At 37.1% G+C, this 529,144-nt stretch overlaps 3 protein-coding genes across 14 annotated transcripts; 2 read left to right on the top strand and 1 right to left on the bottom strand.

Annotated features, from left to right (window-relative positions):
* Positions 1-9,733: 9,733 nt before the first annotated feature.
* RGS22 (regulator of G protein signaling 22) lies at positions 9,734-70,297 on the top strand. 2 transcript variants are annotated; one of them, XM_038129714.1, is made up of 27 exons: positions 9,734-9,890; positions 10,526-10,554; positions 13,173-13,235; positions 21,924-22,145; positions 25,903-25,988; positions 27,887-28,067; positions 28,514-28,685; positions 29,739-29,999; positions 30,113-30,350; positions 30,889-31,050; positions 31,951-32,122; positions 33,783-33,859; positions 34,373-34,478; positions 36,137-36,262; positions 37,842-37,943; positions 43,631-43,825; positions 48,414-48,506; positions 49,003-49,151; positions 52,182-52,344; positions 52,958-53,116; positions 57,010-57,171; positions 60,115-60,294; positions 61,802-61,942; positions 65,385-65,618; positions 67,362-67,464; positions 68,035-68,128; positions 70,105-70,297. In XM_038129714.1, the coding sequence occupies exons 1-26, from the start codon at positions 9,866-9,868 to the stop codon at positions 68,106-68,108; spliced, it is 3,675 nt and encodes a 1,224-aa protein (XP_037985642.1). In that variant the 5' UTR covers positions 9,734-9,865; the 3' UTR covers positions 68,109-68,128; positions 70,105-70,297. The 2 variants fall into 2 exon arrangements, with proteins under 2 accessions (XP_037985642.1, XP_037985643.1); XM_038129715.1 differs by having other exon boundaries at positions 9,763-9,890; positions 10,526-10,550.
* Positions 70,298-83,623: 13,326 nt separating this feature from the next.
* On the top strand, positions 83,624-89,110 carry LOC119698356 (cytochrome c oxidase subunit 6C-2). Its single transcript, XM_038130168.1, has 4 exons — positions 83,624-83,771; positions 84,375-84,502; positions 86,062-86,183; positions 88,983-89,110. Exons 2-3 carry the CDS (start codon positions 84,389-84,391, stop codon positions 86,179-86,181), a joined length of 234 nt encoding a protein of 77 aa, XP_037986096.1. The 5' UTR covers positions 83,624-83,771; positions 84,375-84,388; the 3' UTR covers positions 86,182-86,183; positions 88,983-89,110.
* A 2,861-nt stretch (positions 89,111-91,971) lies between these two features.
* On the bottom strand, positions 91,972-519,935 carry VPS13B (vacuolar protein sorting 13 homolog B). Of its 11 annotated transcripts, none has more exons than XM_038130163.1 (62): positions 519,727-519,935; positions 518,783-518,960; positions 511,514-511,657; positions 477,812-477,938; positions 473,570-473,737; positions 472,205-472,386; positions 469,254-469,428; positions 464,205-464,470; positions 461,497-461,592; positions 461,043-461,165; positions 458,294-458,431; positions 456,830-456,917; positions 451,668-451,859; positions 450,909-451,078; positions 447,825-448,019; positions 446,180-446,304; positions 427,341-427,525; positions 385,154-385,288; positions 384,174-384,347; positions 327,900-328,009; positions 320,701-320,848; positions 307,556-307,683; positions 297,324-297,558; positions 288,279-288,499; positions 284,076-284,288; positions 276,023-276,194; positions 274,842-274,956; positions 272,783-272,849; positions 269,934-270,342; positions 264,379-264,490; positions 243,979-244,182; positions 235,192-235,318; positions 233,378-233,521; positions 208,869-209,571; positions 199,655-199,792; positions 186,991-187,398; positions 174,940-175,139; positions 172,140-172,347; positions 171,604-171,806; positions 155,656-155,852; positions 147,652-147,833; positions 145,497-145,846; positions 139,066-139,227; positions 129,236-129,391; positions 127,653-127,916; positions 127,419-127,502; positions 127,076-127,251; positions 126,423-126,593; positions 125,553-125,754; positions 124,374-124,562; positions 123,787-123,933; positions 122,289-122,563; positions 120,637-120,764; positions 119,848-120,047; positions 117,239-117,357; positions 115,272-116,086; positions 110,896-111,072; positions 109,739-109,909; positions 102,985-103,161; positions 100,449-100,551; positions 99,537-99,786; positions 91,972-93,981 (listed from the first exon to the last, which is right to left on the bottom strand). In XM_038130163.1, the coding sequence occupies exons 2-62, from the start codon at positions 518,927-518,929 to the stop codon at positions 93,736-93,738; spliced, it is 12,036 nt and encodes a 4,011-aa protein (XP_037986091.1). In that variant the 5' UTR covers positions 518,930-518,960; positions 519,727-519,935; the 3' UTR covers positions 91,972-93,735. The 11 variants fall into 11 exon arrangements, with proteins under 11 accessions (XP_037986091.1, XP_037986083.1, XP_037986086.1 ...); XM_038130155.1 differs by lacking the exon at positions 272,783-272,849 and adding an exon at positions 272,087-272,228; XM_038130158.1 differs by lacking the exon at positions 272,783-272,849 and adding an exon at positions 272,087-272,228 and having other exon boundaries at positions 145,497-145,843.
* Between the last annotated feature and the right edge of the window lie 9,209 nt (positions 519,936-529,144).

Raw genomic sequence — 529,144 nt, 5'->3', positions numbered from 1 at the left:
GGGAAGTTATATTACACAAGAATTTTAATATATGTCATTTATCTTTATAAAAATTTGGATTAGTTTTGTTTCTTGCTGTTGAATTACCCAATAAAGTAGGGGATGGTAGTAAACAAAATGCAGAATAAGTACTACATGTCATAACACTTCAGACTGCTGTTGTCACCACTGGATGTTACCTTTGCTAAATACCAATATCTCTAAAATATCTAAATTTTTAAAAAAGCTTTAATGTGTTCTAGAAAGTTTTGGGAAAGCTATTATAGGCAGTGAGAGTATCTAACTCACCTTCTGCTGTGAGTTGTTGCAGCACAATCCAGAAATGCATGGAGTTCAAAAGTTCTGAAAGCATTACTGAAATAGGTACCTTTGAGTGGAAAACCATACAGGAACTCAGTTCTCAGTTTAAGAATCAGTTAAGTATCTTTTCCATTTGAGAAAATTTGATAAAGAGTTGTGTGAGCTTTTCCAAGAGTATAGAGGATAGAGAGTAAATTGGTTCTGGTACAGGCATTGTTTGTTTTTAAAGGTGGTATCTTTGATGCCTACAGTAGCCATTCAACAAGGAGAAGCTTGAAAGGAAAAATAAACTTTAGGTCCTATTTCACAATTTTAAACATTTTTCTTTTCTTTTGGCATATTTAGAAGTTTCTGGGTTTTTTTTTCCTTCTAAATCCATCTCACATAATGTCTTTTTGAATCACATCTCTTGCTCACTTGGGTCTATCATAAATGTAATCTGGTGATTACAAAAGTAATCTATGCTCTGCTGTCTGAATGAAATGTGTTCTCTGTGGTTATCACTGCTTTATCAGAGGTGGGGGAAGTGAGAAGCGAGACTTCTCATCTCTGGATAAATGTATTCTCTATGACAGTGATGATTTTTTTTTAAACTTACTTTTACAATAAAATTAGCTTTATTCCTTGACACAAGGGAGAAATATGCTATTCTTTACCTACACATTAATAGAACACAAGGTATATGATAGCTATCTAATAGTCTCTAATAATTTGGGTAAAAGGAATCAAAACACTTTAATTGTAGGATTGCTTTATTGGCAGAAATAAATATTTGGGGCAGGAGAGTGGCAGTAAAGAATCCCTGTTAGTATGCTTTTTTCCTCTATACTGTATCTCTCAATTAGTCTCCATCATCTATCACAAAGCTGTATGAGTCTGGACTTTGATGAAACAGCAAAGGAGAACCTAAGTTCTCCATAAAAAAACAAGCACCCAACACAAAAACCAAACAACCCCCCCAGCACACAAACACCACGCCTAACCCCCCAAAATGACCTCCCCACCCCATCTCTCTTCCAACAAAACAAAAAACTCAAACAGAAAACAGCTTACAAGTACCAGGGAATCTAGGGATTTGTGTTTCTTTCTCTAGTGGCTGAATTAATTCTTGGAGACCTGAGTGCTAGCACACATAAGAAGGATGCAAAAGTACTCCTGGAGTAGAAATGACAATGCTCAAGAGTATTCTTGATGCCTTGTGAAGGCTTACCTAGAACAGAGACTAGACAGAGCTAAATAATAAAGCCCAGCCAGGGCTACAGCCAAGGTGAACCCAAAATGGATGGCCAGGCATGACATTTCTCACTTCTATAAGCTCTGGTCCATTTGACTTCTGGAGTTACTTGCCCAAGTAAAGCTTTAGCCCATGAAGTCCCATCCTTCTTAGTTTCTCTCTTCAGTCTGCTGCTGTTTATGCTCTTGGGCCTGAGATCTGGATCAGCTGTCCTTGGGTCCCCAGCTAAAGAAGGAATTGTTTTGTCTTCCTACTCTGTGAAGAGAGCTTACTCTCCCTTAATATGAAGCCCAGAGCCACACACTAAAGCAGCATAGAATCTGAAAAATATAAAAAGCTAAAACCTGAGGCATCATTCTAAAATGTCCTGCTTACAGTTATTCTCCAGCTCAAGATTTCTTCTTACACCTGACAACAGATTGTTGGGAAGGGAGGAGTGAATTGTCTTTCCCTCTGGAACATGGGGATAATGTTCAAGATAATATTTAAGTTAGTATTGGGCTGCTGAAAATTTTATTTTTTATAAAATAAATCCTTATTTCCCTTCAGACAGACACGATCTATATAGTGGGAGGAGTGGCATTGCCTACAAATGCCCAGGGAATGAATTTAGCTTTCTGACCATAATGGTTTGAGCTAGAGCTGTGGGCTTAAATTCCAAAATAGAATTATTGGAAGTAACCTTTTGCTGCTGACAGATGTTGCTGCAAGAATTTTACTTCATAAATCTTTTTTTTGGAGCAGCAACCATAAACCTCAAGTGGTTTGTGAAAAGGAAATTGAAATTACTCAAGTCTCTGATCATTCTTTCCTTGGTGACAAGTATGGAAGAGCTTAGGCAAAAAATGATTATAAATCTTTGGAATTGTTTATAGGCTAGGGAATGTTAGTATGTTTTATCACTAACTAGCCAAAAATGATAAAAAAATTTGGTCATTAAATTAAGTAGCTCAATACCATATGTCAGATCATTTTCCTATTCCATGTATTGGTTACTCTTTGAAACACCTTAGGCAATTGAGACCATGCTGATTAATTTTAATACAAGAAGTAATTTCTTTTATTTCTGTTTTCATATGCCCATGAAGAAATACAGCAGTGTCAGATTAGAAAGGGACTCCTGGAATCTAGTGCCAAGCTCTTATGTCAACTCATCAAGTTCTGTCTTAAAACTGGTTAGAATACTGCCCCGTTACCATGTTGGTGACCTACTCCAGATTGCTCTACTAGTCACTTAACCTGTTGGCTTTTTTTAGCATTGCATTAAAATAGCTATTCTATATATCTCATCCTTTAGATAAGATATATACACTTAGACTTTTCTTTGCCAATATTATAATTGTTGTTTCACTGACAAAAATCCTCTGAATTTAGTCTCATCTCTCAAGACAATCCAACAACAAATTTTGTATCTAACAACTCCTCACTCCTCACTGTTTCTACTGGAATCTGTTCTTTGATTCAATTCAACCAGTATCCCAAGTGAAAGTTTCTCAAGCACTAGAATAATATTATGGCTTTCTTTTCTCTACAAGAAATACTTTGACCACTGTATGCTATGATAAGCATTTCTTGTATAGGTCTTCTGCACAGTCACAGTTCAGTCACTTGGTGTAGTACTCCCATATTCTTCTCACAAATTTTGGAAAGATCCAAATTTTTTTCCATTAATTTCTACTGAACCATAAATGTGTAATCTCATACTTTGTTCTTCTAAGCTTCAGGCATTTTTTTTCTCTGCTCAAGTCTTGTGATGATTTAGTATTTGATGTGATTATATTATATTTTTACAGGTGCAAATTATTTGTCTGTGCTGAATCTTATGGGATTTTTTGATGCAAAATATCTAGCAGTTTCTGTTACCACTTGTCAGATGCCACAGCAGAACCTGACTGCTTTTTGGGAATGATGTGTTTAATTTCAGTTAAACAAAAACAAAGCTTGTTTTCACTTTCTTACTTTCTGAGCTCTGATTAGTTGAAATACCCATTAAAAAAGACTTAACACATTTTTTCTCTTTGACAAGCTTCTGGAGAGTGTTAGAACTTACCCAAACTTGTCAGAAGCCTAAATGCTAGTAAGACCTTATTGAGCTGGGTGCTAATGGATGAGTAGTAATGAAAACAGCTCTTCAGCTGAAAATATTGATGGCGTGATGTTTTTAATGAACTTACAAGCACTGTCAAATACTCAAAGTTTCATGTAAAAGTAGACTTTTGACTTGAAGACTGGAGTTCAAGTGTTAAAAGCCCCTCTAATTTTCCCCCTCTGTGCTTTAACACTCATTTGGAAAGCAATTCTGCAACAGTGCTTGTGTGTTAATTCTGTAGTCCCATTTAATCTCTCTGTAGACAAATAGGATGTGGAAACGATGCACGTATTTCAGCTGCTGCTTTTCACTCTGGACTCATAGTGAAAAACCTATCTCCATAAACTACTTAAACTTAGATACTGTGTCATGACTAGAACCAGCTGAAGTGGTAGAAAGATAAGAAAAGAGGGACAGCTAGTTGGGAAGCAGTAGTACCCTAGAAAAATATAGTAATGCTTGGTAAAAGTTTTTGGAGCTGCAAGATTATTGCTGAGATACTCAGCAGTTGTGCAGCAGTCTTACACTTCAACAGAAATGTTTATTATCATCCTAAAGTGCTGCTGGTGCCTAAATGGAGGACTCTTCTCTCATTTTCACTGAGCAGACACTAAAGTTCCTAAAGTCCTGAACTGGGTGTTATACATTATTAGGGGCCTGAAGAACACATCTCCTACAATTGCTTTGTTCTGCCAGGACTCAGTACCACAGTACCCAGCCTATATTTAGACCACTGGGCTACAAAATGAAATTTTCCTCTGGTTTGAATACATCACATTTTCTTGGTGCACATTTTGGTAGATTAGATGCCCTGGAGATGGAGGCCATAGCAACATTTTTGGGTTTTAAAAATGAGTTCTACTTGTGTTGCAAACATTCTCTCCTCTTTTGAAAAGATTTGTACAAAAGCAGCACTCTCATGCATGTTGCAAGTTTAGTCTTCATTTCCCTTTATCCTTTCGCCCTTGTGTACTCCTGTTGTGATATACACAACCTATTACCGGGATGAAGTTACCTTTCAACATTTCTGCTGGAAGTGTTTCTGTTAAGAAAATGTTCAAGACTCTGTATCCCAAATAGGCGTAATGCGAGAAAGTACAACGAGTCCCATTTTCTGCTCCAAACAGAAATGCTCACTGGGACACTGTTTAAGTTCCTGGTCTGGACTTTTTCCTTGGCTTAAATAATTTTCATAAAGTAATCCAGGGAGAATGTCATACAACACAGAATGGATACCAATGAAACAAACTAATTCTTGAAATGCTTTGCTCAATTAACTTACTTAAATGTGAAACTATCTTAATGTTGAACTGCTTTCCTCCCTGAAAATAGCCCTTAATTTCAAATGGTGATAATAAAATATCACAAGGGGGCACCAAAGGTTTTTCTTACAGAACAGAACTCTAGTTTTCCTTCCCTCTTTAACCCATACACATTAACTCAACGTTAAAAATGAAAAATATTTTGAATGGCTTAAAGCAGTGGTGGCCATAATTCCTGCCCCCGGGAGCTGCGTACCAAAACCTACAAGAGGAGTGGGAATCCTGGGAAGCAATTCTGACAGCATTACTTCTCCGGGGCCTCCTTTACAAGGTGAAGCTGTGCTGGGCCCACAGCCAGCTACTACGGCAACCAAGCCAGATCGTGGAATTACAGACTGGCCTGAGCAGTGCCTCCTGGCTCAGTTCCTCTCGCAGCCACAGCCTTGGATTATCCAGCAGTCTCCATGCCAGTCTAGAGTACAAAACATAACTCTTTCACACAAGTGTTACAGTTGAAACATTTGAGAATTCATAGTTTCAGGAGGTGCAAGCTCTGGACTTTATTCCCCAAGTACAGAAAATATATTTGATAATAAAATCTAATATGGTTTTATCAAGTATGAATACTGTACAAGTGCCTCCTCTATCATGATTTTTAAATGACCACAGGAAAAACATTGTATGCATTTCATTCATAATTAATTTATATTCTTAAGGCTTTATTAAGCAAGAAAGGGAGTACATTACCTTTTTTATACTCAAATTGGAAAAGTCTAAGTATTCCCCTGTAACGTATTTGAAACAATGTCAGAATGACAGCATTTAAATTTTATTTTCTTTTTCGTCTGTTTAATGAAGACTAGGTGAGAATTGGTAACTTAAAGTGTTCTTTATTTTTCAGCTAGGTACTCCTGGAGTCTAGGAGAGCAATAGGTAGTTAGGAAAGCCAAAAACCTACAAAATAAGATGGCTATAATTTTTGGATGCTTTTCTGAAGCATTATTGAAATCTTAAGGAGCACTTCTAGATATGGATTCTCACGCAATTCTCAGCACCTGTTGAGTAGACACTGCTGTGTTCTTGAAGTGGAGGAACATGAGATATTTTTCTCTTTTTCCTCCTGATTATTTTTTTCTGCTTGATCAGTCTCCCAATCTATTTCATTATAGACCTCTACAGCAGCCTCAGCAATGTAACAAAAATATGGGAACTGGTGCTCACTGAGATGTTTTGTCTTAAACAGCACTGCTGCTATCCAGATTTGATGGATCAGTAATATTTCACTTGGATAACCGAGCTGGGGAATCCTGGATTTGGGGGCTGCTGTTTACACCTGCTTGACAGCAAGAAAGGGAAGACATACATGCGTTTAGTGTTTCTTGTCGGTATTTGACACCTACTGCCAGGAGATGATCTGCTAAAGGATGTTTGACCTTATTGGCTGTGCTATTGCTATCTGCTGGAGCTTCTTCATCATGCCTCTTGCATTGGACCTTTGGTGGACTGGAACACCTCTTAAGCCATGACCAAGAAACTGACCTGTCATAAACCAAGCTCTGAGTAACCCCAGAAAACAAAAGTAATGAAATCTACTTGCGCAACTAGAAGTAGGAAGTGGTTGTACATTTGAAAAGCTTAAGTTAGCTCAGCCAAAATGTATTACAAACCATGACTCCAGTTTATCTACATGGAAAATAGATAACAGACAATTCAATCTTTTGTACACAGTGCCAAAACTTTGGATACATCCCATGACAGTGAAATCTCTGTGAGAAATAACTGTCACAGTTTCTTCTGATCTGCATTATGTTTCAGCTGAAAGATATGCTACATTAACTGTAGTAGGGCTGCTAGCAAAAAATTCTCTCTGCCTTGTTGTAAACTTATGCACCATGTCAATGTTTCTATGTTGTACATGGTTTGATAGCTGTGGCTCTAATAATTCTTTCCTGATTTTCATTGTCTTTGCAGAATTACTTTATTTCTAATACTTTATTTCTAATAATAATTTTGAAATAATTTCTATTTTTATTTATAATAATTTTATTTCATAATCTTGCTAAATAGCTTTTTCAATTAAGTGTTAATACTCCTTTCCAAAATTAGGAAAGGTAGTGTGAAATTCTCCTAAAGCTCTAGGAGTTATGCCTTAATAGAAATTTATAAAGAACTCAGATGACTGTAGGTGTGTGTGCAGGAGGCATACACACTATTTGGCATGTAGGTGGTAGTAAGAGTACAAATGTGTACCACAAATTGCTAAGCAGCCCTTCCAAATTCCGATTCATCTTCCAGGCATGTCTCTGTATCCCCCTAATATTTTTCAAGACCCATATTAAGCAAATGGAAATCAAACCTTACCTAAAGCCTTTAATTTTGATAAGACACCTCTACATTGTCCTGATAGAACAGGATGGTTATAGGAATCCTTGGGCCGTTGGCAAGATGGACAAGTCAAGAAGTATTCGCCAGTGACTATCCAAATAAAGATTTCTGTAGAGGTAAAGCTCTTTGGACTTCTCTCTGAAAGTCTCCTCCAGTTAAAGGTTTCTAATGTTGATAGCCCCAGTCTAAGTGCCATTTCTTCCTTCACTGTTTCTGGAATAATAGAATTGTTTAGGTTGGAAAAGCCCACTAAGATCATTGAGTCCAGCCATTAACCTGGCACTGCAAAGTCCACCACAAAACCATGTCCCTAAATGACACATCCAGAAGCCCTTAAATACCTTCAGGGATAGTGACTCAGATACTTCTCTGTGTAGCCTGTTCAGTGCTTGACAATCCTTTTGGTGAACAGTTTTTTCCTAACAGCCAATCTAAAACTCCTCTGGCACAACTTAAGTCCATTTCCGCTTGTCCTATTACCTGATACCTGGGAAAAGAGATTGACCCCCAACCCACTACATACAGCCTCCTTTCAGGTAGTTGGAGAGAGTGATAAAATTTCCCCCGAGCTTCCTTTGCTCCAGGCTAAACAACTCCAGCACCCTCAACTGCTCCTCACAGGACTTGTGCTTTAAACCATTCCCCAGCTACACTGCCCTTCTCTGGACACTGTCCAGCACTTCAATGTCCTTGTAGTGAGGGGCTCAGAACTGGACACAGCATTTGAGGTGCAGCCTCACCACTGCCCAGTACAGAGGGACAATCACTGCCCTGGTCCTGCTGGTCACCCTATTGCTAGCATGATATAGGCCAGCATGCTATTGACCTCTCCTATTTTATATCTAAGCACTTGATTTTTTGCCTTTAACCTAGACTATCTTCAGGAATATTATTTCTCTCCTTTTCTAATTCTTTTGACTGCTCATATTTCCAGTAACAGTTTCCTCAGGTGTTTGCACTAATTTTTTCTGACAGCCACAGAATTGCATTAAACTGTGCCTGTAAACTGGGACTATCAGATTCAACACAGAGGCTGTACCATCACCACAGGCAGCTTCTGTAGTTTTGCAACAGAATAATTTAAGGCATTTAAAGGCCAGCTATCTGACTCTGGACTTGTGCTTCTCTCTTGTGATCTGACTCCCACTTTGGATAGATAGATAGATAGATAGATAGATAGATAGATATAGAAATATATGAAACATTTGCCTGAAATGCATATCTTGAAGAACACATTATTCAGCTTATCCTTTAGGCCTTTGGAAGTAATACTGTCCCCTTAAGGGACACCCCCTGCCCCCAAACCACCCTTAAAAGCTAATCACCAGCTAACAATATTCCATTTAGACAATTAGAAGAAGTATTATTCTGGCATTTGGCAACTAGACCAGTGATTGTGTTTGGGCAGGCATCCCCCAAACTGGGAATGCACATCTGGAGTAGAGGGTGCAGAATATCATGTGTTTCTAGGAGATGAAGCCATTTTCCCTGCCTCCATGATAACAGATTTGCTGCTGGTTCATTATGAACACTCATCAGCTTCTGGACTTTAAGATGCAGTCCCCAGGCATGTGCATTTTTTCTGTTTTTACTTACCATGGATTCCACCAAAGTCATGTATGAGTTAAAATAAAACTTTTTTTCACAGTTGAGCGTTACAACTGGATATACTATTGTGCTCTGTGAAAGGGGGCAAATGATAAGTTTTCTGGGAATGTCAAGGTTTTAGTGACTTTTGGGCACTTCACGAGCCTGGCTGATGGATTAGGCTTCTCAAAGGAGCCCTTCATGTACCTCGCATCCATGACATCTTGTACAACTGATCCCAGAGGGATTTTTGCCAAGCTACTGAAAGCAGTGCTGGTCTGGAAACAAGCAGCGGCAGAGAACCCTTGAGTGAAATTTCATGCCAAAAAGTCCTGAAGGATTCATGCAGTTCTAGGGTAAGGTACTTGCTAGGTAGGATGGTTTTCAGTGAAACACCTAAATCCCTCTGAAATCCTCATACAGGGCCCCGAATTCCTTCTTTGCACACAGTTTTCGCTGAGCCCACCAAAAACGTGACTTTTTCTTCCATGCGGGAGCCAAGGCAGAAAATAACATTCTGGGAGTGTTTAGTTTAATTTCTGGCTACAAGCATCCTCAGATTTCTGCTTCTCAGGTACGTCCTTCGGGACTGTCCTCCCTGAGGGAGCGCGGTGCCGGGCGGGCGCTGCCCGGGCCGTGTCTGCAGCGCCATGGCAACGGCGCGGCGGCCACAGGCCCCGGCCGGGCCCGGCGGCCCCGGCGCTGCTCCCGCCGCTCCCCGGGATCCCACCTGGGCAGGAGCCGCTCCCGCCGCTCCCCGGGATCCCACCTGGGCAGGAGCCGCTCCCGCCGCTCCCCGGGATCTCACCTGGGCAGGAGCCTCTCCCGCCGCTCCCCGGGATCCCACCTGGGCAGGAGCCGCTCCCGCCGCTCCCCGGGATCTCACCTGGGCAGGAGCCGCTCCCGCCGCTCCCCGGGATCCCACCTGGGCAGGAGCCTCTCCCGCCGCTCCCCGGGATCCCACCTGGGCAGGCGCGGCCGGCGGCGGCTGCGGGAGCCGGGGGCAGGATGCGCTCCAAGAGGCTCACCACCGGTACGTGGCACTGTCCCCGCAGGGCTGGGCCGGCTCCGTGTCGCACGGGGCTCGGGCCCCACGGTGGCGGCCTCAGGTGCAGAGACGGTGGCACAAAAGAGGGGCAATTTGAGCTGACGGGTGTAAACTTGCCCGGCAGAACTCATCACTCCGAAGAGAGAACTTTACCCCCACCTCAAACGGCATCACTAAAGACAGGATAGTCTCGTAGAATGAATGAGAGTTGATTATTCGGGAACACAGTTGGATCTTTTTAATTTTATCCCATGATTTGTAGTATTTGCTGTTCACAGCTGTGAGTCTCATACAAATCTGTATTTTCATTAAACCACCAGGCTTCTAGTTATCAATTTTGCAGAGGAAAGCTGACATGAAGTTAACTGATATATATATAAGAAATAATATATTTAAATAACACTGGATTTGTATTTAAATAATTCTTGTGATAGTTAATCTTTTCATGCACGGGTCAACATTACAGCATATTCTTAGTTTATTTTATTGCTTCAGACCAAGTTATTTTATTTGGGAATACCCAGGAGGGTTGTCACGCCTCACTACTTTTTGTTGTATTGTATGTGAACCAGATTAACTGTACTGCTTGGATAACATGATATTTAATATCTTCTTTTCAGAACCTCCATGTATAACAGAAGAAATGTTAGTAAGTATGCTTATAAGGCTTGGTCATTATTTTCATCATGCAGCTATGCAGCAAAAAAAGCAAAAAAACCATTTTGGAAACTGTTGTTTTCTCATTTCTTTTTTTGAAAGTATAGATTACTGAGCAATTTTCTTAAAATTTTGTCAGACAAAATATTTAGTTTGAAAATAATTAGAAAAAAAAGTAACAGAAGGCTATGGAGAAGAAAGATGGAAATGAAAATGAATTAGGATGAAGGAAGGAAACAAACAACTGGAAGATTCAATATAACAGGTTTAACAATTCCCTTACTTTGCCTTTTTTGCCCTTTGTTCATAGCTCATTGTAGGATTTCCCTGATGTTTTTCTTCTTGTTTGAAAGGTGTATATGTTTGTCTGTTACCTCATAAGAAATGACATACTTACTGTTACAGCTCAGGTGTTGTTTGCCTATTCCCTGTTTTGGATGCCTTTGTAACTTAGTGCCTTTTGGGCACTTCCCGTGTATTTTAAAGTATAAATGTGTTGATATTGCTTTTGGGAATCTCTAGATACTGTTTTATTTATAGTGTTTATTACCATAAACAGAACCAACAAAAACACAAGTTTTGGACCAATTTTTAGTACACCTTAACCTTCAGTTGCAATTCTAAGGCTGCTTTTTCTAGTCGTAATTTAGACTTTGCTGCAGGAGAAATGGTATGGAAAGAAATTAAACCAAATGCTTTCTGGCACAAAAATCTAAGCTATAGTATTCTATGTGCAACTCCCTAACCTATAATGTGCACATAAGAAAGTGCAACTGACTTCAAATGAAAATAAGGCTGTCTACAAAAAACTCTCCAAAAACCAGAGGAAAGTATAAAATATGTAGATAGAGTAAGTAATAAAGCACACATTAATAATATCATAAGCATTTTATCTTTTAATCGACCACTGTTTTTACATTTCTTGCTGTTTATGGGACTACAGAGAATTATATCCTTGGGAAATTAAAAACATGTTACCTACATATTCCTGAAGAGCTTATACTTCAGCCAATAATAAATTAATAGTTTTTAATAAGTCATTTGAAACAATAAAATATTTTCATCATGTATTATCATATCTAGTCCTAGCTCGAGATTCATCCTTGTCAGTGTCAAATCAAACATGAGGCTGACTATAGCTTGTTTCTAATTAATTTCCTTTCCTAATTGTGTTAACACTTGCAGAATTTATATTTCTGGATTTGATTACCTATTGACATTAGTAAGAGGATTCTCTGTTGATTTCAAAATGGGTTAGACACTTTGGTGAATTCTCCTGTTTAAGCAGTGCCCAAACATCTCTAGATCCATGGCACTGGCACTGCAGTTGCATTCGCCACGGGCCTGTGATTCGAATAAGGCATGAAAGCCTTGCTTTCAGCACTGGCAGCATTTTCTAGGAATGAGCTTGGGCTACCCTGCCTGTGCTGTATTAGTCACCACAGCAACCACATGCGCTAAGGAATAAATGCTGGCAGACTAGGGCCAGACAAACACCATCAGGTCTAGTCCTGACTTGTCATGCATGTTATCTCAGATTTCTTCCTTATCTGAGCACAAGCTATCTGCATTTAGGTTAGACCACTGGGGTTTAGATCAAGATACTGCCTGCCTGTACCTTGTGCATAACCTCTCTTTAATGCTCTCCTTCTCACTAGCACAGTTCAATGCTATCAAATTCAGAAAGAGAAAAAAGATTTGTGTTGCAACACCTTTGCTGCTATTGGCAAATACATTAAATTTAAGTTAATTCTCCTTGCCTTGCAAGGCTGAAATTATGGAATATTCAGGAAAATGAAACTATTAAAAATTATTTGTCTTCATTATACTGAAGACATATATCTGAAGACCAATGGAATGATGTTTCAGTTTTACCCTCTGTTGACTTGAAATGGGGATGGTGGAGATACTGAGTCAGTAAAAGTAAGACTTGGAGCCATACTTTTGGATTTGTCAACAGCAAAAATATTCAACTTCTAGTCTACAGTTTTTGTGTCATGTTAGCAGGATTTAAAATGCAGGCATCAGAAAAGTTACAAAAACACCTGCAGATGCAGTCTTCACTTATGATGAGGACAACAGGAAGCCTCCCTGTTCTGTCAGATTCAAAGTATGCGCTTTCACTATTCATACACTGCTTGCTTGTTGAGCCAAATTATAGGTTAGTGTACTCCCTTTTAGTCCCCAAATATTCCCAAGCAGCAGTGTGAGAGCAGAAGGTGGCCCTGGTGAAATATTATACTCTCCTTCTTCCCAAGTGCAAGAGAGAAAGGTACAATGTGGGGAATTTCTAGACTGTTAGCTTATGCGTATTTCTTCAAAAGTTTCAGCATCTAGAAGCTGTTTGGTTTATGAAGGCTTTATCTGTAAATTCATTGGTAAAGGATTTACCTTCATGTGTGCATTTTGAATTGCTAAGGACCTCGGCAGTGTGCAATGGCTAGAATATAACAGTGATGCAATGACTATATTCCAAAAATGGGAAATAATATTTTGCAAAATCTTCCATGTCATATCTCATGGAAAAAAAATATTGTTTGAGGCAATAGTGCATTTAAATATTAGTGAAGATTATTACAAGCTGTGCTTTGTGGTTTTATCTCTCTATAGGAAGAATGCTTAGCCACAGATGATATGCTTGTGGATTTCTTTAATGAATTTTTGAGTCTTCCGGTAAGTACCTTACAGAAATCCCTTGCAAAATACAAGAAAAGCCTTACTAAGAGTAACTTAATCCATCTTGGAAAATTTTATGTTTTGCCATATATCTGTATTTTAATGGTAACAACTCTTACTGCTCAGTGTTATTATCAGTATGAATAGCTCAGTTATCTGGACTTCTGGGGACAGATGTTCTCTTGCTAATTTTCGGACTCATAGAATGGGTCATGGTGGAAAGGAGCACAGTGGGTCACCTGGTCCAACCTCCTTACTCAAGCAGGGTCGTCCCAGAGCCCACGGCACAGATTTGCATCCAGATGGTTCTTTAATATCTCCAGTGAGGGGAGATATTAAAGAACCACCTCCTCTCCACCACCTCTCTGGGCAGCCTGTTCCAGTGCTCAGTCACCCACACAGTGAAGAAGTTCTTCCTTGCGTTCCAGTGGAACTTCCTGGGCATCAGTCTCTGCTTGTTGCTTCTTGTCCTATTGCTCGGCACCGCTGAGCAGAGCCCGGCATCATCGTCCCTTCATCATCCTCCCTTCAGATACTGATAGACGTTGATAAGGGCCCCTCTTGTTTGTGTCTTCTTGAGGCTGAATGTGCCCAGCTCCCTCAGCCTTTCCTCATAAGAGTGTTGCCCCAGCCCCTTAATCACATAGCCCTCCACTGGACTGCTCAAGGAGCTCCATGTCTCCCATGTACTGAAGAGCCCTTGACCTGCTGGCAGTCCTCTTCCTAATGTACACCAGGCCTTCTTGGCCACAGGGACACACTGCTGGCTCATGGACAGCTTGTTGTCCCCCAAGATTCCTAGGTTATTTATGTATTTAAACTTATATAATTAAAAATTTATGTATTTAAATCACAGTGCACTAAAATAATATGAATAGGAAATGAAAAAGACACATAAATACGTTTTATAAAGGCGTCCACTTCTATTACAGTGTTACAACATGACGACATAACAAACGTTTGTCCTTTTACAGTTTTCTGGCAGTGTATTCCGTGATTAATTAACATTTTAGCTCAAAAAATAACTCTTTCTCTTCATGGCTTGGAAGGTTTCAAAGTTGGCACTTCCCTCCTCTTCCTCTCCCATCTGCAGCCAGAAGGATGGAGCCTTACACTGTATTCTGTGTGCTGATCCAGTTGCAGTTAGATCATCATACCCAGTACCTTGTATTTAACCAGTTCTCCTGTATTTTGCTCCTTTTCCCTATCAACTAGCCTGGCCCCCCACACTCTGTTGGGAGTCACATGTACAGTCCTGCTCTCTCAATGTGGCAACCTCATCCAACTTCATCTTAGTAGTCTTGGCCCTGACACCTTACACTCAAATCCCTTGCCAGGTGGCACAGGTCTTTCCACAGGGTCACTTGTGGCTCCCACCTGATGTGCCAGAGTTGTCCCACAGCCTGTTCCCTTCCTAAGGCACTGCAGTCCAGCAGGCTACACTACAAGAGCATATATCCATTCTATAGCTTGCTTTGTAGGAACCACTGCCAGCATTAGGAGAGAGCACAATATTTCTTGATGTTCCTTGGACCTCAAAGGAGCTACCAAGTGGCTTGGTGAGGTCACTAATGAAATAAATTCAGTTGTGATTCATGACTGAATGACTTGGCTTATTTAATTGAACCAGACATAGCTGTTTCTCTAAGCCACATCATAGATTTGTGTAAATGTACACAGTGTGGAAATTGCACTACTAAGGATGGTAGAATGGGCTTCTCATTCCAAATTTTAATCCTAAGGTATTAACTCTATGTCCTAGTGTGAGTTTTGTGCACAGCATCAATACTGACTTCTTTCAAGAGCTCAGTCTTTATGTGCTTTCACCATACTGCAAGATTCTGAGGAGTGTACAAAGCTAGAGAGACACAGATGGAACAGGTCATGTGGTAAGAGGGATGTTTTTTCCCCTTTCCCCAACACCTCAACTCCCCTAACGCCTGCCCCACAGCTTCCTCAGGATATCTGCCTAAATCCAAGCCTAAGTACTTAGGTTTTAAAACCAGGCCTTCTCCTATGTACCAGATTTTTCTTAGCACAGGAATACCATTCTCCATGCCTTTGCTGCTTATTTGGAAACAATGCTTCAAGTTTTCCCCTAATTGCACAGGATGGAGTGGGTAAGAAGTTCAGCCTTTTTAGTCTCTTGATCTCCTTGGACATAGACAAATTTCAGGACATCTGTTAGAGGCCAAAATTCTCCTTGGCCTCAGAGGGCTCCTCAGCCCACAGTCCTGGCGCAGCTCAGCAGCTCTGAACTGCAGCAATTGTCCAGGCACTCCTGATGGCTCTGGAAGCCCACAGAAAAGAGTTCACAGTCACTCCTGAGTAAACAGTTTTATGCTGGTAATGTTGGTAGGTTACTAAAATGACGCATGGTCTCTCTTCCACATATTTACATATCTTCATGAAAACAGATGCTCTATTAGCTATTTTTAACTAATGTTCTCATAATTGGTTTTATTTTCTCTTTGATCTTTTCCTAAGGATTTATCCTCTTCAGGATTAAGTTCTATTAATGCCTTGAGTTCTGTGGTTTGAATACCTTACATTCCCGATTACCCTCTCCTTCTCAGAAGGCTTTTACTAAAACAGTGCATTGAAATTTCCATTGCTTTATTCTTGTTGTGCTTATACCCTGTTGCCTGGGAACAGCATTACCCAGGTGTGCTAGTAGTTAGGCAACAAGTTAAACTGAAAATATTGTGAGACCTGATACAAGAAATGAAGGGGAGCATATGCTTATTTTAAGGGACTGCTTCTGCATTGATTTATAATGCACCATTAGCATATGGAAAATTGTATCACTGGGGACTTGTTATAACAGCAGCAGGTTTTTAATGTGTTTTTTTTTTCTTTGATTTACAGTGTATCCCTTAAGTGATCTTCTTGTTATAATGACATTCAATGTAATCTGACATAAATATCTAGGTACTCCAAAGAGCTATATACTGTAATAAACTGTAATTTACAGAAAGTATTTCTGAAATACATAATACAAAAAACCTCAGGAGAGCACTTGTTGCCAGTAGTACGGTGATTTCACAGTAGCAGAAACCAATTACATGACACACAAACGAGTTACACCTTCCTTAGTAACTAATGTAAAATGAAAGATTTAAGAGAAACATTGGCCTGGACACATTTCCATTTCTAGGAGTTCAGGCTAGAATTTGACTCTGATCCATGTACTAAAAACATCCAAGGATATGTTTAGTCAGGAACAAAAATTCAGGAGTCAGAAATTGCCATCCAGCTCAGTGCTGAAGGCAAGCACAGTAATGCCACTTGTTTCTCCTGCACTCTACAAGCTGCTTGCTTCTCATTCCATCCCAAGTCCATGCTGGTCTTACTTGTCATTTTCCGGTTACCAGTGGTCCTGAGGAAGGCACATTCCTCCTCTTTGCAACCTCAAGGCGTTGCACTGGAGACAAAAGTGCTACCCTGTTCCTCAATTGATGCACATTCAGAAGATGACAATCTGGGGGCAAGTCCCTGTCCCTGGTTGGTTTCCCTTGCAGCAGAAATCTTCTATGTGACCATAATTTTATCAACCTTGGATTTGAGGAATATTTCTTTTGAACATTGTTCTCCCTGTAAAAGCTCTCCTCCAGGTAGTCTGGGGTCCAGCATTTGATGCAGTAGATGATTCTGAAAACAATTAAAACCCAAGTAACAAAGCTTAGGCCAGTCGGCCTTTCTGAAGACCGAATGGTCCTGAGAACCTCGTTCTGTCACAAATGAAATTGTGCTTGCTCTGAGTCACAGATTACAGAAAGGGCAGAAAGCAAAAAAGCAATCCACTCTGCTGCACTGTTCAGGCTCTTCACTGCTTTGAAGATAACTTTGAATAATTCCATGCAACAAATCATTGATTCAAGGCATCAGTGCATGCTCATTAGTTTCCTCTTGTCTTTTCCAGGTGTGAGGAGGGAGGCTGCAGTTGCCAATATAACCTCCCTGAAGTAGGCTTTGACAGAAGTAAGGCTCTACATGCATGTTATGTTGAGACTTACCCAGCACTAAAACTTGCATCATGTCTTTGATATTGAAGGAAGCAAACAAAGTCATCCTGACTACATTCCTTATTAATAGCGTGTTTACTCTAAATGTTCTTCTCTCTTAATTAGATTGTGGTATGTGATTATGACTTTTGTCTTACTCGTCAACAGAAGGGAAATCCTGGACTCATTAAAGCCAGTGGGAGATTTTTCATTGACCATGTGTAGTGTGAATTTTTCCAGATACTTCATAGAGCTGCTGAAATTCTTTTCTGGTGTGGACTCTCTCTGACATTTATTTATGATATATGTATATCCTCTTCTTAAGGAAGTTTTGGCAATGCTCCTGGATGAGATCTCTATTCACTCCCACCCTTAACCTAAGAAGCAGCCAAGCTGTGGTCATTCTGTTTCTCTTGGGATCAAACTACATTATTTGGGTCTGGGATGTGAGCATATTTACACATTTGTTAATTGTATCCGAAGTTGAGTGTATTTGAAAACTGTTAAGACAGAGAACAGTGAGATTTATATGTCTGATATCCTGGCAACATGATGATGGATGCTGTTTTGGTTTCTGTTATGGGAGGACTGAGAGAAATTTGTCTTCCCTTCGCTCAAGTATATAACTTCAGGTTTCAGAATTATGTATTCTGTTTATTTTTCAGCTGAAAACCATATTCAATGTGCATTTGACAGCTAAGAAATTTCTTTGCTGTCAAAAAAGTACATGCAATTGTTTATCTATTTAATGGTATTGCTACCACAGTCTGAAAACAGCTTTTTGTTATTTGCTCAGGGATTTTGTTCTGAAGCTGAGATTACTACACTGAGTTACATTGGTCATACTGGCTTTGGGAGGAGAATTTCCTGCAAGTAAAGCAGTTTGCAAAGTCTGTAGACTTCTTATTTGTTGGTATTCTCAAGTCCTCGATCTTATTTATTGTGCTACACTGACAATGTATGAACCCCAAGCTTCAAGGCTCCTGCCAAATCTGATTTATTTTTTCTTAACATCTTGAGGTATAATTTCTATGGAGATTTTCCTTTTTATCTTCAAAGCATCAAAAATTGGCTCAAACTAAAGAGAATGGTACACTTAGTCTTTGGTTAGTGTATTTTACTTGTCTGTAAAAAGCCAAAAGCCCTTGCCAAATGTGGGGTAAGAAAGACATTTCGTAGTATATTAGATTGGCATGGATAATATTTCCCCTTTCCTTTATAGTGTAGACTATCATCCACTCTTCAGCATGGGCATCTTCACTGAAGAGATTCCTCATTATTACAAGGATGGAATATTGGTGGTGCCATAAACCTCTGTCATTGTCCTGAGAAGTGTTACAGGATTTTACAGTACTTGACTTCCACTGGAAAGGTTTTAAGTTTGCTAAAGTGTATTGAACAGTTTATTGGTGCATTTTTTTGTGGCTTGTAATGTGTGAGAATGATTAGATTGAGTGTTTTGCCCCAAAGTTCTTCAGATACTAAAAGGAAAATGGATTGACTGATCCTCTCTCCTGTGTGGTAATTGGGAAAATGTTTCCTACAAGAAATCAGGTTCTGGGGGTGGTTTTTTTGTGTGTTCCCATTTTATTTTTCTCATAACATTGTCACTTCTATTTTTGTGGTGGTGGTAGGTTAAGAAGATTAGGAATTACCTCTTCTTTATTATGCTTATGAAAACATTCTGATTTATCATTCTAGATTTTTTGAGTAAACAAGCTTCCACAGGAAGGTTTAAATTATTCTAAAATGCTTCTGTATGATAGTTTGAGAGACAGAGAGATGCTCTTTTGGGAATTTGGGATTTGTACAGAATCATAGATTACTGTCTGGAAGAGACTTTGAGGAGGTCTGTAGTGTGGCTTTCTTCTCAAAGCAAGGTTAGTGCTTTAGTACTGACTCCAGGTTGCTCGGCACTTTCTGCAGTTGGTCTTGAAAACCTCCAGCAGCTGATTCCTCTCTGGACAGCCTATTCCAGTGCTAATCATCCCAAAATCACCTGTTTTCTTATAATCCAGCTGAGACCTCTGTTGTTTCAGTGTATGACAAGCGGTCTCTCGTCCTCACACCATACCCCTCCATAAAAAGCCTGGCTTTATCTGATCAGCAATCTCCTTTAAATACACTAAAGCTGCTGCTAGTCCTCCTAGAGCTTCTCCCTCAGGGATGAGTGCTCCAGCCTCTGACCATCTCGTGGTCTTCTGAGGGACTTGATAAAATCTGTGAATATCCTTCTTGTACAGGGGACCCAAAACTGAAGCAGTATTCCAGATACATCCTTACTAGTGTCAAGTCTACTGGCTATTCTCTGACTGATAGAAGAAGTATGCATGCCTTTTGATGGGGATGAGTAACTGGGGATGAGTTATCATCATACTGGGGATGAGTAACTACATCCAAATCCCAAAAATCTGGACTAGAGCCCCCTTTTTCAGTCAAGTATGTGGCGTATGAAAGTCTAAATCTTCCTATCCCATCAATGCATGTTCTTTTGCTCCACTAGTATATTTGTCTTAGAAGTGGTTGGTAGTCAGACCCCAAAACAGCAATACAGTTTACATTTAAATAATTGTCACCAGCATCCATTTCACTATGTTAAAATTGCCGCGGTTTTCTGTTCAGCTAAATAGAATAAGTATCAATAAACCCTAAATCTAGAGTAAGTTACAAATTATTAAATAAAAGTAGATATATGTGCTAAACTAATACTGTATTTGCTTAGTTTTCAATTTGAAAAATATGAAACTAAAACGATCTCGTCATATCTAGTCACAAAGCCCTTTATTATGAAATTTCCATTTTGTTTGCTTTTTTTTTTTCTGCAAGCGAGAGCATTTCAAATCCTAAGAGACTGAAGTACTTTTTTTCTTAGTGTACTTTCTTCAGTTTCTTTATTTAAAACATGAAGGAATATATAAGGAAGAAAACATTTAAAGGCTATTAAGGTTGCACAGTTAGTCACTGAAAAGCTGGTAGCAGCACAAATTAGGTTTGAAAGTAAATGAAGTGTGCACATAGCAAACTGGGAGGAGGTCTGCGTGTAGGGAAATCTACTACACATGAAAGGTTTGTTAGATGCTGTTCAGTACATCTGGAAAAAAAAGCACTAAAACCTGCTGAGTGCCCTGGAGAAAATTAATGCCAAAAGAGGCAGAAGGTGTCAGAGAACAAAAACCAATCCATGATTTCAGCTGAAGTTAGGTAACTGAACAGACTCATGCAATTCAATGCAGGGCCCTGAGCAGTGTCGGTCTGATGTCATAGGCACTAATCGTACACTTAAAGTTCTCACATGCTGTGTGCTTTGCCAGGCTGAGCCTCTACAGTGAGACATTATGGGATAAGTAGGGAATGCTGAAAAAACAGGTTGCAGCCACATGGTTCAATTCTGGCCAGTGCTCTACAAGGCATTGATCAACAAGGGGGCTTCAAACAGAAGCAACAAAATAGATGACACTAACATAATTACTTTGGGCTTATATAGGTGTGAAGAAGAATCAAATTGTTCTGTAGTATATTTCTATGTTATATGTAGCATGTATTTAACATATCTAGAATGTATATGAGTTATGTCTGTGTGCATATATGTGATACATGAAAAAGTTCAAGGAAATTAAAAATACAGTACTTGAACAAATAAAATATTCTTATTAAATGCAGGAGAACGACAACTGTGCAAACACCAGGTGGGATCTTGTCTGGAACATAGCCAAAATAAGTTTTGGCACTGGGTTTAGGTGTGACCATAGTTTCCTGAGTACCTAAATACAACATGCCTTGTCATCCAGCTGAGTGCAGAGATGCTTATATACTCTGTATATTACAGAATATATAATGCACATAAATTCCATATAATCTACTATTCATAACTGTCATGGGTATCCTCTATGACTTCTGTAAAATCCATCCATATTTTTCCTCTTCATTTCAAGTAAGAGAATTTGAAAGATAGTCTTTTAGGGAAATACCTGATACCAGAGCTTAAAAGATGAAAGATGGCTCTGTTTTAGTGTGTACATGTGCAGTGGGGTTTTGTGAGTTGACAAAAGTCACATTTGCATGGCCAAAATTGGAATTTAGTCCATCTCATCTATTATACACTATTTGACTGAACTAGTGATGTATAATAAAATTTGCTACAGGACATGGGTTTTGGTAGTTGTTTGACCTACAAGTAACAGTATGGTGACAAACCTTTCCTACATATGAAAATCTTCAGATTCATCCTTCTCAAATGCATCTCACATTTAAAATGTCAGTTTCATTGCTAATATTTTCATGCATTGATTGTTGATAATAACAAATGGGAGAATAATACTGTAGATCTGATCCTGCAGGTGAGTACTTCTCTGTAGAATAAAACTAAAGTCACAGTTAATTGTATATTCTAGACTTCAATGTACTGAATCAATTATTTACATGTGAAAAAGAAAGGTCTGTGATCTAGAATGAATTCAATTCTTGGCAATTAAGCATGGCTGAAATAAAAAGGTAGGAATGCTTTGGAAAGCTATACAGCAAAAGCAAGAGTGCAGAAAAATTACTATTTCAGGCCTCAAGAGAAAGAAGCCTCATAATGCAATTTTCTATTCTGTAGGATGCCTCTATATGATAAAAAGTAATTTATTAAATGACAGTTGCCTTATTACAGTACCATAAACTTTCCTAACTTCTTTTGTAGACTTTTGCCCAGCCAGTGAAGTTTAACTCTGATGCTGGGACTTTTGAAGTAGTTAATTATGCCCCACGATGCCTGGAAAGCCAGCCGAAAAAATTTCTACATGATCAAAAACCTCCAAGCCCCATTTATGATGTTCTAAGCAAGGAAAAGAATGATGGGCAGCTCTCCAAAATGCACAGTGCTTCTTCAACCTTGAGTATTGATCCAAATTACAACACTATGGTAAGCATCTTATGGACCCTGAGTTTATATTTAGATCTTACTGTAGAGATACTGGCAATCGTTATTGTTGTGTTTGGCTTGGTAGCTTGGGAAAAATGTTAATTTATGTTAGGAAAACATAGTGATGGGCCAAATTATGCCCTGTAATGCACATGTGTCTAGCAGACAAGTGAATGGAATTACAGATGCACATCTTGTAGCCCAGAATTTTGAAGATTCTGTAGGGCAGGGTTCAGCTGTGTGGTCTGAATACTTTTTAATATTAAAAGAAAAAATATTATGACAACAGTTACTTTACTAGTGATCCCTGGAATGTGCAAATTGACTGAAACTAATGCAGCTCAGTCTTTCCTTATTAATTAATTTCCTTGTGTGGCTATGAGCTCATCTGTGGTCTGGCAACACATAAGTCTCTCTTCCATTAATTCCTAAAGGATTTACATGGTTAGCATCAATTGAAATGGCCAGAAAAAATAATCTTTGGCAAGAAGAGAGCTAAATTAATGTAAAGATGGGTTGGAATTTAGGAAAAAAAAAAATCTGGTTTCAGGCTTGCTTAGACAGTATCAGTTTTGATATTCTTACCTGCCTACTTCCAGGGCCATCTTCAGAACCAAATTAGGCAAGTTAAAATCAGAAGTTGAAGCATCTTACACACCCGGGAGAATACAAGTCAGTGTAATTGGATGTGGGATTTTACCTTTAAACAACAGGTTTCAAGGACAAAAAAAGTATTTCACTGGGATGCTTGGTTTATTCCTTTCTCTTTTATTTTGCATGGATGTGACTGACGTTGTCTTAATTTCCTTTTATTCAAGGCCAGTCTAAGGTCTTGCTCCATTTTTTGTAGTGCCTGCTCAAAATTATGTCATAGCTGGAAAGCTGAGAGCAAAGCAGGGAGTTGTAACAGACCACTGCTTTTCCCAGTATAAGATTAATGATTTTCAGAAAAGAAAACAGTGTTGAGAGAGGTCAAAAGGCATTGATGTTTAACAAAATGATACTAATGTGATACTGCAATTATCTGCATTTAAACTGGACAAATGATACAAAAGGACAAGGCCCACAGACATCCCTACCATGTTAAATAGTAATTTTCACAAATACTTTGTTTGAGAGCACAGAAGCAAAAGAGCTATTCTTGATTTCTTATTTGCTCTCAGTACTAAACTGAGGAAAAGCTGTGTGTTTGTGCAAGTGTGGCTTACATTGCTCTCTGGGCTAACCTCCCACCACTGTGGATGGCCTTTCTTGAGCAATTCAAAGCCATTTCACTATTACTTTCTTCTCTCATGTGGTCTGGAGAAACAGGGCTTCAGTATTATTTAAGGTTCCATTTCTTTCCCTGTGATGTTTTCCATAGATGGGAAGCATTATAGCCTTTTGAGGAACAACAGGCCTCAGTACCCTTTCTTCTCCTTTTGGGGTGAAAGGGTGATATTTCTTATTTTTGATTCCTCCTTTACTTAATGGGTAACATAGATGCCTCATCCAGTTCAGCTTGGCATCTCAAGTCTGATCTGGAACAAAATGGCCTGTGAAACAGCTTGCCCCAAATGGTTACTGCAACTACACAGGGTGAAAGAAGTCAGCTCCATTCATTGCACTACAGTGACTGCACCAGGAGAAGCCACCCCACCACAACTATCAACTCTATCAAGTAGCTCTGTTCAAATCAAGTAGGATTTGATCTTTCAGTTGTCAGCTGATGCTGTCTGCTTTGCTTTGACTGCCTTCACACGGGCTAAAGAGATTGACAGTTGTTTTGAATGTTACATTGATTACAAAAAGTCACCTTGAGTGGTCATCACTGGCAGGTTACTTATGAAAAGGAGTTATGACTGGAAAATCCTAGTATGCCTTTCAGGCTATGGCCTGAATTTAAACACATCTTGGCTAAGAAATAAATGCAGTGGTATTTTTCTCTGTATTTTACTTCCCTGTCAGATTGTTACAGATTTACAGATACGCAAACCTTCTCTTCACGTGTGTTTGCATGTTTGCAAATCATTGATAATGGAAGTAATTATCTTCTAATCCATAGTCAATGTCAATGGTGTGAAAAACATTGAGAAAAAAAAATCTATGGACTTGTGTAGAATCGATCACAACTATGGAAAGAAACTGGCTGGCATGCCACATACCTTACTTCAGAGAAACCCCAGTTCAGCGAAGCACTTAAATATGTTTTTAACTTTAATCAAGGGAAGTTAAACACATGCTTAAACTTAAACACGTGCTAAAAGCTTTGCTGGATTGGGTCCTAGCAAGGTCTAAGGCTGATTGTGTAAGGAAACTAACCAAGGTAACAAACTCCATCAGATTAAATGTAGCATCTTTCTCTGGGGATGGGGAAAGAAGAGAAATTTTTTCCTTCTGATATGACATATAATTTTGTGTACCAGCTATGTACAGATGTGAGCGTGCTATGAATCATCCAGATAAAAAACTGGGCTGTAAGTCAGTAAATGCATAAATATTAAATGCCAAAATAAAGAAACTATCTTCTGTATTTTACAAAAACTTGTCAATTGCCAAGAAGAAGCATACACTGTGTGGTTGGGAGTAATTAGTCTCCATCTCCACAAATTACATTGTATGAGCCACTGCCAACATAAGCTTTCCATATTTTGAAATATTTTCTTCTTTCTAAATGAAACCACCCACTTTCTGAGTAATTCAGCTTTTTTTAATCCCCTACAGATATGTATGAGGCAGAAATAACCCTTGCCCCGAATGGAATATTAGCTCATGGAAAGAAAATTCAAGCTGTGATCTACATAAACTGGTTACCTGATATAACAAGTAGTATCCATCCTTGTCCAAACTTCACCTGTTTTTATGGACAAGGGTAGTTACTACATTCTTCAAAATAATTAGTCTCACCTTCTGTAAAAGGAAAAATGCACCTCAGATGAATAAAATAGATCATAACCCTAAGAGTGGAAAAAGTACACTATTAAAAAAATACTAGGAAGGGCTGTATGTAATTTCTAAGGGAAGCAGCTATGGGTTGTTGTGGCCATAGTCAGAGATCTTACTCTTACTGCATTGGAACTAGCTGTCTCTGTGTATCTTGCTGCTCAACATTTCCCTTTCACCCCCAAACTACTCCTTGGAGGCACTTCTCTTTCTTCTTCAATGAGGCACTGTGGCTTAGACTGCCTGAGCAGAAATTTCTTGTGGCCCCAGGTCATACCACACGTGGGTTTCCACTATGAGAATTATTGTGTACAATGCAGTTATGCAGTGATCCAACATAAAAGCATGAGAGGTGATAACTAATTGGATGTCTATTTGTTTGATTTTGGTTTTAATATACACAGTTTTCTCATTCTGAAAATATAACTTAATTTAAGGTTCCTTACTCTTCCAATTCTTGAGGAAAAATAATAGAATAATAGCTATTATTTGTAAAATGTGTTAAAGTCAGAAAGTAGCAGTTTCCTATTGCAGAAAATTTTTGTGCATCTAATTTTCATTTGAAATTGTACAGTAAAAGAGTGATTCATGCACACATTATTTCTGAAGAAAAACCACTCATGATTTGTTACAAAAGTTGAACTCATAATAGGTGAAATCAGGTTTAGATCTTTTTAGCTTTTAATCGGAAAATAATTGTTCCTGCATAAAGGTGATGTTCACTCTGTATTTGTTTTCCTGAGACAATGCTTCTGTAGAAGGGGGATATAGAGAATCAGTTATGTGGCAAATAAGTCAAGAAAACTGCAAAAATTTGTCATTTCTTTTTTAATAGCAACTCGATCAAGAACAAGCAATTAAGTGGATTAAGAAAGAAAGGCTTCCAGCGTTTCTAGAAAGTGACTGTTACTTTGAATACAGGTATTGCAATCTTTTATGCTGTCTTTCAGTTATAAATTTGTACATGTTTTGTTTAATTCATCTTGGTAGTATTTTTAAAGTGTCTCTCTTGTCCTGTTTTCTTCATTGTAATATTTTAGTGACCTGGATAAAATAAGTTAGTGACTTTTTTCACTTATCATTCTGTAATTTTCCTTGACCATGAATTACATCCTATACTATACCATTACATAGAGAGTGAGAATGGGATTTACTGATTTCTAAATCTCTGTACCTCAGAGATGTCATGTTAGCAATGCATCTTTTGCTAATAAATATGTAAGCCATATAAGTAGAAGTTACAAGTCTATGAAATTAATGTGGAAAAAAAACAGGAAGTGTTTTTTATTTCAATTATTAGTTTAGTGTCTCTGGGGACTCTGTCAGAGTTTAGCAAAGTCCTCTGTGGGATGCCATAGCATAGCTGGATGATTTACTGTTACAACTTGCAGTGTTTTTCCACATGTCCATTCAGCAGATGTTCAGGCAATCTACTGTGCATTTTGGGGAGGACCTACCTCTCTATTCCTTAAGGCTGTGTTTAGATGCAGATGATTGTAGCATGTTTTAGGGGTCCAAAAGGAAAGGCAGCCTGGAAGTATGGTTCACAAAACTCATATTTGCTGATTGTAATGGCAGAGTGGTTACTGGGTATAGACTTCTACAGTTAAAAAATGTAAACGTTTTATTTTTGATAACTTGGAAACTGCACTTAAGTTCAAGGGGGGAAAGTGTGCAAAGAACAAGCAAACTGTGAGAGTGCTGAATTATACCTTTGTTAACAGCCTGCTTTATGCATATCTGGGCCACATGAAACAATAACTTTGATCTTCTGCTATAGCAAACTGTTTGATCAAGCAGAGTTACCAAGAGAATTACATGAAACCATCTTTAAGCACGTACCTAATTTCAACCGACATCAGTAGTTCAAGCTGCTTTCCTGAATCAGAATCAAGATAAGTTCAGACGCTAAAAGGGAGACTTGCATTTAAAGATGCAGACACCCTAACCCTGAAATAAATCCTAATTGGTCTCCAATAGTGGGCGCAAATAAAACTGAGCATTCACTTAGTTGTAGGCTCGAGCGTAGGCTTCATCTTCCCTTCACATGTGACTTGCTTGGCTTTGTACTTCTTTCTAACTTCACTAAGTTCTGCCCAGTTCTTGGGGCCAGAGCATCCTCACTGTTGTCATGTGGCTCTAAGATTGCCTTTCCTGAACACTGCCATGTGTTCACACTAACACAAACTAGCCCTGGAGAACTCTTCAGTGCTATGGAATCCCCATAGGGCAGCCAGGTAAACACGAAGAGTGCCAGCTGTCTTGTCAGCTGCAAGTTCCATCAGTGTAATTAGTGCTGTGGCATTCCTGCTGGAAGACTGCTTCTGCCAGGAACCAGAGGTGTGATACAGTGATCTGGTAGTGATACAGGGCTTCTGCAGTCTGGGAGAATAGTTCAATTCTAGTGAACAAAATTTTCAAGGGATTCTTGGCAGGGCTTGGAACTGCAGAGATACATGCAAAATCATCCTGAAAGAAGTAATTTTTTACTGGTAAAGCTTGGTAATGCAAGCAATCTGTGTGCTGGTGAGCTGTGCAGTGGCAGTAGTGGCATTTACAGATGTGACAGCAGTTGAAGGCTGAAATAATACCTAGCTGATTTCAGTGGTCCTTGTGGGTCCCTTCCAAATCAAGATATTCTATAATTCCATTATTCTATGAAAAAAGCAGATCATGAAGTTCTCTGTAGCCATTTTTTAAAAAATAGACAGTTTTTTAACTGTCTGCCAGAACTGATTGCCAGTTCTTTGGGGAAATGAACTGTTTCTCTGATGAAAAGCTAAAATTAATTATTTTCTTGTCTCAACATTTAATTTCAGACTAGCTAAATTGATATCACAGGTAGAATGGAGCAAGACTGGCATTAATTTCATTATAGATAATGACTACTCTCCCTGGATAAGGATAAGGAAGCAAAGCCCAAGTTCTCCCTCTCCTAAGGAGGATGACCCTTCACTGACTTCATTGACTATGAAGAAGTTCTATGTATCACTTGGCGAGGTAAAATAAACATATTTAGTGGGTGTAACATCAAAATAGATTGAAAGAATTGGGTAGAATTATTGTAACTGAGGTCACAATCTAATGGGACAACTGACTCTTAAATAACCTAGTCTAGTGCCAGGGGGTTGGAAATAGATGATCTTCAAGGTCCCTTTCAACCTAAACCATTTTCTGATTCTCTGATTCTCAAAATAGCTTTTATATTAAAAGTTTTTTATACTATAGAAGAAGGTCGATGAGTTGTAATACAACTTAACCAGAAGCTGAGCTCATATAAGTATGCTCAGCTACTGTCACACAGCTCTCTGCATTGGGAACTGTCCTTACAGAAATCTTCACAAACAGACTGCAGAGACTGTTCCTATGGACAGTAAGCTGTAGCTCTCAGAAAGACTGCAATAAACAGAGAAATTTTAATTGTTCTATGAAACTTCTTTTCCTAGGCTACAGTTTCTCAGGTAAAGGATTGGTTTACCTTGGCAAAACAAGGTGATTCTGTGAAAACTACAGATTCATATACGCATCCTGTAGTTTCTAGTAAAATTCAAGATACTCAGCATTTGCCTCGGCAACATAAAAGAGATGAATCCTTACCTGGAAAAGGTCCTCTTCTGGGTAAGTAACAAGGGTTACTTAACCCTGTGGTTAAGTAAAAAGAGTTAACAGGGGTTACATAACCCCGTGGTTTGTAACACAGCTCAGACTAGCTGGAAAGGAAAGGCCTTCTAAGGAATTGTTGCTAATTCTACTTGTTACCTTCTGAGTATCACATGGCATCTGAGGCTTCAGACAGGCATTTATTTCTTTCCATAGTGAAAGTTTGAGCTAGTAGCCAAGTAATTTTGTGATAGTAGTAGTTTCTTTTCTTACACATTTCTGTCTCATAGAAATCTGTAAGTTTCAGTTGAGTTGTTCTGGATTTTTTTGGGGAGAGGCATTCATATGTTTTGAAAGACTTTCTTGTCTGGATACTTTGGGTATTTGATAGCATATGATGTGTTTCAGCCGTCTTCTTAGGGTATTTATGTTGGGCACTTAAAGGTCTTTTGGCTGCCAATTTTTATGAATCTTGTAAGATGTAATCATTTGGAATCCTGTCTATCTTCAAATTTATTTGAAATTGTTCAGCAGGTTCCAGAGGATCTGCGAGAGAAAATACAGATGCACATATGGACGTATACCTCATTGCACAGCCTTGCTTCTGCTTTTTACGCAGTAGCAAGAGGAAGAGAAGCCTCAGCTCATATGTTAGGAGCTTGCTCTCTCTCCATTCTCAGAGATTTATCTCTATCCCTAATTACCTTAGGTCCTGAGAAATGATTCTCCATGTTTCATTTCACTGACCTGTGTCAAGAGGCTGTGATTTTTCTTTGTCAAGTGAAAACAAGTGAAATAGTTTAGAATTAAGAAAATATGTTTGAAATCACATTGATTTTTATGTTAATATCAACAAATTTTGCCATATATATTTAGGAAATTATGTAATTGCAGAGCAGGGAATCTCTCTGCCATGTTCCTTAGTCCAAGTGTTTGTCTGTGACAGTGGCCAGCACTGGTTAGATGTGGCTTATTTTCAGAGGAAGTTGAAGGGAGTGACTGACTAGTTAGACAAAGAAGCAGGTTACCTGTCTAAGGAATGCCACAAACAGAGTTTCCTTTCTCCTTCAGGGACGGCATCTGCAAAGCCCCTTGCCAGTGAGGGGTCCAGAGAGGCTGAGGAGCGCTGCTCGGTGGCCGTTGCTGAAGCTCTTTCCCACACGCGCTCAAGAGTTTATCTAGACCCAAAATGGCACAGTGCAGCAGAAGAGGAAGATGAACAGGGAAGCACAACTTTTCAGACAGCCGAAGAATTCACACCAATATCCTCTCAAATTGCCATGAAGGAACCCATTTCAGAGCTGACCCTCCAGTCTGCTGCTGACATCAAAAGTAATGTGAAGTTCCACAAAACAGCCTGAAGTGTTTACACAGGAGCTAGCAAATAATGAATTTGCTCATGGTACTGCAGTCACTCTTTAACCAAAGTTCTTCTTCACTTACAGCCTTGGACTCCACGGAAGATGTAAGAAAACAAGGAAGCTTAAGTCCAAGCTCTGAAAGTGTTGGGCCGGACAGCAGGGCTGCCTGGTGTATTAGTCACGGGACGTACGACACTGGCAACAGACATGAGTTTGAAAGATTCAAGAAGTTCATTAAAGGAACACTTGGGGAGAGGTACTGGTGGCTCTGGATGGATATTGAAAGACTAAAGGCTCTTAAGAACACTACAAGGCAACAAAGGTACTCCCCATTATTTAACAGTTACTCTCATTGTTTTAATGCCTGGATAGATCAATGCAGCTTTTGAAATTTCAGAGTAAATTGTAATGTTTGAGTAAACAGACACAATTAAATGTGTGTCCTGACAAGGTTTGGAATGACTCTGCTGAAGCTGATAAAACTCTTTTTGCAGAGTCATGTTTACAAGGCTTACATGAAGTCAGAATCATATCATTAAGGCTGTGTTAGAAAGAGATTTGGAAAACAGATGGCAACAGAAAAAAACTAAAGAATAAGAGAAATTAAATTCACAAGTAGGACATCAGTATGACAAACTCCTTTAATGAAAGATCCTGCTGAATTCAGATAGTCTATTCTACAGCGCTATACATTTTATCGTATACGCAACCTGTCTCTAATTTGTGGAAAAATATTTTGGCTTCTGCCACTTGCAATTAAAAACATGTTGCATGGCAGCATTTTAAGCAGTAGGATAAATTGTAGTCAGTTCTGTACAGCATTTGATACATGCTTATGTGACTATTTTTGTTGACTGCAGGCAACTCAGTAAGATGAAAAAACTGTACCTGCTGAGCAATGGAGACTATTTCCTAAGTTCAGAAGTGTTGCTCAGGCTCGAGCTACTGCATGGAGATCAGTGGAATATAATGCATTTAAGACGGATTCAGCCTGAAGTAGTGAAACCACTACTTCTTTACTGGTATGAAAAAATGGACACGAAATAAAATTCTATTGTTTAATAAACACCCTTTTTCTTTGATAAGCCTATTATTTCATGTCACTTATCCCACTGCAATTATTAGAAGCAATGTCACTGTAACTACTAGCACATGAATTTTTGGCTGAGCCTAGACTGCAATGTGCTGAGAAGCCTGGTAGATCTGCCTTAATAAGCCCTTGTCATTTTTCTACCGGAGAATTTGAGCTGCTTTGTGGATCTCTGCCTTGGGTAATGTTCAATGAAAGTTTAGTCTGCAGGGCAGGGAAACCCCTCCAGGCACAGGAGGTTAATCGTGTCCTAACCTGTTCCCCATACTACCCTTCCCAAGTTCTGAGGATGGTCTGTGTATATGCCTTCATGGGATTTAAGCCTGAGACTTTACTGTTCAATGCCTGTCATGCAAAATGCCTTTTATGTATTAACAGCTTAAGTGAGGATATAAAATCTAACCTATTTCCAAAATATGAGCTAAATTTTTAAAGGTGTTCTCTCCTCCCCAAGGGGGTTCAACAAATTCCAGGCATAAACCTGGAACTGTGGATCCTCACATGACTTGTGGTCTCTGTCCTGGCCTACAATCCTTTCCTATGCTTTGCTGCAGGATGGATGAGGCATACCTTCTTGCAGAGTGATAGAAGGGCAACTGTTTGTAATGGTGCAGAATTTGCAACCTAAGTTTACTTATGTGTAGTTTGGTTTTAGATTTGGAAGCATGCAGTATCTAAGCATACCTTTGACACTAACTGATTTTTAATCCTTGGTGCATATAGCACCATGTCTTGGTACAGTAAACAAAATCACTGGGAAAAAAAAAAAAGCCAAATAGCCCATTGTTTCATTACTTTGGAAAGTTCTACTTATTAGCTTTTTTCTCCCTAGGGGTCCCAGATTTTGTGTCACTCATTCAACAGCAATAGATGCTGCCAGTGCAAAACTGAAGTTCTGGCACACATGTCAAGAGAGACCAAGAGTGGACATTGATCCTTTCCCACAAATAGTGTCATTGTTGCCATTGACCCAGAAGTCTGACGTACCATCTTCCCTTGTTCAGGTAAGTAGGATCCCAACATTGGAAAACAAAGCTTTTTCCTGTCAAAAATAATGACAAAACTCCTTGAATTCAATGGAACAAGAACAAAGGTTTTTAGGAAATATTTAGCAAGCAGGTATATTGAAGATGGTTACATATAAAAATGCAATAATATACTTCATTTTACTCCATGCAAAAAGTTGCTATAAATTGAGTCAAATTATCTTCTCAGTTACACCCTGGCTATTTCCTAAGTCCTTTGGATAGATATTTTAGCTGGAACTTCTCAGAACTGCAAAATTAAGTCTCTAGCAATGCAGCTTCACCCTTCAGCCCTCTCTTAATCCAGAGTAATTCTTACAACTTCACTGCAGTTAACCTGGATCTATTCCTCATGTCTGTAAAAAAGGCAGAATTCTGCTCATTTTCTATCACTACAGCCCTCCAATCAGCTACACATGGTTTTTTGCTTTCTACAGAGGGCCGTGAGCCACTCAACAGACCTTTTCACAGTTTGTAGCTTTCAGGTGGCCGATTCAGTTTTGTCACTTTTCTTCTTCGAAAGTCTGAGTGTGAGAGGTAAATGCAATAAAACCTACAGGTTTTCAGCAGTACAGTGCTAAGCCTCAGGATACTTGGTACTTGGAGAATGTGGATTGAAATTGTGGTTCCAGTATCAAGAACTGTATGGGCTATGCCGCAGAATCGTCAGCACACTCTGTCAGTAACCTCTGTTACTTTAGGTTGGATAGTTTGGGGCTACAATTACTTCCTTTGAAATCTGATTCATGGAGATAATGGAGGAAAAGAGTGGGACAGATTTCCTGTTTAGAAGAAACTGGATTCAGAAGCCACGTTCCTGTTGATCATGGCAGAAATGGCAGCAAGAAGCACCATAGTGCTTAGTGACCGGTTCACAAGGTGTGCTAACGGGCCAGGACTAGCTGTAGGTCAGGCAGACAGGAGCCTACAGGTTTTCCAGTCCCTGCTGAATTTGACACAAATTAGGACCTGGTACCATGAATATTCACAGAGTCAACAAATGGCCCATTTCTTGCTCTTATTCTTTTCCTACAAGAAATTTAGACTTTTGAATCTTCTAACTACACTGTGCTTGCAAGAGCTTAGAAAAAGTAGCAGCTCTGGGTGAATTTATGAGGGTGTTCTGAATGCAATTGGCATCTCCAAAAGGTCAGAGTGTGATTTTGTTCAAAATAATAGGTGATGGTGTGGCAGAATGACCCCTTTCTCTCCCAGTCTGAGTGATCCTATCTCTCTTACAGTGAGCTGACTTAAGATAATCTTCCTAAAGTTTCACAAAACATGTTCACATGCTCTTCACCTGACATCCTCTGTAGTTCTGTACAGTGTACTTGTAGCATATTTCCACCTGTTAAAAATGCATTTTCTAAGCTGTAGTGGTTATTAAGGTATGCTGAAAAATCTTGAAAAATATTCAGAAATTTTTGCAACTTGCCATTTTACATATTGTCATTGACAAGAAAGAATACTCCTGAAAACCCTTGGCTGTTTCTGACCAGTCAGTGAGAACATGTTAAGAAAACACAAAGGTGGAAAAATAATCAGAATTTCCTTATTTTTCTGTAATGTCTTTTACAAAAGTAGAACAAACTCACCAAAAACTTTATTAAAACTAGCTAAACCAAATTTCTTTTTGAAGAGATCATCAAGATTGCTACCTACTCTGACGGGAAGTCAGATTCTCCAACGGGATGATATTTCTAGCAGTAGAATGTGGTAAGTACTAAAGTCCCATGTGTATCTTTCTGCACAGCAATATACCTCAAATATTTATGAAAGTATTTTAGATCCTACTGTTTTCATTAATACTTTAATACAATTATCTGCTTAGTGAAGCACAGTTATGGTACAGATTGTTTGCATGGAGAATTCCTCCCTGGCTGATAAGTTTCTCGCTTGTTTATGCCACAACACAAGAGAGTTTATTTCCCCAAATACAAATGTTTTCTCTTATATAATAATCAATATTCTATACAATCATAGTCTTTTAACCTGTCTCAAATGCTAACCTTCAGAGTCATGCTATGCCAATGATTTCCTCAGGGCAATATGAAAAAGGTATTCTTCTACATTTTTTTTTCATTGTAAATTTAAACTCCATGTACTTTTTCCTCTACTATTCACTTTATCATTACACCAGGTTTTTGCCCCTTTTTTATTTATTTATTCTATAAGCAGCTTTAGATTTTTCTTAAATATGTGTTGAAATTTTTTTTGTTTGTGATCCAGGCCAATGTCAGTGAGCACAGACATGATTCATAGCTTAGCTCTGGATGGGACCAAAGATGCAGAATACCAGGGTCATAGAAAGTACACCTATGTTGAGCTTCTCCACGTAAGTATGGCTTGAAAATATTACTTGTCTTGAATCATGGGTTAAAACACTTTATTCTGCAGTATGAAGTAGTCAAAAATGGGGAGAACTTGGTTTAATTTTATGAATGTGAATGCTTTATGCAGAGTATCATTAGAATGTCAGCATTTTCTCTGTTGTATCTGTCACCTGTTGGATAGGAAATCATGGCACACAAAGAGGTTTATTTTCACTAGAAAGTGTTGATCTTCTCCATAGTGACCATGTGTTCAGTAGGTTATGATGGAAAACTCTCTGGATAAATGCTTCAGTGGAATTATTGCCTAGGAAAGGCTGCACAGATGGGCCTTTTCTCAATAACTGTTAAAATGCTGACAAATCAAACATATGAGATGTCAACATCTGGCAATCTAAAATATATCCAAAAACTTTCTTGTTTGTGGAATGGTCTCAAAACAGCCCGTTCTTTCTTGGAGGTATTGATACCCATAGCCTTACAACTAAAAGAAAAAAACATTAAGAAATCTGGGCCCACCCACATGTGCATGGAGTTTGTTGAGCACTTGAGTATGTGCTTGTTTGTTTTGCACTTCAAAATCACACTTTATTTATTACTTCACTGCAATCATTTTACTTTGTTGTTTTTGACAGAAAAAAAGGTTAGTCTTTGCATTTAGGAGACATTTGCTGTTAGGAATGTATATTCAGCAGAAGTTCACACCATGAACTGTTAGTTTTTATACATCATATGCATTTTCCCTCTTACTGACAGAAGAAAATATCATACATTTACACTGGTTAGACTGGAACCTACAGTCAAGACCTCACAATTTGCCATCACAAATATGATGCAAAGGGGAATGCAGGGATTCATAGTTTAACTTCATACAGGGAAGGGAGATCTTCCTACTCTGCTTCAAAAGTCTGGTTGCCTCCTTGTTACTATTTGGAGAGGAGCTGATTGCCAGCCACCCCACTCATCTGCTTCCGCTTCTGCTATCAGAGACAGCAAATCAGCCATAATTTCTCTCTCGTGATCATCAGAAGCTAATTTACTGACAGAAGCCTCTTCTGGCTTCTCTGTGACCATTGAAAAAATGGATGTATTCTTCCTCAAATGCTCTAGGAGCAAGCCATGGTAATGAGCATGGATTTCTGGCTCGATAAATTGCTCGTGATTTTGTTGCTCAGGTCAGTGGTGTAATCCCTGTATCTTTTGTTCCATAATAGTTAAATGTTTTGAATCTTGACCAAATAACCACCTCTTAACTTCTCTTAATTCAAAATACAGTAGCCTGAGCTGAGACAACCCTTGACAGCTAACTGATGTCATTGAGTATCACTGGAATTCCCCAGAGCTAAAGACTTAATGACAGAATTAAGGCCAGGTTTGTTTTTCTGTTTTAAGAATTTAGGAACCACCTAAGGGATGCTATGATCACTTAGCTTCTCTGCATGTGTTCAGTCATCAGATTTATTCCATTGGATGTGAATATTTAGTGGGAAAATGGTGTGGAGGGCCATGATCAATTGCATATGTAGTAGAAAATGGAGTCTACTTCCTTGGGATGAAGATACTAATTGAACACACTACATGGCCCTCCTTTGCAATATAGTGACATTTGAAAATAATGAAAGCCTGTAATTCCTTGCTGTATAACTATGTTTTATTTGTCCAGGGGAAAAGTGTTGCTAGCAGTGTTGTCTTCGGGGGATCAGGAATTGAAAGCCTGCTGCAGTCTCTTTATTTGGAGAACAGAGCAGGCTACTACTTCACACAATTCTGTGAGAAGTCAGGGAATAAGGTATGTATATTTTCCTACTCTGTGATAATTTAGTCCACAATTGACTGAATGCCAAGTTATAGAGGGCAGCCAGACTGAAACAAAAAAGAAATGGAGAAAGAAAGATTGATGACTGGATGAATTATTACTTGTGAGACTTCAATCCCTCAACAACAATAAACTGTTCATGTATATATGCAAACTAATGACAGGTCTTAACCAAGCTGTCAGATTCTTACCATTTCAAACCTATTGGAATTCTTATTGTACCATCAAGGATAAAAAAAAAAAGGCTACTTATTTTTAAAAGTTAACCTCTAACTTGGCGGAAAAAAATGACGTCTTAACCCACAAAAACCATTTTTAAATAAGATGGGAAATCTGCTGTGCTATTACTAACAATAATCTGATTTCTTCTTACTTTTTGGGTTAGTGATGTCCAAAATCTCCAGTATTTTTAAAACTTTTTTGTGCTTCCATGAATCTCCTTGTATTTCTGAGACACACAACACAATTTCTTCTATGTAGTCAGCAGATGTATCATTCATTGCTTGGTGTAAATTGAGGACTGAATTGGAACAGTTTATGAATATTGAGTTAGTGTTTAGTGGCTTTGCAGAAAAACTGTGTCTTTAGGGGAAGTTTGAATGCAATCAAGATGGACATCTGTTTCACCACTAGCACAAACCAGAATCCAGCAGCAGTAGCTAGAAATGCCTCTGGCTTCTAGAAGGCACAATCTAATGTTTCCAAAGCTAAATACCTTCAGCTAAAACTATTAAATATGTATAGAAAGAAATCTAAATCAAAGAAACTTATTTTTCCATTGGAGATAGGCAACCACCCAAGTGTCTCTAACCTTTCCATGTGCCAGGCTCCTTTCAAAATTATTTGCTTAAAGTTTTCTCTTCAGCTGTGAAGCCTATTTCACTCATGTTCCAGGTCTGGAAGGCTACAGTTTGTGGAACAAAGTTCCCGACCCCTACCTTTTTGGAATGCGTTTTTTTATTGGTTAGTGAGGGGGGTTTCAGGGTATTTTTAAGGTCTAAACCCCATAAACACATGATTGAAACAGATGACTTGGGGAAAGTTCTAGACTTCTTCCGAAAGATCTTTTGCTGTTTGCTTGAATTTATTAAATGAGGCCAAGACTCTGGGCCTCAGAAATGCATGTAATAAAAATGTAATGATAATCCCAGTACAATATGTCAAGTACACAGTATTTAATTATTTTGTTTTTTGCTGCAAAACACTATTTTGCAATGGCACAAACTCTGCATGTCCATTATCAGCACCTCTTCTTTAGCACTGGCTTTATGCCACTGAAATGTGGTTATTCTTCAAATGTTAACTACAATGTTAACTATTTTAATGGCCAATTTTGCATAAAGGATACAATAAAAGATAGAGTATCACTGTGACGATGCTATGAAATATGTTGTTCTGCTGCCAGTATGCAACAGAAGATTAAATCCATTTTAAATTGAGCTTGATTTATGATGACCCCAAGGAGCTAAATAATTACTTGCATTGGAAAGTCAATTTTTTATAAAATTGTGATGTTTGGGTAGCAATAACCTACAATATTTTTCATCTCTAGTTGTGGAAGAACTGCGTGTACTTTTGGTTTGACCTACAAGCTTATCATCAGCTTTTTTACCAAGAAACCCTTCAACCGTTTCAAATATGCCAGCAAGCTCAAGTAAGTTGTAAATAATGTGTTTTTCTTTCAAAAATACATTTATTAGTTCTCTTCACAAATGCATTTGCTCAGTGTAAAGACTGAAAAGAAGATAGAAAAGTTTCCAAAACTTGACAACCCACACCAAAGTAAATCTGTGTTGTGGGCAATAAAAGAAGCTCTTTGGATTCTTTCCATGGAATTTCTTGATTCAAACATTAAACATGCATAATTTGATTTCCAGGCTCTGCAGCCTGTTCCCAGTTTTATCTATTATACTCAGTTTACCTAAACTCCCCTTTGCTACACTGAGTCATGTTTGGAAACTGTCTGCTTAGTGTTAACATCAGAGATAGTATTTTCTCTAAACCAACTAATCGTGCTGTACCTTTCCTTCCATCTCCTATGTGGGTTAGAATTGCAGATCTCATAGTACATACCTCAGATAATGACCTCAATAATGAAAAATGATCTTTGTTAGCCCTGTTCAATTTTGATGATTGTCAGGGCATCACTACTATATTTACCATGGTTGTCATTCCCCTAAATAGATCTTCAGACCCACATTTAATGTTAAGTGGAACTGATATTTCCTATAAAAGAGTATTTTAATTGAGCATGCACTTAGCCCACAGTGGTGCTGAAGGCAGAGTAGATTGATTCCATCGGGGAAAGAAACTGCGACAGTGTGGTATCATTAGAAGAACTATGAGGAGCTTTTAAAATCACTTTGTGAAACTTTGGTCTGATTTTCCTCTCTAAACCTTGTGTAGGAGTATATCCTATCCACATATTTCAATATATACTGTAATAGAGCAAAACTACTTCACATATCATTGGAACAAATATCTGTAGAGGGCAGGTGAGAGTAATCTCTTTATATGACATGTTCCTGAGCATCTGGACATTCTTGAATTTGTCTTCTTTTCCTTCTTGGAGGTTTTACTGGGAAAATAACTGAAGTTTGCGTATTTGTCCAGAATTCTCATCTAAATCAGTGTTATTTGTACAGAAACTCCAACCAGAGACCAAGGCATGGGTTCCTCCCTCTCCTGTCTTGTATTGGGTAAACTGAACTGTTACTCTATTTTAAATTGTTTTCCCCTCCAGCTCTTTTTATGGCCTGAAGGTGTGGGCAACTGAATGTCCTCTTAAGTCTGACTGTCTCCTGCATCTGTCCATGCCTGTGTGTGGCTGGGGACCTCCTCACAGCAGATACACAAGCTGACCATATCTATTCTGTATCATCATTTTCCTATGTGTTTTATTGCTGGCCAAAGCTTACCTTATAGTCTCTGATGGTTTTCATTTTGGTTTCATTTCACACCAGTTTACATTCTTTTTGTAGTGGTTGCATGGCTGAAAATTTAAGTCCCAGGTCTTTTTTACTAATCTTATTTCCAGTGCTGGCCTGGTGGTGACAGCAGAACATCGTACAATCAGTGTTACCAGGCAATTGCAGACAGTACATACACATAGCCATGAAAGTAAATACATCAAAACTAAATATGTGAAACTGTTCCATTAGCATAACTAACAGCTGAAATGTAACATAACAAATCAACACATGTGCTGCAACATTTGGTATCATTCTCAAGCTTGCCTTTTAAGGCTGCAGAAAAATTATACTTGTTTTCATTGGAACACCGTAAGGAGTCAAGCTGCAACTAATCTTCAGAGTCTGCTTACGGAAGGGATGCCTTCCCAAATTCCGCACTCACCTTTGGCACAAGAAGACAGTTACTCCAAATACTCCTAAGAGAATGTGAATCAGATTCACACGACATGTTGTCATATATATTTTACTATGTATTACAGAAAGAGACATGTAGAGACAAACAGAGTGTTCCATATGTGTGCTGCCTGCTTCCTTTTAGAAACAAGAATGAACCTTGATTGCTGTGTATCTGCTACTCATTGTTTCATTTGTTAGGCATTGCTATCTCAGCTTTATGATAGAGCGATAAAATGCTTTCCAAGGTATATATGCATTCACCTGGGAAAAGAAACTACAGTGAGAATGAAATCTGATGGATAAGAATAATGACAAGTACTGGTAATCATCCAGGAACATACACGGTTATTCACTGTAAATGTATGCACAGGAGTGTAAAAAAATTTGGAAATAAAACCAATAAAGAAACATAAAGTGTTGGGGTTTAATTTTTTAAAAAGTTATTTAGAATTAGAAAATTTAATACAGTTGTGGGAAATACAATATTTTAATGCTAGAATCAATTTAGATAAAGGGAGTCTTCATTACTGTGGACTTTTAGGGTCAGATACAAGATTTATGTTAATGGGAAGTGATGATGGAGGTTAAGGCAGTTTAGCCTCTCTGCTTAACACCAGCCAGTGCATTGCATGCTTCCATCATATGATTCTGCCAAGCAGCTGCACAAGGCGCTCGTTTAGATCAGAGCAATATCCATTCCTTTGGGCAGCAGTACAAAGCACTTGGACTTAAATCTTTCTCACATTTCTTGCTTCACTCCAGTCATTCTGAAATTGCTTATCAAAGCCTTCTCATCTGGGGGTGAATTCACACCAGAACCCAAGGCCTGTACAATCCCTGATTTGGAAAGTCATAAAATGAGGCCAAAATCTTAACCTGAATTTTCTAAACATTTTATATAATCAACTTTGTGCAATTGTAAGTAATTCCAATATGCAAACTGACCAAATTTCCAGATAAGGTTTTGGGTTCAATCCATCACATATTTACATTTATAGGAGAATTTATAGCTGGCATGTAGAAAAAAATCTTGTGTTTTTCAATAGGAACAAAACAATGAATCAACAAAGTTTGATATGCACTTGATGAATTTGTTAACCTATAAGTTAATTTAATGTAATTTTTCCAGTTCATCCCTTAGGAGATTGACCAATATAACAGTTTCAATATTCCACTGAGAATGACAAAACCTCAGGAATTCCATGACACTGGAATAAAAAGAGGCTGTGATTATTACTTTTTATAAAATGTGTCTTTCAAACTGCATTGCCCAGCGTTGAAGGCAGTGAACAGACACTTTTCTTCTTTTTTGATGTGTCTAGAACTCTAAGTTGTTTTTCCTGCAGTCCTTGCAATCAAATCTGTGCAGATCTACAGATGCACCTCAACTCTGATGCAAGGGACACAGGGATGAAAGCTACTACTCATTTCTCTCCCATGCATGTATTCACTTACTTGGTCAAATACCATTGCAATGGATTCTTGTGAGAGTTTATGTAAAAAGATGCCAAATCCTCTGACACTGCAAATGTGCATCCTTCAAAGGAAGAGGCCATAATGATTACACCACTGAGAGTCTGGTTCATTGAGTTTGGAAAAGTGCATTCCTCTAGCTAGCTTAACCACTTCTCAATTTTTGCTTCATGTGTATTGCCAGCCCTAACTATTGGTTCTGGAGATAAACATCTGTCCTTACTATGTTCTGGTTTTGCATGTGAAATGATGAAGAACTGGGAGCAGCTCCACAGGTAGAGCAGCCTACAAAGACAGTCCCTAATGTGGCAATATATTACAGCAGTGCTGGTGTGAGCAGATTGTCAATAGCTTTTGGTCAACACTTCTCAGTCTGACTTGGGAGGCTGACTTTGTAGGCTGACATTTTTTGCCATCTCTAAAGAAGAGTAGCAAATATACTCAAGTTAACAAAATCATAGGGGAAGGGAATTCCAGCCAAGAAACTACTAGTATGTTTGTTTTTATTTTATTCTTAAAACTATGCTTAAATGATCAGTCACTTAAGGAACCAGGTTAATTTGTGCTAAAATATTGAGGATATATTTTTGAAGCTTTTTACTAATTTACAGATCCCTCGTGCAGTAAGTTGTAACAGGTGGAGCAACATAGTCTTAATGACAACTGAAATGGTTAACCCCTTTTTGAAAAGGCTATTTTTAAAGATACCACATCTTGATATCATTGAACTTGGCCCTTCTAATTTGGCTAATTTTATACATTAAATGTTTTGGATCAGACTTAACATGATTTAACCAAAACTTTCCTAGTGTTAGGGCTCTTCAAATTGACTTTCAACCTTTGAAATCACTGTGAATCTAATTAAACCTATTAAACTTAAATGTACTTAGGGATTTACTGAGAAGGTTTTAATTTAGGATAAATGTGATCTAGCTTTTAGGTAAGACTCTTCCTATGGATGTTCTGTTTCTCTTACACCTTGCACCTGCATATTGCACTGATAACAACAGGCACAGTAGGCACAAACCATTTTTGTTTGCATTGAAAATGTAGAAATGTGGAAAGAATGGAGAATCCTGCACACACAATAAATACAGTAATCATAAAAAGAGCTGACTGGGGTTTGGATGTCAGCCATCATAGCCCTGTATTCCTCAGTGACCTAACACCAGGAGAATCTAAAGGGATTGTTTCAAATTTTAAAGCTCCAAAATAATGGGGATATACTCTATTACTGTTGCTGTTTGAAAGAGAGAGTCTAATAAATCAACATTTAATTTAAAACAAGCAGAAACATAGTTATTTAATGTACTCAAACATTCTCCTCTTGTGCTTGAAATCTAAGCACACCAGTGTGTTATTACTGCTTGGACACAGAGTAAGCATATTATTTTCTTCTTTTCTATTGCTTTGCACATCTGCTAGTTACAGCTGGATTTCAGCAACATAGGGAAAATGAGAATTATAAGGATCCTGAATTCTTCCTTGTCAAACCTGTGTGATAATAAATAGTGAAAATTTACCTGTCAGTGCTATCCTAGAGAAAAATTCTGATTTGTGCTGCTAATCTGGTCCCTGACTGTATGTTTGAAATGGAGTTAGACTTTCACAATTTGAAGAAGAGAAAATATTTATAAGGATGATATTAAATATATTTTGGCAGCATCTTTTTTTACTTGAGTGCCTAGCTGAAGTCAGAATCATGATGTTTTAGGAAGCTATTATGGAATATATTTTTCCAAGATATTTCTGGGAGAAAAGTGTTTTACTCTGAGTTTTCTATGTTCATTTTCATAGCATCTTTAACAAAACATTTAGAAAACAAGAGTTTTTCATCGGGGACTGTATAAAAAAAGATTTTAAAAATTACTCTATGCTTCAAGGATGAGCTGTTAGGGAGAAGGAAATACCTTCCAGGTTCAGTTTTCTGCTCCTTGTACATGTTGAATGGCAAACTCTGTGCTTCAGAGGAGAAGCATGTTGTGATTCTTGTTTTGGTAAGGGCTTAGACCTTAGCTGTGCAGTGGTATGTCCTGCATGGATCCTGTACAGTAATAAGATTGTCACCATTGTCAAAAAACTATCAAAGAGAACCTCCAGACAGAATGAAGTTGTATAATTTTTCATTAAATTTGACCTCAAATTTACAAATTACATCTCTTAGAAGAAGTAAGATGCCTTCACTAGTTGTCCCAGCACATATTCTGCAAACCAACACTGTGACGTCATGGGGAGTGCAGTTGGTGTAATAATTGTGGTTATCTGAATCTAAGTATCAGCCAAATATATCCAAGTGAAAATTGCATTAACTGTTTTAATGAGTAAGAGTAAAAATGGCGGGGGGATCTGTTGTGTCAGTAACTGAATTTTGAACTAATACTAGTTCCAAACATACAGCAGGGCAGTGGGGGACAAATATGCATTAATTGTCTCCTTCAAGGGTCTGTGACCATTGAAATGTATGATGGCTAAGATACAGTTTTCTTCTGTTTTATTCTAGTTCCTTTATGCAACTTATATTGCTCCATCTGCCAGTATGGACACTGGACTTCATCAGAATAAGAAAAATATGATTTATCACAAAATTGACCCAGCTTTTGAGGACCTTTTTGACCCAGCAGAAGAACATATCCTCACTGTTTTGCTGGAACCATGGATGAAGATGGTGGAAGAAGACAAATACACTTATAGAAAGGTAATATCTGGATAACACCATGAAAAATTCTTATTTCAGGGAAGAAAATCACAAGATCATCCACATGAACCCTGTTGTATTTATACTCCAGAGGGGAGAAGTATTACAAGATGTTTTACTTACTCCTTTCTATCCTGATATATGGAAATAGGCTGAACTTCTTGTGGCGAGCAGACTTCTCATCTGAAAGGAAGGTGTGGGCTTCACAGACTTCTTGGCCTGTAAACTGAGGAGAAACACGTCTTGCTATGGTAAAATTTATCTTTGCACTCAGGAAGTTTCCTGTTTCTGCAATTGTACCATTGATCAGAAGACATTTTTAACGATGGATTGCCCACAAACACTCTGTATTTTAATGATAAGCACATAGTAAGGTGTTTTTTTAGAGTGTCAGTGCAGTGACAGTAGGTGTTTCTGGTGTTTAGAATTTAAGTGCAGTTACTGCTTAGCATAGAGGAAATGTGACATGGTGATTCAGCTGTATTTGCCCCAAACACTTTTTAGATTGTTGCTCTGAAAAAGTGGCTCAGAGGTGAACTCAGTTCTAATCCCAAAATGTTCTGAAAGCTTGAATTGAGCATGCTCATGGAGGTCAGAGGAAACAGCTGCAGTCGTGACTGTGCCTCTGACCAGTAACAACAAGAAATGGTGATGACAGTGGTGGGTGCTGTGGCTCTCTCTGTTCTTTGTAAACTTACCTGCAAGTTGCTCACTGTAGGTCAAACTCCTTCTGGGTGCAACAATATGAGAAAGATCCAAAGCTTTTGGAAAGTGTCCAGAGGAGGGCTATGAGGGTGGTGAAGGGCCTCAGGGGGAAGCCTATGGGGCCCGAGGTCACTTGTTTGGCCTGGAGAGGAAGAGAGTGAGGTGGTCTACAGGTACCAGTCTCTTCTCTGTGGTGCCCAGTCACAGGACCCAAGGGAATGGCCCAAAGTTGTGCCAGGGGAGGTTTAAGTTGAATATTAGGAAAAGTTCCTTCACCCAGAGGGTGGTTAGGTGCTGGAGCAGGCTCCCCAGTCCAAGCACCAAGCCTGACAAAATTCAAGAAGTGCTTGGACAATGCTCTCAGGCACATGGTGTGACTCTTGGGGATGGTGCTGTGCAGGATCAGGAGTTGACTCGATTCTTGTAGGGCCCTTCTAACTCAGGATGCTCTATGATTTTAATTTCAAGTCTTTAGCATCTCTCTCTTGGATATAGAAGGAGAAAACTTACAGTGGAAAATCAGGAGAGAGAGGACAGGAGGTTGGTTCTTGTTCCTGTTTCTCTTCACTACGAGGTTAGATGAAGCATCTTCAATTTATAGGAAATATCATCACTTATTGATGATACTTATGTCAGCTTGTACTAACATTCCCACATTGCCCCCTGCAAAATATTTTGAAATCTCCTTTTTCAGAAGTTTTGTAGTAAGTCTATTTTTGGTTCTATACCATGCACGAATGTAAGAGCAACTAGATGAATTGATACCTAAAATTGAAGTTGAGAATGGTCTTCTAGCCAGCATTAAACATTTAAGAATGGAGTATAAGAACAGAAAAGAGACATACAGCCATCTTCAGCACTTTGCAAACAAGAAAGTTCATGGAACAGGGTTCTTATCCATATTCTTGATTTTAATAGTCTTTGAGGAGATTTTTTTACCCCATGGGTTTCTGTAAAATGTATCTTGAGTGATGTATCTTCAGTTTCACAGTAGAAGTGGATTTCATGGTTTAGTCATGCAGTAAGAAAAAAATGCATATCTTGATTTGTTTGCAAATGCCTCGCTGATAATGTCACCTGGTTCCCTAGTTTTGTATATCACAAGGAACAAGTGAACAATTATTATCTTGTCCTATTCTCAATGTTGTTATGCTTTCACAAGTTTCTGTTATGTCTCACTTCAATTAGATCTCCTTGAAACTCAAGAATCCTAGACACTTTGACCTCTCCTCCTACAAAAGGAGTTCCATACCTTTATTGCACTTATTGCCCCATCTGTATGTGTTATTTTATATTCTTTTGATGAGATGCAAGCAATATTCAAAAGCCTAGATGCACTAAGGATTATCCAGTGGCAGAACCATGTTTTCTGTTGTGCTCTTTGTCCATTCCTAATTGTCCCTATCATTCTAATTGCTTTTTGACTCCTGGTAAACTTTGAGTGAATGAGCAAAATGTAAGCTAATAGCCATCTGCAACGATTCCAAGATTTCCTTCCCAAGTAATAACTACTAATGGAAAGCCCTAATTTGGAGCTCACTGGAATGACTTAATGTTTATTATCGTTGAATTCAGCTGGCCTTTTATCACGCAGATGCTAAAGTGTCCTGCTATCCTGCAGCTTTTCACAGTCAATTTAATTTTTTGCTCTGTGGAATCATTTTGCAAACTCTGTTGTCTCCTCACTCACCTCCTTTTCCAGATAGTTTCTGAATGTTTAAAAAACAACCTCAGTGCAGGTCCCTGTGAGACTCCAATAGGAACCCCACCCCATAATGAAAGTTATTTATTTCTTTGGGTTTGATTTTCTACCTTCTACTTAATTCACAAGGGGACTTTTCCTCTCATCCTGTGATAACATAATATCCTTTAGAAGTTTTGAAACTTTGAGAAACTTAGTGAAATGAAATATAGTAATCCAAACACATCTGTAAAATATTTTCTTTGCTTTTCAGCATCTTTTCTAACCTTTCAGATAAATTATTTTTTCTGAACTATTTCAGCTATAATTCTTTATGACCTGCAGTGCACCTTGGAATGGACTGATACTTTTCATGAATGTGAAATTTCATGTAATTTCTATCAGACTAGTTTTAGTCTTCTGTAGGTGGGTATTTTCTGTGTGTACTCTCTGTAAGGGTTGTCGAGAGTCTATTGCCAGTCCTCACTGAGTCAAATCGTCAGCACAGCCAAGGGTTCTCATACATCGTTTTTGCATAAAAAGGAGTCTGCTTTAGAGCTCTCTGTTTTCACTGCTTCTAGTGAAAAGTAAGAATTGAAGAGATATACTTTTCCTTTCCATTAATATGTGTGTCAGTTTGTATCTCCTTGCGTCAACCACAGGATAATCTATTGTCCTTTCAGTTTGGAGGATGCGTTCCTTTGCAAGTGAAGTTATGTGCAGACTTCTCAGTGCTCTAATAACACAAAGATCTTAATCTGAGCACAAAAAACCAACAAAATCCTTTTGACTGCACAATACAAGTGTTTGTGAAGAGTTACAATACACAGACATTAAACGACCTGTTCTAGGAGGCACTAGAGTCTCTTTGTACTAGATGCAGGCTGATAGTTAGGCACACTCCTTCCCAAGCACAAAGACAACGTCTGCTTTGTATTTTGTTCAGTCCCTGGCTCTACTCTTCCCCTTTGTTCTACTCTATATCAGGACATATTTGGCCCATAATGAAACAAGATATTTTATCAAGAATTAGGTGAGTCCAAAATTGTTCATTTGGGACATGTTCAATGTATATATCTCTACGTTTTTTTCTTTAAATGAAACATGAAATCAGTTTCTTTTTACTGTTGACTCTCATTCTGCTTCTTTCTGCTTTTTCTTTAAACTTTATGAAAAATGTTCTGAATTGTTTTACTATTTAATTTTAAACTATATTTTCTTTTAAGGAAAAGAATAGCCCAAAGCACTTTATAACAATGGAATAAAGTTACATTAAGCCTGAAGACATTTTGATAACACAGTGATTAGTGTGGCATTCACATTTATATGAAAGTATCATTAATATTATTCTAAACATTCTCATCTCTCTCTGGCACATAAACACTTGCATAAGACAATCACAGCACTCTAATCTTTGTAATGGGCATGCAGATCAATGTAAGGCATTGGCTCGATTTTGCTAAATATCCTAAAATCTGCATTTAAATGGTTTAGTCAGAAAGGAGCGTCACCAAATGTCACTTACACAGTTACTGATTGTTTGTACATAACATGAAGAACTGCTCTAGTTACGTACAGCTTCTAATTAAGTTAAAAATGCCAACTTCATTAATTCAAATCACACACAGTTAATAATTTAAGAAACAGGACAAGACTGAAAGTCAGAAAGCTTTCATCTTTATTGTTTAGATATTTTAACATCTTTCTCATCTTAAATTTCTGTTTCTCCAAATCTGCAGCACTCTGTCTTCTTGACATTTTCCGTAGAGAGTCCTAGTTTTAAGAATTGTTTTTCTGCTTCTCAGTGGCAGTTTCACATACAATTTGCTGGTATAGGCAATCAGGTACGTCTGACCCAATATACACAATATAATATATGCACAACATGCACAATATATTATGTGCACATTAGAATTTAGCAATTTTTTGAATCAATTTGCTTAAAGTTATAGTTAGGTTGTTTACTAGTATTCTTTAGAAATCTGCATCTGCTCCTACACAGATGGGAAAAGTGTATTCTACCAGAGCTATTGATAGATTTGTTTGTCACAAGAATGTGACTTCTTGTCTCTTCTAAACGTCAGTCTCATTGCTGACAAATGTATTCTTTTCTATCCACTGTCACTGGCAAAATGCCCATGTAGTTCTCCATCTTTCTATAATGTGTACTGTAGGGGTGATACAAGATATTATTTTTATTAGGTGGAGTTGGTGGAAGAAACTCAACAGCTGGACTCCGTGTACTTTAGAGAGCTCCAGGCTTTGCATCAATTGAGTAATTCCAAGAAGGATGAGGTAAGACATGTACCTACTAACAAAAACAAACCCTTTCTCTGTCAGAGAGGGTTCACACTTTGAGTATCAGCCATGAAAAGCTGACCAGATGCTAGTTTGGAGAAGCAAATAGTCTGATTTCTACCATTCATTTTGGGGACTGATTGACTGCCATTGTGTTAATTAGATACACAGGTCTTCTGTCAGTTCCATCAACATCAGACCTAAAGTCTGTGGAATGGGTTTTGGGCCCCTACTCTTGAGTAAATACCTCCATTTCAAGTGAATTACAGGTATATATTGGATTATTTGATTATGGAACCTGCAGACACTGATATGTTTAAAGCAAACATAAAAGTAAAGCTTACTAGGAGCTGGAGCCTTAACTCAATTTATTTTCTTAGTGATTACAAAGCTATTTTACAGAGATAGGTTATCTAATGCAAGGATTATTTGACTGAGCAAAATGCAGAGGTGAAAAAAGCAGTTATGCAAGCAAAGTAATTTCTCCCCTCAGAGTACTGTTGCTGACACGGGGGCTCCCAAAGAAGATCAGCACTTGCATCAAGCTCCCAAAGAATTGGCAGGTCCTAATCTGTCTGACCTGATCCATGACAAAGAGAAGTTAGAACAGTTCCAGGCTTTCCTTGATAAGCATTCTGCTAGGTATGTTTCTTCATTATTATTATTTTACCTGTTTCTAAGTTCAGAAGAAATATTTGCTAATGAGCTTGGCTATCTAAATGTTGACAAATCTAAGTCTTTTAAAAAATGTTTTTACATATTTATGAAACACACATACACATTGTTCAGACAACTGAATTGTCTTAACATGTTTGGGGTAAAAATTCTCCTGTCAAAACATATTTGTATTACAGTTCTGCTTTCAGTTTCTGCTTTGATTAGTGGCAAACCCCTGAGTAGAACAATTAGCCTATAATGAGTAAAATTTTCTCTTTTTTAGTACAGATTCAATTTAGTACAATTTAAAAATTAAAGCTGGTTATTATAAAAATGTACAAATAGAAAACAGGCATGTTATTGTCAGAGTGTGTGAGTAACCACAGTTTTATGTCTGCTGAACAGATTTAAGTACTAGCTTGTAGCTGATACAATCTTATTCAGGGTCTTTGAAAAGGTGAGCCTGTTTGTTCTAAAAGTAAGATCTGAACAGAAGCTGATACTTTTGTCTTTAAATTGTCACTTCCGTCCTTCAATTGGGTTTCCCATGAGTTGATGCTTTGCATATTGGCTGTTGCTTCTAGTCAAGCACTGCTATAGCTTTACATTGGATATTGGTTAGCTTTTTCAAAACTGCCCAGAAAGGGACATCTGGCACAAAACTCCTCTGGCCAAGACTCAACGTCATCACTTCTCCTTATCATCACATAGGTTCCCTTTGTAGTCAGAGAGACAAAAATATACACTTCTGGACACAATATTCCTAATTCTGAACGTAAAATCTAGAACCAGTTTGGATGGATCATTCCTGAGATTACTGACTACAAAAGGACTACAGATAATGAGTTCAGAATTGGAAATTCTTATGGTCTAGCTCCCTATAGTCAGGTGACTTCTGAGTTAGTTGTCTAGAGCAAAACTTCTTGCTCATGCATCTTATCAGTAAAAGCATGGAACCCTAGGGTGTATGTATATATATATATATGTGTGTGTGTGTGTGTGTGTGTGTGTGTGTGTATAATTTTTTGTACATTATATACACTTGCAACTAAGGTTTTAATATTTTCTTGCTGCCCCTCAAAAAATGGTCTTGCACACCCCCTTCACACATTGCAGTTCAGAGAGCACTAGTCTTGAGTTCCTCTCTGACTGGGGAAATGGTAGGAATCAGCAGATAACAGGTCATGGACAGGTATGCTGAATTGTCTCTGGTATTTCCTGCTTTCTTAATCACAGACAAGTCCCATCTTAAGTGGTAGAGCCAGGCAGAGAAATGTTTAATTTATGGAGCTTTTTTTTTTTTTTTTTTTAATAAACCTTTATAATGAAGAAAAATATTTGAAAAAGTCTCACGAAAGTGTTTTAGGGCTGGGTCCAGACTAGCTACTCTGGAGTCCAGCTGGCATGCTACAATACCAGTGCTTAATGGTACTATAAGCTGAAGGGATCCTAGAACTAATGCAGTCTGGAAAATGTCAGAAAAAAACAACGAACACGTCATTTGCCTTTTCATCAAAACCTATGGTTCTGATAATGTCCAAATGTAAGTGATCCAAGTTTCAGGAAGGGCAGGCTGCTGAGTACCTGTGCACAAATTCTGGTAAGAAACTAAGCAAAGCTCCATTAATTAATACTTTGTTAAATATATAGGATATATTCACACAATTGCAGGACAATCTGTGCTACTTCAGGTTAGTGAATTACTGCTTGTTAGTCTTGCCAGGCTAATTTACTATGGATGTGCTCCTGATCCAGTATGCCAGGATAAGCCACCACTAAACAGTTTATCTAACACACTTGAAGATTATATATTTTACTTTTTAAAAAGATGCACATCTTTGATCAGTTTTCATAGGTAGATGCCAAGGAGTTACTCCATAAAACCACAGTAATTTGGATCACTTGCATTTGGGTGAACTTAGTCATGTTCTGATGAACTAGCAAATGAAAGAATTTCAGTCTCAATAGAACTTAGGGTTCTGTAAGGGTCTCAAAAGACTTTTGAAAGGAGAACATCTGTTCTTAAATCAGTCAGATGCTTTTGAACATTTTACTCATAGATTAATGTTTTGAAAAAGCTAGTTATTAACAAAATGGAAAACTGAAACAGATTTGTCTGAATTCAATGTTTCATATTTCCTGCTGCAGATACAGTTAATGTACTCACTAAAATGTTCACATAACTTCAGCTAATAGGATACTGTCAGAAAACAGTCAAATAAATTAAACTGAAATTGTAGATATGTCATTTATTCTGTTGTTCTGCTGGTTTAGAGAATAAAACCATTCTATGATTCTATGAAAACAAACTTAAATTTATAGTATATGCTCAAACATTATGAACAATATATAGATTGAGAACTGCATCACTGAAATGATTTGTCACTAATTAAATAAGTAGTAGAATTGGTAATTTATGAGAAAGCAGCCCACAAAAAACTCTATAAACAAGTTTTGCCATTAATTGTTTTTTATCTGCTCAGCTGCAGAGTGACTTAAACTCTAGCACTTCACACGGGGCAGGAAGGGGATGATTTCTTGGCTGGATGTTCCCAGCTGTCATCCGTGCTACTTTCTCAGGCAATATAACAAGGAAGCAGAGCAGGAGGTGTCAAGTCATCTCTCAGGGGCTCACAGCCTCAGTAGTGATTCAAATTCTCATCTGTCTCACTCTTCATTCTCTCTGTGAGCTCTGTATGATGGTTCTGGTCCACAGTCCCTGCTGGATTTAGCAGTGGCATATTGCTATGGTTACTCCTTTCAGGGTACCCCCAGGTGGCACCCTAAGGGAGATCTCTAAGATATAAGTTTTCTCTGCCTGTTCAGCAAGTGCCATGGTCTCAGCAGATGGTACTAGCAGAGAAAAAAAGACATAAAATTTCAGCCCAATCTGACCTGGTATTTAGGTCTTGAATACTTTGGTATGGTATGGTTGTGGTTAAACTAATAACTCCCTAGAATGTTGATGAAATTAAATCAATTTTGTAATAGCATTCTGTTTAAATTTGTTTGTAGCATGGACCTCATGTGCTGGCTAGATATTGAAGAGTTCAGAAAGATGCTCCAAAAGGATGAAGAAAAAAGTGATGAAAAATTTAAAGATATTAAAACCAAGTACTTAAACAACGAGTACTTCTTTGGACCCAACAGCCCAGCTACCAGAGAACAACAAGAAGAGGTACCAATTACAGAGCCATTCATAAAAAACAATCACTGTGACTGTGACTGAGATAAAAATCACAAGTGGGTCTGTTCCAACTTTTCCCCAAGCTATCTCCTCAAATCTTACCTATATTTTTGCCAGAAACATGGTTCTATTCTGGTTGTATAGGTCTCTTCCTTCCTGTTCAGGCTTTTCCTCCCTACCTCTTACAGAACATAACTCCTGAACTGTAATCTGAGGCCACAGCCAGAGCATGCACAAGATAGCTCAGAAAAAGTGTAAAAATGACTTTCAGGCACAGTGACTTGTTCCAGTTGTCTATTTTAGCATGTCAGTAAAGCCACAGACAGCAAGTCTGAGCTGTGGTGCTCTGATATATCTTGATACTTAGGCAATTTACTTGGTCAAGCTGGGGTATTATTCACCAGAGTCTGTATCCTATTATAGGTAGGGACAAATGTAATCTGTTCCCTTTTATGAAAAGTACATGTGAGCCTTGGGTAAGCATGCATTAATGCTTTGCTTACAGTTAAGCTCATGCTTTGCTAAATCAAGGATGTGGAGAGATAAAGGACTTTTGGTATACACAAACGTTTATGTCATGTGTTATTGTATTTGGATTGCTTAGCTAATGCATTCAGGTGGAGGAAGGAGACAAAGCCTTCATGATCAGCTTTCGGCAGCGGTTCTGCTAGAAGTTCAGCAATGTGTCCAGAAGAGATTAGAAAAACAATGGCTGCCATTGTTCCTGGCAGATGAACACCATGGGGCAGAGGAAGAAGCAAAGGTAATTTTTTAAAAACAGCAACACATACAGGCATTGTTTTTTGTTTGACTCATAATTTACCATTGGGATAGACAGGTTGAGAGGAAAAGCAGCCCACAATTAACTTTCAGTGTATGTTGAAGGAGATGCTGTAGCATGTACAGGCTGAAACATTTATCTTGGTAGGTGTGCAGGCAGTTCATCTGAAGGCTTAGTTTAGCTGACAGTATTGTTGTTAGATGCCAAATCTGAAGGAGCTGGTGTTAGCTCTGCTGCCATCCAGCCTGCCAGGAGAGTGACCTAATTTTCACTGCACTGCTACGCTCTCCCTATGCCATTTTGCCTTAGCCATACAGTTGCACACTGAAGAAATACTGCTTTGTGTAAAGGATGTTCCCAAGGGGACTAGAACACAAGCAAATGAGTGAGCTTCCCATGCCGTAATTCTTTCTCTTATGCTGCCCACATTCTCCCATCTGGAGCTGCAGTGCCTATAGAATCAACTTCAGGACTTGTGAAATTCTTCTGGTGGGGGGGGGTTAACTGCTACAAGCCTTGCTCCAATTGGTTACTTCAGAAAGTTGCCAAAAAGGTGGGAGTGAGGAGCCTTTCAGTCCGGCTGGTTCATTGGAAAGACTGAGGAATGGGCAGAGCTAACATCTGCCTTTTAGGAGTGCTTTTATCTGGGGCTGTGATCCATGTAAGGGGATCATCCTGCTGGTGGCAGAGGCAAAGACTTGGTGTTTTGCACTTCCACAACAGCTCTGACATGCGAATGTCATAGCAGAAGGAAACTTCAAAGTTCACCCAAGCAGACACATATGCAACTGCATTGATTCATAAAACTTGTTTTCTATCATCTTTATAACATCATGAAGGTAGTCAGAAGTGTTGTCAGAAATGCATATAAACAAGAGTATTTTCCATCGATTCTGAGCACTAAGCAATCTGAAAAGTATAGGTTTTAATAAGAGAAACTATAATTTTAACAATGATTATGTGAATTAAATTTAAAAAAATCCTAACCCTCTGCCTTTTTTAGCTGAACTCTGCTTCCTTTACAAGCCCTGGCAGAAGACCAATAAGGCTAAGCTGCTTCCAGGTCTGGAAGCTAACTCATGCCTCTTTTTGCACCTGCTGCACTGTGTTAGCAAGGAGATTAGCCCAAGTAGTTCAGAAAATGCTGTATTCAACTCAAATAAACAGTTTACAGGAAATACATAGTTCTAATGAGCTTTTAGTCTTTTCCTAAACTCCATTTATGTCCAATTGCTTTTTTCTCTTTCTTATTGAAAATTCAGAGGATGAAAAGATTCTTTGAAGAAAGTATTTTAGAAGAAGTGAAACCAGATGACATTCTCCACTGGCTTCATATTTCACAGTGACAAAACAGTGTGTGCATGCTATGTAGTCCTTATTCAGGAAACCTGCCCTTTGTTTGAGGTGTAATTCAGCTACAAAGAAGTTGCAGGATCAAGTCTGTATTTATGATACAGCTGTACAAAGGAACTAAAAACATTTCATACTAAAAAAAAAGTCAAACCCAAAATTTATTCCTCACACAAGTGGTCCCTTAGAACATTATGAGTGAAGTAAACTCCACCACCAGTGGGGTGCACAGTTTGACTATTATTGCCTGTTGTCTTCTCTAATGCCCCAGTCTTAATGAACAGGTGCTCATTTAGAGCTGAAGAAGGGACGGCATTCTGTGTGGGTCCACAACAAGTGTCAGACATAAAATCCATTAGAAGACATATAAACTATTCTACCACTGGGGTCTTAATCATTAAAAGGCTAACCAAAAAAAGAAAATAAAAAAAAAATAGAATCATAATCTTCCGTTCAGCTATAGATAAGGGACATAACTGAAGATCTTTCACACAAAGACCAGCAAAAGACAACAAGGATGTGGAAGGCGAGTGAAATTTACTATGTCTCTTGTGCCTGCAGTTTCACAGTCTTTTTCATTTGGACCTTGCACATTCTTTACAATTTCCCTGTTGACAGTGTGAGGCCCAAATGTAATGATGTTAAAAGCAATCATGACTGTACTGGTTACAGTGGACTGATTACTCACATTACTCCTGAATTTAGTTCCCTGCTGGATATTCATGGTAAATTTCTCTCCCTTTCTGTCTGGAGAGGTCATACTTGAAAATAAAGATCTCTTGTCCTGGGCTTTGGAGCACTATTAACACTCCTTAAACTAACATTGTACCTTTAATTCACATTTATCTCTATTTTGCATGCAGTGGACTTATTTGGACAAGCTGTTCATTCCAGCATCTGGTAGTTTATTTATTATTGCAAGTGGATTACGTGCAGACACAAAAGGGAATGTGAAGTATGCAGCAGAGTGGGCAGGTTTAATCATATCTCACAGTATCTGTTTCATTTAGAATTGTATTTTAATCTCACAGCACTGAGATAATATCAAATTTAAACTTTTTAAACCTTTGTAATAATAGATTTCATCAGATGTTTGCCAGTTTTTTTCCTCTTGAAGAGCAGTGAACTTTTTGTGATTGCCAACATACAAGTTGTGTACATTTGTTCAGTTGAACTTTTATTGTCTGTTGAAATCAAACTAGAGACCCGGTCACCAGTTATCCATGCAAACCATCAGCACAAAAGGGATCCAAAGTGCATGTGGGTTCTGTTAACTGAGTTTTCCCTTTGTCTGTTTGTCAGGAAGATGATTATTCTCCATGTTCTGCTTCAAGGTTGTTGACCCATAAAATAAGTAGTGTTTGCATACTGGTATAGGGACGGAAGCAACGTTTTGTTCTTCCCTTCATGAATATGCCCTAGAAGTAAATTTTCTCAAAAGTTCCCTAAATTCTGGTCACAGGGAATAGAACATGTTTGGAGAATTGGAGAGGGCTCAGAAGATCCAACCCTACTGCCTAATTGAGCTGACGTTATTTTCACCAAAGGATCCTCTGGACAGCCACCACCCTCCTTGCCAGGGTAGGCTGTTAGCCCTGGTAGGCTCTGTGACAGGACACTGAGCATAATCCCTGGTTTTAAGATAAGTTGCAGGAACCCTTTCAGCTTAGGATCAGGTTAGATTTCCAGGACTGTTGGCAACAACTAAAAATGTTTCTGACCGATGCTCACCATTGAACAGCACTCCACCCCTCCAGGACTTCAAGAGTTTTAAACCACTTTTAGAAGACGGTTTTCATTCATCCATCTGATAACAAAAGGGGGTTGTTTGGCTTGTTGTTCAGCAACAGCATGAGAACTGTTTGTTCAGGAAGGCAGGCCAGCATGAACTTCAGTTCAAACAAAATGTCCCTGCATAAGCCATCTTTCTTTCCCCACCCTTTCCTGGCTGCCTACTGTTCTGTGCTTGGCAGCATGAGGATTTCCAAAATGTCTCAATGACTTTAAATTCTATTTTACTATTGGTAGCTTTATTTCACAGAGAGCAAACTCTGGCTTCTGTGGGTGATCATAGCAACACATTTCAAACCTCATCTTGTTGGTGAGGTCCCTGTCAGAAGCATTTTACAACTTTAAGCTATCTGGTTTGTGTGTTCTTTTTCCTTTGTTGTTTGTTTGCATAAAACTCAAACTGTTCTCTAGAAAAGTAGCCCATTACCATAATCAATAACAAGAGCTGTTTCTATACTTTGTAGTATGCAGTCATATGGTCTAAATCATTGTCAGTCATTTCCTCTCCATCACATCTTCAAAAAAATGGTCCCCAAACCAAACTTGAAAAAAAAAAAGGAAAGGAAGAAATGAAACCTTGCCACATTTTATTGTATCCATGTCATAAACTCATAAACTACTGAAAGTTAGGGTCAGTGCAAAGATAAGAATCAGACAGTTTACACTAACTAATGCCTTTGTTATTGCTTTTTGAAACAGAGTTTATTTGGTGCATCTATTTCTTCTTTTGACAGCATGTGGACAATAAGAGTGTTTCTTCATCTAGTGAAATAATTGCTTTCCGCAAGGCGCTCTTGGATCCAGTGACAGCAAATCTCTTTCAACGCTTTGTGGCACTGAAGGGAGACCTCCTGGCGAACGGAGTGCTCTTCTGGCAAGAGGTGCAAAAGTATAAGGTATGGTGGTAAAACAGAGCAAAGGGAATAGCATTCAGTGTGTCAGCAAATGCATCCATTCTTGCATATTAGGAGAATTTTTACAAAAATATCTATAGGTATTCTGTTGTTCATAGTAAAGCGTCTTTTATTTTTAAACTGTTTTAATTCTTTAAACTGTTTTTTTCATCGGTGAAAATCCTCACTTCTTAAGGGTAGCTATTCTTGACTCAAATGCATTATCCCTGTATTTCTTTATGCTCCTTTAAACTGTAGCATTCTTCTGAGTTTCTAAAGGAACACTGCTGTCTTGCTAATGCCCAGAGTTTGGTATGCATCTGGTGAGCAGTAGAAATGTGCAAGCATTAAAATGTTCATTCTGTCCTTATAGCTGCTATCTGAATTTGATAATTTCTCAAAAATGAGAGATAACTTTAAAATTCAATCAAATCTACAGATATAACGATGGTATAAAAAAACCTATATGTTTTTAAATGTAAAATAGCAATGCAGACTGCAGTTCCCTTGCACTTTGCAGAATCAAATTTGTCTTGAGCTGAGCTTGGGACCAAGGTGAAATGTGATGGGAAAGGTCAGCAGGGATTACATTTCCCCTAAATATATGTAGTTTTGTGAAATTGCTTGTGTGGGTTGAAACAACAGAAAACCTCTGGAGTGAAACTTGAAATCACACTGCAGCTTCCTAGGAATATCCTGGACTGATTGCAGGGTCCCCACAGATCGTTCATGTATTCCTCATTCCTTTTGCCTCTGGGATATTCCTGATGCAAAAGTGCTATCAGAGTGCAGAACCTCTCCTGGGCTCCTGCACATAGCCTATGTGCACATGGCAGGCAGGGAGCGTGAGATTAGCTAATGGGCTCAGAAATTGGGTTGTAAACACAGTTGCTGTTGCAGTAGCACTTGGAGATCTGCTGCAGGCGTGTGGGTGTACTTTCACTGTTTAATTTTATGAATTTGGATTTAGTGTCTGCTTTAGAAGGTGAAGCTCCGGTTTCCAGGGGACAATCTCTCTTCCCCACAAGGTTCTGATCCCCAGGCAAGGGATCACTGGCTGAAATGCTTTCTGGGGGTGCTGCTGTCTCTCTCATGGTTACAGAGTGACTAGCTTAGATTAAAACTCTGGTATGAAGGTACCTGGTGTTCCATGGCATAAATCCTTTTCTAGATATTTGAAGTTTTGTTGCTTCTTGTGACTCTTCATTGCTACGTTATGGAGGACATGGAAACTTTCTGCAGATTAATGTGGAGTGTGGTCTTAATTCTTTTCTTTGTAGAACTGCTCTCTGAAGAAAGCCTTCATTGTTTTTTGTTCCACCCCCTTTCCTGCATTTATGTTAATTTTATTTGTCTTGTTATCCAGAAAAAGTAGAATCTGACCAGATTTCTCCATGCGTGCAATGTCATGGCTGGCAGTTGATGCTCTTTGTAGAGGCAAAGGGCTGGAGTAGTAGGAGTGTTGTGGGTCAGGCTGAACTGCAGGAATATTGCCAAAGGCGTGGGCAGCACTTTGCACAGTGCATACTTGTATTGTCTGAGCCCTATCATGCCATCAGTTTAGACAGAACTCCCTTCAGCTGCCAATGACTGCATTGCTCCCATAACCCATCAGGCTGGAGGCACATCTTGGGACAATCCAAAACCAAGATTTTTTTTTTTTTTTAAACAAATATGAAGAAACATAACTCTGTGGATCGTTTCCATCTGGTTATCTATGCTCGGTCTCATCTCTCTTCATATCATATGGCTTGTTTGTCTTCTCTCATACTACAGCTCTCTGCCTTCTGTGCTAGATGAGCGAAGAAAGCCATAATATATATTCTAAGGATATACTGAATATGTTTTTGCATTGCCTTACTTTTTTATTATAGTTGTTATCATTCTTTTTTTTTTCCTTCCCAAAACTAAAAATATTCATAACAAAGGAAGCCAACTCTTTCACGTACCACATTTCTGTTTAAAAGTCATGTTTTTAATTTCTTTGCAAAGTAAATATATAGCCTTCTATACCAAAACTAAATTCAGATTCTTCATTTAAAGAGCTCTCTTCCTGAAAACTCTTGAGTGCTCATTGTGTCTCTAAGATATAAGTGATAGTCTTTTAGTGTCATATAAATTTTTTGAAATCTATGGATAAAGGGAAAGTTCATGCTTCAAAATGTTGGAAGGACACTCTTTGAATTATTTTTACTTCATGTCATAGTCCAATGGTGGCATCATCAGGGTGTCAAAATGCAGTAATAACAGGTTTTACAAGAACGATAGGATCACATTAAAAAACAGAAAACCCCAGTGTTCCTTTGACATCTCACTACTGTAAGTTCAGGTTTGTTTAATATTCTATAGTGTACAGAGTTATTTCAAACCCTGAGGTTTTGGGAAACCAGAAAATCTTAATGAATGGTGAAAGTATTAAGATTTCAATAAATGTAAGATTTTTACTGGTAGCTGACATTGTCCCCTCTTGTGACAACACTCCTAGTTAAAATATCTTGTACCCTCTAAATATATCCCCTCTTTTGTTGGAGCACCTAAAAGCATTTCTTTATCTTTTATTTGCTATGGCTATGCAAGTCATACCAGGCTCATTGTGAAAATCAGTGCCTTTCACACTTGTAGATGTGTTTCTCTTTTCAGAAATGTCTCTTATTTGCCAGTAATGCATTTAAAATCTATGCTGTTCCATCCAAACATGGAGGCAGAAATTATCACCTAAAAGCAATGATTGCTATGTATCTGCATTTGCAAACCAGAGGCCTCATGCATGTCTGAGGTATGGTTTTGACCATGCACATTTACCAAAATAATTTTGCCCTGCATACTGAAGGAACTTATTGTATAAGTATTTTTGTTTGACTATTGCTCTTTGGTGACTGGTACCCTGTAAAAGTTCTTGCCTGTGTCTCTCTCCATTGACGGAAAATGGTATTTTTTTTCTTTCAGGAATTGTGCCATTCTCATTGTGCTGATGTCATAGTTCAGAAAAAGATCACAGCTATTATTGACTGCTTTATTAATTCTGCCATACCCCCAGCTTTGCAGATTGACATCCCACCTGAACAAGCAAAGAAGATTGTGGAGCACAGGAAAGAACTAGGACCTTACATTTTTAGAGAGGCACAGGTAAGAAGCCGAGTGATAGGTCTGGCTAGAGACTGACTGCCTGATTTTAAGAACAGTCTTTCTTGCTTATGTGACAGTTAGGACTCCACACACAAGCCTGGGCTTGAGGGAGAAAGCTGTAGTCATATATTTCAATGACTGTAAGGTGGAGATGGGAGAGAGCCTTCAGATTTATACTGCTCAATACAGAAAATCTCTGACAGCTAGCTGATCCTGGAAAGGTGTTATCCAGGTCTGTGTTACGATATTTTGGCAGTAGAAATGAATTCTGTCTATATTTTTAATTGCTTGTTCTTTACCCCTTGGTTAGTGTCACAGAAGTAATTTGTAGGTAGAAAGTCTGTGGTTTTCAGGTTTTATGAAAAATGCAGATGTGAGTCAAGCACAAAGACAGCTTAACTTGCTGAATGTCTTTCCCTCCTTTATTGCAGAAAGTGTGTATTAAATGGCTGTAGAAAATTTTCTCTCTGATCTTTCTATTAATCAGGTTAAATACCAATTATGGAACCTTTACTACAGACTTTCTATTTTCTTATCCCTTGATACTGCCTTGTCTTATCTTCTAAGTCCAAGGAAAGTAGTTGTTCTTCTTTTCCTATAAAATTGCCACTGACACTTTTAGACATCAACTGTGAGTCCATAAAGTGTTAGCATGACAAGAGATGAATGATTTGTCAGAGAAAAGGGTTCATATAGGTCCTAAGAGAAAGAGAAGTCTCATTTCAGCCTGTGTAAAACCCAGTGAACTCCAGAAATGTGGCACAAAACCGAAGGAAGAACTAGGCCAAAAAGCTGTGACTGGAACCTGACAGTGGCTCACATGTCACTTTCAAGCCCCTTGAGCCAGAAGCAGTGAGCATGCTTGGCTCCTTTGAAGCCAAGTTTCTCAATGCAAATTAAACATCTAAATAAATTGAAAAATGTGAGCCTTAGTACGTGCAGCAACAGAATTCACTGAGCCCCTCTGTTTGCTTTTCTAAAATTGTTTTTCTTATTCTAGTTCAAAAACGACCCTGTGAGAGATTATATCATTTTAAAATTATCCAAGATTTGCTCATAGATCTGTAATGTGGTTTAAGAGACTTTCCAGAGGCAAAAAAGTATTTCCTTTCTCTTAAGGAGGGGAAAAAAAGCCCTCTCCCTAATGAGCTGAATATTTGAAATACTTGAACAGAACAGTGGTGCAAAAGCAATTCTACTGGTGTATATTTTATCAAGAATACTTGTAAAAAGTGATGGATGTTTTCATTAATGCAAACAATTGTTTAGGGAAATATAAAAAAAGAAAGTGCCTTTTAACTGTGTTTTAGGAAGATTTCTCACCAGTAATAAACACACTGATGAAAAGCATGTGCCGAGCAAAGCTGGGCTGAAATGTCAGGACAGAGTACGTGGGAGGAACAAGGCTGTGTGTTCAAAAAAAATAGTTATCTCATTCTGCATTTTATTTTACAGTCAACTGTTTCCTTAATACGGTCAAGATTGACTTTATTTTCTTCCTGCACAGATGAGTATTTTTGCTCTTCTGTTTAAATTTTGGCCGGAATTTTGTAAGTTCCAAAGCAATCCAGAGAGTGACAACATTCTAGTTTCCTTGGAGAAAAAAAAGGAAAAAGAGACGCAAAAGACGGAAGGGATAACAGCAAAGGTAAGGCTTGTAAAGTTTCAGGTGACCGCTGGTGAACTGAATAACATGAGCAAAGAGACATCAACTAAAATATCCCTTTCTCAGCCTGATTCAAAGCTACCTAATCTTGTTAGATTTCAAACTTTACATGCAACCCAGTCCTAAGGTGATTACTTCCCAATTCTGCAAATACATATACATATGTTTGAGTTGAAGCAGGTGAGTCAATGGAATACTCCTTTCATTAACCAGAGGAAAAAAATTATTTTAGTCACCTTTTGTGCCAAGGGAAGAGCAAAAAAGAAGGCTGAATTAAGAACAGTAAATCTGTGTACAGTCCTTGTGGGCTACTGCAGACCTGTTTGCACTTTCGTGATATATTATCTTATATTAGAATTTACGTTCTGGACCACAACTGAAATCAAACCAAACCCAAACCAAAATTGATTTCATATCTATTTTCCAGAAGGACCATTTGAAAATTCTGCACATTGTTTAAGAAAATATTTATGTGGTAATTAATTTGCATAATCTTTGCTTTTTCTTGAATATTTCTCAGCTTTGAAAGTGAAATTGTTAGACTGTTCCCAGCAAGTTTCCAGACAGTTCCAGCACATTAACAAAACTGTGACCTCTGCAATGGAATGCTTGTTTGTAAAATTGTTTTTCTTGGATTTTTGAAATTAAAATATAATGGACTTCTTTTTCTATTGATTATAGGCTTTGAAAAAGTTTATTTTTTATTAAACACAATTGTTTGGCAAGCTTTGAGGAGAGAACATTCTTTTAAGGGCAGAGAAATTATTGGACTTGTAAACTATAATAAGTAGCATTACAGAGACCTTGACGTATTCTAAATATCATGTAGATGTGTGGAGATGTTCCATGTGATATGAACCACACAGGTATCTGGACAGATAGAGACATAGGCCCATAAGAACATATACACATTGTTATTCTTCTTTATGCACATGAAAGCTGAGGACCAGTGAAGCATTACTCAAGGCCATACAGCAATGTCAAGGGAAGTCTAAAATCCAAGAACTCATCTTACTTTCTCCAAAGCACAATGTCTCCCTATACATACCTCTGCCAAGGCCATTGGCAATACTTATAGTGCAGGAATGCAATATTTCAAAGTAATAAACTTTGTGTTTTCACAGACTTATTTTCCATCCGCCTGTTGCCTGTCTATGAGATTTCTGATCAAGATCAAGGAATAAAGAGCAAATCTTAGGCAGGAGGGCAAAAGCCTAGCTTTTATGGAGAACAAATGGGAACGGTGAATTACGCTTCTAAGCAGGGAAATAGAGTGAGAAATTTTAAAAAGTGACAGGCAGAGAATGCAGCTTAGTAAACAGACTATTCTTCTCACAAAAAAAAAAAAACCAAAAAAAACCAGTTAACCAGTTACCTTTTAAAATCTCTTAAAAGAATGGGTGCAACATATAATTTTTTCAAATATTTAAAAAATCATTTTCCCTTTCTGTTATTGTTTAAAGAATTTGCCATTTCCTGTTCTCTTGCCTGAGATTTCTGTCCTCTTGGTGACAGCACAATTCAAGTGATGCAGTATCCCTGAAGGATACTGATAAGTTTCATCTAACATGAGCAATAGCAGGTTCATTTGTTGGCTTGTGGAAAGTGAGGATTTCTTGGCAATGAAAATAAGGACTATGTTCCTCTGCCCCACTAGGCTCCTTGAACAAGAGCAAAGCTCTGGCAAGGGTAAGAAACAGCTTTTTTATATAGACCTCCTCTCCACCCCAGAAATCAGTTGCTATTTTGGGTTTATGTCAGACAAGCAGTCACAGTCCTAGAGGAGGAATTTGCTTTCTTCTTCCTTTACACGTGTCCCTGGGACACTGAATCTACCTGTGCTCACCTCAGTTTTAGAACTGAACAGATAAGAGTTGGACTTTCATGTAGTATAGTGGAAAAAATGGGCAGACAAGGAGCTTTTCACTGAGCAAAGATGCATAACTTGGTATTGTTTGACTATCTCAAATTTTTTTTTGTGTGCCTATTTGTTATTTAGAGGGCAAACTCTAGAACTCATCCTGGCAATGGACTTTTTCCTTTGTTAGCTGCTAGAGGCACATGCCACATCCTTTCAAATATATGTCACTTTTTTCAGACTGCCTTGATGCCAGTACTAATATTTTGTTGTATACATGATTGCATTTTATCTCCAAAATAGATTTTGGATGTTTTTACTTTCAAGTGCACAAAATAGCTTTAAATTTTTAGTTTTAACTTACATTGTAGATTTGTACATACTCTTTCCATATCCTTAGCAAAGAAAGCCATGAACATTATTTTCCTTTTCTGTGTTTCTGCTATGTCTCTTAGCAATAAGCTTATTTGTTAGTAAGTGGTGTAATGGCATGGGATCTAAATCCACTATAACATTGCTTAATTTATTATCAGAAGTGATTTTTAAAGACCTTGCTTAATTCACCATTCTCATTGAGAGAGCCAGCAAACATAATACTGCACATGTGGTGCAGTAGTATTCACAATGCCTCTGTGTTTGCATTTGCATCCCCATTCCACCAGCTCAGTGTGCCACAGAAGTTACTGAACCTGTTTCTGCAGAGAAGATCAGCATCACACTGCCTGGGCAGTTCTGTACCCAGAAGTCACTCTTACAGTTGATGGGTTCATGGGACAGTGGGAATTCTGAGGAAGGAAAAGGCACTTTGGGAGCAAGGAAACGAGACAGAGTCATCCTTTTCCAGATCTTTCAGGGACTTACTAAGTGGCTTTGGGAACAATTTGATCCCCATTTTTTCCTCACTTTCTCACTTGGAATGTGGGAGGGTTATATTACTCAGCTCTTGGAGAGAGCTCTTTGTGTTGTCAAATATGAACATTGATTGATGTTTATGAAGAGTTTTGGGATCATCAGACAGAATGTGCAAAGGTGAAACAAACCAACATGAAAATGACAAACAGTTAATCACCAGAACAGTTTGCCAAGTGTTACAATGCCTTGTTCTTCACTGTAGCTTGTACATTGCCTGTTTTCTTAACTTGTATACTGTAGTTCATACACAGCTACTGGACCAAGCTGGAATTAATCATGAGAAATCCTACATTCTACATTTATACCTGAGGCCAAATTAGAGGCTCACAATGTCCTCTCTGTCCTTAAAATATGTTCTGTTGGAGATCTGCCCTGTCACCTAGCTATATTTTGGAGCAGGTATTGAATCTGAAAGAAAGATGGTCTGCAGGAGTATAGAGGACAGGAAACATGAACTAGAGCAAAGAAATGCTTTAAAAAAGCAGCTGCTACTTTAAAATATGCTCAGCATGATGAATTATGAAACTAAGCCCTACAAACATTACTGCAAATGACACTATCTCATTTCCAATGACAATTTTTGGTTCCTCAGACTTTGCTTTTTACTTTAGCTCTGTAACTATTGTTCACATCTAATTATGAGGTTTTTTGCAGGGTAAAGAAGCGGGGAAAAAACTCATTAATTTGGCTCAACTTAAGTCCTTGACTCAACCCAAGTCCTTGACTCAACCCAAGCCCTTGACTCAACCCAAGCCCTTGACTCAGCCTGAGCCCTTGACTCAGCTTAAGCCCTTGACTCAAGTGCCAAAGAGTGTTTTGCTAGATGAGCTTGATGTGAAGAGAAGATCATCAACACCTTTAGCACCTATCGAAGGACGTGGGAGGAAGGTAAAAATAATACATGTTTCTATAGATGTCATTCAAGAGAGAGAAAATGATCTTGGGAAAAGGGGAAGGGGAGTTTGGTTTTGAATACTGCTGTCAGATGGTTCTTGAGTAATTGTTCATTCCTCTACAATTAGCTTTGTTGTTATAAGTTTACCTACCTTACAGGTGATTTTTTTTGTTCTTTATGAATTTTTTTTAAGATGTAGGTTCTAAGTAGTATTAACAGCTGACAGAATGTAAAGGTCTTATGGTGTATGGATTAAAAAAAGAATCTATATTTAAAGATAAATTGAAGAAAAAGTAGTTCAGTTCTGGAATAAGAAGCTTTTCATTATCTGTGAAATTCATATCCTAAAAGAATTTGGTTCAGGCTAGAGTCCTGTTCTGGTCATATGTCAAAAAATGAAGCTGAACTCCTTTAGAAAATCTAGGTATTGAAAATCTGACAGCAAATACCACTTCAAGATTTCTTCCGTAACAACTCTGATGATGCATCAAATCAGTAGTGAAAAGGTAAAAGTTAATTTACTGGGAAATGGGAAAAACAGACATGCTACATTGGGCACATCAAGGGATCATTCATGGCTGAGTTGGCATTGCCAGAACATGACGGAGAACCTGTGCAACCACATAAGCACAGATATGTCATGTGAATCAGGAGTAAGTCACACTTTGGCCACTGCTTGTATTTCATAGAGCTTTTCCCATGGCATTATGGTAGTGAAGAGCAGAATATAGAAAAAGGTACCATGAAATACCCCCAAATCTGAAATCACAGTGTGAATTGCATAGATAAGCTTACACTCTCATCCTTAAGTGGACCTTTTTACTTTTGCTCATACCTATTTAAAAAAAAGTGAGTTGAGCGAGCTACTACGTCCCTGGCATACATTTAAGCCCTCAAGAAGAGGGCTTAATAAACAATAATATTTTAAAGGGCAGTTTCTTCTTGCTTCTGCAAGCCCATTCCTACAATAGGAAGGTGATAGAAGTTCTTACTGAATCATGATATGACAAATTGGCTCCAAACTTCCCATGCTGTAAGATAAAAACCAGGCCAAATAAAAGTGCAGTTCTTATCCTGTTTTTGAAGAGCAATCTATTATGTACATGTAATCTGAACTGTGGTTGTTTTTTTTAAAAGCAGTATTGTATCCTTAGAAAAGGATAAGGATGACATCTCCAGTTGATCTGCCTCTAATGGTAGCAGCATTGTGCTGAAGAGGGCAGGCAGAAGGAGCTGTGAGGCTAATGAGATGTCCAGTGAAAGCACATAGGCTAGAAACAGCTTTTCTTATATGTACTTCCTCTCCACCCCACAAATCAGTTGCTGGTTTGGGTTTATGTCAAACAGAGCAATCATAGTCCAAGGGGAGGACTAAGGGTGTAGCACAGAGATAAAATTAAGTCCTCGATAGCACAAATGATATTTTGGGAGGGTCTGCTGCTTTGTTTTTGAAGAAGAAAGGAGAGAGAATAACACTCAGACTGGAGATGGAGAATAAATATAAACATTGTATCTGTCAAACTTACTTAAATCATGGTGTTTTGAGATTTACTTATTTACAGCAATACTCTTTCTCCCATTATTCCAATATTGTAATGAAAAAAAATCTTCTTAATATTTGTAATTATCCAGTAATAGAAATATAACATAAACAAGTTTTTTATCTTACTGTTGGAATGGATCAGAAACTACAGTGATGTGACCTGAAGGCTGATGGTTTTTGATGGTTCTTGCAGGCTTCCTGGTCCTATTCCAAGTACATAGAAGCCTTGGAGCAGGAAAGAATACTCATCAAAAGGCAAGAAGATCAGCAGAAAACCTCATCGTCACTCCCTGCAGGTTATTAACTAAGCTCTGTAGTTTAGCAGGACAAGCTTAGAGCTTAGGTGACATTTTTGCAGTACAAGGACTTTGCTTGCTCTTCTTCTGAGTTGTGCACAGAAACCTCTGCCTCACTTTTGCTGTCTGTAGGGGAGTTGCTCTCTGGGCTGTACTCCTGAGTGGTATATTTTCTATGAAAGAAAAAGTAAAAGTTGCAGGGTATCTTTGCACTGCCTTTACAGCACAGGTCCTGCTGCAGAGAGGAATAAAGCCATTTCTTCATTCTGCAGTGACATGGCAATCACATACACATTTCACCTCCCTGGCTTCTTGTGCTTCACCAGCTTACATTCAAGCAGATACTGAAACCTCTTTCTCACAATCTGTCAGCATGTTTTTGGAGGATGTGGGAGGCATTGCTTCATCCTTGCTTCAGCTGTGAATATCCTTGTAGGTCTTTGCCAAGGATATTATGACCTGTTTGTTTATTTATTAAAAATATCCATTTGGTAGTAGGGCTAGCAATAGCACTATGTAATATTCAGTTCCTTCAGTTTCACATAATTTTATTTTCTTTTCCATATGCAGGTTTATTGTCTGTGTGCTCCCTGAAGCCTGAAAGTTCTGTAAAAGCCACCATTCCTACAAAGCCTAAACTCTGAATCTTCCCAAGAAGCAGGAAGTGAGTACCAGACTGACAACAAGTGTGCTTTGAAATGTGAATTCTTAAAAGCTAGTTTTCCTGCTGCCAGTGCTGATGCTCATTAGTAGCAAGTTATCCTGCTCCAAATCATGTTTACTGAAGCTGTACAGCCTCCATATGAAAACAAGCTTATTTTTCACGTCAGCCATGGTTAGCGGATCTAATGTTGACCAGATGGAATTCTGTTGCAAAATGGCAGTCTCTGAAATTAGGTTATCTAAGCTTTCCAGTTAAGATTTTTAAAATAGGAACATGAGATGACTGGAGAAATCTCAGACCCTATGAGGTTACTGTCAAGAACCTGACACAGAACTAGCAATAGATCACCTCTGCCAAAGCCAATTAAATATTAGACTGAGAGAAAGAAGTGGGACAGCAAAAAAAATTGATAAAGACAGAAAACCAGATTTTGCTTCAAAGCTTAAATTCCTAGAAGGAAGAATCCTCTAGAGGCTTGGTTTTCTTGGTATTTTTAAGCCTATGTTGAAATTAGGTGGGCTTAAAAAAATTAATAGGATTTGGAATATTGCTGCTTTCCTTCTCTGCTCCTCCTTCCTCCTCTAATTCTGTACTTAGCACTGCTATTTTAGGCAACTTGGTGTCCTGCCCTCACTAGTCCTCCTAAAATTTCAAGTGTCTGAAAATAATCTTCCTGTGGCAGCATTTTCTGAAAATGATTTCAGAGAAAACTGCAGCATTCTTTGGTCTTCCCTCCCATTGCCTTTCTGCCCTCTCACCATGTTCTGCAGTTGCAGTTAAAGTAATTCAGTCACCTCGGGCCTCCTGCACCTTGCAGGTGTGCCTGTATTCCACACACCTTTGCCTTCTCACCACTGTTCTGCTCCCCACGGAGTCCTGGTGCAGGGCCTCTGCTCCTGCTCTGTGGCTGAGAAACCTCCAGCTGGGCCCAGTGAGCACAGGGCCCACAAAGCACCTGCACCCCTTGCTCCAGCCCAGCCCAGCCCAGCCCAGCCCAGCTCAGCCATCTCTGGCCCGCCCTGGCTATTCCAGACCGGAGAACTGCATTCCCGCCAGGCACCAGGCTGTGGTACAGACTAACGCAATGAGAAAGTTGAGGTCTTGTGTGATTTGAGAGGTGTCTCCCACCAGGTTCAGTTGCAGCCCACTCCCTAATGCCACTAGAAATTTGCCTGCCAGCTATCCTATTATCTGGCCACTCTGCGGGTAGGGTGAGACAGCAACACAAGAGCATGAATGCTCTTGATCGGGCATCTTCCCTCCAGAGGAAGATGGAGACCTGCTCTTGTAACAGAGCTGGTCACACCTGGTCTGTTGGGGATAAGTGGCAGGGCTGGCAGCAGGAGGCCTGTGAGGAAGGCCAGGGCTGCCATGTGCTGGGCACAGCCAGTCCCAGTTGCCTCCAGTGGTCCCATCACAGGACAGGGCTGATCCCTCAGCCAAGATGGTGGCACCTTGGGAAACACATTTTAGAAAGAGCAAAGAAAGCCAGAGAGTGGAGGAAGAAACAAAAGGAGTGATGAACAACAGAGGGAACACCAAGGGCAGAGGAGATGGTGTAAGAGGAAAAGGTTAAGGAGGAAGTTGAGGAGGAGGAGGTGCTCCATGGTGGAGCAGATATTCCCTGCAGCCTGTGGAGGACTCATGCTGCAGCAGAGAAAAACAGTGAGAAGGAAGAAGGAACTTCCCAGTGCCTCACCAAAGGGACAGAGTGCAACCAGTGATGGTTACAAGGAGGGGAGGAGAGGTGCTTGGAGTGAACTTGAACCTGGGAAACATGGAGGAAAAATGTTTCCTCTAAGTGTGTAAATGTTCTTAGTTTCTTTCCCTCTCTCCCCTACTACCTGAATCAGTAATGATTTATTCTAATTTGCAATAAATTGATTTCCCCAATTTGAGCTGATGCATTTATTGAAGAACTGTTCTGATTATTCTAACTGGCTGAACACAGCAATGACTTTTTGTTACCTTTTCAGGCACATTAAAATCTCTCTGAGGAAGGGAATGCAGAGACATTCAGTGGAGGTGGTGAGGAGACACAAATGTAATGTGCATGCAAGGTTTGTTCTTACAATTCTAGAGCAAAGATGACGACTTGGAATATTATTAAGAACCATGGGATCAAGGGTAGAAAATAAACATCTTCCAGTGTGTTCCATTTCAAGCTGATTGTGACACTGGCTCTTGTGTTCATTATTTAATAATACACCTTGAGGCTCAAATCGCAGTAGTATGCATGATGCAAACTACTAGGTAGTCTCCATCTTAAACATCTTATAATCAAACCCAGTTCTTCAGTGCCTGATCTAATGAATAAGTAAAACACTGCCTTGAACTGACAGCCCTGAAGCAGGGTGTTTTGGCTCTCGCTATGCAATTCATACAACTTCTGTTCATCAAGGATAACTCATGAGGTCTCTGAGTTATTATAAAACCAAATGCTCTTGTTGTTTCCTCCCAGTTCAGTCTGATTCTTGTTCCAAAGTTCACCTTCTGTCTCATTACTGAGTTTTGATCCACAAGAAATGCTTAAAATCTATCAGGACACAGATGGGATTGGGACGTTCTATACAACATCATTAGTCCCAAGGCATTACTCAACAGAGGGTTGCTCTTGTGTAGCTCTCCCTACTTCTGAGAAGTTTTAAAAAGACTTGGGGCACAGTTGATATGGGGACTAAGGACCAAGGATTAATTGAGAAATTAAGAGGAAGTAGGGAAAGAATTAACTACTAGGCAAGAGACAGGATGATACTAGACCTCTCCACATTGTTCAGACCTCTTTAAAAACCAATCCCCAGCCACAAAGCTGTTGGCTCCATCCTCCCCCACATGTGTGTAACGCATGTAAAAGAAAGGCTGATCAGCAAGCTCCAGCGAGCTGTTCCTGAGGATTAGCCCTGAGTTAGGGATGGGACTGTCTCCTGCTGGAGACAGGCTGGCAGGGGAGGAGTACACTTTCTTTTATGGAAGAAGTTGCCCTGATTATATAGTCTTCCAGAAGGAGCAAGAGAGATCATTGGTTCAGTTCCTGCTTTGCCTGTGGTTCAGAGTTTGCTTCATGCTTCTTTGCACTCATTCTGTGTTTGACTTACCTGAAAAATATGTTTTTGGTGGAAGTTACAAGGGAGTAAAACACAAAATTCTTTCCCTGGTTTTTATGTTTTCCTAAATTTCACAAATGCAGTAAACTTTAATGTTCAATACATCTGAGGAGGTTGGAATGCAGCATCTTGTAGTGAGCAAAGCACATGTGGTACTGTGTGGCCTACCGCTCATTAATGTGAAAGGCAGAGAAGAATCATGAAGTGCCATAAATGCAGTGATGTATGTCACCCTAAAAAGCACATGGAAGGCCACCTTCTACTGCTGTGGTCAGTACAGTGCACGCAACCAAATGCTGGAGCATGGCAAGCTGTTTATGTATTGCTGTATTCTTGCCTTCATGGAATTTTGAGGCAGTTATGTTACATGTTGCTTATCTTATGCTTGTAGTTCTGACATGATTAACACTTGGATTACTTAAAAAATTAAAAGTATTATCCAGATATTTGTTACAAATGATAAAACTCCTTATGAATGTTCCAGTCTTGCCAAATAGTTAACAAAAATTTCCCAGCAAATTTACCTCATGCAAAAAACTACTGTCCCAGACAGCTGTGTTTATTAATACCATGCATGTTAATGAAACTTAAAAAGAAGTACTTAATTAGTGAATAGAATTTTTCAAACTGGCCCTATTCACTCCAAGTGCTGCAAACTGAAGTTTACTCTCAATCTAGTTTGCTGTTCTGTCTCCGTGGTAGCTGAAACATATGGGTGTATGTTGACACACATGCACTGTTTTAGTGCCAGGGCCATGTCTTCAGTACACAACTGAGAAGGATCAGTATTGCTAGAACTACATGTCACATCATTATTTTTATTTTATGTGTCAATTTTAAAGAAATACTGGGGAACTGAACAGAGAATACATTAAGAGAAAGAGACCCTTAAATTTCTGGGTTACTGGATCTAATCTAATGCAATGGCAGATACCCTAGAATTGCTATTTGGTGATACTCCAGAAATGGAATAGTGGTTTAAGTCTCATCCCAAGGGACCAGTTCTAGCAGGGAGTCTGAGTACTAAGTATTATTACTCTAAATGGTGATTCTACATAAACTTCAGAACACTTGTACTGCTATTGTCTTTTTGTCTTGCTCTTGAGGTCTATTCTCTCTCAGGTTGCTGATTCACCACCTATGTGAGCTCAGCAGTTTTAAAGAGCTAGAAAAGTTTTTCTCAACAACCCTAGCACCTCTCTCTTTAGACAGTTAAAATTTATTCCTTGTTTATTTTGAGTACTTATACTTTGTGACACTCAGAAGTCTCTACAGCAGCAACAGTTCTCGGGGAAGTTTGCTGTTACAGACAATACAAACAATTCTCTTTTCCAGAAACTTGCAAACCAGAAAACTTCTGGATAGATGTATGCTCTAATGGTGTTAAAATACACAAAACAATCATACTCATTCAGGCTTACTTTTGATATTTACTCCCAATTAATGTATAATAGTAGAACGATTAATTTGGATTTTTTAAAGATGTAATTTAAATTCATAAATATTTACATTAAGATGCTATTACTGTGTATTTAACTTTTTTCTTATCAGACCTGACATGTTTATTAAAGCAGTTTATAATTATTGAGAGTGCACTCCTGAAATTGCTCATTCAAATACTTTTGCCATCAACACAAGCTGTGATTTTGTGCTTCTTTATAGGACTTTATACATTTTGCTTTGACTTCTCTTCTGCTGCTGCATGACATAAAATATCAGACCATGAGATGAATTCCTGAAACTACATAGTACTGCATTATGTTACTAAGGTGCACACTTCTGTCAGTTTACAAGAGTGGTAGTAGCCATGACCAAGCCATTTAAAAGGGGCAAAATGCTTTTTCCTTTGAGTCTGTGCAATGCTGCTCTGCCATTGCCTCTGTACTCCTCATGATCCCTTTTTAATGGCTATTTCTTAAAGTCCTTTTAATGGGGAACTGTCTTAGACCACTAACTGTGGGTTCATTTGACTCCTTTAAGGTGTGAAAATCTAGTTTTTAGTAATTAGATATAGAGATCAGCAATGGGGAGAGGTGTTTTGCAGATACAGTAGTGGTGGAGCAGACCCAGTTTCTCTTTCTATACAGTATGGGGTGGCCAAGGCCAGACTGATTTGTGCCACACCTTCTGCATCATTTACATGAGAAGAATAATTGTGATTCACTTTGCAAACATGTTTGACTTTAAAAAGAGAAACCTGCAGTAATGTAATCTACAGATAAAAGCATCAATGAACTGGATATTTGCATCGATTTGAGCTGCTCAGTTTCCTGCTGTTGAGAGCACTGAAAAATGGCAGGTGCTCCTTCATTGCTCCTTCTGTGCCTTTAGCCCAATTCGCTGTTACAGGTACATTTTTAATCCTCTGCCTCTTGTATGCTTGTGAAATGGCCAGCCCCAGTCCCAACCAACACCATTGCCCTAGCCAAAAATGTTGACTTTAGCATGTGTGTGTAAAAAGGACTGAAGACAGAACAGATGTTTCAAAGTTCTGTACCAAACTTGGAAAAGAAAACCCTTAAATTATTTTTGTTTCTTATGTTAAATGCTGGGTCAGACTAATCACTGTGAAGCCTATGTGGCCAGTTGAGCTGCAGTAATTGGGCTTAAATTTATCCTATTTGAACTGTCCCATTACATTCAACTGATGATTTTTGTTACTACCTTTTTATAGAAATGTTTTCAGCCAGCCATTGTGAATCGTGTCTGAATACAGCTAAGATGGGGTTAACTGGTATTTTTTTTTAAGCTTAGGGAACATTGTTGGTTTTAATACATTCAGTAGTTGCTGTAAAAATGTTAGGGAAAGACAGGTTTGAACAAAAATTTTAGCTCTGGATCTGTACTTACAGTTCAAACCACCTAATTTTGAGCACTCCCCGGATTTCAGGGAGTTACAATTCACATCTGTGTTTCTAACTCCTTCATGCATGATTGTCTGAATGTGCACTTTTGGAACAGGTCCATGTCTAATAGGCTAAATCATAGTTCCCAAATCAGAAGCCACATGGTACTGCTACATGGTTTTCTTTTATTTTCTCCTCTTATAACGAGGCCTTCAAAAAAGGTTCTGTCAGTCCAGCAAATGGGATTATTACAAAACACCAAAGTTTACACTTTCTACCTACCTGCCACAGAACTCACACATTTTTATTTCTACCAATGATTTAGTAAAGCATTTGCACAATGACTACAGTGGACACTCCTCTGTCGAGTAATTATTTATCAGAGCACTGGAGCAGATTCAAATTATGCAGGACTCACTAAGTTGTCCTAGTATGGTAAGGATACTTAAGGTAGAGATGAGATTCTCTTAATTTTAATACCCATAGAGTCAAGCTAATTTTTATGTCAAGCACTGGCTGTATTTACTTGGATTTTCCTCTATTTCTCTACTAATTAAAATATTTTATTTTCGTGGTAACATATGTGAAAGTGTTGACAACAGCTTTGCTTATTCCACATGTTAATTATGTATTTGCTCAGAGTATGCTGATGAACTGGGTGCATTTCTCACGTTAAGATTTCATTTCATGTCAAAGGAAAAATGGGAATGTAGTAAGTGGATTTGTGCTTTTAATTTTAGATATTTCTTTTTGCTCTCAAACTATCTTGTATAATTCCTCTGTACCACATGCATTTGAAAATATTTTGTTGGCAAGAAGTTAAAGAAGAAAGTAATACTTGCTTCTCAGAATAGGATTTCTGAACAAAGTAAAGCAATTTTGCCATTAATGAGACAGTTAAATGAAACAAATGACACGGCAAGCAAGAAAAAGACCACAGCATCACACTCAAGGAATGCACAGGCACACAATAGCTTATGCAATATTCCCCATCTGACTAAGTGAGTAAATACAGAGATTTCCCTGGAATTATTCACTACAATAGGCCATGGTGACTATAGCTCAGTAAATGCAACCAACAAGCTTATAGCATTCTTAGTAATTTTCATCTATAGACAACTCAATGGATTTCATCCCAGCTGCAAGACCAACCCACTGGGTTGGGTACACTGGGTTTGTAAACTCCAGACTCTGATTGGCTTGGATACCACTCATTCCTGAAAATGGTTCTTTGGGAATTGAATCTGTGACATCTCTAGAATAATTTACACCCTTTAGTTTTGTATGTGCATATGCATGTATATGTGCATACACACACACACAATCCAACAAATTCATAAAATTACCTTCTTTGGCAAACTGTTTTACCATCATAATTGCATAGGGCTTAAGTTTGGAGTATATATACTTTTTTTATAATACAATATTTCAACCATTTTCCTCTGTTTGTTTTTTTTTTAATTAAAGTCTTTGTTTCATTACAATGTTTGTGTCTGTACTCACCTGCATTTGAGAAACAGAGCCTTTACACTTGCTTTGTTGAGGAATATGGCTCCTTCCAGAGGTCTGCATGGCTGCTGAAAAGAGAAAGAAATGCATTTTTGGGGAGTTCTTTTTCTTCTAGAAAGCATATGCATTAACAAAATTAACTTTTGCTGTGTTTCTTCTCCCAAATGAGAAAGTAATTAACAGCATGTGTTGGGCTATTCACTAAAGACTACAATAAATTATTTACTATTTTCAAGCTAATGAAGTGAGTGCTTGATCTAAAAAAGGAGAGTGTGTATGATTATGTTCATTTTCCAGTTATGGCTTTCGAGTTCAAAGATCATCTTAACTCCTGGCTGCCTGATCCTGTAATTTGCTGAATGTATTGAAACTCGTTCTCTTAATTCATGTCTCCAGAGATGCTCAGCACCTGGCAATAGTAGGCCTTCAGAAAGCTGTCCAAAGGACAAAAACAGTGAATTTTTTTTGAGTGAAATACCAGAAAAGCATAGCTTTGTCATCGAAGTTCCACATGAAAGTATATTAAAAAATAACCAACCAAAACAAAGAAATACATGGGTTTAGTTGGGCTTGCCAAGGTAATGCAGCACTAATCAGAAATTGTGTTCTGAGGCAACAGTTAAGCATTGGAAACAAATGGCCCAGAGAGCTTTTGGTATCCTTATTGTCATCAGAGGGGCTCTAAAAACAGATAAGGTATGCACATCTGCCAGAAATGACTAAGTATGTTCAGACCCATACTGGGGCAGGGGAGTGACTAGATGAACCCTTGAGGGACTCATGTTCTCCAAATCCATATTCAGGTTGTTCTGGAGGCAAAAGCTTAGCCTCTGCTAAGGAATCTTACGAGAGTCAAGGGCTGTGACACTTCATTTGCTCTGCACCCGAAACTCCCACTGAAGCCAATTATTCAATCTAGTTTAACAAAGACCACAGCTTCTCTGGCTGTGCAATTGTTGGTAACCATCAACAAACTGATTCATCTACAATTGGGCCAAATGTTACAAAATCTGTTTCTGAGTTCTTGTTTGTACCTCCATCATAAGATTACACCAAAATTAAAGCATGCAGTACTTGAACTAACTTCAAAGGCTGAGCTTGCACTTCTAGCTAGTTCAGCCTTTTTATTGGTTCATGTTTTCCATTTGGCTTCAACATCCTGTTCCTTACTGATGCCCTTCTAGAGTTTCATTTACAAATATTATGTCCCTGGTTAGTGAGCCATGCTAATTAATACTGTGGTGAGGGCTATGGATTATAGAAATCTCATGCCTCCTGCTTGGAAAAACACAGCGATTTTTCCAGACGTTACATGTAATGCCGTATTGAACATGGCCAAATTCGTTTCAGGAAAATGTATCCTGAACTCATTTAACCAAAATATATTTAAGGATGCTTATACTGTTATCTATTGCCAGTTTTGTTAATCATGAAGCTCAAAAGTTTCAGTGCAGTAGAAAACTGAGACCCATAATTTCCTAATTAGATTATTTCAAACAAAACACTAAAGTTAAAACAGGCTGGTTGAAGTATAGATATTTTTAAAAGTTTATGCCAATAACAAGTTAAAAAAAAACATGAACAAATGATTTGACTACTTTCTAGAAGCCTCACATGTCTGACTGTGCGTCACCTTTCAAACCTGGGACCATAATCTGAGATGGATTTTAGCTTGTCTGTGGATTTTGTCATCAGAAATTCCCTGACTCTGGAGACTTAAAATGTTCCCACGGTTATGATTATAAAGAAAATTGATTATATTTGCAATACCATCAAATATCATATAGAAATGATGAAGCCTTTGCAAAACATAGCAATCCGAAACTGGTAGATTCTTCCAATTACAAAATAAATGAAAGCAATGGCATTTCTTTAGGAAGAATATTTGACTACACCAGGTAATATAACTGGAAACAATGAATAAATTTTCAGGCTCACAATTAATTCACCAGATCATGAAGAGATCAAGAAATACGTCATCTCTGGGGTACTTTTTGTTTTGCTTTTGGTTTTTAATTGTGTTCATGAACTCTCTTTTCATAAATGGACATGATTTGATTGATGTGACTGCACTATGATGATACAAGTCAACAAATCTGAGACACCCTTCACTCCTTCTAGACTCTAATTTCAAGCGCAGAAATGAAAAGTTGCCAACATCTCGTAACACTTACCATGTCAACACCTCAGTGTGAATTAAAACAGACTAAAATGAGATGTTCAGAAATCTATGAGTAAAAAGTCTAAAAACTGCCACAGGAACCAATTGCAAAGTGATCTTTATGTATAACCTGGGCCGATCTTTTTCTGTCGGAATGACAGAATTGTATTGTACTAGGTGAATTGAATAAACAGCAAAGATATCCCTAGGTTAAATCCTGTTGCAAATTTTTAGACATCCCCCTTGCAGGGTGCTGGCCCCAGCCTGAGCAGGGCCCCTTCTCCTCTCTGTGCAGCTCACTCCTCCAAGAGGAGCAGGCTGGGCCAAGAGCTGCCCAAGCAAGTACCTTGACCCTAACCAAGGAAGGTGCAAACGTAATGCCTTGTGGAGATTGAGTCTGATCTTCTATTTGAAGGAGGCTTTCCCACTTCACAGACCCTGTTTTACACCCACAGGGAAGTTGGGTCTGTCATTTTCTGAGAATTAGCTCCTTGAGCAAAATTATACCTGTGTCAACAAGCAGCAGTTGGCCACCTCCTGCTTTCCTGGAGGTCTGATGTTTACTGGTCACATCTGGGAAAAATAGAAGCTTGCAAAGGGTCTGGCCTAAACTCTATTAATATATGAAGAACACACCTTCTTTCAATGGCTTTGGATTACTGAAGGGTACCGTGTGAATCTTCTGCTCGGACTTAGAGCAACACATCCATAATCAAGGAGGGGAGCACTGGCAAATGTACCAGGTGCAGGAAGGGACTCACCAGGATTGCTGGGCATGTCATGCAAGCGTTGTCCGCCATATCATAGTTTCTGTATGGTGGATGATGTTTGCAGCTAGAGAATTTTGCCTTGTGTGAAACTAAACCATATCACACCACATGAATCAAAGTGTGCTTTGAACAGGAGTGTGAAAACTGGGCCTTTTGTCCTCATGTTGTGGTCCCTGCTTTCATTTTTTAAGGGAGTAACTCTGCTCCTCTGCTGTTCTTACCGTGGACACTTTCTGGAGCTGGACGCAGGCTAGGAATGCTTGTGGCTCCCGTTGGGTGGGCTGTCACTGAGATGGGTCTGTAGAGACTGAATTACATGTAACAATTTTATGTGTTGACTAGTTAAATTTTAGATTGGAGTACTTGTCTGTAAAGGTGGTTCAACATATTCCTGGAAAAACAAGGATGAGGAATGAGAAAACTTTCTCAGAGTAAGGCACCTCTACTCAAATACAGAGGAGTTAAGGAACAGTATAAAAATGTTTCTTTGATGACTTTATTTCCATTGCGGACAAGCTACATAACATTTAAAACCACAAAAGACAGAAGAATCTTGGCATCGTTCAAAGGGCTTTGAGCAAGGAACAGGGACTGGAAGGAGGTGTTTCTTGTGGGTGTGGTTTTGTTTTTTTCTAAGAAATCAGATGATAATATAGAACATAATGGCAATGAATAACGAAGTTACACTTGCCTAAGTTAAACTTCTAGGCAAGAATGACACATATGGAGTTCTGCTTGTTTAAAAGCTCAATTTATCTAACGGAGGGTCTCCTGTTGCTGAAACAGTGCATTTGTTTCAGATAGACCCCCCCCAAACCCAGAGGACTTTAGAGGGGTAACAATTAAAGCAGAACCAAAATCCAGAAAACAAAGTGTCACATGAATGTTAATGTCACAGCTCTGAAACCTGGTGTGTTTTCTGCAGCTGGGTCTGAATACACAAATTAGTCACGTCTTGACTGCAAGATGGGAACTTGGGAAATAGCTCTTTTTTTTAAGAGGATAACTCATAATGGTACCAAACACAAGATCATTTGCATAATTCTTTCACTATATCATGCGTATTCAATATACCAAAATCTGTCTCTTTACAAGTGGAATAAAACTTAAGAAATCACTTTTTTTGAGATTCTTCTATTTCAGAAACTTGCATAAAATCAACAAAGGCTTGTGAAATCCTTGTCTGCTCCATTTATTGTGATTTGAAATTTTCTCCTTTGTTTATACTGCTCTTTTGGAAGTACAAAGATATTTTTCTTCCCCCTACTAATTTTGACTTTTTCCATTTAGGAATCATTGATTCACCCTCATTTTTTTGTACAGCTGTCATTCCAATTCTGTTTAAAAAACTTGTTGTGACACCATATCTTTGTTCCACTGTGCGATTAGTTGATGTAGATGCAGCTGTGGCAAGAGGGTATTTGATCAGTTAATTTCTGGCACAGAAAGGGGAGAATGAGCCCAAATGTGTGCATTTTCGTATGTGGCACACAGCGCTGCTTACCTTCTGTTTCTTTTGTGATAGGTAGATTTTATACTAAACTATTTGGGACTGCATCTGGCTCAGGGGATTGCTGATGTCCATTGTGATCTTTTTCCAGTAGATTTTTGGTTCTAATTTGATCCAAATTATGATTATCTAAAGACTTTTCATAGCATATGCAAAATCACTTGATTGTCACAGTCCTGTTCCTAGTTGGCATCTGTCCACACCACAGAAAGTACAGTCCTGAGTATCACAGCTGGTGCTCTTTGTGGAAAAGACAAGGATTCACTGACTAAATTTTCTCTCACTAAAGTCAGAAGTAAATTTTACTTTCAATTCCAGTGCAGCACAAGCAAGAAATTATTTAGCATTAATGCCTTCCTTCACTCTTCAAAAGATGCTCCCTTTCAAGGACACAATGGAGAAGTGTAAACTGCTGCTGGCTCTACAGTATTTTGGAGAGGAAAAAAAAAGGACTGGAGATTCTACTTCGATAGCTGTGACACCTTTTGAGTGAGCAATCCTAATATTTGTGCCGCAAAGACAAGTGCAATAGGTGTCAGGACCCCAGGGAAGGGGTGGACTGGGAAGGAAACAACTGCTCTTGTCTCTGTATCTTTGTATATGCCTTCCTGTTTTCAGAAGGTTTATTTACTTTCCTGCATTTGGATGCACGGGGTCCACTCAGGTCCAAACCACACGTAGCCCTATAATCCATCCAGAAACTGCTGTGACAGGAAGCCACTCTGTGCATTGACCTAATGGAGCTGTTTGTCTGCTCTCCTTCCACTGCTCCTGCTCCAATGTATTCTCCATCCTTTTTTTATCTCTTATTTGCACAGTCCTGAACTGCCCTTTACACAGAACAATAAGGAGTTGGCTGTATATTCCACAGTAATGACATCAAAGGATGATAACAATTAGCACTTCATTTAGCATCTTAACTATAACACAAAGATGCCTAGCCAGCAGTATCTCAGGCACATGGAGAAACTGGCCACACAGAAGAGAATTTAATGACCTGGCCAGCCATGAAGGAAGCTATTGAAAACAGCAATTGAGATTTTTTTTTATTTACAGACCTAGTTCCATCCACCAAAATATTCTGTCTCCACAAGACTGATGTTTACAGGAAAATTATTCATATCTTATCTGTGAGGACAGTAGCCCTGAAACCTGCCATTCTTTTATTCCAATTACTTTTGTATTGTCTTTTTCATGAGGGCAAGTTCAGTAAGGAATTTCTTTCTTATATCTAATATAAACCTGCCATCTTTCAGTTTAAAGCCACTACCCCATCCTGTCACTATATGTCCAATGTAAAAAGTCCCTCTCCAGATTTCTTGTAAGCCCCCTTTATGCACTGTAAGGTTGCTCGAAGATCTTCTCAGATTCTTCTCTTCTCTTGGCTGAACAACCCAAACTTCTCTCCACAGGAGACAAGGAGCTGTTCCAGCCCTCTAATCATCTTTGTGGGCCTCCTCTGGGCTCACTCTGACAGGTCCATGTCTTTCTTGTGCTGGGGATCCAAAGCTGCATGCAGTGCTCCAGAGCTGGACACAGCACTCCATGTGGGGTCTCACCAGAGCAGAGTAGGAGGGCAAAATCATCTCCCTCAACCTGCTGGCTGTTCTGCTTTTGATGTAGCCCAGGATGTGGTTGGTTTTCTGGGCTGTGAGCACACATTGCTGCCTCATGGGGAGCTTCTTATCCATCAACACCTGCAAGTGTCCCTTCTTATTCCCTGCCCAGCCTGTATTCATGTTTGGGATTGCCTCAGCCCAGTTGCAGGATCTGGCACTTGGCCTTGCTGAACTTCATGAGGTTTGCACAGCCTCACCTCTCAAGCCTGTCCAGATCCCTCTGGATGGCAGCCCTTCCCTCCAGCACGCTGACCACACCACACAGCTTGCGGTGGACAGTGCTGAGGGTGCACTTGATCCCACTGTCCATGCCACCAACAAAGACATTAAACAATGCTGGTGCCAAGACTGACCCCTGAGGAGCACCACTGGTCTACACTGGAACATTGAGCTCTGGACCACAACTCTTTGAGTGCAATCATCCAGCCAATTCCTTTGTTCCTCATTCACCAAGTGGTTCATTCACCAAATCCATACCTCTCTAGTTTAGAGACGTGGATGTCATGCAGGACCGTGTCAAATGCTTCGCACAAGATCGAGTAGGTGACGTCAGTCGCTCGTCCCTCATCCGCCACTGCTGTGACCCTGTTATAGGAGGCCACTGAATTTGCACAATTTGCCCTTGGTGATACATCTTGCCATTCTTTCTGCATGACATCATTAACATTTGGGGTTTTTGTGTTAATCCACATGGGAAAAACTCTTAGACAGACATTCTTCATTTTAGTCTCAACTATTGTAACAAACTTTTCTTCAGTTTGAGAGAATGTTGTCCAAATTGCATCTATTCAAACTGCTATTGCAAAGAACCTTCTTCCAGCTTGTAGCTACAGCTGTATGACTTCCGTCTGAAATTTCCTACTGACACTTATTTCTTCTTAATTCCATCATAGAAAAAGCAACTCCTCTTCATTTTTAAGGGTCCATCTCTCTCATTTGATGTCAGGATCTGCTGGCTTTGGAAAGGGAGAAAAAGGCATGAATGAATGCCTCACTGCACAGGAGTGAGTTGTTTTTTCAAGCCAAGAATTTATAGCATTTAGTGTAAATCCCACAGAGACTTCCCAGGAATACAAATGATAATTCCACGTGCAGATGGTGATTAAGTGGAAATCATGGGCAAAGCACATGTTCCTCATTTTCAAGAAAGGAACAAAAGCTGTCTAAGGGACATCTAGAAAGGATTACAAATGGCTTCATTTCTTTCTAGGCTTGGCCAATAATTCCTGGCAAACTCTCTGTATAAAGGCCTGAGTACCTCAGCCCAGCAATGTCACCCTTCAAGTGGGTGGCTTGGTTTTCTCCCATGGCTCTCAATCGAATCACAGAATGGTTTGGGTTGGAAGGAACCTTAAAGTCAGGAAAAGGGACCCGAACATGAGCCAGTGTGTGCCCAGCTGGCCAAGAAGACAAGAGGCATCCTGGCCTGCATCAGAAATGGTGTGGCCAGCAGGACCAGGGCAGGGCACTGTACTTGGCACTGGTGAGGCCACAGGTGGGCCCCTCAATTCAGGAAGGACATTGAGGAGCTGGAGCGAGTCCAGAGGCCAGTGGAGCTGGGGAAGGGTCTGGAGCACAAGCCCGGAGCGGAGCGGCTGATGGGGCTGGGGGTGTTTGGCCTGGAGCAAAGGAGGCTCGGCTGTGACCTCACCGCTCTGTACAGAGCCCTGCGAGGAGCCTGGAGCCACCTGGGGTCGGGCTCTTCTCACGGGAAACAAGGGACAGCACAAGAAGACAGGGCCCCAAGCTGTGCCAGGGGTGGTTGGGGTTGGACATTAGGAGGAATTTCTTCACAGCAAAGATGACTGAACAAATATTGGAATGTGCTGCCTAGGGAGGTGGTGTTGTCGTCGTCCCTGGGGCTGTTTAAGGAAAGACTGCACCTGGCACTCAGTGCCAGGGTCTGTTTGGCGCGGTGCTGTTGGCTCCCAGGCTGGACTCGCTGCCCTCAGAGGCTTTTTCCAATCTAATCGATCCCGTGGTTCGCTCCCACAGGCGCCGGGTGCGCCCGGCCGGGTTTGACCCGCGCGGCCCGCCGTACGCCGCTGCCCCCCGCGCATGCGGAGTAGCGGTGCCGCAGCGGGAGCGCGGCGGCGGCGCGGAAGGACCTTGGTGGGCCGTGAGGTGAGGCCGCTCCCCGCTCCCGCCGCGGCTCCCGCCGGTCCCTCTCCCTCCCCTCATTCCCTCTCACTTCCCTTAGCATCTCCGTCCCTAGGGCCGCCAGCCGCCGTTCTCCTCTCGGCCGTGGCCCTGCGGCAGCGCCGTGACCTCTGCGCGTCCCTGAGGGTGGCGGAGCCGGGCCCGCCCGTGGCGGCTGCAGCGCGGGGCTGGGGCGCCCTGGGTGCGGGAGCGCTGCGGGGCTGCTCCCAGCCTGGCCCCGGTACTGCTCCGAGTGTGTTCTGACGTAAACAGCAGGACAGCAGGCCTGTGAGGGAAGAGCCTGCGGGGAGCGCAGCGTTATTGTGAGCAGCGCAGGCCAGCCTTGATTCCACGAATACTGGGTGTAAGGAGTGCAAGAACTTAAACTAGAATCGTGTCATAAATAGGTTGTCCTTGAATTTTGCCCCTTAAATATTCTCATTGGAAGGTCAAACACACAGGACCACCGTTGCTTATACCGTGAAGACGATTCTTGCACAATTCAAGAAGAATGACCTTTCTGTAGTACCGAAAATTATTTTAAGCAGAGCTTCTCCCACAATTCTCTTATTTCTTTTTTTCTTTCAGGAAATCCAGTCACCATGTCGGCTGCACTGTTGCCAAAGCCCCAGATGCGGGGCCTTTTGGCCAGGCGGATGAAGTTTCACCTCCTTGGGGCGTTTGTGGTGTCTGTGGGATCTGCAGCTTTGTACAAGGTGGGCTCTGTAGTCATTTGGTTATAAACTGGGCTCATTGGAATATTTAAAGAATTCATAATATTTTTCTGTTGAGATTGGGTTGAGCTGTTCATCAGAAAGGTTTAGTAATGTATTTTTGTAAGCATCTTTCCAAAGCACAAATAAATCTCCCTAATCTTCATTTGAAGAAATGATGTGAATAATCCGATGTTTCACGCTGTGTGTTCAAGGTCACGCAATTCCTGACAACTTCACCTTGAGTCTCCTAGTCCCAAAATGCTCTTGGCCATTCACAGCTGATGCACGGTAACTCTGGGTAGTTCGTGCTTTGGTCTGCCACAGTTTCGGAGACTTGGGAGAGTTGTCCGAGTCTTACTTTATTTCTTGACTGATTTCAGGAAACTTGCTCTAAAGCAATTTGGAAAATTCATCCTTCACACTGAGGATATCAGTGATCAGTGTGGGAAAACCCAATGGGGTCTTTCTGTCTTTGCTCTTGAGGTGTCGTGTGGAAAGGGAGCATTATGTTTCCAGAAAAAACACCCTTACAGGTTTGATTTCTGATAAAGATAAGAGCAGAAGATAAGTACTGGTTCTTGAGTGCTCTTACTAAATAATTCTTGGATCTCATACACAAAGCAAACAACACAGTGTGAATTCTTGTGGAAGAATTGGATCTTGGTTTTCTCCTCATCCGTATATATGGGCAGCATTTGAGTGCTCAGGAAGTTGTTGACAAAAGTGAGGAGAAATTAAGTTAATTTCAAGTTTTTCACAACTTCTCAGAGCCGCAAATGTCTGTCAGAAACAATAAGCTCACACATGTACTTAACACATCTCTTGAGAGGTAGACAAGCTTGTTTGTGGTCAGACTTAGAATATCTAAGTTTTTAGCAGTCTCTGGGTCAGTGCCTTATTTGACACCCCCGTGCTAACACACTGGTGAGGTGGCAGACCAGATTTAAACAGGTAACATGGATCTCAGCAGCCATTTACTTTGTTCCACGTCAGATGCTGTTGTACAAACCCACCTCAGGATTTTTTTCAAGTTTTTGGGAGCTTTTTGAGTGTATCCCTGTGCTTCGGGTGAATGGGTGTCCAAGAAACGGGAATTGTGTCTTTTTATGTTGGTGACCTGTAAGAGTGGCTTGCCCGTCTTGTAAAATTTTACCAGATGTAGTTGACTTACAGTGTAGCTCAAATAGTGTACAGTGTAGGATGCCATTTGATATGGAGTTAGAGTTTTGCAGCTGCCCAGAGGCACAAAACTTGCCATAATGACACGTTTAATGTATAAATCTGTTAGCAGGGAGGGTGTTGGACACTGGTGTCAATACAGATGGAGTGGTTTGTGCCCTTGAAAGTGTGATGTGCGACCTTGTAACAGACTTTATTTTTAAGACATTTGTTCTTCTGACCAATGATAGGTAGCCTGACCTCTGGGTTTTAACAGGAACAAAGGAATGTTTAATAATTTGAGCTAAAGGCCTTTTAGATGAATAGACATTTTGGAACTAACAGAAAAAATCTGTTTATAAAGCTTTGCAAACTTTAGTTTTCTGTGTGTTACTTTCCAGTTTGGAGTCGCTGAACCCAGGAAACAAGCCTATGCAGACTTCTATAGAAACTATGATCCCATGAAGGACTTTGAAGCCATGAAGGCAGCTGGTGTGCTTGAGAGTGCACCAGCCAAGTGATGGTAAGCTGCATCTGCAGGTAGTGAACTGCACTGCATTACAGCAGGAGTAAGATGATTTCAGTGAGATGTTGTGCTTCTGCTAGGGGGGATCTTCCCTTTTTTTTTTTTCAAATCGAAAGGGTTTTGCAAAGAAAAAGGATACAAATTGCACTCAAGAGACCTGGGTAATAAAAATGTGAAGAAACAGGAGAACTGGGGTCTGGGAAATAAAGGCAGGATAGAAGCTCCTGAATACCTTTTGTGTAATTTGTTTAAGTTGTGGGTACAGGAGACAGAGTGATGATGCCAGGCCTTTGCCCTCCTCACATAACCACGGAGAGGAGACAAAGCTCTAATGTTAAACTCCAAGACTTGCCTGATTCCACAGTTATGTTCATGCTGTCACATCTTGAACTGCTTAACTTGGGCCTGTCTGTATCTTCTGCTTACATACTTGTGGTGGTACAGTGAGTGAGAAAATGGAGAGGCTGATTCTCTCTCATAGCATACATCTTAACCTAAGAAACAGAGACAGCTTCTGCATATAATTTTGTATTTTGAAGTTGGTGAGAGGGGGAAATACATCTATACACGCACGCACACATATATATATATATATATATATATAAAATCACAGTGGCATACAACTCTGTGTTCTAATAATCATATTTTTGCCATATTGTATGAAGCTTGAATAGAACTTTGTTCACAATACTCATTTTTAAGCACTTGACACTACCCAGCTTTGTTCTCCCTTGCTAGTAACACCAGGACAAAAGTCTTGCTTTCAGCTGTGTTGTAGTTATTAATAACTGTGCTCACTAAGCTGCACAAGCTGATGTGACAACTCAATAGAGTTCCTCCCCCTTTCTTGGTGCAAATTTTTTACATTGAGTTCTCTGCTTCTCCTAAAATGACTTCAGACTAATCTAGAATGATAGTTTTTCATTCTTTTGGAATGTTTTCATATTGTGATCATTACGTGATAATCTGTGGCTTTAATTATCCTGGCCAGCTGGATTTTCTCAGCTTGTTTGCATGAACAAGCAAGATTGAATAAAAGATCCGTACTTAACACTATGAACACTGAATTCTGTTCTATGGGAATCTGGAACCACCTGGTTTCTGCTTAGCACAATTTTGTAAAAAAGCTCAAAGCTCCATCTCTTCTAAAAAATTAAAAAAAAAGGTAAAAAGTCCTTGTGTCAGTCCCAGCTTTTGGTAGTGTTTTGGAGTTTTTTTTGTTTTGTGAGAGTGGGATACTGCTGTTCTTTAGCTATGACTGCAACAACTATAAATAATGAAATTATAAATTTACCTGATTTAAATCTTGGTAATTCTGCCTCTGATTCAGTCCTCTGGCTATTTTATAGTCATTTTTAAACTTCTTTAGATACTGGCATTGCATCCTTTAGTCAGGTGGCCTTCATCAGTGAATTCTGAAGGACCATCTGGTGGTAAAATCATTTGAAACAAGCACTGTCAACAAGGATGCATGTTGAATATTTAATTCAAATCATGAGCAGGATTTATTTCTGTACAAATAGAGCTCCACTCTCAGCCTGTGTTCCCCTTGGCAACTTAAAAAGAAATTGCACATTGTGTGCACCTGTTAAAATTAAATGTTTCCTAAACAATTTTTCCATTTCTTAATTGTACTAGCTCAAAAGAAAACATGAGAGACAAATCGTCTTTTGTGATTTTGCTTGAGTTGATGTTTCTTGAGATGATGTTTCTTGTTCCTTAGCCTGTGTATATAAGAACAGCTATTTTTTCAGTCTTTCTTAGTAGAAAGAGGTTGGTTTTTGTTGCGCCTGCACATGAATACAAAAGTAGGGGAAGGGCAAAACAATGCCAGTGTTTCAAATGTTTTGTAAAGGCTCTCTAAAAAGGGACAAGTAGCCAGAACAGATGGAAGACATTTCTGTTGGCTTCAGAAGTTTAAATCTTCACTATTTTGAATTTTAAGCCTTTTTTTGGTGTACTTACCTAAAGGACACAGTGATCATGCTCTCTCTACATCTCCCAGTTTACTGGAGTGTGTCCTGTATGTGGCAGTAAATACAGTGGCTTAGCCTCACTGAATACTCTCTGTGGAACCAGTACTTGGCCCCAGAGTTGAGGAACGGGTCGGGTGGGCAGGAAGGAGTTCATTTGTTATGGTGGTAGCATGGCACTCTACACCAAGTTTGTTCCTGCTGGGAATGGAGGTACCTTGGCACCTCCCTGTGAATTCACACTTTTCCATCGTCTTGCTGTGCACTCTGGTGGTGATACTGACAAAGGAAATTAAGTGAGGTACAAATGTGAGGAGTATCTGGTATCTGCTGTGTGCTCAGCCATGGAATAAAGGGGGAAGCTCAGAGCTTGGTGCTAACCACTTTCAAGACGTGTCATGGAGCACAGCTGGTCTTGGATTGTGTTCAGTATAACGGGGAGAAGCAATTTGAATTTGGTTTTCTTCCTTCCTTGGTAGGCTGCCTGCACCACTTGTTTCCTCTCTGGCTCCTATCTGAAAGCTGCATTCCTTTCTCCTGCAGGCCCTCAGCAAGACTGATTCAGTTACCAGTGCAGTATATATAGTGAACCTGATGTGCTGTGCAGTGTTGTTCCAGCTCTTGATTTGTTCCATGTTTCACTTCTGTTTGCCACATGAAGGGTGTGTGAAACTTCAAGCTCAGGAAATAACGGGGAATTCCTCTAGACTAAACTACCGCATAAACGTCTCTCTCTGCTGCTTTGCATTCGTACATGCTAGTGTGTTTACTTAGAGCATGAAGTTTGTCCATCATACCTTAATGGGCTTTTTTTATCTTGCAGATTCCCTTCATTTCAAGAAGACTTGATGACTGAACCTTATTTGTTCACTGAAGTGTAAAGTGCAATGCACCACAGTGCATGGCACGCTCTAATGCAACTCAATAAATAAAATACATATGTCAGTGACATTTAGTTCTCTTCATTAATGTAGAAATACTTAAAGGCTCAGGTACTGGGTGGGTGGAAAGAGGGGTGGAAAGTCTTCAGAACTTGCCCAAGATGACTAAGTCCATCTTTCCTCCAGGAATTATTTGCATCTCTTTTTTGGCCCAATTCCACATTTGATAGCACAGTATATCCCTAAGCAGTGACAGCTAGTTTGTCCCAGCTGCTTATGGGAATGTGCAAGAGGACAGATGTTGCAGGAAGGGAGAGGATGGATTTCTGGAGGGGTCTGTGTTACCTCTGGCTTCACAAGGTGAGCTGACCTTGAGACGAAAGAATTTGTCTGGAAATTCTGGAAATACACCAGCCAACCTTTTTGTCTTTTTCTGCTGTCATCACTGTATTGTCTTCCTTACATCAGCAAACTGTTACAGCAAGACTTAGAGACTCTGCAAATGCCCGTTCTTACACATGGTATATTAGTTACTCTAATTGGAAAATGACTCCAAACTGCAGGCATGTTCCCATCTAATTGATGTACAAGAGGGAAGGGGGTACAGGCAGACAAAGTAAATATTGTATTATGGTAATAAAAATCTTGGCATGCTGCTTTTAGACATGTATCATCTTTATAATATCTGGAAGTAGTCAGCTAAGCATAGTTTGGATCCCTGCTACATTCTGTGCAGTCTGAGGCACGATGCTCTGTCTTGGGCCATGATAACCTGTCAGTGAGAACAGGCTTTGTCATTGCCTCTTGCTCAGGATGAAGAAGGTACTAGGACTGCAGCTTTTGTTTGCTAAATGTGGATACTTAGGAGAGCAGGCAAAAGCTGACTGCATGAAAGGAAGGAAGTATTTGTATGAAGCAGCATGACAAATTAGGCCATCTGTGTTGTATTTGAAGGTCTTCGGTTCAAATCCTGTTTGGAATAACTCTTATTATTTTACATGGATCATTAACTACTTAGCACTTAATAGGTATCCTTGAACAACATTTGGACTAATGAAAGCACACAAGTAATGTATGTGATCCAGAACATTTTATAGAGCAACATGGGATTTTCTTTAAACTTCCCTTGCAGACAGTGCTTCCTTTAAGGAAAGAAAGAATTTGACATTAGTGATGCTGGGGAAACCATCTAGTAATCAAAATACCCCAGCTCCTATAAATGTAAACCAGAGCTTAACAATAGCAAATGATACCCATTTATCTTCCCAATGTATAGTATAAACAGTGTATGCCATTAAGTACTGACTAACATTTTCTCAGGCCTGTCTGCAGGTTTAAATAGCCAGGGCTCTTCAGTCTTACTGACAGCTTCAGAGGCAAAGAAACTTGCTACTGCCAGGTGTGCAGGTTAATAGACATGACTTCCCTTGTCGGTCTAGGCCCTGTATTCTTCACAGTTGCTATGAATTAATTTACTGTTTAATTCTTCGTTTCTTTTAAACTGTTGTAGCCAGCAGCAGTTATTGCAGTCTGTGTTCCTTCAGCTACCAGCTCATGTGATTTAAAGAAATGAGAGTTTTGTGACTGAAGGCAATTTTTGACAGATAGAGCGAGCTCAGGGATGTCTCTAGCTAAATGTATTTAACAAAGGAAGCTGAGTTCTAACTTCTGTGGCTGTGCTTTGAGACTCTGCAGGCTGCAATTGTTGCTTTCTGGATGCAGTCTGGTTTCACACTGGATGCAAGGCAAGTACTTCCCTTAAGCAGGCAATGCCAACCAACCCACAGCCTGCTTTCCTCTGGAGTAGGAAGGGAGTGCAAAGCTGGATACCTAACCTGCTTTTCTGAAATCAGCACCAAAACATCAGTTTTCTTTTTTTTTTTTCTTCCTTTTAATTTTTTTTTTCCTCTGCCAGCAAGAGTTCAGCTAATTCTATCATACAAAGAATTGGAGTGGGACATAACATAGTATGAGATCTGTGAGTTAGACCCTAATCAGTTGCTTGTTACAGGGCATTCTGTTTCTAGGAAATGCAGAGCTGAAAAACATGCTTGGCTGCTCTTGGAGATTATCCCAAATGTCTGAAGGTTTTTCCTATATTTATGCATGAAATGATATATAAAAAGGAATTATTTGACCTGAACTGCTTTGGGAAAGGTCTTGCCTGACTATGGCTCCAAATTTTTTGGCTAGCTTACTTTATTCTGGAGTGTTTGAGGAGTGATTGATTGTTCTGGAAGCAAACTAAAAAGATAGATTTGAAGTTGTGAGCTCTCCAGGTCTAAAGAGCGTTATGAGAGTAGGCATGTTTTAAGAGTACACATTGCACTGCTTTAGCAGCTAAGTACAGGCAGCTGCTCTTTGGATAACTTTGTTTTCATAGTTCACACAGCTCATATGCAGGAGAGGTTGATTTATGTGCTGTCCCCACTCGTTTCCATACATGTGGTCAGAAGGGGGAGAAAGAACCTGCTTAATGCAGTAAAGATGCAGCTCAATTCACTGAAGAAAAGTGTAATTTAAGCAAGTGTTTATTCCAGGAGAATGTAATTTAGGAAAAACACAAATGAATCTTTAAAAAAATGGCTGAAATCTACAAACTTAGAAATGAAACTGCTGTTCCTCATTTTGTACAGGTGTGTTTGCATCCCCTTGGCTTGTCTGTGTACTCCATAAATAAGGAACAGATTAGTCTAATTGAATGGTTTTGATTCAGTTAGTCACAAAAGCATAAAACTTTTCAGCACACGTTTTTGGCAAGCTAGTCACCAGTTTTTACTTCCAAAGTATTGTCATGATCTATTGCATTTTCTGGTACACTGTGAAGTCCAGTGACCAACTGGGATGTAATAGGGCCCTCATAAAGCTTGTACATCAGTCTTGTCATTGTCCTACGCCTTGTAACCAAATGAATAAACAGCTCACAAGAACAAGTATTACAGGAATAGCTTTATTATCTTTAAACAATTTAATTATATTACAATTTATCCATCAATATGCAAAATTAGAAGTATTAAACAACTTCCATAAAATACTCAGGAATGAAGCACATATAAGTATATACATACACATTTTTAAACAGTGTTATTTAAACAATGACTAAGTTATTAAATCGTTGTATGAAATGTTGATAATGGATGGGTTTATTTCACAGTCAGAAAAAGACAATGCAGACCCCAGCCTCCTTTATTCTCAGTAGATGAGAGACACAGCTTTTAGGAATACCTGTTAACAAAACAGAACTCAAGAGAAAAACATTGCAGTTACTACATTCTTATTTACTGTGCATTTGGTCATATCAAGTATGCATAGGAGTTAATAACTATAAAGCATATGCTCCAAATGGTGATCACATTTTATTCCAGTTTTTGACTCAGATTCCAGCCATGTTCAGGAATCTCCAGACATAATTAATTTTGGTAAGCATATAGAAAAGGAGAGAAAAGTTAACTAGCATAGTTGGAAACCAAGTAAGCTTTTGGTTTTAAAATGAAACTGCCATAGCCAGATGTGGTGTATAAAGTCATCTAACTGTGCCCAGAGACTGATTTCTTGTCTAGTACAAGAAATGCAGTTGTTTAACTTCTATTTGTAAGTGTATTGTGATGGCATCATTAACTATTAATGTAATTGGTGCCCGTGGGTCCATAGTTTTCAATCAACTTAAAAAAAAAAATCTCACTTCGCTTAGTACATATTTGAAAGGCCACATTTCTAAGTATTCCTGGTTTTATCAGTTCGAAGATGATAAGCACAAAATGAATTAGGGCTGAAGGGAGCACATGCAATGTAGTGGCGGCAGATCAGAAATAAGCAAGACCCCACAAGGTGTACTTAGCACCTGCACATCTGGGTTACATTGAGCTTGGAGATTTTAAGGAGACAGTTCTGTTTCTTACATTTTTGAACTGCATGTTACTGGCTTCCAGTTAATGAGCAGACAATGCACGGTCATACATACATTGAAAGTACTTCTGAAAATTCGATGGTGGATAAAATAAAGTTTCTGTATACAGACAGTTTTAAAAATAAAGTCATGTTGTAGTTCATGTTTTGTTCTCCAAACCACACAAAGGCACTAGTTTACATTATGGACTAATGTCCTGCAGAACTTCAGTCAAATAAAGGAAGCTATTTTAAGGTTAAAGTGGTGCTAAAACCCAGCTGTCACTAGTAACTTAAAACAGCCACACTGGGTTTTTCAGATTTAGTGGGGGAAAATGTTTTGCCTCAGGACGCACATGTTGGGGGAGTGTGGGTGTGGGGGGAAAGGCTCAGCCTTGAGCAAGTTTTTACAGCTGAGTTATAAACCTGGTTTATAACAGAAACTGGCAGACCCTAAAATAAGATATAGAGGTATTGATGCACATTTCTGTGTGTGGTAAAAACGTCCATATGAACGTAATTTTTCCCCATTCTCTAATTTTTGGTTATTGAAAAGAAAAAGGATTTTGATTAAGCTGTAGTCCACGGCTGTTCCTTCTCACTTTATTCGTTTGCCAGAACACTTTCCTTCCAGCACTAGTATTTTGGCTAGGAAGCAGGAATGTTGTCAAGATTAGAAAAACTATTGGGCTTTGTTATCAATTTCTACCTCCTCAGAAATTACATGCATCTCTACTTGATGTAGGTTACTGCAGAGAAAGCATTGCTTGCAAACTGGTACGGCCTTACTACACGCACCAGAAATAACTATTAATTAAATCCTTTCCTCAAGGCTTTATTTTTCACCATGGTGAATTTGCTAATGAACACCTGGGCAAAATTTGGATCAACTACATACTGATAGGTCTTTGTTATAGTCAGGGGCTGTTCAGCAGCCACGGTTTGCGGGGCTGGCGCAGCGGCGGGGCTGGGAGCGAGGTGACAAGAGGCCTTTGTGATGTACTCCACCAGGCGGTTGTACTGCTGCTCGGACAGTCTCTCTCTGGCGCCCTCGGCCTGGAATCAGATAAGATACAATAGTTACTGAGTGTTTGACAGTAACTGAGCTGAGCAGCAAGGACAATCACTTCCACATTTCTCTGATAAAAATCTTCCTGCCTGAAATCTTAAAATAGTTTAAAGGATTTTTTAAATCATGAATGTTCTCCCATAGTTGAGTCCTTGGTGAATTAGTCCTCTCCTCTGCGGTTTTGGACTTCTGAGAGGCTCTAACTCTGCCACAGAAAATTTAAGCAATATCTTTTGAGAGTTGCTCAAGAGTAAAACTTCTACAGCAGATCAACTCCTTGTATACAGCAAAGGCATTGAAACTCCTCTTAGAGAAATGTCAGTAGCTCTTGGCAAGGCTTATCATACAGAAATTCTATTTAGCTAAAATATTTTAGTCTTTAACTTAATTTAAAATGAAGACTAGAGGCTACTTTTCAGGTGAATGTTCTATGGCAGGATATATCCGTCTGCTTCTGGCAACAAAACCCATCCACACAAGGACATTTTTTCTAAACAAAAGGGTTTTACTAAAGATGATTTGGGCATTTTGTTTCTGGAGAAGACATTAAGGGATCTGTGTTTTTCAGGCTGAAATAGGTAGAGATTGTTTAAGATTCTAGCAAGAGGAATGCAAGTGACCTACCCTAGTGGGAAAAAATGCAGTAAATCAAATACTGTAATCTATCATATGGTTGCAACCAGATAAACTATTATCCAGAAAAGCTATGGGCAGACCTGTTTTTGGAAGATCAATCTGCTGTGCCCTTATTTTGGAAGAAGTTGAGGATGACTGACTAGCTTGAGAAGGGAAGGTAAACAAGCAGGCATCAAGCTGGTTGCATGGTATCAAAAAAACTGTTTTTCAGAAATCTCACCGTGGATACTACAGTAGTATGACAAGCTAAGCCATTCAGAGTAGAAGTTACTTCCAAAATATTCCAATGAAGAAAAAGGCAGCAGCTGCAATAGGGCTAGGGTTTGATGCTTCCTTATTTTACATTTGGAGACCAGTTTAATTTTGGTAGGATTTAAAATTTCCTTGCTGGACATCATGCTAAGGATTTAAAGACTATCTTCTGCCTGTCCTTCAGGGAGTTTTACAGGTCTTGCTAGATAGAAAGATATTTTCAAACAGTGCCATTAGATTCAATTTAACTTCCACAATCAGTATCTTGTCATGTCTCTGGACTGCAAGACTTATTTAAATACTCTGCTGCTTATTTGAAGAAAGAATTAATATGTTTGATAGATAGTGACAGGTGTCACATTCATATGAAAAAAGTCCCCTCTGTTGTTTTGTTTTTTTTTTTTTTTTTTTTTACTATGCCTTTGGAGATGGATTTGCTGCTCAGCGAGTAGAAACACTCCTGTTTTCAATCATCATCACAAAATTGCTAAAGGAAGCAGGCTCATGAACAAGCTCAGAAGTTTAAGGTTGAAGCCTATGCCTAGAAACAGCAGAAATGATGAAATGGGCAGAGGAAGGGGTTGTTTCCATGAACGACCTTAAGGCAGGGAAAAATAAAAAGGCAGACTGCTGCAGCAGGCTCCCAGCTAACGGTGGAGAATGGTGTCTGAACCACGACTTTGGTCTGGTGGCTCAGTAAAAGTATCTCAGCAGTTAGTCTATTTCAGCAGTTGAAAGGAGAGAAATATGCTGAAGTACCACCTATGTAAACTGGATTTTAAGTTACAGGCTAAATTTTGCATGGAGGTGGCTTCACACTTTTTCCTGATTTCTCCTAGGGAGGTAAGCCCAGGGACAGCAGGGTTCTGCCTCCACATTGACCAGAAGATCCTGCTTACCAAAGGAGATGGAAATGGTGCTGGTATCCCACTCATCTACTTTTGTGAACCCATTCTTCATTAAGCTCCCAGCCATTTTCCACAGATACAGCATAATTCATCAGGAGGAAATATTAACTATGGTTGGATGGTCTTCCAAAGTAACTGGGACCCTGCTTGCTTTTAGATGACTTCATCTGCAACTAAGTGTCTGCTTCTGCAGCCAGTTTCAGTTTGGCTTATATTTTCAAGACAAGAAAAATTTGGAATTGATGTTATTCTACATTTTTTCATAAATGGGACCTAAGATTGTCACTAAGTGCCCTCACTTGCTGCTTTGAACATTTATCATGTTAATATCCAGATCATTCAAGGATTCAAAACTTGATCAAGGCTTGCTTAATGCGTCTCCTAGAGGAACATTACAGATATCATGTCCCTTCATACTACAAGGCCATACTTTTGGGTTAAGAACTCCAGTATTTTTCTGAAATTTCTCCCATTAGGATTTATAATGAATAAGCCTTCAGCAATTCTAACTCCACAGCAGCTACAACACCTGTGCTGTGCAGTCCAGATGGGTGTAGCACTGATCTACTCCTCTGTGCACACTGACTAAGGAGATCCAGCTCTTTAGGATTTTTTTCCATTGCTTTGAGAAATCCAAAGATTGGTTTTGAGCTTGAAAGATGATAACACGTAGGACTATTAAAAAAAATAATCTGGAATATCTGAAATTCCAGGGCCCTTCAATTTTTTTTTTTTTTGTCTTCTTGATGTTATGAGCCCTACCAAGAGCAGCTGGAAGAGCAGGACTTTTGAGTTTGACATCTGTCTGGAAACAAGCAGTGTCTCAATTACTTTGGAAGATAATCCAAATACAATTAATGCTTCCCTTTCAATAACAAACTTGTCAGTGCCAGAGTTTTTAAGAATCCATCCAGGCTATTCCTATCCAGATGGATTAAGTTATATATTGTGGAAGGGAACAAGGCATCAGGCAAACCTATTGCTGAAGGAGTCAAAATACGCTCTATAACATCTCTGGTGATTACAGCTGTAGAATAACTCATGTTTTGTTTCTTAACTGTTCCAAGAACTTGAGGCGAGGGAATGAGAGAAACTGTTTTGGGCAGAGCTGAAACAAAACTTTTGGCAATTGTTTTTGTGAGCAGTAATGCAAAAAAGTGGATTTTTATAGCCTTGAAATTAAATGCTTCAATTCATTGTATTATTTCTAGCATCTTTGACTAAACTAATCAGAAAAATAGACATAACTTATATTGGTAACATTAGCTCTGTTTTGCTAAACTCAAAATAACATTTTGGTTGACCTGATTGGGCATTTTCCAGCTAAAAATTGAGGCCATCTTTGCAAATGCCATCGTGCACAGACATGTCTGCACTTCAGCTGAGGTCACACCTTCAGTGCAACACAATGGCCTACTATTAATACTGAGGAGTTGTGCCTATTTAGGCATCACTCTGCAGCCTAGAGGCTGCTCATCTGCAAGTCACAACTTGTTCCTCCTACGATTCCTTTTCCTAATCACTCCTGAAGACCTTGTAGAAGATCTTGTCAGGAAGCTGAAGGGAAGCTCTGGCTCCCATCAGCACCAGTGCTGCATGTGACACCCAGACAACAGATTCAGCTGCAGAAAGGAAATCACCAAGTATGATCTCTCCCAATCCATTAAAAAAAACATAGCGAATATTAATTACAAAACACTCTAAGTAATTACTAAAACTGTATATGAGGCTTTTTGGAATATTTTATTGTGTAGCTGGCTTGGCTGCCTTAACATAAAAAAATTCAAAATTTTTTATTCTCTATTTCTTCCAACTGTTCTTCCTCACAGCACATTTCTTTAAATTTTTACAAGAATTTCAGTATCAGTATCTGCATTCTAAAGGAATGTTTTGCCATGTCTGTTTTGTACAGCATCATTCAACTTTTGCTGTCTTGCCATCACTGACTTGGCTCCACCTGGGACACTGGCACTTTTCCCAGCTTTTCCCATGCCATACATTTTCACTGCATTCTCAAGAGGCTGTATCAGCAAAAGAGATGCTGGGCTCAAGGCTTACAGCTCCTAGAGCTGCATTGCTGCACCACTTGAGTAGGACTCCCATATTTCCATCCAGAACTTCAGAAAAAAATGATGTGTTTGGTCCAGTACCTCCAAAGAAGGATGTTATGAGTGCGCGTGTGTGGGAACGTTGGACTCCGCACGTGCCATGCAGGGCTGCTCTGTGCATTCAGGGGCCCCACTTGCCCATAAATCCTACACATTCCCAGCTGTAGCAGCTGTGGGGGCTAGAATTAGGCTCCCTGTCCCTCGCCTTCCCTTCTCCCAAACAGGCAGACCCTCTGCACCCTTCATCACCCACTTGCAGCAAGCTGCCCTTCCCCCACAGCAGCAGCCTTCTCCTTACCCCTCGAAAAACCAGATGGAAAGACAACACTCCAGTCCAATAAAAAAAGATCTGGGCTGGTGCAAGAGTTAGGGCTAGGATAGGCTGAGTGCATCCAATGCCGTAGTGAAAACTTTCCTTCTTCTCTCCCTCCAATACACTAGCTCTGGACTGAGCAGGACAGTCTGGACTCTGACAGTCTGATGTGTGCCTCCACCAACCACTCAGCACTCAGGGACAAAAAAAGCTGAGCTTTGCCCATTTGCTTCACAATTTAAGTAATGCCTCATGTAGCTTTGTGGTGAGAGAAGGCAACTTCAGTCAACAGTTCTCTGTGAGACTGAGGTTAGTGGAAAGACAATAAATATAAATATTCAGCACTAAAGAAAGCTTTCACAAAAATACTCAAGTGCTGTCACGACACAGATGAAGTCCTTGCTGAAATTGACAGCAAAACTCTTCAGTGACTTCAGCAAACTTAGGATTTGACTGAAGGTGCTCCTACTTTTTGTCACACCTCATACTTCAGGGCTTTTTTTATATTTGGAACAGAAATTTTAGGTATAGCAGTCTATAAACTACCTGGCACACTTTTATAAAAACTGGGACATCATGCATGTTAATTTTTGAAATGCTCTCTCACATGATTCTACTTGAGAATTTAATACAATAAACATTGTTTCCCGAAAGTGTAAAAATATAACATTCTTCTGCCATTAAAAGAAGATAATTAATCCAAAAACCCTCAGTATTCAAATGGCTTAGGCATCTTTCAACATGAAGATGAAGCATTTATGCTCTTACTGGCAAACACTTGGTGCATCCAATCTCAAGAGAAGGACTAATCCAATTTAAAGCTAGCATTTGCAGAAGAAGGAAGATTTAAGGAAGTAAATGCAGCCAAACAAGACCACTGTGCAAGAAGAGACAAGATAAAAGCACGCTGAAAGGAGCACCAGCACCACTGAACTGTTAAGGGAGTTCCCACAAGAATAAAAGGAACTGCTTTTGGTGGGACTTTGTGGGCACAGGGTGCAATACTGACCTGCCAAACAATGCATATGTAGCCATGAGAACTTTTTCAGAAAAGAGGTGGTGCTTACCAAGAACTCAGACTTCTTCTACATTTTCCCTCAGAAAATTTGTCATAGATAGGGTATATCACAATCAATAAGAGGATAGAAGGGAAGAGACACATTCCTTTCATCCAAAGGGAAACACAGCCAACTATGAGGGGCAGATCTCCTGGTCTGGCACTTCAACCTCTGGCCTCCCAGCCCAAAGGTGAGTATTCCCACTGCCAAAAGCACCAGCATCCGTGTAACTTCGTCTTTGAATGGAAAAGGTACTCAAGTCTTTACCTCCAAGTCAGAAGGCACTCTCTGTTGTTTTAGCTGCACCTTCAGCAGATCTTTTTGCTGATCGTCTTCCAGACAATCTATTTCAGTCACGGGGAAGGCCTGCTGCTGTGTGTCTTCACTGATGCTCACGACAAAGAGCACCTCTGAGGTGAGCAGCAAGCAGCCTTCATGCTGTTGGCCTGATCCACTCACAATCATGACATCTAAGGCCATATGAACCTCTGGCCTTCCCAGAGATTGCAGCATTTTCCTGCATTATCAGGTTAAAGAAAGAAAAAAAAGACAAAAAAGAACTAGTCAGTGTAGTGCATTGGATCCTCCAGGGCTTATTTTGATCACTATTTTTACTTAAGCCTGTAGCTATCACCTACAGATGTAAAATAAGCCAGGGAGTGTACTCCAAAACTGCATTACTGAAAGATGTAAGACTTCAGATTTAAAAATGAATGTGAAATTGTTACTTATCAAAACCCCTCAATCACTCGCTGCAGAATTGGCCTAATATCTGTGCTAGGTTAGCCTATTTCCCATCCTATTTCCTTGATAATACAAAAATTTCTCTGAGAAGTGGCTTAGAAATTCAGCGCAGAAAATGAAGCTATCTTCACTAACAGCTGTTTCTGGAGATGTGCAGTATTTTTCTTGGGCTCAGTGCAATGATAAAATAAGTAAGAACTCACTGAATACCATTAAATAAAGATCAGCTCTGTAGTTTCAAAGCTGGATGCAGATCAGCAGCCCATCATTTGCAGATTGGGTTTCTATGCACTACCTTTGTGTTTAATGTTCCTAAACAAACTGCCATAACTCAGCCTTTCCTAGGGAAGCCTTTCCTGTTAACTTGACCAGAGGCCAGAACCTATTAATAAACAGTGTGGATGTAAAAATGAGCAATTGTCTAAATAATGTTACCAGACGTATTTGACGTGGCTGTTTGGAGCCTGCTCAACATGTTGATCATTTGGATGAGAGCGCTGCTTGGGAAGCTGAGAAAGTCCAGCTCCATGCAAAATACCTGTGGGTAAGAGAATGCAGGTTTTTAGTGGTTGTTTTCTACAACGTAGTTACGTCTTGCAGTGATGTCATCTGCTTAAAGCAGTTCATAAAATAGTGCAGATCCAAAATGATGTCACATCTCTGGAAGGTGTAGTCAAGATAATTCATTAAATATTACAATGCAAGAGTTGTGCACTTCACCCCCATGATCTCACTTTAGCAAGAAACAAAAAAACCCCACCGTGTGTTCCATGAATCAGCTCTCACACTTGCAATCAAGAGAAACATAACACTCCTGAGAGCCATCACTTCAGAGCAGGATCAGACACATCACTTAGGATTTATGTAGAAAAAATCAAGACCATTGTTAACTTTCTTGCTTAATAATAAAATACTTTCATATACGTGTCACAATTGGTACAAATTAGAAGGCAAGTTTGCCTAGATACTGCATTTAAATGTTCAGTCACTTAATCCAGCTGTTAAACACAGATCCATGTACATTTATGAGATCTCCTGGGGCATCTGGTTTATTGTGAATTCTTAGTGCCAGCACAGAATGAAGACTACAAGCAGCAGTTAAGCAGGTTTCTAAAGAGACTCTCCAGAGCTGAAGATGATACAGTATGTATGATTTCAGATGGCCTGTAAACATTCGATGATGTGGTATGGTCACCAGAAAGAATGTGTGGATGTAAAATATTCACAAATTAAGTAGTTTTAAAAATTTTTACATGACAGACACGGAGTAGGTTATGCAGCAAGCACTAGTGTTACATGGTTTGGTGCAAAGTTACTCTTTTACAAATGTACTTCTTTACAAATAAATTAAGAGATGTTCTTTTGTCTAAGCATTCCAAAGGCATAAGGGTGTCAATAACTTAGATTCCCTCTTACACAATGGATAATAATTTAAACAAAACGTCAGCAATGAAAAAAAACCCTTTAATTTTTAGCACACATGTTGATGGTAATACTTAAAAGCAGCATCCCAATTGTAACAGTTGGCTTACCGAGGTTCTCAGCATTATGTGAGTGAAAATGTTATTTACAGATGGAGACAGAGAGAACATGTGTTTATTTCTGTGTGGTCCTCCACCCCTTGGTCCCCCCCAAGAGGCACAGTCCCACTTCCATTCCAGTTGTGGGTAAGAGTTACTTGAACTCTTGTGTGTTTTCCTCTCACGCACTGTCAACTATTATTGATACAGTTTTATGTTTTTTCCTGGCTAACTCCTTTTGTCACGTGGTCATGGAAAACATGATGTCTTATATACCCTATCTGCAAGGAAAAGTGTCCCTCTACTACTATGAGTTTCTCGATAAAGCCAGCAGCAGAATTAAATCTAGAAATAATAATGTCCTGGGCAGCAAAGCCAACATAGAGACAGCCGACAACAGAAAAAAACCTTCTGAATTTGCTGATACAGGTTTTACACCTATGGGGTGTATAATTCAGGAGAACAGTTATTATTTATGATCATACAAACAAGATAAAGTTGATGTGAAAGAATTCTAATAATTGTTTCATTATTTCTTTTACTAGATGGAATGAGCTGTGGATGTTGTGGGAAGCATCCTAATCTTAAGCTCTACGAGAACTACTCATATTTTAGTCAACACAACAAGCATAAATATTGCTAGTGATTAAAGGCTTAAATATTTAATGTTTGTTTGGTATAACTGTGAGGTGGAATTATTGACACATTGTTGTTCTATCAATATCCTGCTTCCCTTCCCTGACTCCCTCCGACCACCATTTCTTCTTAAATATTCAAGCTGAAAGTGATTATTGATACTGGGGACAAATAAATTAGTGTACTTTGATATTTTATTTTTATCTTTTACACTTTTTGTTTGTCCAGAATTGTTCCCATCAATTTGAAAGGATTTAGCACCAGTTCCATTAAGTGCTCAGTCTAGCTGGAAACCCCACCTCTGCTCTAAGGTTACCCAGGTATCTAAAAACAGGACTGTCTTCTCGTGAAGCTCCAGTTTAAAGGGGATAATCCTACTACATGACTCACTTCTTTCTCCCAAGAACGTAACTCACTCTTTGTGTAGAGATAGCCCAACTCTTTCCCTGCCATAACAAAGCGATCTCAAAATAACGCTCTAATTGGACATAGTGTTGCTCTAATCCTTTTATGTCAAAAACTATTTTTCAAGCACATATGTTTCTGTAACTAATTCTACTGTATTCCAAGAATTACTTCATGCTTTCTGCATTCTCTGTTTCTGTGGCTGTACATTGCTGATCAGTAACACAAGAGAGAAGCACAACACGATGGTGTTTCAGAAAAGCAGCAGAGCATTTGTAAGTATTTAGCGGTGGCATTTCTAAACCTTTCTCTCAGTCACACAATGCTGAGCTGGATAAGTAAGGCATAGCAGGTTGTATCTGAACAGCATTTTGAAATGTAAATGGAGGCATTGGAAGTATGAAACTCACCGTAACCTGTCTGGGAGACGAGCTCAGCTGCCCCTCCAATGGGCTTTGTGAAGACACCCATGATTCCCTTCCCCACACCCGAGATGACCCCTCTGGCTTTATGCCCAGCAGAAGCTTGGGCCTCGGATACTCGCTGAAAATTCCGCATCGGCTGATCCACAATCCCAGCAATTGCACCTGAAAAAACAAGAGTCTCCAGTAAGTAGTGAAGAAAAATATTCCTGAATAAGAGGAAATCTTACTACTGGACCTGAATATTGTTTAGATTCAAGAATGTACCCCATTCTTATACATCTGTTTAGCATGTGACCAATTAGCTAAACACTTCTCAGCTTCAGTTAAGATCTAACAATTTTTTTTTAAAGCATTTAGATCACTTAACCTTACAGTATGTTTTCCTCTTTCGACTACTTCTGCTAAATGCTTTTGCCGAGTTAATTTAGTTTGGCTCATTCTGTGTCACAATTCTGAAAATGTTGGGCTAGGAATCCTCCAGTTTTAGACAGCTAGAGCTGCTATGGAAATGAGATTTTCACGTAAGTGCAAGATTGACTTCATGAGAATAAAAACTGTTTGTATTCAATAGATCATTTTTATATCCTCTTCCATTGCCAGAAATGTTCATAAGCTAATGCAACTTTTGATATATGACTAAGATTAGCAGAATTAGACTTTGAGACTTTTTGTTACTTTTTTTGTGAAAACCATCATATTTTACTTTAATGTGCATGGGTCAAACTTTTACAAGTGACATAGTGACCTTCCCAGCTTTTAGTATCAACAGAGAACTTCAACTTAAATCTTCCTAAATGTAAACAGGTATGTGAGGTGGTACATTTCTTTGATCTTGAGTTTATGCTAGCCACTTAACCACAGACATGTCTCTAGTTGTTGTAATTTTGATAGATAAGCTATTTGGAGATCGCTAAGGGTACCAGGATTGGACAAAGCCACACCAGTCTGCCCGACCCGAGGTGCTTTGCTCAGTGAAAAGCAAGTCTGCAGGCTTCTTGGTCAGGTCTCAGTTTGCACCTGCAGCTGCACGTACCAAGATAAAACAATTATTTAAGGAGTAGGATTGAGTGTCACCCTGGTTACTAGGCATTTTCACCTCAACCTAGACATCTTTGAAATGTTTTGTAAGTGGAAGGAAATCCAGGCATAATTCCACAGATTCGGACAATCGCAACCGAGGTATTTGGCCCCACGTGTTTACCAGCGTGACGTGCACTAGGCAGTCAGCTGCTAACTGGTTTTCAGATGGTTTTAGTTACTGTCACTGGATAAATAAAGAAATTGCTGACTTTGAACAACAAGAACTAATATTGTATTTTTTGCACAGTCACTGTCCAAAGAAAAGAAGAGGATGAGAAGTAGCACACATTTCCCCAGATCCTTGTCCCTGGGATACTATTGATCAGGAATTCAGGAAACTTGCATCCCCCATAAATGCCTTCCTCTTCTCTTATTAGAGAGAACTCTCCCAAATTCTGTAGCACTAGCTTTTGGACAAATGTATGGTATTTCCACAGAAAATGCTGGTTTATCTTTGAAGTGATGCCTGGTTTTAATTGAGGTTACTCACTGAGGCCGAGTGTGCAGCTGAACATTCACCTTTTGTACCACAAAGGCCATGAAGCTTTTTCCTTAATGCCATGCCATTGAAACGATAAATTTTTAATTCATTAGTACTCACCAGCTGCTCCTGCTGCTTGACTAAAATAATATCTCAACACCACATTACACAATTGGGATTGTTTGTCCAGTCTTTTGTGCAATTGGGATGCATTTGAAGGCATAAAACAATACTTGGTGTTCTGCTAAGTTACAATATTACACTATCCTTTGACCTCCTTCACCCTATCTATTGAGGTCATCCACAACTGCACTTTCAGAACAGAAGTTATTGCCTTATAAAATGTAATCCACCTAAGTCCTAGCACTAGTAAATTATTTACTGCAATATACTTGAGCAAAGTTATAAGGTAATAATAAGAGCCTACTCCAAAGGACCTGTGGTATGCTCCAGGCACTGCTCAGCTAAAATTAGGCTCCAAGGACAAGGAAACAGAATGGAAACTGCTGTGACTCTGTTTTATAAGAATATTTATGTAATACCCCAAATAATCTATAGCTTCATTAGCTAGCTTTTAGGAATTCCATCCTTTCTGTTACTCTGGCATTTTATGCATGCTCTGAACTTGTCTGTGAAGACATAGCCCTTTTGAATCTCAAATCCTTTTGCAAGTTTTGTTGTGCTACCTGCAAAAATATACCAAATGATCTTCTCTTCCTCTGTGATTCCTTATCTTGAATTGCAACTCCGTGCCATAACTCATTTATGTGCAGTGGCCACGCCCACGAATCGCAAAATAAACTATAACCTTACTCCTTTCACTGAGGAGTGGCTGATCCTGCCACCCTTGCGTGGGGAATCCAGATCTGTGCAGCTCCTTTCCTGTGTGCAGCATGTGTGAGCAAAGGAAAAAGACACAGCCCAAAGCCTGAGCAACCTCAAAACCCAGCAGCAGTGAGAGAGTGGTGACACACACGTGAGGTTCAGGGCACTCCTCACACCAGAAACTGCGCAAAGCACATCTTCCTGTGCCCCTGTGGCTTCTTGAGTTCTAACAGAGTTCTTGGCAGGAGCACCACAAGGGATGGACTTACCACAGAAAGTCTCTCCCTGCCAGATTTCAGTAGGGTATCAGGAAAGCAGAGCATGGAACCACATGTAGTGGTTCCTCCCATCCCACTCATTCTCTCTCACATGGTGTCCTACTGCTGTCCCTGTCCTTTCCCTGTAATGTCCCTCGACCAGTATTTTTTTAATTAAATGAAACCATTCTCCGTTTTTCTTTTTTTTTTTTTTTTGCCCTAAGCATTTGATTTTATATGCATGTCCACATATGTACACACAGATTATGCATGTATAAAGAAAACCTCAATAAAATTAAACACCAAAGCAACAAAACAAAAACATATTCTTCCATTACTGGACCAAAGAGGTTCCAGCAACAACATAACATCTGCTAAACATCAGATGGGGTGCACTCTGGTTAATACATGTTGCTCAGTAACAATAAAAAAGTTACTTTGATAGCTACAAAATTCAGATAGTTCAGAGTATATCACCAGATTACTTCAAGAAGAATTTGATTACAGGCAGCAACTGGTTCATGTGCAGACTGACAAAGTTTGGTGAACGTAGCACAGCTTACAGACCTTGGCAAAACAGATTGCTTGTGACAAACTCTTTCAGAGCAAGACATAATTGGAAAAAATCCCCCACTAAGAGAAACTGGCCATGCTTTGCCATGAGGCTGGAAGCTGCCCAAGCTAAAGCCATTTTGCTTCCTTTTCTCTGTTGTCTTTCAGGATTGCCTCAAGTGTTTCAAACCAAAACCAGGGCTAAAGTGTAATCTCATCACAGCAAACATCACATAAAAATACAGCTCAAAGAAAAAAGCACCTGTTGCCATGCATTAATGTAGTTGCCCAATTAGTGTGTGGAATAGCACAGTTTCAGGATTAGCACTGGCTTGTGCTATCTTGTGTTGTAGATAGGCAAACACAGAATGGCCCTGACTCAGTGATAGTGTACAGCAAGAACAGCCACCACCACGTGTAATAACAAAAATCTGAGCTGCTGAAACCCAGGCTTTGCCTTCCCTACCAGGACAGTTCCACGGTCAGGCAACGTGGGTCAATCCACTTCCCCAAAAGCATGAAGGAGTAACTGAAATGTTGAACACTTCTGCCACTGTAAAAAATAGCTTTTTGAATAGTTGTCATCTTTTTGGTTATTCAGATATGCTTAACTTCCTAAAGGCAGCCACTTCAATATAATATTTTTCACTAGGAGCAGCAGCTGAAAATACAGCCGATCGTTTCAATAGTCTCTTTTACATGCTTAAAAGTTAATATTTTAAGTTTGACCCTGTCACACAAAATGCAAAAGATAGTTCCTCGGTGGGGAGTCAATCATCTAAATATTTTACCAACAATTTCACTGCATTTTTGCCTAAACATCTAAAAGAAAAAAAACACCTATCATAAGCTGTTGCTTCTTTTCATGGACAAGTGTTACTAAAACGACCCAGAAATCTCCCCCAAATTAGAAAAGAAGACAACAGCTGGCCAAAGATAACAATCAAATCAAACAACACCCTGACAGCGCTTGAGTCATTTAAAATGAGACAGGACAAAGCACTTAAGAATGTACCACAGGGAACAACTTGCACTGAGGAGGAGACGAGAGTACATGATTTTGGCCCCGATTCAGCAAAGCTCTTAAGCACATGCTTAAGTGCTCTGCTGAATCAGGGCCACTGTGAGCCAGATTTTCAGAAAAATCAGAAAGGCAGTTCTACTTTCTGGGTAGATACCACTTCATATCGGCGAACTGAGGACTCTTACATGACTTCACCTAGGCACAAAATCTACATTTGCCACTGTTTTAGCTGCCTGCATGGGTCAGATGGCTTTTACGAACTTGAGAGTGCTGTGACCATCGTAGAAATCTCCTTCACACTCTTCAATTTTACAATTAGAAAGTCATAGAAATTACGGCTTCAAATAGTCAGGCTCTCTGCATTTCTGTGCTCATCAAACTTTTCATCCTTGTGAAGGAAAATAATTGCAGCTTCACTTTGTTATGTACAAATAACGTAAAGTGTTTTTAGAGCAAGCGTGTCCGTGTTTATTCTGAACGCGCTGGGGAAAAAAAGCTGCACGGTGATACCATCCCTTCAACTATGACTTTTTTTTTTCTTTTTTTGGGAAGCCACAATATTCTTTACACTAAATGGTCAGGACAGCAGCAGCTTTCTGACATGTTTGTAGAAATTGAAACACAAGTCTATTCAAAATTTAGGTCTTGACACACCTTATATGAATGCTGCTGCCTATACAGAGGAAACAGGCTTTTTAAAAATCACATTTAATTAAAAAAACTGATACAAAGTAAGTGGAATATTTCTGATTTCTCCCTTAGTGAGAGTTTCATACTTGTCACATCCAGCTATACAGTAACTGCAGCTATTTATCTGGGTGCTTCACTGACTCCACTGCTAAGAGAAGAGGTAGCAGGGAGCAATCGCTAAACAATAACAGCGGTAATAAAAACAAGACCCTAGCTTGTGGAAGAGCACTGTTTAAATGCTCATATGAAGCTCTAAGTTTCTAACACGAGGTCTGATTTCTTAGGAAATCAGGGACACTGGAATTCCAGCTCTATTTTTTTGTTTTGCTTTTAACTCGGGTGTACTGCCGCGAACCACGGAATCCTTGTGCGCGGGGAGGTGCAGGAATGGCGCATTTGTGCATGTATGTGAGGAGTTCCCAGCTTTCCTGAACAGCAAAAACTTTGCCTTGGTACAGCCAAAACTACAAAGTTTTGCTCTTTACTTCAGGCTGAACAGCTGATGTTTTTAGCTCGGAAGGGCTCTGGTGTGTCAGTGAAGGAGATATAGACACCATGTTACCTTGATGTTTAATTAATAACTGAGCCAAGATCACCAAACCATTTCACCAGCACATACACACCAGGCTGACACAGTGCTTCTATAAATATGATCTTTCATCCAGCAACTCGACCTGAGTGCCCTTAGCCCAATAAAACAAGAGGGAAAAATAAAACCTCCTCCAAACTGCCTTTGATTTGCAACACCAGTAACAGCTTACTATTGGGACAGCGGCTTCTAATATATGGAATTTCTCCTTTATGCACATTTGTCCCAGGACACTTGCTTGCCGGTTTACAGGCATTATCAAATGACAGTGCTTCACATAATCTAATGTTATTGCTTAAAATAATTCCCAGCAACTTAACTCAAACTTGTAACATTTTTACCACTTCCTCTTTGGGGCTTTCAGGGTTGCGGCTGCAAATTTAGGAGTTGTGTACACTACTGAAGATTAGGAAACAGGACAAATCCTTTCAAGCTTCAGCTCTTCTAACCTTTTGCACTGGACTGCTTTTGGTCACTTTGATCTCTAAGAGATTCATACTGTTTAATACATACTGAGGAACTCTGCCAAACAATACAGTTCTGCATTCCTTTGCTGTGTGACAAGTCAAAGTAACCTAGAAAATCCAGCCCCTTACTGCAAAACTTCTCACAGAGAATTTTTCCACTGCGGGTTAGTTTTCAAAATTTTAGGTGCTATTTTGAAATGGATAGAGTAATCTTCACTTCTAACCAAACCACTCGGCTGCTTGATGAATAAAATTACACTGAATCAGGACGATCTGGGTCTCTTTGTAAAAGCAGAATACCTCATCAAAGCTTACTTAACATCTGCACTAAGTTGAAGTGGTTTTCAAACAAACCCAAGAATCTCTGATATCTACAGTGCTGCAAAAACAAGCAGGTTCAGAAGGCATTCCTATAATTCATCGGAAAGTAAACATCAGCATGATGACGTCTTCGTGTTGAATTAGTTACAAGTCACGCTGCCTGATGCAGAATTATTCTTTTTTTCCCGCTTAGATCTACATCATGTACGAATGAAAATATTTCACAAAGAAAGTGCAAACCCATTCTATATCTGCAATTATTTTATCAGCAAAAATCATACACAAAAGTTAGCAAATCTTGATAAATACTATCTAATATACATACTGTAAGGCTTTTTCACAAGAAGACACCAAACCCCCAGAATTTGAAATTATAACTCACAGTTAGAAAAGGCTAGTGAGCAGATTAGAAAACAGTATTATCATTTAACTTGATATTTAATAGTACATTACCTAGAAGGCTAATGCCTAAACGAGAGAGTCCCTGTCTCAGTCCTTCTCCCAGGCTCTCTGGAAGCTGCCTTCTCCATTCTTCTTGTCTGTTGTAATGCTCCTCATCCAGTGACAGCCTATCCATATTCCGAGCAAGACTTGTTGCCAGATTGGTAATTGACGTCAGTGTACCTAAATGCATGGAGATATACATTTGGGTCTGGATCAAAATGCTTTAATTTAAACCACGGAGACATTGTATGCCTCACTGCAATGCTGAGCTTATGAGCAGAGCAGCAAGTCAAGTGAACAGTCACCCACGTGTAACACGCTTTACTATTTGTTAAGCATCACCACGCTGCTGCTATGGCCCGTGTCACGCCTTTTACATTAGCCTGCTCCAGGTTTGCCTGGTCGGTGGGAACAGGAACTCATCTGAACATCCTTCTCCAGTTCCCTGACTTGTGTAAGGCTAATCTACGTGGAGAGGGAGGTGATGGAAAGGTAAACAAATATTTACAGAAGGAGCCATGAGGCCGCTTCCTGAGGGAGGCAGGAGCAGAGGCTCGGAGCAGCAGCCAGCGCTGGGGCAGCCGCGGTGTCTGTGCGGCGGCTGGAGCCACGCGATGGCACTGTTTGTACAGGCTTTGCAAGGGAAAAGCTCCTCCTGTTCCCATGGCAGGCCAGCCCCACTGTCAAATCCCATCCACATACTCGCACAGTTATGACAACTGTATCTACTTCTTTTTTTTTTTTTTTTAAATAATAAATATGATGAGGCGAGCGAGTGTAGAATTTCTGATGGCTAGCAGAAGTGCAGAACACCTTTAATACTTCTGCAGTTATCACATGAAATACTTGCTGAGTGAATATCTATTTCCCACTGGGAGGTTTAAAATTCTGAAGTTTCTGAAACATTCGCATGCACTGCAGTAAAGTGGTGATCTGTTTAATACATGAGACATTGCATGTGAGCTTGTTACGTACACTCTTAGCTTAGCTAAACAGGAACTGTTTGGTTTTTGAGCCCTGGTACCAGGAATTTCAACTGGCACTGTCAGAGCAGCACAAGACAAGGCAGGGCCAGGAGACTGAAGGATGGACAGATTTTATTACTTAAAACTTTAACAATGCATGATAACCAAGCAGTAGTTGGAGTAATAAAGTGAAAGCTCTACCTTTGGAAATGTGTTTTACAAATGATGTTGTTCCTCTGGAAACTCCACTGACAAATGCTCCTGGGCCTCTGGTCAGCCCTTCATAGGGGAGCCTAAAGAAATCAGCTATGCCATTGCCTATGCTTCTCACCAGACTAGCTGGGCTTCCAAGAATTTCCAACGATCCAACAACCCAGCCTGTGTGGAGAAACAAGACACATGTTACAGCTGCAAAAACTGCAGAAGCAGCAGTTGTGAAAAGGTTATTCCTTAATTATCTTTTTCACACTAGAATTCATTGCATTATGAACTTCCTTTGAGCAAAACACAGGAAATAACTCATCCACTATGAATTCAGAAATGGCAATCTTTCATACTTCGTAAATCAAAGAAATCCTTTTGGCAAACTCACAAATAGCTTTAGAATTACTTCCTTCCAGGAGCTTCCCGTATTTCTGCTAAAAGTGTGCGAGGGAGGCGGATGCAAGAGCCTCACAGCTACAGAGGAATGGACTGCAAGCTCAGATGGTTGGGTTGGTTTTAGACGCTATAAGGCAGCGCTGTGATTTCACATCCTTATGTGATAGAATTGTGACAGGGAGTTTACACTGATACAATGTACTGCCTTACGGGAGTGTGCAGGTCAATTGCTTGATGGAGTGTTAGGAAAAGGGATGCAGATTTTTGACAAGTGCTTAAGAAGTTATTTTAAATCCACCCCAACCCTTCTAAGCTGATCATTTTCTTTCAGAGTGCAGTGAAAGCCAGACAAATGTCTTCTGCTCAGTACAGTTGTGTAAACAGCAATGACATCTACATGCTGATTAGGTTACTCATAGGGGAGTATTCCTTATGCATATCCCAGGAGAAGTATCTGCAGATCTGGTTTCCTATATAAACGCAGGGTTGCCAGCAGCTTGCTGGATGGCTGAGCACGCAGCAATCTGTTGCTGGAAAGCTATTTGCAGGTCTTGTCTTTCTCAGGCTGGTAGGCAGCAGATTTATTAGGGAAACAGTGCTGCATAACTCTTTTTTTGGCAGCCCAGAGAGAGCAATTCAGAAATGGCAATAAATGTGAAACAGGAACTGTTTGGTCTTTGAGCCCTGGTACCACGACTTTCAGCTGGCACTGTCAGAGCACACAAGGTGTGACAGGGCCAGAAGACTGAAGGATGGACAGACTGGCCTCCAGCTCTCCCACGAGGGCCCTTAATCTGCGCTCTGCTCTCCTTATTCCCATCTCATCATTGAAAACTCCTGCTATCCAGATGCTTTTCTTGTTTTCTTTTAACCCCTCCCAGTCATTCCTGTGGAAGGCTGAATCATGAAACGGAACAGAAGAGAAAATGTTACTCATATGAAATGAATTAATCTCATACTATCATTCTAAGCTCCCGGAAAATCTATTATTCTTGTTGAATCTGTCCCACATTTCAGTTCTGGCAGGTTGAGAACTCCAGGACTTGTAATATGAAAAGCAGGAACCAGAGTGGACATAACAGAGAGGGTGGGATGGACTACAAAAACAAAACCCAAGTGCTACTGGCAATGCAATGAACAGAGCAGCAACACACATTGTGACCCTGCTGTCCTGGAAAGGAGCATCCCCTGGCAGTCCTTTCCTGCCAGGACCAGGGGAAGCCAGAACTCCAGGTTGGGCCTGCAATTCCCTCACTGTAGGATTTTTAATAAATTATCTTTGCCACTGTGTGAAGTGCTGAAAAGCTGGAGGGGTGGGGGAGGTGTGTATAGACAGGAGAGATGTTCTTTCTGCTTTTTCTGACCAATATTATTGCAATAATTCCTTAGAGTCTTTTTTTCCCCCCAAATATTCTTGATATTCCTTGTCCTACGTGGTGGTGTGAGGGCAGTGGCTACAGGACACTGCAGCTTAGTGCCTTGGTGCCCTGCAACATCCCCAGCAGGCACCACCAGCCGGGGACATGGGGGACCCCAACTCCACCCACCTGCTGGGCCAGACAGCATTTCAGGAATGTAAAACAGAAAAAAAACCAGGAATGAAAACAGCTAAACACAAAACTGAGGGCTTGCCTGGTATGCCAGGGATGGTTTGTTGTAATCTGTCCCTCCCTGTCAGGTTTGAGAAGCTCTGGGTGGATCATGCTCACCCTTGCAGAGTGTATGGGAATAATGTACAACCTGCAGCAAGGGTGACCCTCCTTGGCCAATGCTCAGAGCAAACCCAATGGCTCCTCACTGCCAGCTTGGACCACCCAACCCAGGGAAGAAGGTCCGGGAGTAAGTCAGGAATAGGAGAATGAGGAACCAGGAACAAGCCCTCAATTCACAAGCTCTGTGTGGCATTTTACTGTGCAGAAATACAGTATCATGTCAGGTTAGCATTTCCCACTTCTGCATAGTAATTATATCCACTGACATGAAGTGAATATGACTGTATTAGCAGAGAGCCACTGAATTTTCTTTATAGGCAGTTATAGGGTTAGATGTGGTACCAGTGATATTTTTGATTAGAATTTTATTCACTTTTATATAGGGACAACTTAATTAGAAAAGAATAGGACATTTCCATTGCAGGTTTGGCTGATTTGAGATAAGCAATGCTAATCAGCATATTTGAACAGAGCTCTCCAGCCCCATCCATGGCTTCAATGGATTCTGACCACTCCTTTGCAAGACATAGGACAACCTGATGCACCCCCTTCAGCAAGCTTTGGGGCAAACCCTGCTCCCTCCCACAGGTCAGCAGTGGTCCTGCACACAGCTAAGGGCAAAAGAGCGCATATCCCGAGTGTAAGGCATGGCTGTAGGGGCAGGCTTCTGTGCAGATGCTACCAGTGATTTATGCAAGAGACAGTGGTGAGCAGAAGGGGGTCAAACAACCCATATTCCAGATTAATGTAGTAAAAATGCAGGAGCATGAAGTCCTCTTCCATAAGAGACCAACTGTGCTAATGGTGAGAAAAAACCTCAGGGTGTGCAGATCATATAAAGCTTTTTGCTTGATTTTTTCCTTCCTTTTTTACTTTGTTGACACAGTCAGCTCTTTTGACAAGTGTCACAAAGTCTTCAATATAAACCATTTTCATTGTTAAACCAAACATTAATCAGCACAATTCACCATTTTAATCATGGTGACACCTTTCAAACAATACATTTTAGTTTTAGTACTTTCAGTGGGAGTTAAGTATATATGCATATGTATTTTCCTGAAGAGAAGTTCCACCAAAGCAAACCTCAGTTCTTAATACTTAAATATGCATGACTTCAGATACATCACTGATTCCAGAGCAAGTGATGGGGGAGAAGCATTTTCACTGTGGACCATATTTGGCTACAGTTTCATTCTGAATTACCAAGCAACTAGATCTGCCCTTCTGTACTATGAGATTTAACTACAGAACAAATCCAAACAAGTAGCAAAAAGAAAACCTGCAAATTTTGCAAGCATGATATTGCAAGAAAATAGTGAACTGGTACACTGTTCTGGTGCACAGCTGTGCACACTGCTGTCACAATCAGAAGTGGAAGTCAGGTATGCACACAGTGAAACACAATGTTAGCGTCTATAAACAGATGAAATACACGTGTACATTTTGGAAAGTGTGCACAGAAGTCAGGTTGCAGCTATGCTTCCAGTCCAAATGGAAGCATTAGGATCTCAGAAAATCTGACTATTGGTATTGCAGGAAAATAAATCCCACGTTTCAGTGTGGACTATGTTACTTGTGTGTGCTCATGGAGGAGCTTCCTTCTGTCTCAGGCACAAATTCTGTTCTGCACCAAGACACATCAGAGGCCAGATTTCATTAATTCTACATTAGAATTTATGAAAACAAAATGTACCTGATAACTTAAAAAGACTAATTGCTTGCTATTGATCCTATATAGGAAAAAGTTACTGACAGCAAACTTCATAGTTCTTGGATCAAAGGACAACAAACATCTGTGTGCCAGTTTAGATCGAAGGCTGTATGAAGAAAGACAGATTCCTAATCATAAACTGCAGCCAAAAGGAGTTTTAACAACAAAACAACATTCAGGCCTATAATTTACTTCTGAACGCAGAGCAACATGCTGAATAATTTGATTAAACACTGTTTTGGGGAGTTTATGTAAGGAATGTGGGTTGATTCTGACTAGTGCTATAATATAAAATGACAAAACCTAAGCCAGCCAGAACACATTTTTATGAATGTTTAGCACAATGTTGCAAACCTTCACTGGTGTCTGCTCAGCTATTTTATCTCCCTTCTGTTGCATGACAGGACCTGAATGGCATCTGAAAGTATCATTATCAAACAGTGTTTAAGGAGAACAAAAATTGTACTGCTAACGTCCAGGGTGCTCATCTTGAGTGACAGTCACAGAATTCTGATATCCAATGAAAATGTTGCTCAGGAAGGAAAAGCACTCACCTGCTCTGAAAAGCGCTCCAGCAGCGTAATGCATGGCCAAGGCGTGGACAAGTTGCCTGGCCGTGGTGAAGATGGGTCCTCGCTCAAACACAGAGAAGGAGAGAGGGGTGTGGTCTGAGGCTATATACAGTTTCAATGAAGCATGAATACTGACAAGGAGATTAACAGGTTGTATTTTTAATCTTCGGAGCTTCACTGGCTTGACTAAAGCTCTTGCATGCTCTCTCACTTGTTCAGGCACTATCAGGGTAGTATCTGAAGCACTGATGGATTTACAAGCAGTTTTGTTTTCTGGAAGATATGTATCAAACAAAGTCTTAATGTAGTAAACAAAAGTGTCTTCCACATAGAGCCTAGCTGGTTTGAGCTCAAAGCTGAGGTCATTCACGTGAAACGTGAAATTCTCTTCCTCAGAAAAAGCAATACAGAGTTTAATAAAGCAGTTTTCCTTATAGCTTTCCAAATCTTTGTTACAAACAATGAGATTGTTCATTCTTGACCACTGCGCGGTTTCAGTTTTCTCTTCTTGGCACAGCAGGACTGCAAAATGGAAATTGGATTTGCTGTACAACTGATTGTCCAGTTGCAAGTCCTCACAATACACTTGGAGACTATGAAACTGTGGGAGGCCTTCCACAGAGTCCTGCTGGACCTCCTGTGACAGGGAGCTGGTGGCTGGGGCCATGTGGAGGAAAACATTGTCCGCTGTGAGACGCAGGAGCTCAGATGACACTTTGTGGTTTGTAATATCATCAAATGCAGCAATACTCAACTGACTGATGAACATTTTCAGTGACAGGGTCTGCTCTTGACTTCTAGACAGGAGGGAAAAGAAGTTTTATTACTTTGTGTCTTTGGAGCTCACCTGGCATCTTGCTTGCTCGAAGAGCTATCAAGAGAGACATTCTCTATAATATGTGGGAAACTCATTACGCAAGTCCTGCTAACATTACTGGGATTTGGCAGTCTTAATCACCACAGTGAGTACCACCCAGGAGGTCTTCCAAGAAACAGGACAGCATATATCTATACCAGGGTTGTCTTTTTTATCATTCAGCAGGAGAGTTTGGACAGGAACGTCTGTATCTACACAGTAATTCCCTATTATATTTTACAGAGACAAATATTAAAACACACCACAGATACAATTTTCTGAGGATTCATGTACAGCCTCAGATGTTTCACTGAAGGTTACTAGTACAGATAATCATTTCACATCACACACAGCGAGTGCGCTCCAATGAAGCCACTGCAGTATTTTTATACTGATGGCATTGAGGGCCTCCCCCTGCAATGTAAACTGCCCATTGCCAAGGTTAACTGGCAAATGGACTATCAGGTACTGCTGATATGACCAGTTGCTTGGGGATTAATACTTAATTACAATGCAAATAAAAACAGTACAACAAATTCCGCTCTATTTGTAACAGGATTGCTGGAGGCCAAGCATTCTGCAGCTTAGAAATAAGCAGTATTATAATTGCAGTTGAATGAAGCTGAGGACCAGATTTTGGTGTATTATGGAAGTGGGGAAATCTTCTAAAGAAGGGTGTTATAATCAAGCATGATTAATTACTAACTGTAAGGCTATTTCTACAGCTCTTGCATATGAAATCTTTGGGAACTTGTAAGATTACAGATGGCAGGACCTGGCTAAATAACTTTTAAACTGACGAACACACACAAAATTTATTACAATGGAAAATGTCTTTTTTTTTCTTTAATGAACAACCCAGGTCCTCTTTTTGTACTAGTCATCTAATGTTTATCCTAAAGTGACATGATTTTTGATGTTAGATTTTTAACTGTGATATACAAAGCCATATGGTCTGAACATATGCTACAGAGCAGGCAGGAGTATTAAACAAAACAAAGAGTTAAGTTAAAGTTTTTAAGTCAGTTAACACTTAAAAAGCTGATTGAGCTCCCAGCAATGCTTTTAATCATCTTTTATGTGCTTTATGTACCTGTTGAGGTTGATACCATCAGGTTCTGCTCTTCCTTCTGGGGCCAAGGTTATGACTATTGTTCCACAGTGATGGGTGATGTCCACATAAACACAGCCAAAGCCAGTTAAGAACACAATCTAAAGGAGAGGGTTAAAAACACATGGAATGTAACCAAAATCACTATTTTTAATATAATAAATTAAATTAATGTTATTAATGCCTTCTGGTTGAGATCTTTTACTCAAATCAGGATACTATTCAGGAAAAAAAGTCATATTTCAGTGATTCAGAAAATAACTGCTCTGATACTTTAAGTATTTCAGTTATTCAGGGAGATGAAGTTTGCATCTCATCATTCAACTGCATAACTGAATACATTTTAATAAGACACTTTTCCAGAAAAAAACCAAGATGTGCTGGGGAGGGTGGAGTTTATATGAGAAGAATAAAGAGGAAATTTTAATTTTTGATTTTGGATTAAGCAGAAAGGCATTTTCCTGGAGCTCCAAAAAATGCCACTTTCTCCTCTAGAAAAAAACCCCTAAACTAACATTGTGTTGCTATGCTCTAGCTCAGAGCTGGGTGGATGAATGGCTGACAGCATCATGTAAAACACATGAAGACTGAAAAGTAACATTTTGGATCCATGAAAACTTGCATTAACAACTCAAGACTGATCATATTATTAAGCCATTTAAACTGGTTTGTGAGAACACCTTCACAGGCAAGGTGCCAGCATGAGAAAATGGCAAAAATCTATTGGAAAGCATAAAACAACTAAAAAGACAGAAAAAATGGGAATTTGACAACAGGTTTGTGTTTTGCTCACAGGTGTATGAACTTTAATTCTGGGTAAGTTGTCTTTAGGAATATCCTACTTAGAGAAGTGATGTACTGCTTTTGGAGCTTAATTCTGCAATATTTCCAAGTTTTGTGTTTCTCCAGAATACAAAAGATTAAGATCTTTTAAAGGTTTGGAAAATTCACAGCAGTCCTTGTTAGAGCAAGCTGGCTTCTCTTTTCTTGTAAGGTTACTATCAACAGAACTGTTTACTAGATTGCAATGACAGAAGCTATAATATAATGGAATGTGAACTTGAGAAATAACACAAAGATATTGGGCTAGTACAGGTAAAACAAACAGCTAGTTGTCTTGAAGAATCTTTACTGATGTTAAGAAGTCACTAGAAGCAAAATCAACTGGAAGTTTAGTAGGATCAGCACAAACTGATTGTTAGGCTATTCATAATAACCTTGTACAGATAATTAAATTTCATTAATTGAATTTCTTATTCTTTTGACAATTACATATAAGAGAATTTCTACTTTTGACAAGTCCTTTGCTGGTCTGGAAGAGATTCACAATCCTACATGGAACTGGAGAAAAAAGGACATGTTCAGAATTTTCAAAACTCTAATTATTCTAAATAAACCTCCACTGATCTTGAAGATTGGTCATTTTAATTTCCAATTTCAGATGATTCTGATGATAAGTACTTGAATATTTATTAAGGTATTAGTTTTAAGTAATTTTACATTTACTTTCTAATAGGACAAGAAGTACCTATCTATGACTACATAGAAGAAATACAAATTACCTAAGATCCTTTAAATCCCAGTTATTTCACAACCTGAACTGAACTGTATGTGACAATATTATTCACTCCTTATTCACTTATATTCATAGTTTTCATAGAGAAAAACAGACCTAGAAATCCTGGGAAAATTTTCAACATGTACATCCTAAAACTTCAATAACAGAAGGCTATACTTTTTTGGAGAGCTGTTCAAGTAGACAATGATCCCCAAATGTTGTCTTAGCATCTAATTCCTTCTAGGAGCCAGATACTTATAAAGAACCCTGGTCTGGCATAACATTAATGACTGAAATTTGAAACCTTGCATTGCTTGACTTGCTTGCTGAATGGAACTGAACTACTTGCTATATAACATAACACTCAATAATCAAGAGCATTTTGTGATTCGTGCCCAGGGAAAACATCTGAAACTAGTATTTCTTTCAAAGAGCCAAGCAGTTTATGTTGATTCCATGTAAACTAATGACTTCAAAGATGGAAAAAATTCCCATCAAAAAGAATTACTTCAGCCAAGGAAGCTTTCATTTACCTCAATATGCAAAGAAAAATAACAGAAGGAAAGAAAAGGGAGGGGTTGTTTTGTTTTAGAAAGACATGAGTAGCTTCTGTAATGACACAGAGGGACAATGACCGTGATGATTCCTACAAGATATTAAGATAATTATCCCATGATAATTAAGTCACCAAATTTTCCTGGATCCTGTGGCATCCTTTGCTTACAGAGCCCAGAAATTTTCAAGACTGATTTTTCCAGGCAACACCAGGCTGATTAAAAAGTGAAAAAAACCAGTGTTATAAAGCCTGTACGTTCAATCTAGCAATTTTCAAAAAGAGATAGGAAACAAGATAGTCTGTGTTCTGAAACTTTCACAGGAAGGGGCTTAGTTAGGCAGGAGAGTTCCCAGGAGTTAAATAAAACCCCTTAAACCAACAGGAAGGATACATTTACTGCGGAGGAACAATGCACTGCGCAGGTCAGAAAGACAACCATTTATGGTGTGAATTAGGAAGTAATGTATAATGGTTTACTTGTGTTCCTTGGTTGTTGATGTCCACAACATCACTCCATTCGTTCACTAATTCATCAGATGACAGCACTTTCAGGAGAATACTGGGCAATAAATCTCTTGTTTTGCAGTCTGGATAGCTGGAGATTTGATGGTAAAGTTCATGATGAATCGAACAGTCAGCTGGAATCTTTCTACAGTAAACTTCAAACTTGGGTGTATCTGAAATGTTATAAAATATACAAGATCAGACCTTCTAAAACCTATATGAAATCAAAACTCATCTACACTTGCACAAGTAAGAAAGTTTCTGTCTGAAATATTCCTAATAAATAAAAACATTTATTTTCCATCACTTAGAATATTATATGTTTGGGTTTTTTCCTTTTCTCTTTCTATTTCATAAAGTTTTACAGAAATAATATTCTGCTGATCATTACATTAACTTACTCTAACCAGACTTTTGACAATATGTTTTGTTACATTTGCCAATCTGAGGCAATAGAAATGTTCCATGGGATTGAATTGATGTCAGCAAAACTCCACTGCCTATGGATTTCCTACAGCTGCGTCACCTCGACAGCTGGAACAGGGACACCCAAAGGCCCAGAGACAAATATTTAAGTTCATACTCCTGACCTCACAATTAGCTCCAACAGCTTCCAGAGTCTCTCACTTTGAGACAGACCTTCATGAGGGCATCAAGTTCTTGCTAGAACCAAAACACCCACTGAACTCAATTTTGGACTGGAGATACAGTAAGATAAGTTATACTACAGTGCACTGTTTCTAATTATTGTTTAGTACCTACCTTTGAAATTCTCTTTTAGAAGCAATGGAATGGAGCACCGATTGTGGATAATTATACGAGGGCTAGGATCTTCTGTAAGTGTTAGGTACGTCACACCAAGATGCTCTTGATAAGTCAGTGCTATAGCTCTAAAACAGAAGCAGAAATATTGGATTATACCTGTTTTGGATGAAATCTTTACATATTATTACCCTGAACAATTAAAAATATTCAAAACTAGCATCTGTAATATTCTTTGTTATCAAGTTCCAAATCCATATATTTTTATCTACATTTAGGCAAGTACACATCTCCACTTCAACAGAAGAACATGTGGAAATAGCCTAAAAACATGAGAGAAGAAATTGCTTCATGGAGAGTACTCATGAATTAAACTGAACATGTAGGTCTACAAGATGAGAGCCCTAGCCAGCAGAGACTTATATTAAATTAAAAACATGAGATTGTAGGCCCAAATTTCCAACATAAATCTGAAAAAATTTCCAGAAGAATTTGCATGGATACTTCTCTGGTACACATGAAAGGTATTTGAACAAATACTTAAATCTAACTGACTGCTCCCCTGGAATGATCCTCAATGCTACTGTTCTTTTAAATGTTAATGTTATGGATCATCATTGGTTTCCAAAAATAATTTAGTTCTGCTCATTAGCTACGTAAAATATCTTCATGCATAAACATACATTCTTTTTTATTTTCTCTTGAGCAAATTTATTGGCTACTGCTAAAAACCCTTAACCTCATGGTGATTTTAAAAAATCCAAAGTCTGAAAATCTGATTAGGAATATGGAATTCTCTACGCCTGTGGCAGAATGATAAGGAATACTTCCCTTATTGTTTCCATTAATTTTTTTAAAATCTGAAGTCTGTGCAAGAATCTTTAGTATTCAAAATGACACCTCTTGGACTCTGCAGAGGAACTGTGTGAGGGTTTGAATAATATCAAGCACTTCAGGGAAGAGAAAGATCACATCTCTGGTAACATATACCGATGTAGCTTCTCTAATTTCAGCAGATTGTTTCTTGTTCATACCAGTATAAGCATGAATAGATTCAGAGATCAGGTTCAAGAAATGAAGCTGCTCATCTGACAAGTCACTAGACTGCTATTTTTAACTAGCTGGTTCCATAAGTTTGTAAATAGAATGTACAACTGCACAGCTCAAGCTTTAAAACTTGAAATTTTTCCTTGCTGTAATCTCAAAATATTTTCATCCCTTTTGTCTTTTCTTTTTTATCCTCTTATCATGCTTATAAAACTGTATGTCTACCTTTTATAAACAAAACCTAAATTTTTGTATTGTATTATTACACACCGTCCTTGAACTCTTAAATTGTTGCTTACAAATTAAAAAAAACCACCTTAATTCCCCAATATAAGCTTTTCATGCTCTTATTTGCATGCACAGAAAAAAATAGCAGGCCATACATTCTAAAAAGTGTACAACTTGTACATGGTCATACCACTAAACCATTTACAATAAAGGCATCAAAACCATCAGAAGATAACAATTTTAAAATTAAAGTAGGACTTGCCTTTACATATGGGGGGCATGTGTTACTTTGACTTTTGCATTACTCTCTTATGGTTTCTGACTAGCTGAGGCTTGCCAGCAACAAGCCAAGTTCAGTGTTGGAGAGCGCCCAGTACCTGGTGCAGAATCCGCTTTCGGCAGGCGCGCCCACGGGCACTGCCACGCTCTGCCTCGCCAGCTCCGCGCTGACCACGGCCGGGAGGCTCCACAGCTGGCGGCTCCCGGCGCCGCTGAAGCTCAGCACCAGGCGCCTGTCCCCCAGAGACGCCCCCGCCGCCGAGGCTCCCGGCTCCCACAGCAGGTCCCAGCAGGGCACGGCGCTCAGCGCCTCCCCGCTGCCTGCCCCGGCCGGGCCGACGCTGAACACCGTACTGTCGGGGGAGTGGAAGTCCTGGAAATGAAAAAAGAGGTTGGTAGCACGGCATGCTGGCTCCTGAAAGGAGGTTTGTTCATGTTGATTTTGCACAGAACACTCTCAAGTAGCCAATGTCCACAGCTAAACTAAAGGTCGCGGTAAGTACATTGCATTAAAGGCTATTTGGCCAAATTCTGCCTTCGGGTATAGGTTTGTAGTACAGCTATCTGAGGGTCCTGAGCAACTGGCTCTAGTGGGAGATGTCTCTGCCCATGCTGAGGGGTTTGGAACAAGATGATCTGTAAGGTCCCTTTTAACCCAAGCCTTCCTGTGATTCTCTAATTCTGAGATCTACAGTCGGCTCTCAGTAGCACAACATAGCTCTACCAAAATCAAGTTACATTCCTGTAACACGACTGTGCAAACAAAATCCATTTAGGATTACAAAAATAAGAATGGATTTTAGCCTTAGCATTTTCCCAATTCCCTATATTTAGACTGCCACAAAATGTGTGATGCACAACTGTAGGTACTGATGTGAAGAAAACTAAAGCGGAAGGAAAACAATACAGAAACAGGAACTTTAAAAATTTGTTCATCTGCCAGCTCTTCTATTAAGTTGGACTCTAAGAATTCTTTCCACATATTTTACTATAAATGTAATCTTCAATAAATATGTATAAATGGTTGATTAAAATATATTGACCATGCATACATTTTAGTTCCTGCAAGCTAGTCCTTAAATATTCTGTGAGATTATTAGAAAACTGATATTCACAATTTGATGCAGTCTACGAAATACATAAACTTTGGGCACATCTCTAGTTCTGCAGCTTTGCTCAGATAACTGGAATCTTCCCAAAAGGATAACAAAAAGTTTTCAGGCTGCCAGGCCAATATACCTCTTTTACACTCAAACTCAGTAAAAATTCTGAGAACATTTTCAACAGCTACTACGGATTACGCTGCCTATTTTACTGAAATGGCCATTAGTGCCTGAACAGATGGAGAACAGGCAGAACTAATTCTGCAATGTGCAAGAATTTGCTGCTTGTACAGATTTCTGAGCACAGTTAATTACTGGAGTTGAATTTACCCAGGATCCAGTATTCTAAATGATATAAATTACTTTATGATTATTATGTCTAAAGATTTAGGTTCCAAGCTCTGCTATATGCAGCTCATCTAAATACAGGTACAGATATAAACAACCATTTTTCCACAGATGACAAACAAAACCAGTATCTACAGTGCTTTACCTCTTCTTCTGAGTGGGATTTGGAAATAAAAAGCTGTGGCCTATAATAGATTTGATATGATGTATCATTGATTATTGTCGTCTTATCTTCTATCTGCAGAATTTGTATACCTTGTCGAACCATGGAAGAAATGCAGAATTCACACAACTGTAAGATAATGAAATTGTGATGAAATGAAAATTGTGATGAAGTCACACAAAACCACAAAAGGTAGTGAGATGTAGCAATAGAAGTGCTGTTCTCTTTCTAATCAAAGAAATCCTCTCTGTAATCATGCACTTTGTAACTGGAGCCACATCATGTACTTTTGAAGTTGCATCTGTCAATGTTATCCAAACAAGATTGAAAATTCATTAATTCTTTTTCCAGGAGATATTGTATTATCTTTATGGGTTGCACAGTATGTTTTTGGCAATCTAATTCTTTAAATTATATTTCATACATTGTTTATGTTCTCTTTATGTGGGACATATATTAACATAATTAGGGAGAAGCTTTCACAGTGCACACATTTGATTGTTTTATCTGCTATATGACTTTTTGTTTTTACATGATAAAGTTACAAATCATTAAGATTTTCTTCTAACCTTTTGATGACCTGGAAAAGCACCAAGTTTAATTTCAGCTTCAACAAAACCTTCTTCGTCCAATGTTACTACTTCCCCATTATCGGCATCCTTCCATTTTGGGGAGGTCACATTATGAACCAGTTTAATGGCCACTGATTTGTGCACAGTATTGGTGTTTGCCCAGTATATTCCAACCTGAAAAGCTTCCTGCAAGTGAAAAAATGAGTGATTGTCAGTTGTTCACAACTTGATCCATTTCTACTACACTTCTAAATGCAGTTTTCAGCAGGCAGTGAATGCAATTTCCTGCCTTTCTCCCCCTGATTCTTTCTATGTGGTACAAGAATAGATGAAACCACAAGGTGGATAAGGAACTGATCCTCACAGGGGATCAAGGCTGTAGTCCACACTGAGATGTGTTACTAGGTAGACCTTTTGTTTATTAGCAGACATACATGGAAGGGCAAAAGATGACAGAATAAATAGGAAGTATCAGATTGCTCAACTGGAATTAACAAGTTGCGGTGTCAAATCAACCTAAATATTTCAAAACTAAAGAATATCAGACTTATAATTAAAAAAAATGTGCATGGTCAAGGTATGTGGGAAGCTCTGTTACACTGAATTAAGGAAGGCAGGCTTTATTTAAAAAAATCTTCCTCTATTGTAATTCATTCTTTGTCATTATCAAATTTTCTTGGTAACATTAAAAGCTATGAAATAACATTACATAAAGTGCTCTCAAACCAAATATTCCTTTCAGGCTGTCAATTTTGCTACCGTGGTCAACAATTTCTCAACTGACATGTTAACACAAAGTCTTTACTTGGCCTTTAGATCAACCTTCGTGTGCTGCTACCTTGCAGCCATGTCGCAGATTCTTGGGCTGAACTGAGAGGAAGGGGAAAAGGCTGCTGATGGAACAAAGGCCTTCTTCCTACAGTGTCTTGTGGACAATTTTTAACTATGCATCTTTAGGATGCTGTTTTTCAAACATCGCTACCAAGTTGTTGTGGTACCCACTTGGTGATTCAGTCAGTGTGGTGAATTCCTATTGTTATTGCTAGTCCTCATCATACGACTAACAGACAAACAGACACAGTAACTGCAAAGTGGGAATCATCTGGAGAACTAACCATTCTTCAGAATCAGTGTGTTTAGCAGACCTGTGCCTGCTAATGTGAATGGCATAGTTACCTCGAAGTTGGGAGGTATAATTACTTTCCCACTAGGTACTTGAAGAAGAATCTTCTCTCCTTCAAACAGCCAGAGGTCCCACTTGGACTGATTGATAAGCAAAGCCCAGGGCAGGAGTTCAATCAGCAGAGTTCTAACACAGGGTTTCCACACTGACAGCTTTACCCGCATTGGACTATCCCACTGGGAGAGCTGTTCATAGCTGTCAAAAACAAATAAGCAAAAACTTAAAGTCAAAGGAATAAAGAATTCAAGATTACAAATGCTAAGGTGTCTTTTTCAGAAATTTGCAAGGCTTTTCTGGTTGTGAGATAGAAAAACTTCTCTTCTTCCCTTATCATTCTGGAACACACTGAGGTGCTGTCAGAAAGATCTAGATAGGTGTAGGCTGCAAAGGCATAGTTTTAACTCTACAAGCTCAGCCTGAATTTAGTCAATTAATAAATGCCTTAACAAAGTTACCACTGTCCTTCGGAGCTAAACCTGTGACTTATGTAGTCATCAAATCACATTTCCTTTTTCTTTCCCCAACAACTACTTCTACAGCAATTCCCTGTTTCTCTGCTGAAACAAACAGCAGCTGAATAAACAACAGCCTCTAGAGCGGCAGTAAAGAAAGCGCATTCACAAAAAAATGGTTCCATTTTTAAAAATCCACACTGATGCAATCTTCTCAGTGTAAGCAAGGGCAGACCTGAGGCTGACCTAATTTTTTCCCCATCTGCCACAGATTCTGCAGTTTACATGAAGGAATTATGTAAATGCTGAAAATATATTCAAAGTTCATCACATACAGTCTTCCAGAATGTGGTTTCAGTTTATTTGGAAAGGCAATGCAACAGTCATGAAGAAGGTTTAGCAAGGAATTACCTGTCTGAATCCTTCCTATTATAAGGCCACGCAGGCTGGGAAGGACTAGCAATGCCATAGAACTCGGAGAGCACTTGGCTGACGTTGCCACCCGGATTGGATTTAGTTGCTATCTGTTTAATCAGAGTGGTCGAGATAGGCACTGCACACTCTGATGGATCATCTTCTTCCCTGTCATTGAAAACAGACTCAGTCACACAACAAGATCAAGCATTAGCATTAACATTTTCTCTAATGAGGCTTCCCAAGTGGACTCTGCAGCAAGAACACTCTCATGGTAATTGTGGATGAATCAAGTTACGGTGTCCAACAAGTTCCTGAGAATTTACTGACATGCATGGATTTGTTATCATACTGTAATGACCCTAAAAACTCTTCAGTATTCTCAAAAAACCATTTCAAGATAATCCAGGAATTTGTTTTATAAAATACAAGAATATGGAAGTCTCAATTAAACAAATGCCAGTGTGCTTAGGATAGTTACACCAAATTTAATATTTCCTCCAATATAATTTCAGCTATTTATGCTTGTTCAGTCATATCCCCTCTGGGCACGGCACACTTTCAGAAAAAAATGCAGAAGAAGTTCAAGTGTAAATTATTCTTTCTTTTCCATACAAATGAACCATTTTCAAGGAAAATGAGTATTTTACCTGGCTTGAAAAGTCAGGTGGTGTGTAAGATCAGGTTCTATATTTTGCAGTGCTTTCTCTTGTCCTTTCCCTGGAATCACTTGTGTTTCATTCAGCCCCAGGCTTCTTTTCTCTATATGTAAGATAATAGGGTCTGGAAGATGGCTCCTTACAATGAAAAGAGGGCTGAAAACAATCTACAAAAAGAAAAAAATACACCAATTTAAAGCCAATTTTATTTCAGTATTACAACCGTTGAAACAAACTATTGATAAATGTTTACAGCGGGTCATTCTGACCTTAATTTATTATATGACACATAAGGCATGAACATTTAGATTTCAGAAACATTAAATGTACTTACTAATCGCTGTTGCACGTGTGAATTGGGCTCCAAAGTCAAAACTGTGCACCACACATATGTAATCGAACTCTTTGAAGATGGTACCTATTTATAGAAAGATCAGCATTACACTAACATTATTCAGGATGATAACATTCACTGTTTCATTGTATCAAACAGAAGTCTAAATGTGAAGTGCTCAGTTCTCTCAGACATTTTTAATGCTCTATTCCATATACCCATTTCTCGTCATACCTGAATGACAGTGCTGTGTTCTGTGTGTTTAGAACTTAGACATACATCTTGGGACCAGTCTTCATCTCCTGTAGATTTCACGCTCAACTCAGTGAGTTCATTGTTTTCTAGGATATATGAAGGCAATTTCTGCTTGGCTGCAAGGCAGTTGATGTGTTCTTTAACAACAGCCTGTCCATCTTGACTAATGTAATGCTGAACCACTTTCAGTTCAATACTTTCAGAAAGGTAACTACAGACTGTCTGTCTTCCACAGATTAGGATCTAAAACACACAAGAAATACAGCTCTTATGTAAACAATTGTGAAAAAAAGAGTCAAAATTGAATTAGAGAGTGAAAACCTGTAGAAGAATAATCTCCCTGATTTAGGTTTCCCCAGGCACTGCTGAAGGCAGTGACTGGTAAAACATTATTTTTATTGGCCAAATGTATGTCCAATTTCATAGAAATCTAGGCATTAGAATGCTTGAAATATTGCAAAAGCAGTATCCACACTTAAAAGAAACACGTATCCACTTTCCTTCCCACTGAACTCAGCAGCACTGTCCATGGCTGACAGTTCTGGTTTGGATTTTAAGAGTTCTGTGATGGTCTCTGAATGCTGAGACATTTCTGAGCAGTCACAGGGATGTACTTCAGAAAGGTTTCTATGGATACCTCACATTCCCATCCCAAGGCAATGATCCAGAGCTTTCACAGTATGTCTGCCATTTTAAAGTTTATCATTTCATTAAATGACTGTAATGTGTTTCTGTATTTAGTGCACACACCTAGAAAACAATCAGATTAGACTCGGTGTTGCTGCTCTCCATCATGCATGAATTGTAGAGATATATTTGAATTTTTCCAAGCTATACCAGGGAACACCATTCCACGTGTATCCCCCCTGTACAACCATCATCATTTATTTTTTCATGAATGGGGGCACACACCACAGCTACAGCCCACCACATGAAATCCCAGCAGGGCTTTCAGTGACACCAGGCACTGCTCCTGTCTGGTCAGCTGTACTGTAGCTGTGCAGTACAGCTCTGCCACATCCATGAGCTGAGCATGTTCTGTCCACTACAGGCTCTGGCTTCTGCCAATGCAGGCAGAACGGCTGCAGTGTTATTACACATCTCTTTACAAAGACAGTAAAGGGAAAGTTATTGCACAGCAGCTGATTTTCAAATGTTAATTTGGTAATTCTTTTACTTCAACAAATATGTAAGCCTGAATTACTACCCAGAATATATTATGAACATTAGAAAAAAAATTAAGAGAAAAATCTATTTCTCAAGAGTTCAAAACATGTAAGAGATTATGTAACTTAGCACTGTCAGAACTTATGAACCACGCAAAGGGATGTTTACTGGCGCATATAAAGTACATGTTGGTAACCGAGCTTTTAAATGCCAAGATCGACACCAAAGTGAAGAAAAAGGTTGTAAAAATTCCCCAAAATAGCCCCAAAAGACTGCTATACTAGTTTTTTTGCAAATCCCAGTAGGAGAGAATAAATAACAAAGTGACTAATTCATGAATAGGCAACAGTTTAAATTACTCATGTTATTTTTTCTTAACTGGATCAAATCCTTACTTGCTTCTGCACACCACTGAGCTGCTGAACCTTGATAATGAGTGATGCTGTCCGGCCCTTGTACTGAATGGTGCGAATAAAGGTCCCTGTATTGTCCACGCTGAATGGCTCAGACCACCGCCAGTTTCCCCAGCCTTCAATACAGATGTGTAACAGCTGGAAAGAAAGAAATTACTACTTCAATACATAACCGGGGAAAAAAAAGTGCCTTGCAGTAGGATATAAATTCCCATGACAGAGAAATGTTCTTGGTTTGAAATCTCAGCAATGCTAAGCACACCAGTTGTCTGAATGATCCATTCAGTCTGTAATTCTGTGATTTCAGACACAATCAGAAGAAGCAACAATACCATAAAATGGCTCTGACTCATGCATTTCTATAAATTACCTGCTTTAACAGTATGTTTAACATCCAGGCACACAACTGCTCACAAAAAAAAGAGCAAGTAGACTAGAGTGCATAAAACAGGAAATAGGAGATTTTCTTTACTGCCTTTGAAATTGTTCTAGAAGCCCATTCTATTACCAGCAAGGTGATATGGAATGCAGGTCCAGGCCAGATTTTTTGCCTTCAGAATAAACCAGAAAATTACAAATACCCTTCCCTTTGAAAATAAAGAAGGACTTGTACAGCTTGCATGTATGTGTCTGTTAAATGCAGAATGTGGTATATTGCTGAGAGATGGGAAACATTTCATTTCTTACACAAATGTGGTGGTAAGTTCAAGCTTGACTGCATGAGAAGAAATTTAACTGCGTAATTATACTCCCTATGTGATTTATTCCGGAAAAGGAGTGGCTTTTTTCTAGTTTAACTTAAATCACTTCCAGAGCAATACAGTCTTTCATCATTTGAAGAGCCTTTCATCCATTTACCCACCATACGCACTTACCTCTGTCCCATGGAGATTCTTAAAGCCAGAGTAGTGAAAATTGGTACTGTTCCATGTAGGTCAATGAAGTTACATAAATTTACACCAGCTGAAGATCTGGCTATTTAGCTCTGTATAGATCTTTTGTGGCTGTGCAAACTTAAGGATGTGAGTTATATATAAGGGATCAAAGCAATAAGCATTCTGGGTAAAATTTATTCTTTGCAGAGGGCCAGCACAGAGCCTAAGCATCACTTAAGTTCTTTAAAACAGTCATATGAAGGCCTTGTGGGAGTTCTCTCTTGAGGGTTGAATTTCACTCTGATTTTGGACATCTGTCATTAATTAATTTAAGTAATTGAGAACAGGATAAGGCCCAAAGATTGATTATTTACACTAGCAAAAACTGAAACTTGTAAATACTGTGTTCTTCCATGATTTGTTTCCAGAAAGAGATAGCACTCACCATGGGCCTGGTCAGTTGGACTTAGTGAAGGGCTGGATGTTGGGGTTTCCTTCATTGTTTTAAGAAACAACCGCAGCAATAACTTTCAAAGATATTACAACTCAGTAGCCTGTTTGTAATTTGTGGTATCCTCAGCACAAGTTACACACAGAACAATAACATCCATTCAGTGGGTGGCTTTTGAATTTGCAAGAGTGATGACTGCTGCATTCAGATTCAAATGAGTTTTATGCTGGAAGCACAAAGGCTGATACGTGCCCGTGTGTGCAAGGACAGGCATCTGGATGTGCTCACGTGTGGGCACAGCTTTATATTCAAGGTTATGTTGAGGGAGGCTGTACACTAGGATAGCCAAACTCATAAACAAACATGTCACTTTGATTCTGAAGCATTAGTCAAAGAAAAGGAAAAAGAAAACAACAAAAAAAATCCAATTGCAGTGGCTGGAATCTGTTCAGTTTCTCACAGAGGCAGCTGGGAATAAATCTCATCACATATGAAAATTAGGAGAAACACGAAAACTGTTTACTTTGGAGAGAATGGTAGCTGGAAATGACAGCCAAATAATGAGAAAAGGTACTTAAGTGGTCAGTCTCAGCTAGCAGGCCCACAAAATACTGCGTGCTCCAAAGATAGATGTCATGTAAATGCCGTAATTGACAATTAGTAATTACATGTAGCTACAACACTAGGATGTCTCCCACCCTGTATAAACAGCTTTGCTCACGAGCTGAATGTTCCCAAGGAACATGCTGTCAGCTTTCCCTGAGCAGTCATTAGCTCCCAAACGCTGCCTTACTAATTTGCTGCGTAGCGATTAGTCTGCATTTAACTTCAAGATTCAGGAAGAAAAATAAAGAAGAGCTATTATCATCTATTGGCATTTTCTTATCTAACAAACATACAATTTGCATGCCGGTAAACGCAAAGGATACAGCCTTCATAATTTACTTTAAAGATATCTAATATATTTGTATTAATGACCTAACAGTGTAAGAATTGGGTGCTGTGTAAGTTTACTTTTGAGCCAAGAAACTGCATTCCATTAAAACAAAAAATGGATCTCTGAATGATTATTTAAGTGTGAGATTTCTGGAAAAGATGGCTAGAAATAATCAGCAAATGACACAAAATGATGTAGAAACATATGGCAGGAAATAAAAATGGCAGTGATTTTAGAGAACTAAGTAATTAGACATTGGCATCACTTTAGCAGAAAACAGATTTACAGATTCACAGAATTTTCTAAATTGGAAGGGACTCACAAGGATCATCAAGTCCAGCTCTTAAGTGAATGGCTCTTACAGGGACTGAACCCAGAACCTTGGTGTTATTTGCACCTCACTGTGACCAAACAGGTATCAAAGTGACCTGATACCAAAGATTTGCAATAATTGTCATTACCACTTTCAATGATCAAGCTTTATGCTAATTCTAAGAATTTATCATACACACTGTTCAAAAGAGTTCAACAAATATAGCTAGGTATGGGACATCTATTAGGAGAAAAGAGAATTCATTGCATTAAGGTACAAAAAAATGGACTTCAAAGTATTCTAAGAAATACAATCCATTGATAAGTGAAAATTTGTAGCTTAGAGAGGATTTAAACAGACTATCTATTGTATACGTGAAGATAGGGACTCATTCGTGTAAATATTTGATTTCTGCTTTTTCTGTCGGGCAAATATACCAGCAGATAACCCAGAGAGTTTTGTTTTGACTAGACTTGGCTGCAGTTTGGATTTGTAATTCTTAGCCATTAGGGATTTCTGTTTTGAAAGGAATAGAAATTACTTCAAGGAAGGCAGATTAAGATGAAACTGCTCTTACTGGAGCAAATGGCTAGAAAACCTTTATCTTTAAAATAATGTGTTTATCATGCCTCTTCACAGAATGTTTCTATGTGCTCCTCAAAATTTACTTAGGTTTTCAGCTAGATGTGTGAGTGAAGTATATGATCTGAGTAAATAAAGCTGTGTGTCATATGACAAAGCATGAGGACTAAAATGAGGGATTAAAAGTGAGACTAAGAATTTAGCCTGTCCAGAAAAGGCATCAATTTCCAGCTGTATAAGTAATTTAAAGCTTGAGCCCTCAAAATGCTCAGTGATGCAAATTTGATTTCTACTTTGCTTGTAGATTCACCAGATTTAACCTGGTTTCACCAAGGTTCTTTAGGTTGTATTTCTCTTCTACGTGAAGCTAGGAAAAGATTTTTTGGGGGGAACAAGGGTAATGGCTATGAACTCTGAGAGTTTGGGAAGAATCAGGTGAGGACCTGGTAAATGGTGTAGGAGCAGCAGTTATTCTGAAAGATAGAAGATAGTAAAATAAAAGCTGTGATAATGCAGCAGCACAGAGGAAATGAAGCTCTGGAGATGGGAGCTGAATTCTACGACTTGAAGTTAAATTTTTATTGAAAAATTAAAGGAGAAATTTGATTTGTATTTTCACTGTGTTTTCACAATAAAAAGAGGCTCTTGACTAGGATTAGGATTCACAACAATAAAACCAAGTAGTATTTGGAAAAACAATGAATGAAATATTTATTCTGCATACTATCAGCTGCAGTGGCCACCAAAACAGCTTGAACTTCGCTTTGGCTTCATTTTCTCAAGTGACCTGGGAGATCTGGCCAGTTCTTTGCCATTGGCCCTTGTAGGACAGAAAGCCAGTACAAAGCATGGAAAAAGGCAATTTCCATCACCTACACATGCTGGCTGGTAGAAAAAAGGTCACACTTGGCAGATGAACTCTGACCCTGAGGGCTCCTGGAGATGTTGTGAACCTCAACATTACCTGCAAAGCAGACCTGAACCTCATAGGTACAAACTCATCTTACACACTGCACAAAAGTCTTTTGGTAAAGGAACAGTAACCAAATTATAAACATTCATGGATAATATTAATCCTTATCTGCCCCAGATATTATCTAGGAATTCAATTACATGCAATACAGTGAGAGCATTGATTTAGAATGCAGGACCCCCAAAAAAAAGCGATAGTACTCTTCTCACTGTGTGAACAGTATAAAGTAACATCAGCTTTTTTTGCCTGATACTGTTCTCTAATGACCTGAGGAGGATCGTGTAAAGTACAAGAGATTGTTCAGAGAACCTGTAACATTCCAAAACAGTAAAATGGGAAAATATCCCAATAACAACTGATATATGAGTTACAGTTTCTAAGTTTGAACCCAGAGTATACTGCATATAATTTTTCACATTATATAACCCAATATCTGAAGGAACAGCAACTTAGAAATAAATAACAATGAATTGTGATCCTGCGGCAACATGAATCAAAATTTGGCTTCAGTCATTTTTTTTTTTGGTAGAATGAGGAGGAAGTTCTTATATAGCAAATTTGCTATTTGTAAAACTACAGTAGCCTTTAAAAAGTATGTTTATAAAATTTAGAATTTGTGTTCCTGGACACACTATTTAAAATAAGAAAAATTTTAAATATGTTCCAGTGAAGGTACTAATAATGTACTAACCAGTACTAATATCTACTCAAGACTTTGTAAGCATATGATCAGAAAAATGATAGATATGTTTTCCCTCAAATTCTATAAAGTAGCAATAAAATGACAGTTTCAGGATATTTACTTATTTTGATAAAAAATAAATATATTTTATTAATACCCACATTCTCATTGAAGTCATTGCCCAATTCAACATAGCAACTGATTTTTTATCCATTATATCTGCTGTTTTAAGTTAACGATCATGAAAAGTGAAAAGGTGTAACTGTTACTGCAACCCTGGAGGGAGACTACAGAAAGGTTTGAGAACTGCTGCTTTCTTGAAACTTCTACTATGCAACGTTATGTTCTGCATAGAAAGCACACAAATGAACTGAAATCCATCACTCTGTGCTTCCTCAGAGGACTCTGCTGAAGTTTGAGTGTGGGGGAAACAACTAGCAATAACTAGCACATTATAGACAATTTCTGCTGTCTGTTCACAAGCAAACAATCTCTGCAGAATCCATTCAGGGGACTCTCACATGGATATCTGGTTTTTACATTTGCTGTGATTCCTAGTGGGACCCTCCAATTGCCTACTGTCTTGCAAGACAGAATTCCTTAACTCTGAGTAAATTACTAGGAAGATCTGATCTCTTCTAACTTCAGAGTTTCACCCTATGTATCATATGCTCCAGTTCATCTAAAAAACACAGCTGTCTTGGAGACAAACATGACTTTTGATGTAACTGGGGCCCATCCCACAAAACAATGTGAAGATCAAGATAAGGAGTGCAGACTTGATCCAATAATGTAGGAGCCAGTGTTGTCTGTAGAGCACGGGAATGATGTATCTTCTCTTCCCTTTTAATGATATCTAACAGACCTCTAACTTTCATTAAAATCTGTGCAAGGAACTCACAAAATCTGGCAGTTTTAGTTAGAATTGCTTAAAGCTTCAAATACCATCAGTTCTGGACCTACCCCAACTCTGAAAGGGACTATACAGTTGGGGGTGTCTTATCCCTAAGGGGGGCCAAAACCTTGTGAAATCTGAGGAAAATGTTGGGGGGGTGAAGTGGCGTTGAAGAGTGAGCATCAGACCTCAGACTTATTACTGAAATCTTAGCCAAAGTAGCGAGACTTGCAGGAATCAGAGTGAAAGTTAAAAGGGAAAGGTTAGGTTCCCTGAAATGTAAAGGATCCAGGCAGGGAAAAAATGAAGGAAGCAAGGAGCTTTAAGTTAAGCCAAACAGTTGGAGGGACACCATCAAGAGCTGATAAATCCAAATCCTTGGTGTGCTATAGCTGTTTTCGTAACAGAAAAAAGTTGATTTTTAAAAAAATTTTCGCCTGTAGTTTCATTAATAATAAAATTAATTCTAAATGTAAATAAAGCATTATAAAACTATCTGCTAAAATAGATATTTTAGGTGTATATATATTTAATTGTGTTAAATAATTCAAATGGGCAATTACCGCATCTCTATTCTTAATTAGCAAAAGAAAAATGGAGAATTTTATTGATGTGAATGTAGAAGAAATACAATCCTTTTAAAACTATTTATTTTCATTTAACTGAACTGCCTTGCCATACTAAAAAAACATTTTGCAGAGGTTAAATAAAGTATTTCATGGCAACCGCTGCTTCTTAGTGCCTGTGTAACAAGAAACATGAGCCAGCCAAAGTTGTGCAAGTTGGTTTTCTTTCCCAGTAAGAGAATGTGGTATCTAAGACCTTGTCCTAACTCATTTTATCCCCAAGAGTAAGTCAAGTAAGTCAAGTATGAACTAATGCCTGGAGGGAAGTCCCTGACTCCAGAAGTATGGATTATTTCACATTTATCTTACAATCTGCTCTCAGAGTTCTTAAAATTCACTAACTTGGCAAGTCAGGAATTATCATGAGAAATGAAATAATTTCATAACTATGAAGTCATCTAGCATTCCATGAATATGACACTCAGAGGGTTTGTCCTTGCTTGGGCATTATTCTGACCTTTGGATAACAAGCTGCTAGATAGTTTTGCATGGAAACAATTAGAAAAGTGTCACAGTATAACAGAGACAACCTGATGTCTTGATTGAGTTGTTGTTTTCATTTCAAGGATTTGTATTAATCATTAAAAAAATGTACATGATAACATTCGTAATAATATTTAAACAAACTTTTTTATGATTTAAAATGACAAGGGACTGTACTGGTTAGATGAAGTGCCATTCTGAATGCTGTATTTACAATGGACTCGTACTGGCAAATGAATGGGCTAAAAGGGGAATGCCAAGGTTTTCTCTTTACAAGACCTGTGTAAAGAAAATTTGGCTCTTTCTCAACTGTGTGTAGAAAGCCTGTGCTCCCATATAGTTTCAGTGAAATTACCTCAGTGCTGTTTTTTAATCTCTAAATTTCCCAGCAAGACATGGCTGTTTAAAAATGTTAAGAGAGCAGAAATCATGTTGAAATTATTCCAAAGGTTGGGACAAGGGAAGTAGAACCTCCCTACTAGAAGAGCCTGCTGGCCAGCAGTGTGGCTGAGTCAGGAGTCAGCTGTTAGCTTTGCCATCTCCTGGGACACGGGAATCCATCATGACACTCCTGACTTTTTATCAGCCCAATTCTTCAGTGAATCTAAATTTGATTAGAGCAAAACAGAATGGGGAAACCCTTTGACATCACCAACTGTTAGCTGAAGAATGAATATCTGAAAAAATCTGAAGCTCCTTCTGTCACCTCACCCACTCCTTTATGTGTGATTTGGGCTTCTGATGGACTTTTCCACCTTTCATCCTGTACTTTTGTTTTTCATTTAATAAGAAACTTACATAACAGCCACGAAAATTGAATGTTTTGCACTGCTAAAGTTTGTGACTGAAAGCACAGTTTAAGTTTTCCAGGTGTTAGATGTCTAACGTCCTTTATTCTGATGGTGTTTTTTAGCAGTTCAGTTGCAACTAAGAGAAAGTATCATTAATGAGCTGTCCTCTTAATTCTTCAACTTTTCAGTTGCTTGAGATAATCTTCATTTTTGAAACTCCTTCCAGTTTGAACCATTACTGAATATACACCATACTCAGAACTACACCTTTAGTAGATCTATCTAAAATGAGGATTCTCACAACTGAATAATTTTACGTAAGTAATCAGAAAATGAATGTAAGAATTTTTTAAGAGAAAAGCCTTACTTAGTTTATTTACATAACTTTAAATATTTCCTTCTTCTTCTTCCACGTATTTATGAAAAGGTTTAAATCTAATTTTGGGTGGTTGCTACAGATGCAAGTGATGATAGGTTATGAGTTATAGGTTACACTTAGTTAGCTTTCTTTCTCCCTCACACAACCAAGGGGAATTATAACAACTGTAATCCTGTGTCACCTGATGAGTGGGGATCTCGTCCCACACTCTGACACGTGCCCAGCTGCACAGAGCACAGTCACCACTTGGTTTGGTCACCCGTGGGATGGGGCATCACAGGCGTTGTGCGCGTATGAGAAAACGTGTCCTTTTTTGAAACGTGGAAAGGGACTCTCCAGAGTCTCGAAGTCTCCAAAGGCCTCTCTCTGTCACTAGTACACCAGCACACACTTTTTATAACAATTCCTCTGTTGCTGGGCTAAGATGGTCCTTTATGAGCTTGGCTTCCTCTTAACTTACGCCCTGACTTCAGCGTCAACTGCAATTGTTTACTCTGGCAGATTTTGCTCTGCACAGATTACCACATTCATGTAAAATTCAGTAGTTTTGCACATCCATCAGCTGACATGTGAATGAAAGCCACAGTAAATTTGCCATCTCTGCCTCCCAGTGTAACTTGAAACTTGTCAGCAGTGAAAGTGGGCACAACTCCTGTTTAGAATTACAATTCAAAATTTGCTTTTTTCTCACATGCTAAGACTGGTATTTCCTAGGGCTCTAGAGGAGTTCGGAACTCCCATTCACCACAATCCTCCTAAGATCTGTCAAAATTTTGGTAATTTTTCAGGGCAAGACTACTGTTCAGCAAATGGGGTGGCACAACTCTGTAGTTTCATACTCAGCAGGAGCTAGGTATATACTAAGAAAAGAGAAGAAATGGGTTTGCTGTTTCACAAACACTTTTAAAATTAGATTTAAATTCTTGTCCTGTCTTGAACAAAGACAAGAAGTCTATTTTTTACTACCTCCCAAGTGTTGGTCTCCTCTCCCAAGTAACAAGTAACAGGACAAGAGGAAATAGGCCTCAAGTTATGCCAGGAAGGTTTAGATTGGATATTAGGAAAAGTTGCTTCATGGTAAGGGTTGCCAAGCATTGGAACAGGCTGCCCAGGGAATGGCTGAGTCAACATCCCTGAAAGTCTTTAAAAGATGTGGCACTTAGGGACATGGTTTAGCGGGAGACTTGGCAGTATTGGGTTGGTCTCAATAATTTTAAAGGTCTTTCCAACTTAAATGATTCTATAGTTTCATTGAAATACTTCCTGTTGATAGTTTAGAAATATTTTATTTCAGTTTCAGTGTTTACCCTTAAAACAAAAAAATCCAATAACACAGTAACTGTATTATTTAAACTATATAGGTGGGATGTTTCTGACAATTTCAAATCTTTTCTAAGGGAAGCACTAAGTTGAGAGCTTTGTCCAGTTTGACCCTGTTCTGCAAACAATTTCAGCGAACAGATGCTTCTGGTAAAAGCAACTGGTTAAAAAAATTCCCCAAATCTCTAATGTACATCTCAGGAAACACGGATCACTTAGTTATAGAAACCTGGCAAGTTGTCTTTCCTTTTTTCAGAAGCTTCACACAACTGCTTTGTTTTACAAAAAGCGCACATCCAGTTCTACCCTTAAGCAACTTTTAAAGACTTCTGGCTTTGCTCACACTTTGTTTACCTTTTCTCTGTGTTGCAGCCCCAATCTGTGACTCCTGAAGGAACTGGAGCTTTAGAGATGGTTGAGACCACAGAGAAAACCGAAGAATCAGTGCATGAAGCCGCCATCAGCTTCAGCAAGCGCTGCCCTGGAAGGGCTGTTTCTGACATACCTGTGGGGACTTGTGCGAGCGCCAGCTGTACTGGTGACTGTGGAGAGTAGCCAGCAAAATATTCTCATCAGTATCCACCTGGCCAAACCTCAGCGTCTCTTGGGTGTCATTACAGATCACAAAATGGCTGAAGACAAACTCCTCTGCCTCAGGGCACTGGTTCTGAAAGGAAAGGGATATGAAAGCCAGGAAGAATCAATGTCAGTTGCAGGACATTTGGCAGCTGCCTGCCCAGTGGCAACTGTTACAACACAGAAATGCAAGACCTCTTCCCTCAGCTTTGGCCTCATAGTAATCTCTGCAAAATCTAGTTTCTGGATTGACGAAATATATCCTAAGACTTCAATTTTACTTTCTATTTCTGTAATGCAAATCTTGAAGATTTGAAACTACAATAAAACTAAATTTTCTAATTTGGGTAAACAACTTCAACAACATTAAATTCAGTGGGAAATTATGTTTCATAGGACAGACAGGGTACAACAGCCTGAGCAGAAAGGAATGAAGAGGTTTCTCAGTGCTTGGCAACTGAGGTCTCAGGCCAACAGGTTTACAGTTCCTCTTCCCCAGCCTCTGCTTCTACTTTGAAATATTGCTGTGGATCAGCAGAAGACTCCCTATTTCCTGATACCACATCACTTAAAAAGACAACGAAAGGAAAAAAAGGAGACATGAGAGAGAGTAGAGTCACAGCTCCACGAGGCTGGTTTGAAAATGCATCATGCCATTTAACAGGAAAAAAAAAAGTATTTTAGATTTTACAATATTTTTTCTCCAGCATCTTTCCATCCCTCTCTTGCTGCTTTTTGTCTGGCTGTTTGTCACTCTGTTGGCACAATGAGACTATATGAGAATCATAAAAATTGCCAAAGCTACAGGTCTTCTAGCCCTGAAGGCAAGAGCCATAATCCCCTGTATGGGAGAGGTCAAAGCGTGACTGGCAATTTGATTTGGAGATCATCTCTCATGTATTTCTGCCCTAGTCATGAGTGGGTTGGCACCTTCCACTTACAAGCAACTATCTAGCAACTGCAACAATTACTCAAAAAAACCAACACTTGGATAGTCTTTATGCAATTTAATGGTTCTAACACAAAATATCCATCTTCTTGTGGTTTTTGTTACCTCTTACTGACCCATCTTTCCTAGCACACTGTTATAGCAATATTTTCCTGTTGGTTGGTTTCCCTCTTCGCAACATAGCTCAGCTACTTGTCTCTCATCCTTTCTTCCCATGACATTTTCTCTAACTTATGGAACCTCCACGGATTTTGAGAGCTGATTCTGCTTTCCCTCCTTGCTCACTCAGTGGACCTTTTACATGGACATCACAAAGCCAGCACCTCCCTTGCCTCTAATCACGTGGATCCCTTAGCTCTTTGATAGCAATGTGCCTGGAAGCCTGCAGAAATTCAGAGATCAAACAGGAGGGAGAGAAATATTTCCTCACAGATCCCTATGCAGCCTTAGTTATCTTTGAAAACCAGTTTGGTGCGTTGCTTGTAGCACATTACTGGCTGATGCACATGGAAGTGCATCTGAGAAGTGAAGTGTGCAAGGTATGACCAGTTTAGCATCCCTGAATGCCTGTTCACTACTGGTTTCTCCAGAAGAACCTAAGGTGAATCTACAGGATGTCTGGGGCTAGAAGGGACCTCTGGAGGCCACCAAGTCCAATGCCCCTGTTAAAGCAGGTTCACCTGGAGCAAGCTGCACAGGATCCCATCCAGGCAGATTTTAAATATCTCCAAAGAAGGAGACTCCACAACCTCTCCGGGCAATCTGTTCCAGTGACTGGTCACCCTCACAATTAAGATGTTTTTATGATGCTCAGATGGAACTTCCTGTGTTTCAGTTTGTGTCTGTTGCCTCTTTGTCCTTAATCAAGGCAGGCTGTAATTCCTTTTTTAACTGAATGTCAGCATGATTGCCTGGGAGTATTTGTGCAAATACTATTCACCCTAGGAATATTTTAGCATGAGAATATTCAGATTAAAATTTCTTCCCAAATCTCATTACTTCTTCTGCATAAGATCAGGTATCTTTTGTGAAACAGGAGCCAGGTGAGCGTAACCAAAACTGCACTTCTTCCAAGCAGCAAAACTCTTCACAGAGCAGTATGCCTGTATCACATTCAGTAGCCGATCTGAGTGTGCTAAAGGCTGACATTTACAGTGAGTGCAGAGTTTATTTTGGCAATTTCTAGTGGAGGATCTATGACTTTTTACTGTCAAGCTGCCATACCCACATACCCATAAGTCTACCGCAAATATATGTATTTTCCTGTTACAGCTTTGCAAAATGTTCTTCTTAAAAGGGAGGATTTACTATTCACAGAGCTCAGCATGTTGTTAGAGTCAAACCTATACACAACCTCAGGGGAATTTAAGAAAAGCTTTTTCTTTTTACTCCAATACATTTTCTTGTTGATACACAGAGATTGAAAGAACAATGGCCTAAAATGATGAACTTCCTTCTTTTTACCTTAGTAGCTAACTTAGTGTCAAGTAAGTAAACACAAATTGTAGGTTTTTGCATTTCCCAGAGGGAAAAGAGAATCTAGCGAGTTTTTGGCATGCATAAGACCTCTAACTTCTGCTTGGGGAATGTTATCCTATCAGGAATTATTAATACATTTGCACACATTTTGGTGCTGATGAATGACTGCCATTAACCATTAGTCTTGAAAGCTAGATTTGCTACTAGAATTCAACGCTTTTAACAACAACAGTTCTCAAAGTTAAGTGAAAGAGGTATTTTAGGTCCCATTTTATAATAGTTCCAAAGTTTTAGCCAAGGAAACACCAAGATTTGCCTAATAGGGCATTGCTCTGTACTGCCAGGCTCAAGAGAAAGCTACTGATGCCTCCAGTCTTGATAACAACAGATGACTAAAGGAACATCAAGGAAGCTTGAGGATGCTTTAGCTCTGTGTGGTAACTATGCACTGGACACTCATGCTTCTTTGTCCTTGGGGATCTGCAGCAGCACCCTACACCCATCACAGGGTACTGGATCCCACATTGCTGCTCAAGTCTGGCAGTAGAAGCTTCTGAAGCAAGCAGACAAGGAGAAAAAAAAAGTCAGCAAAAGGATGGAGTGAAGACATCTTGATTGATAAAAGAATGTCTAGAGAAACCAGGCACAATACAAACAAATAGAACCAGGCCATTTGTGTGGCAATGATGCTGAAGGGCTGAATGATGACTGCAAGAGCTGAAAACACCTAAGTGTGGATTAGGAAAAAAGATCTCTCTGAATTAAAACACCAAATCAAAAGAATCAGCAAAAGATTAACAGCCTGAATCAGATACAGATTAGGGTCAGTTCCTGGGGGACAGTTTCCTGCCCTTCTTTAGATCATTTTTCAGCTGTTATTTTCTCTCAGAGAGGCCTGGAAAGTGTCTCTCCTTTATTGGTCTTTCAAATATTTTGTGAATTCTATTCAGAGAGGGGAAAAAATGTCCCACATAGTACTAATCATCAGGCTTTTCCAGTCTCAGAACTTTTTGCTTGTGTCTCAGCTCACAGCTATTTCAAAGCATTTCTGGATCTGGGAAAAACCCACACCATAAAAACCTAGGCCTCTTCATACGCACAAAGTTATTTGCTTTGTGCTTCACAAGCTACCAAAGACTTGTGCAAGCTTTTTCTCTCCCTCTCATGTACACACAGACACACACACAGACACACACACAAACACACGTACACACTATCACCTAGTAATGTTTTTTTTTCACAGAAAGTCTTTTGCAATTTGTCTCCCTTGAAGGTCTCTAAGAGAAAAGAACATTTTCCTCAGGATTCTTTAAACTTCACTCTCACAGCAATGTCCTGGCATTATCAGGTAGAAACCTTCTGTATCCTTTTCCCTTTGTGCTTATTGTAGAAAGATGGGGAAACCACTGCAATCACAGTTGGCATTTCAACTGATCCCAGCTCATTAAGAAAACTTATGCAACTGCCAACAGAAAGGTCAAGCACCATGCAGACCTTGAGAAAAAGAAGTTCTAGTGGTCTAAAACAGGTTTAAAACTTAGAAAAGTTAGCTTTTCTAACTTCTGAGGAGTTTGGGAAAAGAGTTGCAATGCCTGGTTTATGTGAGACCACAAAGAAAAAGCTTTTTCCCAGAAATAACACTTTGTACCATACCTGGAGAGCTGTTTTCTCAGCTGACCTCTGTCTCTAGATATCTCAAAACAATAAGGCTGTGAAACAATTCATGAAGGCTTAAATGCCCAAATAAAGGGGAAAAAATACCACAGGCTCCACCAATGTATGTTCACAGGAAACATGCAGTTTCTATCTCACTTGATAGTCTCTGTATTATTATTAAATAATAAAACTAAATTAATAACATTATTGAAGTTCCTTGCCCAGGTCTTTAATTATTAAACCCATTACTCTAGCTTTGTATTTAGATGTGCATTAGCCAGTTACTGCCTGTAGTTAAACAGGGATTTCAGATTAGACAGTGAAATATGTCAGAAGGGGAAACTGTTTTTAAAAAGTGCTAATCCTCTCAGATTTTCAGCATGTGACTTACAAGTACAAAGCCTGGTATTTTTTAGGCTTAATGTACTTTCAAAATGCTCACCATTACTTAATTAAAAAAAAAAACCAAAACAAAACCTCACCAACAACAACAAAAAAAACCCCACTGAAAAATAACAACAACAACAAAAATCAGTCCATATCTAGGAAACAAAGACACTGACAGAGGCTTCTGTTAATTCTGAACTCCTGACCTGAAGGTGCACGGCCAAATTGTTTCATGCTTCATCTGTCTGTCTACCGACTCCAACATCACTTGTTGCAGATTTTAATCCAGTAAAAAATATGTGGAGAATTCAAATAACCTTTCCTGGTTATTAAATTCACGCTTCTAGTAGCATTTATACTGCATTTTGTGTGAACAGCAGATATCAAACAATGCTTATTACTGGGAAATGTATTCCCTCTCTGTTCCGGGCATGCCAACCCCCTCAAACTGGAGGTAAAGTCACATAAAAAACATCTTGGCAACAATTAATTTAATAAGCTATTTTGAACCCACTTGTGTGTTAACTGTTCCCTAATTTCAAAGCCATGCAAGTTTTTAATCTCAAATACTCTGGGCTAGATACCCACCACATCAGAACATGGTGGCAAGTACCCCTGACATGAGAGGAAACGAGAAAATTACAGCAACAATTACAGAATTATATCCTCCTGTGGCTCATGTTAACATTGCCAAATCCATGTATAAATCAGTACCAACTATTCATAGAATGTACCTGTCAGCAATATACCATGCGACATATGGCTCTACTTAATCAAATATACAATTCCATTTTTTTCAACTCAAAATATTCCTTCAAGGCACAGAGTAGTCAGTCAGTCATTCACACTGTGATGTGGTTTAAAACATTTAAATATTTATGCACCATATTTTATTTATATGTATAGCTATGTCTGAGAGATCTTTTTTTCCCCCATCCTAAGAGGAAACTGACCTTTCTGAAGGCCATTTTGCAGTAGTTGCCACACATGTCTTAGATGAGGGACTAGTACTAAGTCAGAAATATTTTGGGTTTAAACAGCCTACAAGGACTCTCTTATACTTTTTATGTTTGTTTTTTATTAAAAGCATTGTTCAAAATATGACAAAAAACAGAAATTGGAGCTACAAAGATTTTTGTTCACATTGATATTTGAGCCAGCTGTGAAGATTTAAATCACACTAGATCTTGTTTTATGAATGTCCTTTTGCAACAAGAAAACCATGGAATGCCCTTAAAAAAGAATTTTTTGATATAAAACAGATGTTTTATCCTTTTTTGGGGGCTTTGTTATTGTAGTGCCATGATAGGTAATTAATTCCCAGGCTCCACATAGGTCTTCAGGCAGATGAAGAGAATGATTTGATTTCAAGGCTATAGTGGAGTCAGGGAATTACAGGCCTTTGAGGGGTCATTGCAGAAGCAAGTTTCTTATACTGGGACTGGCTTCAGCCATTAATGCTGCTTGCACAGAATGTAACGTGAAACTAGTGTTGAACTTCAATAAGGATGGGAGTAGTAGCTGGAAACAATATGTGCTGTTGCTCAGAGCTGAGCTGATGGATCATGAAAAGGCACTCACCTTTTCATAAATTAATGGATTATTTTGCATTTCAAGACCAGGGTTTTGATTAATCTGGCATGAATCCATGTAGTTTCAGTGAAATTCAGCACTTTCTGGCTACATTTACCTTTACATATTTTTTTCCTAATTCTCATTGCTATCACAGAATTCATGTTTATTAGGAAATGTTTATTAGGGAAAAACAATTTCAGTATAAGTTAGGGCCTTTACATCCTGAAATATTTTAATGAAAGCAGATGATATTCTAATTTGCTATTAAAGTAATCACAGTAACTATATTTTTTCTCATTATTGTGTTTGCATACCTGTTGCCAAGCTTGAATTGCTGTATTTAGAGAATGAAGTGCGTATTGGCCAAAGCTGATGAAAATAGGGTCAACCATTATCGTGCAGTCGAACAGCCTTCCTGCTGTGCTGCTGGAAACAGCAATCTGCCCCCAGATTTTGAAAGGTTTCACAACACTTTGCATGGTCACATTTCGACACTCCAGAAGTTTACAGTCAGCTTGAGTCGAAAACTGGATCTCCTGGAACACTGACTCATCGTTCCACTGGCGAAGATATACATGAGGCTCATGAAATGAAACTATCATGTATTCTAGTTCAGATGGCGTGTTCTTATCAGATAAAAATGGCTGAAGAAACTTTGGTGCTGCTGAAAAGCAAAAGAACAAACAAGACTAGAACCATTGCTGCATTCTTTATGTTTTTGCAAATTGTGTTTTTACTGCTTGTACATAAGATGAAAACAAGTAAATCTATCAAAGAGTTGCCATTTCTGAAATCTGAAATGAATCCTGTTCACACTGTTTGTTAGATGTAAAACAGTATCATAATTAACAACAGCTGCAAACAAAAAGTATCTGCAGAGCAAAATCTTTTCATGGTAAATAAACCAGCCAGCGAAACTGCTTTATCTGCACACTGCTCAATGCTCCAGATTGCCACCTATTTGGAGCAGGGACCATATTTCTGTGAGGATTTTTGCTATAGTAGGTGTATATGATATTCCACACATAGCACTTTACAAGCACAATAAAAATTGGCAATACCGTATTTGCTGACCTGTGACTGTGCAGGCCAACAGGCTCCACACTGGAAGTTGTCGTTGCTGCAATTATGGACAGTTCAAGACCACAAACCTGCTGAAATGCGACATACTACCCCATAATACTAGAAATGAAACAAAACAGTATCCTGAGACTAAAGCATGAGAATTGTATCACAAAAAAAGATCTTATCACATTTGTTGAAGTCTCAGTCGTGCAAAGCGCTGAGCACTGAGGCAGCAGACACGGCAAGGCACGTACACCCCTTGTGTAACATTAGGCATGTGAATATTTCCATTGATGCTATTATTTATGTTGCTGGAACTACTCACATGCTTAAAATTAGCGTATGCTCTAGTGCTCTACAGATTTGGAACCAAAACACTCATCCCTATCCAGGATCAAGCCCTGTTATTCTACAAACTGTAATGGACACAACAAGTTTTGTGCTCCCTTTGTGTATAACATAGCACAAAGGAGCCCCAAAACTTAAGGCCTTTAGATGCTATAACAACAGTAACAATAGCATAAGCCCAGTCAATGTTGAGAAATAAAACAGCTGCCTTTGATTTTAATCTGATTTTTGCCTTTTCCAGTATATGTAATTTGAAAGACTGAGCATCTGAAATTGGAACGTAATAGTGAGGAAGATTACATACTGATAGAGGTAGCTGACAGAGAATAAATGATTTGCTAGTCATTGAATGCCAGTCTTGGTATGATTTGATAATGAATATATGAATATGAATAATGAATATATATTATAATTAATTATAATCCTGGCAGAAACTCAAAAACTACACACAAAGAAAGCTGTCCCTGTCAAAATTATCCAAGAAGTTTGCCCATCTTCCATAGAAAGCATTCCTGGCATTTGAAAATCAGACAATAATCTAAAGATCTCTTGGAATGTATTTGCCATTAATGCAATGACAGAGAGCACTGAACAAAACCAGATGTAGCTCCAAAAGTGATCATAACTGAAATAACTTAAATCTGCAGTTCTCAGAGCTCTTCCAAGGAATTTTTACTAAGCGGGTTGCAAAATCTTCAAGTATTTTAACAGTACTGTTAATACACTGGAAAATGTAAAAGATCAAATTCATTCCCTAAGATGGCTCAAAAGTGAAGTGGCACCTGCTGTCCCTAATCAGACCCGGGAAAACAGACGGCTTCTACAGTTACCCGTTCCGAGGCAGGAAGGGGCTGCTCTTCCAGCCTCACTGCCAGCCCTGGGCACAGGCTCAGTGCACACAAGTCACGGTCAGCCTGTGCCACTGGTGGCTCTTTGTGATGGCTTGTTTCAAGAATGCCTGTTTGAATGAGGATATGGGGACTACACAGAGCAGGAGAACGCTTAAGCAGCATCTGTGAACTATGTTTTTATTATTCTCCATAAAGCAGTACATACCTGTGCCAAGTTGATCAAGATGATGGCAGAGGTGGACTTCCAAACAGGTAAGCTGGATCAACATGCTTAGTGATGGCACAAACCAAGGGGTAAAACAGGAGTCAACCCTGGTGCAAGCTGCCAATGCCGTGGGGGTCACCAGCTGATCGCACACGCTTTGGGAGCCAGATTCACTTTCTGAGCTGCAGAAGGAAGGTAACAAAGTAGTACTTCAGCACTTCCAGGATTTTGCAGCTTTACAGCAGGAATTGATGACGTTCCACACTCATTTTCTGACACAGATAACATCATGGTTTTATTTTAACTGCTAATGCCAGTGTCTGTACTTTTACCAAAGCAGACCGTAACAGACAAGATTGTAATCCATCCACGCTTTTATCAAACTACACTTTAAATTTACAAATATTTGAACCACAAACACAAAGCCTATTTGCAGAAAACAAAACCAAAATATGCCAGGTATCTTTAATTGTTGAAATAGCTAAACAGAGTACATTATTGTTATTAAAGCTGTAAGAATGAGATGAAAGTTCAGGTTCATCGGGTCAAGAGAGTTTGTTTTTTTCACTTGATTTTAAGGAAACCAACTTGCAACCATCAAATTACTTCTATGCATGAACCCCATGTCTTTATAAGCTTTATTTCCTTTGAAATAAAGGAAAGTGCCCTTCGCACTCCAAAATTGTAATTCAGAAATAACCACCAAGTACTATAAGCTCAGGCTGCAGCCCTTTACTAGCATATTAACTACACATTTAAAGTGCCACCTTCCTGATCTTTTTTCATAGCTGTGCTCCTAACACCATGAATTTCCAAGTGTTATCTTTCAGTCTCTTGAGAGAAACTAACACTACATCACAATTCCATAACCTGCTAAGACACCACAGAAGTATACAAATAAACTTTCTAATTTAGCAAAAACTGTCCTTAATGCTCCTTATTCTTGCTCCATTTTAAGTTTGGCTCTCAAGAGTTTTAGTTTAAAAGTTCACACTTGATTCAAGAGAATTACAACCACATCCTTAGTCAACTAATGTTTTTATTTTTAAAATAAGATTTAAGGAAAGATGGACTAAGGTCAACTTAATATTTTTGTCAGAAAGTCATTGGTCTTAAAAAGCACCATAAATCCACTTCCATTAACATTTTAAAGATATTTTAAATTCAAACATAATTTTAGATTTGAACAATGGCTTTCCAACCAACATACCTTAAGGTTTTAGGGTCGGATTTTTCATCCTGCAATGTGTTTCACTTCAAAATTATGCACAAATATAGTAGGTACTCAAAATGTTCAGCTGCAAATGCATGGAATTCCATGGATAGGTAAATTGATCAGTATTATTTAGTGTTGCAGTAACTACCTAGTACAGTATTAACTTACAGAGCTTAAATCCAACTTAAGGCTTGTGGACATAAAATACTTATGCAGCAGTAAAACCCAGGTAAGATTAGGTAATTATCAAAGAATCATGCCAGGATACTAACAATGGATTAGGTCAGGGAAGTATGAAAGATAAATGACTTAACCAGAATTTTAGCTGCTTTCCTGTGCTAATTTACCTGTTTAAATTGCTTGTTTACATTCCAAAAGCAGTGTTGTACACCTTTTGAGAACTGGCACCTTTGGAAACAAAGTTATTCTTTGTGTTCTCATGATAAAATCTCTAAGGGACTGGATAACAGAGAAATGCTTTACTTTGCTCTGCCATGGATGATTCTTAGATTGCTGGAACAAAGGAATGAACCAAATCCAAAAGGACAAAAATTCATATGCTAATTTAGACAACTAAGTACTTTTGAATCTGTAAAACTGGTTAGATCTTTCAAAGTAACTATTAATATTTTAAGATTTTTTGCTTGTTGCATTTTGATTAGAAACAGAAATTCGGAAAAATATGAAATGAAAACAGTTTTCTGTTGGGGTAGATGAGTGCAAACAAATGTTAACCAAACTATTAAGAACTTTAAAAAAACCTAACTGCACCTTGATATTGCGAATTAAGACTTAATTTCATGACCAGCTGTAACACTGATTGCAGTAAAGAAGAAGGATATTTATTTCTGATATTTGAGGTTTATTCTGAAAATATATATTTATTGTCTTCAGAAACCTATTTCTTGACTCATCAATCAGTGACTAAGCATTTTTATTTCTTTTGATGTATTTTGGAGATGCATATTTTCATAGAACAAAAACCAAAAAAAAAAAAACCCTACCAATTTCTTACTTAGTAAAATTTTAAATATCTGCTTTTTATTCATTGAGCATTTTACTGTGGTGGAACTTCTGTAATTTCTCACTCATAAACACCATGATGACAGAGCAACAGGACATGCTTGATGCAGAAGGAAATGTGGCAGGAGCTTCACACCAGGGAGATAATGTAAAGTATTTAGCCAAATTTTTCTCCATTTTTTCTGCCCCACAAGCAACAGACCACAGAGAGGAAATACTCAGCAATTTAAAATGTTGGGAACACAAAGATTCAACGCTGCTTTTTGTGTCCTGATGGAGTCACCTTAGAAACCAAAAAGGCCCAACACTGAAACTCTGCAAAATTCAGCGTCCAACCAGATGCTTAAAAACTTAACCAGAGAGAAATAGCGAATGAGGGTGGGACAAAGTTGCCCCATGGGACAGAACTGGCCTTGCATCCTCTCCCCTGCCAGGGAGGGACAAGTGCTGGCAGTGGAGGGCTGAGAGGAGCAGGACAGAGCATCCTAAACCACTGTCTCTAAAGAGAGAAAAGAGCCTTCTAGGAACCATCTGAAAAGAAATGCAACAAGGATCTTTCACCACTGTTTTCCCATCTGCCCAGACTTTTTCTGAAGTGAAATTGTTTTATCTGTGAGAGGGTCCATTTGATTTTTACTCAACCAGAAACCATATTCAGAATTACAGCCCTCATGTCATTTTGAAAATAGGAATATAGTAACAGTATAAACCAGGAATATAGTAACAGTATAAACCAACAGTCAAAAGCAGCAATCAAATTATTATAGTATTTTCTTTTTAAAAAAATAACTGTAATAAAAAGTCAGAATACAAATAAACAGTTTTTAAAGAGGAATTGTAGTCATTACCATGACCCTGATTTTAAATTGAATCCCATTTAAACTTTTTGCCTAGGTGGACTTCCATCAGACCTGCAGCGCTGCCACTTTCTCCTTTGACTTTGCAGAGAGCACAAAAATGAAAAAATGCAGCCCTTTATCACATGCTGTGCACAAAGAGCAAATAAAGCAGTGTTAACTGAAAATATAGGAAAATTTCCATTAAGTCTTGATGAAGGACAGTAGGAGCATTAATATCAGAAGAAGATGTGATTGGGAAATCAAACTTTGTTCATCAAGTGAATACAATACAAAAACACCCCCCCATTTCTTGGCTTCCTTGGAGCTACAAAATGAAGGGTGGACTGTCCATGATTTTTTGGCTGTGAAAGAAGAGGAAGAACCAGATTCTACTGCTTTGTGTTTGGCACATCAAGCTAAAGGAGGAATGTGGCAAAATCAGAGGAAATTAAAAATAAAACTGACCTGACTTTATTACCAGCTTTTTTTTCTTTTTCTTTTTTCTTTATTTTTTTAAGTGCTGGGAAATATCAGAATATTTAAAATGGAAAATATCTACATTTGAAGTCATATAAATTATGATATTTCACATCATGCAAAGCAGCTCAAGTTAAACATATGGCAACTGAGAACAATGACTTAGCAGTGACCTGCATTATTCTTGTTATTTTAAGAGAGAAATATTTAAACCAAAACTGCCATTTGTGATGAAACTGCTACATGGGAAAATATCCACTGGGAAGAAGAAAGAGACCACTTAACTCATTTAATTTATGACTCAAATACTGGTCTGAACCCAAATTGTTAGAGGTCAACATCCAGTACATCATTTACTTTGAATAAAAGCTGAAACAATTAGCAAGAAACATGATCATGATTCCTCACTTGAATTTCTAAAAAGTAGCAATTTAGGGCTTATTTAAAAGTTTTTGTACTTGTTTCATGGTTTGTATCTTAAGGCACTTTCAATTACTATTTTGCATTAATATGTCAGTAATTATAAAAATACTGTTTAAATTACACAGAAGATGCACAAATATAAAAAACATCTTGTAATGCAACCCATTTAAACAAAAAAAATTATAAATCATTCCCAACCAAACCAGGAAGCGGCTTTAGTGTCTCACCAACCAAACAGAGCTTAAAAAGTAATTTTAATTATGATTTGTTAGTCCTGCAACAGGCAAATGCAACCCATAAAAATAATTTATTCTGTGATAATTTTTTTGTAATCCCCTGTTTTAAGGTCTTCCATAAACAGTCATTTATGTCATATATGATTTCTTTCATAAACACTGTACTACATCCCCAAAGAAATGCTAAATTATTTCACTTAGTACTCCAAATTTGCTCATTCATTAAATAAACTTTCATAAATGTTTGTGCAAACCTTGTACATACATGGAAATAATGAATGGGATACAAAATTCTCAAGACTAGACAACATACATGTATATATTATGCCCTTCACCAGATAGCTCCTTTATTTTTATACTTCCAGTTAGCTCCTGATCAATCTCAGAAGAGCTTGCATACCACAGGATTTGAATCATGACATCTTTGCCTATTCCCATATTCACTGCTGGTTGCTCTGTTTCACCCTGCCAGCTACTGCTCATCCTATCAGCTGAATCTACATCTCCCCACAAACCTTGTTGCTCTCCTGTCACATGAGACACCTAAATTTCATACTTCATAACCAATGTTAGGAATCAGTAATAAAATACTAAACCACAATGGATCAGCTCTCTGCTTATAATAATTAGCATATCACAGAGGTTACCCCCCCAAAAAAACCCCCAAAAAACAAACAAAAAAACCCTGAAGAATTTTAAGTAAAAAATATTATCATTGAGCAGCAGCTGCATGCATATGGCAGTGGTTAGAGCCTGACCCAAAATGCAACATCAAACTAAGAAGATAAACTTGAACAAGACTAAGCATTTTTATACATTACAATTAATAGTGTATTATAATTGCAAACCAATCATACAGTTGCAGCATGCAATTAATGTCAAATCGTTGTGAGTGTGAAGGAAAACTGAGGTTCAACTTTTATACAGCCTTTGTTTCTTACTCTCACAGATCTCTCAGCATTAGAATTCCCTAGTTTAACACTCAGCACTGGCATTAAGCCTTGATGCTCTTCCCGCAAGTCTGCATAATCCCATGTTAAATGCCGGCTTTAGGAACAAGACTTTGACATTTACCACAACATGGGCACTGTCTCTCTCTCAAAACCCAAGAAAGACTGGCATTTTTCGGTTAAGTTGAATCTAGAACATATTTCAGAGTGTTTGGTGAGAAGAAATTACCCATACCAGCAGCAGCATGTTTGATGAAGCCACATGTTCAGCAAAGTTACTTCCAACACGGACTTCCTATGAGCCACCAGACATCTAGAAAGGTTCATCTTCTCTGCAGGCCCACAGTTTCTGTCACCACCTCCTACATGAGGCTTCCTTTCAACAGAACATGATCCCTCAGGCCTTAACCACTACCTTCAATTTGTTCTGTAGCTGTAACCATACACATTCAGTCCTCGGGCCCTGTCTCAAAACCTCCACAGGTCAGTGAGCATGTTTGCTCACAGACAGAGCATGTTTGCTCTGTCTCCAAGAAAAAGCCACTGTGCCTCAAACACCGTAGGTCAAAGCCTCGTATCTGAGGAACAGCTGCTCTTGTTTTGACCAATGAAGTTTTTCTGAGAAGGATCACTCCTGGCTGGTCAGGACCACTTCTTCCACACCAGTCCTTCCTGCAGCCATCCTTAAAAAAGCTTGCAGTGCAGCTTTGTTTGAAGTTAGAGAGATCAGTTTGAATTTTTATCATAGAACCACAGATAGGGTTGGGTTGGAAGGAACCATAAAGATCATAGCTCCAATACTCCCTGTCAAGGGCAGTGACAACTTATGCTAGGATGGTCAAAGTCCCACCCAGCCTGGCCTTGAACACTTCCAGGGATGAGGCATCCACAGATTCTCTGGACAACCTATTCCAGTGCCTCATCACCCTCACAGTGAAGAATTTCTTCTTAATATACAATCTAAACCTGCCCTCTCTCAGCTTAAATCCATCCCCCCTTATCACTACATGCCCTTGTAAACAGCCTCTCTCCAGTTTTCTTTAGGTTCTGAAATGCTGCTCTAAGGTCTCCTCAGAGCTGCCTTTTCCTCAGACTGAAACATTCCAAGTCTCTCAGTCTGTCTTCACAGGAGAGATGTTCCAGTCCTCTGATCATCTTTGTGCCTCTTCTCTGGAACCACTCCAGCAGGTCCACATCCTTCTTAAGTTTGGGGCCCCAAAAACTGGACACAGTACTCCAGGTATGGTGTCATGAGAGCAAACCCATGCCTCCAAATTAAAAACATTGCTGAGGCAGGGAATATAACTTTTTCTCTCCCCTAATTGAAATCAAAGGGTTTCCCCGTATATCCCACAGGTTTCTGGCTTCTGGAGCTCACCCTGACCTATACAAATCTTTAAATTTCCAGTCTGCTATAAATTCATGTAGGTATAAGCTATACCTCTTAAAGCTATTATGAATTCCCCAGGCTAACAAAAGCATCAGGACTTGTGACTCTGCAGCCTCTGGACAGGTAGGTGTCAGTTCAAGGAACTTTCCTTTGACTTCCCTCTTTCTCTTCTGTTTATTTACCTTCAAATGCTTCAGTAGTGAGGTAAATGGTTTTTTGCTGCCTTCATTCATCTCCTGCTATCCTTGTGCCACGAACTGCAAATGCTTCAGTTAAATTCCTGTTGTTTCTGCACAATTACAGCTCATTAGCTTATCAGAGTTCCCTAAATGAAACATTGCATCTATGATAAACCCTATTCCAGCAGAAAACAATAAACATGACTACAGTGCTAAATGCCTTGATGGAAAAAAAAAATCTACTAAATTTCACTACATCATTTCCAGTTCCCACCGAGTTCACATTTCTGTGGTGTTAGGCTGACCAGGAAGGCAATTCTGCCAGGGTCCCACATTCAGAGGAATTAACCTTGTCTAAAACACTTAACTTCTCAATGATGAAAATGCATTCTTTCACAATTAACATCAAGAAATCATTTCCAACCTGATACTATTAATGGAAACCAGATGTTTCATTTTCTTCATTGATTTTGTTAGCCATGCTCATATTCCCTGATTTCTCTGAATTCTGTAGCTTCATTCAACACATCCGTGGATGCTACATACTCATTGAAGCTTATGTTCATAAAAAAGCAGCAAGAATCAGCAAATACCAATGGTCCAAGAGAGTAATTCTGGGTCTTCTGCTCTAAATATAAAATATTAAGCAGGTATTTGAAAGCAATTCCACTGCTGTTTCTGGACAGAACTTATTCCTTTTACTCTACATATTAACCAAAATTGAATGAATGCAAACAGAGTGAATATCTGTCATTGCACAGTGTTTCTACCTGTAAATATAATGAAAAATGGATCCCCAGTGTGTTTAAAAAGCACTGATTAGTTTTTTTTTTTTTCTTTTAGCATAGTAAGTAATCTGTGTGAATAATAATGCAATACTATTGAAATAATAACATTTTGTTAAATATCTTTAAAATTGCACTCAGGAGAGAATCAAGGTGATGTGAAAGTATTGCATGGAAGAAGAATGTTTACTACTACATTACAGGATGGATTGCACCTAAGCCTTCTTTTGTCTGCACTTTTCAGTAAGACTTGTATTCAAAAAATGGATGGTTATGATGTTGCCAGGCTGCCTATGAACTTAAAGGAAAGCTCTTTTTGTGCACACTCCATGCCCTTGTGTAAAGATGAGCCACAGTCTGAAGATCGTGCAGGACTATCTGCTCTTATCACATATTTAAAAAAGTATCTTAATTTCTACGTGTCTTGAAATAGATTTCTCAGGAGTGTAGCATTAGATATCTTTTTTCCTCCTCCTTTAGAATTACCTTTGGTCATCAGCCACGTTCTGGCTGCTGTTGAGGACAATCCTCCACAGGTCAGAGGCTATGAGCTCCTTCTGATCGCTCACAAGGCTGATGCTGGGCAGCTGCAGCTCACAGACTTTGCTTTCTGATAGACTGAATTCCCGGAATGCAACAAATGATTTCTGAAGCTCATCCCAGTACTCCAAGCTGCAAGGAACCTGTGATAAAAGGCATAATTATGCGAGAAGGCATAATTAGTTTATGCTTGATTGCTAATTTAATGCAGTTTAATCTGTTCACTAAAAGTGTAAAACTAATTGAACTAAATAAAAGTAAATGGTTGTACAGAAAATCTTAACTGTAACCATTACTCGGATCTTGTGCTATCTTGACTTAAATGAAAATGTTTTTAGAACATCACTGCAGACTAACACTTCCAATTTTCTCTTCCTCTGTACAAAAATAGCTGCTTGTTCCACAGGAAACCATGGAAACCATGAATAACAAAGACAATTAATCTAAACATTATTTGTATTATGCAGCCAAAAAAATCCATCAGATGTCTACACATTGTGGTATCAAAGACACTCTAGTCATCATAAGGTTTTTTTTAAACCCAATGTTTTAGTTTTATTACATAACAAAATATGAGTTTATTAAAATAATCAATGATGCAGAGAAAAAATTATAGTGGACAACACAACACTTTGTGGTGGGCCAACACACCGCTAAAAACCCTGGGTGAAATAATGAAGCACTTATAAGCACATGATCTTTTCTTTTAAGGACTATTTAGACAAATAAAGGCAAATGAAACCAAATAAATACATAGTGGCTTCTCTTTAATTACATCCCTAAATTTAAGTCTGCAAATAATCCACTTGGATTATTTCAGGATGTATCACTGAATTGGAGAGAAAGTTATTATAGGCATTTCTACAGGCAATGGAAAACCAAATTTAGTAAAAATATAGATCTTGAAGAGTTGTGTCTTTTTTTTTCTTCTTTTTTTTTGTAATAGCAAGAAAGTGAATGAGAATATGAATTTAAAAATTTAAAACAAACACAAATTCAGTCAGCTACGAAGATTTTAGAATTAAGATGCAGAAATCCACAGGTATGGCAGCTGTACATGCTCAAGATTACTAAAAGTCAAGCTGACATAAAGCAAATAGAAAGAAGAAATTGCATATGTATGTGTTATTACCTGTTTCATCCTGGTGTATAGACATACATACATAAATAACCAGGAAAAAAGTAAGAATGTGGGAGAGATGCAAGTAAATTTAGAAAAAGTTTTGTAAGCATTCTTCCTTGTTATTCAGTAAAGATTATAATGCAGATGGAGATGACAGTAAGCTGATTAATTAACAGGAATGAAGGTTAAGAATGAAAATTCGGGAGCTCAGTGGTTCAAGCTAGGGAGGGCAAAGGAACATAAATAATCACCAAAGAATTCTGGAGGAATTACCATGTGGAACCACAGAGCCTGAAAGGTGGATTTTAACTACATCTGTCAAGCCACAATGATATGTGAAGCCTGAAAAAAGCAACCACAGTCTCTAAAATTGTTTTAGTTCAAGATGTAGGACAAAACAAAATTATCTGATAACTGTCAGTAAACATCTGATGCCAGTAATGTATGTAACACAGAGTACCACTGCAGTATCAATCAGGAAAGCTGATTTAATTTTGAAGACTAGAGTGTGAGAAAAAGGGATTGATTTAACATCAAACCCACATGTCATCTGTGTAAAGATAACAACACATTTGTTTATAAGCTGCATATTCAATTGGAAAAGGTGAAGATCTGGAAATGTCAGCTGGAAAAGTGTGAGGCAGTATGATGAAGCCTGGAAAAAGCAACTACCATCTTGAGAGACAACAGGTGAGATATTTCCAAATGTGAGAGGCAAATAATAATCAATTTGCAAAAGACATCAGTGGGGACTCATCTGAAGTATGTCACATTTCCAATTCTTCTTCTTAAAACTGTATTAACTCTTTCTGTGGAGAGTTGAAGACTAAATGAAATTAAACAACAGGAACATAATTGTCCCATCCAGACACCTCAGGAGAGAAACATTTAATAGAAGAAAGCTTTATAGAAATTTTGTGTCAAATTTGAGTTGCCCTACGAATAAAGTGTAAGGCTAGAAACTCCACAGAAAAAAAGATGGGGATGTGCAAGGGCAGCCTTGGTGCTCATGAGAGCTATTTTTGAAAGCTTGATTTGTTAATTAGATGGAGAAAATAACAAGCATTGCCCCAGTGGGAGAAGGCTGGGCTTGATGAGCCAGAAAACATTCATCTCGGTTCTCTGTTGCTAACTGTACAATAATGCGGTGCACAACAGCATCAATAAGAAATACCACATTAAGTTGGTGGCCATATTTCAAAGTCACAGTAAAGCAATTATTTTTGCTCTCAGTGCCACTAGACTTTTAGATTTTTTTCAGAACTTGTCAGTGTTAAATTATTTGAGTGTTTAACACCCGTGGACAACCACTCAAGGTGGCTACACTACCGTAGCAATGTTCCTACCCTCCAGTTATGGATACATTGGACACATTGGAAGAACTCCCCTATGTTAACTAGGAACACACAAAGAGCTTCTTCCATCATCTGCTGTCTTTTATACTACATTGTGGAGCCATTCACTCTCATAGATTTCTTTTTTTTAAACCTTCACAATCTCCACTGGTGAAAAAACATTTGTGTTTAGTTAAGTATTGTAACACTTGGCATATTTCCTATAGCATGAAGTCTTAGAATGACATAATTATAAAAGGATCTGTTTCATTTCTGATAAAAGTCTGCAGCCTTTCATGGTTGCATAGATACTTTATACACAGGCATATTTATTTCTGCATACTTTTAAATCTCAGTCCTTAAAATACCTTGGCATTCTTTTAGGAACCTGATTAAATATATTTGAATACTTGCTTTGGTCTTGTGCTTCCTAATGTCTATCAAAATCTGAACTACCTTTTCTTATCAATGTTAGTGAGTAATATGTGTGCAGTGAAAGTCTCACAAAGCTATCAAAGCTATTAATTAGGATATTTATTTCTCTTAGATTACATCTCAAAACAAAACTCTTTCCTTAATGAGAATCTCATAAAATTGCATGAGAATAGAAAGCAATGGGCATTTTAAAAGAGGCTAAGCAGGGTGAGTAATTCTATTCCCACTAGATTAATGAGCTGGAAGAACAAGTTCAAGAGTACAGTAAGATAATTTTTAAGTGGCACTACAATGCAAAAACCATAAAACTATCAATAAGGATAGATGAAAATAATATAGAGAAATTAAAAATAAAGATTCAAAATAAAGGCAGAGCAAAACTTGAAAAAACCTAAACGGGATTTCACACATCCTATCTAAATAAAAAAAAAGGTACTTCAGTATTTCCACCCACTTATTAGGCTGTAGATGTATTGAAACTCTTCTTGAGGAAAAGATGGCTAAGTATAATGATGAAAACAATTATGCCACAAAGAAGTAATAACTTTGTAACTGGTGTTCAGGGCTGTGGTCTGTGGTATAAACTAACACAGTGGAAGTTTCATCTGACTATGAGGCAGAACTTTACTGTGTGGGTGACTCAGAGAGATTGTAGAGTCCCCCTGGAGATATTCAAGAACCACCTGGAAGCATTCCTGTGCCATGTGCTCTGGGATGACCCCTCTTGAATAGGGAGGTGTGACCTGAGGATCCACTGAGGACCCTTCCACTGTACCCATCCTGCGATTCTGTACAGTGCAGGAAAAAATTCTGAAGTGAATTATGAGAAATTTGGAAAGGCACAGGAATGACTGCTGAACTCAGCAGTATGAGTAGCCAGAAAAAACATCAGTGAACAGTTAATGCAGACTGGTCAGCAAGGAGAAAAGATTATTCCTCATTCTTTTGTTTACAGTTTTTTCTAACTATGTTGTAACACGTCAAGAAATCTATCAGAGCAAGAGACAGTTTGTTTCAAAGCATCATCTGCACATTAAAGATTAGAAATCAAGGACACACATTATGTGATTTCCTATACAAAATACAGCTCATGCTTTGGAGCTACACCAACTGTAAGCTTTCTAGTTTGAAGCTTGCAAAAGACTTAGTTGACTTAGAATCTTTGATTTCTACATATCTAGCTTTATTTTTTCTAGGGGGTTTATTACTAATGCCTGATGTGGATAAGTTTAAGGAAAGATGGTAGCTCTGGGCAATATCAGCTGCCAAAAATAATAGTTGTGAAAGCCTGGAAAGGGGTTATAATGCCAGAACTGAGTCATTAGCAGTGGGAATAAGTGAACTAGCTGCAACAAAAAAACTCCCCACATGTCGAATTAAGTATGGTTTTACCTCAAAATATTTGAACAAAACCTAAGCTATAATTCATATAATTGTTACCTCTTAGAAAATGTGACCACTAGGGCTGCCTCTATAAAAGCAAACACAAACAAAGCAAATTTAATTTTTTTGCTTGGTTCTCCAGCAGACACTTCCCTGCAGCTTTCTGTCCTCTTCCATAGCTCTCAAAGAGTTTTAATTGCAATGACTGTATTCACCTGTCACTTAAGTGTGCATAAAAGTATTATTTAACCATGAGCTCAGATTTAACCAAGAATCTCCAAGCTCTGTTTTGCTAGAAAACCACACACTGTGGCAAACACACTTATTTAGAAGGATTATTATGGCAATAGGGAGGAAAACCACAGTCAAATGCTTTATTTTTCAGCAGCATCTCTGTTTAACAACAGAGGTTAGAAGCAGAAATGAAAAGCTGTATGAAACGGTCCAAACTCTAAGCAGAGAAATTGAAGGCTGCTCCTTCTTCTCTTTATTGCTGTGAACTGTAGACACTGGAGATCTGAAAACGGCATGGCAGTGTTTGGAAGAAGAAGGAAAATGGTATATTGGCTAAGTACATGACACAAACAAACAACTGTTCAGAAATAGTTGCCTTGGAACAAAAATCTTTTTTAGTTAGAAGAGAGCAGATTCCTGTTTTCTCTGAATCGCATTTCACTCTATTTTAAGACAAAAAATTTCATGTATATTACACTAACACATATGAAAAACATCTCTGATTTGAGCAGAGCTGAAACCTCCAACATACACATCACTCCCCCCCAAAAAGGCCAAACAATGAGAAACCTGAAAATCCACTTAAAACCCTGCATACTTCAAGTAATATCCTTCCCGCTTGTTAACCTATCAGCAAGACAGTATCATGTTAGTAACCAACATGAAGTACTCCCACTAAAGCACAACAATGTCATCGTGTTTTTTCTTATTCATCATATATTGTGTCACACGTTATCAGTACCAGAATAATTTAATTCCTACTTGGAAACTGGGGGGTCAAGAAATGCTACACAGTCTTTAATGCTGTGTTGGTAATTTCATCCTTGTGTTTTACAGATACTCCTTTTTCCCACTAGTGGTTATGTGTAATATTAAGACTTGGTAGAGAGATGAGTGTTGACTCTTAAGTGCTTTTTAAAGAATTTCAAGATGACAACATGCTTCTATATTTTCCTGTGAGCTGATGTTATCCTCCCAGCTTGAGGGTTCTTGGCTAATTTGGACTTCAAAAGTGCTGGGTGCACACCACTTATCTGTCCACAGGTGCATTTCTACAGCTGAGCAGAGAGCCAACATCAGTGGACTTCCCCAACCTGCCAGGTCACCATAAATGATCATACCTATTATTCAACATACATTTTGTCAGAATGCTAACAGGTCTCAGAAATGGACATCATTTCCAGCTAGGAGAGAAATATTTAAAATATCTCCATTTCTTAACCAATCCCATATTTTTCATAAACATCTTTTTGTCTGTAGGAAAAAGCTACAGCCATCAGCCTACTTTTTTGAGGTTGTTGAATGAAGGCTGTATAACAGTATTATGCCTTCAGTATTAACTACTGAAGCATATGATTTTAAAACTCAGTACAAAAAAAGTGAACTTTAAAACTAAATACATGCTAAAGATCCTAGGCTGGAAAAGACATCTTGTCCAGTTGAAAAAGAAAGATAGATATTAACAGCTGGGTGCCTAATGTTTCTTTCAGTGATGCTTCCTTTTGATTGATGCATTTGCTAGAAAAGAAGCTTTTACAGGAGATATATTCATTTCTTGAATCTCAGTCCCTCAGATCGTGGGTGCTTCCTCTTGGAAATTAAGCTATTCTTGGTCCAGGAACAATTACTGCACAAAAAAATGCACACAGAAGACAGGAAGTGTGTGTGTGTGTTTTATCTTCTGCAAGCAGGGCCACCTCAGTGAATGAGGCAGAACACAACACAAACTAGAACTCTGAGTCAGACACCAACCCAGACTGCGACTTTGACTTCAGCTTCCTGAGCATGAATAAACTGATTGCTCTGTAATAAAGCTATTCTTTTATTAAGATATTTTACTGGTTTAGGGCCAACTGTCTTAAAAAATATAATTTTCTCATTAGGTGAACAGAAGTTGCAGTAGCAGGAAATAAAAAGTTTTATGCAGATTTTTATAAGGAAAAAAGTCTTGGCAATAACTAGCAGGAACATTACTTTTAAATTTGATTTTGAAGTATTATTTATATAAAACTAGCAAAAGAACACTGCAGAAAAATAATGTAATATGTAGAAAATATGCTCCAAAGAAAAATAATATTAAATAGAATAGAAGGTTGTAAAATGCCTGGTTCAGACAACATACACAATTCAATCTGACCAGCAGAACACCTACATTTTGGGCAAATGTAGGATACTTCAACATCCACATTCCTGTGTGTCTTGTGTGATTCACAGTGTGAAATCATGCTACAAACCACTTGCCTGTTAGATAATATTTTTTAACCTTCCTCAGAGCTAAGATTGTATTGTATCTGTGTAGAAAACAGACCTTCCTGGCACAGCTACAGACCACCAATATCCCCATTTCATGAAGGAAAAAACCAAACAACCAAACCACCAAAAAAAGGGAGGTGGCTTACAGTGAGGTAAAAATATAGTCTTGTATAAGTAGTTTTAGGATTAGCAGTAGTTCTAGGATTAAAATTATTTAGTTGCACAAATTGTTTGCTGTCCAAGCCACCTCAACCTCCTTTGTATTTTCATTACAGCTTTCTGTATTTTGACAGCAGTTTGAAGTGCTACATACCTATATATTCCAGGCAGTAAAATTTATTCCACTATGGTACACTCTTAATTTTCAACACTGGAATAATCAGACACCCCAACTGGAAATGTTTTTCAAAATTATGTCATATAATTTATTCACAGAATTGCTTTACTTCTCTTTGATTTTTTTTTAAAATAAATTTGGTCCTAAAGCTAGGACATTTAAATTACAAATACCCCCTCTAAAATCTAACATGCAATATCTGCTTGATTTAATTTTTTCCTTTATCTATATTGAGGTCTTTGGCTGACTAATGAAAATAACTACTGTTTGGCTATGTGAGTAATAACATATACTATGGCTCTTTCAAACTTCATTAAACATATACACTAATAGTCCTATTAGTATATTTATTTCATTTTATTTAAATTTACATCTGTCCTGCAGTTTATAAAATAAATATCAAATAGAGTTGTAATGAAAAGATGTGAAAGAAAACTCTTGTGTTCTGAGAAAAATTGTTCTTTAAAAATACATAACTTCCTTTTAGCTGACTTTGGAAAAAAGCTTCTATACATCTTCAACTAATAGAAGCTATAAAAAAACCTTTTGTAATATTGGAACCAGTTGAGAAACCACAAGTATTCAAATGCAGGAAATCATGATTTTATAACATTTTAATGTGATCTACTCTTGGGAAACAAAGTTAACCAAGCCCTATTTCTGTACAGGAAATATTCCACTGTACAGTTGTAATACATTGTGGTGAGGGGTACAGCTGCAATTTTTTCACCTGTGATGCCCCACTGGTATTGTGGCTTACTGAATTGCATCAAGATTGCCTTCCTGTCCGGAAAGCCCTCTAAGTACAAACATGACTCTAAGCCCAGGTTTTATTTTCCCCTGGTATCAGAATATGGTAATTTAAGAGCCCTGAGAAATGCTTTTTAACCTTTTAGAAGAAATATGTAGCATTCTTTTATTAGGGACTACGTTCTTTGCCTTTTTAAAACAACATATGACCAACTTATCAATTTATCAGGCTAGCAGGTTCAGAGCAAATGCAGGTGTGTGGAGTAATGCAATCTGTCACAGATACTGGCTTTTTCATCATGGAAAAATTACTCTAAACACACTAACAGCTTTTTTTTTTTTTTTTAAGAAAGCACAGAATAGCACTGGGCTATAACTGAGATTTCTGCAGAACTTTATACAGGAAAATGATGTACTGCTAAGTGTCAAACTTTTCTACTACTTGTCATTCACCTTGAGACTGAGTTTATGTGATGATCGCTTGCCTTTTGAACAGCAAAAGTAACAACACTTCTTTAATTAATTAGATCTTAATGTATTGTTTCAGGTATTGAGAAAAGTGTACAGATTGGAGATCTTATGTTAGAGAGTCACCCACTTCTTTCAACACCTTTTACTGTCTCTTTCTGATACAGAAACTATCTTCCACATTTCATTTAAGGTTTTTAATTTTCTAGGCTTCAGTGTTTACTAATAATACAAGCATTATGATGTAGACACATAGTCACCTCTGACCATTGAGGTTACCAGTCTATTAACAGAAAATGTACCTTCTAATTTTCAGTATATGAGTGATTTTGACCACACACTGTCACCACAGTAAAGCCTGACTCCTACGAGAAGCACCACAAAGTCACTGTACAGCCGGAAGGACTTGGGTTTGCAGACTTTCATAAATCAGAGTCACAAAATCGGAAGAGTACAGAACACAGGGAGAGTGTAAATCTGTCATTAATATAATCTGATGGTTTCGTCAGTCCTCTGGCACCCGGTAGAATTTTCACTGGCTCAGTAACCCCTAAGGGTAAATTTCACTGTGATGCACAGGCAAATTATGCACAACTTCCATTAACATTCCCAACAAGTTACGCTTAACTCCCTGCAGACTGCACAGGGAAACTCTAGGACAAACGATACGGTCTCATCTTGATGCAGGGAACACTAAGATCACACTGCAAAATAATTAAGATTATACACACACAAACCAGTAACAAAATAGTAAAGTCTGAGATAATCCTACTCTCAGGCAAGGAAGCTCACAAATAGTATTTAAAGCTGGAATTCCTTAGGAGACCAGGCTCTGTTTCAACATCTGCTTAAGACTCCAACTTCTTTAGTCCCTATTTCCTTCCTTGCAAGAAAACGAAGACAATACTTATAATTAATAGCCAGAGTCTTAACTTTGGAAAACATGTGCAAAACTCAGATCAGAAAATTTACTCGCCTGCAGATCATCTGAAGTGTAAGTGGCTGAAGCTACAAGCAAACCTACAGGCCTCTTACACACACCAGCTGTTCATGTAATGACCTGCACCCATTTTTGTACTCTTGCACAATCAGAAACACTGCATCTACTGCTGCGAAAGAGGTTCCCTGCACCCATTTTTGTACTCTTGCACAAACAGAAACACTGCATCTACTGCTGAGAAAGAGGTTCCCTACATTAGAATAAATGGCATTTGCTACACTTCTAGTTTATGATCAGGTATGTTCAGTAATAATTGCTTCTTTTCAAGCTTGTTGCAACTCTTCACAAAGTAGAGAAATAATAAAAACACTGTACAGAATCTTTATATAGTAGTAATATGACTAATACAGTAATTTTGAATAACATCCAAAGGTAGAATTAACAAGAAATGTAAGCTTTAAAAAGCAGACAAAACACCAAATTTGCCTTCTGAGCAATTCACAACAGCCAGATAAATTATTTCTTCATCCATCTAAAAAGTCCCATTATTTGAAGACAGTACTGGACTGCATGGCAGTAGATTCAATAATTTGCAAGCCAACAGGTTTATCAAGAAGCATGGTTGAACTTTACAGCTTATTATCTTGTAACACCGTGACCTTAGATCACTAACCTGTCACGCACAAATCATCTGGATTTCCAAAATAGTTGTTGCTTTGGGAATATAAGAAATAAATCAAAAATTTGTGGTTTCCCAGAAAGCACTTTTCCCAGACTCTCAAATGCCCAGCTGAATATTTTAGCCCCAACAGGGAATGAAAAGTAAAAGGGAAGCAGAGTCAGCCAAAAATGAGGTATTCTCTGTTAAAAGGAAAAATTAATGTCTTTGACATTGATCATAATTCTTTTCCTGTTGACTGTCATGTCAAATCCTTCCTGAAATAATGACTTACAGTAGGTCTAATGTCAGTCATTCTTAAGCTCATGCTTCCTCAAGCCACTGTTTAAACAGCCACAAGGTGTTAGAATATGACTATTTATTGGATGACAGTGTTGAAAAAATCAGATTCCAGACTCACAAGTTTGCAAATGCTTTATTTAAACAGCACATGCATGTAAGGCAATGTAACAGACAATTTTTTGAATCCCTGCCCTTTGAAGTTGGAAATATTTTATGTTCTCCTAAAAAAGATTTCACCACCCTTGGAAATGCTCTGTGTGAATTTTACCACAGTGGTTTTATTTACGTAGTCTTTCCTTATTAAATCCCAGTTAAGCCCTTGCAACCTCAGAACTATACTCACTGCCCTAAAATATTCTTCAGTAGACCTTGAGATTTGGTTAATTGAATCACCACTTTTCTAACCTGTGCTCTGTATCTCAGGACACTATATAAAGAAGAAAGGCCAAAAAAGGAGACCTCAGCACGCATTCATCGTTTCATCAGCTGTTACAATGCTGACTACACGTGCGTGCAATAGGAATCCTGGCAGGTACACAAGGGAAACATCCTCAAATACAAAAACCTGTCAGGGTTATAGTTCAGCAGATATTTTATTTTAACTTCATATGGAGAAATGAGCAAATGCTGTAGTTTATCTTTCTTTTGTTTAACAGCTTGCATCTCCCACTGGATGACAATCCAGGAGAAAGAATTTTAAGTCTGTGTTAGTGATGCATCTTAACTAAATCAGATAACTCAGAATTTGGAACATTACACAGTGTATGATTACTTTGATTAGATAAATCTGTTTTTCTCCTGCTTTTAAATTCATGCCACTTGGGTAAATACTCTTGTGACAATACATAGCTTTTGTTTGAGATATGGGGCAGTGCCAGCAACATCCCTCATTGGAAAGATAACTCTACAATGGAATGACAATAAATGAGAATCTCTGTAAAAGGTTCACTAGATAAAAACAAGCCTCCAGCTGTATAGGAGATAATTTGTGTGTCCCGTTCACTTGCCTGTACAGAAAAGCAGAGTATTTCCCTGATGGCATATGAACTGTTTCCCTACCTTGGTGAGCTCCACCCAATCTTTACTGTCTCCCCTGCCAACCTAAACCTGTCAACCTTGTTCTTGGTAAAGATAAATGATATAAAAATATAAGCCAGATTACATCAGAAAAGTATCACAGGCAAAGATAAACATAAATCTGAGATTCTTAAGGCTGCAGGAAGACACAAGAAGACTTTGGGGAAACTAGACACACAGTGCAAGTACAGTTCTAAGCACCGCAGCACAAATATTCAACAGAACTTTCTTTGAGGTTAAATAATCTAAATGTAGCTAGCTTCATATTGTATCTGCACAATGTGAGAGTCACTACTGAATCAGCAACAGATTTTTCTCTGCTTTTTTTTTCCTGCTTTCCCTCTTTTGAATTTTAAAAATATCACAGAAATGAAGATGACTTGTCCTTTCTCAGATATGGACCTGACAGATCCAAGGAACTGTAAAAGCACAGTTTAATTTAACATCACACAACAGCTCTGAAATACAGGTCTTTGTTATGATGCAGAATATATTATTCAATTATTCTTTACGTTCTGGGACAGTGGAATTATATGCATAATAATAAACTATTGTCTGAAATCAGAAATTACTCTTACTCCTTTCTTCCCAATGCCATACTTCCAAGGCAACCATATCAATCAGAAGGGAGGAAATTGCCACCAATTCTCTTTCAACTGTCCTAGTAGCCATATCAAGCCAATTCTCTCATCATTTAGGAGATGAAGAGAGACATTATGAAACCCTTACTCTAAAATTGAGACTGTCCAGCCCATTCTTGTTCCTAAAGATGCTCATGTATCTTCTAAAATTCTGATATCTCTGGAGACATTTCAACATACATTCTAAACCAAAATTTGCTTGAAGGTTATTAACATGCTTCAAAGTTCTGGGTGAAACACATTTCATGGTGAGATTTCATAGGAATGAGAATCATCACTGCCCACAGATTGCGACTTCAACCGCCACACCACAAGACCATCATAGAGCAATTGGAAGACCTTTGCCCCGTAATGATGAGCTGGTTGCTTTATAGAATATAGTTTAATGTTAAACTGGGAAACAGTGGCATGCCTTAAGTCTTCACATGTGAATACTCACTGAGACAAATTTATAAACACCTGCACAGTTTTTGTTACAGAAATTATCTGCACATGAGAGTGACCTAAATGTAGCAGTAACTAAATTTTTGGAGCAAGATCAGTAGGTTTTTTTCTCACAGCAAAAGACATACATGTATTTCTTTAAGCACAGAATAAAACAGGCTTTGAAGTTGCTCATTGTTAACCACAAGACTTCCTTTTACCAGCAGTCTACTTGAATAATTTGAATATCATCTGTTATAACAGAAGAAGTCTCAGAGAGCATCCCTTTTTTTGACTTATCATTTTATCAATCTTCAATATTTTAAAAATAATGGAATTGCTACTTCATCTTGCTTTTTACCTTTTAAAAAAATTATGTGAAACATTTCCAAGTTTGGACTTCCCTCTAGTCCTGAGTTGGGCATATGATTCTCATGTCAATACCATTCTTCACCTTTGAAAGGTGTTTCCTCAAATACTAGTTATCTGAAAGAATGGTAAATCACACAGAGCCAAAGGACATTTACAACATGTGAAAATGGGACAACAAGGGCTTAAAGATTATATAGAGTTTGTCATGTCTGTTTAATAGGGAAAACAACAAATTCAGATACTTTCCACCTCCTCGAAGAAATATAATCCTGCTGCAATTTCTCGCAATCGGATCTAGGATTCTCACTTCCTTCTAACTATTAGATCCAAGCTCTATCTCAAACTGCTAAAGAAATGCCAGGTGGTATGCCATGGCAGAGACATCAGTTCTGCCTGTTCCCCCCGACAAATAAAAGCAGCAATGTTTGGATTGTAAAAACAAAGTATTACAAACTTGACCAGTGAAACTGCTTCCCTTTGCAACAACACAAGGTAAAGCACAGGAAAGCAGCTCTTGGGGCAATTTAGAAATAGCAGAAAGGCAAGGTTCAAAAGAAACAACATAGTTCATTTCAACTCTTATAATCTGAAGCTGTTCTCTATCTTTGGGCTGTACCAGATAACACACAACTTCAATATTTAGAAAAATCCTCTTTATGGTGAAGCTTTTGCAAGTTCCAGGAATTTGAATAATAGCTGTAACAATACAGAGTTCTAAAACCTACCCATGATTAAAACGTTATGCTAAAAGTTTAACAAAGACAGAAAGCTGGATGAAATGTCATAGCAACTTACTCAGAAAGAAAGAACATGCAACTGGGAAACGTCAAGGAAAAAACCTGCAAAAATGCAAGACAAACTACAGAAGGGCACCTTTGACTGTATCTTTGTGAAGTAGAGGATTAAGGGAGACTGGTAACACAGCTGGGGACGTTATGGGTCCTCCTTGCATTTGAACATATCCCCAATCCTGGGAAAGTTTTTAAAGTATATTTTAATATAGCTTAGTATCATTATTGTTTTTAATTTTAGATCCTTTTTTGAAAAAAAGCTAAAGTCTTTGGCTTGCAGATGTTTCCTCTAATGTTTCATTTCAAGAATGGAATAAAATAAATACTGCTTTATCTTTTTTCTTTTTGTATTTAATGAATTTTCCCTATGCACTAAATCCACAGTATATTAATTAACATGTATCCACACAGGGAAAAATTGGAGCGGATGAAAGGCCTCATGATTAACTTAAATTAGAAGCTGAAGTTTGATATGAGTATTTAGAAAATGCAATTTACCTAAAGAAATAAAAAATTTCCTCTGTATTACTTATTCCACCCACATAACTCTGTTAAGATTAATAAAAAAATGCACACTGCCCATGTTTAGAATGGCTGTTCATCAGGTGTATGGCCATTTCTGGAAAATGTCATAAATCACCACCTTGAGCCAGGCAACAATCACTGCCATGATTAATGGCCTACAACCAAAGTGTGGATATTCTTGTAGGCATTTCTGCATATCATGTGCCCAAAGCAGAATTGTTGACTGGATATCCTCTAATTTGGTTGATATCTTTTTTATTTTCTCTGGTGGTAGAAATCTGAAGAATTACATGAACATCAGAAGAGGCTGACAGAACCTGACCCTTGGTAGCTGGGTGCTTCTCACTCTCTGAGGCAACGATGGCGAGTTGGATCTTCTCTTCTCTAGACCGTCGTACGGAAGCACAAAGCAGAACCTGTGTGCTACTGAAAGTCCAGCTGTGTATGCCCACTTGAAGAAGAGCTGATATTCCCCTTGGACAGGGCCATAGTGTTGCACAAGCACTTACATAATGGTTCATGACGTCTGTTATCTATAGTGGGAGTGTAATGTAATTAAACCAAAACCTTAGTGTGCCGTGCTCCAAAAATACCAGCCTGAAAGGAGGCAAAATGCTGGCTTTCATAGCAAACTAATAGGTCATCAAGACAGCCTACAATAACACAATTTTGATCTTTGATTCAAACCTCATGCCAAGTGGAGCTGATTTTTTTCCATTTAATTTTAATTTTCATGTAACTGAAAGGAGCTGACATTTGGCTGTCTAGAGGGCAAAGAAATTGGCAGGACACTTACATGATCTCACCAACAGTATGTGCACGGTAATAACATTATGCCATTTATCTGAGGAAGATTATCCTACTTATTCATAACTCAAAGCATATTGGTGAATAATTCAATTTTAAAAGCAATTTTTAACATCACAGCAATAATGAAATATAATTCAACAGTTTTGAACAAATAAGAAGAACTGGGAAATATTTATTTCCCTTGAATCACAACACTATTCTGATTAACAACCAGATTGAAATTTTTAAAAAATGACAGGTCCAATTCGTAATACAAGAGGGAAACAGAGATTACCAGAATTAAAATTGAGGTAAAATCAAAATATGCATGCGAGGAATAAGTGCATTTAAAAAGAATTACACTAGACAGGAGAAAATGTAATGACCCAATTGCATACATCAGAAAGCAAAATATTCAGCACATTAAGGATCAGTGTAATTTTGAGGTATGGTCTATTTTTGGGGCATGGAGACTGCAGCACTCAGCCTTCCTTCAAAGAGAAGTTCCATGGTTTCACACAGTCAAACTGCACTGTCTACTTCAACGCTCTCAAAAGGTAAAATGAGAGAAAACAGACCCTTTCCCCCTGCCCTGTGGATCTTACTAGGAGCAGTGTAGCCATCTGCCATCACAGAAACAGGAGAGAACTACCAGACTGGAGCTTTTACTTCAATGATTCCCCTAGATCTTGGAAATTTCTGACCAGGTCTTTCCTCACATGTTTCGGTTTCAAACCAAATGAAGTCTTTATGCAAAGACTGATGGATGAAACCATAAAAAGAAAGAATAAAAATTGTATGCTCACAAACTAAACCTGATAAACTTGGCTATAGCTGATTATGCAACATAAAAACTGCAGAGGTAAGTGGGTAAAAGGTTCATACAAGTAGTTTTGAAACTAAAGGTATGCTCAAGCTGTGCAATGTACCTCATATTGGCTTTATAGAGCTCCTGACATTTGTTTGTGCTCGTTTTTAATAAATCTGAGTTTGAAAAGTTTCACTTTACAGCAGTAACATTTTCATTTGTTACTAAAAGTAGAAAACTCATTACCCACCTGAAGAACATCTCCAAGGTCAGCAGTGCTAATATCTGGGTCTTCAGTGGTATTAAAAGGAACAGGGTTAATTTTTACAAGAGTGAGCACTCTAGGTTCTGGATATCTCCACAGCATCATTCCTGGACTATCCTCAGTTTCATTGTAAAACACAACTTCATAGGCATTGGGCAGCTTTTGTGCTTCTGTCAAATGAAAGAAAGCTATAATCTGTTATGCAATTTCTAGAAAGAAACATGCTGGTTTATGAAACCAAAGTGATTAAAAAGAAATCCCTCGGGATCAAAAGGAGAGAAAATAAAAAAGCAATTTCCCTGACTTTTAAAACATTACAGCTTAATGGAAAGAAATCAAAAAAGTATTTTAAAGTATTTTTTTTTTAATTCTAGCAGATGTCTTTTCTACTGCTTTTCCAAAAAATATAAAGTTATTTATTGTAAGAGGCAAGTAATGTCCAATAGGTTACTACTATTTTTACATTATAATCTGAAAAAAAAAGGAAACAAAAAAGAGAGCCAAAATTATATCCTTCTTACCTGCATCTTGTATGTACTGGAAGAGGCCTGTTCTCAGATCATCTGAGGTATGCTCAGGTTTTGAGGCTTGATTCCTTTCTGCAGAAAAACACTCTGGGTGTGTACGTTCAGGTATCAACGTCTCTACACTGCCCTTTTTAGACAGGTACTGCCACAGAAGCTCCTGGAGAAGAACTAAACAGTTCAAATGCTCTTGACCCCAGAAAACCTTTAAAAAGAAAAAAAAAAAAAAAAGGAGAGAGAGAGTGAAAAGATTAAAAAATTACATGCAAACATTCAGCCATTTTTGAAGGGAAAAACACCTCCCCAAAACAACAGGAACTTTATATGGCTTTGAGTCTGCTCTACTTACACCTTAATTGCTTGCAAGCATTCTTAATTTTAAAATAAAGGACAGGAGCAACAAAATATCCTTACAAAACCATTTGTCAAATGTGTTCTTATGATTATCTGAAGGAAAACATTAATTCCTACCATTTAACAATTCATAATGATGCTGCCTGGAAGACCACAGATCTTAAATGTTATATTCAAGAACTGTACATAATGCTAAGACTGGTCACAGGTTTCCCAGTTTAAGACATGACAAAAACCCCTTACAGATACAAAGTTTAAACTCTTCAAAGAGTTTGTTGCTCCAAAACTGGAATTCCGGAATATATTTAAAACTAAGTGACACAGCAAAGAATGTGCCACAGAAGACACATGAAAGATCATCTTAAGCACAAATTTAAGCATTAGAATTGGGTCTTCTGTAAGTCCTCCAAGTGAGGTTAAAAGTTCAAAGTTTTCTAAAGTTTAAAACAAAAATACAGAAAAATATCTAATAAAATTGGGCGTGCAAAGTCCAGAAGATTCACACACTTAGTAGCAAAATAAAAGGCAAGAAAGCATTCCTTTCTCCCAGCTTTGACAAGCATTGCTGCTTTTTTCAACTCAAGCTCCTGTTTGACAGAATTATATTAACGGGAACAAATACTTGAGACTTCATGTGCAGAAGCAGGCCTTGAAGCACCATGGAAGACAAAGAAACAACTAGCAATACAGAAATTAGACATGGAACCAGTGTGGGATGAAGTCAAGATGCCCAGTCTGTAACTTAAAAGTCATGGTAAGGGTGTGAGAATTGTCAACAAGTCAGGCATGTACATAAAGAGTAGTGCAAATTTTTCAGAGGGGGAATACCAATTTTCAAACGTGAAAAAAAAAAATCTAAAGATGCCTAAAGATGGTGTAGTTGCCAAGAGGGCAGTTTTTTTCTTGCCCTGCATCTAGAAGTAAGCCCACAGAATAAACCAAGACCCTCTGGAAACACAGCCACAGCCAGTCCTGAGCTAAACACTCCCAGGCTAGGTAGGTATCCTCTGAATTTAGTGTCTCTCCACTGTGGTTTCTGGAGTACCTCTGGTCTCGGGGTCCCACACCTGCTCTAGCATCACCTCAATGGAGCTCTCTGTCACCTTAAGCCAATCCCAGAGGCCCCAGTTCCCCACTGACAGAGGTGGGATGAACATTTTTCTCCATCTCACACTTTTATTCATTTGTAGGCAGCAGGGAACTCCAGGGCATGGAACTCCTACTACAATATTCAGAGATGAGGCACTGATTTTACATAAGCTCTCAAGGTTCTGATGCAATAAAAATTAACAGTGATAGGTGAGGTCATGTTTAGAGCTGGTAAAATCATTAGCCATAAATAAATTAATTTGAACCAGAACTGCTAATGATTTTGTCAGCACTCTCAAATCTATTCTGCCAGACCAAACACTTAATTATCTTCTGCAAAAGTTAATTGTCCCGAATTATACTCTAATAATAAAGGGCTTTCTGAGATGTATAGATTTTTTTTTGGTACTTGTCAAAACCCAAAATTTTTGAAGAAAAATAAGCATTTTATTACCAACACATACAGGTAGTCAGCCAAGTACCTGTGAAAAACAAATAAAAAAAGAAGCAAAGAAACAAACTGACTTTATTGATTCCTTAAGATATATTTTTTTCTAAATTTGTATTATCTGATTAACCCTGTTTTCAGGGCTGTGGTTTTAAGACCTTCTAATGCCAATTCTGGGAAAAAACTTACTGACACAATTAAATGTCAAAATTTCCTTTTTGTGTTTTATATGCTTGATTTATGCATTTATTTTAAAACGTTTGGTGTGTATAGATACTATAATAAAAATAATTAAAACAAGACGTATCTTAAAGCTCACTTGTTTAAGCCCCACAGAATCTATTTTTCATTTCAAGAACTCCCAAGCTTCCTGGACTAATTTCAAGTTGTGGGCACTTCCAAAGAGGAGAGGATAGCACAGAAAACTGAGTATTAATTGTTACAAGCAACAGTTTACAATTACTCCCCTGAGAAATTCGTGTAAGTTTAAAAAGAAAGGATATGTACTTCTTAGGGCTACCCCTAGGCAGTACAGACACGTAGATCATGGACAGACAAACACACACCCATCAGAACATGACCCTAGATATTAAGTGTTAGTAATTTGATCCAGTAGTTTTAAGGAACACACACACAGAGCTAAAATACAGGCTTTAAGCAGTATTTTTTAAAAAAATAAATCAAACCCAAAACACAGTACACAATTTTTCAATCAACAGTTTACATGAAAGAGTAGATACTTATTTTACAAGGTAAAATAAAAACCACCCAAACCAAACATGCAGAAATCCCCAACCTAGCAACCAGTCGTAGGATGTGAAGGGTTTAATGAACTTTATTTTTGAAAACTCAATCATCCAAAGCCAGTCCAGCTCAACAGCACAAGCATAAACATCTTATACACACCTGCAGCAGTCCTCCTCTCAAATCAATGTAGATTTTTGGAACAGATGGCTCGGGGCCAGGATCACCACTGTGCTTACACCACTTGGCTTCCACATTAACAGAGCAGCAAAAAGGGCCAATCAGAGATTTCGCTCTTTCTTTGAGACTTGTTTTAATTAAGAAATCTTTTATGTCAAGGACTAAAGATGATCCATGGATTCCTAAAAGGAGAAAGAGAAATTTAATCCCACTGGCAGTTATTCTCCCAACATTTCTGTGCTTACTTCCTGAATTCACTGTACCTGAGCCTGGGGATCCCTGCCCACAAGTCATTACTCACACAAGTAGTGCCACTGACTTTTATGGAAATACTTATGTGGACAATCACTCTTGTCTCCAAGGAAGGACATCACAGATGAGCAAGGAGATTTGTAATTTTTTTTTTTTAATTTCCTGTTTTTTCTACTTAGCTTGCTCTTCCCACACTATCAACCAGGCTTTACAGCATGTTGCTGTAACAGAGCAGGTACGTCTCATCCACATTCCTTACAAAGAACCATTTGCCAAGACATGACTTTTTACGTTCTGAGTATTTTAAGGCTTATGAGAAGAGACATTTTTCATTAAACTTCACTTGATTATCTTTCAAACTGATAGGAAATAGAGATTTTGAACAGTTCTTTCTGCTTTTGTCCAGGTTAATTACTATAACATAGCACCTTGCTAGACTTAGGAGTACTTAGCAGGAGAAGAAGGGTACGTTTGAATTCAAATAATTCAAAACAAATGCTTATCTCAAAACACATAATGCACATTTCCTGAGAAAAGAATTTAAAGTTTTCATATCATAACCTTTTGAACTTTACATAGCTTCATAAAACCTAAAAATGATAATGGCAGATTACATTTATGACAGAACTTACATACTCTCATACTCAAGACAAATATTTTGAGGATAGAAACATCATCTAGAAATATCCCAGTTCTTGTGAATTTAACTGACTGCAAATCACTGTTTAATAAAATAAACCATGCCTAATATCTTTATTTCTTTTGTATATTTACATGGAAAGCACTACATCTGAGGTTGGCTTAACTTTTATCTTCTTTGGTGCTAATACTTGGACTCAACACTCTGAATGTTGGATGTCACCTGACTTTATAATGCACATAATGCTTATTTTTCTAACGAAACTAGATATTTACAAAAGGCAAAGGATTAAAAAAAAACACCTAAGGCTTACACACGGGTGTTTCAAGGTACAGTTTGATTTCATATTTTTATAACTTCGCTGGTAGAAAAATCCCCCCGAAACACAACTCACTGTTTTGAATCCATGCAAGAAAAGTTCCCCTATGAATCTCTCCTAGTATCCAAGAAGTCTGTCTGCATCGTGGGGCTTACACTTTCATAATACTGAGCACTATTTTTTGCAATGGAAGGAAATACATTGCATATTTTTTTAAAAACCAGCAAACACTAGGAAGGTGATCCAACAATGTCCACATTGAATTGTGTCCAACCTGAGTAGGAACCACAAACTTAAACCATCTCTCCCTTGAGCAGCTGGAGTTTAGTAAGAATGATCAAGGGCTCAAACAAACCATTGTCCCACGCCAATCAACAGGACTGCTGTCACCAACTGGAAAAGGAGTTCCAGCTTTGGGGTTTTTTATTTAGGCTGGCTTCTGAAATCCTTCATCTGCTCTCATGGGTAACAGGCTTATGGGACAGATCTGTTCAAGGTGTTTCTGGACACCGAATTTCAGTGATAATCAAGAAAAGCATCATTAACACACACTGACAACCTGCTATGGTTAGTTACTTTAAGAGGCACTACAATACTTGGAAATTCCTTTTTTTTTTCTTTCATATTCTATATGGAATTTTGATTTTAAAGAGAAGAAATTGTTGGTAACTGTTGCACAATTCTTCAATATAGAGAAATTTCTTCCTATAGTTTTATTGGAATATGTGCCAAGTTGCAGAAATAACAGAAGGGGAGAAGGAATGCCAGAATACAAGTGGTTTTATTTATGTTTTCTTTCACTGGGATTACACTTGGAAGGATTATGCTTTGCAGTGTCTTTGTGTTGTCATCTCAGCTCCACAAAGTACAAAGAAAACACAATATCCAACAGCTTAGAAGCAGAACTGAGCATTCAGCACATAATACTGCTGGTTCAAAATCAGCAGTGCCTTTCTCAAATGCTAAGCAAACAATGAGAAATGAAGAAACAATTAAGAATAAGGAAGTGTTGGTTAGTTTTCAATACATGAAATATTACAAGACACATCCATGGATTGTGTCCTACAAATACCAGGAAAAGCTCAGGAACTTAGGAAGAGATTTTTATTTTTCTTGCTGTGACCCAGAGTGCTCTTGTGTAGACAAGAATCACACCCTTGTCCCTTCTAGCAGTTGTACCAACATGTCCTTTCAGAGATGAAGTGATTCAGTATAAAAAACCACTGTTCACTGTTGGAAAAACTGCAATGCAGAGAGCATTTAGACAAACTTTTGTGATGTTGTGAAGAAGATTAAAGAAAAAAAAATTAAGAACAGGTATGCATAAACCTTAAAAAGCAGTAGTTAGTAAAGAGATCTCTGTGATTGAGAGACGTTCCAGTAGGGTACTATTACTATGGAAATCCTAAAAGTATACATTCAGTCTGTGAAATGCTTTCCCATGACTAAAGCGATCACCCCAGAAAAGTAAAGATGCAAAATAATTTCCCCTTGTTTTTGCCATCCCACACACTATTTTCAGTCAGTCCTTCAATGCATCTCTCACAAACCTCTATTGTGGAAGTCTGCCTTCAGTTTCAACAGATTAAATCAAAGTCTCCATTTGAAGTGAACTTGTGATGGCAGCACAAAGAAGCAATACATCTTCATAAATGATTGCTGTGACATGTAGAAGTTAACTTGTGCTGTTTGGACCATGGCTCATGAACACCAATGCACTTTTCAGTACGTGCAATAATTTACTTTTAGGAACAAATAGTTTCATGACTTTTAAAATACTCCTCCAAGAGACTAATAAATATGAAGCACTTGCTTTGGACAGCATTTAAAAAATGCTGCCAGCCCTCCCCTGTCAGACTCTAGCCAGAAACACAACAGCACCACAAAACACATCTACAGTAATGGAGCAAAAGAGAACTTAGACCAGGCTTCTGTGTACTATTGCAAGGATTACCTTTATGATGACATATGCTCAAAAGGAATATCCAGGTATTTTTATATGGTTGGAAACAATGTGGGAGGGTTTAAAAGTAGCTAGCTTGTCACATTCAAAAAATTACCTTGCTCCAAAATCAAAGGTGGAGATCATTACAACAGAACAGTGAAAAAATTTTACCTGAAGACATTTACTTTGATATTCTAACATTTTTTTGGTCAGTATATACTTGATTTATGCTAAGATTTAGAATGACATCTCACAGAATCTGAGCACCCTAATACAGTTTTACACAGTTAGGTTAGGGTTTATATATAATTATAGTAGAGTTGCATTAGCATTTGTCAATAATAGGAGGCTTCATCCTTGTTAAACTGCTGTGAGTGCATAAATCCTTTTGTGTGAATAGAAAAAGAAAGAGCTGGCCCATTTTAATAGATGCAGTAAATATATAAAAACAATCCGTGCCTTATAGTAACAATCACTTAGGGTTTAAGCAACACAGGTATTAAAAAAGAGCTCTGTTTGTTCTTCCTGGTTAACAAAGGGAAAGACAATGTTTTGACTTAAACCATGGACTTTCTGTTTTCAAAAACATTTCAGTGTTGACATCTGAATCAACTCCAAATGAAATAAGTAGAAATATAGAAGGAGCTGTTTTCCTTCTATTATTCCCTGCGCATTTGCTCTTCCTTAGCTGCAAATGCTGTTTGGTTCATTGCACTGTCACCTAATGCAACACAGAGCATGATTTTAATTGGCAAACTTCAATAGGGGACAAGAGAATTAAGAAAATGAAAACACATGTATTTTAACAAAGGTAGCAAACGACACTGAACTGGCACTTAGCTGTCTTTTGAAAAGCCAGCAGCTTTGCTACAAACAATAGCACGATGAAGAAAATTGCTTTTCTGAGTTTGGGGCAGCTCAGAAGCAAAAGTGTGTCCCAGAGCACAGACCCAGCCACGCTGGTTCAGAGGCACGTGAGCGATGTGGTCTCACTGCCAGCAGCAGCCTGTTGAATGTATTCCCACCCAAGGGATCCTGGTGCCCTCTGAAGGAAGAACTCCAGGCTCCCCCAGGGGTCCTCTGTGCCTGCGTGGTAGAGATGCAATCTTGCTGCTGAAGATCAATTAGCAAGTGGTATTCCTTACTACCTTCTACTAAAGTGATCGTCTGTGATATTTGATTCTGAATATTCACTCTTCACTTCTGTAACTTCAGCAGCTACTTTCAGATTGTCATTGACATTAAGACAGCAATTAAAATGTAAATACACCGTTATATCTAATATATTGATACAACTATCTACAGAATTCTTTCCTCTCATGAAAACTGTAGATACATCACATACTGAGCAGTTATACCACAGTTACAACGCTCTGTTGACAAGCATCCTTGACAAACCATCTTCTGAGAAGAAAGGGTAACAAAGCTGTGAAAATAATTACAGGGGAAATACTGCAGTTAATTTAAGAGCCAGCCAATTTACTCAAGTCTGGAAACAGCAGTAGCAAACAAATGGTGAAGCACAGTAAAGAACAATTTTAAGAACAATTTTCCAGGAGATATTTAGTTAACAATCCACTGACCGCACTGGATTTCTCATTAGTATCGAGCTGAATCTTATGATGGCTCATTCTCCCCATGAGAACAATACTTACATGTTACCAATTAGCTATTCTTTAGAGAAAGAGAGTTTTTCAGCATTACATTGGGACACATATGGGCTCTGTAAAAACATGAGATGTGTAACACACGGTAAACAGAAAGTAATGATCTTAAACAGGCCAAACCCTTGAATTCATCACTAATAAATGTCCCCATGCATTCAGCAGTACTGGCTGCTGGGAGCCTGTTTTCTTCAAGTACTTCAAACACTAAAATCCAGGAACATTTATTATTTTAATCCATTACAGGCAGTGGTTGATTTAACTTTATTGGTTGTGGTGGTGGTAGTAGTTATAGTAGGGGTAAAGCTATGTTCTTTTACACATCATTTCAAAAGGGCTTAATTATATTTTATAGCTCAGGCCAGGAATCCTGCTTGTTTTGTGTCTAACAAGGTTCAAATGGAGTTCAGGTCAGTGATGAATCAGAAGAGAAGTCAAAGATAGTTATCTATTTGAAATGAGCTCATCTCCCTTAAAGAATAACTGGGCAGGTACATCATGTTCATTACACTACTGCATACTAAATAACTGAAAAATCTCATTTCACTTGGTGATTTGGAAATTTTGGATTTTGTGATGCCTGATCACAGAGGGCATATTAAAGTTTAGATCCAAAGGGATTTTAATTATTGGTCAAGGCTGTCTTGGGAGTACAACAATTTAGAATATACTTGTAAAGCTCCATATTGCCTTATGTTATTCCAATTAGGTGGAGAAAAATGCATAATATAAACCAACAAAAATAGTGTTCATATTGCATCTGTGAGTCCAGCTTTCAAAAGTGAGTGCTATATTGATACGAGTAGTACTTGGTTATTTTATCATAAACGTTTTTAGATACCACCAGGTTTCAGAAAAGCAGTTGAACATTCTTACTCCAGCTCTACAGATGGACATGGGAATGTTCTTCAATTAAGAAAAAGATCCATGCATTTTTACATTTCAATTTTAGGTGGCTGATCGAAAACTTAGACTTATTATCAAGAGATAGCTGGTACCTAAAAATGTCACTGATCTTTAAAGTTGTAGATATTTAGCACAACTGTAAAATCAGACACTGAATGGTTGCCCAGCAAATGAGGCATTACAAAATAGCGGATGCCACTTAAAATGCATCCAATATAATCACCACAAAGTTGATTTAGAGTTACAGCTTTGATGTCTTGCCCCTCTTGCTCTACACTGGATTCAGTGAATTTTAACTGCTTTAGTAAACTAAATCATCCATGAACTAGAGGGTAACTTTTCTTCAAAAATAAACCATCCTGAAGATAGTGCCTGGCAGCAGCTGAGCTCTATTTGGGCCTCTCTAACCCAGTCAACTATGCTTATGGAAGTTCAAGGCTCAACAGATACACCCAGGTGACACAAACCAAATAAGCTTCCCTGCACTCTTGGAATGTGGCTCCTGAGGATCAAGGACAGTCCAGGTCGAGGCTTATAGTCTTCTCCCTTCAATCCTTCCTCATTTGTACACTTCTTTGTATTCTCATTTGTGCCAGCATGGTCATTAAAGTGTACCTGGTCCAGTGAGCCAGCTGAAGGAGTCAATCTTGTTGCAAACTCTTCTTTGGTATTGGGTTAGTTTTCAGAGAAATGAGTGCCCTGACACAACCCATTGATCAGTTACCTAAGTAACTGAGCTAGCACAAGGCAGTGTGCGGAAATGTGTGGCTACAATAACCTGAATTTCCTACGAAACTGCACCTTTTGTCTGGGCAGCAAGCTAGTGATTCCATCCCATAAAAATATTCTTGACATGGAAAAAGAAGAAACATGTCAGTAAATCAACAATTTAAACAGCTTAAGTAACTGGTCCCTATGATTGGAAACAATGTCTAACCTCCGTGTCCTATACCTCACACTGAAAAATGAAGACTGAACCAGAAGAACATCACAGAAAGCATAAAATGTATAAAGAAAACATCCAGCTTTCACTGTTATACCTCTTGTCTCATGAATTTAAACAGTCTATTAAATTGACTTCCATGTAAATACTGTATCACCTACTACTACCACCACAAACACACTGGGATCCCACTATCAAAAGGAATTCCAGTCACAAAAAATATGTAATTAATTTCACAATAAAAACTGAAGAGATTAAAAACCCAACCATATTTGTTCTGAATCAAATTTAATCTAAAATGTTTTTAAAGCGCAGTTACTCAGATAGCAAATGCAGGTCTACAAAATTAGTGCACACTGTCTTGAGCAAACAACCTTCAAGGAACTTTTAATTCCTTTTTTTCTCTCTGAAGTTAATGGTGCCAGTTCAGCAGTAGCAATTCTGAACCCTATTACAAAGTATCAGTAGGGAATCTGACCAGGATTAATAGTGGTACTCAGTCCTGGGATTAGATGGTGTCTTGTTTCATGGATTTCAGGCCATCTGTTCTTCCCTCCTACATTATACTCCTGCAGAACTATAAACGCACCTCCACCTCAGGGACTATAGAAAGGAATTAGAATTCTTCTGCTTTTCATTATCACAAGATTCAGTAACTCATTTCATTGTCAGGATAATCCCCTTTTACTCTTTCTTTTGCGCTTGCAGGATATGCCAAAATGACAAATAAAATCCCAGATGTTAGAGACCTGATGAGGTCTCCACCTTTCCTTGAGTGTTGGGTTTAAGCTACTTGGGACACGGTGTCAAATCTGACAGGATCCTGATGCCCACACCCAATATTCATTAAGGTTTGTTAGTGATTTGTATAGCTGTCTACAAGCTGCACTTCCACCTCAGTCCTCAGTGGCCATTTAAATATTTAGTTTGTCCTCTGGCTTTTACTGACAGAGAATTAATTTCCTATTGTTCAAGTGTTGGAAAGAGTTTATATTTCTTTCTAAAAGTAACAAACGCCTTTTGGGTGTTGTAAATGGCTTGTTACTGCTGCATATTATTTTAGGTAGTCATATCTAATTTAAAGTTTTATTTCCCCATGGGCTAACTTGCATATCTGCAGCATCCAAAGGCTATGACAACGCCTTAGCAGAGTTTTCTCGAGGGAGTTAGTTAACTCCAAATTGAAGTTTGGTCTTTGTGCTATACCAATTCATATCTGCATTTAATTTCTGAAAGTACTGTAAAGTATCTCAAGTATGTAATTATTTTCAGGTTTAGTAAAAATACTTGCAATTATCGTAGGCTCAGCTAGTGTTTATTTTTTCCCCCTTATTTATATGCTAAAGTAATCATCTCTACATATGGGACAAAGGGCTGGGGAATTCTGTGTATGATCTTTGGAATATTTTATGTCCGTAACTCTCTCAGTTCAGACACTGAGCAGCACGACTTCACTCCTGTGTCCAGCCAGAGTAAAATAAAGCTCCACTGAGAGGCTACAGGCTTCTTGCTGTCTTTCACTTTGGGGAAAGAATGGTCCTCAACTTCTCTTAATTTATCTGCTCTTTTGGCAGGTAGGTAGTGCTAATTCCAGCTACAAACCTAAACTAACTGAAAGCCATATGTTTAGAATTGCGTTCTATTTTCTAGGATTTCTTGCTAAAACTTAATTCCATTCTAATGCCCTGTGACAGTTAAGGAGTGAGTCACACACCTCAAGCACGGTACCAAGCGATCTCAGGTCTGACTGGGTACATGGGAATCAAGCTCTAAGCATTTGTGGAAGATGCCATGTCCTTCAGAGGAGGAAAAACCACTGAACCAGAGCTAACAGCAGTTCTTGGAGTTGGGGTTTTCATCAACAGTACAAATAAGCTGCCAAGCTAAGTGTTTGGTTTTCAAAAAATGGGTACAAGTTTTAACTTTTAACTCCAAGCCACAAAATATAAAATGACTAGAGATAATTGTTTTATTGAACATCAGTACGACGAAGTCCTACCCTTAAGGGCATCAGGAAAACTATAATGGCAACCTCTTTTAAAGTAAAATTATTATTTTTTTTGAAAAGGGATTTTGTTTTGTTTTATTATTTTTTCTTTTTGTGCCAGTACACTGCAATACAGTCTACAACAGTATTATTTTACTAAAACCAAAACAGTGAGTATTTAAACATGAGTACAGAGGGGAACATAAGTATTCTAACAGAAATAGTAACCATGTTGTTATAAGTAACTGTTGTACTAAAACCTGAAAAATGTCCAAAAGATGAAGTCCCTTGACACACTAAAGGTTTGGGGTCGTACAACAGCGCAGCAGTATATACAGAAATAGAGGTGTTTTTTTGATCCAATTGCAATGTGAGCGTTCAACACTTTTAATTAATTTTGTTAGAAGTGAAATCATTCAAGTAATTAGCCCCGCTGTTTTTCAGAAGCTGAAACATTTTAGATTCGTAAGAAATTAAGAAGAAAAATGAAACTAGAATGCCTTTAGTTTCCACGATTAAACCAGTAAAGTTTAGAGGGAAAACTGATAATTAAAAAAAAAAAAGTTGGAAAGCAAGTTTTCTTCTTAATTTCAGCTGAAAAGAAATGAAAGCAATACACAAGGTCATGCACTTTTATTTCCCCCTATAAGGGAGGGAAAATGCCGACAATATATATTCTTGCGAGGTTTTTTTTGCTCAATAATTCCTAGCAAATAGGATTCCTTACAAAACAACTTCATCTCCTGCATTAAAACTCATCTGGAAAAGGGGTCGTTGACACTGTTTATAAAACACTGCCACATAAAACGTGTAAAAAACCGTATTTCACTAAAAATAGCTTGCGTAAGTAAGGGATTAGAGTAGTTTCTACTGCTATAATTGTTCCTTTGTAGTTTTTTCCATGATGTTTTTGAATAGTGTTTTTAACTATGTTTATTAAAGTCAGCACATCAAAAAGGATCAAAGAGTAAGCTAGTGAGAACCAAAGAAACCCCAAGCGTATTGTGTTGTCTCACTGGGGAGTTATGCAGATTCAAGTAAACAAGTGCAAATTGTTGAGGTTTTAATGAAAATTTTCTACAATTATTGTATCTGAAGTCATTCTATATAATAACATCTGTACAGCAGATGGCCATACTGTACAAAAGGCAAGCAATGCTCCTTTTTCTTCCTCTGTTTTAACAGTACATCTGAGATGACTACTTTTGTCATTGCGCTTAGCTTGGTTCAGCAAATAATTCGTAAAATGCAGCTGCTGCAGATGGTCACAATAGTTATTAGACTGTAAAATCAAAGACACGGGGAAGTATTCACGTATTAGTTTCATTCTATTAAAAAAATTTGACATTAACCCTGTTCAGCTCAAAAGGTGTATCTATAAAACCTTTTATAAAAAGAACAGTAGTGAAGAACTGAGATATTTAAATGTTCCTTCCTCTCAAGACACAGCTAAAAACTTTTAAAAATTAGGTTAGCTTGCATAATTTCTTTTTAATAATAAAACAAATCTAGTTAGCAAATGTGGTATTCTTCTAAAGGATTTTTAACATTAGATTATAACTCAATTTCCCCCACATTTGAGTATTTTATCTTCTCTCCTGAAGTTGTAATTTCCACCTTGGTTTCTATCAGCACTTTAAATTCAGACTCACAACCATAAAATAAAAAAATCCAAGCAGTTTCTGAAAAGATTTTTTGACAATTTCAATCAGTTTTGTGGAAATGTGTCTTTTGCTCTAATTAGAACTAATTAATTTATTGCACCATCACAACAGTATGCAAAACCTCATGCAGATGTACTTTTCTTTTTATAAAGTAGAGATAAAGCATTTTTAACTGGAAAAAAAAAAGTGAAAAGCGTCTGTTGATGTCTACTAATTTTCTGGTTATGAAAGTTCTTGATATAGAATAACTAATGTCCATTTTCATTAGATTTGACATCAGTATTGCTCCAATTCACAATGCCTGCCAGACTATGACCATCCTGAAGATTCATGTATGGCTTATAACGCGTAAAATAAAGATTGATTCCTCAGACTGCCAGAAGAATTAAGAAACAGAACTTCATAGCTGAAAATGTTTCTGAGGCTTAACATGCAAGGCAAGGTACGTCCTCCTTCTGGGAGGATGAAAACCTCCAGGGTAAGTGAAATACAGTGTGAGTTTGCCAAATTGCTTTATAGAACAGTGAGGGAGCAGCCTGGCTTTGATGTATCGAAGCATGATGTGGACACCATAACGTACCATGGGACAGATGCACAAATGATAGAGGGGAACCCATGGAAGGGAAGAGGATTATGACACAGAAACAAAACCAAAACTATTTAAAGCACATTATAAAGGCTTTTACTCAGTTGCAGTGTCTTCTATGCTAGAGTTGCGATCCGAGTGGAAAAGCGTGGGAACACAGGCACTGTTCCTGCCTGCGCTGCTGTTTATTAATGGATAAATCAAAAGTTTCTGGCCCTGGCACTTCCACGGGTTTTCGTGTCCTATGAACCTTAAATTTTTCATTTTTAACTTTTAAAACAATAAAGAAGAACTGGAACTTGCTGGCCCGAGGAAAAATATTTCTGATGAAAAAGAAATAAATCACCACCTCAGCTGGCCAACAACTTGCTTCTCTCAGCTAGAGACCGTTCTGCCTCTCAAGCTACTCTTCCAACTACCTACATCTGGCTCATCTCCACACCATGGAAATAAACCATCTTATTAATTTTATTGAAATGCTAATAAAACAATTTACAATGACACTCAAAAGATCTCCATTTTAAGTGAGTCTCTGGTATCTGGTTAATTGTACCCGAGGCATAAAGTTTCCTTGCAGTGTTTCAGTAATGAGGCCAGAGTGCCTGTTTTCCCTGTGTGACTCTCAGGTGTGCAGAGGAAGCATGTAAAAATTGAAAACTTCATAAATCTGGAGGAGAATAACAGCATGACCCAATATTTACATAGTAGCACCTGTCAGGGCTCTGAACAATTATTTTTACTTTTTTTTTTTTTTAAGACAGAAACAAAGGTCCTAACAAGAAAATCTAGTTACAGAGTGAAAGCTGTCAAATTTTTTCCCTTTGAATTATGTGCTAAATCACTGGAATACCAGAGGAGTGGTTCTCATAACCACTATTTCAGCCAGAATTCCATCAATAAATTAGTAATTACAAGCTAGGGGGTATTAACTACAGAATTAATCATTCTTGGGTGCTCCCTCACAGAAAGAAAAACTTGGGTAATAGAGTCTAACAGGGATTTGCTATTTTCTATTGTGGATTTATGATGTTGGCTGAAGCAGCTCCCTGCAAAGCCCCACTTTAGTCACTAGACCACCACTTACATAAACCAGTAGCTCTTCCAACTTTAAAAAAAATACCTCTTACCTGCAGTTTTATGTCCACTTTTAATATTCAGGCTCCCACTGAGGTTTGAGAGAGAGACTAACAAACAAGGTTTACTGGGGTGTGGGATGGTTTCCATCAAAACAACTATCTGAACGGTGTGAATGGAAATTTTCTGGAAGCAGGAAAGGGCTTGCCACAAGTTTTCTTGCGTTGAAGCCTTTTGCACAGTGCTGGTGTGGGCTGCAGGTAGAAAGTCCTTTGTACTCGGGTGTCCGGATATCAAAGTGATGTCCTCATCTGGAATAATGCCAGCTGATGAAGCAGCCTCCTTCCTGGGAACCTCTTCATTTGTGGTTATGATTTTCTTCAAGAACTGGTTTATTTGGTCAAGTCTGGCAAAACTGAGATTTGCTTTCAAAGGTTTTGATATGTCCACATTTATCTCAGCTGTAGGGGAGAATTGGAGAGAGAAATGTGATAAGCTACAGTGCATTTATTCAAGCTGTGTGCAAATATAAGCATTGAGTGGAAACAGCTTTTCCATCATATTTCCACCATGTTTCATTATAAGGACTGAATCAATGTTAAAACATAACAAAACAGTATTTTTAGCAACAAATCTGAATTAAAATATAATGAAAAATACTGTAAGCAACTGTCACTATGTACAGTTTTAAAAGAAGAAACACGGCACAAAGTGGATTTTATCTCATTTCTTCCCAGGGATCACCACAGCTATCTGAAAGACACACACTTTATTTGAGTGTGTAGGAGGGGAGATACATTAGTTCTTTTGAGTCAGAATAAAAATATACTTCACATTCTCTTGAGTTTTATATCCAGAAGAACTATTTGACTAAACTCCAAAGCCAACAGCGAACATTTTCAACACATTTAAATGAGTGAATAACATGTGTATCGTGTTGTTTCCGAAACAGTTCACATGCAGCAGTCTTCAATGCATTTTCAAGATGAAATGTGAAATAAAAAGCAAATACAAAAACTGAGGTATGTTAGATTTCTTCATTTTCCAGGGAGATTGGAATAATGTATAGCTTTAAAATTTTTTTAAAAGTCATTATAATTTTTAAAATGTTTTTTGTATCCTCACCAAAAGGGATTGTGGTGTTAGACTACTAAAACACTCACAGAAGTTTTAGGAACCACAATTAATATGAACAACATTGTTAATAGTGATATCTTGGTAGCTAAGATGTAGGAATTGCCAAAATGATCTCACAGATGGGAAGCAGGATTTTATGAAGGCTGAAACTTATTTCTATGCTGCAGCATCAGTATGTAACAATTCCTTACAGAAATCCAGCTTTTAACTTAGTCTTTAGGATTTTTCATTTCAAATTCAGTTTTTGACCAGTAATGAGACAGCTATTCTGGTTAGAGGGAAAAGGGCTTTTTCCTTTGCTATTTGACTGCCACTGCCCCAACCCCAAGAACCAAAAGTGATTAAAATTCTGTGCATACAGCTAAACTAGATGAAATGTTCAAACAGCACTACTTAGTTTCGAGTTTCATTATAAATATATACAGGAAACACTGTCTGTTGAAGGTTTTACACAAATTAATGAATATTTCATAGAAACTAGTTTCAAGTTGTCCAGGATCACATCTTACTCTTAATATTGATGCAAACAAATGAGCTCTAGTCTCCCATTCTTTAGGTAAATTTTTACACCACTGCTAAAGGGCTGTAGGGGCAGATTCTCAGAGCTGCTTTTAAGAATAGGTTTATACTGACTTCAGAGACTCACAGGCATGTGGCAAAGTACTTTTCTGATCCCCTCCCCCAAAAAATATCTGGTATATTTTTTACGTAGATAAGAAAAATTTATTAATGGCTGAGTAAGATCTGTCATAGCTGAAATACAAAAAACAAAACAATCTTAGAAAAATGTCTGCACTATTCCACAAGCTACAGCTAACTGAAATATAAGACTGAAAAGCTATTTTTAACTTAGAACTTTAATTTTTGGTTTTCTGAAAATGCTTTCTCTTGCACTGAAAGCCTTCCATGCTAAACTAGGAACTGGCAAAACACTAGCTAATATGTGGGCCTAGCAGGAAGACAAGTACCAAAGTTAAAAACCTGGGCATTAGAAGAAAACAGGATTGGAGAGGGTTGTTAAGCACTGGAATTGGCTGCCCAGGAAGGTGATGGAGTCACCATCCCTGGAAGTGTTCAAGAAGCCACTGGACATGGCACTTAGTCAAAGTCTAGTTGACAGGGTGTTGATCAAAGTTTGGACTCAATGATCTCAGAGGTCTTTTTCAGCCTCAATGATTCTGTGAGGATTTTCAGGCATCCAAAACCACACAAGATCAACTTGGAAGATTTTCCAAAATCCTTATGTATTGACATTTTAATTAAAATCATGGGAAGAAAAATGTCATAATACTTTGGAAAAACTCTCTACTCTCTTGGCACTTGGAATATCCCAAGATTTGTCTGCCTTCTATGCAGACATCACTGGACCTCTCCTTCATTTGAATAGAGAAAGGAGTTAGGAAGAAAGTAGAGTCTCCTGTGACATTATGACATTAATTTATTTACAATAGTCAAATGGAGTGTTTTTTAAATGAAATGTTAAAAAAACCCCAAGAAAACAACTGCCTTATAAATTAAAATTTCTCCCTTAGTAATGTAGTCATAAAGACGCAAAATAAATAGATGTTATTTATTGCTTTTGTTAAATAATTAAGTTTCTAAGTTAGTAAAGTAGGACCCTTATTCCTTGGTATGGCAACTTTTACATCTAATTCTTTATCTAATACACATCTCACTGCCAGCACTTTCCTAGGGTAATATAGCCCAGAAGGGGGAAAAAACTCAATTAACCTCCCTGACATCCAAAAACTTCTTAGACCTAAGCAGACTCAACAGACGTCAAGGGCTTAACCCAAAGCTTAACACACCCAAAAACTGTGTGAATGTGAAGGATGGAAAAGGAGATGACCACAAAGGCAGAAGCTCCTTTTGGGGCTTCCTTTGGCCAGGGCAGAGAAGACACAGGGCGATGGTACGGCTCAGTGGTGGAACATACTGGGCACTTGGGCCTGGGCTTTTATCACTGCTCTTGGCCACTCATCCAAGAAGGCAATAAAAAAGGGCCAGGACACCAGAGAAAAGCAAATGACTTGTCTCTTTTCTGTTTGGAAGCTCTGCATGTCACATAGAAAAGTGCTGTCATGACTGATAACTTGACCAAGTTTTGTATGAAATTATTATTATCCAGTAAATCAGCCCTGACAGAATGTGGTGGCAGCCAGAAGTGTAATTGCAGAAAATGTGACTTTGGAACCTTCACTGGAAATATTTTAACTATCTCATAATGATACAGGTTATTTTTACAACTGGTTAAAGATTGTGTAAAGAGATTCTTTGGTATTTCAAGTAAAACATTCAAAAAGAAAAGAAGAAACACAATTGAGCAATCTTTAGTCTTTGACCTCTTTTATACATTATCCTTAGCAATGTAAAAGAAAATTTAACATTCCTTCTAAGGAAAATACATTTAAGTGATGGACAGAACAATGAAAACTGAAGAAACATGAAGAGCTATTTATAGGAGTTGATTAAGATAGATATCCAGCCACTTCACCAGACAGTCAAAATGCACTAAAGAGAGCTTTAAAATTTATGAGTCACACAGATTCAACTGGAATAGAAGTTTTGGGGTGCAAAATCGAAGTGTAACAGTTTATTCAGATTATTTTAAACACCTTGGGAAGATCAGCACATAACACTACACAGATTCTATACCCGTAGGAAAACACAGGCTTCCTGTAACTCCACTCACTCTTTGAATTGCCCAAAATTACATCAGAATCAACACAGAGCAAAAGGCAGTTCAAAGTCATCTTTAACACCTCAATAACATCAGCTTCTCCTTTGCCTATTAGTGACTGGCTACCAAAATTATAACCCAATGCATTCTTTAGATTTAAGATGTATTAGCAATAAATTATTTTGCCAGGTGTTATCTATTTCCAGCAAGAAGTAGTGAAAAATGCACTGTCCTTGCAAATCGAGTACATCAAGTGAGTTATTTCTGTTATGCTTAAAGCAAATGGAACTACTTGGTATCAAAGCAATTTTTGATTACAGTATAGCATTTGAGTCTAGAATTTGAATTGCTCTTTCTCTTCCTCAATTTCTTCACTACTTCTCTTTTGATTAGCCAGTAAATCCATGTATTTCAACTATTAGTTTCTAATTAGCCTTCACAACTTTCTGAACAGCAGCTAGGAAACAGAATGATGAAATAACTAGTGAGTTAAAAGGAGATTAGATAAATAAAAATAAATTACACTTATTATATGCTCCCACCACACCAGGAGATGACTTAACAGTGGAGGAAAAAGAAACACTTTGGAATAATGAAATCAGAGAGGGAATTCAGGTCCCAGAGGCGATTCTATGGAGTTTTATGTTAATGTACACCTTGTGGGGGACCAAAAATCAACTGGAATAGTTTCCTGAAAACCGTTTCCAGCTATTTTCTCATTTTAAAAGTTCCAACTTCACTTGACCCATTAGTCATCATATTACTTACATTTATTATGTATTTTGAAATCTATTACAAAAAACCCAATGGATTCAATATGGCCTGTTTGAACTAAATCATAACAACTATAAAAAGAAACCTATGAGCAGCATTCTGAAATTTCTGTCTGAAGCAATTTCTTTCTTTGTCATTTTATTACTTAGAGCTTCAGATAAAAAAAAAAAATCAGGGTTATAAGTATTTTATTCTTGTTCTCCATAACATTCAAATTTGTATTGGGAAGATATAATTTTCATCTGTGAACTTGGGATAATGATGTTACTCAAAATGACTTTTTATTTGGAGGGCTAAGGGTGAATAAGCAACACAAAAATAATAAAAGCTCCTAGCATGGTTGCTCCAGGTAAATTCCAGCTTATTGGAGCTAGAAGCTTCAGTGGACTTATTCTAATACATGCCATAAGTTAATGTACAAACTGTTACCACTTCTATGACTTAAAAACTACAACAGTATTTTCTTAATCTTAGATACCAGAAAGGAAATGCCATGAAAATTAGTCATAAACTGAATAAGGACATGCTGGATCAATGGGCCAAGTCTATGAAGTTCAATAAGGTGAAATGTGAGTCCTGCACTTCTGTCACAACAATCCCATTCAGTGCTACAGGCTGGGGGAAAGGTGTTTGGAACGCTGCTTCTTGGAAAAGGACCTGTGGGTGCTGGCTGACAGGAGCTGAACATGAGCCAGTGTGCCCAGGTGGCCTAGAAGGCCAATGGCATCCTGGCCCGTAGCACCAATAGTGTGGCCAGCAGGACCAGAGCAGCAACTGTCCCCAGTGCTGGGCACTGGTGAGGCCACATCTCCAGTGCTGTGGCCACTTCTGGGCTCCTCACCAGACAAAGGACATTGACGGGCTGGAGAGTGTCCAGAGAAGGGCAATGAAGTGTAGGCTCTGGAGAGTAAATCTTATGAACAGCAGCTGAGGGAGCTGGGGTTGTTTAACCCAGAGAAAAGGAGGCTCAAGGGGTCCTTACTGGTCTCTACAACTTCCTGAAAGGAGACTGGAGCCAGGTGGGGAGTCACCTCTTCTACCAGGCAACCAGCGACAGGACAAGAGGAAATGGCCTCAAACTGTGCCAGTGGAAGTCCAGGTCAGGAAGAATTTTTTCACTGAAAGGGTGGTCAGGCATTGGAATGGGCTGCCCAGAGAGGTGGTAAAGTCACAATCCCTTGATGTATTCAAGAAATGACTGGACATGGCACTTAGTGCTATGATTTGGTTGCCATAGCAGTGCTAGGTCAAAGGTTGGACTTGATGATCTTGGAGGTCTTTGCCAACCTTTATGATTCTATCATTTATAAGACCCCAGTCTTTTCAAAGACCGAGAAATGTTGAAATGTGTGAGAGAAAAATATGCCATTTTCTAAGAATTCATTCATTTTCCATAACCTTCATTCAGCAGTGAATCTTGTACTTCTCACAGCTGAAACAGAAAAGGCCAGGTCTTTCTCCTTGAGGTTGGACATAGATCTTGCTCTCCCCTTCCTCAAGAAGGCTGTAAAATATTAAACTTCTTAATATACAGTACTTCTATAGAAAAAACTACTATTTATCCTAAACTCTTAAGATGATTTAATTTCCTAGTCCTAAACAGGAGAGGAGCAGATGATGGCATGAAACATTTTACCAAATGTGACATTTGGTAAATGTGACATTCTTTCTCCCTTAGCCACCCATCCTGATGTAGGGACTTTAAACAGAGGAAATATGAGGAAGGTAAAGGTAATCTTGAGCCCTGATTCTGATTTGGAGTCAGGGTGGCCCTTCAGCAAATGGTAATGGCCGAATTGCAAAAATTAAATTTATAAAAATAGGAAAGAGACATGTAAAGACCAGTTCTACTGTTCTCAATTGTCTGGTCAAGCATCAAAAGAGACACAAATTAAGAGAAATTGAAAAGCAAGAAGAATCCAAACTAAATGTTTTTATCCTCTAATTCATCATTCCCAATTTGGATCAAGGGAAAACGAGGAAGAAACTTGAGACAAGGCTTCAGAGGCCATGTGCAGTCCATCTTGCATTCTGCTTCTGTGAGACAGATGCCAGTTAGTCTAGAAGAGACTGGTAGTCACTGCTCAGTATTCCTACCCCCTGCTGTCTGTGTGCTGCAGCCCCACAGAAGCAGCTCCCCAAGGCCAATATGGCAAACCAGAGCCTTCAGGGAGCTCAATCACCCTGAGCTCTGCTGGCTGCTCCCCAGCAGGAATAACAACTTCTTCCATGACCTAGTGTGTCCCTGACATTACGTGAAGGTGACACTTAGACATTAACAGCTGCAGCTTTGAGATGTCAGACAAGGCTCAGAGTGATGCAATTCTATTGATTTTTAACACTGTCACAAGTAAACCAAGATAAATTGTTGTAGGTCAAGAAGCCCAAAGATGCCATTAACAGACAACGGAGGGTTACGGCCATTCAGTAGATGATGACTGAAATTAAGCAACTGTGCAGCTACCAAATTCAGCTCAGTACAATACAGAAGTGTGCCAAGGGCTGGGTGGTGAAGCCAAAAATTATAATGGGGGCATCAGGAGGCACTATCATGAAAGGAAAACCCAGGCTAAGGCAAACACTGACTGTCTCAACAGAGAGTCAGGGAAGATGAAGCACAATACAGTGAGACGAAATAAATTGTTCCAGGTCATGGTGCACGTTTGTGGAAAAGAAAAGAACTCATAAATACTAACCCTCTACTTTCTGCTTAGCTGCTGAATAATACATCTATATTAAGATGCACACGGGAAGAAAAAAAAAAAGAATGTTTCAGAAAATGGAGCAAATGTTTGAAATAAGTGTTAAAAGAATTCCAATACACTGAAAATATTATAAGAAAATATTTTTCAACTTATCCATGTGGCTCCAGTGTGCAGTTTTCATTTTCTGTACTTAGGCACATAAGAAACAAAATTTAAAATAAGTGTTGTAGACACTGTTTTTAGAAAGCTACTTTGATGATTTTCCTCATTATTACACTGATATTACAGACAATAGATGTGTCAAGTCCAAAGCAATACCTACAGGCTGGTACACCTGTTTGGAATATTTCTCTTTGCCCTCTTAATCAAATAAATATATTTTCATGGCTACAGTGTCAGTGCTTTAAAAACTTGTTTGTAAAAGAGCAAAGGGAAAAAAAAAGCCCCACTAGAAAGCTCAAAAGTTTTGCAAATGACCCAGAGTTAATTAGAAAAGTCTGCACCCTGGCTAGTTCCCCTTCTCACGTGTCAGCTCTCATTAAATCAAAAAATTCTCCTTTCAAAGTTAACAAACACCATGGTTAACAAAACTGTTAAACTGGGATCAAGTGGGCACATTCCTAGGTTTATATATGATGTCATGCTAAGCAGCCCACAGCTGAACTTGCAAGTAGTATGAATGATTTTTCAATATATTAAGTATCTGATCTAATGCTAATTTTCTCTCTATAGGCTAACTGTGCTGGGAACAGGTGGCCCTGCTTTCAATTACGGAGGGCTAACATGCCAGTGTGAGGCCTGGATTAGTTCACCTTCTCACAGGGAATTTGCCTCGGTTGGGAATGGATTTATTATGGCTTCACACATGGAACGGAGCTCATGTCAGCTGAGGGCAGTGATACATCATATGATTCAAATTAACCTGCTGTGGACTGTTCCGCAGGGCTGATATTGTGTATTAAAATGACGACATTTTTAAAACAGCTTGAAAGAAACCAGGATTGCTAAAGTGCAATGGTTCCAATTTGTTCCAACTAATCTATCACCTGCTGGAGATATTATTCTAGAGGGTTTCTGGTAGCTGCTATTTTCCAGGTTTCTCCAAACCACTGACCTTGGTAATGGATACAATTGTTGCCTCTGCAAACAGTGGGGAAAAAAGACTGGAGAGAGTGCCATGGTGCAGTTCTGATTATTGTTTTTTATACCTAAGCCAAGATCCCCTGCTGTGCCCCTTGTGGTCCCCAGATCACTTGTGGAAGGACTGGCATGAAGGAGAAACCCACCAGCTCCCCATTTCTCACTTTATATTTCAGTGGGACACAACATTTGCTAGGTAATTTGGATATTGTCTTCTGCAGAAATTATTTTTAAAGGTGAATTATCAAGGACCTCCATTACTTCACATCTAACCCAGTGCCTTCCCAAGAAATTACTGCGGGAAGAGGACTTCACTATAAAGCATTCATAATTTGCATGTGTAAGTATTTGAAGGCAATTTTTATGAAGCTGTACTTCATAAATATGTTCTTGTATCATTTGCAGCCAGAAAGACTACATCAAAGACAGCTTTTATAGGTAAGAAAGGTGATTAAAAAAAAACCTAGGAGGACTAAAAGGTAAAGACGATAATTTTTAAAAACCTATTAAACAAGATGATCATATTAGTTCCTCACATAATGAATTATATCTAATGCTGAAGCAATAAAAAGTTACTTTATTGTATTAGACAAAAATTGGATGTACAATTCAGTAACAGACTGAATATAAAAGACAGAGGGTCACGTAAAGCGATGTAAATGGAATTTAAAAAAATTTACATAATTAGTTTCTGTAAAAAAAGAACGAATAGTCCTTTAATACATTGTGGGGTTAAAGTTGAGGTCGGTTCCCACAGGCCTGATGATGAATGCTTATTTCTCCTAGGATCCTATTACCTTAAATCTGGAAGAAATATAGTTTTTCTTTAGTTGCCAAAAACGTACAAAATAATCAACTCATGTGGCAAGAAGTGCATTAATGTATCCTGTTATTCTCATTTAATTAGTGGTTTCCAAGTTTAGCTACTTGCTGTAGTTTTTTGATCTCCGAGCTAATATAGACTGACAACCTGGTTTCCTGTGTGGCGAAGCCATACGATTTTTCTGTGGAACACCATCTACTTATCTACTTCAGCTGACAAACTATTTGCAAGGAGTACTGGTTTTATCTAACACAGCAAACATTGGGAACCACTTGCAGATTTTTTTCTGTTAACTGCTCAATAGTATCTTGCATTATAAAGTGTAGGCATGTTTGAGTCTTATACTTGAAATTTAACCTCAGCACACCAACAATGTATCTTGAAAAAAAAATGGCATTACAATTAAACCACTGAACACTTGAAATCAACACAGAAAACTGTATAGTTATCCCAACTGCTACATATTTTTGTCTGCATAGGCACAGCTTTCAAAAACATGCTGACTTTTCTGAAGAGTTGATCATCATAACCAACAGGCAGCACCTACCAGTATATTCAATGCATTTCAGCAATTCACTTACTACAGATATAAACCATATATACATAAATGACCATGAAACACACACTATGTCATTAGAAAATAGGTCACCTAGCAGCAGCATTCTTTGCCAGATATTCACTAAAAAAGAACAGCCCTCAAGGCCTGCAACATTACTCTAGCGGTGCCTTTATTTATTAGCTAAGCTAATAAAATTCAATTTATTAGCTAAGCTGTCTCCCATTGGTGCCTTTATTTATTCAATTTATTAGCTAAGCTGTCTCCCATTGGTGCCTTTATTTATTTAATTTATTAGCTAAGCTGTCTCCTATCACACATACTGTTTGTTGATTTTGCGAGAACTCTTGGGAGTTTTGCTGAGGTTCTTGTCCTCAAAGAACAACTGCCAGCTGAGCTAGGATCTGATGGTGTAACACTTTCTCCAGGCCTGCTGATGGCCAAGCTACCTCACCCTGGAAGAAGCTGTGGTTAGGGGACTTCTTGTCCCACAGGGCAGTTAGTAACTCATTTTCCAGTAGCCTGCTGAGGAGCTGTCAGGCTCTTGTAACTCTCTGCATGTGCTGTTCTGACGCAATCGCATGCAGAATGAGCCTTCCATTACTCATCCAATGAAACTTCCATCCCCCAAGGAAGGCTTCTTGGTAAAGGTTAGTTTATTTGAAGAGGATCTCATAGTGGTAACAGCTGAGGTTAGAAAAATCTGCAAGGGATGGCGGAGCTGTTTTGTTATACTACACTGGCAAACACTTCATTAAAATTCAGAGAAATTACCGTTGAGTCATGTGTAATGATAGTTCCAATTAGCAGCAAAAAGATGATGAAAAAAAGCCTTTTGGCTAAGAGTAGATCCTGGAAGAAATCTCTGAAGTTTTAAATGCTTTGCAAGAATAAATAGATTGAAGATTATGATGCATTAATTTATGGTTTTCCAGTTTCTTATTCAGCAAAACACTATGGAGTGGAGAGATTTAACACTAATGCAAGATACAAATGAACTGGTGAAATTGGGGTGAACACTTACACTATTTGTAAATATATACTTTGCAAGCTGGTGCCAACTTCCATGTTTGCTAGTTTTGCTAGGAATCTGTCCTACTGACAGGACAGCATCAGGAGAAACACCCTCAGGTGTGTAATCATTGAATGTAAAGGCTGCCAGGAAACTACAGTGAGAACCTTGAGAAGTGGAATGCACAAATGAAGGGTCTGGGAATAAGGAAATGTGACAAACGTGGGGACAGAGGACATATAAGAATTGGTAGCAGAAGGATAAGAGAAAACCATTCTGGCAGCAGTGATCAAAAGGTCCCTGACAGAAGGTATCTTAACTCCTTCTGTGCTGTTCCTGATTAGAATGAAACCATTTTTTTTCTCAAATGGTAGCAGAACATGTAGTCGGCCTGAAGATTCAAAGGTCTATTAATGTACCCAAATATGCATCAATATAACCAAAGTATTCCCTGAAATTATGTCTTTAGATAGCTGGAAAACAAACAAAAAAAAGGGGCAATGATGAGGTTGTTCACATACTTTATTGCTTCCTTAAAACCTCTGCCTGTGTGCAAAAAACATTTTTTCAAGCTACAGTATTTATAGTCGGGGTAAAATTTGTGTCTCATTCACTGGTTACACAGTTTGATGGCTTGGGCTTTGATATTCAGAAGTGATTTCTGCTTAACCAAAAGACAATATGAGCTGTATTTCCAACATCAAATTCTTTTCAAGTACTTTTTCAGTATTTTCAAGTACTTTGGAAAACTAAATTGTGTGTTTTGAATTGATAACCTTAATAAAATGATGACCTTAATAATGTCCCTGTGCCTCAGTTGTCTTCTGTGGAATGGCAAGGGCATAGTATTCCATCACCCATGTGAGTGTTGTGCAGGTAAATTAGTATTTCTGTAGTGCTCCCATGCTACAGCTGTAAGGCATGCAAAGGAAATTCTGCTGCAGATCCAGAATTAGATGCTGTAAGACTGTGTGAAGAGGTAACTGGATAAACAGGAAAATCCTGTACTCAAGAGCTCCTTACTAAATGGCTGATAACAGCTGGACTGTGTGAAGTAAGGATATTCAGGATAAAAAAATAGGTTAAATAATACAACAAACCATAACAAACATGCATATGAAAAAATAGTTATGATGTATTTTCTAACTTTCACTATAACCTCAATTATTCTTCACTGTAATGTAGCTATAAATCATACTTCACAAAATAGAGAATGCAATTGGCAAGAATTTCTGATGCTCTAGGAGTGGAATTGCAAGTCACATTATGTTATACAAATTCTAACAAACCTCTACAGTACACCACTTACATTAATTAAAGAAACACAATATCACTAATTTTTAAATTTTACAATATCAGCACTTAGGGTGATTGGAATTTCCAGAGCCAGTTATCCAGATTTCAAAGAACCCAAGAGAAGATGGCTTAGAAAAATCTTCAGAAACATTATAAAAGTCATCTTTTCTAAACACAAATGCAATAACATTTCCATTTTCTAGGACTAGAGGCAGGTAGGCTTCATTCTGCTGGAAATTCAACAAATTCAACCTTTCTAAACTTACTGTGGGAAGAAAATTAATAATTAAACCCTAAACCAAGTACTGGTCCAGGACTGCCCATTCCCCAGTTTTCACTTTCATTCAGGGTAATTGCCAGAGGAAAATTTCACATTTGTGAGCAAGGAATACAATACATTTATGATTATCTGATATCACTGAGTCATAGAATAATTAGGGTAGAAAGGGACCTCAATGCTGATCTCCTTCAAACTCCCCTGCCATGGGAAAGGACACCTTCCACTAGATCAGGTTGCTCAGGGCACCATCCTGGGTCCACGTGTGCATATCTACAGATTACATTAGAAAAGAAAGATTAAAGTGCAGCACTTACCTGGGCCATTAAGGAAATCTTTAATTTGCACAGTGATAAGAGGAGGTGGAATACCACTTTTAGCATCTACCTCTCCTGCTACTGTCTGCAACCAAGTCTTGCAATAATCCAGAGCTTCTGGTAGAGTCTTCCCAGGATCTACAGATGATAATCATTATACTCATTAATTCTATTCCAGGAATATGATATATTACAAAATGCTACATATAAAATTGACTAGACAAAATGAAAGAATTTTAAATGTAATAGGGTAAATATTATACCTAATATAACTGGCTTACACAGCATTTGCACTTACAGACAGATGCATGCGTGGACTAATGCATGCACTCATGGGTAAGAGGATGAAGACCAAATTACAAAAAATTTAGAAAACATGCAAAAATACCAAGTAAAATATGAGTAAAATACATCAATAAAACAAGACAACTGTAAATAGCACGCAATTTCAGCTTTAATTAATGATTAAGTAATGACACCTAAGGACTCCTTACAAGAGAATCTGTGCTCAAAAACTGCTACTAGATTGTACTGTCATTGCTCAGTAGAGAAAATAATAATGGAAAGGTAAATTATAAAAGCAAAAAAACCCAGAATGCCATGAGAGCTCAGGAACAGAGCATGACAACAGTTCAGTTGTACCATTCCTTTGCAGCTTCACTCAATAGCTAACCAGTAGCTATTCTTGAGTACCACCTTGAATGGTGTTCCTTTGATCAGTCTGTAACACTACAGAAGTACATTAAAATTAAATCCATCCAAGGGCTATTCTAGTCTTCATTTTCCACGTATCACACATAGAAAAAACAGTTGGGTAAAAAGGCTTTTTAACCTTTAGGGACTCATGACCTTCATTATGAGAATTCTCACTTCTGGCATTACGGTCTTAAATTATAAATAATCAGTCATTGTTTCTTATCAAGTCTGCTGTGTTAAATCACTGAATGTCTGTTTCATTCTCAACTTAAGGAGATTTTCTTGAAGTTATTCTCTCCTTTTCAGTCAATTAAAAACTGCTACAATTGCTTTGAGTTTTACTGAATTAATTCCTTTCAGGAACAGGATTTACATACTCACTGTTATAGTTACCATATGGTATTGTGGTATCACAGTCATATGTGGACTGGGTATATAAAGCCAGCTTCGGAATTTGTGTTTCTTGACCTTATCATGTGATTCATATAAAACTTGGCACATATGAACCCTTATGTGATTTCAAAGAACCTACTGAAACCAATTGATCATGACTTTAGATCTATATGGAAAAGATCAAAAGTTAGCACATTCTTTTGTTTTTATTTGATCAATTTTCAGGCAATGACTTTACAGCAGTATTTGTACTGTATGGCATATACATTACAGCCTTTTCTTCCCTCTATTTCTGCTACACATTTATAAAGTCAGCTCTCAACAGTTATTTAAGAGCTGTCACTGCATACAACACATCTGTATATTTTCCATGAGAATCTCTACATTTTTATGATTCTTAACCCTTTTCTTTTAATTACAATAACCAGAGTGGTGTGGCACACTCCCTTTTCTATAGTAACTGTTTTAGGAAAGATCTTGTTGCATCTGGCATTTTTCTAGCATTCTGAAAATACTACTACTACTACTACTGTTACTCATCATCATCATCATCCTCTTTACCACGAAGGTACACATTTTTTCCAAAACACAGATTTGTAGCTGTTCTGATCAAGGATCTCTGAGTTGGATCTATAAAATTATATCTTATCTTGTGCTGGTAGACATCATAAACAGCTAACATTTTAACATTTTCCAGAATATAAAGTGTAAAACATTGTAAAAATGACTGAATATTGCTCTATGAACATCACTGAATTGATGAAATTAATCTCTAAATTAGTGTTCCTCTGTAAGTATTAATATAAACATTTAGGTATACCAATATGGCACAAAACACTGCAATATGCCACTATTTTGTCTCATTTCTGGAAGATATCATCATATACTGTATATAGCAACCTATATCTTCTACCAGCTTTTCAGAAAATCCACTACATTTAGCTGAACACTTCTTTTGTAAAATACACTTACGGGTAGTTTTATTATCCCAAGATGAGTTTACCTTATTAAATACCTAATTATTATTTCAAAGTTGTAGCTCTTTCAAGCAGAAAACATCTCTGATGAAAAGAACTTACACAGCAGAAAATCCCTCCATGACATATTTCATTAACTATACAAACTGCCCTCAGGCTACTGGGAACTGCAGCACTTAAGCACAGAACCAAAAAATAAAGCAACCACGGGACTCTCAGGAGATCTTTTTGCTCTGTCATGTCTCCAAGGAGTGCAGCACTGTCATCTCTCCATCACCTGGGGCACTGCAGGACTGGGATATGTGAATAATAAAGACTCCAAAATTTACATATTAGGAACACAACATCAAGAAACCTCAATGCACAAGTCCAACAAAATTTGTTACTTTTAACCCAGCACTGGTCTTACTGAGTTCAAGCATCTTTTTAGATTCAAGTTAAACTGAGCTGATTCTGGAAGCAGGAGTACTGCACTGACAATTTTGCATCAGAGGTAATAATATCAAAGGGCTATGCAAAGAGGCAGCTTGAGTGCTTCCAAGCCCATGGCACACAGGTAATTTGGAACTTGGGTAACAGACTTGGCTGTCCAGCCAAATAGTCCAGTTTTAAGTTTTTATGTAATGATATGAAAGCTAAAATCCAGAGGTTTCAAAATTGACTATGCTTGTGTATATCAAAAACTTGAGGGGAGTTCCAAATAAAATGTATGAAGGTTAAGACAAATATATATCTGAAGGGTCAAACAAGCAAAAGATGTGTATCTCTATTAAAATATCTTGTAAGGTAGAAAACAGCACATGCATTTTCATAACATCAAGCATCAGGAAAGGAATGAAGCAATATCAGTAAATCAATCCCTATGCCAAAAGCACAGGAAACAGAGAAGCAACTGAATGAAAAAAAAAAGAATTTTAGAATGAAAAGTGAGGAATTTGTGATGAGAAGAGCTATTAGAAAAAGGACTCTTGTGTCTCAAGAAAATGATGGAGGCATTCAGAATGTTTAAAAATACACTTGACAGAACACTATAAAATATACAATTGGGAACAATTATGCATCAGCAGGGAACTGGTTCTGAATAATGTATTATAATAGGTCATTTCCATTTCCATTTTCTGTGATTCTCCCAAAAATCAACACTTAAATTTGCAGTTATTTGTATAAAGAAAATGCTGGAGGAAACCCAGGGGATGCATATATAAGTAAAAGGAGAGGCTAGAATTACTCCACAACAAGCCAAGATGGAGAAAAGAAAGGATTGAGAAGCGAGGGGCAGTGAAGATGGCCAGAAATTTTATCCTTTACACCATGTGAAAAATTTGTCTGTGGCAGCAAAAGAAAAATGGTGAGACAACTATCACAAATCAACAAAACTTGTTAAATTACAAGACAGTAATTTAAAATCTGTAAGACTGAGAAGGTGAAACCTTCAACAGATCCACATTTACCTTCCTCCTCCCCTCTAAAATAAAAACTAAAAAAAAAGTCTAACGATTTTTGAATTCACCCAAACATCCAAAGCCACTTTTACACTTGCTGAGATCCAGACCTCAGCTCCAAACTTCACTTCATGCAATATCTTCCTAAACGTGATTTGAATTTGCAAGCTTTTGATTTCACTGCTATCCCCTTGCTCTTCTGTTAACTGCAGACAGCAAACCCCAAACTTCTGAAGAGAACAGGGAGTAAGGGGAAAGGAAACCAGGAAGGCAGGATAGATTTTTGCATCTTCAAGATTTTAATTCTCCAAAATGTGTCTTTGTTCCTCTTCATAGCTGACAGCCAGGCCGGCTAAGGGAGCACAGGGGCTGTCTGGGAGGCTTTAATGGGGACCAGGGCCCCATGAGCCCCGGGGAGGGGACAGGGCCACCGAGCGCGTGTGCGGGACGGCGGCGTGGAACGCTACCCAGCCCAACCCAGCCCTGCATCGTGCTTTTATTTCAATGGATGAATCATATTCTGGTCTGCAGTCAATTTTAAAAGCCAGTATGATGCTGCAATCATCTCTGCATTTGAAACTCTGAAGTGGAACGTTTGGTCTTGTTTTCAAAACGGTTTCCACTGGAATTTAAAGAACACAAGTGGAAAAACATTTCTGCTAGCGTACTCCCAAGTGCTGTGTCAGGAAGCCCAAAAATGAGCACTTACAGTAACCTGAGGAATGCACATTCCCAGGCCAATTTGGCTTTATGGGTGGGGGCTGCACTGCTCCCCCCTCATCCACGACTGCAGATGTACTGGACAATAAATATACCCAGAGGGAAACAGGTGACACTCCAGCAGAACTGCCTCAATGCCACGCTAGGAAACAGCCTTAAATCCTCTCTGTGCCATGTCGGAAGCACAGGCTGACAGAGAGGCAGTGGATCAGGCTGCCCGCCAGAGCCAGCCTCTGCTGCTTTTCATGCAAAAGTCTGGAAAAGGCTTCCCATTAGATCAGAGGTTACATGTGGTCTTAGCTACTGCATCTGCTCTTCATGGACCCCCTGCATCAAAGGCGTGGGTGTCAAATAAAATAAAATAAAATAAAAATCAAGAATAATTCTGGATGGCCTCACAATGACTGTTTTTTTTGCAAACGAGTGGTTGGCGGAAGTTGAAGAAATTTCATGCATAACAGATATTTACTGAGAAATTTCTCTCCCTTGAAACAACCAAGCACCACAACCTCCTCTTTGAAAGTAAACAAACAAACAAATAGAAAAAAGATTTTTCAAGAATGCCCAGAGCACAGTGGTCAGGAAATGAGGCAATTTTGTATCTGGATTACATTACCTGAAACAAAGCAAATAAAAATTTTTAAAAAAATATTTATAAAAGCAGTTTATGAGATTACATTAAAAACAATTGCACCCACTTTTATTTAAGTAAAAATGGCCAAAACTCTGCTAGCAAAAAACTAACAGTTAGCAGATGCCTTTTTGTTAAATATAGGACGAGCATTTCATCGAAAAGAGTCATTTTACAGGATCTTTCAGTCTATTTTTACAGATTCTCACAAGTAAACTCAAAAACTAGTTTTTTTAGTGCCATTAACTAAGGAGTTAAAATTAATTCCATTAATTTATTTACTTTGATTTTAAGTTCCTGTACCTTGCAATAGCATAACTGCGATCAAGCCGCACAATTACAAACCGCAAATGAAGCAGTTAAGCACAACCAGAATAAAACTGAGTTAACATTTCAGCAACCTAGTAAGTCTCCTCCTTCTACAAATTGACTTTCCAGTGGAAATGGTTGTAGAGAAGACTGAGGAAGCACAACCATTGGGTCTTTAGCTCCCAGGCATGCAAATGCTTCCACATCCAGAGACTGGTCTGATGGAAATGTGCTGCTACTGACTGATAATTAATAAGCTAAGAATGCTGAACTTTTAAATAGCCTATTTCCTCCTATTTAATTTTTTAAGTTCTTATTTCTTTCATGCTTCAGAAATTAAGCTAGAAATAAATAACACAGTTAGTGTTGGAAGAGCCAAGTTATTTGGATAAAATTTGGTGTTTCAGCCACTGTACAATGCTCTGTCTCACAAAGGGAGTGATAGTTTAATGTGCAAGATTGTGAATTTTATGCTCTATTCAAAACTAATAACAAAACCCTTGTCCCAAATAAAATACATATGGCTTCATAACAGTATAAAATCTTCATTTCTACATAATGTTTAAAGCAGTAAACCATCATGAAGCAGTAACCCTTAATTCTGTCACCAGCCCAGGACTAACTATTATTCTCTTTCATACAAAGCTTCATAAAACAGAATGTCATCAAATTACATATTAGAAGCATTTCTAAAGTCTAGAAAATATTTTTTGACTTCCAGGTAGACAACATATTTCTTAGAAATACACTACTGGGAGGTGAGGGATGAAAACCACAACTAGATCCAGACTATCACCAGATTTTCTTTATCCTGAAGTTTTTTTGTGGAACTTATGTCAACCAAAAAATAAGACCTTCCTAATTTCTCTGCTTTGCAAAAATTTGAGGCTTGTTTTAGAACTGTGATTTTTTTCTTTTATAAAAGCTGTAAGAAATGGCACAATATTTCACAAGACCTAAATCTCTGGCTGTTGAATGAACAGTATTCTATTCTTCAGAATTTCACACCAAAATTGATAGAAACAATTTTTAAAACATTCCTAAAATACTCTTATGTAGTGTATATGCTGTAGAATGCATAGAATACATAGAATGATTTTAAATGGTGGAGATTTTATTTGCATGTTTTCAATGTAACATAAATATTTCATATATGGCTTAACTATGTAAGTTTAACCATATTAGTTTAAGCAATGTGAAAACACCCTCACAGTTTTACCAAAAAACTTTATAACAATGTAATTTTACTTTTGCTCAGACAAGTCTCAATTCTTAGGCTGTGATCAAAATTTGCAATGTTATAGGCCTGAAGTTTTGAGCTGCTGCTGTGCTGTTGCCTATCTCCATAACAGGATCGGAAGCACACAATATTTTCATTAGGTCTGTGATTTGGTTGGTTGTTTTTTTTTTTTTTTTGTTTTGTTTTCAAGGGGGAATATATTCCCTCCAGTTAAAATACAGATTTGAAATGTATCTTAGGTTCTCTTCCCTATTCTATACTAGATAATAGAGTTAGTTCCATGCATATGTATACACCCAAGAGTAGTCTTCAAGAGAGGCTAACTATGGTTTAACAACATTCACTGCAATTTAAATATCATTGGTGCCTTTTTCCCATTCTCCAGTCCTTGATATACAGAGAAATACAGGAATATAGTGCATGTGTATAGTACAGAAGGAGACAAATTAATTTGGTTCTTTCAAATAAACTTTATATTGTTCCTCATTTGGATGATACATCTCTTTCAGACAAAACTGTCAGCAAATAGTCACAATGTCAAGAAAAGTTGGTGTGATCAATGAAATCAACCACAGCAGGACAAAAAATGCCACAAAAAGCTCCTTATTCTGTATTATATGATATGCAATATATAGAGTGTGTGTAATATGTACACACATACATATATATAACACACATATATATAACACATACAGTTCATGGCTATTTTCCCTCTAATACATGTTAGAAATGAAAAACTGAAATTTCCAAAACTAACACGTTCCTATAGAGGCATGACAACTTTCATCCTAAATTATGTGATTACCAGCACAGCAGTCTTCCTAAACAAGAGGCAATATAAACTTTATACTACCTCCTTTGCTGAGTGAATTAGTGTGTAACTGGAAGTGCGCCTCAATTTTATTAACTTATTAATACATTTAGGATGGTATTTTTAGCAACCACCTCTCAAACTCTTGAGAAGAGCGCTACTGCTTTGGCAGCAAGCACAGGATTCTGTGTACACAAGGAAGGTACTTATTTACTGCCCACAAAGGCAGCAGGATGAGACCAGGACTGCTGCCTTCACATAATGTATGAGTCCTACCTCCACACTTCTTTACGTTTGCCTGGCATGGAAACATAAAGCCAAAGAAAAAGGTAAGGCCCATCTTTAGTCTCCCAATGAGCAATCTATGGTGACTGAGGAGCTCTCAGGCTGCATGTTCCTACTATCTTTATTATTTAGAATTACTGCCATGCTTCTGTGCTCTCTGACGCACTTTCAATTTATAAGAAGACTTTATTACAGCTTGTCCTTTGTAGAATTGCTGCCATAGACATGAAGATGGTGAAAGACTTCAGGAGTCAATTGTAGAAGCAGAATGGACAGAACTTTGCCCAGTTCATTGGTGGTGGCAGCTTGTACCAAGGACACGCTTGAATGCCTCAGACATGAGAAATGAAGAAGTCCTATTGCATCTTTCCAAAGCACTAAATTAATGAAGATGTGATCTTAGACCTACTCCAAGTTTCCTTCAAGCTTCACTTTGTGAATTTGCTTCACATTAATTGCTGCAATGACATTTTACATAGTATGTAAGAAATACACATGAGAATCTGGAGTAAATCAAAATCATGACACAAATGTGTTTCATTCAAGGCAGGACAGAAGAAGAACAGCAGAGAAAGACAAAACCAGAAGGATTAATAAAATGTAGCAGACAACAAATCTCCCTGTTTTAAGTATCTTTTCTTCCACTGCCTAATCTTTATCACTGTTTAATCCCTCTTAAAAATTCCACTGCAATTCAGATTTCTGAGAACAGATTGCATTTTTAGTCTTTTGCATAAGCACATTATTTTAATCCTAATTTTCAAAAGATACAATCTTATTCAGCACAGATTCGGTAAAGCTGCACAGAAAAGTGTACTACTTTTCACAACTCCTCTGCTGGGAATACCATCAAGAAAAAACTAGCAATACCTACAGCTCTCATTCAGAAAACAATTTGAAACCCCGTATCATTCTGGCTGTATGTTCACTTGGAACTCTGCATACTCATTTACATTTTTTAGGGTAGCACTCCAAAATGATATATCTCATGAAATCAGTGTACCCTATACTGACTGCTAGACAAATGAATTGCAATCATTGGATTTCTCTCTTCAGCAGTACAGATAAGGCAGAAAAAGAGCATTTCCCAATATTTTCTACTGAAGAGCTATTTTGACATCTCTCATTATAAACTCTGCATATGGAATTAAAAAAAAAATGCCTTTTTCGAGAGATGGAATTTGCTGCAAAACCCTATTGCTCAATAGAATGAAAAAATACATGACATCACTTGATGCTGTTTGAAAGATCACCTAATTTTTTTTACAGCTTATGTCCAAAACACCAGGTGATTCTACAGTGTTTATCCTTACATTTTATTGGTAGGCTGGTATAGGAAAATATTGTGACATTCAGTCATAAAAAATACTCTTTATGAAATTACCTTGGCCTACAACCTTTACTTGCTTAGAAAACTTTGAGAAGTGACAGCAATGCAACAATCCCTGTCACAATCTGGTAATGAGAAAGCAATACTAAGAAACAGGAAGAACTGGTTGCTAAAAGGTTAGATCTTAATTAATTTCAAACATTTTACACACTTAACTTGATTCAGCTGTGAGGTGTAATTCTAAAAGTATGTATATTTAGCGACTGATATTTAAAGACGTCCTGAAGTTCTTTAAGCTGTTTTCCACCACCCTCTGTAACTTTTGAGACATGCAATCATTTTCATGGTTCTAACCAGGACTGGATGTTAAATGCTCTTACCTGTACATTTGTAGTCTGAGGTGACTCCTTTAAGGCCAGCGTCGAACACTGAGATTTCTACTTTTTGCTTTCTGTGGTGGCAGCTGAGGAGCACAGAGGGCTGTGATACAACCAGGTAGAGAAATGGCTGCAGCTCTATGTCCCCTGCTCCCCGGCGCCCAGGCTGCCGCACAATCGTTATGCCCAGGGCTTGTCGAGCAGATGACCTCGTGGAAGCGTGCAGGCTTTCCAGGGACAGAAGAGCTGGTTTTCTGCCAGCAGACGGGGGAGGGTTACTGTTCAAAAGATCGTCTGCCGTGACAGAAGAGATGCATGGCTGACTGGGCTTCTTGGTATCATGGCTGCTGCCTGAGACGGCTTCTGGAAGGTTCAAGGAGCTTTTACTTATCTTCTCACCGTCTTTCTGATCTTGCACTGATTTTGATTTAGGTGAGGCAGTGCATGAGTACGTCATCAGTGAGATTCGGCTTGCTGTAACAAAAACGTCGAAGGGAATGAAGTTGAGATTCTTCACGATGGAAGACTGGCGGGAAGGACGGGCAATGCGGTGCTGGCTGGTGCCACTGTGCTGCTCGATCTGAATGATCCTGATCTTAACACTGTCGCTGCCAATTCCACTGTCCTGAGCTCCACTGTAACGGGAAGAAGTTTCAACTGTTCCTCCATCAGCCACATCCATCTTCTTCTGTTCTTGCTTGGAAACCTGCAACGGAAAATGTTATATTAACTTCTGATATCCATATTCCAGCTATTTCCACTTCAGTCACAGCAAAAAATCACTACATAAACATGATGTCAAAAGACAGAATTACAAAAAAAAAAATCTGCCAAGTTAACTTTAACACAGTAATCACTCACGAAAACACAGCAGGTGTCTGTTCCAATGAAATGATGACTCACAATAGCTGAAGAGCCAAAAAAAAGTAAAAGTGAAAAAAAAACCCCAAGCAGTAAGGATTTCTAGGCTTGGAAAGATTTAAAAATTAAACTCTTCATTTAAAAAACTCTAAAGAATGTTTAAGAAATTTATAGATTAATATAAACCCAAATATCTATTAAATAATGTATTGTAAATGAAAGCCTAGTTGGAATTGTTTTCCAATTTTAAGCACTGATACTCAAAAAGTCCCCTTTGTCACTAAAATTTTGTACTGTAATTAGATGAAATAGAACATAATAATAATCCAATACAATCATAAAAAGACTAAACGGAAATTATAATCAGAAATGTATTGAAAAACATATTGTAGAAAAGTATTTTTCTTAAGAGTCATGTTGTTATGACTTTGTAAACTATCATCACAGCCCCCTCAGCCTTTTCCTCTTCAGACATGGAAATCCCAGCCTTTTTAGTCTCTCCTCACAAAGGTGCTCCAGCACCTTCAATCTTTTTAGCCTCCCTTCTCTCCTTCTATAACTTCACTATGGCCTTCTTGAGTACTCTACAAAGCACCCAAGAAGTGGAACCACTAGAGTTCTCTACAAAAATGAAATGCTTCTTCTGTTTTGTTCTCCATCTCCACTCAGATATTCAGTATTTTGTTAGCTTTTTTTGGCTGATGCTGCACATTGACTCAATGGTTTAATTTCTTCATTGCAGGACCTATTTCAGTAATTTCTTCTTATCTTGTCCACCCAAATGAATCTTCAAAAAGTGAAATACGAACTAGGGCAAAGAGTACCTTAAATTCCTCTTCAAAAGAGAATAATGAACTAAAAGTAAATAATTTGTCAGCAACTTAACGACAGGAATGAAGGGCAGTGAATTTCTCAATTTCTTCAAATCTCTGTGGTCTTTATGCAGTAATGTTTTAGATTCTACATGTACTGCAGAAATTGGGTTATGAGGGAGGTAAAGAAAAGCAGGCTTTTTAAACCTTCCTTAATATTGTGCTTTATGGAACAAAGGGAGCAATCCCCTCTCCTTTTCTTTAAAGGAATGAAATACTAGAAAAAGTATTACAGAGGAAATTCTAAAACAGAACCATTAACTGCTGAGATTTTCTTTGAAAAGGTTTTTGCCAGCTCTGGTTACAATCTTTTCAGATTCACTCATGTACATATTTTTCAAATAACCAATAAAATTCTTTGCGGCTGTTTTCTCTGTTTTCTGTGGCAGACTCGTATCACTGACTTGTAAATGTGATATCACTTTTAATGCTGCCTCTGTAAAAATAACTAGAGACCATTTTAATGAATCACTACATTGTGAGCCAAGAAATCCTCATTCCTCCTGATATCCTAGCAAAGTTAGGCTATTTACACCTCAGCCCCTCTGCCTGGCAAACTATAGAGTGCTTCACCCATATCCTGCACTGATGGCACTTCCAAAATTGGTACAGATGGTTTCATTGCTCATGTACTGAGGGCAGGCAGAAAGAAAGGATGGAGCTGCGAAAGAATCCTGCCGTATCATTTCATGGAAATGCTGCCTGTAATTAAGTTGAGGGCATATGCTGCTAAACCCAGCAATTTTTAATTGCTACACAGACATCAGTTAAGTCTAATGAAAAATGTTTTCAGAAAGCATGATTCAGTGGTGAATGACACTCTTATGGTTACTACATGATATATTCTCTTTTCTTCCTCTATGCAGAAGAAATTTCTTCAGCTACCTGACATTTAGGTTATGCATGACTTGGTCAGAGGAAATGAAAATACAGTGTCATCCACTAAGTGACAACCTTCCAGGGAGAAAAGCATGACATGTATATGATAAAGTGGAGGAAGAAATCGCAGTGCTTTTGGTTTCTGAATGGATCCTCTCTTCTCACACCTAAACAGATTTGAGTTGAAGCCTAGTTCTTTTCCTCTGCCTCTTTTTATCATTAAGTATTTATTAAATATTCTGGTCTATACAAAGCACCTTTAGGAAGGTAAGAAAGAAGCTCTGCCTCCATCCCCAGTCAGACTATAGGTTCTCTGTGCAGACTGCTGCAAGAGTGCTAATTGGTCCCAACTGCTGAGTTTCCTGTTATGTGGACATTCAACTACAAAATCTTTAGTGAGACCCCAAATCAATTCACGCAGGTCACTGAGCAGCACTCAGAAGGCAATTTCTGCTCAGTATTAAGCAGTATGGAATATGAACCAGTCCACAAAAGGTGAAAGACACCATATCCTATTATGGTTTTCCATGCCACCCGGTTTCACAATGAAACTTTGACTTATGTATGGTCTTACCACATATATTATAAAGGTTGAAACACGTGAATAATGATTTGCAAGACAGCTGTACATAACACAACTGGGTACAAAACAAATGTGCAGAAGTACCACTGGAACTTCTTGCATCAATTTCAGCTCAGTAGAGCATCAAGCCTTCCAACAATGTTTCAAAGTTAACCAGAAGATATGCCTAGTAATAAACCTGGGAAGCATTTAGGTATTCCTCTAATGGGATAAGAAGATGAGAGGGAACAAGTCTCAGTATAACAACTCTAAAAAGATTCTTTGCTCTGTTATGGAATAAATGGGCCAACACTTTAAAGATGTCAAGAACAGCAATATCATCTTGCTGTTAGCAAACATAATGGTAACATTTATCATTGGGCTGTATAATATCAATTCTCTTACTCTTTACATAACCCATTTAAAATGAACAATAAAAGTTTTCTTTAATTAGCTACTGGTGTGCATTAACATGATCATGATTAAACCATAAAAACCAACGGTACATTACTCTGGTCCCCTATCCCATGTGTTTTAAATTATTTTAGTTGAAAATGTACTTTGAGTCCCTTTTAAAAGTTCGACCTTCTGCTTTCAGAGAATTAAATGCATATTACTATAGTGGAGAAGATAATGTTTCAGACCTCCAGGCATATATTAAACACACTGGCAGCACATTAGACAAAATGCTTTACTTATTAGATACTTCCTATTCTAAACAGTGTCATCAAAGGCTAAAAACAAAATCCATATAAAAGCTGCACAATGCTTCCACACAGAACCTGTGCCAAAATCCCTGTACTTTCCAGCTAATGAGGAAAGGATGTGTACTCTTAACATATGAATGTAAGATTTTCCAAGCATTCACTTTAGGAAACAGGACTATTGATTCCACATGGCTTATGTTAAATGAAACTGTATTGGTAAAATAACCTTTAAGATATTTGGCATGATAACTATAATTAAACTGTATTCAAAGGAATAAAACAAAAGGGAATTTGGTTCCACAATAGCTAATTAAAATAAAATGAAAAAACACAGCATGTCATCTATCAAGATAAATTGTTATTGTTTAAGAACTATTTAAATACTGTTAAAATATACTTTTAGATAAAATCTGAAAGGACTGGAAAAATATTTGTGGTTTAAAAATGGATAGTTTGGTGAAGAAAAAAGTATAGGACGCTGAAATTTTAAGCTGAGATAATAGCTTTAAAGCCTTGAGCATAACCAGATGGTACTTCAATCAGAGGTATACCACAGTTTCACTGTCAGAATAAGTTGCAATATGGAAAGGTTTTCAATTGCTAGAAAAAACACATCAAGATGATAGTTTACTTCTTAGATCACTTCAGTGCATTTTCTTGTCCTTTCACAGTTCTATATCCCATCAATACTACACACCATAGAAAAGGTGTTGAAAGCTACACTGGTAGCTGGGGAACTGTGGTTAATTCTTCCTTTTCATGTGTTGAGATAGGTAACTTGACTAGCTTAACCTCTTGAGTTCACTAGGGCACATGGCACATATATCTATCAAGAGAAAGGGCATGGAAATGGCATGTCCTGTAGAACACACACAGATAAATACATTATAAAATCAAGGATCAATAAATAGATTTGCTTTTCAACATTGACAACTAGTCCCATCTAACGTCACTGCAATTTTAACCAGGTAAATCTTACTTATTTTCCATTTCTGATTACAATACTTAGATGGTAGTGATGTCTTCAAAGTTTACTGCATAAAGAGCAGGAAGAAAATCATCAAGGTAAACACAAAACCTAATACTTTATACCAATAACTAACATATTTACCAAATCAAAGAGAAGTGTTTTACAACAACTGGCAGATTATATTTCTTAATCTCTCAAGAATTTTCAACAATAACAATGTAAGCATGTGCAAATTTAACTATAAACATTTTAATGTTCTTTTTCTGGTATGTCACAGAATAATTCTTTAATTAATAGAATAACTGTAAGCAATATAATCTTTGGAAGTGCAGCCGCTCTAGAGAAAAAGCATCTACATCTGAATAATTTTTCCAGCTTCTCATATTAATTATGGTCATATAATTACACTATTGAAGTAAAATTTCCAGTCATTTCTTAACTCTGATCAAAACCCTTCAGCCAATCATGAGCTCATGCTTCACATTACATAAGTTATGGAAAGACTCACAAGTGTGAAACCACAAAATCAAAGTGCCAATCACATCTGCTCCATCACTGTTGTATGTGACCTAGTTTTAGGCCTTATTCTAAAGAGTATTAATATTTACATGGAAATAAAAATCTTGCCTAGTGGACAAAGTAAGTTACCAAAAAGGAATATACTCTTTTTTTTGTTTTCCATGAGGTAACACTGGATAATTTCTTGTTGGTACTAAGTAGTTCATCTTCTGCATTGAGAAGTTTCCAACAGTTTAGAAATTTAGTTAATGTATTATTGTTATCTAATAGACCTTTTTTTGCCACATTGTTCTACTGAATATTCCAACTAAAACAATTTTATTATGTTTTGCACATGAGTTATATGACCAAATTTAATTCTGACCATTATCAAAATTATTTTGCAAATTGACATATTAATTTCACACGGAAATATAATGAAAGACAAACATACAAACATATTTGACTATTAAATTTTGTCCTCCTGTCTAATAAAGCTCCAAATTAAAACTTCAGTCCTCTTATTAAATCTAGACACACTGCTTCTATTTGTATCAATCCAACTGCAGAAAGAGTCCTTTATAACATGAACCTAAAGCTGTCCTCCAAAAGGGAACTATTAAATCAAGCCAAAATGAGGCAACAAAAATAGCAGAGATGCCTGAAGTAGTTTATTTCATAAAAGTCAAATGGGTTTTTTTCCTCTAAGGAGTTTTCTTTTCAAACAGAATCTGTTGCAAAACAAATGATGCCAATTTGAAGTGTAATTGTGTATATGAGCTTCTAGACCTACAGAATTACTTCAGATGGGAACTGCAGTTTTCACAATACTGCAGGAATTGCATGCAAGTTGTGATGGCAAGGAGCAATACAAACTCAGCTTCTTTGTGCAATGTTTTCCCAGCTCATCAAAAGTAAAGTCAGAGGCTACATTCTGTTAAACACTGATGCAAATATTCATAAATCAAAGCTGTGTTAAATGTTCCAATTGTAACAGGGATATCCAAGTGCTAAATCCTTTCTAATGCCAACAAAATTATTTTTTTTCATCTTAATACAAACAATATGTTTATTTTGCTACCCTGTGAAGGCCAGTAAGAAACTTGTGTTCCATGTTTTTTTCTTTCCAAATAAAGGCTTTCAATTTAAAAAGACCAGTCCGAAATTTGGCAGAGTGTTTTTTCTTCACAGCCTTTTTTCATTACTATTTTTACTAAAAGCATTAGCTTTTTGGTGTTTTTTTTCATATTTAAATTCAAAATTTAAGTTCATATCTTTGCTTTTATACAAAAAATAATGGCTTAAAACACACATTTATTTTAGACATGGTGAGGGTTTGCTCAGTTTTGCACACTTTTTTATGTGTTTTCTTTTTTAAATTTTTGGTTTATTTTTGTTTGTTTTGGTTTTTGTTTTTGTTTTGTGTGGGTTTTTTGTGGGGGGAGCCTTGTTTTAGGTTTTTTTCTCCGTTTAAAGCCAAGAAATGGCATTTTCCCATGAGAGTCTTCTTGCATGCTTCATCTGGATATTTTCAAAAGCAATAGCTGAAACTTCACCCTGACTTTGAGCACATACAGGACAACCACGGGATCAGGCCCAGCCAAGCAGAGGTTTAGGAAAGGCAGATCCTGCCTGACCAAGCTGATCTCTTTCTATGAGCAGGTGACCTGCCTAGAGATGACTGTTGATGTCATCTAACTGGACTTGTGCAAGAAGACATTGACGTGCTGGAGTGCATCCAGAGAAGGACAACTGAGCTGGTGAAGGGTCTAGAGAGTAAGTTCTACAGGGAGTGACTGAAGGAGGTGGGTTTGTTTAGTCTTCTACAATTGTCTAAAGGGATTGCACCAACATCAGGGCTGGCCTCTTCTCCGAAGCTAATACTGAAAGTGTAAGAAAAGTCTCAAGCTGTGCCAGAGGAGGTTCAGTTAGGACATTAGGAAGAATTTCTTCACTGAAACTGTGCTTAAGTATTGGAATGGACTGCCTAGGTAATTGGTGGAGCCACCATCCATCAAGGTGTTCAACAAACAACGGGATGTGGCACTCAGCACTATGGTTTAGTTGCCATGGTGGTGCTTGGTCGAAAGTTGGATTGTTGGATTCAATGACCCTGACCTTGGAGGTCTTTTCCTACCTTATTGATTCTACAATTCTATGACATTCTCAAACACTCCAGTATCAAGATTTTGGTGTCAGACTAATTTTACCAGTCTCAGTTTTTGGTCACATTTCCATGCAGTTTAAATAATTTATTTATATTAAATATGGAAATATGAGAAATATAATTCCGAACATGAGAAATTTAACAAAGTTATTTACTCCCATTGGAGTAAACTTAAATATTCTCCCATTGAATGATATTTACCATTCTGTAAAATAAATCAAAAGATGCAGAAGGAAAATTCCAATTATCTGGCAATAATTCAAACTGGAATTCAACAAAGCCTCAAAAGAAAAATGTAGGCATATTTTTCTAAGAGAGGATGAATGAATGTATGAACAATAAAAAGTCATTATTGTAATGTGGTAAAGTAATTTGGTACTTGACTTTCATAATACAGACTCTATCTTCAGTCTCTTAAATGAGTAACTGTACAGTTAAACAACTATTCCCAGAATCAAATGGTACAATCTTTTTCTTACTGTATATTAGATACTTTATCCCTTTTGAGCATTTTAAAGGCAATTGAAATAACTAAATACCCAACAGATTAAAAGATTTCATGTACAGATGCTGCCTAACTAAACAAACTTCATTCTACATTATTTCCAGTAATATAAGTCAGACTGAGTCAGACTACATGCTACGAACAGAAAAATCCACACTGCAGGAGTCTCCAGTGAGAAATATTCAACTGCTGGCACACACTGCTCACTGAAACATGTGCTGGGATCTTGAGTGCCTCAGGTTTTAAAGCTGCTAGATGTCTGGAAAATTATCTATCTGTACCTTACTGCCTTCTTTTTCCCCTAGGTTACTAGATCTCACCTATATCCACTTGTACCTAAACTGATGTTTGACTAAACCATGTTTCAATTTGTTGAGAATATTTTAAAGATTACCTGGGGAAGTAAAGCACATGAAATGGCATGTGAACTAAAACCTACAAAATTAGTAATTCCAGAACATGTTTTTTTTGGTAACAAGGCCACGACAAAATATCCCCATTTTTAACAAGTTGTTTGTCTCAGCCTTGGTGTACAAGTCCATGCCAGACTGAATTTGTGTCTCCTCATGTGTGTCTTATATGACAGTAAAACAGCCAGTTCAGGGTCTCGAAGCATCCAAAAAAAATAATCCCAGGAAGAAAAAACAACAACAAACCAACCAAAAAACCTTTTGCTTTTTTTGGCCTGTACTATTTCTTTCACTGGTTCATTGTTCAATACAAAGCAATGAAGGAAAAGGACAGACCACAGCAGCTTCTCTTGGATTAACTTAAGCCTCAAAATTCCATCCTAAATTGTGCCCACTGAATTTGTTTAAAACAATTAAATAAAAGAAAAGATGGCATTGGAGCAGGAATGAAAGATCCAAAAGAGGACCTCTGCAAGCTGCCTTCAGGGTGGGTGACACACAGAGCTGCATCTCCAGCCTTCTCTGACTGCCCAGGCCTGGAGTTCTCCAGCCCCATCAGTCTCAGTGCTGAGAGGCTGCTCCAAAGCACCCAGTGCTCAAATGGTGCTGGGAGTGAACTTTATACCTCACTGGAAAATCAGGGGAGAACTACTGTGAAACACATCCTGCAGCAGTCTGACATTCTCAAAGCTTTTATCTGCAGTTCTACGATGCCATCGGAGCCATTCAAATTGTGGGATGGTAACAACATTGAATTCCATCAGCAGGCCCAGATACAAAAAGCTGACAAAGTTTATTCTTAAAGAAAAACACTTCTGATCTTTAAATGCTACTATATGTATTACTACGATGTACTAAAATAAAGATGTAAAAAGACTTTACATATTACTAAATATTGTTTACTTATACTGTTTTTCCATAAAAATGGGGTTGTTGGGCCATGAAGTTCCTTTTGGTTCACTAACAACAGCTGCTTTTTTGGTTTTGTTTTTTGTTTGGTTTTTTTTCTTTGCTGCTGAGTGTTATTAAAATACTTTTCTAAGCATTATTCTAAGTATAATTTTTTAACTGGCCATAAATTAATTTGCTGTGGTGAGCTTGCTCACAGACATACCTGGGAAATGACCCAATAAACCACTCAACCAAGACCAGTCCACTCAGAAACTACACTGTACAACAATGACTTAATAGAAATACAATGGGTAAAACTTCAAGGTGTTCAATGTGTAATGAACACTTATCTTGTGTGGAGAAGACACTACTGCCTTTATAATGAACTTTATCAAGAGAATGTAGAACAGTTATGTGCCCATCTCCCACTGAAAAAAAAAAAATTGGCAGATAATTTATTTGTGATTCTGAATCTCTCCTCCTCTGTTCCTGTTTTGGAAGGCAAAGTATCAGCCAAAAAGGATGATCCGTAGAGACCAGATAGCCTATCCCAGCAGAAAAGCAAAAAAGACACACAAGCTACTGCAAGAAAACAGGTGAACTAATGCAAACGCACAAAACTAATTATCACTGTAGTTCTGTGAAGAACAAAATGCCCAGCCAGCTTTCTAAAAGAATGTCTTAAATCACTGGTCTTCAGACAAATATCAGTTTTACAAAACTTGTAGACAGGATCTCTACTCAGTAAAGTTTAATAGATTTTCAGTTTCAGGGATTCTCTAATTCTAATAGCTCTCCAATAGTCTGAAATAATTTTCACTGCTAATTTCTGAGGATACTTTACTTTAGTAAGTCATTATTCCTCCACTGTTTTGATGGAGAAAGTTAAAGTTAGTGGAAACCTTTACTTAGGATGAGTCAAGAATGAAGCTTCCAGTCTTGATTCATACAATGAGTCACAGGTAATCTGGGCGGAAGGTACAGTCTCAGTGAAATGAAGAGCTGGAAATACTGCCTGGGAGCACGTACTGAGGAAAAAAAGTGCTAATATGCAAGATTATTAAGCAAACCCATTAAGCACAGCAAAACCACCAAAGCCGCATACTATGTGTAAACAACTGAGAACTTTAAAATGTCTTCTCTCTAAAAAGGTACTGGCAGCCAATTAGCTGCAGAGGTAAGTTCAGAGAAATTAGAAATAGCTGCAAATCTGAATTTGATTCAGTACATGTTATTAGCATCACATGCATGACTCATAGCAATCTTTAATCACAATCATAATCTATGATTTCACCATTTGATAGAGCAACCAGTAACTCAATCAGACGGAAACTAGCTGTAAAAATGGAAATATTGTCCTGCTCTTTAACCTCTACATACTGATGAGAAACACTCCTCAATCTAAGTCAGTGTGACAAGGACCTCCTTTATCTAAATGGGAATGCCAACAGTATCAGATTGTATCATACTTATCAGACCCTAAGGATGTACTTTGTAGCCCTGCCACCAAAGCAGGACATTGCACTAAAAATTAGTTCACTGTAATTTTACTAGACTGGCTTTTGTGGCAGAATACATCAAAAATATTAGAAAGAAATCAAATAGAGCTAGGTTCTTTATTATCCTTCCACTCTGAACACTGTGTGTCCATGAAGAAACACTACTACTTTCTCTGCTCCACTCAACCAAAATTCAGTGCAATATTCAAGTGTTCAAGAAAAGCGGAAAATTATTATTACTGACACAAGTGAACTTTCCTACAAGCAAGACACAGAACAAACTGAATTGCTGGGATTCAGAGAAGCTCAGAAGACCACACAATTCCAGAAATTAATGTTGATGACCAGGAGAAGGACATTAACATTCAGGAACTATTGTCTACCTATGGAATCCTCAGCTGAAGTGTGAAGTTCAAATGCTACTCTTCCATTCAAAAGATCTAGTTTTAATTCAGGTATATCAAAATTCTCATAGCACGACTATGGATGCAACTTGTGCAGCATTGCAAGGATAAATGAAACTGCAAAGCAACTCAAAATGTTAAAACCCACCATTTGCTTAGATTTGAAGTGTAAAACTAAATCGTGCATTTATAAAAATTCCAGGCTAACACAGAACTCAGATCTTCTCTCATGAGGGGTTTTTGCTGTGTGAAAACTCTGTGCATGTGTGTGCATCTACATACATACTTATATCCTTTTGAGTAATCCTCACATGTTTTGCCTTCATGTCTGCAAAATGGACCCTTCCTCATAAGGCTCCCTACTTTAGTGTGAATTTACTTCATCCCTAAATATCTTTTTTGTTTTAATTGAAAAGATTTCTGCTTTGAAGATTCTTAGAAAAACCACATCAATTTCCCCAGTATAAGAACAGCCTCTGGGTTTCTACTGGTATGAGAATGTTTGCTCATACGAAGTATCAAGAAGTACTGCACAGTCCTTCAAAAAGATACCTCCCAATTGGTTTTGGCAATAAAAGCAAATGATGAGAGCTTCCTAAGAACGGAAACAGGGTATGGTAATGACTCAAGATACTGGCAAGGACTTTATTTTGATAGTGTCCTTGAACTAACCAAAATATCTGTTATTTTCAGGAAAACATCTGACAAGTGGCTATGTGGGAACCCAAGTACTGGTAAAGCTACCAGGAAAATGATGCAAGTATTATTCAGCTATTCCAGCTAAGAGTTTTTATTGGCATTCTCAAAAAGTTACACTTTTGGCATGCTCTCTGACACTATTGAGCTACAAGATTATGTTTAAAACATATGAACAGCTCAATGATAAATATTATCAACGACTTTAATGTAACATACATTTCATAAGATTTAGCCATTCTACAAATTTTAACCACTCCATAAAGCAATTAAATCTAGTGAATTTACTTACTATCTAAGTGGGATTAGATTAATCTGTGGAACAATCTTTATTAAGAGAATCAAGTTATGCATGGTGCAAATTTTCTCCATCAACTCTATGCATGTGTATGTCTTAAACATGCTAACTTTTTTTACATGTCTTCATGTTACTATATATTTAGAAAAAAACCACACAAATTAATTTGTACAGGTTCCTTTGACATGTCATGGTTTCAGACCACTAACATTAGCAGAAATAGAAAATACGTTCCACCTTAAAATTAAAAATTCACCGTCCTAAAATGATGCTGCAGAACATAGATTTCGATGAAACTGATTCAGATGCTATTCCTTCACTAAGGTGTAATAAATAAAAACTTCTGATTATTCTGATTATAGATTGGCTTCCTTTTTTTTTGTTTCAAAACTATAGTTATAAAAATTTAGTTATAAAACTGCTAAACTATAAAATATAGCTAATTCTGCTCAGCATCCAACTGCTTGTAAATGGTACAAGGATACCGTTGCAGCTCTGACTCATGCAAATTATGTTTCACATGAAACAGGAGCCACTTAATTCTGTCAATAACACAACCTGGACCCCCTGGACAACTTTGATCCACTAGCTGTTATATACAAAAAAGGCTATGCTCTTTTATGTTTAAACTCATTACTAATTAAAAGAAAATTTATTCACGCAGCTATTTTTGTCACTTTTCAAACATTATGAAGACTTCATGAATTTCTGACAGAACAGACAAATGAATTTGTGAAAAAATAGCTATATTTGTTTCCTGACAAAATCTCAGGCATGAATAACGGAATGTTATCATTCTATTAGGCAGTCTCACATGATATAACATTACCTGAATGTGAAAACAGAGTACAGATAGCTGGAAAAAAAATTGAAAAATAAGGACGGCAGACAATATAATCACCAGCAGTACACTTAAAAAATTATGTCTCCTTGCTTAATAAACAGGGGAGTACTAAAGTGGAATTCTGTCCTAAAGAAAATCAATATGAAACTAAGCAGAGTATTTATCCCTAGGTGATTAGCTGGTCCATCACAAGCCACAGAAGTGACTAAACAGTGAATACAGCCTGCTACTGAATAATGGCTTTCCCTCAGTGGCAACACCTGCTTTGGTTTGTCACCATTCTTCTCCTGTTTTTTTACAAAACAGATTAAAAAAGTTAATTAATATTGAGACTTCTATTCTGCTTTCTGATTTGGATGAGTACACAAAATATTACATACTGTTTGAAGAAGACTGACATACAGGGTGACTACATTAGATTTTCTTACTTCTAAAATAGGTTAAAATGCATGAAAAAATTGTTTCTTGTGGGAGAATTCCAGGGAAAAAGTGAGAATTCTTCTCATAAAGAAAATGGAATTTCCAACCTAAATTTCTCACGGCCCACTGACTATCCCTTCAATTAATTCTTTACTGGCTTCTATCCTTTCCCTTTATATTTCTCATCTTTCTCTTTAAGGAAAAAAAATATTATTTTGCTCTAAAATGAAGGAAATTACAAAATCCACATGTTTGTAATTCCTGTCAAGGATCAAGTTTTCCACAAAACCTAGCAGGGGATGTTCCACGCGGGGAAGAAACCATAACAGGAGCTGTCTAAAACAGCATCAAACTCTTCTGTACAGCAGCATTAGATGACAGAAAGGAGAAGATTAGTCAAGATCAAAGAATGCAGAACCCTCATTCTCACACCGTGTGACCCAACGCTGCAACTTTCCCCTCCTCGTCAGCCGCCTCAGCAGATCATCACTGTGACACATGCAATGTCACACGGTGAGAAAGCCCAAGCACGTGTTCTCTCACACTTCTCCTCAGCGTCAGTTTGAGCCTCTGTCTTGCCTTCAGTGATTTTGTCCTGCATATATGCCAACCACCAACTACACTTGCTATTTATGGCAAGCCTATAGCAATTCTTACACAGTTCACAGACTTCTAATTTTTTTTTCCTCGAAAATGAACCAACATGATTTCTTGCATGTGTTCTAATCAAAAGAAAAGTTTGAATTTTGGACCTTTTTAATAGCAACGTATTTATTATCTCTGTAATGAATACTTCGGATTATTTTGGTCGGTACATTAAATGATGAGAAATGGTGAAGTTTTAAATTAACTTTACAAAACATTCAGTTATTATTTTACTTGGATAAGAAAGCACAATGTTATTGAAGATATTGATAATAAAAAAAATCCACAACCTAACGTCAAAATATTCCTGGGCAGGGTATGGAATACAGAGCTTGAACAGAATGTTTACACCTTTTAGACTGTATTACCAAGAGTAGCATGAGAGAATAAAGGCAATTCATTGAGAAGACACAAGAAGGTCTAGTTCAGATAATCAAGAATTTTAAGCTAAAAAGAAAAAAAAGTGGACTGAAACCCCACTTGCACTTAATATTCATGTAAAAATAATCCTATCCCACTATGCTCTATTTTAAAACATCTGGGAAAATAGTAAAAGAGGAGAGAAAAAAATCCATAAACCTTAGTCTTTAACTAGTATTGATGGGAACATAGAGGAAAACCAACACTTCAAGGTTTCTGTTTGCTTTTTCCTGTCTCACTCTAACTATTTATATTGCTATTTTATTTGTTATAATTTTTTTTCCCAGAAAATAACAACAACCCCTATGAGATGTTTTCCCATTAGATTTGTTCCAGCATGGGAGTCTTTAAACACTATTGATATGAAGCTTCACAGTATTCTAGAGAAATACTTGTATTTTTCCTTTCATTAACAATACAAAATATCCTTCTGTGTTGAAGCAAGAAATATTTGGAAGAATGTTATTTATGAACTTCTTCGTAGATTATTGTATTGGGTAAATTCCCAGCTATATTTTATGTGAAATCTTGATATGCAAGAACATCTTATCACCTTAATTTAAGTGGTCACAGAAAATATTAAGGAAAAAGTCATAGAAACTGGTCTTGAATCATGAAGTGCTTGAACAGTTATCGGATACAACTTTCCATTCTTTTCCCCCCATAGAGTCTGTGTGCTTGTGGACATCAAAAATCAGCAGGAAAACCTGGTTTCTTCCTAGCAGAAAGGAAATACAGAATCTGTAATTTCAAGTCTGCTTTTACTATACTAAAAATTCTTTACCTTGTCAGTCTAATATCTATCTTATTCAACATATTTGTTGATCTTGCTCAACTACATAAGTCCAAATGCTTATTGAAGTGACTCTTCATTGTAAGATAAAAATTTTCCTAATTATGTACATTAAAGAGAGACTATAAACACTTTCCCCTCCTTTATTTTTGTATTTGCAGGATCTGAGCATGAAGATCTCTTCAAAGAGCCATTTTCACTGCAACAATCAGTTTGAACATTCTTTTTTTTCCCCCTTGTAATTCTAGGAGAGAAACTAAAGGTCACATCTTTACAGCAAAACAGATTTTCCTTCGTCTCCTTCTTCTTAATTTTTCCTTTTCACATTCTAAGGACATTACACAGATTGACATGAAATGCAATTCTTCCTTATCAAAACTTTGTGAGCTTTTAGGTAATGGAAGTTGTTGTCTTTTACAAATCCATCTGGGATGTACAAGGCACAGTCTCAATTTGAAGCACAAAGAAGTGGCCTCACTGTGCAGGAATGAAAGCATAAGACCTTTCCTAACTCCAGTGACACAAATTAGAGCTACTTTGGGGATCTAGCTGTGGTATGTGCTTAGAAACTGCAGCTTTCTGCAATCCTTCTCAACTGGGAAAATGCTTCTCTGGATATATTCCATTGTTTCCAAATCCAAAAACCAACCCAGTGAGAACAACCAAGGCTAATTTTAAGCTCACACTTCTCAAGTTGCTTGAGAATCCAAGTATTTCAAATCTAAATAATCCAAATGTTGTTACTTTCTTTTTACTTTGTTACTGTATTGCTGGTATCTGAAACTTTACATTTTGTAACCTAGTTAAAAGCATTGTAATAGATTACTCTTTGAAATGTGCAATCATTAAAATAAGGAAGCTCCAGTTACTAACTAGTCATGCAAAAAGGCAGTCCAGAAATCCCAGGTCATGAGACTGTTGCTAACAATTTTATCAATAAACTGAACATATTAATTCCATCTGCAATAAATTTCTGATTCTTCAACTAAGGTGGCGAAGATCCACAAGAAAGCATCTCATAGCCCAGGACATCAAAGTCATGGTACTACATGCTGAGTGTGGAAGTTACCAAAAAAAAATTATCTGAGAAATATTTTATTGGTACATATTTCTATACCTACTCTTTCTGGGGCATTACTAATACCATAGACTAAGTCAGCTCTCTTTTCACTCACTACAAAAAATACCAAAGGCATATTGAAAAAAGTTTTGAAACCCTCAGGAAGTTATTTTTACACAGCATTAGCTTTTTTAATGTGCCAACACATTTCAGGATATCAAGACATACCTAAATTCAACTGATTTGTATAAAACACAAAAACCAAGAATGTTTTGGCTCTTGAACACTGATTACCTTAGATTTCAGTAATTAAAAGACAAAAGATAAACAGCTTCTTCAAAAGAAACTGGCAAATGGGAATGCCAACTTCTCAAAGTTTCAACATACTAAAAATACTTCCAATTACACAAGCTTTCCACAAGAATACTATCCAGTCAATACAACATGTGTGCAACATGTGGATCTGCCATTTCACACTTTGACTGTCTGGCTTCCTAAGTAGTATTATCTGGAACTTGTTTTACCAGTTTTTTTACTGTTTTTTTTTTTTTCCTAAGCAAAATAGAAACGGAAAACCAATTTATGCTTGTTTTCAACAATTTTTTTTTTCATTTTTCATACAAGTAATTAATAGCCTTAACTAAAGTGTAATTAAATTGCTCATCACTCAAAAGTTTGCTCTACTAAAGTATCATCAGCAAGAAGAAAAGCTATAAACTCAATTAGCTATCATTCCTTCAAATTTTATGTGTGATGCAATTGTAACAGCACTTTAGTACATATATCCTGCTGACCATGTTCTTTATCTTACAGTGAAGTTACAGCAACAACAGGTTGATGAGATTGCCATAAACAGAAATAAAGAACGTAACAATCCTACTGAGTTAGAACAAAGATCTTTTTAGACTCCTGCCCTCTGAAAGTAGATACAATTGGATGCTTTGAGAAAAAAAAACAACCATAATTAAAGAAAGCACAGAGAAATACTTCTTCAGCATACTCTTCCAGACTTCCTGAGCCAACATATTACAGGGCTTTAAAACTTATCAGAAAAGCTTTTTTAAGCCTCATCTGCAGCAACAGAGAATGAATTACACCTTCTGCAAATACTACTGCAGTATGTCTAATGTGACAAGTCAGCACACAGTCAGGTTTAGCCCGGCTAGGAAGGAATCAGCTGCCATAGATGAGTTTTCTATGCCTTCTCCCTTTTGGATGCTTCTCAGCTATTAATTAGTTCACTTTAATGGTGTACTGTTTATTACTCACTCAAGCATTTGCTTATTCTTGCTTGGGTTTTCTGAGCAGATAGGAGCTGTACTTCCCCCAGCCTTGCCCATTACTGGGATGAATACAAATAATATGCTGCTCACTATGAAACGGCCTATATTTATAGCAGTTAGACTCCAAATATAATTTTTGTGGTAAAAGAACAAAATGCCAAAGTTGAAACAACTTTTGCTCCCCCCTAGTATTAATATCATTTATTCAGGAAGCTGGTGGGTTGTTGCTGCAATTTATCAGAACACAGAGGTTTGCCCTATGGAACATGTCACACCTGCTGGTGGGCCTTACTCAGTGATTGGCCAAGAGCCAGGTCTAGAAGCAGAATATCATCTGCCAAGGTGACAAACACTGCTGCAGCTACTACTTATGCAGCCTAGGAAGAGTGCTCAAAGGTCAAATACCTAAGAGCAGGCTTTAACAATGCAGAAAACGTTAGCCAGCAGGTCATGCCTGGAATTTCTGTAAGAAAACAAAGATGTGCCCACACCAGGTTTCCCCTGTATGGTTCAACACTTCCCCCAGGTGAATGACAGTTTGTGCCCATTGCCTATTGGCTCTGACTGCAAATTATGCTTGATGTATGTAGCAGCTATGAAGAAAAATTCCAATCACACAATTCAAGTCCCAGATCATTCTTTGTGAGACTGTTTTGCCAGCACATCTGAGTCCATACTTGATCAGCTCAGTTGCTCCTGCAGTTCAACAAGAAAATTTTTCTTCATGCATTTTGTAGGGGAAAGTAACTTCTTAAGCATTGAATTTGTGCAGGACCTGCTGTATTCTAATGGCTAGCAACACACAAGCACATACCAAGCATACTGAAGAACTTTGGAAGGTTTGTTCATTGCTTAGGCAAAAATAAAACAATGCCAGCCAGCGGCAAGGGAGGTCTGAGAGGGATCCAAAACAGGGACAACTTTTACATTTCTAGTTTAACTGTGAGAAAATATTTCCATATTTTCAAAAACTGATTGTTGAGTCCTGCATTCCTCGCTACAATTAAAAACTTGTGAATAAGTATGATTGAAGGAAAAGATGATGAGTTTGTCTATTCTTTCAAGAAAGAGCTTATGGTGTTTTTATTAGTATATTAGATACCCATCTGAATTTCAGACTGTATAGGATAGCTAGGGACTTTTAGCCTAGAGAAACATGCATTTGGGCTAGCAGAAAATAAACAAAAAAGACTACATAACCTGAGAAATAGGGATGAGGCAAAGTGAGCACTGGCTGAATGGCAGGTCTCAGAGGGTTGTGATCAGCGGCACAAAGTCTGTTTGGAGGCCTTTAACTTGTGGTGTCTCCCAAAGGTTGGTACTGGATCCAGTCTTGTTTAACTTTTCATCTCTGACGTGCATGAAGGGGCAGATACCTCCTCAGCAAGTTCACTGATGGCACAAAGCTGGGAGGAGCAGCCAATACTCCAGAGAGCTGTGCAGCCCTTCAGAAGGACCCGGGCAGGCTGGAGAGATGGGCAGAGAACCCTCTGAAACTCAACAAAGGCAAATGCAGATCCTGCACCAGGGGAGAAATAACCCCAAGCACCAGTACAGGCTGGGGGGTGACCTGCTGGGAAGCAGCTCTGTGGAGAAGGACCTCGGGTCCTGGTGGACATCAAAATGGCCCTTGTGGCCAAAAATGCCAAAGGTTTCCTATGGTGTGTTAGAAAGAGCATTGCCAGCAGCCTGAGGGAGGTGATCCTGCCCCTCTACTCAGCTCTGCTGAGGCCTCATTTGGAGTGCTGTGTCCAGTTCTGAGCTGCTCAGTACATCAGAGATGGGGAGCTCCTGGAGTGAGTCCAATGGAATGCTATGAAGATGACGAGGGGGACCTCAGTTATGAGGAAAGGCTGAGGAGCTGGGCCTGTTTGAGAAGGACTTTAGAGGAGATGACTGAGACAGGAGTTTATCAATGTCTATCAGTATCTGAAGGGAGGGTGTCAAGAGGATGGAGCCAGGCTCTTCCTGGTGCTGCTGAGCAATAGGACAAAAGGCAATGGGCAGAGAGTGTTGCACAGGAAATTTCCCCTGAACGTGAGGAAGAACTTCTTCACTCTGTGGGTGACTGAGCACTGGAACAGGCTGCCCAGGGAGGGTGTGGGGTCTCTCTCACTGGAGATAGTCAAGAACCGTCTGGACACAATCCCGTGCCATGTGCTCTGGAGCATCCTGCTGGAGCAGGGAGGTTGGACAGGAGAATCCACTGTGGCTCCTTCCAACCTGACCCATTCTGTGACCGATACCGTGATGGAGGGGATGAGGAGAAATATACCATAGCAAACAGGAAGTGAGTGAATGCTTCCAATGGACATCCTCTGGAAAATATTTCAGATGTTTCAAGTCGCCTTGAATTTTAAAAGCAATCATCTTCTCTTCATCTAGAGCCATAATCCCCACAGAGATATTGTAAAGAAAAAGTAAGCATTTCTAAGTATCTTTTAGTTTTTCAAGGAAGATACAAAGTAACTGTTCTTCGAATTCAATGCCTCCAGTGTAGTTACCAGACAGGAACAATGTTTAGGACAAATTTAAAGAAATAACTTTTGTATACCTCAATTTTTTCCCAAAGTCTAGCCTTAAACTCAAGCTTATTGGAAAGTAAAAGTTGCTAATGACCTCAGTAGCCATATTTGAGGAGTGCAACATTCACTGACTTGCAGTTAGATATGTTACTCATGCATTCCTACACGGTCAGCAGCAGACCAAGATGTGGGTTGGTTTGAATTTAATTTCTTTTTCAAAGAGGAGTTCTTGTGTTTTCTGCTTCTAAATGATAGTATGACAAATAAGTCTAGCCAAAAATCTCCAGGTGGTAAGTGATGGACACCGGGAAATAGATTTGCCAGATGAAGAAATGAACTCCTTGAAAATTCACCTGTTTTATCACTGATCAGCAGTGAAACCAGTTATCATTTATACTGGAAATACTTTTACCAGAATAATAAAAATTCTTCTAAGAAGGAGGAAATGTGGCCCTTTTATTGATATTTCACCTACATTATTAGATGTATCACTGAACAAAATCAGGACATTAATGGCACTTCACTCTTATATTTGTATTTCATTCCCTAGCACTTCTGTTTCTGCTCTCCACGTGTAGGCATTATATATTCTTCTCCTAAGATTTTGGCATATATTAATTTTGAAAAAGTGAGTAATTACAAAAAGGCTGCAACATTCTTTGCCCCTCAGGTAATCTATCAAACACCACATATGTGTCCTTACTCTAAAGCTGTCAAGTAGATCAAAGCAATATTCTTTGCAATAATAGACTATACCTTATGAAGAAGTCAGTACAATAGGCCCACTGTACATCAAAGATTTATAAAACAGTATAAAGCTAGGTCTTATAATAAGTAAAAACACAGCACTGGAGACCTGGCATGAAACTTTTTACAGAATATTAAAACACTTGAAGAAAAAAGGGATTTACCCATAAATCATAATTTCTTTTTTTTTTTTTTTTTTGTCTACACAAATCTTTACAGCATTACCCTGTAAACCACCAAATACAGTCAATTTGGAAACCACACCTTTAAAGTTTAAACAAGGGATTGCTACTTTGATGACTGTCATACTTTACCCCAATCTGATTGCCTCCTGTGATGAGCTGATTGATTCTGAGGACAGAGTAGTAGATAACATGGGCTTTGCCACTAGCAAAGTTGTCCAAGGTTAGGCAGTTTTCCACAGCTGACTTTTATTCAAACACTCAAGTGTGAACTGAATAGATGGACTGTGAGGTGGGTAAAAACCACACTGGGCCACTGAAACCAGAAAGTAATGTTCAATGTTCCACAGCACAGCTGAACTCCAGTTACTGACGGACATTGCCCATGGTCTGACCATGGTTAATGTCTTTAATAGAGATCTTGGCAATGACACAAAACATATCCAAAGACAGATGACACCGAACTGGGGGGAGCTGTTGAAACACTGAGTGGTAGGGGCTGCCACTCAGAGGGACGTTGCCAAAATGGAGAAATGGTTTAACAGAAACCTCATGAAGGAAAAAGGTAAACACAAAGTCCTGGACCTGGACATGGCACTTGCCATGGTCTAGCTGACAAGGCAATGATCAGTCAAAGCTTGGACTTGATGATCTCAGAGGTCTTCTCCATCCTAAATGATTCTGTGAAATGATGAGATGGTGAAATCCCAAATCAAAAACTTGCTGAAGGTCACTGCTACAGAATAGCTTTGCAGAAAGGAACCCAAGAGTCCTGGTGGCAAACAACTTGAACATGTGATTATTTTGAACAAGTGATCACATGATCACTTGAACATGTCATAAGACTGTCCCTGTAGCATGGGAGCCTGAGCATTTACTGGGAAGCATTAGCAGCAGCACAGCCACTGGATCAGAGGTGAGATGATGAGATACTTGCATGTCAGCATCCTGAGCACTGTCCTTAGCTTTGAGCTCAACAGCAGCAGAAGACTGACAAACCTGAATGGGCAGGGGATTATCAAGAGGATTAAAAGGTTAAAGCACAGAATTTATAAGGAGAGGGTGAGAGAGCTAGGTTTTTTCAGAAAAAGAGAAGGATAAGGATGATGGTGGGGCATCTAATTACTGTTTCCATTTACTTAAAGAAGGGCTATGAAGAAGATTAAGTCAGACTGTTCTTGGAAAGGTATTGTGAAATGTTGAGAGGCAATGACTGAGAGTTTTATCAAGCAAAATTCTGAATGCATATAAAGACAAAAATATCCCAAAGCAAGGGTAATTAACCACAGGACAATTATCCAGATGGTCATTCCTCTGAGGTAAATAAAGATTTGACTGATAACATCCTGAAAAGCCTAATCTAGCTTGGACATTAGTCTTCTTTTGAGTAAAGGAATGGTTTCCAGAAGTGTCTTCAACATAAATTATGCTTTGATTCTTGCAATGAAATAATATTCAGGTGTGAAGTATGAAAAGGTATGTGCTCCTGATTTTATTCACCAAGATTAAAACAGCAGCATACAACCAGTGTATTATGTTTCTTTCTGCTGCCTAAAGAACCATAAGAATAATAATAAATGTGCATATATTAGAGGGTAAGGTGGCTTCACTTAGGCACACAGAGCTACACATTACTGAAACAGAACTGGGCAAAAAGTAACGAAGCAATGGATTTATATTTCCAATACAGTAAATCCAGATGTAGTTCTATGACTTAATAAAGACAAGGCAAACACCTTGAGACAGAAATATCCCCCTTATTCATTACAGGAGACCTCAGTGATGCAAGTGAGTTACCGATGCAGAGCAAATAAGTATCTCAGGATGTAGTCAACAAAAATCTTTCTTAAATTTTGTAGCAAATTCCTTTTAAGTTTTTACAGTCCAAGTAAGTCACGCAGCACTTCTGCACAAAGCCGACTCTGAATTTAAATTCTTGGCATCTATTCAAATCTTCTGATTCTGTCCATTCCACTGAAAATGGGAAAACAAATGGGCTCTACAAATAATTGACTGAAGATACTTCTATATATAATTTACAGTATTCATCTCCAAAAGAGGCCCTGTGTCTGTAAAATATCCAAGGAAAAGAAAAATACACCACATTTCTTTTCTACATCTTTCATGTTTCCAAATGTTAATGAAACAATGCCCTTTATTTCTCTCTATCCTTGGGAAGTGATAAAGGAATGGGGGGTGATGTGATGCCTAGATTAGCACAAACAACTTCTGGGGTTTTGACAGGGTAAAGAGAGAGGAATGTAAATAGTTTGGCTGCTCTAGAGCATTCCTTGCTTACACCCAGACTCACGTGCAATGCTGAAACTGTGAGATGCAGGAAAGGAAGGAGAAAATCTTCTCCAGGTCTCCCATTAGCCAGATTCTTGGAATAGTTGACTGTGTCTAGCTCAATAACTCTTTCCCCAACTCTTGTTCTTATTTGCAAAGGTACCTCAATAGGTCCAACAGCCATTCCAGTGGAATTAGTGCTTTGTCATTTATTAACTCCTACTATCTTAAAGATGCTGTCAGCCTGACTAGATTCCAAGGTTTGAAGATAAGAAATACATATTATTTCTTAGGGGAAAAGTTTGCCCTATCTTCTCCTATATTTTGGTTTTTTGGTTTTTTGTTTGTTTGTTTGTTGTTTTTTGTTTTGTTTGGTTTGTATCAGCCCAAAAGTGTCAAAGTGTGAAATTTAAACTTAACAGCCTGTGACAGTGATTGGCTTTCAATATAAACTGAGGTACCAAGTCCCAAAAATAAAGAATGACAAAATTCAAGAGATGACTGTTGATCACGAATCACTAATATTCCAATTGTTCAGATGTAGGATCCCTCATGATGTACCAACATTCTCGCTAAAGAAGTATGAAAATATTCAGAGGTGGATTAAATTTTAGGGACTTGAGTCCCTAAGACAATTAATATGAGTAGTGGTTACCAGGCACAGAGAAGATTTTATAGTTTAGTAGCTTTAGTGAAGGGCAGTGTAGCATGAGAACTCACAAGAAAATACCAAAGACTCGAGAAAACTTCAGCACCAAATAATCTCAAAAACGTACTTCTCAAAAATTTTTTCCTTCCTCACTGACATAATTCTCCTTGTACATTACACAAGATAATTCTCCTTGTACATAAGATGTTACAGAACCACTATAATAACAGCATTTACTGAATAATACTCTTAACACTCTTCCTATTCTTAAATCAGGATTAGAATGCATTTTGAAACTGACCATACAAACAACAAAAAACATGTATTTCCTTTACCTATACAATTTCTTCTAGATGGTACAAACATCCTCTCAGAGCTACAGTATTTTGTAGATGGACTTCTAAAAAATCCAGTTGCAAGCCAGGGAAAAACCTACCTCAGTGGTGCTACTGGAAGCTTCCAGTCCAATCATATTAGCTTGTACCAGCTGCTGAAGAAGTTGCACTTGAGCCACATTGAGGAAGAAGTCCAAATTTGTTGTCATATTCACTTCCAAAGAATGACCACAGACCAAAATTTCCTGTGAAATTAAGGGAAAATACTAAGTAACAGCCATTGGGAAAATAGTTTTCAGCTTCTATATAACTGTATTGTGGTTCCCTGCTGTAGTCAATACTTAACATTATATATAATATTATATGTAGTACAAATGTTTTAGGAGAAGCTGGTGTATCATGCTTCTAAAGGACATGGCATATTGTTTGCATGGCTTTCAACAGCAGAACTGTTAAGGCAAACTTTGCAAGAAAAGCATCTCACGCACAAGGCCTTGTTTCCCTCTCTTGCTAGTATCAGTGGGCTGTCAGAGTGTCCTTGGCAATGATTCTAATTCTCCTTTCCTTCCAAGAAAAATATATCCTTTTTTGATTTTGTATTTAAACACAAACTCTGCTTGATTTATAATGAAATCGTGTGTTGGAACTCACTGATAGCCAACCTGATTGATTTCTCTTTGCCTGTAAGCCATTCTTAATACCTTGGCAAGACTAGCTGAATAGCCACTGTTTTATTGGTGTTGTCTAGCACAAATAAAGATCTTCACCACTGTTGGCAAGCAATAAAGAGATGAAAAGCAGACAGAAGGGGAGAACTGCTCTGTCTCATGAGAAGTTTGCACAGTGCTCAAACTTTAATCTAAACTAGACCTCTCCCTTCATGATGGAACGTCATCCAGGGAATAGATAACAAGAAGAATGCATCTACAGAAAACACTGAAATTCTTGAACATAAGCATTAGCAAAGGCCTTTTTTTTTTTTTAACTTGAATAACTTCTATGCATCCTAGCCGTACTGGGGCTTTCTGGTTTTTTTTTACATTAAACAATTTTCCACTTGCCCTTCTGATGACCCTTTACACAAAATGGGAAACTCTTTTCTTCTCTCTATGCCCACTAGTTGTTATTTTCCAACAATGTACACCCACTGCATGATGCAATACACCTCTAGTACCCTTTACACTCCTGTACCAATTTTGCTCCTCCCAGGAGGTAGTTTTTAAGGGAAACTATCCTTATGAGCTGACAAAAATTTTCTGATATCTTCCCTATATAAAATGTACTTGAGCTACAAACTAATGGCAAAAAGTCAAAAAGTCAGCCAATACCTTTTGTGTGTAACCTGCTTCACAGACTTAGTCTTGACTAGCTGAACAACACACCAGCAAAAGCAACAGTTAAATCTGAGTACCTGGAAGTACTCAAAGGTAGGGAAATGGATGCTTAGTGGCAACTTGGGGCCTTGGAAATCTGGCTAAGAGGACTCGGCTTAACTTTCTTACTATATATAGTCTACAGACATCATTTTCAGGTTTCTTTATGAGAAGCTTGTGAATGCAGTGTTTTGTTATGCTGCACCTCTTCTCAACACCTTTCCATCACAAACTTTTAAAAGATATTGCTGGAAATCATTAAGGGAGTCCCATTTTTGGAACTGAAAATAGGCTTATCTACCTCTGGCTGGACTGCCTTTAGTATCAAATGCTACACAGAAATTCTTTCTCCAGCAGAGAAAGAACATTTCAGCTTGTGACCTTTTTCCAGTTGGCAATTCGAAAAAACACCTGAACACTTCAAACAGTAGAGTGGTAAAATATTAAGATTATTCATATATTAAAACATATTAAAATATATATTAAAATATATTAACATATATTAAAAAGTTATGCTATTTCTGTAGACACTTTGTACAAACCTCTGGGTGTAAATTCTCTGCAGCATCAATTTTTGTAAAAATAATGGCAGGAGCTGCAGTTATTCGAACGGTGAAATCTGTTAAAATGGGAGTTAAAATAGCTCTCCTTTCCTGATGCCGCCTTATGCTAGGAAACAAAGGGAAAGAAAAATAAAGATTAAATTACATTAGAAATTGTTGATAGGCAAAACTTTTCTGTATTATTCTTTACATCCAACACATAGCAAACAACTTCTTCAGAACTAGTGTGGGGTTTGATTGCTACCTTAATAATCTTTAAGTATCATTATTTAAATCATATTAATTCCAACCCTGAAGGCAGACTTCTATCTTCATTTCATAGGATAAGTATATCTTAATATTTGACTCTTCAACCTATCTCCAGGTAGACAAGTTTGACACTTGACACTGCTTCTTCTCCTGTTTAATGCACTATACACAGTAATTTGAAGAAAGATGCAAACTTTATTCCCAGTATTTTTAAAACTTGCCTGTTTTAAAGCACTTCAGGGCCTGTATAAAGCCCTTCACTTTATAAATGGCTGTTTTGAAGCCTACATAATATTTGAATTTGTGCATTAAAAGTTTGTGTTGAAGAAATATGCACGAAACTGACACAAGAACGAAATACATGAAAACCTAAACTAGTAAATTCCACGCAACACTAGGATTTCCACAGGAAATCAGTAACTATTGTCCAAGATGTTTAGAATTATTTGAAAACCAGGGATGTCAGTCTTCCTCAGCTCATTCTGTAACTGCTTGGTTTTGGTGCTTTTTCAGCTAAATATCAACATTTACTTACCAAGAATATTTGTGTCATTGAACTTGGTAATTGCATTTATTTTTTAGGCAGGTGTTTAGTTTTGAGTTTTTTGTTGGTTTCTCTCCGCTCCCTCCCCCCCCCACCCTTAACCAAATAGTAAGCCTAGAAGCACAACTGTTATAGATGGATCACTAATAGCTTATGACAACACATTCCAAATGGCCAGAATCTTCTGGGTCAGGTCAAATAAACTATTGCCACAAAATGCCATCTGAGACCCTCTGATGAGGGAAAAAAAATGTAATGAGATCAAGATGTGGTTCAGCCCCTAAAAGAGGATACACTTCAAATTCCAGGAAGACTCCTTCCATCAAGACAGTTTTTGCTGATTCTTTTTACCCATTATTGTTTGTAGCAACATCAAATACCCACCTTTCACCAAGGATAATTCTAAAAATCTTCATACAGTTATAGGTCTAAAGTAAGTTTTCCTATGCTTACAAAACAGAAAATTGTCAACTATGAAATAATGTAAGTTTAAAGAACAAACTACATGGCCTTAGAGAAGAAGTTAATAGATCTATGTAGAACTCTTCATCAGCATGTCAGTTACATTTCCCTGTATGACCTTTAATTTTGCCATCTCTAAGGGAGACATGGCAGTTCAGGCATCAGTGTAAATCACACAAATGAGCCAGACATGAATTATGCAATTAAAAATTAGCCCCTACCATCAGCTAGGGTTATCCATGCTAATGTTATTAACCAATATGCTTATATGCTTGTCTATGCAGAAATTACTTGACTGCATGCAGAACAGGTATTGGACTCTCTTGATTAAGAAGGGGAATTGTGATGCATAGTCTAGTAATGATTCTGTAGAAAAGCAAACAATCTCAAATGCTGATGGTTTGTAAGCCAAGAGTTAAATCATAACCTGAGGTGGAATTCAGTCTACTGCAAAAGATACAAAATTCATACTGCAGAAGATACAGAACTCATTCTAGTGCTTAGGCATTTCAATTTTGATGCTTCAAATTCTACTAATAATTTTTTAAGTGTCCTCAAAACATGTAGAAAGGACGAGGATCTATAAGGGAATATAAATTATACAGTGGAGGTGGGCCTTAAAGCTTTTAAATCTATTTAGGACAACAGAAAACACAAGTTAAGAGCAGATGCCACAGAGCTAGTATTGGCAGAGCAAAACTGTAAAAAACTTTTGCCTCAAATGGCCCTCACTGCTGAGGAGGCTGCACACTACCATAAGAAGTGTGCAGCTTAAGAATAAGCCAATTAGTGAGTGGAGAAAACTACCATCTTACCTTAAAAGCTTTAACATTTTGGTCAGCTACATCTCTGTTGAGCTCCAATGATGGCTTTTAGAATAAGGTTCATCTCATAAGATCCCCAAATTAGGAATCAGACTTGTTAGTGGCTAGTGAACATCTTCAACTTGAGAAAATGGTCTTCAATTTTGGAGTTCTACAATTGTTTCTCTCCCTGCCACCACCTCCATTTTAGATTCAAACTAAATTATTTTTTACCCAGTTCCTATTTCCCCTTCTCAATGGATGAGAAAGAAATGCCTTTTTCTTTCAGGACAATGAAAGAGCTAAATAGGAGAACAATTCTATGAAAGAACATGCAGCTATAACTACACTAGAAAACTTCTACTTGAAGTTTCTTGAAAAGCTAGCAAGTATGACTTTAATATAGGAAACAGAGCTATAAAAGCAAGTTATTTGCTGAACTTTAAACCCTCAATTGGCTCTCTTCATTCATGGATCAACTTATTTTTCAGTTTATGCACATTCCCATCTCTTAATTTTCATGCTTTATACTAGTAGATACCCAGTACACTGCATCTTAAAGGACATTTTTGGTACTATATATTGATTACTGCTTTATTTTATTTTATTTTTACAATCATCCTTGTGTGCTATCCCTGTCCGGCTCTACTTACTTACTACTTTCTGAATTTCTTGTGGGTGAATTTGAACCTCAGCCAAATCAAGTATTAGGAAAATAATTGTAAGTACAAACAGAAGGCAAACAGAGCACAGTAAATAATGAGGGGAGAGGATATGAGAAAGAGTACAAAAGGAACAAAGAAACAAATTCCACTTTGAATTATTGAGTCTTCCACACTGCACCTAAGTGCAAGGCTAACTTAACACAGGTGTACGCCACATGAGCTTATGAAAAAACTTGATTGTGAAGAGCGTAATGATGGCTCTATGTCTGCAGCACATTCATTCCGTGGTTCATTTATGCATCTGTTATATATTTGTCTTGGAAAAAAAAGGAAAAGCTAGTATTTTAAAGATGTTAAAGCAGTTGATCATCTACACTTAAAAGTAAGTGCATTTGAAAGACCATATGCTAACGCAAAGGAACAAGGCAGTTAAGCAACTGTGATAAGGTTTGGAAGTGCCTTAGTGCAGAATTTGGGCTTTATCTGCACAATAACACAAACCCTGGTTATGGACCACAATCCACATTGCAAAAGCACACGACAAAAATGGTCTCTGTCCTCAAAGGCTTACAGTTTAGGTGTAAGAAAAAACACATTCACAGACAGGGAAGTAAAGGTAAACTACTAACAGCAGCATGGGTAATGATATCCATCCAGTGGCAACCTGTCTCATGGTTTTTATATTACAGTATACTAGAAATTTATTTTTTGAAAGGATTTTGAATAAAGCATTGCAATAACAGCGTGAATGTTCACAGCAAATGCCTTTATAACACACAGGAGTGAGCAAGGCAGTGCCTCTTTGAAACACTGCATCGGTCTTGGGAAGTGGCATGAAGAGGTCTGATGAGCAGGGAGTGCAGATGAGTCAAAACCAATGAAAGAAGACATGAAAAGAGAAATGGATAGACAGGGGGTCTGCAAGTACTGCGAAAGCAAAGACATCTTATGATTAATATGACAAAGAATGTTGTGGGAAGAAGAGAGAAAAAAATAAGAAGAGCAGAATTTTGCAATGGGAGCAACAACATTTGATTACATCAAATCAAATCATCAGTATTTGATTATATCCAGTCAGAAGCACGTTGAATTTATACAAAGAGGAAGGACTGCCAAAGAGATGATGTTGCCCTAATTAAGGAGACGTGATGACATGAGACTGGAGAAGCTGAGAAAACACACAAGTAGGACTAAGTCCTACTACTATGACTCTCACGTGGAAAACAGTAAGCAAGACAAACAGAAAACATAGCCAGTAATAGGTAAACACAACCTAGATGTGAAATTTGGAAATGTTTACCTTATTATTAATTATATTTTTTTCTTAATAATATCTTATTGAATCTAGACTTTGAGCCCTTATATACTTAAAAATTCACTAAGTCAGGGAGAAACTTGTATACGTTCAATACAGGAATAACAATCAAAAGCATATTTGCACCATGTAATTTTACTAGTTACAGAAAGATGAGTCCTCATGGAGAACTTTGTGATGTGAAAAAGAAAAAAACATATTAGCATGAAATAGGCCACATAGTCAAAGTGTTCTCTAGTTGTGTTGAAGCATGCAAAATGTCAAAAGATGTTATTTAAGACAGCATGTTAACTTGAGACTTATGAAAGAATTTTCTCTTGCAGGCTTCCCATGTAGCTGTTTAAATCAGCTAATCCCTGATATACAAATGTATTAGGAATGTATTAGGATATCTAACTACTAATGACTAATTCACATGCTTTCAGCTTTCTGAGGTGTTGCAAAGACATGTCACATGGCAGTAAAATATTATAGCAACATTTTGTAGACCATCTAATAACCAAAATTAGAAAATAAACAAGTGTACACTACCTAGCTGTAAAGAATTACTATATTTGTATTATAAGACCTCAGTAAAGCTAACTTCTATCTTATGAAGAATGCTATGCAGCATTTCTTTGCTGTGGATTAATATAAAAAATAAAACACCCCATCTTATTGACAAAGGCTTTGTACAGTATGAATACAAGCACAACTTAAGGTACCACAAAAGACAACAATTAAAATAAATTACTGAAAAAATATTTATTGCATTTTATTCTAAAAGATTCAAGGGGAATGCCCCTACTTCCTTACACAAAGATCTAGAGATCAATTTTTTTCTGATCTTTCTCATTAGAACTTGGCAAACTGCCAAGAACTTTCAAAAAAAAGCATGAAAATGAGAACTATTCAAAGAAAAATCTGCAGGAAACCCTTCTGAGGATCCTTGCAGTGGTATTTTGTTCAGTTTTGTACAACAGACCATTGGCTCCCTGATGTACTCCATGAGAGCTGTTCCAGATGGTGGTATGCCAAGGACAGAACTGTAACGCAGTATATTGCCACACTCAATTCATTACCACACAGAGGAGTAATGCGTTTAAGCTCAATTATTATTTTTTTTAAACAAAGTTTATTCAGGCTGCAGGAAGCAGAAGTTGCTGCTGGGAGCTGTAGAAGGATTGCACAGGGATGGGGGCGAGGCCTCAAGAGAGGATATATTTCTTTATTTCCTTCAGGGCTGTTGTTTTTTCCATTGAGTGGAGGGAGAGGGAGGAGGAGATCTGCAAGCTGAAAAAGCAGTTTTCAATCAAGAAAACTTCTTTCGGTTAAGTATTCCCAGTTCCCCACATGCTGTTTGGTAAAGGGAATAAATGTGGACAGGTTTCATTTGTACATAACCTTATTAGAACTGTCTGACTGTTTCCAGTATTCTTTTTATATATTACACCATTAGGGAGCTTTTTATAACATCCATGGTGAAGTATAAACATTTCATAATGGAAAGAGTTATGATCCCTGATCCTCAATACAGCACACATCTAGACAGTTTTTTTCTGTAAGACTGCATCCACCCTACCAGAGAGTTCCAGTTCCCCCATTCTCCTTGGCATGACCTGCAGAGACACAGGAGGCATCACACCAGCATCTCACTGTAGCCCCTCTTGAAGAATCTTACACTAAACACCTGCAAGTATTCAACAACTCAGTCTTAGAGTATGACAGCTCGCTTTCCAAACTGCAGTGTAAAGGTTGGGGGGATGGGGGGGAACAACCCTTTAACATATTAAGTACTAGAAGAACCTAACTCTGGAGAAGTGATGTGAAAATTCAATGGATGTATTTTCAGAGTAAAGATTGCTAAAGCATTTAAATGATATTATGTCAAAAGCCTCCAGATACTTGTTTGTGTGATATCCACAGATCTCTGACTTACAATGGTTTGGTTTTCATGCAAATTTTAAAACCAGGCCAAATTTCAATTGTAGATTAAATTACAATATAATTTTTTTTTTTTGCAATTTTAGTTTTAAATAGTCCAATAATACTTCTACAAATGGGAATGGAAAAGGAATGGCTGGTATCTATGCTGAAGTTTTCTGTGAAGTAACTGTGAAAAACCTGGATATAGGCTGGATTCTATACTGCCCTACACAGCATTAAAGTATTCCAAAAATGAGGAAAACAGATTCCAAAGAAGACTCTTTAGACCCGGTGATCCTAATATGCCAGTGCGCTGGGTAAGAATAAACAGAAGTATATTAAAACCAAACAAAGAAATTAACCTTAAAACAACTCAGCAAAAATAATTCATTATGTTCCACGTTAAACATATCTAAGAAACTTAAAGAAATTTAAAAAGTAGTATCAAAATTAGATTAAGGCATAAAGCTTTTGTGATATTTGCAGTAAATATTAAGATAAACTTAACCCTGGAAACAGTAAGCACCACGTGAAACATCCAGCAGCAGCCCTCTTGGTGCATGCTAGAAATAGCGCCATGGATGGCAGAGCTCAGTGCAGGTTCTTCCAGTTCTCAACACATCACTTCCCACAGGTCATAAAATAAACCCAGATACAGCAAAACTGACTGATAACTAAAAAGCAAAAATGGCAAGATCCTGAAAAATCTTTAGTAAATATGTAAAATTTAAAACCAAAAGGGTAAGAAAGCATTCATACTTTTTCTTGAAAACAAGCTGGAACTAAAATTCTGTAATTGCACACCAGAAAGGAAAATTTAATGTATTTAATTACAACTGTTCTAAATTAAAACCCAAGTAGAAGATTCATTCAAAAGCAATTTTAAACCAAACATACTTATTTGTATTCTAATAAAACTTCATTTTGGAAGTCTGCTGAGGAAGCATGTCCAAGCGGTTTTAGGAAAAAAAACAAAAAGAGAACTCACGATTGTCTGTAACAGCTGCTCCCCTTGTCCTATTAGCTTTTCAGGAATCCCACTGAATTTCCTATCTGAATCTGTAACCACAAAGCTCAGACCCAGAGTGTGCTGGCAGTAGGATTTCAGTCACCAATGGCAAGGAGAAAGAAAGCCAATCTCTCAGTGGCTGGTTTTACTACGTTAGCTTAAGTTGCAAATTGGCTGTAAGTCCTTTGGAAATTAATGTAATCTTATTTTTCAAGATATTGCAGTGGACGTGGAATTTTGGGACAAAGAACCTCCCAATTAACCTGCCCAACATCAAGGCCCAACTAGAAAGTCATACACATTTTTTTTAAGGCTAGGAATTTAAAATAAAAAACCTCTATGGAATTATATGAGTTAAAAAGATAAATTGTTAAAATACAGTAAAGAACCACATGATGTTATAAATGAAGACCAGAGTCTATTTCTGTGTTAAAATTTTTAGCTGCATTCCTGTGACTCCTTGTCATTTTATCATTTCTTTGGTCAGAACTGTTTTACCTGCCCTCTATTTTTCAATGATAAACTGGAATTTATTATTGACCACATCTTTTTCCTGCATGCTCTCCTCCAGAGTGAGCTTATCTGCCCTCTTGGCCTTGCATCAATACATCACTTGCAAAGCTCAGTCTGTGTGCCATCCTCATGTAGCTTTTGCTACAACTTGCCTTACTTTTAGAAAAATCTGAGTCCTCTCATCTCCCATTTTTTCTGAAAATTAAACCAGAAGTAGTTGTTTCCAGATGATTCTGCCTGTTTTTCTATATCACTTTTAGGAACTCATGCCTAAATGGAGATAGGAATCATACTTTAGGAACCATAAAATTATGCACACATTTCATAAAAATCAGATTGTTTCTACATGAATTAGATAGAAAGGACTTTTATATGAAAATAAGTAGCTAAATGTATAGGCAAAGAGGCATTTATTAGGAGAAATGCTTCTAAATCCACAAAATTACTTTTGAAAGCTTGCTCTTGGCCATCAGACCTTATTCCTGCCAGTTTGGAAACTGAAATCTGCTACACAGTCTGAAAAAATTAGTTTTAAACTACTTGCATGAATTTTTAATTATAAAAAGTATATTAAAACCAAAATAAATATCTGAAATCTTCACAAATTACCAATTAACCTCCCCCCATTTTATATTTGAAAACATCAAAATTTAAAATAGCAGGCAAGTGTATGCATGCTTTGTCTTTCAACCCTGTTTAACCAGAGGGTGGGGCTTTGTGTGCACATATACAATACCCAATAAAGGAGACTTAGCTGAAATATCTAATTCTCAAAATTCATCTGGTTTTAGTTACAGAAGTGCAAAAACCAGATCAGAATCGATAGGAAATGTTCTACTTTATCCATCTCTAATTTAGAAATGTCTAGGCTGGTTTTATTCAAGCTTTGTAAAAATACAAAAAACCCCAAAAGTTTAGAAAAAAAGAAAAAAATACACCACCACCACCACCAAAACACACCCTACACCCAAAAAAACCCCCAAAGCAGAACCTCCCATTGCTTATAGAGACTGACAAGCTGAAGTCTCAGCCCTGGAGTTATTTTTATGGACAGACAGTAAGCCACTTGGAGAAGAGCTTATAATGGAAGCAAAGGCAAACGGTAACTATGTAGTAACTACATTGTAACAACAACAGTAATATACATTTCAAATGTGTAACCCAAAACTCCAGGGAAATGTGCTTGTAATGTAAAGCAAAACCAGTACTGAATTATTTAATTCAGGTATACTGTGCATGCTCTCTGCAGTGGTTGTGCTACATATTATCATAAAAGAGTAAATCTCAAAAATAATCCCTACCTACTGGCCATGTTCCATTCAAGTGCTGGATTTTGAGAATTTCTCTCAGTCTCTGTCAAAACCCCTCCTTTTCCATTTTCTTTCTCTGGTTTCAACTGATTCCAATAAGCAGTACCAATGTTGATAGATTGAAGATCTATTTGGTATTGTCTGTCTTCAACCTCTGATCCAGGGTCTCGAAGAATTCCTAGATTTAGTGCTCTCCTGTAATGTCAAAAAAAGGAAAAGAAATCACCAAAGGTCACAATCAGACCAATCAGATATCAGTTAAGATCCAAATTAACAAAATGAAGGTACTGATTTCACCATTTTTATCTACACTAAGCATTATTTTAATTTCAAATCTTCAAAAGTACCCATCTGCCTCTTTCCTATGGAATTCAATGGGAGATCTGCAAATGAACACATTCCTAAATTTAGCCAGATGTACCAAAGTTCGTATGAGATCAATGCATCAACTTCATTGCACTTCCAATCAGATTGATACGAGCAGCCTTGTGGGGAAGTAGGACTGATTCATATCTACTGAATGGATACAGGATGTCACATTCAAGTCCTCCAAAAGAACAAATACACCCCAGTCTAACCACGAAGTGTAACCAACAGTCCCACTGTTCAAATCCATCAAAGAATAAAAATTAAAAAGAATACTCCAAGATGATGGAAAAACAATTCAATCATTTTACCACTGTATTTCAACACAGAGTTTTAAAAAAAAAATTCCTCTAACAAGTGAGAAAAAAGCATTTTTGAGTGAACCACATTCCTTGTGGATTCCTTTAAAGTCTATGACATTAGATTTTACAAAGTACTTCAGTCTTGAGCTGAGTTTTGGCAACAGTCAGACTCAACTTCAACAAAACATTAAAGAACTATTAAATGAATGGGGGATGCTGAGACCATTCAATTTCACCTGTGACCAGTAACAGAGGATTCTTCTCCTGCCAATCGTCTTCTGCTAATAAGCACTGGGAAATACTAAAAAATTATCTGGCCATTTCTATACTGAGAACCATACAGCCTTCTGTGCACTGCTCATTTGATATTATAACAAAAATTCACCATTATATTATCACTGTTTTTCAAAATAAGGGAGCAAGGGGATCTTAATTTTTTTTCAATCTATGACAACAAATTGTAGTCTATTTTTTACTGATTTCATACATCTGCTTAAGCTTAAGCTTCTTATTTGCATATGACATCCAATCTATTGTTCTGTTCAAGGTCTAGGGCCAAATTTATTTAATATACAGCTGCTGTCTTCACAGAGAAATTAATAATTCTGCAATTTGTGTGAATTTGATGCTAATAATCTAAACATAAATAACTACTGAAGTAGCACATCCCAAACTGCAAACTGAAGAGTACAGGTATGCAAACTATAGGTATGCAATCTGTCTCAAAGTGCAATCCCAGTGCTGCCCAAATCCAAATAACAGTTAAAACTGCTAATACACTGCCACTGTCACCAATGGAATATGTTAGCAATTAAGAAAATTAAGTAATTAATCATATGTACCCACAGAGGCATGTGGATGACAGGAAAACCATTTTGATCAAGTCATTCCTGGTGAGGCAGTGTGATGGCATTGTTCAGTAGTCCCTATAACTTTCTTAAGTGCTCAGTAGACACACACTGAAAATCTGTTATGTCAGTAGTGGTATTTCAAAATTAAATGTGGTTTCTTAAAACTTAAGAATGTGTTTGTCAACTTTCCACACAGAGAGATCTAACCACAACCACTGTGCCTTTTATTATTCTTTCTAAGGCATTATTTCATCAATATGAATGCAGTTAAAAAAAAAACAAACCACCCCACTACAGTAGATTATTGTATGATTCAATGTCTATTTTCATACTTTGTCTAATAGAAGTAAATACTGGAATGTTTGTCTTGTGAAATAATACTTAAAGCACCAAATTACATATTTTTGGAAATCTGCTTGCTTATATAAAACAGAGTATGATACTAATTTTATGTGCATAATGGATTGTTCTCCCCTTTACTTCACAATGAGCATTTCTCATTTCTTCTTTTATGAGCAGCTTGCAATAGGCTCACCTAGATATTCCTTAGAGTCATTCAGCACAACCATGACCTTGTGAACCAAATTCCTCGAGCACAATGTGTCTGTATGCACTAATGTGAAACTCCCCACTGTGACAATGGCTTCCTTACCCTCACAAATTTACTTATTTAAACAGAAATCACAACAAAATCACTCTTTGGCAAAAATCTTTAGGTGCAGTAAACTACACAAGGGCATTAATAAAGACAAGGTACTTGTGTATTGCGTTGCTGGTATCATATTTGTCTGCTGCATCTTTTTTTAATGCACTTTGGGATAATACAGCCTAATATTTTCAGCTTCAATATTTTCATGCTGATATAGAAGTTTATATTTGCATTATCCTACTATTAACAATCTCCTATATATAATACAAAACTCTTCTTCTGATCCTTTAGATACACTTTTGGAATCCAAGCATAATGTGTTTCTACAGATAACACTTCAAGAAACACATATTTTACACATACATATAAAATATAAGGATTAGTAATTAATGCCTTGATGTTTTGATGAAGCTCATTATGGCTTTCAGAAGTTGCATCATGTCAGTTTTATACAAGGATCAAAATATAGCCTTTTCCCAAATAAGTAACATATATACAGGCATTTACATAAGCCCTCATTTCTAGTTTCCCATATCAACAATTTACATACAGTGATTTACATAAGCTCTCATTTTTTGTTTCCCATATCAACAATTTTCCTAAGTATGTCTCCAACTTATTACTTGTATACTTCCTAGAAGGATGAAGGTATGTTAAACCACAGCAAACCTGGCCTAATCTTAAGTACACATGCTTTGTGTGAACTCTGAACCCTTTAAAATCCTTGCAGCAAATAAATTGAGGAAAACAGAGTAAGCCAAATTCATGACTTCTCTATCTCCAGCATAAGTGATGTTTTATCAGCTGAAATGTACTGTAGGGGTTATGATTTTAATTGCTTCCCTCTTCTGAAAACAACTTCACTCTCTCATCTAATCTTTGGGCAGCTGGTGCAGAATACAACCGTTGGTCAACAATACAGTAAGATCACAAGCAACCAAAGACAACCATAAGCATGTAACAGGAAACACAGGCTCAAAGTTTTTCTTTTTTTTTTTTAATTGATTTTGTGTGGGTCAGGCTTTTTGTATGTTTATTTAAGAAGCAGTTCATGTTGAACCAGTTACTACATGCTGCTGAATAAGCATAATTCTGAGACCCTCAGTAAAGTTGAATTTATTCACTTACAGCTCATCTGAGACCTACAAAAAGTTAAACAATCCAGGAAAATGGCAGTTAAAAACTACACATAATGTAATAATTAATAAATATTTGCAGACTTTACACACAACAGCTAATTTTTATTAGTACTTACTGGATTTGTGTGCACTGATTTCTGCTTCCAGGTATAGATTACAAAACTATCTACCCAAATTTCAATTATTAAAGGTTTTGCCTGGTGGTAAAAGATCCTTCCTATCCTAATTTAAAAAGGAAACAGAAAGTAAGCTTGGATAAATATGTAATAACCTATAGCACATATGTAAAAGGACCCCTTCCTCTTCTGCTTAAGTTTGTGAAGTCCCAGGCTAGATGTAGTCTGAAAGCCCCTCACCTATGCATGAGATGTGACTGACTACTGTAGAAATCACAGCAGTATTCATCACTGACCTAATGCACCTTCACTGCCTTTTCCCCATTTCAACTCAATGAAGTTTCCTCCTTGACAAAGCCATTGAATGTATTTTACCAAACAGGAAAACTGAAGCAAAGTGTTTCTTAGGGACACAATGGACTCCATCTGGAATGAGATGCTATAGGTGTTAAGAAGAGCACAGAACAAAAACGTGGGAAACCAAGAGAATCTACGGCAACAACGCTGGCCTTTGAGAATGCTAAACTTCTATAAGTAAAACCTCAGACAGAAATCAGCTTTTCAAACAAAGGCAACTACTTTTTCTTTTTTTTTTTTTAAATTATACCAAATGGATGGTATAATAGATACCTAGACATCTTTTTGTCACAGACAAGTTAACACTTGAGCTCTTCGGAGAGAAACATAACTTCCCCAACATCACACAACATATAGGGACATGATCTAAGTACTAAAATAAAAAAAATCCTATAGCATGACTTCCCATGATGGAAGTCCTGGATGTGCCTAAATTTGGAGATTTTAAAAACATTAATTTGTGAGGAAAATGGAAAGAAGAATGAGAAAAAAGCAGAAAGAAAAGGCAAGCACAATACTGGGCAAGAGGAAGAATCACAGAATCAGGGCACTAAGGCTGAAATTAAAGAAGAATATTTTAATGTTGCAAGAAGAGAGAAGGAGACATCTTTAGGCAAGGAGAGAAGGTCCTCACATGATCCTGGGTATATATTCTGAGTGATACATGTGTCTTCCAGGACAAGGGTAACCTCACCTCTGCTTTCCCACCCTGCAATCTGTCCATAGAGAGACGTATGGTGTACCAGACAGTGTTTTATGACTGCCAGGATGTCGGAAATGACTTACTTTAGTCTGGATCAGCAGAGCAGGCTTTCAAATGCCATCAGCAGTAAACTCCAATTCTCACTGTTTCTGCCTCTTTTCCCCAGGAACCATGCCACACATACCTGGCTTTGTTGGCAGTTGCTCCTTCTCCCCTCTCAAGCTCAGCCTCAGAATAACACAACTACAGTCCCATCTCCATAATTGCTGGCAGCATACTCTGGATTGGTACCAGCAATGTTTTATTAAATGAAAATATAAACTGAGTACAGTAAGGCTGCTTTGCTTAATGCTTTTCCAATTAGCAAGTGATACTATTGATTACCAGAATCAGTTTAACAATGAAAACTGCATTCTGTCTGATTAGCCCTAGTGTTGGGATCTGCACAGCCAGATACATCATCATTATCTACAGAAGGTAACACAAGGCAGATGTCCTTTAAGTCAGAGTGGGTAAGGTACCTGGGTTCATCTTCATACATGTAGGACTCTTGTAAAAAGAAAACAACAGTGATAGCCCGTGAACGAAATAAAAATGACCGACCCCTTTTTAACATTTACATAATGGACAAATACATCACATCCTAATGCAAAGGAAAAAGTTATTAATTGCATTCTAATGGAATATGTTTTGTAGTTACCAACACTCATAAGTTCTAACTTTATAATGATTTGTAGTGTTTATATTTTTTGTACATAGGCATAAATCAGCTGAGAGGTAGATTACTTGTACATTTAGTATGTTGAAAAAAAAAAGGCCAGTAACTGAAACATATGCAAAATTTTCTTCTGATTGCACTAGACTACTTCAACAATTACTACACAGATGCAAAAATGTAAGTGTAACAAGTCCTCTTTTTCAAATTAATTTTGGATAAATTTCTGACTTCTATCTCTTGGGCACTGGTCCCTTTTTTGCTCTGTATACCTACAGAAATAAGTACCACTGAGAAGAGAGGAACTGGTATAAGTGTTAAAACAGATAAAGCAGAGGATAAAACAACAAATAGCTAGAAAAATCATTAGGTAACACAATGAATTCCATGTGGGAACTCAGTACTTTCAAATTACAAAGAAAAGAAAAAAAGAGATGATTCAATTATGGATAAGCATGCTCTAAAACAGGATCCAATACATGAATGCCAAAGCTCCTGGTGAAAAAAAAAAAAAACTGGGTGCATAGAACAAACCATCTACACTCACTATCATTTAGAACAGGTAATCATATAAAAGAGCACTAAGATTTTAGTTGATTGGTGTTAACATGTCTTTCAGTCTCCTCTGTGTCAGAGTCTGGAATAAGGATGTGTTAGATACATGTTTGGAAAATTCAACCATGAAGAAGGTGTTTGAATTCTGCTATTTGAATTCACTCCAAGCTTCTAGATGCTTCAAGCACAGGACAGAATCTACTACTATGACAAACCTGGCTCCTGACAGAGATTGACATAAAGAGAAGGTATTCAGGATCTTCAACAAAGCCGTCACATTACTCTACACACAAGTGTTTCCCTTAAATATATCCAAGCTAGGCGTTAAATAGTCACTTTTGAGACCAGTCAGAAACACAGAGTTATCTCCTCTCTGCTTCTAGACTTTTCTAATTGTGCAGCAACAACTCTTCTACAGAAAAGAATTATAGTAATAACCAAACTTCTTCTAAAATATCCAAATATACTATTTTATTTTACTAACATTTTTCAGCACAGCTTTTTCTTGCCAAGCTGGAGCAGACAGGTCTTCCGTTACAATTGCTTTGGAGCTTTTTCTTAAAAATAGACAATACAGAAACCCTCAGTTCTTAAACTAATTACTCAGAGATGAAAAAACTGCAAAATCAGAATCACATTTCTCTAGCTACTGTGTGTCCTCTATTTCACCAGTTTCATCAACTGCAACTACTAAGTCATACAGGTGTTTAATTTAATCCCAAACCATTTTATAAAAGGACTGACATTCATTGAGCTGTCACAATGCAAGAGAAGAGAGATTTGGTTTTGAAGACAGAAGAAGAAGAAATCACCAGAAGAAGAAATCTGGTGATAAGAAGTAAGTTTGTGCCTATTTTGCATGTGTGGTTGACACTCTCTCAAAAGGAGCAGGAAACTGCCTTGGTTAGAACTGAGGTGACAAGTCTAACAGGATGCATGGATGTGCAGAAGGGCAGAGTCTGCCAGGTCTCCGTATGTTGGACATGAGAACCTTTGGGGCTAGGCAGACCCCTTTGGCTGGCCTGCCATGGGACATGCTTCCCTCTTTGCAAGGCTAGAACATGCCAAAGGAAAATAGGAGAGGCAGGCTTTAATCTTCTTCTCTCTAAACTTGCTTAGTACCTATCTCTAAATGACAAAATCAACCTCTTCAATAGTCTACCAATTTATACTGTGGGCATAAAGCCAAAATGATTTTGTCAATGTAACTAAATGCATAGAAAACATTTTGAGAGTATTCTGAGAATACAAAGTTATAAAATATGGATAAAAAAAGTGACTGCAATTTTAAAATTGATATACTATTTATGTGACTATTTAAATGTTTTTATTTTGAAACCCAATATGTACCTATACAGAGAAAAAAAAAAGCACCACCCCTTCACACTTCACACTCAATTATTACATTCTGGTGCCAGGTGGGTGCTACTGTAATTCCATTTGCTATCCATTTAGGAAGGCCAGATTTTAGTGAACTGGGCCACACCAAGGTCAGGACTGGCAGCAGGCACTGATCATATAAAAGCTACTAAACAAATGAAAGGAATTACAGCAGATCACACATTAAAAAATTTGGCCTTTGCTTCCTTTCTTAGTCCTATGGGCAAAAAATCCTCTACATATCCTGTGAGGTGACCAGATACCTAAAGGCAGTCCCTTGCTACAAGGGCTGCAGTAGAGTAATTGCCTGCAAAGAAGCTGAAGAACTTCCGCAGTGCACTTGTCTTCTAGAGGTGTCTGTGGAACACAGTATCAATGACCCTATGGCCACAAGGTACAGTATTAGTAAACTATGAAGTAGTTTTGGTCTCTCTCAAAAAAGTGTAAGATGAAACAAAGCTGAGGGTTGCAGCTGTGCATTTAGATGCCATCTGTTTAATTACTTCTATAATTTTATTGTTTAAATTCCTCAGCAAAAATAACAGCATGAGCAAATCTGAACTTTTAAAAATCATTTTTTCATTTTTATACTGTTTAATGTTTAGACAGTTCGAGGAATCTCTTTATACTTTTGAAACATTCACCCAAATTCAGGAAGCACTGCATAAATATCCACTTGACAGACTGTATAAATGATAAGTATGCACAATTCCAATGGAAGATCTGTATGATATTTTTGGATGCCAAATGTTCCTTGAAAAAAACCAAGTGGAATATAGTTTCTCTAAATAGTGGAAGTTTGCGGAGGGGACTAGTAAAAAAAGGCAAAATGCAATATAACCCAAAGACTTTAATGCTTTTGTTTTGGGATGGAAATAATTTTATCTCAAAACTTAATGTGGTCTGGCAGTCAAAGGATCTTTCATTTCAAATTTTTAAATATTTTGTGTCTACTTGCTTTACCATAGGACTAAGACAAATAATCTTGTTATTTCCCCATTATTTACAGCCTGAATTTCACTTTGGTTTAATTGATAAATCTAGCTAAGTGGTACAATATCTCCATTTTTCCAGATGTTCCATAAATTCACCTGGAAGTACCTAGGTGAACTTTCACTGAACACAGCCTTCATATTTGATGTGTAGAATTTCTCTAAATGGTGCAGTACAACCTGGTATAAGGAACAGGCTGGAAGGCAAACTTTCCTCAGTATGTTTCAAAAGCTGATGTGGGACAGGATTTCTTTTTGCTGCTGTGTCAGTATATCAAAATCATACCTGGACATCAATCAAATTGTATCTGAAGCAGAAAAGAACATTACAAACAAATAAATACCAGCTTTTCCTTTATATTGAACAATGTGTATTAATGCATACTTTCAGCATGTCTATTGCAATTCTTATAGCACAATCAATACAAGAAACTACTCTAAAACACGAGTATTTACCTTTCCAAGTCAATTCACATTTATCTTTGGCACCGATTACATTAGTTTCTCAAGATGCCACTTGTATTTTCTTCTTCTTCTTATAGAATCATCATATTCATAATGGCAAGCTGGAACTATTTCTGAAATACTATATATGATCTTGTAAAATATGTCAATAACACAGCATTAAATAGAATCTTCCTTTAATTCTTCTTCCTGAAGTCCCGGCACTACTTTGTCTATTTCAATATCTCTTGAAAACTCTCCCGATATAAAACCTCACTCCATAGTAATTATGAAATACATTACCTGTCATGTTAAAGCCAGTACATTTTCTTCCTTAAAACCCCATTAGACTATTGTTAATTGATTACTGGCACCTCCTAAGTCAGTATGACTCTATGCCTAACAAAATTTATTGAAGGGGAGTTTTACTTCTAAATAAGCATTCGAAGGAGGGCAAAGAGAAAAACAAAAAAGATACAAATCTACTCAAAATATCCCTGGGTACTCACAATATTGACCAAGAAGACTACAAATTCTAGTGTCAGGTAGCTCAGTGACTCCATGATGTAGCCCAAATATTTAAATGGTGGTGGTTATAAAGAAAATTTAAGAGTTTTATTTTTCTGCCTGGAGCTAAAAAAAATTGCAAGGACACTGCACAGATACAAACACACAAACAAATACACACAAACAGATACAGCAAATTCCATCATCTGTAGTTTGAGTCCAGTTTAGTAAATATAATTGGATACACTCTTATGAGCTGCAGTCTGAGAAAAATACAAAACATAGATTAAAAAAATTATTTTTAGAAAACAACTTCAATAACATTTGCAGTTACATAATATATCAGGCATTTTTTTTACTATGCCAAAAACATGAAAAAATCAACCAGTGAAGCTGTCTGAATATAGTGGCTTAAAAAAGAAATGCCAGAGAATTGCATTCCTCTGTATTTTTCTTGAATACATATATGCACATATTTATACTTTTCCAACCTTAAAAACTTTAGAATTTTCTTTGCAGATGGATTTGCTCATCTACAAGTTTCCTCCTGTTTCTTGAAAAACAGTCACATACAATGATTAAAAAATACTATTCAATAGTTAAATCATTTTGGTTATCAGAAAGAGTTCAAACCTCTTGTGTTCCAATCCTGCAAGTACAGGACAAATCTATCTGTAGATACTCCTATTTGTCCCACCTCCGCACCCATTTATTTTTTTTAGTGCTCAAGAACACAAAATACCAAGCCAGAAAACTGGAGTAGCTGTGATTTATGCCAATCATTTACACTGAAACAGAGATGCCTGATACTATCTCTGTATTTTATTACTCTCAACATGCTCTTGTGTTAGCCATTAACATACCAGCGCTGGCCATTGCCTTCTCACAGAAAAAACCAAAACCCTAGCAACAAAAATATCAGTGGGCATGAAAAATGTTTTGAGAGGCTGAAGAATGGTACATTTATCTTTGTGTCCACCAACTTACAAAGCCCATAAGATTACAAACCAACCCTTTAAAAGAAGTGATGGAATTTTTTGTTCTTAAGAAAAAAAAAAAAGCTTCTGAAATGCAACACAAACCCACTGTACATGGCTTTTTAATTTCTTTTTTCTTTATTGCAGCATAATAAGGTTTAATAGCACAGTAAGACCTTAAACATAACAAACATTAAGCACGACTTTTGACTGTACTTAAAGTGGTTGAGCTAAGTGAAACTACATTGGAAAAGTCAGTTAAGAGCTAGGAACCATGCTCGCTTAAACAGTAAAATTTGAGTTGCTCAGAATAACAGTAACATGGATTTAATTTTGCCATGGGAGCTTGGAAGAGTATCCCATAGAGAAATATACTAAAATAATATGTTACTATTCTGTATATTTCTGATAATCCTTTTTGTTAAATAATTGAAAACCAAAGTTGAAATACTTACAAGCATTAAATGAAAGACACTGGCAAGCAGTTCTGCAAAAGAAAGAAATCTTCTATCCAAAATGTAGTTTAAGAACTGTGGTATGAATTTGTCATAGATAAAACCCTGTGAGGGACATCAGAGAACCCACAAGTATTTACGGAATGAACCGCAATCTGTATACAGAAGTTAACAAATGTTTCATTACAAACGGGGTATGCCTTTCTCAGTAACAGAAGCACACAGCTTGCATTATAGTTACCTTGAGATCCTGCTAGAATTAAAAATGCTACGAAGAAAAGAAATCTGCTTGATATGATATTGGAAAATGCTTTTCAACATAAAGCATTTGTTGAAACCAGAGCTGATGGAAATTATATTTATTCACTGTTAAGAAGAAAACTGTATAGAATAACGAGTTTTAAAAGCTCTCCTCCGCTCTTTCAGAATTAATTCTTTACTGCAGCCAAGACTTTAGATGTTAATTTTCAGTATATAAGACAGAAAAGCAACTTGATACATGAATTCAATCCTGTATTTTAAGAATCAGTGAAGTAGAGTCTGGGAAGAAACTGTAAGGAGTTTGTGCAAAGCAAAGGAACATTAGTTCAGTAATTCACACAGAGGAACCACTCCAGCTCTTAAGGTGGCATTGATTTCTAAGAACCAGCCAATTATTTTCTCCCATGTAAACAGAAACCCAAACACCTCCCCTCATTCCCCCCTGTATTTTACAATAACAGGCGCAATATAAAGCTACTTGTTCAGGAAGAAGAAAGATTAAAGGGATGTAACTTGAAGAAATGTAAAGCCTTCACTAACAATGCTTTATAACATAAAACATGAAACACAAGGCACTACTCATATAAAAAATAACTCCATCTTTTGGATTACCTTTTATTTCCCATTTTTAACTGGAAAATTTTGCATTGCATTACAGTTGCTGAGTACATAAACTGTGAAAGGTATTCTGGGATTTTTAAGTGGTATTTAATGTGTTTTTTCTTTGTCTCTGCACCCTTTCTTGTTTACCTTTTTAAACTGTTACAGTCTATTTAATAACGTTAACGCTGAATCTGAGAACTTTTAAAAATTCTTAGTACACTGCGTCAAATTCTGTGCTGTTTTCAAAGGCCAGATCATGATGGCAGATTAAGCTGATCCAAGCCCAAGCTGATAACACATACCTTTTTGCCAGGGCTAATCCTTGTGTGCCTACACAATAAATAAGCTTAGGATAATAACCTTACTAAAAACAATTGCCTGATGGCCCTGACATTTTTTTATTTCTTTCAGGTCCCTCAGCCTGTTCCTTATACACAAGTACAAACAGCAGCACCATGAAGAAGCAGATCCTAAAAGAGTTCAAATTTGGATTTACAATTTAAATGGGCACAAAACTCATTGCCCAATGACCATGGATAAAGTAATGTTAAAAAACTGACATGACATTCACCCCACTCTGGGCAGCCCCAAGGAAGCCCAGGGCCACACTTTATCCCTTTAGTCCCTTCACTAGGCACGGCTGGTCTGTACATCACTTGCTTGGGTGGGAGGGTGAGAGATCTCTCTACTCAAAGAGCTCTTGAAATATCTGACATGTTTTCTCTCCCCTGTGGTAAAACAAGAATTGCTTTAGGGAGGAATTAACAATTTGGAAAATATTTTCAAAGGGGAGAAAGGGGCATTATTATAGTTAAGGGAAGCAGTTACAGATTTGATCTCAATGAAGGAGGTAGATTTCAGTGCTGGTTAAAGAGAAAGATATGAGATTTCTGAAGGGTTCAGTCAAAATGTGCAAACATAGAGGGGACAAAAAAAAGGAAAAGAAATTATGCTTCCTAGGGAGAAGATGATAATAACTACAATAACCTTAGGTCTCAAGAAAAAACCACCCCTATGCATAACAAGTATTTAGAATCCTAGGACAAGGAAATATCAAGGCAAGAAGTTAGGAAATGAAGCATTCACATATAGAGAATACAATAAAAAGTTTAAAAGGATTAGAATGAACCAAAAAACCAAACAATTTGTTTGGTTTTATTTTGATTTGTCTTCACCACAGCAGAACTGTAGTTTTTTTGGGAAAAAAAGGAAACAGGAAAAAACATGTTAAACAGCATCTCAAACCAGCACAAATGAAAGAAATCCTAATCTCTCCTCCACTCAGTCACCCTAAACATATTACAGATTTCAAAACTGAGGTTGTATGAATTTCACATGGCAAGCTCTGTATATGCCAAAGAGAAAATACTAATTAGTGTTAAAACATTACTTGAGAGAGCAGGAAGTATCAGAAGACCAAGGAACCTCTGAGTCCAGCCTGCTGTGTTTCTCTAACTTAACCTTGACTTTGCAGAAGATACAGTAGTTAAGATCACACACAGCTGAGAAGTCTTTTTATAGAACAAAGTACAGCACATGAGCAAAGCAGAGACAGCAATGCCCTTGTGAAAGTTTTATTTTAAAACTGCTATTTACTTCCGACCTTAAGCTGTTTAATGATGGCATCATAAGAAATGAAAGAAACGGAGTACATGCTGCAATAAATCATATAAAGTACGTAGACTTTGTAGACTCCATTTTGAAGAGATGCATCCTTGATGCCTGGCTCTTCAGTTCACAACCAAACTGTCCAGAATGAGAAATTCCTGAACACACAATTTAGTTTAAAGGGAGCCTGGAAACCCATTCCCAATTTAGCTCTAAATCACACAGGATGCACCTAGTGACAAGAACCCAGATATGCAAACACCTCAGCCAAGCCAGAAGCAGAAAGGAAGAGCACTGTAGATAAAATGTGTATTAAGTCCTCAAAACAAAGTTAAAAGTAACAATAAATCATTGAGGAAGGTCACTGGTTTTTTATATTAAAATATTTTAATATAGGTACTGTTTAAGAATTACTAGACTTCAAAAATGTCTTTATCAATTCTATGTGTTTCAACTTTGATCTGTTTAAATTAATTGGTTATTCCGTTGAATTAATTCGTTAATGATACGTACTTGTTTTTCTTTTCCCTGTAACATATTTAATAAGGTTTCCAAAAATGCAATCCTGATTCACAACAAATGGATGTTTAAATGACATAATGCCACTGGTCTTTGACAGGAATGTTTCTACGAAGTATATTTCAGTTTCCTTTCTTTGAGGAACTACACAAAGAAATTAAAACTTATTGTATGAATCAAGTTCTGTGTTACTAAGTGCAAAAAAAAAATATAAAGTAGGTATGTGTATGGAGAACACAGTGATTAAATTTATCAATTAAAGAGAAAAGTAAAGTTGTAAAAATTATTTTCTTATGAAATTTATTTTATTCTTACTATTACATTATAAGGAAATGTATTTCAAATCTATGTATTTAGTAAAATTAGTTATGTTGAAGATTCCTTGTAGAACTCACAAGGAAATTTCAAATAAAAACAAGCTTCAAGGTTAAAGCTGAACATTTTTAAAGCCAAATTCCAAATATAAATTTAGCTTTGAATAGCTTTTGGTATTAGATAATTAGCAAGCCACATTTCTGAAACTAAATGGGCAGTTCCAGCTGTTATTTTACAATTAGTTTCCACTGAGAGTTTTAAATTAATAACTGCTGCAATAGCCTCAAACATGCCAATGCTGATTAGGAGTGGTGTTTGCATGTAATGCTATCCATATATATATGAATATTTTGCTGGTCAAAAGGTCCAAGCAGATTTTTTTTGCCTCTCTGCTAAACACAGAAGAAGAGAGAAATGGAAAGCAGGAAAAGACTTTACTCCCAAGCCCTACTTCAGAAAGTAGTACAGGATTCTTACAGAACATAAAGATGATTTTGCTAAGTCTTTAGACAATTTTATGCTAAAAAACATGTGATCAAGTACCACAGCAAAGAAAAATATTCAGAAATTGCAATTACTATGAATACTTTGAGTTACACCCCAATTCAACAACTATTAATTCTAAAGACTATTAAATGCAAAAAGAAACAAGATTGAATGTTCAAATTATATACAGAGAGAATCCTATTTTTAAAAACTTCAGAAATAAAATTATCCTCATTCAAAATCTGAAAAAATTAATAAATAAATAATGTGAGCAATTTCAAAATCTTTGCTGTTACAATTTTTATTCCTTAACACGTAGATGAGAACTTTAAAGGATGCTAACACAATCCCATTTCACAATTTATATGGAATAAAATATATACTTTTTAAACCACTTATAATTTCTTCTCTTAAATGTTTTTCCTATATAACATCACCCTGCAGTTGTAATCATTTTGAAATTTGCGAAAAACTGCGGTAGTGATTTTACAATATACTAGCTACAATATACAATATACAATATACAAAGCTGATACTTTTCCTAATTCCCTGTGGTACATACGGACAATTTAATAAGCAGCTCACAATTCCCTCAAAAACTATGTGCATACATTTTTTTTCACTGATTATCTTTGTTGCCTTTATTCAGAGAAGAAGAAACTCTGGTCGGCATTAGCTAAATCCTTGTTTGCCTAGCAGATAAATCTCAATGACGTATTGAAAACAAAAATAGGCAAAATAGAAAATAAGTCTTAATAGAATCTTTGTAAAATAATCAACTCTTAAAATGAAATTATGCACATTAGGTCCATAATCTGGGAAATATTTAGTTATCTTAATGCTAACTTCTATGCAAAAACAGAACAGTTTTTAAACTGTTATTTGGTTTGGAAAGGAAGATATCAAAAAGTAACCTTTTTATGCACAATAAAGTTATAGAAAATCCAGGCTTTTTGAACAATAATTTCAAGGTATAGTTTTTCAAATATAAACATGTCAAAAATATTTCTGAAGAGAAGATTCTTACAGATGTGGGTGCTGTTGAAAAGCATTTGATTTTCCAAACCACATTTGAAAGAAAAAACAGATTTCCACACAGACTGCTGGCTATGTATGTGCTTCTTTCATAAATTCCTTGAATCATTTTTTTCTTTCTTTTCACTCCAGCACTATCGGTACAGACAAAAAAAAAAATGTTTATTACTCCTTATTTCCCTGATGGATTTTTGTTAACCAGTAACGGGCATTACACAATTATTACAAGGATGTTATAGATAGAGTTCCTTGAAATAAAGAAAAATTGCAGCTATTCTATAAGGCAAATAGCTTTGTTTTGCTATTGGTGAATGTTTGAGAGTTAAGCAGTGAAAAACAGTAAACTACAAAAATGAAAAAATTAAAATGAAAAAAGGCTTGTACTAATAAAAAATTAAATGAAAAAATAAAATCTACAGCTACCTTTTCATAAGTAAACTCTTTACATGTACTGTTTTTACAGGGAGGGGCATGTCTAAAGAATTTCCATTTACATTCACAAATTGGAAACAGTCTAAAGACAGCTTTATGCTTTGATCTATGAAAGATCTACACATGAAAATGACCATAGAACACTCAGACCTGGACTATTAAGCTTTGATACATGACATGAATGAAATCCTTGGATCTCAAAAATGATGAATCCAGAGCGTGGACAACCATTAGGTTCTTTATTGGCCAAGCTGAGGAAAGCTTGGGATTCTGCTGACCTAAACTCCCAGAACTTGATAGTTTGGCAGTACTACTCCTTACTTTCTAAGACCTTTACACAACAACCTCCAATCAGCCTCTAGTCACTGAGCTCTTTGTCAGCAATTTCATTTCTGCACTACAATACTGTAACTCAACATTATTTTACCCAATCTGTCATGGACACTCTCTAAAACTCCATTACTTATTGTTTCATGATAGTTTGCTAAAACAACCCTGTTGGGGATGATCAGCAGTTACCTCTATAATCCATCAGAGCATTTGCACAGTATTTGGTGCAATGGGCCCCTTATTCCAAAAGAGAAGTAGAACTAAACATCATCTCAATTTCAGCTCCATATTTAAGCACATCCATTCACCTACTTCCTCTCATTTTTTCAGTCAGAGAATCAGAATTTCTGGGACTTACGATGAAGTTTTGTCAACCATTTCCCTGTTGATAGTGCCCAGTTCTGCTGGTAGCTTAGCACAACTAGTGCTATTCACTGTTCATACCCCCAACATATACACCTCTTAAAAATTCATCAGTAGTTAAAGCCCACAAAAATACAGTTCTGTCCTTCAGTGTTTAGCAGAAACTTCATTTACTCTGACTGACTCCTTCACAGTTTCAATTAACTGCTCTTCCCTCCCTTTAGCCAGGCTAGGCAACTGCCTTACTTGCATTCTTATCCAAAAAAACCTCCTTTATTCTGCTCCCTGACCCCATCCTAAGGCCTTTTGATAATCTAATAGTCTTCCAATCAACAGAACTGGCAGTTTCTTGATGGCAATGTACAGTTCTGGTAAGATTTGTGGAACACAAATACAGCTGGAGCTGAAGTTTAAAAATCAGAGAATCATGAAAAACCATTAAAACCAAAAAACAACTCCTACAATTCAGCATGGAAAAGAATCGAAAAAGAGACATTGTCTCTTTTTGTCACCAGAGAGAAATGTGTCACCATACTGCTTTCAGGAGCCCCTTTATTTGCTGTTATAGTGCATGTATCTTTCTTTACTACCTATTGATATCAAAACAAAATTAGTCCAGTTTCTACTGGAGAAAATACTCTATGACTAAGTTTTATACAGTATAGGAAAACTGAAGTTACAATGTCAACACATTTTTTTCCAACTCGCAATAATCACCTGAAACTATATTTGTGCCCAAATGATTGAGGCACATTGTTTTTCCAACATTCCCTTTTCAGTTTAGCTCTCTCTCCAAGTTAGCATGTAAGCTTTTTTTCTTAGATGTACTAGATGGGAGTCACTTCAGCCTACAGGCCAGAAGTGATCTGGTTTATTTAGTATGACCTGCAGCCCTACCAAACTTACCTTTCATGCACTAGCATTCTACTAATGAGATGTGAGCACATTCAGCTTTTCATGTATAAATTTATGGGACAAATTCAAAAGATGTTTGGAAATGCTATTCAGCCTCTAGCCATGAAAATGTTTCTCAGCCTTTCCTAAAAGAACAATTTCTAAATGAGAAGCAAAAATTCTTCTTTCTCATGAAGCACTACAAAAGTGACACTAATTGCATGTGGTTGTAGTTCAGGCCTAAACAGAAGACTGTTTAAAGCAAAGTGACACCACAAATTAAGTTTGTATCCCCACTCTAGAAACACTGTAAAGACAGTGGTTCAGACAACAATTTATTTTCTTTTATTCTATTAAAAGCAGCAGCAACAAATTAGAGAAGAGAGGTTGGAAAAAGACAGAAGACGACATGTTGGCATTATTAGAATACTGTAGATGCTAATTCTTCTGCAACCAAAAGGCTTCTGTAATTTATTTTTTAGAGTCTCTTACACTAGATATTGCACTACTTGTACCTTTGTTAATATTTGCTAAGAAATCTTTCACCAAGCACATGAGCTACACATTATGTGGCTTTGCTCATCTTACTACTCAATTTTTAAGCAATCTCTATTAGCTCCAGGTTTTTTATCTAGTACCATGTACCATGAGCACATTTAAAAGGGCAAATACTTTGTAAGAAGAACTCTCATATTTACACCCAACATCATGTGCTAATAATAACACCCCACTGGTTTCCTTGTATACAGACTGTATGTCCTGCTCAACAATATAGAACCCTTTGCCTACATTTATTAAAAAACCCCTGAAAAATGGTGAAATTAACTTCACTTAGAACTCTAGCTGTCTAGCAGCAGTGACTGTCATGTAAGACAATGAAGAACTTGAACCGTGCTTCTGTAAGTACCCTTTGCTCTAGATCAAAGATTTTGTAATTAGAAAATGGATCTAGTTTAACCCCAAACACAAATCTTAATATTTTTAATTTTAAAAGTATTAATTTTTATTCTTTGAAAATCTTGGAACCTGCTTGAACAGATTAAGATAGTCACCTTCTTCCCAAAAACAAAGACTGCCCACTATCAACTTCAACGTTGTCCCATTAAACACTGAAAAGTAACTTGATGCTCTGCTCTGATACGTCTTAGAAACAGTAAAGCTAGTATAATTAAAGAAGGAAAGAGAAGAACAAATCATTTGACAGATGATGAGAAATTAGGGGAGCGGTCATTGAAGCTGAGGAAATCACTTAAAATGTCAGAAAACTCAGAAAAAGACATAGGAAGCACGATGCTGGGAGACTGGTCACAAAATGCCAGTACAGTCCAATGACAGATGCCTCTGGCCCAGTGCTTATTTCTACCTTACTCATTTGGGTCGTGATTCCTAAAGGAGGACTGGAGCATATTGTACCCGCATTAAAACGATGAAAAACAAATAATACACTGCACAAATCTTGTCTGGAACATTTATGTATATAAGACCCACAGGACCTAATGCAAGCTAGCATCAGAACCTTTGAAAAGCACTGAATGTCAGCATTTCAGATAAAGCCACATAAGCAAAGATAGAGACTCAAAAATACTATCATAGCTTCACTGATTTTAGATGTAAAGGAGTTGCTTACTCACTGGTTTGTAATGTGCATACAAGGAACATCACACAGTTCCCCACAGTGACTGAAACAACCTTACAGAAGCTGGTAATTGCAGATTCCACTTTATGATCAGGCATTTTTTGATAAAGTTTTTGTTGCTATGAGGAGAGTGGAACCTACATTTGGGTCTCTGACTCTTAAAGCAGGTATGAGATAGGAGTCTCCACAGACAGAAAGGGTAGGAGCAAGAAGAGCCTGTACAAGTGTCTGGAAGATATCTTTCATCTTTGAGCACATGGATCCGGCCCTGCCACCCAAAGCCTCTGCTAGTGCCAGGCTGCAAGACTTTTTCCATAGTGTTACAAAGCTCCATAGAAAGTTCCATAATACAAAAGATAAAATGCTCACTTAAAAACAAAAGGAAAAAAAAAAAAAAGGATATACTACTATAACCAAACATACAAGCAAACCCCATTAATTTAAATGCTTCCACATGGAAATATGAAGAAAAAGACTCCCTTACAACTTCTAAGTGATCAGAAGTGAAATTGGAGATATTTCATGGTCTCCTAGAAATCCTAGTCTTGACAAAAGTAAAACTTGCTGTCATTTTCTAGGCAGTAAATGTTTTACTGCTGGGAAAAGATTTTGATGTTTGTAATTTCTATTGAAGAGCACTATGAAGTAGTTAAAAATATTGCCACATCTGAAAAACAGACCAACGGGAAGTATAAGACACTTGTTCATCTGTATTTCTGTGACTTTTCTCACTTGGTATTATTTGCAACCCTACTTTCATGTCTGGCAACAGTGCCAACTCTACTAAGGATCATATATTACTTTTATCATGTTGATTACATATGTTCACCAGTTTTGCTGCCTATATATGATTAGTGTGGTTTGCACATACTTAGTGACACAATCCAGAGCATGACATTTTCACAGAAAATGTGTTTACTGGGAAAGAGCTCCTTAGAAGTTTGCATTCCTTTAAGCTTTGATCTACATGACATCAAGAATCCTACAGTTTGAATGTATGTTTACCATTTATATTATTAAGATCTATCTCCTCACTATATGGCTACTGAACACTTTGGAAGTGACAAAAAATTTCCTTTCCTCTAAGGTGAACCTAGTAGTAGCTGAATAAAAGAAAGCCTCTTAAAATGTTCTCATCTGTGAGTTTAAACTTCATAGTGATTTGACATTTAAATTCTGTTATTCATCAGCACTTCACAGCAGAACTTGATTTGTCTAAATGGATTTGAAAGCCCACAAGTGAAGAAAATCAGAAAAACCTGGTTTTGAATATCAAAAGATTGTATGTGAAAAGTATTTTTACAGGCTGCACGTACCAGTTTTATTGATCAATTAACTTCTCCCAGAATGAATTTTACTGAGACCGTATATGAAAAACCAAACCCCTCCTCTGACACTTACTGATAAATGTCTTTCCTGAGCACAGCTCTGCTAAGAGGGTTGTCAGCCTGAGGAGCCATAGAGACAGATCCAATCTTGAGAACCAAAGTGTCTTCTTTAATTGATGGATTAGCTGTAGTTAGGAAAAGAGAGAATATGTGTTTGATTAAAAGTCAAATGCACATAGCAGGAACACTGAAAAACAATTTCTTTAAAAAAATGTACATAAGAATATTTGCTAAGGATTCAATTTTGCACAGGAGCAACATAAAATCAATAGCCCCGCTGTGATACATAAAGACAAAACTATTGTAATTTCATTTCCTCAGAGTTTTATCACACCACTGAATCCTGGTCTGCGACTTCTCTTTCTCTCTGACACTTTTGAGGGGGGTATTTCAAAATGACTTCAGACATTTTATGACATATTCTTTGGGATCTGTTTGTTTCTCCAATAACTATTTGCTGAAATATCAGCATGTAAACCACTCTGAATTGTGCACCCTTTTTATTATGGGCCCATAGCTTTAGATGTAAAACATTACAGGATATCACAGTATAACCATCCTGGTAGCATTTGGAATCGGCTGCAACACACATGGAAAGTTCAAACACAAGGACTGAAACAAGAGAATCTGAAATCTGACACATATACATAGAACAAGATGTAATACTGGACAGTAAATTTCACTTCAGTAACAAAATTATTCCAAGAAGAAAAAAAAATCTCTGCTTTCCACTTATCTCCATAATTTTCAAATTTCAGCCACATGTAAAGTTTCTCAGTTTTAAAAGCAGTGGTCATATTAGACAAAAACCAAAGTTCTGCCCAGAAATAAAATAGCACCATATTTTTTGTAGAAAGCTAACTCTGTCAGCAGGCACAGACAAAGCACTTGGATAAGGCTGTGCTTAGAAGACTCCATATTAACTAGGAAACTCTGGAGCACGTGTGAAGCAAGTTCAAAGAGTTCATCATCTGAAGGGAAACAGCTCACTGCAACACCTGTGTGAGCTATAACAAGGATGGAACAACACCACACCTGCTCCCACATCCAAGGAAGCTCTGCAAGACTCTCATATAGGAGTTTTGAAAACAAGATTGCAGTAGAAGATAATTTAAATATTTTACTGAAGTGTGAAATGCTTGGTGTGGTAAGAACCAGCAAAATCTAGAAGCTTAAGAAAATTATTTCTTTGGACCCAGTAATGTCTTGGTGGAAAAGACATCATGCTTTGCAGCTAAATACGTATAAAGACATGTATATTTCTGAACAGATCTAAGAAATCACAGAAATTCTAATATGATATTTTCAAACTATTGCAGGGAATACCCCAGTAAATATGTGGCAAAGTGGGAACACAAGTTCTGATACACAAGTGTATTAGCACACAAGGGATCTATTTAAAGGAACTTCATGTACTTACAAAGTAAAGACAAATCCTTTAGTCCCCCCCCAAAGCAAAACAAAACTAATTACAGATAGTTTGGTTGCCAGAAATAAGATACAAGAGTTAAGCTGATGAAAAACTCCATTTTTTGGAGTTTTTTCTAAATCTGAACTCATATTTTCAAAAAGTAGTAAGGCACTGTACAAAGTACTAGAATACTGCCACTGCATACTCAGGTGTTGGGTATTTGCTTTCCAATACTCACATAAGAAAATGGAGTGATGGTATTATATATAACTGCAACTCAATTAGATGGCAGATGCCTTATTCTTGGGAAGTGATTCTTAATAAAATATATCTAAGGCTAAGAATTTTAATTTGTCTCTGACACTTAGCAAAGCAAAATAAGGATAGGGCCACCCATAACATAAGTATTTTAGGAGTTTTTTCCAAGGCTGGGCAAGGACCTTTCGTGTAGTTTACTTTAGGTCAATAAATAAGCCAATTTTAAATCAGAAAGAATCACAGAGATTAATATAATCAGCTGGTTTCTAAAAGGCCATATGAATTCATATCTCCATTCATTAACCACACTTTTCAAAATATGGGAGTAATGTAGTAAACAATCACAGTCATTCTAGATATTTAAAAATTTGAGGGAAAAATATCTCTGTTACATTTTAAAAACATACTTACAATTTAAGTATACTTACAATATAATACTGTACATACATTACCTTATACTTACAATATAAGTACAATCTAGGAAAATTTTACAGACTCAATCGTCAAAATGTTGTTCACAATCTCATTTGGTTTTATCCACTCATCTCAGTCATCTTTTTGCTGAGCTAAATACATTATGCTCTTTTAATCCTTCCTTTTAAGCCTCCTCGTCTAGCACTTCACATTTTTGATGCTTTTCAGCACCCTCTCTACTTTTATCAATACCCAGTTTTACAAAAGAAAGCAAATTGCACATGATATTCCAGCATCTGCCATATGCAGAAGTACAGCTACCTCCCTTATTTCTTTTCCCTCAGTCCACTGCGACCCACAAGCTGTTTCAGCCTCTGTTTCCCAGGATAGACTCTCCAGTCCTGAACACCCAGTCTGTGTAAATCTTCCTTGATTTATAACTTTAGCTTTAGAAGATTTACTGTACTTTCCACAAGCAGTATGCAAGCACAGTAACCCAGATGCTTGGCCTCAGGAAATGCTTTGCAACATTCGCTCATGATAGCAGCAACGGTTTTATATTTACTTTCAGACTATTAAACACCAATTTCATTTATTATTCCCAATTGATGAGTTTTTGTGGGGTTTTTTTTAGATTCCTGGTTAGCCATTTTTAATTCATTTAACATTTCCACAGAGAGAGTACAGTGATGTATTTAAATTAAATACCATGAGACAAAATGTCAAATTCCTTAGAAAAGTCTAAGCATATCAAATCTTTGCAAACATTTTATCAACTAAGAATTGAAACCACAACGAAGAATGGAAATCAGATGTTTTCTGAACATCTAATTTCCCATAAAACCACATTTATTATCATGTAAAAAATGTAATTCTTTATTAACTGAATAATTTAATATTTTTTCCTTTATGTGCTCTGAAGGAGAACAATAAAACTACCTGTCCTAATTTTATTTGAATATTACACTTTTCATTTTACTAGATAAACCTTCAGCTGTCTAAAATCTGTTTTTCCAAGGTGTGTTAAAAATTAACCTCAGAAGACCAAGATCTCTGAGCACAACTTACTCAGCCTGACTGATTTGAAACTTTAATAGTAAGTGAGGAGGATGTTACAGACCATATGTTATGACAGACTTCAAAGTAGAGAGTCATGCTCATGTGACAAGAATATATCACTTCTACAAATGCAGGACATACATTTATTTAGTGTGCTGCCTTTTCTTTTTCACTATCAACAAATTCATCATGTCCTTTATAGTGATTCCTGATATTTTGCTCCTAGTATGTACAAGAAAGAGTTGCTATTGTCCTCAAACCAGCCAGATGTGGATTTTTTCTGTCTTTACAACTTCTTATCAGTTTTTTGCAATTTACAATTTTTACTTATAGTCTTCTGCTATGCAGTAATTCTTGTTCCTGCTTGTCATATATTGCTTTCATATATTTAGTTACCTTTACTTCATGGCTGAGCAAGTGTGGGCTGCTGGCCAGAGCTTGCAACACCACCTGATATGTTAACAAATCAAACTCAGAGAAAGCAGCACTGCTTATTGCCAAGGATAGAACGCTGCCCTCAAATCTACCACAAAAAGAAATGTTAATTGGTGCTGCTGCAAAAACTGTGAACCTAAAATACTATAAAATTGTGTGGGTGTAGTCATGGATGCATGTATGCAAATTCCTCAGAAGAAGAAACAGGATTTTGATTATTTCAGAGTTTGTCTACCACAGTTCATTGTGGAAGTTGCAAGCAGACAACAGATTAGCTTTTTTTTTTAAACTATACATGTAAAGCCACAATTACTTGTGGAGTCTGGGAGAAGGATAGTTTTTGTAGCTATCAGAATGCACAGGGTATGAACAGCAGACAGCTGACTAGAAGAGAGACTGAGATAATTTTTCTGCTTTTACTGCAGTGATGACAAATTGAAACACACAAGTCTTATTCTCAATGTCAATAAAAGATGAATGAGGATCTTATGGAGCCATATCTCCAGAAGATACAACACTCTTCTGACCTAACACAACAGAGATGTGGGCCTTATTCAACTCTCGCTCCTTATTGTTTCTAATTTCTATTGTTCTTGAAGACAATAAGCAGGAGAAGAGAGAAGCAATTTATTTCATGTTCATAAACAAATGAGACTTTGGGAAAACTGGGGTGAAAGAAGAAATGAAAGAACAGTACCAATTTTCGTAGTGATGCTATTTCAGAGTTTTCCAGTAGAAGAGTGTAGCTGGCTGTCTTATTAATTAGGACAATCTTTAGCATTTTGTCTTAAAAGAATACAGTTTTTCTTCCTACACTGACTGCTTAACCATGGCAATTCTGTTCCTTGCAAGCATTCTTAAGCAAGAAACAGCAAAAAGACAAAGCTTTTTTTATCATTTATTTTTAATGAAGTATACAGTTATAGAGCTACAAAAACATACTTTTACAAAAGATTTCCTTGACAGCATGCCCTAGAACTCCCTTCCAACCAGAATCATAATTCTTTCTTGCCAAGACAGCCAGTCTAATTTTATCTTTCTGTGTTTTCAGCAATCCCAGTTGGAAAATTGTAGAGGATGCTGGCAAAAAAACGATCTGTGTAAATTCTCACTGCGTGCACTTCTTGCAATTAGGTTATGAGAAAAATCGAAATACTATACTCTGAGGATTATATTGTGTGGTGTACATAATGGTAAAAAAATGCTCCATACCTACTGAACTTACATAAATATATCATGATATTAGTACAACACTACTTTTTTAATATCTAGAAGAACTATGAGAAGTGAATGTACTCCTATTAGCTATTACATGGTCTAATTTTAACATCAGCATCTCTATTTATACATAAAGACTGTAATAGGGATGGAAATATATTTTTACATACAAAGGGAAAACAATATCTTACAGAGTAAGTATTATCCATCAATCAAATAGCTATTTATGACCATCTTACACTACCCAAACTCTGTAAATACCTGAAAGCCTCTTGCACAAGAGAGCTGGAATAGCTTCAACTAAAATGCTAAGCTGCATCATCTGCTGGGCATCATCAATACGGTACATTTTAACAATATTTTCCAAACTAAACTATCTATTTGCTTTACTACCACATGGTTTTCCAGTTGTCAATGTCCACAAGAGCTAAGGCCCCCTGCTTATACTCCCTGCTGGGACAGGTGTCTGTGGAACACTGCACGGTGTCATGTAAGCTGGCACAGAATCACCACTGCAGAACTGGGTTAAGCTCTTTCCACAGTTTCTGACCATTCTCTATAATCACATTTTAAATGCAAATTCTATAGATGCCATAGCAAGGATCAAATAAATTGCTAAAAGGAAATTTTGAGCAAATGTGCAGAGAAGCAGCATGAATTTTAGATATTTCCTAACTCTGACCTTTAAAACTGAAGCAATGGTCAGTGATTTAACTACAAATACTTGTCTACAATACTGAACAGCAAAAAATCTCTAACATAAAATACGGTACCTTCTGCAATATGATGATCTTCCTCATTTTTGGGGAAGAAGACTCTTATTACGCCCGTGTTGATGTAAATCAGAGGCAGGTTGCGGGAAGTCAGAGCGTGAGTCCTCATTGGTTGACCTGGCGACTTCCTTTTCTCCTTTTGACGCCTTGGCAACCTGGCTTGAAAAATGCTTGCAATTGCATTTAGCAAAGGAAAACAGAGGACCACATCAAAAGCCTGAGCAGAGAGAAGGATCTCATGGAGAAAATGAGGAGAACCATCAGTGTGACCTTCTGACAGCTTATGGAACGTTCTTCGTTCATTTCTTGATATCAGTTTGTGCCGGACATTTTTTGTTACAGCTTTGGTATAAGTGAGAGAAAGAAATCCATGTTGCTGGTGTGAACCATCTAAAAGTTTTGCAGTTGTCTGTTTCAAGGAAAAATAAATAAATAAATAAACTGCTGCAAAAATCAACATGCAACATTCATATTTCTGGTTATTTAGGATTCTATATTTTTAGTAGCTTTCTACAGTCATTTAACAGTAAAAAAAAACCCCAAAACACTTTTCATTTTTTTGAAATCATAGTTTGTTCTCACTTCTCTGCACTGGGTCATCTAAAACCACAGATTTCTGAACATATTGTTCTTTTCTAATTACTTATGTTTCATGAAACTCACATCTAATCAGCCAAAAACCCCTCATTTTTTCAAGAAACTAAATTTACCAAATCTTTCTGATATTTTTAACACAGTTACATATTTTGGTTCCTCCTTCATTTAAAACATTTGTAGATCTCACTCCCTTTGCATTGTTCCTTCTGTATGTGCAGACACCATAGCTGTTAAAATACCACTCGAGACTAAGATAGCTTCAGCCCATCTCAGCAGGGGTGTATAAACCACCCATAGTCACCTCAATAAGTACTGAACTGGTTTGGCCTCATCACTTCAGAGTATTTAATGAAAATAGCTGTGCCACATACATAATTTCATCAGACATCGAATTGTACTTTAAAAATTGCTGATTCCTTTACTTAAGACAGATTGGTCTTGCTAAAGACGACAATTAAATCCTTAGCTCCCACAAGACTGATAGGGGAGTTTAAATATTACCTTGGAAAGTTTTTTAGTCATTGTTATAAATGAAGAAATGTAAAAAGCATTATTTTAACAAGGTAATAAACATGTTGACAGAATTCTTTAAGATTACTTAAATATCAGCTTCAATCATGTAAGCACAAATGAAAGCAACTATATTTGGCTAGTAGCAGCTTCTTTCATCATGTTAAATTTGAAAGAAATCAACTTAATAAAATTTTAACATTGTTAGCAGAAGAACAAAATCTCTTTCATAAATACACAAGATACACGGTTTAAATGGTGGAAAACTGGAAGCTTTTAAAATTAAATAATTAAAACAAAGTGGTACATTTATTTAATATAAGAACTGAAACAATCAGAATAAGAGAAAGTATTACAAATCAATTTTCATGATCAGACCATCAGACCATCCAGAACTTTCACTAACATAAAGTAATTCCCACAGATAAAGAGGCCAATGTCATAACACATGAAGTTCTTCAAGGATAAATAGGGAAGAAGAAAATGACTTAAATATCTCAGACTGAGATCAGCTAGTAATCTTCCAAGCATTTAAAAGGAAGACTCCAATATGGAATTATTAATTGTTGCATTATCATAATTAGAGAAGCAATTTTATAAGGCTGCATAAAGGTATAGTGCAGTATAACCAAGTACTTAAATCCCTAAGTAGACATCAGAATTAGACAAAAAAATGCAGCATTTAGTACTGGCTTTTACATATTTGGCCTTCAAACATGCAGTGTGTGCTCACTTCTAATTTAAATTAATTTCACTGATTTCAGTGGTCTGTTGTTACGCACAAGGTTGAAAACCATCAACCTTCATTCCCTTATCTACTAAAAAATGACAATAATTACTAAAGGATTAGTTTAGTAATAATAGTAATGTTATTACTATTATAATAGCAATAACACAAGTTACATAATCAATATCACCAAGAAATATACTCAGTACAAAAAAAAATAATTAGACGACAATAAATTAATTTAAGAGTTTTTTTTCCTTTTTTTGCTGGCATTTATTAGTGAAAGTTCTGTATTCAAAAAATTTAAAAATATTCTTACAGAAGGAAAGAAGCCAGAGAAGTTACTGAAAGGATCCTGCTTGCTGATAGGTCGAACCAACAAGGTACGTCTGTTCAGCTTGTCAGTACAGGAAAGGAACACACCTCCATATTGCCCCAGAGACCAAGAATCTTCCCCAAGGCTTGAGGTAATGAACGAGGCATCGAAGATAGGAAGGGGAAAAAAAAAAGAAACAAACAATGTTGCTGTAAGCAAAGAAAATTGTTTACATTTAGCTTGCATGTTTGGATGTAATTGCAAGATAAACCTACGCCATATCTTTTCCTAGAAAGCTGAAATTCAATCAGATCAAACAAAAAAAAAAAAAGAGATTAAAAAAGGTAACTGTAAAATTTTATGTGAAAAGGACAACCTACAGCAAGAGGTCAAGACACATGAGAATAAGAGTATAGTAAAATCTTGTGTGTAGAAAAGGGACTTACCCTGGATTTTCAGCAGACAGCTTTAACAGAACGAGGAGGAGAAAGATTACAAGAACAAAGACACTGAGAATACAAATCTGTATTCATATGCTACAAAATCAGTATTATTTAGAAAAAGTTGGCTTTTAAGTGTTCAAATGTGCCTTGTACAGTTCTTGTAACCATTCTTTTTAACATATAGGAGAATAAGTGAAGTAATTTGCTTAAGAAGAGTAATTCAGGTAAACACCTTAGTTTACTACAGAAATCTCACCAAAAGTTTTTCTTTGCTTTGTAGAAAAATTCCTTCAAAATGTCCTGACTGCCAATCTCCCCCTGGCCTGGAAGAGAGAAAGTTTACCTTTTCTATTCTCTGCTTTTGCTTTTAGTCCACAGAGATTTGCACATAGGAAAGGTACTCCAAATAGATAAGAAAATATAAATTAGAACAGTGACAATTTTGTCAAGTGGAGTAAGTTTTGAGTTTATTGGGCATTTTTAGGGTTTTTTTTCTTGTTTGTTTGTTTCCCCCAAAGTTTGTTAAGTGGAGCTGGCTACTGGGATTTCACAGAGTCTTAGAATATCTTGGGTTGGAAAGGACCCACAAGGATCATTGAGTCCAACTCATGGCCCTGCTCAGCACCATCCCCAGGAATTACACCATGTGCCCAAGAGCATTGTCCAAATGCTTCTTCAAGCCTGTCAGGCTTGTTGCTGATACCACTTCCATGGGGAGCTGTTCCAGTGCCCAGCCAGCCTCTGGGTGAAAACCTTTTTGTGATATGCAACCTAAACCTCCCCTGACACAGCTTCATTTTGTTCCCCCTGGTCCTGTCACTGGTGACCAGAGAGAAGAGATCAGCGTGTGCCCCTCCTCTTCCCCTCATGAGGAAGTTGCAGACAGCAACGAGATCTCCCCTCAGCGTCCTCTTCTTCAGCCTGAACAGACCAAGGGACCTCAGATGCAGCTCACATGGCTTCCCTTCAAGGCCCTTCACCCTTTTTGTTGCCCTCCTTTGGATGTTCTCTTGTAGTTTAATAACTTTATTATATTGTGGTGCCCAAAACTTCAGACAATATTCAAGGTGAGGCTGCCCAGTGCAGAGCAGGGCAGGACAATCCCCTCCCCTGCCTGGCTGGCGATGCCGTGCCTGATGCCCCCCAGGACATGCTCAGCACTCCTGCATGGTGACATGATTTAAAAGATTTAAAAAAAAATACAAAATTTAATTAGCAAATATTACATTACATACAAACAATAAATACATTTGTAACGTAGGCAAACAGAAAGGACTCAAAATAATTTTTAAGATAGCTCATCAGGAATAAAATCATAAAGAAACGATGGTAACGTTGCTAAGATAATACTAGATCTCCTTCCTATTGTACACAGGGAGAAATAAGCATTCAATAAGACCTTGCAGACATTGGTTCCCAAGTCAAAATGATTTATGCTCCTAAATATTTTAGTTATTTTCAATGCCAACGGCCGTGCTGGAGCATTTAACTATGTTTTTCCACTCAAAAAGTAACATAATTATTCTATTTTTTCTTAATCTCTTAATTCCTAATGGAATTTGTTGATCTCTAATGGCAAATACTACTGTAGCTGATCATAGACTATGCAGGCTCTCTCTCTGTCAAGACTGGTGTGTTCATGGCCAACACAAAGTAGAAGATGGCACATGCCATTCCACAGAGCCGTGTGCCTGGGTGTCAAGTGACACAGAGACGGTGCAGCAAATTATCAGACAACAGGACTGGCAGAGTGGGAAGGCAGACTGTGAATACACACAGTATTGATGATGCACTGCTTGAGATTAATTACTGACGTTTTACTCAGGTGTCTGCACAACACTGTGCCATGGGACACAGCAGAGACCATCAGCTCAGCTCTCTCCATTACATGAACTGCTGCTTTGCCACAGCAACAGATGTTTCTAAAAATCTGAGCTGTTTCTCTTCAGCATGCAAGAGTAACATAGCATAAAGCATTAAATAATGGCACTTGCTAACACATCATGAACCAATATTTCAGGAATTTCCCATTCTAAAGTTAAAGTAAAATTAATTACTTTTGTTTAATGGATCAAAAGAGCAGTAAGTGTAAAAAAACCAGTCTCCTACATCTGCAATGATTTCTACGTATTTCTTTGGAATTAGATCTAATTCTGAGGAAACCCAATTGTGATTTTTATTACTTAAAAGATTAAAATAATTTAACTGAAATTGAATATCTACCTTAAATTAAGAATTAAGAAGGAAAAAACCAAAACACCACCTGCCTTTATCTTTCAGCCTGAAATTAAAGGATCACAACTCACAGGAATTACCTGTTTCTGTAATGGTCAATATTGAAGCTTTCTATTTTACATTTGATTTTGGTGTAGACATCCTGCATATCCACTGAGGCACTGAGATCCTCTAATTCACTGACAATACAGACTTCTGCAATAGTCAAAGGAAATAAAAGATTATTAGTCATTATTCTGAAACTTGAAGGATTTTAAACAAGAAATATATCTGAGACACTACATTTTGTAAATAGGATGATGCTATTTCTACTCAGATTTTCTCATAAAGCACTTTTGATTCAAGTGTCACACTAGAATCCAAACCTTTTTATACAAATATATTGAGAAACATATATATGAGGTTTCTAGATTAGGTATTTATAGCATAATTTCCAGGGGAAAAAAAGAAAAAAATATTTGCCAAGATATTTACTCTAATTATTCTAATTTTTTCTTTCTCTTGTGCAATTAATATTTTTAAAATCAAAGGTTCAAGTACATTTCTTAAAAACTAGCCTTAAAAATGAGCCACTTTATTTTTTCACATTTCTACAGGCAATAATGTTAGTAGCTAAGCAGGAGTATTTCCTAGGAAAAAAAAAATTGAAGTCCTGCAGTTTATGGAATCTGAGTTTCTTTCCAGCAATTACTGATAATTCAACTATATCTCAAAGAGAAAAAAAGATAAGCTGTGCACAACACATATTTTACTTCTCAACACAGACGTTGAAACTTCTCCTCTGAACGCTGTATTAAACTTCCTTTGACTTTAATGATTATATTATGGTGATTATATTAAATTGAAATTTGAAATTACCAGGATTAAATTAGAATGGACTACATATGGACATACAGAAAATATATGACTAAATCATATCAAAATGAAGCATGATTGGTTCTAAGGCAATAAATGCAACACTACGGAAATTAACTAACTTATTTCCAATTTAACTTAATCATCTGTCAACATGGAGAGGAAAGTTTATGTCAAAGAACAACACTGAATTCTAATTTGCATGCAGTAACCCAACTACATTTTGTTGCTGTTATTTAAAATACAGCTCCAACCCATTATTTCTGTGTTACAGCATTCAGTAATGTTGATACATGCTCGGAATAGATAATACTGTGCTGAAAAATAGGCTGTGCTATTTAAAAGAGTACATTAGGAATTCAAATGGAATTTAAAATAGTACATTAGGCAGAAAAATGCAGAATACCTGTGCCATTATTTCTAGGATCAGGAGCAAACAATTTTACAGTAATTTTTGGCAACATCCACTGCATCCATAGGCTGACACGTCCACTTGAAACACCGATATTACTTGTTGTTTGTTCCAACGTAATGGAGTCTGAGAATGGAGAATCATCACCACCCTGAAGAGAATCACCCTACAAAACAAAAGCAATAGCTGAGAAAAAAAGAAGTATGAAGTATTGCTTTTCACCACTTCTGGGTCTTTTTTCTATTTCAACTGATATGGATGCAAAAACTATAGATACACAGATTCCCAAATAGCATATTTGAATTAAGCCATTTGTAACACCAGGAAAAGATAAACCAAGTATTTTTTTTATTTTCTCTGGTAGAGATAACAGATGATGGCAAAGACTGAATGGTAAAACTGTAAGGTTTTATGACAGGTCTCCCTGGCACAGCACACTTGCCTTATTAACTCTACACTATGGAAACACCATCATCAATTTAAAACAAATGCTAACAGGAATATTTGGAGATGCAATAGCAAAAGGGATATGGAGGCTTACACATATCTGAAAGGCAAAAGAAGGAAGAGTCACTGGAAGTACCACATGAAGAGCCACCCAGCAAGGCCATAACACCTACACTATTTACACACTGCGTTTGAGCCATTTTTTCCCCTCTTGTATGGGCTTCCCTGTAATTTTGGAAAAAAAGATTTCAGAAAATAATAGCTTTTTGTAAGAATTGGAAATATTTTATTTGTCACTTTCTAAATACTTCTGTTTAAATAATTATTGTCACTTGTAATATTCTTAAATGCATGAAATGTTGACAAATGAGCTTGTAGAAGCCTTCCGTGCCATCAATAATCTCCGTTCCTTCCCTAACACTTTAAGAGCTCAACAAAGAAGACACAAAGATTAATGTTTTTAGGAGAAGATGATGACAAATGAAAGCTATACTGAAAATTCTGGTATGTGGGCTTATTAGAGCAATGCAGGCATGTTCTAATACTATTTACCAGCCAAAGGACCTCATCCTGCTCCTTTGCTGGATATTCCAGATAGGGAAAGAAAGATGCAAACATATAACTGCTCATCAGCCCTCGGTGTTTACAGCCTATTAAACTGAATGCAAGAGATACATAAGTCACTAATGTCATCCAGAAGCTCCTGAATATCCAGAAGCATCTCCACTTGCAACTCCACCATGTGTTGTAAATTTTCTTCATTCAAGCACAAAGAAAGTAAAAAGGTTTAGTAACTTTGATCCACTAAGACCAAGCTGTTTCTAAGATTAAGAGACCAATAAACACAAAAAGTCTTATCTTTCATTGAAAGTTTGTGGGATTAGGCATTGTAAAATATGATGAACAACATGTTTGAGATTTATCTAATGAAAAGCCAAGATTATTTCTATGGAAGACACCCCAGAAGGCAGATCTACACAGTAAGCACTACAATTGGACTGAAACCATTTTAACCAGTCAGGCAAGATTCAGAATGCACTCATTTCAACTTCAGATGCCCAAGAAAGCTTGTTTTCAGTAGCAAAATTAAAGTCTGACAGTACTTGCCTCATTTAGCAGTCCAAGGCTGGAAAATGCAAGTATGGAAGTTCTGTTAGCAATCTATTTTCTGGATGGGTAGGACCTAGCCCAAACCTAATGACATAGCTCATATGGAAGCATTTATGTTGACAAATCACATTTTCATTCAGCTCAGGCCTACAATTTAATTATAGGTTTTCTAAAGTATAAGAGGACACAGAGAGAAACAGCAAAGGTACTTTATCTGCATGCAGTAACCTTTACCCTTGAAAAGCTCAGTGATATTTACTACAACTGGGAAGAAACCATCTACGTTGTCAATAGCTGACTCAAAGAATTCTACATTCCAGATACTCATTTGGATGAGGAAGGAGAAAACTTGTCCAACAACAACTAATCAATGTATGTTTCTAGAAAATAACACCTGAACATGAGACTATAATACCTGGACCAGCTTAACAGATGTAATATGAAGTGATGCAATGAAAATTAAGATCCAGTGCACCTTGAGTCATCTATAGTGACAGTGGCTTTGTGTTAATCAAAATGCCTGAAATGAAACAAGTATATTTCTATTTATTTTTGTTCATCTTATATAGGGCATTATATTGCTTACAGCTCTGAACAGATTACCTGAAGAGCCATAGGTGATCATCTTTTGAAAAACTGTTAGACTCCTGAGGTACAAAAAGCATTTGCTCCCTTTTACATTCTAAGTGAACTAACTTCCTTACACAGTCTCACCTGAAATATCTCTCCAAATCATGGACTTAGCATCATCCTCTGGCTTTTAGTGTTTATTTACCCTTCCTCTTCTGTTTTACTCTTACACTGCCTGCAAATTTAATTATTAAATATAGCAGGACCTGTCTCCTGCTGTGTATCTAATAATATTTAATGCCTGCCACAGCAGGACATCTCACTGGAGAAGCCTCAGATAGCTCATTTCACTATGATGCATCTAGCTCCCAAATCGGAGAGGCACGTTGAACATATGGCACCCAACAAAATGAGGCAAAAAAAAAGTGTGGTAGAACCTGCTAAATAACACATTCAGGGCAGAGGTTAACTTCTTTCTCACAAGCTGTGACTTGCATTTCCTATTTGTTTCTCCAGCAAAATCCTTCCTGCCTCTTGCCTTTTTTGTCCATCTCTTAATACTATTTGAGATTACTATTTGAGATTTTGATTTCCATCTCTTAATACTATTTGCTAACCATGTCCTTGCAAGATATTTCCTACTATGCCCACAAAGAGCTCTACTCTCTTCAGTGCCACATAATTATCCTACAAGGCAACGCTAACTGACAGTGACAGGAGAGGAAATACCTTTTCAAGACTGTAAACAAAATTCAGTTTTCTTCAAGGATGCCAGCACCTGTCCTTGGAATTAAAAAGTTCCGAGGGGAAAGCAGCCTTGGGGAGTGTCAGGCCTGCAAGCTCCCCAGCATCTGAAAGGATTTAGGCAGAGCAGTCACCTCTCCAGTGCTAACCAGTGTTAGCCCTTATTGCTTCTCCTGAAATGGCAGGCCCCAGTAATAAGACAGTGACATAACCCAGCCATTTTGCTGTCCTCAACCATCCCTGTGAACCCTCTGCAAACCCTAGCCTGCCTCCCTTCAGCTACTCTGCTCACTTGTAAAGCAATGAAAAGTAGGAGTGAAAAATGTATCCTTCCAAAACCACAATGCTTTGAGAATCCTATTTCCCATTTTAATGAGTCTTTATTTGCAAGGTCCTCATTCTTAGAGGACATCAGAAAAGCCTCAACCTATTTCATGACTTAAGATTTCATGCCATGAGAATGGCATTAGTTCTGATCATTTCAATTTCTGACAATCAATTCCTCTCTATTTGTTTCTTTTGTATAACATCCACACAGTTTCTCTGACACTCTGCCTTTCAATAACTTCCCACACCTTCGTAATTTGCCTTTGAAAGATTGCCCTAAAAGATGCTGATTCAGTGTTGGACTTTCACTATCTGAGATGACCTTTTTTATCAAAATTCACATGCTCTAAAAAGACGGTGGAGTCAAAAGAACTTTGGGCAGATCCCTTCAGTAGGGCAGATCTGAAGGAATGAGCCAGCCAAAGAGAATTTGCCTGAGCTGAGATCTTCAGATGGATTTCACAAAGTATCAAGATATACAAGCCAATAAAGGTAAGGAAAAGGAAAAACAATACTTTTATTACTTTCATGTTTATTTACAGTTCAAGCCAATGTTCTTATTAATGCTCATGTTCTGTGGACCCATTTGTGGCTCTCTATTCCTTGCATTCTATAAAAAGCTTTTTTTTTTTCTTTTCTTTTCTCTTTAATCTGAAGAATATTTCAAGTTCTGTTTATACCATAAACACATTTCATTTTGCCAAACCGTAACTTACAAACTGCGATGGAATGGGTGGGAATGAGAGACAGTCTCTTCTCATCTTCCACCCACCCCCCCCACTCTCCCACTGAGTATGTTCCAAAATGGATTTTGAATGAAAATCAACTTTGTTCTGAAATTCTGGCAGGTCTCTGCATTTCTGGTAGTCAAAAAAGAAGTAAACAATAGCTGATTAAACTTAAAGGGGTACATTTAACAGAAAATACGTATTGCCACCATTGTAATTTTTTGAATTTTATAATTGGGTTCTTTTATTTCTGCAATTTAATGTTTTCAGCTGTTTCATGCATTTTGTCAGGTTTTTTTTCCACAGAGAGCTATTTTTATTTAGTGGTTTGGGTATGAAGATAACTTTACTGTGAAGAAAAGTCACACTATAATTTTCCCACACTTCTTTTGGATTATTTTTCTGAAGATATTAAATTATGCATAATGCCTCTCAGAGAATCAGTCAGTCTAATTTTGGCACAAGGTTACTTAAAACTGTATTTGTGAGATTTCTGAAGAACTGCATTTACCCTAGAGTTACAGATACCAACCCAGATGTATCACTAGAAGCTGGACCTGCAATTGCCAGGGTTTGGAATTCATCCTACCACACAGCCTGAAAATCCTAACAAGGGCCTCAACTGACCTTGGCCTTCACCTCACCTATAATTCTGCATTCCCACCCAGAATTCCAGGTGACTTGCCCTCACTCCCCCTTGGACTGGCAGCAGGTCAGTGTAGCTACAACTGGGTTGGGCTGTGGCGTCCAGCAGCAATCTCTTCCTGGCAGCCATGGCAGCTGCAGAGCTGCTCCAGAGACACCCCCAGCTGCTCAACACCCTGTCCCTGGCAGAGTGACACGGTGCTGCCTCTCCCTCCTTCAACAGTTTAACTTCAACATACTACCTACATTTTTTCTGCAGTGAAAACCTGTGCAAACAGCTGAATTGGCCCATTCCCTTTGTCAGTGGCAGATGCTCCTCTGAAGACAGACAGAACATGGTGTATGACTGTCCTCTGGGAGACAAACAAATGCAAGAGACTGCATTTCTTCTTAGCCTTCTGTTCATGGTACTGTAACCACAACCATTAGGCAGAGTCGAAGGGCCTGAAAAACTGATGGTCTGCAGTAGCTGACATATTTTTTTTTTAATAAGTTCAAATTCACAGAAATTTTTTGCAGTAAAAAACTAAGAAATTGAAGTGAGACGAAAGACTCTTGTTTCTCATCAAGTTTCAATTTTCATTTTGGATTTTCAGCACCCAGCATGTTATTGTTAAATATGTTTATGCATTACTTTTCTGCTCTGTTTCCAGATCTACTGAAAAATCAAGCCAGAGTCAGAAACCCTGAACTATTTTCCCACAACTTCCCATGCCAAGTCCTAAAATATACAATTTAATTCTTTTACCAATTGTTGCAAATTGACCAATATACTGAGTTTATTTTCTTACCAGAATTTATCTTTGTTCATCAGGAAGATCCAAACATATGAGGCCTTCATCCTTGGCCTGCCTAAAGCTCAGGGATGATCACAGTTTGGCCACACTAATGCTATGCCTTATCAAAATAACTTCTGCATTCTTGCTCAATCACTGAGTTTCCCCAAGGACTAAACACTTCTACCACTGTTTGTACTTAAGTAAACAGTAACAAGTGGCCTGTTGCAGTCTGCACTACCTTACCTTTTCCAAGGCAGGGAATGGTAAAAATGATTAACTGTTTCCAGCCTCCAGAATTCAAACCTCTCCCTCATGCTTCCCTGTCTACCATCACCCAGGCTAAAAGTCAGTAAGCCTAGGTAGCTTTATCCACAGCAGACTGTGGTGCTCACATCAAGTTGTCAGCAAGAAAAGAATTAGACACAGCTTTAAATATAAATCATTCACAAATCACATAAACAAATTACCTTTTTTTTTTTTGCTATCTGATATAAATAGTTGTGCAAGTTTGCTTTCTTCTTTTATAGCAAGTCTGTTGCAGCTGAAAGAAGCTTTAAAAATAATCATGTGTCTCCCACAGAGCAAAACACAGCAACTATAAAATCTCTAAACTTAAAAAATCCCATTGCTATGGCAGAAAAGCTGTTTTTGTTTGACACATTTCAAGATTTCAAGGCTCAAAACTATAGAAATATATGAAAAAAATACCGAGTCTGATAAAAACTAACTTCTGGAAAATTTCCCCAGGCCAAACCTACAGAAATATATATTATTATTTAATTAATCTATTCTGATATTGTCCCTTGTTCACTAATTCACTTAATTTCATTTAGTTAATTTAGAATTTTTAGAAGAAATTTTCTAGCCAGTGTACAACATTTATTGAGAATACAAAGAAAATTAAATAAATAATGAAGAACATTTTGCAAAAGGGTAGTATATCAACATTGAACTTGGACCCATATTACTAAAATAATCTTGGTAACATATGGATTAAAACATTACTGAATAGTTTCAATTAATGCTCAAAGTACAATATGTACTCCAAATACTGCTGTCTATATAGATGATCAAAAACAAATTGTTATTTATAAAGCTGGTGGTTTCTGATTGTAATGAAAAATTGATTTGATGAGAGTAGGGGGAAAACCACTATTTTTGTGACCATATTGTTCTCTTACTATTATTGCTTACCTTCAATTCTGTATCCATGGCAATATTTTTCATAACTGAAATCATGCACACATAGATAAAAAACAAGGCTATTCAAATAACCTACAAACATTTTAGTGAAACAACTTAAGAACTGAAACTCTAGCTCAAACACCTTTTAATTTCAGCTTGCTCTTCCATGAGTATGCTCTATGCATAGAAAAAGTAGGCACTAGCAATCACCATTTCATTTTCTCCAAACCTGAGAATTAATGTAAACTATACACAGGGCTAAGCCAATCCTGGCCAAATGCTGAATATGTATTGCACTCAGAATCCAAACTACTGTATATCTGCCTGTGTTCAGAACTGTTCTATGAGGTGTCCCTAGAGTTGATGGGGCTATGCTGAGACTTCAGAAAAGTCTCCCTACATTCTTATAGCTTTATGTTAGAAACAAAGCACTGAATACATGTGATACCTTGGTATACCTTCAATTGATCTGACACATTTTTGACTCTCTCTTGGAGCACAAACGAGGTCACAACTCACTATTTTAACTTGTAAACCTGACAGGGGCACTAAGAAAACCACAAATACTACGCCTGTACAGTTCCAAAGCTTCCTGTGACCACCCATTCTACTCTGTACCAGCTCCCTGCTGGCCTCTGGCTAACGGTACTCATGGGTGAAGTTTAACATGGCACTCATGCTGATAAAAGAATTAGCCTGCTTTCCCCAGTGTGGCACAGGACTGCTCCCCCTGTCTTGAATATTTTACAGTGTCAGGCAAACACTGACATTATGACCAGGTACCAGATCTCTCCAGGCAGTTGCACAGTGTTAAAAATTAAGGAAGCAGAAATACACAAACCCAAGTGGCCAATCTTATATCTGAAGATGCATACCCAAATGCTCGTGTGACAGAGCCACAAAAGCAGAGTGAGACAGGGACAGCTGTGACAGGGGAATGGACTGAGCTCCAGGAGTAGGTCATAGATGGCACAGTGGTTCAACAGTGGTTGGATGGAGGTGGGGTGAGCACTCAGCTGGGTGCCAATGCCAACCTTGGAAGCCTTCACAGCCCAGTACCTCTGCTGGTTGCCAATGCAATTTACACACAGCAGCTCTCTGCTGCCCCAGCCATCAGAGTGACTGGCTGACTACTTGGAACAGCTCACAAGCAGCACAGGTAGCACAGGTATTTTCAAAACAACACGTACTATTCTATTAATTCTGGACTTGAAAAATGGCTTATGCTTCTTAACATGAACACACTAACCACAGTTTTCTCCCATAAGATAACACACACTCACTTCAAAGAGAAACAATACAAACAAATAATAAATGTTGGGACACAGCAAATTTTTTTTCTCTCTTTTGTTCCACCAAAATGAGCAATAAAGTATTGTTCATTAGTTTATTGGGGCAAACCACCTGGACTCTACTACTCTTTCTGATTTTTCTGATTCTTCCTTGACTGTGCACCACTATATTTTGTAGGTCAGAACTCACACAGCTCATTCTTTTAAGAAATAAAAATACCTCTGTAGTGGTTCCAATGTCAGCAGATGGACTGTAGGTGCTGGTATCTGGCGGAATGGTACCAATGCTACTTTTAACTGGGGAGCTAGGAGGAACAGGTCCTGTCATGGTTTCAGCATAGACAGAAGATACAGATTGATATAGAACTCCTTTCCTCTGAATTTTATTCCAAACTTTACTTGTGATCTCAGCCAGTTCATAGAGAAGCTGCACCTAAAGGAAAAAATAAAATTTAACATTAGGATGAAGCTTTTCTTAACAAGGTGAAGGAAAAATCATCAAAGTTCTCCACTGAGACTTAGAATATAGCAGAACTGAACTTCTCACCATTTATAATGTTCTGATAAGCAACTACATTGCAAATAAAATAATTAATATCATTTACAGTATATTGACTTTGATAAAAATAATCCGTTCTTTGCGTAAACATATGATACATTGCTCAAAAACATAAAAAATAACATGGTCTTGTAAAATTTTTACTAACATAAATTTTAACAATTACGCAAAGGTAATTTAGCATACATTTCATATGTATAGATACTCTCTCTATGAAAAAGCAAATGTAAACTTTATAAAATATTAACAATGCAAAATGAATCACTCAAATTCTATCAAAATAATGATCCCATGCAGCATGTGAAACTGATCTGGCTTTGGAAGAATACTCACTACCAAACTCAACAGTCTCCCGGCATATGTCATTCCAATATTTAGAAAAACACTGTTTAACTTGCACATTGTTTGACTCAGTTCTAAGATATTTACATAAGTTTTTGTAAATAGGCATTAATCATGGAATTTGTATGACAACATATTGGAATATACTGTATAAAAAAAGGTCAGTGAAAACTGAAAATAATATATAAGCAGATTCACAGCTGGATACCATACCCAAGTTGCCATTATAAAAAATTTAAAATCTCATATTTATAAGAACTTTAAGCCTCAGGACACTTTTGCTCTACAAAGCTGGCTTCTTATGTGGGCAGAACAGATGCAGAAAAACACTGCTGTCAATCTATATTTGATATAAAACAGTACTTGATTTTGTGCGTGAGAATGTGTGATGAAGTCTCAAAGTACATGGTGCAGTCCTTTCTTAAGAGGTGAAATGCTGGAATTTTATAAAAACCTTCTTAATTCATCTTGGATTTTCTTTTGAAGTTTCAAGGTTTACACAGAGCAGGTCACATAATCTTTTGACAGAATTTTCCTTAGAGGAAATAAACCTCACAGTACATTTTTTTCCTTCATATACAGAGCAATCTACAGCCAAACAACTCTGGCTCTTGTGAAGAGCTCCTTCAGTTATGCTTTAAAGTATTTTGTGTCTGTAGCACTCTGATAGGCACTGCTAACCTTTAAATTACCAAATTCAAATTTCTAAGTTTTCCCGAGTCTTTTCCATGTAATGCAGGAAGCTCAACTAATGTTCTAATGCAACTAACTAATGCAATGTCCACCCAATTGATTGACTAATATAACATTAACTGGTGCTGACACTTTGCTGGCAAAAGTATCTCTAGAAATTTAATAGGATACAGGCAGATATCCAAATCATACATGCTTGCAATTTCCTCATGTCCCATTTTTTTCCCAAGAAACCAAAAGACAAACTAAGCTATATTTTTATGTTTTAATGAAGCAGGGCTTTCAAAAAAATATTTATGCTATTGTTCCTAAAGGCACAAAGTAATGCAAAAGAAGAACCTTGTGTTTACATATATGCTCATATACAAGGTGAAGAGGTTTGTCATCAGTTAATACAACACTGAAAAGTTCAAATCTTACTGGGGTTGCAGTAGCCATAATCATTACAGCTAATAATTACTTATCTTGTCAGGGAGACTTTTTTAATTGCTCAGGCTAGAATCTTACCAGCCACTCTGAAACAATTGCTATTTCAGACAGCAGCAGCCATGTCTCTGAACATCACCAGCAACCAGCCAACCAAACAGTATGATTAAAATACTCTATCCCACTCTGAAGTTAGGGACAAAATAAGTTTGTAGGTACACGACTTGTGGTGATTTGGAGTAGGGCTGTGGCCAAGCCTCATCCCCAATGGGCTACAGCTGTGAAAAGCAGGGGAACAGAATTGAAAGTCATGAGACATGGAGTGGCAAGCAATCACCAAAGGGAACAGAAGGCACACAGGAGCAATGCATGAACGATGAATGGTACAAAAGGTTGGGCTAAAGAACAAGAAGGGCAGATGCTTGCAGCCTTCTGAGGAGTTATGATGTTACTCTGTATGGGCAGATGCTTAAAGCCTTCTGGAATGGCATGGTGATGCTCTGGGTATTGTGGTTGTCACAACTGCGACATAAGTTCAGCAAACAAACAGACACACCTTCATCAGAGGGAGATGATTTTCACAGAGTTACGTTAAAAGGTAAAAATACCAAAAAGCCTTATTAAAACAAAAAAGATGGCACATGTCTACATGTAAATAAAATTTTGAAACTTCAGATAAAGTCACATCTTTGGTTATTTTTAATGCACTTTTCTTCATTCCACTGGTTGTTACTGACAAAATTGGAAGGATTCCTTTTTCTCTTCTTGGTTATGTGTCTTCAAATGCGTAATCCAAATATTTTACAAATACATTTCTGATTATATGAGAAGGGCTAGTGTAAGTGTAAGGCTTCTCTCCTTTCTGAGTATTTTTGAACATATATAATAATTATTTTTAGAACACACTATTTAAGAGAAGAAAAATGGTAGAACAAAAAGGGTAACTGCCAGTATTTGTTAAAAAAGGCTTCCCCCTCTCACTGCTTCCACTCCTTCCTCAGCAAAACCATACATAACTCAATAAGACCCCACTGACTACTTGGCAAAATCTGTAAAGCTCAATATGTTACAGCATTTTATACTTTAAAAATAACATATTACTACAAAATTGAAAACTACAACCAAGGACAATATCCTGGCGATTTTGCACACTGGAAGTATCTATTGACTTTACAACCATCAGAACATGGTTTCATATTAAATCATAATAGTCATATAAATATAATACATCACCTTTGCTACCATTTAACAAATCCACCAAATTTCACCTAGTTTGAGGCTGTCATCTATAGAAAAAATACAGCCTGTCACTGTAAGGAATCAAATTTCATACTGTGAATTTATGACTATCAAATGCTGTTTATGGAACTGCATTTTTCATCTTCAGTCCCTTGACATCTGGTTCAAGAAGACTGATTGCTTTTTTTTCTAACCTTTTGCATGAGTAAAGCAGAAGGGGCAAGTAAGGCACATGTAAAGCAGAAAAGACAGTTCAAGAACCTTTAGTAAACTGAAATAATTTCTCCGCATCCCTTCAATCATTAGAATACTTCAGTAAATTAACAACATCACAGTGTACAAGGACACCCTTTAAGACAACAACATTTGATCTAATATTCCATATTACAACTTCATTTTAACATTTCTCTATGCACATAATACGATTTATATGGAGCTTAGAGTTTCAGTTTTTTAGTGGAAATATTTTCTTACAGTTTTCAAAACAAATTACTTAATTACACTTTAATAGGAATGCTTGAAAAAGATTGTATTTTTCTATTTTCTTCTTAGTTCTCAAGTCACATTCAGGTAAGACTTGCACTTATAACAATGCCATTCCATTTTTAATACTATTAAATACCTACTGTATTGGAAATTACAGCAAACTAGGTCCAAGTCATTAAAATACAAGACGTGCCTTCTGAGAAAAATCTAAGAACACCTTTTCCTTAAAACAAATAGAAACAAATCAGGTGGTAATTTTTGTTTGCATTCATCTGTTTTTTCTTCCTTTTACTGCAGGATACCACTGTTTGCCTAAAAGACACTTTATGTTCAAAGAAACGTTAGTTCCATGAAAATGTAGCAAAAAAACAACATTAAACCACTTCAATATAAGAATCCATAGTGACGGGAGAACAGTATCATAGCATTTAATGGTACATCTGCAATTCATTTCACTCCATCAGCCAAAAGATGCATTTATACTACAGCTATTACATTTGGAGAAGAGTTTAAATTACAGAAATTGAGAGAGCTTCAAAGCAAATCTCCATCTAAGCACCTTGATCTTGATGGCCCAGTTAAAAAAAAATTAAGATAGAGACCCTCTTCATGCAGATCAATCGTACTTAAATCAAGTTATTTTTAATTTCCTTTTATAAATCAATTAAATGTACCAACCTGGGGGTTGGAGCATTTTATTTCAAGGGATTCAAGGTCGACGTGGAGGCAGACGACAAACGAGTGTCTGGATTCTGGCCCTGAAGCAAGCAGTTTCTGTGAAGTCACAGCTAAAGTCGAAGTACAGCCCATTGGTTCTACCAAATTAAGAGTCATTTGTTGTCCAAGAAGGGTATATACACTGAAATGATGCAGACTAATTGTCCATGGAAAAGCATCACCTAGTGATTAAAAAGAAGGGTGTTAAACAGTTAAACAATTGCTTAATAAAAAGTAGGGTATTAATTTCACAAAACTAGCAAAGGTCTTATTCTAAACCACCTTAGGAGTCAGCAAGTGCAATCAACAGCCATTAAACTGATCCTAAACCCTCAGAAATATAATTCAACCATTATTTCAATGCTATACTTCAAAATCTAAACAACAGCAATAAATTTTTTAAACTTCTAAAATCTGAATACCATTGGGAATTTTGACTCCAAACTGTGAACAAACATGTACAACATAGTCTTTAAAGAAATCCTTCTTCTTCATATAATTTTCCTCAAATTGAGAAATATCTAGAAAACACTCCCCACTTTTTTCAGTGTATGGATGCAGTTCAGAGGCAACCCCTCCTATTATATACTTAAATCTATTTACAGGTTGTAATACTAAAAAAGTGAATTCTTTCCTTTAAAAGTCTACAGGTGCATCTCAATACAGTGGTGCTACAGAGTGAAGCCTATTCCAATGCTCACAGGGCAGCTCTTTCCACCTCCTCACTTAAACTTCCCAGATGATGGATTTTCTAAAAACAAATTATTATGGACATATACTTAGCACTTAATTTCTTATATTTAGGAGGAAGCCTACCCAGAGAAGTTCCTGGCATCCTACCAGGAACCCTTATCAGCAATAATCACTGAGGGAATTGGCAGTGCACAGCTGAATAACAAAATGCCTACAGCTTCTGTACAATCAGTTTTCTTTAGCTTGTCAATAGATGAAATATAAAAGTTTCCAAAGCAGGATCACAGGTAGTTCTTTAAAGGGCCAACAGGAACTCCTTCTGGTGAAGGAAAATTTTCAACAGCTCTACCAGCTAGAGTTGAGAGGAACTGAGCACAAAGATTACAGGACTTGAAACAGAATCCCTGTGGTGGGTTGACCCTGGCTGAGTGTCAGGAAACCACTACAGCTGCTATCACTCCTCTTACTCAGCTGGACTAGGAGAGAAAATTTAACAAAAGGCTGGAAGACGGAGAAATAATTCACCTGTTACTGTTCATGGGCAGAACAGATCCAACCTGGGAAAGTCCATTTGGAGCCAGTTGGAACTGGCTTTCTTGGACATGAGGAAAGCTTCTGGAATGTTCTCACAGATGTCAGCCCTGCAGTCCACCCCACTACCAAAACCTTGCCATGTAAAGCAAATACAATCTCACATATGATGGCCAGGTCCCAGAGGATAACAATTAGGCTCTGGGAGAAACACTGAACCAAAAATCAAAGAATGCTCAAAAGAAGTGAGGAAAATAAGGCAATCAAAGATACGTGGATAATTCTAATTTTACTTGAAACAGACACAGGTTTTTGCTTTTCAGAGGTATAAGAACATACCAATATTTCAGGGGGACTTTGGGGTTTCTTTGGTTTAGTTTTGTTTTCTTTAGAGAAAATCTTCATCCCATTTGTCAGATTTCCTACTGAGGAAGTTGGGCCTTTTTGTCACAACAACAACACAACGACATAAGAGTTGTTGTCACACAACAACTCCATGAACAACAGAATCTGTGCCCAGCATGTGAATTTTCAATCCACCAAAAGAAACTGCCTGTCCCAATATGAAGTAACGTAAAAGCAGCTGGATGAAGTGCCAGATCCAGACACAGCAGGCTGCTGAGCATCCACAAACCTCAGCCATGCCTGAAACAGTCTTCATCTTTGCAGGGAGAACAGAGAAGAAGAAAAGTTCTCCTTCCCACAGGAAAATTCAGAAGGTCATTTGGTATGAGGTTTTATTTTTCAAAGTTTGGCCTAAGTAATGGATAAAGAGTCCAAATTAATCAAATACCCCACAAGCATGGGAGCCAGTTTTGAGAATCAGAGGAGAAAATAGTAGACAAAGGTACATTGGGCTGGGCTCCTTGGGGTCTCATGGGACGGTAAAAAATTCGAACCAGTGTTTTTAAACCATATATGAAAATGGTGTTTGCTGCCTGGTGTGACCTGCAGTCAATACTGTCCTGCTGAGAAATCACAACACTAAGAAATAGCACCAACTGTTAACTGTGACCATTTAAAGAAATTGGAAGGGTTTTGAAATGAAAAGAAAGCTCCATTCCAACATCTCTTCACCATATTATTTTAGTAAGACTTCTATTTTTTCTTCCACAGGTGGCTTCAGCAATGCATTTGTATGGTCAAAAGTAAATACAGCAATACATTTGTATTGTCAGAAAACCTGTGTCTCATCCTAAGAACAAACTGAAAACTTCAATAGTTTATTTTGAAGCTATTACATACTGAAGAATTCAGTTCAAAGAAACTTGAAAATATTTTCAAAAGTTTTGCAGATTAAAAGTTTTGAAGCAATTAATTTGTGCTTTTTTCCAGGTTGTCATCCAAGAAATACAAAAAAATAATTGCAATAGATGGAAAAAATTCAAATGCAAAGTCAACGCCAATGACATGTTTCTAATTACTACATATGAACTTTGTTTTTCTCTGTGGCCACCACAGTAAATTAACATAGTTTATATTTGATGGATTAGAAAGAATATCTACAGAAAAAAATCAGTGGTAGCTCTACTACACTGCACATAATATCTACCTTAAAAGGAAAACAATGATAAAATGTTATCAATTTACAGAAACTGCAGTATGTTGAAAAAATACTGTAGTAAAGACACAGTGAATTTACAGCTCTGAAATTCTCCCTAATGTCATCAGTTACCTCTTCTTCAGCTCCATATACACTGTATGCCTGTTCTAACACTTCATTGGAACTGTGCAACTGATAAATCCTTATTTTATTGTTGTACCTATATCTTATTTGTTTTCTTAAAAAATGTACCTTTATTCATTTGCAAATTTGTTGTATGAAACCATTAAAAAATTTAATTCAAAGCATCTAAACATCAAAAGCGACACTGCTTATAGGATTTGCCAATAATTTCAAGAATGATTTCTTGGTAGAAAGAAAAGGTCAGTGCCACATTTAACTGAATTTTCTCTACACCTAACCTTCTTATCTACGTATACTATTATTTTGTCACTTCACTGATGGAATTCTGCAATATTTTAAGTAAATTGGGAAAACTGGAATTGCCTTCAGTGGAACTACAGTACACCCAATATTTATTATGGCAAGATTATAAAATAAACACATGAAAGACCCCTACTATGGTCAAAGATTCTGGTTAATTCCTGATCTACTACTGCTATAATAAATCCTTATTTTTTAATTTTGTAGAGCACCATCACTGATTTGTTTTTAAAAATGTATTAATTAAACTATTTCAACTGCTTTGATAACTTCTTAAATTTATAAACACCACTTTCAGGTATTTGGCAGTTGACCAACCCAACTATCAGACAATTTTCAAAGAACTGCTTTGTGTTTATCTGCTACTTGCAATAGTTTAGAAAGACTAATTTCCTACAGAATTTTTGAATTATTTTTCCAATGTATAAATAAAAACATTTGGTATGTGGAAGCTCTTTCTCTGGTACTTATTGATGTACTTTGCTTCTTTGCTAGAGTTAATAATGAATGCTCATAATAGGACTTCTCATATACATAATATACAATATTGATAAATTTAATAAATGTTATGTTTGCTCTCATTTTTATGAAGTACTTCTCTCTATTTTAAAAAACAGATTGCAATTGTGGTATTTGTACACAATGTTGTGTATACGATGCTGACAATCGTACAAAAGAGAAATTCTGTTTGTTTAAAATCAGTGATGGTAGGAGACAGATCATGAAAGCTTTATCATGCATGTGCTCTGGGATCTATTCCCAGGCTTACCATTAGTATCCCTTGCAATCCTTAAAAAGCAACCTGACTACTGCATCTTCATTGCCCTTTCTGTACCCACACTGCAGGGTCTTTACATGGATTTCTAAAGTCCTCATTCTCATGGGACATGCAATGTTTAAAAAAAAGATACTGCAGTCACTACATGTTAGGTCACTTGTACTTCCTGCCAGTCATGCAATAGGAAAGTAGTTCTACTTCTAATACATAGAAGTAATTCTATGCCTGCATAACTCCAGCTTCTCCAACGTGAGAACTAATTTTACAAGTCATTCTCATAATAGGTAAATTAAACACAGTAATTACTACTACAGATGGTGACATCGACTATAAGCTCAAACAAACCAAAATAGCATAGATTTAGATTAGATATAAAGAAGAAATTATTCACTACTAGAGTAGCAAGACACTGGAAGAGGCTGCAAAGAGAAGTTGTGGACGCTCTATCCCTGAAAGTGCTCACAGCCAGGGTGGAATGGGCTCTGAGCAACCTGGTCTAGCAAAAAGTGTTCCTGCCCTTGGCAGTGGGGCTGGAAATAGATGATCTTTAAGGTCACACACAGACCCCTCTATAAAACAGCACACTATTTTAATGTCAAATATTTATCTAAAATATAATAACAGAAAAAAAAATCTGTAAATTTAAAGGAAAACATTTTTTAAAATCTAATGCAAGATGATAACTTGTACAAAGGCCAACATACTGCTGTTCTACTTTAAACATTAAACTATTCTTTTCAGGTTGAAATCTATATGGCACTAATTTCCTATTTCCTTGCAAGTAACTTATTGACAGATAATTGAGTTTCAACATACGTTACAAAATTCTGTGAAGATAAGTAATCTGTTTTACTTTACAAGCAAAAGCCATCTTTCAAATTTAAATATTTGGAATAGTGATTCACATGACTGTCAGTATATGGCTATCCACCCGAAAATGTGAATATGATTTGCAGCAATACCAACAACAATTTTAAGATATTTTGAACACTGCTTTCTAAAAGTATTTTACTGTGTCTTACCTAAAGATCTCTATCTTACTGTATCTGACATAAGCAAACATTTTAAAAAAGATGAATTTATAAAATGTACTACAATGAAACCAGAGGGGAACATTATTATATTACTAATTAATATTATTAAAATATCAGTAACTAAAATAACTGAAAATGTAAACATCTAAAACCAGGAGGATTTCATCAATACTAAAAATTTTCATTATTACTCTAAAACAGTGCTTTACCTATGAAAAAGTTCCATTCATGTCTTTAACTTGTTTTTCTGTTATAGGAGTTTAGATTTTTGGAAGACCACTTAGCAGTCCAGAAGTTCTGACCATAACAACATATGTTGTCCAACGATATTTACTACATTTTAGCCTATCACTACAGGTTGGAACTTGGAGATTTTACAGATGAATTGTCAAATATTTGAAGTTAGATGTGCATGGAAAGTCACAACTTGCTCTAAGCACTTCTCTAAACATTTCAGTTTTGCTCAAATTGAGTTTCTAACTATTTACTTTCTTCTTAGTGACTGTTTAACATAAAGAGCAGCTAAAATTGGACAGAGGTCCTCCTCTTCAGAAGGTGTCAAAACAGAGAAGACAAGGGACAAGAGGTGCCAGTTGCACTGGGAGAGATTTAATATCGATATAAGGAAGTTTTTACAGTAAGAACAATCATTAAGTGGAACAGCCTCCTTAGAGACGTGCAGCCTTTCAGGAGCAAACGAGCAGGGTGTTGGATAATGTCATCTTGGGTCCCTCTGCCATGCAAGTTTGGACCAGGTGATCATTCAAGGTCATTTCCAACCCGGTCTTACAGGCTCTAGGATTCTGTGATTCTACTTCAACATCTTCAATAAATATTACCTCACAGATCTCCGTCTGATTAATTTGTACTCTTAAGATAATACTTAATGCAATTCAATACCTTACTTATTTTATTTGTTATTCAACAGAAGTTCAAAGGAATATTTCATTCTTTAATAGATAAACCCATTTATGGATTACTTAGTTATTTAGTATGACTGAGCTACATTATGTTTCTGAACAAAAGTACTGCAAAAGCATCCCTACAAACTAAAATTACATCAGAGATGCAGCAAAACTCTGTAAACACATGGAAAGACCTGATTGTGGGACAGTGTATAATGTATTTTTACAGTATGTTGACATCTTGAGGTCAGTAAGTTTCTGAGTAGGCTGAAATACTCCCAAATGACAGTAAGAATATGTTCCCTTTTTGTCCTCTTTTAGTCTTTCATGTAATAAGAAAAATATATTGGTGAGCACACAGCTTTCTTAAAAGTGACAACACATCCTTGTGGAAGAGCCTTTTACTTATCTTTTTTATAAAAGTAGGAATGATCCAAAAAAATGGCCATCAGGAAACGCACAGTTGACCTAAATATAATTTCTGGGAGATGGTAACATGTCTGACTGTCCCGGAAGTCTTGTTCAAAGACAGAAGCAAATTAAGAGACTTTCACAGTACAAGCCCATAAAAATTATTTACCTCTACAGGGGAAAAAGCAAAGAAGCTGATGTTAAGCTGTGAAAAAACTTTGAAATAATCTCTTTAGGAGGGAGTCTTGGCATGGGAAAAGGCAATGGCTCCATTAGAGAATCAAAAATATCAAGATTGTGAGAACTTCTGTTTGGCATTATTCCCAGGGCAGGAAGCCACACACAAATAAATTCCTTACCATAGGCTTTATCCCAACCAGGGGGATTCTTTTCTCTCACTAGGCTCTTTCCTTCAAATCTGGGTCTGACAAAACTCAAATGACTTCTTACTTTCTTAAATGGTTTAAATTCCATCATCAGTTTAAAACAAACAAAAGACTTCCGTTAAATGTATCTTCTATCTGTCACTATGATTAGCAAGTAAGATCATTCCTACTGAAAGTTACCAGGAAAACCACATTTACCTTTCTCTCTTTCTTTCAAACATTTTTCCTTTTCATTTGGCAGCATCTCTAATATGACTTTCAATACTAAAAGCTACATTTTTTTTTCCATTGCCATGAGTTAAGGTAAAATACAGAAAGGAGAAGAGTCCAATATAAGTGGCAGATCAAAGGGAGAAGAAACACAGTGTTATAAATTCAAACAATTTCAGATGGCAGGAGCAGGAGTAGCTCTTGAATGTGTTCTTCACCTAATTTTTCATACCCTTTAAATTCTTTATATTTCAGCAGCAAGAGAGAAAACAGAACAATTTTCTCAGAAAATGCTATCACAAAAGCAATGGAACAATTGCTGCATCTCCCTCTCTTCATCTTAGAATCAATACACAAAACAGCAAGAATTCTTTATAAATAATATAGTTTGGGAATACAAAAATAAACTAATTGTACACCAATGCCCTGGTTTTGTCTGGGATAGACTATATTTTCTTTATAGTAGTTGGTATGGTGCTGTTCTGAATTTGTGCTGAAAACTGTGGATAATATGGGTATGTTCTAGTTATTGCTGAACAGTGCCTAAAGTGCTTCCTGCTCCACTAGCAAGTAAACAGGGGGCACAGGAGGAGCTGGTAAGGGAGAGAGCTTGGTCAGCTGACTCCAAAAAAACAAAGAAATCAACCAAAAATAAAGGCTGGAACACCTGCCTACTGACAGGAAGTAGCAAATCAATCTGTTATTTTACCTGCAACTTTATCTTTTAAGCTGCCTTCACCTCAACTCCTAAGCTTTCTCACTTTTGACCTCCTGATTCTCTTCTCCATTCCACCAGGGTGGAGGAGTGAGTGGCTCTGTTTAGCCACAGCTGCTGGCTGAGGTTAAACCACAAATACTGGCACTTCCATGGAATCCAAAACTTGGTTGTGAGCCTAGCTTTCACAAGTGTCATTAAAATAAACCTGGAACCTAAGGCTCAAGATGGGTCCCAATATTTGCCTCACCTATTTCCAGTGTACAATTATTCATACACACACACACACACACACACACACACACATATAATATGGAACAAGATTTTTACATCAGGATTTATTCAGAACACTGCTGCAAGTCCATTTACCATTTATTCTGATTATTTCTAAGGGCTCTGTTAAAAAAACCAAAACACAATAAAATATATTCAACATAAGCAACTTGTTTTCACTAGCTAGGTCCTTTTCAGTTTATCTCCTCCTTTCTATTCTTGACCAGTTGCAGAATGTTAAAAGCTGATTCTTCCCTCAAGCTGGTCTAAAACTCAAAGCCCTATCAAATACCACCTTCTTAAATAAGAACTACTTTTCCTCAACCTTTACAATTTTTTTCTTCAAATCTCTACAAAATCCTTGCTGCAATTCCCAAATCACAACACAGAACATAGAATTCTTGCCTGTCAGCATGGCCATTAAAGCCTCATTATTTTTTTTTTTTGACAGTTTGTTTTACTCATGAATTTCTTTTCTTATTTTACATTGAATCATAGAATATCTCAAGTTGGGAGGGACCCATAAAGATCACTGAATGCAACTCCCTGCTCCTTGCAGGACTACCTAAGATTAAAAGCATTGTACAGTTGCATCCAGAACTCTGACAGGTTTAGTGCCACAACCACTTTCCTGTGAAGCTTGTTCCAGTGACCAACCACCCTCTCAGTGAAGAATATTTAAATAGCATCCAGCCTGAATGTTACATCCAAGACCTTGGTGGGATGAAAAGTTTTTCCTAACCTGTCTCCATTCTGTCTTGGAATTTCCAATTTACTGTCACTTCCCGTTGTGTCAAGATCATTGGCTACAAAATAACTTGAACAACAAAACCAAGGAAGGTAAAAAATTATTTCAGTTTCAAATATACAAAACATCACAGAACTAGCTCTTTGATGATGAGTTCCATGTTGATTTCCATGGGGTCAACCTTGAAAGTAGTATTTCTAGACATCAATAATATATAACAACATTCTGCAAAAAAAGCAGTACGAAATCAGAAGTTTTCAAAATAAAATGAAGACAGTTTTCGTGACAGTTAGAAATGGAAACTAGAGTAAGGAATTTTGAGTTAATCATGTTACCTTCTTCCAGGATGGGTCTCAGCACAACAAATGGGATTTCTTGCAATGGTTCCATGTGTTTGTGTCCAGCACTCATAATCTTTATCTGGGGCAAGCAGACAACAAGTGTGCCAGGCATACTGGCCTGCCCATGGTACCAGGTTCGCACAGTCCCAGGAATGTCACCTGACACAATAGTACTTGGAGAAGGCAGGCTGTCATTGGGAAGGAATACACAACAAGACTGCACTTCAAGCTGAAAAAACAAAGCAAAAAAAGATTCTCAGAAATAGATTATTTTCCCCCTCACCGTGGAGTATTCAAATTGGTACAAAATCTGAAGTCATTCATCCATCACAGTTGACCAAAATTATCTTAATTTCTAGTTGAATTAAGAGAAAAGATGATGCAAAATGCTTGTAAATTTTGATTATGGGAGGGGAGAAAGAAGAAGGATGTTTTTGTTGTGTAAATTAATCAGAAAGGAGTTGCCATATGCAGTGAAAATACATATTTCTACATTTCAACAGCTTTGTACAAGTGCAATTGAGTCAGAGAACGTTCTGAATGAGAAAGCCCTCCACTTTTTACCATTCATTAGCTTTGTTAGCAACAGCCAAGTCTCTAGAACTAGCCAACATTTTATATGCTGTTACTTTCTATAAAGAACTGTTTCAGGGAAAATTCTGCCTTTGCTTAATAAGCAACATAATGAGCATGCACAAAAAAGGTAATCATTAGAAAAAATATGAAAAACACAAACTTTAGAGAAAAACTGACTGACTTCTAAACAAATGGAGAGGTGTGTACATTAAACAAAGAGAAGGAGATAGTAATAAGTTTATATAGCTTTTAACCCCTTTTCAATGCAAATCAGAAACAGCACATATGGTTTCATAGTATTTCCTATTTCATAGGAAATAACATTTTTTTGTTCTTTATTTTCAATGCCCTGGAACATGTCTGACCATTTTGCCACCTACTGAGGCTGAGTGAGCCCAAACCAAGAACTCGACTCATCACAATTTGTTAACTCAGAGGTGATGTAAGCTGTTACTGTTAGTCTTCCTTGGCTCTTACAAATACCATTCTGGCACCTGAATATCAAAAGGCTCCAACAGCCTGCACACTTATATGTTTTGTTAAGCAAATACAAGCTGTGATTCAGTTCCTTGCTTCACATTGCTTGGAAAAGCCTAGCATACAAATTGTTGGACAAGATATTATTTGTAGCTGTGATAAAAACATTTGTTTGCTGCAAACTTAGGCAACACTCTTTTGATTTGACATCGTTAAAGACAGCACAGCTTAAAAGCAAAAACCAAGATTTTTACTTCATACTTTCCCCTGAAGGGTATTAGGTCTTTAAGACCACAATAGTGATTTGTAATAGAGCTGGAATTCCACAGCACTATAAGTACTTTGCCAACCTAGTGAGTACACAGATATTCATCGTTATTTCAGCATTTTTGTACCCTTTTGCTTAGACAAACTGACAAGAATTCACTGCAGAAAAATATAAGTAGAATTTTGCAAAAATAAATACATTGGTCCATGAAGTTTGTGTTTGTTTCTGGATTTAGAACTGTTTGAGTTGTAAAATGAAGCTAATTACATCTTTGATAAGTAGTTTATTGATCCAAGGTTGCTGAGTGTACTTTATTTATACTGAATGAAAAGCTGGGGTGTATTATTACAGATGTAACAGATTTGGATTTTTTTTAATGGTAAATTAGTCTCGGTGTCAATTTGCAAAGATTTTTACAGTGACACATTAGATTGTTTTCTGATCTATTAGTAATAGGTTGTAGGTCAAATCATTGTGGGATAATGATAAATAGATGACAAAAGAACTTATGATCAGTATATCTATTTTATCCGTGCATTTGCTGAGTAAACAGTTTATAAGAAATCACCCATTCTTCATACACACACACATCTATGATGATTAACATCAAATGCTGCCTGGATATACAAACCATGTGGTAGTAATAATCCAAAAATTCCACCAACTTGAAGAGATACTATACTTCATCACATTGCCAGCAGCAGGATCTATAGGACATGTTTTACAAAGCATTCTCAAGAACAGATCTCAATACTCAGTAGAGTTTTTGCACTTCATTTACAGTTCAATATAGCTTTGTACTGAAGAAAAGTTCTTCTGATCACATTTGGTTTATTTTACTTTGCTGTATCAAGAATAATGAAGTAGAATCACAAGAGTTTCACCCCTTTAAATTCCTGATGGAAATTCCTTTTTTACACAAGCAGCTCTTTGCTACTATTTCAAACAACTCAATGGGAGTTGGACCATGAATTTTGGTGGGCTTTAAGTGGTATCATCAGGCCTCCACTTGTGTGATGGGTACACTCAGCCCCCTTAACCAGACCTGCAGTAGCTCAGTACAAGCTCCAAATGAGGTAAAGGCCTGAGCTGTAGCCAGGTCAAGAACCCCAGGAAACCCACAAAGAGCACAGTGACCCAATGAGCATCATGCCTGATCATGTGAATAATGCTTGAATGTGTTTTTTCCAAGACTCAGTTATCAAGGAATAAAGAAAGCTGTGGGTACAAGGAGTCTCTTGCACACCCTTCCCATTGCATGCAGTTTGATTACAAGCCAATGACAGCCTAAGTGAACTGCCTTTGTGCTCTCCCTGCCAGGCAGGATGGCTGCACAGCAGTGATCTCCCCTTGAGCTGGGACACCTATCAAGGCTGTTCTAAGAGGCAGAGAGGCCTTTCTACTAACAACAGATCTCTGGATGAGTTCAATTCCAACTCTCCCTAAAGTGCAACTGGTCTGCACATCAGCAACTCTTCCCTTAGCTGGGACGCCTCCCAGTATTTGGGATTCTTTATCTGAGACTGAGTATTCTTTCTGTAACCCAAGGCAGAGAGATCCCTTAACTGCAATGGATCTGATAAGGTGCTGATAGCACGTTAAATTAATACTACTGAAATCCACATAGGGAATTCCTTTAGACAGACTGTTGTCAAAGTCTGAGTCTAAGATTGGACCTAAACTTCATCAGGAGCTCAGAAAGCAAGGGGATCTACTCTGAATCTCATGACTCATTGAAAGGACTTCCTTACTCTTTGTATTTCTTCTCTTAGATATAAACTGTTGTCCACATCAGATCCAGCTGCACCTAAGCCACATCAGAGATTTGGCAAGCAAGGAAGTCCGGTCTGAACTGCATGACTCAGTGTTTGGTTTCCCTTACCCTTTTCCATCTTTGACCTCCATGTAAATAATGCCAGATTTATTCCAATTCTATTTTCCCATGTATGTTTTGACCATTAGTAAATGATAGAGAGAACCTTGCTATTGATCTTCACCAAGTTACACCTTTATGAATTCATATTAAAATCTCCTTCACTAATGACTTTGATGATGATTATTTAAGTTACTCTAAATCACCCATTCATGATAAATTGGTGCAGTCAGCAGGATCCTAAATCTGGATTCACTAAAAATTGACAACATATATGTCGTGGTTTGAGAGGAAATGAGTTTTTGGGAGGTGGTAGTGGTCAAACCAATAGGTGCCCAGATGTGGATATTGGCACCTGGTTTGACCATTGAGGATATGGATCCGCCTCTGAGAACACAGGGGTTAAAAGCGAGAGCTCCCAGGGGATTGCCCTCTTGGTTCCGGTGGATGGAAGAGTTCAGACCTCCCCTGCCCGGCTTCGGGCTGGGCGGGGGAGGGGAAAACCATGCGGCCGAGGGAGGTGGGCCGGAGCCTTGGGCAGAGGACGGGAGGCGATGATTTGGACAAGAGTGAGTTCCCCACATCATGGAAGATGTGGGGTGGAAGAGATGGAAGGGTGGAAGAGATGGAAGGGTGGAAGAACTCAGAGAGGCAGCGGGCAGCCCCCCCTTCCTCAGGAGAGAGAGAGAGTGAGAGAGAGGTGCCAGTGCTATCTTGAACTTGATAGTACCGGCCGGGCCGAGGAAGAAAAGTGGGGGGGCAATGGGAAGCGTGCCCAACGGAGCTGGCGGAGAGCTAGTGTGGGAGTTTCGAGAGGAGCAGAGACTGTGATTTTAACCCTTCTGTGGGACGGTGGAAACCTGGCAAATGCTGATCCTCCGGGAGTCGAAGGAGGAGAGAGACGGATGAGAGGAAATATAGAAGTGTGATGAGAGCTGTGCAAGTGAAGAACGACGGAGAGATGTTGAGAAAATCCTAGGTGGAGGAGATGATGGAGTGGCTTTTGGCTGGACTTTTCTTGTATAGCCATGAACAGAATCTTTCCTGTAATACAGAGACTGCATTTTAGGGGGAGGCAGTGCCAAAGAAGTGATGGTGAGACCCCTCGGCCCCAGGGGGTGAAATATTGGGGGGGACTGGTGTCCCAAACAGGAGGAGGCGGTGCCAAAGAAGTGATGGTGAGACCCCTCGGCCCCAGGGGGTGAAATATTGGGGGGGACTGGTGTCCCGAACAGGAGGAGGCGGCGCCAAAGGAGTGATGCGAGCGGAGACGACAGGTGATGAGTGATGGTGAGACCCCTCAGCCCCAGGGGGTGAAATACTGGGGGGGACTGGTGTCCCGAAAAGGTGAGAGACTGTCGTTCTCTTCTGGAACTGGGCAATGCATCCTTGAAAGGGAAAACCCTAAAAGCAGCTCTGGTCCATGTGCAGTGGTGAGAGCACTGAACATGGAAGGAAGAAGTCACGACGTGTGGTGCTGAGTGACGGGGGATTGGCCTGTGGCACAAGGAGGGCTCCTCTCTCCTTGATGAAATGAGAGGTGATTGTCGGAAGGGTGGAGATGGACTGAGTTGATTATCTGAAGGGTGATGGACTGGGAAGAGATCTAAGGTTGTGTGTCATTCTGTGGAAATTGTGTGGGGGGAGGAGAAATGTTTAAGGGGTTTCCATTCTGCTCTGTGTGTTCATTGTATAATTGTGTGATAATAAAGTTTTTTTCCCTTTTGTTTACAAGTGGAGGCCTGCTTTGCTCTGTCTCTGATCGCATCTCACAGCAGACACCAGGGAAGAATAGGTTTTCATGGGGGCACTGGCATTGGGCCAGCGTCAAACCATGACAATATAATGCTACACAACTGATTACAGATATGGTTGACTTACCTGCATTTCATTTAAAGTTTTATATGATTAACAAATTTTGCAAGACATTACTGCAGGATTTCAAAGGCCAATACAATGAATGTATGGCAAAAAGTCCACATTTTAGAGCAAATTATGCAATGATTATAATCACACAAGAGATTACCAACTTGAATGCACAAGAGCTCAATACGTGCAAAACTGAGCTGCACCTGTTGAGCTTCTCAGAGGCAGATTCACAACTATCAACTTCAATGGCATTTGTACATTTAACTCACAGAATCTGGGCATTTGCCTACTCACAACTTCCAGTGAAGGAGTGGAAGAGTGAACCTAAAATGATGGAATTATATGCTGGACAAAAGTGAGAATGTGTACTAGAGATTGCTTCACCAATCAGAAAGTGTTTCAAAATATATGTAATCCAAATTCTTAAAATTAAACTACATCAATAGCATATATTAAAGCTATCATATAAATCTTTTTACACTTTTTAAATAACTGTTAAACTGTGTGCCTAAAATTGCAAATTTAATGTAAGATGTGACTGATTTATGTAACTGAATATAAATCTGAAGCAGTAAATCTTGCATTAATGTAAGGATCTGACAATCCAAGGGAAAGAAAATGAAGTAATCTGCCAGTAAGAAGTCCTCAAGCTGGGGGTCAGATCCTGTTCATGGAAACCATCTGGTTGGGACCCTCCAAGCCACACCAAACACAAATGATCTTTTAAAAAAATATCCTATTCATTAATGCTTCGCAGCTGCACTGAGTGTTACTTCATTTTTCCATGGCAACATCCTTTCTGTTTCAAGGATCTGATTTCAGTTTTGGTAGCAACATGTTCGTTTGCCAATACTGAACACATTCACGTGTTAAAGAGAACGAATTATTACATTCTTGAAACAGGATCACCCCCTCTTTTCATTTCTATTATGTCAAGGCCTATACAAGCTAAATAATGTACACTAATGATAAACCAATGAAGCAAGCAGTATTTTCCCTTCTACTTCTAAAATGTTAAGTGAAGCATAACTCTACACTTTTACAAACATCTAAGTCTCAAAATGTCCAATGACTCTTGCATAAAAAAGGAAAGTATTAAGTTACCAGAGTATTTTTAATTCTTATTTTATAAAAAGGAATGCTGCTCACTAGAGAGAAGAATGAAATAAATACTGCTGAAAAATTAGGTCTTCCTAACTGAGGAGGGTGGGCTGGAGGGAAAAAAACAAAGCAAGTGACTGCCCAAAAGTGCTATGAAAAGGGACAAGTTGTTCAAGTCTTCACAGCTTTTCATGATAGTGATAACATAAGAAGATTCCCTTTCATAACCCACATTTTACAGCTACATAAATCAATTAGAGGCACTGAAGATTTTCTACAAGGCAACACTTGCATAAGTTGACTCTCCAGGGAAGTTGCCTTTCTCTGAATTAGCCATCAACCACCATACGCTCTCAGCAGCAAGGTAACGTGTTTTTCTGGGTACAGAATATCATGCAATGACTCCCCAGGCTGCAAAGAACCCCTGCTTACACATCTCATCTGAGAGTTGGGGTGCACTCAGTATTGTAAGACTCTAGCCCAGCCTCCAACACCCAAATTTGTTCTACTATTTAGACTATCTGCTGCTGAGCCAGACATGCAGTGTTTGTTACACTTTTAAAAGGCAGAACAGAAATTCTTGTTTTGAAGGTAAACAAAAGTAAAAATTATATAAATGGAAAGCAGAACACATAAGTAAAAGAACTAAGAGAGCAGGCTACCTGTACATAAAAAGGACCATAATAAGGATCAGATACATTTTCTTTGACCACTTAAAACATAGTGTCATTGTGTTCACAGCATTCCTGCTCCTTCCTAAGAAATCTTTTAAACCTTTCAAAAGGTTTTTATTTAGTTACCGAAAACACAAATTTTTGTTGGCTTGTGGTAAGGAACCAACTTAAGAAATAATTCTATCTCATAATTGCCAAAAAACTGCTGAGAGCTGTAACTGCTAAATTACAAGTCACAGAATCTCTTCCTGATCCCTGGATAACGAAAGTTCACAGAACAGGAACTCTTATCAAATCTGTCCTTCCCTTTCTTGACTTCCAATATTTCACTTAGTCAAAAATTTTTACAAGTTATGTGCCTTAAAGAAAATAAAATTTTCAGTAGTTTCAGGAAAAGGATTTATTTTTTTCAAATAAATTCAGGGATATTTAAAGACATGTGACATACCTAAGTTTTATATGTAACAATTACATTCTTATGTAGTTGGCACTTGTTGCCACATTACTCATTAATTATTTTATTTTTAATACAGATCCTTCATTGTTCTCAATGGAATTCAGCATTAACAGCCAATTAAAAATAATTGTGTTTATACTGCTTCACAATTTTAGAACCTATTAGTATGAAGAACATGTGAAAAATGAATATTACCCTCCTACACAGAGTAACTGCCAAAAAGACTTCAAGGCTGCATATAAAATCCTACAACAGCTAAATAATAAACCAACTTTTTATAATTAAATATGCAAGTCTTTTCACTTAAATACCACAACCCCAATACATAAAACCTTCATGCAATATTCTATCAGAAGCAAGCCAGGGCTAGGACTAAGCAAGTACCAGCTCTGGATCCAAAATAAACTTTCCAGTTACTTTGGTTCCAAACACATTTACTTACTCTAACTTCCACTAAAAGAATAATCCTTTGATGATTTTAAGTTATGAAGTTCAGTTTTATCTGACGACAACTACAGACTTTTCTGTTCTAAAATCATGTAACTAAAAGATCCAGGAACATGAAAATTAGCTTTATAAAAAAACCCACAGAGTCTAAATGCTCCAGCATTTAACCAGACAAATTATTCTAGAAATTTCCCTTTTTCATGCCAAATAATAATACAGAAAATCTGTAAAAACTTATCATTTAAATATAGTTATAGATGTTTAATAAAATGCACATTATGTATAATAAATTAAATAAAATATACTTGAATTGCAGTACAGACTCATGATATTCATTTTTTTACCCTCTGTACATTGCCTTACACAAATTTTACATTTGAGCAGGTATTGAAAGAAACAAGCTATATATATGGCATTTGTGTTGAAAACCATAATAAATTAAGACATAGGGACTACTAATAGTAATAAAGAGAACAGCAAACATATCTATAAATCCTTCATATTTCACAAGAAATAACTATTGCACATTTGTGTGGAAGCATGTTCTCGAACTTTCCTGCAGTGCTTCCTTGGAGTCTGTTGAAATGTTTCTCTGATAACATGCAATAAACTTCTGGGAAGGTTTTGGCAAGCACCTTACAAAGTATAATTAAAGCATGAGGATGAAACAAAGTGTGTAAGCTGCTGCATGAATTCAAAGGGGTGTTTAATTTCAACATAGATAAAACCAAAAAATACCATTTCATCGTCGCAATGATGAAAATAGAAACCATGAGTACTCTACAAAAAAAACCCCAACAAACCTGTAAAAAGCAAATAAATCCAGAACCTCAAGCACCAGAAAAAGTGCCCAATACAAAAAAATCCTCTGCCAGAGTGAACACTATTCTGTATGTTAGGTCAGAGCAGCAAGGTATTTAGGAATTACTGTTTGAGACAAGCACTGCCTATCACTCAGTCATCAGTCTTCATCTCCACAGAAAAAAAAAAACTACCTTCTTTTCCTATCCAGTAACACACAAACTTCATGGTTGGTGCTTTATTCATTCCTCAAAACAAATTCAATTTGCCGGCTGCTCACAAAAACACATACCATGAAAAATGTAGGAGCAGAGTATTGCAGTCCTGATTCAGCTTTCCCCCTTTATTTAGGACCCAGCTCTGCCTCGTTGTCATTATTATATTATTATTTTTATTATGACTCGAACTGTAAGCTGCATTTATATGGGGAGACTCACTGTGCTAAGTACCAGCCAGACACACAACAAAAATACACTGTTTCTTTCAAATAGATTACAAATTCTCTCTCTTATCTAGACATTTTAATCTACAGCGGTGAGAACATTAAGAAAGAAAGGAAAAGAAGCAAAATACTCACGAAATAATGATTAAAGAGAAGGCTGAAAATGAAATAGATGTAATGGAAAACATCTCCTCAACTTCACTATGTTCTGCAATCAGGTGACAAGTTTCAAGTTCTTGCTCAGGCAAGAACTGAACTTTTAAACTTTCACAAACTGTATTTTAAGTACTTTTAAATGAAAGAGGAGTGACACAGACACATATTCTGGGATGACCCTCTATATTATTAAATATACTTCTTGATAGGAAGAAGAAACAAGCATTCAACAATTACTTCCTGTAAAAATGACAAAAAACTTGCCAAAAGTTGCAATTAAGAGGTTTTTTGGGCAGTTTTTTTGTGATTTCTTAAATTTTTAAAAAAATATTTGCTACTATATCCTGGTGAACCATAAAATACCGATCTCATAGAATGAATGTATAGTTCAAGAGGCCCAGATCATAATAATTCTAAATTAGAATAATTTCTCAATAAGCACTTGATAAGTACTGGGAACAATTCACTCATAATTCTAGCGCTTCTAAGCCATCTAATATTTGTTCCTGCGATCTTAACACTGGACTCCTAATATGGCATCTATAATTCTACACAAAAAATCTGCTTTTACTGATCAGCAGCTACAATCTAGAGCAGTAGAAACCACAATGATTTAATCCCAGCTGCCATCTCCTCGTCCTTCATGAAAAAGTAGGCAAGTAAGCTGCTTAGCCTTCACTGTGTAACAACAGCAATTGTATCACACACCTCAGGAAAATATTTATCATACACACTTTCCTGAAATAGTTTTAGGAAAGAAAGCATTCTGCAAATTTAACTGCAATGTTTCTGATGCAGAAAAGTGTGACAAGCAATTTTTATTAACATAATTTTTGAAGGATCTTTCCCTTTAAATACAAAACAGTATTTCAAAACCTAATATTTTAAAACCAAAGCATTCTTTGCTTAATTTACCCAAAATCTTACTTTATTTTTCATTCTCTCAGACTTTGAAACTACTGAAATAAGACAATAAAACTTGGGAGCTCCTTTAAAAGCCCTCTAATAAAAAGCACTAGGATGCATAAAAAGTATCATAAAGTCTGGAAACACATAGGGGTTTTTTCACTTCCTTTTCATCTTACCTGAAGTGTAAGGCACTTAACTGCATTCCACACTATTGCAATAAATTCTTTCATTCTTTCCTCAGGACTTCTGCAGTTTTCAGATGAGTTCAGCACAGTTTTCACAGGGAGTGACAAAGGACGAGATTCTAAGGCAAACAAAAAAAAATGTCAGTTACAAAAAGAATATCTAAGTAAATATATACTTACTGATAGCAAAGAAAAATGATTACATTCTGAAAGTCTTTCACTGTGTATATCTCACTATGCACATAATAATAATAATGTGTCTGTATTAAACTTCTCAATACAACTGCACAAGTTAACCCTTGTGAGAAATACAACACAATAAAATGAAATGTTCCAACTTCTTCAACATGAACTGCTAAGAAAATATTATGAAGAATGTTTGACTTAAATAAATTAAGACAGTTTTCAAAGTGGGATAACCTATTTGATGATGCAATTGAAATTCAAGAAGTTTTCACACACATTGCTGCCGGTGTCATCTAAAGGTATCACCTTTCTAAAATCGTAAGAAATGACAGACTACATTAAATAACAGCCTTTAATTCGTTTTCTTTGAAAAAATCCCTTTAAAAACTGAGTATGCATTTTAAAAAGGGCATAGAAATTAAACTATTTTTTACTTTGTCAAATTTTAAGGCAATAAAGTATGAAATATTTCAGCAAAATTCAATGTTTTCTAATAAAAAGAGACATTTCCTTTAACTGTTAGTTATTTAAAAACATGAACATGAAAAGATTTTGGAAACATTAAATTAAATTTATGCACATTAGAACTTCAAAACAGGACTGTGAGTAGTGCATAGTTCTTTCTGACATGTTTTACAGAATATCCTCCTCATTGCATATTGGGATACCCATAGAACTACTGTCAGCTTATTTGACATTTCTAGTGTTGGCCTACATGTTGTTGAGCTGACAAAACTGCAAGAACAAATGACAAAGATTTCATGACTTAAATTTAAACCAAATTGAAATCAGTGTGTGACAATTTATGTCTACCAATTTTACAGCTAGGAGAAATCTGTGGTGTGAAAATTACAGAAAAATTCTTTAGACAAAATTATGCAATCAATTGATCTAAGGAAAGCAAAAATTACTGGTCCTTGAGATGCATCACTGGTTCTTCAGTAATGCAATAAAACATGGGAAGACTCAAAACTGAAACATTTAAGTGGTGAACTTCTGCCAAGAGAATGCAATGTTAATGCCCCTGGATGAATTAATCTGTGACATTTTCCCCATCAAAGCTGGAGTTCACTAACATTATCAGAAAAAAAACCCTCAACAAATAGTATTTTTAATCATCTTAAAGAGAAATGTTCACTTCACTGAACTGATGGAGAATCCAAGGATTCAGAAAGAGAGGTGGTCAAAAGAGTCAGAGGATTTTTATGGCTGCAGGATAATTAGTTCTCTCAGAGATTCCAGCTCCAATTATAGATACGTTAGAAGGATATGGAATGAAAACTGGATTGTGAGAGTGTAAAAAGTGTGACATTTCAGGATAGTTTGTTGTCAGTTCTGGAGAGACAAACATGTAAATTGTCCATCTGGAGAAGCAGCGTGCAATAGCTGTTTTATAACATCTCTCGTGGACAGCTTCATGCCGTGAAGATGTCCTCCATCCACATTAGGAACGGATTAAGTTAAAACAAAGAGATTAGTCAAGGAAGAGCTGTTCTCCTTTAACTTATTACCCCAGTTCTATTCACACCATCTTCTGTGCAGTCTTCTGTGCAGTCAGGCCCTACACTACACATACAGTGCAAGGCAAGAATCTGGAACAGCTTGAGTACCAAGAAATATTAAAACAGGAGTCATTGAAGCACAGAACTCTGGAACACAAGTGTGGGTAAGGGTGAGAATGGCACACAAAGTCACTGTGAGACTCCAGGAATTTCACAGGTAGGATGCTTCAGGTCAGGATGTGCTGATGAATACAATGTAAACCTATATATTCTACAATGTATTCAGCAGGGACTGTCAACATCCTACATCAATTTACAAGTGCATCCCTCACAGGGGGGATTTAAAGCTAGATTTTGTTGCAATCTCCCATATTTTATTTGCAGTGCTAATTTTCTCTCAATAAGCAGAATAACCAGCAATAACCATCTGTGAATTAAAAATAAGATAAGCTGACTGAAGTATCTCCTGGTTTTCTTCATTTATGTGTAATTAAAATCTGCAAAATTCCAGGAATATCCACCATAAAAACCAGCTTAGCAGCTATAATCCCTTGAGTTCAACCAAGAGATCAGAAAAAAGAAAGTCTCAAAACCCAACAGACAGATAAGGAACCATTCAACCATAAACCATGGAAAATGGAACAGGAATTAAAAGTATATTGGAGTAGAAAGAGGAAACAAGCAAAGAAGTAACTCCTGAAGAGAAAAGAAGAAAGTAGTACTTTTTTTTATTTTCCCTGTACTGTAAATCCCTGAATTTTGCCTGAAAAGATGCTGGGAAAGAAGTGTCTTAATTCCCTGTCAGGCAAGGAGATCAGGAGATAAGATTTGCTAAGACACTGTCAGGTGTGGACACCATGTGTGTTTGGCCAGTCTTCCACAGCAGACATGTAGACTGGATCAGCCTCATCTGTCTCAGTATAAAGGTCATTTACTAAAATAATGATGCCACTTAGCTACTACTGAACTGAAAACCTTGAAACGCATCCTGGCAATGTAATCAGCCTTGTGTTCAACCCAGGTGTCAGCAATAGCTAAATAGAATATATTATATGTGTGAAACATTTCCAAATTGATGAGGGGACAAAAAAACCCACAACCCAACAAAGCAGGGATTGCTTCAGTTGAATTAAAAAAAAAAAAACAAACAAAACAGGAATATGAAATGATCCTACTCTCATCTTTTAGTCCCTTATTGTTTAATTGGTGCTTTTGCAAACATATACACCACATGAATCACACATAAGCCGCCACACTCACTTACCAATCTCAGAACACACTGGTAAGAGTGTAGAGTAGACTGAGTAGACTTTAAAAAAAAAAAAAGGACTCACTGAAGGACCATTTTTCATAACTCATTTAACAATTTCTGGTTAAAGTACAAAGGGAGTTCCAAGTTCTGCAAAATTAATCATTAAAGTACTCACTTTGTAGGAGATGCCACCAAGCAAGACTTATAGGTATAAATTCCAGTTAAAAGTGTCTTTTTTTTACAGACCAATGTCTCCTTCTTTGTATTTTTTAGCCTACTGGGAATGAGAACTTTGATCCAGAAAAGACATAGGTTTTGAAAATAAAAAGAACTTTTGTGAAAATGACACTATTCTGTGCTATTAATATTAAGTGACTTAGAAACAAAAAAGGGAAAACTTCTGAGGTTTGGGACAAATGGACATTTCCTCAAATAATTCAATGCAGAAAAAATCCACACATAACAGACTTCCACTACTGGGTTGAAGAATATTGACAATTTGTAGGCACTGATGATTTGTAGGCACATCCTTTCCCTCTCTCCTTACAGCTAGCAATTAAACTGAAGGGAGGGACTTTATTCCTGCTTTCTGTGTGGCACAAACCTACCAGGTCTCAATCTCTCTGGCACAAGATGGACTCATTTTTCCTGTCCCACTGCGTGCCTCACGCATGAAGAAGGCAGCAGCTTCTTTCTGGCTGGAAAAGGTCATCCTGCTGCAGGCAAATCCACACTTTCACTGGTACCCAAAAGCTCAGAGCACTCCTCCTTCAAGACAGGTCCACAGCCAGCCAGGCAAGCAGCAGGACCTTCCTCTGTTATTGGAATCCTGGATGCTGAGAATTTTATTTGTTTATGCTGAGAATTTTCTGTGTTTAAAGGCACAGACCCACAAGAGAACACTGCAATTGACCTGAGGCTTCAGAGAAGACTTTAAAAATTGACTGATAGCACCCGGATTACGGGTGTGTAGTTGGTTAGAAGTGTGTAATATCACAGGGTGGAAAACTTGGGAGGTTGGGGTTTTAGAATATAGAAATAAATATGAAGCAAGATGGAGGTTTTAGAGTGGAGGCAGGTTGTTCTTCTTTACCTTCTTCTCCCTTCTTCTTCATGGGTTTGGGTGATGTTTTGTAATTGGACAGAAAAGTCCTGACTGTGGGTTTTGAGATCAGTTATTGGGTTAAAAGGGAAAATACTCTAGGTGTCCTTTCTAAATTGGATAGTTTAAAAGACCTTTTAAAGAGAGATACTTAGCCATTTTGTGCCTTGCTAATGAAAAGCTGCAGAATTCATGGTTGTGAGGCTGTTTCACATATAAGAAATAATAAACACCTGAGTCCAAACATGAACTACAAACTTGAGACAGTCCAAACTGTCTCAAGTGCTTTCGATCCTGACCTTGAGAAGCACACTCTGTCACATCTCATGGCCCTACTCAGAATGTGTCTGTACCATGACCTCACCAGGCTGGGTAAGCTTTCCTTCCACCATCACTCACCCGTCATACAGCCTCTCACACACCAGAGGGGAGCTAGGCTGAGGAAAATGCTGTTACAGACTGACCACAGCTACCAAGAGCCATGGCAGCAAAACAAAATTGAAAGAAAAAAGCAGCCAGAGGAAAATGTTCTCTTACCACATCACTCTGTTTCTAGGGAGATTTTTTCCTCTACTAAAATTGGAAGCAGTCTGCATGGAGTCAGAGCACTCCTTGGGATTTCTTTAACAGGTGCTCTGTTTCATGAGTTAGATACGTCTTTCCATGAAAAAATAAACCCAAAAATACTAAGGTGTTCGCAACAAATACAACACCTTAAGGAACTGATCAAGGGTTCCAGAGGATTAGAAATAAGATCAAAATGCCATGGAGGAGAAAATTCAAACGTTAAACAACCCCCAAAAAATCAAAATGGCCTACACACACACACACACTTATTTATTTATTTTATTTAAACAGAAGATTAATTGTTTTCTTTATATGTAAAAAAATCCCCCAAATTACCCCCCTAATTAAACCCCAAACAGCCATCACCTTTTAAAACCTGCAATTTTCTGTAAATCAGCAGGTTTTTGGTTTTGCGTATAATACTATATAGAAGTAAAAATTCAGCAAAACTTATTACTTAAAAGCTTGTTTGTCCATAGGTTTGCCTTCCAATTTTCCTCACCAGTCTCTCTATTTTCATACTTGCAAAACAACAGAACTAAGCATATGTGGTTAGGAAGATAGTTGAAGGCATTACAAATCATCTACACTTCTGTAAATATGTATGACAGCCAAAGAAATTCTGTTCCCAATACAATACACATCCATTAAACAATTCTGTTCTGTGATTTAATAGTAAAACATTTTACAAATACAAGGAACTGCAAAAGCACAAAGGACTTCTTTTTAAAATACTTCCTATCTTAATGTACCATTTTTCCCGCCATTCAATTTCAACGTTAATCAAAGCAGTAGCTCACTGAAACCATGCAGAGAAGCTCAAACCTGAATTTATCAATGTTTTCTGAACCATCAGTGCCCTTCAGAAGTCTTTCACTAATATTCACATTTTATTTGTAAGGTGTCATATGACAAGTTATCCCCCACACTCTCATTCCTGGATGAATGATACTTGAATTGTTCATTTTCTAAGAACAGACTATGTAAATTACTTTTTGAAATTTACACTCTCCATCAGAATGTCTGAGAATGAAAGCAGTACTAAAATGACAGCAGGAAGTCCTTTTAAGCTTATTGAAATATGCAATATATTTGCCAGCATACTGAATAGTCTTTTCATAAATAATTTCTTTATTAGCCTTTGAGCATTTTTGCATTCCACTCTATTAACAGTGCAGATAATACATTATTTTTATCAAGATAATAATTGAGCAACACAGTCCTTGACAACTCATGAGAGTAAGTCCCTTATATTCAGGGAAATGGCAGCAGAGAGGTGTAGTGACTAAATTTGTGTGCTCACCCAATGAGTTAACAGCAGAGTAAGTGTTAAAAGACAGAGGCTTTTAACATATGTCAATAAACAAAGACAAATGTGATATTAATGTTGTGCAACAAGAAAGGATCTTTCTGTGTGAAAGTATATGTTGGCTAGAGAATGCCTATGGTCAGCATTTTCTCCCACCAAATTCCTAATGATTGCTGCACTACTTCTGGCAAAAAATACCTATTTAGTTCTGGGAACAAAAATAAAAGAGGACTGACACTTTTGTACAAATCAAAACCAGCCATTCAGAGGCCAAAGTGAGCTACTAGATTAGTAATTACAAAAATGTGATGTTTGTGTGCTCATATCTAAAGTCCACGCCTGAATCTATCTTAGTATCACTTTCCATTCCAAGTACAATTTATACCATGAAGTAAGAATTTCAGCTTTTGGATCTGCAGTAAGTTCTGATAAATGTGGAATTCTGCCGAGTACTCTGCCTTTTTAAAAACACACATAAAGATCCTTAGTCTCATAAATACAACCTGAAAATAAAAAAACATTTGTTCTCTCTCAACATTGAATTTCTTCATACAGAAAGAATGTTTGATACACTACATTGGCTTTGAGTTACTGATGTTTCTGAAATTCACACAGCAAACTGAAGAAATCATGCCACCATAACAAAAATGTTAAACATTTCACTAGCTGGCAAAACTCAGAAAAATTCACTTTTTTAGATAGATATTTGATTGTCCAAACATTTAAAACTTTCTTTAAATCACCTGTGCCTGGACACCTTCCCTTTAAATAATCCAAGAACTAAAGCCCATTTATAAAAATCTTAGTATTTTCAGGCACCCTAGGTAAACATGCATCAGATTTAAATTCCTGATTTTTTATTCCTTCAACTATTTTACTTAACCTATTTAGCATCTATTTATTTTCATTCTTCTTCCCAAATTAATAATCAGTCATACATTTCATTGTAGGCATGAATAAACGATAATCATTCAGTTCATTGAGCAGAAATAGTGACCTACTAAATCAAATACTTCATATAATCCATTGATTTCTCACCAGCCAGACTTATCTCACATTTGCCAGGTTTTTGCATTCCAACAGCTCATTTTAGCAGGAATCTAAGTATGCATTCTAGTCAGACCTTAAGAAAAACAAAAATCAGTAACCGCATCCAGTTTTGCGAAGTACAAGTCCTATGCTGCTACACTGGAACTTTTTGGTAGAAACTTTATTAACTTAAAATAAAACTTCAAATAAAATATCAGTTTATCTGGCATCACCTGGTCCAAATAAAATAGAGATGTGTTTAAATTTAAAGCCTTGTCCTTTCTTTAGTTTAATGTAGAAGTATTTAATAGCAGTTCAGAAATATCTCATGTATACTTTGAAAGAATTTTAAGAATTCGTTCTGTAAAGCTTTCAAAATTTAATTACTAACACTTCCTATAAACCCCAAGAAATTCCAGTAATAGTACATATCTAACAAGCAATGCAAGTTTTATTACATCTACACTATCAAACGTTAAGAAGTGATTGAAAGAAAAGATGGGGATCTTTGCCTGGTTTCTATGGAAAGAAGGCTTATGCACACCTATACTCCCAGCATATGCATGCAATTCATTTGTTTGTCTTGTAACGCCTTAGGTACTTGCTGGTCAAATTCAAAAGGGTAAATATTGCAAAGGTACTATGTTTCTACAAGTTCTGGGAAAATAAGTAAGCAGGGTAAACCAGCAAGAAATCAGCAAAAGGAGCTCTGTCCTTATTAGAATTCAGGTGATTTTTACAGAACAGAAAACATCAAGTCTATCTGAGACAAGATTTCTCAATCTTCTATTTATTACACCATCCTTCATCTACTTGAAATCAAAATAGTAAACTGGGTATAACAGCATTTATAAAGCTTTCAAACTAATTATTTCTCTTCACGAACATAATTCCAAAGATCAAAATACCAGTGTTTCAAAACACATGAGATTTTTCCAAAATGCAATGCTTTTATATCCTTTTTCCTCTCCATATGCACATACTCCTACACAACACACCTACACTTCCTGCAGAATGAAACAAGGCTGGATTCTCTTCTCAGCTTTGAACTTGGAACTGATACTGAATTTGTGGTGGAACTAAAAGACCAGTTTGCCATGTGAAGTGCAGACCTGGTCTATGAAAAATGTTGCCCCAAACTCACCATCGTTTAATTCTCTTTTGCAAATGCTCTTCCAATCTGTCCACCAGACAATGAAATGGAAAAGCCAGGTGCTAGACATAGCAATGAAAAACATCTGCCTGCTTTTGCAGGCCTGATGTACGCTCATGACAGGGCTGAAATGCAGTCACCACCTGTACCATGAGCAAATAGCTCACTGTTGCATAACAGGGATCAGCAAAATTTTGTTTTACAACTGTATGTTCAGTCATGGAGCAAGGCATTCAGTTTCCAGCTGGAGGTTATGGAGCTTACTCCAACCATAACTTCCAGGTTATGGAGCTTACTCCAACCAGAAAGTTCAAGTCTTAGAAGATACATTAAATTCCATTCCATTTACCTACCTGTTCTCTGACTATAAGAAAAGACAACTTTCAGCATTCTCAGTGATAAGAAATTAATAACATTTTCAGCCTCTCTAAAGTAGCTTTTTTCATTGAAGGCCTTCTTCATACTAAGAGCATGTGTGAGGCTACTTTCCCAGTGTTACTAAAAAATCAGATGCCATAGTCACTGGATTACACCTCAAAAGACAGTGTTAAATTTGTGTCCATGATATCAGGGTTACTTCCAAACTGATAAATGTCAGATTGTGGTAGATGCTAGTGAAATCATATTTCACTGTCATGGCTAAAAAAAAAAGACCTCACCGGAAGGCAGCAAAAAAATCCAAACCACAAAACCCTCATACCCAATTTCATCTTTGATCATGGAAATTGCTGTATTATCCAAACACAATGAAAATAATTATAATAATTTTATAACTATGAAAGAAAATTACAGATTATTTTAATAATGAACAAGAACACATCTTGAATGTGAAAACAGACACTTGGGCTTAAATCATTATTCAATAGTGTGCCCAAGACAGCTTTCAAAGATTGCCCTATTCATCTGCTGCAGTCCATACCATCTTCCTGCATAAGTATGCTACATATATTACAGAATTACACACAAATACAGCAATCATTTTGCCTCTATCCAGACATGAGAGCTCTGCCTCTATGCACAGCTACAGGTCTGTGAATCACTGAACAAATGTGGAACTGCTGAATTGCTGAAAATGGGAGAAGTGGGTGGACAGAAAAACAGATGTAACCTTTTTTTTTCAATAATCTTTATCCCCTTCCTTGTTCACAGCCACATCATATCAGATTTAAATCACATATTTTATTATCTTATTCTGGTTGTGAAGCCTCTGTGGTTAAGGATACTTTTAAATACCTACAATTTAGGACTTCAGAACAGAAACCCTGGGTTTTCAGAGACAGATACCATATAGATAGTAGTTTTGCTCTTTTCTCATGCTTCATTTTTGGCAAGGTGTCAGCAGCCATTAACTAATAAACTGAACTCAATGTTTGAAATAATTTTACAGCTGTGATTACAAACTGCATTGATTTAGTAGATAGGGTTGGTTCCTAACAGTTCTTAAGGGAGTGACTGCTGAGATCATGCTAGACATGAAAAGAATTAATTCAAAATCACCCCCTGAACAGCATGATTTTAAGATAAAAATCTCTTTCAATGTGCAAAGACCATGTATATGTACATATTATCAATATGAGGTCTTAGTTTTCTTACAACTTAGAACATGTTTAGCTATAGCCTTGATAATTAATAGGTATGAGGTATACAAGGCTCACTGCCTCTTTACCTATTGGTAAAGAGGTAACATTAGATGTCCTAATCAAGAATCAGTGGGGTATTCTTGATATAAAAAGGTGACAGAAATAATGAAAAAAACCTCAGACAGCAAGTAGGTGACATTAAAAGAGAGGAAATAAAGGGAAAGATGGTGGGAGCGAGGGAACCAGAAAAATTAGAAAGACGAAGAATCACAGGCATTCTATTATTAGTTTAATGAACTATGGTCACTCATTCATCATCTTCCAGCATATTATACTGCATAAAGAAACAAATTTTCCAAGAAAGAATCCAGTGAAACTTCTCTGAGAATGAGCTTTCACCTTTCAAATTTGCATCCATCCAACCTTTTCTAATCTCTGTAACTGGTGGCTTCATAATCAGAGACCTTTTATTTTGGTGATACAAAATATGTGTTAACTTCTACTGTCCCCTGAATTTTGCACCACAAAGCAAATTTTCACAAACCTGGCATATGAAAACTCTAAAGGAAAAGATTCCAACATCACATTAAATTTCAAGAGACTGAAACTGCATGGCACTGCAGCAGGACATGACTCTTTCTAAATAAGGGAAATCTGTGTGGTCCAGTGAAGAAGAGAGTATCTCTTCAAATAATTTTGTTACTATACAAGGCATTTGCTCTTTGACATTAATTTTATATTTTTACTCAGACATTAATTTTATATTTTTACTCACACTTTTTGCATATAAATATCAAATATTTCAGCTATATTATACCCACCATTTTATCTCCAGAGTATAACAAATACATAAACATTTTAAAATACAAGTGTGCTGGTTTAGGCTGGGGTGGAGTTAATTTTCTTCACAGTGGCTAGTACAGGGCTGTGCTTTGAATTTGTGCTGAACACAGACAGGGTTGAGCATACAGTGATGTTTTTGCTATTGCTCAGCAGGGCTTACACAGAGCCAAGGCCTTTTCTGCTTCCCCTACTGCCACCCTGGTGAGGAAGTTGGGGGTGCAGGGGAGGTTGGGAGGAGACACAGCCAGGACAGGTGACCCAAACTGACCAAAGGGATATTCCAGACCATGTGACATCATGCTCAGCAAGTAAAGTTGGAAGAAGCAGGAAGAGGGGATGTGTGGAGTGATGGAGTTCATCTTCCCAAGTCACTGTTGCACCTGATGGGGCCCTGCTCTTCTGGAGATGGCTGAACACCTCCCTGCCCATGGGAAACACTGAATTAATTCCTTGTTTTGCTTTGCCTATGTGCGTGACTTTGGTTTCCCTATTAAATTCTCTTTATCTCAACCCATGAATTTTCAAGCTTTTATTCCTCCAAGTCTCTCCACTATCCTATCACTGGGGAAGAGAGAGAGTGGCTGCTTTGCTGGCTGGGGCTAAACCATGACAACAGGCTGTCCTTCAACCCAGCAGTGTCAGGCACACTGCCTCTTAAAAATAAACCTAGTAGACCCTCTGATACGTATATGTAGCTTCACTTAAAAAAATAGCAGTATTTTTTAACAATTTTAACAGTTGAAAATTAATGAAACCAAATTCAATAGTCTCTTCCTTAGAAGACTGCCTCTAATTCAAAAAATGAAAATTCTTAGTCAGTGTTATCTCTTGAGAGAATTAGCGCCATCACCTCTCAATTCATAGTATTGAACTCCATGCTGCAAAACTGTTTATAGAGAAGCCAAATATCTACTTTATTTCAAAAACTCCTTAGCATCTAGGCTAAACTTATTGGCTAAACTGAATGACTAAAGTAAGCAGCAGATAACAAATGAAATCTATGAATGAACCATCCATTTTTGCAGCAATGCGTAACTGAAAACAGATCTTGATATTGACTTCAAACTAAAAAGGTGGAAGAAGTTGAGATGTACAGAAACCCCCCCTTTTCCTTTTATGACTTTTTAAAACTTTTTAATTTCATTTTATTATTTCTCACACACACAACCCCCCTCCCCCCCAAGAAGCAAAACTGGCATCCATAGTATTTCTAGACTTTGAACAATAATGTTTTCTTTTAGTAGAATATTCTGGTGTGATCAGAAAATGTAATACTCAAAGTGAAGAACAAGAAACACTGAAGTACTAAAAGGGCTACTATGCTGGGACACCAGTTTTCAAAACTGTAATACAAAGCTATTTCTGCAAACTACATGCCTACTTTTTATAAACTGGTTAAATAGATTAAGAAAAACTAATCTAGAATCTATTCATGCAAATAGCTGGATTTGAATGTCAAATATTCAAAATAATGAAAGTTTTTCTAGTGAAACAGACCTTTGTGCTTTGCAGGCAAAGGTAGAACTAACATCAAGAAGAAACAAATCATACCACTTATGATGGTGATAAAGCAGAACAGACGACAAATACAGTTAAAAGAAGAAAATGCTTGGTACAGTCATTTCATCACAGGCAAAAATAAAGGAAATGCATAAATGAATTGTAAAAAAAATGGATAAATGGCAAAAATTAAAGATATTTATGTATTAAATTGAAGCCTTCAAAATTAATCTGCTGTCTTACTACCAGTGATAACATGAAAACTCACTCAGCAAACAGATTTTCTTGGTTAGTCCCTTTTAATCACAAAATAGCATTTAACTACCATTAATGAACAAGACTGTAATCTTAGTTTTAGCAGATAACATCTTGAAGTGCTTCATGATAATCTGGAAATAAACACCAATGCAAAGGAAAAGATAATTTGTTCAGTGTATTTCACAATGATCACTAAAAGTCTCAGCTGGATAGTAATTTTTTTTTGGATGATCACCTACTTGACTTCTTGCAGACAGTATCATATGAATAAATACAGTATAAATTCCAAGAAAACCAAATTATCTTGATCATTGGTAATGAAGTTTCACTTTAGACTTTTAAGTGGCCAGAAAAAACTCCTAAAATAAATAATTGCTTGAACTCCATAAGCAGAAGTGCCAAAAAATGCACTTTCTATGGTGAGTGATTTTGAAAAGAGTAAATTTTAACTGTTTATGCACAAGTCTTGACTTCCACAGATGCCAGACTTTAAGCAATGTAAACAGACTGACTGAAATTAGAGATTAATCACAGTGTGAAGTCTGACAAAATTATGGACTAAATATCAAGGTGAATAGCAGATATTCTATTGAAAGCAGATCTCCTTTATCTCATTTTACAAAATATGTTACATTAGACTATCAGGACCACAAAGACAGCACTAAAAATGAGAATAAAAATAAACATGTATTTGAAAACTATATATTTGATTATTTTTAATTTTAAAAGCTTTAATTTCTCTAAAGCTGATGAGTGGTTCCGTAGTACTTGCACAGCTGATGGTGGTATGTTGTGGTGGCACATTAGTGAGGGAGGTTACAAATGCAGAATGGATAGTTTCAGTAAGTGATATACCTGTTACTGTTTTTGTTTTGACAGGACTGCTGGCATACTCAGAGGCTTGATTTGACTGCTGTCTTGCCAAAGGTGCACTTCCAACTGATGCTTCATCCTCTTTCTTTCGAGCTACTGACACACCAAGTGGAACAGCTCCGACAGACTGCTAGAAAAAGAAAAACCTTGTGAACCACTAAAACTCAAAACACATTAACATAGAACTATGGATTGTCATGAGAAACATGTTTTAAACTACATATTTGGAAATGTATAGAAGACAACTTGAAACACCGTTTGGAGCACAAATATTTTGAAAACAAATGGAAATGAAATTAAATGCTACATTCAGATTTGCACTTGTAATTCTTTATTTCAGTCATGTTAGTCTGAGGAAAAACTCCGTGAAAACAAAAAAGTGAAATAAACTAAGTTTAGAGTACCATGGTTGTTAGCCAACCAAAAACAATAGGAATAAACCTGACTGATGACCAAAGTAAAATAATTATCTAAATGTTTAATGGAAACTGGAAAATTTTAGCCAGATATGAAGACCCAAAGACACTTATTAACCTTCATCAAATTCCAAAATATAGGATGTATTGATATTTCTGCATTATGTGCTTCTTCCTAAAATTTTAAATACAAGATTTAACTGACTGCTACTGATTGTGAACTGTTGTGACTTTCAAGCATATCAATAAATAAGAACCTTCTCGAAATGTGAAACTGCTAACATACAAAAATACAAAACTGTAGGCATTGAAACTATGTTTGAAGGACTGCATCTTTAAGATTACATAAGAGTGATGTGTATTAATCCACATGGATTCTGGAATAAGGGAATAGTCTATTCACCTTGTTGTTACTTTTTTATTAATGCAAGCAAGAAAAGACAAAATTATTAAAAACAATTTGATCCTCAGTGTTGCTATACAGTGGGTTCCTAACATTTTGCTGTAACATCAGCTGCTATGTAAATTGCAGATGCATCCCAGTTGACAAAAGCAGAATACTTCTACCACTGATTTTGCAGACAGTTATCATTTAAAGATGACAAAGTTTTGTTCTAAAGATCAGGCATTAGGATTACACGCATCCTTAATTTTTGTGTAATTTAATTTTGTTCGTGTTGGAGTGAAAATGTAATCCATATAGCTGCGTAATGAGAAACCTCACACACTGCATTAGGAATCTCTGTGGGAAACAAATTCGTGTGAGGCGGGCAATGTGCTTGTAAATTTTCTCCAATAGAAAACAGATCACTGAATCGAGCAGTGTGCAATATGTGCACACATACAAAACCCCAAAACAAACAGAAAAATCATTTAATTGAAGGAGAATGGCTTCCAAACGCCTTCACCATTTTCCACTATAAAAGTAAATTAAAGTAAGACAATCTCCTATTCCAGTGAAAACAACCCATTTATATATACAGTGGTATGCAAAGTTAATAGAAAAATGCTAATTTCAATGACAAACAGAAATCTCATCTCTCCTCCTCCCTCTGAACATACAGACATTAGCTTTGTCTCCAAAAGCACTAAAAAGTTTTTCTGGAATATGGTAACATGCCACCTTGACATACCCTCTGGTTATAACAACAACAAAAATCCCATCAGCTACGAAAAGACAACCTTTACACCACAGAAGTACTTCCCACTTGCATACAGAGAGAGAATCTGAAGTTTTGTAAACTTTCATCAGACATTTTACATTACTTATTCTCCAAATCTTGCAATTTATCTGATAGAACTCTCATAAGACATAGCCATCTGCAGCTTTCTCATGACAGCAACTGTTGAGCCATGATTTGGCAATTCTGGACACTGCAAGAACATTGACTTGCCAAAGTGAAGCAAGAATTTCTGAAGAATGGATGCAGACAATACAGGACAGTACACAAGACAACAGGATGGAAATACTGCCTGAAGAAGCTGTATCTATTTCTGAACCACTGAAGAAATGGATCAGCAAAATACAATAAGTTACACTACTAGTCAAAGAGTGAAAACCATCAAGGCTATCACAGCCAGATAAAGCTGGAAAAAATTATGACCAAATATTGAGTGCTGATCTGGACAATGAAACAGCTGTTTTATCTTTGCTCACTGAAATCGAGCCTGATGTTGCACTGATGACACCCAGTACAATCTTGTCAGGTTTTTGGCATAAGATTTCTGGTTAAAAGAATCCAGAAGATGAAAGATCAGCGTTGAACTAGATGGAAAAGGATCATCAAGATTTGGGGTTTAGCCACAAACTGATGAGGAAATTGTGGCTTGGGAAATAGCAGATGACAAGAGCCCCACAGCTGTAAGAGAAGGAGAATCTGATGGGAAAGGAGACACTGCAGGCTAGCGCTATCAAAGGCATTTCATCACAACAATCCAAAAAGCCACATATAGAGTAGGATGTAGTAAAGCTTAAATACACCTACTTGGGATTAAGCTTTATGGTTACTAATTGGTAGTGTTATAGAAGATACAGAACATGGAACAAAGTTCTGGAACTACAGCAGCTTTTATGTGAGAGTGTTTTGTTGACACAAAGTCAAAATCAGATTTTGTTCTAGAATATGGGCAGTTTTATCAATAATGTTTTTTGGAAATTATATACAGAATACTAAAATAATAACAACTCACACATTTCAAAAGAAGAAAAGTTACTACTTTTCAAATGTAATTATTAAAATTGGGTTTTTAAGCAGTGGCTGAAAAACTACAGAAAAGTAATCCTTTTCTAAGTTTAATCTTTATTGGCACAAATAATCTGACACATTACATACCACGTTAAGTATGTGTACACAAAACACACACATATATATGTCATTTAAGCATGCAAATAGATCAACAGATACCAATTTTTAATTCTTTTTACTTCACACTACGTGGTCAACATGACTTTGGAAATGATAAAGATCTAAAATCAGAGAAAGGCTCAGAAAATAATAGCTAAAAAACAGCTTGCCAAAAATACAACGGGCCAAGTATTTCCTGATTTATGTGGAAACATGCCAACTAACTGAACCTAAAATATCTATAAAGAGGACTAATTTGTCTTAGGTGAATTAATAGTTCATTTTCCATGGGATTTTTTTTGTAATTAAATATTTTATTTCTGAATTACAATTTCCCACAAATGTGAGGCTGAAGAGACTGTAGGCAGATCTGGGAGCATGAGAAATGAGTTTTACAGAAAACTTGAACAACTGAACAGACGAGTAACTTTCATTCAAGGGATGCCTGTACAGTCACGTCCCTGAAAACAAACCAAAGGCAAAAGAACATTCCGAGATAGGAACCTAAATATTTTCACTGGCTTATAAAATGTCAAATTCAAAAGCTTGAGCCAGACATGAATGGCTGTCCTTGAGATGGTACAGAACCCAGTTATCCCAGACAGGGGATGCTGCATGCTCAACACATGGTATTTACTGAACATCTGAGATCACTGTCATGCAATCATTATCTAGGTCAGAGAAGAATATTTACATTTGCTTACAAGACTGTCCAAACTGTACCAGAAGGAGCTGTGACAGCAAGGAGGATCCACCCTGTCTACCTTGCAACAAGTTCTAATGACATGAAAATGCAATAACTGCTTGATTGCAGTGTTTTAAAGCATGAAGAATCAGGAAGAAGTGCAGTGTCGTTCTCTTGCTTATTTCTACATATGACTAAGAATGTTCACCCAGCCCTCCTGGGTTTAGATCTACTCTGTTACTGAAATGCTCCTTAAATTAGGTAATAACTCCTGCACATGTATGGAGGAGCCAAAAAATGGACAGAAATATGAGCAATAAAGACCTATATTAGGCATCTATGAGTACATATTTTGATAATTCAGTCTTTCCCTAAAATTACTCATTTTTGCTCACAGAAATCAATAATGTAAGAAAAGTACTGACAAGTTACAAGGCTTTACATTAATGTGCATTTGAGAAGGATGACACGCACTGATTTATAAATTTATTGCAGAAAAGTATCACATATTGACTATCCCATATCAAAGTATAGCTAAGGCTTCTTATTAAGGAAAAGAAACTCTTCAAATTTTTATCTTGCAAAGCTCAGTATGGGCTTTTAAAAGAGAGCCAATATACAAAAACAGCATTGGTTTAAAAAAAAACAAGCCACAGCTGAAAAAGTCTTTAAAAATAGTCATAATAAAACATTAAAGAATACCTAAAAATGGCTAGAAACAAGGCTTTTCTGCCACAAGACTCACCAGAAAAAAAAAACTTCCAAAAATGTCAAAATAAAATATTAAATTACTGAAAAAAGGCCTCTAAACTTGGCTTTGTTTTGCTTTTCATTTGGGAGTCATTGTTAACAAGTTATAAACAGCATGAGTACAAGAAATCGCTCCATAGCAGTATCTTTGCTGAATTCCGGTCAAATTAACCTTTCATAAGCATTTATAAAGAATTTACCTTCTCAACAGGGCATTCAGACGAAAGAAACACAAGGGGTTTAGGCAGATAAGCAACTGGTGCACAAACTACTCCCACACTGAGTGTCACCCCACTTACAGCTCATTGTACAAAAGCAATCCATACAGACTAAAGCATTCTTAAAAATGAATACCAACATAATGGCCTTGTTTATCACACCAGTTGTACAATTCTTAGCTGCTGGGCAGCAAGGTGCAGAGAGAGCTTTGTCTAGCAATAGTCCAACAGTAATAAATGAAGAGGGGTGATCCTCACTGGGCTGCATGTACCCCCACACTCCAGCATGGCTGTCAGGCACTGCTCTGTTCCAGCTGAATAAAATGTCACTGAGGCCAAAGAGACTTTGCAATGTTATGAATTTTCTAAAAATGCAGCTCATTATGTTCCATATTTCTAACTTGTCATGCTTTCAAATAAAACCAGTTACAACAGACATGGTAAATATTCCAGCAGATATAAAATACATGAACTACCAAACTGGCACTATAAACATAAACTCATAATTCCAGAAAAATAGTTAAAAGGCAAACAAAAATGAAGAAGCTCATATGTAAAGGTGTCCCATCCCTGTGGGGAGCCAGACAACCTCAGCCCCATCCTGTGTGAAAGCAGAAGTTTACATGACCATAGTTGTACTGATAGATAAATAAATAAATACTTTCATTTAACTTTTTTATCAAGTATTAACATTATGAGTGTAATGTGTACACAGGGCCAAATGTACTGAAAGGTTTTCTAACTCTGTATTTTCAGATAGAACTCACAACTTTGACTTACTCAAAATGACAAAGCAAAAGCATTGTTTTAAAACTTAAAATGACTTAATATTTAAGATCTCTGAATCATACAAAGAACTTCTAAAGAAATTCTTTTTTTTCTGTTGCAATTGTGTAAGACTGACAGAACAGAGAAAGCTAAGACCTTTACCAATCAATAACATTTTGACCATAATTCTTGCTTGAAAGCATTGTACCTTATGGCTGTTAAATGTTCAAAAATGAGGAAGGTTTTATACAGCATTTTTGTCGGGTTATACTGGTTAGATTATGGTAACAAACTGAATTTCTCAAAAAAATAAGGCAGAAGGCCTAGCTTTGACTAGAATTCTTATTCTAGGATAATTACAGCATTATATAAAGAAAAAAAGCCAATGGTGAAGCATAATTTATTACAGGTATAGCTTTCTTTTCAAATAAAGTTTCTTCATGACCGCTACAGACAATTTAATTTGTACTATTACATGCACTCCATTACCACAGTCATGTTAATGATGCAAATGGTATGACATTGACAGCTGAATTTGTAAACTCAGATTTAAAATAATTTCAAATTGCTAAGACATTTTAAATGCTACTAACATTAGGATTGTGATAGAGTAATTTTAATCTGAAATAGATGATGATAAAATTTACAAGGCTGTATGAGGTAATGACACGAGTTAAAAAATAAATACTAAAAAAATTTTAGCTAAAAATTTTATCACTGATGATCAAAACCTGGGACAAACAAGTTTCCTAAAGTAGTCACTTAATCCATCTAGTCACCCAGTATCAAAAGAGAAAGAAAGCACCGACTAACAGCTGATTAAATACACTGATGTTAAAGACAGACTTTATTACAAACACTTAAAATAAGCAGGCTAAGCAGGATTGATTACATTTTGGAAGGCTATGTAAAAATAAAAAGTAGATAAATGGTTTGCTTTGCAAAAGATATACACCAGGAAATGTGCTGCTCCCGTTATGATGCAGGAATGAAGAGTAACTCAATACATTTAAAAACAGAGTAAATTTATTAAAACAATAATAAAGCTTCCCTGTCACAGTGAAGCTTTTCAGAAGCTGGTGCAGAATGAACTTAATGGGACTCAAATTAATGTTTAACAATTACTACCTAACAAGGTAATTTGGACACAAGAAACAAATGTTTACAAGTAATGTTTATCTTCGCACTTCAGGGGCCCAGAATGAAATTTCTCTGATGTGCACAGTGTTCTATAGTTAGGAGACAAATACTGAGATTTGTACATTTGTCACTTAATAACTGTCCACTGATAAGTGGTGACATCACTGGTGTCATCAACCACCAGTTTGATCAGCTATAGCACATTTAAGTTCTGGGAAATTCTGCCAAACAACAGTTAGAAGTAAGTTTAGTTTAAGAGAAAACCAGTGTTCTTTTCAGGTCAGGAATATGTGGCATGAAAATCAGGGTTAAGCACATGTCAAGGGAACCATTGCCCCACGCAGACCCCCAGCCTTAGCTGCTTCTATCTGTGTCAAGCACATCCTATGCAAATACATATTTTGACATCATATACAGAATCTGCTACAGCACTCACTTCTGTCAATTATGAACTGTATGGCTCATCTCCTATTAAAATGGGGTTTATCAAGAGTGCTGACTTTATAACCAGTTATACAATTATTTGATAAACCTTCACAAATTTTAAAATATATGTACTATTCAGACTCAAGGCTTATGAGGTCTCAGTAGTTAAGAATAGTTGCAAAATAATAATCCTAGAAGGTGATCACAAACACATCTTCTTTGTTCTTTTAATTAAAAATGAAAAAGTTGTGAAATTAAAATTTTAATATGCCAACTTAGCATTTTGAATAATTCAAAAAAATATCAACAGTACGTGCAACAATTCACAACGAAGTGGTAATAAGCTACAAATACTTGGAAAAATGAACTACTTGACATACATAGAAGTGAAAGCTTCCTCTCTACCCATCCTTTTTCCTCCTAAAACACATACCTGCTGAATGTGTCTGCTGACTCGTTTCTGAGGTTGGTAGATAAGCCATGTATAAAGGACTGGATCAACATTAATTGCTAATCCTTGTACACTGGACAAGAGAACAGCACCTGCACACCACAGAAAAAAGAAAAAAAATTAAACTACCTGCCCAAGAATCTCCTTGTATGTATTCAGTTTTCTTGCAAACAAATCATCTTTAATGCAGACTTTTATTTGGCTTGGACTACACATATAATAAATAATAACACTTAAAGAATAAACTTCAATAACATATTCAAAGTGAGAAAGTTACCAGCACTATATTAGTGCTGGTAGTGAGAAATTATACCAGCACATGTTAAAGTGAGAAACTATACCAGCACACATTAAAAAAAGGAAGAAAATTGCATATTAATTTGTTTATTACAACTTTTTGTCAAGAAAAATTCTTGCTTCCACAAAATTGCTTATGCAACTGAATACGCACAACACCTTCTCTCAAATTCTCAGCCAACATTAACACTCTGAAAAAAATGAGTCAATCAAACCCTTGACAGAAAGAGAAGAATACAATGCATGACTCCCCAGAACCTCAATTAAAAAACCCCCATGGTCTGGGACAGTGAGTTCTTTTAATAAAGACATGGCTACTTTACACTAGCTCTGCCCAAGGCTCAGGACAAACATTTTTCATGTAAACACGGTCATGAATATTCTTTAGAGGATGAGTTAGGCAAAATAAGGCAAATTTTTTAACTGACAACACTGGCAGCCTCCATACTGTGAGCTCTTAGGATTTTCCTAAGCTTTACAATATACCTTATTTTTAGGACGTAGGATTACAAGACAGGGCTAGTTTATTTCTTAAAAGTAAACTTCTAGTTTTCTTATGTTTGTGAAGAAAACCTCACAGGGAAAATGTTAAGGCTCAAAACAGGAGAAAAACTATGTCAGTACCCAGAAATATTAGCATATACATCAAACCATGCACACTAAAACCCTAATTTTGAAGCACTATCTCCATTAAACCTGCATTAAAAATCTGATTATACATTGGTGAGGCTTTTTTTCTAATAGTACAGATAATGTATCTGTTGCAGCAGAACTTAATTACAGAGCTGTACAAATCAAAAGCAAATGGGTTAATGGAATACAAAGGTAGAAATTATACTGAAAAAGTGTAGCAACTAGTAGTAGGCAGTTATCTTTTCACATAAGCTTTGCAATTTTACTACAAATTAATATATGAAATAATTTAATAAGTAACAAAATAAATTTAAAACAGAAATCCTGGTTACTGCAAGATCCCATCACCAAATTCCACAGAATTACAGTAGTTCTGTAATACCAAGAATCATAGCTCCTAAAGCAATATACACTACATTTACTCTGTGGTATACAATGTAATTATGCAGCAATCTGAATTTAATAATAAATTCAAATACATTCAGAAAGCTTGACACACAATTCAATGTACTTTCCAAAAAACAGTAAAAACATGTGCCTCAAAAGACACATCAGCAAAACTGTAAATGGGAAATTAATTAAAAAAATATAAGTTATGAGTTTATTGTATATAACAAAAATTTAAAGCCAGCTGAATTCCAAATGGCAGAAGACCCACCAACCTGGGGTGACACAAGCAAAGCCTGATGAGCACAATGGGAAAATGGCAGTCAGGAAACACACAAAGATAAATCATCTGCCTAGCCCAGGCTTGGAGTTGGAACACACACTGTGAGGAACTCCTATACACAGACTAGTCCATGTGAGCTGAAGGTTTTAAATGTCAGTAATAAACCTTAGAAATAAATCTGCAGTTAAAGGAAAAGCCAATGTCAAGTTTAAATGGATAACATGCAAGCAAGAGCAGTGAATATGCCTTGTGGCAGGATGTGCAGGAAACTAGAAAAAGGAAGCAAAAGGTAACAGAGGATTGATAAAATATATGTTACAATCATTATCTTTTATAAGATATTTATATGCCAATGTAAAAGACTCCTGCATCTTTAAGAGACACCGCCTGTTGTCAGCAGTACTTAATGAACGGTTTAATATACATATGATACGGAAAGTGGGAGACAGACCTCCCAATGAGCCCAGCACAAAGGCAGCCTACAGGCAAAGTCAACAGCAAATCCCACATTTCTAGCAGACTCCTGAAAAGAAAAATACAGTGTTACTGCAGCACATCATTCTAGTAACTTAATAGAATTTCTTGATTACTGAAAAAAAATAGCTCCAAGTAAGCCATGCTTTGAACAGAAACTCTCCGTTCGCTTCAAGGAAGTCAACATCAGCACAATCCTATAAATTCTACAGTAAGGCAGCACAAATAGCAAACATTTTTCCAGTTGTCTTCTGGTAGCTTGTGCCAGGATATTAAGAAAATAAAACAAAACAAGCAAACAAAACAAACCCAGCAGAAGTACTCAGATAAGCAGTTACATTATTTGCCTTTCAATTTGACTGTCAGGTAACTTCAGCTTCCTACTGAGCCACTTCTGTCACACTAAATTACCTGGGTTTGCTACTCAGCCACTATTTAAGGGCAGTTTAATCACTGACGTAAAGTTGTTTTCTGTGTAACAGCTTCCTTCAAAATCAATATCTATTAAAAAAAGTTTCTCATATTTGCCTCCTGTTTTCATGTCAAGAAATAAGAATCCTCCCAAGTTTTTAAGGAAGTGCTTACTAATTTGAGGATCAAGCTTGAAGCTGGTGGCAGACTCCTCACATGCCTAAAATAAAAAAAAAAATTGCTATTCTGTCTCCATCAAAATGCAATGCTCGAGTTTCCTGGATTTCATTAAGATTGTGGAGAATTTTCTTTGCTTCCCCTCCCCTTTTTTCTTTTAATTAAATTTACATTTCAGAAAAAAAGCAGACCTTAGTCCCATAGCATACTATGGTTTCCTTTCCAGATCTCAGTTCTGGCCGGAGTTATCTATTACATCTATCTAGTAACAGATTTGAAAACAAAGTATTGGACCCAACACCGTGTAATCTTTAATGTTTGAGAATTTCCTGAGTCATGGTGTCATTTGCCAGGCTCAGCTTGGGCAAATAATTTCCTTCCTTCACAAATTCTCACTCTCTCCTGAAGGAACAGAAGACAGGGAGGCTGCAGTCAGGCAGAGGAGGATGATGGAGGGAAGGCAGCAGAGCACAGCGATGCTTGGCACTCTCATCCTGTGCATGAGCTTCCTGCAAAGTCTCCTTGAACGATGACAGCTGCAAAAACAGCACTTTTCTTCCCAAGGGAGGGGGGCCTGCAGAAGATAACTGGGGCCTCCTGCTTGAGTTGGCCCTGCTACCACCTCCTCCCACTTGGAGTGCTGAGCATAGGCTGCTGGAGAAGCAGGGAGCAGAGGGGTCACCAGCCTGGGGCTCCCCCACAGAAACTCAGGGGAAAAAAATTGGGGAAAACAGGTAATGTGGTACACTTGTGGTGAGGTGGGAGAGGACACCCACTCTGGGAACACAGCTGCAAAGAACAGAGGCCAGAGGGAAAGGCAGGATGGGTGAAATATGGCAGAGTCCAGCAGTAGAGTTGTGGAGCTGAGGAATGTTCAGTCATCACAAAAGAACAGGAAAGAGCCTCAAATATCAAAGAGAAATAAATAAGAAAAGAATGAAAGAAGCAGGACAGTGGAAAAAGAATGTGCAAGTGAACGAGCACTTTGGGAAGGAGAAGGGAGGTGGCAACCCTTGGCAAAAACCACTTTTTGGAGCAGCACTAATCTTGTGAATGAGTAAACTACATTACTGAGTCATTCTGAACAATCTGGAGAAAGAAAATACTAAGAAGAGCAGAGAATAACCATGCCATTTATGCACCTGAAAACGTATTTTTGCCACAGCCACTACCACCCTAGCACAATTTTTTTCCAAATTCTCCTCTGTGTGTATGCAATATCCAAACACACCTTAATGTTATTTCCAGTAAAACTTTCCAGTAACACATTTCAGAAATTCCCCTATAAAATAAACTGAAAAACCTCTATGGGAAACTGAAGTATGAGTTGATGTACATTTTCTGTAAGGGAGGGATCATAAATATGAACAAATGGCGTGACCTACAATAAAACCTAATTCTGACAAGCTTTGTACATTTTTAGTAACTAACTTAAATAATATTACACCATCTTGATATAGAAACTGCACCATTTTAGCATTGAGCACTCAGGAGTCCTAGATCTCTCAGGCCACATGAATGATATGTAGATGCTAACAGGCTGAGTTAGCATCATTCATTTAGTACCTAATTATTTTAAATGATACCTGAGGGAAGAAATATATCTTTTACTTTTTTTTTTTCTTACTCTTTTGAAAGGCATTTTCACTAAGGCATACTATAAAAATGCAGATCTGCATATTACACCCAACTGAAGAGTTCTATTTTATAAAAGTATATTAGTAACTAATTCTTTCTCCTATCTGACTCAAAGCAGATGCATTGTAAATCCCTAAGTGTGGAAATACCTACGTCTGTTTAATTTTAGCCTGGGAGTCAACTAAGGGAAAAAGACTCCTCTTCACTGCTCTGTTTACTGCCAGTATGGCTCACTTACCCGCATTCCAAATAGGCTTTACCAATTAGTTATCCTGTGGCACCACAGCCATTTTCAATAACATCCCAAAATGAAGAATGTGAGCTGAAGAGTTAGAAATTGCAGTTAGACTGCACAAAATTAATCATACAACTTTGGTCTACTTTGGAATATCAAGGGCAAAGCCAATATGACTGTCTTGCAAAATAATCAGCTTATCTAAGAGACACTGTCCTGCATTTCATCCTGAACTGCTGAGTCACACAAGAGAAACAGATACTTCAACCCACATCAAAGTTTATGTGACTGTGAAAAATTATTTTTATATTATAGCTGCCACAGTAAGTTAATAAATTTTGTCTAACTACTGAAGTATATGTCTGCATGTCTCTCTATTCAAGGTTGACTTCAATGCCTACAGATGCAAATGCTATCCCAATTTTATCTCAGAAAAAAACTCCAAGTCTACTGTACTTGCATAGAGTTTTACATTCAACAAGGGCTTAAAATAACTCTGAAATCAATTAGTTTAGTTGCTTAGACCAATATTAGAATATTTCACTGAAACAGAAGTAGTGGGTTAAGACTTTCCCATTAACTAAGGCACCTTGGTCTGTAATATCAAACACAGCTCTCTCATACAACTTATTCTTTGCCCAAGAATACATACCCCACAAGATTTTAACACCATTTCTTTTTTTTTTTTAATTAAAAAAGCTTTTGATATTCAGAAACATTTACTTGCTATCATGACCTTCTAATTCCCATTGAGGTTTATAGCAGAAAACCATTTAAAAAAGGGGGTCAACATAATTATTTTTATTTAAAAAATAGAGAAAGTGAGGCAGAGAACTGCAGTTATTAAATCCCCCAGCAGGACCCACAAATAGAATTCAGATGTTAAATTTACAGACCACAGCTAAGTGGAATATATATTAGCCTACTGTAGCTAATAGAAAAAATTTAATGTACGAGTCCATCCTGTGTTAATCATAACTAAATCAGACAGGTCTAATTTTAATTGAATGTTCTGATAAGCCATTATCATATTTTTAAAGGAAAAAGTATCCTGTCTTTATCAATATACATACCCAAATGTTCACAAATGCTGAATTACAGAATTATGACATAGAAGTATACTCAAAGATGTAACATAAGAGGCAAAACAAAACTGCTGGATACACTGTTTAACTCAAAGTGCTTTATGTAAGGCATCATTTTTCAATGTACGAGAAGTCTCATTTCTGCAAATCAATCTGCAGAAAGCCACATCAAATCAATGTATGGACAACAACCTTCAGTTATTTCACATCATCTCTGATGTTAAGAATTGAACAGAGTCCATTTAGCATTTTGTCTTTCTCACTGAGGAAAAACTCTGTGATATGCTGAGTTGGAAGTTTTCGCAAAAATGCTAGAATATTCATATTTCATTTGTGTGCTGCATGCTTTTGAAACAAAAACAAGTTATCTTGAAAGGCTTCTTTTTTTCCAAAATAATTTGATCAAAACTTTAATTCCCCTTAGAGAATATAGTGTGTGGGTTTGGAGAAACAGTTTAACAGGCAGTACAGAAAAAAAAGAAAAAAAGAAAATGTGTAGGCAGCTATAGTATACAGAAATATCAGCTTTATTTAAATGATTACTGAATCACCTCTATGAAAAGGTAATGATAATATATGTAAGATGAGATGCATAGCACCTCTTCCTAAATTCTATGTTTTTATTGCAAGAATATCTTTCTCAAGTATCATTTCCTCCTGTTCATTTTTAGGTTGTTTATATATTTAACCATCACACTTACTATTCTGTAAATAAAAGAAAACTGAGGAACTCTAAATTCAGCTGATAGAAAGGACTAAACACACAGAAAGGGAGGGCATGCTATAAGGACTTTAAAACCATATTGTCAGTGAGTAAAGAAAATTGGAATGCTTTCAAAAACATGAAGTGTTTAGAACACTTTGTTTTATTCATAAAAGAATATGGGGAAATAAAGCATTTGAGTTTCCCAGAGAGCTGTGTTTCCAGTAAGACTGCAGGGTGGCCCAAACTGACTGGAAGCAGAGGCTGTTAATGGGCACATTGCTAAAAAAGCAGGTATTAAGAAACTCAGTAACACAAACCAGTAGTTTACAAAGGTCTCTACCAAAATCTGGTCCCTTTGTCTCTTCCTCCTGAAGTCCCACGAGAAAACTATCTAACAGTCACTGTTATAAATCTGATCACCAGTCTGACTCTCAGTCATTAGACTTCACCTTCCTGACCAAGTTTTCAAAATGCTAACAAAGGCCTGAGAATTTTAGCTTGTTTAGCTCTCTGACAAATGAGCTCAGATGCGTGTTACAATGTCAAGGCTGTTTTTTTCCATTTTCTGTATGGAACCAGTACCACTTACTGTTACTCCTTTGGATCAAGAGGAGACTAGATTCCATTAAAGTACAAAGTGTTTGGAGCTCTGAAGAAACTATGAGGCAATTTCCTAATTTTTTATTTGCTCTACCTGAGACCTCCTCAGTCCCATTTGAAAGGCTGTTGTGGCTATTTTTTCATGTTACGAAGATTTTTAGTGTGACTTGTAAAACACAGTAATTCCAAGGAATGGATGATCTAGTGAATCCAGACACTCTCAAGCAGATTAGAAACAAAATCTTCATACGGATGTTTTTTATTTATCAAAAATTTTGCTAATTCCTTCATTTAATGGACTGAAACAAGAAATCAGAGTCGAGCAACAAATCCCTTCTTCCATTTAATCTCTAGTATTACTTTTGGATGACATTCTATTTTGAAAAAAAAATGGTAGAAAATTTAGTATTAAAATAAGAAATACTATGCCTCAAACCTGGTGTTTTCCTAGAACAACAAGTTCAAAGCAGATTTAGTTACGTAGTGTACTGGAGTTCCCTACGCAAATTCCACAAGTTGTTAAATCACAGGTTTAAAGAAACTAGAAGGGATACGAGAGAAAATTAACTAGATAAATCACAGAATAGGCTGAGCTGGAAGGGACCTACAAGGATTTTCAAATCCAACTTCTGACTTGGCACAGGATAACCCAAGAATAACATCGTGTGCATGAGAATGTTGTCCAGACACTTCTTGAACTCTGTCAGGCTTGGTGCTCTGACCATTTCCCTGGGAAGCTGTTCCATGGCCACATTTTCCTGATATCCAACCTAAACCTCCCCTGCCTCAGCTTCACGTCATTTCCTCAAGTTCTGTCACTGGTCTGAGACAGGGTAAATTATTTAGGAGAAAAGCAACAGTCATAGGCAAACATGGTAATTTTCACTACGGAGGAAACCAGAGCCCTGTAGGGACCTGAGCTGCCCAAGCCACCACAGGACATCAATGTGGTGATCAGCTCTGCTGAGGTATCCAGGTAATCACGAACACTGCTGACCCAGGAACTCCCAACTCCCTGATTCAATACAGATAAACACCCTTCTCCTACTGGAATTGTTGCCTCGTATTTTAACTTCACGTGTAAATGAAAACTGAGCTGACTGCTTTGCCTAAGAAAACAACATTTCTGCTTATTCTAGAAAAGCGTTAGATCAATGTTCAGTAGGAAGGAAGGAACAAGGAATAAAACAGAAAATATCAACTATGCCACTGCATAAATGCACTGTGTGCACAGATACTCAGAACACTGCATCCAGCTCCCATCAGCCAAATGGGTCAGTTGTAAGCATACAAACCTGAAAACTTCTGTTTCACAATACCAGTTATTCTGTATTTATCCTCCCTGATTACTCTATGCTCTGTGCCAAATGCATTCTTACATTCTCCAAATCCCAGAGCAGAAAGTACAGAAGAAAAAAAATATACACACATACTGGTTAAACAATTTTCTATTCATCATTTTTAAAGGATTGCCTATTTGCTATAGTCAACTCCAAAGCAAACAGGTTTTGAAAACCTCCAGGTCCAAACCACCTGGATGTGAACCTCAGAGACAAGCTGCAATGCCACAATCTCTTCTAAAGGCAATGTTATTTGTAGGTTTTTATCACTGCAGTATTCCAGGTAAGTGTGAATGTAATTCTGTAGGTTTCCCAGAAGCTGTACGTTACAGGCTGGTTACACAGACGTTACTGATGAAGATACCAGAGTCTCCACATATGCAACAAACAAGTTCTAATCACTGTAGGCAATTCTGCAGAACAGTTGATTAAAAAACTCTCCAAAGTCCACACACACTTCTGCACAGAGAGCTTCAGCTGAAGGCCAAAAGGCCATGGACAGGCAAGCCACTGAGAAAACACGTGTCAATGGAAAAAGACCTTTTGCATGTCCATGAGGGGAATAATACTTTGACAGAGAAGAAGTCTCAAAGCTATCTTAAATAGGCTGGGTTTGAAAGAATTAGTCATACAGAACCATTCTATATATAGACTATAGATCTGTATAAGATATAATAGGCAGAAAATAGCTGAGGTATGCTCCAAGGCTCTGAAATAATGGGAAATAGATATTTGCTGAAATACTTGATATCACCCATGAGCCAGTAGGGAAGAGAGGACCACATACCATCACCTCTGCTAATGCAGAGAATAGTATCATCATGAGCCGAATGCATTACTCCTAACTAAGCTGTGAGAATGCCTAAGAACCTTTCTCAAGTTTTCTACTATGAAAAACAGCAGAGCAAAGCTTACTAAATTTACAAATTATTATTTCTATGACCTTTAGACAGTTAACTGTGCACCCATATGCTACCACACTGGTAACAGAATTGCATCCCCCCTCTCTCTTTGACTGGATTGGTAGAGTGCTACCACACCTTTTCTTTAACTGTGACACAACATTTTAAGAGGATTGGGAGCTAATGATCTAGTTAAAATGAGAAATACCTCAATACATCTCCTTCTAAGTGATATTAAATAGAACATTCAGTAATATATTTTTTAAATATGGATTTTAAACTATTAGCAAATTCTCTGAAAACTGCCAAGAAGTTTCTTAATATAGTTCAGCCTCTGCATTTATAAACACCTCACTATCATCTGCCAAAACTACATTTTGCAATTTCTTACTGCAGTATGCTTTTGGGAATTGTAACAGGATTCTTCCCCTATGGCAACAGGGCACCAAGGGAACTATTTTCATTCCTTCTTCAGCAGTTGAACATTTATAGTGCTGTGACTATAGATACCACTGGTTTTGCACTTTAAGTTATAAAGCTGAAAACTTTTTAGCAGTAGATGCCTCATGTACCTCCTTTTAAAAGTAATTTGAATAATATGCAGCTGTGCTTTCTGCTTTCTTTTTACTTAAACATTACAGCTTCCCAGAGGCAACAGAAAACACATAGATGATTTCACATAATTTCTGAGGTGCTCAATTAAAACAATGCACCCACAGTCAGAGAGGCAGAGGAAAATGAAAGTAACTTAGAAAGGCATGCAAGATTTACAGTAGAAATTCCACATAAAGTTATGCATTTCTGTAGCAGCAATGTAAGTAAAGGAAGAACAAAAAACTATATATATATATATATATATATATATATATCTTCTAATGGGAGGTCCTAATTAATTCATGTATTCCTTTCTATTGCTTAGGACTTCATGCTCTATAACAGTGATTCAAGGCTGAAATAAATAGCACATAACTGCCAAACAATGAGCCTGAATAAAAATAGCCTCTGTGTGTTACACTGCTGAAGTCATGACACTGTAAGGCAGGTAAAGTTACACAGGCAGTTCAGCTATTACCTTTTTTATTTTCCTTTTCTTTTCTTAATACACGCACTTCAACAGAAACTTCATACACAAAGCTCAAGTTGAAAGCAAATGTCTTCTTTAAAATAACAACCTTGAAAAAGATGAAATTTGTGGTGCTTGGTTACTTGGTGAGAAAGATATACAGATCTTAGGTACTCTGAACACAAAATTGGCAAATATTCTAAAAGACAGCCAATCCTGGTCTTTTTTGCAGTAACTATCTGTGTAGGTAATGCTTTCAAAAGTATTGGTGAATTACAGAAGACAAAAAGCTATTTCATCAAATGTGCACTCAGTTTACATAAATAAGGCCATTTACATTTTGGAGGTACAGTTATTAATATCGAATTAACTTAATTCCAAATTTGAATGAAATGCCACAAGTCCATTAAAGATAATTTGAGATTTACAGCACCCCTTTGATAGACTTTCACCTGTCATGTAAAACCAAAAAGCCTTAATCAACTTATGAAATCTATATGTAAGAAAGGAGAGAGGATAGATGAGCATCTCCACATACACTGAAATGATTGTACACAAACAGGCAAGAAATAACATCTCAAATGTGTAAACAGTTCTATTCACACCTACAACAGGGGAGGTTGTTGTTCATCTTCAGAAAATCTTGGGAATGCGTTGTAGTCCCAAAAGATTTCAGAAAGAAGATTTCAAGTTAACTACAAGACATATTGGATGTTCTTTTCAAGATAAAAAGGGCACTATTAATTGAGAAATGCCCACACAGTATAAATACCAAGAAAAAAATGCCCTGTTACTGCATATTGTGAAATTCTCTAAATTCTGTAAATTGAATTTACCCATAAGCATACTCAGTGCACAGAGCACAATCTGGATTCCTCATTCAGTTTTTTCTGTTAATTCTCTAGCATTCATCTGGGATGCTAGTAAACTCATCAGAACAAAGAGCTTTTCTTTGCACAATCTTCTGGTAAACAAACAAAATCTAGAAATAGACAATTATTTATTAATCCCAGATTCAGTCATGTCTACATTAATTACAAAATCATGCCTTTACTGATATCAATTCAATCCCCTTCTAGAATACCATCATATTTACTGACTACAATGACTAGTTTATATCAGACATTCTCTAATTATTCAGTAATTTACTAAGCTAGTGTTTATGTTACTAGAAATGTACAGTAATTCAGACTATAGACAGAGATTATGGTGTCAATGAATGCTGCAGATACAGATTAAAAAGGAATCTTAGTTGGGCAGAGAAAAGCTCACCACAGCTCTTTTATAAAGATAAAGCAATAATGTTAAAAATGTCAGAAAAGCAAGGAACCAACACAAGGCACCAACACAAGTAATACTGGAGGAAGCTGTTGGTCATCCTGCCATTACAACTGAGGGCTTTTTGGAGTATTTTAAAGTATTTTTATAAATTGAAATAATCTTTCAATTCATTAAGGTTTCCAGGTAAATGTAATAAAAACTCTGAATTATTGAATTTTCTCAATAATATAATGAATGTCACCATGATCATCAACAGACAAATAATAAAGATGTCTTTATAGTCCATACAAAGAGAAATAAAATCAAGGAATTAAGTTAAATGTGATGTTTCAATCTTCAAGGCACAGTACAGTATAAATTTCATTTTTTTAAAAAATCAATGAAAGACAACATTCAGAATATCCTAAGAGTTATCCAGATTGCCAAACTAGTTTATTATAAAAATTGCTTTTCTTCTTTTCAAACAATGCTGTGGGCGTCCAACACTGCCAGCAGAAAGAGTAACTTTGTTTTTTCACATAAGAAATTAATGCACAAAACTGCAAACAAAGTCAAGTATGTGCCGTTCATTGATACCAGCAGTGAACAGGGAGATGGTTATTTAACATTTACTATTTTTACAAAAGAATAATTTAGATGACATAGAAGCTATTCTTCTCAATACCATTACGTTAGTGAATTTGGAATATATAATTTCAGTTAGCTGTCAAGGTAAGTGTTTATGAAGATTCAGAGGTGCTAAACATGATGTACCCAAAAAACTGAAACACCTAGTATAATAACCTCATTTTGCTTTAAGCTGAAATATACATTCTTACACGGTGTTGAGATTTACAAATGGTTATCTTCCCACTCATGTGGATCTAAGAGAGGCTAACTAATATTTCTGAATTCTAGAAAATCTGTCTTTTATTAACCACGCTTAATATATATTAAAACATTCACTGTATTATGAAAGCACACTTATTTTCAAATATTTTAACCTCTTCCACCACTAAGCTTTTTAAAAAAACCCTGAAGTTTAATTTTAATTGATTACATATATTTTGATTAATAAATCAAAAATGTTGTTTAATTAAGTCAGTATTTTAAATCCATGCTTACTAGATGGAGAATAGGAATTTTACTTTCATTTTGGGGCTTGTGTGGATGCTTCTCTTCACTCAAAATATCAACAACATTGTCTAGATGGTTATTATTTTTAAAAATTATCACTGTGTTTAAAAAGTATACGAACTTCTCAATACAGGCACTGGAAACTCACAGGTAAGGAAAATTACAAAACTGCATATCTTAACTAGTAGAAGTGTAGAAAGCTGCTGTCATACATTTAGGTCACAGTGGGAGTTTTTAAACATGTTGTCTTGAAAAACATTTTTAAGTGAAACCAGCTTTCACATTTTTACAGTGTCTTCTGCAAGAGATGTTACAAATAAACAGAAACATGTAACCTTTCATATAATTCTGGCAGTAACCTGAACACTGCAGCTTTATGATTTTGCAAACCCTCACTTAAGATTTTTAGCAAAAGAAGTGTTAAGTAAACTGCATAAAACATCTGCACAGGCATTATAAGAACACTGAGTTTATTTACAAAGCAAATATTACTGCAGATGGCTGACAATATATCATGTTGTCTTCAGAATACTAATTTTCTAAGCAGATCTTTTGGGGATGTGCTCCAAAAGAGTGGTATGTGCTCTTGCGTCATATTTTACAGATCAGCAAAAAACATACCTGTAAAAACTATTTAGATCAAGTTTTCCTGCATTTTTTAGTGCACAAGTCAGACTATCAAAACTAATAAAAAAGAAATTCAATCAGGTAAAACCAGTAAGAAAATAAGTGAAGAGAGTTCTAAGTAATGAAACATTAAAAGGAACACTTACTTATAGCCATGCTTTAGATACGCCCTGCAATTTTAAATTTTCTGCCTGACACCACATGTTGGGGCCCTATGGGGTTCCTACCATGTAACCATAGCACTATCTAAACAAATCATTTGCTAATCCAGATATGTCAGAGCTGTATCTCTGTGCTGGGGCTGGAGAGGTGCCAGTTCTAAAACCAAGAGGTGAACATAACAGCGACCGTACTATGCTGTTTCTGTACCTGGAAGAGAAAAGAAGCTAGAGGATTTTACCTCATCTTTTCTAGTTATTAAGGGAAATAATTCTGACCAGCTGCTTCTTTCCCAGGTCATTAACCTCTTAGTCCTTTATTACGATTATAACACTGCATGTGAAAACCAGAATTCTGGAATGAAATACAGATGTTTATAAAGTCCCATGCCTGTTTACAGCTTTATATTTTCTGATACTAAGTGGATACTTGGCATGTAGGTTGCGATTTTGAGTGGGGGAAAATTGTGAGAGCCTTTAAAGGCCGTTTAAGAAGTGACTGAAGTATATGCATTTCAAGTATGCAGCTGTCATTCAAACAAAACTCTTAGTTCATGCACGAAGTAATTGTAAAGCTTCATGAAGTCATGGGTTTAGGAGAACACCAGTTGATAAACACTGGTAACAAAACCAGCAATACCATACCTGCTGTGTTTCAGTTGCTTCTTCTTCCTTACCACATCACGAATTTCATGCAGAATGAAGTTTATCTGCTTTGATACTGCTGCTGCGTAGCTGCTTTCTACTGTTATGTAAATTTATACCAAATCCAAAGGCTATTAAAAACACACCAATTTTCAGTGGATATTTGTCCATGCTCAGCTATCTCCGGAATGACAAGCTACATGCTAAACAGTGTCCAACTGAAGGACATGACAAGATCGCTCAGAATAACTCTGTTTACTTAGCTCTTTCCAGTCCAAGAGAAAAGCAGATCAATAGTGAACATGACAACCTTGGAAGTTTTTGATTTCATGTTCTTATTTTACAGATATATGTAAAGAAAATAATTTTCATATTTTCTTATGATCCAGAGAATTTGTCAAAAAAAATAATTACAAGCCCTCTATAGCTAGGAATATCCAAGTTGCTTTTACACACTAACTAACTGGAGTGCCTCCTTAATTTATGGAAAATAACTTCTATTCATATCAGTCCAGTTGTGCTTGCAGTGTGCATTTAGGGAGACTCACAACAGCAGTCTGCTACAGTTACGGACATATTGGAAGCACATTATTTAACAGAATTTGCTCTAAATTCTTGTACTGTCAGCTGGAATGCTCCTGTTTTGCCACGAAATAAGCAAAGTACACTGAGTAAGCAAGCATCTTATCGTGCTGCTTGGTGGTCATGAGAGCACGTTTACATTAGTGTCTGCGTCTGTCAAACCTCAGGAGATCCAACAGCGTCCTCAGTTATTTCATTCAAAGCACCTGTTCCTACCACCTTCACATATTCTAACACAGATGATTTTATCCCAAATTCTACATTAATCCTTTTCACACAACCACACAATATAGAACATCTTCCTGCACAACACAAGATCGTTATCAAAGGCTGAATTATGATTTTAGTAATTTGTAGTGTTTTTACAAACTTGTAAGAAAGATTATTTACCCGTCTAAAGGATTTGTATTTTTGAATAGTCTAGTTCTTTTCATCTGTCAATACATTCAGCTACAGAAGAGCAGGATAACAGATTTTAGTGGATGCTTATGATTAAAACAGGCTAAACCTGAATTTTATTAAAACTCTCAGACACTAAGAAAAAGATGTTCCATATCTGAAATAATTCTAAAAGCTGTAAAAGATAAATACTACGATAGTTTTAATTCAATCACAGAAGCACAGAATGAAAGAAAACACAAAAGCAGTATTTAAACGTGAATGAAACTGAGCTGTGAGATAGCAATTTTATCCAATTCCAAAAGATGACAATTTAAAGTAAACGTGGATGGCAAGATGTCATAACCTCACTCAAACTGTGACTTTTTTGTATCTGTCCTAGGTGTGCAGTCATAAGCTACAATCAAGTCAAACATTCATAAGCTACAATCAAGTAAAACAGATAGTGTAATAAAGCTGTAAGTCTCCTGCCTCAGTGGTGCCTGCACCACTTAAAAATAAGCTGTTCGCTTATTTTTTAAAACACACATTATTTTTTGTCAGACGTCAGTGTAATGAATACTAGTTGTGCTTAAAAATCAAGATAAAAAACAGTTCTCAAACATGAAAGATGACCATTTTTAACATCAAAGAATATACTGTACACTTCTTAATTAGGTACTACTTTTCCACTTAAAACAGAATAAAGCAAATGAATGAATAGATCATCTGTGGATCTAATCTGACTTCCAGTAGTTGTGCTCATACACTTACACTCTTCAGCTGTAGTGGCTAGTGAAGTGGTTACAGGCACTGAAAAGAGACTACTTTAAAGCTGATGTTTTGAACAACAGGTATTTCATGTGTAACACATTTTGTACAATAAAACATTGTGATTATTATAATAACACTGTGGGGATAAACCATACTCTATTTACAAATAAATAACCATCTACTGATAAAAGTTCACAAATTAATTCAGTCTTGTACTACCCTACAGAAGAACAATAGTTTCTTTCCAATATCACAAAACCACTTAGCATTAACTCGTCTAATATATTCTACAGATAGGTTTTTAATGTAACAGATACCAGTATTGTTGCAATATCTAGAAATGTTGAGATAGACTTCTTTTTGATTATTTTTATTTTATAGCTGAAGAGATATCTCTATTTAAAACACTCCTCTAAAATTTATATATATATATACACACACACACACACATATATATATATATATATATATATATATATATATATATATATATATATATATATATATATATACACATCCCCATTCTGAAAGGATTTGAAAAGAACCTTAGCAAAGACTCTGGTCACAAGAGATCACATTCAGAAAAGGGATGACAATTCCCCATGGATGCCACCTGAACAACCAATACACACAGCTCCCAGCACCTTCCATCCTCCTGGACTGGTGTGGCTATGAACTCCCGAGCCCCCAGCTCCACCAGGGAATGCTGACACAGACTGATTTTGCAGGATCTTTCCCCCTCGAGTACGAGCAGCCATCTCATGCTGACACACACAGCACTGACAGATCACCCTGAATCAGCCCTACCTCCCGAGAGCTGTTTGAGGGAAGAAACTTCATGCTACTAAAGCTTCAGTATAGCAGAGTCAAATAATAAAGTTCAAACGTAATGTACATCAAGGTTTATTTTCCTGTTGCTACTGCCACATTTAGAAACAGCCTAGAGTTCTGAATGTCTTTAAAGTATTTTCCATTACTGCAAAATGTTTGTAAATGCTCTTTAAACTGAAGGCTCAAACAGATGATGCTTTTTGAAGAACCCTTCCCTCTTTATTCTGTCATTACAAAGTAGGCATAAAGTGTAACTTGATAAATCAGATTTTAAATACTGAGAGAAGCCACAGTCTCCCTTTACAAATGTATATATACAGGCATCACAGTTTTTATATTGTCCAATGGAAGCATTGAGTTGACACACAGAATCCCATGATTACTGGTTAATCATGTAGGATTAATGTGGATACTGTGACAGCCCATGAATTATACTTTATGTGCCTGAAGAAGGAATGCATGAGACACACTGCCATGATGAAATGGAAGGCAGAGGAGGAAGAAATAAACACACACCAAAACTCAGCAGATGCATCTACTATAATTCTCTTTCTAGATATTTTATTGGGTCAAGAAGGAAAAAAGGTACCATCAGAGAACAGACTATGAAAAAATATAGCTTCCTCTATAACCATCAACTCTCTCCCAAGCATAGATGGACACTATGTGCCCCTAAAGAGACCCAGCAGTGCCCTCTGGTGATTCAGACCAAATTTAGTGGTGCTACATGGGCAGAAAAATGGTGCCCTACCTACACTCCAGATAAGGGAGGAGGACTCTACCACCTCAGCTGGGGAATAATAAAGGAGCACATTCAATCTCCGTATTATTTGTGCTGTGCCGCAAAATTTCTGCTACAACATTTACTTTGTTGGAGTCGATAAAAATCTTATCTGTATTTGGGGAGGAAAAGCACCAATACACACCATGCCTTATTGCAACTTGTTGGTCCTTTGGTGACACTAAAGAAGACAAACACAGCAGTTTTAGAGGATGAGACAACAGAAGAGGCATGAGTTTTCTTGCTTGCCTGGGGGTCTTTTTTTTTCCCTTTAAAATTTTGTAAGAGATTGCCCACAAGATTGTGGTAGAGTAATAAGACTGAAATGAACTAAATGGAGCAGCCTGGCACTATCTTTCAGTCCTTTGATAAGTTTGGGAGAATCGATGGAAAATTATAGCATGGGAAACTCTGGCAACACAACTGGGCATAGTGGAGATAAAGTATTCAAAACCCATCCAAAATATTTAACTGTATGGCAACATCTACAGGTTGGATTCCCCAAATCAAAGCTTAAAAATATGTTTTTAAGGCATAACTAATTTATGTTCTTTATATACTGATATAATCACTGGTGTTTCATATACTTTTATTTCCAACTAAAGTTACTCTGAGTTTTAATCTTCCTTCCATCCATTCTGTAATCCAATAGCTTCCTTCCATGTCTCATGTTCTTTTGCAAGCCTATATTATTCCCAATACACCAAATATCTTTATTGTCATATCTTTTTCTTCAAATGTAGCCCTTCAAGAACATATAGTATTTTCACTTTTGACCCATCAACATACCCCATACTCTTACAGACATGTTGTCCTACACTTACTCTTTTGCTTTTGTTTCTTGACTATGCTGAGTTTTGTGAACCTGTAATACAATTTGTTTTTTGAAGATACCATTTACTTTTACAGTGTGACAAATACTTTAGAGTAATCTGATTTGTAACTCAATTTTGGTAACAGATGTTTTATGGCAATCATTAAATATAGGTCTCATATAGCAAATAATCATCATCGATAAAGTTTCTACTAGGTCAGCATTATTTCTATTTTAAATTTATACCAAAATTATCAATAAAGCAGATTTAATGACTTGCATACATTTTGATGCTGTAAGTCAAATGTGAAAATGCTTTTCAAATGCATTCTTCAGTTGAACAGATTTAACTACTACATAAATGAAAAAAAAAATTAGGAGCAGCAAAGGGAAATGGAACAAAACTTTAGGACAGTATTTTTTGGGGGTTTTTTGGTTTGGTTTTTTTTTTGTTGTTGTTGCTGTTTATTTGCGGGGTTTTTTTTAAATTTCAATAAATGTTAATGTAATAGAACAAGAATCTTTTATATAGTTTCTATCCTCACTTCAGAAATTCTCTGGAATGGTGTTGCAGAACAATCAGTTAACTCAGACCACGTGGATCTTGCTTTTTCCCTTAAGGAAAATAAGGCACAAGACGAGGAGTGGGTCACTCAGCTCCACTTCAACAGCTGCTCTTCCACTCCATTCTATGTCAGCTAATTTTTCTCTGTAGTCATTTTACTACTATCTTCTGTGCAATTGGCTTTTACATCTGCCCTAAAATGGCACAGAAGAGCAGCAGATGCATTACTACTGAGCATGACTTTAATTCTTATCTGGCTGCAAAGTGGGGTCAGAAGTAAACAATCTTTTAATCTAATTTCTTTCCTAAAATACTATCGCTCCTGCTAAGCCATATTATATCCTAATTATCAATAGGTTATTAGGGCATGAATGACATGTTGCTGAGCTTCAGTTTCATTTCCCATAGCTTAAAATGCTTCCATTTTTCTCCTGCTCCTCACAGTGAGCAGCAGCGTACGCTGTCACACACGACTTGCTGATCTTTGTGCCGCTTTGCAGCACTGCCCGTTTGAAAGGCAAATTGCTGAACATTACAACAGAACAAACACTTCTGCTGCTAACAGATAATCATGCAGCTTGCTATTCTTACAATAAGGGGACATCTGCAATTCCTTTTTTCATTTGATCCTTTATGTTATTTTGGGTTAGTTTAATTCCAATAGTGCAAAGGAAAGCAAATGATAGATGTGAAAAATTAATGAATTTCTGAAATGATAATTCAGGAGTATTTACAAAGGTCTACTGTAGATATAAAAGCATGTAAATTTCCCCAGTTCTTCTCCTACAGACAATGAACAAACACTATCCAAAACAAATTCACACTTCAGAGGCAAGATCATGTTTTTTCACTTGAAAAATTAGTTTTATCAGATTATACACATACAGCTGATGAGAATGAAAGATTTTCTTGATGTCAGCTGGGGAAGATAATACTGTATGAAGCAGAAATTGTTATTCAATACCATTTTAATGGTCTCAAAATGCAGAAGAAATCAAAAAACATTTTTTCATCAAAACAAAAGAAATCAAACCACTACTGGCTATATTTTAAAGATTACAGAATGTTGTCGCTGTGCTTAATAAAGTTAATATTGCAAATGCTAACCTGCATCAGTGTGTTTGAAACAAACTGGTGTTAAGCAAGCATATAGTATAACTATAACACTGACTTTGTACTTGTAAACATCCTTCCCACACAGAGCCCTTCGGGACATTCAAAGAATTTACTGAATGAGCTACTTGGAATAAATAAAGAACACTCAACACTGTAACACTTTAGCTGATTAAAAAAAGTTTTAACTGTTCCCCTAGTTGCCTGGAAATGGCCATTAAAAAAAATGCTGCAGTGGCAATAGCAAACCTTTATTAATTCCTTATTTTTGGATTTTACTGTGTGGGGCTTGTTAAAAATAAACTTTCAATCCAACCAGTCAGGACTGAAAATTTTGTACTTTACAGTGAACCACACAAAATTATGGAAAAAAAAGATGAGTTCTTTTTTTTTCTTTTTTTTTTTTTAGTACTTGCTCACAGAAACCAGAGAACTCGAGCAATGTAGTTAACTTAAATGACAGTGATATAAACTAAATGAGAACATGTATTTTTTTCTAGATTGCCATGCAGCGCTTTAACAAAAATGACCTTTAATTCACTTGCATGTACCAGCTACATGACTTTATTCAAAAGTTGGAGGTAACACGTTGAATTTTATTTTTACAATATTCAAATGGATTTTAAAAGTTTGCAGCTCACTTACATAAGAATTCACTTATAAATGAAGTTTAAGTGTTGAATCTCTATTTGGCAGTAAGATGAATTTCCAGAAAACATGCTGACTACAGGTGCATTTGCAAAATTATGTGTTATAATTACTCTAAAAGCACATTTCTTTTCAAATTTTCTGTTTAAGGGCACCAGCACCTACCTTCCCATAAATTGTTTTGTTTGAGTACCAAACAAGTAAAAGCAAGTTGAACTCTAAGAGCTCAAGTTGACCAAAAAAAAACCAAACTGCTTTATTATACAAAATGCCTTCCCTACCTCCTCTGTGTGTTCTGACTATATCCATATGGGGGCAGTAATGTTAAAGAAAATAAAACACCTTAAAGCAGTCACCTTAATTAATTTGTTCACAGACAATTCCTTAAACATTCCTATGATCTTATCCAGACCCTAAATCTACGTGTTGGTGTTTTAAACCACCCATATTATCAATAGTCTGCTGCTCTTTTTGCTTTGTAGTTACTCAATCCAAAGCAGCACCTACAGGGCAGCACTAGCCCAAGACGAGCAGCAGATGGGAACTCATCTGTCCATGATGTTTGAAGACACAAAATGCTTAAACAGTTATTATGGATTCTCACCAGAGTAACACTTCCTGGATTACACTTTTACCTCAGTGTAAACTATTTTATCAGGACAGCTTCCATGGAGCCTCCATGGATCAGCTGGAATCTTGGTGGGATAACCTCTGCCTGGACATTCAGAACATGAGCTCCTGCCATGAACTGAAGTTGGCCTGAATCAGGAGCCATGTCAGATTCACAGATTAATGTCCTTTCAATCTTCATTCTGTACCCCTCAGGCAGAGTTTCCTAAACTAGCTACAAAAACCCACCATCCTCAGTGCCTCTGCAAAAGGCCAGTTCTTCCCCAACCCTTCCAAAGAACTAGATTAAATCACCACCAATTATTCAATGGCTTCCTGAATATACTGGTATTTACAGAGAAGTCTTTCAGTGTTAAGTGAAAGGCTGTAGGAACACAGCAAACAGATCCATAATTTATTAGAAGAGAAGGAGCAGGAATGAGCTATGGAAGCATATATGTTTACAATGTTCCATGGAAAACAGCCCAACAAAAATCAAAACCCATAAAATATGCCATACTCACAGTGATCATCACCCTATTCCCCTCAATAAAACTTCCCATTACGGTCCCCCAAAGAGCCTTCTGACTTTCCCAACACAACAGCTTTCAATCTTTTGTGGAAAAAGGGCTGGGGGTGCACCTGTGTGAGAACAGGCTCTCTCCAATGCAGCAGGCTTCATGCCACTAATGAGTTTGAAAATCCAGAAGTCAACACAAGTTGCAATGCATTGTAATGTCACAGAGCAATCAAAAGAAATAAATACAAAGTTTCTTTTGTGCTGAAGATTCAACAACAACTACTTACTAACAGAGAAAAAAAATCAAAAATTAAGTTAATCATATCAACAGAATTCCAAACCACTGTTACAGCTACTTGGAGATGGAGATTACATAACTAGGCTATAAAATGATAGCAATGATATTTAGCTGGCTCTAAATGCCATCATCCAAGGTGGTGTAACATTTTGAGTCTATTCAACAAGAATCATATGATTACCACAAACCCCAGCATATCTAAACGCCATCATTTAAGGTGCAAAGGTTATGGCATTTGCATCAAATTCTGCAAAACTGGCTGGAAGCCTCCTTGCCTCCAACTGTGCACACAGATCTCAGGACGAAAACAGCCATGCTCATGACCCTTCAATGAAGGCAACCCTATTTCTCTCTCACTCTGAACTTCCCAAGGCAATCTTTCTCATCTCTTGACAATTTACTCATCTGCTCCGGCAGCTCATGCAGCCACTATTCATAAACATCTCACAAACATTTATTCACAGACTTTACTTCTGTTAATTCTCACAAAATCAATACAGAAGAAGGAAACAGGAAAGTAAATGAAAATGAGTATACTTTGAACTGCAAAATAAAAAATACAAGTTTGAGTTACAGGATGATTCTGTGAAAGCAAATCACAGTTATTTGAAAATATTAATTTCATATCATGACTCAAAATCCCAAACACCAATGAAGTCCCATTACCCTGGGAAACATGCAGACATATTCTACAAAGCCATACAGCAGCTGATACAAATCTGAAGCAATTGCAGAAAACATTTTGGTACCAACAAGGTATGCTTGTTGACCTCCCAGAGACTTTGAAAATGAGAATTATTTACTCCCTTATAATAGAATTCAGAAGCCAAAGTTCGAAACCCAGATTTGAAGAATTCTAATGAGGTCTGCAAAATGACATGCAGTACCACGGCTTCTTAGATGTAATTCAATCCCCATAGAAAGTGAATTCATATTTGATGATATTTGATGATAGTGATAGCTTATATTTGCCTTTTTTTTTTTAAGGCCCTATCAGAATGTCTGTGATCTTCTGTAATAAATTAAAAGGAAAATTAGCAGAAAATTACATAGTTTCTTACTGTACTTCGGAAGTAACTACAACTGGCCATGTTATCCAATGACTGTAATGTATAACCCTTTCAAAAGTTAGGAATGGTAACGGCTAGCAGGATGAGAGAAAGCTTTGAACATTACTGTAAGTATACTGGAGCCAGCTAGTCATTTTGAAGATTCAATAGCCTGGTGACACTTCTGGAGTAACTGGTCAAACAAAGCTTGACTAGTGGTTTTTAAAGCAGCAGCAAAGCTTCAAAGCTCTGTTAGTTTTGAGGGAAGCAGGGGCTGTATTAGGTCTAAAGAGACCCTTACTTAGGAGAGCATGACAGCCTTGAAGTAGTTTTCTGGGGTAAGGAAAGCCTTATTATCTGTGTCTGATCATTAGCTCATGGAACAGACACTTTCCTATATAAAGGGCAGGAAAGGGTCAGAGCCACAGAGCATGTCTAGTGATTATGTTGATAGCTATCATGCCAGCCAACAGCTGGGGGAATTGTGGGGTGCATTACACATGAAGCTGACTTTATGGCTGCAAAGATATCAGCTTTCTTCATAATTTGGAACTAACAGGGAGTTTCCTCTTAAGGCAGATGGATTTTTCTGGCCATTTGAGAAAGATCTTGGATGTTAATGCTAAGAACCTTTACAAAGACAGAGAATGCTAACAACTGTCTTAATTGCACTTCTGACCAGAATACCCACAGAGATCTAGACTACAGAGCTACTGTATCAGATAAAATCTTTCCCCAGACATTCTTTTGTCCTATTCAATCAGGATTTCTCAGATAAACATTTAGGATTTGACGAGCAATTCTAATTCTACTTATGAAAAGACATGCTGAAAGATTTTGGTTTTGAAAAGCAAACATGAAACATCCTTGGTGCACAAGTTCATCCTGAAAGAAAGAAATCTCAACATATATTAATCCTTGCGTGTGTATGAGGTTCGTGGTAAAACCTCAGGGGCACTAAGTTCTCCACCTAAATCAAGAAGATTTTTTATTCTCCTCAAGTAACAGAGCAACATAAAAACTGTTTCCACGTACTCTTCTTGTGTTTCTGTTAGAAGCTGTTGCCAGGACTAAGAAAGAAAAAGTAAAAAGAAAAATTGAGAGAAAAAAAGAAAGATAAAAATAAAATACTTTGGCACATTTACTTTTTAAGTCATTGAATCTAGTTCCCTGACTACAAGAAACTAACACATATTATCCATTTTTCCCTACTGGGTTGAAAAGCTTGCTGTTACCTAAATGACAGCATAATCAGAGTTTAACAACAATTGCAAGTACACTGCAGGAAATAAATCAATCCTGAACTCCACAGGCTGTAAATCAGGCTACTATAAAATTTACAGCCTAAACTGAGTGGAACATAGTGTGATTTTTTTTTGCCTCTGATCCTTGTCAGACTTTCCTATTTATTTTAGTAGACATGATGGGTTTCCACTTTATCAAAGGGATAGGATCAAACTATCTTTAATTTGCTAATTATCCAGTCAGGTCACATATGCATTCAAGTCAGTTTAAGACTGGCCTGATATTGACAGTGGATGTAACCAACCTATGTGCTGATAACCACAGCACCTATAATATTCAGAGTAATGAGAGCATCACCTTTTCACTGACAACTAATTATTTTAGGTAAGCCCAACAACAAAGCTATGGTATTAGATACTGACCTGACTAGTCTCTTCAAATTAAATATCCAATATAAAGTTCAAGATAGAAAGAAAATAGCATCTGTATATAGATACTTATACACACATACATATGGACATGTATGTACTTGGTCAAACTTTTTGTCTACTCTACTTCTTCATCATTGCCCATTAAATCAGTCTAGTATCCACCTGGTTTTTATTATATAAACAATTACACATATCCCAAAGAAAAGAAAACACCTCACTTGCATCAAACTACCAGTTCACATTGCATTACCTTTTATCTGTACAGCAGAGCTGTGTAGAGCACAGCCTTTACAGGCTTCGGTTTGACAGATGAAATCCATTATGTCAAATAATTATGTATCATATAATTTATTTATTTTGGCTTGATTTTCTTTCTGGGCACCCCAGACTGCTTTATTTATTTAATTTTTTTGCAGTCAGGGCGGCTATCATCTTAGATATCAAGCAGCTGTAACACACTACTCCTACTTCAAATACCATGTAGGGACAAGAGGTTTTCCTACCTTGGCAAGAGGAACACACACATACACTCTGTAAACACATTATCTACATCTTCACACACAGATACTGGCTTCTTAGTATCAACATTAAATTTCTTTCCACAATCTCAGTAATAAAAACTAAAACTTTTTCATAAGGTGATGTTTGTCCATGTAACCATGGTGTTTCAAAGTCCTTTAGTCCTTAGCAGAAAACCCAGGTGACTGCTAGGCTTTACTCTGAATGTGCCAGGAGTTACCTGAAATGATATCAGAGGAGAAGAAACCAGCTCTGTTTGCTGACCTCTCCTCACTACACCAGCAGCAAGCCTGACTGGGTGATGTAACAAACCCTTTTCCAATTCTTGCTTCTGTGATAGCTGATAGGCTCACAAAAGAAGAGTCTTGGAGGAGGAGTTTCAATGGAGATGAGGAATTGCAATGCACAGTGACTATATAAGATTAAAGAAATTATTTAAAACAAAAGACACTTAGGAGATTGGCCAGTTTTTGCCACTTCAAGGAAAACTATTTTTGCTATTCAAACATCTTGTTGGCAGCAGATAAACTAAAATACATATTTTAATTACTATTACTTAAAAAAATATTCACTAGCTGCAATTGAGTGAAATACTTGTTGACTGAAAAACATGTATAGGTTTATACATACAGAGAGTTAATAATGTTGAGTTTTCCATTATCACAATGAATTAACTTTCAGAGCAATTCAGCAAAATAATAGATGGGAAGTTTAAAATCCCTTTGCAGGTAACAACAGTGCTTTCCAATAATACTATTATAATTAAGAATCTGTTTTCATTGCTGCTAAAGAGAAAGCAGGGTGAGGGTTTTTGCTTCCAGCAAATTAAAATTTACAGGAAGTCATGTTCAGCATCTCCATTCTTTTCCAATAAAAGCTATGGTCAGGGAAAGTAGCCTGCTGCATTAATGTAATCAGGTTTTGCATATATTACTATAAATCCTATAAACAAAATCATATAAGTAATTATAAACTGAAAGTACATAAGTCTATGGGACCTGATGAGATGCATCCCAGAGTCTTGAGGGAATTGGCTGATGTAGCTGCCAAGCCATTCCCATGATTTTCAAGTCATGGCAGTTCAGGTGAAGTCCTAGTTGACCACAAAAAAGGAAACATTGTACCCATCTTTAGGAGGGGTAGAAAGGAGGACCCACTGGGAACTACTGACCTGTCAAACTTGCCTCTGTGCCTGGGAAGACAATGGGACAGATCCCCCTAGGAACTGTGCTAAGGCACACAGAGCACAGGGAGGTGATTCAGGACACCCAGCATGGCCGCACCAAGGGCAAGTCCTGCCTGACCAACTTAGGGGTCTTCTATGATGAAGTGAACACATCAATGGACCCGGGAAGGGCAATGGGTGTCATTTATCTGGACTATCCTGCTCTCTAAACTAGACAGAGAAGGAGGTGATGAGTGAACTGTTAGATGGGTGAGAAGGATTGACAGTTGCATCAAGAGGGCAGTGGTCAATGGCTCTGAGTGGATATCAGTGATAATTAGCATTGGCACCAGTGTTGTTCATATCTTCATTAATGAATGTAGATGAAGGGATTGAGTGCACCAGTGGATTTCCAACCAGCTAAATACAATATCCTTTTTCTCCCCTTTTCCAAAAACAGAATATTCCAATTCATAAAACCTTTCTCCTTATGGCAGTAAGACTGTTCCTAGAGAACTTCATTTATTTTTAGATCATTCTCTTTTCTACGCACTTCTTTACCATGTACTCAGGATTTTCTCCATCACAGTCCAGCAAGAGCAGAAGCAGCCTAAAGTAACAAACTGTTCAAATTAACCAACTCCTGAGGAGACCTCTCAAGGCAATAATGTCTAATGTTGGGCTCAGGACGATGCGATCACTTTTTAATTTTGGCAAATTATGACAAATTTCTCACTCTATCCAAAACTTGCTCTCCTGTCACCAATTTAAAGCACTGCTCCAACCCTGCTACTGCTATCACTGCTGCTACTGATTGCACTCCTCCACACTGCAACAAAAAACCAAGTACTTTCTCCTTGCCAGACCTCAGAGAAGAAGAAACAAATAAATAAGGAGCAGAGAAAGCAAAGCTTGATAAGAAAGGTGTTAACAAAGGACATAGCTGTCAAGGAGCTGTGCCACAGACAAAGCTATAAATTAGCAGCACACCCAACGAGACTCTAGCGACAGTTCTAAAGCCCCAACGCTCGCTCTTTATCAGGTGAAGACAGATCTAAGTCTTTGACATTTGAAGGAAGTAGAATTAGTCTGATTTGGGTTATCAAATGAAGAAGCCAGAAAGAGCAAACCAACCAGCAGCTAGCTGACCTTTTCAGCAGCAGACACATAGTACTAAGAGTGATAACAGCTTCACAGAACCCAAGTATTTCTACTTACTTAATACTTGAATTATGGGACTGTCGTAGAGAAGTACTCTCTACCTTAGGAAACATTTAGGATATTTCCAATAAATAAATGGGAAAATGAACCTAATCAGTGCATTAGGTCTAAGCTTTAACTTAAATTCTCTGTCAAACATGAAATATGTGAGAAGAGCCCCTGAATTCTAACAATCTTGAAAAAGATTGTTTCAGTTCTACTTTCCTGCATCTTTTCCTTTGCAGTTACCTAAAAACAAAACAAGCAAAAATAAACCAAAATTTTAAGACATTTCCTGGAATCCCTGCTTCACTAAAAGGATAAAGAAAAGCAGCTGAGCAATTTTTTCAATCCACATTTTAAGATTAAATATTTATGGAAGAATGGTAATTTTGCTCCTATGATACCACAGTCATAGATCATGTGATTAAACAACAAATGCCTTCTAGACTCTCATGCTCTTTTAAACAATACATTGAAGCAGATCTGTATAAATAATCTAAATACATTAAGTTCTTCAAATGTTAGTCACAACATGAAATATTTGTCACAACTTTATTCTAACTCCCCAAGTTAGAATAAAGAAGATTTAGACATTAATTTTCAGTATTTGCTTCCTTCATTTCAGAGCTAATATAATTTGACAGTTTCTGCAAGTTTCTCGCTAGCCCAAACTCTTTCTAAGACCTTCTAATTTATTTATTTTATTTTTAAAAGGTATATGTGATACCCATTAGGTAAAAATGTCATGATCATTGGGCTTAAAGGAGCAGAAGGGCTAGAAAAACACAGTAGAAAAAGATAAAATACTGAAAACATTCCTTTTATGAGGTTTCTGGTATCACATGCAGAAAAATCTGGCTTTTGTTGGGCTAACCATCCAACCCCTACTTACATTAGACTTCCTAAGCTCCGTTCTAACCCCAAATCCTACTGGGTTCATAACCTTTTCAGCAAACAAATATAAGTTTTACTAGTATTGGCATAAAATAACCCTGTTGAAAAGTTTAAAAATATTAAAGACGAGCTCTTGCTATGAACAGCTGAAGAACCAATGTTTACTTTCTAGGAAAATAATTAATTCCTGAGTCTTGGAGTGCATATGTAGGGGCTCTCTGGGTCTTCTCCAAGTCCTAGTGCTCAGGAGAGTGTGTGAGCTCTAAGACTTCTAAAAGCTTCCCACGACTTTGTCGAGGGTCAAACACATGTGCTGATGCCAATGGAGATTGTAAATCAGGAACCCTAAACTTGAGAGAGTGGAGGCGTTGTAACACTGCTTAAGAAGCAAGTTATATGTATTCATTTTAATTTTTTTTTTCAAATGGAACAGACTTATAAGCTGCTCTTTTCACAAATGATGCAAGCCATCTATTAAATTTCATGTGAGTGAAACTTTTACCTCAAATCACTGAAGATTTACCAAAGTTAATTTATTAGTAAATACTACATTTAGAACTGAACTAAATGTGACTATTGGCCATAAATCAACTTTTGGCTGACTTCTGCTCCCAGGCTTCCACTCTCACAACAAGCTTTATCATGTAGTTTTAAACCAGACTACACAACTTTCAATCCTGGACAGACATTAAAACATCATATTATCTGAAGGTTTATATGATTTACTACTCAAAAGCAACTTCTTTCATTCCAGGGAAGTAGAAGTAAATATATAAAGTAAATATTGTCTGCTTGTGTCTTATTCATGCAGCAACTTACATTCTGTGATTCTATTTTGAAAAACTGAAATACCATTGACCCTCTCATACAAGATTTATGTTATGCAATATTTTTCTTATGTTTTGGCATAATTCAAACAATAAATAAACCCTTCTAAAAAAAATGTGAATTACAACCTCGCGTAAGTTTCACCTGTAATCATTATTCTTTGCTTCTCTTCAAGCAGCACACGGAGTAACTCTTCAAAAGAGATGGCAAAATGCATGATCCATATTGGCTTATTTCATTCTTAACTGTCATTTAAGAGTAACTAAAGTTTTACTTCAAAAATTACCTTAAAATACAATTATAGAAATAAATTATCATTAGTAATATAAATATTCTGATTAAGCAATCTTGTAAACTAAGACCTTCAACAGACACTTAATGCACCACTATGTTGGAAGTGAATAAGAGGTTCAGTGTTCTGCATTTTATAATCACAAAGTAAAGGTGAACTTGACTCACTCCACATTTCAATGACTGCGAATTCATTTATATTTAAAATAAACAAGTATGAAAAAAATAACTAAATAAAAACTGAATAACCATAAGAATACTCTGATTTTTAGCTTGTGAGTTTAGGACCTGGCTGTACAATACTTGGAGTTGCCACTACACACTCTTAATTTCCAAAACTATAATGCTCTTACATAATGGTTAAACTGGCTTTCCCCTTTTTTGGTGGAGGAAATAACAAAAACTAAACTACTTTGGCCTACGGAGCACCTAGTCAATATGCTTTCTGTGCTATAAGAAGCAATATTGGTTGCATTCCATCAAAGAATAACACAGCCTCAGAGGGTTCCTGCAGGCTGTTTTTCTCAAACCAATGCTACCAAATCATCTTGTCTGGCTTTCAGCCAACTTCTTATCCAAATTCTGTATTTCCATTAGGCACAGACAAAGACACTCATCAAAGGAGACACATGCAGCTGGGTGCCATCACTGCAATGCAATCACCATTCCATGAACCAATACACAACATATTCAACAGATGGTTAAAATTTAAATATTTCAAGCTTCCATTTAAAAAACCTCTTCTAATTTTTGCTATCAAACAGGAGAAGAAAGCCCCATCCTTTTGAAGTAACTTGAATGACCAGAGACAAGCACTGTGCATCCTACTGAGAGCACAACTGAATGCCTACAAGAGCAGGACCAGTTACAATTTCAGTCCTTACTACATATCTTGCTTCTATTTAATATGCGAAACAATGCCCAAGACAATCATCAGCATTAAGTTGCATATTACTCTTTTACATAGCGAGTACTACAGAATTCTATAGATCAAGAAGTTGGCAAAAAACTCTGAGGAACAGTAGTAATGGCTCAATATTTGCTAACTTACCAGATAGGACTTCTACCATAGAAATCTTTTAGTAACATGTACTAAGTGAGAGACAGCAATGACTCAAGATCCATCCACTCAATTAATTAATTCATTCTACTGAAAAGCAGGTGGCAGAACTTCCCTGAATTAGACTTCAAACATGGCTGTACTTGAACATAACTTCTGAAAAAGCTCCCATTTGGTTTTATCATTACCAGTGTTGGGGAATACATTGATCACCCTTCATAAATCGTTCTGATAATTACAATACACATCTCTTGAGTTTGAATTGTTCTTTAATTACCGTTCAATCTCGTTTGATTCTGAAAAGCTCCAAAAGCCTGTTCCTTTATCAATATACACAGTTTATAAAGCTATCTCTTAACTACCTTTTTATTAATAAGCTAAGACACTTCATTATTTAAAACAGATAAATTACACAAGCCTATATAAATCATTACAACATGATATTTATTGTGCTACTGTTCATTCTTACAACATTTGACTGATAGAGGTAAGCATTTTGCATTCCACTTTCTCTCATGACCATTTTTACTGTATTCCAGATATATATTCCATAGTTTATCTATAACTGGTATCCATTAGCAATGCTAGTACTACAAAGACTATACTGTTTCTCTTTCAACCTTTCTTCTTTAGCCCTTACCCCCAGAAAAACCCAACACCTGCATTTTTTTCCAGTGCTAGAAAATTGTTTTCTCAAAACTTGGTAAAAATTGAGAGCAATAATCCAGCTTGATCCACCCCCATTCTTTCATTTAGCTTAGACGTAAATGTGTGAATGCAAATGCCAGCAAATAGGCAAATTTGAGTTTGACCAGGTCTTGTCTGCTATCAAACAGCTAAGATTATCTACTTTTAAAATTACCTAGTAAGCAGTTTTCACAGTGCTTAGTTTATCATATCCCCCCACTGTCAATGTTTAGCAGAGATTTCTGTCCCTCAAGCTGGAGCAGTAGTTGTTCCCAAAACAACATGCATCCATTCTCTGCAGCATCACTACTTGTTATCCTGTACTGTGAAATCTTAGGCAACTGGCCTGTTTGTATTAACATAAGAAATGCAAAATTTGTTTTGTGGAAAAAGAGGTACACACCCCCTCCCTAAAAAAAAAAAAAGGATGATCTGATTCAAATCATAGTTACACACCTTTTCTTGCTATTATGTTTCTAATAAATTTACAGGGAAAGGTTAAAGCCCTGCAGGTTAGCCATTCTGATGCAGCACAATTGCCACACTGCGCAGTGCGAGGATGAAGTAACCAAGTCATTAAGGAGAGGTGATCTGATCAACATCCTCAAAGTGACAATTATAGGTGGGCTTTACTGTAAGAAAAATAAATACACCTGCCTCACCAGACCTGATCTGGGCCCTCAACCAACAAACATCACTCACACAGAGCAAGAAACAGCTCATCCATAGATGTATCCATTTCCTGGACAACAAATTCAAGATGAGGTTATGCCTGAACAATGTAACTAATCAGCATTACACTTGCATAAAAATTTCAACTGCTTGATTCCTAAGGAAGTACAAAGTATTGAACATGTTTTCCCCATAAAAGGGATTACAAACTCCAGGAACTGAAATTAGCTCAGTTGCATGTTTCTCAAAGTATACGTTTGAAAAAACGTGAAGGTACGGGACAAGCAACCTTCCTTTTAAGAGAAAATTTCTTGATGCAGAACTAAAAAGTACATAAATTATATGGATGTTCTGAAATAGGAATAATTTTTAAAACTGCATTAAAACCACAGGGATGACCCTCAACTTTGTTTCTTTCACCAAGAGCAAATTAAAAGAAATTTATGTAGCTTAACTTCTAATTCCTTTCTTACGTAGTTACTTCAAAGCCAGATTTCCAGCAGAGATCCAACTGTTGGCTTAAAACAAACAAAAAAAATTTCAATGCTTTTATCTCCGCTACTGTCTGCAAGGATCTCCTCCAAACCCCCAACTTTATGCATGTTTGAATCTTACATCCCATCCTGCATTCATTACCTCACCCCATTAACATTCCATGCAGAGAGCCCTTTGCTAGTTTTACGAGGCGAAACCACAGAACATCAGGTTAACAAAGCCCTGCCGAGAACATTCCCCTCAGTAAAACTGTTCATCGGGACTCTGCTTACATGGATTTGCAATGACTTATTAGCATTAGGGAACTGGAGGAAAATTAGAAAGGCTGGTAATGAGAATACAAGATTTATCTCTATAACTATAAATAATACTGACCGCTTTCTTCATCGTTATTTCACCATATTGCTTATTAAACAAAATTCAAAATAATTAACATACTATTTTATCTCAGAACTTGTTTGTTTTACTCAGTTGGCTATAGGGTGATAAAAGGAAAAGGCTTTATGGCTTGTAGGACATATGAACAGTTTTGGCAACTGTTTTGACTTAAAATTATTATTACATTGGCACCTGTTACATTTCATGATGTGGATGGCTCAAGTCTATGCAAATTCTCATACTCCACACACAGGAAGGGGCAGACAGGAGGGGCTTTGAGCAAACTGGTTTAGTGGAAGGTGGAACTTGATGATCTCCAATGTCCCTGCCAACCCAAACCATCCTATGAAACTACAATGTAGTAGTTGTGAAACTTATTTATGAATAATATTAATTTGATAACTAAACTATTATTAATGCACAGATTAAAATTAGTGCAAACACGTATATACACCCACAATAAAACACAACTACAACACTTAGCCCTGCCTACAGGGCTTTAATTGAAGTTTTCTTCATTCAAAATAATATTTCTTTCTGTCTTGCAAAGATACAGGAGTTCTTTGTGTCTTTCAACAGGACCATAACAATGTTTGTGTCCCTTTTAGATGGAAAAAATGTGACAAACATACATGGATGAACAGCCATAAAATAAATGTCACTCCTCTAATAGGAGTTAAATTACTTAGCCAGTGCTTTTACCCAGCTTGCAAAAAGTGAACAATTAGATGCTACCTTTATTCTGGTTTTAAGAAAGGATGAAAAAAATCAGAAAATTAGATGGTAAATAAAACTTATAATGGAAAAAAATGCTAAAGAAAAAAAGCCATATATTTAAAAGAAGGTTTCCACAAGATACAGCTGTTTGCATTTAAATATTTTCTCTATCTACTAAAAAAAGATTATGATTATGTAAGATTTTACTGATACACGATGGAGGGATTTTTAACTCGCATAACAGTTAATTACATCTCAGCAAACCTTCCTTGTATCCTGTCTTTAAGTTACCATCACTAGAATAAAACTATTGCTGCAAAAGCATGTACATAAAATGTTGATTTGGGGTGGTTAAGTTGATTTGCACTTTATCCAACAAATTCTAAAAATAACACAATGGGAAACAATCTTGAAATTATGACTGCCATAGAAAATTTCAATTCAAATTTTATGTCTATTTTTATTAACAGAAAATATTTGCACACTCATATACATCATTTTACTGCAGATTTAAGGACAAAACCTGCCACTTGGAATGACTTAGAACTAAGATGTTCTGTATTTTCCAAAGGCCACTTAAGCTTAGGAACATAGATATTCTAATGCTGAATTAGCTAGTTTCATATTGTACCATTTCTCATGAACAGAAGCATAGTGAACGTGGTTCAAGCAAGAATTATTTACCTGAGTACTTCCAATTTAATTCTCATTATAAACCCCACCAGTGACACCAAATATCCCCAATTCAGAAATCTTATTTATATGTGACACTGTACAACTTTATAGTAACTGAAAATCTCCACTTAGTAGCAACACATTACTAAGCTGCTAATTTTACTTTTGTCCTAAAATGACCAAAAAAAATTTCTAGGGTCAGAAGTAAATAAGAAATGCCATTTTTACAGGGACATTACTGATACAGTGGGAGCTTAGAAAAAGGACCATCTCCAGTAGGCAGCCAACTGCATTAAGAAATCACTACCAAATATATCCAAGGTCTGCAATACAACTTGTCCGACCTCCAGTAAAAGGCCATCTCTTTCAGGCAACTGCTTGCTGTTGGTCCCTTGGGTGGTCCAAGACCTGGGTGGTCCAGTGAGTTCAGCTTGGACAGCTTATTTCAGTTTTTATTGTATTTAACAGCCTCAAATCACATTTTATTCTTCTGGAGAAAGAGCTCAAACTTTACTAAAACAAGAAACAGTCTCTTATTTAAATCTTGCTTCCTGAACATTAATATGAGTCTTATGGGAAAACTGTATCACAAAACCAAACCAAACAAACAACAAGCTTTTACACTACATCATTCCAAAATGACGAAGGACCCTAAGGACTCAAAACAATCCCGAACACAACATCTGCACAGTAGTTTGAAATCTTTAAACATTAAGGCTACTATTCATGCTCTCACACCACGATTTCCAACATATCCACCTGACAGAACTGTTGTGAGCATCATTTTTTTCTTGTAAGTGTGGGATGAAAGAAGGAAGAGAACGAGTCAGTGCAAGTGAGGTTGATACTTCCACAGTTGCCTACATTGCTTCTGGCACCTGGCTGAGCTCTGCTTTGACAGTCACCCTGCACTTGACAGGCAATCTGCTCCAGTGTGGACTTGTTTGAACAACGATGGCACCACAAAGCATTTCTGTTAAAACTGATTCTTAAGATAGCTGCTATCCAGAAAAAAGAAGTGGACCAGGTACCAAACCCTCACATTTATCCCACAAACAGAGAATGACAGCACTGAGCTGGATGCAGCACCCAAAAACACTGTTGCTTTTCAGTACTTCCCAATTGAGAATTGCTGCCCAATTGCTTTTGCTTGGCCGTCTTGCAAATTCAATTTTATCCTTCATTTTTAATCCTGTCACACCACTGATCACATTTTTTCCCTTTCAATTTTATTCATTATTTATATTTGACCTGAAGAAAAAAAGATCAATTATCTTCATTATCAAAATTCATAAAACTTTTCAGTAGAAATTTCAATTGTTTCACACAATGATGTAAGCATTCATAGCAGTCTAAGCAAATTCAAAGAATATTCCAGAAAGAATAACATTAATTTTGCAGACTTAAGGCAGGCACTGAAAAACACTAGAAATTCAGTAACTGAAAATAATGAACAATAAGTAACCAAAACAAAATGAAAATAATTCAAAGAACAGATGCTCATTAAAAAAAAAAAAACTCAAATAATTTTGATCAAATCAGAAATTTCAATTTGAATGGGAGGGAAGCAGTAAGCAACATTGCTACATTTTTTTCTGCAATCAAAAATATGTTCTGAATTTTCAAATGTACTCCCCCTCTTTTTTTTAAACAGAGGTGATTATATCAAAAAGATTATTTACACAGTGCAGAAAACTTATTATCAATGAAGGTCAAAAAGTTATGAAAGATTCAAGAGACACACCAGCAAAGGCTTGAACTACTATTATAATCTCCCAAGCTGCCTTCAGGAGGATTTAGCAATAATGCTGCTGAACAAGTTTTTCATCAGTTTCAAATTGAGTCCATTTTACACTGCATATTATAAAAACCTGCTTCATGCTTTTTATTTATTCTTATCTTATTATTAAAGTGATAGATGCTACACCTTGCTTTAATTAATTACATTTCCTGGGAAAAGGAACTATTATTGGTCAATAGATGACTCGAGGGTAGTACTGGACTGCAGGTTTAAAAATAACCACTGTCCTATTTTCCACTGAATGCAGTTCTCTACCTTTTGGAGAAAAAAATCCAAGTTCAGAGATTTGAAATTTATACAATATACTTGCTTCATCAGAACTATTTAATATTTAAAATAGAATGTTAATACTTTAAATGCTTAAAATTAATAAATATCCTTATTTAATAAACTAATTCCTTCCTATCAGCATTAACACTGGTAAATTATGCATTATCCAGAAGTTACCACATCAGCCCAGCAAAGACAATGAGCAAGTCCAAGACAGACATTGACTTGGGAGACTCTCTTCTTTTCCTCTCCCAAGATCACACAGCCTGTGACATCTGAAGAGGGGAAAACCAGCCCTAGAAAACAGCCTGTATTTGTCTAATTTAAATGTATTAAATAGTTTCAGCAGGCAAAAGCAATCTGTATTATGAAAATCAAAGAAGCACCAAGCAGACAAAAATCCTTCCTTGACCCAAGGACAAGCTTCAAATATCTCCTGTCAAATCTCGCTGTGGGACAGAAACAGCATCTGAAGCAGCAAGGAAAATAAAATCAAAAAACTTGAAATATACCTATGTCTTAAGGAATAAACATATTTAAAGACCTTCAGTTGTCGAATTCTACTGCACTGCTGACTTTCATATGGAAAATGTATGAGCAGCATATGTAAAACTGCTCAAATCATTTTGCAGTTAAACAAACAAGCACATGCCTAGAGGGGACAGAAGAAAGTAACTGCTCTCCTGATGATGAATAGCATTAACTTGCTCTGGCTTGCCAAGTCAGTGAGTGGTGTGAATTTAATGGCAATTAGCCCAGATCAAAGTTGAAGTACCATGAACAAAGTAGGTAAAACTGACAATATCAAAGAAGGGAAGCATATCATGTGTGAGTTAAAAAAAAAAGATTTATTTATAATGTTTGCAGCTGTTAATGAAAAAGGACAGATCTTTACAAAATGTTTGTTTTCAAAACAGTATTACTGATTAAGCAGATTTCCAGGAGACTGCTTTCATGGGCAAATTGGCCAAAAACCTGACAGCAAAGAAAAATATTCTGTAATAGCTTCTATTGTGGACACACTGCACAGAATGGTACTTTCTCAAGAAATTAAACTGTGAGTCAAAGTCAAGCATTCTCCCTTCCTACTTGGCAAACAATTTATCAGCCATTGAATGCAACAGAAAAAGTTTACAGGTATCAGAAAGAGGGAGAAAATGAGAGAATTCAATACTGCACATATTTTAAGTGAAGTATATTTTATGTGTATATTAAGTTTATTATATTTTAAGTGCAGTAGGTTTTATAAATTATTCGTAATAAGAAAAATATTCCTGTCATTAAATCCGCATGTCTTAATTAATAGTGACATTTAAAAAGTTATAAATTTAAAATGTGCAAGAATGATCTGGGAAGAACAGCTTTAGATTTCTATTTTAAGTTTAAGATCTCCACTTCCACATAATATTAGTAGGACTTAAATTCCTATTTCAAATATTAGATGTTTACAAGACCTACAGGATGCTCACTAATACCTAACGACTATCACTACAACATTCCAGTCTTAGCAAATTAACTTCCAACTAAAAGCCTGAAAATATCCTTACAGCATCTGCCATAGCATTTCACACGGATGGTAACACGTATTTTTGCAGATGAAATGATACACAGAGAAATTAAATCATTAGCCAAAAGCAGCAAGTTAATAGAAGAAATTGGAATTAACAGAAGATCACTTCTTTCTGTTGTAATCACTATCCTTCTCTTTTAATATAGGTAAAATAATAACAAAATCAATTTGCAATCTGTTTGAATTCAGTGTATTGAAGCTAGGTACAGAAAAACGGTCCACTACAATAAACAGCAATGTATTTTTGACCATAAGCTGAAGGGTAAAGACCCAGCAGTACTTTAGCAATTAGTCAGTGATGTTTATGAGAGATTTCCTTGAGCAAGGACTAAGTTTCTCAAAAGATCAAAGATAATCAGTATTACACTTTCCCCTAACCAGACCCAGATTCACACTTTCCATTACTTATTTACACTGATCTTATGACTATTTTTATAGATCCATCAGAATAAGTGTGCTTTTACTCTTTTACTAATATTTGTTTAATTAAGTTAATTAATTACAGGTTAACTGAAATGTTGTACAAAAGACCTCACGCAGCTTTCAAAGTGTACTGGGAATCCTAATCCTTTTTTTTTTCTTTTTACTAGCAGTAAGGATGAAGTCAATAAATTGTCAATTAATAACATACTTGCTTTGATGGCTCTTCAGTAATTTACTTTCATACCACTTCATAAATTTCTTAGGAAAACTTCTGGGATCACTGATACAGTACCTCTGCCATGGGAAAATTTCGTTTAAATCTGCTCTACCACCAATAAACCAATAAGACTTACTGGCTGATAATCCTCCCACACTACACTGTTTAGGTATATGCACTCAAGCAGCAAAAGTTTAATTTGTTCCACTAATGGCACAGAAAACTACTCAAACTTATTCACCATATAAATTTGAACTTCAGTCTGCTACTTTTTGTTATTCCTTGGGCAGAAAATTCAAGGCATTGGATGCTTTGTAATTCAGACTGTTTTATCTTTTCCTTGATCCAAAGCATAACAACAATAATGGACACTATCAGCAACTAAATATTAAACTGCACTTCACAGAAGAAACATAGTAGAAAGTCTGAATATTATTTGCATTGGCACACTGACATGCAAGACACATTCTGCTGTTCTAAGTAGGTGTAATGTTATTTTGAAACTACTAAAAGCAGCAATGCTAGCTGCCTTGGACATATTTCAAGTTGCCATACAATAGTTTTTGTTTAGAATTTCTAGTGAGATAACATGCACTTTATTCAGTTGTAGCCTATTTGTTTGGAAGATAATTTAATTTATAATAGCATAGGAAGAATTTAGTAAAGAAGTCATATAATGCTAAAAACACTGATTTTCTTTAAAGTTGTGCTGATAGCATTGATGCTGGTTAATATAAACTAAAAGATAATTTGGAAGGCAAAGTTCTTTTAGAAGTGCTGCACGTGTCAAATAGTCATGACAGGACAAGGCCAGGTGGAGTTCCTAAAAGAAGTAAGAAAAAGCGATGAGATTGTAAGATATTTTATTATTATCCTATCTTATGCAGGAAAATTACTGGAAAGTAACAGGAAAAAATCACTACACATTTATACTAAAATACATATCTATATATACATACATATATATATGATATTTATATACATATGCATATATATATATATACACACACTATATTTTCTATCCCACATATACACATATATTAAGGAGAGTTTGTCTGCATAAAAAAATATCGATCACATTTTCCTGGTCCTGACAGCAGCTAGATAGAATTTGTCAAAAAACAAGTGTTTGGCTAGCATTCTTCCTGGGGCATGAAGAACCAACTGGAGATTGTCCAAAGGGACTGCCTTATGGATAAAGGAATTAAAGAAATTGTCCTCCTGTTCCGCTAGTAATCCTCTGGGAAACAAGAACATCTAGAGCTAAAAAGATTTATATCTTCTCTTAAGTTGCAGCTCTACAAGATATTTATAGGGCTACGTCACACAATGCACCATGGACTACACCATCAGTTTTCTAATATTTCCTCCCAAATCTCAACAATATTCAGATTATCTTCTTCACAGATACAATCAGAATAAGTATTTTGTTCTCTTCTTATACTTATATACATGTATAGCTAAACATGAAAATGTTTAGAAAAATTATACCAGCTGTCCTGGTAAGTATATATTCCCACTTTTCCCAACTCTAATTAAGAAATTGACCCTGGCCCTTCCAAATTCTTACTGCGGAATTCCAGTTTAGGAAATTAAGGGTAAGAAGACGGCTCTGCCACTTAAGAAAGCAAATAAAATTCTCTGAAAAAATGGGAATAAGTAGGACTGCAAGCTGGGTTAGTTCCATGTTTTTACTAGTTAATTGCTATTTTAATTATTATTATTTACTGCACTGTTCCTATTTCTCTGAAGCAGCAATCATAGAAAGGTTTCTAATGTTCCAGTGCTGGTGAGAGTGACAGTCCTGTGAGGTCTGAAGGCTAACCAACCATCCACAAAGACTGGGTCACAAACAGCAGTCCTCCATGCTGGCTGCTATGTATGAGCTGACAACCACCCTTAGCAAAGAATTAAGGCAAAGGAACATGCAGAGGTACCTCGACTACACAGAAGTGGAAGAACTTTACTTGCCCCACATTGGTAAGCATGGCAGGAACTCAGATGTTGCTTTATTTCCTCAAAGCCAGGTCCAAAATGCTGCTGTTACTGAGTCTGAGTTGTACTGGCTTCCAATATAGCAGCATTCATTTGCAAGTGTTTCACTGTGGGGGGACCTCACAGAAAATGAATGAAAAACATCTTGTTCCCTTAGCATTACCTCATGCTATTTTTGTACAACTATGCTTCTTAATTACCAATTTCTTTGCTCTTACGAACAAGTGTTCTGGAGTAACTTAATTCACATCTCAAAATAAAGAAACCTTTCACAGGATCTAGCTGAGCAGCTCCCATTTGAGAAGGGGTGAAAAACTGTGGTAGCTAAATCCAAATAGAGCCAAGTCCCTGTAAAGGCTACAAGGGTTGGTGCATTCTTACTGCAATCAACCCTCCATCATACTCTTGCAGCAGCCCAACAGAGAACCTCAGTGGAAAACAGCAACAAAAACCCATCCAAAAAGCTCCACTTTGTGGTCTTCAGGGCAGCCAGGACAAGGGTGAGAGATGGAGAAATCTTGACTCCATGTTTCAGAAGGCTGGTTTATTATATTATGATATATATTAAAAATGCCACACTAAAACTATACTAAAAGAACAGAGAGAAAGATGCATCAGAAGACGAGACAAGAATAGAACGGAATGAACAACAAAGGCTTGTGACTCCCAGAGAGTCTGAACCAGCTGCATCCTTGATTGGTTATTAAGTAGAAACACCTCACATTGACCAATCAGGAAAGCACCTGTTGCATTCCACAGCAGCAGATGGAAATTTGTTTACATTTGTTCCTGAGGCCCTCTCAGCTTCTCAGGAGAAGAAAATTCTGACAAAAGGATTTTCATAAAATATCATGGCTACACCACTTTATACAAGTGTGTAAGATAAAATTTGCTCTCCCTGGTTAAACAGCATCATAGAGTTGTTTAGGTTGGAAAAGGCTTTAAAGGTCAGAGTTCAACCATCAACCTGGCACTGCCAAGTCCACCACTAAACCATGTCCCTAAATACCACATCTAGATGTCTATTAATGCTGTCAGGGACAGTGACACAACCACTTCCCTGGGAAGCCTATTCCAATGCCTGACCATGTTTCCAGTGAATAATTTTTTTCCTAATAACCAATTGAAATGTCCTCTAGCACAAACTGAAACCATTTCCTCTTGTCCTACCACTTGTCACTTGTGAGAAGAGATCAGCCCTCACCCAGCTACAAACCCCTTTCAGGCAGTTGTTGAGAAAATTAAGGTCTCTCCTGAGCCTCCTCTTCTCCAGGCCTAACCACCCCAGCTGCTTCATCTGCTCCTACTATGACTAACCCTCTAGACCCTTCACCAGCTCCATTGCCCTTCTCTGGACTCGCTCCAGCACCTCAATGTCCTTCCTGAATTAAGGGACCCAGAACTGGACACAGCACTTGAGATGTGGCCTCACCAGTGCCCAGTATGGGGGGACAATCACCACCCTGGTCCTGCTGGCCACACTATTCCTAACACAGGTCAGGATGCCACTGGCCTTCTTGGCAATCTGGGCACACACTGGCTGACATTCAGCCTCTGCTGACCAGCATGCCCAAGTCCTTTTCCACAGCGCTGCTTTCCAGCCACTCTGCCCAAGTCTGTAGCACTTCATGGTGGTGCTGTGACACAAGTGCAGCACCCACCATTTTGCCGTGTCTAGCCTCATACTGTTGGTCTCAGCCCATCAATCCAGCCTGTCCAGATGCCTCTGCAGACCTTCCCACTGTCCAGCAGAACACTTCCACCTAACTTGATGTCCTCTGCAAACTGACTGAAGGTGTACTCTCCTTTCCACATCATGGATAAAGATATGAAGCAGGACTTGCCCCAGCACTAAGCCCTGGGGAACCCCATTATTGACTGGTTACCAAATGGATTTAGTTTTATTCACCACCACTCTCAGGGCCTGGCCAACCAGCCAGTTTCCTATCTAGTAAAGAATACACCTACCCACACCATGAAAAACCAGTTTCTCCAAAAGTGTGCTATAAAAAATTGTTTCAAAGGCTTTACTAATATACAGGTAGACAACATTCACAGCCTTTATCTCACCAATTAGGCAGTCACCCTGCCATTGAAGGAGACCAGGCTGGACAAGCAGGACCTGCCTCTCCTGATCTCACACTGGCTGGATCTGATCCCTCTGGTTGTCCTGCACGTGCCATATGACAATACTCAAGATGATCTGCTGAGTAACATTCCCCAGCACCAAGGTCAGGCTGACAGGCTTGTAGTTCCCCAAATCTTCCTTCTGGCCTTTCTTATAGGTGGGAGTCACTACTGCCAATTCCCAGTCACTTGGGAACTCCCCAGCTAGCCAGGACCCCTGGTAAATGATTGAAGATAGCTCAGTGAGCTCTTCTGCCAGGTCCCCCAGCAACCTTGGATGGACCCCATCTAGCTCCACAGACTTGTGTACATCTAAATTGTATGGGAGGTCATTGACCATTTCCCCTTAGATTATGAGGCCTTCATTCTGCTCCCAACCCTGTCTTCCAGGTCAGGGGGCTAGGTACCCAAAGAACAACTGGTCTTGCCATTAAAGACTGAAGCATTAAGGCTTAAGTACCCCACTTTTTCCTCATCTTTTGCCATCATGTTTGGCCCTGCATCCAATAATGGATTTTGTTGCTGATGTATTTACAAAAACATTTTTCATTGTCTTGCACAGCAGTAGCCAGATTAAGTTCTAACTGGGCTTTGGCCCTTCTATTTCTCTCCCTTCATTACCTCACAGCATCCTTGCAAGGCTTGTGAGTTTTCCAACCCTTCTTCCAAAGGTCAGGAGCTCCTCTTTTTTCCCTGATTTCCAGCCAAAGCTTTCTGTTCACCCATGTCAGACACTTCTCCGTCAGCTCATCTTTCTCAGCTCATGGGTACAGCCTGCTATACCTTTAAGATTTCCTTTTTAAATTATGTTCAGCCTTCCTGAATTCCTTTGTGCCTCAGGATTGCTTCCCAAGGAATTCTTTCAATCAGTCTCCTAAGCAAGCAAAAGTATGCTCTTGGAAGTCCAGTGTAGCAGATGTGCTGCTCCCCCACCCCCCTTACTTCAAGAACCAAAAATTATGTCATTTCATGATTACAGGTCCCAAGAGGCCTTCAACTACCGCATCACCCACCAGCCCATCCCTGCTCACAAACAGGTCCAGCCCGTGCCTTTCATAGTTCACTTGCTTACCATCTGTGTCAAGAAGTTAACTTCCACACTCCAGGAACCTCCTAGGCTGTTTCCTCTCCAATGTACTGCATTTCCAGAAGACATCGGATAAGCTGAAGTCCCCCATGAGAACAAGGGCCAGCAATTGTGAGATTTCCCCCAGCCACTAACAGAATGTTTCATCTGCCTCTTTATTCTGCTTGGGAGGCATTTAGCAAACACCCACCAAAGCCTTGTTGTCCTTCTCTCTGACTCTAAAATAAACACTCACTCTGCTGTCACCATCATTAAACTCTAGCCAATCAAAATACTCCCCAACATCCAGAGCTACTCCAACATTTTTCCTTCCTTGACTATCCTTTGTGAAGGGTTTATGGCAATCCACTGCAACACCCGTTGTGCAAGTCATTCCAACATGTTTCCATGATAGCAAATATGTCATCGTTTTCCTGCTGCACAAAGGCTTCCAGCTCCTCCTGCTTGGTGCCCATGCAGAATGCAGTGGTGCAAATGCACTTCAGTTGGACTATTCATTACTGCCTTTTGGGGATGACAGGCCCTAATCCCTATGTAACCATTCTCAGGTGCTTCCTTGGTTTCTAAAAATTCAATAACCTTTGTGTCTTTGCTGCCACATGGATTTCCATCCCCAACCTCCAATGAGGAGGCAGACCAAAGGACCTTGCTACCACAGCATCCCTCAGACAGTGGCATAGTGCAGAATTATCTGTAGTAAGGCTGGTTTTATTTGTTTTCTTCCTTCAAATCTAGTTTAAAGCTCTTTGATAAGAGCTATATCAAATAACTCTACTAGGGCTGCCTTGGAAAAAAATATGAATGAAGACTTTTAACCATCCTATTTCTACCTTTAAGGTGTATTATTCTCACCTCTCCATTTTCCCAGTACCAGGAAGGAAGGCATGATCTCTGAGTTGGGAGCCTAATTTGCTGCCATTGTGTAGAAAACAGTTCTCCTTCCATCATGATTTTAAATTATTTTTCCAGGAAACAGACAAAGTACAAGTCATCTCAATTCTACTTGTAACAGAAAGAAGGAAAAAACTCCTTAATTAAGAATCATTCAGGAACTGGTTAAGTACCCTTGCAGTCTCACCAACTGCTATGAGTTTTATTATGAATATCCCTGGATAGATACAACATGGCCTTCACTGTCTGTCTCCAAAGTGCAACATGAAGTTCACACTGCCTTACAGATGTTCCAACATACAAAACTGGATATTCATGCTCTCACTGACTTCTTATCATAGGAACTTCAACAATTCCTGCAGTAAAAGAAGAATGTTTACTTCTATATTGCTGATTTGGGAAGTGAGGATACCAGAGAAACATCTGGCAATTCTAATGAAAAATCTCTGTTTCAAGTACAGCGGGATGCTCATCCTTCGAAATTGTGCAAGAATTTGAAGAAAAATTAACATTGAACAGCTAATTTCCTATATGTCTGACTTTTCAAAGAAAACATGAAAACAAGTTGTGAAGACAAAGAACCTGGCAATGCCATCATCTGCAGAAGACTGTGCAAACAGCAACATCCCACCAGTGCAAAGACACAGAAATCCTTTTCATTTATGGTTTTTACCAGCTATTGTACTCTTACATCCTGACTGAGCACAAAGGTAGCATTTTTGGAATTGCTACCCACACATGTGCTCTATTTTTAAATTTTACACATCTTTGGGATTATGGTTTCCTCATTAAAAGCACAGTAAAAGTTAGTAAAAAATGTATGTATTTTAACAAAGTAAGTAAGATCTTCAAAAAAAGTTGGTATAATCTATGCAATAAAAGCATGCAAAAAAGCAGACAAACATTCTGATTCTTCATTTCAAATGGGTCCAGAAAATAAAAGCTTTTGAACTGAGGATATAATGACTATAATAATATCAAATTTGGTTAGCAATTAAACAATCATACCTCCCTTCAGACTAAAACTGTAGACAACAGCTAGTAGCTGACATCTCACTTCAACATTTTACAGCTGCTTTAAAGACTCTAGACATTTGGATGCATGCATGCATCTTATTTTCCCAGGATTTCAAAGTCCACATCCAGGCTGCTGCTCAGCCATTATAAATGAGTAATTCAAGTAGGGCATGACTGCTTCTTGTATTAACTTGATAAAGATGTTTCAGTTGAAGTGCATCAACAGTTGTGTTAAGTCATCCTTTTCACAGGCTTATACTTTGCTTATGTTACCAGTGAAGAAAAAAAAAACAAGTATTATTGGCTTCAAATTATTATAAAAGTCTTTACACTAAACATAATTACTATTATGATTATTATATTTTATTACTCCTGCTTTGAAAAATATAAATATGCCCTAACTATTTCATTTTTTAATTAAAAGAATTTAATCAACTGACTACAACTTGTATTAAAGTTTCATTTTACTGGTTTAGACACACAACTGCTTAAAGGACTTATCTGTGCCTTTGAAATTACACATCTGGTTTCAGAAAATTACATTCTATCTGTAAGATTTTCCAAAAGTTGGTTTAAAAACACACTTTTAACATAATAGGTTAATTTTCAACTTATCACTGAATAATGAATTCATTATGAAATATGTAAGAAAGAAGTGTTTTGCAATAATTTTACTATCTGAAAAATATTAATCCAGGACTTGGGCTAATACATCTTTTAAATACTATAAAGATAGTTGAACATATTTCATTTGCTTGTACAAATCTTCACGTAACAACCTGAAAGACTTGCTCAATACTCAATTCCTTTTCTCTTATGACAGCAGGGACATAAGAGAGCTCAAAAGTACAGAAGAGAATTCATATTCTCATTTCATTAATTTATTTCTATTGAATACATGACCAAACATGAACATAGTTACACTAAAAATAAGAAATATGCTGTACATATAATTCATGCAAAGCCCAAAGCATAAATGACGCGCTTTATCAGCTTTTACATAAACTGGATATCTGCCTGATTACATCTATGGACACACAGAAGAGAAGAGAATATTATCTAAAAGTGATGATCCATCACCATATGTGCTCCATAACCCTGCTCACTAATGTTGAGCCAGATACTGTATTTAATAATTCTTATATTCAATCATATCTTCTCCTAATGTTCAAAGTATTGTTTTCATTTACAAAATTTCCATTATTTTCCCCATTTTAACAGGGAAGTTCTAATATTATACTTTATATTGTATTTACACAATATTTGTTTAGGGTTTAATTATTTTTATTCCAAAAGTAAAACAAGCTTAGGTACTTTAAAGGGCAGCAGGAGATAAAGAAGCAGTCAGCCAATTGTTTGTTTATTCAGATTATTAATTTGAAGATTTATTATTTATTATAAATTATATAGCTGAATAAACTTTATTTTCATTTATTTTTTGCATCATATTATTAGAACATGACCTTTTTTCAATAGGTATGACAGTTGTAAACACAGAAATTCAAAAAGATATGGCTCAAACTCTAGTCAGACTGACTCCTTTCATGTCAACCTTCCCAAATGCAGTGGTCTATTTTTCCAAAATTCCTGGATATGAGGCAGTATAGCCAAAGACATTTCTTCAGCTTGGCACAAACCCAGAGAAGCAGCCCCAAAAGCTCTACAGTGACAGATGGGGAACCCAGGCTAAATGTGTAAGAGTTGGTAGGTGCAGGCAAACTCTCACTGTAAGAGCTGAAATGTTTGGAACTCCCTATCCCTTCCATTCACATTGTCAGAGTACCCATTCATTGCATAACCATGAAATGTTCTCAAAGGCTCAGAAAGTAGAACTCTAAAATTATTTGCTATTCTGCAAATACACATTTTTCTAAATCTCCTTGGGGAAAAAAATCACTTTTTTTTTTTTTTCCAGACATGTCTACTTCACCTGGAAAATACACCAGAAATTAGGAAAACACTTAGGAAAGCCAGAGCATACACTAATATACTGTGCTGAAAGCGGTATCAACAATTTGCAGCACAAATGAGTTTGGATGGAAACTCAGAAGTCAGGTCAGCAAATTACTTTGCTCTGTCATATGTTTGTTTTACGGAACTGGCTGCAAGACCAGGGCAACACCTAGAATCTTCTCTTTCAGACATGACTTCTGGAAAACAAATGTTTGGGTTTTTTTTCCTTTTCAAAATGCCTTGTCCTTAAATGAAGAGCATTAATCAGATTAAAATTAGGAATTAGGAATATTTAGCTATTTAACTAAACTATAATCCTATCACTGCATTTCTCAAATAGATTCAGCATTCCATGTGATATTGAGAATGCCAGGATAACCTCAAATATACCACATTTGAATTTGACTTTGCTGTACTTAAAGCCAGTTGTAAAGAGACACTCAACATGAATGGCTCACCTATTATAGGTAAGCTAAGTTTAGTTGTTAACTAGAACTGAAAAGTTACACAATGCACTCTTTTCCTGATACCAATTTTAAGTACTTCTGCCAACTTACACAAGTACATATTATGTATTTTGAACATATTAATTCTATTTGAGTGCACAGGTAAAATGAAATTGGCTCATACAACACAGGAGTGATTAAATGGTGTAAAGATTACAAGTGAATAATAGCTCCTGCAGTACTAATTTTTATACAGGCTGCAGATTTCTGGTAACAATAGAGCCTGCCCTCAAAAAAAAAAACAAACCAGAACTAATTTAAATGTTTCCAAAGTTGTACACCTTAAAGATCATCTGTCTGTTCAAAATTACTTCAGTTTGGTCAGTTATAAGAGTCTGTACTAGACTGGGAGTTATCACAGAGGTAATCTAGTTGAATTAAAAAAATAAAATACCATTAAAATTCTAACCTGCTTTGCCTAATCCTGACTGTGAACTTTTGTTTTCTACATAAAACCAGCTCTTCAGTCACTTGCTAATGGCCCAACTTCAATTGCTGACCACAAGTGGCTATTCATAACACCATAGGAAGGAATTTCTGTGGGAGCCTCTAAACAGTAATGTTTGGATAGAAAGGGACAATGTGGTTGAATATTCATTCTTACTGCATCCTGAATCAGAAAAATGAGATTATTAGTACATTTGTATTATAACCAGAACACTGGAATCTTGGGAGTGACCTGTAACTTCTTTTTTAAACTGCTACAGAGCCGAACTATGAAAATTACTGAAAAAAATCAGATTAGGAACAAATATATTTCTATTTATAATAGAAATATATATATATATAATTTCTGCATTAAAAATAAGATGCTTCATTTAGCATTGTTTGTATCAAATGTGCTATGATGTTATTTAATTACTTGTTACTAAAATTTAAAAAAAACTGAAGGTAGGTGACCTAGTCAAAATGCATTTACTACCACCAAGAGTCTACTGACTTTCAGTCATATCTATTCAGCATTTCATTACAAAAAAGTAGCCATCTTATATGAATCATTTACATCACTAAAGAGGCAGTGAGAGCAAAACAATTCAATTATAAAACCTGGAAATAGTTTAAACGCTATTTGAAAATAAACAGCTACAGTCCCTTATGACCATGTCTGGGAAGTGTCCAAATGGAAGTTAAAGATCCCATGGCATTTTTTCAAAATGGGAGGGAACTATCCCAATATGCTGGCCAACATATATTTTCTCAATTAAAAACAGATTTCAGTGTCCAAAGCTATGTGTCAGCAATTGCTGAGAACCCATACCTGTCATGTTTTCAAAACACTTGAAACCAACAATAAGTATCTAGTCACCTTGCTAAATATCACTTTTCCAGATGCTGTAAGTGGGAAAGGTAAAAGCATTTTCATAAATAAAGGAAGCACAGATTCATCAGCCTCTGCTATTATGGAAACAGAAATTATCATTTGAACGCACATGTCAATTTTTTTTTTCAATAGCAGAAGTGTTAAATATTACTTTGGTGGCCATATGGAACACTTTGATACTGCCAGTTTTCAAAGTGAACAGAAATTCAATGGAACACACATGCACACACACAAAATAAAGGTAGCAGAAAAAAAATCTCATATCTGCCATTCCCTAACTTCTACACATTTAATGAGTTAAAAGTTTAAAAAAGAAAAGGCTTTTCAACAACTTCTTTTTAATTACTTTTACAGAATTTTCTAGGTTATGAGCTGTTTAAAGAGAAGGTGGAGAGATTTCTTTTATGTACTTTAAAGCCTTCATATCTCTTACTACTCCCACCATTGAAGAGCTCAACTCTTTAATTGCCAGTACTGAAGCTCAAAGTCCTATCCCAAAAACTACAAGATCAACTACATTATCTACACTGTTATCCTGAGTTAAAAGAAGAGTCAGACAATGAGTTTTTACAAGTAAGTTATAAATCCAGATGAGATGCAGGCTTTCCAGTTCCACCATCACATATTTCCCAGTGCAACGTCTAAAGCTCCTGCCATTTGGAGTTTTCCCCATCTTCACAGTGCTTTGTTCTTGTTTTGCCCAAACTCTTAATCCTAAGTGATTCTATTAAGGAAAAAAAAAATGGCAAAAAGGAAAAAGTGCTTCTTTGACTAAAGATATTGCCCAACTTCCACAGTGCAGCTGACCATCACATCTGAAACTTAGTCAGGATTGAAAGAGTTCAGGGAACTCAACTACAGAGGCTAACTTCCTAACAACTTGCATGACAGTGTAGGCTTTTTCCCCTTTTTCCTTTTTTAAAAAAATCAATTTTTAAAGTAAGATTTTACAAAACTCAGAATCCTATTTAGTCACAATCTCAGAATTTTAGAACACATGTATTGCTGAAGGATTTATGGCACATTGAGAGAAACCGACCACAACATAAGCAGAGAGATGAAAACTACTCTTCCCCAAGAGGATTTGCAGAATTACTTGAGGGAAAGTTGAACAAGCTGTCTTATTCCTGCATTGTGCAATTACCTTTCTATAACCAGAACTCACTGGCAGTTGCCAGATTTATGTAACTCACTGGAAGTAGCCAATGTAGTCAGCATAGTATAGTACGTCCCTCCCTGCTGCTACTCCCATGGACATGAAATCTCCAATTGCAGCCAGCAGAGGAACAAACTGCACTTGAGGACAAGTTGACTTCTCTTCTAGAGAAAGTACTAAGTGCTGGATCATTGTAAGACAGTAGATGCAGTGGTGATCCAAGCCTGGAAAAATATTTGATATTTAACATTGTTGTAGCTCACATTACACTGAGGTTGTGAGGGTAATGGCAGAGGATGGAGCACACACAAACTGGTGAATGTTAAAAGAGGCTTCACTTTCTCTTCCTTGGTATTAACTTGACATTTACCACTGTTACCAACCTGGTCCTGCCCACACCACTCTCCCTTCCTGAATTGCTCAGCAGTACCACCATATGCTGCCTTTGCCTCAATTTCAGCTAAACTTAAGATGCCAGACATTTTGTTTGCTACAATCAACTACTTGCAAAATCAACAGAGAGAAAGGGAGGGAGAAATTGCATTACCACAAAATACTTCTGCCCACAAATTCTGTTAGAAAGAAAACTTCCAAATATAGCCTTGGAGTTCAGGCAGCAGTAAAAACTGCTATTTTAAATCAAATTTTGAAAACTACAGGACGTTGCCAGAATTTTTTTTTCTAAAAATGTATACTTACCGAATTTAAATCCACCCTCCAAAGTAAGCCTACATGAATACTGTGTTGTCAGTAACTCATACTATTAACATTCATATTTTTCCAAAGAAAAATATAAGAATAAACCAGATTTTAAAGGCAATTAAGAAGATATAAATGCTGTGCACTGCCTGAGCACAGTTCTCATAAGAGCAGAGTCCTGGCAACTATCATAATCCTTTTGAAATTGTGCATATTAAGATTAAAGATCACTTTGTTCCTCTATTCCCACAACTAGTTGGTATGGTAAAAAGATCAGTCTCCTAGTTTTATATGTAACATCTTTAACATTTGCTCTCCTTTCTGTGCATGTGATTAAATGTAACATTTTGAAATCCCAAAGTTCTGAGAAAAGCATAAATCCTTGTCCACAGCTGCTGTTTGACTCTGGAAACACATGCATTTTCTTTTCAAGCATCTACCATCAAAAAATCCCAAAGGACTTGAACTGGAGAACACCTGCATCTCTTCATTTAGTTCCAATAACAGAGTCTAAACTTCAAAATTACAAAAATAGATGCTGTGTTCAGCTGCAGTTACATTCTCCCCATAATTCCCGTGAACAAAAATACTAGGAGCATGAAATCATTCAGGCAAGCTCTGTCATCGAGAGGATAAGATTTTTTGCACCAGAAGCCCAGTGGGAACTTGATAGAAAACTGGCAACAATTACAGATAAAGTACATAGTGAAATCCTCAGGGAGAGAAAAGGAAATGTAATAAGATAGATGGGTATAATTTTTACACATTTATGTCCAAACCACAAATGTGAATTGTCTTTAATTACTCCAATATACTTACCATTTTTATTCACTCATTGTGTTAAATCTTTTTAAAATACTTCAAATTAGACTATGAATATTCTTTTACTAGGATTTTTTACTTATTTACTTACTACCACAAGAACTCAGTTAAATTAGATGAGAACCTAAAAATATAATTGTTTCAGCTTCAAAATTCAAACTAATATCCCTACTGCAAGCAGTCAAAATTAAATTAAAAATATGTCAATAACATGCTTTTAACTGCAAAAAAGAGGAATTTGGGGGGCATATGTAGGTGTATATGCATAAAACCAAACTTATCTCTAATCTCTCACCTCCTTTTTATTAAGTCCTAACAGATAAAAATCAGATCATTTACAATAATAAAAAAGTTTATGTTCCTGCTGGTACAACTTCTATGGCAATTTTTTCATACTTGAAGATATCATTTCTTCAGCTATTTTTTCCTTTTGGCGCGGGAAGGGGGTGAATGGAGTGATCTGATCTAAATCAAAACATTGATGGAAGAAAAAATTCTAAAGGTTTTGTAAGTTTGAGAAACGTATCACTTAAACAAGAAATACCAACTTTTATAAGGTTGAATGTTTGCTCTTCAGCCTTTATGCAGCTTTGACAATTTAGAGAAGCCTCCCCACTCTTGCTTTGCTCCATTGAGTGCATAAATTTGACACATATGAGCATGACATTAATACAAGTAGTTTTGTTTACTCCCTCATTTCACTGCTGCATTATTGACTATTTAAGCTGATCTCTGGGAAAACTTTATTAATTGTATTTTTTATTTTTGTTCCTCTTGATTTATTTGTCATAAAGCTGTCCATACACTGGCTGTGCACGCACTCCCAATTATTCAATATGGCAAACCAAATAGAGCTTAATCAGCTCGCCTCATCTATTCAACAGCTGTTTATAATTAACCACTAACACCAGCATTCATTTTGAAATCTCCCTCTTCTCTCAAAGGCCAGGTGAAACAAACAAGGTCTGCAGCTTGCTCCCAGGGTTAATAAAGCCAGGGTTATTTCAGAGAAAGAGTAAGAAGACCTTCCCAAGCCCTGGGGTAATGGAATAATCTCCTCTCTTGTACTTATTTATATGCTGCAGTTTCAAGACTGAGGAGCACATTCACTGATTTTTGCAACTATGCATAGAGATACCTGGGGCAGTTTTTCATACAACCAAAATATCCAAAATTAAAATCACAGCATTCAGGCTTCTGTTTAAGGACTAAATAAAACCATTTTTATATTCTTTGTCCCTAAACACTTCCTTTGCCATAGGTGGATCAGTTTTCCACGTGGTAATGTCACTTGATGCATCAAACAGTAAAACACTTCTGACAGTAATCATAAGTTTATGCACTTGTTTTATACTTGTTGTACACTGTACATGCTACACATCACATGCTCTAAATGCTGCCCTTTTTGCAAGTACAGTTTAGAGCCTTTTCCTTTGATGGTTGTACTCAATGCAGTATGGTACTGCTAGAACCATATTCTTTTTCCTCTTCCTCTCAACAGCACAAGTAAAATAGCGAAAAGGAAGATATCTTGGCAAATGCTCTAGCCCTCAGATTGTAAACACATCCTGTAACTTTGCAGGGCCACATACAGACAAGCAGTAAAAGGAAGTTGCACAACCATTCTGATCACCCTGGATCGTATGGTTCAAGTGATACAAGACAGAAGACAGTTGCTGATGCAACAAGGAGAGGAGGAGGAACAGTCCCCTCCCTTTTCACGAGGTAAATATGCTCTGATTTATTCAAGAATCTCATCCCCTTAGCATTTTATAGCCAAACAGCTGCTTTAATTTTTGATCAAGTTATTTTCCATTCAATTGAATGAATTAATTAGTCCAAATTCCTACTACAGAACGCTATATGCACCATTATGAGGAAAAATTTCACAAACAACTTCAGTACTGCACAATCAACTCCAGTAATACAGCTTAAAAAAACCCTTTTACTCCCAAGGGATGAGTTTTTTTCTGTGAAATGATCCAGTATAGCTTTTTAAACTCCCAGAAGTGACTGCAACTGATGGCAAATGCATTTTTATGCTCTCAAAGCACTTCATGTTTTTCCTACATGTAATTTTCACAGTAATAATGAAAATGATAGCCATATCTCCTGTATTAAAATTGCCCCAGTTTCTTCAGCAAGTATTTGAAAGCAAAGGCTTTTGCTTTGCTGATCCTTTGTACAGAACCTGAGACAAATTAAACATTAATTACACCTGGTTTAATTTATATTAAAAAAAATTAAGTCATTTGCAGTATGCCACTCTTCCTGTTGAATGAGACCGAAGCTTCAGCAAATCAGATTTTTCCTCTCATTGTCACTCCTTGCAGGTGTCACCTGACAGATCTAGAGGAGCAGAGCTAGAGCAGGTAGTGACTGCCACTGTGTACACAGAATCACTACAACTTCCCTGAGATGCTGAGGGGGCAGGTGAAGCGTCCAGAACATTTTCAACTCTAAAATCTTCACATTTTTAATGTATGGCCATTCATCTACAAAACAGGTACCACAGACAATTGTCTATTACAAAAAAATGTTTTGTATCTCAAAATCCCTGAATGTGAGCCTGGCCAGCACTTCATTTGTGAATGCCTTAATTCTCATTAAGCACCTCCTGTCACAATCTATCAAGGACCCCCAACCATCTAACTGGACCATCTATAATACTGATGAGCAAAAATGTATGCGATCCTTATGACCTGTAACAAAAGCAGTAATCATACAGTATAGGTATTCTCAGAGCCTTTAAATTATAATTAATAGACAAAATTAGAAAATTAAACCAAAAAATCCTCAAAAAGGCAAGAAATGCAACAATTAGTCACAGTAATAAATATTGGTGTTATGAACATTTAAAGGGTATTTAAGTGAATCAACAGGTGCAACAGATTTTAGCTTTATTTGACTAATTCAGATATTATTGAATCAGGAACTGCTTTTTGGCAATGCTTTAGGAGCAGGACCTGAAGACAATTGTTATACTAACACTGCTGTAAACATTTTCAACATGATGCTCTCCAAAAAACACAGAAGTCCAATTACTGAAAAAATAACCTAACAACTGCTGGAGTGCACAGTGCTTACAAATATTTACTCTGTGTAAGAATAAAATACACATGCACATAAAAATTGCAATGATAGTAATACATTCACTGTTACTTTTCAGACTAATGACATTCAAGAATCATTACACAGGAAAAACATACAGAAAAAAGGCACACTTGAAGTGTTCAAGTTACTTCTGTGTTTCATAATATTGGGGTCAGGTAACTCTTCTACTTTCCTTAACCTAGATACTTTTTTGGATTGTTTTTTCCCCACTTTTCATTCCATGCCTAGCATGGCCATAGAATAAGTTTTGAAAAAAATTAAAGCATGGTTTTTAAGAAGCACCACACTGACAGCAAAACCCGGTACCACGTGTATTTCACAAACTATATGAGTTATTTTTAACTAGACATATTTCAAATTTGTCAGTGTTGCTTAAAACAGACCAAAGTTTTGTTTAAAGACCACAGAAACCATAAGAATGTCAGGTAAAAGTATTTATGCCCACAAAGTCAACAACACCCTTAAATTTAGCCAAATAACTCTCACAAATTATTAACTTCTTGTTTAAGGCCACCACAACACCAAACTTGATGAGGTCAGCTGTGTGATCTGCAGTATTTTTTAAATTATTTTTTATTGTTAGAAAACTTTATTATAAACAATTCTTAATAGTAAATTATGCTGCAAATATATATGAGCCATTTAGAATCCAGTATGTCAACTTCCGTATAAGAAGGCCAACCCAGTGCCAGGAAGAGAGAATGAACTAGTATTTTCAACATGGATCCTGCCTCTCCTCCCTCCCCCACCTGAAGTTTACAAAAGTTTCATATAATTATTTTAAAAGGCAACCAAAGTTAATGAAGGACTCCTTATTGAAGAAGACATAAATCAAAATGCAGCTTTCAGTTCTTTTGTCTCACAGACAGCTAAAGTTATAATGTGTGCAGTGTGTGTAGAAGATACTTTGACATTTGGCACATTTTATATCAAGCCCCTCTATTGAAAATCACATTGGATAGGAAAAATGTAATGTGATACCAGCTTAACAAAAGTTTTGTACTTACCAGAATTATGGCAGTAGTCCATATACTGTGGAATTTGGATTGTAAAGGCTACCAAATCTGGAGCTAAGAGAGATTCTGGCTTTCTACTCTCATTGAGCCATTTACTGCTGTGTAAGTCTCTGGTGTCAGAAGGGCCTTGAATTAAAGGAATGAGCTTCTCTTTTCCACCTTCACCTAAGATAAAAATTAGATTCCTTACTGCTGTTAGTGTAACAAGATAAATTTTCAAGACAAACATTCACTGGTCCAAAGAGAACATCTATTAATTTAGGTTGTGAATACAGAATTGTAACAGCAAATATAAAGAGCAGCATCACATAAACTATTTGGCAATCTATTAATGTTTGTCCTGTAAGTGCCTGTAAAAGTAATTGATTATCTTTAAAACAGCAATTTCCTTCCCAGTTTTATAAAATAATCTACTTAAACATCACCATGAACTCAATTTGAAGACACTTAATTTTTAATGTTCTTGACCTTAGCTGCTTTTTATCCCCAAAGACATAGACATTGATAAGTTCCGCCATGCTCCTCAGGAAAAACTGTATTAAAGAAGTAAAAAAAAAAAGTCACAGAGTCCTCAAAAACTTTACAAGCAAAATACAAACCTGTAGCATTAATGGAAAATGAGGCATTAAATAAACAAGAAAATACATCAAAATTATGCTAAGGATAAATCTAGGTTAAAGTATTCTGTATTTTTCCTATTTCTTGAATGCTTCCTGATTAGTATTTGTCTCAGCAGAAAAAAAAATCTTTTTTTTTTTTTTATTCAGTGTAAAATTTGACTATACTGAGGCAAAACTGGATCATCATGACATATTTAATAATAACAAAAAACCCCAAAACAGAATACAAAAACCCCTCTCTGATTCATAGAAACAATGAGTAAATTCTTGTTTCAGTAACTCCCCTTGTAAAAAGCAAGGCCAATTCTCCTATACAGGCAATAAAGTTTTACATGGTCCAGCTGCACATACCTGGGGCTTTGGCACAAATTTTTATTGATCCCACGGTCCCAGAGGCACATTTGACCAATGATGTGCCGCAGTACTTCAATTCAACATTCTGGATTGAGCCCTCAAGAGTTGGCAGGGGATTCTTAGATTTCACACCTAATAAAAGAAAACTGCAAATGTACTAGCCTGTTGAATTTAAATATTTTTATATTCCTTCACCAAGGCATTTAAACTTAATTATATTTTAATTATCTACCTTAGATGTTCTTACAGCATTTTTGTTGTGATTCACAGGTTTTAAATGAAAGTGAAAGAATGCTGCATATGGGCTTTTTAATACAAACAGTTATGCATGAAATATATAAATAGATACTGTGAGGAAAACACACAAGATCATTTAGAAATTGAAATAACAAATACACATACACATAGATACACTTTCATTTTCACTTTGTAAGTGCCATGTCAACTATTCTCCTTCATGTTTTTATTACAACCATTTAATTTCAGGATCTTAAAATGACTAAGTATTTTCAGCTTTTATTTAGACATCAACATTTTACTCAGTAGCTATGTAAAGCATTAGATCCACGCAGCTGAGCAGCACAGAAGGCCAACGGCACACTTGCCATTTTTCAGCGGAAACTGGAGTTCAAACCTTGCCTTGGGTCACAAGTGGAAATAAGTTTTGGTGGTCTTTCCCCAGCCCCCATTTGTGAGCACCAGAAAACTACTGCATCACTTGGAAGAAGTCAGTGCTATTGGCAGTCACTTCTGAGGAGCTGCCCAGAACTGCGGCAGAAGCAGCAGGGGATTGTACAAGCCAGGACTGAGATTTGTTGGCAGAGTTTGAGGGCAGCCCCCCAAAACAGCCCCAGAGCATAGGTGGAGGAAGCCAGCCCTCCAAATCCGTACGGCACTGCCTATCAGAAAAAAAAGACATAAATTCACTTGCAAATTAGAAATAAATAGTTTCAACACCTGTAAGAAGTATGAAAGGAAAAACTAACAGAAGTTGCCTTTTTAATGGTTTTTTTTTCCCTTCGTGCAGAAGCAACTTGGAATTTGTCAGTTAAAATTGGCAAGCAGCTTGTTAATTATGCAAACATTAGTATAATTATGGAACCATTTCCTCATGTACGTAACATAGAATTTGTTCCAAAATCCATAATTATGCAAGGAAACTATTGTGGAATATCAGGCAAAAAAGCATTTTTATACATATTTCAAGATTATTAAACACATTAAAGAAGCGTAATTATCTACAGAATTAATTAATTAGGTTTTTTGCAAAATCTCTCCAAGACTTAAACCAAAGAACAACCTTTAATATATATTAACTAGTAGGGAAAAAAAATCTCAAAAAAATTACAGGGAACAGAATATTTCAGATTAAACTTGGTAATTATGCTTAGTTCACTGTGCCTATTCCAGTTCCTAAAGAACGAAGAGTATTTCGTAGTGCATGTAAAATAATTTAGCAAGCAGTCTTCTTAATATATATTCAAGTTTTTTTTCTGGTAAGACATTAAAATAACTTTTGAATAAAAAGTACTTTCCAAGACAGAAAGAAAGAAGAAGCACATGAAGGAACACACAGCACATGGTAAAGCAGACTGCCATCTGAAAGTAAATTCCACACTCAAGGTATTATTTCTTATCAAAATTTAACCTGTCTTCTGTCTTTGAGGATATGTCCAGACTTTTCCTAATTTGTGACTCAGGAAGGCTTCAGGCTCAAAGAATACTCACTGAAACTAATTTGTGTGCCTTCCCTTACAACACCCCATCAGTTCTCAGTCTGAAAGACCAACTACCAGTCTGCCTTGTGAACAGACCCTCATTCCCATTTTTGTCCAGAGTAAGCCTCTTTTAAAGCTGAAAATCCCCTTTGATCTAAGGCATGTTATCTGACACAATACATGAATTTGTCAAAAGAAACCAGGATATCTGTAGGCATTTCTGCCTCCTCATAGTTCCTATAAATTTGTGCAAAGTAGAGGCCATTGCATTGCATTCAAACTAAAAAGAAGGTTGGCAGGGGGGGAGGGGAATAGTTTCTCCATCTTCTGCCAATTCCAAAATAAAGGTTATTAAACTGTTAGTGGCACCCAATATTACAGATAAAGCAAATCAAACTGAGGTCACAATTTGACCCCCATCTTTTAAGACCTCTTAAAACTGGTGGTTTCTTGCTGTTTTAATTTTTCAGCAATTCTTATAAGAATCAAAATTAAAGGTGTGATGTCTAATACATTTCTCTCACTTCACTATGGAAGACTAAATAGTTTTAAAACTAAATAATTTCCATAATGGAGTTCACTTTTAAATGCATTATCCTGGACAACTTCTTTGCATTGATACTAAAACCATCCATGTTACTTACACACATAACTTAAATTTTAGTTTAGTATCCTATTTGAAAAAAAGGAACCAAGTTAAGTGTGATCACGCTCACTATTTGTTTCTGTTTACTCCTAGTCCCTCACCAAGTAACTTCTGGACTCACTGAATTTCAGCAAGATATTGACAGCATTATCCAAGACATTTATTTTCTACAACCTTCATGAAAACATGAGTCTATTTGCCCTCTTCAACTGACCAATCATCAAATTTATGACAGTCAGCAAAGCATTGCTCAAATGAGCCAAAGAACTGCTTTTCACCCAGCCAACAGTTAAGGACCATGATGGGAAGCCAGGAAAGCTTCATGGCTTGGCTTTAAAGAAACCCACAACCCCTTAATGTACGGTCAAAGAATTAACCATCATATTTTAATGCATATGAAGAAGTAACTGGCAGCAGTAATAAGATTTTTTTTTTTTCTTGTTATAGGGTTAGGGTAAACACTTTGTCTCTTTTTTTGAACTATTTGACAGAAAATAGGGAAGTATTGGGAAAACACAGCATACTCATGCCTTCCTTTTCTACATTGCTTTAATGTCAAACGCCAACCTGCTTTCAGCTTCAACACCTGATAACTACAGCACACCACAATAACCAAGGAGAAGTTGCCAGAAAAAAATTCCACTCAGGTTGCACAGCTCTGGACTGATGGATACTCAAAAAACCTATTTATTAATTACTGAAATCCTATACAGAGAACACAGTAAGAAACTTAGAATGTCTAACTAGACTTTCATCACAAAGACAAAAATCACTTAAGGTGATTGCCCTTGCCAAGTTACAAATCTTTTTCAAGGCATAGAAAGTTTAGAGACTTTTAGTGAACCATTTCTAATTAAATATTTTAAAATAGGAGGCCATTTTCTTCAGTCTCTGAAAAAATTTTGGAAATTATGAACCATCTCTCATAAACATGTCAAACTGGCAAGCTGCTCTACAGAGAAGAAAGAAACCTTGTTTCCTCACATGCCTCTATCTGTAGTTTGCATCCCTGTAAATTTAGTTCCTCCCAAATAGTCTCCCTTATTTCTTTCATCATGGTATCATTTTAAAATTGAAGTCTCAACAGTTGTTCACAGAACTAAAAGAGTCCTTTAAATACTTATTTCAGCAAACAAATGTTTAAGCAAGCAAGGACTAGAGCTTTCTTCCCTCCCCTCAGTGTTTATGAACTTTTCTTAAAGTAGTGTTTTAAGGGATTGATTGAGTATGAAGATGTTCAAACTCCTAGATTAGAAATGCTCCATGGCTCCACATACTAACTGAAATTTTGCATGGAGACAAAGAGACTACAACATTTTAATTAAGACATTGAGCATGAATTTGAACAGACACTGGGAAAAACAAATCTATCACTGCCAACAGCAAACATGCAAATTCAATGTCCTGCAAATGAAGCAGGAGAAAGGTTTATTTCCAAGGTGCTAGACAAGAGAGTAGAACTTGTGCTGTACTCATTCTTCTGGAATCTTGTTTGCAAAAGCACCACTCAGGTTTACTTGACTTTGTTGCCCATTGGAATCAAATTAGGGCAACGTGTTTTTTCTTAGTACAGATCACTTTTTCTTCAGTTAATTTATTATTTTCACCAGGAATAGGGGAGTCAAAGAATTTATGGAGAAAGAGATACATATGCTAGTCATCATCAAATGTAACTTATGGCTCCTTCCAGATAGATTTTATATATGTCTGGGTTTTTCCTGGAAACATGTTGCCCATTGTAGAATGATTTGCAGCAAAAAAACAGTGTTTCCTTCCCAATACGTAGCCATGTGTACACTCGGTGATCAAGCATAGCCTGTTTCACTTGATGCAGACACACAGAGAATACCTCACATCACCAAAGACTTAAAATCTGTTCTCCCCACATGGTAGCACACAAAAATAAGCAGAAAGGTTTTCTAACTTAAAATCTACTACACCTTGACAATTTACACCTTGCACACACTAACTCATTTAAATTATAACTCCAAGCCTGAAGAGCCATTGTAATCCAGGTACACGTACAGAAATATTGTGCTGTCAAGAAAGGTTGTCCTACACTTTGAAACAGGTATTCACATCCTCCCTCCAACTTTCCAGATAGAGCTTTGGTCTGTTCCATGTACATAATCCAACCACACCGCTTGCCCTAAGTTCCTGCATTCAGTGTCATTCCATGTGCAAGCAGCGGGGAAACGAATAGCTAAAGGCAGATCACAAATATGTCTTTATAGAACAGCTCAGGATTTCTTCTAGCAAGCCTAGAAATCTAAGCACTCATTTAATTTAAGGCCTGTTTAAAAACGTCACCTAATTAGCGATTTTACCAACGAACATCTTTTACCAATCCATTTGTGATAAGGGGAATTTGTAATGATTACTGGCAACCAAGAAACAAATTCCAAACTGATCAATAACAAGCACAGAAAACCAGAAAAGAGGAATGTTACTGATTCTGAGGACAAAAGACAGAACTGTGTGCCGCCAAATAATACAATAATTCTTTAGAAAGCTCATAAAAGAACTGCAAAATATGAAATAGGAAATGAGTACAGCATGACAAACTTCTAGAAGCAACTCCACATGAATTGTCCCCACATTTAGTCTGTGGCCTCGGAAGGAAAAATCTCAATATTTAAAGCATTAAGTACCAATAAACTATGGTTTGGCAACATGATATAGTAAAAGACTGTCACATACTTGTCAAAATAATTTCAAACAGTAAAAAGATCGATCCATGAATAAAAGTAAGGAGCTATTAACTAAATGAAATAACATTGAAGCATAAGTCTTACTGGAATCATGACAAAAAATGTCAAATTATTTTCGCAGAAACATATACTTAGGTTTTACATGACTAACACAGAAAAGCTAGTAAACAAATTGAAGCATAAGAGAAACCTCATTTCTTCCCTAAGAGATCCTCATCTGTGTTTAGGCACTGCTTAGGGAGTGCTCAGTGAGAACTTCTGGAGTCTGTATTGGGCTTGGTTAGAGAGATGGCGCTTCTGAGGAACTCCGAGCTAAAACCAAACTTAATTCCTTCCTCCTTTCAGAAAGAACATAATAGAAGCCACAAAGACCAGCTCTAACTGGCACCAGTCCTATTTCTCACATTCAAAGCATTGGGAGAGCAAAAAGCTTTCTTTTTTTTTTTTGCATTCTTATTTGCAATAAAACAGCAGCAACATAGGGACTTCAACATCTCTTTCAATCATTCTGCTTCCTCAAACACATCACCTGAAATCACTGGGGTCTTGTTTTTTAGGTTCCCTCCTCCAGCCCCCACACTCTCAAGCTTCCTTTACTTAACTAGAAAAACAGAGAAAAAGAGAGGTCTTCCTAAAATGTAGAAGCTCGGGTATAACTATTTTCTGCAGTTTTTCCATAGTAAAATTGAATCTTTGCAACAAAGCACCTCAAGCATCTTCACTGCGTTCACAATGCTTTCAATGCATGTTTTCAATCTGCCACCATAATCTACAGACCATATTTTGCAACCCTAATGTACATACTCACAGGTTACTATTTTATTTCTTCTTCAAAACAGTCATTCAGGCAGCTTATTTTAAGGAACTGTCAAGGTAAAATTGTTTGGGTGTTTTTTTCAACTCAACTTTATTTAATATCACATTTTCTATTCTGATTATCATATTTATTTTCATGTAACTGTGTCAACCAGTTTTTAGTCTAAATATCACTATTCTAAGAAATTATTGTTTCATCCCCACCCACTCCCAAGACTTAACAGGGCACCAACCAGAGGATTATGGTAGACTTGTCTTGCCTTTAACATACTGTGAGCTGGACAAATTTTCTACTGACTTGAGCTTCTGTGCCAGAGTTCCACACATAAGAGAACCCTGTCCTAAAAAAATAGCCCTGATTTTCTCTTCAACCATGGTACAAAAGAAAAAGCAAATGCATGAAAGGGTGAAAGTAAGTGACAGACTGAAATACTCCCTAAAGAAGGTCAAGCTGATTTGTTCTTGGGCAACAATGATAAAATATTTATGAATGTAAGTATGTATCGTTCTATTCATCAGAACATAAGCTGCAAAAGGCACACATTAAAATCTCTCTAATTAATCACTTGAATCCTTAAACCGCCTGTAAACTAACTAAGGTTTCTCCATTACCTAAATACTAAACAAGATGCAGGATCATCATTATAAACAGAGATTTACATATTGCAAAATATTTCCCAGCTTGCTAAAGAATAGTAGCATTTCACCTACAGGGAGAATCATTTTAAAAAGACAAAATCCTGTTGCTACATTCCTGTTTCAAGATTCCCCACACTATGGCCTTCATACAGGTCCCCATATGCCCTAACCCAAAAGTCTCTTGATATTTCTAAAATCCTGCTTCAAATGAGAGGTAAATAGGAAAACTGTGGCTCAAAAACTGAAAAGCAATATTGAAGAAAACATAGAACATTTGGAATAATATGCTTAAAGCATTCTAGGTAAGAAGAAGCTTTACATATTCCTTATTGATGATCTGTTTTAAGTGATTATCCAGTAGGGTAAAATGTGATTTTAATTTCGAATTCTCATATGAGAACTAAACAGCTACCACTGAAATGCACAGACTCTCTGAACCATTTACATTGGAAAAGACCTTTAACATCATCAAGTCCAACTGTAAACTTAACACTGCCAAGTTCACCAGAAGAAGTAATCGGAAGACCAAACACCCTCCCCTCCAGGTGCTTTTTACAGTGCAGCTGGAGATGATGTTAGTGAAGATAAGGGTGAAAATTTCAACTATGCCTCCCTTCCAGTAATAGAAACATTCCCTTATGGACCTACCATAACTCCCAGTGTGCTGTTTCCACCTGTGATGGTACCTAACACTGGAGCACAGCTGGACAACAATTTGCAAGTGTTGCACACTGACTGCTAAGCTTCACATGTGATTAGTAGTATTTATTTAAACCACTACTATGCAGTATTTGCTAAGCTTTTTCAGGATAGAAAACGTGGGGGTGGAAGATGTGAATCTCACTAGCAGCAATCGCTGTGAGAGAAATCTGTCACAAAAACTGTACTGGAGTTGGCAGAGGCACGAAGCTGAGCCTGAATGCTCTGAGAGCAGGGGAACGAGGTGGGAGCAGCTCGTGGGGAAAAACCAGGGCAGCTCAGAAAATGGGTTGTAGACCTGCAAACCAAGGTGGGGCTATGGGAGTGGCAAGCAGCTGTGCCCTGGCATGCCACATGCCAGGCCTGGGCAACGCGGACAATCACAAACCCCTGTGCCATAAGCAACCTTGACCACATCCCACATCACCAGACTTCTCCTGCTCCTTGTTGGACTGTGGATCTTTTTGATCTAAATGGTCAACATTTAGAAAAGGAATACCATTTTCCATCTTTAAACATAGACAGGATTGTAAATAACTCTTGAACTGCTGTGGAAAGTGCAGTTTTGGGCAATTTATTATTATTATTATTAACCTTGTTATTGCTAACATTCTGGCTATTTAGGCATCACCAATTATAAGCAGACCTAAGTGAAGTCATTATTTTGGATTTGGCAATACAACACTAGTCAGGACACAGGATTAAAGTAGCTTAAGTGCTCCTCTTGCTGCTGTTGTAAACATAAGTCAAAAAAGAAAAGGACTGATTTTCCTTTCTGCCCAATTCAACAGCTGCATTTCAGATATTCTCCATCATTTGAGACAACTGGTAGAAGCCAAAGTTGATACATTAAAATAAAAATAAAATTTAAATTAATTAAAATGAATATAAAAATAAAATTTTGTCTTCCAAGAACATGCAAACAAACCTATCAAATTCCAGACTGTAACTCTAGAAAAGTATGACCTATCAATCCTCATACCTATGTGATGTCAGTAGACAAATGCTAAAAGTGACATGGGTACAAATGCTTCCAGGATACAGAAAAATAAGAACTTGAGAAACCTGCACAGTAAAGCATTTGAGGCAAGATGCTGAAAAAGCTGAAGACAGACAGATTAGATAGAGGAAAGAGCTCACAATTCCCATCCTCAGTAAGACACCCTTTGGTTGGAAGCCATGCACCTGCAATCGGTTGCTTCCATCTCAGTTGTACAACCCTTCTATCCTTTGCAAATACAGTAATTTTGCTGTATCATAATAGCTCATTCCAAATGTCAACACGTAAAATATATGAAAACACTTTCACTCATTAGTAAATGCTAACACGATCTCATAAATCTGAAATACATCTTCTGTCTAGTCTAGTTCAAATTCAATCCAGTACTAGCTCAAAGGGCTTATCTTCAAACACATTAAGCAAAAAGCATGATTTATCTTAGACTCTGGATTAAACTCTGCATTTTACAACTCCTTTTAGTAAAAAGCTGGGCAGCAACTAAAGAGAAACTTTCTAGGACAGCAAATTGTAGGATGAAAAAACAAATTCTCAGACAAATCAGAGCTCATCTCAGACCTTATCCCCTTCTGTTGCACCTGTGGAGCTCCTTTCTCTAAGGCACATCTACTAAAATAAACTATTTGGGAACTACAAAACTAATGAACGTTTCCTATGAATCTGCATTGTCTTTAAACAGCCTCCTTCACCAGAACAGATTCAAACCTTACAGCACTATGTAACACACCTAATATGCTAAAGACAAGAAGTGCCAGGTATCACCTGGACCTACACATGATTGTGAGCTTCCCTGTAGCACACATGATTCCTGGCCACCTGTTTGCTGTCAAACACAATATCCAATGGCTGAAATCTCTCACAGACTCAGTTGGAGCTTATTGAATATAGGACAGCACAGTTATGGACCAGTAAAAAGGTAGACAAGAAGAGGATTCTAGAGGATGGACACAGTAATCCTTTAAGCAGTAAAGAAATTGCAAAGGTTCAAAAAGATTCAAAAAAAGGTCAGAAGTGTTCAGTAACAGTATTATCAAAAATAAGGAACATCTAAAGTGTAATCATTTACAGTTAATTTCCTGAGTTGCTAGGCATGGGGAAGAAGCAAAGAAGCAGCAAAAAAGAATGTTAACATCCCTCAGTTAGGATATGAAGAAAGCCCAGGGTCACATGATTAAAAGATGGACTACAGAGATTGCTGCTACAATCACTGACTGTAAAGGAGTAGGAAATGACAGGAAAACAATCATTCAGATAGAGTGGATAAATAAAATATGATAGAAATTAAACTGAAATGTTAAAATACAGTATATCAGTCAATCATGAAGAATCTTCCCATGATTCTGCTTCTCAGAAACTATATGCTGCTTTAAATAAAAGGTCTGAGTTTACCCCTTTACATGTGGTTTTCCATGCACATAGGTGACAAAATTTCATTTTCATTAAAGATGAGGAGTTTTTCTAACTAAAGTATCATTCTTATTCACAATTTCTATATCACACTGCTTTTCTTTACATCAATGTACTCCTTCTAACAATTTCATTGGGACTGTTTAGGATATCAACTTAAAAACACAATGCCCTAATTTCAACAAACATGTTTGTATTCTCTTTTAAATGGTCTGTGCAACTCCTGAGGACTTAAAGAAAACAATACATTTGGTGTCTGGAATGGCAGTTTCTTACACTAGGAGGATATTAACCTTTAATCCTTGAAATCATTAAAGAAATGTTTGTAGAAATATTTTTAGCCTCTTTATCTGGTCAAAGTACTGGAAGTTAAGTCGTGTCTGTACAAACCAATCATTTCACCAGCAGTTTTATATTTCTTTAAAGCCTCATATAAAAAGCACCTGCTTAAAGTGAGTAATGGAGTTTTATATTCATTGCACTTAGGAACAGCGTATGTAACCTATTCCGTTTTCCTCCCTTGTGGAATATATTTCAGCTTATATTGCACAGCACATTACCAATGTGTATAAAGACCCTCTGATCAGCAATTTGGACTGCAGACAGCAACCTGCATGAATACACTTCTTTCCCCTTCCTTAAATACAGTATCCACTTGATTCACCAACACAAATTAAAACCATCCTTTAAAGATGATGATCTCACCTTTACAGTGAATACATGAAGCCCATGCATGGAACACCATAGCAATGGCAGGCTGCAATCTACAGCAAACACCCCGCACAATCAACAAGCAATACATATGCTGTCAGCATTACAAAAAAAGAACCGAGTATACAATCTTTCCTGGCCAAAGAATAGAAAATCTCCATTAGTGTGATTTATTTTTGAAACGTTAAAACCTTGCTATCTATTAAGATACAAAAAATAGAAGAAAATACAAATGCAAGGAGTCCTGTAACACAGCACATACTAAAGACACAATTTTATCTTGGAATTTGCATTTTGTCAGAAAACATGAAAAAGGGTACTTCCATGCTATATATTATTGAAGCACATGCTTGTGATATCCTTATAGTTGAGAAATTTCAAGAATTTTTTAATTTAGCCTCAGCATCAGGTTTCCCTGCAGAATTTTGTGCTCGATTTCAATACTACCATGAACTTAAAATCAGTAGTCTTCAATTATGACAATACTTAGGTTGGATTTAAGTATGTAATATAGGCATGATTGTAACAAAATGAACATAATTTTTTCATTAAGAAAACAACAGTGGCTTTTGATGGGACAAAAATAAGTTTTGTAAACACTTTTGCATGATTATTCATTGTATGCAGGAATTCATTGCAATACATATTACACACAAAGTACATTGATTTCCATGTATTTCAAAGCAGAATTATTTATCCCCTATGCACAGAATCATATCATCACAAAAGGAGATGCTACTTTACAGTAGACAGTTACTTTCTGCATCTTTCTCCACCCACAATCTCTCTCTGCTGATAAGTTTTAAGTAACGAGGAAAATAAATTTGCCAGAACTTAAACTAAGCATAGAATTACCCATCAATATTATTGCACGTAAGTACTTACTCACTGAACTAAACAGGAAGAAGGGCTATATTACATTAGCTTGATTAGTACCTCATGGAAAGCTGCAGAAGTTTTGAGGTCAAGGCAAGTTTACTGAGCCCATGAGAAGTGGAAGGAATAGATATTCTACAGTCATACATCTGAGGTAATATCTGTGATTGGGCAATTGCATATTTTCTAATTTATTGTAATTTGGTTAGCACTACAGTACGCTTGTTTGCTACACATTTCTTACACTGATATACTTGGTACAGTAAATCTTGGTAAATCTACCCAATATCAAAATATCTGAGAAAGAAAGGACATCTAAGGTTAAAATTAAATCCTGCTAAATCTTCATATTATCTTTGAATGATAACCAAAGGAGATTTTGAAAGGAGGAAAAAAGTCAAATTTCTAAGACAGAGAAACAATACTACAAACTTACTATTTTTACAATGCTGTTTCTTTTTCCAATTAGACTTCCTTAGCATAACTAAAAATCTGTATTATATGTCCTTGTAGGGATTATAACTCAGCTTAGTTTATAAAAAGGAGTGCTATATGAATACCAGTTGCATGCTTTTCAACAGAAGGATGTAAACTTATTTAGCGATCTGTTTTTCTCTTTCATCTTATCTCTAGTTTCTATGTAGATTTATAATGCTCATTGTTTCCAATTTTAACAAATCACCTAATGGCAGAAAGGAAAATACGTTAACCTTGGAATTATTTGCAGTTGTAGAAATCCCTTTTGTCTGGCTCATGCAAGGCCTGCAATCTGTTTTAAACACAGATTGTCTGTCTTTTGTCTGACAGCCACCAAGCTGCACAAATTACTTTCTGCCTGTTCACCTGTTTGCAGCTGTGTCTGTAAGCTAAGGATTCTGTAGTTTGACTTGAGCAACCACTCCAGGATTGATGACATGTGCTGCTGATAAACTGAGCAATTTGAAGAAATTACTGGCTAAACTTATTGAAAGACATCTGTGCATGAGCTGAGAACTAGAAGCCTTCAGTTGTGTGTTTGCAACCTGCAGCGGCGGCAATCTGTTTGAAGTGATATCCTTCTATAACAGAGCTGGTCCTGCCGCAAAATAACTGAACCATCTTTGCAACATATTTCTTCACCCAACAACAGAATTCTGCTCTTTTGGTCTTGAATACACCTCCTAAATAGAGGATATAACAGCAATTAAGACTTCCTATACTCATCTAGCAGAAGTAACATCTTTTGAAGCGTTTCCATTTTTCACTGAGATCTGGCATTCTGTGTTGTTTCCCAGCCCTCTCAGCTCACAGACTCATTCTCAGTAGTTAATGCTAGTTTGAGCATCTTACAGGCACCCTTATTATGTCAGCCAGGAGGACATGCCTAGGCAGTATTTTGGGAGTACAGTTCAACTCTTCAGCTAACTACTAGTAATGCCAGAGGTTTGTGCTCTAAAATTCAGTCATCAAAAAAACTCTATTTCTAAACCATGTGAACCTGGATAATGTTTGAGCTTCTGGGGGATACTTGCAGATGTTCATTTTAAGCACAAGAAGCAGAAGACTGTGCTCTCAGGGTGAGCATGTGCACGCATATGTGTATACGTATGAAATTCTTTTGCTTTAAAAAAAACTCCACCAGCCTGGTGAGCTGTGTGTGATGGCTAGCCAGTTCTAAGCTGTGCACTACATTTAGCAAAATACATTCCTAAGTCCTTTGGGACACATTTTGTAGAGATATAATTCAACAATGCTCCCATTTCCTTTGTTCTTACATATGTAGCATAAATGGGTTTCAAGTCTACACAGTGACAGAGAAGCCAAAGCAGAATTCTTCACATCTCCAAATGTTTTAGTAGCCCAGGATAAACAATAAATTAAAGACATCACTAAAATTGCTTCACACAGTAATGTGAAAAAGATTAATTGAAGCAGAAGTGTGTTGAGCCTAAATAAGTAGCTAAGTGCTTAGAGAACTTCCAGTGAGTAGTCAAAAGCACAAAAGTTGTCCACTTTCACATCTGCACGTAAACCCTCTCTCCCTCCCTAAGCCTTCATTTTAGGCATTTAAAAAGGATTAAGCATGCAATACTTAAGTACCCAAAACAAACTATTAATTTCACCTTGTTGTCTTTACAACCACTTCATACCAAAAGCCAAGCTACTGACTAAAATCATCAAACTATCAGAACTCATGTCTGTGCTATTTGTTAGCTTTAGCAAATGAATTCAGTGCTTCCATTTTCATTTCTTTACTATTCGGAAGCAAGTGTTACCTTTAAATTCTCTTCACAAACAAGGTTTACTAACAATTATAACAATTTTCAAAATACATATTACATTTGATGAAAAATTATCACTGTGCTCAAGAACATTTGGAAATAGGAAAGCAAAGCTTTCAAGTTAAAATAGCTATATAAATTGGGCTTTCACATTTCAGAACCCATAAACTGGATTCACCACAGAGCTGAAGTGACTTCCTGGAAAAAAGAATATATAGCATAGTGTACATGCATACAATAAATCAAGTCCTGATTATGTGCAGCTAAAAACTATACATCAGCAACAATAAAACCTTTAGAATACCATGCTACAGCAGATATCTAAGTAAATACAGCATGTTTTTTATCTTTAGCATCTAAGCATATTGTGCGTTTGAGCATTTTTAATGTCAGCTTTTATTTTAAAAGAGCTAAGTCGTGAGAACATTCTTATGTACCACTTCATAACTCTGACACCAAGTATGTATAAAAAGATTAGCCTTTATTTGGTATAAAATCAGTTGGCAGTTTTACATCTGTGCAATGCAACATAAATACCCCAGCTGGCATCTCAAGCTCACACACATATGGACTTCAAAACAGAAACTTCCTTATTTGCAGCACTGCCAGGGTAATTTTGTATACTCTGCATACTACAGCTATTTGTCAGGCCCCTGCAGGTGTGCACTGCACATAAACACACAGCTGTAGTCTAGCAAGCCAAGTGTTCCATCAAACACATAAAGGGAGACCTCAGCAGCTGGATTAGTCATCCCTGCAACAGGTCCAGAGAGAACAATATGGGTTAGTATTTTTGGAAAAGCATGGATGGTAAATTTATGATTATGCTGGCCTTACCAAATAACTGCTGGATTGTGTCATTTTTATGCAATGTCTACTTATTAAAGTTTTTTGTTAGAATGGCTGGAACAGACCGAATATTTTTTAGTTTTTAATATAAACAATAAGGTAGTTTATGTATAAAATAGTTTATTGAGTGCAAAAATGTTAAAAGGTTTTCATGCTAGTGGTTGGTTTTTGACAGATGTTACAATTATTTGCATTGGCTTTAACAGACAAATCGCTGGAATCAATTATAGTTAGTATATCAAAGTTTCTTACTAGTTATATATTATGCTTTGTCACATTTACTATAGCCACATAGGATTTTTCTATTCCTTTTTTGCTCAGATCACAGGTGAATTTCTAAAAACACTTGATAAAGAGAAGTGCAGAATGAACACTTCTATGATTAACTTGCTTATTTAAACTGATTTTAAGAAATTTTAAAACTCAACTAAAATTACTTTCTCTCAGTACTGTTTAGAAGACATCAGCATCCAGAGAATTTCATGGTGGTCATACAGATGTTAAAAATATTTTAATCAACCAGAAAAAGCAGTAAACTTAATTTTATGCAAGTTTTCTTTAAGAAACTTCATATGTCAAAATCAAGGATAAAAAGAATCAGTAAAAAAATGAACAAACATTTTTTTAAACCATTTGCCACCTATTTATTCAGAACGGTCACTGTATGGTATGTATTTCAGCATTTAAATATTGCCTCAGGAAAGATGAGAAACATTGAAGGCTATCAGGACTAATCCTAGATAAATTTAATCCATTAAACTCTGAGTTCAAATACACAGGCACCTGTGCTTACTTCTCTTTGGCTGTTTGTTTAGAAACACAAAAATTTACCAGACCTTGAAAATTGCTCTCTTTTCTGATGGTGACATGTTTACACATTCATAACAGCTCTTTCAAATTTTATGTGCTGAGGGGAAGACGTCAATTCGACACCTTGGTACAGTAGACATTGACTGGCACTGAGAACATAACCACATTTTTCCTTGCCTAGACCAGGACTTTGGCAGCACCTGGGAACACCATGAGCAGGAATCCATACTCAACTGCCCCTGCTTCATTAAGTTAATTGCATCATTTCAAGAAAGAAGAGAACAGGCTTCCTAAAGGTCACTTTCCTAAGCATGACCTAATGACATTTCGAGACTGTGTATGTGTCATCCACCAGGAATATCACTACTGGGGGCTCAGAAATGTACATGAAGGTTATGTTAATATTATGGTAACATAAGATCTAATCATTATAATTACTGATACGTAACTAATAACAACATAGTCATTTCCTCATGTATGTAAAGGTAGCTGTTTATTTAAGCCAAACGGGTCGTCGTAAATGCGGACTCAGATGAACAGTACTAAGAATGACCAGACTTAGATGAACTCAGTACTAAGCCATATTCAGTATAAAAAGCCACTAAAACATGTCATAACAAAATCAAAAAGAAACACTTCAAAACAAAAAATGGTCATTTAGAATACAGGGGTATAAATCAACACATACAGGTAACCAGGGCGACCACCAAACCGCAGTTGAAGCGCAAAGAGTAGATTTATTTCATTTCTTTCACTAAAAATGCTGGGTGACAGAGACACACAAGGATACAGGCTCTGTTAGGCTCAGCTCATTCCAACAGACAGAGACAGAGGAACATGGGCTCTGCTCAGCTCAGCTCAGCCCAGCAGACAGCAGGAGGGGCCACTTCCTGCCCCATTATACTAAGGGGCTTCATACATGTGTAGTTTATCACAAGACTGAGCTTTTATGATCTCTGAGCTTTTGTTCTTGCACTCTGTCCCAGCAGGAGGCTCGGGCACGGCTGTTAGAGTGTGTTATCTCTACACAGGAATTCTACTTCTCAAACCAGGCAGAGGATGAACAGCAATAGGCATAAGAAACGGAGTTTTCCCACCCTGGTGTTCTCAGCACTTCCCACAGAAAGGTCACTTGAGCAAATTTACTATCCTCCTCGCCATTCTCCCACTCCAAACCCTTTTCTTCCAACATAGGGTAAATGTAAAAGGCAAAGTTAATTATTCCTTTTCATGGAAACTACTATCTTTCCAAATCAAAACAGAAAATTTTTAACTTCAGGGATACATATTTTGTGTCCATCTTGGATCAACAGCCTACGCAATAGACACACAAAGCTTTAACAATGGAATTTAATCTGGAAAACTGAAGGCAAAGTCCATATCAAAGATACAGTAACAAACGGAATATGGCATAAACTGACTGATGGTTTGAAGGCAAAGTTTTGAAGATTGAATGGCATACTAAACCACTGATGAAAAAACTACATTCAATAGAACAATAATTGCTTTATTAAAATTACCTATAAGCTTAGTAAGTGTTTACAAGAAATCAATCAGCCCTACTTCAGATAAAAACTTAAGTATGTTTCTTGAAATACAGCTAAAGGTAACAACAATATTATAGAGCAAAATATTGTAATGCCCATAAAGCAAAACTGTGCCTTTCCAGAAATGTCACTTCAGGGGACATCTTTAAGAAAGTGTTTTCTGTAAATGCTACCAAAAAAAAAAAAAAAAAAAAAAAAAAAAAAAAAAAAAAAAAAAAAAAAAAAAAGAAGGATTAGTGAATTATAAGAGAATATAAATTAAAGAGGGAAAGAGATCAAGGAGAAGGACAAGGGGATTGGGTTGGAAGGTCCTAGTAAGAGACAGAAGACAAGGAAGGAGAGCCCTGAACTCTCATAGTAGTCTACTACTACTCTCATAGTAGTAGGGCTCTGCAAAAGAGGAAGTCCATAAAAGCCAGCAGAACACGAGGACCTACTTTCCTGAGCAGACTAAATGTAGAACTTGGCTTACCCTTGTTGTATGTATGGATTTGAACGTGGACTGAGCCCTCTAAGATAATCCGTTTCAATAAAAAAAAATAAAGACCTAAGCACATCATGAGGCAACCTTCCCTTAGACTGTTCCCAAAGAACTGCATTCCAATGCAGCTGGACAACTAAATCAAGCCTCTTCTTTGGACAACTAAATCATAACCCCTCTTCTTTGTCTACAGACCTCAAGTAACTGAAGCACTTTCAACAAGAGCTCTTTTCGAGGAAGAAAAATGAACTTATTTGAACTAATGGACAGTGAAACAGTCCTTATGATGAGGGATGTGTCTATGCAGCTACATGGCAGGGACAACTATTATTATTTTTGCTTGCACAAGTCAAACCATATTTAGACCTTCTTCATAATCAAGTCATCTATACTTTTGTTTTCTTTTAATTTAAAACTCATATTCAAAAATTTGTCCGCCTTAGCTGGCTGGCATTTTAGGTACAGTTGTATTATGCACGTCTTAATCAGATCATGCCTAAGACTGCATCAAACCCTTTAGAAACAAACAAAAACCCCAAAATCTAAGGAAATAAAGTCATTTTTTAAATTAATTTTTTGCATTAAAAAAACCTAATAAAAATTAGAGTATAGAAGATCATCAGTTGGGAAGTATTCAAGAATATTGATCAACATCACTTCCTAGTAAGAGCATTTCATGTCTCCAAAATTTTTTTGCATTTATTTTGCAAGACATTCCTGTGCAATGTGAAGCCAGGAGACCTTGATAATTTAGTAAAGTAGATACACCTTGCCTACTGCAGGAAAACCACAAGCTATTACTGAAGCAGCAACAACAGAAGATTCTTGCAGTTAATTCATTGGCATTATACATTAAAGAAGAGAATGATAACCAATTACTGGAATGTACGGTGGTTTTCTAAATTAAAGTTTGAGACTCAGCAGTGACAAATTTTAGAACACATCATCACTAACAAATTTAGTGTTCTGTAAGAAACAACAGAAAGTATTTACCCTGTTTGCAAAGCCTATCAACTGAAAGAGATCGACTGTGCAGAGATACATGCCATTTACACAAATGGATACAAATGCAAAAGTGGTAAAAAAATACTTTGTATTACAGAGAAACACAGGAAAGAAGTACAGAAGTTTCTACAATCATGGTTGTTATTTTAGTTAAATTTTATCCTGGTAAACATTAGAATTGAAAAGCTACCCTATATTAAAACACTTGAGAAATGCATATTGACTGTTTCTCCAAAAAATTTTAAAAACCTAATACCTGATAAAGAACTTCCTATATTGAGACCTATACTACTGTTGCCCAAACAGCTGAAGCAACATTACCCAACTGTAACCAATTCCAGACCCCTCTGGGCATCACACAGACCATGCTTGCTTTTCTCTCCATTCCTACCTTCCCTTTTTTCCCCCCATTTTTCTTAAAATACAAGCTATTTTATAGGGTGACTGTAATATGATACTATGATCATTGCTGATTGCAGTTAGAAACAGACCCTTCTAATCCAGCTGCTCTCCACTTCAACAAATGCCATTTAAAAGCTACTTCATAAAAACATTATTGCTTCATACTTAAAAGACATTAAGTCAAGATTTTGGAAATTCCATTCACTTGATTGTATCAGCAAGTGTACTATATGCTAGATTTATCATTAAAGCAAAATCCATGAGAACTGTTTTCCAGACTTCAGTTAATGCTCTTCTGACACATTTGGCCAATGAACGGGATGAAAACCAGTAGTGCTTTGAAGCAATAGCCAGTAAATGCCGCTGTGGTTTACCAAGAGTGGGATGCACAACATATTAGACCACAGTTAATGAAATTAAACCAGTTCTTATGTTTTTAAAATGTGTCCTACATTACTTGCTTGGAAACTACACAACTGCTTCATCTTTGAGATTTTACTCTTTTTTTGGTAGTAAATTCTATCTCTTACATCTACTGTTAATTGAATCAGTAAGTGACAACCACTGCTTTGTATTTTATAATACTATTTAAGGCAAAATAACTTGATAAATAAACTACATATTCTCTTTTTTTCCACATTAAAATGAAGTTCTAACTTCATGTACTTTACACAAAGATCCAGGGATAAGATTTCTGTGAGGAAAAGAAGATTAAGTATTTGCATACCATCTACTTGTATCAGATGTGCATTGATAAATAATTTCCTTTCATAACATGCCCTTACTTAAAATGTGGATTTCATTTAATGCTTTCTTGAGAGAAAAAAACCTTATCCTGGCAAATATTTTGGTGAAATACATTTCTAAAGCTGTAAGTTCAATCAAGTACAAATTTTTCAACAAACAAACGAAGAACAATAAATAAAACACTGTTTCTCCTCTATTATCCTGAAGTCTCGAAGAACCAAACAGATAATTAATCATAAAAACCCATTTGTTTCTCTAGCACTGCTAACTATTTACATATTAACTATAAATCTATGGTTAAAGCCCTGCTAAATTAAATCCTTAAAGACAACTACATTTCTCCATTTTACAGCAATGCATTGCATATTCTCTTATTTGCATCAATAAAACCATGAAAACTAGTATTTTTCCCTTGGACTTTAAGACAGAGAGCTCACAGGAGAAAATTAATTTCTTTCTAGCAGTCCAACCAGCTGTTGTCTTAAGCTAAGAACTCAACTCTCCTAAGCCCTACAAACTGTCCAAATGCAGCTCTTCACACACTGTATTTTAGCAAGTTAATTTATGACTGAGAAATGTTAACTAATAAACTTTTCCAATTTAGCATAATTAGTTAACAGTAAACTGAGGGATGGTCAATAGTCCAGGTCATTTTTACATTGCCCCACCATAAGGAGCCACTGCTATTCCTTCAGAGGGACTATCATGCCAAAATTTTGCTAGTTATAGTCATCAGCAGAGTGAGAAGATCTATATGTGAGAGATTAGTAATGAAATAGCATCCAAACCAATCTGTAAGAGAAAAGACAAATGGCAACAGCCCTTCTACTAGTCCAAATCAGAAGAGCTACTGTCTTCTGTTTGCTACTTAGAGACGCTTTACTACATAATTGGAAAAACCCCATTATAAAGATTAAAACTCTGATACTTGGAGGTGGGGTGGTGGAATGAGGAAATAAAGATAAGAGGTCTTCCATTAAAGGAACTTTCTTTCAGACAAATCACTTTTCCCACACAAAACCATTAAAAAGTCAACAACGAAACTCTCAATTCAACTTCCAGTACTGAGAATATAATTTATTTATCTATTAAAAAAGAAGCATCCTAAAGACAAATCAAATGGGATCATTGTGCTTAACAGTGAACTGCCCTTATTAGCAGAAGCACTGAATAACGTTGGCCTTTAACACAAGTTACACTGCACACCCAAGTGGCAGTGAAGCTCAGATCACATACCCTCATTTCCATAATCATTTTCACGTGCCTAGAATGCATTAAATACAATACCATCTTAAAAATGAAAAGCAGACATTCCTTTGGAAATTAATTCAGTATTTTCTATCTGTGATGTGCTAAATATTTCCACTTTTTACAATGCAGAAAAACTGGAACATAATAAATACTACAAGGATGTTTGTTATTTCACTTGCCTTAATTTTGTCCTATAGGCACAAGCATACCCTACTACAACTGTGGAAAGATCACATTCATGTCTGGAACACTGTATTCTAACATGGAATCTTCTTCACCAAGCATTTTCACAGACCTGACAGTAACTATTCCTGCTCAATACTCTCCAGCCACTTCCCAGAAAGAAGCACACACCACATAATATTTCCTCTTTCTTCACAAACAAGAACATAAGCCTACGAATGGATATTCATATCTTCAATTCATATATGGTAGCATTGCAGAGGTTAGAGCTACGGGGTCCATGCAAGAGCACTAACTGACTTTTGGAGGGGATAAAATCCTTCCTTAGTCTGCATCTGGGTTATCCACATTCAAGTTAATTCTGCTCTGAGGATGATGCTTATGGAACAAAACTAACATTACTGCATCTGCAACAGTGGTATTCTTGCTTATTTGTAATTATTACTTCCAGAGACAAACCTGTGGTTCTCAGGATGGCAAAAGGAGCTCGACTAATAAATCCTTCATTGTGAACAACTCGATTATTTCTTCTGGGTTAATAGGATTTCTTATGAGAAGCCACCAAAAATTAAAGATAAGTCTAGCTAAGTGACATTCCACCCAACAATCAAACAAGTCACATTATATTAAGCTTTAACTTACATCTTCTTTCAGGACTTCCATTATGCTACTACAGCACACAAGAATGGGAATAACCTTTGCAGTGCTAAGACGCCCCTACTCTGCAAATGAATAATGAACCACAGTAATGAAACTTCAAATGACATGCATACAAGCAAGGGAAAATCCTCTTTAAGTTCAATTATATCATAGAATAAATAAAAAATGCTCCAATTACATCACATTGCATTAGCTACCACTTGGAGTGAATACATACCATTTTATAGTGTAGATCCCAGGACTTCAGACAATGTCAATAAATACAGGAAATAAATTTTTTCAACACACAAACCAGAATGGATAATTGATAATCAGGCATATGGTTCAAACTAATTCCTAGAGGAAATAGTAACTAATAAACTTCTCACAGAGTACACAGAAGCAATATGTAGATCAGCTAGATGAAATGGCAACTGATGTTGAACACTGACTTTCAGTAGGCTTCATTCTGTCACAGGAAACTACACATCTGCCATTACATTCACAGGTGGAAAGATTTGGAAAATCTTGTCAGTGCAAAGTAATGCACAGCAGCAAGAGAAAATATATAAAGGCTGTAAAATATTTACAACAGGACATCAAGAAAAGAGAAGTTAATGTGATTTGGGAAAGACAATTTACCCCAGACAGTGATTAAAATTTAAAAAAAAAACTTAAACGTTTCTAACAAAGTAAAGTGACCCTAAGAGTACACATACTACCCTAACACTTCTTTAAAAGGTATTTGAATCTTAGTATGTCCATACTGATACGGACACATATAAATGCCATGCATAAAAAAAAGACAAGACTTAGATTTAAAAAAAACAAACAAATGCCTTATACAAAAAAAAAATATTTCTTATGTTAAGCACATGACCAATGTAGGGTACGGCCAAAGAAAGATTAAGAATAATGTTGCTGATGATCAAATTTTGTTTCTCCAGAAGACAGTTGTTAATGTTAAAAATGGAGGCTGCTAGCAATTCTAGAAACCTACTAATTTAGAATTAATCCAACTTTTGTACAGATTATGATTTCGGTTTTCTTTGGGTTTTTTTAGATGAACACCACAGTTTTACAAGTCATTAAGCTGTTTTCCAGCTGCCATAAGCTAACACTTCTGTTACAATTCCTAAAGATTTGCAGAAGTCTACATAATTTCTGCTGCAATGCATAAACTGAGAAATAAGAAAGCAAACAAAAAGTAATGATAAGTAACTTAGAACACCACCTGAACAATCTCAGCAGCACTGCTGATCAGTTACTTTGCTCACAAATATATTACATATTCAAGAGAAATAGACAGAAACAAAGATGAGACCAGAGATATTTTAATTGCACCAGTGATGACAAAACACATATATCATTTACATATTAAAGCAACTAAAATGTCCATCTTTCTTGGGAAATAAAAATGCCAGAGCAAATGAAAGTGGAAATGAAACTAAGGGAAAGAGGTGTTTGGCTCTACACACCAAGAAATGCCTGCAGCAACATATTACAGAGAAGTCCCTGGAGTTTGGCTGAGCTTCAGCAGCAGCAGCTTTACACTGCAAGGATTGGGTCATCAGTGGCATAGCTGGGCAATTAAGAGATGAGGTAATGTATTTACTTATTTTAGTAAGAAACTGTACAAAATACAGCCATACAGCCTGATGTACAGAAGATTTTTGTACAATGAAATCAATTAATTAGAATGAGATAAATGCCTGAGAGACTTGATGGAGATGCATCTTGCCTATTTCCAGAAACACAAAGAAAACCAAACTAACCTCACCATCATACCCCAAAAAGTAAATACTATAAATTCATATTTTTTCCAGTTATACCACAGAAGAAAGACTGTTCCTGTTAACCAAAAATCATCTTGCTAACCAAACTGCCAGGCATGGCAGTATTTATTACTAACAATATTTAAACTGGTTTTATACTGGGGATAATATTAATGCTTAGAATAGTTTTGGATATGAATAGCAGTTTTCTTTGCATGGCATACCCCTGCAGCTGTATAGAGGCTTGCTTCATAACTCCTCGCAACTGCAGGATCCCTTTGCAAATGCCATCTCCATATGTACCTTCCTACAATCAAAAATTTTTTTTCTCCACTCCCATTCCAGTTTCTCCTCTTACATCACCAAAGTAGATGATAACCTTTCAGTGTTGATACTTCCCCCTCTCTTTAAGGTCAAAAAAAAAAACCATGAAATTTTTACAACAGTATATGTGCAGAAATTTCACCATGCAAGAGTGACTAAGTAGAGACATCCTCTGAAATGACTACCAAATAGTAGCAGTACAGAAAATTGCACTATGAAAAGTTCCTCTTTCAAAATTGAGACACTAAGTCCCACCTACACACTGACTGCAGATCTCTGAATTTTCAATTCAGGGATGTTAATAAGTAAAAGCTCAGCTGTTGTACCTCTCAGAGTAACACACAAAGTACTTTTGGCACAATGCTACATTACAGCACAGCAGAATGTAAAATTTCATTAACCTTGACATCCTTTTCATCGAGACAATATGGACTTCAGCATTAAGAGATGAAGTACAAATAATCCTGTTCCATTTACCTAAGAAGCTAGTATTAATAATCATATTAAACACATGAAGAATGTAAATGATCTTAACCTGAATGACTGAACATTTTTCAGAAAGTAAAAGAACTTGATGCATTAAAAGATGAGTTTCAGACTGCTGCAGAGAGTGATACCAAGACCAGCTTATAAATTCATTCACTTTGAGGCACTGGAACAATCCATGGGAGCAATGCCATCATCCTCTCTGCCTTTAGTTGCGTCTCCTGCTCATGTGGGCACATTAGAAGCCAGAAAAGCAGCTAAAATGACTGAAAAATAACCCTCAGAAGGAACAACTTCCAGCTGGACCTACAAGCTGAACAAACTGCTGACACATCTGCTTGGCTATACGTGTGGGAAAGCTGCTGTCAGAAGTGCAGTGTCTGGTGTTCCTATACACAGCACTATGGTCCTACATCCTAAAAATAAAAGGAAATCACATCCTTGACAGGACATGAGTTTTTAAAATCCCCTAACCTTATAAACATGCCAACAAATCAAAATCTGGCACCAAAACACTTCAAGAGCGTGTACAAAAATAAACGTTGACAGAAGTTTCTGAAAAACTATCTATGACTTTGTAAGACCTAGATCCAAATGTTACATGTTTGTTTCTTGAACCCTAATACCTTCCATTAGGGGTAAGTCAGACTGAAAAAATAGTTTAATAAAAATTCTGGCTCAGAATCATTGTAATCATGGGTCTGAGGGGGCACAAAGCAAAACTCTTGATCCATTATAATGAGACATCTATAATTGCAAAGGCAACACATACCATTGCTTTGTAATGTACTTAATATCCCTCTTTTCTAAAGGAAATATTATCTGTTCTGACCTACTCCCCAGGAACCTCAAGCATCAGGGCCATGTTCTGCTACATTAGTAATCTTGAAGAGCAGCTATGAATGCCATCAGTACATTAATTTAATACATTTTAGTGTTAAAACTCACTATGGATTTGACATTATAGTAGGAAAAAATAATTTCATAATATATTAGATGCTATAGATATTGCTAAAGGATGTTTCAAATTTAAAGCACAGCCTAATCAGGGAAATCAGATGGCAAATATGTGGGCAGAATGGAAAAAGTTAGGATTTGCAAATTCCACCTCACATCCCTGCAATAAATAGAGTAGAAAAATTTACCAATTAGTGTTAAGTAATTTAATATTTAATTTTTTCCCATAAAATGATAAAAATCAATAACATTTATTTCTTCCACAGGGTTCTGGTAAGTAATTACAGACCACAGAAGCTCAGATGCTTTGGGTGCTCAATTCTCCTATTGAGATAGAACAACATAGAAAACCTTTGCTAAGCTGTGGCCTGCTATGGTTCCTGCACATTTTCAGCATCCATACTTTTGAGTAGTGATTTCCTCTTTTATAAATTTCTTGTTCAAATTTAAATAATTCTGTATTTTATACCAGTGGATCACAATTACCATTTAATTCAAGTCTTACTGTGCAACAGGCTATTACTATTGTTGTATTTTGCAATACATAATGATGAGGTTTCTTCCAACACTTCTGAGAAAATTATTATTTCACCTTTAAAATTATGAAAAGCTCTAGGATAACAGAAATGTATATTTAGTGGGTTTTTTAATACAATAGTCATACCACTATACAAATACCACTAAACTGAACTGATGTATAGGCAGTCTTGAGTCAGGTAAATGACACATTAGCATGAACAATCATAAAAAATGCATAAGGAGTAAGAAGTCTTCTTAATGAAAAAACACAGAAATGTTTCCATATGTTTTATGAAGTATTCTTTACCCTTTAAATGAGCACATTCAGATTTAGTCGCTGGCTTTGTTTCAGAGAAACCCCATCTGTACACTGCATCGCTTACAGGCACATCTCAGTCATGCAATAGCTATGTCGCAGCTCATATATCAAATAAAAATCACATTCAAGGCCACACAACCTTATATACTCAAAGTCTTCCATTCTATTTTAAGTAATCCTAAGAGAGCTCTTATTGCACCTCACTGCTGATGTCACATGACTTTTGTTGGGAAACAGAGTCCTACAAGTGAAATATCAAAACGTTCTTAACACAGATGAGAATGATATAAAGGAGAATGCTATCATACCTATATATTCTAGAAGCCTTTTTTTTTTCAACAAAGAAACAGGTGTGGAACTAAAAACTTAAGAAGAGTAGCACTGCACAACATTATGTGGTACTGGGAAAAGCAGGATAAAACACGTGGAACTCACAGTAGGCTTAAGGAATTCATTCATCTGACAAAGATTCCAAGGCTAATAAAGCTGATAGTCCACATCAAGAACAGAAAGCAAAGAAGTCATCGAACCTTCCTGAGATCAAAGGTTGCAGTGTCAGAAAATCGTGTTTCAAATCCAACAGCAAGGATAGCTGAACAATCAAGAGGCTTCTATCCACTTTTCATGGCAGGCCATAAACCATCAACTTTTATAGCAAAGAAACAGTTTGAACAACTATGTTAGAAACAATGAAATCATACAGACTCCAAGCCATCTCCTCCACCTTGACTAAGCAGAGTGCTTCTGAAACATTTCTATACTTAGGGGGTTTGCCCCTTATTATAAGGAAGATTCCCTTGCCAAAGAGAATTTGTGAAAAACAAAAAATATCTGAGGTAGTCAGCTAAGTATAATGCCTTACAATGAAAACCACTTATCACAAAAAGAGAGGTTTGTTCTTGCCAATGTCTAAAATCACAACATATCTCTGAACTACTGGCAATATATATAAGCATGATTATTCAATAGCTGCTGCTTGCTAAGTTCTTGGGAAGGTTATGTTTCCACTAGCCCATTAAATAGGTGAGTCACTATAAAATGATGTTTGATGTTTTGTTTTTGTTTTGGGGTTTTTTTTTGTTTTAAATATTACACTAATGAATGCCATGACAATCATCAGAAAATTATTTTTCTTTAGCTTAACTAACACCAGTTTCCTGTTGTTTGGACTATCAAGATTTAATATCTTGCAACTAAAAGACCTAGTAAAGGAAAAAAAACAAAAACAAAACCACCAACAGCAAAATATATTTCAGCTAGCACCTAGAAAGGGCCAACTGCACTAAAGAGACACAGCCTGAACAAGAGGATAGTTCAGAAAGCAGCTGGCCTCAATTAGAAAACTAGGGGAACCAACATTTCAAACAGAAAATTTGTGAACCATCAAGTAGCACAAAATGAATAGGAAAAGAAGGAAGCCTTGTGATCATCCAGCCTTGATTCTTTTAAAATACAGGCCACAGGATTTTCCTCCTGTACTTACATCAGTATGAATGTATAAAAAAAAAACCCTGCAGTCTCATGAAGTTGTTACAGTCATGAACTACTGTCAACATAAAAAGCATCCTTTTAACTGGAAGTTGTTTTGGATAACAGAACTTTTTGAAAAGTTACATTTTGAATGGATAATACAGTTGACTGAAATATGAGTAGATTTGCCTCTTACAAAGAATTTTTTTAAGGTTTGCATGCAATTTCTGTTACAAGTCATCTCCCACTCCAAAGTCCACATGAAGCCTTGAGATGATCAGTGACCTTTCAAAAGAATGATTTCAGCAGCATTTGAAGTCAAGTTGATCTTTGAGACTTCTGGGAGGACAAAACAACACAGAGCATTCATCTGAAGTAGAACCACCATGGAGTCATTTCCTAACTTGACACTCTTTTTGTTTATATGCTTAAAATTGGGGAAAGCTAAGAAAAAATAGCAACAACCAAAATACATTCAACATTTGAATATAAAGACTTGGCTGAGAGGTTATATTTGCATTTAGCATAGGTGAAAGAAAAAGTGAGTGGCAGATATTACGGTTTACAAAAAGAAGAAAGCATCCTGCCACTTGGGCCAGCAGGCTCCTGAGCTCCACCTGGTAAGCAGTATCCAAACAGGGAAGCACCCATAGGAATCCTTCAGCTCTGAACTGTGATTTCAAGTGCAACTGCACTAAGTACCTTTCTAATTGCTAAAACAAGAAAGCTCTGTACTACGTCAATGAAACAGAGCATGACTATTAGGTATAGAAGAAAACTGAAGTGGATTTTACAGAAATGAAGGGTCTATCTTTTCCCTTTACATTATGAGAAGATGTACCTGACTACAACTTATTATTAATGAAAATAGTTTCAAAACAGCAGCAAAGCAAAGACAGAGTCGCTTTCAAAATTTACACTGTGGTTCACAGACATCCGAACATAGACTGGCACAATAAAGCTTCAAGTTTCTCCATTCTTTGAAATAGAAACTTTTAAAGTACTATAAATGCATACAAAATAAACATATTATCAGAATATGTTCAATTACATTCAATACGTGCAATTATATACAAAAGGCAGAGTAAATGTAGTCTTTCAAACTGCAAAAGAGATTAAGGAATGTGACACATACACATAGAGACATTTTTAGTCGACAGATAAATCTTATTGCATTACAGCAAAATAAGAATTTCAAAGGAAGAATTGAAGAAAATCTAAAAATATTCATCTAATTAATCTGCAGATACTCATGGCATTTTGAAAGCCTAAGAACAAAGCCACCTGGTAAAATAAAACAGTGTCATGTTCACACTGGAAGAATGGGTTCAATGGGTTCCAGAAAAGATTGGGCAGTATTAGAAAAACCTAAATGACAACATTCATAACTCAGACCAGCTTCAGAATGTAAAATGGAGTGAAATGCACAAATTCAGTTCCCTAGAAAATAATCCATTTTATTTGCACACATGCTTCAAGGTATTCTATTGAAAAGTCTGCAGCTTCTTTTGCTGCAGCTCAGTTTTCTCATCAAGTGCTATCATAGCAAATGCAATATCTGACAGAATGCCTGATAGCCAAATGAATGCTTAATAGCCAAATACTGAAAAAACTGTGTTTTCAGTGAATGCTCTGTGCCATATTTCTTTATTTCATCTCATAACCATGCATGTAGACTTTTTAGTGCTTACTACAATGCTGTAAAAATCACCAGCTCTTTTCTGTTGATCATTTTCCCATTCAGTTTTTAAGTTAGAACAGCTTTCTACTGACATTGTTAAAAAGAAACTTGCCTAAAGGCTTACATTCAAACTCAGCAAATCATTCAAATGAAGGCAGCAAAGGAAGTGGGAGGGCATGAGATGCGAAGACTGAGGTCATTACAATAGTTTGGTCCAGTACTATTCCCATTTTCAGATAGCTTTTTTCTTGCATTTAGGAAATACTCTGTACCTGTAAAGAGAATATTTCAAGACTTTGTGCAAATTTACAGAAAGCAAATTTTATGAATTAGAGATGTAGTCGATCTTATTGTTGAATATGGTAGAGGTACGATCTTGGTGATAAGCTCAAAATCTGCTGGCAAGCTGTGTTTCATTGATAACATATGGGATACTGCAACATACGAATAGACAGCAGCATAAAAGCGATCCCACTGGGAAAGTAGCCTGGACACGAAGTACACATCAAAGCAAGTTTTATAAAAAGCTTTCTTGAAAGACAGAATATCAAGTGCTTAGCACTTTGGTGATCACAACCACCTCATCTAAGCCCAGTGAACGGAATACAGAGTTAACTGATGAAACCAGGAGCTATGAGAGCTACAGCAAGACACAATCGTATGAGCTTTCAACAGAACTGCAAATGCTGTTACGTCAGTGTCTCAAAGCTTTGCTCTAAAGCTTATGCTCAGTCTAAAATAAGTAGACACAAATATCTATGGATTCCTAATGTCTCTGAAGTGATCTGGTTTGTTGGCACAAACAGTCTATTTTTAGATACAATTTCGTAAGACCGTGCCCAGAATAGCGCAGTTCAACCCTCTGAACTGTACGTTATCTTTGTAACACAATTCCACAGCATTTGAAAAGCTCTTGAATACACACAGAAACTACATTCTTTAAAAGCTAAGAGAGACTCTAAAAGAATCTGCAAAAAGATGAAGTATAACAGATATCTAACAGGTGTTTTACACTGTATACACTACAATTCTAAACCTGACAGTCAGACGTTTACCGACAGAACATAGCAAGCACAGTCATAACTACTTACAACAGCAATATTCATTGTCAAGCACTCATAAAAAACTGCATTTAAATCCTGGGAAGCATGGGCAACAGTATGACCAGTTTAGGAAATAAATGCATCAATAAAATAAACCATCCTCCCTCTTCCCATTGCCTTTGCTTGTAACAGACAATACCAAAAGAAACTGCTTGGCTTTTGTACATTTTTGATGCAGCCACTGCTCTCAATTCTACAGGGTAAAAATGGACTCACATCTGATCACAAATCACAACAGACTCTTGTGATATCCAAAGTCCCTCTGAGAAAACCCCTATTTCATTCTCTAACTCTAGGCATCCTTTGGAAGGGCAGAAGTTTGAAAATTTCCCTTTTATCAAGCAAACAATTAAACCAAGTTCTTATTTCATTTCTTTTGCTGAACTCGGTGTAGATGGATGACCAATTTATACCTCTGAAGACATTGAAAAGAGTAATTCTGCATCTCAAAATTTAATTGAGGTCTGAGTTTCTGAGAAGACACAATCATTCAAGGAAAGAACAGAATTTAATGTAGTCCATCAAAAGCCAAAATATCAGAAAACACAAAATAAGAAAGCTGAATGGACCCATCTATCAAACAACAGGCACAACCTCATCTGGAGAATGTATTTTTTGCTATCCAAACTGAAACTAAAAGGTGCCAGACAACTTCCAATTACAAACTACTGAGTGCACACTAAATTGCCTGGTACTGAGACAGTAAAATACGGATTTTTTCCTAAAAGATTTTCTTTGAAAAGACAGCAAAAAGATAAGGAAAATATTCTGGGAGATAGATGAAAATGAAAATCTTATGGACTCCTTGACTTTCTAAAATAGTTAGGAAAGCTCTCAGTCAGTTTGAAAACTCTTCTTGGTCTTCTTGGCTTGTAGCAAAGCAAGTGATTAATTAGTATTTTTAAAAATTATTATTTTAAAAACTGTCTCCAGTAATTCCGAGTACTAAAAAACCTGGTATTCAGCTACATTCCAAACCTGAGTGTACATACAGGAGAACGAAAAATGGTAATTAATGCAAGAATAAAGCAGCTGACATAACAGAAGTGCCATATCCAGCTGTGGTATGTCACACAAGCCTGGTAAACCCCAAGCAATCACATGACAGGAACTCCAAGTCTCATCAGAGTTGCAAAGATGGCTGGCTTCTATAATGTTGGAATTCTTGCATTTTGCTCTAAATCATCCAGTGTTCACTTAGCTCAGGAAACTGAAACAGTCTACAATATAATTCTACTATTGGGAAAATTCATTTGAAGAAGGAAATGTAGCTTCTCAACAAGATTACACCCCTTAGAGCAACTAAGCTTTTCTTCTTCCAACAGCAGGTTGAGAAAAAAAAGCCCATGTCTTCAAATTGGAAAATTTGGATAATTACTGGAATAGTAATAGGAACACCCTTTCCAGAAGTCAAGATGTAAAACATTTCTACAACACAACCCAAGACTTGAATTTCTTAATTTCTGCATCTTCTAGTCACTCCCCTGCCCTGCAGTAATTGATGGGGGGAGGGGAAAATGCTTACCATAAATCCCAGTTCAGAGAAAGCATCTTTAATGAGAAAAACATTTGAAAGTATCATGCAAGAGTCAATTCTACCTATCCATACCTAACTGTTCAGGTCCCCTGTTGTATATTAAAGAATAAAAAAAGAGGCAAATCAGGAGAATGCATGAAGACTGGAACCAAGAAGTTCAATAAAGGGTTGACTATCACAGAACTTGATAAAAATACAGTAAAAGTAAGAAAAGAACATGAGCAAGATGCAGCAACAAAGCCACAGCATCAAACTGGGAGAAATCAATATAAGACAGTGCAATATCCGGATTTATTCAGCATGCTATACTCAAAACAAAGAAAAAAAAAGAAGAAAAAGAAAAGAAAAACACATTTGATTTGAACTTGATATAGTCATAAAAGAAAGAACCTAAGCTCAGACTAGGGACTTTGCTTATTTAGATATCGCCAACTAAAACAAAGGTGTTTCAGGAAAGAGTTCTGATTACTTTCCTTGAATAGCCAGCAGCCCTGTTACAAAGTATGTTTTGGAGAGTGTTAAGCAGGTATAAGAGCTCTTATTTCACATAAGGTAAAAATCCCAGAATCCAGGAGCTGTGGTTATACAGAGACCTCTGACATCCCCTTAGAATCCAAGATTTTGATTAGTGTTTCACATAGTGTGATACATACCTTTATAACACTACACAGTAAGGAATACTTGCCTACAGCAAGTATTCAAAGCAAAATCAAAGCAGCTACATCTGTTTGTGTCATTTTTAATTTTTCTATTATGCTTCACACAAACAGAAGGGACATTCACAGAATACCATTAAATAACACTGCAACAGAACGCTGCCTTTCTATATTAGCTCCTTAATAATTACCTTCCACTAGCAAAATCAACACTGTAAAATGTTAATTTAAGAGTTTTCTTGCTTACTATAGCTTTCTGAGAACCTAACGTTTCACTGGCTTTGTCTCCCTTATCATTACTACCTTTTTATGTTAGTGTGTATTTCTACTTTTGGTAGAACAGTCCTCCAAAAAAACTGCCTGCCTTTAGAGACCTAACACTAAGAGAAAAATTAATGGGCAAAAGAGCTCCTATAACTGAAGCTCAGGATTTTCCAGTAAAAATACACTTTCTGTCCTTACCATAACCATGTTATATATTACTTGCACTCATTATATTCTATGACTGTGAGGCAGACTAGACATGTAGGAAAAACATTATTCTTGACTGCAAGAAATATAATAATTACTCCTCATACAGTCTGCATTGTTAACAGCTTAACAACTCTCCCACATGATATGTTCCTGGAGAAGAAGGTATTTTTCTTGAATATCCATGCAATTAAAAAATGGGATTTGGATCTATAATCACTAGGTTTAAAATAATTACAAGGCATGCATGTTTTTTAAAGCCTTATTTAATATAATATGAAATCACATGAGACATCAGACTAAAAATTGCTACTGCAGCACATAATAATCTGGTATATCTATGGCAAGAATACTATTGGTATTTATCATCTTACCTTGCCACTAGAACCAAAATACTCTCACAAATGGAAAGTTGTTTTCCATACCATTCACTAAGAGTTTATTTCATAAAAGTAACTTTAGAGAATACTAGTATTTTTTAACTCTTAGTATTGTAGACACTAATAAGTTTTAAGCAGCAGTCCAATACTTGGGATCTGTCCCATGACTTAAACTCAGTACAACTTTTATTTGATCAAGACTATGCATATTACATAAACTCACTACTCAAGGTCAGCAGTCAATACTACATATTTGCAAACAGAAAACATGCTTCTACCATGTTTAATAGTTGCTTATTGTTAAATCTACTTTTGATTATGCCTTGGGTTTTTTTTCCTAAAAACTACTATTACAATAAACACATTTTTACTACAATAAGTTCCTCACAGGAATATTTCAATTTTATCTTTACTATTTTCTCATTTCATTCACATTCCTTAATAATCTTCTCCATTTAAAAATGTCTTGATATTTCTTGCCTCATCAAGATGAAAACCTCTAATTAGTCTGTTCCTTTCCAAACTGATATGTCTCATTCTGAATAAAAAGAGGGAAGATATGTGCTATAAGGCATTCTAAATCAATTCTAAAGCTGTTTCAATAATTAAAAAGAAGTAAACATAATAAAAATGCCCAATGACATCATAAACAGAAAACATTATATCAAAATGACCATAAACTACACTCATTTCTTTGTGCTGTAACACCTGTATGCATTTTCATGTCCTCTCAGAATATCTCACAACACAAACTAGTATCCCACAAAATAAGATTCTTTAATTGGAAGGGCAAAAGAAGAGAAAATGACTTTGGGAATTTCCACAAATGTCAAACCAGCAGAGAGTGATATTCTAAGCTAGAATTAATTCCTGCCATACATCAGTATATTTACTAATCAGAAAATAGCATGATTTATTTTGTATGTACTGATGCATCGACACTCAGGGTAAATCTAGTTGGCATGAGAATTTGAATAGGAAAAAGATTTCAGAGTCACCATCAGAGAGTGTTAAGACTAGTCAGGATTTCTAAGTTGTAGTTTTGTTTTAATGTTTAATAAGGTCAAAACCAACAACAACACACTTGACATCTTAGCAGCCTTCCTGCATGTATGAGAAAGTTGTGATGAAGGTTCTAAACAGAGGTGAACAGTAGTAGGATGAAAGACAATTGTCATATACTGAAATATGAAAGGTTCTGCCTAGAATGGTGGAAAAGCCTCCTCACCATGAGAACAGTCGAGCAGTAGCACAGGCTGCACAGAAAGGTAGGGTAGGTATTCTTACCCTTGGAGATTTTCATGGTCTGACTGAGTAAAGCCCTAAAGAACTTGGTCTGATCCCATACTTGACTCTGATTTCAACAGAAGATTGAACAGCAGAGATTTCCTGTAGACCCTTCCAACTTGAATTTTCTGACAACCCTATTATTTTTTGCCAGCTACAAAGAAATAGCTTTCTTCTGCTCTTCTGAAGAGCAGTGTTCAGGAAACAGCAGTGACTAGCATCAATACTTCTACTGCAACACCTCTGCACGAACCTTTTTCTTAAAAAACACAGATGTCAAGAAAACACTATGGCCGCCTCATTCATGGTTTATTTTTATATCAGCAACCACTGATGGTTTCCAGGTTCACTCTAAATTTGACAGGTTCTCTGGGCCTTCACACACACACAAAAAAATAACCTTTCCTTCTGTTACCTCTGAAGTTTTCTTTTGTGTGTGCTCTGAATGCTTCTCAGAAAATTCCCAGTTTCTATTATTCAGCAGATTCAAGACTTATGTTCTTCCTAGCCTTCTTGCTGTAACACTGAATTTCAGTAATTTAGGCTCAACATGCTCTATTGCTCTTAGAAGCCAACATCTCAATCTCCCTGTAGAGTTTTTCACCTGATGCAGTGCCTGGCAGCTAGAACAAGGCAAAAAGGCAGCCTACCTCTCTGCTATCCAAGCACAAGAACAAGCAATAACATCAAACCAGCAGCTGAACAAACAAAACAGGTGCTCTCAGTCACATTGCTATTTGTGCAAATAAACGACTGACTCTGGACTAAGGGCATTATTTATAGCTCTAAGCTTAGGTGTCTTGGTTTTTTGGTAGCACACCAACACACTCAAGAGTTTGCTGTTAATTTCAACATAGACACTGAACTGAGCTCTCCTGCAATTCTGAAACAATTCAGCTTAAGAAATTTGTACACATTTATGCACTACTATAGATTTCATGTATTCCTTTAACAACACACTGATTTATTTATCTTTTTTCTCCTTCACTGTTCTGTTGACAGTATGTATATATTCACTTTCAACACAAAAGACATTTAAGAAATCTCATGTGGATTTTGAAGTACGTTAGATTCTTTAGCACAACATTACATAGCGAAGTTAAGCTCATATGAATGCCTTAAGCATGCCTACCACCATTCTTTCATCAGAATTCTGTATGTTTCAATTTCAAAGCTTATTAGTATATATTAGTTAGACCAGAAAAAAATTAAAAGGCAGTCATAATTCTTGGTTTCAATGCATACTTTCCATGACAGTTCCTCATTTCAGGCCACAACAGAGCCATTGCTTCTGGCAGAGGATTTATTCAGATACTCAGCAAGATAAATGTCACTGATTATGTACTGAAATGATAAAATGTCCCACCTATCTCCTTTCAGTGCAAGTCGGCTCATGACTTAAGAATATCACTGAAAATGTTTACTACAAGAGGAAATAACGTCTTATGCATGACTATATAAAGCTTAAAAAATTAGGCTAAAGTAGAAATCTTAGGTTCTTAGGTTGCTTATCCATGCTGTTTTTCCATCTGAAATTAGAGCTGATAATCTACCAGAGTTTCACAGAAATGCACAACATATAAAAATAATACTATTTCCACACTGCATTCTGGGCCTACATAAAGAATGAGGACACATGTGGGTAATCACCCACGCAAGACAGTAAACTGTTTATACTGTGCAAGTTTCATATAGCTGTGTCCTGTCACTCCCAAGCAATTAGGAGAATACACTTTTACACTTCTACTTCAGTCAGAAATTTCAATTCATACCCCTCCAAATGAATGCAAAATTGCCCACGTTATATGGAACAGAGATTAAATGTCACTATGTTGTAAGGAAGTTAGAGTTGAACAGCCTGTATTACCTCTAAACTCAAAATGTTGGTCTTTGGCTGGCTTTTGTGTTTTGGAGTTTGGTGGCAAGGGAGCAGGCAAGAGGAAAAAAGTAGTTTTAAAAACAGGGGTATTAGAAAGGCAAGTCACTTATTTTAGTCGTTTTCCTAAGTGGTTAAAAGAACTATGCAGCAGCTCCACAACCCTTTTTTATATGTACACCTGGGAAGAATACTGAATCCTGTTACTTTCCTCACTGTTACCCTGATGTGGTTTAGACCAGATGTTTAAATGTTACAGCATGTACATTTTCTTTTCTTCTTCCAAGGCAAAAGCAAAATAAGAGGAATATTTGACTTCACTCCACAAGAGACCTATTTAATAGTTTGGCGGTTATGTAAGTAAAGGTAGCTTGGCTAAGTCAATGTTGACGACATACAGAACGACATGATCCTAATGAGTTGGAAAATATTGGCTCTCATGAGATTCAACCAGATGCTACTGCACTGAGAAAGCTACTGTATTATTGAATTTCATTTTTATGAGGTAAAATTTATTATTCAACCATTAAGGTATCCCACATGAAATCTTGCATAAAATAGTTTTACAGTTACTTTCTGGAAAATAGATTTTATTCTAGCTTTAAGACATCATTTACATGAGGGATTCAATGCCTATTTGATCACCTTCAGTAGAGAAATGTAAGGTCTGCAAGCAATTTTCCCAAAAATACCAGATTAATGGAACCGAACTGTCAACAAAATAATGAACTACCTGAACAGGACAAGGAAAAAGTGGTAGCAAGTTCCAGTTTTCCAGAGTAAACTAAAGCCATGTGTGACTGTGTATGTATTTTCTTGGCAAGCTGAAATGGTTAGAAACAGAGTGCTTCAGGTACTTACTAACAAATAATGGAAAAAATACACAGTACAATTACTCTATAGGATTAATCATGCTCAGCCTTTGAACGATCTTAACTGATGCCGTTTTCCTAATATTTTGGTATTTTGTACACTTACTTTTATTTTTTAAATTGTCTATTAATAATTACAATAATGTCAACATCTATACATGCAATAAGGTAGAAAATATTATGTATTTCAAATTCATATTTGTTTCCACATTTATAGTGACTGAAATGCAGAATTGGGATGTTTCACAAGCAGAAGACTCATATTATTTAACTGACATGTAACATGCTGTTGTGCTTGTATACCAAAAGGATTATAAAATTAAACCAAAACATAAATTTCCAAAGAGTTTCATGTGGATTGAAGACTGCTTTTGTGCTTTTTTTTTATTTTAGATGTAATGCATTAAAAAGTTAGTAATGCTTTTTCTTGACCCATGAAAAAGAGCAAAAAGCTGTTTGCAGCTGTTTTACTTTCTGTTTGTTATGCTGCATTTTGTCACTATTATTCCCAACTATTTTAAGTTTTCTATACTTCTTGTTCTTGCATAACTGTTTCAGGCAGTATGCATCAATCTTGTACTTAAATGATAATGCCTACTCATTCAAGTAGTAAGTTCAACTGTTCATATTATCTTTCTTTTTTTAATCTATCTTTCAACTGTTTATATGATCTTTCTTTTTTAATCTATCTTGACTCCTAAGAACCCTAAAAAGAACTTTTCCCAACTAGACATTTAACTACATGGAATACAAAAGGTGTAATTGCAATGAAGGGAGTTGAATGCTTTCAGAAGTTTCATTAAATTCCATATAATTTATAACCAAAAACCTGCTCTTAGCTTAAGATGGTTTAATTCTGCTAAGACAGACATAATATTTAAACAGGTTTATAAAAAATTTCTAGAGTAAAAATCATACATCTTTCCTGACATACTCATTTTATCTGTCCTCCACAAGTTCTAAGCTCAGTCAATCACTGTACTGTATGCATCTTTTACTGGAAGTTTTAAGATAAGAGACCTTACTAATATGTATGACAAATACAAATTTTAAGTAGTACAGGCACTTCATTTTTAAATTCTGTCAGAAACCAAACACATACAACTTGGTTTTGAGACTTCAATTTTTTTTTTTTTCAGACAGCTTGCCTTTGGGCAAGTTAATTAAAAAATAAACTCTCAGATGATCTAATGAAGACAACAATCTAATAACAAACTAGGGAATATTTGAGTAAATGTCATTCTCCTAGTAGGAAAAGGTTTCTGAGAACAAGGGGAGGAAAGTAGATGGGGGACAGAAGAATGTTAATCAGCAAGCAATCTTCCCTTTCTGGTATTCCATTAATCTATTACAAAAAACAATTTGTAGAGCATAGAGCTCAAAGAAGTTGTTTTGAATCCCTAGACCAACTTCAACCTCAATTACCTTTGAAAGAATTTTTGGAGCAGGATAACATTTCTGCTCCAGGTGAAAATTTAGGACAGAACGCCAGATACTAGCAATAAACTCTATTTGTATCTTTGTGGAAACACACAGTGTAGAGCTCCCTTTTTAAACTAGATCCACAGAAGGTCTTTCAGCCATTACCTAGCAAACAGGCCCCCAAAAGGGCCTTTGTACCTGCTGAGCCTCTCCACAGCAGGTGAAAGGTTCCCCCACCTCCTGCAACTCATGCATCTGTATTTGTCTTCCTATTAATTTTTGGTTTTCTTAACTTCTACTGCTTTTCTACATTAACTCTTTCTACCTGCTTCTTGTTTTATATTCCTCTGCCGCTCTCTTCCCTTTTTATTAGGTGATCCTGTTTCTCCTGTTTTTCTTCCGTTCCATTTTTTATTTCTATTTTCCCCTATATTATCTGTTCCTCTCCTATAGAGCATCTTAGCCCATATTTTAAGCACATATTATAAGTTTCAGTGATAAAGTTCTAAAACTGGAAGAGATGGCTGAGTTGGAAAAAGCACATAACTAAAAGCCATAGCACAATGGCTGCTGGAAAAGATGTTGGCTGAGAGGTTACAAAGGGTTGTGGTATCACTTTTTAGTTCAAGTAATACTGAACTCATGTGTTAAGGAAGCCCAACACTCTCAACAGCATCCAGCACAAAGCCCCAACAAAGACATAAAGAGCTCAGCAACAACTGTTTCAGTCCAATAATACCCTTCAATCACACACAAAAAGCAGCAATACAGACATAAGCAGTTGAGAAAGTTGTAGGCTATGTAAACAAATGGCAAACACATTTGAGACTATCTATGTCTGAGGAGCTACCTAGAGAAGAAAACTTTCAAGTCACAGTATATCGGTGAAACAGACTGCTAGAACAGATCTGGGCAGGTAGCTAATAACTAGACCATTTCCATAGGAGGACACATTTCATTCACAAATTACAAAACAAGCATGATGTTACACTGAGTATCAAGAATGTATGAAATCCTGTGATCTGCCTATAGCAGTCAGATTTGCTGGAAACCTCGGGATAACAGCAGACCATTACAAACAGAAGATGAAATACATAAGCCTTTTCTTTCTTTTCAGAACAATGTCATGTGTAGGGAGGGCTTTTTTATTTACTTTTAACAGGGGAAAAAATCTGGATAGAGACATAGCTGTTTGTCCTGCTATATTTCTAATTAGTTAGAAAGATGGCTTTTATAAGTATGAAAATGTAAACATATAAGAAAATTTGGGCTGCTGCATTCACAAAACACATAGTTTAGGATTCTTTGAAACAGCAGAATGTAAGCAATTAATTTCAAGAAAAAGACTCCCTGAAAAATAGAATAAAGTGAAGGAAAGGGAATCTTTGAGTATATTCTTGCTTTTTCCTGCATGAACACTACAATTTAATATAAATATAATCAGAAAAAGAAAAGGAAGGACAGTAAAGAGCAATTTAAAAACAAGTGTTTATACTTTCATTACTTGTAGCAAATTAATCAAAGAAACATTAATACACAACACCACAGAGATAGAAACCTATTTTCTTAAAGTACTACTTCTGGGCATAGCCAAAAACAAGCTGTGCTCAGATGGAAAACACAATACCATGGGAAAAAGGCAATCTTTTCCTTGGGAGTTTAGGTTACACAAAAATAGCTCATCTGTTCACCCACAAAGATTCTCAGGGACACAGTGGCAGGAGGGAGAGCCCAAATACCTTGCCAGGCTACTGCCAGGCCCAACAGATGAGCCCTGTAAGGCCACTCTCTACCAGCCTAAAGGAGCACCGGGGCATGCAGTGGCCGGCAGGAACTCAAAACAAGGACTCCCAAGTAAAACATTCAGCAGCTTTTGTTTTATGTTGGAGAAACTAAGTTGAATGTAAGTAAAAGTGTTTAACAGATGTGCCGTGTTTACTGACAAGTTCCTTACTGACTGCATTATCCTCATAGTTACTTCATTAAAAGAAAAAAAGAAGAAAGAAAGAAAAATGACAAAAGAAAACTTGAAATTTCAACTTCCCTGTGCAAATAGAGTCAAGTATTTTTAGAGGCTTATACACATACACGTTACTGTTAAAGTATGTGCAAGCTGACCCTAATTACAAGGATGACTTTCAACAAGGCATGATATTAAATTTTACACCACAGTATTCAAACGAACAGTAGGAGGCTTACAGAATCAATGAAGCCAAAAATTCAGACAAAGGGATTGACAGCAATCATTTCATAGCCTTGAACACAAAGCTGCCTTCAGTCTAGTTAATGCCAAGCTCAGCTACAGAAGTGTAAAATTTACCAGGTGAAGCGTTAAGCCATGAACAAGAGAAGATCAAAATAACTGCATGATATTGTTCATTTACTTTATTTGAAGTACTTAAAATGTGTGCTCCAGATTTCTATTCTACACAGATACTGTTAGCAGAGTTGTTTCACAGTTCATTGCACTGATGGACCGAAACATGTTAAGTAACGGAACAGGTTAGTTGGAAACTGTGCAAACCTTAAGAGCATCTGAAGTGATCAAACAACTGTATCTTCAGATTTCTCCATGGTGTGCATTGTAAACCTGCTACCTTTACAAGTACCAGGACTTGAAAATAAAATGTCACAATCCCAGTCTTAGGTGACCCACACAGATTGAAGGGATAAAAACAAAAGTGACTTTCATGAAGTAAGGAAAACCTAATCACTTTAAACACTTATTCCAAGGGTTGCACAAAAATACAATAGTTCTTTTGCAACTTTAGATCAACACAGATTTAACTTCAATAAACAGCAGGAGTGAAAAAGAAGAACGGAAAGGATCAAGAAATGCAGAGCTGAAAGACTTCCAGTGGTCTAATCCACCCCTCTGCTTCAAATAATGATTTTCTGCACCTAAATCATTCTCCTAACACATTCTCCAAAACTGGCAATGCTGGATATTCCAAAATATTGGTTATTGCTGTTATGGGTTTATTTACAACAAATAAACAATAACAGCTCTAGATTACTCTAGCCAGCATAGAAATAAAAAATATCATTTTCTGGATTACTTGAAAACTCTGCTTTCCTCTGTAAACTGGTAAAAATCCTTAATTTATTCCCAAAATCTATGGGTGTTTTACAAACGGATGACAGATAACAACTTTCATTATTTATGTAATCATCACCAACACTTGCATATCTTCAGCAATTTCACAATAGTTAAGTAACATTTATTTATGAAATAATGAGAAACATCTGCAGCCCTTCTAAAGAATTCAATGTATGCCATTGATTAATAAAGCCCTTAATAAACCAGTTTCACCTCTGAATGATCCTGAAGTAACAACACTGTACCATATAAGGCAGCAAAAGTGGATGTTTCAGATGAGGGAAGCATGGAAAAATTATCCTGTATGGGAAAATTAAATGCATCCAGAAATTGGTGCCAACAAGTGAAGCTGGGTGGCTTAGCTTATATCCTGGATTTTAAATATAAGCTATAAATACCCATATACACACAAAAAACTATTCTGTCTGTTAGCTACTATAAGTAAAAAGCTGGATTTAAAAGATATAGCTGTATGGACACTCACTAGCAATGCTCTGTACCACAATAAATAACCAAAAGCATCACATATTTACCTGAAGTTTGGAAAACCTCATTCAGTAAAGCTTCATTTACCACCACTGAACTGACATTTCCAACAGGATGACACCAGCTCTGATAAATAGTTTGAAGCAGAAGGGTTTGAGCTCTAGTTGCTTGAACTGTCAAATTAGGGAGCTCGAAAATGCATTCTGTTAGTGGGACATGAGCTCGCTTGGTCCTGTTTAAAATAAAAGAAAAATGGAAAATAATTACTTTGTCACATTAAAAAAAAAAAACATTTTAAAACTTAGTCACAGAATATTAGAGTACAAGTAGTTAGTTTGTAAGGTTGGAACTGTGAGCTTATTAGATTTCTTAGATTAGAGCTGATTCTACTTACTCTGAAATGAAACCTAAACAGGAATTGTCACAAGATTTAACTTCATATCACCCTCCAGAATGTGACAGAAAAAAAATCTATTTTTATCTAATTATCCCTTGATTTGAAAATATAAAATAAAAGCAATTCCATGTGCTCCCATCAAAATAAGAGCTACTCAAAATTATGCAGATACTAAAAACACCTCAAAAATTGAATGTTACAGATTTTTTTATTTACGAAGCTTAGAGTGCATCACTAAATGACATATGGCTAGTGACCCAAAAAACATATAGACAATATTCATACATCAAAATATAAACAAGCCCATATTACGTATTTTGCTATCAGAGCTCATTAAGTGATTCTACGATTTTTTCACTGCCGCATCTTTTACATGGGGAGAAGCAACAGGAGGAGACAGGCATTCAACAGGGCAAAGTAAAGGACATTTGTTTGAGAAATAATCTCCTCTGTGACAAAATAATCCACCACCAACAAGAATGCTTTACAAAAAGGAAGGAATTTACTTTTTCTTCCTAATCTACACACCACTACCTGAAATCAAGCAACAGACTGACTTGATACATTCAACAAAAACTACAAAGGTTCTTCAGCCCTCTCAGTTTGGAGCCTTTTTCTGTATCATGTTTTTAACATTATCATTCTTGCCCTAATCGCCTCCCACTCCACCACTGAAATGTACTTTTTCTGCTATTTAGCATTATTTTCTCTCATGTCCTACATGGCAGGAGGCTTGGAACTAAATGATCTTAAAGGTTTCAACAAATCTTAACCATTCCATGATTCCATGAAATATAAATACTGATCAACGTATCAGCTCCTTCTCATTCTGGAGCATCTCCTCCATTAGAAAATTTTGGGGACATGTTTAAAGCCACTTAAAAATAAATAGTAGGTAAATGTTCCACTGGGAATCAGAGCCTCAAATGAGGCAAAGCTGCTGAAACTGCACACAAAATCCATTGGCCCTGAAGAAAAGCATGCTTTACCAAAATGCTCAGGGACTGAAAATATAAAGACATGCAGACATTCAATGACTCTTCAGATCAGCAAAATTAAAACCTTCCAAGGAACTCTCAGAAGCAGCCATAATACACCAAATCTCCTATCTAGGCCCAAAAGAAAACGCCAGCAGCTGTATGACCCAACATGACCTAATGTGAGATAGTATTGGCAGTAGAGACTCTGCAGAAGGCTCCATTAATTAAGAAGCAGGCCATTAATGATGCTGAAGTTCTAAACCCTTCAGCAGCATGAAATGACACAAAATTCTGGTCATAAGGAGTAGACTTCTTGAATATTCTGCATCTGATTGTGAGAGTGTACCTTCACGACAACTGGTGAAGAGCAAAATACTACATCACTTCTCAGACCAGGATCACTATGCTCTAGATGAAGCAGCAGAGTAATAAAATATTCTGCTGCTAACACTTTTGGCCCATTAGCTGCAGATGTGACTTACGAAGCATGGTTTGGAAATAAGAATTCTGAACATCTGAAGACATCTCTCAACCACTGTGTTTACATGGTGGTACAGCTCAACATAATGTCATCTATTTGAATTTAGACTTGGCCATATAAGGATTCGCCTCAAGTCCTAAACAGAGTTCCTTCCTTTAATTCCTTGTCAATACCAGCAAACACCTGGTAACTGAAAACCATCTTCTCTGGACCAAGAGGAATTAAGCTCAGTGTTAGATACCTACAGTAAAAACAAATATCCACACCTAACACTGTGGTCGAGAACCTTTTAAGGTAAATCAAAACACAACAGCACTTGTAGACATAGCAGAAACCCACTCATTCAAGATCTGAGCATTACAAATGTAATATCTCTGCAGGTCACTGTTTCTGCCCACTGCTTATAAAGGGACATTACAATACTTCTCAGCTGTGGATGTCTACACCACAGATCAAAGTGTCACATAAAGCCCATCCACAATAGCCATTGTTCCTCATTATTTTTAATATGAAAATGAAAAGAAAATCTGATTCTTATGAAAGAAGATACTCATGAAAGATTTTCAGAAATGGATATAAATACAGATGAAGGACAAAGAACAAACAAAAACAGATGTTGTAACCTTCTGTAATAGTAATCAGTATTCTTTAGAATGAGGTTTTCCAAACTCATAAAGCTTGGAATCAGGATAACCTGTCTTAAAAAATGCTGAAAAGGGGGAAGAAACCAGAAACAAGACTGCCTCTGATGTGCAACTCATTTGAAGCTAATGACACAATTATGCTGCCAGCTTCAAATGCCATTTGCAGAAAAAAACATGGATGAAGGAAAAACATTTCATGTTTATATGGAAGAACTCAGCCTTGTGTTTGGTAGTAGAAATTTCTTTCATATGAACACACACCATGTTCCACAAAAGAGCAGTCTCCTGTTTGAATAAACCCATCCGTCTCTGAAGTCTGAATCTACCAATAGGTACAGCCTTCGGTGCCAGAAAAATCAAAACTCATTAGAGGCCTTTGAAGAACAGATCTTGTATTAAGCCTTGTTTGGTTGGGGTTTTTTTTTGATTTTGTTTGTTTTAATAGGAGTCACAAACACCAAACAGTGAGCTAGAACAAAGAAGTCACGTATGACCAGTTTGGGGGAACTCTGCATCTCCCACCTGCCTCATCTGCTGACAGCCAAGTACACATCTTTCTGGAGTACAGGACCATTCTCCATTCCAGGCTCGCTTCTATCAACTGCAGCACAGTAGGTCACCAAAAGGGTAAGAAATATCTGTACAAAACTCCTGAAGCTCTTCCTGTTTCAGTTTGAAGTTTAAACACACCGCAAACCTTTCCCGAAAATGCTCTTCTCACAAAAAGTACCAATCATAGGAAACAATGTATCCAAACACATTTGAATTCAGTTGGTCTAAAAAATCCATTTAAAAAAAAAGCATTTTTCTCAACATCAGAAAATTACCTAGTCTGAAAATTAGAACTACTTTAAGGAGAGATGAAACAAAAACTGAAAATAATACCAGTATTAAATCAGGCAGATACAGATGCTGCTGGGTTTAAAAAAAACAAAACAAGACAAAAAAACCACCAGTAAAGAAAAACACTTTGACTTAGACACCCAAAAGGAATAAAGAGTCTGGAACATATTCTGATCATTTCTACCACACAAATGCATAAGAGGACACATGATCACTGTCTTGTGGATACAATTACATAAAAAAATGTGTCCCATTCCAGCTCCTCAGATACACAAGAAACGCTCTGTACAAATGTATACACATATGCCTGCAGCCACTTAAAGAAAAGCCCTAGGTACCATGAAAAGCACAGGTGAAGACTGCAACACTGAAACCTTTTCTGATGTTCATCCCAAGTTAAAATTTGAACTTGTTTTCCTAAAATTTCCTAGAGTTCAAATCCAAGCTCAGTAATCTATCAATTCAAGCAAAACAAGTGTGCATGAGTGAAGGCGTATAAAGGGCAAAAAATAAAAAGAAAATTCATTCCTATGAAACAAAATGGTATACACAATAATTAATTTATTTTAAAATATAATATTAGATAGACAGCATAACCCATCTCTTTTACACAGTACTGGAGGTGGATAACTAGTTATGCATTTTAGGAAAGCCTTTTCTTGCATTACCTGGAAAGAAATGTAATGCATCATGACATCAGATTTCCTGGTATTCCTTTTTTTTTTTTTAGCCACGTGCTGTAATCCTTCCAGTATGGAAATGCACTGTTACATTTTTCCTTTCGTTATCCTTTCACACGACATTTTCTCTACTTTCCCCCTTATTTCTGAATACTATTTTGCAGGATTAAAACTAAGTATTTCAGAACAAAGTGTTTAAATATTTCAAAAGATGGGTTTCCTAATGTAAAATTGGGAAGGAACCAAGTAGGTAGAAAACATTTTTCAGCAAACCTCAGAATGAACATTACTCAACAATAAGTCCATCTAAACACATTTTTATTAACAAATTAATGTATTTCAGAGGGAATCTGAAGAGCTGTGACAATCACAGCATACAATATAGCAGTGCAAAAGATTTTGCTTTAAAAATCTGACTATTCAACTAATACATATTACAGCTACTGTACTGACCTGTGCTACATTCAAAACTTATAAGTTTCACATAAAATTGTCCCTCAGGAGTAGTAACAGCATATGAATTTTTTTTAACAATATGCAAATTCTTTACTTACTGTACTTTAACAATCCCATAGGAATAAAGTCTTCTGGTCCTTTTCAGATACATTTGCAGGAATGGGAAGTTGAAAATAAATCCTTTTTTATAGAAAAAAAAAACCTCAAGGCAGGGGAAGCATTGTACCATGTGGGCAGCAAATGTTCCTTAAAGGAAATTTTAACTAGATCCGGCTAGTGATGAAAGTACAATTATAATTCAGGATTTACTACAATAGTTTTGAAACACAAATAATGCATTTTAAAGATCTTAAAATGTAAGTTTGCCACAAACCTGCACCTGTTAATACGGAAAATACATCATTAATAATGTATTGAGCTATATTTAACCAAGTTTTATGACCCAAGAGATATATTCAAGTAATAAGTGAAAATAAAAGTACAAATAATTTTTTTCAGTAAACAAAATCAGATCTGAGGTTCTATACTGTATCATTAAATTTGCATTAAGCAACTTTATATCAAAACTCTTCACCTTATTAAAAAAGTTGTGGCATATAGTTTGGGTCTAAAAACTCTAACTGCATTTTGGAACTGCAACAATAGGAATAATTATTTCTTAAGTCTTTACACTCAAGAGTTAAGATGCAGTTCTGAACATATGTTCATTTAACTGAACAGGTTAAAAAACTACCAATTCAAACACTCTTCTCTAGGGGAAAATAAATCCTAACTAGCAGGATAGGCTACTCATTAGAGCTGAACTTGGACAAGTTCCAGAATAAATTTAAAGAAATATGAACAAGCAAGTCTTGCTGTGTAGTGGCATGGAGTGAAAATGAATCTGTCCTAATTAAATGATTTTTAAATACCCTTTGGTTGTAGCCAGTTTGCTGACAAACTGTAATACAGACTTGCTGAAATATTTTAATAAATCTGGCATACCATTAAAGAAAATAGTTTCCTTTGCTGTTTTTGCACAAAAACATGAATTGGTCCTTCTTATACAGCATGCGTAAGCACGAATATAACCAATCCATGTAAGTTCACAGGCCTGTTATGAAATATTTTCAGTTTGTAGACTTTAGGAACAGCAACTCATTCTTGTAAAATCAACACCTCAGAGTGATTGAAAGAATATAGTGGTGAACAGCTGGGTCCAGTGGTTTATACAGAGTCCCCAACTGCAAAGCTGGAACCTGCAAAATGTTTGAAAAAATTTGATTTTTGTTATTACTCATATCCTGTACAGTAAAACACGATTAGTTCATTTTTTCCAAAATAACAAAACTGGTAACCTGCTACTAGAACCTAGCAATTGTGCCTTAGAAGAACCTGAAAGTAATTTAAATGCCCAAATAATTTCAGTCAGCATTTGCACACCTTTCCTCTTAGGCATCCACAAAGTGCACGCTGGTTTTATAAGACATCAGCAAAGGCTTCATCTACATATCTACAACAAATCTGTACTTCTACTTAATCTGATATTTGATATCTCACTTTAAAAAACAAAAATTTTAATCCTTTTTCTTAATATTTAAGTAACTATCATAATTACTCTAAAGAAAACAATGTCTAGCTCTGCAATGACAAGTATCAAATCTCTAAAGATATATGCAGGAAGGGAAATGGAAATATTGCTGTTTGAAATGCCAAAATGAAGTCACTGCTATTCACAAAAAAAAAACAAAACCAAACATAGCCCATGTCCACATATACTAACATGATTTTCAGTTTTCAGAGAGCAACATACAATTATTCATGCTAGAGGACCAAGTTAGTTACTATCAAAAAAAACCCCAACAATTAAACTTGCATTAGAACACTTAATTCCAAAAACATCTCCAAGACTGATGTCTTCAACTTCTGCACTTCTACAGACTTGAGGAAAGGCTGCCTGGCATCTCACATCATCTCTTACATAGAGGAATCTTCAGGAGCTGCAGCTGCCTTGGCCTCTTATTTGTAGGAAACACTGTTAATCACACGATTTATTTATTACAAGGGAGAGAACAATGAACTTCAGCATTCACCTTTTTTTTTTTCAGTAAATCAAAACATTGACTTGATATTTCTGAAAATTTTAGACATGGGATTAGAAGAGAAAAATGCTATAATTTCAAAATGGACTTTTGTTTAGATCTTTTAACATCAATTCTGAAATATAAGTTGTCAGTGATGAAAACATTTTTCAAAGTGTTCAGTCACGGGCAAAGTTCAAAAAAAATCCTACAGATTTCCTTGAAACAATTCTGAAAATAAAATATAGGCAGAGTACAAACTTTAATACAGCTTAGAAAATGAACAGAGGTTATCCATTCTCAATTCTCAATACAGTGTGTGTTTTAATGGAACAATAAATTCAGCTTTATACAGCACAGCAAAAATGAATGCATATTACAAGAATAAAAACTATGAAATCAAAAAATATCTAAAAGGAAAAAAAAAAACCTTGAAAAAAAATCCCTTTCAAGCAAAGAATGCACAACCCTGGACATGTTAAAAGCTCTAAACGTGGGTTGTTTTTAAAGTAATTTTATTCATTTTGTCCCATCTGGTCATTAAAGTTATGACCATTAGATTAAAAATTATGATTGCTACATGCAAATAATAATACTGGTTTGTAATGCAGCAAGAAGTGAGGAACAGCGACCTTGTGCTATGGGACAGCATGGCAGTCTTCTTTATATATTTTAAGTTTTGATGTGTGTAAACCATATATATTAAGCATAAAGTTACATCTTTAAAGAACTGCATCTTCAGAACTCCACAAGGTATAGGGTGGAGATCTGAAAAAAAAAGGGGGAAAAAATAAACTTTCATCATGGAATGCCCTCAATGTGAATTCAGGACTTTTTTAGTTACTTACACTTTAAACATCCAGTCTTTCTTTACTCCTGCAAGAAGGTCTAACTTTTTTACTTGGATCTAGGAATCCTCCTACTGTTGATGGTGGGTGTTAGTGAGAACAAGGGAAGGGATATGACAGCTGCATTATGTTCCACAAGATGCAAATATATAAAGACCATGAGAAAAATCAGTATTCATCAGAGCGGCCAAAAATCAGTATGTATTTCAAACAAAAAGCCAGCAGCAAGTCTGGAAAGAAGCAGGAACATTCAATAGGGAAGCACTGGCTTAACAAAGGTAGTGCAAAGGGAATCAATCATGTAAAAAGCAGAGAACTTTTACACCTACATTTTAATTCTGTCTTGTATCTTTTCCTGAGAAAAAGATTCTATGAGAAAAAAGCAGCAATGCCAAACTAAATGCCAGCCATCATTATCATTTATCTTGTAGCTAAATGTTAGTTGTGGTTGGGTGACAAGAAGGAATCAGCTGAAACTTGCCAATACTGTAACTAAACAGCTGCAGAAGACCAAAACCACCAGAAGTGATCAGGTAAAAGGTGCCAGCGGCCATAAACCACCAAACCACAAAGATCTGTGTTTACTAAAACAAAGCAAGCATTACACTTTTTTATAGCTTTTATAGAACAGTACCATTGCTTTGGATACTACAATGTATCCAATCTCAGGAGCCACCAGGGTGGTTCAGGGTTTGGGGAACTGGCTTCCCACAGTGCAGCCTGCTTTACTGTCTAGGGAAGTAATCCCATCCTCTCCCTTTCCCTCTTCTCTTTCCCCCTTCACACAATCCCAGAAGCAGCAGAAACAGCCATTAAATCAATCCTCTAAATCTGCCACACAGAACCATTTGGTTGCCATTAGCAGGTAAAACAGGGAGCCAGAAGGGCTCAAACATGCTGGTGCTCAGTGAAGAAAACTGCACTGACAAACCCAGTTCAAAGGTCTTTTTGGGAACTAACACAGTTTCAAATTCCTTGCTAAAGATTTAAGAGCTGAACACAACCCCAACTTCAAGTAAACAGTAACAACTGATCTCAGTAAAAAAAAAAAAAAAAAAAAGTCCAAAAAGGTAAGTGGGTTACTATTTGGGGGCTTTTTGAACTTCTTCTACTAAAAACTTTTGCATGTTGTTTGTTTTCTTTCATAAATAGATAAAATATTTTGGTGAGGGAAAAAAGACACCTTTGAGTCTTTTGAGAGAAAGAAGGTTACTGAAATTCTGGCAATTTTTTATAGCTAGTCAGAGCAGCAAGAAGGTGCATGTCTGCATTAGCAAACAAAACTAGTATTTGAACAAAATTATTGCCCTTAATGGAGATGTCACAAACAAAATGCACAAAACTAAAAAAAAGAAGCTGTACTTCTGTATCTGAATTCTGTCAAATCCAGAAAGGTAAATCACAATGGTTGCGGTTGGAAAAGCAATCCTTTAAATCCAACCTTGTTGCTAAATAAAAGGGCTTAACTTGGTGCCTTATAGTACCTCAAAAGCCAATTCCACTATCCTTTAAGAGAGAAGTTACAGCATTAAAAAGAAGTTTCTGGAAACAGGGACACACGTTTTATTTTTCTGATTACCAGAAAAGCCTTTAATATAGCAAAGGATGGATCAAGGGTGTCTTCAACAGCAAGGACATGAATGGACAAGGTGTGCTAATGGTTCACATGAACACACTGCATAACTGCAGAAAAAGTACAAAGACTTGAAAATTATTATTTTGTGGCCTCATTAAGTATCAACCTCAAAAGAATTTTAAAGGCTATCAAAAGCTATTTAAAGCAAAACATTAAATCTCAGTAAACGCGTAATACTTTATACTTCAAAGACTACAATTATTGTTAAATCTAAATTTACCATCTTTAAGCATTGACTCTAGCATTACCTTACACCATTCATTCCCCAAAAATAATACAAGCTTTGAAGCAGATTATATGGATATAGTTTTCCTGTGCTCAGTTTTGAACTATTCACTGTCTTGTAACATCTATTTAATTAATTAAAAACTCCACAAGCCGTAGTGAGTCTTCAAGACCATCAAAATCATCACACACATAACTAAAATACTGTCAGTAAAACACATCAAAAAGGTATGTTCTTGTATTACATATATATGCACAGCCAAATCCAACATGTATGCAAAATCAAAGATGTACAAGTACTTTCAGAGCAACAGACTAAGTCAGTGACATTATAAAAAGTCCCATTTCCACTTGCTTATTTAAAATATGAAAGTCAGGTTCTTCATTCTCTCATTCTCCTTTTATTATCAAATAAATATTCTAATCATGTTTACCAAATATTTCTTTCTATTAAATTGCTCATTTTGGAGTCAGCCATTAAACTCAAAGAAAAAACTACATAAACATCAGCAAAGAATATAATCATACTGGCTTTTGTTTAAAAAAACACACACATTATAATGAGGGAAAAAAATCTAATCAATTGAAAAATGAATCCACAATTTTTATACCGGTGTCTGAACTAACAACCCTTCCCATTTCTTACATTGATGTCAGAAGTACCTACAACAGGTATAATGATTTCCAAATCTGATAAACGGGTTTAATTCTCATATTTTTCTATTTAAGAGCTTCATATTCCACCTGATCCTGTCTTTACTTGTTCTCTTTTTTGTTGTTTGTTCAAATGGATCTCTAACATTCCCATCCAAAATACACCATGCTAAAAAATCTAGTTCATAAACTGGGAGCTGGTGTCCTTTAGAAGATTAAAACATAATAAAAAAACAGACAATTTTTACCAAACATACAGGCCCAAGTGGAGATCCAAATGTTTACATGAATTCAGCACCATACCTCAATACTCATTCAATGCTGTTCCTCAGTATGTACCCCTGACAGGTTACTTTAACTTCCTTTAAAAGGCATTGCTAAAGAAATAGCAATAAAAATACAAACCTATAAACAACTAAGGCAGATGTGATTGAGGAAAAATGCTGAGAATGCATATTCTTTGTGTGTAAGGAAACAAACACTCAGAACCAAAGAGATCCTGATCTATTAGAAAGACTATTCCTATGAAAAAGAAGAAGCACCTCTGGGTCACAGAGGGGAAAAAGCATGAGGAGAATGCAGCAAACAAATGATACTGGACACAGGACAGTATGTTTCTTCCACCTAGAGATGAACAGAGATGCAGTAAAGATGCTAAGGTACTAGGGACAGCTGAACATCCACCTGAGCCTTTATATATGGGTTATTTCAGTCAAGATAAATACAATTTGTTCTTTAATAAAATGTGTGCAGTCACCATTTATCACGGGTATCAGCTTCAACTGAGAGTCACATGAATCTGCTTGTAAGAGAAGGTGTACAATTTAGCGCTGGTCTCTGGTACCTCACTTCAGGCAGAAGTGATGCCTACCACTTGAGAGTGAAGATCTATAGAGTCAAAAAGGGATATGCTACAGCTTGGCCAGCAACATGACTATGTTCCATGAGCTTAATGATGGTAAACATAAAAAGATAAACAAAATCAGCAATTCTATATAGGCATATAGCTTATTCAAGAAGTAAACACACACCTTTGTTGAAGGTGGATTACTTGATACAGAAGGTGAATAATCCAATATAGTTCCCTGTAGAATTATTCTAAGTACTAATGAAACAAAGGCCTTTTTTTTTTCCAAGTCATTGTATTCAATGACTACAAATTCTTTAAACAGTGCTTTGAATCCTATCAACTCCCATGGCATTACCTCAAAAAGAAGATGCTAAGAAAAAGATGAAAAGTAAGAGAGCAACTGCAACACAAAAGTACAGTTCTTCAGAATTCTGTGTAATAACCAACCTTGGATTTGGTCTGGCCAGCAGAATGACACTACAATCACTTTCAGGGTCCAAGTTTCAAGCTTGACTGTTTGCCAGCTATGGAGGCTGAGTGCTAGCTCCAGTAATGGTCTGTGCTGTGTGTACTGCTGACCTGTTCACTTGCTCTGCACCAGCCTCAGGCCAGGGCTTCAGGCTGGCACTTGCTCCAAAAATGCTGAAGGGACCAAGCATGTCAGAAGCTGTCCTCAGTCTTAACCTCAATATATGGCCTTCTTAGATCTAATTTTATTTTTTTTCTGCCTTTTGGGAGTGGAAAGGAAAGCTACAGGTAGATATGTGTATATGAACTGAGACACGAGAAAACACCAAGCTTCAGGGTTACATATGGGTTTCCAGTTATTTAGCAGCAGTGACGCCAGTGCAGAGACTCTATTTCCTCTATTTCTCTTCATAATCCACAGATTCACTCACAGGCAGAAAAAAAAGGCACCAAACTACAGATAAAATTCTGGAGAAACAAAGGACAAACTCTGTGTGAAGAACTGCCACCAGCGCATCTTTCTAGCCAGATTCTACATGGGTAAAGCCTCATAGCAGTTAATGTCACTGAAAATCCTAACTGGTCCTTTAATACAGATAGTGTTGCCACTAAGAGAAACAGAATTTCTAAATATATCCAGTGCAAAAGAAATAAATATCAGGGATTCAGTTTTTCCTTAGGATCTATCCTATACAACAGCATTTCAGCTTAAAGACTGTGTTCTTAATACTTTTCACCAGTCCCTAATCAAAATGCAGCTTCAACCCTGAGAATCCTTCACATTTTGAAATACCATTTGCTTGTTTCTAGTACAAATATCAGCAAATCCTGATGGCAACACTTACGAAAACCAGGATTAGCTACTCACCATGTGCAATCACTTTCCTTGGACAGATATAAGTTAATAAGCTTAATTTACTTTCACCGAAGAGATCTGACCATTAATTAGTCTAAATAACTATACTGGAAACACTCCCAGTGACTACCCTTTAGTGTCAACTCTCCTGAATTTCCTCCTCATGGACAATACTGAACAATACAACTGCTTCCAATTTACATTGATTATAAGTGCACTTTCAACAGATTTGCTGAATGCTGCCTGCCACATCTGCTGAGAAACAGTAACACAGTAACATTTGATCTGGACTTGATTTTTTTTAAAAATTAAACTTGAGGTTTAACAAGAACTGAAGCTAATTTGTTGTTACGCTAATCAAGCTGCAAGTCATGTACTCAGAATGGAAAATCCCTCCTTTTCCAAGTGCTTTTCTTGGTAACCAACAACAGCTCCTTCCGGAAAAGTGCAGTTGAAAAGTGCCCCAAAAATATTCTTGTTGAAACTTAAAATGTTCATATCACTGCAGATTAGAAATGTTCTACACAAGTTCTTCAAGCATCTTCATCCTTACACATAAGCATGACCCCCTTGAACTTTCATAAAGCAAGGTATGTTAAATCAATGAGAAGTACTTCTGTTAAAGCTGCTATATCACCCTACATTAGTGCTCACGATATGCTATACTATACTGGCATACTTACTCCTCAAACACTGAGATGCACAGTAAATCAAACTTCTGAAAGTGTCAGTCACTGCTCACCTAATGTCCTACCAAAACCAGCTACCAATAATTTTTTTTTTAAATGTGACTTAGTACTGTGTTGTTTGATGCATTTTCTAGGCAATAGCAGAGAAGTGGACAATGCTAAAGCAATCCAGCACACTCCTTACTGTGCTGTTCTGACTGTTCACATGTGAGGCACTACTACACAACCACCCCTGGAGAACCCAAGGGAATGACTGCTGTGTCCTGCTTTTGCACAGCCCCTATCACTGGCACATCTCAATAGTTCAAACAGGTTCTAACATGTGCCAGATCTAGCTGCAACAATGCTGAGGTGGCTGAAACTGCCCTGCCCCACACACTGAATGCATCTGTTCAGGCATTCAACCCCAGATTTTTCTGTTTTGAAGAATACCCCAAATTTTTACCTGGCAGTTAAATTCAATTACTGACATAACTAATAGCCACAACTGAATTCTACAAAATGAGTTTCATGTGTTTTCAACCTGTTTCTGCTTCTGACCCAAGAAATGAGCATGCCCCTCAAAAGCCCATGTGAAATGCAATCCACACCCAATCTAAATTGACATTGCTCTTGATCTACTGCGACTAGCCAATAAAACAGGCTGCCAAAATCAAGACCTAAGCGTCAATTTATGGGAAAACGTCCTAGATTTATGATCTAATGCTCACAATTTGTGGATAGTTGGCTCTGTGTTACCTGCCAGTAGGATCTGCTTGACTCTTACCAGCACCACTGCACTGAATGTCACGTCAACTAAATCCTACTAATTTAGTTCTAACTAATCTGACTCTCAAGCTCACAAATCTACTATGATTTCTAGTCCTAAGTAGATTACTCCACTGGACTTGCCCTGCAAAGATGTTTTATTCAAAAAAGTAGCAAAAACAGTCAGTTAACCTCATCCTCCATTACACACTTTTACTCCTCTCTTTGGTGAGCAGTAAATCCTGAAGATCTCCTACTGTCATGACAGTAGTACCTTGTTGGTAAAGGCCATGTCAGCAGAACCTAACTTCTTTGCTAAATAGCTTTTTACTGTGTAAGAAGCCAGATCTTCATCTACCTCTCTGCTTGCAGATCAACATGAATTGCTCTCACCCTTGTCAACTCACGGGGATACCATTAAATGCACACGGTATTTACAAGATGACCCCTGAAGCAGACACGAGCAGGTGCACACACTGGCTAGAACCTATAATGACCTTACTCAATAGCATAATGAGTCTAAGAAATTATTCTATAAATAAGAACAGAACTGTACAGCACACCAGGTACATAGCTTTGATTAAGAGACAGATTTTTGCCTTGTAAGGGACATGTGATGGAAGAAAATGGAAGTTATATAAAAATACAAAATATAAAAATACAAACACTTTTACAATAATAAAAGTTGGAGCAAAAACCTATGCAGTAGTAATGAGGGAGTCCTCAGGTTTGCTAATGTTATAATTAAAGCTAGAAAATAAAAGAGAAACTAAATTGTGTGTACAAAGCAACAATTACGCCGTGAAAAAATCAAAACAAAAGCAAGGAAATCATGTAAGAAAACAAAATGCTGATGTTCAGGTTGGTGGCAAAGAACACTTCTTGAAATCTTTGCATAATAGCCAAAAGGCAGTTATAACTTGATTTGCCAATCTACTCTAAATGTAGCAGATTCAAAGGATACAGTAAATGTTTACATTTACAGTTAAATCTCTGTGGAAATATTAAGCACAGCTATGCTACAGAAATGTTCTTGAGAGTTCATAAAAAGAGCCTACAGAAAATACACATATTCATTCTATGTGAAGAGCACTGCATCTAGATTTCCTAAGTGATCTTTCAGAACCATAAGTGCACATATTAGTAAAATAACTATGTCAGGTCTGTAATTCACAGCTTTCACGAGTAAAACAAGTGACAGATCTCTGGACAGTTGAGGTGCCCAGCATATGATACATATGACTGCTTTAACAGCAAAGCAAATTTTTAACTTTTGTCAGCTTTTGTCAATAATGATTAGCACTTCAATAAAAACACTGAAGAAATGAAACTTCAGTGCCAACACAAATCAAAACTCCTGTTACCAAAAATCCTTCTTCATCAGAAAGATTAATCTTGATGGAGATTAGCACACTGCATGTATTTAAGTGAAATATATTTCTTAAGACAGTCTGCAGAGAACAGCTCAAAAGAAAGAATCTTTGCAGAAACTGCAAAGCATCTCAAAGACTGTTCTTTGTTTACTAATAATTATTGAGATCTAATTGCAAGTTTCTATTCAAGATTTTTGTTCTGACAGAGCAAAAACTCAAAAAAACCAATTAAATATTCTGTACTCTCTAATAATTCAAGTGCAGACCATGAAGTCCTAGATAATAATTTACCTCAACATCTTTATAAAAGGTTAATTCACACACTCAAACTTAACATGTCTAGCAATTAGTCAACTCTCTACTGGTGCTTCTTTGAAAGCAGCAAACAGCACATGCTCTGGTATCCAAAAAATAAAGAGGGATCTCACTATCAAGAAAACAGATCTCTTGAAAGCAGACTGAAGGGCCAAGAAGCTGAACAGAAAGGAATCAGGGATAATGATGTCACCCTCCTTTATAACTTCATTCTACCAGAGCTCAGAGTCTGAAAATCTGCCACAGGTAGAGACAGTGAGTGAAAAACTTCCTACAGACCTGATAAAGAAAAACAAAAACATGAGTCTGGAACACTTGTTTAGAGAAGACAGGTTAGGAAAAGCAATAAATAACACACCTAACTCGACTGATACCTAGCTCAAAATATAGAGAGGACACTTCAATGTCAATCAGATACTAGAAAAATAAAAGGAAGGCTATTACAAATCCATATTCTGTACTGTTAATTTAGCATTCCTCAGAAGTACAATGAAGTGGTATCTTAGAAGTGATAGAAGGTTGTAACACTGAAGTGTCTCACACCAGATTACCTCATCAGTTACGACAGACATTGAAGTCAAAAGAATAAAAGAAAATAATCTAATTCCTCTCCAGATTTCTCTTTGGCAATAAACATTCTTGTCATTCACTCTAGGCTTTTAACCATATTCTGCTAATTCTCAGTTGGTTTTAGACATCCTCCTGAAAGCTGCTTTACAATCTGGCATGCAACACTACATAAAGCAGTTGTAAAATATTGACATTAACATTGTATTTTGCATCTTGTTACACTTGACAAAAACAAAAGACCAGATGGTTTGTACTTTCCAATAAAAACAGATTAGCTATGCAATTTAAAAGATATCCAAGACTTAGTTAACTAGTGAGTGTGAGCACATTTCTTTCATACAAAGAAAGTGTACTAACTGAAATTAAAAGAGACATAGATCTAATAGGTAAACAGCACTTTATGACTGTTTATGGTCATTTACTGGAATTTACTGGACTGATGTTGCTGAAATTTTACCTGTTAAAACAGCCTTCCAATGTTTATCAACTAGTTTAAAAAAATTAATATTGCTACAGTATTTTATACACTGTATAATAACAGTAACTTTTAGATTATTGTACTGAAACTAGAAAAGAAACCTTTTCTACTGATTTATGTCAGAAATAAAGTTGAGATTTTCACTGCTAACTCAAAACATACTACCTTAGGGATTCCATAACAGTTCATAAAATGTCTTTGTTTTTAAAAGGTATGGTCTGTGGTATGTATTTTCTACGAAGAAACAGAAGACCACATGTAGCATCAGATGTGTGCACTTTAAGAAACTCTGGAATGTGAAATCCACAAATCCAAATAAAGCAGGTGGTATAATTTGGGAGGGAGGACTGAATTTAAGTTTAATGACATTACCAGGTTATCCTACCAGACTAATTCTCACTCACTGCATGACTTCAATGAAGCTCTCAGTCCTCATGCTGATTTCGATTTAGCTGAAGTGCTATTTGATGCGTTTCATCTGGAGTTTTACTCACTTCAAACTACACTTCATTTAACCAGGCTGCTGCTGTACTCATTTGTTTTTCTACTTTATTACTCACAAATTGGTGTTGCTTAGTTTAGATAAATGGTCGGACTAAGTTCATTTTATAAAGTTTTTTTTTATTTCATTAAGAAATAAATAAGCCATAGAAAGAGATCATATCACAGGAAGAAAGTGAGAAAACCATCAAAACACACTAGACCACAGTACCACAGTAAATGTTGGTCTCACAATATCTTGTCATAAATGCCCATAGAAGGTTTGCTGTTTTAAGGCAGGATCATTCCCCTGCCTCCACTACCATAACTAGAGCTCCTTCCAGCTGGGCATGCATGGTAATACAATGCATTTTTAAAAGAGAGAGACAAAGAATGTGAGAGAGGCAGATTACACAAGACAATCCAAGAATGCACGAGAGAGAGAATGTAAGGGCAAGACCAGGAACATGAGACAGGGTGAGGGCAAGTGTGAAACTGTGCACAAGGAAAAGCACAAGAAACCAAGCGTGAGCGAGCAAGAGCTGGAGCACAGCAAGCACAAGCACACGCAGAAGAACACAAGCACACTCATGAGAAAGCAGCAGCACTTGAATACCATGAACTTGTCAGATGACAGATTTATTTAAAAATTCATCCCTAAAATAATTTTTTTGATTTTGCACAACTAAACATGGGGTTTAGAATATAGTGAAGAAATTTAAGTTTGCCATCTGACACTGATTTATTCATGCAGTTTGCTAACCAGGATTACCAACACTGATTTATTCATGCAGTTTGCTAACCAGGATTACTAACCAGAGCTTAGTGTTAAATGTCAGATAACAGAAGGAAAGGCTGTCAGTTGTAAAGTCCTGAACTACTCTGACTCCTGCTGATTATAGGGTATCCTGGAAACTTGTTTTTTAGCTAAATGGTACAACACAACGGCAACTAGTTCAAAGTCATTAATACTTTTGTAAACTATTGATAGAAATTATGACAAAGTCAGTTAGGCTGCTACCACCTGGTGGTGTGCTGATAATGCTAAAACCCATTTACATTTAATATGGCATCACAGCGTGTGAAAGAAAAATTAGTACATTCTTTACATGACACTAAGAACATTTATAGAAGTAGACTTCTTTGTAACCACATTAATCCATCAAGGTTTCACAAACAAATGTATCTAACAAATTAGCTATTCAACACAATGTTTGAAACCAAAATATTTAACCATTAACATGTTTTTTATTGTCTTGTCACTTTACGTAAAATTTTTTTGCATGGATTTAGTCATAAAGCAGTATTACAGACAGCTACTACTCAAAATGAGGGATATAGAAAACGAATACCTTGTCCAAAATATTATCAAAGTGGATTTTCCTGAAAATAGTTTTCATAAATGCAACGTATCAATAAAAACTATCGCATACTGATATTTATGATCACAAGATTTGAACTGTAGAGATAAATTTAAATACTCAATTTCCATTACATTTAAGGTTAAAAAAATTATACAGCACATTTAATAATACAGTAGAGAACTGTTTCCAGAAGAAAAATATTTGTATTTAACATCTGAAATACTACAAATAGTTTACACTTCCAACTGTAATGAGAAACAAAAGTGTAGCAGAAATATTGTGGATTTCGGATGCTTGGGGGCCTTACCCTCCAATTTGTTGCTTTTTATTTGGTTGAATTTAAAAAGAAAAAGCTGACCTATTCAGTTAATACACCAAGCTTGCCATCAATATGCAACTTTTTTATCAGCTCAAGAAAGACAGCAACTGGTTCCAGAAACCTACGAGGTCTAGAAGAAAGCCATGTACCACAGGGCTCCTGTATAACAGAATATGCAGAGCTGGAAGGGACCCACAAGGATCACTGATCTGAAGTGAGTGGCCCATACTTGGGTTGAACCTGTGACCTTGGTTTCATTAGCTCCAGGTCTCTCAGCCAAACCAGGGTCTAAAATGTTTATTGCAAGCTATCCTCACAAAGAAACCTATGAATGATAACAGATGTAATAGAATATGAGAGGAGACAGAGAAGTTTAGGGATATATGCAAAGCTTGGCATTTTAAATCCCTCATTAAAAATTCAAAAGCAATTGAGCACATGACTTAAACACACTGTACAGGCTTAATACTCACCAATATTTAGGCAACTTGATCAGCTTGCCATAAACAGCAGTACTGAATGAGGGGATAACTGGAACAGGGATGCAGTATAATCCTTTACTGTCCAAAGAAGTCAGTGCTGCTTGAAAACCAAATATCTGGAACAAATCCAGTTGGTCAAATGGTATATTATCATGTGACTAGATTACTTTCAAGATATTTTTTAACATATATACTTCTAGTCAGTAAGTGTTAAATAAATTGTGTATTATTTTTAGAGAACTCCTTTTGCCCAAACATAGCTACAAAAATCTACTTCAAATAATGCCCTAAAAATACATATAAAAATATTTTCTTCACTCAGAAAGTGTTAACTACAGTCTGCTGAATTTAAAAGAATACTGAATTACATTTTTTCAACTCAAATACTTTAGTCTATATCCTTTAAACTTGCAGATTACATACAGCCTTTCATACAAAGTAAAATCACTTTGAGTAATTATAACAACACTGGGTGTTACCAAAGAGTGGTATTTAAGGAAATTAGAAGCTTGCTTTCAAAGTTTTTTTTTCTTAATAAGAGCCTGGCTACAGAAAGAATCATCACAGGAATTCTTGATGATTTTTCCCCACTCAATATGGCAAACAAACTGTTGTAGAGCTGTCTTTTAACATGCTGTACCACTATTCACAAGAACAGAACAATTCAGCCACCCCTAAAGCTAGTAAATAAACCCTTTAAAACTCAAAGCTGATGTCCAAATTCTGCTACTAAAATGTTTTCTGAAGAGAAAAAAATCCTCTCAGACCGAAAAACATACAGATGACTAGCAGTACTGCAATTCCAATTACTTTAAATACAACGTGTCACCCAGAAAACTGAAAGCTTGCCATGCAATTCTGAAACACAGTTTCTTGAATGCAGATAAAAAATACTTAATTTTTTGCAAAATAACAGCGTGGAAGTGAATAGATAACTGAGAAATTGACTAAAATTAACAGAAGTAGTATTAGATATTTATATTTTTGTAGCACCCAAAAGATCTCAAACTTCCTAAGCACAATCCTAAAAGGCTGAAAAAGGCCTGCTTTAAAACTCCTCCACAGAGCAGATGGCAACTGAACCATCTCAAAATAGTTCTCCATATCTTAAGCTTCCCCCAGCCTCACAACAAGAGCTCCTCTCACATAATGCATCTTTAATTGAGAACATTCAGAGATCTGTCCTCCTATCATGAAAAACAATTAAATTGTTTGTTAACAGTTTCTGATTGGGTGTCTTCACTGTGAAGGGTTTGCTCTATCAATACTACTAGTAGTGATGGTTTTTCCTCCTAACTTCCCATCAAGTTTGTAAGTTTGTAATTTTGCAGCAATCTACAAACCACAGGAGCATTATCTCAGATGAGGAAAACTGTTTCTTTCTGAATAATTCCATCTAGTCACAAGGACCCTGGGGCTTCAGTTTGCAGTTTCCTCATATGAAGTGTGCAGTGCATATTACAAAACACTTGGCTCGAATCAGAAACAGCAATCCCAAACAACAACATTCTGTGAAATGTATTTACTCTATGGCCTTTCAGATTAGCTGAAAACATCCTTACAGGAAACCTGCTAACACTTCAGATTAACTAAACATGCATGCTCTTCTCAGCACACATCTCAAGCCCTCACTCACCTTCAGGTAGCAGTGTGAGTAGCAGTAATGAAGCAGGTTGTCTGAGGGCTGCCCGAGGCTGCTGACCACATGCACCAGCTGCTCAGCGTACATCGGCACCGAGTGCTCCAGGTTAACCTTATCCACCAAAATTCGGATGGAAGGTAAAGGCCGCAGGGGCTGGAAACTTGCAGCATTTAACAGCCCACTCAAGTTCTAGGGCAGGGAGGAAAAAAATTACATAATAATTTAAATGTGTTACTTACCGTATCTGTATGTTCTTACCTAAACACGCAAGAATATCTACAGGAAATAAACTATTTATAGATACCATTATACTACAAATCCTCAAATCTTTCCAAAATATTTTCTTTGAAGTTTAAAATAACCAACTTTTTTAACTGGAATTGTCTTGGGTGCAGGTGTCCAGGTGCTGGCAGTGCAGGGGCAGCCTCTGTGAGGGGACACCAGGGGCTGTCTTGGGCCAGGTTCACCCGTGCTGCAACAGTCCCACCACAGGGCATAGCTGAGCTCCTCAGCCAGGCTGGGGGCTCCTCTCTGCAAACACATTTAAGAATGGCAAAAACACCCCACAGGCTGCAGAGACTCAGAGAATAAGTGAGAAAGAGCAACATGAAAAGCAAGGTCAGAAAAGGACAGGGAGGCAGTGGTGCTCCAGGCACCAGAGCAGAGCTTCTCCTGCAGCCCATGAAAGAGACAACACAAAAGCAGACATCCACACTGCAGCCCATGGAGATCCCCATGCTGGAGGAGGTGGATATGCCCTGAAGGGCACTGCAGCCTTGAGGAGAGCCCCTACTGGAGCAGATTCTCCCTCAAGGAGTGCAACCTGCCAGAAGGACTTGCACTGAGGCAGAACAGCATGAGAATGAGGGAGTGGCAGAGCTCAGCTGTTACACACTGACCCCCATCTTCCATTCTCCCTCACCCTCTGTTAAGGGGCGGGAGGTAGAAGAGTCAGGGAATGAAGAAGTGAAATTGAGTCACAGGGGGAAGAGGGGCATAGGGGATACATGTTGTTTGGATTCTTAGCAATAAGTGAAATTAATTGCCCCAAGTCAAGTTTGTTTTGCTCATACTGGTAATTGGTAATTGATCTCCCCCTCTACCTTGACCCATCCCACTCTCTCTCCCACTGCTCTGTTGAGGTAGAGGAGCGAGAACAGCTGGGTAAGCATCTGGCAGCTGGCTGAGGTCAACTCAGTACAAGAATATGCAAAGTCAAAATATTTTGTCCTTTAAAAATCTTTGTTTACCTTTTTATCACTCCAAAGCACCATCACCATAATACTTATCTCATGCTGACCTAGCCTTTACACTGTCATCTTTTATGTATTCACAGTCATGCCAGGTATCTCAGCAAAAGAAGATGCCATTCCATAGAAAATAAATACCACCATTTTAGACATCCAAGTCTATTTTTCATAGTAGCCATTAAAATGCAGTACTGCACCCAGCACAGGTTGGACGTGGGCATGCTAGAATAAGTTTGCTTGAAACAAAGTGACTATGGGGTTGGAGCACATGAGCTCTGTGTTAGGAGAAACAGAGACAACTGAAGTCTTTCAGTCTGGAGAAGGCCAGAGAAGAATCCCATTGCTGTCTACTGCAACCTACTGGGAGGGTACAGACAAGAGTGAGACAGAAGAGGTGCTTATTGACAGAACAACCCCTGGAGCAAGCTGCTCTTGCTTTGACCAAGATGTTGAACTTCTGGAGAACACCTCCAAACATCTCTTCCAATCCAAATTGCAATACAAATCTAAAAATTTTATTAAATATGCATCAAAATAGGACAATAGGTTGGTGTACATATGATTTTCAATCTAAAATTCAAAATCATTATTTTAAATACGCTTGGCTTCATTCAAGAAACGTAAATTGAGACTCCAAGTAATGACTACATCAACCAAAAATTCCCTGGAATTAAAGTTTTTTACCTCAAACCTACAAACACGGGACTGTTCTCCCATTATAAAAATTGCATCTGTCCATGCCCATAAGGAAAAAAGCTCCACAACCCACTGCCCTACTCAGTGCAATGTATTAAAAAGTGCTAAAAAGGAAAAAAACCTCTCTGACCAACCTGTTCCAGTGCTTCACCACCCTCTGAATAAATAATTTCTCCGTAACATCTAAATTAAATCTGGTCTTTTTAGTTTAAAGCCATTGTCCCTTGTCTTGTCATTATCTACCTGCACAAAACCCTCTCCCTCCTTTTTTAAAAGCCCCCTTTAGGTACTGAAAGGCCTCAATGAGGTCTCCTCAAAACATTTTCTTCTTCAGGACGAACTACCACAGCTCTCTCAGCCTATCAGATTAAATTTTGGACAAAAATGTCTGAAATTTAACTCAAGAATTGATGAGGTTTGCTCTTCTTCACACTCCCTCCCTTATCCATAAAACACCATCCAGCCTCAGGCACAAGAGATAAACCTACTGCAAGTCTTCCCTACAAGCCACAGATTTACCCCTACAGTACCTCAACTTTGCACATTTACAAAGGAGACCAATAAGAATAAAACCAGTATAGGATTCTTTAGCTGGCATTATACTGTACATAAAAAAAAATAAAACAAATTAAAGCTATTAGGAAATTTCTGTCTCTCTGAGCTAGTCATTCAGCAGTTAAATGCCCAAGTCCTGCTGACATCTGCAACTGGCATACACAGCTATTGAAATCTATGTCAAAATCTATGGCTATTAAAATCTGTGTCATCTCTATTGGGCCTGCAAGACTAAAAAAGACTTCATACTTCACCAAGCTTATGAAGCTCTGCAGAACAGGTACTCTTCTGATCAAAAGATCACAGCTGCTGCTTTTTCATTTGCTTGATGATTGAAAATCTTTTTTATTAAAAAGTATTTTTCCTACCCATACGTAACACCTTTAGTTTCCAAGTCTAACTAGTCAGACACCACTGCTCATTTTAGGTATCTGAAGTTAAGGTTCACAGGCACCAAACTAATCCAGAACTCAGTGAAACATCCAGCACATGGAATAACAACAGGTCAGTAAGAAAATTTATTATCAAATAGCACATGCTGATATAAAGAACTGAATCATTATCTGTGCATACATACCTTCTCACCCATGATGATGGGCATCAAGTGGTCTAGTAAATTGAATTCTGCCACAGGGATTATAATTGTACACTTAAGAACAGTGAATGTTGTAAGCCTAGTGGGAATGTATTCCTCCAGGGATGTTACTTCTTCTGAGCTTGGCATCGTTCTACTTCCATCCGTAATATCTACAATAAATTAAGATTACATATGTTTCACTAAAATATATAAAATGTGCCCTACAGCTGATGTTTCAGAAACACCTAAGGACTAGCAAAAAATGCAAAGCTTACCCCCTGACCCTCCATAGTTACTAATGTCATTCCATACTGTTTCTACCTAAGGCTAAATGCAATACTAACTGGATCTTCCTTACTTGAAATCTGTATTGCTCTGAGAAATTCATCTTAACAGTCTACCATAACTTACTTCCATGCATTTTCATCCTATATAACTATTATTTTGAACTAATAAATACCAGTAGGAATACTTTCTTTCCTAAGACTCCAAAATTAAGCTATAATAGAAAATGAAGTAAGCTATTCTTACTCAACATGAGGCATATGATTAAAACAAATGGCTTTCAAAGTGCCTGAAATTATCCCAGAAGTACAGCCAACACTGATAGGGATATTGCAATTAATTTATCTTTATTTTACATTTTCCTCTTCGGACTTAAAAAACTATTTGAAAGCTGCACCTTTAAAAGCACTAAATGTAGTCTGAATGCAGTCTGGTATAATTCTGTATTTTTGTGTATATGCAATAGGAGCAAACCTGGCTTAGTTTTGCTGTATGGTTCATACTCATGTTCCAGAGCACAAACTATCATTTTCATGATCCGGTGCACTGCGCTGCTATCCAGTCGAAGATTGAGTGGACCCACAATGAGGCTTTTTGTAGACATCTCCTGAACATTTCCAAAATCTTCACTCTTTACTGAAGAAAGGTCTTGCTGATTCCCAGAAACTACAACAAGTTTTATAAAAGTTACACACAATTGGACATAACATTTTATCAGCTACTTCTGTTTCAAATCCTGTGATCAAAGACTTAACAAATATACAGAAAAATATAAGTATGCAAAGATAGCACAAAAATATACAATGACTGGTTTAAAAGGTTTTAAAAAATTATTTCTGGAAAATGCAGAGCAAACAGGACAAATTTCTGCCTTGCCTCCAAGCGGAGTACAACTTAATGAACTCTTCCATGAACTTCGTATTTCTCAAATTTGGGACTCTTTGGAGGTGTCTAAACTTCTATGGCAGCTTACACCCACATGTCAATGACAGCCACAGTGTTCAAAACTTTCTACAGCTTGTCACAAAGATATGTATCCCCAATAATCAAGGAAAAGATATGCTGCAGAGACATGACAGATCTAGGCCCTTGAAAGGTTAGCTGCCATGACAAGACTGGAAGAACCAGACTGCAAATGAAGATAAACCCTTCCTTCCATTCACATTTACCACCATTCACTGACATATGGGCAACAACAAAGAAAATTTCTTTAATCATTATGTCTCAGACTCTTTTTTTAAAGAGCCAACAGAGATAACAGAATAGTTTAGTAAGATAGAGTAATAAGACAGACCAAAATCACACATTCAGTGTATACAGGCTACTCATCAGCTACCAATGAGTACAGGCTACTCATCTAGTCATATCAACAGCATGACTTCTTCTCTAAACATACGTCATGGAAATTCTTCAGTTAAATCATGCAGATTTCAGAAGCTCAAGTTTTCCTGTCACATATGACTTGTAAAAATATAGCCCTGTCCCTCTAACACTTTTAGCTTGCAGAACTTCACTCTGATTTTTTTCCTAAGATCATCACTTGGCCAGTGTCATCATTGCTTTGACAGAAGCACTAAATATGAAATATCTTGCTGACCATAACATAACTGAACCATCTGGCAAAATAAGCATAGAGACTAAATGGTTCTGAGACTACAGAAGGACAGTGGAGCTGGTGACAGGCCTGGAGCACAATACTTCTGAGGAACTGAGGGCACTGGGGTTGTTTAGCCTGGAGGAAAGGAGCTGAGGGAAGACCTCATTGCTCACTAGATCTACCTGGAAGGAGGGCATAGCAAGGGCAAGAGGTCAGTCTCTTCTCCCTACAGGAGAGAGGCCTCCTCCCTACAGGAGAGAGCTACAGGATGAGAGGCCTCAAGTTGTACCAGGGGAGGTTTAGATTGGATATTGGGAAAAATATCACTGAAATCGGCCACAGGCACTGGCACAACCTGTCAAGGTAAGCATTGTAACCACAATCCCTGGAAGTAATCAAAAAATGTATTAATATGGCACCTGGGGACACAGTTTAGTGGTGAACATGGCAGGGCTGGCTTAACAGTTGGACTCAATGACTTAAAGAGTTCTTTTCCAACCTTAACAATTTTATGATTTCTGGTTGCCCAAGAGGAACCCAGTCATTCACCCTTTTGTCTCTCTCCTTTACTGTACTCTTTTAACTGCACTCATTCAAAACACTCTTTACATTGAGGGAAGTTGAGCTTGGTGGAAAAGGAAGCAAGCATAGGGGTTTTTTTCCTTTATCTTTAGATCATACTCCATAAAACACTGTTGCTTCTAAGCACTGGTGAGGAAAAAGGTCCTCAAATAAACTGACTGCTGAATTTGATGCACAGCTGGCATAATGCTCTGCAGGCCTTTCCAGGCTTATCCACTCAGCAGAAGAATTAACTATATCCTTAAAAGCCTAACAGAAGTTGACGGTGAGAGCATTTATAGCCTCTGCTTCCCTTGGTTTGTTGTTTTTCTGAGAAGAAAGAGAACAATAAAAGAAAGATAAAAGGACAGAAGGGCATTTCCTTATAAAACCTACTCAAATCTTGAGCTGGAATTGAATTACAATCTTTTGAATGAATCCTGAAAGGGGTTTTTTAAAACCCAGCATACTGACTTCTGCATTTATTTTATAGGCAGTTAACATACATACTTTTATCCTTCCAATTCTACACAGTATTCAGTTTAGATGAACACTACTGAAGAGTGCAAAAAACCATACCATCACATAAAAAATAATAAGGCCAAAAATAATAAGGCCATAAGTAGTAACAGCCTGCTTTTTCAAAGAGGAAAAATCATACTTGCTCGCATACATTGTATGTATATGAATAATATATCTAAGTGACAGAATTCATACAAACCACTTTTTGGAACAGTTCCAGTTAATTCCACCTAAATGCAAATAGCAAAAGTAGAAAACCTATTGGTTCTACAGAAGTAGGTGATCACCAATGACTTGAAACTTCATGGATGCATAAAGAGAACCAATTTTCAACCACTGAGTTTTCAAGCTCCCTGTAAATCATATGTCTAATTCTAATCAACTAAAAATATCAAAATGAGTAGTGCATAATAAAGTTGCCAGCACAGCAGAGAGGTACACATTACAAACAAAAGGTAACTCCAACAGCACACTCTGCTAGATCTGTAGGTCATGCAAATCAATGATCAGGGAACTGACAAGCTACAGAATGTTTCAGAGAAATTGTTCTGCACTGAAATACAAAGCAAAAACCCAGAAAAATAAAGGAAAGGGAAGACAGACAAAATGTATAAATAAGACTACTGTGCATGACTATCTTGCTTTCATTCAAAATACTGAAATTGATTAATGCACTTCTGTAAATGACAGATGAAACTCCTGAGGGTTAATATTATCCAGGAGGCACTTGTGGTTTAATCAGTAATCCTATGCTTCAGGAAAGGTTAAAGGTGCAAAGAATGTGTCAAACCAAAATTGCCTTGACAGATAAAAATCTTACAATCACAGTAACTGCCTCCTATAACTTAAGTTTGGTTCGTTTTTTTTTATGGTATGTGGGGTGCAGTAATGGTAACTAAAAACAGTTATACCAAAATAAGAAATAGTAAAATGCAAATTTTCATATAAACAATACATTAAAAATGCAGCAGATTTAGATTGTTTTCCACATCTTAATGCATTTATACCGTCATCTTAAATAAATATTTTGCACATGTTTGTTTACATTCTATTTAACAACTCTGCATTTAACCCACAATATGGAAGAATTAGCTAGAAAATAACTAGCAGAAAGCATCACATTTGCTTTTCTGAGGAATAAAATCATTTGAAAATTTAAGATTTTAAGTTCTTGACTCTAGAAAAACAACAACCATTTAAACAATTTAAAAATTGATTATTCTATATTTTATGCAGCTAGGTTCCTGAAATTAAAGGAGCAATACTGAAATAAAAGCACACAGTAAGACTTGATAGAAAGCCAAGGTGCATTTTGTGAGGTGTTTTCCTAGTGACTGATGGAGAAAAGAGAAGCCAAGGCTACAAGAAATCATCCTAGTAGGAAAAAATAGAGAAGCTAAGGAGGGAAAAATGTAGTCAGAAAATACAATAGTCGGACACCGAGAAAAATAAAAAAGTGTTTCTGAGTTCAGTAATTTCTGAAAAGCACTAGTTAAAAGTCAGGAAGAGATATGATCATAACATTCCTTATGCATTCAGAGACACAAGAAAAAATACTCCACAAAATCAATTTTTCTTCATAATGCACAAAGTCTGTGCATATGTAAATTTTTACACTAAGATTTAAAAAGGAGATAAGGCTTACCCAAGGTTTTCAACTTCTCTACATAGGAGTCCAGTGTGCAATTAAACACTTATATCATTATTAAAACCAGAAGAAGTCTGCAGTATATGTTTGACTTAATTGTAAATTTTCAGAGCTTCACACCACTCTCATGGTACAGAGGAAAGCCTCAGAGTCAGGAAAGAACTGTTACATTTCCTGGGGTACTCCTGGGGTGCCTCTACTGCTGAGGGCAATAGCAGCATTTACTTATTTTTGTAAATGTTTCATGATCCATCTCTAAGGAAACTGCAAGTTTCTTTCCTACTCCTTTTAGACTTAATGTCCACCATGTTCAGAAAACAAAGCCAAATATTAGGAGTTGTGATTTCTCTTATACAGAAATAGAAACACAAAAAAAAAAAAAAAAAAAAAAAACCCAGATGAGTTGGACTATGTATCAAGGACAGATAAATGTTCAGTCACAAAATAGCAAGAAATTCTCAAAAGATATCCAGAGAAATAGTATTCACAATAATAAATACAGAGATGGGGAGGAAAGTAATATTAATCTGACAATAAAACTGCAGAACAGCAGCTGTAAATGACAGTGCTCTGAGGAGTCAGGGGGAAATTATATCACAATCAGTGATAAGAATATCTGTGAAAAAATATAAACATATTACTTGCAGATAGATTAACTCCTTTGTCCCAGCTTTTGTGACACTCACAGAAGTAGATATACTTACTTCATTAAATCCACTTCTCAGACTTAGGAAAGAATTTACTGGAAACATAAAAACTACTTAGAATTATCCAATATCTACGTGCACATGGTTTAGGCTAATATTTGCTCACCAAATTGTTTAGATATATATATTTAAAGATAATTCTTCATACATTCTTGCATCCTTGCATTTTTCTTCATAGAAGAAAAACAATAGCCCTTTTCATCTTCTGTGCCAAGTATATGATCAATCTCATTCTTCAACCAGGGTTTCTCAAGATATTCTTAATATGCAAAGTAAATAATAACAACTTCTAAAAAAAAAGACACCGTATTTTATTAATTCCACCACTGCTACGAGGTAATTACTTTCAGTTTAGCAACTAGAAAAAAATATCATTATGACTACTTATGCAGGAAAAGAAAAATAAAAAAAGAATACCAACAATCAACAGCTAACCAAAACAACTAACCTCTGAAAGACATCAATGAAGATGAAAGCATTTTAAGGATGATCCTGATGGTAAATCTAAGGTAAGTTAGAGGACAGTTGGTCAAGGACCATCTGGGCATGAAAAGTCTTTGTTTCTATTATTTATCAGGGTAAACAAAGGGAAAAAAGGTACCTTTGCCACCAGTGCTTTCCATTGTATACAAGTAATCCATGTAGAAAGCCCCAAACCTCTGCATTCCAGCTATCTCTGTGTATGTCTCCTACCAACAAAGCAAAGCAAACAAAGAAAATGTTGTATAAGGAAAGACTCTGAGATTACTAACTGATAGACTGGTATTAGAGAGATATATTCATGTTTGGATTTGTGCATCAACACAGGGAAAGGCTTATCAAAGCAAAGGACAGAGGTTATCACAAAGAATTCACCTTTCTGATAGGTAATGTAACTTCCATTTGAGGCCACACAAATGCACATCCATAATTCCTGTGGACATGCTGACCAATTCATCAATAACATCTAGTCAATTAGTACCTTTAATGAAGTAAATATTCTCCATTTGACCTCTTGCATGCAACACATCAACCTAATTAAATACGCTGAAAACTTCAGCTCGTTCAATTTGGCTTTGCTATTCAAGGAATATTGTGGTTTTATCTTTCAACAGTAGGAAAATTATCAAGATTTTATGCCAACATTGCGATTCATACATAATATAATACATCACACAGCAAATTTGCTTCCAATCTTGCAAAAAAATGGGCAAATTGTGAAAGCATCGAAGACAGACTGAGGGTGGAGGAAAGCTTAAAACACACTATGGGAAAAGTTTGACTATAAGTACTTGTGATTTTACTAAACTCATTTTTTCATGTGATTCTTCAGGGTTACGCTTCATCAATAGTACTGAAAAGGTGAAAATAGTTACCTTTTAATTTAAAGGAAACTAGATACATTCCAAAATTGTAAATGGCTTATCTGTACAATAAACAGCACAGGCCTCCACCTACGAACACACTTGAAAAGGACCACCTTGGTCATTGCAACCAATCTTTAATAATGGCAGACAACCAGGGAATAAAGTTTTACTGCACAATTTACAACAGAGACTAGAGGTGACTGAAAATTTGTCTCTACAAAAGGCAGAATTAGCAAAATTTTCTCTAAGTAAACCAATATTGAATGCAAACAATAGAATTAATACTGTCCAAATCTGACAGCACTTCTTATTTTGAAGACCATAGACTATTTACTGTTTGGGTTTAAAATACATGCTGGTAAAGCTTGACTTTTGCTAGTATTCTCTCAGATGTCTCTTTTCCTCTTAAAGTGTTCTGTGGTTACTGCTTTTGGAAACTATGACATTAATTCAGTTTTTGGGGCAGGAGGGGAGTTTGAGGTTTCTTTTGGACATGTTTTTTCAGTTTGGCTCTTTTTTTGGCTCGGTTTTTGTGGGTGTCTTGTTTTTAACACGAACAGATTTTACTTTTTTTTTTGGCCAGCTGCAAAGTAAGATTCAGTTAAATGTGCAAAAGCAAAGAGAATTCAGTCCTCTATAGTACACAGATCTAAATAATTATAAGAAATCCATTAGAGAGCATTGGAAAAAATTTTAATAAGAAAATGTAATTCTCTGACCTTATGATGAGCTGCATCCAATATAAATTCTGCACGTATACTATTATTTTCTGGACTTCTGTAATCAAATAGTGAATTGGTAAGGTACGTCATTCCTTTCACACTCAAATTTTCTCCACAATTAAAGAAGCACGCTTCCTTCATGAGGCAGTAGAAAGTGAGGCAGGGGAAGACAAAAATGCAGCCAAGTTAACAGAGCAGTTTCAATTCTGTCATAATACAAATGTGACACACACAGGAGTAACCCTCAAGAACACGGTGCATAATGAATGAATATGAAACAATGAAATTCATTTCTTTTGTGTAACACAAGTTCCTGTCCACTCCTTCCCCATCTTCAAATCCGTAAAAATTGCCTGAACCAATGAATATTATACAACTCATGATACAGAGCATATTAGTTGCATTTTAACAACAAATAACCTCAGATCATCATCATTCCAAATCTTGCCCCAATCCTCTTCTGTATACAAACTTGTCACTGCACACTCCATTTCTGGCTGCCCAATCCTTTCAGATGCTGTATTCATCATCTTCAAGGTAATCAGTTATTTCCATGTATGACCTCATTGCTACATTATCATTCTTTATTCACCTAGATTTTAACACGCCTCCTCCCAGACTTCTGCCCTTCTGAAACCAATACAACTTTCCTAACAAGAGTTATTAATCCAAAAATTTATTTAGGAGATTTATTTTTTTCCAACTATCTATTCTCAATCACAGGCAGAGCCAGAACCTTTATGAAAGGACCAATCCCACAACCACAGCAGTACACAGGCAAGGAGTATCATCAACACTGTCATAAAGCAGATACTTTCCTAAATTCCTGGGTTAGACAGTGGCAGAAAAATGAGTAAGAACAAAACCCCAAATGTCCCTTACTAACTAACTTAAAGGAAATTATCTCAGTTGGTCAGAGCATGGGGCTAATAATGTCACAGTTGTGGGTTCAATCCCTATATGGGCTACTCACTTAAGAGGTAGACTTGATTTTTTTTTCTGGGTTCATTCCAACACAGACTATTTTATGATTCTGTGAAACTGTCTTACTCACCTTAGTCTAAAAAAATCAATTCTCTCAAGGTTTTAAACCTGACAATCTCAGTTGCCACAGACGAGGTGGCTGTCCACCCTCACATCCCCAGCCACATCTCCCTTGTCCTTAACAAGGCCAGCACAGCATTTTTACAGTTGGCTCATCCTTGCCTCCCCAGCCTCTCCTGGAAAAGCCTCTGTGTAACCATAACACACACCAGTTATGTAGTGTGTCCCACTGCATCCCTAAAATCCCAAACATGTCATGCTCAGCAGTTGTGTCATGATATCTTCTTGTTTTCTGCTCTGCACACACAACACCTGAGATGGGTGCCAAGCCATGATGCTCTCACAGGGGAAAGCTAAGAAGCTGCCCCATCATATCTATCATAATACAGTATCTGATTTTCCAGATAAGGAGATATTCAATTTAAATACAGGCACTAATTTTCTTTCATATTCCTTATTTTCCTTTTTGGAACACTTCACAAGACTTCACAGAGCACTAACATCAAGTTAACAGGTCTCTTCTTGGCTGTATTATTTGTTTTTACTAAAACATAACTAATAGTCGCTGTTCTCCAACACTTTAGGGCATTACCCTATCTACACATCAACTAAAAATCATCATTATTGAATTTAGAATTTCATGCAATATTTCATTAAATAATTTTGAAGTAGTTCATTAATGCCGCTGGCTGGGCTACGGGGTGTACCCAGGAGCTGCATCAAAGCCGGATAGCATAGCTCTGAGGGGGGCTAGACAGCCCAAGCTCTGGCAGTGCCTCCAGCCTACACCTTAGCAAGCCTTTAGTGATATACAGCTCAGTGATTATCAGCTCATGAGTGATTTCAGCTCATGGGCTTGCTAGGCTTGGCTGGGGCACGCAGCAGATACTCGGAAGACCAGGAAAGAGAGGAGAGCGCTGTATGAGGTTCCAAGACGGTGTCTTTATTGGTCTTCTTCGTAGCTCTTCCACGGAGTGTCTCGAAGGGTCTCAGGGACAGCAGCTCCAATGAGCCAGGCAGAAACAGGGGTTTATATAGGGCAAGGGAGGATTGAGAATTGTCCAATGGTAAGGGTTAAAGGAAAGTGACCTATAGCCTTACAGAGAGATAAGCAAGGGTCCGAGAGCGGGAGAGAGGGGCTCCTATTGTTCAGTCATCCTGACTCAGCATTCTGCCTCTGAACGCCAAGGCAGGTTCGCAGGGCCTGCGCCTGCTACAGTTCATAATGACACCTGATATTTTCTTAAACAACTGAAGATTTGCATCTATTTAAAATACAAAAATTAATACTGTCTAACTGCTTCACATCATACTGCTCTCAATCTTACTGAAAAGTGAGGTAAGCCATTCATTCAGTATTTGTGCCACATTTCTATTATTTCACCATACAGTGTTCCCATTTTTTCCCTTCCAATCTTTGGTTAAGTACTTTCAAAGATTTTCAAATATACTTTAATTTGTTATATAAAATCACAAAGGAAACAAGTTACTGTCCAAAAAGATTTTTTGTAATCTGAATCTTCTCAATCTGAGATATTTGACTTTTCAACTCTAAGGAATGGACACTGACTTCTGTATCACAGTAATATCCAAAAATCACAGCTGCTAACAGCAGTCTTTTCAATTTTTGCAATCAGATATTTTAATAAAGGATAACAAAATTACTTACTGAGCAAATCAACTGATATTTCAACATACTCACTTCATCACTCCTGTTCATATTCTCTTCAAAATCTTTAACTCCCATAATTCCTTTAAGGCACATAGCTTGGCAACCAACAAAACCTATTTGGCAATCAAAAAAAAGTTCACCTTTCATAAGGACCTAGTGAGGAAAAAGAAAAAAAAAGTGATAAATTTTTAAGCCTTCTACTCCACAAGAAATAGAGAAGATGGACAAAAACAAAGCAAAATATGCTTAGTTTATATATTTAGAGTTTTAATAAATAGCAATCATACAGGGCACTTGAAAGGAAGGCATTACTATAGAGTTAAATCACTACAGCACAGTTTAGAGACTTAATACCCACATGATTATTACAACAAACACAATATGACAGAAAATGAAAGATCGGCAATTAAATAATTTTAAAATATTTTACTGGCAACTATTTGTTTAAAATGTATCCAAAAAAGCCCTGTCAATATAAAATTACCTCAACTGTTGTTCCTTCTTGTTCCCAGCATAAAACTTCTTTGGATTTTACTTTCTGAGGGCTGTAATAACTACTTTCAGCTTGCATTTCAGTGAGCTACAGGACAACAGGATAAACACCTTATAAAAGTCAATATTAGTATTTAACAACAGCATGGTCATTCATACACAGAACTGATAAAGACAAAGTAAACTATGGGCAAAAATACATTAACTGTCAGGAAACAGGTGCAATTAAACAGCTGTAGCACATTATCCATATCAGAATGTCTCATGTTCAACTTCTGTTTGAAATATGCTATAACAGAATGTTTAAAATCCACTATAGCATTTTCAGTTTGCTTATCTAAAGAGAAACTGTGTGAAAAGATGAAACAGATACACAGCTGCACTACAAATACCAAATAAGCTTATAAACTGCTGTAAAAATCCATTAATACTTGATTTATTCTTCCCAGAAAAAAATTAAACATCATTATATTATAGACACATTTTTTGATTATAACCATACAAATTTTTGTTTCATGTCATGGCAATCAAGAGCAACATGCATTTATATTTCTTGCATGATTTTGATATAAAAATTCAAAATGGGAAAATGTGCACAGGTTAAAAAGCACATAACCTACAGCTAAGAAAAACAAGTAAAAAGAGGCACTCTATATTGAATATATTACATTCAGCATGAAAAACGCAAGTTAGTTTATGGTGAACAGCTTAAATACTTCAAATTCTAATTTTTAAAAAAGAATATCTACACACTCTTTGTTTTCAAGACTGGATACACATGGATGCTGTTTCAATTTAAAATTTTGTAATCCGAATGTCCAGGAAAATTGGATGAAAAAAGTCACTGATCACCCTTCACCTGTGTGCAATTATTGCAGAGGAAAAGCAATTAATTGATTAAAAGGACTCAGAAATTACAAGAATAGTTTTCACCATTATTAGAAAACGGTACATTTAATTTGGCATGATTTTTAGCTGGAATGATATCAACTATTCAAAATGTTAATGCAGAAACTTGACCTTATTTTTTAACCAAAATATGAACCACAAATTAATTCCATACACTCTTTGCATGCAAGCAGAACAATGAATTCTGTTTTCCTCCTGTCACCATATTAGCATCATACATCACTTCACATTTAAAATTTCTAGAATGCAAAATGTTACATTTTGAGTAGTTTTTAATTACTTCCTAAGATAAAATGTGTGAATTTGCAAATGAAGCCTTAGGAAAACCCCTCTCCAGCAAAACACACGTTCAAAAAATAAGTTCATATTATTTTTAATGAGTTTTCTTGCATGAGGAATAAGAGGACAAAATTATTACTGTATGACATAGTGTAAAAGAAGATGCTGAGCCATGATAAATGAGAAATTTGAACTTTAGTGGCTTGTTCACATTTCAAGTGGTGTCCCAGGAATATAATTAATGGAGGGGAAAAAAATTATATTATTTATTTTTAGCCTCTTTTAATGAGAGCTGAAGCAGATCAACACAAAAGAACACGACTGAATGATTGAACGTTGTTGATATCTTCAAATTTTTCAACCAAATTTTTCAGGAGGCTGAAGGCTTAAAACATCAGCATCTCCACAGAATATCTACAGCTTCCAAAGTCACTTGTCTCACCCTTTCTGGCATTTGCTGAGCAGCTAAATGCCCTTCTACACCACCAAACAAAAATAGCTAAATTAGGCATAAAGCCCCATAAAACATTCTTGCGCACAGACGTCAAGCCAAACAGGCAAAAAGGGGACAGAGAGCTCCTGATGGTACTGGGTATAATCAGGCACATAATTTTTGTATAAGAGTTACAGAAGTCTTGCAGTTAATGTGAAAGGCTAAAAGTCATAAAAATCACCCTAAATTACTCTGTGGCAAAGTTCTGACCTTGATTTCATACATGCTTAATTGTACAGCCAAAAGCCACTTGGTGTAGTTATGCACATAGAATTGCTTGCAAACAGTTTGACATGTTACAAGTATTCTGCTAATTCAATACCTTAATTTCTAATTTCTGTCAGTACATCTCAATATCTTAGTCAGACTCTCCATATTCCCTTCCGCAATCTTACAAAATATTAGAAGGCCAGCAACCATTTCCAGCTGTGCTTAGAGCTAATATTAAATATTTTTTCTACATATACTGTTTATAGCTCAGCCTATATATACTATTTACCTTTTTTTCCTTCAGTACAATTTCAACCTATGGAAAATGAATTCCACATTATCAAGTTAAATTGGTATTTTCACATACAATAGTCCAAAAAAAAGAGTAGTGTCAAAAAATTCCTCCAATTCTAGCTCTAAATTACAGGGGCTTTTAAAAAGAAATACATATTTGTATAAACATTAGATTGATAGAATACTGCAGTGAACATTCAAAAAGCTTTCAGGCTTTTTTTCCCATTAAAAATACTATACTAAGTAAATTAAGTGGTTTCCTTTGAACATTATAAAGGTCACACTCAAATCCTAGCTCAAATAACAAATACTACTCACATTGCCATTATCAGTCCAGTATGATGGAGGGAGAATTTTCAGCTTTCACATTTCTTGTTATTCATTAACTTAATACTCCCCTCATAATACCAACAATATTTGTCTTGAATCAAACAGTATTTGAATGCTCAGTTAAAATCTTTATGCACTTCCTCAATAAGTCAAATGAATCCTTTATGACACAGAGAAATATTTACCTTAAAAGTCACTGTTGCCTTTGTACAGTAAAACCCAACTGAAATTATAGGATCCTTGAGGGACTGAGACTTCTGCTGTTCTGCTGTTCCATCACCAATTCCACCAGAATCATTCTCTTCATCATCATAACTCACTATAGCAGGAACAAAAGACCAAGCCCAAGAAACCCATCCTTGTTGCTGGTCATCATCTTGATGGAAATAAGGATCTTGACTAATGTACTGTGTAGGATATTGCATTACTGAGCTTGCTTCATCTTCTGTGCCTTTTAAAACAAAAACCAAGCTAAATTTCAGATAAACCATACTTAAAAATTTATTTCTTAAATTCAATTTTATGGTATGTGAAATTTATCTTGGACTGTATTCCACACAGCATTCACTGATACTTGGCTTATAATCATAGGAAGTCAGTACAAATTTTAAATTACTGAATATGAGTTTCGAAGCAATTAACATTTTCCTCCAAAAAATATTAAGGGTTTTTGCCATAGTTTTAGTATCATACATCTGCAGTGAGACCAGAATTTGCCATCTATACCACAAGTTTTCAAGACTGCTTCCACTAAAGACCTTCTAAAGCTGCAAAATTAAATCTGACTAAATAATGATATTATGATCTTGTAGTTTTGAATTTTAAAATTAAATTCAAAAGTACTTCAAGTTAATCTATGCTACTACATAACTAACTACAAGTTAATCTATGCTCAAAAAAGCTGGTATCCATCTGTGAGTCAAAAGTCAAAATGTTGGTCGTCTGTAAAAATCAGTACAGATAGCATGCAGAGCAAAACAAGAACTTCCCCAAAGATTCAAGTCCAAGACTCATGATCCAAACAGGTAGGTAATGTAATGCATGTACAAAGAGCACAAATAGCTTTTATCTGGTTTCATCACCACTCTTATGGGACTCATGAGGGCTATTAAATACTTCAGAATTACTATAGGTAGTACAGGATGTAGTACTGCTCCTGAAAGTGAATGTTATGCTCAATGAATCATTTAACTGAGAACAGAAATAGCCATATTCCAATTCTATTCACGTATTTTCAAACTCAGAGATCCCATTTTTACAAGTTTTAGACCTTTTACTGTTTAGTCTAATTAGTCTTTAGCCTTTTACTCTATTTTTACTTGCATAACTGAAGAAAGAGGAATAAAAAACACTTCTGAGAATTCTCTGCACATGCTTAAGAGGCAAGGGCACCTCCTCCCACAAAGGCAGCGCAAGCTCCCTTTCTGCTCTCTTCACCCAAATCTCAAGGATCAGATTTAAATCCAGAGGCAAATCTTGAAACACAGCAAATACAGAAGAGGTGCACATAAAATCTTAGAAAAAGCCAAGAGGAAGAACTGTCAGCTGTAGAAGAAAAAAAATTGATACTAATCATGACTCAAGTAGTTTAGTACAGACTGCTGTTGGCAAGCACAAAAGAAATGCTGGAAAGCCTGGCAAAAACTGAAAAAAATGGAGCTGCAGAACCTGAGTCATGCATAACATTTGGTCTACCTAGCCACAAATTTCAGCCATCATTTAGCATACCCCTTTTTGAAGTACACACAGATAACAGAAAAATATGCCAAGTAATAGTCTGGATTGTCATAGTTTTTAATATTTTGGAAAACACCCTTTTACTCTAGCTCCTCTATCTACATACTGTGAGACAGAAATAGAAAGAGGAAGCTGTATCTATTTTCTATCACTAAATTAAAACTACTACAGCCACTATACAATCACCAAACTTAAGAAAAAATGTACATCAGCCTTATAAACAGCATACAACATCCTTTAAACACTACAAACACAAATACAATGTAAATTCATTTACAACAAGGAATACATGAAGGAGAGTATGTACTTGGGAAATACAAAGTGTCTTTACTTTTAACTAGCTACACTAATGACTTCATTGCCCGTAAACATATTGGACAATGAAACATCATGACAAAACCCCTGTGTTACTTACCTGAGTTTGTTAAAGGACAAAATGTTACCTTGCATCAGGTTTCTAAAGCCACTTTTTTTCTAGCCATTCATACGAGTTCACACTGGGAACAGTCTTGCTCCATAATGCAGGGCAGTGATTCCAGTTAAGAAATACATTTTTTACACATTACAAGAGTGCAGTGTGACTGCATCTCACTGCTTGCATGCTCAAATCAAGTCTGACCTTCAGAAATTTACTTTCTTTTAAAGCGTTTGAGATATTTATTTGTAATAGGATTCTGGAAACTGTTATCTCTCAACATAAATCTGGAATTAACCCAGTAGAAAAATACTCTCTTGGTACTTATTTCTTTCTTTCTCTGTCTGTGTATGTTTTCAGCCAGGTATGGTTGATCCAGCCTAGCCTGTGGCTACATGAATACAAGTGCTGGCACTAGAGGAAGAAGGAAGGAAAGCATCCCTGCTGGCAATAGCATGAATCTTCATCTCATTGAATCAACCATGAAACTGTATGAGTGAAGAAGCTGAGTACATGCTTCAAGAACAGAGATGTAGTTGTTCATTCTTGTGTCACTAAATAATGCATACATTAAAATTCATTTTCTTATTCACAATTTGTCTGCTATAAACCAAGGAAGCTACTACAAATTGATAACTAAGACACTGGAAACAAGCATAAATGTCATGACCATTTTAGCCTGTGTGTGGCAAAATATTTTGCAGTAAAGAAATAAATGGGCTTCTAAAACTGCCTCTACATCTCTGCCTTGGCCACCCAACAACTGCCATCTGTCTTGTGTTTTGAAGGAGATAGTTCTATCAAATACATATTATCATATAATTAAGTTAGAGCACAGCATAATTGAACAAGAGCTGTGTAGGAAACTGGAGATTTCTTTTGCAATCTTAGTCTTATCACTGACCCTTCTGAAAATCTTGTGTATAACAATGCAGAGCGACATTATATTATTTCTTTTTTAGACGGCTGTCTTGTGAAAAGCTAGGAAGTCATACGGACTGTTGTTCAAAAGAATGCAAATGAGACTGACCAACAGCAATTGCAATTCAACCTTCCTGAAGGCATACATTAAAACAGGGATGACGAGATGGACTGCCAAAGATTTTACACATACTTGGATGTAAGACTCTCAAATTTAATTCTAGATGCAAAAGAGACTGAGTACTTGTAGGCAGATGCCTTTTAACATTAATCTTTGCTTAAACTATATTTGTATCACCACCCATTTCACACCTTAACCAAAAGAAGCCGAGTAAAACCCGCATAGCTCTGCTGACTTCTGTCCTCTTCCACAGTTAAAGCGTCCTTCCAGTTTTCTCATCCCAGTTACTGTGTCTCCCATCCTTATATTTTTTCATCTGGAAGTCATTGCTTACCCATCCCAGCTGTTCTCATATTGACTCATATGATTTCCCTATTCTTTCTGTGTCTTTCCTGTATCCAAAAGGCCCTAGTTGCCTTACTGACTCCAGGAATGCAGCCACAAAATTCAAGCAACTCTAAATACATTCTAATCCTCTATGGCCACTTAGCCAAATCTGGGGGAAATTTCATACTAACAAAAGAAAGATATTCATGATACAGAGACAGTCCTCTGTCTGAAAGGAAGGGTAATGCAGTGTTTCAGAGAAAACTTCCTAACACTTTCTCCTGTAAATAGTACAAATCATTGGTTAGATAGAGAAAGTTATTAAAATACACACTAACAATTTTTGTAAACTTGTATGCTTTTAAAGTCTCAGCAGAATATTGAGCCAATATTTCCAGAATTTAATTACTTCTAATGATATATCTTGTGCAAACACAAAATCAGCTCATGTTTGCAATGCAGAGTCTCTAGTGCAGAAAACCCAACTTTAGAGACAACAAGAGAAAACTATTTACAGATATCTTATTTGTTTTCTCAGTTCTACACAGCAGTAACGTGACAGAGGATTCTACATCTGAAATAAGAGTGAAAGAGTCATCTGTGCCAAACAACAGTGGAGGCCATATTTGGAAAAAAATTTTCCACTGCTGTCATTTACCCATCATTTATCACTTTCTCTGAAACCAGAGAAGACAGCAGCACAGAATTTAAAAAAAATCGAAGTCTCCTAATGCAAATTAAATGGTATATTTCTTCAACAGAACAAAATTAATTAATTTAGTAGCTTATGCATAGCTTTAAACTGCTGTAATATTATAAATTTAAGCCTAGTTTAAGAGAGCTATGTCACCTTCAAATGAACAATTTTCTAGGTGAGGTAAATTTCTCATCCTATTCCCCCAGCTTCAAATACGACATTGGAAAGATAACCAAAACTTTTGTCTTGAGGAGATTAAAATTAAAATACAAATTTCTAAATAAATTCACAGAATCGCAGAATAAGCTGAGTTGGATAGGACCCACAAAGATCATTGATTACAGCTCCAGGCCCTGCACAGATTCGCCCCAAGAGTCACCACCCTATGTGCCTGAGAAGCAGCAAATGGGAAGCAATCACACAAAGAAAATTCACCCCTCATCAGTGCAATGCTCATGAAAAGATCCTGTTGCACTAAGTTATCACAAAAGATCACACAGAAGAAGGAATGTCATATGAAAATAAAAAGCAATTGAGACCAGACAAGGTAAAAGGACTGTAACTATGGGAAACAGTGCAAAGTAATATTTCCTTGCTTAGAACAAGTTCTGATACATCTACTCTCAATAACCATTTTCAAAGAAATTAAGAAGCATACTTTGGCTTTCCTCTTACTTAGCTCAAATGTGGCTGCTGCCAGTTTCAAACTTGCTTATGGAAAGGTGCCATGTTGCATGATATACTGCCAGACAAATCTAAAGTACCCTACAGTGTCATAACTCCCAAAATGGTCTTCTTAGGTCATATTTAACCTCAGTTTAATTAAGATCATTAGAATTATAGAACATAACATTAAGCATGTTAAAGCACTGCATCCTTACCCAGCACAATGCCTCTAGCAAACTGCAGACTGACAAGATACTTGGCAAGAACTAGACTTGGATACTTACATGTGCAAAAGGCAAAGAAATTAATGTTTTCAACATTTCTTGTTACAAATTAAAAGCTGTACTCACCTGTGATATTTCCCAACATATCTTTAGTGTGGCAAATCAAATCTTCACTTTCCCCATCTTTGAAGTTGCCTATTTCTCCATAATACAGAGCAATCCCAAGCTGCATTATACGTATAAACATAGGAAGCTGCTGATCAGAGATTGAAAGTTTCAAACTTTCAACTAACGTGTGAATCTGTAACATGAAAAGAGAACAAAAACAAATAATAGCAAAGCTCTGTCATCAGTAAAGCCCAGTTTTAAACCATACAACTCTGTATTCATTTGGTATGGGAATTTTATTTACAAAAACAAGATTTGCAATACAACAGAAGACAAATGACCACCAAAAACATTCACTTGGGTTGTCACACAAGATCTTCAGCTGAAAATTTAAGTGTAACATGTTTTACACACACAGAAACATTTATGTATTTGTTTTTTAAAGTTATTGCTGAAGAACTTTCTCAAATCTAAGTGATGTAAGAGCATTTAATAAATGCTCTTACAATGCTCTAACTTTATTTTCATTATAGAGTTTCTTTAAAATCTCTGCATGCTCTAGAAAACCTAGATATCTAAATAGTATATCTAGATAAATTCTAGATATACTGGTTTTTAAATACAAGGTCCTTCATTTTGATTCTTTCCCACTCTAAACATTGGCCAAGTAATGGGGAAGAATTAATTCCAACTGCAGTGCAGAAAACAGGTTCCTCTGAATATTCTGTTTCAAACGTGCAGTTAAGGGACCTTTCACTAAATGAAAGAAAGCTTTGCAAAGACTAAAATTTCTGGCATGAAAACTTATCCTTCTTTAAAAACTTTAGCTGTAGAACAGCTAAATACTTCAAATATTTTGAGTATGTGATGATTCGATAATATCAAAGTCAAACAAGATAAGAAAGGTACCTTTCATTAAGTAAGAACTGTATAAAATAAAATTATTGCACCAAAACTACTGTCTAACATTAAATGTATTTTCAACTCCAGGTCCAGTTTCTAAATGTTGCAGGTGAAAATAATGGAAATTAAAAGTAATTACATATCAGTGTTGGCCTTAATGAAATCCAATTCAAAAACCATGAAAAATTACTTTTAAACAGTATAGCACACCCATGGGTAAATAGAATTATAGTAGTAAAATCAGTATTTGTATAAATAGATGATAATGCTTTCATATGTGCAAATTAAGGAAGTCTTAGTCCAAGCCATAGAGAATGAGTAATAACATTACATCAGCTGTTTACACAGACAAGATGAAATATGTCAGGTGTCAGAAATATGCTATTTTTTTAATTCTCTGAAAGAAAAAACCATGTAAGCTCTTAAGATACATTTTGGAAATTAAAAATTAATCCTTGCACACCAATTTTCCGTGGCCAGTTGATTTAAAGTTGTTAATAGCAAACCTTTTCTGTGCAGAAGAACAACAGGATGGATAAGGAGTAAATCTCTTAAGATGTGGAAGGGAAAAAAAGGATTGCTTTGCCAGAAGCCTCTTTAAAGGCACACAAAGAGCATATGTCCTAGTGGAGGACAGGAATACTAAGCAGCACTGTAGGCAATGAACATAATTTCACTATCAGTGGAATTCAGCTGCCCCTCAGAAGATTGATTCATCTCCCTAAAACTGGAGGAAAACTATAATCTTTGTGTGAAGTTAGATTCCAATACAGTGTCAACACAGTGAGTGGATTTAGATTACCGAGAGGACAGTGCTGCTACAAAGAGGTGGAGGCAGAACTCACATCCCTAGCCCATATCAGCTCACCTGCCTCATGGTTGCCTCATTTCACGATGAATTTCACAAGAACAGCAATAAAAAGCTTACAACTCTCATCATTTACGTGTGATTTGTCACCTTCACCCATGTACATTATTTTCATTCTAAAACTAGAAGTAGGAGCTGAGTGTTCCCAGTTCAAAAGCATACAAAAGCATATCCAAGCACTTAAGAACAGTCCTGCTTTGAGAAGTTTTAACTCCATTAAAACTCCTTAAGATTAGTTTAGCCAAAACTTAGCAATGGACATAGTAATCAAAATTATTTAGATTATTAAAGTGTTCTAGCCCTTACAAAGAAACCAAAAGGGCACATGTCCTGGAAACCTCCTCTCAAGACTTAAAATCAGACATGCTTTAGTAAGTTAATAACATATAGTATTAAAGTTCACATTAGCAAGAACCTCACAGATTCGGAGAGAAAGTTGGAGCACTGCTGGCTTTTGTCCTGAGCTGGAAAACTAATGTCCTTCAGAAAGCAACCCTTCAGGGAGCTGAAGCTACAGTAATACCATTTGCAACGGAGGCTTTTAAAAGGATTTTAGTATCCTCAGATTAAATTTAATTCCATTAATGAAGTTATTATATTTACTAATAACAGTTCTTTTTGCTTCAGCCCTATGAAAAAACAGCAATCATTGGCTAAATATTTTAGGCAGTCTTTAAAAAACTGAATCCTGATGACCTAATAATAATAATAATAATAATAATATTGTTTTGCCCCTGCTCACTAGGAGCTGAGTTTGGCTTGCTAATCCATCTCACATGGTTCACTGCAGAGTGTCAATCCATTGATGCTTCTTGTTATTCATAAGAGTTGGAGCTACATTTGAAACAATAACTTAAGGCAAAAAAAAAAATCCTTTCCATCTTATTGCAGACACCATAAAGTATACCACCAGGGGTTTTTAACAGATTATCTGCAGAAATTCTTTCCCCTCTTACAATTATGGGGTTTTTTTAAACTCCAGGAAAAAATGAAAATATTAGAAAGCATAACTTCCTTACCTAGGTTCTGCTTCTGTACATAAACTAACTGCACCATATGAACAAAATACAATTTAAAAATTTCTTTAGCAAAACACAACAGTATAAGCTTTTAATTTTACTTAAAATTTTTAAGAATATTTTGAAAAGCCTCAAAATTTCACAAGTGAGTTGCAAAAATAATCCTTTTGGATACTTACTTTAATAATTGATGGCATTTTGGAGTTGAGGTTATCATAAGTAAAATGTAGACGAGTCCTGAAGGAGCACTTGTACAGCAGAGGTTCCTGGTAAAATTCAATTTTACCACTAGCATTTCTCTTATCAAGACACACTGTGCAGTCAGAAAAGTTGATCATCTTCCTCAGTACCAAATCAGTGGCTTTTAAAAGAAGTGTATAGGTTAAAAAAACATACTACATACAAGAAGTTGTGCATACAGGTTCTTAACTAGAAGAAAGCAATACAACACAGTTTTTTAGTCATTATTTAAATCAAAGTACTTGCTTATGTGACTGAAGAGAATCAAAGTATGGAAGTACTAAAGCAAAGTACTTGCTTATGTGACTGAAGAGGATCATTTCCTGTGTCAGGCTTTTTATGCTTGAATGCATAGGAAGTGAGGACAAATTACTTACACCCAATAAAAATTTTCACCCTGTCTGCTGTAACTTAGCTCTTTTTATAAAAGAAGAGTACTGTTTCATGTGGAAGCATACAATTACTATCATTCTCATTATTCTCACAGAAATAGTTTTGCATATTATCCCCCAAAGTCTTCTTTTGAACCTTCCAAAAGAAACAAGAGCTTTTATAGTGATCTTAAAGTAAAAATATATTTTGTGATTTTGTCATATTAGTTTGTAATTATTTTAGCCAGAACAAAAAAATAGGTTCAGGAAAACATTAATTGAATTCCACACTCTACCTGAAATCATCTGTGTGATCTTAGCACAGTTACTGTGCCCCAGTTCCACCTCTAGCCAATGTCAGTAAGAGCACCTAGACCTACAGGTGGCAATTCAAGTACTGAAACATTCAAACACTGAAGACCAAGATAAAGAGCCAGAAGTTGGGGGCTTTCTTCCCCTGAAAATGTGAAGTGAAATGAATCATGTCTTGCAACTGGTATGCTGTGCTTACTACTGTGAGTGCATTTTACTGCCTCTCTTGCCAGCCTGTTCAGAGTTATAAGATCATCACAAACAAGTGCAATGGAATGTCTTAATGTGCTACTGCTCACTCACAAAACTTGCCTAAGCACTCACTGCCAGCAGCAAGCACTAATTCAAACACCATCACAGGATGGCAAGAGTGGGCAGAGGACAACACATCTTGTACGATTATCTGTGATCATAAAAGGATGTAGTATCAATCAGTCTATATTATTGCAGTTGGCTTATCAGAATTAAGGTAAGGACAAGAGAAAAAACTGATGGGAAATCAAAACAGACATAAATTGTCTTACTTCTGATAAAAAGACATATTTATGAGACTTAATAATTTCTGTATGAATTTAAGAGTGCCTCCACAGTGATACATAAAACCAAAACATATCAACTCACCAGAGATGTCCATAAATGCTCGATCCCAAAATTCATCCACTGTATAGCATTCTGCAGAAGTGATATTGACTGAGAGAACAATATCATCCTCCACATACTTCAATATGAGATTGTTGATCACAATGTTGACATTATTTACAACACGCCTAATCAAACTCTGAACATAACCTATAAATTAAAACAAATTTTTGGCAATGATAAGGGAGACATGATAAACTCGTTTATTTAGTAAAAAAATTCATTATTTCAATATATTTATTATTTTCAACTTGCACTCTTAAAAATCAAAATTTAAACACACTATGTATCATTTTTACCGAAAAATTAACATGACTTAAAACTCTAACATTCTGTGTAGTTGTTAAGTCAATCAGTATCCTAGAAATGCAAGACACCATTAAAAAACATGTTGAAAACTATGAATACAATGGAGCATACGAAACTAATTAACTTTCAAACTAATTAGGAAAACAGAACACTATGGATTACTGTAGACAAAGAATTTTAACAATTACTTTTTTACTTGAGAGATATTTAGAAATAGGTTTGGAAAAGTGAACACCAGCTGCTAGGTTACTTTTCAAGTGTGCATATATTATGCCTAGGTGCTCTCTCAGTTTTTTTATAAGTTAACTAAGCGTTAACACACCTGGCACTTTCTCATTCTAAAGCCTAATATATCCACTTCTTGTTCAGAAAGACCCCTCTGAGATGTATCAAAACCAATTTCTGTCAACAACCCAAATAGTAACCACCTGCACTGAAGCCTGTGGGGAACAAATCCATTTACGTGTTTTTTACCATTTACATGTTTTTAGACGTTATGTTATTGGAAAAATAATCTCACCTGGGAATTCACAATATGTGGCAAACACTCATATTTTTAACAATATTGTAAAGAAACTATATACTACCCATATTCCTGTCTTTCATGTATACTGAACCTAACTGTGGACCCAACTCACTTGTGCTAGAAAAAAAGCAAGTCTTAAAATTTCTCTGTTTTCAAATTTATCACATTACACACATCTAAAAATATACTTAATAGACACTATTGAGTGTTCTAGTTTGGTGACTGTGCTGAAAAAAGCTAGCTAATGATAGAGGCCTAAACCCACAGCCTTCAAGAGCAGTTTTCTGAAGCTTGCATTAAATAAAACTCCTTTATGTCAACAATTTTAATTCAAACTAAAAATTAAAATGAACATCAAAACATTGTCAGATACCAAGGAAAACACATAAGTTGCTACTTTCATTCTACTCTGCTTTTTCTAGGTATTCATCTTTTTCACACTTATATATAACTTTTCACTTTAGGGTATGTGGAAAGTTTTACCATTACATAAGTGATTTTCTTGAGTTTCACAACTAAAAATTTGCCCAGCTGACACAGGACATTTTTTGTTTTTTCAGGATTCAAAGTCATCAATGACCAGAAAGAGGAAATACAGAAATACAGTCAAATTCAATGTTTTCAGAGCTTAATACTTCAAGATTTCTAACATAATCTGAATTGGCTTTTTCTGCATATCAATCTAAAACTACTGAAAAAAAATGGGAATAGCCTCTTTTTAAGGATTTTCTCACTGACTCCTTCAAACGATAACATTTTTAGTTTATATGAACTCAGAAAACCAGATTTATTATTTCAATAATTAAGGGGCATAGGAGACCCATATTCGTCACTAGAGTGATGTAAACCAGCCTGTAAATAAATAGAAAGCAGCACAAGGCATTTAGCTCCTTTTCCTAATTTCAGCATAGAAATTTTTTTTTGCAGACTATTTAACTAGCTACTATAAAATTGTAACTAGTTATTTAACTATGAGTTTAAAGCAAGCTACTGATTTCATTGAAAAAAGTGAAGCTGTCTCTCCACAGGTCCAAAGTTTTTTCAGTATTTTGCTGTCAAGGGTCTTTCAGGAAAAGAGCAACACCATTTTCATCTGTATGTCCTTTTGACTGAGTGCATTAAGAGAAGAAGCACAGTCCTATCTTTCAAAAAAAAAAAAAAAAAACAAAAACAGGGGTCATGGATTTGCTAAAAACTTAAAAACCGTCTATGGAGATATTTCCAAGCTAGTGGTACAGTATATTGTTGTAAGTATTATACAAAAACCAGCTTCCTGACTAAGTTTAACTTCAAATACACTAGAAGCAGATTTTCACATGTGAGGAACAGTCTTTTAAGAAATTGTAAATCCTACAATTCAAAACAAAATAATAAAAACATTAGCAAGTTTATGTATAATAAAGGGTTTGTATTTTTTTCATGTTTGGGGTTTTTTTTTCAAAAGGGTTTTGTTTTAAATACAAATGGGGAAAAGCAGGTAAAGGCTACTTACACTCCTGTGATTTCTAATAACACTAAGGGCATCTTTGCCACTGAAAGATAGGTGTTCTATGGTAAGTGAATAAAGCCACCAAAAAATCTGTAGGGCTAAATTCTTTCCTGAGGTGCAACATAAAGTCCACGAGTGTGTTTTTTCAAATTGTCCAGAACCCAGGAGGCTGAAATGAGCATTAAGTGCTACAAATGCAATTTCAAATCCAACACTCCAAAAATTTTGTATCTCTGTAGTCATAGAATCAATACCATCGGAGCAGACACATCTAAACAGTTTAAGTTTAGCAGAAGTCTGTTGTTGCCAAAGCTACCTTTTTAGCTAAACTTTGCCTCTGGAGATTAATCTCCAAGGACACTAAAAGAAAAGGACAAATAAATCTTTATAAAAATACAGCACTAATATGATACACACATCCTCCAAGAACGAAGAATAAAACCAAAACAAAACACTAAGCAGAAGACTCCACATCTTACTAAAATTCAGGATGTGCAAATTAAATCTTTGGTAAATCTATACTAAACAGTGCTATTTCTCCACTCAAAACCAAAATCAAAGCCCCCATGTATTTACAACTCCATAATTTACAAAAATTAATACAACTGTACTGATACAATTTCACCATAAGGAGCCAACTTTAAAACTCCTGCAAATGTCACTGAAAGAATATATTAATACAATTTTTGAGTAGTTTTTGACTTTGTTGTTTGCAGATGTGACCCAAAGAACCAAATTCCACAGAGCTGCCACGGCTGAAGCGCTGTCCATGGTAGGACACGGTTTCCCCCAATTCCAAGCCCCTGGAGTTCATTGGATCACTAATCTCTAAGAGCCCCTCCAGCCCTGGCTCCCCAAGTAACCATTTCAAAGCAAGATGATACCATGTAGCACATCTATTACACGCACTAAATGTCAATATTGTCTTTGATTCAAGTCAAGTATAAAGTTTCTGTTAACAAAAGACAGCAAGGAAGCCTCACACAAAACTATCACATCTTTTACCTATCTAAAATTACATGACCCAAGGCAGCAAGCTGCAATTCATTCCAGTACTCTCCAATTTTACTTTTCTGCATGAATCACCTCATATCCAAACACAGAGGCAAGAGTAATCAGATACATAGTTCCTTAGGCATTTTTATACCATAAAATTTCTCCAAGTTCAGCATCCAAATTTCACATTCACATTGAAATTCCATATTCAGGAAAAAAAAAAAAAACAAACTGGTGACAATCTCCACAAGTAGATACAGGGCTCAATAAAAAACATTAATAGAAAATGAGAGAGTTTGGGGTTTTTCAGCCTGAAAAAGAGAAGTCTCCAGAAAAATCTTATAGCAGTCTTCCACTACCTAGAAGGAGTCTATAAGAAAGCTGGACAGGGACTTTTCACACAGGCATGTACAGATAGGACATAGGATAATTGTTTTAAACTGAAAGAGGGCAGGTTTAGATTAGATAATGGAACAACATTCTTTACTTTGAGGCACTGGAACAGGATGCCTAGAAAAGTTTTTTTCAAGGCCAGACTGGATGGGGCTTTGAGCAACCTGGTTGAGTGAAAGGTGTCCCTCCGCATAGCTGGGGGTTGGAACTAGATGATTTTTAAGGTCTCTTCAATCCAAATCATTATATGATTCTATGATGATACCTTGAACTATAAATGAGTTATGTGAATTTAAGAATTTGATAAAATGGAAAGAATGGTTATCAGCCTTAAGCCACATTTTATTGTGGTTTGGTTCTATTTTCTAACATACAAGTATTTCACTAACCTTTGTGATTTGTAGGTAGACAAAACCATAATAATCTAACTTAAACACTGTGGTCATCTGAATAAATTTCTGTATTTAAGTTACACAAAAATACATCACCAGTTTCTGAAACGACGGATTACCTGGAGGTAAATCAGGGTCAGGAGAAGCAGCAGACTGCTGAACCCGTCGTGCTTTTACTGCTGATTTCAAGCTTTCTGTGGTACTGCGGTTTGTGGAACTGGAACCACAACTTTCGTGGTCTTCCTGCTAGAGGAAAAGAAAGCAATGAAGTCAACCAAACAGAAAGAAAATAAATGTGGGGAGAACTTGTAAAGGTTCTGTAATTTCTGTTACTGTTTTTCCATCAACTCAATCCTGTACTACAGAAGTTGACACAAAACAAGCTGGACAACATTAAATGAATACTTTCACTAACTTTGGTTTAAAACAGAAACCTGGCATTTAAATATTTATTCCAACTAAACATATTTCTTCTAGCTCCATTTCTGCTGAAACATTCCTTCAGAGACAGAGCCCAGCAGATTAGCAAAACAAGAATGAGAAACTACCTAATTGCATGAGCTTTTATGCCTACTCATGAAACCACCTCAGATGGTTCCAAGATGTCAGACTCACATCCTTCCTAATACCACTAATTGAAACTGATTCATAAAGCAAAATATTTTTGCAGACTTCTATAACAGTAAAACAAGACCCCAGAAAAGATAAATGAACTGAGGGCACCTGCTCCTCTTGAGCTTCTATGCAGTTCATTCAACATAAGGAATTCAGAAGCAGAAGCATGGCTCATAATTCCAGAATGTGATACAAGCCTTTCAAGATGAGATTTGCAGACACAGGAAAATCTTAATTAGCTGAATCTAGGATTTTAAATACACCAGTAGTATTCCCATTACATTCCAGAATGACAGTTTAAATACAAGGCTCAGGTGTAAGAAAGCCATGAGAAGTAGTGCAAATATTCTTGTAAATGTATTAAAAGTACAGGTAAAAGAGGATGCAAACACAGCTTTTGACCTAAGCCAAATTAGTTTGATAGACATAGTCTCTTGCAGAAAAAGTGAAAAATACTTTCTGGGTCATGCCACTCATCATATCACACAATTTTTTCACAAAAAGAAGCTTTGGGGAACAAATGTCAAGTAACACAGTATGAATTATTATATTCTTAAGTCCTCTTAACACAAAAAATCAAGCAGCTTAAACTGTGCTGGGTTTTTATGCAGGACAGATCATGTGTTTCTCCACGTGCTGCCTGGTATTTCTAATAACCTCAGAGAAATCACAAAAGGGAATCTTCACATTACTTGCTTTTTGATGTGGATTTTGCTTCCCATTAAAAAATTAATACATGCAATGATACACTTCAAATGCAAGTTTACTTCAAAAGTAACTGAAGAAATTTTTTTCCTTCCACTCTGTACATGGAACAACAAAACAGGGAAATTCTCTGATAAAATGAAAAGACCATTTCACTAAGAAATGAAAAAGAAGAGCATTAAAATCTTAGTTGAGGGAAAAATAAGGTTAAGGTAGAAGCTTTAACTCATTTGGGGTAATTGCATAAGACAGACATATTCATATATTAGAAGACCAGATGATAGCTTCTGAAAGAAGGATGAGTTACCATAAAGGATTTGAGACTTTCCAGTTACTAACATAGTATTGAAAAGCAAGCTGTTGGATGCTTTTTGTTTTATGGTTATTTGGCAATTTTAGTCATATAGGGAATTTTCATTCCAGTGCATAAAAACCCCATAACGGGTGTTGAGAATCAGCTCTGTTTAGAGGGCATTTGTTTGTTTTCTCATCTCTGACTAACTTCTGATACTTTTTATCAAGGAATGCAAGTCTCCTGAAGACTCTCCCTGGACATAGAACTGTGGAGCAATTTCAGTAGAAAACCACCTTTCTCTTTATAGCATACCTGACAGAGATAAAGCAAGAGCTTCAAGCTTTCATTAAGTCCAGCATGATGGAAGCCTCTTCCTTAACATATATTTTGTAATCAGCAGAGCTCAACTCTCCTTCCTCTCCAGTTTACTGAAAAAACTTAGATCACACATTCTTACGCTAAAATGTTTTAAATAACTTTTAGATATACTCTTTCTTGGAAATCAGTTCACATGTAGTACAGAAGCATTTTTTCAGGTAAGACACTACACAACTATTTATGTTTTGAACTTGAAGAAAAGCTCAAGCTCAATCACCACATTTCCTTCTTCAGAATGCTGTGCTGCAACTATTTAATGACTTGGTCTGATAGGATCGCATTACACTTCACTTTTAATATTTATGTCAGCTACAAAATAAAGAGAAGGGGGGAGAAGGGAATGGGGAAGTTCTTTTTCTCAAGTGTTAACTCTTTCAAGCCTGATTACATTCAAGTCTAACTTTTCTATCTACATATTGCTATAATTATGTTCAATATATGTTCTCAAAACTTCACAAAATCTATGCAATATTTTTGAGTATTATGAGCAAAGATTAGGTTAGAGTGGTATAAGCTTTTACCATTTTGAGAGAGCTAGGAATAAACACTAGCACTTTTGAGGGGGGATTGTTTTTTTTAAAGGAAAGGAGAGGAGAACCCTAATTCTGAAACTAAGTCTCAAATCTCAATATTAAATAAATTGTATAATAAACACCAATTATAAGTTTATTAATAAACACATTACATGCAATAAGCTCTTCATATTTCCCCGAGCTACAAGTCTGTTGTCATGGAAAAACAGCTATAAACCATTTACAGCAAGCTGGACCTCAACAAAAGCAAAAATGTACGTATTCCAAAATGGTGCTAAAACACAAAACAAATTTATCTCAGAAATATACCTGTGTGATTTAATCCATACGAAGTAACAGAGTACACCTACACTTAAGAAGAATTCAACCTGACTGACATTTGAAAAAAGGGTGCGGATTTTTTTTTATCTGGAATAACATCCATTCATTTCATTACAATACACAATTATCAAAAATATTTTTGGGAGCTGCAAGGGTTGGTTTTGAGTTTTTTTGAGCATGAACATAGACACCATTTTTCACAACAGTTACTGGTATTTTATAAGCCAAATGTATTCTTCAATTACTCGAAGACAATAAGAGTGGCCATGAACTTAAAAAAACCTACGCTCCTAAGTACACATATATCCAGAAGGTTTCTGTATCTGCACACTTCTGCTCAATGTTAACTTTAAGAGCACACTATTAATTTCTCAAACATGTGGTTGTCTCATAAGCCCAGAAGTAAAACATGTTCATTAAAGAGATGGGGAAAGTTCCAAGGAAACTGCCAAAACTAGCATAATTATGAAACTATTTAAAACTGGAACCAACTAGAGTCACACACTGTGTCTAGATCACAGTGATGTCATCAGAGACACCCAGCCAAAAAGCACTAAAATTACTGCACTCCCATAAATCCACCTCACACCAGATGACAAACATTTAAAAGCTGAAGTCAAAATCATAATGGTGGTGGGAAGAGAGTTACGTTCTAAAAGTGCTAAACATCCATTCATTTTATCATTAATGAGAGTGAGTCCAAACAATAGCCACAGTAGTGGAAAACTAAAAATACTCATGATATATCTAGAGAGATGATTTTTAAGTAAGACAAGTCATTTACAAAAGTATCTTTTCCCACTGGCTTGTATCAGAAGTAAAGCCTAGAAAACATGAATTTGAACAAGAGGTCCTGTTTTGGGGTGTTGTTCTGTAAATGCAACAAATACAGTTTTGCACAACCAGGCTACTTTTTCACTTTTGACAGACACGTCAGATCCAGCTGAAATGTTTTTATGAAGCACTATGGTTAGTTCTAGAACTATGCAAGTCATAAGTAACATGCTAAAGACACTTAGGCTAGTAAAGTTATATTCAACTTCCTCAGTTAATTTTCTACTGCAATTTAAAACCGTTATTGCAAGGTTTAGAGCAAATTACAATTGCCAATACCTGAACACATAACAGATGAGGTTTATTTTGATCTTTCCTAATAAGTGGAGTTGATAATCTTTGTTCATTAGGCTTTCCAAATTCAAAATAGTTTTCTCCTTAAAAAATACACACTCTTTTTACAACACACAAATCCTATTCAATGTGCAAGATCTCCAAAATGCCTCATAAGCACACTTTATGGGAAAAAAATGTTCTCATGGAGATCACTTGGCTATTTATACAAATACTGTCCCTCTGCTTTTGTAAAACCAAGTTAGACAAAGAAAACTGGGTTCTATAGAAACAAAACAAAAAAAAAAACCAAGAAACTGTTTAAAACCAATGAATATTATGAATTAAAATTTTAAAATCCAAACTGATTGAAATTACCTACTACACAAACTTGCAAAGAGCTCTCCATCCCCATTTTTTCCTTTTCCTTTATAAAATTTGCTTTTTCTCACCCTTTATCATTTCTAAACCAATAAGCTTAATATCCTTTACAAGTCATTAAAAGATATCTATTCATATTTCTGTAAAATGCATTTTAAATGGCAAGATGCAAGGACTGGGGGAGTGGAACTTATTTCCCACTAGCAGACAGTGCTCATATGGCTGAGCAGTTGGTTGCCTGTGGCGAGACTAGAAGCAACATTCAGGATGTGTTCATTTTAGCAAGGCCTTTGACACGGTCTCCTCACATGGGCAGTCTCCTCATTCACAGACTGTGAGATATCAACTGGATAGTGGGAGCTCAGTGAAAAAGTGGCTAGACCACTGAGCTCAAAGGGCTGTGATCAGGTGCAAAGTCCAGCTGATGACTGGTTACTAGTGGCATCCTTCAGGGACCAGTAACAAGTCCATGGTGTTTTAATATGCATACTGAAGATGGGATAGGGTACACTCTCATTGAAACTGTGGATAGTACCAACCCAGGGAGAGGAACCGATACACTGGTGGGCAGGGCTGCTATTGATAGGGTCCTTGAGGGGGTGCAGAAAGGGGCTGTCAGGAACTCAGTAAAATCCAGATGTAACCATTGAGTGCTGGAGTATCCAGGATAAAGATGCTCTGGAACTGCAGACTAAAAGCCAAACCGCTCGAGAGCAGCTTTTCAATCCAAGGGTCCCAGGGGGCAGCAAGCTGCCCATGAGCCAGCAGCTTGTCCTTGCTGCAGAGGTCAACTGTGTGCTGGGCTGTACTAGCAAAGGTGGATATAGGGGCAGAATTATTCTCCTCCCTTAGCTCCCTGTGAGACACTGTATGGAATACTGCACCCAGCTGAGGGATCTCCAAGACACTCTAGAAGCAGATCTACAGGGGACCACCATGATGGTCAGGGCACAGAAGCAAACTCCTGTCCTCTCCCTTGGGGGAGATTGAGATAAATTAGGGTTGTCTAGCCTGGAGAAGGACAATCCTACTGCTGCCCACAGCTACATACTGGGAGGGTACACACTGAGAGAAGTGGGAGCCAGACTGAGTCTGCTGCCGCTCATCTTTTCACGGTACAAATCTGAACCGCACAATTCCAAGCAGGGCAAGTTGTTTCTCATCATTTGGAGGGTGATCAAGTATTAAACTGGCTGCCCAGAGAGGTGGTAGAGTCTCAGTCCTTGGAGTTATTCAGCACTTTGCTGGCCAAGCCCTGCAGCAACCCATTCTAACTGGACTTGCTTTGGGCATGAAGCCAGACTAGACCATCACCAGAAACCATTCCACATTCCACTACAATTCTTCTGCATGTGAAAATGAAATAAAAAGTAACATAAATTTTAAATAATATTATAATCTTTAAAACACAAGTTTCACTAAAATGGTAAGCACCATCAAGATCTTGCTTCCAAAAGGGTATCTGGGTCTTTTCCACTTCTATACACTTGCTAATATGCATTACACATAAACAGACTCATACTATACTTCTAACCTCACAACAACACTTCTGCGGGCTAACACAGGTTAAGTACTGCTTAGAAATTAATACAGAAAATTAATTCTATTATTTTTTTCATGAACAGCAAACCAGAAGCATAACACTAAAACAGAGAAAATCCAGTGACCCATATGCTACATATGACATCTGTACATCTTTTGCAAGATGTGATTTAATAGTCTAACACATATTTACTTGAAAATTATGTAAATATAGGTTTATTTCAAAACTGTGACAGTGTAAAAAATTTAAGGCAATTTAGCCAAATCAGGATGTGTTCCAATTCTGCAGAATAGTTAAGGAATTCTGTATTACGTACAGAAATTATAGGTTCTATATACTTCTAGTACTTTCAAAAGATTATTTGAGATTGCCCACTTTTTTTTTCCACTGTAACAAAACTCAATTTTAAATCTTTTCAAATCACATACCTCAGAGTCAGTACTCAGAGACTGAGCTCTGTCTTTTTCTATGGCAGACAAGAACATGCTGGGAAGTCTTTCTTTTTCTGTCAGGTTTTTCAGTACTATTTCATGTAGAAACATGTCAAAAATAAACTCTTAATATTATGTCCCTGACAACGAAGGAGAAATACCAAAGAATTTGAGGCAGAGATGTGGAGAGTGGGGCAAATAAACAAGGTTTAAGTCTGGTTAAGCAGAACAGACAAACTGGAGCAATCAAGAAACAATTTAAACAAGGTGTCAGCCTCTATTTGCCTCTTGTTGCATATGATCTTGGTTGATGCTCAATTAACAGAAACAACCAGCAGCAAAGACCAACGAGGCACATTTAAGGTACATGCATGAGATGAGGGTGTTACATCCACCTCACAATGTTAGCACTAGCCTTGAGTTAATTCTATGTTAGCACAGCACAATGTGCTCAAAAATAGAGCTACAAGTTAAAAATCCACACAAACGCTGTGGACAAGCTGAAAAGCTGCCACAGCAGACCCAAAGGTAAGCCAGGAAGTTTTGTAAGGCATCTGTTGCACCGATATCACAAAACGTGTGCCATCTTCCTATTGATTTCTGGATAACAAAATCTCCCTGTGATGTTGCTACTGTTTTGATTATCCAGGCTATTTGAAAGGAATATTCCTTTGTTTACAAGAAAAGGAGCTGTCAAGTGTCTGAAAGCCCATGGCGATACATTCACACAGGCTAAGATAAATAGAACAGGATGTTCTCCCTAAGTGGTTCTCAGAAATATACCCCAATTTCTCAACACTCAAGACAGAGTAACAAATAAAATGACTTTGCAAGCTCTTTTCAAGGGGATTTGTACAACTATCTTCCTTCTATTGTGTAAAGAAAGTTGTATTATAAACTGCTAACTGATCATCTAGTAAAGTTTCTGATACATTTACTGTAGTTTTAAAAAATTATGAGGCCACCTACCATGATGTAAGTGCTTTTTAATAGAAATAAACATCTCAAAATGACTTTTCTGCAATTCCTCCTAGGATAAGCTTTTTCAAGATTTCATTCTCTCATGTTACAGGAAGTTTGGGCAGTGCTTTGTTTGGAGGAATATGGGTGGGGTGGTGTTATTTCTATAACATTACTCTGCATTTAATATCAAACAAAGTGAAGTCTGACCCACGACTAGAGTTCTCAAAGATACAAAAAAAAAAAAAAAAAAAAAAAAAAAAAAAAAAAAAACAAACAAACCCAAAACCAATCCAAAATAAGAAATACTACAGCAGCAACTGGCAGCTATTCTCAAAATTTGGCATCAGTGTAGAAGCAAAGATGGAAGGGATAAAAAAAGTCAATTCTAAAATGTTTGTTTACAGAAGTCACAGAGCATATAACCCTAACTCAGTAACTCTCACACCAGGTTGACTGAAAGGAAAAGTCAGAAGGAAAGACATAACAGAAAGGTGGGCTTGTTCAGCAAAACTGATAATATGAGCTGAAAGGGGTCATTCTGGCCCACATATTCTCTGTGACTGAAAATGAGAAAGAAGAGCGACTGAAACAGTTTAACCCTGAAGGACTGGGAGAAAAGAGTGACAGAAACACTCAGGAGAACAGACTGAAACCCAGGAGAAGTGGCCCACATTTCTGTTCTCTTTTCCAACTTGTGTTCAAAAACAAGCAAATATAATAAAATTAAGAGTGATAAAACAACAGATACCTATTTCAAAAATCTCTTGAAAATTAAGTCAGAACAAAATAGGATATATATTTCAAGTTTAAATAATTTATCTCCATACAGAGAAAACTCCAGACCAGTCTGACTGTTCCACTGTCACCCAGCCGAACACACAATTTGGGGCCTGTTAGAGGAGCATCTCACCCTCTTCCAGGTCCAGTTACTGAACTGGCCAGCACTACAACAAATATACATTTTTCTTACACCACCTGCTTACATTTTTGTGTGTGTTATTTTGGAAGACACTGTACCATAGACTGGACATACTCTCATCCTTGTTGCAGGTATCTTGAAATATTTGGAATGGCTGGGAAGTACTTCCCCAGCATTTATCAAGTCTGTTCCTGCAGCGTTCACCATGACATTAAAACACCATTGTAAGCATGGCTCAGTCACATCACTGATTCATTAAACAGCACCTGGGAACCATTAGCAGAAGTCTGATCCATTCAGGTCACTCTCTCATACTCTCTTCAACCTGCCAGAGGGCTAGCACTGGTCTCCAGCACTATTTCAACTGGCCCCAGACTTCACCAAGACATCACTTTCCTTTGTGGTGTTAGATGATTGATGGTATTTGTTTCCCTGCAAGGTTCTGGTGGGTTGTAGTTTAGCTCTGCTTCACACTTTCTTTAGAGGGTATTTTCCCCTAACACATTTCCTACTGGATTTTATTAGAAAGCCAGACCTCATGTGCAAGAATTCTCTCCACCAAGCACCTGCCAAGGATGTAGTAATAATTTTTATTACAACATAACCTTGCCACCCACTTCCTCCAGAGAAAGGTAGAATACTGTCCAGACCAAATTTTCTCCTAATCCCAAACACTACCGAACAGCAGACCTACAGCAGGGTCCCAGCAAATTGAATAATCCTCAGCTCTCAAATTTCCATCATCACAATAAACCTCTGATATATAACAGTGAAAGGCCTGAAGCACAAAGCTTTGCCTAGAGAATTTGCTATCCAAGCAAGCTCTTTTCAGTGCCGAGCATCATTTGGCTCAGTGCTTGGCTTTTGGCTTGTGCTGGGGATGGAAACAGAGCAAAGAGGTAATGAAATGGCAATGAATTTCACATGCCAATGTCAGAAGGAAGAGTATACCCACTAGGGTCCCTCCAGCTGCTACTGATTTTCACAAGTGTTTAGGTTATGCTTACAGTGACTAATTCTCCATCAAAATTGTTTGAAAGTAGCAAGTAGGTTGAAAATGTCATGAGGTGGTACAAAAGAAGAAGCAGACAAGACTGAATGATAAAGCCATGCAGAGTCTGGTTTCTTTATTATTTCAATCTTAAAACCCAACGCAACTGAAAAGCATTTGGGTCAGAGATTTTAGCCTAGCAGTCCTTTCTTCCTCAGTTACTGTCCAAGATAAGTCCAAACCAAATTTGTGCTTGTGGCCATTCTTCACAGAACCCACAACAGGGACTTCTTCCCGAGGCAGTACTCTTCAGGACACTTTCTGCCAATACAGGAAGGTTCAAGTAGAAAGATTTCTCAGCCACAGGCACAGGAAGACTGAACTGCTGCAACTTTCACTGCATTTTGCAAATTCAGAGGTATGTGCATTTCACTGAAGAAAAAGTGAGATCTCAGCATACAATACAATCTACAGAAGGAAACTGGAACACCAACATAAGTAATAAAAAATTCTTCTCCTTTTCAAAAAGCAAGCACAATCTCTACAAAAATAATAGTAATAGCTTTTTTAGTGCTATGTTAAGACAAAACTTCATCTTCTTATTTCCAATAGTTCTTCTCACATATGCTTTTCATGCATACTATGAACATACATGTAACACTACATAATTGTATTAATTTTATGTATGAATATTAAACAGCTTTACTACCAAGTATAACTGTACATCAAATTTCAGATACTTCCATACAAGTCTGAAACATAATTTCTCTTAACTTACATAGTTTTGTTACTTGCCAGCTGATCAAATTCTAAACACAGAAGCCTAGTTGAGAGCTTCATTACTTAGTTGTCTCAAGCAAAACTTCCATCTAATTTCCCAAAATGCTTGTCTTTAAACTTTCAAGTACACATTAATAGCTCTGCTGTATTTCTAACAACTCACTTGTAAATTTGTACTGATTTTTATTCTCTTTTTAAGCTAAACTTCAGACACCATGATGGAGAAGAACAGATTTTTCACCAAATGTAATTTATCAATTACATCTTATTTAAATAACATTATTTAAAACTATTGGACTAAACCACAAAGCTGGCTGAACGGCTGCAAAAACTTCCTAGTTAATCAATGTTAGAGAGTACACATAAGAGCAACTTACTCAAAACACATAATTACAGGTTTTCTACTTATAATCAGTCTTTTCTTTTGCAATTGTCAGTCTGTCATGTGTAGAGCATTTCAAAGAACTTATTGCTATTTATAATGCTCTGCTTTTTAAGTAAGAAAGCTTTTGAAACATTAACCTAAACCTAAATAAACAGTAATTTATCTTCTAAAACAGCCAGCAGTCTATCATACCAGAACACTATATATTAAGTCAAGTGCAGCTGTCAGCACTACGCCGTAAATGTTGTGAAGTTTTACAAAAGATGTCTATATTATAACATTTAATTTTTTATCACATTGGCTAATTTAAAATACAGTTTTAAACTGCCTCCTGTCCTACAGTTTTAATGCCTCCTGTCAGGCAGCATGGACTCTATACCAGGATTCAACATTTGTTATTCTTTCCACTGAATACCATGCTCATGTCACTTCCTTACAGAAATCTGAACGTTCAGAATTCAAATATGCATTTATTAATACTAACTAAAGGGATACTTTCAACATCAAATAAAACCAAAACACCTTCTTCCAAATCTGTGCAAATCATTTTGAATGGAAAATATTTTTTATCCTTGGTCAAAGTTGCAATGAATAAGGACAGGTTTAAAACAAGGTAGGAAAGTGAGTGTCAGAAAGAAATGAAGTTGAGTGCCCAAGGGAACAAATTACAAACATTCTGAAAGGAGCTAGAGAGACAGGACTGTTACTGTTTGTGCTCAACTGCAACTCCAGCCACGTGCAACAGGAAGAAATTAAAAACTGGACAACAGGATGGAGAATTAAGATTGAAAACAACTTGGGGAAAAAATATGTATGTGGGAAAGTAAAAAAAAACCTTGGAAATATCCTCTAATCTCACATAATGCCAAGAAGGAAAGTTCAGGGAACATTTAAGAAGAAAATGCTGTATCTTGTTTCAAATCAAAACATGGAACAATATTTGTAACAAAACTACTGAAAACATCAGCCAAGAAATAAAAAGTCAAAAAAAGAAATTAAACTTACAGAAATATCCTCTTAGATCACTAATTCTTTGTTATTTTATCTATTAGTTTACATTGTGAGATCTGTTTTATAAATTTAAGTTTGACAAAAGTAATTTCAAGTAACAAACCATTAAGTCCTCAACTCTTTCAGGTTTCACTAACACTTATTTTACATGGTCTATACTGCTTACAGTGGTGGATAGTTGTAGCACCTTCAAAAACTAACCTAAGGTGTAATATTCAAAATACTATTAATTAATCTAAGTGCAATTGCATTCATGTCAAACTGAGAGCTTTTATTGACTGATGCTTTTTATCTGCAGTCCTGAAGAACAACAGATAATTTCATTAGACAGAAGGCAAATCCTTCACTTAATGAGTAAGTCTTTCTGTAAACTTTAGATAATACGAATAATTTAGGGACAAGGACAATTGAGGATCCCCCACCCATGGCAATCACCCCGGGATCACGTTCATGCTTTAGCACCCTCCCGTGGCACAGACCATGGTCCTTTCCCTCCTGAATCCACCATACACAGACAGACACCCTCCATTTGTTCTATCCAGGCAGGTCTCCTCACCACTCTCTTCTTTCTCCTTCTCCCTCAAACAGCCTGCAGACCAAATCTTTACCAAAGAGTAAACTGAACAAAGTTGGAAACTGAAAATACCACTTCTGAATGTGTCTTACATACCATGAAAATAAATATCCAAATAGTGTTTTAGAATATATGTTTGTTCAACAAAAAGTATTGACACACATAGATTTCTAAAATGTTCTGGAAACATAAGGCTCTAAAACACATCACTTTGAGTCACACTTTATTCTGAAATCTTGCCATAATTGTCAAAACTTACTGTTGTGGGAGGAACCCAAGCTCGTGATTCATTGAACAAAGAGTTTAAGTATTTGTTTTGTACTTCATTAGAAAAAAAATGCATGTAGATTTCATGCAGTTAACAGGCCTGAACACTTTTATTTCCAAATTTCCTGGCAAAGAACGCAGGATGCAAAGAACCACACACCTCCACTTGACACTGAACAAACATTGAAGCATTGAGTACCTAAATTGTCCTTTTGGTGTGTGTGTGTGTGTGTCTCAAAATCAGATTGTAAGCAGTAATAAAAGGCTCAAAGAAACAATATACTGCATATAAAGGAAGTTACCACAGGACACGATTGTGGCATTGCATCTTACTGATATGAGTCTTAACACAGCCCCACAAGGACTTCTAAATACCCATGTTTTTAAATATTCTGACTGTGCTCCCTACATTGTGACTTTCTGACTTCTAAATATCCATGTTTTTAAATATTCTGACTGTGCTCCCTACATTGTGACTTTCTGTGTTTCTGGAAACACCATGTGGCTGTTAGAATGTCATCCTAATCCTGCTTCCTCTGTGGAAGCACACAGGCACACTTATTTGTGGGTAAATACTTGTACCAAATGATGAAAATCAGGTTTTTATCCACGGGTATTTTTTTTCAAGCTATTCCATACTCCAGAATGCATTATAATGAAAAAATACAGTTTAAGTAGAAAAAAAAATATAAAAACTAATTTAAAATACAATTAAGGAGCTGCAATTTCAATGTAGTGGCTAAAAAAAATAAGATGCAATTCTGGAGACAGACAACTTGTGGGGTCCAGCAGCTCTTTTAAAAATAAGTTAGTAACAACATAGATTAAGAAAAAAAGAGTAATTCTATTATGAAGCCAAAGGTTCATGCCAAATCATGATACAGGGTATTTTAAAGTTATCAATTGTATGTATAATTTTACAATTTTCATTAAAAACTCTAGACGACAAAAAAAAAAAAAAAGACCTAGTCACAGTAGCATCATTTAACTCCTTATAAATCTTTATGCCATAAAATGTTAAAGTCATACGTATCTACAAATTTAAGTCATGAGTACTTCATACAGATATACAGATGCAGGCTTACCAAAGTATCTTTTGCAACTAAAAGTTAATATATTAACATAAAACCCAAGGATACTTCTAGTCTTCTCTTGTGGTTGAATTATAATCACATTATATGCACACTTGCCTATCATAAACCCTCTGCTCCTATTTGAAAATGCACCATATGACAGTCCTTAATTACTTTCAAAACTATTATTTTATTAAGGTATTTTCGCAATGCTCATCATTACAGTATATAAATAAGAGATTAATATTCACACAGTATATGTAGACATGCTTACTGCTAAACCAACATACAGTCACATATGATTTCTGCATGTATACTTACATATTTATAAACTTCTGCCTAAAGTGTCAGATATCTAATATCATTACCTATTAAGACACTGTTTTACAACTTCTTTCATGAACAAAATGTGCCATAACTATCTCCATGAACAAAATTCATACTACAGTTTTTCCCCTAGATCCAGTATGCAATGTAAATTTAAGAGAAGAAACACAGAGATACAGCACATTTGTCACAAGTAATCTGTGGTCCTGTAATCAACTTTGCAAAATACTGTATGAATGTTCTTGGTGAGAAGTGTTAAGTAAGTGACATTTGTCTATGTTATTTACAGTGTTCTACTCAGATAGAGAAAAAACTTTGTATTAATCAAAAACTTTGCATGCTATATGTTCTAGGCCAGGAAGAAAAATTGTGTCTGTTATTGTTGCAACCAACATCCACAACTTTTCATAGTTAACCCTGTAAATTAAAGATCTTTACCTGTGTTGTTTTTTCTCCCCCACTCAAACTCACACTTCAACATGAAACATTTTCCTGACTAATCAGATTTTTAAACTATATAGATATTTCAGGTTTTTTGGTCTAGTAAACGAGTGCTAAAAACATACAATTAAAAACACATCTATTAAGTAAGAATTGCTTGATTTAGAAAACCAAGCAGAGCTTAGATTTTTCTTTAAAATGCAAGCCATCTTAACCACTATATCATTTTAGGTCAATCAGAACCAAAACGTATTTGGACTTTCAATGATACATTCTTCTTGTATCAGACTGAAGACTTCTTAAGCTCCAAGCACACAATCGCTCCAAATCTAATAGGCATGATGTGACACAGCAGAAGCTTAAAAACATTTCTTAGTTTCTCCATGATAGGGCCAAGTGGGTTTTCTTTTTCATAGAATAAAACATTTGCACTGCAATTAGGTGCTAAAAATGAACATAGCAGCTTTTTATTTGTTGAGAGTTTTGATCAATGTAAATCACTGATAACATCACGTTAGTTATCTCTGATTGGTATGCTGAAATAAGGTGCACAGCAGTAATTTTCAAGGGGTTATATCAAGACATTTACAAACAGCAATCACTTTCATTATTTACATATTCCTAGAATCAGAAAAGATCTTGACGGCTAAAGCAGACACATAGACAAGGCTGGGAATCACCAAGTTTCAAGGTACTGCACCTCATCACTCTTTCCTTATCAATTCTGATTTACAGCTGCAGAAAGCAACCACAGAGAGTAAATTCTGGCAGCAGCTTGGGGTCCTCCCCCAGAGGGAAAATGACCTAAGATGAGGGAAACATTTCTCTTACACAGAACACCTGCACGTTGTAAGTTTTTTGAACAAGAATAAATCCTCACAAAAATATATTAACCACCTCTAAATTCAACTTCAAAAGTCCCAATAACTGAGGGCCTCCAAAAGGATTTTTTTCTGACTGCTGCATCTGCAGCATGGAGGACAAAACTGCAGGAAAGAAAGATAAAGCACCGAAAAGCAGTGGGGTTTTTCAGTTGAATGAAACAAAAACTCCAAGAGCTGCTTTTTGAGTCTAAAAACCGGGCATGTTCCACACAGCTCCGAGGAAACAAATATGCAGAAATAGATGGTGCACATCACATCCCAGACAACTTCAGCAGCACCAGCACACTCATCGCTTCTTTTCCGGTCTCCACTCCCTTTATTCTGTCCCTCACTGCTCCTACGCAAATACTACACTTGGTTTAATACACTCTGTTATGCTAAGTCCACCCAGTCACCCATATTAATGCAACCAAAAGATATATAACTCATCTTAAATAATATCTCAAAGTATACACCAGCCACACACCACTAGTCCAGCTGAGTCATTTCTTAGCTTTACTACTGTTTAATTTGTCAAATTAAGGTGTTCCAACCTCTGGGCTAAGTTCAGAACACAAACTCTTCCTCCCTTTCCTAATGTCAGGAGGGAAAAGTGGGAAGTACACTATTTTTGCCTTCCACATTATACTTTCATGCTGTTCCCCTGCTGCCCAGAGCACCAGCCCTGTGGCAGTATATACATCAAAGAGAATCATAAAATCAACATGAAGAAGTTTTCTCTTATACTTCCAAATATGCAAGGAGATGTTCAGTTTCCTAGGGCTGCTTAGCCCACAAACATCCTGAACAAGTTTTTAGAAAATGCTTCATAAGTCTACCCAAGAAATGCTTTTAGGCACCAGACTAATTTTTTGGGTGCCGTATTTTAGCCCACAGAAGAAATGTGAGTTAGGTAACCCTTAAGATCAGAGAAAATTAGTTCAATTTATAGACATCTTCTTGTAAGAAAATCAGATGAAATGATGAAAAAGGTCCTGCTGGTGATTAAACCCTATTCATCCAGGATGGTAGGAAGCTTTTTCCATACTTATTTATTCCAATACTGATTACTGAATAGTGCCCAAAAAATAGCCAAAAAACTAGGTGATCAGAAATAGAAGTGAGATACCACAAGGATGACAAAATACAAAGGAAAATGAAAGGAAAGGCAAATAGTAGAAACAAAAAGCAAAGTACTTTTTAAAAACAGCATCTTTAATGCAAAAAAAAAAATACAGCCTTCAAAAAGTGCAAGCCATAGCATGGCCAATCCCTTAGCTTAATCTAAGAAAGAAAAAAAAAGCAGTAGACATTGTTCATATTCTCTAATATATCTCTTTTACTATGTAAAATTCAAATGTGTGGTTGTCTCTATAAGGTTTTAAAGCGAACAGAATTTACCGAGTGGCTTATGATACATATGATATGTAAGTTTACTGAAATAGTTTGGAAGAAGTTATGAAAACTGGTCTCTGAACAACAGCCAAACCAAGGAGCATGAGAAAATTCCCATTAACATCTTGCAGCAATACTTCAATCAACTACAAAATACCAAGTGGAACTGTACACAGTGGTAGATCTTAGTTCCAGCATTATTAAATGGAAAAAGAAACCTCACCCACGTTTGACAGTAAATTTTAATTTGGCATCTGAATGTAAAAGTATGTCCAATAATATATTTTGATCACATAAAGACAATTACATACACAGCTATTACTAGATATGTATTAAATACTGCAAGACCCATAAAAGTTATTGGAAACAGGTTTTTCCCCACACTAATGTACAGCAATTTAGATGACTACCTTTTAAACCATCTTTATATCCCACAGCACAATGTTCAGAAACCAGGTGCCAGTGTGCACCTCAGACACATCAGGAACAACAGGAGGTAACAGAACCACATGACAAAGTAAGCAGAATGAAGAAGCTACATTAGAGCGTTTCAGATAAGCAGTGAAAGGTATCTTTGTTTACCTCTACATATAGAGCAAGGTTTGGGTTTTCCTTTTCTCCCTCCTGCCCTTTATTTCTGGAGGAAGGAGCTTTGTTTCTCAGGCAAAAGGAGCCTGAGTTTCCGAGTTATTCTGCCCCAGTATTACCTTTCAAGCAGAGTTTGGGACATTCTCCAACTTGGGAGGCAGGTTGGCGGCGGGGGGAAACTAAATTCAATAAGCCTTTTGCTGAAACCCATACAGGTGGATTATTGTAGCAATATTACAAAATACCACCATGAGTGTGTAACAGCAGCTTGTTATGAGATATTCAGTAAAACATTTTATGGAATAAGAGCACAACAAAACCAGCTACAGCAAACCATGCTCCCCAGAGAACCATGAAAGTACCTGCTACCCACATGGTATTCTGTGTAAATGCCACTAAGTACAGAAGTAAAATGGTTAAGTACTTTCAAATTACTCTTGGGCCAAGCAAACTATTGGTTTCAGAATTTTATTAAGATCAATACATATCACAGCAAGAAAACACACTGGGTAAAGCTACTGAACTACACAGGTTCTGACAACTGGAGAAGCTGCTGGGCCACAGACAAGGTGAGGGAAGAGCCACGGACAGCAGGGGTGAGATGGCCAGCCTTGGGAAACAAGGACATGGCAGACTTCTCAGCAGCTACAGCAAGGGCAGTGAGGCAGCAATGCTGCTGTCCCCAAGCTGACCTCCAACAGTGACAAGAGCCTTCTGCATGCCCTACAAAAGGCAGTGCCTGGCCTCAGCAAGAATGAAAGTGTCCACAAAGCAAACACTAACAGGAAGCTAGTTTCAATAGAACATTGTCTCTGAATTTCTATATGCACTAAAGACTAGTTTCAAAACTTGATATGTTCATCATTTTTATTAGCGACTTTTTCCAGCATCTTTCATGTAGCTAGAAGATTGTCTCAGCTGCTGCTACACAGGAGTAAAAGAACTGATTTACTGATAACAGAACTCAATGTGTAGGGAAATTATATCTGCAGCCTGACACACACAATAATTAAATAAACAAACAAACCACCCAAAACCACACTGTGAACTCTCTCTTCAACCAAATTCCAAGATACATTTCTGCAAATAATTTGTCTTCTCCAAGTCTTAGACCATAGGGAAAAAAAAAATGGTGGAAAAAAATGCTTGCATTCTACGTAGCTATTGTCATTTATTTTTTTTATTTTAATTCATATTACAAATTACCATTCTCCATGTTAAATGGAGTATATAGCTTTGTTCTCATGGAAGGGGTGATTTTAATTAAGAAACTAGGAAAGCAATGGCTTAATAAAATGGATCATAAATGGCATGACATTCCAGTGATGTATTGACCTCAGTCTTAAATATTTAACATTCTAGTGAGAATATAAAGTGGTTTTATAGATATACATGAGAAGCTTTGAATAAAACATCAAGTATTTAAACAGTACATGAAATAACTTTTAGAAATTAAAAGCTCCCAAAAGAATAAATAGAAAAATATGACAAAAAATAGCATTCCCGAGAGGGTAAAGAAAAGGCAATTCTTCCTAAAATAAACTGGTATTCATTAAAAACTTTTCCATGTGAGAGTTTACAAACAATTTCATTTCTAAACAGAACTATGATAAAGACTACTATTATTTGCATTTTTACTGCCAGAAGAAAATATGAACATCAAAAGCTCCATGCACACTATCTCTGCTACCAAAGTACTTTGAAACTCCCATGAGAAATTGTGCAAGAGTTCAATTTTTTTAAAGTATGAGATTCTTCCAAATAGAATCCAAATTTCAATTTTTATCACATAAAATTAAACTCAATAAGACAGTACTATAAAATTTATTTTTTCAGATAAATACTTCTTAATCCTTGAAACTCTTTAATCTTGAAGAAATAAACATTTCCAACTGCTATAAGAATTGGGAAAAGTTACCTTCGTCTTCTATCAGTTGCTATGCTAATTTTCAGCCTAGTTTAGATCAGGATTCTGAATAGAGCAAATATTTATAGAAACTGTTTCAGGACTGCAGAAGTTTCTAATTGCTGGCTGTCTGATGAGGAGCATGCTTATACAACTCATGTCTCACACTCCTTTAATTAAAACAAAATCAATTATGCAATAGCTCTGATAAATCTACATTAACATTCAAAATGAAGTAGAAATTGATACACTGTGGGTTTTCAAACAAAAGAGGTGGTTGAAGCAGGGAAGGGGAGTTTGGAAAGGTAAAGAATAAGCTCAGGCAGCAGAACAGCACCTTACAAAGCAGCAAGTATGACAGCAAGTGGTGATGTGAAGTACATGCTGAAGAGAAAGCTGAAAATAGGTTTAACTGCCTGAGAGAGCTCTTGAGAATAATTTTTATAATGTTGTAGCCTACCAAACTGCTACACACATGAGCTGACCTCTATGTTAATAAGCATTCTTTTTCTCCTCCCTTCCACATCCTCCTGCCTGCTCTCCTACCACTGCTAAAACAGTAGTTCAAGAACAAATGAAAAAAAAGTCTCCTCACCATGCAAGACTGATCTGTTGCTCATCTAGAAACTTTACTGGTTAATCAGTATATAATCAAAACCAAGCAGCACCATACTTGAGTATTTGATTGGCACCATGTTTTTACATATACATGGTGCCTTTCAGCATCAGAACAGATTAAGTCCCTGATCTTTTCAACTGGCTGCACATTGCATTGAACTAAAACCAGAGCAAAGGAAATTATGTGTTTGGGAACATACCTGTGTTTCTTAAACTGCACGAAAAAACGAGGATAACCTTGCATGAACAAAACCATTTCTTACTCAGTAACAGCAGTAAAACTGACATGAATTTATATTCAAGAAATAAATATCAAGATGTGATTAGTGCAAGAAGTTACATCAAGTCAGCACAAATGACAGGACCATACGACACTTGAATTCATTACAAGAGTGTTCAATGATGAAAAAAACCATGTACAAAGGAAGCTTTAACACTATTATGACCTGCATGTGTTTACAAGGCTACTTTATAAATCACTTAAAGCATTACATGTCTCCTTAGAAACAGCAATGAAAACTAAAAAGAGCAGAACAATCACAGAAGTATGTCCTTGCTTTCTGCCTATATGAGATTGTTATACACAAGCTTTTTGCACAAATGCAAGAGATTTTTTTTAAACAATAAAACAAAACTATAAAATAATAGTATGTGACATCTTAAAGACACAAGTATTACCATCAGGAGTTTTATTTGGGTAAAGATATCCAAGATTATTACAGTCATAAAATGTAAAATGTCATACACCAGACCTTTTAGATGGGCAAAGCTCACAGGTCAGGCATCAAAAACACTAGGACACAAGAAAAGAAAACTTAACCATTAGGATCATATTAAGATGAGGCAAAAGGAAGTGGCAAGAACGGAACAGGTATGTGTGTGCTGTTGTTTTGAAGCACAGCAGAACAGGAAAAATTTGAAAAAAGAAGGACACCACCACTTGAAAAGCTCAATCCCAGCACACCAGGCTTACTTAATGCTTCTTTTAGAGTGAAATGTCACAAGCAGGGGATCTCTTCCTAACTGCTAGCTGCAATTCTCTCAGCTTTCTCTCTCCTTGTGGCACTGGCCATCAACCAGCAAACTGCCTACCAGTTGTTTCCCACAAAAGAGGAGAAAGGAGCACTTTAGATTGCGCTCTGCTGAGGAGAACTCAGAAGCCTATTAAATATGAAAAAATGAAATTCCAGTGTCAGCAGATCATAAAAAATACTTTAAGACCCAGGATCCATCTTCTACTAACAAGCAACACCCACAGAACTCATACCAGTCTCACTGGTGCCAAGGACAGGAGAGGATCTTGGCATTAGTATAACCATCAGGTTGGTTTAACAATGAGAAAAGATGTTGAGTGTTACTTTCAAATTAGCTGCAGTTTACCTTTAAACAGAGTCAGAATCTTATAACTGCATCCTAAACTAAATATCTGTGGGCCAGAATCATCAACCTCCAGCCACGTCCAGCACAGCCACAGGGAAGATGAGTGCTCATGAGCTAGCAGTACTGAGGCAAGTCTGTCCCTCACCAGATCCTAACATACAGACCAATTCACTGAGTCATGCTCTAGAGGTCTCATAACCTTGATACTCGCTCTCAGTACAAGATCAAGACGAAAAGTGGTGGAAAAAGAAACATTTCATTGGAAACTTCAAAGCTCACTTTCAAATTTCTGAAAAATTGTATTTTTATTATTTCTGTTTCAAATAACGTTTTCCAATGTTACTGAAAGCAGCATAACTTTATTTGTCTGATGAAAGCACTCTGCTATTTCACACACCTGAAAAAAAAATGTGGCCACAAGCCACCCAAGCTCTGAGTGTAGCCAGGTCTCTCCCCTCAAAGAACATCGCGTCGCAGTGCCCTCTCACCACAGCATTCATGCACCTTATTAGGCACTTCAGAGAAATGACAGCAATGCTGCTGAGGAAACACATCCAGGAACACAGCCCAGAGTAGAGAACCAGAGAACCAGGCATCCAAGCTACACTTCACACACAAGAGGGGAGCAGTTCAATTCAATACAGCTCAATACTGAGTAAGACCAAAAATGTGAGGGCCCTGCTTTGACAAGCAGAAAAATACTGCCCTGTGCTGTTCCAAATGCAGTATCTTGTTTGGGTTTTTTTTTCCCTAAGACAAAAGAGGCGCTAAAAACATCATTTTGGAGAAATTATGGTTGCATCAAAAATGCCAGAAGTAAAATGACTGAGCAGCTATAGCACATTCTTTTTTCAAGTTGATGGATTATACAGACATCAGTAGAAGCAAATCTCTGACTTTCCTACAACTAGATCCACTTGGTTTTACTTTACTGAAAACAGAAGTGCTTAAACAATTGGTATATGGGTAATAAACTACATTTTTATAAGCTATATTTATGAGAGGAATACTCTTTGATATGCAATAAATGAAGAATAGACTATAGTATCTTGACCTTTAGATTACAGTCCTGAGAAGGGAAAGTTAACTGCAGAAGATTTAGCATCATCCACAGACAGAGGATTTCAGATGAAAAGAACTGGTGCATACACATAAGTAGATAAAAGATATGTCCACCATTAACTCCATGCCACACAACTGCTTTCAACTTTTATATGGATACAACAACCATACTTCATTTTAGTACAAGTCAAGCAAAGTAGAACATCCTTAACAGAGCAGGAAATGAAGTTTTAGTCACTGCACAAAATAAATCAACAAAAATGTAATGCCTGTTGATGACAATGAAACCACTAGCATATGCACTCAGGACTCTGATCTATTCTGTCCACCAGATGCTCTCTCTTTGTGAAAAGCTGGTAAAAAGAACTAGAGAGTTCATTGTGGCTTAAGCAGATTTTTTTCATGCTGTTAAGTATTTTTCTAAAGTTTTACTGCAAAATCTTAATGTTCTTAAGGATCATAAGCAAGTATCAACGATGAACAACTTATAACCCACAGGCCATATGCAGTATGGCAGGACAATTCATCTAGCTTGTTCCCTTTGGCCGCCTCTCCTGAGAGCCTCAGCTGCATACCAGATGACTGCAGTGAAGCAGGCAGTCTGCTCCCCACAACCATTTTATCTAGGGAGCTTGTAGCCTCTCCCCCATCATATAATAAGCCCATCTTTAAATGCATGCTGGGAAAAGGGTTGAAGAGCTTCCAGGAAAGATGTCCACTTCCCACTGCCAGAACAATGCATTTATCCCACAATATCATCACTGTCCACATCTGAGGAACATATGGGAAGAAGACCATCAAGAACAGGCTGAATGAGTTGTATGTAGTCAGCAGCACACTCCTGTCTGCCCTCTTTCTCAGGTCTTCACCAGGCCCTGCTGGGTAAAAACCACGGGGTAGAAAGCTTAAACACCTGGAATCCAGTAGAGATACAGGAAGGCAGAGACTTCCAGAAGGCAGCAGAACTACACACATATGCAACACAACCCAGACGATACTCACCTACAGAAAGTGTTTCAGAAGCTGTGAAATATGGCACTCTCCTACCATTAGGGATCAAAAACAAACCTGAGAGCAGCCCACCCACCTGAGGACTGAACCACTGCTGTCAACTGTGCTCCCCATAGCCGACAGAAAAGCAATACTGATTGCATTGATCAGGAGACCACTCACCTCCTAAAACTGCATGGAAAACCACTGGGGTTCTTTGAAAAGTAGTCCCACATTACCAGCATACTTCTAGAATACCAGGACCAATGACCTTCGGGTGGAATTCTAAGTAATCACCTATTACTGCTGCTGTTAATTAATTTCTGGAAACCCTAAACTAATTTAAAATATTGAATAATGCTGAGAGATTAACAGGCCTAACAGGCTTTGATATCTAATGAAACTAAAAGACATTTTCAGCTTTAACTGAAAATACTTGCAAATCAAATAACTCAAATCCTTTACATGACAAAATCTTTCAGAAGAATGATTCGCACATATAAAATAAAAAAGGAAAAACAGCTTTGCATTGTTCATCCTCCAATTAGGTGCAATACATAAGGACTTTAACTGAAAATTAAGGATAACCTCATAGCATTCTGTGCTCTGTAGACCTTTGCACATGCAAAGGAAGCCAAGTGGATCTCTTGAAGCCAAGGTAAGGGCCTCAGAACATGGTTTCTTAGCTAAGTCAGTGGCAGAACCACTAAAACATGCCAGAGGTGAAGGAAGAAAAAAATCATATTTCTTAATAGAGGAATCAAGTTTGTTCAATTTTCTCCAGAGGCAAAGAAATAAATATTTACATTTGAAGTTTAGGCTTTTATACCAGTTGGATGGTCCGGCATATTGCCAGTAACAGTACAATTTCCCTCAGGTTCTACAGTCTATAAAGAGGGAATACAATTTGATTTGTCCTTAGAATACGATTTGTCCTTAGAAAAGAAAGCACACATTTAAACCCAAACATTTACCCATTCTTGTGGAAGACATGAAGCTCATGGGGATTGAATTTATTTTTATCCATAAGTTTTCAAAATAAAACACACTCTACATCAGTTGTGCATCAAAATTATTTAGTATAAGGAACCACTCTTCAAGTGCAGGTATTTCAAGGTAAGTCACAAGCAATATGTGAGTAAAAGGCATTATTTTGCTTAAATTGTATCTAAGAATTTGTAATTCAATGATACAATTTTAGAGAAAATACTACTCCTTCCAAAAAGAACAAGCTATAATTCCAGAGTATGCTTTGTACTGAAAGAACTAAGAGTATTTTGTCTTTTGGAATTCTAAGATCCTTTTACCAAAGGTGAACAAATAGCAGGATTTTTCCACTACAAAATCTGTAATCATGCCCATTCTCAAATAGTTAGTTCTGCTGTAATGAGGAGCTAAAACACATTCCAACAAATTTATCTATGCTTTAATCTATCAACAAATGAGGAAAAACTACTTCCTCTCCAAGGAAATATTTTTTACATGCATTACCTCACCTCATTCCCCATTAAACCACACAAATCCAAACTCTTCACCCAACTACATGAAACAAAGCTGGATTGTAGGGTCCAGATTTGATGTCAACTGGATTGGGACAAATCTGGAATTACTCCAAAGTAAATCAACTGAAGTAATCCAGACCTATACCGGGAAAGCGGAATCAGAATATGATCCTAAACTTCTAGGAATTATGCCAAAGATGATATATAAACCCTTTCTCCCTGTACCTGGGAACAAAGACATTGACTATTGGCATTACATTTCCTTGCTGTAAGTAGGTCAGGGAAAAAATTGAGTAAAGATCAGTAAATGGACAGGGATTACTCTTAATCTTTCTACTTTATACAACTGCATCTACACATCAGAACAGGTCCTCTGTACTTTATAAAGACAAATACACCATTCACATGTTAGTACTTTTATTTGTCTTAGTAAACCTATTTTCTGGAACAAACACCAGCAATGCTGTGGTATCTGAGTTTCAACTCTTACATGGCAGAAATCACTGAGTCTCTGTTCCTGTGCAAATGGGTTCCTTTCCAAAATTCAGGAGTAATACCATGAGATCACTCCCAAATACTAATTTACTGAATTAACCACAGCAAAGAAGAAACCAAACAACCCTTTCTACCTGGTGCACCACCATGAACAGTGAAGACATCCTGTGGCAACTCTGTTCTAAATGCAGCTGGTGTAGGTTTAAACCCTGAGCTGCCTAACAGCAAATGCAAATTCAGACTCATCAGTGATATGCCAGCTTCTGCTCTCCAAATGCTTGGTACACACCAAAGGAAGTAAAGGGACTGTGGCAGGGAGGAACAGATCTGCTGGCTGGCTAGCACAGACCAACTCAGTTAGCTGCCTGTCCATGACTATCCTGCAGTAGAGTTCCTCAAACAGATGAACTCTTATATCACCCTCCTTTCTGTCTCCATGAATAGTCTCCCAACATATCAACTTACAAACAGAACACTTGTAATTATCTTGAAAATTGTAAGTGTTGGCATTTATGTTACTCACATATTTCAAAAATCATTATATATTAACACACAAGTTTCTGGCAAGGTGCTGTGCTATTTCCCCCTCTAATTTTGATGTGACAATAAAAGTATGACATACAAAGCTGAAGAATTATCTTCAAGGGGGACCTGTGTCAGGAATGAACATCCAGAAGACCTGAACAGCCAACAGCCCTGCCACCTTTAGAAGGTACCAAAAGGTGACAGTTTGACAAAGTCTTCTTGAGCACTCAAAGTAGATTTTAGAAAATTCCTTTACATAGACACACAAACCCTCTTTGTACTCGCACATATCCCAGAGGCAATAATTAACACAGGTAAACTCATCTGAAATATATAAGCATATGCAAATCACTAGCATTAGTTATATTAGTTCGTGATATTAGTAGGTTTTTTTTACTACTAACCTGTCGACTATTTGGGATTTTTTTCCAGAAGTATAGCATATTAAGCCACACTAACAGCAATTCTATTGCATTCACATTCAAATCCACAACTTTGAGACCCACAACATACTCCAAAGTTCTAAAATAAACATTAAATTGGTCAATGCTGCATTAGCTCTAATATTTAAATTATGCCATCCATTTCCCTGCTATAACGTTGCTTTGCTGTATATAATTCCTTCAATTCCCTAGCAGCATAGCCACTCCACCAAAAAGTTACTGCATACTATCATAGCTGGTACAGAACAAAACCATAATTTACATTTCAACAATGCACTTTCTAACTGGTGCTTTGCCAGGAGTTCAACCTGACATTCAGCTTCCAAGTTCATTTTGCAGCCTAGAAAGCTCTTACATTTCATCTCCTCTCTCCACACAGCATATTCAGGTGATTTGCTGTATAAACAACTGTAACATTCACACTCACACACTACACAGCTGTACTATGTAGTATAAAATAGCCTGGGGTCTGCAGCTTTCTAGTGATCACAGAACATGTGACGATGGTCCATTAAAGAACTCCAGAAAAAAAAAAATGGTTTTGTTTGAGGGAAGCAAGTTAAATATATACTGACTACTATTCACCTGGGTATGTGACAGTGCCTGCCCACAAAGCAATCAGAAAATGGCTCTTGCCTGCTCTCACTGCCCTAGAACTGGATTAACACAAAACTATATCCAGTGCAAAACAACTGCTTACCTATGTACTGAGTGTAATCCGTATTTCCTGTCCTAACTGTTCCTTCTTACCACCAAGCAATAACAAAATAAAGTCAGAAGGAAAGTCAATTTTAATAGGCATAAATACAAATGCACATATATATACCCACACAAATGTATGCCCCAGAAAGAGCTCCTATAGCAGTGCAGTACAACAGGTACATGGGGTTGCTGCTTCCTCCCTTGTTAAGTAACATCACAATCCCCCAAGCAAAGGAATCTAGAACTACTAAGTAGAAAATAAGGAACTACTAAGTAGAAAATAAGGAACTATAGTTTTAAACAAGTAAAAGGAGGAAAATGGGCTTCCTCTGAGACACTCTTCTCCTCCACATGGGCAACACTACTGAAACTGTCAGCATTTGAATTACTTCACAAGCAAAGTGGGAATTGTACAGGTTTTAAGTGTCAAAAGATGTAAGAGGCAGCTCACTGGAGTGAAATTGTCTTGCAGGCCAGAAGTTGTACAGAGATGAGCACAGAAACAAGATGCCTCATGCTGAGAAGAGATGCACCTGTTTTAGGTTAAAACAAATAATACTCATTTTGAAACACAGGCATTTGGCAATATATTTATTAGTTTTCATGTGTATGGATAAAGAGAAGTGTGCATGTCTGGGGGTCAAACAGCTCTTGCCTTACATAATTTGATTTCTAATTTTTCTTTTCGTTTTTTAATGGAACATGACTTAGCAGTGGCAAGTTACAGTCCAATTCTAGAATTTGTTTCATAGAATGCTATGGAAGCAAAAAAAAAAAAAACTAGGGGAGGAGACAGAGACAAATGGGTTTTCTGTTACTTGTGCCCAATTTGGTAACAATATGTTCAACAACACACAAGTTTCCACAACTAAGACATGGGGAAATGCTCCAGTCAGAACACATTCCTAAGCACAGCTTGCACCTCTCCTATGCCAACAAATCTCTAAATCTAATACACTCCAGTTCCAGGAAAAGCCTCATAGGTTGCTATTTAGCTCTTGTTTTCAAAAGCAGTAGCCCATGTGCAACAAGCTCAAAACACTTCACATTTTAGCAAATAAATCTTTTCCATCAACAAAGATAGTATTGGAAAAAAGAAAAAAAAAGAACATGTTTATAAACATTTACTGATTTAAAACTAAATTGAGATTCTGAATTCTCACCATGATATTTCCCAAACAACTCAGTTCTGAAAATGAAGCCATTCTACTGCTTCACTTTCTATGTTGAGTTGCCAGTGTTAAAATTGCCAAGTGCATTGACATGGCACTGCAATATAGCCACCAGGTCTTGGACGCTCTCTAGTCCCAAAACACAACTCTTGGAAAAAAATAAAGCACTAGCTGTAGTTCAGAAAGATCAGTTCAGTAGGTCAATAGCTACCTACAATATAGGTCAATAGCTACCAATGATAGCTACTCAATATATAATTTAGTGGAATGAGACTGATCAGACAAGCAAGGTGCTTAGACAACATGTGGATGAGTGAAGAGATTCCAGAAAGAAGAGGAATCAACTTCTACAGCCAAGAATCAAAGCACAATTATAGTTAAACTGGAATTCTAAGTAGAAAGGAGGAATTTAGCTAGGAAGTTAGTGTCCACAGTTTAAGTATTTTTAAAAAACCCAACACACATTAAAAAACAGGATAAGAAAAAAAAAAATAGGGGAATTAAAAAAAATAAAGTAGTGAGAACGACAGATGAATTTAAGAATGTCTGCCCAAAAGAACAAGGCTTTTAAAAAGTACAAATCCAAAACACATCACATAAAGCACTGATTTCTGTTAAAATACAAGTTGATCCAAAAAACAGCAAGCCCCATATCCATACCTATTTTAGAACAAGCCCATGCAATAATTCTGTTTTAGTAATCTGCTCTGAAAATATTTTCTTCAAAGTATAGGAGAAAATAATAGTATATTAAACTACTAGGTCTGAAATACTATGACAAATTCAATAAATTCAGTCCTATGCAGGATTCCCCAAAAAAATACACATACATGGAAAACTACTCCAACACATCTAAAATAAGGATTACTTTTTTCCAAAATATGGCATCCCAAAAAGGTTCCACCAAAATAAGTGAGACATTTCTCAGCTAGTCAGGTGTTCCAAGGCAAACAAGTAGAATTCTTCATGTAAGCGTGCCACCCTCACCTGATTAAACAATCTATTTAGAATTACCTGTGAATATACGAAAGCTTAAAGGATCACCATCACTACCCCAAAAAAAAAACCTACCCTTCCTGTCTTGGGGTGACTTCACATTAATCAAATTTCTTTAATCTCTACTCACCTAACCCATTTGTCCATTTAGGAGCCTCAGCATTCCTTCACATACTACATCCATCCCCATTATCCTTTCCTTTTGCTACTTGAGAAAGACAGAATTCCAACTGATGTTCCATATAACACCAACAAACTTCAAAAGTCATGCTCCAAACAAGCATCTTGTACTAAGCTAACAATGCATAAATCTGATACAAATTATGTAGTGCCTACTTTTGTAAATATCCTTGGGACACTATAGCAAGTCAGAGTGGAATCCAGAAGAGCTCTCTTGATTGCAGGATACTCACGTTTCAATCTGGCTGCCTCAAACTTTACCAGCTGAAGGAAGAAAACTGAAGCTGCACTCTCTGCAGCTGCAAGGCTCCTCAACAGCCTACAGAATGGTCAAAAATTGAGGTACAGCAGCAGCACCACACAAGCATTTAAAAAAGACGTCAGACCCCAAACCTGGGGCATCAATTTGGCAGTTACAAGAAAGTTCATGTATACTGTGTATAAAGAATTGAGACATTAATGTATATAATCCACATTTACATGTAAGTAAATATATTGTCCTTCTTACATTTAAAGGACAATTAAACTGGTTTTTTGGAGGGCAATAAGTTGTTTAAAACTTGAAAAGTGTTATTTCCTTTTTGGCAAGGGCATGTTTCCCTACACACAGATGACATCTTAAAAAGGCAAAGAGCCAGTCTAAGCCAATATACCCAAATAATAATAAAAAACCCCAAACAATTCTTAATCATCATAAACCAGCTGCTTAATTAGAATTTCATATTCTTCCTTAACTTGATATGATTCAACACTAGCTGATAACATAGTTTGCTTCCTATAGAGCAATTCTCAATATAATGTCCACCTTAAATTTTGCTAAAACTCAGTATCAGATTTAGTGAACTAAATATACTACTATGAAAGTAAGTACCAAATGAAATTTATTTAAAAAACAAAGACCTTGAGCTTCCCCGCGAGCAAATCAAAAGCATAAAGGCAAGCCACTAAAAACTGTTAGTTAAGTCTTCTGACTTCAAGACTTACCATATTGCTGCTGTCACAAAACACCAGACTTGTAGACTCAAAATGGAAAAACACAGCACTGCTTGTCCATACGGACACATTCAACTGAACTACCATAACCCAGGTGAGGAAAAAAAAAAAACACTAGAGCACTGCTTCAGATCTGGAGCAAGCTTTACCACCTAAGCAAAGACTTCATATAACTATACCCTCATCAAACACAAGCCTTCTGTCTTTACCTTCAAAGTCCTTCATAATCTGTCAGCACACCTTATCTCCCATCTCAGTCATTTCCTGGTCAAGACCAATTTCTGCTTCCAGCATTCTTTGGTGGCAGTCTCTACCAGCTGTCAGGTAAGAATGAGTCTGGTATTCTGACAGTCATGCTTGTGGGCTGTTCTCCACTGCCTCCACAAAATTATCCTATTCCTTCACAACCTCCTTTGTAATGCCTCATGAAAGGAGCAGTGCTCAGTTGTCTGTATGCTGATCCAAACTGCGTGGTTTCCCTGTGTTCCTCTAAGTGCTTCAACCTAACAGACTTCCCCAGTTCCATAATTAATCATCCCTGGAGTACAGGAAGCCTTCATACACATAAGCATATTTCTGGTTGACTGTGTTCTGCTTAAAAGCAAGGACTCGTATTTGAAGCAGTAATACAAATAACACATTTCTCCTTGATCTCCTCATTTGCATCAATTCCAAGACAAAACAACCACAGAATTCAAGGTGGAACAAGAAGAATAGTCTTGTGGTTAGTTATAATGGCAGGAAGGTGAAGAAAACAGACACAGGCTTACAGGCTTGTCCTTCCCAATATGCACTACCTGAATTTAAAGCCTCTGGTTTGGGCATGGAGATATCTTAGCACTGAAAGGGGAAGAGAAGGGAGCAAAGAATTTTTAATATATTTAAAAAAAAAAGAAAAAAAAATGTGTAGATGAGAAAAGAGTTAAGAACAGTCCAACAGGACAAAGGGAGAAACCCTGTCATAGGAAAAGCAGCAATCAACACAGATTTTAAAAAGTGGTTTCAATTCTACATGAAGCCCAGAGATTTAATATATAGAGATAGATAATGAGAAGAACATAAAATACTGAAACTTTAACTATTTTAAACAAAATACAGCACTCATGGAGAACAGAGTCAGGACAGTCAATTACTATAACTTAAGCACAAGTCAAGCAAACTTCAGAATCATATGAAAGTGTTTAAGAACAGATTTAAAAATCATACCAACATATTTGAGATTATTATAAATGCTCATACTTTAAACTCAGTGCTGCAGAAGATTAGCTCAAGAGCAAAAAAAAAGAAAAGCCAGGCACAGTTGCATTAGACTGACAGACATCAAAAAGCAATGTGAAACACCTCACAGCCAAATTCTATTTCAAGTACTGACACTAACCAAACTCATAACCCATAGTGCATGTACAAAGCATGTTCAATAGAACACCCCTTTACTCACTGCAAACTTGATGCACTTCAGTTTAATTTTCTTGTAAATTATCCACATTTAAGACTTGGGTTTTAGAAGTAGTAGCACCAGATGTAGAAAAGAAGAAAAAGGAAACAAAGCACAGAAGAAAAAGGGGAAAAGCAAAGACCTTCAAAATGTAAATATCACTAATCCTACAGAATTCTGGATTTTGTACATCACTTCTGGATTTTGTTCACTTTAAGTGAACTTATCACTTATACAACAGTTCTGCTTAGAAAAAGAATTTTTGCATAAAACTAGAAGTTGAGCCATTTCTGTCTAATCCAAACTTAGCTGAGGAGATGCTGCAATAAGCATGAACAACAAAAAAAAAACCTAACTCAACTAATATCGAAGCTGAACTAACAATGGCACAGTATCTCAGTAAAACACACACATACAAAAGCACCCCAGGAAACAGATACTCTTCAAAGATGTAAGCAAAACCCTCTCTTCCCTTTTACAAAATCTGTAGGGTCACTGAATATTAGCTTCAAACAATGCAATGTATTTTAACCTTCATATATCTTCAACAGAAACACTGTTTGAAATAGCACCTTTCCAAAGAAAACACATCTCACTAAGCTGAGGTCAAGAACTTTATTTTTTGCTCAGGTGAAATAATCCCTGTGCTCATTAGAGGTCTCACCTGAGGAAGGAAATACAGGGTCAGGCCAATCAATTTGAGAACTAAAACTAAGCTTTCTTGCTAATTATGCTCTTCACTGACATGAAGTTCCTGGCAGAACAGTTCCAACTGGAGCTAAACTCACTGAAAGTTCATTTTACTACCATTTTCCACAGAAATATTTCATTTCATTCATATTTTTATTCATTGATTACAAAAATTTTATGTCAATTGGTTTTAGCCAAGTACACTGCCATACTTTGAACAATTTCAAATAGTAATTCAAAAAATGAAATTCAACTTGTCAACTTTTTAAACCATATCCTCAGAAAACAGCATAAAAGTGTTTTCATCTACATTCTTGTTCATCAAAGATAATCCTTCTATGGCACAGACCCAAATTTTACCCTCCTGAGCATACATACCAATGAATAATTTGTTCAAATGTCAGTTGCAATTTTCAAAACTCTTTTCTTGCCTCTGAATCTTAAACATCTGTAACAAATACTTGTTTTGAGAGTGCTTTACATTCATGACACTTGACCTTTTGATGTATGCACCACAAAATTTAAGTTTCAAATACCACGCAAGCAGGAAATCTGATCATTTCAGCAGTAGCCATCTGCGAGGTCCAATATCAAATATTAGTTCTGGGTTGCACAAAGCCATGGGCTACAAATCTTTTTCTGCAATTCATAATTAGTTGCAATTTGCTGCTCCCAAAACCACACTTCTCATGGAACATCTGGTCTCAAAAGCTTACCTTAACATTGGAAAAGTACTTAATTTTTGGCTGGTGGTGTGTGTATATATGCACATCCACATATGCACACAGATTAATTGTAACTACACGATTCAAGCATATCCTCTGTGGGTGGCTAGGACTAGAGACTTCTACTCCAACAAAAAAGCCTCTTAGGGTGTAAAGGATATATCAAGAAATATCAAACAATAAGAAAGTGTTCTCCAATGTTCTTGCTGCCTTGTATCTAGTTATTGATGTTAAATGTTAACAGTTCATCAAGCACCCTACCAAACACTTGAGTTTTTCACAAACTGGAATTTTTGTTGGTATGATTTTTAATATAAGTGAAGCACTGTTGAAATCAAAATGTGAACAAGGCTGTTAGAAAACCAACAAGCCAAACAAACTTGAAAGCCTCTCTAGAATTAAAGTACCATGCTACCATGCTGATTAAAAAAAACCCCACAAGTTCAACATTAACATGACCAAGTACTTTTGGTTAACTAAGTCAGACATATGACAAAAATTGAGGCACTGTATATTTTAGCTTCATTATGTCAGAAGGAAACCTTACCTGAGCCTGTGAAAACAGCCTAATGTACAAATTATTCTGAGCAACTAAAAGAAAAAAAAATCCCTGAAGACCCTTCCATACAAGAAGTCTTCCAAGTACACTCAAGCAAGCAGTATAACTTCTAAAGGTAAAAATTACTTAGACTCCAGGACCTTCAAAGCATTCCTTCAATAATAGCAACACAACTTTTGAAAAATGCCCAGTGCTGATTTGTGCCACATACAGCTGACTCAGGCAACCAGAACTGCTGCTTGAGAGACAGAAGCCAGAAGCACACAGGATGCAATATTGCTCTTGAAATTTATTTCTTCTCAAGTCATAGGAAAAATCTGACAGAGAGCTATTAACTTGGTTTCATATCTGCAAGAACACAGCTACAGATAATAAAGAGTTTTAAAACAAGCAAAGGAAGATATTAGCTGTGAAAGAAGAAAAACATTAGCCTCTCAGAAAATAAGAGGAATCACAACTTCACCTGCCAGATTCTCCAGAAGACTTTCAAGAAAGTGGCCTATAGAAGCTCTTATTCTCATGAACCTCACAATGTTGGAAAAGCATTCATGACATTTCTTACCTGAGCCCCATCCTTTAACTTCAATATGCATTCCATTGTATTGATAGTGATGACAACTGGTTCTGATCCCAATTTCGTCCATGGCACATGAATCCGAAGTTCATGAATATGCCCACTTAAAAAAGTAAATGGCAGTTTCAGCTCCTAACAACAACAAAGAATGCAGAATTAACTACTGACACATATCAAAATTCCAGACATATTTGTAACTCAAAATAGTAATGTTCTATCACAAGTCAAAAGTTATTCTCCCTCCCCTAATCAGCAGTGTGCCACAAGACTTGGCATTTGCCTTTACAATCACTCACACGATTATGTCACAATTAGTCTGTTTCAAGGAGACATTTGGGTTACCGTGTTCTTGATAATAAAAGATAGCTTAAAACTACCTCTCCCTCACATGAAGCTACTGCAAAGTGTTTCTCTATTCAAGGTACAAGTAGAAACAGAGTGAAGGTAAATACTTAAACTGATATGCAACCAATATTACTGTGAAGAGTACAAATTTGGAATTAAATATTGACAATGCCACAGTAAGGTAATTTCTTTTGAAATATTTTAGTGCTTAAGAGTTTTAAGAGCTCAGTTCTCGTAAGACTGGCCCAATGTTGCCCCTTTCACATCAAACTACTTAGTAAATACAAAGTTATTAAATTTTTCATTGGCAAAACCAGACTCCTACACAGCAAGGTCTAATGTAGATGTCTCACTGGTTTAAGAAGGTGCGCAAGTCAGTCCAGAGTTTCTAACAAATGCCTGGGCACTCCATCCAACACAGATCACCACTCTGCAGGACAGCCACAGGGAACCAGCTGCTGCTTGCAGCAATTCAGAATGAAATAAGGTACCAAAATTTAGATTAAAAGTACTCAACTAAGTAAATTGGTGGAGAGATGATACAAAGTGTACCAAGAGTTGCAATTTCCCAGTAGCTTCAGGTGCTCTGCAAAAAATTAGTTCCACACTTAACCAACACAAGGGTCACGCTAGAGAGCCGGTCCCAGGACTAGCAATCAAGATTTGGAATAAGGAAAATAACTGTTTACTGTAAAATAAAGAAGCAATATTTGAAATGTTAGAATTTTAAGTCAGCATTCTCGATACTAAGTATTTTAATGCTCAGGTTTCAGGGATGCTTCATCTTTTCACTTTCCTAAAATCTCATAATCTCGTATTTTTTACTATCAAGTTTTAAAGTTTTAATGCAGAAAAACAACACATCTGGTATTCTCATCATCATCTCAGATGCTGGGAACTACAAGTGCAGTATATTCTTAAGTTGAGAAGTAAGTGAATCTAAGTACCCTAGATACAGGGAAGCAGTTCTGGCCAACCTACCATGACCATATAGTCCAACTGCCTGTCCCAATTCACAGCTGACTAGAAGTCAAAATATGTTATTAAGAGCATTCTCCAAATGTCTCTTACACACTGGCAGGCTTGGGGCATCTACCTCCTGCAGGAAGCCGGTTCCACTGTTTGACCACCCTCTCAGTAAGGAAATGCATCCTAATGTCCACCCTAAATGTCCCCTGCTACAGCTCTGAACCATTCCCACATGTCCTATCCCCAAATACCAGGGGGAAGAGCTCAGCTTCTCCCTCTCCATGTCCCCTCCTCAGGAAGCTGTAGAGAGCTGTGAGGTCACCACTCAGCCTCCTTTTCTCCAAATGAAACAAGTCCAAGGTCCCCAGTCCCTTCAAACAGGACATTGCCTCCAGCCCTTTCACCACCTTTGTTGTCCTCCTCTGGACACATTCTCATCCTTTGCCCTCATTCTTCAGCTGTGGGGCCCAGAGCAGCACACCGAGCTCAAGGCAAGGCTGTGCCAAGGCTGCACAGCAGGACAGTCACCTCTGTGACCGGCTGGGGATGCTGAGTCTGATGCACCCCAGGAAGGGGTTTGTCCTCTGGGCTGCCAGGGAGCATTGCTGGTTCCTGCTGAGCCTGCTGCTGGCCAGCACACACAGGTTCTTAACTGTATTTTGGTAAACTCAGGAACACAACCTATCCTTGCTCTACAGAACTTCTATATGAATAAAACTTGGGGACAAGGGCATTTTGCATTTACTATTTGATATGCACTATAAAGTATTAAAGTAGGCCTATACAATATTTCTGTGAAGATAGCTAATGTAATTTTTTGCCTAAACATATTGAAATAAATACATTTATCAGTGATAAATTAATGAATAATTAATATATAACCAAATCTTAGTGATATGTTTTGAAAGACCCCAAGAAGTTTTAATTTCTTACGTAGTTAACATCTCCTAAGTTCAGAGTTGAAATCATCCCCATTTACACCTGTGACAGGTTTGTATATTGAGAGCCCTCAGGATGACTAGAGGCAAGATCAACTACTCTTACTAATACTTACACCATCATAGCAACAACAGCTGCCACATGAAGCAATTTTAGGGTACACTTTCCCCCATTCTGCAGCTGATACCTCATAAACCTTTGTACCAGTACTATGAAGAAGTTTATCCTGTATCCAGGAGCTAAGAGTATTGTATATTCACTGCTGACAGAATCTTCAGAGGAGGAAACTACCCAAAATTATAGCTATATTTTTTAGCCAACTACAGCTTTCAGTTTGTAAATTAGTTTTTGGGCCTCAATGAGTACTGATTAATGAAGTATAAAAAAACACACCCACCCCATACTACAAAAACTCTACTCCTTCTTCAGCCATGCTTACACAAAGTCACATCTAATTTCAAGTCCCCATCCTAAGAGATGACAGTTTCAGACTTTCTCATTAAAAGTTCAAAGAAAATTGTTTGTTTGTTTTTACAAAGTGTTTTTTCTTCATCTTGTTCGCTACTATACTTCAGGATTTTGGCCCAAAGCCTCTCCTAAAAATTCAGCCCTAGGCTCACAAGCAACACAAATAAAATTGTCATCCAGCCAGTTTTAGTTTAGTTAAGACACTGAAAAGCAAATATTGGGCTGTTTAGCTAGAGATCTTGCTATATGATTAACCATACAATAACTTAAGCAGCGTCTTTTGTCCCAGAGCTTTTTTTTTTTTTGGGGGGGGGGAGGGGGTAGAAAATTTGGGACACACATGAAGTGTGGCACAGAAATAAATTATAAAAAACATGCAATCTAAAAATACATTAGACCATAAGAGACAATGCTTTCAGAGATCAAGGCAGCAAACTACCACTGTTAACAATAATAGAAATAAACTCCCATTCTGGACTTGTCAATGCGTGAGTTTTTGTCACTCATCATTACCACAATGTCTATTTAGATCCTGGCTTGTCTTTACTTCAAAAGGCATTCTAGAATAGCTGTTTTTCCACTATTTGCCAGATGGATTTAACACATTCTCCCTTTTGTCTAGTAAACCACAGGATATTGAAATAAACAGAAGGAGCAATTATTTCAAAATAAAGGTGATAAAAGCAAATGCACAACATATTTAGAAGATACTTCTCTTTTAAAGGAAATTTAGATACAAACGTTATCTGACATTAAGGAAACTCATTGTCCTGGTTACAGCCAGGGCAATTAGAATCAAGGAATGTAGAGAACTCTTTGTTGAACTCTTGGCACACAAATGTGTGCCAAATTAAGTAACTTGTTCATAACACAACAAAGAATATTTTTATTTCTCCCTGTTTCCTATGCAATCTTTCTCCTTTCATTAAGTACTGCTTGAAATTCTTAATATTTTTCTATACCCACAACTGATTAAACTTTGCATTTTAGATTTTCCATTTAATCATATAAATCCTTCTAACACACAGTGCTATTCTAAAAGTTGGGGTGATAGGCAAGTACTCATTCTCCACATCAGTGTTAACTCAAATACTTTTACTCAAATAACTTTTCTTCACAGTCAAGGCTGTATTTCACAAGTAACCATGGCATATAACAGAGATATATGTCCTTCAACTAAGGATACTACCATGTTCCCACTTCCCAAAAGCTATTTTAAGTACATCAGAATTTTTCACGTTTCTTTCTATACAAATTTTTTAGATCAAGGTATCCTTTGTCTTCCAAAGACTACTTAATCTTTCCCTTCTGCATTTGCAAAACAGCTAAAAACTAATTGTGGGACTATACACAAGCAGCAAGAAGAATCACGATGTTTGTCATCTTTTTGGCACCACTGTGTCCACAGATATACTACACACAAGCTACTTACCAAGTTCACAAGTAGTTCTATTACCTCTGGTACTACAGGGACTTCACACAAAACTTGACAAAAATGTTTAAAACACTTTTCCAAAAAGTAATGTTTAAAGTATTTGTTTCAAAATTTTATTACTAATTACTTTCTTGAAGTAGTTCTTGTACAATGTGCATATTATGTACAGATGGAAAATTTCTTGGAATGTTTAGTCTTCTAGTAACTGAATCATTCAGGATAGGAAAAAAATCAAAGTTTTATTAGACTTAATCTTCAGCTAAAGACAATTATTATAAAATCAACTGGCTATTCAGAGAGTGACACAATAATATAAAAAAGCTACACTGTACCTAGAAGATTCAAGCTGAGTACAAACTAGTACTTGACTTCCACTACAGAAATGGTTTGTAGAAAAAAAGGGGGACAGATAGAAGAACAGACCCTAAGAGTTATTACAATGACATTCAGCTTAGTTCAATGAAAGCCTAAAATTTACCTAAATATATGTAAAGACATGCAAAGTATTTTCAGATACTGGAATATTCTCTTCGTATTTGGTAAATTTTCTGTCAACAACTGTATTTCATCTGATCTCAAGACATACTGTCTCCAACTTGGTCACAAAAACAAATTAAAATAGTCTATAAGACAAACAGGAGTTCATGCTTTGTTCTTATCTGTCCTTTGGGATTTTGTTGGGTGGCTCAGAACAGCCCAACATGACATGGGAACACTAACATCAGCTGAAGTGCCTCGAGCAGGAAGCACACACTTGTTCCCAAATCTCTTATAAAGCGCTTTGTCCAGGTAGTTTGGCACCTAGGCCAACACTCCCAAAAGCCATGTATAACTCCACAGAAGATGGAATTCTCTGAAAATTATTAAGGCTCTTGACAAATACATCCAGGATAGATGGATTGGTATCTAAGATCCCAAAGCACAAAATTAAAGCTGTGTTCATGTCAGACAAAGAGCAGGGAAGCAGGCTGGGGATCGCAACTCAGGACAGAACAGTGTTACAAGAGCAGTTAAGGGAACTAACTTTGGGTATCATGAATCCATCCAGGGAGAGAACCCCACTAAAATTATATATACTGGTAATTTTTAGAAACCAGCTTTTCAAGGGAGCTCCTGACAGCTGCAGTGGCTTGGATACTTTGCATTACCACACAGTGCTTACTTGAAGAGTTCTGCTGAGCAGAAATAAACAGCATAATAAACAGCATCCCCTCCACAAAAAAAAAAACACAGAGGAAGACACTCTAAATACCCACTGGACCCACTCTCGTCTTTTGGGTCCACAAAAGTTCCAAAGAATAATAAGAAACGAAGATAACTACGTTTTACAAGCACCCAGCCAAATAACACAAAAACAATGAATCTGAGCTAAATTTTGCGTCTATCACATATTCACATTCCCATTCAAATGACCATGGCTACATATGGCAATATTTGCCACAAGAGCCATGGCATTATCAAGTTGAGCTGGGTATTTAGGAAACCAGTTCACAGGCAGACAAAGATGAAGCAAGGGATCACCCACCAGCAAACTGCAACTACTGGAAAGGGAACACCATCAAGGACAGCAGCAAAATGCTTATAGTGACAGGTAATAAGTTTGATAGCAAGTTTGATATATCCATCCCAAGTCATCATTTGTTATTAGGACAAACTTTCTTTCCCCACGGCAAAGCACTGAAACACCTTACTCAGAGAGGAGCTTCTCACAAGACAGAGTTCAAGACCCAGCTGAAGAAAAACACAATGTCTGACATAATGCTGGCAACAGCCCTGCTCAAATAGGAGGTTGGACTAGATGACCTCCAGAAATCCTTTCTGATCCACCCTTCTCTGTACACATACATTTAGCAAGGCTCACGGGGGAACACATCCCACAGAAAATCAGCTGCATGGACAAGTAATAAACTTGTATTGTACTTGTACGTACCCAGTAACAGATTGAGAGAAAATACAGAGCCTATGAAACATTTGAAGGAAGACAAGTAAGGTTCTTGAAAAAGCACAGAAAACACAGCAAGGTCTCTTGTAAGGTTGTCTCTTCTTCCAGAACAGGTTCAGAGCTTCTTAATTAACCATATGTATATTTCTCACATTTTAAAAGGTGTTCCCTTTTAAACAGAGACACACAGTCGCCCTAGCCTATTCCAATGCCTCATAATCAGACACATAAATGAGATTTCCATTTATGTCTAAACTAAGTCTCCCAACATGCAATTTATTCAGTTGCTTCTTGTCAGATCCAAATAATTCTTGCCCTATCTTGTCTCATCTTATTTTAGCCAACATTAAAAACACATTCCCTGTATATTTTATTCTTCTTTCAAGGGATGTATTTACTAAATTTCCCATTCTTTGCCGCATTTCTCTCAGCTCCTTCACTTGCTTGGACTACATCTGGCCGCAGAACTCCAACTAAGCCCTGCTACACCACATACAACAGAAAGAAGCATTATCAGTCTCCCACACTCAAGTTGTCAACTCAGATAAGCATGAAAGGAAACCATCCCTATGCTAAGGCTTTACCACTGCATATTGACAGCAGGCTCCAAATTCTCTATCTAGTGTTCTACTTGGTCAAGCTTGTTGTTTTAAGGCTAAGTTTTACTGTGTCCTTGATTTAATCCGCAGAACCCAGATGATCAAATCTATTCCTCAATTACTCAAGTATAGATACAACTGGAACAATGAAATCTGAAGTTGGAAAACAATACAAAGCACACATGGGTTTAGCATGCGTAATTAAAAAGAGATCCCACTTTACTTGGTGACCTTTCAACTTAGTTACTATAAGTACTTTGTAAACATGACTGGAAAAGCAATTCAATTAATGCTCCTACCATAAAACAATAGCTACTGAAAGAAGAAACATGTCCACAAAAAAGCCTCTCTTCACACTCCATAACTTACAGAATGTGTAAAGAATTACCATTCACTGCTAAACAAATGGCATGAAATTAAAGCAAGAATAAAATATTTGCATAAGAAGAAAACCAGCAAGCACTAAGTTACTACTTAGCTGTGCAAGCCAATCTAAAATAATTCAGACAACTTCTTTGAAATCAAAGACACGGAGTGTAACTGCTATAAACATAAGATACCTGTTCAAGTACATCCAACTTTAATTCAAGTTTACTGAGCACAACGTCTCCTCCCCAGAGTGACAACTGCAGATCTGAAGGCTTCAAGTTCTTTATGTAGCGATTCACATAACTCATCAAAATAGGAGTTACATAGGACTCCAGCATTCTGGAAGATCTCTGTATTACAGGTCAAGCACTAGGAAAAGGACAAGAAATTGAGACAGTTAGTTACATAGTCAGTTACATAGCTCCAGTCTAATTTTCAATAATGCAACACTCTCATTGGTTGAATGTATGAAAATTATTCTCAACATCATTTAAAGTCAGAGGTTCATACAGTTACATACAAAGATAAAATTTATAGAAAGATGCAAGCACATCTATTTATATGTATGAATTTTCAGGTTACATATATATGTATACTCACACACATATATCTCTGTATATATATATATATATATATATATATATATATATATATATATACACATATATACACACACACACATATATATATATCAGATCTATTACCTAGCTTGTCCAAAAGAAAAGCCAAACAAACAAAAGAAGAAACAGAAAATGTGACCGAGCAGTCCATCATGCTTTCACACAGCATTTAAGTGACAGGAAAACTTCTTTTCGAAGTCATCAAAAGGATAAACGTCGATAACATCGAAAAAACGTAACTCCTAAGAGCCCACACTAAAACACTGCCTTAGATGCACCTCACCGGTCTCAGCACCGTGTACAAGGCAGCCCTGCCAGTTTCGTGCCAGCCTGAACTCCAAGAAACCAACATCCTTCACGAACCAAGCTGAAGTTACGTTAAGGTCTGCCATCACTCCCATCCCTCCCCACATCCTTTCCCAAAACCCGCCGTCCTGAGGAGACCCTTCCGCGTCCCGTCACCGCCGCCGCTTCCCCCGGATGCCTTCACAAACCCGGGAACCCCGCGCCCGTACCTTCGGGACACATCCTCGCACGTCCCTCCCGCGGGCACACGTCCCCTCAGGGCCCCTTTACCTGGCCCCGCACAGCGCCCCGAGGCTCCGCGCCCACCCCGGGCCGGCCGGGCCGCGGCAGCGCCGCGCACGCAGCGCCTCCGGCAGCGCCTCCCGCCCCGGCTCCGCCGCTCGGCCGCTTCCGGGTTTCCCGGCGCATGCGCGCTCCGCCGCCGGCCCTCGGCCGGAAGCGTTTGGCGCGAGCGCGGGGCGGGGCCAAGCGGAGGCTCTGAGGGCGGCTGAGGTCACGTGCCCGGCGGGGGGCGGGGCGGGGTTTCCCCGGCGTCCCCGTGAGGCGGGGGAGCGTGCGGGCCGTGTGACAGAGTGACGGCGACGCGGAACGAGCCGGGGTGGGAAGGCCGCCGAGATCATCGAGTCCAGCCTGTGACCCAACAGCACCACGTCAACCATACCCTGGCACTGAGTGCCACGTGCAGTCTTTACCTAAACACCCCCAGGGACGATGACTCCACCACCTCCCTGGGAAGTCCATTCCAGTGTCTAATCACCCACCCTTCACGTGAATAAATTCTTCCTAACGTCCAGCCTGAACATCCTCTGACACAGCTTGAGTTTATATCCTCATGTTCTCTCCATTTTTTTTCTGGGAGAAGGCGCCAATTCCCATCCGGCTACAGCCTCCCTTCAGGCAGTGATAGAGAGCGATAAGGTCATGCCGGAGCCTCCTTTGCTCCAGGCTAAACACCCCCGGCTCCCCCAGCTGCTCCTCATAGGGCTTGTCCTTCAGACCGTCCACCAGCTCCATTGCCTTTCTCTGGACTCTCTCAAGGGCCTCAATGTCCTTCCTGAATGGAGGGGCCCGGAGCTGCCCGCAGCACTCGACACAGTCTCTCCTGCCAGGACAGAGTGGCCCAGGCACCCCTCAGGCGTGTGAGCCCCCGCCGGGGGGAGCTGGGGCATGGTGGGCTCCGTCCCGGAGCTCTGTGATCCCCTGAGGTGTGCCCCTGCCTCGGCCAGCCCCAGCTCCACGGTTTGGTTCATGTTGTTATAATTGACAAATGGCCGTGTGGGGCAAACCCCCGTGGTGGCAAATACTTGTTCCCATTCTGCTTAATAAAGGTGCGCATCTTCTGGCTCGGTTTAGAGCAAGGTTCTCCTTAGGTTCTCAATTTCACTATTTCAAATGTGAGAGCAGTTTTGACACCCGGAAATGCCCTTGATGTTCTGCATGCCCCGGTGCTTCTCCCTTCCCTAGATCATAGAGAAAATCCATCTTCAGCAGGATCAAGTCCTTTTGGGGTTGCTTGTGGCACCCAGAAAATGCCCTGGAAAGGTGAGTTAATAGAATGCAGGCTGACACGTTTGAATATGGGTGATTTGGAAATGAGCTGAGCTCATTATTGTCAGAGAGAAGTGCAGCAAGCAGTGCCTGCAGGAATGGCTTTGATGTAGATAATTAATAACCTTTTACAAAGGCCTCTGATTTGAGTTTTGAAGGAAAGCCTGGGATATGCCTCTTGAGTTACATATTCCTCCTGGAAATTTGAAATCCCATGAATTTGATCTACAATGTACTTACATGGCTGAAAAGACAACACTATACAGCAACTGAAGGAGCGTATGTGAAGCTCAAACAGCAAGTGCTTGGGTAGGAGCCTACCCCTATAGCAGCGCATGTATTGAAATCTGGCTGAGCTGTTCAAGGTCTGGAGGCTCCAAATCCTGCTGGATTACCTGTCTGTTCTGCCTCTGGTATACACATGCTGAGCTAACCATGAATCAAACCTCATTTTGCATACACCGTTGCCTCACTTGCTGTGCCATCTTCACTAATGAATCACAGCTTGTAAGTCAGTATTTCACCTCATGAAAAGTCAAAGTATCTTGGACTGCTTTTCTTGTTACAGTGGTCACCAGTCTCACAGCTCATACTTGAGTGTATGTTCAACCATTCTTCAGTACCTGTGTCATGTTAACCTGTGGCTAAGAGGTGGTAGCAGGCAGGTGAGGGACAGCAAAATTTTAACAGTGTCAGTGGTCTTTAATTAATGTTGTGCTTCTGACTAAACAATTTCTGTAGAACTAACATTCTTGAAGAATTCCTTTGCAGAACTGCTACACCTTTCTGTCCCTCTGCTAGAGAGGTAGGAGTTGTGAATTTTTACTGGTAACACGTTTCAGGAGTGTGCACTGCAAGCCAGCTCAGAGAAATAATCAATGCCAATGGAAGCGATCTCATTTATAGCATAGCCCCCCACAGAGCTGCACTGATGCAATAGAGGGATGTGGCAACTGATAAGTGTAATGTTGAAGCACACCCTAAAGCCTGCATCAAAAGCCCTTATTTCAACATAAAAAACTTCTTCTGTATCTTTGTCCATTGTGTTATTACTTTTGAATGACATATCCAATCAGTGCTGGAATGTTTTCTGAAACATTGAAGAATGTTCAGAATTGAAGAACCCTGTTTTGGTGAAAAATCAATAAACGAGAGGAAGAGTAGGGGGAAAACATGGCAGCTTGGCAGCTCTTGGCAGCTGCCTGGCAGACCTAGCAGCTGAGAACAACTCTGTAATTTTCCTGGCAGTTATTAGCATTTCATTATAATTACCTCCATCTCAGTTCTAGTTCAATTATGTTGACACCCTGAATAATTTATTTCCTACAGTAGGAAAAAAAAATAGGAAAAAATGGAAGGGATCACACAGGAGTAAATCCTTGAATGAAAGGAGATAAATGGGTGGCATGAAAGAGTAGCTGGAGAGGGTTATAAAGGTTCCTGATGTACAGAGGGATGTGAGCTGAGTACATAGGGAATTTGCAGGTAGTAGGCAGGTGATGTGCAGTTGTGAACTTGATCATACAACTGCAACGAGGGCATGTCTGCTAGAAATGTCAGCTGCTTGAGCTAGTCCAATTTATTCAGTATTTCAACACTTCAGTGAAACATGCAGGATAGGTATAATTAAAATTGCAGATCTACTGGCATGGGAATCTTGTTCAATCATATAACTTGAGCAATTGTGAATCCCTGAAAAGCTAATGAAAGTAGCTACAGCTTACCTGGGGAGTGAAAAGGTGCACGCGAAACAGTGTCACTTTTGGCTGGACATGAAAAAAATAGCACTTCAAGGAGGTCCTCAAGAAACATATCTACCTGCAGAGTACATTTTTTCTTTATAAAAGAAAAATTTTCTGGCTTCAGTGTTGTTGTTGCTATAGGCTTTTGGCTGCTTTCTGCAACAAAAGTGGGATCAATGAAATAAAAAATGGAGGGGGGAAATAGAGTTCATTTAAAAAATGAACAAAATCTAGAAAAGGTAGAGGATGAGTAAGTGGCTGTTACAGAATTACTCGATCACAGAATGGTTGGGGTTGGAAGGCACCTCTGGAGATCACCCAGGCCAACCCTCCTGTGAAGGCAGGTTCACCTAGAGCAGTCTGCACAAGATTGCATCGAAGACAGTTTGTATCTCCAGAGAAAGAAATTTTCTATCTCCACAACCTCTCCTGTGCAGTCTGTTCCCTGGGTTCTCTGTCAACCTCAGAGTGAAGTTCTTCCTCATGTTCTGTTGGAACTTCCCATGCATCATCTTCTGCCTGTTGCTCTCATCCTACTGCTTGGCACCACTGGGAAGTGCCTGGCTCCATCCTCTTGGCATGCTTCCTTCAGGTACTGATAGACATTGATAAGATCCCTTCTCAGTCTTTCCTTCTCCAGGCTAAACAGCCCCAGCTCTCTTAGTCTTTCCTCATCAGTGGGTTGCTCCAGACCTCTAATTAAATTCATAGCACTCTGCTGGACCCTCTCCAGTAGTTCCTTGTCTTCCTTGAACTGGAGACCTCAGAAATGAACACAGCACTCCAGGCATGGCATCAACCAGGGTAAACCTACCTGAGGCTGCAGTCAAAGGGAAAACAAGGAAAATAGACATCTGCATAGATTTTTAAATGTTTGGCCTGGGCAGTTTGCAGTACATAAGACAATCTGAGGTTATTGACAAGAGAGCTGTGTGGATCTTCTTTTTTACCTGGAAAAAGGTTTTGAGTCCTCCAACCTCCTTCACCATGTCCCTCAGCTAGCACTGGATACTTTAACCAGGTTACTGAGCAGTGTGTTGTCTATTTCTGTTCTGCTCCAGTGCCTCCAAGTACAGCAGCATGGATAGGGGCAACTGGTCCCAGAACCTTTCAGTCTATTCATGTGGCAGAAGGCTGCTGGTTTATGATTCTTCAGAGCCTACTGAGGTGTCCTGTAGACAGCATGAGACTGACAGTGTGAAGGAGTTCATAACCATAAATTATCAATACTAATGGAGATATTTCAGAAACACCTGTGAGGAAAATAAAAATTGCTAAGTCTTTCTCCCCTCCTGTTCTAGATGGTAAAACATGGACTAGTTGATTTGTAACATTTCTTGTTGGTTCTTTTTCTGGTTTTACTACAAATTATTCTTGTAATAAATGATGTACTATATTATAGATAGATGTAAAATGTGTGTATGGATGTGTTTATATTATAATATATAAGAATAATCTATTATAAACATATTAAGATTTCCCCTCTCTGTTTTACTGGGAATTTCCTGTGCTCAAACTAAATTAACTAAGAAAATGTATCTTCTAATATTTTTCAAACATTAAAAAACTACCTAATTATTAAGTCATATATAGCAATCAGAAACTGGGAAACAAAAATTGCCATGCCACTTCTATTACTATAATAGCCCCCATGTTACTATGGGGTTATTTTCAAGTTCACTGAAATGCACATATATTTTAAATTTGGAAACATTAAAAGCTTTTCTTTCTTTTAAAATTGCACGTATGCTTTCACTGTAATCTGGATTTTTGGTATATTCTAAATTTTAAGGTGTAAACAATTGTCTATGAGAAATTTTATTTGTTCTTCTACTCCCTAAATTGTGCCTGAAAATCATAGTGAAAGAGCTCTCAGCTGTACTCTTGAAGCAATATTTTTTTTCAGGTGTTAAGGAAAATAGATTTTATTGTGGCATCTTTAAAATGGAAAATTAGTATTCAAAAATGTCAAAATAAATGTATTATTTGTAACTATGATCTGTTACAATTCACTCTAAGAAAAATAGAAAAGGTATTAATTTAGTGATCAAAGGTCATGAAGTTCTGGAAGCTTTTGATATATAATCCCAGCTCATTGCTGCCTCATCTGGCTTTTTAGGAAAATGCTTTCCCCAACTCTGCTAATCCCTGCAGCAGTCTGGGTACAGAATGCTCCCGGCAGTGTGGAGCAGAACACATTTATGCAGATTCTGATGCTAACCCAGCTCAAGCTTCACTGGTCTCGCCTGATGTCTGCTCTGTGGGTGAGTGTTCACTCTGAGTCAATGGGGTGAATGTCTGTCCAATCTCCTCAAGGGTGAGCAATGGACTAACAGCCAACTTAGTTTGGTCCAGACAGTGGTGGTGCACTCAAACATCAGGATTTAGCTACAGTAACTGGTGTTTTGAAATGAAGCCCACATGTATAAATTCTTTGTACATAAATTTTCTTTGGGAATTATTAAACCTCAAATAAAGAGGCAGTATTACATCTCCAGAATGAATTGTCCTCCATTTTATTCACACACCAGAATGAATGAAAGACATGATTAAAAACCTGAATGGAACAGGCTGGAAATGTACAGTTTAGTCTTCTAGGAGTGTAATTTTCAGGTACATCATGAGAGGCAGTCATGGCTGCCTAACCAGGTAAGTTAAAACTGGAAACTGTTTTTCAAGTTTTCAAGTTTTTGTTGAATTGGTAACAAAGGAAACCAGTTACCCACCTTGCAGTAGTGAAATTTTAGGGTATATAATGATATTTGACCTGTTCTTATATGCTTGAAGGGTTTATGTGTCCTTTGGGTAGGAAGTGCTATCTTTGACTTCTACACCTAGTTATGAAATACATCCCAGAAAGTCAGCCAAGAAGATGTTATTTCTGGTTCCAGTACATGAAATATATGTTTGACAGTTTTAAACTGTATGTGTAGAGAAACATGTAACTTATTACCGCCTCTGGGTATGAGCAGATTTATGCACTAAAAGTTTCACAAGATTTTGCTAGACTGTTCCTATACTGTTCATTCAAAATGTGTATTTCTAATGACAACTTCTAGCATACAGTCCTTTAAAATAGTCCTGCTTTTCAGGAGTTAAATAATCACTTTTCTCCAGTATTTACATATTTACATGTACAAAAAAATTGCAAGTCTATGATTTTATATGTACTTGTACCTATAAATTATTTTCAGTAAATAAGAAATACATAAATATGCTATCAATGTATTTCAATTAAATATTCATTCATAAACTGCTATTATAATTGTACCTCAATAAAAAATGTTGTATGTTATCAAAAGTTTAAAAGTAACCAACAGCTTCTCTCTGTGTCATTTGTTGCTTCTTTAGGGAATGAAGACAAAAATGGCAAAGCTCAGGAACCTTTTTGCTGGAACTAGGCTAAAATCCAGTTCCTTTTATTGGCAAAGTGAATTTTTCAGTGAAACTGTAACATTTTGTGATGCCCTTTCTTTGGCTTGTCCTGCAGCTGTACCAGGAGCATTCCTGCAGAACCTGAAGTCTGTTTTAAAATTTCGTCATCATGTGAACAAAAATGATCTTAAATTTTATTTACATGTTGTAGAGCTGATATGAATGAATATCAGGCATGCTGGACAGCAACAAGAACTTAAAAAAAAAAGCCAAGAAAATGTGTCAGCTCTGCCAAGTCACCCTTGGAACTTGAATGGCAGACACAGCTCCATGTGAATAAAATCTTTAATATTTCAGGACTGATCTCCTGAGTTTCTTGGACTTCATAGATAAGTAGACATGGGTCTTAATATTTAAATCAATCTGTAGAAATTGAAATCAGTCTGTGAAAGGTACAAAGGACTAAAGAGAAAATATGGAAAGCAGATAGTTGAGATGCATGGATCTTTTATAGGAGGCAGGCTTTTTATCATTTCCAGAATTTTTAGTAAATTCTTAGCTCTTTGTCCTAGCATATAACTTGCGGGCCTTAGATAGGCTAATTTTTTTCCCTCTGCGAACTTAGAGATGTTAGCATTCAATTTTCTGATTTCCTGATGTATATTGTCAGGAAATTAGGTAGCTGTTTCACACCTCTCCAAAAATCAATAGCTATAAAAGCTTTGTGAGGATCCCATTTCTGATAGAATGATTGCTCAGAATTGCCTTTGCCCCTGGAAAACAAGATGTAGAGTCTATTCATCACACAGCAATTATGAGACATTTTTTGTTTGGTTGCAAATTTTGAGGCACTCTGGATTTATTTTTGTTTTTTAAGTAAGTGCTCCTTGCTGTTTCAGCAGCCATTATCAATTGCTTGCTCTCCATCTTTTTTCTTTTCATTCATGTAATTTCCTGCCCACATTTTAGATTCAGTGTTGCTCACAACAGTAACTGAAGTATGAATTGTAAATTGCAGAAAGTCTCCCTTCAATCTTAAATTCACTGAGTAGGCAGGATTGCATATCTTGCATTTCATTCCAAGGACATACTTTTTTTTTGTCAGTCCATTTGTTCTGAAACACACTATCAGTTAGTATTGATTTCTGGTGTGCTGTATCCCACATGCATTGAGGTGATGCAAACTTCATGCTATACTTCTTGTTATGCATTTTATATCATCCAGTCATAATGCACAGAACAGTTCCTTTCAGATTAATATCATTCATTTGTCCAAAGGTGATGGACATGGTGGTCTTGATGCCATTTTAATTACATGATATACATCTATTACTTTCTCCATATAATCTAAAACCTGGAAGGATGGGATGAGTGTTGATTACCACAGGTTATTAATGGCAGCCCAAATTTGAAAGACTGTTTTATAAAGTGTGTAAAGGTTTATAGCATGATTTCAGTGAGAGATGACTGCAATATTGTATAAGGTAATGCAAACATTTTTATTAGTGGTGGCTCTCACTCTTTTCTGAATCTTGCTTGATACTGGAAATTTTTAAGGTCTATGTGAGAAACAAAGTAAATACAACATACACAGTCTATCAGTAGTTTACATTTGCTACACAGGCTGCAAAAATAAAGCTTGCTTACATCCGGACACTGCACTTCTGATAGTTTATTCAAGATTTCCATAGTTATGTCATGCCTAAGAACAAATATCAGCAAGTCTATAAGATGGAAAAAACTTCACAAAATTAGTTTTTAGATTTTAATTTGAAAGCTGACACTACATGAATCACCTGCTTTGCAGAAATAGATCTTGTTCTTTCATGCAGGTGTTTTGTGGTAACCTTTATTGTGTTTTCAAACAAATGTGTGACATTTCTATAAATGTGAATTAGGCCTAACAATTTAGTGTTTTAAGATATTCTCTTAGCAACAGAATACAGCTGCTGATTTTAATTCTGATTGCAAATTATGTAGAAAAACTGAGTCATATTAGGCTATTTTCTCTTCATACCTCTGCTTTCTCTTATGTTTCACACAGTTTCTTCTTCAACAAGAAACAAATCTGTGTGAAAAGGGAGAAATAGTGGTGTTTCATAGGAGAGTGTATTTGCTTCTTTCAGACACACAAAATTTGATACTGAGAAATGAGTACTTCTTTTAGGGAAGCTGGAAAAAATTGTCAAGGCAACCCAAACTTTCCTAAATGGCAAAATTCTGAAAGTGGGATAGCTGCTATTAATTAGCAATTCAAAGTTCATGTTCTCATCAGCTCATGTCTTGAGGTACAAAAGCATCCTTTCTAAAGCACTTGACAATTGCAAATCCATACCATTTCTCTACAAAGTACCAACCTCCCCTTTGCATCCCTCCATTGAGTTGTTTGAGTTTATCACAACTGAGACGCAGGGTTTACTTTTCAATGCTTTGCACTTCTTTCAAGCACATTACCCCTACTCTCCCTGCTTTACTCTTCAGTGCTGGCAGAGATGCAAGTAACCATCCCAACTCCAAGGTTTTTACCCAGTGCATGTTATCACCTAAGCAGTCATTCATACATGGAGACAACATGTTTTAAACACCTCTGAAAACCGTCACAATATTTTGTCATCTCCTTTCTATAAAATTTACTGTCACCAGGATGTCTATCAGTATGACAACAGCTAGGAGCAAGAGAACTGATACCCTCCCTGTCGGATGGATCACTGTCTTATGATTATGTCCTTGGGCTCCCCATCCATCAGTCATATCTCCATGTTGTCACCTTAGGATGTAATTAGGTGCAACTATTTTTCATGTAACAAGGCTGATATACAAACACATGCCAACTGCAACATCTGGGGAAAGCATAAAGCCAAGTGACACCTTTATGTTATATATTTTTCAGGCAAGGATCATCTCTCTGTTCTGGGTTTGTATAGCATCTTGTAAAACATAACTTCTATTCCTGACTGCAGCT

Source organism: Motacilla alba, chromosome 2 (assembly GCF_015832195.1).
Source record: "Motacilla alba alba isolate MOTALB_02 chromosome 2, Motacilla_alba_V1.0_pri, whole genome shotgun sequence".
Lineage (NCBI taxonomy): Eukaryota > Metazoa > Chordata > Aves > Passeriformes > Motacillidae > Motacilla > Motacilla alba.
The sequence above is the reverse complement of the archived record's forward strand: the minus strand, read 5'-3'. Positions and strand labels throughout refer to the sequence as shown.

What these genes read in the sequence shown, in the direction of transcription:
- RGS22 (XM_038129714.1), top strand. Translation starts at nt 9,866, where the DNA reads ATGCGCTCCAAGAGGCTCACCACCG. An exon ending in TGGAAAAGGTCCTCTTCTGG is followed by an intron (nt 28,686 to 29,738) that starts GTAAGTAACAAG and finishes TTTCTCCTTCAG; the next exon opens with GGACGGCATCTGCAAAGCCC. An exon ending in AAGAGGTGCAAAAGTATAAG is followed by an intron (nt 57,172 to 60,114) that starts GTATGGTGGTAA and finishes TTTTTCTTTCAG; the next exon opens with GAATTGTGCCATTCTCATTG.
- LOC119698356 (XM_038130168.1), top strand. Translation starts at nt 84,389, where the DNA reads ATGTCGGCTGCACTGTTGCCAAAGCCCCAGATGCGGGGCCTTTTGGCC. An exon ending in GATCTGCAGCTTTGTACAAG is followed by an intron (nt 84,503 to 86,061) that starts GTGGGCTCTGTA and finishes GTTACTTTCCAG; the next exon opens with TTTGGAGTCGCTGAACCCAG.
- VPS13B (XM_038130155.1), bottom strand. Translation starts at nt 518,929, where the DNA reads ATGCTGGAGTCCTATGTAACTCCTATTTTGATGAGTTATGTGAATCGC. An exon ending in CTCAGGAAAGACATTTATCA is followed by an intron (nt 244,183 to 264,378) that starts GTAAGTGTCAGA and finishes TTGACATTACAG; the next exon opens with GAGAGCACTAAATCTAGGAA. An exon ending in TCAGTGGTGTGCAGAAGCAA is followed by an intron (nt 127,917 to 129,235) that starts GTAAGGATTTGA and finishes TGTGTGTTTTAG; the next exon opens with ATCCTAATCTGTGGAAGACA.